Source organism: Ranitomeya variabilis, chromosome 7, assembly GCF_051348905.1.
Source record: "Ranitomeya variabilis isolate aRanVar5 chromosome 7, aRanVar5.hap1, whole genome shotgun sequence".
NCBI lineage: Eukaryota > Metazoa > Chordata > Amphibia > Anura > Dendrobatidae > Ranitomeya > Ranitomeya variabilis.
The window spans coordinates 161,718,138-162,289,982 of NC_135238.1; the positions used below are offsets into that span (position 1 = coordinate 161,718,138).

The 571,845-nt window shown below is 44.6% G+C and overlaps 2 protein-coding genes across 6 annotated transcripts; one reads left to right on the forward strand and one right to left on the reverse strand.

Annotated features, from left to right (window-relative positions):
- Positions 1-44,735: 44,735 nt before the first annotated feature.
- On the forward strand, positions 44,736-97,714 carry LRRC3 (leucine rich repeat containing 3). 3 transcript variants are annotated; one of them, XR_013217738.1, is made up of 2 exons: positions 44,736-45,212; positions 92,762-93,379. XR_013217738.1 is itself a non-coding variant. In XM_077272149.1 (2 exons), exon 2 carries the CDS (start codon positions 96,917-96,919, stop codon positions 97,712-97,714), a length of 798 nt encoding a protein of 265 aa, XP_077128264.1. In that variant the 5' UTR covers positions 44,750-45,212; positions 96,792-96,916. The 3 variants fall into 3 exon arrangements, 2 of the variants coding, with proteins under 2 accessions (XP_077128264.1, XP_077128265.1); XM_077272149.1 differs by lacking the exon at positions 92,762-93,379 and adding an exon at positions 96,792-97,714 and having other exon boundaries at positions 44,750-45,212; XM_077272150.1 differs by lacking the exon at positions 92,762-93,379 and adding an exon at positions 96,792-97,714 and having other exon boundaries at positions 44,750-44,979.
- A 264-nt stretch (positions 97,715-97,978) lies between these two features.
- Positions 97,979-390,472, reverse strand: TSPEAR (thrombospondin type laminin G domain and EAR repeats). Of its 3 annotated transcripts, none has more exons than XM_077272147.1 (12): positions 389,971-390,470; positions 309,099-309,316; positions 297,063-297,301; positions 287,869-287,959; positions 284,355-284,514; positions 281,887-282,018; positions 269,468-269,700; positions 239,493-239,679; positions 232,511-232,740; positions 215,625-215,815; positions 214,485-214,586; positions 97,979-98,091 (listed from the first exon to the last, which is right to left on the reverse strand). In XM_077272147.1, exons 1-12 carry the CDS (start codon positions 390,047-390,049, stop codon positions 98,013-98,015), a joined length of 1,941 nt encoding a protein of 646 aa, XP_077128262.1. In that variant the 5' UTR covers positions 390,050-390,470; the 3' UTR covers positions 97,979-98,012. The 3 variants fall into 3 exon arrangements, with proteins under 3 accessions (XP_077128262.1, XP_077128263.1, XP_077128261.1); XM_077272146.1 differs by lacking the exon at positions 97,979-98,091 and adding an exon at positions 203,952-210,791 and having other exon boundaries at positions 389,971-390,469; XM_077272148.1 differs by lacking the exons at positions 97,979-98,091; positions 214,485-214,586; positions 215,625-215,815 and adding an exon at positions 156,711-156,815 and having other exon boundaries at positions 389,971-390,472.
- Positions 390,473-571,845: the final 181,373 nt, after the last annotated feature.

Below are 571,845 nucleotides of genomic sequence, written 5' to 3' on the forward strand. Positions count from 1 at the left end.
GGGCCCCAGATCACAGGTACAGGCAGGGTTCGGCTGGCTTGGAAGTAAGTTCAGAGGCCCCTTTACCAGGTGGAGTTAAAAGCCTTCCTACTAGCGCTGTGGTGTTGTAGTCCTTTGCTGCCTTAGGCCTCTCACAAAGTCCTCACTGTCTCTCTGTCCTCTTTAAAGGGTAGGAAAATACCTGCATGACAGGTAACTCGAGCCTTTTTACAGGATCTCTATCACGATCCAGGCCGGCTCTATGCGTTACTGTGTCTTCAGATGTGGGGTGGACAGGTGACTTGGCTGTCCTGCCGATTTCTACTGTGAGATGTAGAATACTGCACAACCTCGGTCTTCTGGCTACCGGTTTCATGCATTACAGCGTGGAAGAAGCTCAGTCGCAGCTTCTCTCCAGCTCTTCACATCGCCTGTGCATCGCTCTCCTACATGCTCACTACAAGTTGTTCTTCTTTCTGTGTTATCTCTGTCCAGGAGCTGCAGCACCCTCGTGGCTGCACGGCCCCTCGGGCCTTTATCTCTCTTCGCTGTCTGCTAGGAGCTTCAGACTCCCATGTCTGCTCAGCTGCATTCCTCTCGCACCAATTCCACCTAAGCTGATGTTCCTTAACAAGCTCACTTCTGGCAATCTCTGACAGACTGACTGACTGTCCCTCCAGACCAGAATATATATAGTGGAGCCACCCACAAGCTGGATCAGAGCTCCCCCTTCTGGCCTGAGTGTGAACATGTTGCATGCTTGTGTTACCTGATAAAGAAGATCTTCCTTCGCTTCAAAGCGTAACATCACTCTCCCTGTGAGGAAAGCAATGCCGCTGCAACAACCAGGACCCTGGGGTGTAACAATAGCAAATGTTCTCACTTCATCTGTGTGTTGTCCACTCTGGGAAGCGTTCAGGTCTTCTCACGAGGACATGTTGGAGTAGAAGGCTGCAAGAGAGACAGAGTACACACTGCATAACATGAAAAACACCAAGAGACAGAGTACAGACTGCAGTGAAAGAGACAGACAGACATTTTCATAGCTTCTATACTCACATTCAGAGTTTTCAGATGAAATCCAGAGTCTTGGTAGCACATCCAGAGTGTTGTGATCACTTCAAGAGTCTTGAGAGTACTGGAATTACAGTGTCAACACCCCTTTTTATACAGCTTGTTTTTTTGAGTGACTGAAACCAGTTCCTGGACTTGTTTAGTCTCAAGTATGCATGCGCATCAAACGCATCCATGCGCATATCCATGCGTACCAATGCATTCCCATAGACAGTAATGCATTGTTTATACGCACTCATCCGCATGCGTATGCCTGCGCATATCTGACGCCTCAAAAATGCAACATGTTGCGTTCGCAGAACACCATGGAACGACACATGCGGACACATCCACATACAACAGAGAAACATGAAGAGACTGGATCACAAATAAATTTCCATTAAAACCAATATATTTATTATAGAAAATATTTTAAAACCAACATTAAACACACAATAACATGGTGAGATACAATTATAAGTACGAAATCAGAACAGAGCCAGAGACTAGAATGCCTACCCACTAAATTATTATTCGTAGAACACAAATGTGTAACTACATAAATTTCATATTAGCATAGACCATACTGATGATAAGGCTATTGTGCAGGATATAATGCAAATGCATAATGGAAAAACAACCTTGCCGTGTATAAAAGGCAGTCTAACTGACATTTGCCATATGGCTGGCAATGGCGTCTGTTGTGAATTCCGTTCTTGGGCTCCATCCTGTGGTCATGAATGGTATTTTTGGGAGTTCTGCTCTTGGGCTCCCTCTGGTGGTTTCAAGTGGAACTTAGCAGCTGCTTTCACTAATCGGTGCCCTGGCCTTGTTATTTAACTGGGCTTTAGGCTGTAGTGGATGCCAGCTGTCAATGTTTCTTCCTGTGGATTCAGTCCTTTCCTGGAAGTTCTCTGTTGGCCAGTCCATTTAAGCTTAAGATAAGTTCTGCTAGTTTTTGGGTGTTTCCCTGCTTATGACCTTCTGTTCAGTTTAAGTTATGTCTCTTTTGTCCAGCTTGTCATTATGAATTATTCCGGCTAGTTGGAAGCTCTGGGGTCGCATATTTGCTCCTCCACACCGTGAGTCGGTGTGGAGGTTATTTTTTGTAAACTCTGCGTGGACTTTTAGTTTTTATACTGACCGCACAGTAGCCTTTTCTATCTCTGTCTATATAGATAGTTTTGGCCTCCTTTGCTAAATCTAGTTTAATTTCTGAGTTTGTCATTTCCCTCTCCACTCACCGTCAATATTTGTGGGGGGCTATCTTTCATTTGGGGGTTTCTCTGAGGCGAGATAGTTTTCCGTTTCCATTTTCAGGGGTAGCTAGTTCTTAGGCTGTGAAGAGGCGTCTAGGCAGAGATAGGCACGCTCGACCGCTACACAATTTATTATGCCCGAACTGAGCCAATTCGCTCCAAGATTTACCGGGCCCCCCCTAGGCCGAGTCAATCACTCAAGGTCCTAGTCTTACTTGTACAGAACTGAAAATCTTATCACAGGCGACAACCGTATACCACAGACAAAAATTATTTTTCTACACTTGCTTGCTTTCCTTCTCTATAAAAAAAACCTGCTTATCCCGTTCTCCACATGCTTTTCTTTCTGTAAACACTTGCTCATTCTTTCCTAGAATCCTGCTATTCCTGTTCCAAACACAATGCTTTTCCTTCTCTAAAAACAAACCTGTTTTTCCTGTTTTATCACTTGCCTCTAGCCCTATGTAAACACTTGCTTTTTTTTTTTTTCTTTCTTAGAAACCTGCTTTGACTGTCCTTACACAATACTTCTCTTCTTTTCTATTTGTCATCTCCCCTCTTCACAACATGTAACAGGCAGTAGGCAACTAGAACATGTGACGGTTCTTGCAATTAAATGACCAGCAGCGGAGATACCCTTTCTGCCGTCTTACAGATACCAAGAAAACCGGACACGGTCAGGCAATCTGCACAGGATACCCCGAAGGACACAGGTAAAGACTACAGATTATAAAAATCAGCAGACTTACCGTGCTCTGTTAAGGAGGTGATCAGTCTCCATTGTTCGGGGCACCCAGTGCATCCAGCCGTTCCACTCGCCGGTTTTCAGGGTTCAGGGCTCTTCCTCTGCTGGCCCCACGTTGGGCGCCAAATATTAGGGTTGAACAATTAATATAAATGTTCAATTCTCTAGTTGCCTACTCCTGGCCTAATGGATATTGATCATGTGCACTAAAGAAATACACCAGACACAGTCAGCTGTAACTCTCCTTGATCAATGTATGGCTCAGCTCCAAGAAGGGCTTTTATTAGTGAAAACACAATGTTATATATCTCCTGTAAGGGGGCTCGGTTAGCTCTAAAATGGGAGTGATCGGATGTATTCCATTGGTTAGTGAGTTGGGCATGAGCAAGTCTATGGGCGGATCCATGAGGTCATCAAGGTGGGTTGGTCCGTGAGGTCATCAGAGTGGGCGTCGCTGTGGGTGGATCCATGAGGTCATCAGAGTGGGCGTCATCTTGGATACCAGACCGCATGGTCTGCTGAGACAGGAAATGGCAGCCATCTTCAGTGTCTTCATTGTTCATATACCAGAGCACATGGCTCTGGTAGAGGAGATGGCAGCCATCTTAAGTGTCTTACTTTGTCTGAGGAAAACTTATGTAAGGTTAAACAATACATGTTATAGGTTGCTTTCCTCAATTACCTTATGTGTTGAGGTTAATTAAGTATTTGATCTTATGGCTCTCCTCAACAAGACCATCCCTGATGAAGGAGCTCGTTTTTGGCTCCGAAACGCGTAGGATTTTTGGTCTTAGTTTCTTTCCATAGCCCGTCACGTGAGGTTTCACGTGACTGTGACGTCACACTAGGTCCTGCTACGGCAGAGTACCGAGCGGCTAAGCCCAGTGATACTGACCGACTCCAGAGCACAGCGAGTGCAGGATTTCTCACTGCCACCGGCCGGGGCAGCTCCTGCAACTCGCTGCTTTAAGGTAATACCCGGCGTTTTCTGGACTTCTTTCTTTCTTTCTGGGAGACGGAAGTACAAGGCCACGGAGAGGACTGTGCATCTTAAACGGTGACCGGACTTACCAGCTTAAAAAGACTCTACACAGCTTTGGATTCCACCTGATCCTCATCAGAGTTGCTCCAAGTATAGGAATTCACATTTTATGGAAGAAATCTTATCAGGTACATATATTGTTTTTAATTTTCTGGTTCTAGCATTGCCATAGTTATCAGTCTTTTGGGTCTCTTCACATATAAGGGGTTAACTCTAATCCAGCGCAGATAGCTTTCTTTTTATTTGGATTTGTGGGGGGCTATCTTTCCTTTGGGGGTTTCTCTGAGGCGAGATAGTTTTCCGTTTCCATCTTCAGGGGTAGCTAGTTCTTAGGCTGTGAAGAGGCGTCTAGGCAGAGATAGGCACGCTCCACGGCTATTTCTAGTGTTGGTGTTAGGAGTAGGGATTGCGGTCAGTAAAGCTACCACCTCCCAAGAGCTAGTACTTTATTTGTTTACCCACCAGGTCATTTCAGTTCTGCTCCGTAATCACTAGGTCATAACAGTGATTACTGTCGGTGGAGCTGCCACCTCCGCTGAGCTTGTCCATGATTGGTTTTACCCACCAGGTCATCTCAGTACTGCTCCGTAACCACCAGGCCATAACAGTACAGCTGGCCCACAATGTGTTAAATGCATCTCAAAAGAGGGAAAAGAAAGTTCTGAGTCATTGTTTTTTTTTTCTTGTTGCCTGTTTTGTTTTGTTTTTTCCCCTTGATTTTTGGATGGTGCAGGAGCTTGGTGCTGATATGGAGGTTCAGGGTCTGTCTGCGCGTGTTGATCATCTCGCTGCAAGGGTACAGAGTATCCAAGACTATGTTGTTCAAACTCCTGTTTCTGAGCCTAGAATTCCTATCCCTGATTTGTTTTCTGGGGATAGATCTAAGTTTTTGAACTTTAAAAATAATTGCAGATTGTTTTTTGCTCTGAGACCCCGTTCCTCTGGTGACCCCATTCAGCAGGTGAAGATTGTTATTTCTCTGCTGCGTGGCGACCCGCAGGACTGGACATTCTCCCTTGAGCCAGGGAATCCTGAATTGCTCAATGTAGATTCATTTTTTCAAGCACTTGGACTGCTTTATGACGAACCTAATTCTGTGGATCAGGCAGAAAAAATTTTGCTGGCTCTGTGTCAGGATCAGGAAGCAGTAGAAATATATTGTCAGAAATTTAGAAAGTGGTCTGTGCTTACAAAATGGAATGAGGATGCCCTGGCAGCTATTTTCAGAAAGGGTCTTTCTGAAGCCCTTAAAGATGTTATGGTGGGGTTTCCCACGCCTGCTGGTTTGAACGAATCAATGTCTCTGGCCATTCAGATTGATCGGCGCCTACGTGAACGTAAGATGGTGCACCATATGGCGGTGTCCTCTGGGCAGAGTTCTGAGCCTGTGCAGTGTGATAGGATTTTGACGAGAGCGGAACAGCAGGAGTTCAGACGTCAGAATGGGCTGTGTTTTTACTGTGGTGACGCTACTCATGCTATCTCTGACTGCCCGAAGCGAACTAAGAGGGTTGCTAGGTCGGTTACCATCAGTACTGTACAGCCTAAATTTCTCTTGTCTATTACCCTGATTTGCTCATTGTCGTCCTTTTCTGTAATGGCATTTGTGGATTCTGGCGCTGCTCTGAACTTAATGGACCTAGAATTTGCCAAGCGCTATGGTTTTTCCTTGGAGCCTTTGCAGAGCCCTATTCCCTTGAGGGGGATTGATGCTACGCCATTGGCCAAGAATAAACCCCAGTACTGGACACAGTTAGCCATGAACATGGCTCCAGCACATCAGGAAAATATTCGCTTTTTGGTGTTGCATAAATTGCATGATGTGGTTGTGCTGGGGTTTCCATGGTTACAGGTACATAATCCAGTGCTGGATTGGAAATCTATGTCTGTGACTAGTTGGGGGTGTCAGGGGATACATAGTGACATCCCCCTGATGTCAATTTCCTCGTCCCCTTCTTCTGAAGTTCCTGAGTTTTTGTCGGATTTCCAGGATATATTTGAGGAGCCCAAATCCAGTCCTCTGCCTCCTCATAGGGACTGTGATTGCACTATTAATTTGATTCCTGGCTGTAAGTTCCCTAAGGGTCGACTTTTCAATCTGCCTGTGCCAGAGCATGCCGCTATGCGGAGTTATGTAAAGGAGTCCTTGGAAAAGGGGCATATTCGCCCGTCTTCGTCACCGTTGGGAGCGGGGTTCTTTTTTGTTGCCAAGAAGGATGGCTCCTTGAGGCCCTGTATAGATTATCGCCTTCTCAATAAGATCACAGTCAAATTCCAGTACCCTTTGCCTTTGCTCTCTGATTTGTTTGCTCGGATTAAAGGGGCTAGCTGGTTTACCAAGATTGACCTTCGAGGGGCGTATAATCTTGTTCGCATCAAACAGGGTGATGAATGGAAAACAGCATTTATTACGCCCGAAGGCCATTTTGAATATCTTGTGATGCCTTTCGGGCTCTCTAATGCTCCATCTGTGTTTCAGTCCTTTATGCATGATATTTTCCGGGAGTATCTGGATAAATTCATGATTGTATATTTGGATGATATTTTGTTTTTTTCTGATGATTGGGAGTCTCATGTGAAGCAGGTCAGGATGGTATTTCAGATTCTCCGTGCTAATACACTGTTTGTGAATGGGTCTAAGTGCCTTTTTGGAGTTCAGAAGGTTTCTTTTCTGGGGTTCATTTTTTCTCCTTCGGCTATTGAAATGGACCCTGTTAAGGTCCAGGCTATTTTTGTTTGGACTCAACCCACATCTGTGAAGAGCCTTCAGAAATTTTTGGGCTTTGCTAATTTTTATCGCCGCTTCATTGCTAATTTTTCTACTGTGGTTAAACTTCTGACCGATTTGACCAAGAAAGGTGCTGATGTGGTGAATTGGTCCTCTGCGGCTGTGGAGGCCTTTCAGGAGCTTAAGCATCGTTTTACTTCTGCCCCTGTGTTGCGTCAGCCAGATGTTTCTCTCCCTTTTCAGGTTGAGGTTGACGCTTCTGAGATTGGGGCAGGAGCTGTTCTGTCTCAGAGAAGTTCTGATGGCTCTGTGTTAAAACCGTGTGCTTTCTTCTCCAGAAAGTTTTCGCCTGCTGAGCGTAATTATGATGTCGGCAATCGGGAGTTGTTGGCTATGAAGTGGGCATTTGAGGAGTGGCGACATTGGCTTGAGGGAGCTAAGCATCGTGTTGTGGTCTTGACCGATCATAAGAATCTGATTTACCTTGAGTCTGCCAAGCGGTTGAATCCTAGACAGGCTCGGTAGTCTTTGTTTTTCTCCCGTTTTGATTTTGTGGTCTCGTATCTTCCAGAATCTAAGAATGTGAAGGCTGATGCCCTGTCTAGGAGTTTTTTGCCTGATTCTCCTGGAGTCCGTGAGCCGGCTGGTATTCTCAAGGAGGGGGTGATTCTTTCTGCTATCTCCCCTGATTTGCGGCGGGTGCTTCAGGAGTTTCAGGCTGATAGACCCGACCGCTGTCCTGTGGGGAAATTGTTTGTTCCTGATAGATGGACTAGTAACGTGATTTCTGAGATTCATTGTTCGGTGTTGGCCGGTCATCCTGGGATCTTTGGTACCAGAGATTTGGTTGCCAGGTCCTTTTGGTGGCCTTCTTTGTCACGGGATGTGCGTTCCTTCGTGCAGTCCTGTGGGACCTGTGCCCGGGCTAAGCCCTGCTGTTCTCGTGCTAGTGGGTTGCTTTTGCCTTTGCCTATCCCTGAGAGGCCCTGGACGCATATTTCCATGGATTTTATTTCTGATCTTCCTGTTTCTCAGAAGATGTCTGTCATCTGGGTGGTTTGTGACCGGTTTTCTAAAATGGTCCACTTGGTACCTTTGCCTAAGTTGCCTTCTTCCTCTGATTTGGTTCCTTTGTTTTTCCAGCATGTGGTTCGTTTGCATGGTATTCCGGAGAATATTGTGTCTGACAGAGGTACCCAGTTTGTTTCTAGGTTTTGGCGGTCCTTTTGTGTTAGAATGGGCATTAATTTGTCTTTTTCTTCGGCATTTCACCCTCAGACAAATGGACAGACGGAGCGAACCAATCAGACCTTGGAAACCTATTTGAGATGCTTTGTGTCTGCTGATCAGGATGATTGGGTTACCTTCTTGCCGTTGGCCGAGTTTGCCCTTAATAACCGGGCTAGTTCAGCTACTTTGGTTTCGCCTTTTTTTTGTAACTTCGGTTTTCATCCTCGTTTTTCTTCTGGGCAGGTTGAGCCTTCGGACTGTCCTGGGGTAGATTCTGTGGTGGATAGGTTGCAGCGGATTTGGACTCATGTGGTGGACAATTTAACATTGTCTCAGGAAAAGGCTCAACGTTTTGCTAACCGCCGTCGGTGCGTTGGTCACCGGCTTCGGGTTGGGGATTTGGTCTGGTTGTCTTCTCGTCATGTTCCTATGAAGGTCTCTTCCCCTAAGTTCAAGCCTCGTTTTATTGGTCCTTATAGGATTTTGGAAATTATCAATCTGGTGTCTTTTCATTTGGCCCTTCCAGCTTCTTTTTCCATTCATAATGTGTTCCATAGATCTTTGTTGCGGAGATATGTGGTGCCCATGGTTCCCTCTGTTGACCCTCCTGCTCCGGTGTTGGTTGAGGGGGAGCTGGAATATGTGGTGGAGAAGATTTTGGATTCTCATCTTTCAAGGAGGAAACTTCAGTATCTGGTCAAGTGGAAGGGTTATGGCCAGGAGGATAACTCTTGGGTTTTTGCCTCCGATGTCCATGCTGCCGATTTGGTACGTGCTTTTCATTTGGCTCGTCCTGATTGGCCTGGGGGCTCTGGTGAGGATTCGGTGACCTCTCCTCAAGGGGGGAGTACTGTTGTGAATTCCGTTCTTGGGCTCCATCCAGTGGTCATGAATGGTATTTTTGGGAGTTCTGCTCTTGGGCTCCCTCTGGTGGTTTCAAGTGGAACTTAGCAGCTGCTTTCACTAATCGGTGCCCTGGCCTTGTTATTTAACTGGGCTTTAGGCTGTAGTGGATGCCAGCTGTCAATGTTTCTTCCTGTGGATTCAGTCCTTTCCTGGAAGTTCTCTGTTGGCCAGTCCATTTCAGCTTAAGATAAGTTCGGCTAGTTTTTGGGTGTTTCCCTGTTTATGACCTTCTGTTCAGTTTAAGTTATGTCTCTTTTGTCCAGCTTGTCATTATGAATTATTCCGGCTAGTTGGAAGCTCTGGGGTTGCAGATTTGCTCCTCCACACCTTGAGTCGGTGTGGAGGTTATTTTTTGTAAACTCTGCGTGGACTTTTAGTTTTTATACTGAATGCACAGTAGCCTTTTCTATCTCTGTCTATATAGATAGTTTTGGCCTCCTTTGCTAAATCTAGTTTCATTTCTGAGTTTGTCATTTCCCTCTCCACTCACCGTCAATATTTGTGGGGGGCTAAAAATTCTAAAAAACACCAGTAGCGCTTATACCCTCATAAACCTGCAGCGGATAGTGTAGCGGTCACACCCTTCCGTTACTAAAAATGATCAAATCCAAATAAAAAGAAAGCTATCTGCGCTGGATTAGAGTTAACCCCTTATATGTGAAGAGACCCAAAAGACTGATAACTATGGCAATGCTAGAACCAGAAAATTAAAAACAATATATGTACCTGATAAGATTTCTTCCATAAAATGTGAATTCCTATACTTGGAGCAACTCTGATGAGGATCAGGTGGAATCCAAAGCTGTGTAGAGTCTTTTTAAGCTGGTAAGTCCGGTCACCGTTTAAGATGCACAGTCCTCTCCGTGGCCTTGTACTTCCGTCTCCCAGAAAGAAAGAAAGAAGTCCAGAAAACGCCGGGTATTACCTTAAAGCAGCGAGTTGCAGGAGCTGCCCCGGCCGGTGGCAGTGAGAAATCCTGCACTCGCTGTGCTCTGGAGTCGGTCAGTATCACTGGGCTTAGCCGCTCGGTACTCTGCCGTAGCAGGACCTAGTGTGACGTCACAGTCACGTGAAACCTCACGTGACGGGCTATGGAAAGAAACTAAGACCAAAAATCCTACGCGTTTCGGAGCCAAAAACGAGCTCCTTCATCAGGGATGGTCTTACCTAAATGGTAGATGTCTATATAGCCTCAGCAATCACATGACCGCAAACTAAGAATTAAAGGCAAAAAGTTCTATATCACTATTTAATCCTTTAGGGATTAAAGAGTCAAAGGTGAAAATCATTCTGGACTCCTCTCTGGACATTTTTTGAATAAAATCCCCTCCTCTTTGGCATTTTTGGACCACTTTGAGACCAGTAATAACGGTGCCACATATTGCTCCCCCATGGTGCGTCAAAAAATGTTTAGAAAGGGGGTGCCCTACAAACTTCTTGTTAATATTGCTCATATGTTCATTAATCCTGATCTTCAGGGCCCGTTTTGTTCTACCAATATAGATTTTATCACACGGGCATCTAATCGAGTAGATAACCCCTTTAGTATTACAAGAAATGAAATTCTCAATTTTCCAGTCGATGTTTCCTTTTTTACATGCAAATTGTTTTTTCGTTTTAAGTAGTTTACAAGATTTGCACTTTTGACAGGGAAAGAAACCTTGAGGTTTTTGAGAACACGCTCTTTCAGTTGGAGCAAAATGCGGAATTGTGGGGGCTATTCTATTTCCCAAATTTCGGGCTTTTTTATAGATGAACACTGGATGTTCGGGAAGTTTTTCGCCAATGACCTTGTCCTCTTTCAAAATGTCCCAATGTCTCTGCACAATCTTTCTAAAAAGATGTGTGTTGGCATTATACCTGGTAATAATCGGGATTCTCTCCAACAATACTCGATTGTCACATCTTTCTTTAGTTTGAAAGAGGCTGGATCTAGAAAGTTTCTCAACTTGATTTTTCGCCATAGACAAGGAATTCTGTGAATAGCCTTTCTCAACAAACTTATCCGTAAGAATTTCCACCTCATGTGCAAAATCCTGTGGTCGGGAGCAATTTCTATATGCCCGAATCATCTGGCTCTTGGGAACATTCAACAACCAATGGGGAAGATGACAGCTGTCTAGCGAAATATAATTATTCCCATCAGTAGGTTTATGGAATGTTTTCGTGTGGATTCTACCCTCCTCAATAAAAATATTAAGATCCAGAAAGTCAATGGAAATTGTACTGGTGGTACCCGTGAAGTTTAAAAAATAAGAGTTTTTATTTAAATTACTGATAAAATTGGACAAAGAATCGGGCCCACCAGACCATATAAAAACAATATCATCAATAAACCTGTGCCAGAGTACCAGGTTCGCTCTCAAAAGGGGGTCACTGTGGATGGTATCGTGCTCCCATTTGCCAACATACAGACAAATATCTCTCTAAAGTAGCGATTTCCCAGAGGTCCCGCATCTCTTTAATTAAATAATGTTCCAGTTTTTTTAAAGTTTCTACTGCTGTAGTCGCATCTTCATGTGCGGATATTTCTGAGGTCCCTCCATTAGATTGATTAAAAAACTTTTGTATGGTAAGGATCCTTTTATTCCTATCTGAGCAAAGATCTCTCATATTTGGGGATGGTATACTGCTGCTTGCTGGAGGGGGTGATACAGTGATAATTAAAAATTCTAAAAAACACCAGTAGCGCTTATACCCTCATAAACCTGCAGCGGATAGTGTAGCGGTCACACCCTTCCGTTACTAAAAATGATCAAATCCAAATAAAAAGAAAGCTATCTGCGCTGGATTAGAGTTAACCCCTTATATGTGAAGAGACCCAAAAGACTGATAACTATGGCAATGCTAGAACCAGAAAATTAAAAACAATATATGTACCTGATAAGATTTCTTCCATAAAATGTGAATTCCTATACTTGGAGCAACTCTCTCCCTAAAGTCCACAAAAATCCTGATAATCCCCCTGGCAGACCCATAATATCGGGTGTAGGCTGTTTAACAGCCAACTTATCAAAATATGTAGACTGCCATTTACAAAAATTAGTCCCTGACCTTCCATCACACCTTAAGGACAGTACTCATGTACTTAGAATTTTGGAAAATGTAGAATGGAAGGATCATTTTATTTTGGGAACACTGGATATTACTTCCCTTTATACGGTCATCCAGCATGAAAAGGGATGTGCGGCTGCAGAATTTTTTCTGGACAAACAGGGCATACTTCCCAGAAGCCAAATTTTGTTCATTTTGGATTGTATGCGTTTTATTCTGACCCATAATTATTTTAAATTTGAAACGCGTTACTATTCCCAGCAATGGGGTACTGCTATGGGTACCAGGTTCGCTCCAAGTTATGCCAACCTGTATGTTGGCAAATGGGAGCACGATACCATCCACAGTGACCCCCTTTTGAGAGCGAACCTGGTACTCTGGCACAGGTTTATTGATGATATTGTTTTTATATGGTCTGGTGGGCCCGATTCTTTGTCCAATTTTATCAGTAATTTAAATAAAAACTCTTATTTTTTAAACTTCACGGGTACCACCAGTACAATTTCCATTGACTTTCTGGATCTTAATATTTTTATTGAGGAGGGTAGAATCCACACGAAAACATTCCATAAACCTACTGATGGGAATAATTATATTTCGCTAGACAGCTGTCATCTTCCCCATTGGTTGTTGAATGTTCCCAAGAGCCAGATGATTCGGGCATATAGAAATTGCTCCCGACCACAGGATTTTGCACATGAGGTGGAAATTCTTACGGATAAGTTTGTTGAGAAAGGCTATTCACAGAATTCCTTGTCTATGGCGAAAAATCAAGTTGAGAAACTTTCTAGATCCAGCCTCTTTCAAACTAAAGAAAGATGTGACAATCGAGTATTGTTGGAGAGAATCCCGATTATTACCAGGTATAATGCCAACACACATCTTTTTAGAAAGATTGTGCAGAGACATTGGGACATTTTGAAAGAGGACAAGGTCATTGGCGAAAAACTTCCCGAACATCCAGTGTTCATCTATAAAAAAGCCCGAAATTTGGGAAATAGAATAGCCCCCACAATTCCGCATTTTGCTCCAACTGAAAGAGCGTGTTCTCAAAAACCTCAAGGTTTCTTTCCCTGTCAAAAGTGCAAATCTTGTAAACTACTTAAAACGAAAAAACAATTTGCATGTAAAAAAGGAAACATCGACTGGAAAATTGAGAATTTCATTTCTTGTAATACTAAAGGGGTTATCTACTCGATTAGATGCCCGTGTGATAAAATCTATATTGGTAGAACAAAACGGGCCCTGAAGATCAGGATTAATGAACATATGAGCAATATTAACAAGAAGTTTGTAGGGCACCCCCTTTCTAAACATTTTTTGACGCACCATGGGGGAGCAATATGTGGCACCGTTATTACTGGTCTCAAAGTGGTCCAAAAATGCCAAAGAGGAGGGGATTTTATTCAAAAAATGTCCAGAGAGGAGTCCAGAATGATTTTCACCTTTGACTCTTTAATCCCTAAAGGATTAAATAGTGATATAGAACTTTTTGCCTTTAATTCTTAGTTTGCGGTCATGTGATTGCTGAGGCTATATAGACATCTACCATTTAGGTAAGACTATTAGGGTTGAACAATTAATATAAATGTTCAATTCTCTAGTTGCCTACTCCTGGCCTAATGGATATTGATCATGTGCACTAAAGAAATACACCAGACACAGTCAGCTGTAACTCTCCTTGATCAATGTATGGCTCAGCTCCAAGAAGGGCTTTTATTAGTGAAAACACAATGTTATATATCTCCTGTAAGGGGGCTCGGTTAGCTCTAAAATGGGAGTGATCGGATGTATTCCATTGGTTAGTGGGTTGGGCATGAGCAAGTCCATGGGCGGATCCATGAGGTCATCAAGGTGGGTTGGTCCGTGAGGTCATCAGAGTGGGCGTCGCTGTGGGTGGATCCATGAGGTCATCAGAGTGGGCGTCATCTTGGATACCAGACCGCATGGTCTGCTGAGACAGGAAATGGCAGCCATCTTCAGTGTCTTCATTGTTCATATACCAGAGCACACGGCTCTGGTAGAGGAGATGGCAGCCATCTTAAGTGTCTTACTTTGTCTGAGGAAAACTTATGTAAGGTTAAACAATACATGTTATAGGTTGCTTTCCTCAATTACCTTATGTGTTGAGGTTAATTAAGTATTTGATCTTATGGCTCTCCTCAACAGTCCCCCCTAAATACTTTATTAACCTTTTCTTTTATCTTGATCCCACGGTGGTTCCCTAACCCACCGATGTTAAGTGTTATTATGACATCAGAGAATGTGTGACTAATTATGGGTATACTGCAGAGGTATATCAGAGCGCGTTACCAGTGTCCTCGGGACTTCCCAACCTGCTGGATCTATTACTCTCCAATCTCCCATCTCCATGGTTACTTAGAGTAAAATACACATGCGACTAACCCTGATATACACATCCTAGATCTGACCGTCTTGCCCGGGAGGGGGAATTGGAGTTTTCACCAGTTTGAGACAAGTTTTCCCTTGTGGAAAACCTCCCTTTGTAGCTGGACTTTGACAAGCAGGTCAGATCCTACTCTGTCCCTAACTGTCTAACAAATTTATAATGTGAGAGATGGATCCAGGAGGCGCTCAGCAATCCTGACCGAAGTAGGAGTAGTCAGGAGCACTTGGTAGGGACCCTCAAATCTCGACTCCAGGGATGTCTTTCTGATGAATTTCTTTACAAGCACGTAGTCACCAGGTTGGAAGGCATGGGTACCTTCACTGGAATCTGGACCTGGAATGGATGATAAAACTCGTACATGTGTTATTGACAGTTCTTTAGTAACAATAATTACATAATTTACAAGAGTATCACTTCCCAAGGCTAGCTGTTGTGGAAAATATTGACCCAATCTTGGAGGCCCCCCCAAAAAAGAATCTCGTATGGTGTGAGTTTAGTGGGACCCCTTGGAGTGTTTCTGACTGAGTATAAGGCAACGTGCAAAATGTCTGTCCAAGTCTGACCTCCTAACTGGCTTTCAGTATTTTATTTTTGAAGGTGCCATTCAGTGTTTCTACTTTCCCACTGCTGTGTAGGTGATATGGAGTATGTAAACCCAAATCAGCTCCCACTAATGTCCATAGTTCCTTAGTCAGAGCAGCAATGAATACGGGTACTTGGTCACTCTCAATTACCTCTGGGACCCCATATCTGCAGACTACTTCAGTCACCAGTCTCTTAACAGTCACTCTGGCAGTCATGTTGGTTACTGGATAGGCTTCGGGCCATCCTGAAAACATGTCAGTCACTACCAGTACATACTCGTACTTCCCTACTTTTGGCATTCGAATGTGGTCAATCTGAATTCTCTGAAAGGGATAAAGTGGTTTAGCCAAATGTTTCTGAGTAACTTTCTGAGGTGGTGCTGGATTGCATGCTGCACACAAAAGGCAGGACTTGAAATAATTTTGGGTGACAGTAGAGATCCCAAGTGCCATATAAATCTTCCAAATCAGGTCATTCATCCGATTCTTGCCTCTGTGGGTGATACCGTGTGCCCATTCTGTCACTGAGGGGCACAGATTACGGGGTAGACAGACCTTTGTGTTCACCCTCCAGCCTCCATCTTCATCCTTTTTAGCTCCTCCTTCTTGCCATGACTTCTTTTCATCATCTGATGTCTTGATGTATATGGATAATCCTCATAAGAGAGGCTTTAGTCCCTTCTTCAGTGTCTTGTGACACGTACACCGCTGCTTTCTCTTTCCTAAATGGATCCACAGCATAGGTTTTTGCTGTTTTGTCAACAAAGAAGTTCCCCCTTGCTTCTGGAGAATCCAGTCTCCCGTGAGCTTTGATCTTGATCACTGCAACCTTTGAAGGTAGATCCAGAGTGACCACAAGTTCTTGCATGGTAGCAGCATGTTTTAGAGGAGTTCCACTGGACGTTAGGTATCCCCTGGCTGCCCAGATACTGCCGACGTCATAAGCCACTGCAAAAGCGTATCTTGAATCCGTGTAGATGTTGACCACCTTCTCCGTCGCTTCCTGACAAGCCAACGTCAAGGCTTTAAGTTCCGCTTCTTGTGCAGACATGTGCGGTGGTAGCGATCCAGCTGAGATGACCTGGTCATGTGTAACCACAGCATACCCCGTATGGAATCTTCCAGTTTCATCTGCAAATCTGGAACCATCAGTGAAGAACGTCAGGTCAGCATGTGGGAGTGGGTCTTCAGACACGTTCTTCTTGGAGGCTGCTTCTTCCTGCATTTGTTCGAGACAGTCATGATCCTCTGAGTGTGTAGAGGCATCTTCTCCGAGAGCATCAGTATCATCATCCACATCCCCCCTGGAAAGAGGAAGCAGCGTGGACAGTTTGAAGATGCTGCAGCGGACAAGAGTGACATTATCCGGAATCAAGAGGGAACATTGGAGTCTCATATGACGCTGTAGCGACAGGTGTTTAGGTTGAGTCTGGCCTAGAATAGCTTTTATGTCGTGTGGAGCCATTAAGAGAACCGGATGTCCTCAGATGATATCAGGATTTGGGATTCAAAGAGCTGGTGCAGACTGTATGGCCTGTTTAAGAGCGTAGAAAGCTTCCACGGATTTAGTACATAGTGGAAACGCTGACGTCTTGAGGTCATCGTACAATGGCTGCATCAACTTGGAGGCATCTGGAATAGATTGGCGACAGTAAGTAATAGGTCAGCCAGCTCATCCGAGGCCCATGTCTTAGGTTCTTGGCAGAACTCAACACCAGAGTTCCATGTCTCCTCATGCTCCTGTAGAAAGGCATCGGCTGTTTTTCTGGATCTAGAACTTGGTTCAACAGAGTAGCAGCTTGCTGGGGTGTAAACTTGACATAGATGGTGGGCTCTTCAGACATGAGCATTGGCACTGTTGGTGGTGGCACCTGAGGCGGGAGTAGAGATGGCACCGCAAGTACAGATGTAATCCCTTGTTTATGAGGAGCAGGAGGAGGTAACAGTCCTGGAATGAGGGGCCCTATTTGGGCAGCTCCAGTATCATGGTGTGGGGTCCAGGTGATGCAGGCAGTCTTAAAAGCTTTAACAGTCCTGTCCTCATTACTAATTAACCTGATTTCAGAGAGGCAGCAAATGCTTGGGGGGCTACACTTGTTTATTATAATTTCAACAATTTCCCTTGTACATGCATGAACAGGGAAACCGAAAATGCCAACACCAATGGCGGGAATTGTCAAGGTCTCAATGTGCTCACTAATATTTGCATACTCTAAAATGCGAGTTATTGCTGCACGAAGTTGTTGAGCACTAACGTCTGGATGAATAGGGTCATAGGTAGGGGTCACAGTGTGTATGATCATTCTACACAGGAGATTGCCAGCTTTAGTCACCGCTATGTCCCCAACAGCTATCTGACCATGTGACCAAACAATGATTTGGCTGTCAGCTTGAATATTCGCCCCTCCTGCTTCCACTATAGCTCTAGCTACACCTCCATTGTGCTCTAACCGAGAATTGGCAGCATTAACAATAGCGTCTGTCTCCATTGTTATGTCATGTCACCCTTTCCCACCAACTAACAAGGGTCCCTCAGGAAGTTCTTTTTCAAAAATAGGTTGCCAACATTCCCTCCCCTTTGTGCTTCCTGTGCTATTGGTATCCCCCTCCCACATTGAGCCCCCCCTTGATACAGTCGCCACCGTCCCATACAGGTGTGCGCTTGGCTGCGAGACAGCCTGTGAGGTACCAGGTATAGGGTTAGGTAGACTGCATGAGAGTGCTGTTGTGGAAGCATTGGGAGGAGAGGCCACTGCTTGGAGCATCTCATGTGGGTGTGTGGCTAAATTGGCAGTGGAAGTGATAGTAGAAAGGGTTGGTGCCTCATTGGAAACCACTGAGATAGGAAACATGGGTAAAGCCTGTTCACTTCCCGAAGGAATATAGTATTGGCCATCAGTGGTCATTACTAGGTAACAAGGATTTGGTGATGTGGTGTGTAGCCTTAATCTGAGATGTTCACCACCAGGAGCAGCACATTCGCCATCCACAACATGGCTGCCGTCAGAATTACATTTGCCATCCACAACATGGCCGCCGTTAGCATTAACACCTTTGCCATCAGAATTATATTTACCACCAATAAAATGGCCGCCGTCAGAATTATATTTACCACCAATAAAATGGCCGCCATCAGAATTATATTTACCACCAATAAAATGGCCGCCACTACATTTAGCACCTGGCTCTGGGCCACCATTTTGGCTGCTATTACATTTAACACATTGGCCATTAACAAAATGGCCACCATTACATTTACCACATGGCTCTGAGCCACCATTTTGGCTGCTTTTACATTTAACACATTCGCCATTAACAAAATGGTTTTGTAATACACAACTCAAAACTCTATTCTTTCTATTCCTTTTCTCTTCTACCCAATTTCCAATTTTTATTTATTTATTTATTTTTTTTTAAAATACAGACTTTCAGAGACTCTTTCTCCTGCCCTAGCAATAGACAACAATCCATTATCTTCTAGGATACCTTTTCTTTCTTTCAAGACAAGCTTCCACTCCAGGGGCTGTAACCATCCCCCCTTCTGGCATTCCACACAATTTCCACTAATGTGCATGAGTCTAACTTGCCATCTGAATTTGGCTTAGTGCCCATACGGCAGAACTGCATTACTTTCTCCATCTTTCTATAGATACACAGTATATATATATATATCTATCAAGATAACAAACACCAAACAAACAATAAGACGGGGGAGATGACTCAAACCTGAGATTCTAAAGGGAACTGAGTCTGCAGTACCCAGTTCCTATTGCTTCTTGTCACGTGGTCCCTGTCTGACTTCCGTGCTCCGTACTTTACAAACCAATTCTTCCCTACTTGTCAAATTGCTCCCTAACTTACCGGTCCCCGTGCAGAGTCACTCACTCGATGTCACGGGGCAAAAAAAAGGAAAACTATAAATTTAATTGGCTCAAACTGAGTCAATCACTCCAAGCTTTGATGAGCCGCTACACAATTTATTATGCCCGAACTGAGCCAATTCGCTCCAAGATTTACCGGGCCCCCCCTAGGCCGAGTCAATCACTCAAGGTCCTAGTCTTACTTGTACAGAACTGAAAATCTTATCACAGGCGACAACCGTATACCACAGACAAAAATTATTTTTCTACACTTGCTTGCTTTCCTTCTCTATAAAAAAAACCTGCTTATCCCGTTCTCCACATGCTTTTCTTTCTGTAAACACTTGCTCATTCTTTCCTAGAATCCTGCTATTCCTGTTCCAAACACAATGCTTTTCCTTCTCTAAAAACAAACCTGTTTTTCCTGTTTTATCACTTGCCTCTAGCCCTATGTAAACACTTGCTTTTTTTTTTTTCTTTCTTAGAAACCTGCTTTGACTGTCCTTACACAATACTTCTCTTCTTTTCTATTTGTCATCTCCCCTCTTCACAACATGTAACAGGCAGTAGGCAACTAGAACATGTGACGGTTCTTGCAATTAAATGACCAGCAGCGGAGATACCCTTTCTGCCGTCTTACAGATACCAAGAAAACCGGACACGGTCAGGCAATCTGCACAGGATACCCCGAAGGACACAGGTAAAGACTACAGATTATAAAAATCAGCAGACTTACCGTGCTCTGTTAAGGAGGTGATCAGTCTCCATTGTTCGGGGCACTCAGTGCATCCAGCCGTTCCACTCGCCGGTTTTCAGGGTTCAGGGCTCTTCCTCTGCTGGCCCCACGTTGGGCGCCAAATATTAGGGTTGAACAATTAATATAAATGTTCAATTCTCTAGTTGCCTACTCCTGGCCTAATGGATATTGATCATGTGCACTAAAGAAATACACCAGACACAGTCAGCTGTAACTCTCCTTGATCAATGTATGGCTCAGCTCCAAGAAGGGCTTTTATTAGTGAAAACACAATGTTATATATCTCCTGTAAGGGGGCTCGGTTAGCTCTAAAATGGGAGTGATCGGATGTATTCCATTGGTTAGTGGGTTGGGCATGAGCAAGTCCATGGGCGGATCCATGAGGTCATCAAGGTGGGTTGGTCCGTGAGGTCATCAGAGTGGGCGTCGCTGTGGGTGGATCCATGAGGTCATCAGAGTGGGCGTCATCTTGGATACCAGACCGCATGGTCTGCTGAGACAGGAAATGGCAGCCATCTTCAGTGTCTTCATTGTTCATATACCAGAGCACACGGCTCTGGTAGAGGAGATGGCAGCCATCTTAAGTGTCTTACTTTGTCTGAGGAAAACTTATGTAAGGTTAAACAATACATGTTATAGGTTGCTTTCCTCAATTACCTCATGTGTTGAGGTTAATTAAGTATTTGATCTTATGGCTCTCCTCAACAAGACCATCCCTGATGAAGGAGCTCGTTTTTGGCTCCGAAACGCGTAGGATTTTTGGTCTTAGTTTCTTTCCATAGCCCGTCACGTGAGGTTTCACGTGACTGTGACGTCACACTAGGTCCTGCTACGGCAGAGTACCGAGCGGCTAAGCCCAGTGATACTGACCGACTCCAGAGCACAGCGAGTGCAGGATTTCTCACTGCCACCGGCCGGGGCAGCTCCTGCAACTCGCTGCTTTAAGGTAATACCCGGCGTTTTCTGGACTTCTTTCTTTCTTTCTGGGAGACGGAAGTACAAGGCCACGGAGAGGACTGTGCATCTTAAACGGTGACCGGACTTACCAGCTTAAAAAGACTCTACACAGCTTTGGATTCCACCTGATCCTCATCAGAGTTGCTCCAAGTATAGGAATTCACATTTTATGGAAGAAATCTTATCAGGTACATATATTGTTTTTAATTTTCTGGTTCTAGCATTGCCATAGTTATCAGTCTTTTGGGTCTCTTCACATATAAGGGGTTAACTCTAATCCAGCGCAGATAGCTTTCTTTTTATTTGGATTTGTGGGGGGCTATCTTTCCTTTGGGGGTTTCTCTGAGGCGAGATAGTTTTCCGTTTCCATCTTCAGGGGTAGCTAGTTCTTAGGCTGTGAAGAGGCGTCTAGGCAGAGATAGGCACGCTCCACGGCTATTTCTAGTGTTGGTGTTAGGAGTAGGGATTGAGGTCAGTAAAGCTACCACCTCCCAAGAGCTAGTACTTTATTTGTTTACCCACCAGGTCATTTCAGTTCTGCTCCGTAATCACTAGGTCATAACAGTGATTACTGTCGGTGGAGCTGCCACCTCCGCTGAGCTTGTCCATGATTGGTTTTACCCACCAGGTCATCTCAGTACTGCTCCGTAACCACCAGGCCATAACAGGCATCATAAAGAGTAATACATAGTAATTGTTTACCTGCGGTCATGCTTCCAAAATCAAAAGAGGGGAGATCACTCAGCCAAAGTGCACCTCGAAGCGCGTTTCGCTATATCAACAGCTTCGTCAGAAGGTGGAGTGCTATTGTTGCCGTGATCTTCATATAGCTGACTGTAAGTGCTCTATTGCCGGCATACGTGTGCACTCGCGCACCGACGCCATGATGTGACGTCACCAAGGGGACCGCGCTCAATGCGCGCGTCATCTGGTCACATGCCCCGGTCATGTGACCGGGCAGGTAACCAGGACTACGCGTCGCAACTCAAGAGCACTTCCCCACAGCGACACCACAGCGCATGCGCACCGTGCGCCAACACAGCCGAACATAATGTAAGTATCTGCTCCTAAGGATCGTATATATCACATGTCACCTAATCTAATTACATGTGACATATCACCACATCTGCAGCATACATACCGCCCCTCTAACGGATTGTAGATACAGGACAAAATTAACATAATAATACCCCACACATTAACCCTTAAAATACCCACATCCTTACACAGAACCAAAATACAAATCACAAAACAATAAAAAGGTAAGGACATCTCATCAAGTTAGATAAACAATATCTTCATGAGCTACATAGTCCAATAGCAACAATATATAAGCCATATGAAATATCATCCGTGTGCATACATCTGGAGATGACAGCAACTTCATTAATATTTGAGGAATTGCAAGTGCACCAGCAGTGTAGAGATCCTCTTCCAGATTTTCGGAGTAGCTCCCAATATGACTATAACCCGTTCCTCAAACATTTCTGAGATGACCATTAACTGTTGTCATACTATACTAAAAATGAAGGAAAGTGGCATAGTTATTACATAACAAAATCAAAACAAAACCTAATAGCTAATAAATAATGATGGAATAATCCCAAACACCAAAAAGAAGGAAACCTTTTAAGAACAAAGGGAGGGAAGGGGGGGGGGAAGGAAGAAAACAAGAAAAGAATAAATATATACTAAAACGGCAACAAATTAAAATTCGCGCTACCCTAGAAAGGATTTGAAGCTAACAGGCTCATTTAAGCCTTTGGGGGCAACTGTGTCCAGATCTACCATCCATCTGGTCTCTCTTTTGAGTAACTCTTTTTTATAGTTTCCTCCTCTAATCCCCAATTGAACACGATCAATCCCTCTCACTTTGAAGCATTTTGGATTACTGTTGTGGTACAATCTAAAATGTTTCGGTATTGTTTTTAGAGTACCTATATCTACTACCAGGGCTCCATTTTTTATGTCCCGTACATGTTCAAGAACACGCACGCGTAATTCGCGTGTGGTCATCCCGATGTAGATAAGGTTACATGCACATTTTGCATAATATACCACATTCTCAGTTTTACAGTTGATATGATGGGTGATGGAGAAAACTTTACTAGACTCGCTGTTTTCAAATGTAAAGGTCCTTTCCATAAATTTGCATGCAGAGCAATCTCCACATTTGAAAGACCCCCATTTAGGGCCTATCTTTTCAGAGAAAAGTGACCTCTGAGGAGCCACATAGTGGCTTCTTGTTAGTAGGTCTTTCAGATTTTTTGACCTACGCCATGTTATTGTCGGATGATGGGAAATATGTGGTTCCACATCTTCGTCTGCTAAAAGTACAGGCTAATATTTATTTAGGATACCTGATATCCCTCTCTACTCGGAGTTAAAGGTGGTTATGAACCGTACTGGTTGGTTCTCAGGGCATCTTTTTGACCTCTCCTGTCCAGACTGGGCCAGAAGCGTTTCTCTCAATGTAAATTTGGCCCTTCTATAACCAGCACGTATGGCTCTATGGTTGTATCCTCTCTGCTGGAGGTTACTTTTTAGTATCTTAGCCTGTTGTTCAAACGCATTGTCATTTGAACAAATACGCTTGATACGCAGAAATTGACTGATAGGCACTGATCTAAACATTTGGGGGTGATGTGAAGACATAGCATGTAGCAATGTATTGGTCGCAGTAGACTTACGGAAAACATTGGTGGTAATGAATCCTCTGTTATCTTTTTCTAGACTCACATCCAAAAATTCCACCTTTTCTTTACTATATTTCCATGTTAGGTTATTATTAAGTTGGTTATTATTCAACCTAGTAAGAAAAGAAATAAGGTAAATCTCTGAACCCTGCCAGATAAACAGGACATCGTCTATATAGCGGGACCATGAGACCACGGTGTCAATACCTACAGTATTTTGAACGACCTCTCTCTCCCACAGCCCCAGGAAAAGGTTAGCGTATGAGGGCGCACAAGTCTCCTCCATCGCTGTTCCCTGGAGCTGCAGGAAATAACGGTCCTTAAAAATGAAAAAATTGTGTGTTAAAGAAAACCGTAATAATTCCAAAATAAACAAGCTCAGTGTGTCATCTAAATTAGCCATATTCAAAAAGAAACCAGCCGCCGTGATCCCATGGTCATGCCGGATAGACATGTAGAGTGACTCGACGTCACATGTCACCATATACATATTTTCTTCAAGCTTTACTCCATTCAAACGATTAAGAATATCAGTCGTATCCCGAATGAATGAAGGTAACGTCTCAACGCATTGTTGAAGGTAAAAGTCAATGAATCTACATACACCTTCTGTTAGGCTTCCTATCCCTGACACAATTGGCCGACCCGGTGGATTGGTGGCATTTTTATGAATTTTTGGTGTCAAGTAGAATGTGGAGATTACAGGAAATTCAACTGTAAGACCCTCCAACATTTTAGTTGAGATGACCCCTCTATCTCTCGCTTTGTTTTGTGCCGCTGATAAGTTAAAATGTATAGGTTTCTTGGAGATTTCGGCCATATCTCTTTTGACCAATATGACAAAAATGTCAACATTTGGGCACAACCCACTGGGGGGGAAATGTTGTGACTTACCATGCAGAAATGTCGGAACACCCATCTGCGCCTGTGTCTCCTGTTCAACTAATAGATCTTCTAAATCCGTCAGTGTCCTAGCTTCAATATCAGCTAAGGACATATTTTTTGCCTGATTAGCAAAGTATTTTTTGTAATTGAGCTTTCTAGCGAATAGCTCCAAATCCTTCACCATGGTGAAAGAATTAAAGGGGGCCACTGGTACAAATGTTAGTCCTTTTTCTAAAACGTGTATTTGTATAGGTGTAAGAACTCTATCTGAAAAGTTAATTACCTTCAGAACCGACGTGGTCTTCTCTCTCTCCTTGCTGTATTCCTCGTGCCCATGGGAGGGAATGGGGTGCCGCTTTTCTAAAAAAGACTCTCCACGTGATTCCTCAGATTGTGTAGAGGCAATTGATGATCGTGATATTATTTTCCGGTCACGTTTCTTATTGCTATATTGCCACCTATAGATTCTTTTCTGCTCGCAGTCCTGCTGATCTCTATGGAACTTGCGTATCTTTTGGCTTTGTACCTCTTGTTCCCATTTGACTAATTCTGTTTCTATCTCTTTGTCAAATTGTTTGCACTCATCTGCCGTAAGAGTGGCTTGTATTTTATTTCTCAATAAGTCAATTTCTCCTTTTACACACTCCAATTTTTTCTTATCAGCGCCAATAAGCAGCTCCAACAACGTATGGGAACATTTTGATAAGGTATCTTCCCATTTATTTGTAAACAGAGAGTCACACTCAGCTGTCGGGTAGATCTGGATCATGAGCCCCCTCGGGATAATGTCTTTCTGAAGATAAGTTTCTAATGACACTTTGTTCCACTACAATTTGGTGCGTTTTTTGAGTAAATTTTTAATATTAGCTTTCAAATCCTTAACATCACCAGCTTCTGTGTCGGACCCCGACTTCTCACCAAACAGGACCCCTAACTGGTTAATCCAAGTTTTATCGCGTTTACGGAAGTCCATGTATTCAATTTTTGAGGCATCTGTAAACACAGATAGACAATATATATAACCAATACAAATATCCTAATAAGATTATTAGAATCCCTCCATCAATAGATTAATGGGCACCAACAGAGAAACATGAAGAGACTGGATCACAAATAAATTTCCATTAAAACCAATATATTTATTATAGAAAATATTTTAAAACCAACATTAAACACACAATAACATGGTGAGATACAATTATAAGTACGAAATAAGAACAGAGCCAGAGACTAGAATGCCTACCCACTAAATTATTATTCGTAGAACACAAATGTGTAACTACATAAATTTCATATTAGCATAGACCATACCGATGATAAAGCTATTGTGCAGGATATAGTGCAAATGCATAACGGAAAAACAACCTTGCCGTGTATAAAAGGCAGTCTAACTGACATTTGCCGTATGGCTGGCAAGGGCGTCATAAAGAGTAATAAATAGTAATTGTTTACCTGCGGTCATGCTTCCAAAATCAAAAGAGGGGAGATCACTCAGCCAAAGTTGAACAGGAGACACAGGCGCAGATGGGTGTTCTGACATTTCTGCATGGTAAGTCACAACATTTCCCCCCCAGTGGGTTGTGCCCAAATGTTGACATTTTTGTCAAATTGGTCAAAAGAGATATGGCCGAAATCTCCAAGAAACCTATACATTTTAACTTATCAGCGGCACAAAACAAAGCGATTAAAGAACTAAAAGGTATGAAAAATGTTGTAATCAAACCCGCTGACAAGGGGGGAAATGTTGTGGTCTGGCCAGCAGAGATGTACGAACGTGAAGCATTCAGACAGCTGAGTGTTTCACAATGTTATAAGCGCTTAGACAGTAATCCGCTGGGGCATTTCAAAGGCGAATTGGATATATTACTTACATCAGCGGGAGATAGCGGGGTCATCTCAACTAAAATGTTGGAGGGTCTTACAGTTGAATTTCCTGTAATCTCCACATTCTACTTGACACCAAAAATTCATAAAAATGCCACCAATCCACCGGGTCGGCCAATTGTGTCAGGGATAGGAAGCCTAACAGAAGGTGTATGTAGATTCATTGACTTTTACCTTCAACAATGCGTTGAGACGTTACCTTCATTCATTCGGGATACGACTGATATTCTTAATCGTTTGAATGGAGTACAGCTTGAAGAAAATATGTATATGGTGACATGTGACGTCGAGTCACTCTACACGTCTATCCGGCATGACCATGGGATCACGGCGGCTGGTTTCTTTTTGAATATGGCTAATTTAGATGACACACTGAGCTTGTTTATTTTGGAATTATTACGGTTTTCTTTAACACACAATTTTTTCATTTTTAAGGACCGTTATTTCCTGCAGCTCCAGGGAACAGCGATGGGGGCGACTTGTGCGCCCTCATACGCTAACCTTTTCCTGGGGCTGTGGGAGAGAGAGGTCGTTCAAAATACTGTAGGTATTGACGCCGTGGTCTCATGGTCCCGCTATATAGACGATGTCCTGTTTATCTGGCAGAGTTCTGAGATTTCCCTTATTTCTTTTCTTACTAGGTTGAATGATAACCAACTTCATATTAACCTAACATGGAAATATAGTAAAGAAAAGGTGGAATTTCTGGATGTGAGTCTAGAAAAAGATAACAGAGGATTTATTACCACCAATGTTTTCCGTAAGTCTACTGCGACCAATACATTGCTACATGCTACATCTTCGCATCACCCCCAAACGTTTAGATCAGTGCCTATCAGTCAATTTCTGCGTATCAAGCGTATTTGTTCAAATGACAATGCGTTTGAACAACAGGCTAAGATACTAAAAAGTAACCTCCAGCAGAGAGGATACAACCATAGAGCCATACGTGCTGGTTATAGAAGGGCCAAATTTACATCGAGAGAAACGCTTCTGGCCCAGTCTGGACAGGAGAGGTCAAAAAGATGCTCTGAGAACCAACCAGTACGGTTCATAACCACCTTTAACTCCGAGTGGAGAGGGATATCAGGTATCCTAAATAAATATTGGCCTGTACTTTTGGCAGACGAAGATGTGGAACCACATATTTCCCATCATCCATCAATAACATGGCGTAGGTCAAAAAATCTGAAAGACCTACTAACAAGAAGCCACTCTGTGGCTCCTCAGAGGTCAATTTTCTCTGAAAAGATAGGCCCTAAATGGGGGTCTTTCAAATGTGGAGATTGCTCTGCATGCAAATTTATGGAAAGGACCTTTACATTTGAAAACAGCGAGTCTAGTAAAGTTTTCTCCATCACCCATCATATCAACTGTAAAACTGAGAATGTGGTATATTATGCAAAATGTGCATGTAACCTGCATGTAGATACATCGGGATGACCACACACGAATTACGTGTGCGTGTTCTTGAACATGTACGGGACATAAAAAATGCAGCCCTGGTAGTAGATATAGGTACTCTAAAAACAATACCGAAACATTTTAGATTGTACCACAACAGTAATCCAAAATGCTTCAAAGTGAGAGGGATTGATCGTGTTCAATTGGGGATTAGAGGAGGAAACTATAAAAAAGAGTTACTCAAAAGAGAGACCAGATGGACGGTAGATCTGGACACAGTTGCCCCCAAAGGCTTAAATGAGTCTGTTAGCTTCAAATCCTTTCTAGGGTAGCGCGAATTTTAATTTGTTGCCGTTTTAGTATATATTTATTCTTTTCTTGTCTTCTTCCTTCCCCCCCCCCTTCCCTCCCTTTGTTCTGAAAAGGTTTCCTTCTTTTTGGTGTTTGGGATTATTCCATCATTATTTATTAGCTATTAGGTTTTGTTTTGATTTTGTTATGTAATAACTATGCCACTTTCCCTCATTTTTAGTATAGCATGACAACAGTTAATGGTCATCTCAGAAATGTTTGAGGAACGGGTTATAGTCATATTGGGAGCTACTCCGAAAATCTGGAAGAGGATTCTACACTGCTGGTGCACTTGCAATTCCTCAAATATTAATGAAGTTGCTGTCATCTCCAGATGTATGCACACGGATGATATTTCATATGGCTTATATATTGTTGCTATTGGACTATGTAGCTCATGAAGATATTGTTTATCTAACTTGATGAGATGTCCTTACCTTTTTATTGTTTTGTGATTTGTATTTTGGTTCTGTGTAAGGATGTGGGTATTTTAAGGGTTAATGTTTAGCGCCCCCACTGCCGCAGGGCCGAGGGGTACCCGGTACCGGGCCTCTGAGTCTCTGTTCTGGGGTTGTCACGGTGGCTAGACCCGGTCCGTGACCCTGCTGAGGGGCGTACAATAAAGGTGGAGGGAATGGTGATGATGTTGTGGTGGTGCGGTGCAGGTCGCAGTAAATAACGAGGACACCAGGTTGCAGTCTCTTTACCTCTTTACTGAAGGTCCCGGGATCCTCAGTCCGGAATACGGTTAACCGGGCTGCGCAAGTCCGGCCGGTCCGATGGCACCTCCAGAGTTCCCTTTGCAGGTGGAAATCTGTGCCTACCTTCTAGCGCTTGTGTGTTGTGGTCATCCCCTGCTGTGCTTACGGGATAGTCCCCACAACTGTTGTGTCTGTTTCTGAAGTTCCCTCACAACTCGATTATGATGTTCTGTGTTATGGATCCCAATGGCTAGGGGATCGCACTGGACAAGCAAAAAATAACTCAAATAACGGACGAGCTCTAGGGTGATGGAACCTGGGCTGACCGCTGCCCTACTCCTGACAAACACAACTAGCCAGGGAGCGTGCCTACGTTGATTCTAGACGCCTCGCGCCAGCCTAAGAGCTAACCAGCACTGCAGAGAAAATAAAGACCTAACTTGCCTCCAGAGAAATAAACCCCAAAGGTATAGTTGCCCCCCACATGTATTGACGGTGAAAATGAGAGGAAGGCACGCACATAGATATGAAAATAGAGTTAGCAAAACGAGGCCCGCTATAACTAGAAAGCAGAAGGATACAAAAGGGGTCTGAGCGGTCAGCAAAAAAGCCTAATCAAAAACCATCCTGAGATTACAAGCACCCATGTGCCAACTCATGGCACATGGGGAGCACCTCAGCCCACTAGAGCTTCCAACTAGCATAGAGTAATATTTAGCAAGCTGGACAAAAAACAAAACAACTGAAAAGCATAACTTAGCTTATCCTGAGAGATCTGGAAGCAGGTAGTCAGAACCAAACTGAGCACATCTGAATACATTGATAGCCGGCAAGGGAATGACAGGAAAGCCAGGTTAAATAGGAAACACCCAGCCTCAGATGGACAGGTGGAAACCAGAGACCGCAACCCACCAAAGTCACCCAGTACCAGTTGTAACCACCAGAGGGAGCCCAAAAACAGAATCCACAACAGTTCTGCTTCATCCCCCAGATGATATGGCTAGGACGCACCCGTATGACGGGTAGGCTCAGAGTTCTTCCGGGACCCTAGCGTCGCCCCTCTCCTATTGTTGCCCCCTGTGTCTTCGTAGGTGATTTGTGTGAGACAGCCCGCCTATAGCTGACTGTCCTGCTGTAGGTTTGAAGTATTGCTTGGAGCCTAGTACTTCCTCGGCGTTCCGGCCACCGGCTACGCGCCTCAGTAGGATGTTGCCTCGTCTTACAGCACGACTCCTACTGGTATTTCTCCTTGTTGCGTTGATCTCGTTTCTCACTCAGCACAATGAACCTCGCTTCTTGTCCTTTCTTGGGGTACCGCCGCTATCTCGTGCAGGCGCGGTCCTGTAACGTTCTCTCTGTTCGCTAGGCCTCTGTCAGGATCCCACCCCTGACAGGGACCCCCCTGAGTCTCTCCCCGCAACACCCTCTGCCGCAGGGTGTTGCCTGTTCGATTCCCAGTCAGCTTCTGACTAACTTTCTGCCTAACCCCCAGTTTTACCAGATTGTGAGGAGTGGCCTAATACATAGCACCCTTAGCTCCCCCTGGAGGCCAGACTGTGAAGTGTATTGGTGACTGTGATACCTGGTCAGAAGAACTCCTTCAGTGCCATCAGATGTACCATAGCCCCCCTTAGCGGCGGAGCATCAGTACTGCAACGACCAGGACTCTGGGGCGCTGCAAATGTGTGGGGTATTATTATGTTAATTTTGTCCTGTATCTACAATCCATTAGAGGGGCGGTATGTATGCCGCAGATGTGGTGATATGTCACATGTAATTAGATTAGGTGACATGTGATATATACGATCCTTAGGAGCAGATACTTACATTATGTTCGGCTGTGTTGGCGCACGGCGCGCATGCGCTGTGGTGTCGCTGTGGGGAAGTGCTCTCGAGTTGTGACACGTCGTCCTGGTTACCTGCCCGGTCACATGACCGGGGCATGTGACCGGATGACGCGCGCATTGAGCGCGGTCCCCTTGGTGACGTCACATCATGGCGTCGGTGCGCGAGTGCACACACATGCCGGCAATAGAGCACTTACAGACAGCTATATAAAGATCACGGCAACAATAGCACTCCACCTCCTGACAAAGCTATTGATATAGCGAAATGCGCGTCGAGGTGCGCTTTGGCTGAGTGATCTCCCCTCTTTTGATTTTGGAAGCATGACCGCAGGTAAACAATTACTATTTATTACTCTTTATGACTCCCTTGCCAGCCATACGGCAAATGTCAGTTAGACTGCCTTTTATACACGGCAAGGTTGTTTTTCCGTTATGCATTTGCACTATATCCTGCACAATAGCCTTATCATCGGTATGGTCTATGCTAATATGAAATTTATGTAGTTACACATTTGTGTTCTACGAATAATAATTTAGTGGGTAGGCATTCTAGTCTCTGGCTCTGTTCTGATTTCGTACTTATAATGTATCTCACCATGTTATTGTGTGTTTAATGTTGGTTTTAAAATATTTTCTATAATAAATATATTGGTTTTAATGGAAATTTATTTGTGACCCAGTCTCTTCATGTTTCTCTGTTGGTGCCCATTAATCTATTGATGGAGGGATTCTAATAATCTTATGAGGATATTTGTATTGGTTAAACATCCACATACAAACTGATGCCATCGCATGTCCCTGCATACACAATGTTAAAGATAAGTACGCAAGACGCATGCGGATCTATTCGGATCTGTACGCTGCGCACATATACGCTAATGTGAACCTGGCCTAATTTAGGTTTTATTTGTACATGTTAAAAAGTGTGCAGAATGTTGAGAAACACGTGAACGGAGTTAAGACTACCCAGCCTAACTTTGCACTTTCTAAGATTAAGACATTTCTGATAGATATGCCTCACTGAGTTTTCTGCGGTAATGGTGAAGTTTGTTATCACACTATGACTTTCAAACTTCACCAAACAACCCCTCAAGCTTAGTAAGCTAATATCTTTTTTCCAATTAAACTTATCATATTTAATACTGCTTATTCTCTGCAGTGTGTTTTTTTCTAGTCTGTCTGTGTGGTTTCTCAGATTAATTATAGTTATACATTCACATCTATGAGGCAGCATGTTTTTAGGAGAGCAGACTTCAATAATTTGATTTACATACAATATACAATATAGCCAGGGGCTGGCTGGCAATTTTTAGCCTGGGGGGCAATCACAAGGCAGTGGCCCTCGAGTTGCGGTGGCCCTCCTTTTCCCTGCTTATATCTGGCCACTGCATTAAAGTAGCAGAGATAACAGGCTTTAAAAACAGGCTGGTACACAGATATGGGAACTGAACGGAGCTTGCTGCATAGATATGGGAGCAGAATCGAGCTTACTCCAGAGATATGGGAACAGAACGGAGCTTACTACAGAGATATGTGAGCAGAACAGAGCTTACTACAGAGATATGGGAGCAGAACAAAGCTTATTATAGAGATATGGGAGCAGAACCGAACTTACTAGATTCAGAAATATGGGAGCCGAACCGAGCTTACTACAAAATATGGGAGCAGAACCAAGCTTACTGCAGAGATATGGGAGCAGAACGGGGCTTACTACAGAGATATGGCAGCAGAAACGAGCTTACTACAGAGATAAGGGAGCAGAACCAAGCTTACTACAGAGATAGGGGAACAGAACCGAGCTTACTACAGAGATATGGGAGCAGAAACGAGCTTACTACAGAGATAAGGAAGCAGAAACGAGCTTACTACAGAGATATGGGAACAGAACCGAGCTTACTACAGAGATATGGACGCAGAACCGAGCTTACTGCAAAGATATGGGAGCAGAACCGAGCTTAGTGCAGAGAAATGGGAGCAGAACCGAGCTTACTGCAGAGATATGGGAACAGAATCGACCTTACTACAGAGATATGGGAGCAGAACCAAACTTACTACAGAGATATGGGAGCAGAACCTAGCATACTACAGAGATAAAGATAAAGGAGCAGAACTGAGCTTGCTAGAGAGATAAGGGAGCAGAACCGAGCTTACTACAGAGATATGGGAGCAGAACCGAGCTTACTACAGAGATATGGGAGCAGAACCGAGCTTACTGCAGAGATATGGGAGCAGAACCGAGCTTACTGCAGAGATATGGGAGCAGAACCGAGCTTACTGCAGAGATATGGGAGCAGAACCGAGCTTACTACAGAGATATGGGAGCAGAACTGAGCTTACTACAGAGATATGGGAGCAGAACCGAGCTTACTACAGAGATATGGGAGCAGAACCGAGCTTACTACAGAGATATGGGAGCAGAATCGACCTTACTACAGAGATATGGGAGCAGAACCAAACTTACTACAGAGATATGGGAGCAGAACCTAGCATACTACAGAGATAAAGATAAAGGAGCAGAACTGAGCTTGCTAGAGAGATAAGGGAGCAGAACCGAGCTTACTGCAGAGATATGGGAGCAGAACCGAGCTTACTACAGAGATATGGGAGCAGAACCGAGCTTACTGCAGAGATATGGGAGCAGAACCGAGCTTACTGCAGAGATATTGGAGCAGAACCGAGCTTACTACAGAGATAAGGGAGCAGAACCGAGCTTAATAAGTCTACTACATGGAACCAAGTCTGCTACATAGAAACTGGAGCAGAACTGAGATTATGACATACATACAGTACCATAATCTAGATTACTACATTGATAGAGTACCAGAACCAAGCTTACTGCTTAGATATGGTGCCATAACGGAGCTTACTTACAAACATACACACAACAATACAGCTACACAGTGCCTAGTACTATCACCACTACACAGAGAATACATAGTATTATAATATCACCATTACCTCTACATGAAACTACATTCTATACAAAGACCAATGATGCCACCATACACTCCCTGACAGAAGTTATGTCGCTTATTCATGTTATGTATATAAAAGCTTATAACCTGACGTTAAATTCATCCATTGGTTGTATAAGTTATTCTTTTGAAAGCTGGAACCCTCCAAAATGTGATTTAGGTTAAGAAAATAAATTGTTATCAAAGCAGAAATATTGATCAGTTAATGGACACAGAATGGTCACATTTTGGCAAGACAAAATTTTTGTTGCCCACAGACAAATAATTAACTTAAAATACAAATATGTGTTTTATAACATTGGTGAATGAAGTTGTGGTGCTCCTCTAGATTCTTTGGTTTTGTCTTCCAAGCTTCCTCTTTCATCCTTCATCTTTTTTGCCTGGAGGAACTTTGTTGTAGAGATGGATGTATGAGATAGAGCACCATCCTGCTGCAGAATTTGACCTCTTTTATGATTTGGAATATAAGCGGTAGCTAATACTTCTTGATATTTTAGGCTATTGATATTGCCTTCCACCTTGCAAATGTTTTGCACACCCCCATACTGAATGTAACCCCAGACCATGATCTTTCAACCACCAAATTTAACTGTCTTCTGGGTGTATTTTGGATCCATACGGGCTCCAGTAGGTCTCCTGCAGTGTTTGTGGCAGCTGTTGTGTAACTCTACTGAAGAGAAATCCATCTTCTGCCACTTTTCCAGTGTCCATCTATTTAGCAGGCTGTGGGAGTTTGCAAATACCACACGGTTTTTTATTTGCCTTTTGTTTAGTGCTGGCTTCTGGGCACTGATTCGACCATAGAGGGCATTTTGAGACAGAATCCTACAAACTGTTCTAGTTGACACAGGTAAAGGTTTAGGTGTGCACTCAGCCTTAATATGGTGAGGTGCTGGTGTAACGGACCAATGGCCCAGAATAACAGTAAAGGTTAAATTCACTGCACTCTCTCTAGGTTTCTTATGCAAAGTCTGGTATAAATTTATTATACATAAACTGGGAGCGTAACAGAATATTACAGCATCTGTGATTTTTTATATACAACCTTTCGGCTCAACCAGAGCCTTTGTCATGTAATCGCTTGTTCCAGCTAAGATAGTGATACACAGAGAAGGCGGAAAGTCCCAGCGGTGCAATATAAGCTCTATTGTAATCTAAATGTCCGCCTATGGAAGATCCTGTCCAGTAGTGTGGACCTGCAGTGTCTGGTATGACAAGCGGCGCTCCCGCGCCTTGCTAACGATCGGCGTGTCACGTGCGGTGAATTTAACTTTTACTAGTTGACACAGGGACTTGAGGTGACCAGACCTGTTGGAGCTCTGCTGCTGTGGAAGAGGGGCTTGCTTTGGATTTTCTAACCAACAAACATTCCTCCTGAGCAGTTGTCTTGCGGGGTCTGCCGGACCTGGGCTAGTCAAACACATCTCCAGTCTCATCAAATCTTTTTTTTAATTCTTTGTACTTGACGCTGAGACACATTAAAGGTGCACGCCACCTCTGCAGTGGATCTGGTCTTCAGCCTCTTGATAATCCAGGCTTTGGTCGCAGGGTGGATTTTTGGCATGTTGTCAAGAGCTCAAGTTGCAGTTCAAGTGAAGGTCTGGGGTGCTGGGTTTCTTTTTATACACACACACTAAATAACCGATCATTTACTGAGCACAGGTGAGGATGTAAACTAGGATTGGGTGCATTATATAACCAGGCGACAAAACTTTTGTCTTGCTAAAATCTGACCATTCTGTGTCCATTAACTGATCAATATTTCTGCATTGATGTCAATTTATTTTCTTAACCGAAACCACATTTTGGAAGGTTTCAGCTTTCAAAAGAATAATTTATACAACCAATGGATGAATATAACATCAGGTTATAAGCTTTTATTTACATAACATGGATAAGCGACATTACTTCTGTCAGGGAGTGTACAACTTTTACTACTTGTATACTACAATACTGATCATTAATTTTAAAAAAGCACAACACTAAGTGCCATTGTATACAGGAACTCTGTATTTACGGTCAGTGTAAAGATACTACAGTGATCACTGGTGACATTATACACAGGAGATCTGTATAAGGTGTCAGTGTACAGGTAATACATTGATCACCACTGCCAGTGACATTATACATAGGAGCTTTGTATATAGTATACAGTGTATAGTGTCAGTGTACAGGTAATACACTTACTCACTAGTGACGTCTCTAGCTGAAGTCCTTCATCTTTGCTTTTCATTTTCATCCAGCACAGACTGCCATCACTTTTTCCAGCCAGGACTCGTCTCTGCATAAAATAACACAGTTACCTAGAGCACGGCTTCCAGACCACATTCCCCACTTTTTCCCTTTCTTCTACACCATGTTCCAAATTATTATGCAAATTATATTTTTCTCGGATTTTACTAAATGGTCGATGCAAATGACAGTCAGTCTAATAAAAGTCATCACCCGTTAGAGTATACATCGAATTTTATTGGAGAAACCTCCCCATGATAACAGTATAATCTCCAAAATGAATAAAAACTCAAAATGCACTGTTCCAAATTATTAGGCACAGTAGAATTTCTAAACATTTGATATGTTTTAAAGAACTGAAAATGCTCATTTGTGGAATTTGCAGCATTAGGAGGTCACATTCACTGAACAAAAAAGCTATTTAACTCCAAAACATCCTAACAGGCCAAGTCACATGTTACCATAGGAGCCTTCTTTGTTATCACCTTCACAATTCTCGCCACCATTGAACTTGTGAGTTTTTGGAGAGTTTCTGCTTGTATTTCTTTGCATGAAGTCAGAATAGCCTCCCAGAGCTGCTGTTTTGATGTGAACTGCCTCCCACCCTCATAGATCTTTTGCTTGATGATACTCCAAAGGTTCTGTATAGGGTTGAGGTCAGGGGAAGATGGTGGCAATACCATGAGTTTATCTCCTTTTATGCCCATAGCAGCCAATGACTCAGAGATATTCTTTGCAGCATGAGATGGGGCATTGTCAGCATGAAGATGATTTTGCTCCAGAAGGCACAATTCTGATTTTTATACCATGGAAGAAAGTTGTCAGTCAGAAACTCTACATTCTTTGCCGAGGTCATTTTCACACCTTCAGGTACCTTAAAGGGCCCTTCCAGCTGTTTCCCCATGATTCCAGCCCAAAACATTACTCCTCCATCTCCTTGCTGATGTTGCAGCCTTGTTGGGACATGGTGGCCATCCACCAACCATCCACTACTCCATCCATCTGGACCACCCAGGGTTGCTCGACACTCATCAGTAAACAAGACTGTTTGGAAATCAGTCTTAATGTGTGTCTGGGCCCACTGCAACTGTTTCTGCTTGTGAACACTGTTTAGGGGTGGCCGAATAGTAGGTTTATGCACCACAGCAAGCCTTTGAAGGATCCTACACCTTGAGGTTCGAGGGACTCCAGAGGCACCAGCAGCTTCAAATAACTGTTTGCTGCTTTGTAATGGTATTTTGGCAGCTGCTCTCTTTATCCAATGAATTTGTCTGGCAGAAACCTTCCTCATTATGCCTTTATCTGCATGAACTCTGTCTGTGCTCTGTTTCAGTCACAAATCTGTTCACAGTATGATGATCACTCTTAAGGTTTCGTGAAATATCTAATGTTTTCATACTTTGACCAAGGCATTGCACTATTTAATGCTTTTCAGCAGCAGAGAGATCCTTTTTATTTCCCATTTTGCTTGAAACCTGTGGTCTGCTTTATAATGTGGAACATCATTTTAAAGTAGTTTTTCTTTAATTAGAATCACCTGGAAAACTAATTATCACATGTGTTTAAGATTGATTTCAGTGATCCATTGAGCCCTGAGACACAATACCATCCATGAGTTTATTTGAAAAACAAAACAATTAAATCTTTATGACACTTAAATCCAATTTGCATAATAATTTGGAACATGGTGTACACTAGACATCTGAATACAGAGGTGCACCCACAAACAATATATAATTGGTTATTATGCAACCTCATAGATTGTAAGCTTGCGAGCAGGGCCCTCATTCCTTTTGGTATCTGTTGATCTATGTGTTTATTGTTATGCTTAATGTCCATTGTCTGTACAAGTCCCCTCTAAAATGTAAAGTGTTGGCACTATAGAAATAAAATTATTATAATTATTATTATTATTAACTGACCATTCCAAATATAAATTATAATCCACCACTGTGCACCCACTAACTATAAATAACCACTTTCCCCATTTAATATATAAATTAATTACCACCTGTATTCTTTCCCCCAATTCATTACCAGTCACTTCATCCTCAACGCCCCCCACTATGTTCCTACCACTCTAACCCTAACCCTGATTCATTATAGTTACATGCCCCTCCCGCCCCAATTCATTGTCATGTCTTTCTCTCTCACCCTCTATTCATTATCAACTGCTCTACTCCACATTCAATATATCATTTACTTCCCCACCCTTAAAATTCATTATTTGTTCTTCCCCTAGATCATCATTTGCTATCCCCACCCCCTCTTCAATTGATCATTTGCTCTCCCCACCCCCACCTTCAATTAAATTGCTGGCCCCTGTCCCTCACACTGAATTTATCATTTTGCAGCCCCCCACTTTAATTTGAAGTCCCCTTACTTCATTCATTGCAGTCCCCTATCACCCCCTCACTTCATATGCAGTGCCCCTTCATCATTTGCAGCCCCCTATCCCCCTTCCATTTCATCATGAGCAGTCCCCCATCAGACACACTTCATCATGTGCAGTCCTGCAGTCCTCTTCTCCCACTTCATCATGTGCAGTCCCCTTACCCCCCACTTCATCATGTGCAGTCCCCTTCTCCCACTTCATCATGTGCAGTCACCCTTACCCCCCCACTTCATCATGTGCAGTCACCCTTACCCCCCACTTCATGTGCAGTCCATCTTACACTCCACTTTATCATGTGCAGTCCTCATTACCCCCACTTCATGTGCAGATCACCTTACCCCCCACTTGATCATGTGCAGTCCCCTTTAACCCCCAATTCATCATGTGCAGTCCCCCTTACCCCCCACTTCATCATGTGCAGTCCCCCTTACCCCCCACTTCATGTGCAGCCCCACTCCCCCTTCATCATGCGCAATCCCCCTTACCCCCACATCATCATGTGCTGCCCCATTCCATCATGTACAGCCCCACTTCATCATGTGCAGTCTCCTTTATCCACTAAACTATCATGTGCAGCCCCACTCCCCCTTCATCATGTGCAGCCCCACTCCATCATGTACAGCCCCACTCAACCTTCATGTGCAGCCCCACTTACCCCCTCACTCTATCATGTGCAGTTTCCTTTAACCCCCAAATTCCATCATGTGCAGCCTCCTTACACCCCCCACTTCATAACTTGCAGTTACCCACCATTAAATTTATTTTATAAAGAAAACAAAAAAGTTCTTCATACTTACCTCACCAGTCGATCCCCTGAGGTGCCTCTCTGCTTCTAGCATCCGGGTCATGTCGGCGTGTGCGTGAGGACGCCATCGCGCATGTCCAACAGCTATCCTGGAAGTATAGAGAACATGAAGGGAGCAGTAGCTGCGCAGCCGTCAAGGTGACAGCCAAGCATAGCTCCTGGCCCCAGCGCAGACGTGTGCGCTAACTGTGATGCGGCTGTGTCTGCTGCCAGCCACGTCACATTACAGCAGACATGGCAGCGCACAATTTGCTGTGTGGCTGTAGCCACCATCAGGCAGCCGGCCCTAAACAGCTGCTGGGGGAGCGGCCCGGGGGGCATTTGCCTCTTTGCCACCTGGGCCAGTCAGCCCCTGAATATAGCCCACCTCCTGGTTCATCTTAAAACAACAAATATCCCACAAAGTTACTGGTGTTATATCTATATCTCTTAGATATTTCCTAACTATTAAAAAACTAATAGGTTGACTTAGGATGGCTTTCCTGTTTCCTGTTGCATGACAATTTGGCCTATTTACTGGGAAGGGACTCACAATTGAAATTGGCATAGAGAATTCTCCTGCTGGTGCTGAACTAGTTATATCAGCACCACTAAGACTGTGTTTCTAAACCTGTAGCAGTAATACACACAAAAAACTACTATGTTAAAGTTTTAGGCAGGTGTGGAGAAAATGCTGCCTTGTAAAAATGCTTTATAAAATAGACGTGTAGTATATTTTTATCAATGAACAAAATGAAAATCGAATTAAGAAAACAGAAATCTAAGTCAAATCAATATTTGGTGTGACCTTCGGCATCAAAGCATCAACTCTTCTTGGTACACTTGTACACAGTTTTTGAAGAAACTCGGCAGAGAGATTATTCCAAACATCTGGGAGAACCAACCACAAATCTTCTGTGGATGTAAACTTGCGCAAATCCATCTGTTTCTTTATGTAACCTCATCATGCAATACCATCAAGGAAGCTTCTTATTGGCTAAAGATTTATTTTACAGAAGGATAATGACACCAAATAAAAAGGCTAATGTACCGTATATACTTGAGTATAAGCAGACCCGATTTTAAGCCAAGACCCCTAATTTTGCCACAAAAAACTGGGAAAACTTGATGACTCGAGTATAAGCCTAGGGTGGGAAATGCAGCAGCTACTGGTAAATTTCAAAAATAAAAGTAGACACCAAAAAAGAAAAAGTAATTGAGACATCAGTAGGTTAAGTGTTTTTGAATATCCATATTTAATCAGGATCCCCATATAATGCTCCATACAAAAATATGCCCCATATAATGCTGCACAAAGGTTAATGCTGGCCCCATAAGAAGCTCCATAGAATAATATGCTGCTCCATAAAGGTTGATGGCCCCATAAGATGTTTCATAGAATAATATGCCCCATAAAGGTTCATGGCCCCATAAGATGCCCCATAGAATAATATGCTCAATAAAGGTTGATGACCCATAAGATGCTTCATAGAATAATATGCCCCATATGCTGCTGCTGTGATTAAAAAAAAGACATACTTACCTCTCGTCGCTGGGTGCCAGGTGCAGGAGTCGCCGCTGGCTCAGGCCCCTGGCATTTGCGATATTCACCTGTCCCTGTTCCACCGGTGAGCACTGCTGTGTCTTCTGGGGCTCTGCAGTGACTGTTCAGGCAGAGGGCACGCACTAACTACGTCATTGCGCCCTCTGACCTGAACGTCACAGCCAGAGGATGCGGTAGACAGAGCACGGCGGTGGAATGGAGACAGGTCAATATCACATGGCTCACTCTCCTCCATCATATTCACCCTTCTGGTGCAGTCTGCACGTCCCTGCTTCTCCAGTGGTCTCTTGCGCGCACCTGCAGCTTGTTCCTGTGTTTAGCGGTCACATGGTACTGCTTATTAAAGTAATGAATATGTGCTCCACACCTATGGGAGTGGAGTCGCGTCCATATTCATTACTTTAATGAGCGGTACCACGTGACCGCTGAACACAGGAAGAGTTGTGGGTGCCAGAGACCATCTGAGAAGCAGGGACTTGCAGAGACGCACCGGGAGGAGGTGAATATGACGTGACAGCTGCCACTCCTGCTGCTCTCCCTCCCCCTGCCGACCCCCTGGGACAATGACTCGAGTATAAGCCGAGAGGGGCACTTTCAGCCTAATAAAAATGGGCAGAAAATCTGGGCTTATACTCGAGTATATATGGTAATTGAGAACTATCTTCAGAATAAAGAAGAACAAGGAGCCATGGAAGTGATGATATGGCCTCACAGAGCCCTGATCTCTTCATCATTAAGTCTTTATGGGATTACATGAAGAGGCAGAAGGATTTGTGAACATATCATCCACAGATCTGTGGTTATTTACCAAGATGTTTGAAGCAACCTCCCTAGTTAATTCTGAAAAAGGTACCTAAAAGAGTTGATGCATTAAAGCTGTGTTGAAGTCAAAGGGCAGTCATACTAAATCTTGACTTGAATTCACTTTACATATTGTTAGTTGTTAAAAATAAACTAGTAAAACTTCTATTTTTGAAAACATTTTTACTTTAGATCATTTTTTACACACCTGCATAAAACTTTTGCACAGTACTTTAAATATAGTTGTGTGAAAAAGTGTTTGCCCCCTTCCCGATTTCCTATTCTTTGCATGTTTGTCACACTTAAATGTTTCAGATCACCAAACAAATATAAATATTAGACAAAGATAACACATGTAAACACAAAAAGCAGTTTATAAATGAAGGTCCTTATTATTAAGGGAAAAATAAATCCAAACCTACAGGGCCCTGTGTAAAAAAGTGATTGCCCCTCTACCCTTAATTTATGTTTTAGCTATTTGGGAAGCTGAGTTCAAATTCCCTAGCCATATGCAGGCCTGATTATTGCCACATCTGTTATCAATCAAGAAATCCCTTAAATAGAACCTGCCTGACAAAGTGAAGTAGACCAAAAGTTCCTCAAAAGCTAGACATCATGATGCAATACAAAGAAATTCTGGACAACTGAAAAACAAGTAATTGAGATCTATCAGTCTGGATAAGATTGTAAAAGTATTTCTAAAGCTTTGGGACTCCAGCAATCTACAGTGAGAACAATTATCCACAAATGGCGAAAACATGGAACAGTAGGGAACCTTCCCAGGAGTGGCCGGCTGATCAAAATTACCCCAAAAAGTGCAGCAACAACTCATCCAAGAGGTCACAAAAGGCCCCACAACAACATCCAAAGAATGGCAGACCTCACTTGCCACAGTTAAGGTCAGTGTTTATGACTCCACCATAAGAAAGAGACTGGGCAACAATGGCCTGCATGGCAAATTTCCAAGATGAAAACCACTGCTGAGCAATAAGGACATATAAAGGCTTGTCTCAGTTTTGCTAGAAAACATCTTTCCCAAGACTTTTGGGAAAATACTCTGTGGACTGATGAGACAAAAGTTGAACTTTTTGGAAGGTGTATGTCCCATTACATCTGGCATAGAAGTAACCCAGAATTTCAGAAAAGGAATATCATACCAACAGTAAAATATGGTGGTGGTAGTGTTATTGTCTGAGGCTGTTTTGTAGCTTCAGGACCTTGAAGCCTTTCTGTGGTAAATGGAATCATGAATTCTGATGGCTACCAAAAAATCCTAAAGGAAAATGTCCGGCCATCTGTTCGTGACCTCAAGCTGAAGCACACTTGGATTATGCAGCAGGACAGTAATCCAAAACACACCAGCAAATCCACCTCTGAATGGCTTAAGAAAGCCAAATTAAGATTTAGGAGTGGCCTAGTCAAAGTCCTGACCTTAATCCGATTGAGATGCTATGGTATGACCTTAAAAAGGCAGTTCTTGCTCAAAACCCTTCAATGTGGCTGAATTACAACAATTCTGCAAAGATGAGCGGGCCAAAATTCCTCCAGAGCGTTGTATAAGACTCATTGCCAGGTATTGCAAACGCTTGTTTGCAGTTGTTACTGCTAAGGGTGTCCCGACCAGTTATTAGGTTTAGGGGGCAATCAATTTTTCACACAGGGCCCTGCAGGTTTGGATTTCATTTTCCCTTAATAATAATAAAGACCTTCATTTAAAAACTGCATTTTGTGATTACTTGTGTTACCTTTGTCTAATATTTAAATTTGTTTGGTGATCTGAAACATTTAAGTGTGACAAACTTGCAAAAGAATAGGAAATCAGGAAGGAGGCAAACACTTTTTCACACAACTGTATAACAAATTGCCAGTATAAATGGAAAATGGAGGAAACACCAAGTGCAATAGGGTCTTATCCGAGGGAGGAATATAATATTACATGACAAATAGGTAACTGCTCACCTATCGGAGTTGTATTAACCCTCAACGAACGATACAAGATGGTCCAGCACCCACCCGTTGTACTGAAAAATAGTTGGGAGAATGGGGGTGTTAGTTTGTGCTGTCGATGTGGATGGCAAGATTCATGTGGATTCATGCGGTTTATTCTTTACGCATTTTGAAGTTGGACCAACTTCTTCCTCAGGAGAACCACAGTATGAATATTAATAACATTTATATGGGCAGCGGATGCATGCAGCTCATTCCATGGTCTAAGCAGACGCCAACACTCATTTACAGTATATGGCAAGCTTGGGTCACGTACCTTTACATTTGCTGTATGCCATTGCAAAAATGATTTGCTTTAAAGACCACTCTTACATAATATTTGTGAATACTATATATATATATATATATATATATATATATATATATATACATATATATATATATATATATATATATATACACTCACCGGCCACTTTATTAGGTACACCATGGTAGTAACGGGTTGGACCCCCTTTTGCCTTCAGAACTGCCTCAATTCTTCGTGGCATAGATTCAACAAGGTGCTGGAAGCATTCCTCAGAGATTTTGGTCCATATTGACATGATGGCATCACACAGTTGCCGCAGATTTGTCGGCTGCACATCCCAAAGATGCTCCATACAAGGCAGGATGGATCCATGCTTTCATGTTGTTTACGCCAAATTCTGACCCTACCATCCGAATGTTGCAGCAGAAATCGAGACTCATCAGACCAAGCAACGTTTTTCCAATCTTCTACTGTCCAATTTCGATGAGCTTGTACAAATTGTAGCCTCAGTTTCCTGTTCTTAGCTGAAAGGAGTGGTACCCGGTGTGGTCTTCTGCTGCTGTAGCCCATCTGCCTCAAAGTTCGACGCACTGTGCGTTCAGAGATGCTCTTAGGCCTACCTTGGTTGTAACGGGTGGCGATTTGAGTCACTGTTGCCTTTCTATCAGCTCGAACCAGTCTGCCCATTCTCCTCTGACCTCTGGCATCAACAAGGCATTTCCGCCCACAGAACTGCCGCTCACTGGATTTTTTTTCTTTTTCGGACCATTCTCTGTAAACCCTAGAGATGGTTGTGCGTGAAAATCCCAGTAGATCAGCAGTTTCTGAAATACTCAGACCAGCCCTTCTGGCACCAACAACCATGCCACGTTCAAAGGCACTCAAATCACCTTTCTTCCCCATACTGATGCTCGGTTTGAACTGCAGGAGATTGTCTTGACCATGTCTACATGCCTAAATGCACTGAGTTGCCGCCATGTGATTGGCTGATTAGAAATTAAGTGTTAACAAGAAGTTGGACAGGTGTACCTAATAAAGTGGCCAGTGAGTGTATATATATATATATATATATATATATATATATATATATATATATATATATATATATATATATATATATATATATACAGTTGCAAATTGATACTTGCCAGTAGCAGGATACTGTTTTTATGATAATCCAGGACGTATTGAGAAACAATAACAGTAAACCACAATATGTTTATGAATTTGCTCCATCCACTGTCTTATTAGACACCTGGGGGAATGCATTAGGTACATGTTAGTCAGCTGTGAGCAGTTTGCCTGGAACAGAAAATGCCTTTTAGCAAGAATCTCACTGACAGGGTAGAGACAAGATCCAGTTACTGCCCATAGGGAGTGTGATTGGTCTGGATGAGGCTTGATATTCCCAGCTATAGGGAGTAGGTACTGTGCTCTCTGGAAATAGCAACAAGTGCAGCTGACCAGAGGAGGACTGCCCCTGTCCTCCTCCTGCTGTGCCCACTGCATGGGAACTTGTGGCACACTCCTCTCTCTCTGAGCTGCTTGTTTTTTCTTTATCTTCATTATTATTGCATTTTACCCAGGATTTGTGACTGAAGCATAGCAAGCTGTGATTGTTAAATAGCTGGATATCCACATGGTGAGTGTGACTCCCTCGGACATGTTTAGCATCAGAATACAAAATACAGCTGCCAATGTGCGCCTTGTTACACTGGGACAACAAATTCCCATTCTGATTGTCTGGTGTTTTGCTGGAGATATTGGCAGGAATAGCTGGAAGTGCTGCTGATGATCAATGTGCTGCAATGTACACAAGATTTTTGTGAATGAACAGCAACAATGTCTGAAGTTCCACATTAAAGAGCCTTAACTGTAAGTCTCCCTTATTATTTGTCATTATGTAATACTGTTATTAGAGTAATATGTTGTGTGAGTCAAACATATCCCTTTGCATTGGCAGCATTGCAGACCCAGCTTACTTTAGGACCACACGCCATTTATCCTTCCAGTTCTAGATCATCTGATTTCTGTGTCTCAACAATTTTTGTTTTATTAAGTTTTATATTGTGTATAAATTTTTATTCTGTCATTTCCTTCTTTAGTTTATATTTAAACAGTTATTAATTGAAATGTACTTCTTCATCTTTTTTTTCTTTTCTTTTCTTTTTCTTACTAAAGTCCTCATCTGTATTGACAATTATTTGCCAGACTGCTGGGCTATAAATTAATTAATAAGAATATATTAAGGATAAAGAAAACAAAAAAGACACCTGGTGAAGTAGGCTGATAGTAGAGTATGTCACGGCATACGGACTATTAGTACATTAAAGATTTAGGTTATGGACACAATTGTTAACCTTTTGTGCTCCAGCACTCTGTAAAGTGTACATAGACAATATTCACAATTAATGACATATTTTGGAAACAAACTGCTGTGCATGATTTTCAGGAATTCTCTGAACAGATGTGCGCTGTAGGAAATTCTCCAGCTTATTGAAGAGCAGGTGTGAACACATGCCCCCTGTATAACACCAGTATAACAACGGGGAAATATACATTATTCATTCAATTTCATATGGCTTATCTTGAGGCTATTCTATCCAATTTCTAGCCTAGTCTTACATTGCATTACATTTGAGAAGTCTGCTTGTTGCACACTCATAGTTTAGGAACTGACTGATTGCAGCTGCCGTTAACACCCTACCAGGAATATATTTCTACTAATGCTTGGATAAGATGATGTGTCATCAGGATGCTATCATTATACACTACATTACCGAGCTATTTATGACTTTGAAGTCTCCGGATAAGCATTAAAGTGTTTTACATCTGACAACTTTGTATTGAATTGCACCTCAATCCAACTATCATTTAAACTCCTAGTGATAGTATTAGGCTGGTGCCATTTCTTGGTTTACCGGTATTTTTTATTTCTTTCTCTTTATTTGCTTTGTTTTATTATATGTTATTTATATTTATTTTAAATATTGATTTATATTTATTTTATGTTATAATTCTTTTTTAAATTCACAGAAATTACATTTAGCCATTGTGTACAGCTGAACCTAGGCTTCATTATTGGATATATCCATGACACAGGCATTTTTTACAAAGTGAAATTGCATAAATGACTTTAAAGGAATTATTTAGGGGTATAAAATAATTAACTAAAAACAGTGATATGTAAAACAAAAAATACACTGTACTCATCCGATAATTTCCTTGCTGCTACAGCACCGATGTCACGCTGTGACGGTCTTGGGTAACTGTCCATGGAACTGGAACTCTAACTATCCTAGGGGTACTCTTAAAGGTAGAGAGGCCCAAGTCTCTGACCTTACTATGCTCCTGTTAAACCCTGATCTGTCCCCTCCCCCACCCCCTGTGGCCTGGGACAGAAATATAAGGTAAATAAGACACAAAGGCAAAACAGGAATAGCAGAAAGCAACAAGCGTAGAAACACTCACCAAAGATATAGAGGTATATAGGGATGGATGTACCAACAATGAGGAAAGCATACACCCAAAAACAGCACGCAACAATCTCCAGTAGCAGCAATGATCTCCAACTCAGCACAACGTCTCCAAGGAACTAGGAACTTGCCAGGTTTGATAGGGAGAGGTAATGACCAGATCAGAAGCAGATGAAAATGGAGCTGCAAGTTTCTGACCAGCATAGAAAGGGTCGTTAACCTCTTCAGCACCAAAAGAAACCAAATCCATAGCGATCTTCTAACCCCAGATCTCACAGGAGGACGTGACACACTTGTGACAACTGATTCTCTTGTTGTTGCCACTGGTCTATTGCTTGTCCTGCATTGATGACATGCTGACTATGTCCATGTGACCACCAGAAATATTCTCTGGTCTTTGTAGTAGTGTCAGCATATTATCACTACCTGACAAGACTTTGACATGCTGAGATGTTTCAGAAAAAAAGTTAAAATCTGCTGTGAATAGGAAGGTCCTCGTTGGTTTCTCCATACTCGTTACCTTGGGTTGTTAGGTCTCTGCCTATGTTTGCTTATAGATTTTTAGAATCAAGCATACCTGGCTGAGATCGTACAGCCAGTGCCTGATACATGCTACCCCTGGATCGGGCAGCATGGATCAGCTATTAGGTTAGTATTAAAATGGTCTTCCAGGATTTTGCTTTTCTTTTCTATGGGGCTAAGAACTTACAGGCAGGCAGTTGCTAACTATCTGCCTGTTCTGCCCGATGCTGATCTCTGCCAGCTCAGAGCCATTCTATTCCTCCTTCTGCGTCAGGCAGAATAGGCAGATAATTAGCAACTATCTGTAGACAAGTTCTATAGCCCATAAAAATCGGTTTAAGGCTACTTTCACACATCAGGTTTTTTGTTTCAGGCACAATCCGGCAAGTTTTGAAAAAAATGGATCCTTTTTTTTACGTCAGATCCGTTTTTTTCAAAATTTACCGGATTCGGCCTGAAATAAAAAAACCTGCTGAGTGAAAGTAGCCTAAGTCCTGGACAAGCCTTTTAATGAACGGATAAATATACTGTATATATAAAAGAAGAGATGGCAAATATTGTGTAATTTTGAATACCTAACAAAAGCCACTGAACTTGTATAGTTAGGTATGGGGTTACACTCTTCTGCTTCGAGATGTCTTTCTAAATTATGGTATTTTTGTCATTTAAAAAAATGCTACATCTATATATAATGAGTTTGACTAAAACAATAGTAATTTTTTTTCATTGTATATGCAGTCTTATAGATGTGTATATTCTTTCTGTGTCTTTTTATTATGCTGGACAGCGTATTAAAAAATCACCGACAGACAATATTTTTATGGACACATTGGAAAACCATAATAAATCAGAATAGAATATAAATTATACATGTCTACAGCTAATAATTCTTCTATGAAGACATTATCTGCATTCACTGTAAGCTGTAACATGATGATCGTTACAGTCAAAATAATCAGTATAAGTTTCTTCAGCTTCAAAAAAATCACACATACCTAAAATTTGTTTTATGAACAGGGCAAAAAATTGTTTCCAACCGTCCTGGAAATTATAGATGGTTGGAAACTGTGGTAGCAAATTATCCACGGGATAAATAATATCCTGCTGATCACTGAGAGTCCTAGTATATCACTTGGTGCTTCAGGGCAGCGCTCGTCTACCGCCGTCACTGCCATAGACAATTAATTGAGTTCGCCAAAATCCTATCAACGAAGGAAATACCAAAAAGTACACAAAACAGGTATAAGCCCTAAAATACCAAAGATACAGAACACCCAAAAATGTATTCACATCAGAACATTGTATAGAATAATCATTTATATTAGAGAATCAGCCTCATTAAAAACAACATAAACCCAAGGACATTTAAAATACATAAAAAATGAGAGGGTGATGGGTATGTCCAAAAACATTTACTGTCAATATGATGTCATAGTCAAAAATGATGTCCCAAAATAGAATAAGGTATTATCTAGAAATCAAACTACAGTGACTAAATACCTAATAAGTAGTACAATATAAATAAAAATAGGGCTAATAGTAAATAGGTACGTTGTTAATGATGACACCACATAGACAGCATAATAAATGACATTAATGTCAGTCATAATGACAAATCAGAACCATAAGGCAATAAAAGGGCATTGGAAATAATACAAAATACATACAGAAAATGATATGCTATGTTGAAAGCAATTTATATAATGTTAGGACATACCACAACCCCCTCACACCACTCCAATGATATTTCGCTACTTCTTCATCAAGTTGTGTCAATGAGGAAGTAGGTTGAAACGCGCGTTGGGGCCTGGCACATGTGGATCTGTACCATTACAAAGTTAGGTGATCTTATATATCTTTATCTCCCTTTTTTTGCCGATTTATGTTTATCATAACCCCACTGAATTTATTACTACTTGTTTTATATATGAGATATTGTGCTCTAGCACATTATACTTTCTACCTCATTTAGATTCTGCCATTTCCAGATGGATTTTTTTTATTGTAACAACTACACTGTGTGCAATCAGGCAATATTTAGACAATATTTATTAATATTGTCACTGTATAATTTCTATTGGTATGTTTATTGTATAACATAGAGGTTATTTGCACTTGCACTTTATACTTCTATCTCCATTATTTCCATCTCCAACAATATAATTTCCATTGTTTTTTCACTGTGATATTTAGCACTAGCACTTTACACCTTTACCTCCATTGCTTCCATGCTATCTTTATAAGGTGATTTATGATATTCACATTAGCTACCTTACGTACTTTGATAATATCAACATATGTTTATATACATAACGAGATCATTTTGAGGCTATTTTTACTGGATTTTCCCCATCATGGATATGATTAATTCTTGTAATGTTGATATTTATTGAAATACTGTACATAAGCATGACCATGAATTTTGAGTGTGCTTACAATTTTGAGTCTCTAACTATTAATATTTTTACTCGGATGATCCCCTCTTCTACTGGTTTTGACACCACTGTGCCCTAACATCTCTAAGGGACTTTTTGCTTGTTACTGTTTTGTATGAAATTATATTTTAAAATATTTTGAATTAATGTTTGATTTTAATATTGGAGTCGTATTGCACTTTTATTGGTCTCGCTGGGAGTCATCTTGCCTCCCATTAGAACCTATACTTTTCAAGTTGGCAATAATGTGGTGAGTCTGCCAGCTGCATGTGACATCCACACAGCCAGCCGGTGTCGCCTACGCTGTGGGATGTCTAATTTGGGGGCACACTGGGGCGAAAATTTATGATTGTATGTGGTAAATGATACATGTACTCATCAGTAAAAGTTTACAATTAATGTATGGTCTTCTGCCTAAAACAAAGGGAAAGAACACTTTTTTACATTATTTACTTTGTATTACCTTAACTGCAGTAATCTAATCAATAAATAATGCAGTAGACACTGTAATGCATAATAACAGTAGTAATGCAGTAGACAGCCAGGCCTTTGTTCATGAAACAGCTTTTGTTGATGAGTAAAAAACAACATTTCTTGTCAGATTACACTGTGGACCCAATTCCTCTTTGCTTTTGCTCTTGTTTTTGTCTAGTTTTCTGTTTTTTTGCACCATTATTTTTATTGCACCCAGTTCATTATTCTATTTGCACTTTTTTATGTTTAATTTTTGTTTTCTGCTTTGTGGGGGGAGTTAAGCAATTCCAGATGTTTTAGCTAGACTTAAAAAAAACTAAAAAATGATAAATCAGGGCAATAGTGCACATGTATTAGGCAAGTGAGTATTTTGACCATATCATCATTTTTATGCAGATTTTCCCACTCCAAGTTGTATAACCTTGAATACTTCTTAGATGAAGCACATCCACTGATTTGTGTAATGAGAGAGGGTGAAGCCTAAGGATACAACACCCTTTATTAACCCCTTTACCCCCAAGGGTGGTTTGCACGTTAATGACCAGGCCAATTTTTACAATTCTGACCACTGTCCCTTTATGAGGTTATAACTCTGGAACGCTTCAACGGATCCTGATAATTCTGACAATGTTTTCTCGTGACATATTGTACTTCATGATAGTGGTAAAATTTCTTTGATAAGACTTGCGTTTATTTGTGAAAAAAAAGAAAATTTGGTGAAAATTTAGAAAATTTCGCAATTTTCCAACTTTGAATTTTTATGCCCTTAAATCACAGAGATATGTCACACAAAATACTTAATAAGTAACATTTCCCACATGTCTACTTTACATCAGCACAATTTTGGAACCAAATTTTTTTTTTGTTAGGGACTTAAGGGTTAAAAGTTGACCAGCAATTTCTCATTTTTACAACACCATTTTTTTTTAGGGACCACATCTCATTTGAAGTCATTTTGAGGGGTCTATATGATTGAAAATAACCAAGTGTGACACCATTCTAAAACCTGCACCCCTCAAGGTGCTCAAAACAACATTCAAGAAGTTTATTAACCCTTCAGGTGTTTCACAGGAATTTTTGGAATGTTTAAATAAAAATGAACATTTAACTTTTTTCACACAAAATTTACTTCAGCTCCAATTTGATTTATTTTACCAAGGGTAACAGGAGAAAATGTACTCCAAAAGTTGCTGGACAATTTGTCCTTAGTACCCCCTAAGGAACTTATCTAGATGTGTGGTGAGCACTTTGACCCACCAAGTGCTTCACAGAAGTTTATAATGCAGAGCCGTAAAAAAAAAAATCATATTTTTTCACAAAAATGATCTTTTTGCCCCCAATTTTTTATTTTCCCAAGGGTATGAGAAGAAATTGGACCCCAAAAGTTGTTGTTGTGCAATTTGTCCTGAGTATGCTGATACCCCATATGTGGGAGTAAATCACTGTTTGGGCGCATGGCAGAGCTCGGAAGGGAAGGAGCGCCGTTTGACTTTTCAATGCAAAATTGACAGGAATTGAGATGGGACGCCATGTTGCGTTTGGAGAGCTACTGATGTGCCTAAACATTGAAACTCCCCAAAAGTGACACCATTTTGGAAAGTAGACCCCCTGAGGAACTTATCTAGATGTGTTGTGAGAGCTTTAAACCCCCAAGTGTTTCACTACAGTTTATAACGCAGAGCCGAGAAAATAAAAACTATTTTTTATCCCACAAAAATTATTTTTTAGCCCTCAGTTTTGTATTTTCCCAAGGGTAACAGGAGAAATTGGACCCCAAAAGTTGTTGTCCAATTTGTCCTGAGTACGCTGATACCCCATGTGTGGGGGGAACCACCGTTTGGGCGCATGGCAGAGCTCGGAAGGGAAGGAGCACTGTTTTACTTTTTCAACGCAGAATTTGCTGGAATTGAGTTCGGACGCCATGTCACGTTTGGAGAGCCCCTGATGTGCCTACACAGTGGAAACCCCCAATTCTAACTGAAACCTTAACCCTAGCCCCAACCCTAACCCTAGCCCCAACCCTAGCCCTAGCCCTAACCCTAGCCCTAGCCCTAACCCTATCCCTATCCCTAATGAGAAAATGGAAATAAATACATTTTTTTAATTTTATTACTTTTCCCTAACTAAGGGGGTGATGAAGGGGGGTTTAATTTACTTTTTAGCATTTTTTAAGCAGATTTTTATGATTGACAGCCGTCACAGACTAAAAGACACTTTTTATTGCAAAAAATAGTTTTTGCGTCTCCACATTTTGAGAGCTATAATTTTTCCATATTTTGGTCCACAGAGTCATATGAGGTCTTGTTTTTTGTGGGATGAGTTGACGTTTTTATTGGTAACAATTTTGGGTACATGACATTTTTTGATCGCTTTTTATTCCGATTTTTGTGAGGCAGAATGACCGAAAAACAGCTATTCATGAAATTCTTTTTGGGGGGGCGTTTATACCATTCCACGTTTGGTAAAATTGATAAAGCAGTTTTATTGTTCGGGTCAGTACAATTACAGCGATACCTCATTTATATAATTTTTTTATGTTTTGGCGCTTTTATACGATAAAAACTATTTTATAGAAAAAATAATTATTTTTGCATCCCTTTATTCTGAGGACTATAACTTTTTTATTTTTTTGCTCATGATGCTGTGTGGTGGCTGTTTTTTTGCGGGACAAGATGACGTTTTCAGGGGTACTATGATTATTTATATCCGTCTTTTTGATCGCATGTTATTCCACTTTTTGTTCGGCGTTATGATAATAAAGCGTCGTTTTTTTGCCTCGTTTTTTGCCTCGTTTTTTTTTTACCACGTTCACTGAAGGGGTTAACTAGTGGGACAGTTTTATAGGTGGGGTCGTTATGGACACGGCGATACTAAATATGTGTACTTTTATTGTTTTTTTATTATTTAGATAAAGAAATGTAGTTATGGGAACAATATATTTTTTTTCTTTATTTAGGAATTTTTTTTTTTTTTTTTTACACATGTGAATATTTTTTTTACTTTACAACATTATTGCCCCGGGGGGGGGGGGGGGGGGGGCATTATGTTATAGTGTCAGATCACTGATCTGACACTTTGCATAGCACTGTGTCAGATCAGCGATCTGACATGCAGGGCTGCAGGCTTACCAGCGCTTGCTCTGAGCAGGCGCTGGTAAGCCACCTCCCTGCAGGACCTGGATGCAGCCCCGCGGTCATTTTGGATCCGGAGCCTGCAGGGAGAAGAAGGTAGGGGACCCTCGGAGCAACGTGATCACATTGCGTTGCCCCGAGGGTCTCAGTGAAGCACGCATGGAGCCCCCTCCCTTGCATATGACGTACTATCCCATCACTGGGAATTAAGTCCCAGGTCACCTCGACGGGATAGTACATCATATGGGATTAAGGGGTTAAGTTGTGCAGAATTTTTAGCTAGCTTGTTTTCCTCTGGCAAAATTGGTAAAAAAAATTTAACTGACTAAAAAGTTTTACAGGGGGTTACAGCCCTCTTGAAATTGCTAAGATATTGGGCCTGGATCACAAAATCGTGAAAAGATTTTTAGCAAATAATCAACAGGATTGCCAGAAATGTATTGAAAGAAATGATGCAGTTTACCTGCAAAAGATTTGAGAGGAATCAAACGTGAAGCGACCAGGAAGCCTTTAATCTCCAGTGTGGTCATATTCCAGAACTGCAACCTCCTTGGAGTGCCCAGAAGTACAAGGTGTTCAGTGCTCAGTACTTAGAGACATGGCCGAGGTAGGGAAGGCTGAAACTCCACCACTGAACATAACACAGAAGGTGAAACTGGGCTAAGAAATATCTGAAGACAGATTTATCAAAGATTATATGAACTGATGAGATGAGAGTTACTCTTGCTGGACCAAATAAATGGGCCCATGGCTGAATCAATTCCAGGCACAGACCTCCACTAAAGGTACCGTCACATTAAGCGACGCTGCAGCGATATAGACAACGATGCCCGATGTTTACCCTGGTTACCAGTGTAAATGTAAAAAAAAAAAAAAACACTGCATACTTACATTCCGGTGTCTGTCAGGTCCCCCGGCGTCCGCTTCCCTGCACTCTGTAAGCGCCGGCCCTAAAGCAGAGCGGTGACGTCACCGCTGTGCTCTGCTTTACAGCCGGCCGGCGCTGACACAGTGCAGGGAAGCGGACGCCGGGGGACGCGACAGACACCGGAATGTAAGTATGTAGTGTTTGGGTTTTTTTACATTTACAATGGTAACCAGGGTAAATATCGGGTTACTAAGTGCGGCCCTGCGCTTAGTAACCCGATGTTTACCCTGGTTACCAGTGAAGACATCGCTGAATCCGCGTCACACACACTGATTCAGCGATGTCAGCGGATGAGCCAGCGACGAAATGAGGTGCTGGCCTTCTAGCTCCGACCAACGATGTCACAGCAGGATCCTGATCGCTGCTGTGTGCCAAACACAACCATATCGCTATCCAGGACGCTGCAACGTCACGGATCGCTATCGTTATCGTTGTTAAGTTGTTCAGTGTGAAGGTACCTTTAGACTCAGACACTAGCAATTTGGAGGTGGACACTGCTATGGTCTGGTATTATTAATGATGAACTAGTTGGAACTTTTTGGGTTGAAGATGGACTCAAAATCATCTCCCAAACCTACTGCTAGATTTTGGAAGACACTTTCTTCAAGCAGTGGTACAGGAAAGAGTGTGCATCTTTCAAGAAAACCCTGATTTTTACACAGGACAATGCTCCATCACAGCATCGAAGTCTCCACTGTTTGGCTATGAATATAGGCTTTAAAGATGAAAGAATAATTTTATGGCCCCTTAGGCTGCTTTCACACATCAGGTTTTTGCCGTCAGGCACAATCTGTTGAAATGAATGTTGAAAAAAATGATCTGTCTCAGATTTTTAAAAACTGATGCAACGGATCTGTTTTTTCGACGGATCTGACAAGCTGATCAAGCTAATTGGACCCCAAAAAAATTGGAGCATGCTCAATTAAAAAAATGGAATCCGTCGCTGGATTCCGTCACTTGAGGGTTCTGGCGCCATAGGGTTCTATTGTAGCAAACGACGGATGGCGACGGGTACGTCGCCGTCTGTTTTTTCGACTGACACAAAAAAGTTACTATGTCCATTTTTTCCAGTCGCTGGAAAGCCAATGTTCTACGGATCTGGCAAAAAACGGATGAAATGTGAGACCATCCGTGGTAAGCCATCGCTAATACAAGTCTATGAGAAAAAAACAGATCCGGCGGCAACTTTTGCCAGATCCGTTTTTTGCAAAATTTGACAGATTGTGACTGACAGCAAAAAACTGATGTGCGAAAGCAGCCTTATTCACTTGACCTGAACTCTATTTGAGAACTTGTGGGCCCTTCTTAAATGTTAAATTTACAGTAAATGAAAACAGTCACTTCTCTGATCAGTGTCTGGGAAGCTGTTGTTGGTGCTTCCCAAAATATTGGTTGTCAATAGCTTAAGAAACTGACAGACTCCATGGATGGAAGGCTTATGACTGGTATTGAAAAGAAAGGTGGCTATATTGGTCACTGGTATTATTTTTTTAAATGTAAAAAAATATTTTTGTACATTGTGAGTTTGGTTATTATTCTCACTGTAACAGATGAAATTGAACAATAAAACAGATGGAAAAAATTACGATTTTAACTTAGTTGCTTAATAGTTCTGCCCTAATAATTGCCCAATAATTTTTCACACATAGATATTCTCCTAAGAAAGATAAAACCTCACTTTTACTTTCTTAAGTATTCATGTTTCAGGTTTTTAACCTTTTAGATTCACCGACAGCTCTGTAGTTGTTCAATAATAAAATTAATATTCAAAAATACAAATTGCCTAAGTTGGCATTCCCATCTAGAAGTAGCCTTTGATATATAAGAGAGTTATAGTATCATATATAATTTTTAAATAGTATTTTTAGAAATACCTAGTAGTAGTTAACCCTTTCATGACATGCACCGTACTGTTACTGGACAAGTCATGTCTCCCCCTTTGATGTAGGCTATGGTGGTGAGCCCCACATCTTTCCCGGCACATATCAGCTGTTTTGAACTGCTGACATGTGCCCAGGATAGCCGCGGATGGAATCTCGATCCACCCTCGGCTATTAACCCATTAAATACTACTGTCAAATGCTGACAGCGGCATTTAATATGAGCTTCCGGCAATCGTGTCGGAAATCCGCCCATCGGTGACCCCCGTCACGTGATTGCAGGTCACAGATGGGTTTGCATGACAACCAGAGGTCTCCTGGAGACCTCTATGGTTGTCACTGCCAGATTGCTGTGAGCGCCGCCAGGTGGTCGGCGCTTATAGCAAGTGAGGTATTCTACATACAGGTGATCTGATCATCGCCTGTAAATAGCAGACCGATCGGGTTATGGCAGCTTCTAGTCTCAGATGGAGACTTTTGAAGCATGCCAAATACATTTTAAAGAAAAATATTAAAAAGATTAAAAAATATAAAAGTTTAAATCACCCCCCCTTCGCCCGATTCAAAATAAAACAATAAAAAAAATCAAACATACACATATTTGGTATCGCTGAGTTCAGAATCACCCGATCTATTAATATAAAAAAAATTAACCCAATTGCTAAACGGCGTAACGAGAAAAAAATTCTATATGCCAGAATTACATTGTTTTTTTGTTGCCGCAACATTGCATTGAAATCCAGAAACAGGAGATCAAAATATCATATCTTCATCAAAATTGTATAATTAAAAACATTAGCTCGGCGTGCAAAAAATAAACCCTCACCCAAGCCCAGATCTCGAAAAATGGAGACGCTACGGGTATCGAAAATGGCGCACTTTTTTTTTAACAAACTTTGGATTTTTTTTCCCCACTTAAATAAAAAAATCCTAGACATGTTTGGTGTCTATGAACTCATAATGACCTGGAGAATCATAAAGGCAGGTTGGCAGGTCAGTTTTAGCATTTGGTGAACATGGTAAAAAAAAATCCTAAAAAAGTTGTGGAATTGCACTTTTTTTGCTACAGTATTTCACGGCACTTGGAATTTTTTTTCCCGTTTTTAAGTACACAATATGGTTAAACCAATGGTGTCGTTCAAAAATACAACTGTGCCAGCAAAAAACAAGCCCTCATATGGCCATATTGACGGAAAAATAAAAAAGTTATGGCTCCGGGAAGAAAGGGAGCAAAAAACAGAAACGCAAAAGCGAAAAAGGGCTTTGTCTCAAAGGGGTTAAAAGATATTTGAAAGTTTTTACCAAAACTATTTAGGATATGTGTATAAGTTTTAATAAAAAAATTAATTGTTAAATATTTTTCAATATGATATTTTTATAAATAGTGCCACCATATTCTGCAGCACTTTACAGACATTATTGTCACTTTCCACATTGGGGCTCATAATCTAAATGTCACGCTCACGCCCTGACTGGTGGGCTTGAGCTCAGGGGGGGTTTGTGGCCCCACTGCGCCACAAACCCGACTACTCTGGAAGGGGCGTGACTAAGACAGCTGCCTGGGTTTTCACTGGAGCCTCTGATGGTGGGGTCACGCTTGTGCAGCAGGCAGCTGCCAGATGCTACTCCGGGTGATGTCTGGCTGTGGCTGCTGATCCCACTTGGGAGACAGGAACACCAGGATTGCTGCGGGCATCAGGCAGGACTGGCAGAAGAGCACGGCTGAAACTCAGACAAGTAGGCTGGCGCGGCTGAGACACAGGGCTGGCAGAGACACGGCAGAGAAAAGAGGACTGGCAGGCATGGCAGAGAACACAGGGCTGGTTGAGGTGGTGTATGAAGGAACAGGTAGGGACCTGTTTACACTGGAGATGCAGGTACGGATATGTAGTATGGAGGAACAGGTAGGGACCTGTTCACACAGGAGGAAACAAGCAGAAAAGAATGAGATATGAAGGAACAGGTTGGGACCTGTTCAGACTGGAAGAGAACCACAAGGCTGCGGATAGGAGCGGTAGAGCAGCAAGAGATAGAGCAGCAATAAAAGCTAAGCAGAGCAGAACCTCCAGGAATATGGAGAGGAGCTGCAGCAAGAGATTACTGCAGCAGCAGCAGAAGCTAAGCAGAGCAGAGCCACAAGGAATGTGGAGAGGAGCTGCAGCAAGAGATTACTGCAACTGCAGAAGATAAGCAGAGTAGAACCACAGGAGTGCGGAGCAGAGGTAAAGCCACAAAGGTACAGAGCAAGCAGAGCGGCAAGAGTGCGGAGCATAAGCAGACTGAGAAACACAGGGAAAGACACAACAGGGAAGGAAGCCACAGACAAGGAGACCGAAATAAGACAAAGTACAGACAAGGCAATGGAACAAGACACAAGGACAAAGACACAGGGACCAGGATATACTGCCTCCTGCAGGGCGGACAACAAGATCAAGGCAATAACACAGAGAAAAGCCTCCAGAGAGGGAGTAACTCAGAGCAAGGCCTGGCAAACTCAGAAGCAAAACACAAACTGAGCTAACACATTGCACAGGCCCAGTCCACTAGGTGGAGCTGCACTAAATACTGGAGGCCTCCTGGCAATTGGTCAGGAATAGATTAGACAGGTGCACCTGATTCCTATAAGAACCAGAGAGTTCAGGCGCCGCTCCCCTATACACAGCCAGTAAACATGCAGAGATACAGAATATGGAGCTGGCATGAAACAGAAACCACCTCATGGCCTGGAGCAGTGGGTAAGATAGTGTGAGAGATGAGAGGCCATGCCATGATGCCAGCAGAGTTGTTACACTAAATTCCCTATCACTATATAAGGAAGCCAGATTACCCGAAGAAAACCAACACTAATTTCTTGCAGATGTTTTCTTGGGTGGGATTTCAATCCTGGAATTCAGCGCTGCAAAGCATCCATGTTTTATATTAGTTTTCATGTATTTGTACCCTAGGATACTAGCTGTATGAATTTCTGTTTAAAGGGAACCTGTCAGCAGGATTGTGCACAGTAACCTACAGACAGTGTCAGGTCAGCGCCGTTATACTGATTACAATGATACCTGGGCTGATGAAATCTGTCTTGTGGTTGTTGTTTAATCTTTATTTTCTGGTTTGAGCCAATAGCTGCTACTTTTCAGGCACAGAGGGTGCCATTTTAAAATTGTTTTTTTTTTGTTATACTTCTCAGGAAATGCTCAACCACATGTAGTTACAACACATTAAACATGCGAATAGGCTGGTGCTTGCCCCCAGAAGGGTTTTTTTTATTCACTATGTACAGGTATTCATTATGCAAACTAGGGGGCAGGTCACTGAGAGATCAGTGACCTTTCAGCAGTCTGCATTATGAAGAGCCAATCAGAGCTCCACATGAAGAACCCCTCCCCACAGGCCGCCCCACGAGCATATCATTAACTAAAAACTGAAAATAAAGATTAAAAAGCAACCGCAAGATGAATTTCATCACCAGGTATCATCATATCAATCAGTATTACGGCGCCGACCTGACACTGTCTGTAGGATACAGTGCACAATCCTGCTGACATGTTCCCTTTGAACATTGCCTTACACAGGCGTGTACTATGGAGGACAGAGAATGAACTTCAATCCAATATTGCGGCCAGCATGCAGCCAGCGGGTAAGGAAAGGGTGAATCAAACACCTGAAAACCCCGCCCATGTGACCCAAAACTGGTCCCGCCAAATTCAGGTGACAGGTTCCCTTTAAACTACTGTTGATTGGCCACATGTAACTTGTTTAGACTGGCTAAAAATGGCACATATAAAATAATTGTTCTGTGCACATAAAATATTATCAACAGCACATGCACTGTTTACACAGAACAATGCACTACTGAAATCGATGATTTTTTTAAAAAAATCTTAACCTTTTCCAACCCTAAGCCTGTTTTCACCTTCACGATCAGGCCAAATACATTTTACAATTCTGACCAGTGTCACTTTATGAGGTTATAACTCTGGAACGCTTCAAAAGATCCCACTGATTCTGAGACTGTTTTTTCGTGACATATTGTACTTCAAATAGTGGTAAAATTTATTTGATACGATTTGCATTTATTTTGGAACAGAAAAACGGGAATTTGGCACAAATTTTGAAAATTTAGAAATTTTCAAATTTTAATTTTTATGCCCTTAAACCACAGAGTTATGTCACACAAAAATAGTTAATAAGTAATATTTCCCATGTCTACTTTACATCAGCACAATTTTTGAAACATATTTTTTTTGTTAGGAAGTTAGAAGAGTTAAAAGTTGTCCAGCAATTTCTCATTTTTCTAACAAAATGTACAAAACCATTTTTTGGTGGAACACATCACATTTGAAGTGACTTTGCGGGGCCTATATGACAGAAAATACCCAAGAGTGACACTTTTGTATAAAATGTGCTCAAAACCAACCACATTCAAGAAGTTTATTAACCCTTCTGGTGCTTCACAAGAGTTAATTAAATGTGGAAGGAAAAAATGAACATTTAACTTTCTTTCACCAAAAATTTACTATAGACCCCAATTTTTTAATTTCACAAGGGTCAAAAGAGAAAATAGACCCCAACATTTACTTCCAAATTTTACTTAAGGTACCTTCACACTAAGCGACTTTGCAACGATAACGATAGCGATCCGTGACGTTGCAGCGTCCTGGATAGCGATATCGTTGTGTTTGACACGCAGCAGCGATCTGGATCCCGCTGTGATATCGCTGGTCATTGCTGAAAGTTCAGAACTTTATTTGGTCGTCAGATCGGCGTGTGTCGTCGTGTTTGACACCAAAAGCAACGATGCCAGCAATGTTTTACAATGGTAACCAGGGTAAATATCGGGTTACTAAGCGCAGGGCAGCGCTTAGTAACCCGATATTTACCCTGGTTACCATTGTAAAAGTAAAAAAACAAACAGTAAATACTCACCTTCTGCTGTCTGTCACACGTCCCTCGCCGTCTGCTTCCCGCACTGACTGTGAGCGCCGGCCGTAAAGTGAAAGCAGAGCACAGCGGTGACGTCACCGCTGTGCTGTGCCTTACGGCTGGCACTCAGTCAGTGCAGGAAGCAGACGCCGGGGGACGTTACGGACATCAGAAGGTGAGTATGTACTGTTTGTTTTTTTTACATTTACACTGGTAACCAGGGTAAACATCGGGTTACTAAGCGTGGCCCTGTGCTTAGTAACCCGATGTTTACCCTGGTTACCAGGGGACTTCGCATAGTTGGTCGCTGGAGAGCTGTCTGTGTGACAGCTCTCCAGCAACCACACAGCGACGCTGCAGCGATCGGTATAATTGTCGATATCGCTGCAGCGTCGCTTAATGTGAAGGTACCTTTAGTACGACTTTACCCCATATGTGGGGGGAAACTACTGTCTGGATGCACGGCATGCCTCGGAAGATAAGGAGCACCGTTTGACTTTTTGTATGCAAAATTGGCTGGAATTGAGAGTGAAAGCCATGTTGCATTTGGAGAGCTTGAGGAACTTATCTAGATGCATGGTGAGCACCTTGATCCCATAGATGCTTCACAGAAATTAATAACATTGAGTCATAAAAATAAAAAATCCCATTTTTTCTACAAAAATTTTTTTAGCCCCAATTTTTTTATTTTCACAAGGTTAACAGGAAAAAATGCACAGCACAATGCATTATTCAATTTACCTTGAGTATACTGATACCCCATATGTGGTGGAAAACTTCTGAATTGGAGCACGGCAGGGCTCAGAACGGAAGGAGCACCATTTGTCTGTTGGAGCGCAAAATTGCCTGGAATCAATAGCAGATGCCATGTCAGATTTAGAGAGCCTCTGATGTGCCTAAGCAGTGAAAACCACCTATAAGTGACCCTTTTTTGGAATCTAGACCCCTCATGGAATGCATCTAGATGAGTGGCGAGCACATTGAACCCCCAGGTGCTTCACAGACGTTTATAATGTAGGGTCGTGAAAATTTTTTAAAAATCACATTTTTCCCACTAAAATGTTCTTTTAGTCCCATTTTTTTTATTTTTACAAGGGTAACAGGAGTAAATGGAACCCAACATTTGTTGTTAGTGTTGAGCGATACCGTCCGATACTTGAAAGTATCGGTATTGGAAAGTATCGGCCGATACCGGCAAAGTATCGGATCTAATCCGATACCGATACCCGATACCAATACAAGTCAATGGGACACCAAGTATCGGACGGTATCCTGTATGGTTCCCAGGGTCTGAAGGAGAGGAAACTCTCCTTCAGGCCCTGGGATCCATATCAATGTGTAAAAGAAAGAATTAAAATAAAAAATAGGGATATACTCACCCTCTGACGCGCCCTGGACTTTACTGCCGTAACCGGGAGCCGTTGTACCTAAGAATGCGCGCTTGAAGGGCCTTAGATGATGTCACGGCACTCTGATTGGTCCGTAGCGGTCGCGTGACCGCTACGCGACCAATCACAAAGCCGTGACGTCACCTAAGGTCTTTCAAGCGCTTGAAATACCTTAGAAGACGTCCGCAGCTTCTGATTGGTCGCGTAGCGGTCGCGTGACCGCTGCGCGACCAATCACAAAGCAGTGACATCACCTAAGGTCTTTCAAGCGCTTGAAAGACCTTAGGTGACGTCACTGCTTTGTGATTGGTCGCGTAGCGGTCACGGGACCGCTACGGACCAATCAGAGCGCCGTGACATCATCTAAGGCCCTTCAAGCGCGCATTCTTAGGTACAACGGCTCCCGGTTACGGCGGTAAAGTCCAGGGCGCGTCAGAGGGTGAGTATATCCCTATTTTTTGTTTTAATTCTTTCTTTTACACATTGACATTAATCCCGATACCGATTCCCGATACCACAAAAGTATCGGATCTCGGTATCGGAATTCCGATACCCGCAAGTATCGGCCGATACCCGATACTTGCGGTATCGGAATGCTCAACACTATTTGTTGTGCAATTTCTCCTGAGTATGCAGATTCCCCATATGTGGTCAAAACTACTGTTTGTGTGCACTGCTTCACACAATTTTACAAAGTTGATCTGTGAAAAGGAAAAAAATATATTGTTCCCACAAAAATGTTGTTTTAGTCCCATATTTTCTCATTTTCAGAAGGACAGGTAAAACAGGTAAAAATGGATCCCCAAGTTTATTATGCAATTTCTCCTGAGTACACGATACCCCATATGTGGTTGAAAACTACTTTTGAGGCACAGTGCAAAGCTCTAAAGAGAAGTAGCGCCATATTGGAGTTCAGATTTTGCTGGACTGGTTTGAGGGTGCCATGTCTCATTGGTAGAGCCCCTGAGGTTCCAAAACAGAATTCCCCATAAGTGATCCCATTTTACAAATTAAACCACTCAATGAATTCATCTAGGGGTGCAGTGATCAAATTGACACCACATGTGCCTCACAGAATTTTACACCATTGAGTGTTGAAGAAGGAATAATTACATTTTTACCACCAAAATTTTGTTTAACCCCTTCCTGACATCAGACGTACTATCCCGTCGAGGTGGGGTGGGCCCGTATGACCGCCGACGGGATAGTACGTCATCACCGATCAGCGGCGCTCACGGGGGGAGCGCGGCCGATCGCGGCCGGGTGTCAGCTGCATATCGCAGCTGACATCCGGCACTATGTGCCAGGAGCGGTCACGGACCGCCCCCGGCACATTAACCCCCGGCACACCGCGATCAAACATGATCGCAGTGTACCGGCGGTATAGGGAAGCATCGCGCAGGGAGGGGGCTCCCTGCGGGCTTCCCTGAGACCCCCGGAGCAACGCGATGTGATCGCGTTGCTGCGAGGGTCTCTTACCTCCTTCCTGGCTGCAGGTCCCGGATCCAAGATGGCCGCGGCATCCGGGTCCTGCAGGGAAGGAGGTGGCTTACCGAGTGTCTGCTCAGAGCAGACACTTGGTAAGCCTGCAGCCCTGCACAGCAGATCGTCGATCTGGCAGAGTGCTGTGCACACTGCCAGATCAATGATCTGCGATGTCCCCCCCTGGGACAAAGTAAAAAAGTAAAAAAAAATTTTTTCCACATGTGTAAAAAAAAATAAAAAAAAAAATTCCTAAATAAATAATAAAAAATATATATATATTATTCCCATTAATACATTTCTTTATCTAAATAAAAAAAACAAAACAATAAAAGTACACATATTTAGTATCGCCGCGTCCGTAACGACCCAACCTATAAAACTGCCCCACTAGTTAACCCCTTCAGTAAAACCATAAGAAAAAAAAAAAAAAACGAGGCAAAAAACAACGCTTTATTACCATACCGCCGAACAAAAAGTGGAATAACACGCGATCAAAAAGACTGATATAAATATCCATGGTACCGCTGAAAACGTCATCTTGTCCCGCAAAAAACATGCTGCCATACAGCATCATTAGCAAAAAAATAAAAAAGTTATAGTCCTGAGAATAAAGCGATACCAAAATAATTATTTTTTCTATATTTTAGTTTTTATCGTATAAAAGCGCCAAAACATAAAAAAATGATATAAATGAGATATCGCTGTAATCGTACTGACCCGAAGAATAAAACTGCTTTATCAATTTTACCAAACGCGGAACGGTATAAACGCCTCCCCCAAAAGAAATTCATGAATAGCTGGTTTTTGGTCATTCTGCCTCACAAAAATCGGAATAAAAAGCGATCAAAAACGGTCACGTGTCCGAAAATGTTACCAATAAAAACGTCAACTCGTCCCGCAAAAAACAAGACCTCACATGACTCTGTGGAGCAAAATGTGGAAAAATTATAGGTCTCAAAATGTGGAGACGCAAAAACTTTTTTGCTATAAAAAGCGTCGCTGGTTTCACACTTGCGTTTTTGTCTGCAGCGTTTTTTGCACAAAAAAAGCATGCGTTTTTTCCCTATATTTAACATTGAAAACGCATGCGGTTTTTTTGTACGCGTTTGGTCGCGTTTTCAAAGGCATGCGTTTTTTTTCTATATGCGTTCATTTTCAGAAATACAACCTGCAGTATTTTCTTGCGTTTTTAAGCACATGCGTTTGTTTGCGTTAAAAACGCATGCATTTTTATCGAAAAAAAACAGAAAACACACTGAAAAGCCACCCACCACCATCAAGGTGATAAAGGGATCCAAACCCTAACCCTAACTCTACCCCTAACCTCACCCCTAACCGTTTAATGAACATTTTCTGACAGTCATAGTGCCACGTATTTCAGTGCCACGTATTTCAGTGCCACGTATTTCAGTGCCACGTATTTCAGTGCCACGTATTTCAGTGCCACGTATTTCAGTGCCACGTATCACGTATTTAAGTGCAACGTATCACGTATTTCAGTGCCACGTATCACGTATATCAGTGCCACATATTTTAGTACCACGTATTTCAGTTGCACGTATTTCAGTGCCACGTATTTCAGTGCCACGTATTTCAGTGCCACGTATTTCAGTGCCACGTATTTCAGTGCCACGTATCACATATTTCAGTGCCACGTATTTCAGTGCCACGTATTTCAGTGCCACGTATTTCAGTGCCACGTATTTCAGTGCCACGTATTTAAGTGCCACGTATCACTTATTTCAGTGCCACGTATTTCAGTGCCACGTATTTCAGTGCCACGTATTTCAGTGCCACGTATTTCAGTGCCACGTATTTCAGTGCCATGTATTTCAGTGCCACGTATTTCAGTGCCATGTGTTTCAGTGCCACGTATTTAAGTGCCACGTATCACGTATTTCAGTGCCACGTATTTCAGTGCCACGTATTTCAGTGCCACGTATTTCAGTGCCACGTATTTCAGTCACGTTTAGGGTTAGGGTTAGGGGTAGGGTTAGGGCTAGGGTTGGAGGTAAAGTGAGGGTTGGGGCTAAAGTTAGGGTTGGGGCTAAAGTTAGGGTTGGGGTTAAAGTTAGGGTTGGGGTTTGGATTACATTTACGTTTGGATTAGGGTTGGGATTAGAATTATGGGTGTGTCAGGGCTAGGGGTGTGGTTAGGGTTACCGTTGGGATTAGGGTTAGGGGTGTGTTTGGGTTAGGGTTTCAGGTAGAATTGGGGAGTTTCCACTGTCCAGGCACATCAGGGGCTCTCCAAGCGCGACATGGCGTCCAATCTCAATTCCAGCCAATTCTGCGTTGAAAAAGTAAAACAGTGCTCCTTCCCTTCCGAGCTCTCCCGTGCGCCCAAAAAGGGGTTTACCCCAACATATGTGTTATCAGCGTACTCGGGACAAATTGAACAACAACTTCTGGGGTCCAAGTTCTCTTGTTATCCTTAGGAAAATAAAAATTTGGGGGGCTAAAAATCATTTTTGTGGGAAAAAAAAGATGTTTTATTTTCACGGCTCTGCGTTATAAACTGTAGTGAAGCACTTGGGGGTTCAAAGTTCTCACAACACATCTAGATAAGTTCCTTGGGAGGTCTAGTTTCCAATATGGGGTCACTTGTGGGGGGTTTGTACTGTTTGGGTACATCAGGGGCTCTGCAAATGCAACGTGACGCCTGCAGACCAATCCATTTAAGGCTGCATTCCAAATGGCGCTCCTTCCCTTCCGAGCTCTGTCATGCACCCAAACAGTGGTTCCCCCCCACATATGGGGTATCAGCGTACTCAGGACAAATTGGACAACAACTTTTGGGGTCTAATTTATCCTGTTACCCTTGTGAAAATACAAAACTGGGGGCTAAAAAATCATTTTTGTGAAAAAAAAAAAGAATTTTTATTTTCACGGCTTTGCGCTATAAACTTTAGTGAAACACTTGGGGGTTCAAAGTTCTCAAAACACATCTAGATAAGTTCCTTGGGAGGTCTAGTTTCCAATATGGGGTCACTTGTGGGGGGTTTGTACTGTTTGGGTACATCAGGGGCTCTGCAAATGCAACGTGACGGCTGCTGACCAATCCATTTAAGTCTGCATTCCAAATGGCGCTCCTTCCCTTCCGAGCTCTGTCATGCGCCCAAACAGTGGTTCCCCCCCACATATGGGGTATCAGCGTACTCAGGACAAATTGGAAAACAAATTTTGGGGTCCAATTTATTCTGTTACCCTTGTAAAAATACAAAGCTGGGTGCTAAAAAATCATTTTTGAGAAAAAAAATAAAAATTATTTTCACGGCTCTGCGTTATAATCTGTAGTGAAACACTTGGGGGTTCAAAGCTCTCAAAACACATCTAGATAAGTTCCTTAGGGGGTCTACTTTCCAAAATGGTGTCACTTGTAGGGAGTTTCAATGTTTAGGCACATCAGGGGCTCTCCAAACGCAACATGGCGTCCCATCTCAATTCCAGTCAATTTTGCATTGAAAAGTCAAATGACGCTCCTTCCCTTCCAAGCTCTGCCATGCGCCCAAACAATGGTTTACACCCACATATGGGGTATCATCGTACTCAGGACAAATTGCACAACATTTTTTGGGGTCCAATTTCTTCTCTTACCCTTGGGAAAATAAAAAATTGGGGGCAAAAAGATAATTTTTGTGAAAAAATATGATTTTTTATTTTTACGGCTCTGCATTATAAACTTCTGTGAAGCACTTGGTGGGTCAAAGTGCTCACCACACATCTAGATAAGTTCCTTAGGGGGTCTACTTTCCAAAATGGTGTCACTTGTAGGGAGTTTCAATGTTTAGGCACATCAGGGGCTCTCCAAACGCAACATGGCGTCCCATCTCAATTCCAGTCAATTTTGCATTGAAAAGTCAAATGGCGCTCCTTCCCTTCCAAGCTCTGCCATGCGCCCAAACAATGGTTTACACCCACATATGGGGTATCAGCGTACTCAGGACAAATTGAACAACATTTTTTGGGGTCCAATTTCTTCTCTTACCCTTGGGAAAATAAAAAATTGGGGGCAAAAAGATAATTTTTGTGAAAAAATATGATTTTTTATTTTTACGGCTCTGCATTATAAACTTCTGTGAAGCACTTGGTGGGTCAAAGTGCTCACCACACATCTAGATAAGTTCCTTAGGGGGTCTACTTTCCAAAATGGTGTCACTTGTAGGGAGTTTCAATGTTTAGGCACATCAGGGGCTCTCCAAACGCAACATGGCGTCCCATCTCAATTCCAGTCAATTTTGCATTGAAAAGTCAAATGGCGCTCCTTCCCTTCCAAGCTCTGCCATGCGCCCAAACAATGGTTTACACCCACATATGGGGTATCATCGTACTCAGGACAAATTGCACAACATTTTTTGGGGTCCAATTTCTTCTCTTACCCTTGGGAAAATAAAAAATTGGGGCGAAAAGATCATTTTTGTGAAAAAATATGATTTTTTATTTTTACGGCTCTGCATTATAAACTTCTGTGAAGCACTTGGTGGGTCAAAGTGCTCACCACACATCAAGATAAGTTCCTTAGGGGGTCTACTTTCCAAAATGGTGTCACTTGTAGGGGGTTTCAGTGTTTAGGCACATCAGGGGCTCTCCAAACGCAACATGGCGTCCCATCTCAATTCCAGTCAATTTTGCATTGAAAAGTCAAATGGCGCTCCTTCCCTTCCAAGCTCTGCCATGCGCCCAAACAATGGTTTACACCCACATATGGGGTATCATCGTACTCAGGACAAATTGTACAACAACTTTGGGGGTCCATTTTCTCCTGTTACCCTTGGTAAAATAAAACAAATTGGAGCTGAAATAAATTGTGTGTGAAAAAAAGTTAAATGTTCATTTTTATTTAAACATTCCAAAAATTCCTGTGAAACACCTGAAGGGTTAATAAACTTCTTGAATGTGGTTTTGAGCACCTTGAGGGGTGCAGTTTTTAGAATGGTGTCACACTTGAGTATTTTCTATCATATAGACCCCTCAAAATGACTTCAAATGAGATGTGGTCCCTAAAAAAAAATGGTGTTGTAAAAATGAGAAATTGCTGGTCAACTTTTAACCCTTATAACTCCGTCACAAAAAAAACTTTTGGTTCCAAAATTGTACTGATGTAAAGTAGACATGTGGGAAATGTTACTTATTAAGTATTTTGCGTGACATATGTCTGTGATTTAAGGGCATAAAAATTCAAAGTTGGAAAATTGCAAAATTTTCAAAATTTTTGCCAAATTTCCATTTTTTTCACAAATAAACGCAAGTTATATCGAATAAATTTTACCACTAACATGAAGTACAATATGTCACGAGAAAACAATGTCAGAATCGCCAAGATCCGTCAAAGCGTTCCAGAGTTATAGCCTCATAAAGGGACAGTGGTCAGAATTGTAAAAATTGGCCCGGTCATTAACGTGCAAACCACCCTTGGGGGTGAAGGGGTTAAGCCCCAGATTTTACATTTTCACATGGGGAAAAATGGCACCAAAATGTGTCCTACACTTTCTGCTAAATGAAAACAAAAATTTCATCAGCATACTGGATGCCAGGGTGGTGGCACTAGTGGTGACCTACCCTATAAGGAACAACATCAACTCAGAGATGCATGAGAACATGGCAGTGACGCTTGTCTTGCTGTGCTGTATCTACCATGACCTGCCGGGCACAATGCACATGCGCCGAAAGCGCCACCGTCATTGGTCCACAGTATCCTTGTGACTGGTCACCAGGGCTATTTGAAGGTCCTATTGTACACCTCACCGCACCCCTTGAGAAATAGGTGTCCTGAACACACAAAACGTGTGTTGGGGTCTTGCCATCCAGCTCAGGGTCACTCTCCCAACTCTGGTAAGCTCTGCCCCTCCTTGTTACTTGGAATTATCAATCATTTAGCTACCTCTTTTTTCATGCTCTTTCATGTCTTGGGATTGACCTTACCGGAGTGCACCATCTGATATACATGCACTTTTTATGCTTTACTGTTTAGCATATAGATAATGTTTGAATATTTCCTTATCTATGATGGGTGACCCTGATGTATCTGTGTGTCACTCTACCTTGTAATCCTCTTTTTAATGTTTTCCTAATAAAATGTATAATTGCTTTTACTATATTCACCTGTTACTCCTCATTCTCCTATTGTTCTTACTTTCTGCTAAATATAGAAAATAACCCACATTTGGCTGTACAGTACTGCTTAGCCACACAGTAAGACTCAGGTAGGATGGAGCGCTATTTGTCTTCTGGAGCATAGATTTTCCTTGATTAGTTTGCATGCTCCATATACATGCAGCGCCCCAGAGTCCTGGTCGTTGCAGTACTGTGGCTCCGCCACTATGGGGAGCCATGGTGCGTCCGGTGGCACTGAAGGAGTTCATCTGACCAGGTATCACAGACACCAATACATTTCACAGCCGGGCCTCCGGGGGGAGCTAAGGGTTCTATTCATTAGGCCACTCCCCACCATAGTGGGTAAACTGGGGGTCAGGCAGGAAGTTAGAGGAGAAAGCTGACTGGATTGAACGAAGCAACACCTTGTGGCAGAGGGTGTTGTGGAGGAAGAGACAGTAGGGTCTCTGTCAGGGGTGGGATCCTGACAGAGGCTTGGCATTAGAAAGAACGTAACGGGACCGTGCCTGCTCAGCATAGCGGCGGTGCCCAATAAAGGACTAGAAGCGAGATAGATTGTGCTGAGTGAGAAACGAGATCAAGCAAAAAGGAGAATACCAGTAGGGGTCATGCTGTAGGACCGGAGCAACATCCTACTGAGGCGCATTACCGGTGGCCGGAACGCCGAGGGAGTGGAATAGCATACAGCTTCAAGCCATACTCCAAACAGCGGCAGGGCAGTCAGTTTGAGGCGGGCTGTCTACCACATATCACCTATGAAGTCTTGGGGGGGCAATTGCGGGAGAGGGGCGTCTCTAGGGTCCCGGAAGAACTCCAGGCCTACCTGACAAACGGGTGCCGTTCCAACCTGAATAACAGGGAGGGATGGAATACGAGAAGAACATCAGTGAATCGATTTGTGAGGGAACTTAAGAAACAGACACAACAGTTGTGGGGTACTTTCCGTGAGCACAGCAGGGAAGGACTACAACACATAGCGCTAAGAAGGAGGGCACTGATTTCCACCTGTGAAGTGAACCCTGGAAGTGCCATCGGACCGACCGGACTTGCGCAGCCTGGTGAACCGTATTCTGGACTGAGGACTCAGAGATCTCCAGTAAAGAGGTAAAGAGACTGCAACCTGGTGTCCTCGTTATTTACCGCGACCTGCACCCCACAACTGCACCGTCATTATCACTTATTTTACCGGACGTCCCCCACTGACAGACAGGGCCACGGACCGGGTCTAGCCACCGTGACAACCCCAGGACTGAGACCCAGAGGCCCGGCTCCGGGTACCCCTAGGCCCTGCGGCGGTGTGGGGGCGCTCCAGCTTGGCGTCACGAACAGGATCTACTTAAGCCTGAAGAATCAGGTCATGTGTGCCTAGAGACTGTGATTTATTGTGTTTGAACTGTACTTTATTGCAAAGACTGTGCTGTGCCAGTTGCCGCCAAAAGCCGCCGCCATTGCTACGCCAGCGAGGAAGGAGGGCGTGCTATGGGAGGAGACTACCAGAATGGCGCGAGAAATGGATACCGCCCCCTGCGCTTCTGGCTGCAAGGAGATGACCTGCCCCAAAGCAGAGGACAACCCCCTGATTTGCAACGGCGGGAAGCGGGTGACGGAGAAGCTCGACCTCGGAGAAATGGCGGAGTCAGATGCATGCATTGCCACCGATCAGCAGATCATGATGAAGAACAGCGAGTGCCGGAACGGGGAAGGAGCAGTCCCGGCTTACCCTCGTTCACTAGAGGTGGACCCGTGTCCTCTAGAGCCGGCAGATCCGAAGCCTTTGGAACAGATAGCGGAGCCGAGTCACCCAATCCTGGCCTCGGAGTCAGCGGAGGAGGAACCACAGCGAGCGGAACAGCGTTCGAGGACCGCATCGGAGGAGCCGCGGTCCGGGCTGCGGCCGATTCTAGCACCCTTGTTAATGGACCAGGTCGGCATCGATGGAACCACGTCAGGCGCAGGTACGGAAAGTGCCCCTGCTTCCCCCCACGGGCCCGCTCCCACGATCCACCCCCATCTTAGTGAGGGTCGACGCTTCTCGGCGGGGTTAATGGTATTACCTCCCGATGCCCTGGGAAGGATGGTGCCACCGCTGCCGACTAGAATGGGGGAACCCGTGGATGTGAGCCCAGATGGGGTAGTTCTTCGGTGGGACAACCCCTGGGTTGGGACAGATGGATCCCGGGAGAACGGATTCACTCTTGCGGTGCTTACGTGGGAGCAATATAGACAGTGCTTGATCCTACATTGGGAAGGACGGAAAGAGATCGAGTTGATGGGTCCATTGAAAGTACAACAATCCCCTCCGGCATGGGATGACCGAGACGCGGTCAGGTGGGGAACTGTGTTGGCCTACCATGAAAAGAGGGGATGGGGCCTCATACATGAGCCGGGATTGGATACTGATGTTTTTGTTGCGCACTGTAACGTAAGGACTCCCTGCTGTGGCCGAGGCGGAGAACCGTTGAAAAAGGGGGATCAGGTGACCTACAACCGCCACCAGAACCCGCTCGGGTGGTATGCACGGAACGTTCGGCGGTGTATGTCTGGAGCCGTGGCACTCATCACTCCGGACCTGGTCCCAGGAGCACCCGACCTTGTCACCATCGCAACGGTGCGCCTGGTAGCAGCCACCGAGTTGGCCAGCCGAGTTCACCTTCACGTTTGGGCCACGGGCACCGGCGCCACAGCAGCCGGGGGCCCGGACCCCCAGCCACCTGAACAAGAGTAAACCTCGGAAACCTGAAAATGTAAATAGTTTTCTAGTTAACTGTTTGAGTACTGTTTTCTGCTAGACCCGTTCAGGGTAAACTCTTAAAGGGATCCCTTTGTTGACCCGGGATCCCTATTGTTTGTTTTTGTTACCAAAAGTTTTGCACAAGTTTTAAAAACTGAGAAATCATGAACAGTGCATGATCCAAACTTTCTTGTAAATAGTTTGCACCTTATTAAAGGCGCTTCCTACTGGTTTTATTTAAAGACTCTTTGCGAAGATACCGTTCTGGAACCTTTGCTGAATAAAGACTGGTAGGCTGAGAAGACGAGCTACCTCAGAAAGACTTGATCCTCTCTTAAAGGGGATGTATAACAGCGTACTTATGAGTGATACTGTTTTAGAACAGTAATGTGAAAGTAAAATGATAATGTTGACATGTAAGAGTTATGTGTATTGAAATGGTTAAACTGTAAAGAGAAATGTTGATGATGTTCCTTAGAAGAAAGTGTGTGAGCTAGAAGGAAGATGTAGTGGGCCCGTAGGGGTAGACAGAATGTCCTGCATAGTTGGAAGAAAGAAAGTAGTAATGAAGATTGATGATATAAGGAAATAGTTAATAATGTTGATAAGGTAATGGGGATAGAAGGTAGACCCTGAGTCCTCCATAGAAAGTTTAGAAGAGTTAATAATGTGTTACCGAGGACAGAGAGTGAACCCGTCGGGGTTAGTGAGTGAGTCCTAATAGGAGCCAAGTAGAGCCGGCTCTATGTTCTCTAATTGAAAGGAATGTTATGTCTATACCATGTATAGTAGAGAAAGGCAGTAGGCCCTGGCTGAACGGGGCGGTCCTGTAAAAGAAAGGAGAGGCAGTAGGTCTGGTGCCATAGGGACAGGCGGTCCTGCAGGTTCAAAGTAGGAGAATGAAAAGTTAACTTGCCCTGTAATGTGATTATGGGAAGGCCTTTAGCGAGCTAGGAGTGTATGTTCATTGAAGGCAATGTTAAATTATTGTTCATTAAATTGCACTTAGTAGAATACCCGGTTGGGTAATGAGAGTTAATTGTAGCCTGTTGCTATGATATTTAATTATGTTTGTAACGTTCAAGTGTCCTTACCTCCCATAAAGGGAAGCCTGTTCAAGTATACTTATTGTCATTGCACTCAACAAAATTGTATGTCTTTTTGCTAACTTGTATTGTTGTTTTCTTCCCAGTCCCGGAGTACTGTGTTTAACCAGGGGGGAGTGCAGCGCCCCAGAGTCCTGGTCGTTGCAGTACTGTGGCTCCGCCACTATGGGGAGCCATGGTGCGTCCGGTGGCACTGAAGGAGTTCATCTGACCAGGTATCACAGACACCAATACATTTCACAGCCGGGCCTCCGGGGGGAGCTAAGGGTTCTATTCATTAGGCCACTCCCCACCATAGTGGGTAAACTGGGGGTCAGGCAGGAAGTTAGAGGAGAAAGCTGACTGGATTGAACGAAGCAACACCTTGTGGCAGAGGGTGTTGTGGAGGAAGAGACAGTAGGGTCTCTGTCAGGGGTGGGATCCTGACAGAGGCTTGGCATTAGAAAGAACGTAACGGGACCGTGCCTGCTCAGCATAGCGGCGGTGCCCAATAAAGGACTAGAAGCGAGATAGATTGTGCTGAGTGAGAAACGAGATCAAGCAAAAAGGAGAATACCAGTAGGGGTCATGCTGTAGGACCGGAGCAACATCCTACTGAGGCGCATTACCGGTGGCCGGAACGCCGAGGGAGTGGAATAGCATACAGCTTCAAGCCATACTCCAAACAGCGGCAGGGCAGTCAGTTTGAGGCGGGCTGTCTACCACATATCACCTATGAAGTCTTGGGGGGCAATTGCGGGAGAGGGGCGTCTCTAGGGTCCCGGAAGAACTCCAGGCCTACCTGACAAACGGGTGCCGTTCCAACCTGAATAACAGGGAGGGATGGAATACGAGAAGAACATCAGTGAATCGATTTGTGAGGGAACTTAAGAAACAGACACAACAGTTGTGGGGTACTTTCCGTGAGCACAGCAGGGAAGGACTACAACACATAGCGCTAAGAAGGAGGGCACTGATTTCCACCTGTGAAGTGAACCCTGGAAGTGCCATCGGACCGACCGGACTTGCGCAGCCTGGTGAACCGTATTCTGGACTGAGGACTCAGAGATCTCCAGTAAAGAGGTAAAGAGACTGCAACCTGGTGTCCTCGTTATTTACCGCGACCTGCACCCCACAACTGCACCGTCATTATCACTTATTTTACCGGACGTCCCCCACTGACAGACAGGGCCACGGACCGGGTCTAGCCACCGTGACAACCCCAGGACTGAGACCCAGAGGCCCGGCTCCGGGTACCCCTAGGCCCTGCGGCGGTGTGGGGGCGCTCCATACACAGCTCTAAGTGCTAGAAGAGCAGAATTCCCCCTCAAAAATCTCCCTTTTGGAGATTATACCCCTTTGGGAATTTATAGGTGTAATGATGATTTTGACTCCATGGGTGTTTTCCAGAAAAAAACAGAAATGGATGTTGCTGATTGAAAATTGCAAACTTGCCATGGTAGCGCCCAGTAAGTTGTTGTTGCCAGTACCATGTATTGCCCAGTACTTGTAGTGCCAAGCTCATGCTTCTGGAGACACGTGCCTTACTGCGATCTTTGGAGGCAGAATGAACAAATCAACCGCACATAAAGAATTGTTTTTATTAATTTTTTTTATGTGGTTCCTTGTGCGGTATAAGTGATTAGACGACTTTATTTTCCGAGACGATGTGATTACAGTGATACCATATTTATATCAAGTTTTTATGTTTTGCTGCTGTCACAAACTAAAAGACACTTTTAATTGCAAAAACGTATCACCATATTTTGATAGCTATAATTAATCCATATTTCAGCCAGCGGAGTCATGTTTGGGCTTGTTTTTTGCGAGACGAGTTGTCGTTTTTATTGGGACCATTTTAGGGCACATGACTTTTTTGATCGCTTTCTATTCCGATTTTTGGAAGGCAGAGTACACAAAAAAACAGCAATTCAGGAATTGTTTTTTGTATTTTTTATGCCTTTCCGTGGTAAAATGGGCAAGGCAGCTTTTTTCTTCGAGTCAGTACGATTACAGCGATACCACATTTATATCATTTTTATATGCTTTTACACATTAAAAACTACTTTATAGAAGAAATAATTATTTTTGGCATTGCTTTATTCTGAGAGCTATAACTTTTTTATTTTTCTGCTGATGGAGTTGCATGATGGCATGTTTTTTGCGCGACAAGATCTTTTCAGAAATACCATTTTTATTTACATTCGTCTTTTTTCCACTTTTTGTTCTGCGGAGTAATGATAAAGCATCGTTTTTGCTGTGTTTTTTTTTAAACAATGTTAACTGAAGAGATTAATTAGTGGAACAGTTTTATAGGTAAGGTCATTCCTGACTCGTTAAGAACTGAAGAGGTTAATTAGTGGGACAGTTTCATAAGTAAGATAATTCCTGACTCGTTAATACCAAATATGTGTCTTTTTTGTTTATTTTTTCATTTATTGGGTACAATATATTTCTGTTCTTTAATTATTTTGGGATTTTTTATTTTTTTAGATATTTTTACAATTTTTTAAAACTTTTTTTACTTTTAACATAGTCCCTCTACATGTCTTTCACTTTTTCCTTTCTGTTCACTTATAAAGCGTAGCAATACACGGCAATTGCTATGCTTTTTAAACTGTCAGTGCTACACTCACATACAAACTTGACACACCATTTTCACACCATAATATAGCAAGCTTGCTAGCTGTGGCAAATTGAATAGCGTCATGATAACGAGTCACCATGGCAACGACCGTGGCCCCTTGGTAAGGTCGGAGGCGCCGATTGGAGAGTAGAGGGGCCCGCTCCTTCTTCTGCCTGCCTTTTAAATGCTGCAATCACTACTGATCGCAGCATTTATCAAATGAAACTGCTGGGAGCAGAGCGGACACTGCTGACAGTGAGTGCCACGTGTCAGCTGTGATATCAGCTGAACACCCGGCGGTGACGCCATAACAGATCCATATGTCCAAGGTACTTACCAACCTGGAAGTATGGATACGCTCAAGGTCCTGAAGGGGTTAAAAATCAATTCACTTGATAAATGAACATTCACTTCCTGTACACATCAATTCTCTGAAAGCATCTCATTATCAGCACAACCAGTGTTACAATGGAAGGTAACATATAGATATATACATATACAGTACAGACCAAAAGTTTGGACACACCTTCTCATTTAAAGACTTTTCTGTATTTTCATGACTATGAAAATTGTACATTCACACTGAAGGCATCAAAACTATGAATTAACACATGTGGAATTATATACTTAACAAAAAAGTGTGAAACAACTGAAATTATGTCTTATATTCTAGGTTCTTCAAAGTATCTACCTTTTGCTTTGATGACTGCTTTGCACACTCTTTGCATTCTCTTGATATGCTTCAAGATGTAGTCACCGGGAATGGTTTTCACTTCACAGTTGTGCACTGTCAGATTTAATAAGTGGGATTTCTTGCCTTATAAATGGGGTTGGAACCATCAGTTGTGTTGTGCAGAAGTCTGGTGGATACACAGCTGATAGTCCTACTGAATAGACTGTTAGAATTTGTATTATGGCAAGAAAAAAGCAGCTAAGTAAAGAAAAACAAGTGGCCATCATTACTTTAAGAAATGAAGGTCAGTCAGTCCGAAAAATTGGGCAAACTTTGAAAGTGTCCCCAAGTGCAGTGACAAAAACCATCAAGCGCTACAAAGAAACTGGCTCACATGAGGACCACCCCAGGAAAGGAAGACCAAGAGTCACCTCTGCTTCTGAGGATAAGTTTATCCGAGTCACCAGCCTCAGAAATCGCTGGTTAACAGCAGCTCAGATTAGAGACCAGGTCAATGCCACACAGAGTTCTAGCAGCAGACACATCTCTACAGCAACTGTTAAGAGGAGACTTTGTGCAGCAGGTCTTCATGGTAAAATAGCTGCTAGGAAACCACTGCTAAGGACAAGCAACAAGCAGAAGAGACTTGCTTTGGCTAAAGAACACAAGGAATGGATATTAGACCAGTGGAAATCTGTGCTTTGGTCTGATGAGTCCAAATTTGAGATCTTTGGTTCCAACCACCGTGTCTTTGTGCGACACAGAAAAGGTGAACAGATGGACTCTACATGCCTGGTTCCCACCGTGAAGCATGGAGGAGGAGGTGTGATCGTGTGGAGGTGCTTTGCTGATGACACTGTTGGAGATTTATTCAAAATTGAAGGCATACTGAACCAGCATGGCTACCACAGCATCTTGCAGCGGCATGCTATTCCATGCGGTTTGCGTTTAGTTGGACCATCATTTATTTTTCAACAGGACAATGACCCCAAACACACCTCCAGGCTGTGTAAGGGCTATTTGACCAAGAAGGAGAGTGATGGGGTGCTACGCCAGATGACCTGGCCTCCACAGTCACCAGACCTGAACCAAATCGAGATGGTTTGGGGTGAGCAGGACCGCAGAGTGAAGGCAAAAGGGCCAACAAGTGCTAAGCATCTCTGGGAACTCCTTCAAGATTGTTGGAAGACCATTCCCGGTGACTACCTCTTGAAGCTCATCAAGAGAATGCCAAGAGTGTGCAAAGCAGTCATCAAAGCAAAAGGTGGCTACTTTGAAGAACCTAGAATATAAGACATAGTTTCAGTTGTTTCACACTTTTTTGTTACCATATATACTCGAGTATAAGCCGAGACCCGACCCGACTCCACTGCCATAGGGATGGAGCTGCATATTCATTACTGTAATGAGCGGTATCATGTGACCACTTAATACAGGAAGAAGCTGTCAGCGCCCGGAGAAGCAGGGACTGCCGGGACCGCGCCAGGAGCAGGTGAGTAAGGGGGCATTGTGCTATTTTCACCTGGCTGCATTCCACTGCCTGCGCTGCTCCATCTTTCTCTGCAGTGATTCTCAGGTCAGAGGGTGCGATGATGCAATTAGTGTGCGCGCCGCCCTCTGCCTGAATGTCAGTGCAGAGGAAGACGGAGCAGCGCCCAGCGGTGGACTATAGCAAGTGCTGGGGGCCTGAGCGACGACAGGTGAGTATCTGATTTTTTTTTTTCAGTCGCAGCAATAGCATATGGGGCAAATGTGTCTATGTAGCATCTTATGGGGCCATACTCACCATTTGTGCAGCATTATACGGGGCAAATGTGTCTATGGAGCATCTTATGGGGCCATAATCAGCATTTGTGCAGCATTGTATGGGGCAAATGTCTGTGTGGAGCATCTTATAGGGCCATAATCAGCATTTGTGCAGCATTATATGGGGCAAATATCTGTATGGAGCATCTTATGGGGCCATAATCAGCATTTATGCAGCATTATATGGGGCAAATATCTGTATGGAGCATCTTATGGGGCCATAATCAACATTGTATGGGGCAAATGTCTGTATGGAGCTTATTATAGGGCCATAATTAGCATTTGTGCATCATTATATGGGGCAAATGACTGTATGGAGCATCTAAGGCCTCTTTTACGCTTGAAACGTGTGACGTATGTCGCAATCCGTCGTTTTGGGAAAAAAACGGATCCTGCAAATGTGCCCACAGGATGCTTTTTTTCCCATTGACTCGTATTGCTGACGGATCGCGACGTATGGCCACACATCGCGTCCGTCGTGCGCTGGATGCGTCGGTGTTTGGCGGACCGTCGTAGCGAAAAAACGTTCAAGTGAACGTTTTTTCGTATGTCGCGGCCACCATTTTCTACCGCGCATGCGCGGCCGAAACTCCACCCCCTCCTCCCCGGACTTTAGACTGGGCAGCGGATGCGTTGAGAAACTGCACCCGCTGCCCACGTCGTGCATAAATTTCACAACGTGCGTCAGTACGTCGGCCCGACGCATAGCGACGCGGACCTGTACCGACGCTAGTGTGAAAAAGGCCTTATGTAGCCATAATCAGCATTTGTGCAGCATTGTATAGGGCAAATGTCTATATGGAGCATCTTATAGGGCCATAATCAGCATTTGTGCAGCATTGTATAGGGCAAATGTCTATATGGAGCATCTTATAGGGCTATAATCAACATTTGTGCAGCATTATATGGGGCATATTTTAATATGGAGCATCTTATGGGGCCCATCGTGAACTGTATGGAGCATTATATGGGGCTCCCGATTCAATATGGATATTCAAAAACACGTAACCTACTGATGTCTCAATCAATTTTACTTTTATTGGTATCTATTTTTATTTTTGACATTTACCGGTAGCTGCTGCATTTTCCACCCAAGGCTTATACTCGAGTCATTAAGTTTTCCCAGTTTTTTGTGGCAAAATTAGGTGTCTCGGCTTATACTCGAGTATATATGGTAAGTATATAATTCCACATGTGTTAATTCAGTTTTGATACCTTGTGTGAATGTACAATTTTCATAGTCATGAAAATACAGAATAATATTTAAATGAGAAGGTGTGTCCAAACTTTTGGTCTGTATTGTAGATAACACAGGATCCAATATTCACAATAGGTGATGTCACAACTTACCTCTCTCGTATGAGGTATGTGTGAATACTAACCGATGATAGGGACGAGTTTTTCTTTCATTTGAATCTTGCTGCCTGCTTATGATTGGTCAGCATTTTGCAGGTAGAAGAAGTACACATGGCAGTGAAAGTGGTCTGATAACACCCACTTAGACTGAAAAAGTTAACTCATCAGCTGCTAAATGCTTTATCAATATCTATTATAGCAATCAAAGTATGGTTAGGAGAGGCAATTTGTTTTTGTTTTTTTAAAATGTTTTATTCCGCTTTGCAGCCATTATTACATCTTGTGTACAATTCAATTTGAAAATTTTGGTGAAAATAACAGCTATAAGGTCATACAAGAAGAAACAGATGCTTGTTTTAGATTACACAAACAGGCTCACGTAAAGAGAATCTCTCAGTAGGATCAACACTCCTAAACCATCTATATGGGCAAGCATGTCATAGAAATTTGAATAAAATGATACCTTGATATCTGCTATATGATGTCTTATTCTAGAGAAATCCATATTTTTCATAATATGTAAATTAGTTGTTAAGATCTATGGGCAGGACACAGATCTCCCCGAGAACCTGCTTCCAGTGCTTATTATAAACTAGATGGTAGCCCGACTCTAACGCATCGGGTATTCTAGAATATGTATGTAGTTTATTTATGAAGATTTTAGAATAATACATTGAGTACACAGGATTCGGCGGGCCGGGCGCGACTAATTAGCGAAGCGTGGTTCAAATCCCGGGCCAATTCGTGGCCGGACTGCACCTGTCACTGATTGTTCACGGCCAGCCATGTAGTATATAGCACAGCCACATAGTATATTGAACAGCCACGTAGTATATTGCACAGCCCACGTAGTATATTGCACAGCCACGTAGTATATTGCACAGCCACCTAGTATATTGCCCAGCCCACATAGTATATTGCACAGCCCACGTAGTATATTGCCCAGCCAACGCAGTATATAGCACAGCCCACGTAGTATATTGCCCAGCCCACGTAGTATATTGCACAGCCCACGTAGTATATTGCCCAGCCCACGTAGTATATTGCCCAGCCCATGTAGTATATTGCCCAGCCCACGTAGTATATAACACAGCCCACGTAGTATATTGCACAGCCCACGTAGTATATTGCACAGCCCACGTAGTATATTGCCCATCCCACGTAGTATATTGGACAGCCACGTAGTATATTGCACAGCCCATGCAGTATATAGCACAGCCCACATAGTATATTGCACAGCCCACATAGTATATTGCACAGCCACGTAGTATATTGCCCAGCCCACATAGTATATTGCACAGCCCACGTAGTATATTGCACAGCCACGTAGTATATTGCCCAGCCCACATAGTATATTGCGCAGCCCACGTAGTATATTGCCCAGCCCACGCAATATATAGCACAGCCCACGTAGTATATTGCCCAGCCCATGTAGTATATTGCCCAGCCCACGTAGTATATTGCCCAGCCCACGTAGTATATTGCCCAGTTCACGTAGTATATTGCCCAGCCCACGTAGTATATAACACAGCCCATGTAGTATATTGCCCAGCCCATGTAGTATATTGCACAGCTCACGTAGTATATTGCACAGCCCACGTAGTATATTGCCCAGCCCACGTAGTATATTGCACAGCCCACGTAGTATATTGCACAGCCCATGCAGTATATAGCACAGCCCACGTAGTATATTGCACAGCCCATGTAGTATATTGCACAGCCCACGTAGAATATAGCACCACCACGTAGTATATTGCACAGCCACGTAGTATATTGTACAGCCATGTAGTATATTGCACAGCCACGTAGTATATTATACAGCCCACGTAGTATATAGCACAGCCACGCAGTATATTGCACAGCCGACATAGTATATAAAGCACAGCCCACGTAGTATATGACAATGTGGGCATCATATCCCTGTTAAAAAAAAGAATAAAAATAAAAAATAGTTCTATACTCACCCTCCGTCGTCCCCCCGGATCCAAGCGAGGCCTTTACCGATGCTCCTCGCGACGCTCCGGACCCAAGAGTGCATTGCAGTCTCACAAGATGATGAAGTAGAAATCTCGAGGAGACCGCTACGTCATCATCTCGCGAGATCGCAATGCATGGAGCGGTCACCGGAGCGTCGCGAGGAGCTGGTAAGGCCTGTTCCTGATCCGGGGGCCAACGGACGGTGAGTATATAACTATTTTTTATTTTTTTATTATTTTTAACATTAGATCTTTTTACTATTGATGCTGCATAGGCAGCACCAATAGTAAAAAGTTGGTCACACAGGGTTAATAGCAGCGTTAACGGACTGCGTTACACTGCGGCATAACGCGGTCCATTAACGCTGCCATTAACCCTGTGTGAGCAATGACTGACAGGGAGTATGGAGCGGGCACTGACTGCGGGGAGTAAGGAGCGGCCATTTTGCCGCCGGACTGTGCCCGTCACTGATTGGTCATGGCTGTTTTGCCGTGACCAATCAGGGACTTGGGATTTCCGTGACAGACACACAGAAAGACAGACAGACATAAGGACAGACAGAAAGACGGAAGTGACCCTTAGACAGTTATATAGTAGATGAAAGGGTGTTTTAACAGTGTGAGACATGTATTGACTAACTGTCACAAATCATTAAGGGATTCGTGGCATCTCTGGGTCTCCTGAAATGTAAATGTTGTTTTTTTTCCTTTGGTCCAGCAAGGGTTTAAGTCAGTGTCTTGCTGGCAGTATCTTTTAGGGCTACTCAGCTGATGTTGGTTGGTAGCCACTCCGACCTCACTTTAAATAGTCACATGACCCATCAGCTGACCGTCGGTTATAGAGTTTTTCTTTTATGCAGACCAGCTAGGTGTTTGGAGCTCACCTGTGACTGTGGTGTTGCTGATGTTTGGAGTTCTGCTATCCTGGAGCCGTTTTCTCTGCTGCTGTGGAGCTTAGCAGCAGAGCCGTAGCTGAGAATTATCCTTTTTGTCTGTCCCCTGTTTGTCTCTTCCCCTGTGTGTGTTATCATCTGCAGTGGCGAGGCTAGTGTCCTTGCCTAACAGTGCATTAGCCAGGATTAGTGGAGGTGACAGGGACTAGGCATGTGACGGCGGCAGAGGGAAGGACCCACATAGGGCATTAAAGGGAACCTGTCACCCCCAAAATCGAAGGTGAGCTACCAGGAAAGGTCAGAGAGGCCAGGCGCCTGCGCACTGCAGTACTTTGCTCTGCCCTCAACAGGGCAGACAAAGTACGCCTGCACCGGAGCCGCAGCCTGAAGACAAGAAGAGGACATCATCGTAAGAAGATAGGAGGCCCTGGACCAGATCACGATGCCCATCGGACCAGAACAGAACCAGGACCGCCCCTGGGTGAGCATAATCTAACCTCTTTTTCTCATCTTTCAGGATACATCGGGGGCTTACCTACAGAATTACAGAATGCTGTAGATAAGCCCCTGATGCCGGTGGGCTTAGCTCACCTTTGATTTTGGGGGTGACAGGTTCCCTTTAAGGAATCTTAGGGACAGGCACAGGTTGGTGTCAGGAGGTGTCCCATCTCCCGCTCCCAACCGTTAGGGCCTTCCTCTCCTTTTTTCCATCCCGTTGTGCTTATATGCTGTGTTGTCTGCTCTCTTTATCTACATGTCTCTCACTGGTAAAGCTTCCTTTCATTTCAACCAAACTCAGATACAGGACCAAGGCATACAAAGACAATTCAAAGGTAAACCACCTTTACATCTCCCAGTTGAGATGAGCAGATCTTTTGAAATTCAAATTTGCTGACTTTGCAGAATTTTTCACAAAAAATCAATTTGAGGCAAATAAATTTGCTTAAGTGTCAATAATGGAAACATGTATTTGTTCAGAAAATACATGTAGGGGATAGGAGACAGAGATCCCCACTCACCATAAGAGCTTACACTTTGTAGGAAAGCAAGAAAGAGGCTCCCATTGACCATAATAGGTTACACACTACAGAAGAGTGAGATTTACGCAATGACTCTGGAAATGGGAAATGACTCAGTCATACAAACTATGCTCTGCTGGGTGCCGCTGATCTGTGCTGTACGAGGTATGACAATACTCTAGATGTTATAGCTGCAGGATATTATCATGAGGCCCGCACTGCAAACCAAAATGATGTTAGCCCACTCTGTGATGCTTCAGCCGTTTGGGAACTAAAGCAGGGCAAGGTTTTTTTTTTGTGAATTGTAAATTGAATATCAAAATGTTCAAATTTGCAAGAAACCACAAGTTGAAAGGAAATCGACTTGCAGGAACTCAATCCTTCGCGAATTGATCCGCTCATCTCTGTCTCTTAGTAAATATTGACCCTCATTTTGGGAAGACAACAAGGGAAAACCAATGCATGTATAAAGGCTAATGAGGAGTATATTACTAAAGGGGTTATCCAGGACTATTTAATTTTTTTCATTATTGGTCTAAGAACTTACAGGCAGGTAGTGGCGAACTACCTGTCTGTTGTGCCGAGTGCAGATTTCTGCTGGCTCAGAGCGGTCACGAACCCCTCCTGTGGCTTTCTCTGATGTCACATCAACAGAGCAGTGGCTTCTCTTCTGCTCTGCTCTGATGGTGAGCCATAGAAAATAGTAATAACGGTCCTAGGAGTGCTGGAAATGAGACCAAAACAAGGATTTTAGTGTTGAACCACAGCGCGTTTCAACGGTTAAACCGTCTTCATCAGGTGAAAGTTCCACCTGATGAAGACAGTTTAACCGTTGAAACGTGTTGTGGTTCAACAGTAAAATCCTTGTTTTGGTCTCATTTCCAGCGCTCCTAGGACCATTATTACTATTTACTACTGCATTTTGTATCCTCCTAGAAGGTTAATGGCTGGAGCTACGGTGGACCTTTTGTCTTCAATTTTAACTGTGACCTTCACAGTGCTCCCTAGTGACCACTTTCTTTTCCCCTGAATCTCACTGATGGTGGGGCGTGACTGCCGATATCATGCTGATTGACAGCCAGCTCTCCACAATTATACACGAGGAGCCAGCTGTCAATCAGTATGATGTCGGCAGTCACCGCTCATTGACAGAGCTGTTTGGAACAGGAAGAGTTGCTTTGTTGAAGCAGCAGAATTGCCTTCAGGAGCGGTCTGTGATGCTCTGAACTGGTGCAGAGCAAGCAGGTAGTTAACAATTACCTGCCTGTCCATATTTAGCCCAATAGTAATAAAATAGTCTTGGAAAACTTCTTTAAGCTTAAAAATAAAGCACTCAAAATGTTGAAAGATCCATCAGAGAAGGTGGAGGAATCAGAAAGCATAAAATGCCAGATTAAACTTCTGCGGGAACCGATAAAACAATTGAGGCAAAGCTAGGTAAATTAAGTACAAGATAGCAAGATGCATGAAGAAGAAAGAAACATATTGAAACAGAAAATGTTAGAACTTGTTCAGGCTTTAGAAGTAAAAGAGAAGGAAATAGACATTATGATCATTGAAAAGAATGTTCTGAAGGTGAATATCAACGAAGTCAGACAAGCCAAGGTGGATATTTATGCAAAGTAACTGCAGAGAGTTATGTTCTGGGCTGATCAAGAGGCTGAACCTAAAGACCCAAGCCTTAACTGTTGGAAAGGAGTGCTGGAGCATACAAGAACTGCAGGCTTATGCTGGTGAGGGACTACCTTTAGCAGACAACAGATGGCGCTGTCTTCTAGATTATATTGTATGAATTTTCTGGTTTGTTGTGGTGATGCAAATAATGGTTTGTGTATATCCTAAATTAAACCATTCATTCTCATGCAACGTCTGAGTGCTGATGCAACCCCCAACCTACTGTCTCCTTCCCCATAATCCTGCAGAATGTAAGCCCGCAAGGGCAGGGTCCTCGCCCCTCTGTATCAGTCTGTCATTGTAAGTTTGTTTACTGTAAGTGATATCTGTAACTTGTATGTAACTCCTTCTCATGTACAGCACCATGGAATCAATGGTGCTATATAAATAAATAATAATAATAATTTTGCCGACAATGGAGATTTGCAACGTGACCACCTAATCACTCAATATACCTTGAGTACTCTCCATTGGAAGTCAATGAATATATACATTTTTGTTTCCTTTGGTCAATGTTGCTGCTCTAAAGCATCTCTGAATACAATTAATAGCAGATGAGGCAAGTTGGCTGGCCCATAATCATTTTCAGACTGTAGAATCGCTGCTTATCCACTTCTCTGAAATCAGCAGAGGGTCAATCCAAAATTTTACTAACAGCAGAATTGTTTGAGACATATTGGTTGCTTGGAATATAGCGCTAAACTTTTAAATCCTTTAAAAATAGAGAGTTAGCAACCTGACTTCTGTAGGTCTTTAGCTACAGGTCAAATTCATACAGAGTGAAAAAAAAGATTATGGTGTAATAGGTCCAATAACAGGTCCACAATATGAATGAACAATTAGAGATAACCACCATTTCTCAAATTACATACCAAATTTCTTCTATTGCAATAATTGTACAGTTTCTCTCGGTGCACTGTCTCAGTTTTGGTAACATGTCAACAGTTTATGGACTTGGGGAAAAAAACACATTTCCAATATTTGACCACATATCGGGTGACTATCTGAAAGCTGTTTTGAGTGTTAAAGTACATGGATTGAAACATCCTGATTACCATTAATTGATTTCTTATTAGTTGTATAACAGGTTCTTCAGATTTCCATTTGTGAAGTACTATTTGCTTTTTTTTACTGTATAGAATGGACAGCAATCAATATATTCTGACTGTAAAAGAGGAATCAGGAGATAGAAGCCTGATTCAAGAGAAGTAAATAACTAGCATTGACAAATTTTCTTGCCATGTAAACGGCTGCTGATCACCCAATGAACAACCACAATGTTCATTTTTTGAATGAAATGATATTTTGTGCAGAATAAAAAATCATTGTTCTCGGCAGTGCATTGTCCTTCGCCAAATTGTGCAACTTGCAAAATGTTGCAATTGATGAATCAGGCAAAAACATCTGGAATCGCTAACCTCCACTCAATAAACGGAAAAAAGCAAATAATAAAACAGGTGAACACTTATTAAATAGACTTAAAAAGGCACAGACAGAATAAGGAATTTGATGCAAACAAAAAAAAGATGCAAAACACACAAATATAGGCAAAAACAGGTGCAGAGTCAATGATGAATCGAGGCCCATATGTGTTCCGCTCAATATGTTGTTGTCATGGCTTAGTAAAATGTGGTGTTGACTAAAATCTGACATGTGCCAAAACTGAGCTATAATTTTAGGGATAAATGTGGTGTAAGTTACGTCAATCAATAATTAATGTAAAGTTATATAAAAGAGTCTAAAGATGTGCTAAATTTCATCATTCAGGAGGAGCCACTGCGATACATTTGATGCATTTTAGGACTGTCTAGTGTAAGTTTAGGTTTTTAGGTCCAAATATTAAATTAGGATTTGAAGTTTCATAATATTTTGCTAAATAACAAATAGGCACAAGTTGCGTAAAACCAGCAAACCTCCATACGATTTCTCTTTATTACAAATAAATGATACAGATCAAATATGAAGAATCTCTAGACTTTTTCCCCTCCAACCCCAAACTTTGGCATTAGCACTATACATTTCATCAGGAAGCTTTCCCATCGAATCTTTCATACTCAAAACAATTAGTTGGATAACAACAGAGAACGCTTTTTCATGGTGACCTTAAGCTTGCATTGTTTTTCTGGGATAGAAATGTGTGCACACCATGCACCCCTAGATCAATATTCCATGCAGTTTAGGATGAGGGGTGACCATCTTTTTGATACCATGCATATTCAGAATTCAGCAAAATAACTTATTGGAGATTGGGCTGATAATGGCAAAAACTCAATTTCTAACATTTGTCAATTATATTATTTTATGCTAGTATATTGAGCTCCTATACAACTCTACTCACACACGAGGATAAACTGAATGTTGCTGTCAAAAATTGAACACATAAATGTTCCAAAGTCCATAAATGCACTTCAGCTCTGTCTCTACATAAAATATTTTTTTATTCTTTCATAGTTTAGAAACACAATAATCACAAACATGAAGAGAGAACATAATGTTCCATCAAGGTGTTTCAAACACTCCAGTTTTTACATAAAATGTATGTATATATACATATATCTGGAATCCAAATGACTGACCACAACAATGTTGATTCTACCACGACATAATAGAAATCCTATGGAATAACACATTATTGCCTACATATAAAGTTCACATCACACCGGGAAAAGAAAAGGAAGAAATTGAAAAAATGCAAATAAATCACATATTTGTATGCACAACATTCTTTACGTGGCCTTTCACTAAATACAGCTCTGGCAAAAATTAAGAGACCACTGCAAAATGTTCAGTTTGTCTGACTTTTCTCTTTATAGGTATATTTTTGAGTAAAATGTAAATTGTTCTTTTATCCTATAAACTTCTGACTATGTCTCCGAATTTCTAAGCAATAAATTTTGGATTTTTTTCAGACAAAAAAAAATGGTCAAAATTTAAGTGATTTCAGACCTCAAAAAATGCAAAGAAAACAAGTTCATAATCATTTAGAAACAACAATACTATTTATTTTTAACTCAGGAAGAGTTCAGAAATCAATAATTTGTGGAATAATCATGATTTTTAATCACAGCTTTCGTGTGTCTTGGCATCCTTTCCTCCAGTATTTCACACTGCTTTTGGGTGACCTTATGCCACTCCTGGTACAAAAATTTAAGCAGTTCTTCTTGTTTGATGGCTTGTTACTATCCATCATCCTCTTGATTACATTCCAGAGGTTTTCAATGGGGATTCAGGTCTGGAGATTGGGCTGCCCATGACAGGGTTTTGATGTGGTAATCTCTTAATTTTTGCCAGAGCTGTATATACAGTGCCTTACGAAAGTATTCGGCCCCCTGTAACTTTTCAACCTTTTCCCACATGTCATGCTTCAAACATGCCTAAATGCCTAATGATGATAAATATAATCCACCTGTGTGTAATCAAGTCTCCATATAAATGCACCTGCTCTGTGATAGTCTCAGGGTTCTGTTTGAAACACAGAGAGCATCATGAAGACCAAGGAAGACGACAGGCAGGTCCGTGATACTGTTGTGGAGAAGTTTAAAGCTGGATTTGGATACTAAATGATTTTCAAAACTTTAAACATCCCAAGGAGCACTGTGCAAGCGATGATATTGAAATGGAAGGAGTATCATACCACTGCAAATCTACCAAGACCCAGCTGTCCCTCTAAACTTTCATCTCAAACAAGGAGAAGACTGATCAGAGATGCAACCAAGAGGCCCATGATCACTCTGTATGAACTGCAGAGATCTACAGCTGTGGTGGGACAGTCTGTCCATAGGACAACAATCAGTTGTACACTGCACAAATCTGGCCTTTATGGAAGAGTGGCAAGAAGAAAGCCATTTCTGAAAGATATCCATAAAAAGTGTTGTTTAAAGTTTGCAACAAGCCATCTGGGAGACACACCAAACATGTGGAAGAAACCAAAATTGAACTTTTTGGCAACAATGCCACACGATATGTTTGGCGCAAAGGCAAAACAGCTCATCACTCTGAACACACCATCCCCACTGTCAAACATGGTGTGGCAGCATCAAGGTTTGGGCCTGCTTCTCTTCAACAGGGAAGATGGTTAAAATTGATGGGAAGATGGATGGAGCCAAATACAGGACCATTCTTGAAGAAAACCTGTTGGAGTCTGCAAAAGACCTGAGTCTGGGACGGAGATTTGTCTTCCAACAAGACAATGATGCCAAACATAAAGCAAAATCTACAATGGAATGGTTCACAAATAAATGTATCCAGGTGTTAGAATGGCCAAGTCAAAGTCCAGACCTCCATCCAATCGAGAATCTGTGGAGAGAGCTGAAAACTGCTGTTCACAAACGATCTCCATCAAACCTCACTGAGCTCGAGCTTTTTGCCAAGGAAGAATGGGCAAGAATTTCAGTCTCTCGATGTACAAAACTGATAGAGACATACCCCAAGCGACTTGCAGCTGTAATCACAGCAAAAGGTGGTGTAACAAAGTATTAAGTTAAAGATGCCGAATAATATTGCACACCCCACTTTTCAGTTTTTGAATTTCTACAAAAATTTAAATAACCAATAAATTTCATTCAACTTGACAATTGTGTTCCACTTGTTGATTCTTCACCAAAAATTAACATTTGGTATCTTTATGTTTGAAGCATGATATGTACGAAAACATTGAAAAGTTCCATGGGGCCAAATACTTTCGCAAGGCACTATAGAAGGTCATGTTTATTATTTCAATGTACTGGTGTTCTTGTAACTAAGCGTAAAATCCAAAGTGCTTCTCTGCTTAGCACCCAGTGCATCCAATTACCCCGATGGTCTAATCTATGAACTTGTTTGATTGTAAAAAAATTAAAACCTTTGAGGGTATGTGCACACGTCAGGATTTCTTGCAGAAATTTCCTGAAGAAAACCGGAAATTTTCTGCAAGAAATCCGCATTTTTTTTTTCAGTTTTTTCCCCGTTTTTTTCGCGTTTTTTTTTAGCATTTTGCAAGTGTAATTAGCTTGCAGAATGCTAAAGTTTTCCAAGCGATCTGTAGCATCACTTGGAAAACTGATTGACAGGTTGGTCACACTTGTCAAACATAGTGTTTGAGAAGTGTGACCAACTTTTTACTATAGATGCTGCTTATGCAGCATCAATAGTAAAAGATAGAATGTTTAAAAATAATAAAAAAATTAAAAAAATGCTTATACTCACCTGCAGACAGCCGATCTCCTCAGCGGCTTCCATTCCTATAGATGGTGTGTGTGTGTGCAGGACCTTCGATGACGTCGCGGTTACGTGACCGCGATGTCATCGCGGTCATGTGACCACGACATCTTCGCGGGTCCTTCACACACACCATCTATAGGAACGGAAGTGTCAGCATGCACCGCTGAGAGGCGGGAAGACTCCGGGGGCCATCGAAGGTGAGTATATGACTATTTTTTATTTTAATTATTTTTTTTTTACCAATTATATGGTGCCCAGTCCGTGGAGGAGAGTCTCCTCTCCTCCACCCTGGGTACCAACTGCACATGATCTGCTTACTTCCCGCATGGTGGGCATAGCCACATGCGGAAAGTAAGCAGATCAATGCATTCCTAGGTGTGCGGAATCCCCGCAAATCCGCAAATTTAATGAACATGTTGCTTTTTTTTCCGCGATGCGATTTTTTGCGGAAAAAAATGCAACATTTGCACAAGAAATGCGGAATACACTGAAAATAATTGGAGGCATATGTAAGCGTTTTTTTCGCGTTTTTATAGTGAAAAAACACGAAAAAAACGCGAAAAATACTGAACGTGTGCACATGGCCTGAAAGTTCCATCATGTGTAGGAAAAACGTCTAGTTATACCCGAAGCATTGCACAATTTCTTTCTACATGTCCATTTTTGCCATTCGTGTGTCATCTGTGTATCACCCATGTGTCCGTTTTTACCATCAGTGTGTCATCTGTGTGTCATCCACGTGTCCATTTTTACCATCAGGGTGTCATCTGTGTATCATCCGTGTGTCAGTTTTTAGATGTATTGCTAAATGTGGAAATACAAGGCCTTTTTTATGGATTTCTGAGCTTGGCGCTCATACTCGATACAGAATATTCAAGATGTTTGAAACATGTTGTTTTCATTTTTTCATAATTTTCCTATCATTAATATGTCTATCCATCCTGTGATTTCCAGAATTCCATGACTTTATTTGAAATTTTAGAAGCCTTTTAGGAACAAGTTCTCAAAAAATGTGTGTATCTCATATAGCACATAATTATTAGTGATGTGCAAATGTGCTCGTTACTCAAGTTTTCCAAGCATGCTCGGGTGATCTCCGAGTAATTAGTGATGAGCGGACCCATGGTACCTGATCGGAACTTTAGTCCTAAGTACCATATCTCTCTCTCTTCTCCCCCGGAACCCCAACACTAAGCACCTGACACTGAGTTTGAGTTTGCTCATCTCTACACGTAATATATTAAATGTATTACATTAGGCGTTTTATATAATCTTTGCAGTAGTTGCTTTACAAGTACCTCATTTCTATACTGTATTAACTCACGCTTGTTTATATATTTTCCCTTAAGAACAAATGCGCCATTAATATTCATTACTTACATTTGTCTCTACTTCTAAGGTGTTGTATGTATTACAGAAAAAACAAGCTGTCACATGAAGTATGAATGAAGGTCTCTAATAAACTAATGTAATCAGTAGATTTTTTTTTAAATAGCCTTTAATGGCAATGATTTGTTCAGACTCCTTAACTTATCCACGTTCTTCAGCTTCTAATTTACTTTATAAAAATATTTTACTTAAAAATTAAAAAAATATATAATAAAATGTCATAGCTAATCCTGGTTTATTATTCCAGAATTTATATCACACACATGAAAGGCTACAGAATGGGAACTGTTTTGCTGCCTATAATGAGTTTGTTTAAACAGCATCTGACAAGAAATTTTTAATGAAATGAGCTCCTTTCAGCCTCAGAATTTCATAGAGAAGCCGAACATCACACAGCAACAGCCAGAGATTTTTCCAAAGAGATGGTGCAGCAGAACAGATGTAAGAGACAGTGAGTGGTGCTAAGAATCTCACAGAATACAAATGACCAGAGAACCCCAGGAAAGGCAAAATGGCCTTAATTGGTATAATACTGATTTTCCAACATAGCTAAAGGGTGCTATATTTAGACCGGCAAGCCATAGAATAAAGAGACCTCGCTACAAAAGAAGCTTTAAAAAAGTGTCTTTTGCCATTCCATAGACTGTATATGTCACCAGGTCAAAATTACATAAGTCACAAATTTAATTTTATATTTTAAAAGTGTTAACTCAATGAAATAAAAAAATTTAGACTTTAAACTGATACAGGAAAGATATAAATCTTCGTACCGTGTTAGCCAGTAGATAGAAAAATATCTACTTTTTCCCTCTCCCATAATGATGGTTCTGCTTCACATCACTTGTCTTATCTATTGCATTAAAAGATATCAACCCCTGAGGACTAGTGTTGAGCGATACCTTCCGATATGCAAAGGTATCGGTATCGGAATGGATCGGCCGATATCCAAAAAATATCGGATATCGCCAATACCGATACCCGATACCAATGCATATCAATGGGACACAAAATATCGGACGGGTTCCCAGGGTCTGAAGGAGAGGAAACTCTCCTTCAGGCCCTGGGATCCATATTCATGTATAAAATAAAGAATAAAAAATATTGATATACTCACCCCTCTGACGGCTCCGGCTCTCACCGGTCCAAGCGTCTGCCTCCGTTCCTAAGAATGCAGAGTGAAGGACCTTCGATGACGTCGTGGCTTGTGATTGGTCGCGTGACTGCTCATGTGACCGCTCACGCGACCAATCACAAGCCGCGACGTCATCAAAGGTCCTTCACTCCCTGCATTCTTTGGAACGGAGGCACCGCTAAGAGCCAGGGTCCGCCGGAGGGGTGAGTATATCAATATTTTTTATTTTTATTATTTATTTTTTACATGAATATGGATCCCAGGGCCTGAAGGAGAGTCTCCTCTCCTCCAGACCCTGGGAACCAAACGCACCGCACATTTCCGATTCCTATTTCCGATATCGCAAAAATATCGGAACTCGGTATCAGAATTCCAATACAGCAAATATCGGCCGATACCCGATATTTGCAGTATCGTAATGCTCAACACTACTGAGGACTCTTAAATCTTAATATTTTTCTAAATTTCAAACTTTCATTTTATTTTAGTAATGCCAGTTTCATTACTATTTATGGTTTGAAAACTTTTTAAAGGAGAAACTCAAACCCTAAGGTATCATGATCTGTAAGGCAGGACCAATAAATATCTATGGGCCCATACGGTACTGCCGTATTTCTCCAATATTATGCTAAAATATGCAAACGATTTTTCAAATGGATTTTTGATTAAAAAAAATAGTGTATTATTGATGTGATCAATTGTTCTAGACTGTGTATTGTACATCAGTGTTAAAGCGATTATCCGGGACTATATTTTTCTTTAATATGGGTCTAAGACCTAACAGGCAGGTAGTTTCTAACTACGTGTTGTGCCTAGGGCCAATCTCTGCCAGCATAGACAGCTCCTGCCAGCAATTCAGCGGCTTCCGCTGACATCATATTGACAGAGCAGCGACTTCTGTTCCCCTCTGCTCTGTTGACGGGGGCGTGACTGCTGACTAAAGATGAGCGAATCCAAGCTTAAAAGTTCAAGGTTCGTACTGGACAGTTAGTGTCTGTTGCTAAATGCCCAACACAGATTTCTCCACGAAGTCTGTTTCAATGTCCTGATTTCTGGGGGAAGTCCAGGAGGAGACAAGCTCTGATGTACAGGGAGACAGTTTCAGACGAGAGGGGAGAAAGTGAGAAAGAGTGCGAGACAGACTTTTTCCAGCTCCAAATCCCAATCATTTCAATGGGGTTCGCAGTTCAGGTTCAATGTTGAGTGCAGCTCTGGTACCCGAAACAAACTTTGGACTAAAGTTTGATCGATTACCAGAACTCGAACTTCCACTGGTTCAGTTATCCCTACTGCTGACTTCATGCTGATTGACAGCTGCGTCGCTGGTCTAGCTGGCTGTTAATCAGCATTATGACGGCAGTCACAGACCATCAACAGGGTATCCCAGAAGAAGAAGAGCTGCTCTGTTGAGATGGAGCAGCTGAATCGCCGACAGGAGCAGTCAATGACCGCTTTGTGCCAACCTCTGGTACAACAAGCAGTTAGTTATCAATTACTTGCCTGATCACTTTTAGCAAAATAAAAAGTCAAAGATAACCCTTTAATGCTATAATAAGATCACCAAATTCATTAAGAAGCGCACATCACTTAATGACTTTGTCACATCTTTTCATTGCTGATTACCTCTGTGTGCCTCACTAAAAATGTTACTCTAGACAGGGACTGGTGTAACATTTTTATTGTAAAAAATGTCATCGCTATTGATGAATTTGACCAGTAGGCGTAGCCATGACCCGTCCTGCCACAGCTCTTCCCCAGCACTGCTCAATTTGGCGGAGTTGCCTGAAACTGGATTGTAAAGTTGCAAAATGATTTATGCTAGTGAGTTAAAGGGGTTTGCCACATTATACATGTATTTCATTTAACAGATGTGTGGGGACATGAACTTGTGGCACTTACTAATATATACTGTAAGTATAATGGACTATCCTGCACATGTTAGAGACTGCATGCTATTAAAAATGGCAAACAGAAACTGACTAAGTATGAACAGGTGCAAGCTGCTATGACTGCCCAATATACAAACTAAGGAATACAGCAGAACCCTGGATATAACAAGATGTATGCAAACATTGAATATACAATAATTAAATTGCTCGCCATATATAGTATACTCATAAAATAAAAGTACATAGCACATAAATTGGCCATTTCATGTATGCCCACCAGCCACGGCAATGCAAACCTTACTCTGGTGGGACTCTAAACCTAACATTTATCAAACATGCCTTTCCTGGGATAAAAGGCTAAACATTTAAAGGGGCACATAGGATCTGCATTAATTGATCCAGAGGCAGGAATATTGTTGTCACGATTCTTCCAAGTTCTGCAGGATATGGGCATAACTCTAATTATAAGAATGGCATGAAAGCAGAACTGTTTTCCATCCACGTATAAGAACGGTTTTGAAAAAAAAATGTCAGTGTTTTGTACCTTAATATGTTGTGGCTTTTTAGCAAGGATTTCATACCATACATTTATGATAAATCCACCACTTAACCTTAGGAGGTCCTGTAGACTTTATAGCCTTGTGCTCCATGGAAAGGGTAGAATATTCTGGTTTTCCAGTGGGTCCGTCCAAGGTTGCGTAAAAACATTTCTTCACATAAGATAGCATTTTTAAAACGTTTTTGTCAACTGCAAAAACAAAAGTTGAATTTCTTAAATATTAAAGAGTATAGCTGCCATTACTTATTTCCAGGGAAGATGGTCCTAGAGAAAAAGATGTTCCATAATATATCTGGAGATTTTCTTTGCTGCATTTTGTTGCTGTGTAGATTTTTTTGGCAATTTATTTGCAAAACTATTCTAGACAGGGACGACCACATATTTGGAAACCAAATCTTAAGAGTCCTACATTTTCTGCTTGACATTTTTATTCTTTTTCTCCCATTTTCATACTTTTCTGTTCATCACATTACTAAAGAAATATAAAAAAGAGCACTTCTGTGTCCTTAGACGTTCCTTATATAAATAGTCCCCTTTGCTATTAACTTGACCTATGTATTCTATGTTTATTGAGGTGGCAGACAGAGACACATGCGCTTGATATTATGTATAGACTTGTATAATGTTCTGCATACATTGATGACATGAGACATAAAACTGAAGTCGAAAATGATATTTCCTTATTTTTATTTCACAGGTTGTTGCAGAAATAAGTATTCATCATTGCTACTGACAGGAGAATTCCTACTGGGTGGACTGCACAGTTATATTCAAGTATGACTTAAGTGTGTGGTTTGCAGTAGAGAGGTAATAGTCTATCCAATGTATGTGTACCTCTATAAGATGCACCCAGCAGAGCAGACATCAAAGTGTACAGACATTATATTCAACCGAGGTCTTCTGCTGTTCTTTTTCCATTTCCAATTCATTGTATCTTGCCCCAAAAGCTGTCAGTGTTCAGACAACAATGGAGCCGTGGTGGTCCAATGCAGCTCAAGGAACCTGGAAGAAATACCAATAGACCTTCCCATGGACACAGTTTCTTTAAAGCTTGATGCAAACAAGATTCAACAGGTACCCAACAATGCATTTAAGGACTTAAGTCATCTCCAAGAACTGGACCTTTCCCGGAACTCCATTGAGAAAATTGAACTGTCTGCTTTTAAAGGACTTACTGATGGTTTGAGGCTTCTGGATTTGTCTGGAAATCAGATCCAAAGTATTCCCAAAGAAGCACTGGCCAATCTGAAAGGCAAAATCCGCCTTTCTAATAATCCTTTACATTGTGACTGTTCCCTTCAGGAGATGTTAAGGGAACTGAACCTGGACCCAGACACAGTTAATGACATTTCTTGCCAGACTTCAGTACAGGAGGAATATGTGGGTAAACCTTTAATCCAAGTTCTAGACTCAGGCATTAATTTTTGCAATATCCACCATAGGACCACCGATGTGGCCATGTTCATTACTATGTTTGGTTGGTTTACTATGGTGATAACTTATGTGGTTTATTATGTAAGACACAACCAAGAGGACGCCAGAAGACACCTGGAGTACCTGAAGTCATTGCCTAGCACTCAAATAACCAAAGACTTTGATACTATAAGCACAGTTTTGTAAATCTGGCAACTGTGTAAAAAAATGACATTAGATAGTGTGTTGAGGTTTACTCTGAAAGTATACCGCCTACATACCAACTAAATTGCTAAAAAAATTTCCTGCTGCAAAGTATAGAGGGACAATAATGAAAAAGAGTATAAAGAAAAACTTTGGTGTTGGCCATCGTAAGAAAAAAATTTCTACTCCAGTTTTTAAATAAAATTGCTTTGACCTAAGTATGGGTAACGCCATTGTAAATTTTTTTACTCACTTTCATAAATGGCTCTCAAATGCCTCTAATGCAATTCTGCAAATTTCGTCATTCTTCGGCTTCTTCTCGTTTCAAATCTGGACATGTCCGATACACTGCAATATCTCCGTGTAATGATACGAGTACACTAGAAGTTATTTAATGGGAAGGGGACAGCTGATTCTTGCTACATTAACAGGCAGCAATCAGAGACCTGCATGACATACATCCATGTTTTACTGTAAAACACTTACATATGGCCGGGAAGTAGATGACTAGTCCAGGCGGCAGGTTCCCCAGCTTCTTCCTGATCTGTTAGACTGACAGGTCTCTTCCTGTCAGATTTTTATAGAGAGCACTGTCAGTCTAAGGCCACTTTCAGGATTTTTTCAGTGTTTTACATCAGTATTTGTAATCCAAAATCAGTAGTGGAAGAATCAGGGGAAAAGTATAATAGAAACACGTCACCACTTCTGTATTTTTCACCCACTCCTGATTTTGGCTTACATATACTGAGGTAAAATACCGACCAAATACTGAACGTGTGAACATGGCCTGATTGTGAGGATGGGAAGAAGTGTGCAAGGACCAGCCTCTTTGATGATTAGTCAACCGAGCCACATGGTCACTTTCTGGCTTTAAAGGCGCGTTCAGACAAGCATAATGTATGAACGTGTGCTGTTCAAGTAAGAATTGAACAGCACGCTGACCAATGTAACTCAACATGGGCATTCAAATAACAGTTTCTTTCACACCGACCAATTATCCATGTGATAAAAAAATCACAGCATGCACTACTTTGGTGTGATCTACAAACCAGACTAGTGTATGTTAAAGGGGTTGTCTGGTCTCTGTCCGGTCACTCTTTGTGGCTGCAAACTTGCGAAGCCTTACATCGCTTGCACTGTGCACTGTGAGAATTCTCTGGCGTCGGGAGCGGCTGGCGCATGACCACAAGTATATGATTTGCATAAATGCGGTCACATGCTAACTAGATCGGCGTGGCATCCTAAAAGTAGTGAATTGAACAAGGCTGGACATAATGTAATTGGAATGAGGCCGGAAGTATGAGAATCACATACTTGTAGTCACGTAACTGCCTGGTCCCAGAATCAGCACAGTACAAAGTGTGTGCGATGTGAGGATTCACAGGTCTTCAGCCACATAGAGTGACTGCAGACATGTAGCTTAAGACCAGACAACCCTTTTAACACCACAGCGATATGTGGACACAAAGACTGAGCTGCACACGGAGCCAGTAACATCCACAAATTTCTGGCCCAAGTTTCAGTACGGCCGTCTGAACCCGGCCTTAAATGTATAATTTCTCTGATGCATCACACTGTTTTAAAGTAAAACATAACTGGCTGAAATTACAGAGTCAGTGTCTGATTCATAATTGCTATGGTCCAGACAGCACGAAACAGTTGCCAGATTCACAAGAGAAATTATTGTCTGAAACATTGCTTTTGAAAGTCCTATATTGGATGTAGTGAGCTCAGATGATAATGTTATATAATAATAATAGTGCAAAATGTTTATTCTTTATTACTATAGATATTTTTCTTACACGGTCACTATAAGCATTATGCTATGATATATGTGATGTTAATGTCCAACAATTAAACTGAATCAGATTTTGGAGATACCAAAATTGTATTGCATATTGCAAGTCCAAGCATGGTTATTTCTTCAGTTACATCTACAGTCACGTATTCATAGAAAATAATTAGACAGCTGGTATAATATTGCCATCCTTTGTAAGGAAAGCAAATCAGTGTGACACTGAGGAGGAGCCTGGCCCTGGTGTTAGATGATGCACAATGACCCTGGGATACATAGACGACCCCAGTATAATAAATGGCACATGGAGGCCTTGATACAGATGTTACTGTGGGGATCAGGAACTGATGTGTTATTATATTGTAGGCAGACTGATGTAAAAAAGATAAAAGGGGTTGTCCAAAACTATTTTCTTTTAGGCTATGTGAACACACTGCGGATTAGGCTTAGGAATTTCTGGTGTGGATTCTGCATCTCTTGGCAGAAAACGCAGGTGCAGATTTGACGCGTTTTTTGTGCGGATTTTGTGCAGTTTTGCTGCGGATTTTGTGCGGATTTTTAGCGGATTTACAGCTTTTTTTACCCCTGCGGTCGGATTTCTATAATGGAATGGGTACAAAAACGCTGCAGATCCGCAAAAAAGAAGTAACATGCTACTTCTTTTAATCCACAGCGTTTCCGCACAGAATTTTCCGCACCATTAGCACTGAATTTTTTTTTTTACCATTGATTTACATTGTACTGTAAATCACTTGCGGATCTGCAGCATTTCTGCATCGCAAAAAACGCTGCGGATCCGCAGGAAATCCGCAACGTGTGCACATACCCTTACTGTGGGCCTAAAAACTAACAGGCAGGTAGTTGCTAACAGAGACTCCTACAGGTCTATTCTAACCAGCGGCAGCTCAGAGAAGTCACCGACCGCTCTTGCTGGTGATTCAGCTGCTCCACGTTAACTGAGCAGCTCTTTCTCTTCCAGGTGACACTGTCAAAGGGGTGTGACTGCCGATGTCATGCTGATTTACAGCCGGTTACCCACAGCTAGGCCATGTGCACAGGTTGAGTATTTGGTGACTTTTTTAAATCAGACTTTGTAAGCCAAAACCAGGAGTGCATGAAAAATGCAGAAGTGGTGATGTGGTTCTATGATACTTTTCCTCTGATTGATCCACTCTTGGTTTTGGGTTACAAATACTGAGGTAAAAAAACTCACCAAATACTCAGCCTGTGACCGTGGCATAATTCAGTGGGCTGTCAATCAGCATAACGGCTGTCATGCCTGTCAACAGAGCAGAAGATAAACTACTGCTCTGTTGAAGTGATGTCAGCAGAAGACGCTGAATTGCAAGCAAGAGGTTTGTGACCACATTGTGCCGGCAGAGATCAGCGATGGGCAGAACAGGCAGGTAGTTAGTAACTACCTACCTGTTACTTCTTAGTCCATTAGAAAAAAAAGTAAATAGTTCTGGATAACCCTTTTAAAGGGATTTTCCAATTTTTGGAAAGTGGACCTTAGATGCTCTATAATAACAAGCATAATAAAAAAACACTCACCCTCCCCTGGGCCAGCACCGACTCATCACCGATGCTCGAGTTTTTTTTTTTAGGCTGCAGCACTGACGTCATGTTGACAGCTCACATCACTGTTGTAGTCAGTCACTGAGCCCAGCAGCCCAAGCTGTTCACGTCTTCAAAAGTCACTGAGCTCAGTGATTAGTAACATTCATGAGGCGCACTGTTGACATGACTGCGGTGGAGAACTGGCTCTGGATCCGAGGAGGGTGCATGCCTGCTGTGTTTATTATTTGGGGCCTACTCTCCTGAAAGTGGAAAACCCTTTAAGGAGCAGGTATGGTCGTTATATGAAGAGGTATTGATAAATAATTGGCCTTGAATATTTCTACCAGGCAAACATAAAATGCAGCGCCCCAGAGTTCTGGTCATTGCAGTTATGTCATTCTTCCACCAGGGGGAGTGATGTTACGTCTGAAGGCAAATAAAGGAGATCTCTTTACCAGGTATCACAAACAACACAACACACTTCACACTCCAGGCCACCAGGGGGAGCTACGCTCCTATCTATTAGGACACTCCTCACAATTAGGTAAAACTGGTAGTCTGGACAGGAAGTTAGGCAGAAGCGAGCTAGGCTTCACCAGTAAGCTGCTATCTGAGCTCCTCTCAGGTAGTGGGTCCCTGACAGGGGTGGGATCCTGTCAGAGGCCTAGACAGAAGGCCACGGAGCTGCGCCTGCCCCACGTGCGGCAGCATCCTAAGGAAGAGACATTAGAAGGGAATTGTATTGTAGCGAGTGAGAAACTAAGTCAAAGCAAAAAGGAGAAGAATCCAGAAGGATTTCCACCCTGCAAAAGGCTGCCTCCTTCTGAGGCTCAGGAATCCGGTAGCCAGAATACCGAGGGAGTAAGGATCTCTACGCTTTACTTCAGAGACTGGCAGGACAGTTAATTCCACGTTAGCTGCCCGACCTCATAGACAGGAGGCACGGTGGCAACTTGTGGGGGCTGGGGTGTGATAGAGTCCCTGTAAAAAGCCTCAGGCTATCAGTCATACAAGTTTGTCCTATCCTATCCATCAGGGGGACAGAGAGAAAGAGACATTACATCTACAAGAGTTGTCAGGACCTTACCGAGAAGCTCAGCAGGGAGGTACTACAACACCCAGGCGCTAGAGGAAGGCTACTGATTTCCACCTGGATAAGGGGACTCTGGATTTGCCTTCAGACCAGCCGGACTCTGCCTACCCTGTGGTCTGTACCCTGGACTTTGGATGCTGAAGTCTTCAGTAAAGGTAAAGAGACTGCAACCTTTTGCCTTGTTCTTCACTGCGCCTCACACCATCCACCATCTACACTCTGGGAAGCCCTGGGGATACACTTCACCTGTGGGAAGGTACACCATCTAGCTGCCATTACATCACCCCAGGCGGACCCCTAAGCAGCGTCAGTCACCCTGACCGAATACCACAGGTGGCGTCACGAACATTATCCCTTTAAAGACCTTTCCCCCATTTCGTTAACGGGCGTCCCCTAGGGCCACGGACCGGGTCAGCCACCGTGAAATCCCCACCGAGAACTGAAGGGCCCGGTATCGAGTACCCCATTGCCATATTATCCTGATTTGGCCCATCTATTATTTCTCTGCAAAACTCAAAAAATTGTTATCTGGATGAAAATTTATGACAAACGAGATGGTATTTGATGTTGCGGAGTCATGGTTTGCAGAACCAGGATAACAATTTTTTGTTCTAAAGGATTAGAATGACTTTTTGATCGATGCATTAAATGTAGAGAGCAGAAAGGTGGTTATGTCAAATAAAATTGTATTACTTCAAGAGCATGCATTCTTTTCTCTACTTCTCTACTAGTCAAACTATATGTATTGTAGCGTGGCTAAAGGTTGGATAGTCGACGGGAGGTATGAATCACAGAGATGTAACCCGGAGTGTTTTCTGTAAGGCACATAAAGCAATAAGTAGTTGCTTGGTATATTTGGGTCCGGGTTACGGGTAGCTATGAGAGATGGTAGGGTCTGGCCACCCATATATCTCACCCCTGGGTAAGGGGCATAACCATGCCTATCTATGTTTGTTTCAGGACCTGTGGTGATGTCAGAACCACATAAGGTGGGTTCCTGGGTGTGGTTTCAGGCTACATAATGGAGCTGTGCTTGGCTTATGGCTGTGAGTGTTTTGGGAGTCTGTGAGTGTGGACAGAGATCCCTGTGTCCAGGCGGGACACTACAGACAGGAGTCTGTGTGTGTGGAGGAGAAAGCCTCCACAGTGTGTTAAGGCTCCAGGACTGTGCCTGCGTGCTGGACATAGCACAGTCTGTGTGCCTACAGACCTGAGAGAGCGGAGCTCTGTTATGGACATTGAGGTCTCTTCCGTCTGATGTGGGACTGTTTACCCGTTGTTCATGTTGCTGTGTGGTTTATGGAGCAATAAACCCGGTGAACTTTTAAAGGAACGTGTCTCCTGCATGTCAGCCGTTGCACCTGAGCGAGTGAACCCCTACAAATGGTGTTTCGAATGCGGGCAACGATCCAAGGAACACAGGTTGCAGCGCTGGCTGGTCTGAGCCAGAGGAGTGGACGGTCTTGACAACCGTGAGTAAAGACTGACCGGGGTCAGTGAGAAACTGCTGTTTTGGGATACCTCTGAGGAGAAGAGGGATCCGGGAACCTGTGTGGCCGGCACCAACAGGTAACGGACAGGTGTCCGTGTGTACTAACCGGGGTCAGAGTGGAAGAAAACAGAGACAGTGCGTCTGGGCATCTCTGAGGCTGAGGGGTGTCCCGGAACCCGTGAAGTTGCCAACGGGTGAAGGTCTGAAAACCGTGTATTGTACTGACTGGGGTCAGTGAAAAACTGTTTTTGGGCTGTGTTAAAGCTGGGTGTGTAACAGACCGTAGTCTGTGTTGTTCTGACCGGGGTCAGTGTGAGACTGTGTTTTTTCTATAAAGCACGTGTGCAGGTGCTTGCTGTGGACCGGCGAGTCCATGTATTTTGTTTTTTCTTTTCTGATCAACTTGCTGTGGCTCGGCGGGGCCACGAAGACTGAAGGCGTCTGGCAGTAACTCGGCGGGGTTACGAAGTTTGCTGTGGATCGGCGGGTCCACGAAGTCTGCGGTTGAGCTGTGTAGCTGCAGTTGCAGCAAAGAAAAAAAAAAAAAAGAGAAAAAAAAAAAAAGACATTGCTGGTTTAGAGTGTGCAGACTCTTAAAGGGCCAGAGTCACATTGGTGTGCTATGCGAACTGGGGCCTCAGAGTGCTGTGGGAAGTCCACGGGGTGTACCCCAGAGTGGGGTGGTGTCCCTAGAAGGGGGTGGAGTCCCAAAAACAGAGCAGTGCCCAAATAATTATGGTTGGCCAAAAAGGGGCTGCGTCTCAAAAGGGGGTAGTTGCCCAAAAGGGGGTGGAGTCCCTAAAAGGGGTGGTGGCCCTAAAGGAGAAAATGGTCCACAAGGGGGCGGTAACCCAAAAGGGGGTGGAGTCCAAAAAAGGGGCGGCGGCGAATTCGCTGATGAACTGTTGCCGGGTTCAGTGTTCGAACAGCGCATGATCAGAATATTGTACTGACTTTTCATCTGATGAGATGACACAGAGCTGTTCTGTAGAAGTCAATGGAGGGTGCGTGACTGGACTTCTGGACTCAGGGAGCCTGGTGACGCTGGTGAGCGCCACACTCCCTGTCTATCTGATTCCCGGAAGGAAGATGGAAGTCCACTGCGTTCATGGGGTCGCTAGGGATTGTCCGGTGTCCAGGGTAATCATTGAGACACCCACTATTATTACCAGCCATGATGTACCTGTAGTCCCAGACTTGCCATTCCCTGTTGTAATAGGCCAGGACTTTGAAAGGTTTTGGGACTTGTGGGAGGAAAGGGGAGTGTCTGATTGCTCAGAACGGACACGGAATGACCCTAAGGGAGCCCCACCACAACAGGCGGCTGTAGTGATTCCGAGTGGTGTGATGTATGAAAAGGAGATAGCGACACCTAAGGTCGATAGTCCAGAGTTCCGGGTGACTGGAAGAAAGTGTGGGTCTGACACCTGTTTAAGTGGGGACTTGCTGTTCCAGGATGACAGGGTGAGAGTAGGTTACTCCTATTCAGACTGTGACTCGAGCGCAAAGGGAAAAGAGTGCAGTAAGGAGCAGCCGAGTACAAATCACAGATCTTCATCTCGTCGCGGGGGACGCAAAAAGGCGGGACAGGTCACACCCTCTGAGAAGAGAGATGATGAGGAAGAGACAGGGTCAGGTGCAGATCAGGTTACTGTCTTTGATAAGGAGGACACTTTACCTCTGACAAATCCCAACACAGAGGTAGGGCTGGAATTAAAACAGACCTGTGGTAGTCCCATATCTGCAATGCCCGGGAAGGCTGAAGTGGCTCAAGAGTACCTGATGCTGAAGAGATGGAGAACTCTGAAGTTACCAAGAGCCCAGGAGAGACCATAGAGGTGGATGCAGAAACAGGTGGAACTCTGAAGAGGCAGAGTGTGGGTGGGCAAGAGCCCCCATCTGAAAGTTTAATTAAAGAACTGGTGGTGCGACATGTGCTAGCCAAAAGAGAGCAGGACCAAAACACTGAGCTGCTTAAAGAAATAGTCGAACAAGAAAGGGTCCTGAGGCAAGAAATTGAGCACAAAGTGGGTGACCTAGAGAAGGAGGTCTTTGAACTCAGACATCAGCTGTCGGTGTGTCAGGCCGTGAATAGGGCCATATTGAAAGATATGGACGTGCTCAGAGTGGCTCAAGAAAAGCATCAGCAGGAGTTTTTCCAGAGAGAGGAGGAGCGTCGCTGCCTGGCAGAGGAGTTGTTAATGCCCATCTTGGCGAAGGTTCAAGCAGAAGAAAAGACTGAGGAAGAGTTCGTGCTAAAAGTGGAGCAAGACAGTCACCCGGTCGTGGCAAATGTCTGTGAAGATGAGACCCCGCTTTTCAAGAGCATAATAGAAGTACCCGAAGACATGCGAGAAGGGTGCACCAGGAAGGGTGTGCATGAGGCATTTAGAAAGGCAGTAGAGGCGTGTAGTGTGCACTGGGTGCCTGAGACTCAGCAATTGGTCATACTGTCGACTAGGGAAGTCACAGTGAAGCGGGTGGCTGTCCTGAGGGATATGCACCTACACTGCCTCCGTACAAAACAGAGGATCATTTTGAAGAATGATGAAGCCGTTCGACGTTTGGAGCGTGAAAGGAAAGCTCTTAGTCGGCTGGGCTTAGTGGAAGACACAGTCCAAGTACCCAAAGGTCTGGTGGCGAAAGTCATTGGGAAACTTGGGAGAGTGATGCAGGAGATGGTGGATAAATCCGGTCTGAAGAGACTGAGGATACCGGCTGATGAAGAGGTCCAGGTCATGGGTGAAGATGGGATGGTTCCGTTCCTGGTTGTCGGATCCAGAGAGAGTCTTAGGAATATCCGCATGCTCCTGGAATATCGCATGGCATACCTAAGGGAGGTAGAACAGCTGAGACTTGAGAGACTGCAAGTTAATAAACAGCTGCCAGAGAGGTGAAGAGGTGCTCTAAAGCCTGGAAGTCCTCAAGCTGAAGTTAACAGAGGATATAGACGTAAAGAGAAGAGCTGCTCTCCGAAGAAAGACAATAGGAGAGATCAACGACCGAGAGAGAACCGAAGGTGGTCAGATGGAAGAGCTAGAAATAGTGACTCCTCAGTTAGCTCAGGGCTCAATGACTTAAGCGGGAGAACCTGTAGCAGACGAGATGACAAGGGGTCATCGTTATCAAAGGATGTGACGGAAAGAGATGATGAATGCCGACGAAAGGGTTCAATAACAGGCCCTGACTTAGACAGACGGTTTGACTGTCAGGGACGACTGAGAGGGGTCTCTAGTCGGTTTAGGACAAGTGCCAAGCCCCACGGCTTTAGGCAGAGGGGGGAGGTATGTAGCGTGGCTAAAGGTTGGATAGTCGACGGGAGGTATGAATCACAGAGAAGGCTTGTTGCTGTGATGTAACCCAGATTGTTTTCTGTAAGGCACATAAAGCAATAAGGAGTTGCTTGGTATATTTGGGTCCGGGTTACGGGTAGCTATGAGAGATGGGAGGGTCTGGCTACCCTTATACCTCACTGTTATGATCCGGTGACCTTGGAGCCGCATGAGAGACTTTCTCAGGAGTAGGTGGTACCTGTACTGACCGCAAACCCTAAACTAACACCGCAACTAGAAGTAGCCGTGGGATGTACCTAACATGTCCTAGACACCTCGACACTGCCGGAGGACTAAATACCCCTATAGATGGAAATGGGAATTCTATCTTGCCTCAGAGCAGAACCCCAAAGGATAGGCAGCCCCCCACAAATATTGACTGTGAGTATAAGAGGAAAAACACACGCAGGCAGAAAAACAGGATTTAGCAAAAGAGGCACTTCTAGCTAAATAGAAAAGGATAGGACATAATTCTAAGCGGTCAGTATTAAAATCCTAAAAATATCCACAGCAGATAATACAAATATTCTACATCTAACTAAAGACATAGAAAAGCAGATATCCAAAAAATAGAACCAAAACGGAAGCTTTATGCCAATAAAAACATGAATTTTATTTATAATAATACATTAAAATCCTAATAAAGTCCAAATGACAGTCAGTGGTAAAACATAAGACAGAATATATACTGTCTGCTGAGAAGATACATATGTCAGTTCACCTATCAAAAAAGTGTTCCCTAATAATTACAGCCCAAAGCAGAGAGAGTATATAGGATATATAAATACTAAATAGCAAAAGGTGCTTAAATGTATATTATTCCATATATATGGGCTAAATAGAGGTGCATAGGTCTGCACTATGTGTCATTGCATAAGCCAGGGCTACACTATATGTTATACCTAAGAAAGTAGCATAATTGCTACATAGTAATGCTCAAATGTGAGGCATAGTGAAGGTATATAGAATAATGCCACTATATGTATAGATATGCTGACCATATGCCAAGTAGTACGCACACATAAGATATAGGGAGAGGTGAAAAAGTATTTACCTGTACCAGCAGAACAGTAAATGGACCCCGACGCGCGTTTCGCGTTTAAGCTTCGTCCAGGGGAGTAGTCTTAGCTATAGTGGCCATACAGGGGTTTATATAGCAGCTATGAAGCAATGGTGGCAGCGGTTAGTAATGGCGCTTGCATCAACAACGCCGGCTCGGACGTCACTTCCGCTCAGCGTCACAGGCGGATCGCCCATTCCCCAGCCCGACGCGTCAGAGCAGGGGAGCGAGACGAGCCACACAGGAAGGACGCGTTGCTATAGTGACCCGATGCCAGGAGTCTCAGCAGGCGCACACCGCATAGAAAGAGAGACAGTATCCTAACAAAATAGGTAGAAAGTGACTGGTGCATAAAATTGGCCATTGTGCCTCCAAGGGGGGTATCAGCTATTGTGAGGCAATAGAGTTAAAGTGCTATTGTATTAAATATAGTGAATAAAGGTGCCTAATGCATAACAAAATAGATAGAAAGTGACTAGTGCATAAATTGGCCATTGTGCCTCCAAGGGGGGTATCAGCTATTGTGAAGCAATAGAGTTAAAGTGCTATTGTATTATATATGGTGAATAAAAGTGCCTAATGCATATCAGTGCATGATAAATTCCTCAGTTGCGGAGATACAAGTGATATTAATAAATAATAATGTACAAGGAATATTAATGCGTATATACATTATTAATTAATCAGTTCATACAAAATAACAATAATAAAAGTGGAAAATACAAGAAAATAATTTTTAGTAACGTGAATTATTTCATCATATATAAAAACTGGTGTAAAGTACATTAATAAAGGAGCATATATATTTATACTCCAAACACTAATAAATATAAAGGTGAACAAGTGCATTAAAATGTGCACATATACATTATGATACAATTATACCCTCAATATTACTACCATTAAATACAAATATACATATTTTTAAAAAATATATATACAAATATAATATAGAGGAATGATAGATTTTGATAGATGTAAAATCCCAACTTCTCTTGAATATCGAACTGCATATATAGCCAAACACTGCAGATCATGACATCAAATATAGGACTGCTCAGGAGCTAAAAACTAAAAAGAAAATAATTAAAATCATACATATTTACAAATGAAAAGCCGCTAAACAAGACACATATTAAAGAAAGGGGGCATAACTAAGCACCTCATTAAGACCCAGCGGTTGCATTGATTTTACTCTAGAGATCCAGCGAGTTTCCAACTGTGCAAGGTTCTTCCTCCAATTACCTCCTCTTTGGTCCACGTACACTTTATCTATCCCTATAACTTTCAAGAGCTTCGCATTGGAGTTGTGATGAGTTTTAAAATGCCTCGCCAGTGGTTTTAATGTAATAGTATCCTCAACTTCCTTTGCTTTGATGATATCATTGTGATGTTCTCTTACCCTTAATTTTAATGCTCTAGATGTCAACCCCACATATACTTTGGGACAGGGGCATTGTGCATAATATACAACTCCAGTTGTATTGCAGGTAATATGTTGGGTTATGGTGAAAAAATTTTTACCATCGCTGGAGGCAAATGTTAGTGCATGATCAATATTGGGGCATGCTATGCAATTCTTGCAAGGGAAACAACCACGGGGGATGTCCTCAACAAAATTGAAGGGATACCTATGGAAGATGACATGTGGTTGGTATCTTTTGATGTGGAGTCTTTATACACTGCCATACAACATCAACATGGCATTACAGCTGTTGAATCATTCCTCCAAGCCTCAGATATAGACAGAAGACTGAGTGACTTCCTTCTTGAGCTGCTAAAATTTGTTTTGGAGCACAATTATTTTATGTTCAAAGAAACAATATATGTACAGCAAAGAGGAACCGCAATGGGGGCGGCTTTTGCCCCCTCGTATGCGAACTTATTTATGGGCAGCTGGGAGAGGCAGATATTTTATGTCAATCCTGTGGCATACATTGAGAAGGTCCTGTTCTGGGTTCGCTTCATTGATGATATTCTCATGATTTGGCAGGGCTCAGAACAGGACCTCCTGTCCTTTCGAGACATCCTTAATGACAACAATGTCAATATTAAACTGACATGTAAATATAGTCAGACATCATTGGATTTTCTGGATGTCCAGATTAGTAAGGGAGCCAATGGTTTCTTGGAAACCAATGTGTTCAGAAAGGAGACAGCAGTCAACTCTTTGTTGCACGCATCGTCATCTCATCCTAAAGCTCTGATTGAAGGCATACCAACAGGACAATTCATCAGAATAAAAAGGATTTGCTCTAACGATCAATTTTTTTCTGAACAGGCGGAAAATCTCTCTAAGAGATTTTATGATAGAGGCTTCTCTAGGCGAAGTATCAAGAGAGGATTGCACAAAGCAAGGGGAATGGAGCGGACAGCCCTGATGAATCCAAAGATGAAATCACCCACAGAGCAAAAGGTGAGGTTTATATCTACCTACACAGAACAATGGAGTGAGATGAAAAGTGTGTTAAAGAAATTCTGGCCACTCCTACAAACTGACAATGACTTGAAGAGATATCTGCCAAACTACCCCTCCATTACGTATCGGAGATCTAGCAATTTAAAAGATCATCTCGTACATAGCTATTATGCTGGCCCTAAAATAGAGAAGGCATTTGGATCCAGAGGACAAAAATGGGGTTGTTTCCCTTGCAAGAATTGCATAGCATGCCCCAATATTGATCATGCACTAACATTTGCCTCCAGCGATGGTAAAAAAAATTTCACCATAACCCAACATATTACCTGCAATACAACTGGAGTTGTATATTATGCACAATGCCCCTGTCCCAAAGTATATGTGGGGTTGACATCTAGAACATTAAAAATAAGGGTAAGAGAACATCACAATGATATCATCAAAGCAAAGGAAGTTGAGGATACTATTACATTAAAACCACTGGCGAGGCATTTTAAAACTCATCACAACTCCAATGCGAAGCTCTTGAAAGTTATAGGGATAGATAAAGTGTACGTGGACCAAAGAGGAGGTAATTGGAGGAAGAACCTTGCACAGTTGGAAACTCGCTGGATCTCTAGAGTAAAATCAATGCAACCGCTGGGTCTTAATGAGGTGCTTAGTTATGCCCCCTTTCTTTAATATGTGTCTTGTTTAGCGGCTTTTCATTTGTAAATATGTATGATTTTAATTATTTTCTTTTTAGTTTTTAGCTCCTGAGCAGTCCTATATTTGATGTCATGATCTGCAGTGTTTGGCTATATATGCAGTTCGATATTCAAGAGAAGTTGGGATTTTACATCTATCAAAATCTATCATTCCTCTATATTATATTTGTACATATATTTTTTAAAAATATGTATATTTGTATTTAATGGTAGTAATATTGAGGGTATAATTGTATCATAAATATATATGTGCACATTTTAATGCACTTGTTCACCTTTATATTTATTAGTGTTTGGAGTATAAATATATATGCTCCTTTATTAATGTACTTTACACCAGTTTTTATATATGATGAAATAATTCACGTTACTAAAAATTATTTTCTTGTATTTTCCACTTTTATTATTGTTATTTTATATGAACTGATTAATTAATAATGTATATACGCATTAATATTCCTTGTACATTATTATTTATTAATATCACTTGTATCTCCGCAACTGAGGAATTTATCATGCACTGATATGCATTAGGCACTTTTATTCACCATATATAATACAATAGCACTTTAACTCTATTGCTTCACAATAGCTGATACCCCCCTTGGAGGCACAATGGCCAATTTTATGCACCAGTCACTTTCTACCTATTTTGTTAGGATACTGTCTCTCTTTCTATGCGGTGTGCGCCTGCTGAGACTCCTGGCATCGGGTCACTATAGCAACGCGTCCTTCCTGTGTGGCTCGTCTCGCTCCCCTGCTCTGACGCGTCGGGCTGGGGAATGGGCGATCCGCCTGTGACGCTGAGCGGAAGTGACGTCCGAGCCGGCGTTGTTGATGCAAGCGCCATTACTAACCGCTGCCACCATTGCTTCATAGCTGCTATATAAACCCCTGTATGGCCACTATAGCTAAGACTACTCCCCTGGACGAAGCTTAAACGCGAAACGCGCGTCGGGGTCCATTTACTGTTCTGCTGGTACAGGTAAATACTTTTTCACCTCTCCCTATATCTTATGTGTGCGTACTACTTGGCATATGGTCAGCATATCTATACATATAGTGGCATTATTCTATATACCTTCACTATGCCTCACATTTGAGCATTACTATGTAGCAATTATGCTACTTTCTTAGGTATAACATATAGTGTAGCCCTGGCTTATGCAATGACACATAGTGCAGACCTATGCACCTCTATTTAGAACATATATATGGAATAATATACATTTAAGCACCTTTTGCTATTTAGTATTTATATATCCTATATACTCTCTCTGCTTTGGGCTGTAATTATTAGGGAACACTTTTTTGATAGGTGAACTGACATATGTATCTTCTCAGCAGACAGTATATATTCTGTCTTATGTTTTACCACTGACTGTCATTTGGACTTTATTAGGATTTTAATGTATTATTATAAATAAAATTCATGTTTTTATTGGCATAAAGCTTCCGTTTTGGTTCTATTTTTTGGATATCTGCTTTATTTTGGAAGTGCCTGGAATATAGGTTATTGTTTGGATAATAAAGACATAGAAAGTATATCTGCATCTCCTGAGAATCCAGCATGACTGAAAAATCCAAACAAAGTCTAAGCTGGACAAAAACACAATGAATTGCACTGAATTGCAAAGCACACTGCAAGTGTGCACAGAGACAAAAAACAGACACTTATCTTAGCTGAATTGGCAGCAGGGCATGAGGAGCCAGAGAGAGATGCAATCCCTCCCAGAACAATGGACAACTGGACAGGACTCATGGATCCTGCACACCTAAATACCTAATAGAGCTGCAATCAGCAGAAACACCTGCCCTGGATTACAACCCCAAGACAACTGCACTACCACCAACAACCACCGGAGGGAGCCCAAGAGCAGAATTCACAACAGTACCCCCCCTTGAAGAAGGGTCACCGAACCCTCACCAGAGCCCCCAGGCCGATCAGGACGAGCCAGATGAAAGGCACGGACCAAATCAGCAGCATGGACATCAGAGGCAAAAACCTCCTGGCCATAACCCTTCCATTTGACAAGGTACTGAAGCCTCCGCCTCAAAAAACGAGAATCCAAAATCTTCTCAACCACATACTCCAACTCCCCATAAACCAACACAGGAGCAGGAGGATCAACCGAGGGAACAACGGGCACCACATATTTCTGCAATAAAGATCTATGGAAAACATTATGGATGGCAAAAGAGGCCGGAAGGGCCAAACGAAAAGACACCGGATTGATAATCTCAGAAATCCTATAAGGACCAATAAATCGAGGCTTAAACTTAGGGGAAGAAACCTTCATAGGAACCTGACGGGAAGACAACCAGACCAAATCCCCAACCCGAAGCCGGGAACCAACACACCGACGACGGTTAGCAAAACGCTGAGCCTCCTCCTGAGACAACACCAAATTGTCCACCACATGAGCCCAAATCTGCTGCAACCTGTCAACCACAGAATCCACACCAGGACAATCATAAGGTTCAACTTGCCCCGAAGAAAAACGAGGATGAAAACCAAAATTACAAAAGAAGGGCGAAACCAAGGTAGCCGAACTAGCCCGATTATTAAGGGCAAACTCGGCCAATGGCAAGAAAGCCACCCAATCATCCTGATCAGCAGACACAAAGCATCTCAAATAAGTTTCCAAAGTCTGATTAGTTCGCTCGGTCTGGCCATTTGTCTGAGGAAGAAATGCGGAAGAAAAAGACAAATTGATGCCCAGCCTAGCACAAAAGGCCCGCCAAAACCTAGAAACAAACTGGGAACCTCTGTCGGACACAATATTCTCCGGAATACCGTGCAAACGAACCACATGCTGAAAAAACAACGGAACCAAATCAGAAGAGGAAGGCAATTTAGGCAAAGGCACCAAATGAACCATCTTAGAAAACCGGTCACAAACCACCCAGATAACCGACATCCTCTGGGAAACCGGAAGATCTGAAATAAAATCCATAGAAATATGCGTCCAGGGCCTCTCAGGGACCGGCAAAGGCAAAAGCAACCCACTAGCACGGCCCGACAAAGAAGGCCACCAAAAGGACCTACCAACCAAATCTCTGGTACCAAAAATACCAGGATGGCCAGCCAACACAGAACAATGAACCTCAGAAATCACTCTACTAGTCCATCTATCAGGAACAAACAGTTTCCCCACTGGACAGCGGTCAGGTTTGTCAGCCTAAAATTCCTGCAGAACCCGTCGCAAATCAGGGGAAATGGCAGAAAGGACCACCCCTTCCTTCAGAATGCCGACCGGCTCAAATACCTCAGGAGAATCAGGCAAAAAACTCCTAGAGAGTGCATCAGCCTTAACATTCTTAGAACCCGGAAGATACGAGACCACAAAATCAAAACGGGAGAAAAACAGGGTCCATCGAGCCTGTCTAGGATTCAGCCGTTTGGCAGATTCGAGGTAAATGAGATTTTTATGATCGGTCAAGACCACAATACGGTGCTTGGCTCCCTCAAGCCAATGTCGCCATTCCTCAAACGCCCACTTCATAGCCAACAACTCCCGATTGCCGACATCATAATTGCGTTCAGCAGGCGAAAACTTACGGGAAAAGAAGGCACACGGTTTCATCAAGGAACCATCAGAATTCCTCTGAGACAAAACGGCCCCTGCCCCAATCTCAGAAGTGTCAACCTCAACCTGAAATGGAAGAGAAACATCTGACTAACGCAACACCGGGGCAGAAGTAAATCGGCGTTTAAGCTCCTGAAAGGCAGAGACAGCCACAGGGGACGAATTCGTTACATCAGCGCCTTTCTTCGTCAAATCGGTCAGGGGTTTAACCACACTGGAGAAGTTAGCAATGAAACGGCGATAAAAATTAAGCAAAGCCCAAAAATTTCTGAAGGCTCTTCACAGATGTGGGCTGAATCCAATCATGAATGGCCTGAACCTTAACCGGATCCATCTCTATAGATGAGGGAGAAAAAATGAAGCCCAAAAAAGAAACCTTCTGCACTCCAAAGAGACACTTAGACCCCTTCACAAACAAAAGCATTATCACGAAGGATCTGAAATACCATCCTGACCTGTTTCACATGAGACACCCAATCATCGGAAAAAATTAAGATGTCATCTAAATATACAATCATGAATTTATCAAGATAATTCCGGAAGATATCATGCATGAAGGACTGAAAAACAGATGGAGCATTAGAGAGCCCGAATGGCATCACAAGGTATTCTAAATGGCCTTCGGGCGTATTAAACGCAGTTTTCCATTCGTCACCCTGCTTAATACGAACAAGATTATATGCCCCCCGAAGGTCAATTTTAGTAAACCAACTAGCCCCCTTAATTCTGGCAAACAAATCGGAAAGCAAAGGTAAGGGGTATTGAAACTTGACCATGATCTTATTCAAGAGGCGATAATCAATACAGGGTCTCAAGGAGCCATCCTTCTTAGCAACAAAAAAAAATTCCGCTCCCAATGGTGAAGAAGATGGCCGAATATTCCCTTTCTCCAAAGACTCCTTAACATAACTCCGCATGGCAATATGTTCCGGCACAGACAGGTTGAAAAGTCGGCCCTTAGGAAACTTACAGCCTGGAATCAAGTCAATAGCACAATCACAGTCCCTATGCGGTGGAAGGGAACTGGACTTGGGCTCATCGAATACATCCTGAAAATCAGACAAAAACTCTGGAACTTCAGAAAAGGAGGAAGAGGAGATTGACATCACAGGAACATCATTATGAACCCCCTGACAACCCCAACTAGTCACAGACATAGACTTCCAATCCAACACAGGATTATGTATCTGCAACCATGGAAAACCCAGCACAATAGCATCATGCAAATTATGCAACACCAGAAAATGACAATCTTCCTGATGGGCTGGCGCCATGCACATGGTCACCTGTGTCCAAAACTGGGGTTTATTTTTAGCCAAAGGTGTAGCATCAATGCCCCTTAAAGGAATAGGGTTCTGCAAAGACTGCAAGGGAAAACCACAACGCCTGGCAAATTCAAAGTCCATTAAGTTCAAAGCGGCGCCTGAATCCACAAACGCCATTACAGAAAATGACGACAATGAGCAGATCAAGGTCCCAGATAACAGAAATTTAGGTTGTACAGTTCCGATGGTAACTGAACTAGCGATTCTCTTTGTACGCTTTGGGCAGACTGAAATGACATGAGAAGCATCGCCGCAATAAAAACACAACCTATTCTGATGTCTGAATCCTTGTTGTTCCATTCTAGACAGAATCCTATCACACTGCATAGGCTCAGGCATCTGCTCTGAGGAAAACGCCACAGCGCGCACAGTTCTGCGCTCCCGCAAGCACCGATCAATCTGAATGGCCAGAGACATAGAATCACTCAGACCAACAGGCGTGGGAAACCCCACCATAACATCTTTAACAGATTCAGAAAGACTCTTTCTGAAAATTGCCGCCAAAGCATCCTCATTCCATTTAGTCAGCACAGACCATTTTCTAAATTTCTGACAATACAATTCTGCCGCTTCTTGACCCTGAGTCAGGGCCAACAAGGTCTTCTCCGCTTGATCCACAGAATTTGGTTCATCATATAATAATCCTAGAGCCTGAAAAAAGGCATCTACATTAAGCAAGGCCGGATTCCCAGATTCCAGGGAAAATGCCCAATCCTGAGGGTCGCCACGCAGCAGGGAGATGACAATTTTAACCTGCTGAATGGGATCACCAGAGGAACGAGGCTTCAGAGCAAAAAACAGTTTACAATTGTTTTTAAAACTCAAAAATTTGGACCTGTCCCCAAAAAACAAATCAGGAGTAGGAATCCTAGGCTCTAAAAGCGGAGTCTGAACAATATAATCAGAAATACCCTGTACCCTAGCAGCAAGCTGGTCTATACGAGAAACTAATCCCTGAACATCCATGCTAGCACAAGACTCCTCAGTCACCCAGAGGAAAAGAGGGAAGAAAAGACAAAGGAGGCTACAGAAAAAAAAATGGCTCTTTCTTCCCTTCTTCTGAGATGCATTTAACTCATTGTTGGCCAGTTGTACTGTTATGATCCGGTGACCTTGGAGCTGCATGAGAGACTTTCTCAGGAGTAGGTGGTACCTGTACTGACCGCAAACCCTAAACTAACACCGCAACTAGAAGTAGCCGTGGGATGTACCTAACATGTCCTAGACACTTTGACACAGCCGGAGGACTAAATACCCCTATAGATGGAAATGGGAATTCTATCTTGCCTCAGAGCAGAACCCCAAAGGATAGGCAACCCCCCACAAATATTGACTGTGAGTATAAGAGGAAAAACACACGCAGGCAGAAAAACAGGATTTAGCAAAAGAGGCACTTCTAGCTAAATAGAAAAGTATAGGACAGAATTCTAAGCGGTCAGTATTAAAATCCTAAAAATATCCACAGCAGATAATACAAATATTGTACATCTAACTAAAGACATAGAAAGTATATCTGCATCTCCTGAGAATCCAGCATGACTGAAAAATCCAAACAAAGTCTAAGCTGGACAAAAACACAATGAATTGCACTGAATTGCAAAGCACACTGCAAGTGGACAGGACTCATGGATCCTGCACACCTAAATACCTAATAGAGCTGCATTCAGCAGAAACACCTGCCCTGGATTACAACCCCAAGACAACTGCACTACCACCAACAACCACCGGAGGGAGCCCAAGAGCAGAATTCACAACACCTCACCCCTGGGTAATGGGCATAACCATGCCTATCTATGTTTGTTTCAGGACCTGTGGTGATGTCAGAACCACATGTCTAATCATGTGGTGGGTTCCTGGGTGTGGTTTCAGGCTACATAATGGAGCTGTGTTTGGCTTATGGCTGTGAGTGTTTTGGGAGTCTGTGAGTGTGGACCGAGATCCCTGTGTTCAGGCGGGACACTACAGACAGGAGTCTGTGTGTGTGGAGGAGAAAGCCTCCACAGCGTGTTAAGGCTCCAGGACTGTGCCTGCGTGCTGGACATAGCACAGTCTCTGTGCCTACAGACCTGAGAGACGGGAGCTCTATTATGGACATTGAGGTCTCATCCGTCTGATGTGGGACTGTTTACCCGTTGTTCATGTTGCTGTGTGGTTTATGGAGCAATAAACCCGGTGAACTTTTAAAGGAACGTGTCTCCTGCGTGTCAGCCGTTGCACCTGAGCGAGTGAACCCCTACAGTATATATATAGTATATATATATATATTTATTGCGAGATAACGCTATCTTAGTTGGTTGGGGGAACTTGCTTGGCAACGGGATTAAAGCACTTAGGCACGGTTCCTCACATGAACAGTCTATTTGGTTTACTAACTCCACATAAACCACATAACATAAAGTCCATTTCATTACATCCACGAACATATCATGATCACCAGTCTGTTCATGTAGCAGATAAACCTCTCTGCTGTACATTACAACCCCCCTTGTTTGCGGTTACCTTCCAGGAGCTCCGCTCCTCAAGCTGACTCCTTGTCAGTCCTGGCTTCGCAAGCACAGAAGCCGTCCAAGGCTCTGCACGTACACGGTCTCACCTTGTGCTCTTCAGGGATCGGTCCTACTCCCAGGACCTCACAACACAAAGGCCATTCAGACTCACAGCCTCGCCAGGTGCTCTTCAGGGATCCGGCCCCCACTCTTGACATCCCAACACTGAGGCCTTTCCTCTCACAGGACTTTACAGCCATGAACCATTCGGTCCTACTCCCAGGACCTCCAAAAACAGAGGCCATTCAGGCTCATGGCCTCACCGGGTGCTCTTCAGGGATCCGGTCCCCACTCTGGACCTCCCAACACCCAGGCCTTTCCTTTTACAGAACCTTACAGCCAATAATTATTCAGGTCGATACACTCAGAACCATGTGACCAAACCCTGGTCACATTATGTAGCTGTAACCACCCCCAAAGGTGGAAGGTGTGTGGTTAGACAGACCCACCAAGCTCTCTGACTAACCCTGCAAGCCTCCCTTTTAAGTAAACAAACACAAATACTTGTTGGACTATAGGTCCCAGAACAACCTTACTTCAGGCTACAGCGCAGACTCCCTCTGCGACACATGCCGGCCATTTACACTCCTGCCGGTCACTGTTTCACCATCACCATTATAGATACAACTCCATGCGTATCCTGAGGAGCACATCCAGCTCCCCGTGGCTGTAACATGGGTCACTGCATCACTATATATATATATATATATATATATACTGTGTATATATATATATATATATATATATATATATATATATTGTAGCGTGGCTAAAGGTTGTCTAGTCAACGGGAGATATGTGTCACATAGGTGGCTTGTCGCTGTGATGTAACCATGCCTATCTATATGTGTTTCAGGACCTGTGGTGACGTCATAACCACATGTCTAATCATGTGATGGGTTTCTGGATGTGGTTAGACCTATAAAAGAAAGGCTAATGCTTAACACAAGAGATGTATGTGTGGAGGTGATAGCCCAGAGTGTGTTAAGGCTCCAGGACTGAGCCTGAAGGACTGGACACTTGTTTTTTTTCCTTTTCCTGAGCTAAAGGCTATTTGTTTTCAGTTTTTTCTATGTGGTTTATGGAGCAATAAACCCTTTGAACTTTTAATGGAACGTGCCTCCTGATTGTCAGCTGTCGCACCTGAGCGAGTGAAACCCTACAATTGGTGGTAGACGTGCGGGCAGCATTCCCAGCGGAGACATAAGTCTATTATTGAATGTCCTAGGTCAAGTCTGTTGTAAGCCAGCAAGCATTGCCTGGGAAAATGGGGGACCTGCTGAAACACTTGGTCCAGTTGCAATCACAGCAGGAGCAACGGCAGCAGATACAGCAAGAGACCAACAAGCTGTTGATGCAGCAGATACAACAGAGCCAGCAGAAGCAACGGCAGCAGATGCAGCTTCTGGCAACCGCCATCCAGGGCAAGATGAGCGCCCCAACCCCAGGTCTGGCTGATGACACCTGTTGTGAATTTGGTTTCTGGGCTCCCCCGGTGGTTTCTGGTGGTACTGCACTTGCGTGCTTCATCTCCTCTGTTCACCTGTTTCCATCAGGATGTGGGAGTTTTCTATTTAACCTTGCTCCTCAGTCATTTCTATGCCGGCCAACAATGTTACCAGAAGCCTTTCTGTTGCATGTTCCTGCTTCTAGACTACTATCAGCTAAGTTGGACTTGTAGTCCTAAGTTTGTTTGCATTTTTGTTCCAGTTCTCTGCGATTGATTATTTCTGAGGCTGGAAGCTCTTGTGAGCTGAAATTGCCACTCTGGTGTCATGAGTTGATATTAGAGTCTTAAAGTAATTTCAGGATGGTGTTTTGAAAGGGTTTTCAGCTGACTGTGAAGTTCCCTTTTCTGTCTTCCTACTATCTAGTAAGCGGACCTCAATTTGCTAAACCTATCTTCATACTTCGTATGTCAATTTCCTCTGAAATCACCGACAATATATGTGGGGGCTACTGTCTGCCTTTTGGGGAAAATTTCTCTAGAGGTAAGCCAGGTCTGTATTTTCCTCTGCTAAGGTCAGTCAGTTCTCCGGCTGGCGCTGGGCGTCTAGGGATAAAACGTAGGCACGCTACCCGGCCACTGTTAGTTGTGCGGTAGGTTTAGCTCACAGTCAGCTCGAGTTCCCATCTTCCAAGAGCTAGTCCTTTTTGTATGCTTTACTATGTTCTCTTGCCATTGAGAACCATGACAGTTTGGCCGGCCAAGGGTTAAAATAATTGGCAGAAGAAAGGAGAGAAAAGAACTCTGCAGAGAATTTATTTTTTTTTTTCCTGAGTTTGCTCATTAGTTGATTTACTTGCATCTCTGCTTACTGCAGCCTTCGTCTCTCTCTCCTTCTAATCCTTGAATGGTTCTGATTTCACCTGATTAATATGGATCCTCAGAGTTTAGCTACAGGGTTGGATAATCTCGCTGTGAAGGTTCAAAGTTTACAGGATTTTGTTATTCATGCTCCTATATCTGAACCTAGAATTCCTTTACCTGAATTTTTCTCCGGGGATAGATCTCGCTTCCAGAATTTCAAACATAATTGTAAATTATTTTTGTCTCTGAGATCTCGCTCCGCTGGAGATCCTGCACAGCAGGTCAGGATTGTAATTTCCTTGCTCCGGGGCGACCCTCAGGACTGGGCATTTGCTTTGGCACCAGGGGATCCTGCGTTGCTCAATGTGGATGCTGTGGTGGAGAGGTTGCATCAGATTTGGGGGCATGTGGTGGACAATTTGAAGTTGTCCCAGGAGAAGACTCAGCATTTTGCCAACCGCCGTCGTCGTGTTGGTCCTCGTCTTTGTGTTGGGGACTTGGTGTGGTTATCTTCTCGTTTTGTCCCTATGAAGGTTTCTTCTCCTAAGTTTAAGCCTCGGTTCATCGGCCCGTACAAGATATTGGAGATTCTTAACCCTGTGTCCTTTCGTTTGGACCTCCCTGCATCTTTTTCTATTCATAATGTCTTCCATCGGTCATTGTTGCGCAGGTATGAGGTACCGGTTGTGCCTTCCGTTGAGCCTCCTGCTCCGGTGTTGGTTGAGGGTGAGTTGGAGTACGTTGTCGAGAAGATCTTGGACTCCCGTGTTTCCAGATGGAGACTTCAGTATCTGGTCAAGTGGAAGGGCTACGGTCAGGAGGATAACTCTTGGGTGACAGCCTCTGATGTTCATGCCTCCTATTTGGTCCGTGCCTTTCATAGGGCTCATCCTGATCACCCTGGTGGTTCTGGTGAGGGTTCGGTGCCCCCTCCTTGAGGGGGGGGTACTGTTGTGAATTTGGTTTCTGGGCTCCCCCGGTGGTTTCTGGTGGTACTGCACTTGCGTGCTTCATCTCCTCTGTTCACCTGTTTCCATCAGGATGTGGGAGTTTTCTATTTAACCTTGCTCCTCAGTCATTTCTATGCCGGCCAACAATGTTACCAGAAGCCTTTCTGTTGCATGTTCCTGCTCCTAGACTACTATCAGCTAAGTTGGACTTGTAGTCCTAAGTTTGTTTGCATTTTTGTTCCAGTTCTCTGCGATTGATTATTTCTGAGGCTGGAAGCTCTTGTGAGCTGAAATTGCCACTCTGGTGTCATGAGTTGATATTAGAGTCTTAAAGTAATTTCAGGATGGTGTTTTGAAAGGGTTTTCAGCTGACTGTGAAGTTCCCTTTTCTGTCTTCCTACTATCTAGTAAGCGGACCTCAATTTGCTAAACCTATCTTCATACTTCGTATGTCAATTTCCTCTGAAATCACCGACAATATATGTGGGGGCTACTGTCTGCCTTTTGGGGAAAATTTCTCTAGAGGTAAGCCAGGTCTGTATTTTCCTCTGCTAGGGTCAGTCAGTTCTCCGGCTGGCGCTGGGCGTCTAGGGATAAAACGTAGGCACGCTACCCGGCCACTGTTAGTTGTGCGGTAGGTTTAGCTCACAGTCAGCTCGAGTTCCCATCTTCCAAGAGCTAGTCCTTTTTGTATGCTTTACTATGTTCTCTTGCCATTGAGAACCATGACAGTTTGGCCGGCCAAGGGTTAAAATAATTGGCAGAAGAAAGGAGAGAAAAGAACTCTGCAGAGAATTTTTTTTTTTTTTCCTGAGTTTGCTCATTAGTTGATTTACTTGCATCTCTGCTTACTGCAGCCTTCGTCTCTCTCTCCTTCTAATCCTTGAATGGTTCTGATTTCACCTGATTAATATGGATCCTCAGAGTTTAGCTACAGGGTTGGATAATCTCGCTGTGAAGGTTCAAAGTTTACAGGATTTTGTTATTCATGCTCCTATATCTGAACCTAGAATTCCTTTACCTGAATTTTTCTCCGGGGATAGATCTCGCTTCCAGAATTTCAAACATAATTGTAAATTATTTTTGTCTCTGAGATCTCGCTCCGCTGGAGATCCTGCACAGCAGGTCAGGATTGTAATTTCCTTGCTCCGGGGCGACCCTCAGGACTGGGCATTTGCTTTGGCACCAGGGGATCCTGCATTGCTCAATGTGGATGCTGTGGTGGAGAGGTTGCATCAGATTTGGGGGCATGTGGTGGACAATTTGAAGTTGTCCCAGGAGAAGACTCAGCATTTTGCCAACCGCCGTCGTCGTGTTGGTCCTCGTCTTTGTGTTGGGGACTTGGTGTGGTTATCTTCTCGTTTTGTCCCTATGAAGGTTTCTTCTCCTAAGTTTAAGCCTCGGTTCATCGGCCCGTACAAGATATTGGAGATTCTTAACCCTGTGTCCTTTCGTTTGGACCTCCCTGCATCTTTTTCTATTCATAATGTCTTCCATCGGTCATTGTTGCGCAGGTATGAGGTACCGGTTGTGCCTTCCGTTGAGCCTCCTGCTCCGGTGTTGGTTGAGGGTGAGTTGGAGTACGTTGTCGAGAAGATCTTGGACTCCCGTGTTTCCAGATGGAGACTTCAGTATCTGGTCAAGTGGAAGGGCTACGGTCAGGAGGATAACTCTTGGGTGACAGCCTCTGATGTTCATGCCTCCTATTTGGTCCGTGCCTTTCATAGGGCTCATCCTGATCACCCTGGTGGTTCTGGTGAGGGTTCGGTGCCCCCTCCTTGAGGGGGGGGTACTGTTGTGAATTTGGTTTCTGGGCTCCCCCGGTGGTTTCTGGTGGTACTGCACTTGCGTGCTTCATCTCCTCTGTTCACCTGTTTCCATCAGGATGTGGGAGTTTTCTATTTAACCTTGCTCCTCAGTCATTTCTATGCCGGCCAACAATGTTACCAGAAGCCTTTCTGTTGCATGTTCCTGCTCCTAGACTACTATCAGCTAAGTTGGACTTGTAGTCCTAAGTTTGTTTGCATTTTTGTTCCAGTTCTCTGCGATTGATTATTTCTGAGGCTGGAAGCTCTTGTGAGCTGAAATTGCCACTCTGGTGTCATGAGTTGATATTAGAGTCTTAAAGTAATTTCAGGATGGTGTTTTGAAAGGGTTTTCAGCTGACTGTGAAGTTCCCTTTTCTGTCTTCCTACTATCTAGTAAGCGGACCTCAATTTGCTAAACCTATCTTCATACTTCGTATGTCAATTTCCTCTGAAATCACCGACAATATATGTGGGGGCTACTGTCTGCCTTTTGGGGAAAATTTCTCTAGAGGTAAGCCAGGTCTGTATTTTCCTCTGCTAGGGTCAGTCAGTTCTCCGGCTGGCGCTGGGCGTCTAGGGATAAAACGTAGGCACGCTACCCGGCCACTGTTAGTTGTGCGGTAGGTTTAGCTCACAGTCAGCTCGAGTTCCCATCTTCCAAGAGCTAGTCCTTTTTGTATGCTTTACTATGTTCTCTTGCCATTGAGAACCATGACAGACACCCACGTCCGGAAGATGGTAAGACGCGCATTGCAGAAAATGACTCCCGGGGATGATGTTGAGGCCTTCCTGGTGGTGTTTGAGAGGGTCGCTGAGAGGGAAAAACTTCCGCCAGAGCAGTGGGCAGAGGTACTGGCGCCATATCTGACGGGAGAACCTCAGAAGGCGTACTATGATTTGACCTTGCAGGATGCCAAGGAGTATCATAAATTGAAACCCGAGATTCTCGCACGTTTGGGAGTGACACTGACTGTTAGGGCACAGCGAATTCACTGCTGTGCCTATCACCGGGACAAACCGCCTTGCTCCCAAATGTTTGACCTGTTTCACCTGGTCCACAAATGGCTGCAGCCAGAGTCCTCTACGCCTGCACAGATGGTAGAACGGGTGATGATGGATCAGTTTGTGCATTCCCTCCTGAGGCTCATACAGACTTGGGTTGCCCAGGGTGATCCCCAGAATGCAGATGAACTGATCGGACTGGTCGAGAGATACCAAGGGATGGAAGGCTCCTTCGGGAGGCAGCCCATGCCGTACTGGGGGTCCCAGAAAGGTGCTGAGTCCCAAAAAGGGGTGGGGCGTCCAAGGTCACAAAGGGCAGGGGAGGTGGTGCCCAAGGTCCCTATGGGTGATATTATTTGTTGGAGGTGCCACGGGCCAGCACATATAGCTGCCCATTGTTCCCAGACCACTGAGCAAATGGACTGCAGCATGGGACGCCGTAGTTCATACTATGCATATCCAGCCTGCAGTGTGAACTCTCTGCCCAACGAGGGGCCTCAAGCGTGTCCCGTAAAGGTGAACGGTCGAGCAGTAACGGTGCTGTTAGACTCGGGGAGCTTAGTGACCCTGGTGAGGGCCACTTTTCCTCTCCACCTGCTCCCGGGAAAGAAGGTTGGCATGCGGTGCATACATGGTGATGCAAAGGACTACCCTATGGCCAGGGTGGATATTGAAACGGCGTGTGGAACTGAGTCCCATGAAGTCAGCGTCGTTCGGGACTTGTTGCACCCTATAATTATTGGCCGGGATTTCTGTTTGTTTTGGGATTTGTGGGGAAAGGGTTCTGAGGTCGCTAGCAAGAGTAGGGAACCAATGAACCCTAAAAAGGTATCGCCACACCCAGAGACAGACAGGTTTCCTTTTTGTGTCCTGGTTGGGGATGAGGAGGAAGTGTCCCCTGCATCTGACATTCTGGAGTTAGAGGTAACCGGTGAAAATTTTGGGACTGCCCAACATAGGGACCCCACTCTGAGAGAAGCCTTTAATAATGTCACAGTTATTAATGGGGTTGTACAGGAGCCGGGGGCAGACACAAGATTTCCCCATTTTCTGATGAGTGGGGAGTTGTTGTACCGGATCACGAAAATAAGGGAGGAGTTGGTAGAACAGTTGGTAGTGCTGGGTCCATATAGACGGAAGGTGTTGGACATGGCCCATTCACACATCTTGGGTGGACACCTGGGGGTGGAAAAAACGCAGGAACGGGTTGTGCAGAGGTTCTATTGGTCTGGGTGGCACCGGGAAATAGTGAACTATTACAGGTCCTGCCCTACATGTCAGCTAACTGCCCCCACTCCTCATTTCCGGAGCCCCCTTGTGCCCTTGCCCATTATTGAGGTGCCATTCGAGAGAATTGCCATGGACTTGGTCGGTCTCTTAGTTAAATCAGCCCGGGGCCATCAGTATATATTAGTCATCCTGGACTATGCCACACGCTATCCTGAGGCAATTCCCCTGAGAAATTCTTCCTCGAAGAGTATAGCCCGCGAGTTAGTCCATGTGTTTTCCCGGACAGGTCTGCCGAAGGAGATCCTGACTGACCAGGGGACACCTTTCATGAGCAAGGTAATGAGAGAGTTATGCAAAGTCCTGAAAATCTCCCAGTTGAGGACCTCGGTGTACCATCCCCAGTCAGATGGCCTTGTTGAGAGATTTAACAAGACACTGAAGAGCATGCTGAGAAAAGCTATAGAGAAAGACGGTAGAGACTGGGACTGTCTCTTACCATATCTGATGTTTTCCATTCCTGAAGTTCCACCGGTCTGCAAGAGTTAGGCAGTTCAATCCGGGAGACCGAGTTCTTGTGTTAGTTCCGACGGTGGAGAGCAAGTTCTTGGCCAAATGGCAAGGGCCATAAAAGGTCATCGAGAAGCTTGGTGAGGTAAACTACAAAATTCACCAAACAGGAAGACGGAAACCAATCCAAGTCTACCATGTCAACCTCATCAAGCCATGGCAAGATAGAGAGCTGGCAGTAACTCCATCTTTGTTAAGCAACCCAGAAGGTGAGGTTGGAGGGGTTACTATAGCGGAGACGCTATCGAAGGCCCAGAAACAGCAGTGCTGGGAGTTACTCCAGAAGAACAGGGACCTGCTTTCAGAGTTGCCCGGATACACGAAGGTCATATAGCACGAGGTCCTGACAGAGCCACATGTGCGGGTGAACATGAAGCCCTACCGAATTCCTGAGGCCCGTCGAGAAGTAATCTCCAAGGAGGTGGAGCGTATGTTGAAGCTTGGAGTTGGATGGGGAGTGGAGATTTTGCAACGACTATCGGAAGTTGAATGAGGTCTCCAAGTTCGATGCATATCTGTCATGTCGGACGCTGTTCACACTAGGGCATCCGACAGACAGCGGTAATTCCTCATTCATCCACTATATGCTCAGTGGTGCCAGTTAGATTTGATCCAGATTATCCGGGGTTAATCTGGCTGGTACTCGGGTTGAAGGCTGAGTCACGCCCACTGCCTTTAAATAGTTTTGCTGGGCTTTGGGCGTCGCCGATTATAGCTTGTGTCTTGTGCCTGGTGATCTCGGTTCGGAGTGGTGTTCTTGGAGAGGAAATATCGTATCTGGTGGTGTATTATCCTTTGTCATATTTCTCCTTCCTATATTTGTATTGTTTTGCCCTGTGCACACTATAGTGTTTTCCTGTGTGTATACGGCGTGTTGCGTTTTTAGTTTTCCCTGTCGGTGCTTTCTGTAGGGTTTGGTGTGAGGTCTTATCACTGGGTGGTGGGTGGATGTTTCAGCTTAGTTCTGAAGCGGGAATCAGGGAGAGGCCTGGTGGCCCAGACATGCACACCATCAGTGTAAACTCTGGGAGAGGGACAGACAGGGTTTCCCTAGCCTGAGGGATATTGCAGGGGCCTGGGTAATCAGTTGCAGTCTACCCAGTATCCCCGTGACATTATAATCGGCCACATTTTTGTATTCCATGGATCCCATGACTTCCATAACCCGCCAGTTGGAGGCGCTGTCCCTGCAGGTCACTGAGCTGAAGGGGGCAGTTCAGCAACAGGGTCTAATAGTATCTAATGTGCAAGCTGAATCTGCAGGCAGAGTTGCTGAGCCAAAGTTTCCTTTGCCTGAAAGGTTTGATGGGGAACGCAGTAAATTTGTTACTTTTCGTGAATCTTGTAAACTATATTTTCGTATGCGCCCGATCTCCTCAGGTAATGAGGCTCAGCGTGTGGGTCTGGTGTTGTCATTACTGAACGGGGATCCTCAAGCATGGGCGTTTTCTTTACCATCTGATTCTGCTGCATATAACTCAGTGGAGAGTTTTTTTTCTGCTCTTGGACTCATTTATGAGGATCCTGACAGAATGGGTCTAGCAGAATCTAAAATTCGCGCTATTTGCCAGGGGGAGTGTATGGCGGAGGATTACTGTTCTGAATTTCACCGCTGGGCGGTAGACACACAGTGGAATGATCCTGCGCTGCGGAGTCAGTTTGTTCATGGGGTTTCAGGAAGGGTTAAAAAAGCCCTTATGATGTATGAGACTCCTGCTTCTCTAGAATCCGCTATGAGTCTTGTTATCCGTATTGATCGCCGGCTGCATCAGGGGGTGCAAGAGACGCCGCCTATGAGAGAGAGCGTAGGTACACGTGAGGTTGCTGCAGTTGAGCCCACAGAGCCTATGCAAATCGCAGGGGTGTCACATGTGAAGCATCATGCCCCTTTGCTTAGGAAGCAGAGAGCCTGTTTTTGCTGTGGTAAAACTGGTCATTATGTTAATACTTGTCTTCTGCTATCTAAGAAAAGCGCAACGGCGGAAAAACTACCAAGCTCAGAGGGTGTGGAGGAGGCCGATCTGAGCTTATGCATATCCTCCATAGTGGTTTCTCAATGCATGCTCCCTGCCAAGGTTGTGGTCGCTGGCAGAGAGCTGCCTATTACTGTGTTTGTGGATCCAAGTGGTTCTGCCACTAACCTCATTGATGAGGAGATTGCGCGCACAACCGGTTTCAGGATCGAAAAACTGCCTCATCCTATCCGGGTGGTCACCATCAATGCCACTCCTCTCCCACAGGGGGAGATTACTGAGTTTGTGGCTGAGGTTAAACTCCACATTGGGGTCCTACATGCGGAGCAAGTTACATGTAAGGTGCTCAGTAATCTTCCTGCTCAAATGGTTCTGGGTTTTCCATGGTTGGCTGTGCACAACCCGGTGATTGACTGGAAAACTCAGGACATCATCCAGTGGAGCGGATTCTGCCAGGAGAATTGCCTGGCCACGTGTGTGTCTGCTGTGACTCCGAGTATTCCAGAGTCTCTGCTGGATTTCGCAGATGTGTTTTCTGAGAAGGGTTGTTCAGAATTGCCACCACATCGTCCCTATGACTGCGCTATTAGGCTCAAACCAGGGACCAAGTTGCCGAAAGCTAGGATGTTTAACATCTCTGGTCCTGAGAGGCAAGCCTTAAAAGACTACATCGCTGAGAGTCTGAGCAAAGGGCACATCAGGCCTTCGTCCTCGCCGGTGGCAGCCGGGTTTTTCTTCGTTAAGGAGAAAGATGGCGGATTACGCCAGTGTCTGGATTTCAGGGAGTTAAACCAGATTACGGTTCGTAACCCATACCCTATGCCGCTGATACCTGATCTGTTCAATCAGGTGGCTGGTGCTAGGTGGTTCTCTAAGCTTGACCTCAGGGGGGGCGTACAACCTCATAAGAGTCCGTCAAGGGGATGAGTGGAAAACGGCTTTTAATACTCCTAAGGGTCATTTTGAAAATCTGGTGATGCCATTTGGTTTGACAAACGCGCCTGCTGTTTTTCAGCATTTCATAAATGATGTGTTCTCTCTAGTGTTGAGCATTCCGATACCGCAAGTATCGGGTATCGGCTGATATTTGCGGTATCGGAATTCCGATACCGAGTTCCGATATTTTTGCGATATCGGAAATCGGAATCGGAAGTGTGCGGTGCGTATGGTTCCCAGGGTCTGGAGGAGAGAAGACTCTCCTTTAGGCCCTGGGATCCATATTCATGTAAAAAATAAATAATAAAAATAAAAAATATTGATATACTCACCCCTCCGGGGGACCCTGGCGCTTAGCGATGCCTCCGTTCCTAAGAATGCAGGGAGTGAATGACCTTCGATGACGTCGTGGCTTGTGATTGGTCACGTGAGCGGTCACATGAGCGGTCACACGACCAATCACAAGCCGCGACGTCATCGAAAGTCCTTCACTCTGCATTCTTAGGAACGGAGGCAGATGCTTGGACCGGTGAGAGCCGGGGCCGTCAGAGGGGTGAGTATATCAATATTTTTTTTTTTTATTCTTTATTTTATACATGAATATGGATCCCAGGGCCTGAAGGAGAGTTTCCTCTCCTTCAGACCCTGGGAACCATTCCGATATTTTGTGTCCCATTGATATGCATTGGTATCGGGTATCGGTATCGGCGATATCCGATATTTTTTGGATATCGGCCGATCCAATCCGATACCGATACCTTTGCATATCGGAAGGTATCGCTCAACACTAGTTCTCTCATGTCATGGGAAAATTCGTTATTGTGTACCTTGATGACATTCTCATCTATTCATGCGACCGTGATACTCATTTAGAGCATGTTAGGCAGGTGTTACAGCTGCTCAGAGAGAATAAGCTCTATGTTAAACTGGAGAAATGTGTATTTTCGGTTCAGGAGTTGCCTTTCTTGGGTTATATTGTGTCCGCTTCAGGGTTCAAAATGGACACCGCTAAGGTGCAAGCGGTGCTGCGTTGGGAACGGCCTGATAACCTAAAAGCGCTCCAGCGGTTCCTGGGGTTTTCTAACTATTATAGAAAGTTTATTAAAAAATTTTCTATCATTGCTAAACCGCTCACTGACATGACCAAAAAAGGTACCGATTTCTCCGCCTGGTCTGAGACTGCTGTGCACGCATTTGAGTTTCTGAAAAACAGTTTTGCTTCAGCTCCCATTCTGGTGCAACCGGATGTATCGAAACCATTTACTGTGGAAGTCGTTGCATCTGAGGTTGGAGTGGGGGTGGTGCTGTCTCAAGGCTCATCCTTGAGCGACTTGCGTCCATGCGCCTATTTCTCCAAGAAACTGTCACCCGCCGAACGTAACTACGATATAGGCAACAGGGAGTTGTTGGCTATCAAGTTAGCCTTTGAGGAATGGCGACACTTTTTGGAGGGGTCGGTTCACCAGGTTACTGTTATTACCGACCATAAGAATCTGTTTTATTTGGAGTCAGCCAAGCGTCTGTCCCCCAGGCAGGCTCGCTGGGCATTGTTTTTCACGCGGTTCAACTTTTTTGTCACTTACCGACCTGGGTCTAAAAACACTAAGGTGGATGCTTTGTCCAGGTGTTTTCCAGGGGGAGAACCTCGGGAAGAACCGGTACCCATCCTCCAAAAGGGTGTAGTGGTCTCGGCTCTCACAACCGAGGTTGAGGCTGAGATTGCCAAGGCTCAGGTGGAGGTACCACCAGAGCTTCCCGTTAACAAATCCTTTGTACCGCTCCATCTTCGCCTAAAGGTGTTGGCAGAACATCATGATGCGGTCCTGGCTGGCCATCCAGGGGTTAGGGGTACCTTGGAGTTGGTGTTGCGTCGGTTTTGGTGGCCCAAAATCCGACAGGACGTGGTCTCATACGTGTCAGCATGTACCACGTGCGTATAGGGCTAAGACACCCTGCTCCCGTCCTGCTGGCACACTACTTCCTCTCGAGGTACCCAGTAGGCCATGGACGGAGATCTCCATGGATTTTATCACAGACTTGCCCTCCTCAGCTGGGAACACAGTCATCTTGGTGATTGTTGATCGTTTCTTAAAAATGTCGCACTTTGTGTCTTTGCCTTCATTGCCTAACGCTAAGACTCTGGCTCAGGTATTTGTGCAGGAGGTGGTCAGACTTCACGGGGTCCCATCTGACATCGTGTCTGATAGGGGTACTCAGTTTGTGGCAAAATTTTGGAAAGCATTTTGCTCACGGCTGGGGATCAAGTTGTCGCATTCTTCGGCGTTTCATCCTCAGTCAAATGGTCAGACCGAGCGTATGAACCAGAATTTGGAGCAGTACTTACGCTGTTTTGTTTCCGACAACCAGGAGGAGTGGTCGACGTTCCTTCCTTTGGCTGAGTTTGCCATAAATAATCACCGCCAGGAATCTTCTGGGGAGTCTCCGTTCTTTTGTATTTACGGGCACCATCCTCAATTCTGTACTTTGAGTCAGGGGGGCTCTTCCGGCGTTCCTGAGGAGGACATGTTAGGAGCACATCTGTCGTCCGTCTGGAGGAAAGTGAAACAGCGCCTGTTGAGCGTGGGTGCAAGGTACAAACGTGTGGCTGACAGTAGACGTGTGCCAGGTCCGGACCTGAGTGTGGGTGACTGGGTGTGGTTGTCCACAAAAAACATAAGACTCAAAATAGCATCCCTTAAATTGGGTCCTAGGTTTATTGGTCCGTTTAGGGTCGCCGCCATCATTAACCCGGTAGCCTACAGATTGGAGCTCCCTACGGTATATAAGATTCACAACGTGTTCCACAGATCGTTATTAAAAAAGGTGGTGGGTTCTGTGGACGCCAATGGATGGCAATTTAGAGTTTGAAGTCTCCAAGGTGGTTGACTCTCGTGTGGTGCGCCACACATTACAGTACTTGGTACACTGGTGTGGATATGGGCCAGAGGAGAGGTCTTGGGTACCAGCTTTGGACATACATGTGGACCGGCTGGTCAGTATGTTTCACCGCCACCATCCGGACAAGCCGGGTCCTATAAGTCGTGAGGGCTCTGGGGTCCCTCGTAGAATGCGGGGTACTGTCATGTCGGACGCTGTTCACACTAGGGCATCCGACAGACAGCGGTAATTCCTCATTCGTCCACTATATGCTCAGTGGCGCCAGTTAGATTTGATCCAGATTATCCGGGGTTAATCTAGCTGGTACTCGGGTTGAAGGCTGAGTCACGCCCACTGCCTTTAAATAGTTTTGCTGGGCTTTGGGCATCACCGATTATAGCTTGTGTCTTGTGCCTGGTGATCTCGGTTCGGAGTGGTGGTCTTGGAGAGGAAATATCGTATCTGGTGGTGTATTATCCTTTGTCATATTTCTCCTACCTATATTTGTATTGTTTTGCCCTGTGCACACTATAGTGTTTTCCTGTGTGTATGCGGCGTGTTGCATTTTTAGTTTTCCCTGTTGGTGCTTTCTGTAGGGGTTGGTGTGAGGTCTTATCACTGGGTGGTGGGTGGAGGTTTCAGCTTAGTTCTGAAGCAGGAATCAGGGAGAGGCCTGGCGGCCAAGACATGCACACCATCAGTGTAAACTCTGGGAGAGGGACAGACAGGGTTTCCCTAGCCTGAGGGATATTGCAGGGGCCCGGGTAATCAGTTGTAGTCTACCCAGTATCCCCGTGACAATATCCCATGCCTCGCGTTGATGAGCTCATCGAAAGACTTGGCCCCGCCAGGTATTTAACCACCTTAGATTTGACGAAGGGGTATTGGCAGATCCCCATGGCACAGGAAGCCAAGGAGTAGACGGCATTTTCTACACCAGATGGATGCTTCCAGTATGTCCGGATGCCGTTTGGCCTACAGGGAGCTCTGGCGACCTTCCAGAGGGCTAAGGATAGAATCCTTGCACCCCATAAGCCATACGCTGCTGCGTACCTGGATGATATCATCATCATCTTTAGCCCGGACTGGGAAAGTCATCTGGAAAAAGTCCAAGCGGTGTTTGATGCTCTAAGGGAGGCAGGGTTTACAATAAACCTGAAGAAGTGTGCCTTGGGAAAGGAAGAAGCTAAGTACCTAGGATATGTAGTGGGTCGTGGAGAAATAAAACCCCAAATCAGTAAAGTGGAGGCAATTCAAACATGGCCAAAACCGCTCTCCAAAAAGCAAGTTAAAGCCTTTCTGGGGATCGTGGGATATTACAGGAGGTTCATCCCAAACTTCGCCATGGTGGCTGCGCCTCTGACTGATCTGCTAAAAGGGACAAAATCAGTAATGGTTAAGTGGTGCAAAGAGACAGAGTCAGCCTTCCAAAAAATGAAAGAGGCTCTGTGTAAGCAACCCATTCTGATTGCCCCAAACTTTAAGAAAGAGTTTATTCTTCAAACAGATGCCTCAGATGTTGGGGTAGGAGCAGTCCTTTCCCAAGAGTTACATGGGGAGGAGCATCCTGTTCTCTATCTGAGTAGGAAACTGTCCTCGTCTGAAAAGAATTACTCAGTCGTAGAGAAGGAGTGTTTGGCCATAAAATGGGCGGTGGACACGTTACGGTACTGTCTGCTGGGACATAAATTTAGGCTGATATCCGACCATGCCCCACTTAGATGGATGAGGGAAACGAAGGGTATAAATGCTAGGGTCACCCGTTGGTTCTTAGCCCTGCAGGACTTCAGTTTCCATGTGGAACATAGGGCCGGGAAGCTGCACGGTAATGCTGATGCTCTGTCAAGAATCCCTTGTCTAGTAAGGGAAAGTGCCAAGCCCCACAGCTTTGGGCAGAGGGGGGAGGTATGTAGCGTGGCTAAAGGTTGTCTAGTCGACGGGAGATATGTGTCACATAGGTGTCTTGTCGCTGTGATGTAACCATGCCTATCTATATGTGTTTCAGGACCTGTGGTGATGTCATAACCACATGTCTAATCATGTGATGGGTTTCTGGGTGTGGTTAGACCTATAAAAGAAAGGCTAATGCTTAACACAAGAGATGTATGTGTGAAGGTGATAGCCCAGAGTGTGTTAAGGCTCCAGGACTGAGCCTGAAGGACTGGACACTTGTTTTTTTCAATTCCTGAGCTAAAGGCTATTTGTTTTCAGTTTTTTCTATGTGGTTTATGGAGCAATAAACCCTTTGAACTTTTAATGGAACGTGCCTCCTGAGTGTCAGCCATCGCACCTGAGTGAGTGAAACCCTACAATATATATAGACATATATGCAGTTTATATATATATATATATATCTCCATTAGCGATGAGCAAGTGTGCTCTTTACTCGAGTTTTCCGAGCATGCTCGCGTGTACTCCGAGTATCTTGGGCGTGCTCGTAGATTATGTTTGTGTCGCCACAGCTGCATGATTTGCGGCTGCTAGACAGCCTGAAATCATGTGGGGATTCCCTAACAAACAGGCAATCCCTGTATGTGTTCAGGTTGTCTAACAGCTGCAAATCATGCAGCTGCGGAGCCTCAAACATAATCTACGAGCACGCCCAAGATACTCGGAGAACACCTGAGCATGCTCGGAAAACTCGAGTAACGAGCACACTCGCTCATCACTAATATCCATATATTTATATACACACAATATATCAATAATATCTTTCTTTCGAATTCTCCTGGTCCAGGCAAAAAATGTTGGCTATTAGTATGGGTTGTCTGCCTTATAATTTATTATTTTCCTAAGTTTAATTTTTTAATATTATTTTACTTTATACTGTTTTATTGGCTTATATGTATATTGGTGTTTTGTTGTACAGGACAAAAAAAACTGTAAAACAATACTTTGCAATTATTAGTGTACAGAAAATATTAACTAACTGTGTATCTACAGGAAGCAATAAGCGTGTAGATTGACCCTTGTCACCGCAGAAGACTGAATAATGACACAAAATGAAGCCAGAAAAAATCAGTAGCAAAACACTCCTTCTATGTTGACCTATGGTACATTCCAACATAAAACAAAGCACAATTCCACTGTAATAGAAATAGGAACATAATAATTTTGATGCAGCAAAAAAGAAAAATGCAGATAGCACTCACCGGTCCTTAAAACTTCATCCTTTATTCAAACTTTAAAATGTCATGGCCAGAGGAATAGGTTGCTGCGATGTGCGAGCTGGTGTAAGCAACCTGTTCCTCTGGCCATGACATTTTAAAGTTTGAATAAAGGATGAAGTTTTAAGGACCGGTGAGTGCTATCTGCATTTTTCTTCTTTGCTGCATACACCCTGTTTTTGCATGAGCACCCGGAATCCATAGAGGTGGTCTCTATCCGGAAAGCACTCCATTCAGCATATGGTTGTCTGGCCCCACAGCAGTGCCGTTATATTTATCTTTTTTGCATATAATAATTTTGATCTTTAATTATATAATGGAACATTACATGTTTGGCAGTTTCATATTGATGCCTTTATCCAATAGCTACATAGATATTATAGTTACAGTGCAGTGGCCTTAATCAGTTTTTGTTTTTTTTACCAGCGCAACTTGTTTATGAGTGAGAATTTCTACCAGTTTTAATTAATCCTCCAAGATAATCCCCAACTCTTACTTTCCTGTGGACATAGTTTTTTCCATGATTGAATAAACTGTTTGAATACCAAAGAATATGTTGCTTTCTAAATCTGAGTGATTGTTGTGTCCATCAATGGCAGCGTGTTAATCTATCTGAAAATGACCTTTTAATTCTGTTTTTTATGTTTACTATGTGTGAGGCAGTGACCCGTGTCACTGGTAGGATCACTGTTTGTTCTCCCCAAGATGCGCACAGAGGGGTAGTGAGGCCATGAGGGGGTACTGCAGTCGCAGGTGTAGCTGTGATTGCAATAGCGAAGCAATGACCGATGTCACAGGGTAGGGGTCTCTGTGTATTCTCCCCAGATGGTGCACGGAGGCGTATGAAGGCCATAGGAGTGTATGGCAGTCACGAGCGTAGATATGCATGGCATTTAAATGTGCTAAATGCTGAGTTGCTGGAGAGCCATGCCCCGCACACATCCCAGGTAGCATGAGTCAGAGGTATTATGTATTAGTTAGCGCCTAGCCGGGCAAGTCTTTGTTGTTTTTTGGTTGCTTAATTATTTGATTCATTTTGGCTGAAAAGCCCCACATTTCCTTTATATGGACTGTTTCCATCTATGTCACAGCCATGCCATCCTAGAATGGCCCTAGCATGTTACAATATATATTCCATGCATTGGAATTTGAGGTGTATATACTATTCGCCCACTGTTGAGTTCCAAAATAGCTGGCCTAATAACTACAAGAATACAGATTTTATTGGATTTGTGAATATTTGATCTACAGGCATAAAATGTTATGTGAGAGTTTAGCTTGGAGATATTTTGTGTATTGTTTTTCTAGCACATCCCACAGATGCCTGTTCGGAATAAGATCTGAGGACTTTAAAGGTCAAATCAACACCTTGAACTCTTCATCATGTTCCTTAAACCATTCCCAAACATTTTTGCAGTGTGGCTGTATACATTACATTGCTGAAAGAGACCACTGCTATTAAGAAATACTGCTGGCATGGAGAAGTGAACATGTTCTTCAACAAGATTTAGGTAGGTGGTACCTGTCAAAGAAACATCCATATGGATGCTGGAACCAGAATTTCCCAAGCATAACATTGACCATAGGACCTCATGGTCTCTGCCAACTTGTCTCCTTCCCAAAGTGCATTCTGGCATCATTTTCAGGTAAGGCTGAAAAAAGACAAGGTAAATTCCACCCCACACCATTACTGATCCACTGCCAAACCGGTCATGCTGAAGGATGTTGCAGGCAGCAGATCGCTCTCCATGGCATCTCCAGACTCTGTCACATATGTCACATGTGCTCAGTGTGATCCTGCTTTCATCTGTGAAGAGCACAGGGCACCAGTGGCGAATTTGCCAATCCTGGTGTTCTGTGGCAAATGCCAAGCGTCCTGTACGGTGTTGGGCTGTGAGCACAACACCCATCTGTGGATGTCGGGCACTCAGATCATCCTCATGGAGTCAGATTCTAACTGTTTGTGCAGACACATGCACATTTGTGGCCTGCTGGAGGTCATTTTGCAGGGCTCTGGCAATGCTCCTCCTCTTCCTCCTTGCACAAAGGCAGAGGTAGCGGTCCTGCTGCTGGGTTGTTGCCCTCCTACAGCCCACTCCACATCTCTTGGTGTACTGGCCTGTCTACTGGTAGCGCCTCCAGCCTCTGGACAGTACACTGACAGACACAGCAAACCTTCTTGCCACACCTCGCATTGATGTGCCATCCTGGAAAAGCTGCACTACCTGAGCCACTTGTGTGGGTTGTAGAGTCTGTCTCATGCTACCACGAGTGTGAAAGCACAACCAACATTCAAAAGTAATCAAGACATCAGACAGAAAGCATTGGTACTGAGATGTGGTCTGTGGTCCCCACCTGCAGAACCACTCCTTTATAGGGGATGTCTTGATAATTGCCAATAATTTCCATCTGTTGTCTATTCCATTTGCACAACAGCATGTGAAATTGATTGTCAAACAGTGTTGCTGCCTAAGTGGACAGTTTGATTTCACAGAAGTTTGATTTACTTGGAGTTATATTCTGTTGTTTAAGTGTTCCCTTTATTTTTTTGAGCTGTGTATATATATATATATATATATATATATATATATATATATATATATATATATATATATATGTATTTTCATGACTATGAAAATTGTACATTCACACTGAAGGCATCAAAACTATGAATTAACACATGTGGAATTATATATTTAACAAAAAAGTGTGAAACAACTGAAAATATGTCTTACATTCTAGGTTCTTCAAAGTAGCCACCTTTTGCTTTGATGACTGCTTTGCACACTCTTGGAATTCTCTTGATGAGCTTTAAGAGGTAGTCACCGAGAATGGTTTTCACTTCACAGGTGTGCCCTGTCAGGTTCAATAAGTGGGATTTCTTGCCTTATAAATGGGGTTGGGACCATCAGTTGTATTGAGCAGAAGTCTGGTGGATACTCAGCTGATAGTTCTACTGAATAGACTGTTAGAATTTGTATTATGGCAAGAAAAAAAGCAGCTAAGTAAAGAAAAATGAGTGGCCATCATTACTTTAAGAAATGAAGGTCAGTCAGTCTGAAAACTTGGGCAAACTTTGAAAGTGTCCCCAAGTGCAGTGGCAAAAACCATCAAGCGCTACAAAGAAATTGGCTCACATGAGGACCGCCCCAGGAAAGGAAGACCAAGAGTCACCTCTGCTTCTGAGGATAAGTTTATCCGAGTCACCAGCCTCAGAAATCGCAGGCTAACAGCAGCTCAGATTAGAGACCAGGTCAATGCCACACAGAGTTCTAGCAGCAGACACATCTCTACAACAACTGTTAAGAGGAGACTTTGTGCAGCAGGCCTTCATGGTAAAATAGCTGCTAGGAAAACACTGCTAAGGACAAGCAACAAGCAGAAGAGACTTGTTTGGGCTAAAGAACACAAGGAATGGACATTAGACCAGTGGAAATCTGTGCTTTGGTCTGATGAGTCCAAATTTGAGATGTTTGGTTCCAACCACCGTGACCTTGTGCGACGCAGAAAAGGTTAACGGATGGACTCTACATGCCTGGTTTCCACCGTGAAGCATGGAGGAGGAGGTGTGATGGTGTGTGGGGTGCTTTGCTGGTTACACTGTTTGGGATTTATTCAAAATTGAAGGCATACTGAACCAGCATGGCTACCACAGCATCTTGCAGCGGCATGCTATTCCATCGGGTTTGCATTTAGTTGGACCATCATTTATTTTTCAACAGGACAATGACCCAAACACACCTCCAGGCTGTGTAAGGGCTATTTGACCAAGAAGGAGAGTGAAGGGGTGCTACGTCAGACGACCTGGCCTCCACAGTCACCGGACCTGAACCCAATCGAGATGGTTTGGGGTGAGCTGGACCGCAGAGTGAAGGCAAAAGGGCCAACAAGTGCTAAGCATCTCTGGGAACTCCTTCAAGATTGTTGGAAGACCATTCCCGGTGAATACCTCTTAAAGTTCATCAAGAGAATGCCAAGAGTGTGCAAATCAGTCATCAAAGCTAAAGGTGGCTACTTTGAAGAACCTAGAATATAAGACATATTTTCAGTTGTTTCACACTTTTTTGTTAAGTATATAATTACACGTGTTAATTCATAGTTTTGATGCCTCCAGTGTGAATGTACAGCTTTCATAGTCATGAAAGTACAGAAAAATCTTTAAATGAGAAGGTGTGTTCAAACTTTTGGTCTGTACTGTATATATATATATATATATATATATATATATATATATATATATAGTGCCTTGCGAAAGTATTCGTCCCCTGGAACTTTTCATCTTTTCCCTACATATCATGCTTCAAACATAAAGATACCAAATGTAAATTTTTGGTGAAGAATCAACAAGTGGAACACAATTGTGAAGTTGAATGAAATTTATTGGTTATTTTATATTTTTGTGGAAATTCAAAAACTGAAAAGTGGGGCGTGCAATATTATTCGGCCCCTTTACTTGCAGTGCAGCAAACTCACTCCAGAAGTTCATTGTGGATCTCTGAATGATCCATTGTTGTCCTAAATGCCTAATGATTATAAATATAATCCACCTGTGTGTAATCAAGTCTCCGTATAAATGCACCTGCTCTGTGATAGTCTCAGGGTTCTGTTTGAAGCACAGAGAGCATCATGAAGACCAAGGAACACAACAGGCAGGTCCGTTATACTGTTGTGGAGAAGTTTGAAGCCGGATTTGGATACAAAATGATTTCCAAAACTTTAAACATCCCAAGGAGCACTGTGCAAGTGATCATATTGAAATGGAAGGAGTTTCATACCACTGCAAATCTTTTCCAATAATTTTTATTGGTTTTATAAATTTTTATATAGGGAGAGGGAAAAGGGGAGGGAAAATGTGTAAGGGGGAAGGGTAAGTAATTCCCTGTGAGACAGGAAATGGGAAAAAATAAGACAGGCGTAACAATGCATACATAAGCATTTCAAAATACACAGCAATTTGTAGCTAAACAAGGCTTCCGAATAAACCTAGAGAAAAGTAAAGCATATTTTAGAGTAATAGATTAATATAAAGAGTAAACAGAGCTCAATGTTGCTTTAAAAGACAAGAATGTCTACAAACATATTATTGCTTCCAAAATTATGCAGCTAACTGTTGCTAATTAAGGCTTTGTTGCTAATCAAGGCTAAGATTAAGCTTAATAACCTGTAAGGAGAAAAGCAAAACAAATACAGTAAAATAAAATACATTGTAAACTTCTGTGCATGTAGGCCCGTCCTGTCTGGAAACGCCTCAAAGGCACCCCTAGACTAAGTGGGGGGAAAGTCCGGTTCTACAAGGTAATTATAAAAGTGGAAGACTCCTTAAAGTTATGAAATTCTTTTTCTTTTTTCCCCCTTGGACAGAGTCCAGCTTCAGCGAAGACCGGCTGCATCCAGGAAGATGTCACCCTCGTCCGGAGAAGAAATGTGTATTAATCTTGACGCGTATTTCACCTGGAGCGACGATGATTGGGACCAAACATAGGGAATTCCTTTACGTAGAAGTTCACTAGTAATGTGGGAGAAATTTCTTCTCTTTTGTAATGTGGCTCTTGATAAGTCTCTATAGAATAATAAGTGGCTGTATGGAGATGAAACAAATTTTTGTTCCCCCGACATTCCAAGAAGTGTATTTCTTACCCAATTGGGGTAGAACGAAACAATGACGTCCCTTGACAGGTGCTGTGGAAGAGAGGGTGGCCTGCGAATTCTAAAAACTTTTTCAATCAAAAACTTTTCATTAGTATTTGGAATCAGGTAAGAGATCATCGAGGAAACGTAATTTTTCAATTGTGATGTTTGAATCGATTCCGGTATTCCTCTGATCTTAATGTTGTTTCTTCTTTTGGAGTCTTCATAGTTAGCCAAATTGGTTTTGAGGAGAGTAATGTCTTTTTGGATCTCGTCTATTAATCTTGAGGGTAAATTTAAGGATTGGGGTATGATTTCGGCCTTTTCAATAGGAGAGTCGGTTGCGTCTGATATTTGAGAAGGGCCATCATGAGTGTCGTACTGTGTTGGCTCTGTATCTTTGGCCACTAAAATTAGCGTTGCATGAAAGAGTCCTTTAATGAACTTTTCTGATGCTTTAGTGTCATTTGTTTTTCCAGATTCAATCATTAGGTGTTTGTTAATTTGTGATAGGTCGTTAGCACCCTTTACGTTAAGCGCTTTTTCCCCAAGATTCAGTGTAGATAAAAAGGATTTAAGCAAATTGATCATGAAGCCTTCTGTCGGGCAGTCCTCAGATGCATAAATCTCCTCCATCAGTCGCACATTAAAGGATGATCCTATAGGATTAAAATCCTCAGCTGAGCCAGAACTCTCATATGAAGCTCCACTTGTTGAAATATTGTCATCAAAATCGTCTGTACTGTCAATAGAAGTGTCTAAATTCTCATTAAACTCCTCTGAGTGTATACTCACTATGCTTTCTAATGAGTCGGAAGAGCAGTCTGATTGATCAGACTGGACCTCATTATTGTTTCCCTCTCCGTGAGCCTCTAATGATGCTTTAAATTTTTTAAAAGAGGTGGTTAGGTCCTTGCAAAATCCAGGATCTAATTTAGGGCTGACAGGCTGTTTATAGGGATGTGCCGTGGTGTTAATAAAAGGTGTCCCTTTAAATTCCCTAATTGAGTTGTTGGCGTTTAAACTCACCGCAGCCTTCAATGTCTTCTCCACATCGCTGCAAGCTGGTGACAGGGTATTCCTCTGAGGCTCCTTGATGTCGGTATATAGCCGGGAAGACACTTCTATATGAGACCTTGGCACAAACTGAGGGGCGGCATGATTCAGGGGATTTCCCTGCTTGTGGCTGATCAGCTGTTCCTCCCTCCTTGCCAGCTGCGGTGATAACACAGAGTCACCCCCAGCTGCAATCCACTTCCTGTCGGCGTCTCTACTCCCCGCTCCCCACCGCTGTGCTCCAAAGTAACCATTCACCGCTGTTGGTTCTGCGGCGAGGGGGGCCTCCTTACACCCCAGGTCTGTCAGCTGTTCAAGAACGAACAGCTGATTCTTCTTTGGTGTCAGCCGCGGTGAAAGTGCTGAGCCACCCCCAGCGGCACCCCACTTCCAGTCAGCGTCTCGGTTGTCACTGTCCCGCTGCTGCCTTCCGATGCTTCCACTCACCACTGCTGAGTCCACGGATAGGGGATCTTTCCTGCACTCCATGCTGTTCCTCTGGCTTTGGTCGGTCAGCTGTTTCTTTCCGATCAGCTGCTCCAGGCTGTTCCTCCGGCTCTCCGGTATTGTTCCACAGCTGGCTCCCGCTTTGTTGCCGGCGTTGCTTCCGCTCCCAGCTAGCTTAATAGCCGCTTTGTCTCGCTGTGTTTCCCGCAGCCTCAGCTTAGGCTGGGCGCGGGGAGGTCCAGGCTCTGTCCTCTGCTGCTGTGTGGTGTTCTTCTCCCGCGTTGCTGCGACCCGCGGCCGCCGCACATCAGCTGGTCTCAGCTCCTGCTTAAGTTCCGTCGTGCTGATCCTCTGACTCAGCGGCGCGGGCGCCATCTTGGATTTCAGAGCGCTCTCGCCCCGCCGATTCTCCGCTCCTTGCCGGGTGCTTTCAGCAGCGCTGCAGGGCAGACGCAGGGCTGTGTCAGCGGTGGGTGTCCGGCCGTTCAGGGGCTTTGTATACGGCGGTGAGCCCTGATTCCTTAGCTTGTGCTGGATGAGGGGAGGGGACTTCTTTGTCCCTACATACCCGGCCTGAGTCCTTCTATGGGTCAGATCTCCGTCGTTCTTGGCCCCTCTTTGGCTCCAAACTACATTGATCTTGCTGGGAATAAATCCCTTCTTTGCTTGGCTGGCTCCTGGCATATTATAAATGTTACAGGAGTCCAATAGTCCACTTTAGTACGCTGTTTGTAAGCTTATTTAGGGGAATTGGCAGGAGCTCCTGGGAGACACGTCTGCTCCCTTCCCCTGGCAAACCACGCCCCCATACCACTGCAAATCTAACAAGACCAGTCCGTCCCTCTAAACTTTCATTTCAAACAAGGAGAAGACTGATCAGAGATGCAGCCAAGGGGCCCATGATCACTCTGGATGGCCTGCAGAGATCTACAGCTGAGGTTGAACAGTCTGTCCATAAGGCAACAAACAGTCGTACACTGCACAAATCTGGCCTTTATGGAAGAGTGGCAAGAAGAAAGCCATTTCTCAAAGATATCCTTAAAAAGTGTTGTTTAACCCCTTCATGACCTTGGGATTTTCCGTTTTTCCGTGTTCATCTTTCGCTCCCCTCCTTCCCAGAGCCATAACTTTTTTATTTTTCTGTCAATTTGGCCATGTGAGGGCTTATTTTTTGCGGGACGATTTGTACTTTTGAATGACATCATTGGTTTTACCATGTCGTGTACTAGAAAACGGGAAAAAAATTCCAAGTGCAGTGAAATTGCAAAAAAAGTGCAGTCCCACACTTGTTTTTTGTTTGGCTTTTTTGCTAGGTTCACTAAATGCTAAAACTGACCTGCCATTATGATTTTCCAGGTCAGTACGAGTTCATAAACACCTAACGTGACTAGGTTATTTTTTATCTAAGTGGTGAAAAAAAATTCCAAACTTTGCTAAAAAAAAAAAAAATTGCGCCATTTTCCGATACTCGTAGCGTCTCCATTTTTCATGATCTGGGATCGGTTGAGGGCTTATTTTTTGTGTGCCGAGCTGTCGTTTTTAATGATTCCAATTTGGTGCAGATACGTTCTTTTGATCGCCCGTTATTGCATTTTAATGCAATGTCGCGGCGACCAAAAAAACGTAATTCTAGCATTTCGATTTTTTTTCTCGTTATGCCGTTTAGCGATCAGGTTAATGCTTTTTCTTTATTGATAGATCGGGCGATTCTGAACGCGGCGATACCAAATATGTGTAGGTTTGATTTTTTTTTTATTGATTTATTTTGATTTTGGGGCGAAAGGGGGGTGATTTAAACTTTTATATTTTTTTTTATTTTTTTCACATTTTTTTAACTTTTTTTTTTTACTTTTGCCATGCTTCAATAGCCTCCATGGGAGGCTAGAAGAAGGCACAGCATGATCGGCTCTGCTACATAGCAGCGATCTGCTGTTCGCTGCTATGTAGTATAAAATCAGGTGTGCTGTGAGCGCCAACCACAGGGTGGCGCTCACAGCTGCCGGGGATCAGTAACCATAGAGGTCTCAAGGACCTCTATGGTTACTATTCTGAAGCATCGCTGACCCCCGATCATGTGACGGGGGTCGGCGATGCGCTCATATCCGGCCACCCGGCCGGATGCAGTAGTTAAATGCCGCTGTCTGCGTTTGACAGCGGCATTTAACTAGTTAATAGGCGCGGGCAGATCGCGATTCTGCATGTGCCTATTGCGGGCACATGTCAGCTGTTCAAAACAGCTGACATGTCCCGGCTTTGATGCGGGCTAACCGCGGAGCCCTGCATCAAAGCAGGGGAGCTGACATGGGACGTACTATCCCATCCGAGGTCAGCAAGGGGTAAAAGTTTGCAACAAGCCACATGGGAGACACACCAAACATGTGGAAGAAGGTGCTCTGGTTAGATGAAACCAAAATCAAACTTTTTGGCAGCAATGCTAATTGATATGTTTTGGCGTAAAGGCAACAGAGCTCATCACTTTGAACACACCATCCCCACTGTCAAACATGGTGGTGGCAGCATCATGGTTTGGGCCTGCTTTTCTTCAGCAGGGACAGGGAAGATGGTTAAAATTGATGGGAAGATGGATGGAGCCAAATACTGGACCATTCTTGAAGAAAACCTGTTGGAGTCTGCAAAAGACATGAGACTGGGATGGAGATTTGTCTTCCAACAAGACAATGATGCCAAACATAAAGCAAAATCTACAATGGAATGGTTCACAAATAAACGTATCCAGGTGTTAGAATGGCCAAGTCAAAGTCCAGACCTCAATCCAATCGAGAATCTGTGGAAAGAGCTGAAAACTGCTATTCACAAACGATCTCCATCAAACCTCACTGAGCTTGAGCTGTTTGCCAAGGAAGAATGAGCAAGAATTTAAGTGTCTCAATGTACAAAACTGATAGAGACATACCCCAAGTGACTTGCAGCTGTAATCGCAGCAAAAGGTGGCACAACAAAGTATTAAGTTAAAGGGGCTGAATAATGTTGCACGCCCCACTTTTCAGTTTTTGAATTTCCACAAAAATTGAAAATAACCAAAACATTTTGTTCAACTTCACAATTGTGTTCCACTTGTTGTTGATTCTTCACCAAAAATTTACATTTGGTATCTTTATGTTTGAAGCATGATATGTGGGAAAAGGTTAAAAAATTCCAGGGGGCCGAATACTTTCGCAAGGCACTGTACATTCATAAGTCACATGCTTAGTGAAAGGAAGTCCACATGTGTGCAATCTAAGTGCCACATGGTCTGTCAATATATACACTTTACCTTTTCTGAAAGGCCACAGAGGCTGCAACACAATAAAGCAAGAGGTACCACTAACCAAACAACACAATGAAGACCAAGGAAATCTCCAAACAAGTCAGGGACAAAGTTGAGAAGTACAAGTCAGGGTTGCGTTATAAAGAAAATTTCCTGATTCTGATGATCTCACAGAGCACAATCAAATCCATTATCATCACATGGAAAGGACATGGTACCACAACAAACCTGACAAGAGAGGGCAGCTCACCAAAACTCTCAGCCTGGGCAAGGAGGGCATTGATTCGTTCACCATTCAAAAAGACAATGTCCCAAAGCATACTGCTAAAGCAACACTTGAGTAGTTTAAGGGGAAATGTGTAAATGTTTTGTAGTTGTTAAGTCAAAGCCCAGACCTTAATCCAATTCAGAATCTATGGTGAGACTTGAAGATTGCTGTTCATCAGAGGAAACCATCTTACTTGAAGGAGTTGGAGCAGTTTTGCCTTGAGGTACAAGCAAAAATCCCAGTGGCAAGATGAGGAAAGCTCAGGGAGACTTATTCAAAGAGACCTGCAGCTGTAATTGCCGAAAAAGGAGGCTCTACAAAGTACTGTCTTTAGGGGCGTGAATACTTTTCAGTTATTTTATCCTATTTGTTGTTTGCTTCACAATAAAAAGAAAGCCAAAATGTTCACATTTGTAGGCATGTTCTCTACAGTTGTGGCCAAAAATATTGACACCCCTGCAATTCTGTCAGATAATACTCAGTTTCTTCCTTAAAATGATTGCAATCACAAATTCTTTGGTATTATTATCTTCATTTAATTTGTCTTAAATGAAAAAACACAAAAGAGAATGAAGCAAAAAGCAAAACAGTGATCATTTCACACAAAAATGGGCCAGACAAAAGTATTGGCACCCTCAGCCTAATACATGGTTGCACAACCTTTAGCCAAAATAACTGCGACCAACCGCTTCCGGTAACCATCAATGAGTTTCTTACAATGCTCTGCTGGAATTTTAGACCATTCTTCTTTGGCAAACTGCTCCAGGTCCCTGATATTTGAAGGGTGCCTTCTCTGTCATGATCTCTGCAGGCAGAGATCATAGCAAGCCTATAGAGGGACAAGCTCTCGGAAGATGGAACTATACTGACCATGAACTAAGCCTGCCGCGCAACTAGAAATAGCCAGGTAGCATTTCCTATTTATCGCTAGATGCCCAGCTCTGGCCTAAGACCTAAATAGCTAGCAGAGGGAAATATAAGACCTGGCTCACCTCTAGAGAAATATTCCCAAGAAGACAGTAGCCCCCCACATATAATGACGGTGAGTTCAGATGAAACAACAAACGCAGCAGGAAAATAGTCTTAGCAAATTTGAGGTCCGCTTACTAGATAGCAGAAGACAGATAGTATACTTTCATGGTCAGCAGAAAAACACTAACAAAACACCATCCAGAGATTACCTTAAACTCTGGCATTAACTCATAACGCCAGAGTAGCAATCCCTGATCAACGAGAGCTTTCCAGACACAGTAACAAAACTTCAGCTGTGAACTGGAACAAATAGGCAAAACGAAACATGGACAAAAGTCCAACTTATCTAGTAGTTGTCAGAAGCAGGAACAAGCACTGAGAGGCATCAGATAACATTGTTGACCGGCAAGAAACCACCAGAGAAATGAGCTTAAATAGCGACACCCACTACTGATGGAACCAGGTGAAACAGGAAAGAGGATGACAAGTCCAATTCCACAAGCGGCCACCGGGGGAGCCCAGAATCCAAATTCACAACAGTACCCCCCCCTCAAGGAGGGGGCACCGAACCCTCACCAGATCCACCAGGGCGACCAGGATGAGCCCTATGGAAGGCACGAACAAGATCAGAAGCATGAACATCAGATGCATTGACCCAAGAATTATCCTCCTGGCCGTAACCCTTCCAGTTGACCAGATACTGGAGTCTCCGTCTGGAAACACGAGAGTCCAAAATTTTCTCCACAACGTACTCCAACTCACCCTCAACCAACACCGGAGCAGGAGGCTCAACTGAAGGTACAACAGGTACCTCATACCTGCGCAATAACGACCGATGAAAAACGTTATGAATGGAAAAGGACGCAGGGAGGTCCAAACGGAAAGAAACAGGATTAAGAATCTCCAATATTCTATAAGGGCCGATGAACCGAGGTTTAAACTTAGGAGAGGAGACCCTCATAGGGACAAAACGAGAAGACAACCACACCAAATCTCCAACACAAAGCCGAGAACCAACACGACGATGACGGTTGGCAAAACGCTGAGTCTTCTCCTGGGACAACTTCAAATTGTCCATAACCTGCCCCCAGATGTGATGCAATCTCTCCACCACCGCATCCACTCCAGGACAATCCGAGGATTCCACCTGACCGGAGGAAAATCGAGGGTGAAACCCCGAATTACAGAAAAACGGGGACACCAAGGTGGAAGAGCTGGCCCGATTATTGAGGGCGAACTCTGCCAATGGCAAAAAAGCAACCCAATCATCCCGGTCAGCAGAGACAAAACACCTCAGATATGTCTCCAGGGTCTGATTAGTCCGCTCGGTCTGGCCATTAGTCTGAGGGTGAAAAGCAGATGAAAAAGACAAATCTATGCCCATCCTAGCACAGAATGCCCGCCAAAATCTAGACACAAATTGGGTACCTCTGTCAGAAACAATATTCTCAGGAATACCGTGCAATCGGACAACATTCTGAAAAAACAGAGGAACCAACTCAGAAGAAGAAGGCAACTTGGGCAGAGAAACCAAATGGACCATTTTAGAGAAACGGTCACAGACCACCCAGATGACAGACATCTTCTGGGAAACAGGCAGATCTGAAATAAAATCCATCGAGATGTGTGTCCAAGGCCTCTTAGGAATAGGCAAGGGCAACAGCAGTCCGCTAGCCCGAGAACTACAAGACTTGGCCCGAGCACAAATGTCACATGACTGCACAAAGACTCGCACATCTCGTGACAGGGAAGGCCACCAGAAGGATCTTGCCACCAAATCCCTGGTACCAAAAATTCCGGGATGACCTGCCAATGCAGAAGAATGTACCTCAGAGATGACTCTACTGGTCCAATCATCCGGAACAAACAGTCTATCAGGCGGACAACGATCCGGTCTATCCGCCTGAAACTCTTGCAAGGACCGCCGCAGATCAGGAGAAACGGCCGACAAAATTACTCCCTCCCTAAGGATACCTGTGGGTTCAGCATTACCAGGAGAGTCCGGGTCAAAACTCCTAGAAAGGGCATCTGCCTTAACATTCTTAGAACCCGGTAGGTATGACACCACAAAATTAAAGCGAGAAAAAAATAAAGACCAGCGCGCCTGTCTAGGATTCAGGCGCCTGGCAGTCTCAAGATAAATCAAATTTTTGTGGTCAGTCAATACCACCACCTGATGCTTAGCCCCCTCTAGCCAATGGCGCCACTCCTCAAACGCCCACTTCATGGCCAAAAGCTCCCTATTCCCAACATCATAATTCCGCTCTGCGGGCGAAAATTTGCGAGAAAAGAAGGCACAAGGCCTAATGACGGAGCAGTCGGAACCTTTCTGCGACAACACTGCCCCAGCTCCGATCTCCGAAGCGTCAACCTCAACCTGAAAAGGCAGATTCACATCAGGCTGACGTAACACAGGGGCAGAGGCAAAACGGTGCTTAAGCTCCTGAAAGGCCTCTACAGCATGAGGGGACCAATTAGCAACATCAGCGCCATGTCTGGTCAAATCAGTCAGTGGTTTAACGACATCCGAAAAACCAGCAATAAATCGGCGGTAAAAGTTGGCAAAGCCCAAAAATCTCTGAAGACCCTTAAGAGAGGAGGGCTGAGTCCAGTCACAAATAGCTTGCACCTTGACGGGATCCATCTCAATGGAAGAGGGAGAAAAAATATACCCCAAAAAGGAAATTTTCTGGACCCCAAAAACGCACTTAGACCCCTTCACACATAAAGAATTAGACCGCAGAACCTGAAAAACTCTCCTGACCTGCTGGACATGAGAGTCCCAGTCATCAGAAAAAATCAGAATATCATCCAGATATATTATCATAAATTTATCCAAAAAATCGCGGAAAATATCATGCATAAAAGACTGGAAAACTGAAGGGGCATTAGAAAGACCAAAAGGCATGACCAAATACTCAAAGTGGCCCTCGGGCGTATTAAATGCGGTCTTCCACTCATCCCCCTGCCTGATCCGCACCAAATTATACGCCCCCCGAAGATCAATTTTAGAGAACCACTTAGCACCCTCTATACGAGCAAACAAATCAGTAAGCAATGGCAATGGGTATTGGTACTTAACAGTGATCTTATTCAGAAGCCGATAATCAATACATGGTCTCAAAGAGCCGTCCTTTTTTGAGACAAAGAAAAACCCAGCTCCCAAGGGAGAAGAAGATGGACGAATATGTCCCTTTTCCAAAGACTCCTTTATATATTCCCGCATAGCAGCATGTTCCGGCACAGACAGATTAAACAAACGACCCTTTGGATATTTGCAACCCGGTATCAAATCTATGGCACAATCGCACTCACGGTGCGGAGGTAACGACCCAAGCTTGGGTTCGTCAAAGACGTCTTGATAATCAGAGAGGAACTCAGGGACTTCAGAGGGAATGGACGACGAAATAGAAACCAAAGGTAAGTCCCCATGAATACCCTTACATCCCCAGCTCAACACAGACATTGCTCTCCAGTCCAAGACTGGATTGTGAGACTGCAACCATGGCAATCCCAGTACCAAATCGTCATGTAAATTATACAGCACCAGGAAACGAATAATCTCCTGGTGATCCGGATTGATACGCATGGTTACTTGTGTCCAGTATTGTGGTTTATTATTAGCCAATGGGGTGGAGTCAATCCCCTTCAGAGGAATAAGAGTCTCCAAAGGCTCTAAATCAAAACCACAACGATTGGCAAAGGACCAATCCATAAGACTCAGAGCAGCGCCAGAGTCAACATAGGCGTCCGCGGCAATGGATGACAAAGAGCAAATCAGGGTTACAGACAAAATAAACTTAGACTGAATGGTGCCAATGGAAACAGACTTATCAAGCTTCTTTGTACGCCTAGAGCATGCTGATATAACATGAGTAGAATCCCCACAATAGAAGCACAATCCATTCTTCCGTCTAAAATTCTGTCGCTCGCTCCTGGACAGAATTCTATCACACTGCATACTTTCTGGCGTCTTTTCCATAGACACCGCCAGATGGTGCACCGGTTTGCGCTCCCGCAGACGCCTATCAATCTGAATAGCCATTGTCATGGACTCATTCAGACCTGCAGGCACAGGGAACCCCACCATAACATCCTTAACGGCATCAGAGAGACCTTCTCTGAAAGTTGCCGCCAAGGCGCACTCATTCCACTGAGTAAGCACAGACCATTTACGGAATTTTTGGCAGTAAACCTCAGCTTCGTCTTGCCCCTGAGATAGTGCCATCAAAGTTTTTTCTGCCTGAAGTTCCAAATGAGGTTCCTCATAAAGCAAGCCCAAGGCCAGAAAAAACGCATCCACATCGCGCAACGCAGGATCCCCTGCTGGCAATGAGAAGGCCCAATCTTGAGGGTCACCCCTGAGCAAGGAAATCACAATCCTAACCTGCTGAGCAGGGTCTCCAGCTGAACGAGACTTCAGGGACAAATAAAGCTTACAATTATTTCGGAAATTCTGGAAGCTAGCTCTATTCCCTGTGAAGAACTCCGGCAAAGGAATTCTCGGCTCAGATACTGGAGCATGTACCACAAAATCTTGTAAATTTTGTACTTTCGTGATGAGATTATTCAAACCCGCAGTTACACTCTGAAGATCCATTATTGTCAGGTGCACACAGAGCCATACAGAGATTAGAAGGAGAGAGAGAAAAAAGACTGCAGCAAGGCAAACTGAAAAAAAAAAAAAAAAAAAAAAAAAAAAAAAATTCCAGCAGACTTCTTATAACTCTCCTTTCTCAACCTGGGTCTTTAACACTTTAGGGGCCGGTCAAACTGTCATGATCTCTGCAGGCAGAGATCATAGCAAGCCTATAGAGGGACAAGCTCTCGGAAGATGGAACTATACTGACCATGAACTAAGCCTGCCGCGCAACTAGAAATAGCCAGGTAGCATTTCCTATTTATCGCTAGATGCCCAGCTCTGGCCTAAGACCTAAATAGCTAGCAGAGGGAAATATAAGACCTGGCTCACCTCTAGAGAAATATTCCCAAGAAGACAGTAGCCCCCCACATATAATGACGGTGAGTTCAGATGAAACAACAAACGCAGCAGGAAAATAGTCTTAGCAAATTTGAGGTCCGCTTACTAGATAGCAGAAGACAGATAGTATACTTTCATGGTCAGCAGAAAAACACTAACAAAACACCATCCAGAGATTACCTTAAACTCTGGCATTAACTCATAACGCCAGAGTAGCAATCCCTGATCAACGAGAGCTTTCCAGACACAGTAACAAAACTTCAGCTGTGAACTGGAACAAATAGGCAAAACGAAACATGGACAAAAGTCCAACTTATCTAGTAGTTGTCAGAAGCAGGAACAAGCACTGAGAGGCATCAGATAACATTGTTGACCGGCAAGAAACCACCAGAGAAATGAGCTTAAATAGCGACACCCACTACTGATGGAACCAGGTGAAACAGGAAAGAGGATGACAAGTCCAATTCCACAAGCGGCCACCGGGGGAGCCCAGAATCCAAATTCACAACACTTCTCCAAACAGCCATTTTTAGATCTCTCCACAGGTGTTCTATGGGATTCAGGTCTGGACTCATTGCTGGCCACCTTAGAAGTCTCCAGTGCTTTCTCTCAAACCATTTTCTAGTGCTTTTTGAAGTGTGTTTTGGGTCATTGTCTTGCTGGAAGACCCATGATCTCTGAGGGAGACCCAGCTTTCTCACACTGGGCCCTACATTATGCTGCAAAATTTGTTGGTAGCCTTCAGACTTCATAATGCCATGCACACGGTCAAGCAGTCCAGTGCCAGAGGCAGCAAAGCAACCCCAAAACATCAGGGAACCTCCGCCATGTTTGACTGTAGGGACCATGTTCTTTTCTTTGAATGCCTCTTTTTTTCTCCTGTAAACTCTGTGTTGATGCCTTTGCCCAAAAAGCTCTACTTTTGTCTCATCTGACCAGAGAACATTCTTAAAAAAAAAAAAAACATAAGAGGACAAAAAAACTCCACTATTCAAGACAAAAAAAAACAGTACACAGGTAGAGATGCTTATCTGTCTGAGGCCTCCAACCAATTACACTAACCAAAGTGCAGCGGACCCAAGTTAAGATGGTGGATGACAAATGCACAGGTGCAATAATACCAATACTGCAGCCAGCCTACAATCAGGATTTGGCTGCCTGGCACACCTGTGCAAAAATGATCTGTATGTGGCATGTTCACACAGAGATACAAAGCATATGGCTCAGGCCTATTAGTAACGCCATATAGCGGGCCAGCCATTGCTATCATGCATCCTGTGTGAACAGAGGCCACAGTATACAGAGCCATCTAGGGCCCAGCTGCACCCTGAAAAAATGACGTGTCCAAAAACATAACAATGTATGTAAGGTATTAGTTGGTATTATGGCCACAATACTTAAGCCGGCAACCCACGTCAAGGGTCCTCACATATTGCCGGTCCTACGCTAACAGCAAACAAAAAAAAAAACCATAAGAGGACAAAAAAAAATCCACTATTCAAGACAAAAAAAAACCAGTACACAGGTAGAGATGCTTACCTGTCTGAGGCCTCCAACCAATTACACTAACCAAAGTGCAGCGGACCCAAGTTAAGATGGTGGATGACAAATGCACAGGTGCAATAATACCGATACTGCAGCCAGCCTACAATCAGGATTTGGCCGCCTGGCACACCTGTGCAAAAATGATCTGTATGTGGTATGTTCACACAGAGATACAAAGCATATGGCTCAGGCCTACTAGTAACGCCATATAGCGGGCCAGCCATTGCTATCATGCATCCTGTGTGAACAGAGGCCACAGTATACAGAGCCATCTAGGGCCCAGCTGCACCCTGAAAAAATGACGTGTCCAAAAACATAACAATGTATGTAAGGTATTAGTTGGTATTATGGCCACAATACTTTTTGTGTTTTTAAATTTAAGACAAATTAAATGAAAATAATAATAACAAAGAATTTGTGTTTGCAATCATTTTCAGGAAGAAACTGAGTATTATCTGACAGAATTGCAGGGGTGTCAATACTTTTGGCCACAACTGTATATGAACTTATACAAACCCTCAAAATAAAAACAGTGAAATTCCGAGTTGTGAGGTAGCAAAACAAAAACAATGCCTAGGGAAAGTCAATACTTTTGCAAGCCACTGTATATACACAGAGGGTGAAATAAGTATTGAACACATCACCAATTTTCTATGCGGATGTGTTTCAGAAAGCGCTTTTGACATAAAATTTTCACCAGATGTCGATAACAATCCTTTCTATCCACACAGGCAAAGAAATTAAACCTTACATGTTCATAAATTAAGTTATGTGTTATGTGTAATGAGAAATGACACAGGGAAAAGGTATTGAACACACATACTAGAATTTATTTAATAGAATCATAGAATATTAGAGTTGGAAGGAACTTCAAGGCTCAATGCAGTGACGGATTCACTAAATCATCTCAGACAGATGTCTGTCCAGCCTCTGTTTGAAGACTTCCATTGTAAAAGAACTCACCATCTCTCGTGGCAGCCTGTTCCAGTCATTGATCACCCTCACTGTCAAAAAGTTTTTTCCAATATCTATTCTTCATCTTCTAACTCTCAGATTCATCCCATTGCTTCTCGAGTTTCCATGTGCAAAGGATAATAAGGATGATTCCTCTACACTGTGACATCCCTTCAGATTTTTATAGACAGCTATTAAGTCTCCTCTTAGCCTTCTTTTTTGCAAGCTAAACATTCCTAGATCCTTTAACTATTCCTTGTGGGACATACTTTGCAGTCCACCCAGGGCCGGCGTCAGCACCCGGCGCACCCGGGCAAATGCCGGGGCCCTGGCGAGACTGGGGGGTCCATAACGGTAAGACACTTATTATGCCGGCATTGCCGACACTGATGCGCAGTGCATCATGCGCTCCTGGGGGGCCCCCAAAGCCGGACTACATCATTCCCGAGTCCCTCCCTCCCTCCCTGTGTTAGTGTGCTGTGTGTGATTGCAGCCAGGACTCGGAGGTGGAGCTGGAGCAGATATATGATTCCCGGCAGCAGGAGGCGGGACTCACTGACTGGGACTCACTGCAGCAGGAATACTCACCAATCACCGTCTATGGGGATAGAAGAGTCACTTCCGGGCCGGCGGTCGTCACTTCCGGGTGAGAGTGAGGAGCGCGTCACTAAGAAGAGCAGCGCTGCCGCTGACACTCAGATCACGTTGCGACATGGTCCGGGACCCGGTTCCACCGTCCAGTTCCAGCGCAGCGAGCAACAGAAGACGAGCAGCATTCGTCAGTGCATGTGCGCAGATCCTGTGTCCACAACGGTCGGGGGCAACGGCGATGGCGTGGTGGTGGGTGAGCTGGGCTGCCTGTGCTATATACTATGTGGGCTGCCTGTGCTATATACTACGTGCGGCTGCCTGTGCTATATACTACGTGGGCTGCCTCTGCTATATACTACGTGGGCTGCCTGTGCTATATACTACGTGGGCTGCCTGTGCTATATACTATGTGGGCTGCCTCTGCTATATACTATGTGGGCTGCCTCTGCTATATACTATGTGGGCTGCCTCTGCTATATACTATGGGGGCTGCCTGTGCTATATACTATGTGGGCTGCCTCTGCTATATACTATGGGGGCTGCCTGTGCTATATACTATGTGGGCTGCCTCTGCTATATACTATGTGGGCTGCCTGTGCTATATACTACGTGGGCTGCCTGTGCTATATACTACGTGGGCTGCCTGTGCTATATACTACGTGGGCTGCCTCTGCTATATACTACGTGGGCTGCCTGTGCTATATACTATGTGGGCTGCCTGTGCTATATACTATGTGGGCTGCCTCTGCTATATACTATGTGGGCTGCCTCTGCTATATACTATGTGGGCTGCCTGTGCTATATACTATGTGGGCTGCCTGTGCTATATACTATGTGGGCTGCCTCTGCTATATACTATGTGGGCTGCCTCTGCTATATACTATGTGGGCTGCCTGTGCTATATACTATGTGGGCTGCCTGTGCTATATACTATGTGGGCTGCCTGTGCTATATACTATGTGGGCTGCCTGTGCTATATACTACGTGGGCTTCCTGTGCTATATACTACGTGGGCTGCCTCTGCTATATACTACGTGGGCTGCCTCTGCTATATACTACGTGGGCTGCCTGTGCTATATACTATGTGGGCTGCCTCTGCTATATACTATGTGGGCTGCCTGTGCTATATACTACGTGGGCTGCCTCTGCTATATACTACGTGGGCTGCCTGTGCTATATACTATGTGGGCTGCCTGTGCTATATACTATGTGGGCTGCCTGTGCTATATACTACGTGGGCTGCCTGCGCTATATACTACGTGGGCTGCCTCTGCTATATACTACGTGGGCTGCCTCTGCTATATACTACGTGGGCTGCCTGTGCTATATACTATGTGGGCTGCCTGTGCTATATACTACGTGGGCTGCCTGTGCTATATACTATGTGGGCTGCCTGTGCTATATGCTACGTGGCCAGTGCTATATGCTACGTGGGCTGTGGTATATTTCTCTGCTGTATCTGAGCATCATGAAGCATGGTATGTGTTTAAGAGGGGGGCCCACTGAGACTCTTTCGCCCGGGGCCATCAAAAACCTGGAGCCGGCCCTGAGTCCACCCACCGCCCTGGTAGCTCTTGTATGAACTTGCTCCAGTTTTTCGATGTCTTTTTTAAAATGTGGTGCCCAGAACAGAACACAGTTTTCCAGATGAGACCTGACCAAGAGGGAGGAGAGTGGGATAATTACTTCATGTGATCTAGACTTTAGGCTTCTGTTAACACATCATAGTACTGTGTTTGTGTGGCGCCCCAGGGTCCTGGTCGTCACAGTAGCATTGCTTTCCTCATGGGGAGAGTGATGTTACGTTTGGAAGCGATGAAGGAGATCTTTTATCAGGTAACCACAATGCATACAACATGTTCACACTCCAGGCCTGAAGGGGGAGCTCTAAACCTGTTTAATGTGAACTCCCCTGGAAAGTAATTCTGTTCTGGAGGGAAATAGGGTTCAGTTTTCAGTTTCAGTTCAGATTGTCAGAGAGACAGAAGAGAGCAGATGGACCTAGAGGGTCAGAACATCTGAAGGGGCCGTGTGGTCTGAAGTACCACAGCTCCTGGAAAAATACAGTACATACAGAAAGCCGAGCATTGTTCAGTGAGTGTGCAAGAGAGCGCAGCACAGAAGAGTGATATCAGGGGAGACCAGCTAAGAGCAGGCTGCCTCCCTCTGAAGCGCAGTTAACCCGTAGCCGGACCACCAAGGTTGTAAGGATCTCTACGACTTACAGCAGAAACCGGCAGGACAGCTGAACTGCAAGTTACCTGTCCGCCTTAATACCCAGGAGGCACAGTGACACCCTTAGAGCCCGGGGCGTGCTAGAGTCCCTATAAACAGGCTCAAGTCACCAGTCATACGGGTTTATTGTCCTATCCTATACGGGGGACAGAGAGAGAACATCTGTGAGGACCTTATGTGAAGCCATAGGCAGTAAGGAACTACAACACCACAGCGCTATAGGAAGGCTTTTACCTCCACCTGGAAAAGGGGGACTCTGGATTCGCTTCTAAACCTGCCAGACCCTGCCTGCCCTGTGATCTGGTGCCCTGGGCTGTGACTGCCATGGACTTCAGTAAACAAGGTAAAGAGACTGCAAACCTGTGTCCTCATTCTTTACTGCGCCATTCAACATCTTCCATCTACACACTGGGAGCCCTGGGGATATACTTCACCTGTAGGAAGTTATACCATCTAGCTACCATAACATAACCCCCATAACCCCAGAGGACCCCTTAAAGCAGCATCGGTCCCCACTGACCAAATACCTCAGGTGGCATCACAAACATAACTTAATTCCCTCTAAAGACCTTCCCCATTTACATGGGCGCCCTGGGCCACGGACCGAGTCACCACCGTGACATCCCACTGTGAACCACCGGACCCGATACTAAGTACCCCACGGCCCTGGCAGGGTGACTCATCTGCATTTTTTGCTGCTGCATCACACTGTTGACTCATGTGCAGTCTGTGATCAATTAGTATACCCAAGTCATTGCAGCGCCCCAGAGTCCTGGTCATTGCAGTACTGTTGCTCCGCCGCTAAGGGGAGTGATGGTACGTCTGATGGCACTGAAGGAGTTCACCTGACCAGGTATCACAGTCACACACTACACTTCACAGTCTGGCCTCCAGGGGGAGCTAAGGGTGCTATGTATTAGGCCACTCCTCACAATCTGGTAAAACTGGGGGTTAGATAGGAAGTTAGTCAGAAGCTGACTGGGTTGGAACCAGGCAACATCCTGTGGCAGAGGGTGTTGCAGGGGAAGATTCAGGGGGGTCCCTGTCAGGGGTGGGATCCTGACAGAGGCCTAGCGAACAGAAAGAACGTTACGGGACCGCGCCTGCACTTCATCACGGCGGTACCCCAAGAAAGGACAAGAAGCGAGGTTTATTGTGCTGAGTGAGAAACGAGATCAATGCAACAAGGAGAAACACCAGTAGGAGTCGTGCTGTAAGACGAGGCAACATCCTACTGAGGCGCGTAGCCGGTGGTCGGAACGCCGAGGAAGTATTGAGCTCCAGGCCTTACTTCAAACCTACGGCAGGACAGTCAGTTATAGGCGGGCTGTCTCACTCAAATCACCTAAGAAGACATAGGGGGCAACATCTGGAGAGGGGCGACTCTAGGGTCCCGGAAGACCTCCAAGCCTACCCGTCATACGGGTGCGTCCTAGCCATATCATCTGGGGGGACAAAACAGAACATCAGAATCGAGTTGTGAGGGAACTTCAGAAACAGACACAACAGTTGTGAGGACTATCCCGTGGTGCTAAGCAGGGAAGGACTACAACACACAAGCGCTAGAAGGTAGGCACAGATTTCCACCTGCAAAGGGAACTCTGGAGGTGCCATCGGACCGGCTGGACTCACGCAGCCCGGTTAACCGTATTCCGGACTGAGGATCCTGAAGCCTTCAGTAAAGAGGTAAAGAGACTGCAACCTGGTGTCCTCGTTATTTACTGCGACCGGCACCACACCACAACATCAGCACCACTCTCCACCTTCATTGGACGCCCCCCAGCAGGGTCACGGGCCGGGTCTGGCCACCGTGACAACCCCAGAACTGAGACAGAGAGGCCCGGTACCGGGTGCCCCTCGGCCCTGCGGCAGCGGGGGCGCTCCAATTTGGCGTCACGAACAGGATCTACTTAAGCCTGAAGAATCAGGTCATGTGTGCCTTGGAACTGTGATTTATTATACTTGGACTGTGACTTATTGCAAAAACTGTGCATTGCCACTCGCCGCCAAAAGTTCCCGCTAAAACCACCGCCATTACAGCGCTAAGGATAGCGCAGGAGAAGAAGAGGGGCGTGGAGTAGGCGTAGACCAGCTGAAGAGCGCGAAAGACAATGGCCGCCTAGTCTAAATATTTCTGTACCTTGAGGACGTGTCCGTCAGCAGCCGAGATCCGCCTCCTGATTCTCAATGGTGGGCGGAGGCAGAGAAAACGCAACCGCCCATGAAGGAGAGAGCGGGAAAAAGACCAGGAAGTGACCCACGTGGAGGATGCAATGGCCGACCGCTGAGACCCAGAGTGTGGGGTTGAAGTGGAAAACTCCCCCAGCTACCCGGATGAGTGTAGCGGTCTCGTCTCCATTGCTGAAGTGGGTCTCCTGCAACTTGAGATGGAGGACTTAATTGAACAGCTTCTCCAGCTGCGGATGGAGGCCAAGGCCGCACCCCAGGAGGTGCCGGCGGAAGGATCCCCGACCTCGGTTCCCGCACCGCTGATCGACTTGCTGCCGACATCCCCACCGATGGCACCGCCAGTGGGATCCGCCGCGGGGGAGGACGCTGCACCAGCCGGTAAGCCCGCCGACCCTGCCCCGTTAGCAGCGGACCTGCTGATAGGCCCCGTCGCAGCGCCACCTCCCCCTGGGACCTATCGGCTCCAGTGCCTCCTTCCCTGGGACCAGGCCACAGGTATGGAGCACCTCCTGAAGCCCCTGATCTCACCAGTCACCCTGCCGGGCGCAGTCTATGCAGAGCGCACGGTATGCCGCTGGGTGAACCCCGGGGCCAAGTTTATGGGGTTCCCCGGGGTGGCGACCCAGGAGGGTGAAATGGTACAGGCCCTTAGCTGGGAGGAATACCAGGCCCAGCTAGAACAGCAGTGGGAAAAGAAGGAGGAGGCGTACCGGGCCGTGATGGAGCCCCGCTATCAAAAAGACTTGGCGGTCAAGGACCGGGCCCGCAAGGACCCCACCGCTCACCAGGCCCCGCGCAGGCAGGGCACCATCATTGCCTTCAAGCTCCACGGAGGCTGGGGCTTCATTAAAGAGCCAGGCCTGTACGCGGAAGTGTTTGTCAACCGGAGGGATGTCGAGTCTCACCTGAGGGAGGGTCATCCGGACCGGGACCTCTACCCGGGGGACGAAGTCACATACACCCGGCACTTTGGGGAAAAGGGGTGGTTCGCTTTGAATGTCCATAAGAAAAAGCCCATGACACCCCCAACCAAGGTGCCCGCAAAACAGCCCCCGGTGGTGAAGATGCCCTCCTGCGACCGATCCACCGTCACTACAAAGACCACGGTGGTTACTCCAACTTGCACCTTGGTGAAGACCACAACCTGCACTGTTACTACCACCGCCGCTGTAGTGGCCAGAGGCTTGGCCGCAGTGGTAGCTGCCGGTGCCCCAGCTGGCGTTGAAACCAAAGCGGTGGCCGCCCAGACCCCTGTCTGGGAGAAGGAGGCCAACTCCTGCTCAGCCAGGAACTGAGTAAGCAAGAAAGCTTCATCATTTGTATACAGTTAACTGTCCGTCTTTCTATGTGTCTTCTTGCTGCTACAACCCGATTAGGGTTAACTCTTAAAGGGATCCCTTAGTTTACCCGGGATCCCTATTTTTGTCTTTTTGCTTTTGTTTTTGTTTCTTGTTCATCATTGTTGAAAAGAACTGCTGGATCATGAACACTGCATGATTACAAACTTATTGTAAATAGTTTGCACCTTCTTAAAGTTGCCCTCTACTGGTTTTACAAAGAAAAGGACTCTTTGCGAAGAAACTGTTCTTGGAAACAGCACCGGAGTCCTTGCTGTATACGAACTTGCAGCTTGAGAAGTTGCACTACCTCCGAGAGACTTGGTCCCTTCTTAAAGGGGACATTCACCAATAGCTGATACCCCATATGTGGGGGGGAACCACTGTTTGGGTGCATGGCAGAGCTCGGAAGGGAAGGAGCGCCATTTGACTTTTCAATGCAAAATTGACTGGAATTGAGATGGGACACCATGTCGCGTTTGGAGAGCCCCTGATGTGCCTAAACAATGAAACCCCCCACAAGTGACACCATTTTGGAAAGTGGACCCCCTAAGGAACTTATCTAGATGTGTGGTGAGCACTTTGACCCACCAAGTGCTTCACAGAAGTTTATAATGCAGAGCCGTAAAAATAAAAAATCATATTTTTTCACAAAAATGATCTTTTCGCCCCCAATTTTTTATTTTCCCAAGGATAAGAGAAGAAATTGGACCCCAAAAATTGTTGCACAATTTGTCCTGAGTACGCTGATTCCCCATATGTGGGTGTAAACCATTGTTTGGGTGCATGGCAGAGCTCGGAAGGCAAGGAGCGCCATTTGACTTTTCAATGTAAAATTGACTGGAATTGAGATGGGACACCATGTCGCGTTTGGAGAGCCCCTGATGTGCCTAAACATTAAAACCCCCCACAAGTGACACCATTTTGGAAAGTAGACCCCCTAAGGAACTTATCTAGATGGGTTTTGAGAGCTTTGAACACCCAAGTGTTTCACTACCGTTTATAACGCAGAGCCGTGAAAATAAAAATTCTTTTTTATTTCAGAAAAATGATTTTTTAGCCCCCAGTTTTTTATTTTCACAAGGGTAATAGGACAAATTGGACCCCAAAAGTTGTTGTCCAATTTTTCCTGAGTATGCTGATACCCCATATGTGGGGGGGAACCACTGTTTGGGCACATGGCAGAGCTCGGAAGGGAAGGAGCGCCATTTGGAATGCAGACTTAGATTGATTGGTCTGCAGGCGTCACGTTGCATTTGCAGAGCCCCTGATGTACCCAAGCAGTACAAACCCCCCACAAGTGACCCCATATTGGAAACTAGACCTCCCAAGGAACTTATCTAGATGTGTTGTGAGAACTTTGAACTCCAAAGTGTTTCACTACAGTTTATAACACAGAGCCGTGAAAATAAAAATTCTTTTTTTTTTCACAAAAATGATTTTTAGCCCCCAAAATTTTTATTTTCCCAAGGATAACAAGGGAACTTGGACCCCAAAAGTTGTTGTCCAATTTGTCCCGAGTACGCTGATGCCCCATATGTTGGGGTAAACCCCTGTTTGGGCACACAGGAGAGCTCGGAAGGGAAGGAGCACTGTTTTACTTTTTCAACGCAGAATTGTCTGGAATTGAGATCGGACGCCATGTCGCGTTTGGAGAGCCCCTGATGTGCCTGAACAGTGGAAACTCCCCAATTTTACCTGAAATTCTAATCCATACACACCACTAACCCTAATCCCATCTGTAACCCTAACCACACCCCTAACCCTGACATACCCCTAATTCTAATCCCAACTCTAATCCCAACCGTAAATGTAATCCAAACCCTAACCCTAACTTTAGCCCCAACCCTATTCCTAACTTTAGCCCCAACCCTAACTTTAGCTCCAACCCTATCCCCAACCATAACCCTAGCCATAACCCTAGCCCTAACCCTAACCCTAACCCTAGCCCTAACCCTAACCCTAGCCCTAACCCTAACCCTAGCCCTAACCCTAATGGGAAAATGGAAATAAATACATTTTTTTAATTTTATTATTTTTCCCTAACTAAGGGGGTGATGAAGGGGGGTTTAATTTACTTTTCTAGCATTTTTTATATCAGATTTGTATGATTGGCAGCTGTCACACACTAAAAGACGCTTTTTATAGCAAAAAAGTTTTTGCATCTCCACATTTTGAGACCTATAATTTTTCCGTATTTTGGTCCACAGAGTCATGTGAGGTCTTGTTTTTTGCGGGACAAGTTGACGTTTTTATTGGTAACATTTTCGGACATGTGACAGTTTTTGATCACTTTTTATTCCGATTTTTGTGAGGCAGAATGACCAAAAACCAGCTATTCATGAATTTCTTTTGAGGGAGGCGTTTATACCGTTCCACGTTTGGTAAAATTGATAAAGCAGTTTTATTCGCTGGGTCAGTACGATTACAGCGATATCTCATTTATATCTTTTTTTATGTTTTGGCGCTTTTATACGATAAAAGCTATTTCATAGAAAAAATAATTATTTTGGCATCGCTTTATTTTGAGGACTATAACTTTTTTATCTTTTTGCTTATGATGCTGTATGGTGGCTCGTTTTTTGCGGGACAAGATGACGTTTTCAGCAGTACCATGGTTATTTATATCCGTCTTTTTGATCGCGTGTTATTCCACTTTTTGTTCGGCGGTATGATAATAAAGCGTTGTTTTTTGCCTCTTTTTTTTTTTTTACGGTGTTCACTGAAGGGGTTAACTAGTGGGACAGTTTTATAGGTTGGGTCGTTACGGACGCGGCGATACTAAATATGTGTACTTTTATTGTTTGGGGGTTTTTTTAGATAAAGAAATGTATTTATGGGAATATTATTTTTTTTTTCTTCTTTATTTAGGATTTTTTTTTTTTTTTACACATGTGAAGTTTTTTTTTTTACTTTTTTACTTTGTCCCTGGGGGGGACATCACAGATCGCCGATCTGATAGTTTGCATAGCACTCTATCAGATCGGCGATCATACTTTCATCGGAGCAGGCTGCTCTGCAGCCTGCTCCGACCCGGAAGTACTCCCTGCAGGACCCGGATGCAGCCCCGCGGCCATTTTGGATCCGGGGCCTGCAGGGAGAAGACGCTCGGTACAAGGTGAGTACATCGCCTTGTACCGATCGTCTCAGGGAAGCCCGCAGGGAGCCCCCTCCCTGCACGATGCTTCCCTGTACCGCCGGTACACCGCGATCATGTTTGATCGCGGTGTGCAGGGGGTTAACCCCTTCATGACCCAGCCTATTTTGGCCTTAATGACCTTGCCATTTTTTGCAATTCTGACCAGTGTCCCTTTATGAGGTAATAACTCAGGAACGCTTCAACGGATCCTTGCGGTTCTGAGATTGTTTTTTCGTGACATATTGGGCTTCATGTTAGTGGTAAATTTAGGTCGATAATTTCTGAGTTTATTTGTGAAAAAAACGGAAATTTGGCGAAAATTTAGAAAATTTCGCAATTTTCACATTTTGAATTTTTATTCTGTTAAACCAGAGAGTTATGTGACACAAAATAGTTAATAAATAACATTTCCCACATGTCTACTTTACATCAGCACAATTTTGGAAAGAAATTTTTTTTTTGCTAGGAAGTTATAAGGGTTAAAATTTGACCAGTGATTTCTCATTTTTACAACAAAATTTACAAAACCATTTTTTTTAGGGACCACCTCACATTTGAAGTCAGTTTGAGGGTTCTATATGGCTGAAAATACCCAAAAGTGACACCATTCTAAAAACTGCACCCCTCAAGGTGCTCAAAACCACATTCAAGAAGTTTATTAACCCTTCAGGTGTTTCACTACAGCAGAAGCAACATGGAAGGAAAAAGTGAACATTTAACTTTTTAGTCACAAAAATGATCTTTTAGCAACAATTTTTTTATTTTCCCAAGGGTAAAAGGAGAAACTGGACCACAAAAGTTGTTGTCCAATTTGTCCTGAGTACGTTGATACCTCATATGTGGGGGTAAACCACTGTTTGTGGGCACGGCAGGGCTCGGAAGCGAAGGAGCGCCATTTGACTTTTTCAATGAAAAATTGGCTCCAATCATTAGCGGACACCATGTCAGGTTTGGAGAGCCCCTGTGTGCCTAAACATTGGAGCTCCCCCACAAGTGACCCCATTTTGGAAACTAGACGCCCCAAGGAACTTATCTAGATGCATAGTGAGCACTTTAATCCCCCAGGTGCTTCACAAATTGATCCGTAAAAATGAAAAAGTACTTTTTTTTCACAAAAAATTTTTTTAGCCTCAATTTTTTCATTTTCACATGGGCAACAGGATAAAATGGATCCTAAAATTTGTTGGGCAATTTCTCCTGAGTACGCCGATACCTCATATGTGGGGGTAAACCACTGTTTGGGTGCACGGCAAGGCTCGGAAGGGAAGGCGCGCCATTTGACTTTTTGAATGAAAAATTATCTCCATCGTTAGCGGACACCATGTCGCGTTTGGAGAGACCCTGTGTGCCTAAACATTGAAGCTCCCCCACATGTGACCCCATTTTGGAAACTAGACCCCCCAAGGAACTTATCTAGATGCATAGTGAGCACTTTAAACTCTCAGGTGCTTCACAAATTGATCCGTAAAAAATGAAAAAGTACTTTTTTTTCACAAAAAAAATTTTTTAGCCTCAATTTTTTCATTTTCACATGGGCAACAGGATAAAATGGATCCTAAAATTTGTTGGGCAATTTCTCTTGAGTACGCCGATACCTCATATGTGGGGGTAAACCACTGTTTGGGTGCACGGCAAGGCTTGGAAGGGAAGGCGCGCCATTTGACTTTTTCAATGGAAAATTAGCTCCAATCGTTAGTGGACACCATGTTGCGTTCGGAGAGCCCCTGTGTGCCTAAACATTAGAGCACCCCTACAAGTGACCCCATTTTGGAAACTAGACCCCCCAAGGAACTAATCTAGATGTATAGTGAGCACTTAAAACCCCCAGGTGCTTCACAAAAGTTTATAACGCAGAGCCATGAAAATAAAAAAATATTTTTCTTTCCTCAAAAATGATTTTTAGGCCGGAGTTTTTTATTTTCCCAAGGATAATAGGAGAAATTGGACCCCAAATGTTGTTGTCCAGTTTGTCCTGAGTACGATGATACCCCATATGTGGGGGTAAACCACTGTTTGGGCGCACGGCAGGGCTCGGAAGGGAAGGCACGCCATTTGGCTTTTTGAATGGAAAATTAGCTCCAATCATTAGCGGACACCATGTCGCGTTTGGAGAGCCCCTGTGTGCCTAAACATTGGAGCTCCCACACAAGTGACCCCATTTTGGAAACTAGACCTCCCAAGGAACTAATCTAGATGTGTGGTGAGCACTTTGAACCCTCAAGTGCTTCACAGAAGTTTATAACGCAGAGCCATGAAAATATAAAATTATTTTTCTTTCCTCAAAAATGATTTTTTAACCCACAATTTTTTATTTTCCCAAGGGTAACAGGAGAAATTGGACCCCAAAAGTTGTCGTGCAGTTTCTCCTGAGTACGCTGATACCCTATATGTGGGGGTAAACCACTGTTTTGGCACACGTCGGGGAGCGGAAGGGAAGTAGTGACGTTTTGAAATGCAGACTTTAATGGAATGCTCTGCGGGCGTCACGTTGCGTTTGCAGAGCCCCTGATGTGCCTAAACAGTAGGAACTCCCCACAATTGACCCCACTTTGGAAACTAGACCCCCAAGGGAACTTATCTAGATGTGTGGTGAGCACTTTGAACCCCCAAGTGCTTCACAGAAGTTTATAACGCAGAGACGTGAAAATAAAAAATGTGTTTTCTTTCCTCAAAAATATTTTTTTAGCCCAGAATTTTTTTATTTTCCCAAGGGTAACAGGAAAAATTTGACCCCAAAAGTTGTTGTCCAGTTTCTCCTGAGTACGCTGATACCCCATATGTGGGGGTAAACCACTGTTTGGGCACATGGCGGGGCTCGGAAGGGAAGTAGTGACGATTTGGAATGCAGACTTTGATGGAATGGTCTGCGGGAATCATGTTATGTTTGCAGAGCCCCTGATGTGCCTAAACAGTAGAAACCCCCCACAAGTGACCCCATTTTGGAAACTAGACCCCCCAAGGAACTTATCTAGATGTGTGGTGAGCACGTTCAACCCCCAAGTGCTTCACAGAAGTTTACAACGCAGAGCCGTGAAAATAAAAAATCATTTTTCTTTCCTCAAAAAAGATGTTTTAGCAAGCAATTGTTTATTTTCACAAGGGTAATAGGAGAAATTGGACCCCAATATTTGTTGCCCAGTTTGTTGTGAGTACGCTGGTACCCCATATGTGGGGGTAAACCACTGTTTGGGCGCACGTCAGGGCTCGGAAGGGAAGTAGTGACATTTGAAATGCAGACTTTGATGGAATGGTCTGCGGGCGTCACGTTGCATTTGCAGAGCCCCTGATGTGCCTAAACAGTAGAAACACCCCACAAGTGACCCCATTTTGGAAACTAGACCCCAAAAGGATCTTATCTAGATGTGTGGTGAGCACTTTCAACCCCCAAGTGTTTCACATAAGTTTATAACGTAGAGCCGTGAAAATAAAAAATAATTGTTCTTTCCTCAAAATTATGTTTTAGCAAGTAATTTTTTATTTTTGCAAGGGTAACAGGAGAAATTGGACCCCAATAGTTGTTGCCCAGTTTGTCCTGAGTACGCTGGTATCCCATATGTGGGGGTAAACCACTGTTTGGGCGCACGTCGGGGCTTGGAAGGGAGGGCGCACCATTTGACTTTTTGAACGCAAGATTGGCTGGAATCATTGGTGGCGCCATGTTGCGTTTGGAGACCCCTGATGTGCCTAAACAGTGGAAACCCCTCAATTCTAACTTCAACACTAACCCCAACACACCCCTAACCCTAATCCCAACTGTAGCCATAACCCTAATCACAACCCTAACCCCAACACACCCCTAACCACAACCCTAACCCCAACACACCCGTAACCCTAAATCCAACCCTAATCCTAACCCTAATCCCAACCCTACCCACAACTGTAACCCCAACACAACCCTAACCCTATCCTTAACCCTAACCACAAGCCTAATCTTAACCCTATTTCCAACCCTAGCCCTAATTCCAACCTTAAGGGTACCGTCTCACATAACGATTTACCAACGATCACGACCAGCGATACGACCTGGCCGTGATCGTTGGAAAGTCATTGTGTGGTCGCTGGGGAGCTGTCACACAGACCGCTCTCCAGCGACCAACGATGCCAAGGTCCCGGGTAACCAGGGTAAACATCGGGTTACTAAGCGCAGGGCCGCGCTTAGTAACCCGATGTTTACCGTGGTTACCAGCGTAAAAGTAAAAAAAAAAAACGTACATACTCACATTTTGGTATCCTTCAGGTCCCTTGCCGTCTGCTTCCCGCTCTGACTGAGTGCCGCCGTACAGTGAGAGCAGAGCGCAGCGGTGACGTCACTGCTGTGCTGTGCTCTCACTTTCCGGCCGGCAGACAGTCAGAGCGGGAAGCAGACGGCAAGGGACCTGAAGGACACCGGAATGTGAGTATGTACGTTTTTTTTTTTTTTTTTTACTTTTACGCTGGTAACCACGGTAAACATCGAGTTACTAAGCGCGGCCCTGCGCTTAGTAACCTGATGTTTACTGTTGTGAATTTGGATTCTGGGCTCCCCCGGTGGCCGCTTGTGGAATTGGACTTGTCATCCTCTTTCCTGTTTCACCTGGTTCCATCAGTAGTGGGTGTCGCTATTTAAGCTCATTTCTCTGGTGGTTTCTTGCCGGTCAACAATGTTATCTGATGCCTCTCAGTGCTTGTTCCTGCTTCTAGACAACTACTAGATAAGTTGGACTTTTGTCCATGTTTTGTTTTGCCTATTTGTTCCAGTTCACAGCTGAAGTTTTGTTACTGTGTCTGGAAAGCTCTCGTTGATCAGGGATTGCTACTCTGGCGTTATGAGTTAATGCCAGAGTTTAAGGTAATCTCTGGATGGTGTTTTGTTAGTGTTTTTCTGCTGACCATGAAAGTATACTATCTGTCTTCTGCTATCTAGTAAGCGGACCTCAAATTTGCTAAGACTATTTTCCTGCTGCGTTTGTTGTTTCATCTGAACTCACCGTCATTATATGTGGGGGGCTACTGTCTTCTTTGGAATATTTCTCTAGAGGTGAGCCAGGTCTTATATTTCCCTCTGCTAGCTATTTAGGTCTTAGGCCAGAGCTGGGCATCTAGCGATAAATAGGAAATGCTACCTGGCTATTTCTAGTTGCGCGGCAGGCTTAGTTCATGGTCAGTATAGTTCCATCTTCCGAGAGCTTGTCCCTCTATAGGCTTGCTATGATCTCTGCCTGCAGAGATCATGACAGTTTGACCGGCCAATAAAGTGTTAAAGACCCAGGTTGAGAAAGGAGAGTTATAAGAAGTCTGCTGGAATTTTTTTTTTTTTTCCTCCAGTCTGCCTTGCTGCAGTCTTTTTTCTCTCTCTCCTCCTAATCTCTGTATGCTCTGTGTGCACCTGACAATAATGGATCTCCAGAGTGTAACTGCGGGTTTGAATAATCTCATCACGAAAGTACAAAATTTACAAGATTTTGTGGTACATGCTCCGGTATCTGAGCCGAGAATTCCTTTGCCGGAGTTCTTCACAGGGAATAGAGCTAGCTTCCAGAATTTCCGAAATAATTGTAAGCTTTATTTGTCCCTGAAGTCTCGTTCAGCTGGAGACCCTGCTCAGCAGGTTAGGATTGTGATTTCCTTGCTCAGGGGTGACCCTCAAGATTGGGCCTTCTCATTGCCAGCAGGGGATCCTGCGTTACGCGATGTGGATGCGTTTTTTCTGGCCTTGGGCTTGCTTTATGAGGAACCTCATTTGGAACTTCAGGCAGAAAAAACTTTGATGGCACTATCTCAGGGGCAAGACGAAGCTGAAGTTTTCTGCCAAAAATTCCGTAAATGGTCTGTGCTTACTCAGTGGAATGAGTGCGCCTTGGCGGCAACTTTCAGAGAAGGTCTCTCTGATGCCGTTAAGGATGTTATGGTGGGGTTCCCTTTGCCTGCAGGTCTGAATGAGTCCATGACAATGGCTATTCAGATTGATAGGCGTCTGCGGGAGCGCAAACCGGTGCACCATCTGGCGGTGTCTATGGAAAAGACGCCAGAAAGTATGCAGTGTGATAGAATTCTGTCCAGGAGCGAGCGACAGAATTTTAGACGGAAGAATGGATTGTGTTTCTATTGTGGGGATTCTACTCATGTTATATCAGCATGCTCTAGGCGTACAAAGAAGCTTGATAAGTCTGTTTCCATTGGCACCATTCACTCTAAGTTTATTTTGTCTGTAACCCTGATTTGTTCTTTGTCATCCATTGCCACGGACGCCTATGTTGACTCTGGCGCCGCTCTGAGTCTTATGGATTGGTCCTTTGCCAATCGTTGTGGTTTTGATTTAGAGCCTTTGGAGACTCTTATTCCTCTGAAGGGGATTGACTCCACCCCATTGGCTAATAATAAACCACAATACTGGACACAAGTAACCATGCGTATCAATCCGGATCACCAGGAGATTATTCGTTTCCTGGTGCTGTATAATTTACATGACGATTTGGTACTGGGATTGCCATGGTTGCAGTCTCACAACCCAGTCTTGGACTGGAGAGCAATGTCTGTGTTGAGCTGGGGATGTAAGGGTATTCATGGGGACGTACCTTTGGTTTCTATTTCGTCGTCCATTCCCTCTGAAGTCCCTGAGTTCCTCTCTGATTATCAAGACGTCTTTGACGAACCCAAGCTTGGGTCGTTACCTCCGCACCGTGAGTGCGATTGTGCCATAGATTTGATACCGGGTTGTAAATATCCAAAGGGTCGTTTGTTTAATTTGTCTGTGCCGGAACATGCTGCTATGCGGGAATATATAAAGGAGTCTTTGGAAAAGGGACATATTCGTCCATCTTCTTCTCCCTTGGGAGCTGGGTTTTTCTTTGTCTCAAAAAAAGACGGCTCTTTGAGACCATGTATTGATTATCGGCTTCTGAATAAGATCACTGTTAAGTATCAATACCCATTGCCATTGCTTACTGATTTGTTTGCTCGTATAGAGGGTGCTAAGTGGTTCTCTAAAATTGATCTTCGTGGGGCGTATAATTTGGTGCGGATCAGGCAGGGGGATGAGTGGAAGACCGCATTTAATACGCCCGAGGGCCACTTTGAGTATTTGGTCATGCCTTTTGGTCTTTCTAATGCCCCTTCAGTTTTCCAGTCTTTTATGCATGATATTTTCCGCGATTTTCTGGATAAATTTATGATAATATATCTGGATGATATTCTGATTTTTTCTGATGACTGGGACTCTCATGTCCAGCAGGTCAGGAGAGTTTTTCAGGTTCTGCGGTCTAATTCTTTATGTGTGAAGGGGTCTAAGTGCGTTTTTGGGGTCCAGAAAATTTCCTTTTTGGGGTATATTTTTTCTCCCTCTTCCATTGAGATGGATCCCGTCAAGGTGCAAGCTATTTGTGACTGGACTCAGCCCTCCTCTCTTAAGGGTCTTCAGAGATTTTTGGGCTTTGCCAACTTTTACCGCCGATTTATTGCTGGTTTTTCGGATGTCGTTAAACCACTGACTGATTTGACCAGACAAGGCGCTGATGTTGCTGATTGGTCCCCTCATGCTGTAGAGGCCTTTCAGGAGCTTAAGCGCCGTTTTGCCTCTGCCCCTGTGTTGCGTCAGCCTGATGTGAATCTGCCTTTTCAGGTTGAGGTTGACGCTTCGGAGATCGGAGCTGGGGCAGTGTTGTCGCAGAAAGGTTCCGACTGCTCCGTCATTAGGCCTTGTGCCTTCTTTTCTCGCAAATTTTCGCCCGCAGAGCGGAATTATGATGTTGGGAATCGGGAGCTTTTGGCCATGAAGTGGGCGTTTGAGGAGTGGCGCCATTGGCTCGAGGGGGCTAGGCATCAGGTGGTGGTATTGACTGACCACAAAAATTTGATTTATCTTGAGACTGCCAGACGCCTGAATCCTAGACAGGCGCGCTGGTCTTTATTTTTTTCTCGCTTTAATTTTGTGGTGTCATACCTACCGGGTTCTAAGAATGTTAAGGCAGATGCCCTTTCTAGGAGTTTTGACCCGGACTCTCCTGGTAATTCTGAACCCACAGGTATCCTTAGGGAGGGAGTAATTTTGTCGGCCGTTTCTCCTGATCTGCGGCGGTCCTTGCAAGAGTTTCAGGCGGATAGACCGGATCGTTGTCCGCCTGATAGACTGTTTGTTCCGGATGATTGGACCAGCAGAGTCATCTCTGAGGTACATTCTTCTGCATTGGCAGGTCATCCCGGAATTTTTGGTACCAGGGATTTGGTGGCAAGATCCTTCTGGTGGCCTTCCCTGTCACGAGATGTGCGAGTCTTTGTGCAGTCATGTGACGTTTGTGCTCGGGCCAAGTCTTGTAGTTCTCGGGCTAGCGGACTGCTGTTGCCCTTGCCTATTCCTAAGAGGCCTTGGACACACATCTCGATGGATTTTATTTCAGATCTGCCTGTTTCCCAGAAGATGTCTGTCATCTGGGTGGTCTGTGACCGTTTCTCTAAAATGGTCCATTTGGTTCCTCTGCCCAAGTTGCCTTCTTCTTCTGAGTTGGTTCCTCTGTTTTTTCAGAATGTTGTCCGATTGCACGGTATTCCTGAGAATATTGTTTCTGACAGAGGTACCCAATTTGTGTCTAGATTTTGGCGGGCATTCTGTGCTAGGATGGGCATAGATTTGTCTTTTTCATCTGCTTTTCACCCTCAGACTAATGGCCAGACCGAGCGGACTAATCAGACCCTTGAGACATATCTGAGGTGTTTTGTCTCTGCTGACCAGGATGATTGGGTTGCTTTTTTGCCATTGGCAGAGTTCGCCCTCAATAATCGGGCCAGTTCTTCCACCTTGGTGTCCCCGTTTTTCTGTAATTCGGGGTTTCACCCTCGATTTTCCTCCGGTCAGGTGGAATCCTCGGATTGTCCTGGAGTGGATGCGGTGGTGGAGAGATTGCATCACATCTGGGGGCAGGTTATGGACAATTTGAAGTTGTCCCAGGAGAAGACTCAGCGTTTTGCCAACCGTCATCGTCGTGTTGGTTCTCGGCTTTGTGTTGGAGATTTAGTGTGGTTGTCTTCTCGTTTTGTCCCTATGAGGGTCTCTTCTCCTAAGTTTAAACCTCGGTTCATCGGCCCTTATAGAATATTGGAGATTCTTAATCCTGTTTCTTTCCGTTTGGACCTCCCTGCGTCCTTTTCCATTCATAACGTTTTTCATCGGTCGTTATTGCGCAGGTATGAGGTACCTGTTGTACCTTCAGTTGAGCCTCCTGCTCCGGTGTTGGTTGAGGGTGAGTTGGAGTACGTTGTGGAGAAAATTTTGGACTCTCGTGTTTCCAGACGGAAACTCCAGTATCTGGTCAACTGGAAGGGTTACGGCCAGGAGGATAATTCTTGGGTCAATGCATCTGATGTTCATGCTTCTGATCTTGTTCGTGCCTTCCATAGGGCTCATCCTGGTCGCCCTGGTGGATCTGGTGAGGGTTCGGTGCCCCCTCCTTGAGGGGGGGGTACTGTTGTGAATTTGGATTCTGGGCTCCCCCGGTGGCCGCTTGTGGAATTGGACTTGTCATCCTCTTTCCTGTTTCACCTGGTTCCATCAGTAGTGGGTGTCGCTATTTAAGCTCATTTCTCTGGTGGTTTCTTGCCGGTCAACAATGTTATCTGATGCCTCTCAGTGCTTGTTCCTGCTTCTAGACAACTACTAGATAAGTTGGACTTTTGTCCATGTTTTGTTTTGCCTATTTGTTCCAGTTCACAGCTGAAGTTTTGTTACTGTGTCTGGAAAGCTCTCGTTGATCAGGGATTGCTACTCTGGCGTTATGAGTTAATGCCAGAGTTTAAGGTAATCTCTGGATGGTGTTTTGTTAGTGTTTTTCTGCTGACCATGAAAGTATACTATCTGTCTTCTGCTATCTAGTAAGCGGACCTCAAATTTGCTAAGACTATTTTCCTGCTGCGTTTGTTGTTTCATCTGAACTCACCGTCATTATATGTGGGGGGCTACTGTCTTCTTTGGAATATTTCTCTAGAGGTGAGCCAGGTCTTATATTTCCCTCTGCTAGCTATTTAGGTCTTAGGCCAGAGCTGGGCATCTAGCGATAAATAGGAAATGCTACCTGGCTATTTCTAGTTGCGCGGCAGGCTTAGTTCATGGTCAGTATAGTTCCATCTTCCGAGAGCTTGTCCCTCTATAGGCTTGCTATGATCTCTGCCTGCAGAGATCATGACAGTTTACCCTGGTTACAAGTGAACGCATCGCTGGATAGCTGTCACACACAACGATCCAGCGATGACAGCGGGAGATCCAGCGACGAAAGAAAGTTCCAAACGATCTGCTACGACGTACGATTCTCAGCAGGGTCCCTGATCGCTGCTGCGTGTCAGACACAGTGATATCGTATGGATATCCCTGGAACGTCACAGATCGTACCGTCGTAGCGATCAAAGTGCCACTGTGAGACGGTACCCTAACTCTAATTCCAACCCTAACCCTAAGGCTATGTGCCCACTTTGCGGATTCGTGTGAGATTTTTCCGCACCATTTTTGAAAAATCCGCAGGTAAAAGGCACTGCGTTTTACCTACGGATTTACAGCGGATTTCCAGTGTTTTTTTGTGCGGATTTCACCTGCGGATTCCTATTGAGGAACAGGTGTAAAACGCTGCGGAATCCGCACAAAATTGACATGCTGCGGAAAATACACAGCGTTTCCGCACGGTATTTTCCGCACCATGGGCACAGCGGATTTGGTTTTCCATAGGTGTACATGGTACTGTAAACCTGATGGAAAACTGCTACGAATTCGCAGCGGCCAATCCGCTGCGGATCCGCTGCGGATCCGCTGCGGATCCGCGGCAATCCGCTGCGGATTCGCAGCCAAATCCGCACTGTGTGCACATGCCCTAACCCTACCCCTAACCCTAACCCTACCCCTAATTCTAACCCTAATTCTAACCCTAGTTCTAACCCTAACCCTAGCAGAAAAAAAATAAATATATTTTATTTATTTTTATTATTGTCCCTATGGGGGTGATAAAGGGGGGTAATTTACTTTTTTTTCATTTTGATCACTGCGATAGGCTATATCGCAGTGATCAAAATACTTCTGAAATGAACCTGCCAGCCGGCAGACTCTGCGGGCGCAGTGCGCATGCGCCCGCCATATTATAAGATGGCGGTGCCCATGGAGAAGCCGGACGGACATTGGGAGGCCCGGTAAGTATGAAGGGGGGGTGATCGGATCACGGGGGGGGGACCGGAGCACAGGGGGGGGGACCGGAGCACAGGGAGGGGGCACCGGAGCACGGGGGGAGCGGACAGGAGGACGGAGGAGCGGACAGAACGAATTAGGGGGGCGGACCGCGCACCGGAGCACTGGGGGGGCGATCGGTGGGGTGGGGTGGGGGCAGATTAGGTTTTCCAGCCATGGCCGATGATATTGCAGCATCGGCCATGGCTGGATTGTAATATTTCACCGTTTTTTGGGGTGAAATATTACAAATCGCTCTGATTGGCAGTTTCACTTTCAACAGCCAATCAGAGCGATCGTAGCCACGGGGGGGTGAAGCCACCCCCCCTGGGCTGAAGCACCACTCCCCCTGTCTCTGCAGATCGGGTGAAATCAGAGTTAACCCCTTCACCCGATCTGCAGGAACGCGATCATTCTGTGACACAGCATATGCGTCACAGGTCGGGAAGGCACCGACTTTCATGACGCATACGCTGTGTCACAGGTCGGGAAGGGGTTAATGTGCCGGGGGTGGTCCGTGACCACTCCTGGCACATAGTGCCGGATGTCAGCTGCGATAGGCAGCTGACACCCGGCCACGATCGGCCGCGCTCCCCACGTGAGCGCGGCCGATCGGCTATGACATACTATCCCATCGGTGGGAATTAAGGCCCACCCCACCTCGACGGGATAGTACGTCATATGGGATTAAGGGGTTAATGCATTTTTTATACAGCAAATAAACATGTGTAGATTGCCTGCAAGTCACTGTAATGCCATAGCCATGTTGGTTGTGGCATTACTGTGATTGGCTGGCTGACGCTATGCTCGTCACGCTGTATCCTGGAAACAGGCAGAGCAGGAAGGAGGTGCTGGTGAAAGAGGGACAGAATTGTAGCTGCATATTAGGCAGGGATTCAACCATATTAACATTTCTTTTAAATACAGCAACAGCCAGCCCTTCTTAGGGTTAATGGTAATCAAGAGTAATACTGCTGTTAGATGCACATAGGGAGAAATTGTGCTGAAGGGATTGTGTAGGAGAGGGTAGGGTGAATTGCACGTCCTTTATGCTGTAACCTGCAACTCATACCAAAACCCCTTTTCAGGGCTAATAATATTCTTTTTGTTCTTAATCCTGCAAGTTGTTATGAGTAGGAAAATATTATGCACCATTTTTACTGTGGCATTTCTGTGTCAAAAGCAGACTTGGTTGGATCTCAAATGCATCGCTATATTGCTCCATCAGTGTTACCAGTCCATGTGAGGTGTCTAAATTTTCCTTCAATAGTAATACTGCAATTTTTTTCAGCAGAGAAATTTTATATATCATTTATTGTGCTCCAGCTGTGCCTCAAAACACAAAAAAAATTGTTTGGTTAGAAATAGGATTACTATTTTGATACTGCAGCCTAAGATGTCCATCTGAAGTGGGAAAATTGTGTTGGCATTGTAATACTGCTTTTTTCAGTAGTGAAATTTTATATGGTATTTATCATGCTACAGTTGTGCCTCAAAACACTTACAACCTTGACATTTATGCAGGAAAACTACCAGAAGGTCCGTGTCAGCAACAATTCCAGTGATGTTGTGAAAAGAATGGCTGAGCCCTTATTTGGATCTGGTCGCAATATGACAGCTGACAATTGGTTTTCAAATTGTGATTTGATTGATTATCTGAAAATGCAGAATCTTTCATATGTAGTTACTGTAAGAAAAAATAAAACAGAATTGCCTCCACAGTTTGTAAATGTGAAAGGGAGAAAACAGTACAGCAGTTTGTTTGCAATCAATAATGGAAAGGTTTTGGTTTCCTATGTACTGCGTGAAAAGAAAAATGTAATTCTTGTCTCAACGCTTCATGATGATGATGCCAACGATCCTGAGTCTGAAGCACAAAAAAATTGAAATAATTACCTTTTATAATGCAACCAAAGGGGGTGTTGATATAGCTGATCAGATGTGCTCAACTTTCAGCATCAGCATAAACCCAAGGTGCTGGCCAATGGTCATATTTTTCACTATGTTGAATTTGGGTGGTATAAATTCACAAGTGATTTACCTTGAAACCAGCTTGAACTACTCTGTAGAAGAGCCTATCTGAAAAAATTGTCCCATGAACTAGTGCTTGGAGACCTACGCAGAAGTATGAAAACTATTGGTATCCCTTCTAGCCTTCAAGTTCGGCTCAAAAGATTCCGCCCAAAAGATGATAGTGAAAATCCACCAACTCTATCAGTTCCCAAAAGAAGGAGATGCACCACCGGCACCATGGAAAGCAGACACAGAAGGCTTTCGAATTATGAACGTCACAAATGTCATAATGCAATCTGCCTGACACATGCAAAAATGATGTGCAATTATTGCTCTTTGCTCTGCAAATGTGTTTTTTTCTGGTGAACCTTCAACATCAAATTCTGTATGAAAATGTGTGTAATACCATTTTAGTTACCTTAAAATTAAGCTTTTTCCTATATATTTTATTTTTATTAATAGTTATGCATTGAAAACTGTTGGCTATTTTGCGGGAGTTGTGAAATGTGTGTACTTTTAGAGTTATTACTTTTATGGTAAGTAAATGGGTTTTTGTGCACCTGATTATGTGTACTCTCTTTTAATACATCCCTATGAAGGTCACTGATCACTTTTAGAGCACTGAAATTGAGAAAATTAGATATTATAGGCATTTTTCTAGCCTATGCCTGACGCATTGTACCTAAACTCATTAGTGAAGGCATTGTACCTGACGAAGGGTCAATACTGCAGTCTAAGACGTCCATCTGAAGTGGGCAAATTTTTCTGGCATTGTAATACTGCAATTTTTTTCAGCAGTTAAATGTTATACTGCATTTATTATGCTACAGTTGTGCCTCTAAAACAACAACAAAAGCATTGTTTGGTTACAAATAGCATCGCTATATAGATACTGCAGTCAAAGATGTCCTTCTGAATTTGGCAAATTTTTCTGGCATTGTAATACTACAATTTTTTCAGCAGTGAAATTTTATACAGCATTTATCATGCTACAGTTGTACCTCAAAAAACAAAAAATTGTTTGGTTAGAAATAGCATCGCTATATTAATACTGCAGTCTAAGACGTTCATCTGAAGTGGGCAAATTTTCCTGCCATTGCAATACTGCACCGTTTTCTCAACAGGGATATGTCATGCAAATTTAAAATGGGCAAGGAGCATGGTAAGGGACGGGGAAGTGGACATGATCCTGATGGTGAGCGTAGAGGCCAATGACATGGGCAAGGTGAAACTGTGCCTGCCGCGGGAGCACAACAAACACACACATCATGTTAATCTAGCTTCCTGTCCCACTTTGTAGGGGTGTGCGGAACACCACTATCGAAGTCAGACCAGTGTGAAAAGGTTGTTGGATGAATAGCAGATGCTTCCAGTCACTTTGCCAGCACCACCCTGTGTTTATCACTGTCCAGTATCAATAGCGTGATTCTGGACCACATCCTGATCCCCCTTCCTCCCACCAAGTGCCTGGAGACTCACACTTGGACACTCTGAAGAGCTTTTCACATTTTTATTTATAGATTCTGGCCTCTCGCCCTGCCCATTTCAAGCAGAACATAAAAGGATCACAGGTAGCGATCCCCAAATATTTGAGCAACCACACTCACAAGAAGGCAATGGTGGGAAAATGCAAATACTGTCGCAAAAATTGCCAACAAGTGGTGTTAATACGTCAGCAAGAAGTGGTGTTGTTACGTCAGGAGAAGGAACAGGGTGCGGAAGTGGAAGACGAGGTGGTGGACAATGAAGTCACTGACCCAGCCTTAGAGGGTGAAATGCAGAGAGCGGACAGTAGCGAACAGGAGGAGGGATCTGCAGCACCACAACAGGCAGGAAGAGGCAGTGGAGTGGCCAGAGATACAAGGCGGGCAACTGTTTCCCAAAGCACCAACATGGGTGAAGTTACCAAGCCATGGGTTAGGTGTCCCCGAGTCTGGTGTTTTTTTAAGGCAGTCCAGTTAATCCAAAAAAGGCCATTCGCAACACCTGCCATGTCAGCATCAGCAGTAGAAGAACAACTACCAGCCCGACCACCACCATCAGGCTCAGGAACATGCAATCAAAGCAGTTGCCTACTTGGGCCAGACGCCAGGGTCCAGAAGCAGTGTCTGCAGGAGACACCACTGCCTCTTCCCCTGTTCTATGTGCATGCCAATCCCCTGTCCATAATGTAGACAAAGATGCCACCCACCCTGCACCAGTCGTTGAACACTGGCAACCACTGCCAGCAACCAAATCCACTCCCTTGTCCAAACACGGCGTTCAGTTGTCCCTACCCCAGTCCTTGGAACACAAGCATAAATACGCAGCCACTCACAGGCCACAATACTAAACGGCCACATTTCCAGACTGCTTGCTCTGGAAATATTGCCGTTTAGGCTTGTGGAGACTTAACCTTATTGCAACTTTATGGCTGTAGCGTCCCTCGGTACTCGATCCCCAGCCGCCATTATTTCTTCCCTTGTGCCATCCCTGCCTTACACAAAGCATGTGTCCCATAACATCAGCCGTGCTGTTATGGTTTCCAATGGCAAGGAAACATCAGAAGCATAGAATAAACGGACAAGCTCTCGGGTGATGGAAACTAGAGCTGACCGCGATGCTAAACCTACACACCACACTAGAAGTAGCCAGGGGGCATTCCTGCGTTGTCTCTAGATGCCGCGCACCAGCCGGAGAACTAACTACCCCTGGTAGAAGAAAACACAGTCCTGGCTTGCCTCCAGAGAATGTCCCCACAGGAGATAGCAGCCCCCCACATATAATAACGGTGAGAGCAGATGAAAAGACACACGTAGTATGAAAGCAGATTTAGCACAGAGAGGCCCGCTAACTAAATAGCAGAAAGATACAACAGAGGACTTCGCGGTCAACTGCAAAACCCTTCAAAACACCATCCTGAAATTACCTTAACTCATGTGACAACTCATGCCACTGGAGTGGTAATTTCAGCCCAACAAGAGCTTCCAGCTGCAGAGATTCACATAAGTGCAAACTGGACAAAACATACAAAAATAGACTTAAGGACTAAAGTGTCCAACTTAGCTGAGCAGAAAACTGGGAGCAGGAACATGCAACAGAATCACTCTGGATACATTGATGGCCAGCATTAGAATGACTGAGGAGCAAGGTTAAATAGGAAACTCCCACATCCTGATAGGAACAGGTGAACTGAGAAGGCAAAGCTTGCAGGACACCAGTACCACAAGAGACCACCGGGGGAGCCCACGAACCGAATCACAACAGTACCCCCCCTTAAGGAGGGGGCACCGAACCCTCACAAGAACCACCAGGGCGATCTGGATGAGCCCTATGAAAGGCACGGACCAAATCAGAAGCATGAACATCAGAAGCTGTAACCCAAGAATTATCCTCTTGACCGTAGCCCTTCCATTTCACCAGATATTGAAGTCTCCGTCTGGAAACACGGGAGTCCAAGATTTTCTCCACCACGTACTCCAATTCACCCTCAACCAGCACAGGAGCAGGAGGCTCAACAGAAGGCACAAGTGGTACCTCATACCTCCGCAATAATGACCGATGGAAGACATTATGGATAGCAAAGGATGCTGGGAGGTCCAAACAAAAAGACACAGGGTTAAGAATTTCCAAAATCTTATAAGGACCGATGAACCAAGGCTTAAACTTAGGAGAAGAGACCCTCATAGGGACAAAACGGGAGGACAACCACACCAAGTCCCCAACACGAAGACGAGGACCAACACGACGATGGCGATTAGCAAAACGTTGAGTCCTCTCCTGGGACAACTCCAAATTGTCCACCACCTGCCCCCAAATACGATGCAACCTATCCACCATGGTATCCACTCCAGGACAATCCGAAGACTCCACCTGACCAGATGAAAAACGAGGATGGAACCCTGAATTGCAAAAGAAAGGGGAAACCAAAGTGGCAGAACTGGCCCGATTATTAAGGGCAAACTCAGCCAACGGCAAAAAGGAGACCCAGTCATCCTGATCAGCAGACACGAAACACCTCAAATAAGTCTCCAAGGTCTGATTAGTACGTTCCGTCTGGCCATTTGTCTGGGGATGAAATGCAGACGAAAAAGACAAATCAATGCCCATCCTGGCACAAAACGCCCGCCAAAATCTGGACACAAACTGGGATCCCCTGTCGGAAACGATATTCTCCGGAATACCATGCAGCTGAACCACATTCTGAAAAAACAGGGGCACCAACTCAGATGAGGAAGGCAGCTTGGGCAAGGGCACCAAATGAACCATCTTAGAAAAGCGGTCACACACCACCCAAATGACGGACATCTTCTGAGAAACAGGGAGATCAGAAATAAAATCCATAGAGATGTGTGTCCAAGGCCTCTTAGGAACAGGCAAGGGCAACAACAACCCACTAGCCCGAGAACAACAAGGCTTGGCCCGAGCACAAACATCGCAAGACTGCACAAAAGTACGCACGTCCCGAGACAGGGAAGGCCACCAGAAGGACCTAGCCACCAAATCTCTGGTACCAAAAATTCCCGGATGACCTGCCAACGCAGAAGAATGAACCTCCGAGATGACTCTATTGGTCCACTCATCCGGCACAAACAATCTACCAGGCGGACAACGATCAGGCCGATCCGCCTGAAACTCTTGTAAAGCACGTCGCAGGTCTGGGAAGACAGCAGACAATATCACCCCATCCTTAAGTATACCCGTAGGTTTAGAATCACCAGGGGAATCAGGTTCAAAACTCCTAGAAAGGGCATCCGCCTTCACATTCTTAGTACCTGGCAGATACGAAACCACAAAATTAAACCGGGAGAAAAACAACGACCAGCGCGCCTGTCTAGGATTCAGACGTCTGGCCGACTCAAGATAAATCAAATTTTTGTGATCAGTCAAGACCACCACCTGATGTTTAGCACCCTCAAGCCAATGACGCCACTCCTCGAATGCCCACTTCATCGCCAAAAGCTCCCGATTACTGACGTCATAATTTCACTCGGCGGGCGAAAATTTTCGAGAAAAGAACGCACAAGGTCTCATCACTGAACAATCTGAACTTTTCTGCGACAAAACCGCCCCCGCTCCGATCTCGGAAGCATCAACTTCCACCTGAAAAGGAAGAGAAACATCAGGCTGGCACAACACCGGAGCAGAAGAAAAACGGCGCTTAAGCTCCCGAAATGCCTCCACAGCAGCAGGAGACCAATCTGCAACATCAGCACCCTTTTTAGTCAAATCAGTCAAAGGCCTGACAACGCTAGAAAAACCAGTTATGAATCGACGATAAAAGTTAGCAAAGCCCAAAAATTTCTGAAGGCCCTTAAGAGAAGTCGGTTGCGTCCAGTCACAAATAGCCCGAACCTTCACAGGATCCATCTCAATAGAAGAGGGGGAAAAAATGTACCCCAAAAAAGAAATCTTCTGAACCCCAAAAACACACTTTGAACCTTTAACAAACAGAGAATTGGTCCGCAAAACCTGAAAAACCCTCCTAACTTGTTGAACATGAGATTCCCAGTCATCCGAAAAAATCAAGATATCGTCCAAATACACAATCATAAATTTATCCAGATATTCACGGAAAATATTGTGCATAAAAGACTGAAAGACCGAAGGGGCATTTGACAGACCAAAAGGCATCACCAAATACTCAAAATGGCCCTCGGGCGTATTAAATGCGGTTTTCCACTCATCCCTCTGCTTAATTCGCACCAAATTATACGCACCGCGAAGATCAATCTTAGAGAACCACTTCGCCCCCTCAATGCGAGCAAATAAATCTGTCAGCAATGGCAAAGGATACTGATACTTGACTGTGATCTTATTCAAGAGTCTATAATCAATACAAGGTCTCAAAGAACCATCGCTTTTAGCTACGAAAAAGAACCCCGCTCCAAGAGGAGACGAAGAAGGACGAATATGTCCCTTTTCCAAGGACTCCCTAATATACTCTCGCATGGCAGCATGTTCAGGTACAGACAGATTGAATAGACGACCCTTAGGAAATTTACTGCCAGGGATCAAATCTATGGCGCAATCGCAATCTCTGTGAGGAGGAAGAGAATTAAGAGTAGATTCCTCAAAAACCTCACGATAATCAGACAAAAACTCAGGAATTTCAGAGGGAATAGATGAAGCAATGGAGACCAAAGATGTGTCCCCATGATTTCCCTGACATCCCCAGCTTAGTACAGACATTGTTTTCCAGTCAAGGACTGGGTTATGAGTTTGCAACCATGGCAATCCCAGCACCAACACATCATGTAGATTATACAGTACAAGGAAGCGAATCACCTCTTGATGGTCTGGAGTCATACGCATAGTCACTTGTGTCCAGTATTGTGGTTTATTACTAGCCAATGGTGTAGAATCAATACCCTTTAAAGGTATAGGAACTTCCAGAGGCTCTAGATCAAACCCACAGCGCCTGGCAAAGGACCAATCCATAAGACTCAAAGCGGCGCCAGAATCCACATACGCATCCGCAACAATAGAAGATAACGAACAAATTAGAGTTACAGACAAAATAAACTTGGACTGCAAAGTGCCAATAGCAGAGGATTTATCAACTTTCTTTGTTCGTTTAGAGCATGCTGATATAACATGAGTAGAATTTCCACAATAGAAGCACAAATGATTTTTGCGCCTATAAATCTGTCGTTCGCTTCTGGACAGAAAGCTATCACATTGCATACTCTGTGGTGCCTCTTCAGAAGACACCGCCAACTGGTGCACAGGTTTGCGTTCCCGTAAACGCCGATCAATCTGAATTGCCATTGTCATGGACTCATTCAGACCAGTAGGCGCAGGAAACCCCACCATGACGTCTTTTACAGCATCAGAGAGACCGTCTCTGAAAATTGCCGCCAGAGCGCACTCATTCCACTGAGTAAGCACAGACCATTTTCGAAATTTTTGGCAATATATTTCGGCTTCATCTTGCCCCTGAGAGAGGGCTATTAGGGCTTTCTCAGCCTGAATCTCCAAATTTGGTTCCTCATAAAGCAACCCCAAAGCCAGAAAAAACGCATCCACATTGAGCAACGCAGGATCCCCTGGTGCCAATGAAAATGCCCAATTTTGGGGGTCACCCCGCAGTAAAGAAATAACAATTTTTACTTGCTGGGCAGGATCTCCAGCAGAATGAGATCTCAGCGAAAGAAACAATTTACAATTGTATTTAAAATTTAGAAAACAAGATCGATCTCCAGAAAAAAAACTCCGGTATAGGAATTTTAGGTTCAGACCGAGGAGCATGTAACAAAAAATCTTGTATATTCTGAACTTTAGAGGCAAGATTATTCAAATTGGTAGCCAGACTCTGGGGATCCATATTTCAACAGATAAAGTCTGAGCCATTCAGGGGTTAAGAGGAGAGGAAAACAGGAGACTGCAATTAGAGCTGGAGTGCAACTTCAGAGGAAGGAAAAAAAAAAAAAAGGTTTCACACAGTTCCTTTTCTCTCCTGCTTCAGCCTATAGATTAAACATTTGGGCTGGCCATACTGTTATGGTTTCCAATGGCAAGGAAACATCAGAAGCATAGAATAAGCGGACAAGCTCTCGGGTGATGGAAACTAGAGCTGACCGCGATGCTAAACCTACACACCACACTAGAAGTAGCCAGGGGGCATTCCTGCGTTGTCTCTAGATGCCGCGCGCCAGCCGGAGAACTAACTACCCCTGGTAGAAGAAAACACAGTCCTGGCTTGCCTCCAGAGAATGTCCCCACAGGAGATAGCAGCCCCCCACATATAATAACGGTGAGAGCAGATGAAAAGACACACGTAGTATGAAAGCAGATTTAGCACAGAGAGGCCCGCTAACTAAATAGCAGAAAGATACAACAGAGGACTTCGCGGTCAGCTGCAAAACCCTTCAAAACACCATCCTGAAATTACCTTAACTCATGTGACAACTCATGCCACTGGAGTGGTAATTTCAGCCCAACAAGAGCTTCCAGCTGCAGAGATTCACATAAGTGCAAACTGGACAAAACATACAAAAATAGACTTAAGGACTAAAGTGTCCAACTTAGCTGAGCAGAAAACTGGGAGCAGGAACATGCAACAGAATCACTCTGGATACATTGATGGCCAGCATTAGAATGACTGAGGAGCAAGGTTAAATAGGAAACTCCCACATCCTGATAGGAACAGGTGAACTGAGAAGGCAAAGCTTGCAGGACACCAGTACCACAAGAGACCACCGGGGGAGCCCACGAACCGAATCACAACACCGTGCCCTGACCAACACTGTTACTGGGAAGGTCCACTTAACCGCGGACACGTGGACAAGCGCTTGAGGCCAGGGATGCTACATTTGCCTTATGGAACACTGGGTGAGCATTGTGGAAGCCGGGACCCAGTCGGACCCTGGGAGTGAACATGGCTGCCCCCGTCTTCTACAGAAGTTCCTGCACCCCCTCCACCTCACCCTCCATCTTACAAATGTCAACATCAGTCACAAGCTGGAAGCACTTCAGCACTGCCCCAGCCAAACAGCAACAAGCTCTGCTGAAGCTAATCTGTTTAGATGACAAACGGCACATCGCCATGGAGTTATTGAAAGGTCTACCAGACTGGACTTAACTGTGGTTCTAGCCCCAGAGCCTACAACCAGGCATGGTGGTGTGTGACAATGGCTGTAACCTGGTGGCAGCTCTGAAGCTTGGAAACCTCACAGACATACCATGCTTGGCCCACAATGATGCCATAATCAGCCTTACCATCCCGCTTCTCTGTCTACTGAAACACTCAGTGCTCACAATAAAAGAGGAGGCTTTGCAAGCGGAGCAAGTTGAGAGGGAGCAAGAAACTATGCTGGGTGATGCTACATAGCCCAGCCTCATCTCATCTTCTCAACGTGGATTGGGTGATAATGAACTTCTGCTCATTATGGATGGCCTGAAGTCAAGAAGGAGGACGAAAAGGAGAAGGACAACATGGACAGTCGTCCTCTTGGTAGTGTAGTGCAGCGTGGTTGGTGCAGTGCAACAGATAGGCAGGGACCACAGAAAGTTCCATATAAATGGAGTCTTTATTTTCAGAAGTCACACTTAGGAATGATGTCCTCCGGATCACAGCTGGGTTTCCATAAACACAGTCCAGAACTAAAAAAAAACATTGCCGTGGACAATGGCACCGCCGTGCCTTTTGTGTGTGTCAGCTGCATGGAAGTCCCTGGCTCTGTGTTAGCTCCACAAAGACCTGGGTTGCTGTTATGATCCCAATGGCAGAGGATCTCTGATATTCCGGCAAGATAGCAAAAATATAAATACTGCTCTAGGGAGGTGGAAACTGGGCTAACCGCATACCTGATCCTGACACAAACAACTAAAAGTAGCCGGTGAACGTGTCTACGTTGGTTCTAGACGTCTCGAGCCAGCCGTAGAACTGACTACCCCTAGAGGGAATAAATAAGACCTCGCTTGCCTCCAGAGAAATTGAACCCCAAAGATATAGAAAGCCCCCAACAAATAATAACGGTGAGGCAAGAGGAAAACACAAACGTAGAGATGAACTAGATTCAGCAAAGTGAGGCCCAATAGTCTAGATAGCAGAAAATAGATAGTGGACTATGCGGTTAGCAGAAAACCCTACAAAACATCCACGCTGAACATTCAAGAACCCCCACATCGACTGACGGTGTGGAGGGAGAATATCAGCCCCCTAGAGCTTCCAGCGAGTCAAAAATCAAATGTAAAGCAAGCTGGACAAAAACACTGAATAATGCAAACGATCCAAATTGTACAAAACAGACTTAGCTTTTCTTGCATGAGGCAGACTGAAAGGAATCCGGAGGAGACCAAATAGGTCTGGATACAACGATGCCAGGCAAGAGACTGAGTCCAGAGGAGACTCAAATAGGAAACACCCGCTGCATAACGACACAGCTGGAGCTCAGGCCTGCAACAAGACATACCTAACACAATACCGTTAGTGACCACCAGAGGGAGCCCAGAAACACAGTTCACAACAGTACCCCCCCCCTTGAGGAGGGGTCACCGAACCCTCACCAAGACCCCCAGGGCGATCAGGATGAGCAGCGTGAAAGGCATGAACCAAATCAGCCGCATGAACATCAGAGGCGACAATCCAGGAATTATCCTCCTGACCATAGCCTTTCCACTTAACTAAATACTGGAGTTTCCGTCTAGAGATACGAGAATCCAGAATCTTCTCCACCACGTACTCCAACTCGCCCTCAACCAAAACCGGAGCAGGAGGCTCAACAGCAGGAACCATAGGCACCACGTACCGCCGCAACAAGGACCTATGGAACACATTATGAATAGCAAAAGACGCTGGAAGGTCCAAGCGAAAAGACACCGGGTTAAGGATTTCCAAAATCTTATAAGGACCGATAAAGCGAGGCTTGAACTTAGGAGAGGAGACTTTCAAAGGAACATGCCGAGAAGACAACCAAACCAAATCCCCAACACGAAGTCAGGGACCCACACCGTGGTGGCGGTTGGCAAACCGCTGGGCCTTGTCTTGTGACAATTTCAAATTGTCCACCACATGGTTCCAAATCTGCTGCAACCTATCCACCACAGAATCAACCCCAGGACAGTCAGAAGGTTCAACCTGACCCGAGGAGAAACGAGGATGAAAACCAGAGTTGCAGAAAAAGGGTGAAACCAAGGTGGCAGAACTAGCCCGATTATTAAGGGCAAACTCGGCCAGTGGCAAAAAGGTAACCCAGTCGTCCTGATCAGCAGAAACAAAACATCTCAAATACGTCTCTAACGTCTGATTAGTTCGCTCGGTCTGGCCATTAGTCTGAGGATGAAAAGCCGACGAAAAAGACAAATCAATACCCATCTTAGCACAAAAGGATCGCCAGAATCTGGACACAAACTGGGATCCTCTGTCAGATACAATATTCTCAGGGATGCCATGCAAACGAACCACACTCTGAAAGAACAAAGGAACCAAATCAGAGGAGGAAGGCAACTTAGGCAAGGGCACCAAATGGACCATTTTAGAAAAACGATCGCACACCACCCAGATGACAGACATCTTCCGAGACACCGGAAGATCCGAAATGAAATCCATGGAAATGTGCGTCCAAGGCCTCTTTGGGATAGGCAAGGGCAAAAGCAACCCGCTGGCACGAGAACAGCAAGGCTTAGCCTGAGCACAAATCCCACAGGACTGCACAAAAGAACGCACATCCCGCGACAAGGAAGGCCACCAAAAGGACCTGGCCACCAAACCTCTGGTACCGAAAATCCCAGGATGTCCCGCCAACACCGAAGAATGAACCTCAGAAATAACTCTGTTGGTCCATCCATCAGGGACAAACAATCTCTCTGGTGGACAACGATCAGGCCTATCAGCCTGAAATTTTTGCAGCTCTCATCGCAAATCTGGGGAAATGGCAGACAAAATTACTCCCTCTCTGAGAATACCAGCCGGCTCAGAGACTCCCGGAGAATCAGGCACAAAACTCCTAGAAAGTGCATCAGCCTTCACGTTCTTCGAACCAGGCAGGTACGAGACCACAAAGTCAAAACGGGAGAAAAACACCGACCAACGGGCCTGTCTAGGATTCAGGCGCTTGGCAGACTCGAGGTAAATCAGATTTTTATGATCAGTCAAGACCACCACACGATGTCTAGCTCCCTCGAGCCAATGTCGCCACTCCTCAAATGCCCACTTCATGGCCAACAACTCCCGATTACCAACATCGTAGTTCCGCTCAGCAGGCGAAAATTTCCTTGAAAAGAAGGCGCATGGCTTCATCACGGAGCCATCAGAACTTTTTTGCGACAAAACAGCCCCTGCACCAATTCCAGAAGCATCAACTTCAACCTGGAAGGGAAGAGAGACATCCGGCTGGCACAAGACTGGCGCTGAAGTAAACCGACGCTTCAGCTCCCGAAAGGCCTCCACAGCGGCAGGAGACCAATTCGCAACATCAGAACCCTTCTTGGTCATATCCGTCAAAGGTTTAACCACGCTGGAGAAATTAGCGATAAAACAACGGTAAAAATTAGCAAAGCCCAAGAACTTCTGCAGGCTCTTAACAGACGTGGGCTGAGTCCAGTCATGAATGGCACGGACCTTAACTGGGTCCATCTCCACAGTAGAAGGGGAAAAAATAAAACCCAAAAAAGAAACCTTCTGTACCCCAAGGATACATTTTGAGCCCTTCACAAATAGAGCATTCTCCCGCAAAACCTGAAACACCATCCTGACCTGGTTCACATGGGACTCCCAATCATCAGAAAAAAACAAAATATCATCCAGATAAATAATCATAAATTTATCCAGATATTTCCGGAAGATGTCATGCATGAAGGACTGAAACACAGAAGGAGCATTAGATAATCCGAAAGGCATCACCAGGTACTCAAAATGACCCTCAGGCGTATTAAATGCCGTTTTCCATTCATCTCCCTGCTTTATGCGCACAAGGTTATACGCACCACGAAGATCTATCTTGGTGAACCAACTGGATCCCTTAATCCGAGCAAACAAATCAGACAACAATGGCAAAGGATACTGAAATTTAACAGTGATCTTATTCAGAAGACGATAATCAATACAAGGTCTCAGAGACCCGTCTTTCTTGCCCACAAAAAAGAATCCTGCACCAAGAGGGGACGAGGATGGGCGAATATGTCCCTTCTGCAAAGACTCCTTTATATAACTCCGCATCGCGGCATGCTCTGGCACAGATAAATTAAAGAGTCGTCCCTTAGGAAACTTACTACCAGGAATCAAATCTATAGCACAATCACAGTCCCTATGAGGAGGAAGGGCACTGGACCTGGCCTCATTAAATACATCCTGAAAGTCTGACAAAAACTCAGGGATCTCAGAAGGAGTAGAAGAAGCAATAGACACCAATGGAGAATCGCCATGAATCCCCTGACACCCCCAACTAGACACAGTCATAGCTTTCCAATCTAAAACTGGATTATGGGCCTGTAACCATGGCAGACCCAAAACGACAACATCATGCATTTTATGCAGTACCAAAAAACGAATCACCTCCTGATGTACAGGAGTCATGCACATGGTCACCTGCGTCCAATACTGAGGTTTATTCTCTGCCAATGGCGTAGAATCAATTCCTCTAAGAGGAATAGGATTTTCCAAGGGCTCCAGGACAAAACCGCAGCGCTTGGCAAACGACAAATCCATCAGACTTAAAGCAGCACCAGAATCCACAAAAGCCATAACTGAGTAAGAAGATAATGAACAAATTAAAGTCACAGACAAAATAAACTTAGGCTGAAAAGTACCAATGGCGACAGGATTAACTTTTTTCTTTAAACGTTTAGAGCATGCTGAGATAACATGTGTTGAATCACCACAGTAGAAACACAACCCATTTTGACGTCTATGATTTTGTCGCTCGGCTCTGGTCAGAATTCTGTCACATTGCATAGAATCAGGTGACCGTTCAGACAGCACCGCCAAAGGATTATCAGATTTGCGCTCCCGCAAACGTCGATCAATTTGAATGGCTAGAGCCATTGAATCATTTAGACCTGTAGGGATAGGAAACCCCACCATCACATCTTTAATGGCTTCAGAAAGACCATTTCTGAAATTTGCGGCCAGTGCATACTCATTCCATTGAGTAAGCACGGACCGTTTCCGAAATTTTTGGCAATATACCTCAGCTTAGTCCTGACCCTGAGAGATAACCAGCAACATTTTTTCAGCCTGATTTTCAAGATTAGGCTCCTCATAAAGCAAACCAAGTGCCAGAAAAAACGCATCAACATTCACCAATGCAGGATCTCCTGGCGCCAGAGAGAAGGCCCAATCCTGAGGGTCGCCGCGCAAGAAGGAAATAACAATCTTAACTTGCTGAGCAGAATCACCAGAGGAACGAGGTTTCAGAGACAGAAACAATTTACAATTATTCCTAAAATTCAGGAATTTAGATCTATCTCCAAAAAACGGCTCAGGAATAGGTATTTTTGGTTCAGACATAGGGCTATGGATAACAAAATCCTGAATGCTTTGCACCCTAGCAGCAAGCTGATCCACACTAGAAGTCAAAGTCTGGACATTCATATCTGCAGCAGAGTTTCAGCCACTCAGAGAAAAAGGGGATGGAAGAAGATAGGCAAACTGCAGCAAAAAAAAAAAAAACTCAGAACTTCTTTTTAATCCCGCTTCTGCGATGCATTAAACATTTTCTTTTGGCCTGGCATTCTGTTATGATCCCAATCGCAGAGGATCTCTGATATTCCGGCAAGATAGCAAAAATATAAATACTGCTCTAGGGAGGTGGAAACTGGGCTAACCGCATACCTGATCCTGACATAAACAACTAAAAGTAGCCGGTGAACGTGCCTACGTTGGTTCTAGACGTCTCGAGCCAGCCGGAGAACTGACTACCCCTAGAGGGAAAAAATAAGACCTCGCTTGCCTCCAGAGAAATTGAACCCCAAAGATATAGAAAGCCCCCAACAAATAATAACGGTGAGGCAAGAGGAAAACACAAACGTAGAGATGAACTAGATTCAGCAAAGTGAGGCCCAATAGTCTAGATAGCAGAAAATAGATAGTGGACTATGCGGTTAGCAGAAAACCCTACAAAACATCCACGCTGAACATTCAAGAACCCCCACATCGACTGACGGTGTGGAGGGAGAATATCAGCCCCCTAGAGCTTCCAGCGAGTCAAAAATCAAATGTAAAGCAAGCTGGACAAAAACACTGAATAATGCAAACGATCCAAATTGTACAAAACAGACTTAGCTTTTCTTGCATGAGGCAGACTGAAAGGAATCCGGAGGAGACCAAATAGGTCTGGATACAACGATGCCAGGCAAGAGACTGAGTCCAGAGGAGACTCAAATAGGAAACACCCGCTGCTTAACGACACAGCTGGAGCTCAGGCCTGCAACAAGACATACCTAACACAATACCGTTAGTGACCACCAGAGGGAGCCCAGAAACACAGTTCACAACAGGTTGCACAGAGGCACCTGCTCTGCAGCTTGCAAACTCCAACACTGACACACCCAAAGCAAAACTAAGAGATTTAAATGGAATCGTGGCCATAGAGCCACTTCCAAAACCCAGAGTGGAGAGAGGGATTCGCCCCACTACCAAACCTGCAAATCCATCTAAATCCATTATTTCCTTTATTTTGCCTTGTGACTCATAGGCATCCTGCTGTGAACACAAGGCACTCCAGCTGGTTTAATAGGACTCTCCGCATCCTGGGGGACACATATTGACCCTCACATATGATCCCCTGTTGTGAACTCTGTTTTCGGGCTCCCTCTTGTGGTCACACATGGTATTGTGTGAGTTTTGTTTTTGGGCTCCCCCTGGTGGCTTTGTTTGTTATCCTGCGGATCTGTGGCTGAATCAGCTGCCTCGTTATGCACTAGGGAGTTTCCTATTTAGCTCTGCTTCACCTCCACTTTTTGCCGGCTGTCGATGTATTCAGTGCTATTCTGATCTCCCCTGATTATCTTCGTTTTCGGTCTCTTCTGGAGAAGCTAAGTTTCTGTTTGATTATTTTTTGCTCATCAGTCTGCAATATGATTTCAGTGTATGATGAGTTTAGTCCAGCTTGCTAATATGTGAGTTCTTGCGGCTGGTAAGCTCTGGGGTACGGAGTTGCTTCCCCCGCACCGTTAGTTGGTGTGGCGGCTCGAGCAATCTCTGCGTGGATATTTTGCTTAGGGTTTTCTATTGACCGCACAGCTCCCTTCCTATTTTCTGCTATCTAGTGTTAGCGGGCCTCAGTTGCTAAATCAATTTCATCTCTGCGTTTGTGCTTTCCCCTTAATTCACCGTTAATATTTGTGGGGGGCTTTTCTATATCTTTGGGGTCATTTCTCTGAGGCAAGTAAGGACTTTACTTTCCCTCTAGGAATAGATAGTTTCTCAGGCCGTGAAGAGACGTCTAGGATTTTCAGGTAACGTTCCACGGCTGCCTATAGTTGTTTGCGGATAGGATCAGGTTGCGGTCAATCCAGATACCACTTCCCCGAGCTGGACGTCGGTTTAGTTACTTAGCTAGTCTAACTTGCGATCCTTGCCACTAGGATCATAACAGTACAGCCGGCCTATAAAGTGTTAATTGCATGGCAGAAGCAGGAGAAGAGAAGCCTTGAAGATTTTTTTTTTTTTTTTGCTGCCGTGTGTCTAGCTGCTGTGTGTCTAGCTTCTCTCCTCCTCTTAATCTTGGTGTGGCTCTGAGTTCAGCTGCTGACATGGATATCCAGAGTTTGGCCTCCAGTGTAGATCATCTTGCTGCAAGGGTACAAAGTATTCAGGATTTTGTTGTTCACAGTCCTATGTCAGAGCCTAGAATACCTATTTCCGGAGTTGTTTTCTGGAGATAGATCTAGGTTCCTGAATTTTAAGAACAATTGTAAATTGTTTCTTTCTTTGAAACCTCGTTCCTCTGGTGATTCCGTTCAGCAAGTTAAGATTATTATTTCATTCTTGCGCGGCGACCCTCAAGATTGGGCCTTCGCATTGGCGCCAGGGGATCCTGCATTGCTCAGTGTGGATGCGTTTTTTCTGGCCCTTGGATTGCTCTATGAGGAACCTAATCTTGAGAACCAGGCTGAAAAAGCTTTGTTGGCCCTCTCTCAGGGGCAAGATGAAGCAGAGATGTATTGCCAGAAATTTCGGAAATGGTCGGTGCTTACTCAGTGGAATGAGTGTGCCCTGGCTGCAAATTTCAGAAAGGGTCTTTCTGAAGCCATTAAGAATGTCATGGTGGGGTTCCCTACGCCTGCAGGTCTGAATGAGTCAATGACTCTGGCCATTCAGATTGATCGGCGTTTGCGGGAGCGCAAACCTGCGCACCATTTGGCGGTGTCTTCTGAACAGACACCTGAGTCTATGCAATGTGATAGAATTCTGACCAGAAGTGAACGGCAAAATTATAGACGGCAAAATGGGTTGTGCTTTTATTGTGGTGACTCAGCTCATGTTATCTCAGCATGCTCTAAGCGCACAAAAAAGAATGATAAATCTGTCACCATCGGTACTTTACAGCCTAAGTTCATTTTGTCTGTTACCCTGATTTGTTCCCTGTCACCTTACCCGGTTATGGCTTTTGTAGATTCAGGTGCTGCCCTGAGCCTGATGGATTTGTCATTTGCCCGGCGCTGTGGTTTTGTTTTGGAGCCTTTAAAATTCCCTATTCCACTGAGGGGTATTGATCCTACACCATTGGCTATGAATAAACCTCAGTACTGGACGCAAGTGACCATGTGCATGACTCCTGTTCATCAGGAGGTGATTCGCTTTCTCGTTCTGCATAATTTGCATGATGTTGTCGTGTTGGATCTGCCATGGTTTCAGACTCATAATCCAGTCCTGGATTGGAAAGCAATGTCTGTGTCAAGTTGGGGTTGCCAGGGAATTCATGGTGACGCTCCTGTGGTGTCAATTGCTTCATCCACTCCTTCTGAAGTCCCTGCGTTTTTGTCGGACTACCAGGATGTATTTGATGAGCCCAGATCCGGTGCCCTGCCTCCTCACAGGGATTGTGATTGTGCTATAAATTTGATTCCTGGTAGTAAGTTTCCTAAGGGACGACTTTTCAATTTGTCAGTGCCGGAGCATGCTGCTATGCGGAGTTATATAAAGGAGTCTTTGGAGAAAGGACTTATTCGCCCCTCCTCCTCCCCTCTGGGTGCGGGATTCTTTTTTGTGGCTAAGAAGGATGGTTCCCTGAGACCTTGTATTGATTATCGCCTTCTAAATAAAATCACGGTCAAATTTCAGTATCCTTTGCCATTGTTATCTGATCTGTTTGCTCGCATTAGGGGGTCTAGTTGGTTCACCAAGATAGATCTTCGTGGTGCGTATAACCTTGTGCGTATTAAGCAGGGTGATGAATGGAAAACTGCATTTAATACGCCCGAAGGCCATTTCGAGTACTTGGTGATGCCTTTTGGACTTTCTAACGCTCCTTCTGTCTTTCAGTCCTTCATGCACGACATCTTCCGCGAGTATCTGGATAAATTTATGATTGTGTATCTGGATGATATTCTGTTTTTTTCTGATGATTGGGAGTCCCATGTTAAGCAGGTCAGGATGGTGTTTCAGGTCCTGCGTGCCAATGCTTTATTTGTGAAGGGCTCAAAATGTCTTTTTGGAGTCCAGAAGGTTTCTTTTTGGGGTTTCATTTTTCCCCTTCTACTATTGAGATGGACCCAGTCAAGGTTCAGGCTATTCATGACTGGACTCAGCCTACATCTGTTAAGAGTCTTCAGAAGTTCTTGGGTTTTGCTAATTTTTACCGTCGCTTCATCGCTAATTTTTCTGGTGTTGTTAAGCCTTTGACGGATTTGACCAAGAAGGGTTCTGATGTTACTAATTGGTCTCCTGCGGCTGTGGAGGCCTTTCGGGAGCTGAAGCGCCGTTTTTCCTCGGCTCCGGTCTTATGTCAGCCAGATGTCTCTCTTCCTTTCCAGGTCGAGGTTGATGCTTCGGAGATTGGAGCGGGGGCTGTTTTGTCGCAGAGAAGCTCTGATGGCTCTGTGATGAAGCCATGTGCTTTCTTTTCAAGAAAGTTTTCGCCTGCCGAGCGGAATTATGATGTCGGTAATCGGGAGCTGTTGGCTATGAAGTGGGCATTTGAGGAGTGGCGACATTGGCTCGAGGGAGGTGGTCTTGACTGATCACAAAAATCTGATTTATCTCGAGTCGGCCAAGCGGCTGAATCCTAGACAGGCTCGTTGGTCGTTGTTTTTCTCTCGTTTTGATTTCGTGGTCTCGTACCTGCCTGGTTCGAAGAATGTGAAGGCTGATGCTCTTTCTAGGAGTTTTGTGCCTGACTCTCCTGGAGATTCTGAGCCGGCTGGTATCCTCAGAGAAGGGGTGATTTTGTCTGCCATCTCCCCAGATTTGCGACAAGTGCTGCAGGAGTTTCAGGCGGATAGACCTGACCGTTGTCCACCGGAGAGACTGTTTGTCCCAGATAGATGGACCACCAGAGTTATTTCCGAGGTTCATTCTTCGGTGTTGGCAGGCCATCCTGGAATATTTGGTACCAGAGATTTGGTGGCCAGATCCTTTTGGTGGCCTTCCTTGTCGCGGGGATGTGCGTTCTTTGTGCAGTCTTGTGGAATTTGTGCTCGGGCTAAGCCTTGCTGTTCTCGTGCCAGTGGTTTGCTGTTACCTTTGCCTGTCCCGAAGAGGCCTTGGACGCACATTTCCATGGATTTTATTTCAGATCTCCCTGTCTCTCAGAGAATGTCGGTCATCTGGGTGGTGTGTGATCGTTTTTCTAAGATGGTCCATTTGGTGCCCTTGCCTAAGTTGCCTTCCTCCACCGAGTTGGTTCCGCTGTTTTTTCAAAATGTGGTTCGTTTGCACGGGATCCCTGAGAATATTGTTTCCGACAGAGGATCCCAGTTTGTGTCTAGATTTTGGCGGACCTTTTGTGCTAAGATGGGCATTGATTTGTCTTTTTCGTCGGCCTTCCATCCTCAGACGAATGGCCAGACCGAGCGAACTAATCAGACCTTGGAAACCTATTTAAGATGTTTTGTTTCTGCTGATCAGGACGACTGGGTGGCTTTTTTGCCATTGGCCGAATTTGCCCTTAATAATCGGGCTAGTTCTGCTACTTTGGTTTCGCCTTTTTTTTGTAATTCGGGGTTTCATCCTCGTTTTTCCTCGGGTCAGGTGGAGCCTTCTGACTGTCCTGGAGTGGATCTTGTGGTGGATAGGTTGCATCAGATTTGGGATCATGTGGTGGACAATTTGAAGCTGTCACAAGAGAAGGCTCAGCGCTTTGCCAACCGCCGTCGCTGTGTGGGTCCCCGACTTCGCGTTGGGGACTTGGTGTGGTTGTCTTCTCGCTTTGTTCCTATGAAGGTCTCCTCTCCCAAGTTCAAGCCTTGGTTTATCGGTCCTTATAAGATTTTGGAAGTCCTTAACCCTGTGTCATTTTGTTTGGACCTCCCAGCATCGTTTGCTATTCATAATGTGTTCCATCGGTCGTTGTTGCGGAGGTATGTGGTGCCTGTGGTTCCTTCGGTTGAGCCTCCTGCCCCTGTGCTGGTTGAGGGAGAATTGGAATATGTGGTGGAGAAGATCTTGGATTCTCGTATTTCTAGACGGAGGCTTCAGTATTTGGTTAAGTGGAAGGGCTATGGTCAGGAGGATAATTCCTGGGTTGTCGCCTCTGATGTTCATGCGGCTGATTTGGTTCGTGCCTTCCATGTGGCTCACCCTGATCGCCCTGGGGGTTTTTGATGAGGGTTCGGTGACCCCTCCTCAAGGGGGGGGTACTGTTGTGAACTCTGTTTTCGGGCTCCCTCTTGTGGTCACACGTGGTATTGTGTGAGTTTTGTTTTTGGGCTCCCCCTGGTGGCTTTGTTTGTTATCCTGCGGATCTGTGGCTGAATCAGCTGCCTCGTTATGCACTAGGGAGTTTCCTATTTAGCTCTGCTTCACCTCCACTTTTTGCCGGCTGTCGATGTATTCAGTGCTATTCTGATCTCCCCTGATTATCTTATTTGCAAAAAAACGTATCAACTAAATACCCTGTTTTCTTTACATCTTTTGACTAGCACTTGCTTATTACTGTGATTTTTTTTTTTTTTTTTTTACAACAGAGTATTTTTGACCTCACTGTGCTTTTTTGTGTCTTCAAGTTTTCTGGTGGTGTGAATAGGTTCCTACAGACTTGTTCAGTGTGCAAGTAGCCCATGTGTTTCTGGTAATATGATTTCTGTGTATGATGAGTTTAGTCCAGCTTGCTAATATGTGAGTTCTTGCGGCTGGTAAGCTCTGGGGTACGGAGTTGCTTCCCCCGCACCGTTAGTTGGTGCGGCGGCTCGAGCAATCTCTGCGTGGATATTTTGCTTAGGGTTTTCTATTGACCGCACAGCTCCCTTCCTATTTTCTGCTATCTAGTGTTAGCGGGCCTCATTTGCTAAATCTATTTCATCTCTGCATTTGTGCTTTCCCCTTAACTCACCGTTAATATTTGTGGGGGGCTTTTCTATATCTTTGGGGTCATCTTTGGGGTCATTTCTCTGAGGCAAGTAAGGACTTTACTTTCCCTCTAGGAATAGATAGTTTCTCAGGCCGTGAAGAGACGTCTAGGATTTTCAGGTAACGTTCCACGGCTGCCTATAGTTGTTTGCGGATAGGATCAGGTTGCGGTCAATCCAGATACCACTTCCCCGAGCTGGTCGTCGGTTTAGTTGCTTAGCTAGTCTAACTTGCGATCCTTGCCACTAGGATCATAACAATCCCCCTCACTGCCACACAGTTGGGACAAGGAAGTATTGGTTCTTGGCAGTATGTCACATATGGCTGAGTTTATGTTCCTCTGCCTTTCCCATGACCCTTGCATTGTATGCGTTTTGGCCAACACTAATTACTGGTTGGTCACCCTTCTAGACCCACGCTACAAGGAGAACTTTACATCTCTCCTTCCTGTGGCAGAGAGGTCTAATAAAATGTTACAGTCCCAGAAGGCCCAAGTTGAAGAATTATTTAAAAAATTCTCATCTGACAAGGCTGGTGGCAGAGGCCACAGTTCCTTGGACAACCAAGGAGTGGAGACTAGGGAGACACACACCAGATGCAGTAGAGGCAGGGGAACACTCTCAATGGTCTGGGACATTTTTCTCAGATGCCCCCATCGCCCAAGCCCTGATGTGCGAGGTACACTGTCAAGGATGGAAAAGTTTTGGAAGATGCTGAAGGAGTACCTTGCCAACTGTACCAGCATCCTCCATGATTCCTCTGAGCCTTACAACTATTGGGTATCCTAGCTAGACACATGTCATGAACTGTCGCTCTACATCTTGGAGGTCCTGGGCTGCCCTGCCACTACCGTTTTGTCAGAGCGGGTTTTTAGTGCCTTCAGGTGTATAAAAACCAATAGGCGCATCCGCCTATCAACTGAAAATGCTGAAAGGCTGAGTCTTATCAAAATAAATAAGGGCTGGATTGGGCCAGACTTCGGTACACCACCTGATGACAGCAGCGGTGTGCAGTGTTTTATGTTTTTTTCTGGTGTATTCCAATGCACCCCTTCCCACCCAAACATGGGTATATGCTTCAGGATTTTGTTGTAATGATACCGCTTTGTCACGGATGTGTCAGAAGCTGCAGACCATTGCACGGCATCTGTCTGCAGAAGGTCTCAGCAGTTTGCTTTGCAGATTTCTGCCTGGTTCTTCTGAAGCTAGGACCCAGTGCCCACCATCTCCCAGGTCTAATGGTCACACCTGGATCTTGGTGTTTATAACTCTCAACTTCCTGTTGGGAGTTGCGGGTGATATTTTCTATTTGCACTTCGCTGTTGAGGCTTGGAGCTGTAGCAGTCTGCTAGCATCCTCTTTGGAGTTTGGAGGACATCAGTGTTTCTCTCTGAGTATACCCAAGCTAAGTGTCTCCCTTGTTTCGTTTATCCTAGCTGTCTTTATTGTTAGTGGGGTTCGAGCAGCGGTCACCCCTTCCTTCCCTAAGCAGGGTTTACCACTAAGGTCTTTCAGGGATTAGGTATCCTGCTTGGCGATAGGTGCAGAACCTATTTAGAGTCTCTTAGGGCAGACAGGGTGATGTTAGATCTGCCTAGGGGTCTCTACTTCCCGCTTCCCTAGTGTTGGGCCCCCCTTCCCCTTATCCCTTTGTGTTGCACTTAGTCTGTCCTACACTGTGCATGATATGCTCTTATCTGCACTTTGTCTACAGTGAGATATGACAGTAGCTATTGGCATATGACATGCATCTAGTCAGGGATTATTGCCTTATAAATTCTAAGCCTTGCAGCTTTTTTATTTTTCCATGGACTCATTGATTCATGTTTTTTATGGTGATTTATACTGAGAAATTCATCAAAGTTGGCAGTGTTACTTCCGATCCTCCAGAGTTTGTTGCTGATATGTACAAGAAAAAAATCATTACAGGGCAGGTTCAATTCCCTTCTGTAATCAACAATAATACCCCTCTTATCTGCAATTCTTCTATGGTGAGTTATTAGAGTAGGAATAGCATATGACAGGCATCTAATCAGGGATTATTGCCTTATAAATTCTAATCCTTGCTGCTGCTTTCTTCCATGGACTCATTGACCAATTCATGTTTTCTAGGGTGTTCTGTACTCAGAAATGCATCAAAACAGGCAAAATTAATTGATTTCATGTGTCCATTCACAGTTTCTCTCTAAGCAACTGTATTTAAGAGGTAGTGGTCGGACACTTTACGTTATTGGACCTGGAATTACCACTTCTGAACTCTCAAGTGCTTTGTTTCCACCTATTTCTGGGTGCTTCTTTAAGTACGTTTGGGGTTATTGACCAGCTAGAAGACCCATGACCTTGGAGGCAAATCCAGCTTTCAGACCCCAGGCACTACATTGCAACCCAAAATCCTTTGTAAATCTTCACATTTCATGATGCCTTGCACACAGTAAAGGCACCAAGGGTTGGAGGCAGCAAAACAACCCCTAAATTTCTTTGAACCTCCACCATATTTCACTGTAACTACTGTGTTATTTTATTTGCAGGCCTCATTCCATTACAGTAAACAGTAGAATGATGTGTTTTACCAAAAGACTCTATCTTGGCTTCATCTGTCCACAAAACACCCGCTTGCCCTTTAAAAATAATATGGACCACCTACTGTCCCTCTATAAATTGTAAGGGCCACCTGCTGGCCCTTCAAGTTTAAACTTTACAGTATTTATATGAAAAAGAAAATTTGCCCACCCCAGATGGATAAATGACTGTATATTGCAGAAGCAATATACAGCTAGGCAAAGCATAGCCGTCTGCCGGCCATCCAAAAATGCTTAGTGAGGGCTGGCTGCTGGCCCTCTGACAATAGTGAGTGCTATCTGCTGGCCCTCTAACAATAGTAAGGGCCACCTGATGGCTCTCTACAAATAGTGACAACCGCCATATAGCACTGAAAACAAAATTGTGACTTTCAGAGTCCCTCCTTAATAAATTAAACAGGATGTGTCTGATCATGTCTCCCACACCACATGGACAGATAAGGTATTAAAATGCTAAAATTATAGTTCCTGCAGAATGTTTTTTTCACCATTGAAAGCAATACAAGCATGCAAAACACTGTGTGTGAACATAACCCAAGGTGTGGAGGAGCTTTTTTTTTCTCTTATTTATTTTGACTTCTATACAAGTCATTATCCTGGAAATAATGTTTCTTAAATTTTTTCAGTCTAATCCATTTTATCCATTTATTTTAATGGCATAATACTCTGACAACATTGTTCCCAGCAGCAACCTAGGATTCAGAGATGCTTCTAGGGGTTTACCCTATGCTGTTCCCATGCCATATCAGCGCAATTGTTAGACTCCCACCAGACATCCAGGGGGAAGGCGCCGGATAAATTCACATGTTTCCCAATGACTTTCATTATACTCGTTACTCTGGTGGAGCACCCGAGCATTACCATTTGCTCTACTTTAGTAACGAGTATCCGAGAATTTTAGTGCCCGCTCATCACTAACATAGTGAGGAAAAAAAATATTTAGTCAACCACCAATTGTGCAAGTTCTCCCACTTAAAAAGATGAGAGAGACCTGTAATTGACATCATAGGTAGTAGACTACTGTATAGCTATGAGAGTCAAAATGAGAAAACAAATCCAGAAAATCACCTTGTCTGATTTGGCAAGATTTATTCAGCAAATTATGGTGGAAAATAAGTATTTGGTCACCTAAAAACATGCAAGATTTCTGGCTCTCACAGACCTGTAACTTCTTCTTTAAGAGGTTCCTCTGTCCTCCACTCATTACCTGTAGTAATGGAACCTGTTTGAACTTGCTATCAGTATAAAAGACACCTCTCCACAACCTCAAACAGTCACACTCCAAACTCCACTATGGTGAAGACCAAAGAGCTGTCGAAGGACACCAGAAACAAAATTGTAGCCCTGCACCAGGCTGGGATAAAAGAAAAAAACGGCTAGAAAAGCCGTAGCCAGCTCACCAACCAGACCATCCAATGCGGAGCACAGAAATTCGTCCCGACCAAGACGTCCTGCAACAGCAACTCCAAACAAAATAGAGATTCCAGTTCCAGCAAGATGGGTAAAAAAAACTATATTTATTTTATAACTCCAACATGTCAATAAAAAATTCCCTACATAAGGCAGACCAAACAGGTGATAGTGTGAAAACGGCTACGCGTTTCGACCCCTGTAGGTCTTACTCATGCCAGGCTGGGATGACTGAATCTACGGCAACCAACTTGGTGTGATGAAATCAACAGTGGGAGCAATAATAAGAAAATGGAAGACATACAAGACCACTAATAATCTCCCTCGATCTGGGGCTCCACGCAAGATCTCACCCCATGGGGTCAAAATGATCACAAGAACGGTGAACAAAAATCATAGAACCACATGGAGGGACCTAGTGAATGGCCTGCATAGAGCTGGGACCACCGTAACAGAGGCTACCATCAGTAACACACTACGCCGCCAGGGACTCAGATCCTGCAGTGCCACACGAGTCCCCCTGCTTAAGCCAGTACATGTCTTGACCCGTCTGAAGTTTGCTAAAGAGTATTTGGATTATCCAGAAGACAGAAGAGTATTGGGAGAATGTCATATGGTCTGATGAAATCAAAGTAGAACTGTGTGGTAGAAACAAAGCTTGTCATATTTGGAGGAGACAGAATGCTAAGTTGCATCCAAAGAACACCATACCTACTGTGAAGCATGGGGGCAGCAACATCATGCTTTGGGGTTGTTTCTCTGCAAAGGGGCCAGGACAACTGATCTATGTACATGAAAGAATGAATGGGGCCATGTATCGTGAGATTTTGAGTGCAAACCTACTTCCATCAGCAAGGGCATTGAAGATGAATGGGTCTTTCAGCATGGTAAGGATCCCAAGCACACCACCAGGGTTACAAAGGAGTGGCTTCGTAGGAAGCATATGAAGGTTCTGGAGTGGCCTAGCCAGTCTCCAGATCTCAACCCCATAGAAAACCTTTTGGAAGAGTTGAAAGTCCGTGTTGCCCAGCGACAGACCCAAAACATCACTGTTCTAGAGGAAATCTACATGGAGGAATGGGCGACCATACCACCAACAGTGTGTGCCAACCTTGTGAAGACTTACAGAAAACGTTTGACCACTGTCATTGCCAACAAAGGATAGATAACAAAATATTGAGATGAACTTTTGTTAATGACGAAATACTTATTTTCCACCATAATTTGCTAAATAAATCTTGCCAAATCAGACAAGGTGATTTTCTGGATTTGTTTTATTTTGACTCTCATAGTTGTGGTCTACCTATTATGTCAATTACAGGCCTCTCTCATCTTTTTAAGTGGGAGAACTTGCACAATTGGTGGCTGACTAAATACTTTTTTCTCAATTGCCAATCGCTTTATTTGGAAACAAATATTTATTTCTTATTCCAAGTATGGCAACTGGAATAAATCTCCAGAACTCTAGCAGCTATAACTTGTGATATATCTTTCGAAAATGTATTTGAGCCTCTCTTGAATCCTTTAGAGAATTTACCATCAAAACTACTTGTGGCAGAATGTTTTACTCCATCTCCAAGGGCCATCTTCTTTCTAAAGTTATGAAACAGTTCACAGAGGTAATTTTATACTCTTTGCAGTTCTACCGTTGATATGTAAGGAAGTTCAGCCATGGAATTGCATGATGTGCTCATAAAATTTAGTACACGAAGGACATGCAATTCTTTATGTGAAAAGGAAAGATGAATAGGTCGGTCGATAAATAGAAGGCTTGGAAGGAAGATTTAGTAAAATCATTTTATTATTACACATAAAATCTGTTTGTCAATCCCAGCAGTATTGAGTCAAGAAAATGAAATAGATTGGTAATATTAAAATTAATACAATTTAAATATACGTTCATTGATGTACACAGTATAAATATAATAGTTATATAAACGTAAAAATAATTAACCAACAGTAGCTTAGAGCAATCTCACTACAATGTACAATGAATACACAATAAACTATCCCTTTAAGAAGCTTATACAATGCAGATGGAGCTGATATCACCTTTACCACCAGCAAGTAGCACTATTCCTATTCAGTCATGTTATTAAGATATTCATAATTTGGAAAACTATGGATTTTTCACTCCTACTCTTACCCCAGGGGCGCAAACACTATGCTAGATGTGGATTTTGAATATGCAAGTAGTTATACATTGATTTATGCTATGGTTTTGCTAAAATCTAATTTCAAACAAAGGCTTACAAGTGGAGTTTTTAGAGGTCTATTATCATGGAGACACATAGGTCTCATTGGGAGCTGTACACACAAAGCAGTAGGCTATTTTTAAGCATTTAAGTTGATTTTTTTTATTTTAGACACATTGGAACCAAAAGGTTGTGAAAGTGGAGTACACTTTAAGGGAATCTGTCAGCAGGTCTACTCTCCACCCTCCCAAGTTATTTGTGTTTGCACATAGCTCTTTTCAAGACAAGTCCTGCAATACCATTACATGTTCAGTCAGTCCGTTCCTCCGTTACTGAGAAATCAGGGTTTGAATTTATATTTAAATGAGGCTGAAGAATTTTGGTAGATCTGAAGCCTCTGTCACTACAGCTCTACTCTCCACCCAGCGTTGTCTCCTCCTGCTTTACTAATAGCCTCTATGCTGTGTGATCTCAGGCAAATGAGCCATCAATGAAGCAGAAGGAGGTGGTGCTGGGTGGAGAATAGAGCTGGAGTGACAAAGGTTTCAGATCTACAAATAGCTCTTCAGCCTCATTTTCCTATCAATTCAAATGCTGATTTCTCAGTAATGGAGGATGGACTTTTCTTTGAAAGAACTACATGCACATATACATAATTTAGGGGGATGAGATCCTGCTGACAGTTTCCCTTTATGGAGTCCTGTAAAAAGGTCCTGCCACACAATATTTTCTCCACCTGGCTACACGGAGGGAAAGAACTACAGTATATTGTGACACAACTGGGACATACCTCTACCATACTACTATATATAAACTATGTGTAGGACTAATATTGGATTTGATGAGGGTCAGCAGACCATACTGCTCAGATTTTTACAAGGTCAAATAGAAAGAAATATAACTCGCGTGCGATATTCTATTCCATTTGGGACAAAATTACACTTTATGCTGTATGTTATGTGAAAGTTTATATGGCTAGATGCATCGCCCTAACCTCGGCTTAGCGAGAGCGTGACACAACTGGGACAAGATTATGTTAAAACCACACATAAAAGAAGTATTGGCTTTCACAAAGATCACTCGGCCACGTCTCCCAGAATTTTCAAAGCTCACATAGGGACACTTAAGACGTGATGTGAAAAAGACTCACTGGCTGAAGTGTTTCTCACTTTACCGTGAACTACTATGACCAACAAAGCAGAGAAAGCTAAATACAGACACCAAGTATATTCCTAATATATGAGTTATTCTACAAACTAATTTTAGAAATCAGAGACAAAATACTACAGGAAAGACAAATGGGCTGCATTCAAGAGGCATACCAAGAGACTCCAATGTAATATTTGTAAGGGCCTTCAGCTACTACATGTCAGCACTAGTGATGAGCGAGTGTACTCATTTCTCGGGTTTTCCTGAGCACGATCGGGTGGCCTGAGTACATGTGGGGGTTGCCTGGTTGCTAGGGAATCCCCACATGTAATCAAGCTGGCTAGTAGCTGTAAATCATTCAGCTGCCGCAAGGTATGTGTCAGGTACTAGGCTGCTTGCTGTAATTGTGATACAATCCCTGTTTTATCTGCTGCAGATTTACCAGTTCTCTGAATGCTGAGCTCTGTTTAACCCCACCCACACCACTGATTGGCAGCTTCCTGTGTACACTGTTCATTGGCAGAAAGCTGCCAATCAGTGGTGGAGGCGGGACTATGATAAGTTCATGAATCTAGTGGACTACCTGGGAGCAGGTTTATTAGTCTGCTAGTGATAATTCATCAAAACTATAGAAAGTAGCCCAATAAGTGATACATCGCTGGAATAGGGACTCTGTCTCCCTTTAAGCCTCAGAGCTGATATACAAATGTTTCCTCTACACTCCTTATAGCCATACCCTTGATAAAAATCCAGGAGAGTTGGAAAGAATGCATATGACGGCTACGACCTCTTATTGAGCTAATTTTGGAAGTGGTATACTTGTAGCTGCACATTCCTTATAGCCATTAAATCACAAGCTTTTGAGCCGATATGTATAATTAGGAAATCAGCTTACTCCTTCTGAATAATACATTACCTGGGGATCTTAAACAAAGATGTCTAAGTGTATTCAGATAACATCAGTGGCTTTGTAGAGGAGCATATAATTATCAAACATACCTTTGGTCGGAGTTTGACCCGAAATCAGACAAAAAAATAAAAAAAAGCGTATCTGGTCTTGTTCTCATATTAGCTTATTCTGCTATTCAGCTACACTTATATCGTTTTATAAATTCATTGTTAAGAGAGATAGGCAAAAAGATGAGCACGATCCTGGTCCGGTATCCACGTCAATTCTCTTTGGCAGTGCAAACTTCCTTGGCTGGGACTCAAATGCCGGCTTACCAGATGAGCAAATAAATTTTGAGTGGAATTGAACTTTTGAAATTGAAATTAAATTTTGCAAAAATCCACATTCGCCAAATTGCATTTTTTTGTAATTCGCTTCTGCATACATTCAGCAAAATGATGGCAACTGGCCACCATTTTCCTGAATCAAAAAGGGCATCAAAAGGATAAAAAAATACTTAGACTTACTTCACCACTCGCCTCTCTTACCCTCCTTCCCTCACTGTCATCCATCCGATCCTCATCACATCTTCTGATCTCCACCGTAAGTGATGAAATCCCCAGGACTTCCGGCTCTGAGGCCAGGGATGTTCCCGTACATACCATGCACCCAAGGTTACAGAGTACATCATGACGTCATGGCCTCATGATCTTTTATGTGCTTGTGCAGAACCTTTCCAGCTCGACTAGCAGAGATCAGCAAATAGAGTGAGGTCCGAAACGGTGACGGTGATTAGCTGAGGGGCCAGAGAGGTGAGTGGTGAGTATAAGTTGTTGTTTTTTTACATATTAGGTTAATTATCCTCTGGGATCTGGAGAGACTCCGAAACATAATAAGGGACATTGAATTCGGCACATTAACTTCTCTACTAAATGAATTTCCCAGGAAAACCCACGCGGCAGACAAATTTGGATTTTGCCTGATCCGCTCTTCTCCATTGGGCACCTCTTGCGTATTACAAGACCCTTGCAACGTAATGACATTCCGATGTTAAGCATGTCATGACATCGCATGAGATCTAGTGACTAGGCCTCACATGATATCATGCTAAAGTGGGGTGTGGTAACAGCAAAAAGGCACCCAATATGTCTGCATTTGAGTGCTGGCAGGAAATATTCACACTGCCCTGATCCAGCTGCTGTGGAGTATAGAAAGGGATACCAGAAATATTTTTTTGAACATCTCTAATTAAGAAACCATTGACTTTAAAATTACATTTTAATTACATTAAATTTTATTGTAGTTTTTGCATTTTTTTTCGTACTCTAACATAAGACTACCGTATTTTGGGGATTATAAGACACACTTTTTTCCCCCAAATTTGGGGAGAAAATGGGGGGTGCGTCTTATAATGCAGTTATACCTTATAATCCGGTGCATTTTATAATCCGAAAAATACGGTATATTAAAAAGGCTTGTTATACAAAACCAATGAAATGACATTTGTGCCTCTAATAAGTTCCTAATTATCTTTAGTAATGCGGCAGCACTCAAGATCTTCCGCAGAGTTTACACAGCAGAATCTGCATGGTACATGTGGATTTTGTGGTGGATTTCACCCATAAGTAAGAATAAAATCTACAACTAAAATCTTTAGAAAGAGTTGGCATACTGCAAATTTCAAAAAGAGTCTTCTCACAGGTCAATTTACACGTGAAAAACATCCCCTTAGCTGGCAATAAATTATGCTGTGGATTCTCCCCTTGTAAAAATGCACCAAATACACATTGTCTACATTTATCCCGAGAAGGCATTTATCCAGATTTTTTGCTTTGCAGCAAGTTCACAAGTCAAAGATGTGACACAATTTGACTCATAATAATACACTTGGGCCACAGACAGAAGAGGGCCCCTGTGCAGGAAAAATACATAGGCCCTTTCCAGACCAATATTGATCAGCATGCAAAATTGCACCTGCTTTGGATGTGGTAATGGCCCCCTTACCTCTCAGGCTCTTGTCGGCGGCACAGGTTGCACCAATGTATGTCCATCCCTAACTTAACTGAATAATGTATTTTGGGGTTTTCTTTAGAAAAAGTTGAAGAAAAAAACAATGGAATCACTTTCAGATCATGTAGAGGAAGAAATTATGGAATCACTTTGTAATTTGCATTTATAAAGCAAATACTGGCACACATTAAAAAAAGAGAATTAGTCTGCAGTTAGAGGGAGTTCGAATGACCTTAATTAGCCGTTCTCCTAATTAATTGAAAGAGAAGAAAACCTTAACAAGTAAATTGTCAATTAAAACAATCTTCTTCAAGATAAAAACCACAAACAATGATGGCTGTTCCCAGTCAGCTGTGTGTAAAATTTCAGTCTAATGGGAAAGTTATAAAAAGAAAATATACGAGTAATCCAAAAATACATCAACAAGTGAAAACTCAAAGCAATATGCCTTGAAAATAGAAGATGTACAACAGAACAAATGAAAAATTAATAGGAGAAATTTTATAACAGAACTGAAAGAAATTAACTAAACAAAATGAGATTTGTATAAAGAAAAGTCAAACATGCAAGTAAAGAGGAGTCTATCGACATTATACCAGGCAAAAGAGAAGCAATCATAGTGTAGATGATTCATTCAGCACTGGCCAAGAACACAAGGCTGGAACTTTTTACCTGTTATCTGTCGGTGTAATGAAACATAAAAATGGCCTGGAGAAAACATTATTTCCCCTCTCATATATATTATAGGATTTCAAAACGGATAAAGGGAAGGGGAGAAAGGAATATCAACTCAACAGCATGGCCAGCAGTTAGGGTTTATATTGGCTGGAACATTTTTGGTTAAAATAAAAATATATATTCATGAAAAAGCCTATTCTCCAACGCCAATCTGTCAACTGCTTTTCAAGTTGGCACAGGCATGATGTAGAAAATTGTAAAGTCTATGCTTCAAAGAAGACAGAGGATCAATAAATTAATAACTGGGGTTTGTTTTTGTTTGTTTTTATCCTCAACATTGATTTTTATTTCTTCCTCGACATTGAGGTATCTCATAATTATTTCCTCCACTTTTTTCAAATATAGTTACTGAAGACAAACTTTTCCCCTAATAAACATCGTTTTATGTCATATCTGTGATATGTGTATTTGCTATGAAGTAAAAGGCTGGGAGAGCATGTTCCAAATAATACTGAACCCGTCTGCCCCAAATAATACAATGTAGGACTACTCGTACTATTGGAGCAACCATTGGGCCCATTAGGTTAGGGGCCACTGTCCCACTATAGGTCAAGGAAGGACTACCTCCATGGTGCTGTCTGGAGGGATGGGCTGGAAAAGCAGTTTCCTACCATCAATTAGATTGCACAACTAAACGTCATAGTTCACAATTACTGGAGAATTGTTACAGAGAAGAATATTACAGTTATTTATGATAAGTTATTAGATAACAGAGGGAACATATCTAGTTCGTGCAGAGGGGCCCTGTACGGTCGGTGTCCGCCCCTGGGACTAGTCGAATATGTATGACACAGTTACAGAGCTCATTTACCACAATGCAGTAGGGTTGTAAATATGGATTCATATGGTACATTATGTGCCAACCTCAGTTTGTACAAAGCTGAAATATGGCACCCATTACACTGTATGATACCATACTGTATCTCCCCATTGTTTACAGAAATATGTTGAGAATATTTCTATTGTAGACCATTTAAAACCCCAAATTAATTTCTGCACGGCTATGTTCACATCTGTGTTGGAGCCTTCTCTGCTAAATCAGCTCCCAAAAATATATGAAAAATAGCTGCTCTCTGTTGTGCAATAAAAGGCCAAAAAAGTGATCAACCAATTGGGTCCCTCGGCTGGTGTCCATCATTTACATATTCCAGAACTGTCATTATTGAATTTTTTCTGTTCCTGTAATCGAACAAGAGAATGGAAATGAAGCGGAGATGTGAACCAACCCAAAAACAGTGCTGTACATAGCACCATACAGAGTGCACTGGGCCTCTGTGCAGGTTTTTATTATATGTGCTTGTAGGCATTGATAATTATTCCTGATGTAAAACTACTGGTTTGCTGCTATGAACTAAATTGCTATAGTGCATAGCTTCCTTTAATATTTAATTGCAATGCCTAGAGGATTATTTGATTTGCAGTGATGATAAATTGCTTTCCCAAATTTTCCACACAGACTGAGCTAGTATATGCTTTGTTTCCTAAAATTCATAGTGTCCGCAGCTTCAGTACTCTTGCAGTTGTCTCCTTGGCACTGGAGTACATTATGTAGGAGCCATTGCTGGTTTTAAATGCTTCCCAATCTCGACAGCCATAGGTAGGCAAGTAGTGGACAGCCACAAATCCCTCATAGCCCTGCCACCTGTGGAAAAAATGGTAATTAATAGCAGTAACATTTGTGCCCTACAGTGACCACAATTATGTAAAGATCTTTGCCTGAGTGCCAGGTGGTTGTCACCCCAATCAATTGAATACAAGTAACATCTAATGTAACCAGGATTTGACATCTATATTGTGACCACAAGATGGGGGCTTGTTCTACTGAACTGAACTTGGACCACCATAAGGTACAGCCATGAGACAGAACTTCCAATGATGTTGTGTCATGACTCATGAGCGTGTAAAACTGTTTAGTTCCTTAGAATTCTTAAAAATTGGTGCACACCACTTAAATGGCTCCAAATTGTACTAAGTCATAATAGGGTTTCCATAAAGCTTAAAGGGGTTCTCCAGGAAATGAAAAAAAAAATCACTAAAAGGGATATCATTACAAATAGATTCACAGATATTTTTAGTGAACAAATTAGCAAATCAAAATTGTTTTGTCTTAGGAGATAATCACTATAGAATTAAAAGGTTCACCATCTAGTTACACTGACATAAACCTGACCAAGAAAGTTAACAGGACAGGTGTATGCGAATATGTGCATTAGAAATCTGCACTTCTGTGACACAAGAAAACTTATACTATGTCCTATTTTCCAGAATATGGTGGAGAGCAATGTGAGCAGTCTCTTCATACCTTTGCACCACTGGTATCTGCAGTGTTAGGTTAGAAAGACATGGTGGACAACAGTTTGAGCTGTCTTTTCTTACATCATCACCTCTGATGTTTCCAGTATTAAATCAGATAGACAGGGTGGACAGAAGTATGAGCAGCATCTTCTTACATTAAGACTCCTGGCATCAACAGTATTAGATTAGATAGACAAGGTGGACAACAGTTTGAGCTGCCTCTTCTTACCTTAAGTCTCCTGGTAACTCCAGTATTAGATCAGATAGACAGGGTGGATGGCAGTGTGAGAAGCCTCTTCTTACATTAAGACTCTTAGTATCTCCAGTATTAGATCAGATAGACAGGGTGAATGGCAGTGTGGGCAGCCTCTTGTTACATTAAGACTCCGGGTATCTCCAGTATTAGATCGATAGACAGGGTGAATGGCAGTGTGAGCAGCCTCTAGTTACATTAAGACTCCTGGTATCTCCAGTACTAGATCAGATAGACAGGGTTCACCGCAGTGTGAACAGCCTCTTCTAAGGCCATGTGCACACGTTGCGGATTTCTTGCAGAAATTTCCTGAAGAAAACCGGAAATTTTCTGCAAGAAATCTGCATTTTTTTTTTGCGTTTTTTTTCCGTTTTTTTCGCGTTTTTTTAGCATTCTGCAAGCGTAATTAGCTTGCAGAATGCTAAAGTTTTCCAAGCGATCTGTAGCATCGCTTGGAAAACTGACTGACAAGTTGGTCACACTTGTCAAACATACTGTTTGACAAGTGTGACCAACTTTTTACTATAGATGCAGCTTATGCAGCATCTATAGTAAAAGATAGAATGTTTAAAAATAATAAAAAAAATAAAAAAAATGCTTATACTCACCCAGACATCTCATCAGCGGCGTCCGTTCGTCTTCCTATAGCTGGTCTGTGCGCACAGGGCCTTCCGTGACGTCACGGTCACGTGAGCGGTCACATGACCGCTCACGACCAATCACAGGACAGTGACGTCATCGGCAAGGTCCTTCGCCGCACATCAGCTACAGGAACCGAAGCGGCAGCGTGCAGCGGTGAGGCGGGAACACTGCACGGGACATCGAGGGTGAGTATAGGACTATTTTTTATTTTATTTCTTATTTTTTGACCACTTATATGGTGCCCAGTGCGTGGAGGAGAGTCTCCTCTCCTCCACCCTGGGTACCAACCGCACATAATCTGCTTACTTCCCGCATGGTGTGCACAGCCCCGTGCGGGAAGTAAGCAGATCAATGGACTCCTAGGTGTGCGGAATCCCTGCAATTCCGCATTTTTAATGAACATGTTGCTTTTTTTTCCGCTATGCGATTTTTTTCGCGGAAAAAATCGCAACATTTGCACAAAAAATGCGGAATACCTTGTAAATAATAGGAGGCATATGTTAGCGTTTTTTTCGCGTTTTTATCACGTTTTTATAGCGAAAAAACGCGAAAAAAACGCTAAAAATCCTGAACGTGTGCACATGGCCTTACAGTAGGGCTCCTGGTATCTCCAGTATTAGATCAGATAGGGTGGATGGCAGTGTGAGCAGCCTCTTCTTACAGTAGGGCTCCTGGTATCTCCAGTACTAGATCAGATAGACAGGGTGGACAGCAGTGTGAGCAGCCTCTTCATACATTAAGACTCTTAGTATCTCCAGTATTAGATCAGATAGACAGGGTGGATGGCAGTGTGAGCAGCCTCTTCATACATTAAGACTCTTAGTATCTCCAGTACTAGATCAGATAGACAGGGTGGACAGCAGTGTGAGCCGCCTCTTTATACATTAAGACTCCTGGTATCTCCAGTGTTAGATCAGATAGACAGGGTGAATGGCAGTGTGAGCAGCCTCTTCATACATTAAGACTCCTGGTATCTCCAGTGTTAGATCAGATAGACAGGGTGGATGGCAGTGTGAGTAGCCTCTTCTTACATTAAGACTCCTGGTATCTCCAGTATTAGAACAGGTAGACAGGGTGGTCAGCAATGTGAGAAACCTCTTCTTACCTCCGCACCCCTGACATCTCCAGTGATAGATTCAAATATCCTCCGGGAGCACATCAACCTACTCATAAATGTAGGGGCAGAGCTTCCTCCTGCACATGCTCATAAATACCTGTCCTAACATTCTAGGACAGAATTCTGTAAGTGTAACAAGACAGTGGCCATTTCAATTAGTTTAACAGTGATTACCTCCCTAGACAAAACAAAAATGTGATTTTCTAATTCAAAGTATTCACTATTTAGGAATGTATTTGCAAAGACATTTTCTTTTTTTGTTCTATTCTTCCAGAACCCCTTTAATGACATATCTATTGTTTGTGTTTTTCTTCCATGTGAACAAAGCAGAAAAGAAAAATGTTACAGACATATTGGTTTCCTTTTGTATTGAGGTATTTTTCCCAAGGAGCGATGTAAAAATCTTCCTCTCACAAGTGCAGGAGTCTGTACAATTCTATACTAAAGGAGTTGTACAATATAGGCTCTGTGTACAGGACTATGATATGTGCACCATTTTTAGAGCTCCAGAAATTCCTAAACACTGTGAAAATAGGGCACTTTTTGTCCCTGTCTTTAAAAAAATTAGATGTGAATTTCTAGCAACTTAAAAAAGATTACACAAAGTATTGTGATTGCAGTTATCAATCTTTTACACTTCCCCGACCTCCCGAATCAGCGTTGCGCCTCCCTTCTGATCGTGGGGTCCCCTGGCAATCTGGGGACATTGTTTATGTCACGTGAGCCCTACAGTTTTCACAGTCCGTCAGACATAACTTATGTCATCTGAAGGCTGCAGCCCATCAGCAACCACTGATAGGACACATCACTCATGTGACATATCACAAGATCGCCAGGGGGCACAATACACTGAGCGGCACTGGCACGGGGGGCAAGTATGTGGTTTTATTATTTGATTTACTAAACTGGAGACATTTAAAAGGTGTTGTAAACTAGGCTAACCATTTAATAAAACTACTGCAGACAGCTAGTTATTCTTTGCACAAACGTTGCTGGTTGGTTGGACTTACAGTCATCATTGTACTTACCGATAGATAACACTGTTGACAGAGAATGAATTACCATCATAAGAATTTGCTACAACTAGGAAATAGTCTTCTCCGACTGTAAAAAACTCCCAGTCAACGGCACTGAAAGGAGGAGATCATGTTAAAAGGCCTCAGCTACATATTTTACAAGGTTCAAAGACCAATGATGTTAGATAATACTGGTGTAGCATTTTTTAACTTGACACATATACAGCCATACAGCAAGATGTCTTTATGCAGAAAGCTATAACTTGAAATGTTCAACGGCTTGTGTTGTATTAAAGGGAACCTGACATGTGGGTTAATCTGCAGGTTAATAGCATTATAAAGCGTATGGATGCCTCACCAAAAGTACTTTATTCTTCCCGACAGCCACCGGTGTGGCAGCGTGGCTGCACTCGTTGTTCACACCCTGAGTGGCAGCTGTCAGCACGCCCTGGCACACAGACTAACAGCTGTCTCAGCAATGTATCTGTGCACAGACAGTTATGAGTCCGTGCAACCGGGAGTGCTGACTCACTGCATGAGTGGTGACTGAAGCCACACCGATATGTCCCTATGGCCGGGGTCACACTTGCGAGTACAATGTGAGAAACTCGCATGAGTCTCTCGCATCAATACCCGACACTGCCGCCGGCACTCGGACCGGAGCATGTGGCTGCATGTATTTCTATGTAGCCGCACGATCCAGTCCGAATGCCTGTGGCAGTGCCGGGTATTGATGTGAAAGACTTGCGCAAGCTTCTTGCATCACACTCACAAGTGTGACCCCTGCCTAAGCCTAACATTGAGATTGGATATAACACTATTAAAGGGTAGGAAGTGGATATTAATATGCAGAAAAACCTCCCGCTCCGCGCAGACTAATCCTTGCCTGTCACAGTCCTTTAAAGATAATCCTAGAAACGCGAGCAAAATAATCCAGTCGAATCAACCCACTTGAGCCATGGTTGTTACTTTAGAAATCCTCCCACATAATCGTGTAACAGACCAGTATACAGCGCCTACCTAACAATGGATCACAGTGACAGGAATTGAAGGATTTGGATTAGAGGTGGCTGTCACTACATTTATTCGGTGACCGCCGGTTGAAATTGTGTTTGCACCTTTTTCATCCTAAGTAGCCAGAACAAACGTTACCTGTAAGTGAGGATATCCTGGTACTTGACAAACTGCTGTGCTGTGATGTTCAGCTCATAGATAGTGGAAATGATGGCATATTCTTCAGTTTTCTGCATTTTTATCCCCACTGTGTAATTGTGACTGTTGGCCACAGCCAGAAAGAAGCGGTCTTTTATTCTGAAAAATTCCCAGTCTGATGCACCGAAGGTCTGAAATATCAAAAGAAGGATGTAATCAGTGTAAGGCTGGATTATTGATACCAGAGGATATAGAAAACTGGGTACAGAAAGATAAGGTTTGGGTGTAATTCTTTACATAAAGGGAATCTGTCACCAGGTTTTTGCCACCTAACCTGAAAGTAGCATAATGAAGAGTCAGGGACCCTGATTCCAGCAATGTGTCACTTAGGCTAGTTTCACACTAGCGTTTGGCAGGGCTGCGGATGAAAGCCTTCTTTCTCCGTTATGCCCCACCCACTGTAGCACCTCTTCCATTCAGCTCCGCCTATGTCTGCATGCGTCCTGCGCACTCTATCTTTAAAATTGTGTACACCTGCCATGCGGATGTATGCGGGTGCCTCCACATGCATCGTTTTGACGCTGTGCCGACTGCAACAAAATCCAACATATTGTGTTCGATGCAGTTAAGCGCAGCGTCAAAACGACGTATGCGGAGGCATCCGCATACATCCTCATGGCCTGCGTACCCAGTGTTAACCCCTTAATCCCATATGACGTACTATCCCGTCGAGGTGACCTGGGACTTAATTCCCAGTGATGGGATAGTATGTCATATGCGATCGACCGCGCTCACGGGGGGAGCGCAGCCGATCGTGGCCGGGTGTCAGCTGACTATCGCAGCTGACATCCGGCACTATGTGCCAGGAGCGGTCATGGACCGCCCCTGGCACATTAACCCCCCCCCGGCACACTGCGATCAAACATGATCCCAGTGTTCCGGCGGCATAGGGAAGCATCGCGCAGGGAGGGGGCTCCCTGCGTGCTTCCCTGAGACCCTCGGAGCAACGCGATGTGATCGCGTTGCTCCGAGGGTCTCCTACCTTCTTCTCCATGCAGGCCCCAGATCCAAAATGGCCACGGGGCTGCTTCTGGGTCCTGCAGGGAGGTGGCTTGCAAGCGCCTGCTCAGAGCAAACGCTGGTAAGCCTGCAGCCCTGCATGCCAGATCGGTGATCTGACACAGTGCTGTGCAAAGGGTCAGATCAGCGATCTGACCCTATAACATGATGCCCCCCACTGGGGCAATGTTATAAAGTTAAAAAAATATATATATATATATATATATATATATATATATATATATATATGTATATATATATATATATATATATATATATATATATATATATATTCACATGTGTAAAAAAAAAAAAAAATTCCGAAATAAAGAAAAAAAAATATTATTCCCATAAATACATTTCTTTATCTACATAATAAAAAAATATAAAAGTACACATATTTAGTATCGCCGGGCCGTAACAACCCCACCTATAAAACTGTCCTGCTACTTAACCCCTTCAGTGAACGCGGTAAAAAAAAACCGAGGCAAAATACAACGCTTTATTCATACCGCCGAACAAAAAGTGGAATAACACGCGATTAAAAAGACAGATATAAATAACCATGGTACCGCTGAAAACGTCATCTTCTCCCGCAAAACACGAGCCACCATACAGCATCATGAGCGAAAAAATAAAAAAGTTATAGTCCTCAGAATAAAGCGATGCAAAAATAATTATTTTTTCTATAAAATAGTTTTTATCGTATAAAAGCACCAAAACATAAAAAAATGATATAAATGACATATCACTGTAATTGTTCTGACCCGAAGAATAAAACTGCTTTATCAATTTTACCAAATGTGGAATGGTATAAACGTCCCCTCAAAAAGAAATTCATGAATAGCTGGTTTTTGGTCATTCAGCCTCACAAAAATCGGAATAAAAAGCGATCAAAAAATGTCACGTGCCCGAAAATGATACCAATAAAAACAACAACTCGTCCTGCAAAAAACAAGACCTCACATGACTCTGTGGACCAAAATATGGAAAAATTATAGCTCTCAAAATGTGGAGGCGCAAAAACTATTTTTTGCAATAAAAAGCGTCTTTTAGTCTGTGACAGCTGCCAATCATAAAAATCCGCTATAAAAGTAAATCAAACCCTCCTTCATCACCTCCTTAGTTAGGGAAAAATAATTAGGATTAGGCCTAGGGTTAGGATTAGGGCTAGGGTTAGGGCTAGGGTTAGGGCTAGGGGTAGGGTTATGGGTAGGGTTAAGTCTAGGGTTAGGGTTAGGGCTAGGGTTAGGGTTAGGGCTAGGGTTAGGGCTAGGGTTAGGGCTAGGGTTAGGGTTAGGGCTAGGGTTACGGCTAGGGTTAGGGTTAGGGCTAGGATTAGGGCTAGGGTTGGGGCTCTGGGTTAGGGTTGGGGCTAGGGTTAGGGTTTCAGTTAGAATTGGGGGTTCCCACTGTTGAGGCACATCAAGGGCTCTCCAAACGCGACATGATGTCCGATCTCAATTCCAGCCAATTCTGCATTGAAAAAGTAAAACAGTGCTCCTTCCCTTCCAAGCTCTCCCGTGTGCCCAAACAAGGGTTTACCCCAACATATGGGAAATCAGTGTACTCAGGACAAATTGGACAACAACTTTTGGGGTCCAATTTCTCCTGTTACCCTTGGGAAAATACAAAACTGGGGGCTAAAAAATAATGTTTGTGGGAAAAAAATAATTTTTATTTTTTCGGCTCTGCGTTATAAACTGTAGTGAAACACTTGGGGGTTCCAAGCTCTCACAACACATCTAGATAAGTTCCTTAGGGGGTCTACTTTCCAAAATGGTGTCACTTTTGGGGGGTTTTGTTTTTACATTGTCCATTGTGCAGTAAAAATGACCTGGCAAAATAATTGTTCGTATCAGTACTAATATGGCAATTCCAAACCTGCATAGCTATATTTTCCTTATTTAAGTGATGGGGAAAAAAAATGGAATTTGTAAAAAAAAAAAAATGCTTGATTTGCATTGCCCTTCTTTGAAATGCATTACCTTTTTGACGGACCTGTGTTAGGCCTGGAAAAACCAGTATTGGTGCTACCCGTGTGCTAAAAACACATGTAATCTGCACATGAAGTTATGTAAAAGCCAAATACCAGGAACTTTCACAAACAAAGCAGCTGTATCTAAATCATGACACACCAAAAAGACAAAAACCGCCACAGCAAAAATGTGATTAAAAAAACTCGCAAGTACGGTACTTAAATTATGCCTAAGTTCACACTGGGCGTTTTTACTGCGTTTTTTTCTTTTTCTGAGTCCTTGGCAGGAACGAAGATGTGGCAAAAATGCAGGTTTTGCTCCTTTTTTTGGCGCGGTCTTGGTGCGTTTTTTTCATGCGGTTTTTGCATTCAATTCAATGGGTGAAAAACGTTGAAAGAAGTGACATGCTCTATGTACAAAAAAAACAAGCAAAGCACAAAATACTGATGACAAAAAAAACAATGTGTGAGCATGAGATTTCTGAAATCTCATAGCCATAGCTGGTACTGTCAAAGGCAGCTGAAAATTAGCATAAAAAAGGCAGCAAAAAAACACTGCAAAAATGCCCAATGTGAACTTAGCCTTCCATAATAGGTGCAGAAATTCTGTGACATCCAAAACTCAAATACTCATCATGAGAACTTAGCCTAGAGGTCTGCAGCTAGCGCAGATGTATCCAAGTCAGGAATGGAGCTGGTCTCTGACCTATATATACGTACACTGTTCAAATAATGTTTAGAAGTAAGATGCATTGTGTCTAGCTAGCCCCTAGACAGGAAGGTGTATATTTTCATTTTCTGCAACTTTTGACTTTATTGTTGAACTTTCTGTGTTTGCCAACCACAAGCCCCTGAAGCAAAGATTTTGCACAAAATTATATTCTCCTATTTTGATACTTTCTTATTTTACATTCAGGTATAAGTATTAGAAAACATGGGAGGCACTTGCTTTGAAGAATAATAAATTAACAGCTGAGGACCAATCTAAATCCTATCTTTAATTCACATTTCATGGAACAGAGATTTGAAGTAGTTACAATTCAAGTGACCAACCAGGTAATTATGTCTGTGTAAAATCCTTTCTGGTGTGTATGTAGTGGAGAGATTTATTATGTTCAGGCAGGAATACTAATCCTTCAGTATTGCCTTTAATGTATTCCAAATATTCATGAAGTCTGTACATCAGCCAAACACAAGAATCAAAGGACAAGGATCATAGATATAGCTACCAATCCAAATTCTGCTCATTTAATAGATTTGCAATATCAGACTCTGGGCATGGGCAGAGATGACGCTGTGTCTTGTAACACTCCAGAGCCCTGATTCTGTGTCCCCTTTACTCTTATATTTGATGTGCTATCTGTATTGTGTGTCACCAAATCACAGATCCCACAATCTCCATCTTAAACTGGTGGTGCATACTGTGTCCAGCCTATCGTATGTGTCCATAGGAAATATCTCAAAGGGAAGACTGCTAGCGATGGGGGACCACTAGCTAACACTTGAATGAACTAATTGAATTGTTGCGCTGTACCTACCGGACAATAAGGGCATATAATTTTAGTAAAGTACTTGACACCCTGGATGAAGCTTATGCGAAACGTGCATCAGGCAAATGTGTGCTATGTTTGTGAACAATATTTACTACTTTTTCTATATTTACTTCTATGTGACTTTATCATATGTACCATGTATTATTTTCAGCTACCCCATAGAATAATCCTATATAGAACCTTACTTGTGGCAAATGTATTAATAACATGACTATTACTGCAACATATATATATATATGGTATATATATTGTGTATATATATATATATATATATATATATATATATATATATATATATATATATATATATATACACTCACCGGCCACTTTATTAGGTACACCATGCTAGTAACGGGTTGGACCCCCTTTTGCCTTCAGAACTGCCTCAATTCTTCGTGGCATAGATTCAACAAGGTGCTGGAAGCATTCCTCAGAGATTTTGGTCCATATTGACATGATGGCATCACACAGTTGCCGCAGATTTGTCGGCTGCACATCCCTGATGCGAATCTCCCGTTCCACCACATCCCAAAGATTTCATGTTGTTTACGCCAAATTCTGACCCTACCATCCGAATGTCGCAGCAGAAATCGAGACTCATCAGACCAAGCAGCGTTTTTCCAATCTTCTACTGTCCAATTTCGATGAGCTTGTGCAAATTGTAGCCTCAGTTTCCTGTTCTTAGCTGAAAGGAGTGGTACCCGGTGTGGTCTTCTGCTGCTGTAGCCCATCTGCCTCAAAGTTCGACGCACTGTGCGTTCAGAGATGCTCTTAGGCCTACCTTGGTTGTAACGGGTGGCGATTTGAGTCACTGTTGCCTTTCTATCAGCTCGAACCATTCTGCCCATTCTCCTCTGACCTCTGGCATCAACAAGGCATTTCCGCCCACAGAACTGCCGCTCACTGGATTTTTTTTCTTTTTCGGACCATTCTCTGTAAACCCTAGAGATGGTTGTGCGTGAAAATCCCAGTAGATCAGCAGTTTCTGAAATACTCAGACCAGCCCTTCTGGCACCAACAACCATGCCACGTTCAAAGGTACTCAAATCACCTTTCTTCCCCATACTGATGCTCGGTTTGAACTGCAGGAGATTGTCTTGACCATGTCTACATGCCTAAATGCACTGAGTTGCCGCCATGTGATTGGCTGATTAGAAATTAAGTGTTAACAAGAAGTTGGACAGGTGTACCTAATAAAGTGGCCAGTGAGTGTATATTAGTGGGTCTGCTCCAAAAGACATCTGAAAAATTGCTCAAAAACAGTTTAAAGACTCTTCCTATTCTTAAAACAACTTCTTTCTCATATGTTCAGGCTTCTGTTTTAGAATTTAAAAATCACCTGGCAGGAGAAAAGAAAGTGCGTGTCACTTTGAAGTGTCTTCTGATGGAAAATGCTCCAAACTAGGCTATATCCAATTAGAAGGCTACAAAAAATGCTGTAGCTAAAAAAACCTCTTCAAAGCACATGCATTGCAAAATATTTAGGGAGGATGCAACTTTACCATCAAAAGGACTGTAAAAAGTTGGCTTGGCCTTTTAATTTTTATGACATTTGAGATCTTCCACCGCCATCAATGAAACACAAATTGCACATTTTGGAAACAAAATAGATTGATTTACTTTTTTTCTGTGAATTTCATAACAAAGTTGAAATATGCTATAACAAGTTAAGCAATGGGCAACTAAGATTTTATTTTTTTTGCTTCATTAAACTTTCAGTTAATTAATAGTTGGAGTCTCTTAAGGTAGAGTCACGTGGCTGTATAACTCAGATGAGGATCGCAACCCAATGCTTGGACTAACTGGCTGTCACGGGTTTACTGTGACAGAGAGGAGCCAGAAGACAGCTACGTCTGATTTCTCCTACACCTGCACTGATTAGAAGCACTTCACTTCCGTATTAAATGGTGTAAATTTCTTTGGGCAGTGCAGGGATTACTTTGCTTTGTTGAGAGCTCCAGGAGCTAAGGTTCTCAGCTGTGCACTGTTAGCCACTCCCATATGCTATATAATCTGAGTCCTGGCTGGCACTTATTGTCAGAGTAGCTTATGCTGCATGGCTGGAGGATGTTGTTGGTGGTTATTTGAGTAGGCAGTTGGTGGATTTATCTGCAACTGTTGCTAGGTTTTGAATGTGTGATAATTCCATTTCTTCTCCTACTTTGGTTTAACCGCATCCTCCACCCCCTGGTGCATACCTCTGTCACATGTGTGTGCATATTTTTATGTTTGGTATTTTTCGTTATCCCTGTTCGTATTAACTTGTTAGTTTGGCTGATATATTACGGTACACTGCTACACCCCTCTTTCCTGGGTGGGGGAAGGGTACAAAGCGAGGGCAGATTCGGGAGCTAAGGCAAGGTACGCGGCCCTGACGTCTTCACCATCAGAAGTAACCTAGCATAAGGGACAGTGAAGAAGCCTCTGGTCCCAGGCTATCCGACAACAGAGTCATGACACCGGTGGCTCTCTTGACAGGAGTGTGACAGCATGTATTTCTATGCAGCTGTCACACTTGGGTCGGGAGAGCCGATTGCCAGTCCAATCATTGCATTGCGATTCTCATCCGAGCTATACGTCTTCACCATCAGAAGTAACCTAGCAAAAGGGACAGTGAAAAAGCCTCTGGTCCCAGGCCATCCGACAACAGAGTCATGACACCGGTGGCTCTCTTGACAGGAGTGTGACAGCATGTATTTCTATGCAGCTGTCACACTTGGGTCGGGAGAGCCGATTGCCAGTCCAATCATTGCATTGCGATTCTCATCCGAGCTATACGGCTGTCTGACTCTTTCCTTAGACTAGTAGAAGAATAGGTGAAGCACAGGGGCTGAGTTTCATTGTAAATCTCCTTAATGCAGCTGGGGAGAAATACAGGTGCAAGAAAGTTCTCAGCACTCATTATAAATTAGTATTTATGGCAGATCTGTTAATTCTCTAATTACAAGCAATAAACCTCATAGATTGAGTCTGCTTATCCTATTTCTTTCTGTTACAGAAGGCACATTCACTCCAGCTAGCAATTTAGATGGAAGGAGATTGGACTTAATTAGCATGTACAAGGCAATGCAAAGCATTTGTTAGGGTGCAAATAATATCAAACATGATACTGTGCATTAGAATCTTGTATGCAGCAGAATATAAGATATCATGTCTGTATGTGTCCCTATTATGATTATATTGAAGAGTATTTATGGATAACGCTCGTAGGCATTGTGTACATAGCATCTTTCACGGGCAAATTCTTCTTGGAATCTGCAGGGAAAAAAGCACCGCAAAAAAAAAAATGAACGTGTTGCACAGCAGTATAAAAATAACATTGCTGTTCACATGTTCAGTCTTATATTAATACTTTTTGACTTCTTCAGGGTTCATACACCATGAGGTGGTAAAGCAAGTAACATGCTGATTTTAGGGCGACTTTGCTAGTTACAGTTTAAAGAAAAAATATGTCGGTGGCGGAGCAAAAAAAATGTCATAACCGCCATCGAAGCCTCTTCAGGAAAAAGACTGCCATCTTTTTCCTAAAGCGGCTTCAGCTACGGAAACCTCGGCAGGACAGTCGGCATTTTAAAGACGTTGTGTGTGCACAGACCCCTAGGACAATGAATGGAATAATTGGACAAATACTTTGGGTTGAAACAAAGCATTTAATTTTTGTTCCGATTCCTTTAAGTTCCAAATTAAAGTGAGATCATTAATCCAATTTCATCATTTGTGTTAGCGTCCTTATATGCAGCTTAAGGGAAAACCTGTCAAACTAATTAGTACAGACATATTTATAATGATCACTAATGCAATGTAAAGTTTATGTATCCTGACTTGAAATAATAATAGTTACGGGTACACAGCCTCTGGTGCTAGCTATTCAAAAAACTGAAAATTTGTCCTCACCTCTCATACAAGTACTTTAATTTGATGTCTAAAAAAATGTCCAAATGGTAAGGATGGGTTATTTTTATAGGTCAGATAATCATTTTAAAATGCAAATGATTAATATGTCCAAACCATCTCATATACAAAACTGCAAACTCCTTCTTCAACATTGTAATTTACATCTCCAACAGCAAAACCACTATTTGAAGAGCAACAGGGCACCCTACACATCCCATCTCATTCATTCATAAGTGAAATTACCATAGGATTAAAATAACATATCATAGGTAGGGTTCAGCGAAACGGATCGGTCATTTTTCTGCCACGTTCATAGTGTTGTGTTATACCACTGGGCCAGAGTTGTGGTTCAGTGTCTCCCCCCAAAAGTGAGATAGTAATTCTCACACAGTTTATATTCTGCTGTACTGCTAGTGTGTCGTATATCAGGCAGCCACTTTCTACCATGTTCATAGTGTTGTGTTATACCACTGGGCCAGAGTTGTGGTTCAATGTCTCCCCCCAAAAGTGAGATAGTATTTCTCACACAGTTTATATTCTGCAGTTGTCATACAAGTCTACAGCTGTCCTTCACTGCACAAAGCAGAGCCTCAATTTGCAGCCGATATCACATATTAAAGTGCATTTGGCCTACTAGTTTTGTTGGGCCTACTAACGGTGTCTGCCGCTCCTTCGTATTCTCCTGTGTTTTTCTCCTGAGCTTCAATCTTCAGGCTTTCGGCCTATAGGAATTTTAAAACTGCATTTGGCCTACTGGTTTGGTTGGGCCTACTAACGGTGTCTGCCGCTACTTCCTGTTCTCCTCCACTGAACAAAGCAGTGCTGCCTGTTTACTCCTGTTACCAATTTTGAACTGCATTTAGCCTACTTTATTCTTTGGGCCTATATCTGTGTTTCCTCCTCATCCTGCCCATTGACCAGCCACTGCTAGATGAGTCTGCCGGTACATTGACCCAGACCACTACATTCCCCTTGCACTCTACATAGCCAGTATCTGACCCTGCAGAAAGTCTGGTTCCCCTTCCCGCATACTATACCACCTTACACGGGGACAAAGAGGAAGGTGCAGATGAAAGTGCAGGTTCCTTCAACAGGTGGGGGGGCATACTCACCCTACACATCCCATCTCATTCATTCATAAGTGAAATTACCATAGGATTAAAATAACATATCATAGGTAGGGTTCAGCGAAACGGATCAGTCATTTTTCTGCCACGTTCATAGTGTTGTGTTATACCACTGGGCCAGAGTTGTGGTTCAGTGTCTCCCCCCAAAAGTGAGATAGTAATTCTCACACAGTTTATATTCTGCTGTACTGCTAGTGTGTCGTATGTGACGTTGGCGACGTCACTGGCACAGGGCCCCTCATAGTACGCAAAAGTGTCTCTGCCGGTGGGAGGCGCCCCCACCGTCAATCACAACGCCGTACTTTGAGGGGCCCTGTGCCAGTGGCAATGCAAACTGGCACAGGGCCCCTCATAGTACGCAAAAGTGTCTCTGCCGGTGGGAGGCGCCCCCACCGTCAATCACAACGCCGTACTTTGAGGGGCCCTGTGCCAGTGGCAATGCAAACGAGTGTGCCCCCCTGCTTGCTCAGGATCACAGCACTTGCAAAGTTGAAACACTTACCTCTCCCTGCTCCACCGCCATGACGTAGTCCGCATTTCCTGGGCCCACGAAAAACTTGAGCCAGCCCTACTCGCCCCACAACTGTTGCCAAATGACCCCCAAATTTTCAATGGCTAACTATTATTATAAGGTAAGTTAAGATTGACAAGCTTAAGTAACAAGAATTGATGTTTTTGGCATTAAAATGGGCTCTGTTGGTGTTTTCCTGTCCTCCACTCACTGCCAACTTTGATTCTCCATTGACTTGCATTGGGTTTCGTGTTTCGGTCGGATCCCCGACTTTTCGCAATAATCGGCCGATTTCACCCGACCCGACATTTGACAAAGTCGGGTTTCGCGAAACCCGACTCGATCCTGAAAAAGTAAAAGTCGCTCAACCCTAATCATAGGTCCACTTGATCTGCCAAATCCGCCATGAGTGTTGTCTTGCTCCACTTGATCATAGAATTGCTCAGTTGGCGGGTTGTAAAAGGGAAAGCAATAAACACCGTTGAATAACAGTCACCAATTTACACCATAAAGTTGGAAAAATTATTTCTGAGTCTTAAAGACAATTGGAAAGAGCATTGGGTCAATGTTTAAAATTAGAACCATTCATCACCTTGTATAAAGTGTTTTCCATCAAAGGTATCAAACCTTTTCTTAAGATGATCCACACTTTCAGCCATTACAAAATCCTGCTGAATTATGCTCCATTATTATTACTATTACACTGTCATAGTACTTGGAAAAAAACACGTTGGCACTACTTTACTCAACATAGGCTGAAGATTTTGACTGTGACAATATCAAGGTTTGGGACAAAAGTCTGCAGTCATTTTATGAGAGTATAAATTAAGACAATGTATGATGCACACGCTGTCACAAATCCATGGTGTTGCCGGTGTTAGCCGGCGGTCACATGACTGTCCATCACATTGGCAACACTGGGGAATCATGACAGTGTGCGCACCCACACTTTGTCAAGATTCAGCAAACTGTAATCACAAAAAGTGCCTGCAGACTATTGTTCAAACCTGGACAACTTACGGCAGCAGTACTGAGGTCACAATTCTACCTAAACCATGGTGTTCCAAAGCCCAAAGATCTGTTGGATAGTAGAATTATATGAACTCCACAATAATTGATGGGATCTGACATAGATTTACATAAAGACCCAGGTACTGTGAAGGGGGTGTCCCAAGTTAGCAACCTATCACCTACTGGCAGTCTGATAAACCATAAACGGAGGGAATGTAATTCATGCACAGCAATTGCTCCAAAAAGAGGACTTTACATCACCACTCTTGGAATCAAGTAAGGATCCCAGTGATATTATCCCCAGTGATCAGCAAGTTATTGGGTAACTTGGGACACCCATTTGAGCACTGCCGCTGGTTTTGTTCTAAAAACACATATTACTAGAAGAACTACCCAAATGGAAGATTAATATGAGAACTTAAAAGCACCACTGCATTATTTTTATCATTTCACTGCCCGAGAGGTCTCATTAATATATGTTACCTGCCCTTAGTAATATACTTACCAGCTGCCATCTTCTGCTGTGCTCGGCACCACACCAGTCTGTCTTCTGCTAGTTATGACCTACCAGATTGCTCCAGTGTTTTTTCTGGAGGAGCCAGAGGTCACTCAATGTAAGTCTATGAGAGCCACAATAAGGTTTCCATAGACTTCCACTGAGAGCTTGTATCGTTAGCTGTGACTTCCAGTGAGTCAAATGCTGTGGTCACAAGATGGCAGAACTTGACAAGAGCAGAGCCAAGAAGAGCAGAAGACAGCGGCTGATAAGTATATTACTAAGGACAGAGAACAGACATCAGTGGTACCACTCCAGTAGTGAAATTTAAAAAAAACAACAACAAAAAACACATTTGTTTGGCATCTTAACATGGCAATATATAACAATACATTGCCAAGACTGTGGTAGTCACCTTCCAGTTTTCTCTTGAGCCCAGAGAACCAGCCCCTTCTCTTTTAGGCTTATGTATGTTGCGCTGTACTGACTACCGACTTTTGGACTGTAAAACACACTTTTTCCCCTAAAAATTTGGGAGAAAAATGGGGGGTGCGTCTTATAGTCCAAACGCAGGCTTACCGGGGTGCTGTGGCAGTGGTGAGGAAGCATCCCTTGCTCAGGGAACCAGCGGTGGCAGAGGTGTGGCGATGCTGAGGCTGTGCGGAGTGCATCATTGTGGCTTCCCTGCGGCCATCTTCCAGAAGCCGTGGGCCACCGGAGGGGGAGAGAGCACGGATTGAGATCTCGGCTGACCTCTCGCGCTCCATTTTCCTGAGGCTGTGGGCTTGAGATCTCAGTGGCCCTCGGTTTCAGGAAAATGGCTGCCGGAGGCTGCGTGTGCGCAGATTGAGATCTCGGTGGCCATTTTCCTGAAGCCGGCGGCGGCTGAGATCTCAATCTGCGCACGCCCAGCCTCAGGAAGATGGCCGCCGAGAAACCGGTGATGCACTCGGCTCTGCTCGCCATGGACACCGGGCCGTTGCACACATGGACACATTTCTGCTGCCAGCATCCTGAGCGGGTAATAACGTGAAGATGCCGAAGTGTCTGGTAAATGATTCCAGGGTCTGCTCCTTGCTATCTGCTCTGCCTCATTGGCGACACTGGACCCCCAGCATCGCACCGCTGGGATACCCTGGGACTGCAGCATTGCCCCACTTCTGCAGCCACCGGCTTCCTGAGGAAGGGACCATGCCTCCTGTGACCCCGCTCTGCCACCGCCGGCCCTCAGGTAAGATACCTTAAATTCGAACAATAAGACAGACCCCATCTTATAAAAATCTTTTTTTTTTTGCTATTTTCCACCCCAAAATTTGGGGTACGTCTTATGGTTCGGTGCATCTTAGGCCCCTTTCACACATCAGTTCTGTTATCAGTCGCAATCCGTCGAATTTTGAAAAAAATGAATCCAGCGACTGATGGCGCCGGATCTGTTTTTTTCTCATAGACTTGTATTAACGACGGACTACGATGGATGGCATCATATTTGATCCGTCGTTCGCCGGATCGATCAAAAATTGTTTGTCCAGCGGCCGGAGACAACGGACAAAGTAACGCTTATTGTGTCGGTCGAAAAAACAGACAGCGACGGATCCGTCGCCATCTGTCATTTGCTCGAATGGAAGCCTATGGGCGCCGGATCCATCAAATGACGGAATCCGGCGATGGATTCGGTTTTTTTAACTGAGCATGCTCCAATTTATTTAGCCAGATCCACCAGTCGGATCCGTCGAGAAAACTAATCTGTCTCATCAGTTTTCACAATCTGCGACGGATTCGTCCATCAGTCGAGCCAACGGATTGTGACTGACCGCAAAAAAGTGATGTGTGAAAGGAGCCTTATAGTCTGAAAAATATGGTACTCCAGAGCAAAACTGATTCATGAGCAGGAAATTGAAAATGTAGGATTAGACACCCTCTTGGTTGTATGGAAATATTATGTATTAAAATCATCAAAATAGAAGCTGTTTTTATTTTCTAACTAAACTTTTAATTTTTTTTTTTTTTTTACTTTGTTTCCACCAGAATTTATAATATTTATATATCTTCACATGGATATATTTTACATTGAAATTCTTTTTTTTTTCGTCTAAAAATTCCATTTTTAAAAAATAGCAAATGCAACACATTATTGACTTGTAGGTGCCAATTGGGGACGGTCAGTATTTAGTCCTCCTTTGTGAATGGCCCATAATAGTGATAGATATTTCTTACACACAATTGCACTATTGTGTATATTTTCTGAACTGGCAGACTATTTTGTTTAAAAAAATAGGTCTTGCCTAACAATAGCTACTTCCATTGATTTTGGTATGAACTCAATTTGATAGTAAAAAAAAGCACTGGAGTAAAAAGTCTAAATGGATTTCATGGCAGTAAACACATTATCCACCTGCTACATCCAAAATTAGAATCATCAATACATTTAATGACATTTGTTCCACAAGTATATTCTTGTAGTTTTTCCATTTTGGTTCAGTAGATGTCGTAAAAAAATGCTTTTAACAAGTCAACAAGACTCAGATTACCAGGAAAAATAGAAGAACAATTTTCAACGTCTTAACTATGACCTGCATTGCGCCCCTCTCAAAGTCGGCACAAAGTAAGCAAAGTAGCTACAAATAGCACAGCATGTCAACAACTCCTAGGAGAATGGAAGCAGGAGGACGTGACATCCATGACCATTCTGTGAATGCTGGCATTTACTTTCCATTTACATCCGATTTACAGGGCGAGTTAACCTATAAGTGTATTCAAATCTCTGTGGGGAATATGGAAATGTTTAACTCTGTCTTCTTATATTGTAAAAGAAGTCATTAAATGGGATGCAATAAAATATAAGAAATAAAATAATTCTCCCCTATTTTTCCAGATGTGCTCCTGACATGAAGAAGACTTCATTCTCATTCTTCAGACCACCTCAAATTCAAATCTAATGAATGAAGCTGAATGAATGACATGGATTTATCTCCTTGGAGCCGTTATCTCTGGGCTGCATTTGATTTCATCTAGGCTTTCTGCCAAGAGATGGATGAAGCTAGAGTGTGCTATTGCCAACTTTTTGAAAGAAAAAAGGGGATTTAGATAAGCTATAACAGAACTCACACAGGTACAGACACGGAATCCTACAGATTGTTAATATTTCCTAAATATATAAATCCATATATAATCATTATTTAAAAGAAAGCTGTCAATAGATTCATGGTGCCCGAACCTGGAATGGGGACAAAGTCTGCAGGACTGCTCTCCTCCAAATTCTCTCCTCCTTGATTAGCTTAAAGGGAAGCAATCATCAAATAATGACCTATCTGTTAAATCAGTTTTTTTATGTTAAATATATTCTGTTTTTACAGTTGGCAGTGTTTTTTCCCCATATTACAAAATAGAAATTTGCAATTTTCACACTGGCCAGCAAGACTATTTTAGACTCTACCTTCCTGTTTCAGGAAACAACATATGTCCATAGCCATAGTAAACAGATTTCTACCCTATCTTTTGTATTGAAGAAATCTAGATGTGGGGAATAGAGGGCACAATAGGGTAGTACCCTATGGAACGAGAGTGGGTAAGGGTTTGATTAACGCTCATCTGTGGAAGTTGTGACAGGCACAACTCCTATGTAGGCATGAAAAAAACAACTAGTGCTATCCAGTTACTTGTGGATAGATCTTCCAGGAAATATTGGATCCAGATAGATAAAACACGTTAGGTGGGCTGCACTGCTGAAGTAAACAGATTTTTCAACAATGATGATATTAAGTTTTTATCATTCATGAAGTGTTTCAACGCCGTACCAGCTTCTTTGTGAAATGAAAAAATAACAAATATGACAGAAGCACAGCCTAACTAACATGTCTCATCCAACTAGATCCAATCTTTTGTATTGAAGCATCTAATGAGCATGTGCAAAAGTCATTGTGAAAGCAGGGGAGGCGATGTCAGCTGTAACATCATCTATTTATATAATCACCTTAAATTGTCTGTCATCCACTTCCGTTTGGATGACCTCGAATCCCACAATCCACCGAGCCGCATCGGAAGTACACCGACCGCCATATTGGAATACCCAAGTGATGGGTATTCCAATATGGCACCCGCTGGTGGTACCAGGCCCTTGCGCAGTATCAACAGCGGGTCATCGCCGGACCCCCCGCTGCCCACAACACTCTGCTATCATTACGTCACAGCGCACATGTGACCGCAGGGAAACAAATTCCGAGGGAAAAACGACAACTCCCGACAATCCTAGCGGCGGCGGCCATGTTGGCGGGACAGAGTGCTGATGGCCGATCACATGGATGACAGCAGGTGCGGCAGATGGATCCTGGAGATGCTGCTCTCCGTGCTGCTGATCTCGGAGCTCCTGAGTGCGGAGGTGCAAGGAGCGGTGGAGACGGTGAGAGGTGGGGCTCCAGTGGGAGGCGGGGCTTCGGGAATCACCAGCTGTAACACGGTGTGTCCTCCGGGGAGAGTAGGAAATACCCTATATATATATATATATATATATATATACAGTATAGCTATACAATACAGGGGATGGAGCGTATATATATATAGTGCTGCAAAGCCTGCCCCCATCGGGACATCACCACCCTCCCGATGCGATAGCATTGGGCCTCCATCTAGTATATCATAATTGGTGGATCCTCTGTTACCAGATACACATAGAGTTGTTATCTGTCATTGTAACCCTGTGTCTGCTGAGGAGGAGAATTCTTCCTGAATGAACAGGAAGTCTGAGTTTTAAAAAGCCCCAGTGCCACTTTTAAAATTGCAAGATTTCTATTATACATTTTTTTTTTCTTTATATACATATAAAGATTGTGATGCAGAAAAAATATTGCCATTTAAACAAAATACATAGAACACAAACACCTGATATTGACAGTATGTGATTTTCTGATGATGGCTTTTCTTTAAGTGACAGATCGCTCCTATGCGCAAACAGGGTAACCGTAAGATGAGACCTGTCAATCAAGCTGAGCAGAGAGAATCTGGAGGATGATCAACAAGTTGACATTTTTATTGTGCCAGGTTTTTTTTTACTTAAAGCTATGTTCTCTCTAATGTTCGTTTCAGAGTAAAATGTATTTATCAATATTGAAGACCTTGTCGGACTTTATGCCCGTGTGGTTATGGCAGCATGAATCTGCTGTCAGGTTTCCTTTAAGTGTGTGTTTTACATTACAGTATGCTTTTATGTTTCCATCAGGTATTTAGTTCTGAATATTTTAGAAAACGTTAGACAGACACTTACCATGAGGGACTGAAAAGGTCTGAAACTGCTCCCCAGCCAGATGTAGATATGAGATTGGATGTTAGTGGATGTGCCATTGAAGGTGTTTGCTACAACCAAGAATGAGTAGGGTCCAATACTGAAGAATTCCCAGTCATAAGCACCGGAGGTAGGGATGGTCTGATTAATCTCAAAGAGCCCATTGCTTGAGTTCCACTTATAAATAACACTGTTGATATTGTGGTTGTTGCCTATTATAAAAGAAGCATTAAAAAAAATAGATTGTTATAATGGTACAAGTGAAGGCTCTGTTCTACCTGGAAAGAAGGGAGGTATTAAAACATGAAGAAACTCAGGTAAAAAATATATGATGAAATGGAAATTAATCCTCACACATTATGTTGTAGAATTACATCATTATAGCGGTAAAACCTCTCACATAAATATTCCCCTTCCTGGTATATATGTCTTCCATCCTGGGCCCATCCTAGTAGATATGTTCCCCAGCCTGGTATATATGTCCCTCATCCTAGTATATATGTCCCCCATCCTAGTATATATGTCCCCCATGCTGGTGTATATGTCTCCCGCCCTGGTATACATATCCCCCTTCCAGGGCCCCTTCCTGGTATATATGACCCCCATCCTGGTATATATCCCCCATCCTGGTATATATCCCCCATCCTGGTATATATCCCCCATCCTGGTATATATGTCCCCCATCCTGGTATATATGACCCCCATCCTTGTATACATGCCCCCCATCCTGGTATATGTCCCTTAGCCTGGTATATACATCCCCCATCCTAGTATATATGTTCCCCAGCCTGGTATATATGTCCCTCATCCTAGTATATATGTCCCCCATCCTAGTATATATGTCCCCCATGCTGGTGTATATGTCTCCCGCCCTGGTATACATATCCCCCTTCCAGGGCCCCTTCCTGGTATATATGACCCCCATCCTGGTATATATCCCCCATCCTGGTATATATCCCCCATCCTGGTATATATGTCCCCCATCCTGGTATATATGACCCCCATCCTTGTATACATGCCCCCCATCCTGGTATATAAGTCCCTTAGCCTGGTATATACATCCCCCATCCTGGTATATATGTTCCCCATCCTGGTATATATATGCCCCTTATCCTGGTATATATATGTCTCACATCCTGGTATATATGTCCGCCATGCGGGTATATATGTCCCTCATCCTGGTATATATGTCTCCCATCCTGGTATATATGTCTTCCATCCTGGTAGCTGTCCTTATCCTGGTGTATATGTCCCCCATCCTGGTATATATGTCTCCCATCCTGGTATATATATCTCCCATACTGGTATATATGTCCGCCATGCTGGTGTATATGTCCCCCATCCTAGTATACATATCCCCCTTCAAGGGCCCCTTCCTGGTATATATGTCCGCCATGCTGGTATATATGTCCCCTATCCTGGTATACATGTCCCCCTTCCAGGGCCCCTTCCTGGTATATATGTCTCCCATCCTATAATTATAACCAAATTATAACCATTATAACCAAAGAAGTGGTGATGAAGTAGTTCAAATCTACCGTATATACTCAAGTATAAGCTGACCCAAATATAAGTCAAGACCCCTAATTTTGCCACAAAACACTGGGAAAGCTTAATGACTCAAGTATAAGCCTAGGGTGTGAAATGCAGCAGCTACTGGTAGATTTCAAAAATCAAAATAGATACCAATAAAATGAAAATTAATTGAAACATCAGTAGGTTAAATGTTTTTGAATATCCATACTGAATCAGGAGCCCCATATAATGCTCCATAAAGTTTATGATGGGCCCCATAAGATGCTTTATACAAAAATATGCCCCATATAATGCTGCACAAAGGTTGATTATGGCCCCATAAGATGCTTCATAGAATATTATGCCCCATATGCTGCTGCTGTGATTAAAAAAAAAATTACATACTCACGTCTTGTCCTGAGCAGGTGGGGACACCGGCACTTGCGATATTCACCTGTTCCCGTTCCACCGCCGCATGCCGCTCCGTCTTTCGTCTCTCTGCAGTGACTGTTCAGGCAGAAGGCGCTCACTGACCAAGTCATCGTGCCCTCTGACCTGAACGTCACAGCCAGAGGGCGTGGAAGACAGAGCCCGGCGGTGGAACGGGGACAGGTGAATATCACAATGCTCACCCTCCCCGTTATACTCACCCTCCCTGCGCGCGGTCCCTGCCAGCTTCTCCAATGCGATGGTCTCTGACGCCGGCAGCTTGTTTCTGTGTTCAGCGGTTACATGGTACCGCTCATTAAAGTAAGGAATATGCTGCTCTACCCCTATGGGAGTGGAGTCATGTCCATATTCAATACTTTAATGAGCGGTACCATGTGACCACTGAACACAGGAACAGCTGCGGGCACCGGAGAAGCAGGGACATGCAGAGACGTGCCGGGAGCAGATGAGTATAAAGTGACAGCTGCCGCTCCCCCTCCCCCACCGACCCTCTGGGACAATGACTCGAGTATAAGTCGAGAGGAGCACTTTCAGCCCAAAAAAATGGGCTGAAAATCTCGGCTTATACTCGAGTATATACGGTAATTAAATTGAAGGAAATGAGGAACAGAAATAGAGATGCTTAGAATCTCCTGTTTGAATAGGGTTCAAGAATACAGATGGATACTTTTTGTGAGATAGAAGTAACAACAATGTGTCAAGTTGTACAATTGTTTTTTCCGTTTTATTGACTAGACAAAAACTATACAAACATTTACAGTTATGTTACTTTATTACCAAATCTATTTCTAAGATGTAATTTAGAAAGTTGCTGAAACATTTTGGAAATATGGCCATTTTCTAAGGTTTGGAGAAATTTAAATGCATCACTTGGAACTGTACAACTGTATTGGCAAACATTCTGATGGCCAATATACATCAGGAAGGGATACCGTACAAAGTGGATATTTGATTCCTTTTTATTTTTGTTTTCCCCTCTTAAAAACATGGCTTTTAAAATGAACTTTGTCATTTCATCATAGATAATTGACATTTTAATAAAGGGGTATTCCCAAGCTTACAATTGTAGTTTAGTGAGTTCTAGAACTAAAATCATAAATTTTTGCAAAAACACAATTTTTTAAAATGCACCATTTCTGACTTCTCATCTTCACAAACATCTCATTCCTGCAATGTGTCTTCCCCTTGTTGTTATTGGACACGTCCTCCAGTAGTTCTTGGCCCACAGGCCGAGCACACTCAGTTCCTCCCGCTTGTACTCCAATACAATGATTGTATCTCCCTGTTTTCACCACAAGGGGGAGCATGTGCAAAGAAGACATTGCCTCTCTTCTTCCTGCTCACCTAAATTCAAGTGTGGTTTGCCTTTCCCTCCTCTCCCCATACTCTGTGGTGATAGGACTCCTGCCCCTCATAAGCTCTAAGAGCTGTCAAGGGATTAACATGCTTAGAAATCCTTTTCTGTCCAGGTAGCCTTGTGCCAGACTTATCAGAGCTGATATAGTGACAAAGGCAATGTGTGAGTTATAGCAAAAGAGTGGAGAAGCCAGCACTGCTTATGGTCAGAACGCAATACATAAGGTGCACATGCACATACTAATTTCTAATTGTATTTCAAAATGAGACATTTAGCAAACAATTGATCAATTCTTTGAGCTACCCCACCACGCCAAGGCATTCTCATAATGGGGCAGCCCTACTCTACGTTTTATATATTCGCTGTGCCATAAAAGCCTCCTAAAAAGCAAGACCACATTAAATGCAAGCTGGGCAAGCGCAGATAAAGGTTGACCAGGTCCAGACATAGACATTTCAGGTTTAACCTCCACACTGCCCAACCAGCACCACGGATAAAGGGGGAGACAGGCTGAAACTCAGTCAGAAATCAATATGTGCATGTGCACTTTATGTTTTGCGTTCTGACCACTAGCAGCGCTGGCTTCTCCCCCTTTTTTACTTTGATATTGGTTTGTGGTTGACCACCACTGTTGCCGTGCGCGCTGGGTTATGTACGCCATTCTTTCTGGGGGGTTTTTGTGATTGACCTAGGCTGCTGCACACACATACAGCAGCCCTGCCCTGCCCCAGGCTTTGTTTGATTGTGCACCTGTGTCCAAGCCTGTCTCACCCTTCATCTGTGGTGCTGGTTAGGCAGTGTGGAGGTTGGACCTGAAATGTCTATGTCCGGACCTGGTCAACCTTTATCTGTGCTGTCCTCTCTGGTGCCATGGGAGTGATTCAGAAATGCTTCAGGTACAGCTTGCATTTAATGTGATCTTGCTTTTTAGAGGCCGGAATGGCACAGCGAATATAAAAAATGTAGAGTAGGACTGCCCCATTATGAGAATGCCGTGAAGTGGCGGGGTGGCTCAAAGAATTGATCAATTGTTTGCTAAATGTCTCATTTTTGAAACTCAGTTAGAAATCAATATGTGCATGTGCACTTTATGTTTTGCGTTCTGACCACTAGCAGCGCTGGCTTCTCCCCCTTTTTTACAATGTGTGAGTTATATCTGGGAATGTGCAAATCCATAGCTCCTGCATTTCTGATTCTCTTTATCTCAGTGGCCATAGAACAGTTAATTGCTGCCTTTAACCCTTTTTTGTGCATAGGCAGAGTTAGGCTGGACTTATTAAAGAGAACCTGTCAGCAGGATTTAGCCATGTAAAGTAAAGGCATGGCCATAATGGAGCTGTTATATTGAAAAAAATTGATAACTTTGGTGAATCAATACGGTCTGTGGTTCCTGTTTAATCCAGATTTGAAGTTTTCATCTAATAAGATTTCAGGGGCAGGACTGTGGGTGGGGTCTTCTCCTCCTGCGCTGGCCTCTCCGTCTGCCTCCAGTGTGTCTATGACCCATCCTAGTATGCATGTCCCCCATGCTGGTATATATGTTCCTCATCCTGGTATATAGGTCTCCTATCTTGGGCCTACACAGGGGCAGGACTGTCGGTGGGGTCTTCTTCTTCTGTGCCAGCCCCTCTGTCTGCCTCCAGTGTGTCTACAGTATGACCCATAATAGTATATACTGTATGTCCCACATGCTGGTATATATGTCTCCCATCCTGGCCCTATACAGGGGCAGGACTGTTGGTGGGGTCTTCTCCTCCTGTGCCGGCCCCTCTGTCTGCCTCCAGTGTGTCTATGACCCATCCTAGTATACCGTATATGTCCCACATGCTGGTATATATGTCTCCCATCCTGGCCCTATACAGTGGCAGGACTGTGGGTTGGGTCTTCTCCTGTGCCAGCCCCTCTGTCTGCCTCCAGTGTGTCTACAGTATGACCCATAATAGTATATACTGTATGTCCCACATGCTGGTATATATGTCTCCCATCCTGGCCCTATACAGGGGCAGGACTGTCGGTGGGGTCTTCTCCTTCTGTGCCGGCCCCTCTGTCTGCCTCCAGTGTGTCTACAGTATGACCCATAATAGTATACACTGTATGTCCCACATGCTGGTATATATGTCTCCCATCCTGGCCCTATACAGGGGCAGGACTGTCGGTGGGGTCTTCTCCTTCTGTTCCGGCCCCTCTGTCTGCCTCCAGTGTGTCTACAGTATGACCCATAATAGTATACACTGTATGTCCCACATGCTGGTATATATGTCTCCCATCCTGGCCCTATACAGGGGCAGGACTGTCGGTGGGGTCTTCTCCTTCTGTGCCGGCCCCTCTGTCTGCCTCCAGTGTGTCTATAACAGGTCAATGATTTTTCAGTAACCTGCTTCCTGTTTCAAATTTTGCACCACTGCCATCATTGGCTTGGGCTGCACTTGCAGTTTGATTCAGGCCGGTCTTCAATAAAATGGCGCTGGACGCAGGAGGTAGGGGGAGGGGCCTGGAGCAAGAGTAGACCCTACCCCCAGTCCTGCCCTGTCCCATGAAATATTATTAGATGAAAACTTCAAATCCAAATTAAACAAGAACCACACATTCGATTTCTTCACTAAAGGTATGAATTCAATCAGTATAACAGCGCTGTTATGGCCTTTACTTTATATTGCTGAATCCTGCTGACAGGTTCTCTTTAAGGATGCACCTGGCATAGGGACAGAGACACAAGTTGATGACATACACAGCACCTACCACGTAATGCATGTTGCGATGTGTGACTAGAGAGGACCCTATTCACACTTGTCACCACAGCCAACATTTTCTAATGTGATGGTTTCTCTGTGTCTCACATTACTGGTAAATATATGCACAGAGGAGGTGCTGGTAGCCAGGAGGGAACCAGTATGTGTAGTTTCTCCGTCAGAAACGTTGGTCATGTGAACTGAGCTCTGCCATGTTTGCAAATATGCACTAAGAGGAGAAACAAAGTTCAAAAGCATCAAAGGGAAGCACATAGTAAGCACATTGAATTGTGGGACAACCCATTTAACTATGCTTCATAGTGATGTAACAGGAAGTCTATTTTCCCTGCATGAATCATCCCCCTCCTCAATTACTCCCAGCTGCTCTGCTCCTTCCCTCTGCCAGGGACTTTGCTGTGAGTAGAATTGTAGTTCTAATGATGACTCATGCAGGGAAAAGAGACTTTCTGGTTCTACATAAAGCTTAGAAGGATTCAGCTAGTCGGTTTCTAATCACGTGATGTCATAGACGTAATGGAAAAGAGATGAATTAACTGGGTGAAAGGGGAAAATGAGCAATTGTAAGTACACAGTGCCTTATAATATAATGATTGCTATATATTAAGAGGATAAAAACTTTGATGGGAGGAGGAGCGCTTCTTTAATAGCTATATTTTAGCAATTCTGAATATTTTCCTTCTATAGTCTCCTATGCTGGAAATGCAGATTCTAAATGAGAATTAATAAGGGAAATTGTCATCCAACTAATCTCTAAACCCCCTTCTTTACACAGTAGAGAAATACAATGAAGGGCTTTTTGCAAATGCATACATAACTCTGGACCTTTAGTTCAGTTAATAATTAGTTAATAACACATGTACAATCGCACATCTAAACATTACTTTCCTATTACCTTCTCGGTGATTGGCAACAGCCAAAAAAGTCTCTCCGTCTATGTGAAAGGCCTCCCAGTCGCGAGCGCTGTATGTGGGTATTGTCTGATACTGAAGAAATTTCAGTTTCTTCGGATTCCATTTGTAAATGACTGACAGCTCCTCCCCATCGTCATTCTTCTCAAAATTGGCCAAGGCTAAGAATATCTTATTAGGAAGAAGGCATAAAAAAGTATTTAATGATTAATTAGACTGAGAAATGAGTTATTAGACAGAATAAGACACAATCGCCTGTGTTTATCTTTGCAAGCAAATTCCAAATGAAGCTACCTTTCCCCTTCTATTATCACTTCCTCAATAGGACTATGATAATGTGCAGATTAATGAAATCCTGCTAATTAAAGACATTTTGAAAATCATTTTCTTAATGACTGATCTGAAGGTCACGATTGGGCTTTGTTTAATCATGGGTTATGCTGATACAAAGGGGGTTCAAGATGTAAAGAGATGACTATAATAATGATGTCTTTTAGAAGGCAAAGTTATTATAGATCATTAATAGTACAAAGAGTTGCTATCAAATGTTAACACCAGAGAAGAAGAGAAGCCTTGCCAAAGACAGAAAAGTTAAGTTTAGGTCAAAACAAGGTTTATTTCAACTCCACAGATTAACGTCTTAGAATATTTCATGACAATCTTTACTTAAACGATGCAGGGATATATCAAAGTCAAGTTTATTTAGAACATACATGGCCATTGTGTAGGTCAGCAACCCTCAACACTCCACCTGTTGTGAGCCTACAACTCCCAGAATTCCCTGATAACCTCGGATATCAGAACTGAGAGTATCAGTTTGACAGCGGGTGGGGTGCCACAGGTTGGTGATTCCTACTATAGGTTGGTGACAGCCATTGACCAGTCACTTTTTGGCATCACCCTAAAAATGAAAAATCCTTAAATTGTATAGTAGCTTGTCAAAAAAAAAAAATCTTTGGCTGAGAAGCATTTTTTCACTGAACTTCATCATTGGATATTTTCCTTGAGAACCAAAAAGTCTCTAGCTCATTCTATCATAAGGCAGCCCAATCTGAATGTGTGTGGATATTGCTCCGATTGAACTAAACTTGACCCTGACGCAATTGAAGTAGCTGCACCACTGAAGAAATGGCACATCAATGCCTTAGTTCCTTGGGCACTCATATTTTTTTTTCTAATTTACCATTGCTTTTATTGTGAACATATTTTGCATTGTTGTGTGGGAACTTTGGTTTCAGCGTTGTAGGAGAGTCATGGATTTGATTGCTATTAGGTCCATTGTTACTGTGACTTATAGGAGCACTATGGCTTGCCTTAATACAGGGAAAGGTCAACTATCTATAAAGCTTCCTTGGCCACCTTGGCACAACGCATGGTTATGCATCCTACTACCACTGCCGAGGCTCTTGGGTTGTATCCATAGAGTAGCTGCTGGATGGTGAAGAGAGTTGAAGGTAAAATGACCACTAAGTTGGATAAGCACCAGAGAGGTGGGGACAATGACAAACTCGGTAGCCAAAGACATCATTAGAAGATTATCCAGGATAAGTTAGATTGGTCAGGAAAAGTCAAAAACCAAAAGAGGTATCAAAAAGTCCAGGGTCAAATCCAACAAGTTGTCCAAGAGGTTAATCAGCATAGTACAGGTGGGGAGGGGATGTGAAAAACTTTGGCTAAAATACAGAATATCCATCAGGATTAGTGCACCAATGCAATAATTGGAATGAACAGGTGTTACTTGGAGATTTAAACAGTGTGCAGCCCTGTTGGCTGCCAACCCCTTCTTGGCCTTACCAGGACCAGCTAGTGGCTGTGCAGCAGGACCTAATCTAGATATGTTAGAACAAAACTATATGACTGGGTGGTGGAGCTTCACAATTCTTCACGTGACTTTGTAGAAAAGTAAGGTTGAGTACCTGAACACCACCTTCCCTCCTGTAAACACTGCCCATAGAGATATGGTGGCAGCCAAGGGACTGAATAGGGTCAAGCGAATATTTACAACCCTGTTAAAGGTGTATAAAAGCACATTCCTGTTTTGTTTCCAAGTTAAACAAGCATTTTCAGAAAGATTTTGTGGTCCACAGCTGGACGGCTCATCTTTTTTATTTTTAGAGCAATCAACTATCGATAACATTGTCTGTTTTGATGTCAAATAACTTATTAAAGACTACCTAACATCTGTGAAAACCCACTGCTAATTGCACTGAAAACAACATAGCAGCGATAATATGACTTCTCCCTAGTTAAACCATCATCGTCTTTTAGTCAACCTGTCATTCAGCATTAGAAAAAATACTTTACACATGTTCGTCTAGCTTGGATTATGTTTACCCAGGGTTTACTAAGCTTTGATTTCTAAAACTTGTGTGTATAAAGCCTAAAAGTTAACATTGCAGGTATTGAGAACATCTAGTGGTTGCTTCATTCAGCCCTCCTTGTTGAAAAAAAAGATCTAATGATGAGACCACGGAGTAAGGAAAAGATATATCAAATGCTTAGATTGTGGTTTCTTCTTTGTTTAAGAAAAATATATTGGCCTTCTCTTAATTCCCACCAGAAGCCATTAGACTATTGTAATCCACACCAGCTCATATAGATGGATTTGGCCAACAATCTAATGTTTATGGAGGTACCTTAAAACTGATTGTTGGGAGAGATGTTGACCTGGCATGACTAATTTTGGACTGGCAATTGCTGCGTTATCCTGGAGATAAGCCGCCAGCAGACATATCTCTTAGCGGCTTTCTCATAGAGAATACAGGAGCGCTCAGCCGAATGAAAGCTTTTGAGAATAGGAGAGAAGGCAAAGAAGGCTGTAGGCTGAATGATTGGCCAAAGCCTTGTTCAGTCGACAGACATGTAATATATATAGGGGCTTTTAAGGGAACCTGTCACCAGGTTTTTCCCATATAAGATACAGCCACCACCAGTAGGGCCTCTTAAAAAGTTACCAATGTTATTTTGCATAGTATCCACAGCTCTGGCTGTGATTAAAATGTACTCCAACAATTCAGTATGCTTCTAAACACATTCGGGGGATACATAATAACCCTCACATATGGTTACCCTCACTGTCTCATATACCCCCCTCTGTTCAAACTTGCAGGGTTGAACACCTGTTACCATACGGGGTGCCGAGACAGGGCATCCACATTCCCTTGTGACATCCCAACTCGATGTTCCAGTGAAAATTAAAATTTTTCATTGACAGAAACCATCTGGTGACCCAAGCATTCCTCTCCTAAGCATTTCTTATACAAACCAGAGATGAGTGGTCTGTCAGCAGTCGGAACTGTCGCCCCAGTAAATAATAGCTTAGGGACTCCAAGGCCCCTTAATGGCCAAATACTCCTTCTCCACTACGCAAACTTTTTCTCTGCCGGGGTAAGTTTCCTGCTCAAGTAGGTGACCGGATGTTCTTCTCTGTTCTCCTCTTGCAAGAGATCCGATCCTAGCCTTACCTCAGAGGTGTCAGATTGCATAATAAACTCATTGCTAAAGTTGGGATTGATAAGGATGGGCTTGCACAGCGCCAACTTCATGGACTGAAAGGTATCATCCGCCTGAAGATTCCATTGGACCATGACTGACTTCCATCTCTTTAAGAGATCAGTCAGCGGGGCCGATCTCCCAACAAAATTAGGTATAAACAATCTATAATATCCAAGGATACCGAGGAACACTCTCACCAGTTTTTAATAAGAGCCCGGGACCAGTTTTGAACCACTGTGATTTTATTTATTTTGGCTTTGATAAAATCCCATACTGTTAATTCCAGGCTTCCTCAAGACTAGTGATGAGCAAGTATACTCATTGCTCGTGTTTTCCCGAGCATGCTCGGGTGGTCTACGAGTATTTCAGCCTGCTCGGGGATTTAGTTTATGTCGATGCAGCTGCATGATTTTCGGCTGCTAGACAGCTTGAATACATGTGGAGATTGCCTAGCAAACAGGGAATCCCCACATGTATTCAAGCTGTCTATCAGCCACAAATCATGCAGCTGCATTGACTAAATCCCCGAGCACTCGCCGAAATACCACCCGAGCATGCTCGGGAAAACCCGAGCAACAAGTATACTGGCTCATCACTACTCAAGACCTATCGCACATTTTTTTGGATTTGGAACCCGCTATCGCTTGCACCTGGGACTAGTGGGTATGACAGTCACTACTACAGACAATGATATAATCTAAGTACGCAGATGCATACTTCTGATGGGGCTTCAACACTATGTCCATTAGCCTCTGAAATGGGGACTGGAACCCATGTAACCCAAAAGGCAAGACAGCATAGTGATAGAGACCCTCTGGGGTAACCAAGGTGATATTTTCATTGGCTAACTCTGTCAAAGACACCTGCCAGTAACCCTTGTTTAGATCAAGCATCGTAAAGTAGTGGGCCTGTACTAGTCTCTCAATGAGCTCATTCATCCGGGACATTGGATAAAGGTAAAATTTTGAGACCTCATTCAATTTCTGAAAATTGGTACAGACCCGTAACAATCCGTCAGGTTTTAGAATCAGTACAATGTGACTAGCGCACTCACTCCTAAACAGCTCAATGACTCCTAGCTGGGGCATCTTCTTTACCTCTTCCGAGTTCGCTTGCCTCCGGGCCTCTGGTACACGGTACAGTTTCATTCGCATCCTTACCTGAGGCTCTGTGATAATGTCATGCCGGATCACAGATGATTAACTGGGTAGTTGTGAGAAAACATCCGTATTCAGCTGCACTAATTTCTGAGCTACCCGTCACTGCTGTTTCGAGAAACTTTCACTAATTTTTACCTCTTTGGCAGTCATTTCCCTGGGCCAGTGTCAGGGGTACAATAGCAGATGCGACTGGAGTCACCTCTGTATCCAAACATTCCCTGTCTTTTCAAGCCTTTAACAGGTTGACATGGTAAATCTACTCAGGTTTCTTCTTCCTGATACACCATGTAGTTCACCTCCCCAATTTTTTCCCGAACTTTAATTGGGCCTTGCAACCTGATCAAGAACTTACTTTCTGAGGTGGGTACCAAAACCAGGACTCTATCCCCTTGTTTAAAGGACCTAACTGTGGCCTTTCTACTGTAATCTCCGCTCTGAGCTGCATTCACTAGATGTTACTTTTTGATAGGCAGTATGGATGCAATCCGGTCTTGCATTCCTGCAATGTGCTCTACAACGCTTTAATGAGGGGTGGGCTCCTGTTCCCATGTGTCTTTGGCAATGTCCAGCAGGCCCTTGTATGTCTACCATATAATAGTTCACACAGAGAGAATGCCATGGAAGACTGCAGTACCTCCTGGATGGCAACCATTAGATATGGCAACAACATATCCCAGTTCCTCCAATCTTTAGCTACCACTTTTTTAACATAGATTTTATGGTCTTATTTAATCTTTCTACTAGACCATCAATCTGTAGGTGGTAGACTGACGTGTGCAAATGTTTGATCTGGAGCAGCTTACACAATTCTGTAATGACCTTGGACATAAAATAAGTCCCCTGATCCATAAGGATCTCCTTTGGTAGCCCAATATGGCAGAACATGGCAAACAGCTCCGGGTAATGAGTCACATAATCCACTACAACAGAGATGTGCTGGTGGCCCTGGGCTGATTTCACTGTTGACCCTACCAGTTCCATAGTAAACCGCTCAAATGGTACCTTTATAACAGACAAAGGGACCAGTGAACTATGGAAGTTTGCCGTGGGTGAGGTCAGCTGACATTCTGGCCACGACTCACAAAACCTCTGACCCTCGGCATAAACCTCGGGCCAAACGAACCACTGCAGAATACGCTGTTGCATTTTTTTAACTCCCAGATGACCTCCCAGCACATGTTTGTAGGCCATCTCAAGCATCTCCCAGCAATATGAGTGGGGCACTGCCAGCTGTTCTATTATTTTGTCACAAATTTTGTCAACCCGGTGTAACAGGCCAGATTAACCCCCCGCCCAAAATATATCCGGGGTAAAGTGGCCTAGGCCAGATTATACCCTGGGTATATTCTGGCCTTGGCCAAATTATACCCCGGAGTATAAATTGGACTAGGCCAGTTTATACTCCTCCGGGTCAGAATATACCCCAGCTGCTGTAAATCAGATTTTTCAGGCTTTTGAGAACCATTGAGTGATATTCTGGGCGGGGGGGGGGGGTTAATCTGGCCTGTTACACTGGTATAACAACTCCTGGTTGCGAGGAAAAACCGCCTCTGCACCAGGTTACTGTGCCACCCAATTTATCATTATCACCCGTTCCCATGCCCGGGCTAGTGTAGGATCCTAGAGCTGAGCTGTCTAAAAAGTACCCAGAGATACTTCCATATATCCAGCTCTGGATCTGATATGGTCTCCTCAACCTCTCCTGTCAAGACTGTCAGGGGAAACCTATTGGGATTACACTATGTCCCTATTACGGTGACCCCTACAGTAAGTATCCCTGATTCAGGTTTTCGGGTTCAGCACCCAGATAGTCCTTTACCTTGGGAGGGTTAGTTTTGCTCTCCCATAGGGGCCAAAATCGGGGCAAGTCTCTTCTCAAAACACTCCTGTATGGAAGAGTCTTTTCCACTGTTACTGTATGTGTAATCTCCCTGCACGGAGGTCCGAATGTATACACACGACTCCTATTTTCCGATCATTGGTGTTTTCTCCAGTAGCCAATGACCCAGAGTCAAGTGTGACTAGACTCCCTGGGTTCAAGAGAGCCTCTGCTTGGTACCCGTTGACACGTGCCTGGCACAAATGGGGTTCAATTATTGTGGCATATGGGCATACATAAATACCCTTTGACTAGTCCATCGGCTCAGTAGTCAGGGGGCAGTTGGTAGCCACATGTCCTGGCCCTTGGCACCACCAGCACCTGATAGCTGTGGCAGGTATGGTCCATGAGAGTGATTTAGGGGATACTGTGGCACGATTCGGACTAACCCCAGCAGAGGGCCATATCATTTTGCCAGGCTCCTGGGCTTGTAGGGCCCAGTGTGATACTCGCATTGGGGCAGAGACCTGTACGAAGACCTGGGTGGCCACATATCGCTTGATGAGTCTAACCACCTGATCTAAGTTGCCCAGGTTTCCTTTTCCTACCCAGCGCTGTATGGCTACTGGCAGCGTTCACACCAACCAGTTGAGTACTACACTCTCTGCCATCTGGGCTGGGCTGAAGGTCTCAGGCTTGAGCCATTTTTTTACTACCTGCAACAAGTCAAAGACCTGAGATATAGCAGGGCGGGACTTCACAAAGTACCACTGGTAGACATGTTTCACCTGTACATATTTAATAACCCCCAGTCGGACAAGGAGCTCACCTTTGAGTTTCCCATAGTTCTAGGCATCCTCCCGTCTGAGGTCAAAGTATGCCTTCTGGGCATCTCTCATTAGGAACAGGGCCACCACTTCAGCACACTGGGAAATTAGCAAGCTTTCCAGCTCCATTGTGCGTTCAAACATGGTGAGGAAAGCTTCCATGACGCCATCCCTATTCATTTTTCTCAGCGCCGACCTGACTTTGTCCCGGGCCTCAGGATGAACCAGGGTCGGCGATGGGCTGCAGTCTGTTGCAGAATCAGGTTGGTGGTCTGCTGCTGCTGCTGTAACTGCTGCTACTGAGACTCCTGCAACTTCTGCTGCTGCAACTGGGAGAGGACAACTGTTTTAGTATTTCCTCCATCTTGTTGGCAGTCCTGGGCTATAGCGCTGCGTGCTTGATTACTGACATGCAGCTTTCTTTGGAGTATGTCTCAATTGACACTGCCCATGTTCTTCACTATATGTACGATAGCAGCATTTGCGCCAGTGAATTTAGTGAGACCATGACCCAAGTCATTTAAAGAAAAAAAGAAAATGTCCTTTATTGTCCAAATACTGCACACAAGAAATTCCTCACCTATGGACTGCAGCTAGGAATACGGACATAAAGTCCAGTATCGCTGGCACTTGCACCCTCGTAAAGTTCTCAGGTGTTATCTCGGTTGCCCACGTTGCTGGCTCTGGTCTGTGTTAGCTTCACAAAGCCATGCATACGCCCACAGAGCCTTTAGCTCTGCTACATGTGAAAATTCAAACACAAAACTGACACTCCCAAACCTTAACTTAAGGTTTAAATGAAAACCGTGGCCATGGGCCACTTGTAGGAACCGGACTGGAGGGAGAGTTCCGTCCCTCTACCATCCTACAGATCTCTCCAAAAATAAAAGCCCAAGACAGGTGTTCTTAAACTGACTTGGTCAAATAACTTGACCCAGTCCACACTTACTTTTATTTTGCATGGTAACCACAGCTGTGGCTGTGATTACAATGCACTCCAGGGGTTCAGTATGCTTCTAAGCACATTTTGAAGGATACAAAATGGCCCTCACTTTTTCACACTATCCATTGACTCTTACACAATAGTTGAATGCAATTGTTTTTGCTTATTACAGTCTAAATGATATTACTGAAACCAGTTTATAGTTTATTACAGGTGAAATGTTTGTGTTGTTATGGGGGTTTTTTTAGGAAATATTATGTAGTTATTATACAATGTTAGATTATAAGGTTCACTGTGATCAGTTTCTACACATGAGTGAAACAAGTCATAACAGTCTGACAGGAAGAGGTGGGAACAGAACAACCACATAAAGCAATCCTGCCGAAAACTATTAATCATACAGGCAACAAAACATCTGAACACGTGTTGGAAAAGTCACATGCAAAACCACAACAAAAGTATCATCAAGAACTACTACTGACACGCTTTCTCATTTGTGTCTGTGAAAAGGTTCAATCTCATGAGCAAGAATAATTGCAACATACACAAAACAGAAGTGAGACCCGTTTTTAAAATTGTGTCTGTCTGGGTTTGATTTTAATGCAGAAAGTTGCTTGTCAAATTCTTGTTTCAGCTGAAATTCTCAGTAGATCCTGACTATGAAAATGTAGTAATCAAGGCAAGCTACTAATGGGAATCCTATTAATCTTTATTTTTTATTATTCTGGTTATTATTTTTACCATTAGCTCCCAGATCACATGTTTTTATATAGCATTATCTATATATATAATTGTCTAAGGGTCACTTCCATCTGTCTGTCCTTCTGTCTGTCTGTCTTTCTGTCTGTTTGTCACGGATATTCATTGGTTGCAGCCTCTGTCTGTCATAGAAATCCAAGTCGCTGATTGGTCACGGCAAAACAGCCACGACCAATCAGCGACGCGCACAGTCCGGAAGAAAATGGCCGCTCCTTCCTCCCCGCAGTCAGTGCCCGGCGCCCGCATACTCCCCTCCAGTCACTGCTCACACAGGGTTAATGACGGCGGTAACGGACCGCGTTATGCCGCGGGTAACGCACTCCGTTACCGCTGCTATTAACCCTGTGTGTCCCCAACTTTTTACTATTGACGCTGCCTATGCGGCATCAATAGTAAAAAATGTAATGTTAAAAATAATTAAAAAAGTAAAAACCTGCTATACTCACCCTCCATAGTCCACCGAGCCGCTCGCGCCGGCCGCCATCTTCCGTTCCCGGCGATGCATTGCGAAATTACCCAGAAGACTTAGCGATCTCGCGAGACCGCTAAGTCATCTGGGTAATTTCGCAATGCATCCTGGGAACGGAAGATGGCGGCAGCCGCGTGCGCATCGGCGTTGGATCCCAGGAGGTGAGTATGTAACTATTTTTTATTTTAATTCTTTTTTTTAACAGGGATATGGTGCCCACACTGCTAAATACTGCGTGGGCTGCGTTATATACCACGTGGCTGCTATATACTACGTGGGCAGTACTATATACTACATGGCTGCTATATACTACGTGGGCAGTGCTATATACTACATGGCTGCTATATATACTACGTGGGCTGTACTATATACTACATGGCTGCTATATACTACGTGGGCAGTATATACATACATATTCTAGAATATCCGATGCGTTAGAATCGGGCCACCATCTAGTATAATATAATGAACCAAGAAGAAAATGTCTAGAATGCAAAAAAAATCCCTAAAAACATGAATCTTATTAAGTCTGATCATATAATACATTACTGGGGATTCACAGAAAAAATGAAAATTTATAAAGACAAAAACGGCAGAAAAATGATAATAGATCACGGCGTGAGAGGGCAAGTAGTAAAAGTCAGTGTGGACAAAATAAAGTTGTGCTGATAGAGTGCTGATTCCATAAATGGCTAGGAGATTATAAGAATAGTGCAGTGGCTCACCCACCATCCGCACAACGCGCGTTTCACAACTGTGCAACTGACCCCAGGCTAAGCAGTTGCGAAACGCTTTGGGTGGATTGTGGGTGAGCCACTGCACTGATCTCATGCTTTCCTAGACATTTATGAAAACCATACTCTACCAGGGTGATCTTTTTTTTATCCACAGTGACTTTTACTACTTACCCACTAACCTTGTGATCTATTATCATCTTTAATCAATCAATCTTTAATTTTTTCTGTGATACCCAAGCCTTATACTATATTATCAATGTTTGCATGAGATATGTATATATACTGTATATATATATATATATATATATATATATATATATATATATATATATATATATGTGTGTGTGTGTACATATATGTACATCTTTTGGCTCATCCACCATCTTTTTCTTGTGTGTTTTGGCATTTTTTATGTTTATTTATATATTTTCAATGATACTTAATTAAATATTTTCATGTAAGTCTGTGTTCACACATAGCAGATGTGATCTGTGTTTTGCCTGAAATTCACATGTTAAATGCAGATTTTGCACAGATTTTTTGCAGTGGGTGAAATTTGCTTTAAATTTAGAAAAAAAATCCTTCACAACAGAGTTTAGAAAATCCACTGCATTTAAAATAATTGGAGCTAGGGTTGAGCTAAACGGATCGGACAAATTCAAAAATAGCCGACTTTCGGCAAAGTTGGGTTTCATGAAACCCTACCCGATCCTAGTGTGGGATCGGCCATGAAGTCGCCGATCTGCACGCAAAAGTCACGTTTCATATGACGCTTTCAGCGCCATTTTTCAGCCAATGAAGGAGGACGCAGAGTGTGGGCAGCGTGATGACATAGGTCTGGGTCCCCACCATCTTAGAGAAGGGCATGACAGTGATTGGCTTGCTTTCTGCAGCATCACAGGGGCTATAAAGGGGCGTGCACGCCGACCGCCATCTTACTTCTGCCGATCTTAGCATAGGGAGAGGTTGCTGCAGCTTCATCAGAATAAGGGATATAGTTAGGGAGGGAATATTAACCCCCACACTGCTTGTGCTGTAGCGATTTCCACTGTCCAACACCACCTTTTTTTTGCAGGGACAGTGGAGGCTAGATTTCTGTGCATCAGCTCTGTAGCTTATAAGGCTCCCTGATAGCTACATTGCTGTTTGCACGCCGCTGTGCAAACCAACTGCTTTTTTAAAAGCAAAAATCCTGTTGCTCCTTTCTGCACAGTTATCTTGTTTATTTGTCCACACTTTTGTGTGCAGCAGTCCTTTTTGTTGCTGCCATACTTGTCCTGAGATCATTGTAGGGAGATTGAAATTGTACTACAGTCCTTGGATTTTTTCATATATCTTCCAGCCACTTTCTGCCACTTACATTGCGTTGTTTTAAACACTGGGCCTGAGTTTTGGTTCAGTCTTCAAAAAAAAAGTGAGATTCAAATTCTCACAAAGTGGATATACTTCAGTCCTGTTAGTTTGTCGTATATCAGCCAGCCACTTTCCGCCACTTACATTGTGTTGTTTTATGCACAGGGCCTGAGTTTTGGTTCAGTCTCCCCAAAAAAAGGGAGATTTAAATTCTCAAAAAGTTTATATACACCTTCTACCTTGTTTTACAGTACCATATAACGGTTGTTATTTTGGTTACATTTTCTAAAAAATGAGGAAGTCTGGTGGAAGAAATGATAGATGGTTAAACTGGTTGAAATGATAGATGATAGTTAAAATATACAGGGGCCCTGGCCTCCATTTAGACCAGTTAATACTTTGCGCCCACTACCACTGTCTGCTACTCAGCAGAGGAGCCCACCCCTGTACCTAGCTATGCCACCTGTTTATTTATGAACAATTTTTTGGCAGACATTTAGCCCACTTTATTATTTCTACTACTAGCTGTGTCTGCCACTCATTACAGTTTTCCTCCACTGAACAAAGCTATGCCGCCAGTTTACTCCTGTTACCAATCTTGAACTGCATTTAGCCCACTTTATTACTTGGGCCTATATCTGTTTCCTCCTCATCCTGCCCATTGCCCAGCCACTGCTAGATGAGTCTGCTGGTACATTGACCCAGACCACTACATTTCCCTTGCACTCTACACAGCCAGAATCTGACCCTGCTGAAAGTCAGGTTCCCCTTCCCGCATACTATACCACCTTACACAGGGACAAAGAGGAAGGTGCAGATGAAAGTGCAGGTTCCTTCATCAAGTGGGGGGGCATACTCGTTGGCGACGTCACTGGCACAGGGCCCCTCATAGTACGCAAAAGTGTCTCTGCCAGTGGGAGTCGATACCCGCCGTCAAACACACCACCGTACTATGAGGGGCCCTGTGCCAGTGCCAACGAGTGGGGCCCCCCCCTGATTGCTCAGGATCACAGCACTTGCAAAGTTGAAATACTTACCTCTCCCTGCTCCACCGCCGTGAGGTATTCCGCGTTTCCTGGGCCCACGAAAATCTTGAGCCAGCCCTACCACCCCCCCCACAACTTTAGCCAAATGACCCCCAGTTTTCAATACCTAACTATTATTATAAAGTAAATTAAGATTGACAAGCTTCAGTAATAAGAATTGATGTTTTTGGCATTAAAATGGGCACTGTAGGTGTTTTCCTGTCTTCCACTCACTGCCGACTTTAATTCCCCATTGACTTGCATTGGGTTTCGTGTTTCAGTCGGCCCCCGACTTTTCGCAATAATCGGCCGATTTCACCCGATCCGACTTTTGACAAAGTCGGGTTTCGCAAAACCGACTCAATCCGAAAAAAGTAAAAGTTGCTCAACTCTAATAGGAGCACATCACCGACTCGCCGGCTGCTCTTTTTTCTTTAGAGGAAATGTAGTATTGTACAGTACCATTCAGATGATATACAGATGGCTCACATCTGCCATTGTGGGAACCGACGCTTTTTAACACTTCTAAACTCTAATTCCTGGGGGGTCTCAGAGCAGGACCCCCGCCTTTATAAAGGTTTATATATTCTAATATGGTAGGGGTCATTCTGATCTGAAATGTTATGAGGCCTGGTAACTGGATAATAAGGTTATAGCTACTTGTTTACTCCCGAACTGGCATTTTACTTTCCTGGAAAAATCCATACACTTTTGCTTGACCCCAGCAGACAGACTAAGTTTATCAGCGATGGCATTTATTCGATGTATTTGAAAATCTAGAGTTTTTTACTTCTGGGTATTCGAGTATTCAATACACTGAGATTAACAAAGTAATGCTTAAGTCGTGTCCAATTGAAAAACAATTGAATTACCGTAGTAATATTCCTCTAACTATAATGAAGAATAAGGGGTCTGTAGGATCACCTAGTAAATAAATTAAGGTTGGGAAATTAACAATAAATAAAATGGTTTCCCCCTGTAAAGAGTGGTTACCTACTGGCAAAGCATTGTTAGTTACAGTGGATCTGTCTCCAGATTTCACAATATAAATTGCATATATTGATAAATAAACCTCTTAGACTCGATGTAGCTTGGAAGCCCATGTCAGAATGATTGTATCGTCCTTCTGGAAAGCATTCCTGCCTAATATTAAAACTATTATTTTAGGAATGTAGACCCATAACATACTCATCTTGTATAAGGATTATGCCATCATTCCGTTATGGATTTTCAAAGCAAATACACCCATCAGGTCTAAGGTATTTATTTACAAGGGAACCTGTCATTTCAAAAATGCTATAAACCTTCATATGCGGGAGTAATCTGCCGGTTAATAGCGTTCTAAATCCATGCAGCCACCACACTGACGTCATGGTTTTTGGGAGGAAGTGAACATTATTCCTTCCGGCTGACTCCAGCTTTCATAGAGGCGCGACCAGTGTGGTTTCCATCATTGCTCAGGACATAGGGAGTGGCGTCTGTTACCACATACCAGCACTGACTGACAGCAGCTCTGTAGTATATCAGTACCACCCCATGACTATCGTAAACTATCCAAAAGTAAAAGCTAATTTTTCCTTATCTCTGCACCGAAATTACGTTGAAACCACTTAATTGATTTCCTGTTAACTCTCGGAATATACTGCACCTCGTGTGTGACCAAATATTGTCATTAGTGACCAGTGCACGTAATTCCTCAGGTTGGCCTCCCCTTTTCAAAATCTTCCAAGCGCTGAGTAGTCGGAATGTACTTACAGTTATCGTGGTGGCAGCAGGAGTTGGGCGATTCTTCCGGTGGTCCGGTGCTGCAGGGCGATGATCTCGCTCCCATCCCAGCCTGGTGCGGCAGGTTCGGTGGTGCTCGGTGGTGCGCGGTGGTGCGGAGGTTTCCGGTGACATTTTGTGAAAGCCCGGAGGCCCCGGACTTCTATTGCCTTAATACTATGGCCTCTGGGAAAATGGCTACTGGAGGCGGTGCATGCGCAGATTGAGATTTCTGCTCCAAGATCTCGTCTCCCGAGATCTTGGGATGAGATGTCATTGCCGAGATCTCAATCTGCGCCTGGGGAATCAAAATGGCCTCCAAGAAAATTGCGCCGAGATCTCAATCTGCACATGCGCTGCCTCCAGTGGCCATTTTCCCGGAGGCCACAGCATCAAGGCAATAGAAGTGCGGGGGGCTTCGGGCTTTCACAAAATGTCGCCGTAGGCCCTACACCACCGTGCACCACCTAGCACGCCGAACCTGCAGCACTGGGATGGGATTTCCTGGAGACCATCGCATCACAGCAATGGATTTACAGGGCTCTGGGCTTTCACAAAATGTCGCCGTAGCCCCCCGCACCACTGAGCACCGCTGAACCTGCGCATTAGTCTGGGTCATGTCACCGGACCACCAAACACCCCTTGTGACTCTGCTCCACCAGCGCTGCCGATCCCCCCCAGGTAATCTGAATTCAGGACTGTAAGACGGACCCCCATTTGATGCATTAATTTTTTTCTCCCATTTTCCTTCTGAAAATTTGGGATGCATCTTTTGGTCCGATGAGTCTTATAGTCTGAAAAATACGGTAATTATTTGCAGTTTTTTAAGTCACTTTTTTCTATTTTGTCCTGTGGAATTCGTTTTTGTTTTTCACACAAAATTCTTCAATAAGGTGAACGTAGTTCATTCATTTTGTGGAAATTGAAAATAAACTTTTTTTTCTATCGTTTTGGCCACTTTTTAAGACAAAAAGTTGCAAGTTTCATAAAATGACATAACAATTGGGACAAAAAAAGCCTGCTATGCATAAAGTCATTCCGAGGACTGAGGTGGTTGATTACAGTACATTTGTGCTAAATTTTGCAAGTTTCTAAAAAGTCACAATTGATGAATCAGCCAGAAAAGATTTGGAAAACAAAAAAAACCCCTCCCACAACAGCAAAGAATAAAAAACAAGCAAACACCTATAAAATAGGCTGTAAAAAAAGGAACAAAATAAAAGAATTAGACGCAAATGAAAAACAGGCTAAAAGCACCAAAAAAGCTTAAGGCTATGTTCACACGATGCGGTTTTTGCTGCGGATCCGCAGCGGATTTGCAGCTGCGGATCCGCAGACGTTTTCCATGCAGGGTACAGTACAATCTTACCCTATGGAAAACCAAAACCGCTGTGCCCACTTTCCTTTTTTCGGCTTGAAAATCCGCGCTGATTTTCTGCGGAAAAAAAGAAGTAGCATGTCACTTCTTTCTGCGGATTCCGCAACTGTTTTCCACCTGCACCAATAGGAAAGTGCAGTTGGAAAACCGCAGTGGAATCCGCAGGAGAAACCGCACAAAAAAACGCAGGGAAATCCACCGCGGTTTTGCACTGTGGGATTTCCAAATCAGGACCTGAAAAATCAGCAGCAAAAAAAGGATGGTGTGAACAAGCCCTAAATGAAATGATGTATTGGGGTCCAAGGTGTCGTTGGGTGACAAGTAGTGTTGTTCATGGGTGGACATATCATTGGTGCAGCCACACTGGGTCCCTAGAGGTAAGGGGGCTCAGCTCACTTCTACCTCCAAAACATGGAGTTGTGCGTTATCATGAGCTATTGGTCTGCAAAAGGCCCATATATTGTTCTTGCAAAGGGGCCCTTTCTATGTCCGCCAGTACTGTGGTAATCATGACAACTCTCATATTAGTTCTCACCAAGCTTTTCTAGAATCCAGAACATCATTTTTGCAGTAATATGAGTTCTTGAGACAAGTAGTCGGCTGATTTATTGTCACAAAACCAAATTTTTTTTATGCCGCCAGTAAATCATATCCTTATATAATGACACCAATGGGATAAACATTGCCATTGGAATGCATCATTCTGTCTAATGTTCTCTGCCTCATACTGTGTTCTTAAACACTCCAAGTTCATGCTTTCTTCCTACAGTGAAAGGCTCCTTTTTTTTCAATCCACGGTGCATTCTCTCTCGTTTTTTCAGCAGACACGAGGAGGACGGCAACTTCCCAGCTGGTAGAACATAAGCCCCTGACACAGCTGTTTATATATAAAGTGGTAATTTATTCGCAGCATGTCCTTGCCTGTACTTCATACCTCCTGGGGTGTTTCATAATCGCACCAAAATCTTTTCATCATTTCCCCTGCTTTATGTTCAAACAACATAAAACAAACTGAACAGTGGCAGATCTGCGCAGCACCTAGTTTTATCAAAACATGTTTCCTCGAAAAGATAAGGCGAACATGACAAAGCCACATCTGCAAATGCCATAAAGTGCAGTCTTTAACGAACACCAACATCCCCTTTACATATTGATTCTATCTGGGACAGAATCTTGTCTAAATCAACTGGGAGTAAATTCTTTTATAATTTAAAAGCTAGATATTTGCCCAGGATAATGCAATGCATGGAGCAGACGTCCTAGGGATACAAAAGCTTTCAATTCCATAAGGGCTGGTGTTTTCTTACTGTACCTTTGGAATGTCTTTAAACTCACCTTCAAAACAGCTAAAGTTTGGTCATTATTATTCACAAAAGTAAAGATTCGAGAATAGGAAATATTTATATTCTGCATACAGATGAAGGGCATTCGCTGGGACATACTGCCTGTCTTTCTACCAGTCCTTCCAGTAGAATGCTATGGTTTAGATCAGGGGTGGGAAACCTCCAGCTGTATGCTTGGACTGGCAGCCCCGTTTGGCTGGCCCCCAATTTAATTATTCCTCACACTGGGAGCACACACACGCAGTGTTCAATACTGAACATTGTGGAGCATGCAATGAAGGATTATGTCCTGACCAGTTCCAGGTATGTCCTATGTGATTGATGCTGCAGCTGCTGTGTCTCCAATGTGATGTAGCCCCAGTGTCTCCTATGTGATGTATATGTCCCAGTGTCTCCTAAGTGATGCAAATACACCTGCCCCAATGTCTCCTATATGATGAATGTACAGCACTCTTAAAGTAGCTTCTGTCATGTATACAGCAGTCTTGGTGTATCCTATGTGATGCATACAGCAATCTCGGTATTTCCTATGTAATGTATGCAGCAGTCTCGATGCCCCCTATGTGATGTATATACAGTAGTCTGAGTGCCTTCTATGTGATGTATACACAGCAGTCTCGGTGTCTCCTATATTGTGTATGTACAGTTGTCTTAATGTTTGAAATGTGATGTCTATACAGAAATCTCTGTCTCCTATGTGATGTATAAACAGCAGTCTCGGTGTCTCCTATATTATGTATGTACAGCAGTCTCAGTTTCTCCTATGTGATGTATATACAGCAGTCTGAATGCCTCTCATGTAATGTATGTACAGCGGTCTCTGTGTCTTCTTTATGATGCATAAACAACAGTATCAATGTCTCCTCTGTGATGTATACAAAAGACTCCCACTGCTTGAGTTCTTTAACCCCTTCCCGACCCATGACGCCACATAGGCGTCATGAAAACCCGTGCCAATCCGACCCATGACGCCTATGTGGCGTCATGGAATGATCGCGTCCCTGCAGATCGGGTGAAGGGGTTAACTCCTATTTTACCCGATCTGCAGGGAGAGGGGGAGTGGTACTTCAGCCCAGGGGGGGTGGCTTCACCCCCCCGTGGCTACGATCGCTCTGATTGGCTGTTGAAAGTGAAACTGCCAATCAGAGCGATTTGTAATATTTCACCTAAAAAACTGGTGAAATATTACAATCCAGCCATGGCCGATGCTGCAATATCATCGGCCATGGCTGGAAACACTAATGTGACCCCCCCCCACCCCACCGATCGCCCCCCCAGTGCTCCGTTATAGGGTCCGGTCCCCTCCGTCCGCCTGCCGGCTCCCCCGTCCTGCTGTCCGCTCCCCCGTCCTCCTGCCCGCTCCCCCCCTGCTCCTATGTCACCCCCCCGTGCTCCGACGCCCCCCCCGTGCCCCGATCTCCCCCCCCTTATACTTACCGAGGCTCCCGGTCCCCGTCCGCCTCCATCATGGGCGCTGCCATCTTCCAAAATGGCGGGCGCATGCTCAGTGCGCCCGCCGGCCGGCAGATTCATTAGAGGTACATTTTGATCGCTGTGGTAGGTTCTATCACAGCGATCAAAATAAAAAAATAATAAATAAACCCCCCCCTTTATCACCCCCATAGGTAGGGACAATAATAAAATAAAGAAAATATTTTTTTTTCTTTTTCCACTAGGGTTAGGGTTAGAACTAGGGTTAGAACTAGGGGTAGGGTTAGGGGTAGGGTTAGGGTTACGGGTAGGGTTAGGGTTAGGGGTAGGGTTATGGCATGTGCACACAGAGCGGATCGGCCGCGGATCCGCAGCGGATCGGCCGCGGATCCGCAGCGGATCGGCAGCGGATCGGCAGCGGATCGGCAGCGGATCCGCCGCGGATCGGCCGCGGATCCGCCGCGGATCGACAGCGGATCGGCAGCGGATCGGCAGCGGATCCGCAGCGGATCGGCAGCGGATCCGCAGCGGATCCGCAGCGGATTGGCAGCGGATCGGCAGCGGATCGGCAGCGGATCCGCAGCGGATCGGCAGCGGATCGGCAGCGGATCCGCAGCGGATTGGCAGCGGATCGGCAGCGGATCCGCAGCGGATCCGCAGCGGATCCGCAGCGGATTGGCAGCGGATCGGCAGCGGATTCGCAGCGGATCCGCAGCGGATCCGCAGCGGATCGGCCGCGGATCCGCAGCGGATTGGCCGCGGATCCGCAGCGGATTGGCAGCGGATTGGCCGCGGATCCGCAGCGGATTGGCCGCTGCGAATTCGAAGCAGTTTTCCATCAGGTTTACAGTACCATGTACACCTAAGGAAAACCAAATCCGCTGTGCCCATGGTGCGGAAAATTCCGTGCAGAAACGCTGCGTTGTATTTTCCGCAGCATGTCAATTCTTTGTGCGGATTCCGCAGCGTTTTACACCTGTTCCTCAATAGGAATCCGCAGGTGAAATCTGCACAAAAAAACACTGGAAATCTGCTGTAAATCCGCAGGTAAAACGCAGTGCCTTTTACCTGCAGATTTTTCAAAAATCATGAGGAAAAATCTCACACGAATCCGCAACGTGGGCACATAGCCTTAGGGTTAGGGTTGGAATTAGAGTTAGGGTTGGAATTAGGGCTAGGGTTTGAAATAGGGTTAAGATTAGGCTTGTGGTTAGGGTTACGGATAGGGTTAGGGGTGTGTTGGGGTTACAGTTGTGGTTAGGGTTGGGATTAGGGTTACGGTTGGGATTAGGGTTAGGATTAGGGTTGGAATTAGGGTTACGGGTGTGTTGCGGTTAGGGTTGTGGTTAGGGGTGTGTTGGGGTTAAGGTTGTGATTAGGGTTATGGCTACAGTTGGGATTAGGATTAGGGGTGTGTTGGGGTTAGTGTTGAAGTTAGAATTGAGGGGTTTCCACTGTTTAGGCACATCAGGGGTCTCCAAACGCAACATGGCGCCACCATTGATTCCAGCCAATCTTGCGTTCAAAAAGTCAAATGGTGCTCCCGCCCTTCCAAGCCCCGACGTGCGCCCAAACAGTGGTTTACCCCCACATTTGGGGTACCAGCGTACTCAGGACAAACTGGGCAACAACTGCTGTGGTCTAATTTCTCCTGTTACCCTTGCAAAAATAAAAAATTACTTGCTAAAACATAATTTTTGAGGAAAGAACAATTATTTTTTATTTTCACGGCTCTGCGTTATAAACTTCTGTGAAGCACTTGGGGGTTGAAAGTGCTCACCACACATCTAGATAAGTTCCTTCGGGGGTCTAGTTTCCAAAATGGGGTCACTTGTGGGGTGTTTCTACTGTTTAGGTACATCAGGGGCTCTGCAAATGCAATGTGACGCCCGCAGACCATTCCATCAAAGTCTGCATTTCAAATGTCACTACTTCCCTTCCGAGCCCTGACGTGTGCCCAAACAGTGGTTTACCCCCACATATGGGGTATCAGCGTACTCACAACAAACTGGGCAACAAATATTGGGGTCCAAATTCTCCTGTTACCCTTGTGAAAATAAAAAATTGCTTGCTAAAACATCTTTTTTGAGGAAAGAAAAATGATTTTTTATTTTCATGGCTCTGCGTTGTAAACTTCTGTGAAGCACTTGGGGGTTGAACGTGCTCACCACACATCTAGATAAGTTCCTTGGGGGGTCTAGTTTCCAAAATGGGGTCACTTGTGGGGGGTTTCTACTGTTTAGGCATATCAGGGGCTCTGCAAACGCAACCTGACGCCCGCAGAGCATTCCATCAAAGTCTGCATTTCAAAACGTCACTACTTCCCTTCCGAACCCCGACGTGTGCCAAAACAGTGGTTTACCCCCACATATGGGGTATCAGCGTACTCACAACAAACTGGGCAACAAATATTGGGGTCCAAATTCTCCTGTTACCCTTGTGAAAATAAAAAATTGCTTGCTAAAACATCTTTTTTGAGGAAAGAAAAATGATTTTTTATTTTCACGGCTCTGCGTTGTAAACTTCTGTGAAGCACTTGGGGGTTGAACGTGCTCACCACACATCTAGATAAGTTCCTTGGGGGGTCTAGTTTCCAAAATGGGGTCACTTGTGGGGGGTTTCTACTGTTTAGGCATATCAGGGGCTCTGCAAACGCAACCTGACGCCCGCAGAGCATTCCATCAAAGTCTGCATTTCAAAACGTCACTACTTCCCTTCCGAACCCCGACGTGTGCCAAAACAGTGGTTTACCCCCACATATGGGGTATCAGCGTACTTAGGAGAAACTGGACAACAACTTTTGGGGTCCAATTTCTCCTGTTACTCTTGCAAAAATAAAAAAATTCTGGGCTAAAAAAATATTTTTGAGGAAAGGAAACACATTTTTTATTTTCATGGCTCTGCGTTATAAACTTCTGTGAAGCACTTGGGGGTTCAAAGTGCTCACCACACATCTAGATTAGTTCCTTGGGAGGTCTAGTTTCCAAAATGGGGTCACTTGTGCGGGAGCTCCAATGTTTAGGCACACAGGGGCTCTCCAAACGCGACATGGTGTCCGCTAACGATTGGAGCTAATTTTCCATTCAAAAAGTCAAATGGCACGCCTCCCCTTCCGAGCCCTGCCGTGCGCCCAAACAGTGGTTTACCCCCACATATGGGGTATCATCATACTCAGAACAAACTGGACAAAAACATTTGGGGTCCAATTTCTCCTATTACCCTTGGGAAAATAAAAAATTCTGGGCTAAAAATCATTTTTGAGGAAAGAAAAATTATTTTTTTATTTTCACGGCTCTGCGTTATAAACTTCTGTGAAGCACCTGGGGGTTATAAGTGCTCACTATGCATCTAGATAAGTTTCTTGGGGGGTCTAGTTTCCAAAATGGGGTCACTTGTAGGGGAGCTCCAATGTTTAGGCACACAGGGGCTCTCCAAACGCGACATGGTGTCCGCTAACGATTGGAGCTAATTTTCCATTCAAAAAGTCAAATGGCACGCCTCCCCTTCCGAGCCTTGCCGTGCACCCAAACAGTGGTTTACCCCCACATATGAGGTATCGGCATACTCAGGAGAAATTGCCCAACAAATTTTAGGATCCATTTTATCCTGTTGCCCATGTGAAAATGAAAGAATTGAGGCTAAAAGAAATTTTGTGTGAAAAAAAAGTACTTTTTCATTTTTGCGGATCAATTTGTGAAGCACCTGGGGGTTTAAAGTGCTCACTATGCCTCTGGATGAGTTCCTTGGGGGGTCTAGTTTCCAAAATGGGGTCACTTGTGGAGGAGCTCCAATGTTTAGGCACACAGGAGCTTTCCAAACGCGACATGGTGTCCGCTAACGATGGAGATAATTTTCCATTCAAAAAGTCAAATGGCGCTCCTTCCCTTCCGAGCCTTACCATTTGCCCAAACAGTGGTTTACCCCCACATGTGAGGTATTGGTGTACTCAGGAGAAATTGCCCAACAAAATTTAGGATCCATTTTATCCTGTTGCCCATGTGAAAATGAAAAAATTGAGGCTAAAATAATTTTTTTGTGAAAAAAAAGTACTTTTTCATTTTTACGGATCAATTTGTGAAGCACCTGGGGGTTTAAAGTGCTCACTATGCTTCTAGATAAGTTCCTTGGGGGGTCTAGTTTCCAAAATGTGGTCACTTGTGGGGGAGCTCCAATGTTTAGGCACACGGGGGCTCTCCAAACGCGACATGGTGTCCGCTAAAGATTGGAGCCAATTTTTCATTAAAAAAGTCAAATGGCGCTCCTTCCCTTCCGAGCCCTGCCGTGCGCCCAAACAGTGGTTTACCCCCACATATGAGGTATCAGCGTACTCAGGACAAATTGGACAACAACGTCCCTGGTCCAGTTTCTCCTTTTACCCTTGGGAAAATAAAAAAATTGTTGCTAAAAGATCATTTTTGTGACTAAAATTTAAATGTTCATTTTTTACTTCCATGTTGCTTCTGCTGCTGTGAAACACCTGAAGGGTTAATAAACTTCTTGAATGTGGTTTTGAGCACCTTGAGGGGTGCAGTTTTTAGAATGGTGTCACTTTTGGGTATTTTCAGCCATATAGAACCCTCAAAATGACTTCAAATGTGAGGTGGTCCCTAAAAAAAATGGTTTTGTAAATTTTGTTGTAAAAATGAGAAATCACTGGTCAAATTTTAACCCTTATAACTTCCTAGCAAAAAAAAAATTTGTTTCCAAAATTGTGCTGATGTAAAGTAGACATGTGGGAAACGTTATTTATTAACTATTTTGTGTCACATAACTCTCTGGTTTAACAGAATAAAAATTCAAAATGTGAAAATTGCGAAATTTTCAAATTTTTTGCCACATTTCCGTTTTTTTCACAAATAAACTCAAAAATTATCGACCTAAATTTACCACTAACATGAAGCCCAATATGTCACGAAAAAACAATCTCAGAATCGCTAGGATCCGTTGAAGCGTTCCTGAGTTATTACATCATAAAGGGACACTGGTCAGAATTGCAAAAAACGGCAAGGTCATTAAGGCCAAAATAGGCTGGGTCATGAAGGGGTTAAATGTAATGTGAGCAGTGATGAATTCCCACTGTGAGAGGATATGTAGTATAATATGCATCTGTGTTCAGAACAACTTACTGCTGAGATCAGGTCTTTACAAAACTTATCACAAATAATAGGCTGCGTTCCAAACCGACATAAACCTGGAAAAACAATTGCAAGTAGCAACATCAACAACACCACCTAGCATCACAGCCACACCAAAGAGAAGCAGCTCCAGCCATCACATTAAAGATTGGGTTAATTAAATGTTGACCAACTATAGCAGGATACATTTCAAGTTGATAATTTTTTACAGCCCTCAAAAGATGATCTAAATATCCCAAAGGCCCTTGGCAGAAAAAAAGGTTCCCCACTCCTAGTTCAGATAGTCACTTCCCATTAGGCTAAATTCATACAGGTATATAAAAAATTGTCTGCGTTTCATCCAGAAAAAAAGGGATGACTTTCATCTCAATTGTCTTCAGTTTATATTCCATGTGGCATCTGCTTTCATACATCAGCATTTACTAAAATTTGCAAAACCAAATATAGTTTCCATGCTAATAATTACAGTGTATCCATAAAAATCGGATGGTTTACAGAGGGGGAAATAAGTATTTAATCCCTTGCTAACTTTGTAAGTTTGCCCACTGAAAAAGACATGAACAGTCTATAATTTTAAGGGTAGGTTAATTTTATCATTGAGAGATAGAATATCAAAAATAAAATCCAGAAAATCACATTATAGACCTGCACAACGTTGGAATGAGCTACAAAACTATAAGTAAGACACTGGGTAAAAAGGAGACAACTGTTAGTGCAATAGTAAGAAAATGGATGAAATACAAAATGGCTGTCAATTGATCTAGGGCACAATGCAAATTCTTACCTCGTGGGGTATCCTTGATCATAAAGAAGGTGAGAGCATAAAACTACTCAGGGAGAACTTGTTAATGATCTCAAGGCAGCTGGGACCACAGTCACCAAGAAAACCATTGGTAACACTTTACGGCGTAAAAGTTTTAAATCTGCAGTGCCCGCAAGGCCACCCTGTTCAAGAAGGCACATATGCAGGCCCATCTGAAGTTTGCCAATGTACATTTGGATGATTCTGTGAGTGATTGGGAGAAGGTGCTGTGGTCAGATGAGACAAAAATTGAGCTTTTTGGCATTAACTCATCTCGACGTATTTGGAGGAAGAGAAATGCTGCCTATGACCCAAAGAACACCGTCCCCACTGTCAAGCATGGAGGTTGAAACATTATGTTTTGGGTGTGTTTCTCTGCTAAGGGCACAGGACTACTTTACCACATCAATGGGAGAATGGATGGAGCCATGTACCGTAAAATCCTGAGTGACAACCTCTTTCCCTCCCTCCAGGATTCTAAAAATGGGTTGTGGTTGGGTCTTCCAACGAGACAATGACTCAAAATATACAGCTAAGACAACAAAGGAGTGGCTCAAAAAGAAGCACATTAACCCCTTTACCCCCAAGGGTGGTTTGCACGTTAATGACCAGGCCAATTTTTACAATTCTGACCACTGTTCCTTTATGAGGTTATAACTCTGGAAAGATTCAAGGGATCCCGGTGATTCTGACAATGTTTTCTCATGACATATTGTACTTCATGATAGTGGTAAAATTTCTTTGATATTACCTGCGTTTATTTGTGAAAAAAACGGAAATTTGGCGAAAATTTTGCAATTTTCCAAATTTGAATTTTTATGCAATTAAATTACAGAGATATGTCGCACAAAATACTTAATATGTAACATTTCCCACATGTCTACTTTACATCAGCACAATTTTGGAACCAATTTTTTTTTTTTTAGGGAGTTATAAGGGTTAAAATTTGACCAGCAATTTCTCATTTTTACAACACCATTTTTTTTAGGGACCACATTTGAAGTCATTTTGAGGGGTCTATATGATAGAAAATAACCAAGTGTGACACCATTCTAAAAACTGCACCCCTCAAGGTGCTCAAAACCACATTCAAGAAATTTATTAACCCTTTAGGTGTTTCACAGGAATTTTTGGAATCTTTAAATAAAAATTAACATTTAACTTTTTTTCACAAAAAATTTACTTCAGCTCCAATTTGTTTTATTTTACCAAGGGTAACAGGAGAAAATGGACCCCAAAAGTTGTTGCCCAGTTTGTCCTGAGTACACTGATACCCCATATGTGGGGGTAAACCACTGTTTGGGCGCATGGGAGAGCTCGGAAGGGAAGGAGCGCCGTTTGACTTTTCAATGCAAAATTAACAGGAATTGAGATGGGACGCCATGTTGCGTTTGGAGAGCCACTGATGTGCCTAAACATTGACACCCCCCACAAGTGACACCATTTTGGAAAGTAGACCCCCTAAGGAACTTATCTAGATGTGTGGTGAGCACTTTTACCCATTAAGTGATTCACAGACGTTTATAATGCAGAGCCGTAAAAATAAAAAATCATATTTTTTCACAAAAATGATCTTTTCACCCCCAATTTTTTATTTTCCCAAGGGTAAGAGAAGAAATCGGACCACAAAAGTTGTTGTACAATTTGTCCTGAGTACGCCTATACCCCATATGTGGGGGTAAACCACTGTTTGGGCGCATGGGAGAGCTCGGAAGGGAAGGAGCGCCGTTTGACTTTTCAACGCAAAATTAACAGGAATTGAGATGGGATGCCATTTTGCGTTTGGAGAGCCACTGATGTGCCTAAACATCGAAACCCCCACAAGTGACCCCATATTGGAAACTAGACCCCCCAAGGAACTTATCTAGATGTGTTGTGAGAACTTTGAACCCCCAAGTCTTTCACTACAGTTTATAACACAGAGTCGTGAAAATAAAAAATCTTTTTTTTCACAAAAATTATTTTTTAGCCCCCAGTTTTGTATTTTTCCAAGGGTAACAGTTGAAATTGGACTCCAAAAGTTGTTGTCCAATTTGTCCTGTGTACGCTGATACCCCATATGTGGGGGAGAACCACCGTTTGAGCGCATGGCAGAGCTCGGAAGGGAAGGAGCGTCATTTGGAATGCAGACTTAGATGGATTGGTCTGCAAGCGTCACATTGCGTTTGCAGAGCCCCTAATATACCTAAACAGTAGAAACCCCCAAGTGACCCCATATTGGAAACTAGACCCCCCAAGGAACTTATCTAGATGTGTTGTGAGAAGTTTGAACCCCCCAAGTGTTTCACTACAGTTTATAACGCAGAGCCGTGAAAAAAAAAATCTTTTTTTGTCCACAAAAATTATTTTTTACCCCCAGTTTTGTATTTTCCCATGGGAAACAGGAGAAATTGGACCCCAAAAGTTGTTTTCCAATGTGTCCTGAGTACGCTGATACCCCATATGTTGGGGTAAACCCCTGTTTGGGTGCACGGGAGAGCTCGGAAGGGAAGGAGCACTGTTTTACTTTTTCAACGCAGAATTGGCTGGAATTGAGATCGGACGCCATATCGCGTTTGGAGAGCCCCTGATGTGCCTAAACAGTGGAAACCCCCAATTATAACTGAAACCCTAATCCAAACACATCCCTAACCCTAATCCCAACGGTAACCCTAACCACACCCCTAACCCTGACACACCCCTAACCCTAATCCCAACCCTATTCCCAACCGTAAATGTAATCCAAACCCTAACTTTAGCCCCAACCCTAACCCTAACTTTAGCCCCAACCCCAACTGTAGCCTTAACCCTAGCCCCAACCCTAACCCTAACCCTAACCCTAGCCCTAACCCTAGCCCTAACCCTAGCCCTAGCCCTAACCCTAGCCCTAACCCTAGCCCTAACCCTAGCCCTAACCCTAGCCCTAACCCTAGCCCTAACCCTAGCTCTAGCCCTAACCCTAGCCCTAACCCTAGCCCTAGCCCTAACCCTAACCCTAGCCCTAATGGGAAAATAGAAATAAATACTTTTTTTAATTTTTTAATTTTTCGCTAACTAAGGGGGTGATGAAGGGGGGTTTTATTTACTTTTATAGTGGGTTTTTTTAGCGGATTTTTATGATTGGCAGCCGTCACACACTGAAAGACGCTTTTTATTGCAAAAAATATTTTTTGCGTTACCACATTTTGAGAGCTATTATTTTTCCATATTTTGTCCACAGAGTCATGTGAGGTCTTGTTTTTTGCGGGACAAGTTGACGTTTTAATTGGTAACATTTTCGGGCACGTGACATTTTTTTTGATCGCTTTTTATTCCGATTTTTGTGAGGCAGAATGACCAAAAACCAGCTATTCATGAATTTCTTTTGGGGGAGGCGTTTATACCGTTCCGCGTTTGGTAAAATGGATGAAGCAGTTTTATTCTTCGGGTCAGTCCGATTACAGCGATACCTCATTTATATCATTTTTTTATGTTTTGGCGCTTTTATACGATAAAAACTATTTTATAGAAAAAATAATTATTTTTGCATCGCTTTATTCTGAGGACTATAACTTTTTTATTTTTTCTTTGATGATGCGGTATCATGGCTCGTTTTTTTGGGACAAGATGACATTTTCAGCGGTACCATGGTTATTTATATCCGTCATTTTGATCACGTGTTATTCAACTTTTTGTTTGGCGGTATGACAATAAAGCGTTTTTTGCCTCGGTTTTTTTTTTTTGCGGTGTTCACTGAAGGGGTTAACTAGTGGGACAGTTTTATAGGTCAGGTCGTTATGGATGCAGCGATACTAAATATGTGTACATTTATTGTTTTTTTTTATTTAAAGAAATGTATTTATAGGAACAATATTTTTGGGGGGGGAATTTTTTTTGGGAATTTTTTTTATTTTTTTTACACATGTGAATATTTTTTTTTTACAGTATAACATTGCCCCAGGGGGGGTATCATGTTATAGTGTAAGATCGCCGATCTGACACTTTGCTGTGCACTGTGTCAGATCGGCGATCTGACGTGCACAGATTCAGGCTTCCCGGCGCCTGCTCTGAGCAGGTGCTGTGAAGCCACCTCCCTGCAGGACCCGGATGCCATGGTCATATTTGATCTGGGCTTGCTGCAGCGAGGAGGAGGTAAGAGACCCTCAGAACAACACGATCACATCACGTTGCTCCGGGGGTCTCAGGGAAGCACGCAGGGAGCCCCCTCCCTGTGCGATGCTTCCCTATACCACCAGAACACTGTGATCATGTTTGATTGCAGTGTGCTGGGGGTTAATGTGCTGGGGGCGGCCCGTGACCGCTCCTGGCACATAGTGCCGGATGTCAGCTGCGATAGTCAGCTGACACCCGGCCACGATCTGCCGCGCTCCCCCCGTGAGCGCGGCCGATCGCATATGATGTATTATCCTGTCGGTGGTCATACGGGCCCACCCCACCTCGACGGGATAGTACGTCTAATGTCAGAAAGGGGTTAAGGTCATGGAGTGGCCTAGCTGGTCTCCAGACCTTAATCCCATAGAAAACTTATGGAGGGAGTTGAAGCTTCGAGTTGCAAAGCGACAACCTCAAAATCTTAATGATTTAGAGATGATCTGCAAAGAGGAGTGGACCAAAATTCCTCCTGACATGTGCGCAAACCTCATCATCAACTACAAAATGACTGCTGTGCTTGCCAACAAGGGTTTTGCCACCAACTATTAAGTCTTGTTAGCCAGAGGGATCAAATACTTATTTCTCACTGCAAAATGCCAATACATTTTTATAATTTATACAATCTGATTTTCTGGATTTTATTTTTGATATTTTATTTCTCGATGGTAAAATTAACCTACCCTTAAATTTACAGACTGTTCATGTCTTTGTCAGTGAGCAAACTTACAGAATCAACAAAGGATCAAATACTTATTTCCCCCCTGTATGGGTGACCTGTATGGAATCCAATTTTTTTTGTGCACCATAGATTTGAATAGGTGAGTCTCATCCAACATATGGAAGACACTAGTACATGCTGCTGTGATTTTTTCATATGCAGATTCGGTCTGTGAAAAACAATGGACATCTGAACAGCCCATGTGAGTAACATTGGTCCCAGTGCTGTTTCAGCTTTTATGTTTTAATTTTAGTGAAAAAGGTGAGAAGGAAAATAAGTGAATCCTTAGAAACAAAGAAGATGGATGGATACAATCAATGACATCGTTCCAATGAGAATAAATAAATTGTGAACAAAAAATTTGCAACCGATTTCGCATTGAAAAAACTGCAAATGAAACCAGCTCATGAATAACATGAGACCAAATGATGTTTTCATAATGTAATTATTGGTTATGTCTGGCTCAATTGGTGGCATCTGGTCGAAGCTGCCATTATAATGTCTGCTTAGGTTGCAGGTAATCAGGTCTTCAATTAAAAGTACAAGAAAGGTTTTACAAATACTTTCCTGGCTAACACATAATTCACAAATGTTGTAATTTACCATTATTGTCTATTGGCCTTCATAAAAGAGTATACAAGTCCAATAATTGGTTACATTACATGCTTACCCTTTTTTCTATTGTGAAGTGCTTCCATGCTTGGGCCTGGTAGCTGGAGAAGTATTGATGAATCGTGAATTTTCCATTGGTCCATCTGTACAGGGCTGAGCCAGGCTGGTTATTCTTGTTAGCCATTACAGCAAAGTAACCAACATTTTGGATAAGAAAGATCTCCAGCCCCATCGATTCTGAAGCAGTAGAAAGGTTCTGATACTCCTCTACATAGTCCAGCTTCTCCTTTTCTAGTAATAGTTAAAAATATATGACATTACTGCAGATATAATTCACACACTAAAAAAACAAAAACCTATACAGAAAGAAATACCAGAAATAACAGCTTATATACACTAATGAAAACCACCATAGAAATTAACTCTTAAAAAATTCCATCAGACCAAAGATAATTCCATAAAATGTATTTTTATTTAAAATTAATTGCAATCACAATATATATCACCAAAATATATGGAAATTTTTATTAAAAAATATATATATTTTTTTTTAAACAAACAATTTAAAACCAATTATTATTGATAAGAATATAAAATGTATAAATAATAATTAATTATAACTCCTCCAATCGAGGTTTTCTGGGGGATTTAATAATATTTAATATAAAACCCCGTATGCGCAGGACAGGGCAATTCCAAACTGATCAGTACATAATTCATAAATATAAAAAATCAATAAATATAATGCAGCAAATAATATTAATTTTTAATAATATAATATGTGATGAAAAATAAATCAAAAAATTGTGTGTATAATATGCATGTATATATATATATACACATACACACTACTACCAAGTGTACAACAATCAAATATTCAAATATAATAAAGTGCAAAAGTGCATTTCAAAAATTAATCAGATTGCATACAAAACATACCAATGTGATCACAAAAATGGTGAATGAAAAAATCCAACACCCAAGTAATTATATTATTTCTATCACAATACTGCAAATTATACCAGACCGAGTGCAAGCAAAAGTTTGTTTATACTGACCAGTTGGAGATGCCACTGCCCCGCACACACCACTCCAACGCACGTTTCGCTCGCTGCTTCGTCAGCGAAACGTGTTTTTAACCTGCGGATTTCCAGTGTTTTTTGTGCGGATTTCACCTGCAGATTCCTATACAGGAACAGGTGAGAAATGCTGCAGAATCCGCACAAAGAATTGACATGCTGCAGAAAATACCGAGCGGTATTTTCCGCACCATGGGCACAGTGGATTTGGTTTTCCATAGGTTTACATGGTACTGTAAATGTGATGGAAAACTGCTACGATGCTACGACTCCGCAGCAGCCATTCCGCTGCTGATCGGCAGCCAAATCCGCACCGTGTGCACATAGCCTAATTCTAACCCTAACCCTAATTCTAACCCTAAGTCTAACCCTAACCCTAATTGCAAACCTAACCCTATCCCTAATTGCAACCCTAGTCCTAGTGGAAAAAAATAAATATATTTTCTTTATTTTATTATGTTCCCTACATATGGGGGTGATAAAGGGGGGGTTTATTTACTATTTTTTTTATTTTGATCACTGTGATAGAACCTGTCACAGTGATCAAAATGTACCTGGAATGGCCAGACATTTTGGAAGATGGCGGCGCCCATAGGAGAAGACGGAGGGACACCGGGACTCGGTAAGTATGGGGGGTGGGATCAGACAGCGGGGGGCAGAGGGGAGGACGGGGGCGGAGGGGAGACTAGGGTGCGGAGGGGAGACGAGGGTGCAGAGGACAGGACGGAGGGGTAGGAAACACTGACGGCGGCGGCATATCACCGCTGTCAGTCGGTGGCAGGGGCAGATTGGGGTCTCCAGCCATGGCCGATGGTATTGCAGCATCGGCCATGGGTGGATTGTAATATTTCACCAAGTTTCATAGGTGAAATATTACAAATTGCTCTGATTGGCTGTTTCACTTTCAACAGCCAATCAGAGCGATTGTAGCCACGTGGGGGTAAAGCCACCCCCCGGGCTGAAGTACCACTCCCCCTGTCCCTGCAGGTCGGGTGAAATTTGAGTTAACCCTTTCACCCGATCTGCAGGAACTCGATCATTCTGTGACGCAGCATATGCGTCACAGGTCGAATTGGCACCGACTTTCATGACGCATACGCTGTGTCACAGGTCAGGAAGGGGCTAAAGTTCAGCTGAACCTGACAGACACGAACATCCATGGGTGAGAATTGGGAGAGTGGCAGGGTAGGACAGGGACGAACGATAGTTCAGAATTAAAGAGGTGAAACTTATCAGATTGTAGTCTTCTGTTGTGCAGCGCTTCAGGGTTCCAATGGTGGCACCAACAGCAGCGGCACATGATGTCTCAGCAAAGTCTGTAGCAGGTGGTAATCCAACGGTGGCACCGACAACAGCGGTGCGTGACATCTCAACAAAGTCTCTGGGAGTGGGTAGATTTCCTGCACTTAAAGGTGTCTAGCACGGTACTGAATCCAGTGTATGGAACCGCCGGCACGTAGCTCTGCTCTGCGGAGCGTGTAGGTATATGGACCAGAAGCTCTAAAACTATAACCCATGGTGCAGTCAGGTCATGCGTGTCTGGGCCGCTATTAACTAACACAGTCAGAGGTAGCTGAAGGTCATGCTCTTGGTCTTCTTTCAAGCAGTACACGCACGGTACTCACTTTCCTGGAGCGTCTGGTACCTGACTTTATGGCGGTCACTGGACATGCACTGTACGTCTCCTTTCCTCTTGTCCCCACTGACGGTGGCAGGTGATGGCGGTCACTGGTCTGTGTGGCGTAGGTGCTCCCTGGATGGAGCACTCACCTCTTTGGCTGCTGTTACACCCAGCTATGGTGCGCACGGCTCTGCTCTGCATGGCTCTGCTCTGTACTACTGCTGGGTACACTGCTTCCCTCAGCTCAGCAGTCTCTGCCCTTCTGATCGACTGCAGCCCACCCTGTCACAGCACCGGTACTCTGTGTTGGGCTGGGGAGCGAAGCACACTGCTCACTCTGCCTCGGCGCCAGACTGCCTTCCTTTGCGCGCTTTTTATCTCTTCTCTTCCACCCCCCTCCTCTGACAGCAGGAAGCCCCTCTCCTCTAGGCAACAGGGGGAGGTCCGCCTCACTCAGGCTTCCCCCCGGGAACAGTGGATGCAGCCTCTCTAGTTCCGGACCCAGCATGCAGGTACCCATGATCTCGTCGACCTCCTTACACATGTATAACAGATCATGCAAAATTAAATTCAGTTTTAATTCAATGGGATTTGCAAAAGTATCAATAACCTTTTAGAAAGTAAAACCTTTTTTTACATTGTCCCTACATTTTTAAAGACTTAAAAGTAATTGGCCAATTGATTTATAAGCTATTTCAATGGTGTACCGTGGCTTGGAGGCCATAAATAGACTGCAAAGAATAAAATAAAACCTATCAGAAAGATAACTTTAGTACATTCCTTATGAGTGTGAATGTCACCCATTTCTATGACCTACTCACTATCAAAACTAAATTATTCCACTTGTACACATCAGACTGCTTGGTTGGCTCCACAGATAGAAGCTCTTATCTCTTTTTTCCTCTTCCACATTATAAAAAATATTATTTACCACCGAATGTTCTAAAGTCGGATTAATTTCAGTGGTTTAGCAAGTCTCAAAGAAATGCTTTAATTTCTTCATTCCACCATAGCAAGAAGACGACTGAATATAATGTGATTTTCATTAAGATTACATGAAATACAACTTGCCTGCAGTGCATCAAATACTTATTTCTCCCTATCACCGCTGCGGCAGAATGTAACAATGACCATCCCGAACAATGGAGAGAAGGCAAAGGCTAACAATCAAAGTGTTCAGAAGTATTCAGAGGTGTTATGTATTTCTAGAGGCTTCATAACATCCTTAACAGCAAACATCAGTGAAGCTGTAGTGTATGGCCACATAATGATATAATGGAACAGAATAACGAATAATTCCATCTTATTGTGTTACTATTAGAATTCCTGTATCCATTAGCAGGAGATCCTTATAGCAAGTGGGTAGGGCTGCAGAGAAACCAGGGAAAAAGATTCCCAACCAACCACTAGTATACCCTCCGATGTCATCAACGCAAGTCTGTATTCTGTGAATACCCTAGAGATTTCACAAATGAGAAACAGGAAAAGCCAACAAAGAAGGTTTTTTTCATTCATATATATGGGTGAAAGAGCATGAATGAATAAAATATATTTATTTTTATTTTTTTAAAAAGCCATACTATATTGCTATTGCTATGAGTTAGACAGTTTTAATTGCAGTTGTGTACTTGTTCTCCATGTATATGTTGACAAGTCATAAGCAGGCAAGAACACAACAGAAAAATACCATAACTTAGGTTTCTCAGTGTGTGAGATGTAATGATACACATCTGATCTCCTGGTCTAACCTCCTGCATTATTGTAAAGTGCTGGGAGATTAGAGGACAGATGGCTCAAACTTCTTTCAAATAACATCCCTGAGGGAGGAGGGGCAGCACAACTGAGTTTAGCTGTGTCATATTCCAAACCCTTATGAATAAGAGAAAAAAGATAGACTAGATGGAGTAGGCACAACCACAAATCTATAAATATCAAAAATAACCTTTATTATCACCTCACAAATAACCATAAAAACATTTAAAACACATGAGAAAAACAAAGAACACACCCCCACTCATGGGTTAAAGTAGACCCCTGAGCCCTAAGACAATCATGACACAATGTGGATACTTGAGCAATACTGTATATACACTTATATGCTATACCCCTAAATGCACCCACATATCAATCCATGTGGTAAAAGTATCCAGCCCTAACAGGTATACATATAATAGCCACAAGAAAAATATATATATACATACAACCTGGCTGTAATCGGGTAATGGAATCATAGTCCAGAGTCCATGAACTTGTGGCTACTGAGTGGAAGGAAAAATCCAAGGTTGTGCACAAGGGAATGATCCAACACAGGGCTCAGCAGAATAAGGTTCCCGAATGGGAAACAAGGGTATGATAACCCTAAAGAGAGTGGGGTGTGACAAGCAGGCCCCATGCGTATCGCTGCCGCAGCAGCTTCGTCAGGGGAAGTGGCCTGGAGGTAGATACGTCAGGTTTAAATATCCAAAAAGATAAATACATTCTGCATGATGGACGCTTTGCAGAATCAACAATCCCCTGAAGAAGCCACACATGCAGTGATGGCCTATAATAAGAAGACATTGCACTGGGTTATCGTGCCCATCGGACTTCGGATTATTTCTGATGGAGGGATTAAGTGGCTAAGGACAGAATATGCCTGGATTTTCAGAATATGTGATCTATAGGGGGCCATTAAATGGCTCTTTAACCCCTTTACCCCCAAGGGTGGTTTGCACGTTAATGACCATGCCAATTTTTACAATTCTGACCACTGTCCCTTTATGAGGTTATAACTCTGGAACGCTTCAACGGATCCCGGTGATTCTGACACTGTTTTCTCAAGACATATTGTACTTCATGAAAGTGGTAAAAAAAAATTGATATTACCTGCAATTATTTGTGAAAAAAATGAAAATTTGGCAAAAACTTAGAAAATTTCGCTATTTTCCAACTTTGAATTTTTATGTAAATAAATCACAGAGATATGTGCAGCGCCCCAGAGTCCTGGTCGTACTGATGCTCCGCCGCTAAGGGGGGCTATGGTACGTCTGATGGCACTGAAGGAGTTCATCTGACCAGGTATCACAGACACCAATACACTTCACAGTCTGGCCTCCAGGGGGAGCTAAGGGTTCTATGTATTAGGCCACTCCTCACAATCTGGTAAAACTGGGGGTTAGGCAGGAAGTTAGATCAGAAAGCTGACTGGGTTGGAACCAGGCAACACCTTGTGGCAGAGGGTGTTGTAGGGGAAGATTCAGAGGGGTCCCTGTCAGGGGTGGGATCCTGACAGAGGCCTAGCAACCAGAGAGAACGTTACGGGACCGCGCCTGCACGATATAGCGGCGGTACCCCAAGAAAGGACAAGAAGCGAGGTTTATTGTGCTGAGTGAGAAACGAGATCAACGCAACAAGGAGAATACCAGTAGGAGTCGTGCTGTAAGACGAGGCAACATCCTATTGAGGCGCATAACCGGTGGCCGGAACGCCGAGGAAGTATAGAGCTCCAGGCCAAACTTCAAACCTACGGCAGGACAGTCAGTTAGAGGCGGGCTGTCTCACCCAATTGACCTAGGAAGACACAGGGGGGTAACAACAGGAGTGGGGCGACGCTAGAGTCCCGGAAGAGCTCCGAGCCTCCCCGTCATACGGGTGCGTCCTAACCATAAGATCTGGGGGACGTGGAAGAACATCAGAATCGAGTTGTGAGGGAACACGAGAAACAGACACAACAGTTGTGAGGACTATCCCGTGGTGCTTAGCAGGGAAGGACTACAACACACAAGCGCTAGAAGGTAGGCACAGATTTCCACCTGCAAAGGGAGCTCTGGATGTGCCATCGGACCGGCCAGGCTTGCGCAGCCCGGTTAACCGTATTCCGGATTGAGGATCCTGAAGCCTTCAGTAAAGAGGTAAAGAGACTGCAATCTGGTGTCCTCGTTATTTACTGCAACCTGCACCGCACCACCACAACATCATCACCATCACGCACACCTATCATTGTACGCCCCTCAGCAGGGTCACGGTCTAGCCACCGTGACAACCCCAGAACAGAGACTCAGAGGCCCGGTACCGGGTACCCCTCGGCCCTGCGACAGTGGGGGCGCTACAACTGTCAGACAAAATACTTAATAAGTAGTGTTGAGCATTCCGATACCGCAAGTATCGGGTATCGGCCGATATTTGCTGTATCGGAATTCCGATACCGAGATCCGATACTTTTGTGGTATCGGGTATCGGTATCGAAACAACATTAATGTGTAAAATAAAGAATTAAAATAAAAAATATTGCTATACTCACCTCTCCGACGCAGCCTGGACCTCACCGAGGGAACCGGCAGCGTTGTTTGCTTAAAATGCGCGCTTTTCCTTCCTTCCGTGACGTCACAGCTTCTGATTGGTCGCGTGCCGCCCATGTGGCCGCGACGCGACCAATCACAGCAAGCCGTGACGTAATTTTCAGGTCCTTCTAGGCATTCAGTATTTTAAAATTACGTTCCGGCTTTGTGATTGGTCGCGTCGCGGTCACATGGGCGACGCGACCAATCACAAGCCGTGACGTCACGGGAGGCAGGAGACGCGCGCATTTTAAAATGCGCGCGTGTCCAGCCTCCCATGACGTCACGGCTTGTGATTGGTCGCGTCGCCATGTTGGCCGCGACGCAACCAATCACAAAGCCGGAACGTAATTTTAAAATACTGAAGGACCTGAAATTACGTCACGGCTTTCTGTGATTGGTTGCGTCGTGGCCAACATGGCGACGCGACCAATCACAAGCCGTGACGTCACTGGAGGCTGGACACGCGCGCATTTTAAAATGCGCGCGTCTCCTTCCTCCCGTGACGTCACGGCTTGTGATTGGTCGCGTCCCCCATGTGACCGCGACGCGACCAATCACAAAGCCGGAACGTAATTTTAAAATACTGAATGCCTAGAAGGACCTGAAAATTACGTCACGGCTTGCTGTGATTGGTCGCGTCGTGGCCACATGGGCGGCACGCGACCAATCAGAAGCCGTGACGTCACGGAAGGAAGGAAAAGCGCGCATTTTAAGCAAACAACGCTGCCGGTTCCCTCGGAGAGGTGAGTATAGCAATATTTTTTATTTTAATTCTTTATTTTACACATTAATATGGTTCCCAGGGCCTGAAGGAGAGTTTCCTCTCCTTCAGACCCTGGGAACCATCAGGGATACCGTCCGATACTTGAGTCCCATTGACTTGTATTGGTATCGGGTATCGGTATCGGATTGGATCCGATACTTTGCCGGTATCGGCCGATACTTTCCGATACCGATACTTTCAAATATCGGACGGTATCGCTCAACACTATTAATAAGTAACATTTCCCACATGTCTACTTTACATCAGCACAATTTTGGAACCAAATTTTTTTTTTGTTAAGGAGTTATAAGGGTTAAAAGTTGACCAGCAATTTCTCATTTTTACAACATCATTTTTTTTTAGGGACCACATCTCATTTGAAGTCATTTTGAGGGGTCTATATGATAGAAAATAACCAAGTGTGACACCATTCTAAAAACTGCACCACTCAAGGTGCTCAAAACCACATTCAAGAAGTTTATTAACCGTTCAGGTGTTTCACAGGAATTTTTGGAATGTTTAAATAAAAATGAACATTTAACTTTTTTTCACACAAAATTTACTTCAGCTCCAATTTGTTTTATTTTACCAAGGGTAACAGGAGAAAATGGACCCCAAAAGATGTTGTACAATTTGTCCTGAGTACGCCGATACCCCATATGTGGGGGTAAACCACTGTTTGGGCGCATGACAGAGCTCGGAAGCGAAGGAGTGCCATTTGACTTTCCAATGCAAAATTGACAGGAATTGAGATGGAACGCCATGTTGCGTTTGAAGAGCCACTGATGTGCCTAAACATTGAAACCGCCCCACAAGTGACCCCATATTGGAAACTAGACCCCCCAAGGAACTTATCTAGATGTGTTGTGAAAACTTTGAACCCCCAAGTGTTTCACTACAGTTTATAACGCAGAGCCGTGAAAATAAAAAATCTTTTTTTTCCACAAAAATTATTTTTAGCCCCCAGTTTTGTATTTTCCCAAGGGTAACAGGAGAAATTGGACCCCAAAAGTTGTACACTGTGTCCTGAGCATGCTGATTCCCCATATGTTGGGGTAAACCTCTGTTTGGGCGCATGGGAGAGCTCGGAAGGGAAGGAGCACTGTTTTACTTTTTCAATGCAGAATTGGCTGGAATTGAGATCGGATGCCATGTCGCGTTTGGAGAGCCCCTGATGTGCCTAAACAGTGGAAACCCCCCAATTATAACTGAAACCCTAATCCAAACACATCCCTAACCCTAATCCCAATGGTAACCCTAACCACACCCCTAACCCTGACACACCCGTAACCCTAATCCCAACCCTATTCCCAACTGTAAATGTAATACAAACCCTAACCCTAACTTTAGCCCCAACCCTAACTGTAGCCTTAACCCTAACCCCAACCCTATCCCTAATCCTAGCCCTAACCCTTGCCCTAAACCCTAACCCTAGCCCTAACCCTAGCTCTAACCCTTGCCCTAACCCTAGCCCTAACCCTAACCCTAGCCCTAACCCTAATGGGAAAATGGAAATAAATACATTTTTTTAATTTTTTAATTTTTCGCTAAGTAAGGGGGTGATGAAGGGGGTTTGATTTACTTTTATAGCTGTTTTTTTAGCGGATTTTTATGATTGGCAGCCGTCACACACTGAAAGACGCTTTTTATTGCAAAAAATATTTTTTGCGTTACCACATTTTGAGAGCTATATTTTTCCATATTTTGGTCCACAGAGTCATGTGAGGTCTTGTTTTTTTGCGGGACGAGTTGACGTTTTTATTGGTAACATTTTCAGGCACGTGACATTTTTTGATCGCTTTTCATTCTGATTTTTGTGAGGCAGAATGACCAAAAACCAGCTATTCATGAATTTCTTTTGGGGGAGGCGTTTATACCGTTCCGCGTTTGGTAAAATGGATAAAGCAGTTTACCTCATTTATATCATTTTTTATGTTTTGGCGCTTTTATATGATAAAAACTATTTTATAGAAAAAATAATCATTTTTGCATCGCTTTATCCTGAGGACTATAACTTTTTTCTTTTTTCTTTGATGACGCTGTATGGTGGCTCGTTTTTTGCAGGACAAGATGACGTTTTCAGCGGTACCATGTTTATTTATATCCGTCTTTTTGATCGCGTGTTATTCCACTTTTTGTTTGGCGGTTTGATAATAAAGCGTTGTTTTTTGCCTCTTTTTTTTTTTTTTTTTTACTGTGTTCACTGAAGGGGTTAACTAGTGGGACAGATTTATAGGTCGGGTCGTTACAGACGCAGCGATACTAAATATGTGTACTTTTATTGTTTTTTTTTATCTCGATAAAGAAATTTATTTATAGGAACAATATATATATATTTTTTTTAATTTTGGGGGGGATTTTTTAAAATTTTTTTTACACATGTGAATATTTTTTTTTTTACGCTATAACATTGCCCCGGGGGGGGGCATCATGCTATAGTGTAAGATCGCCGATCTGACACTTTGCTGTGCCACTGTGTCAGATCAGCGGTCTGACTTGCACAGCTCCTGGAAGCTTCCCGGCGCCTGCTCTGAGCAGGCGCTGTGAAGCCACCTCCCTGCAGGACCCGGATGCTGTGGCCATTTTGGATCCGGGCCTTCTGCAGTGAGGAGGAGGTAAGAGACCCTCGGAGCAACGCGATCACATCGCGTTGCTCCGGGGGTCTCAGGGAAGCACGCAGGGAGCCCCCTCACTTCGAGATGCTTCCCTATACTGCCGGAGCACTGCGATCATGTTTGATCGCAGTGTGCCGGGGGTTAATGTGCCGGGGGCGGTCCGTGACCACTCCTGGCACATAGTGCCGGATGTCAGCTGCGATAGTCAGCTGACACATGGCCGCGATTGGCCGCGCTCCCCCCGTGAGCGTGGCCGATCACATATGACGTACTATCCCGTTGGTGGTCATACGGGCCCACCCCACCTCGACGGGATAGTACGTCTAATGTCAGAAAGGGGTTAATCCCGTATGTGGCACAATTTTACATGATATTGCACATTAAATATGGATATTCTCTGGACTGAGTTGCCACAGTGCACGCCATGGAGACTTCCGTTTTTGCATGGAACCATGCGGACATTGTACCCTCCTCCCCTCCTGGTGCATCTGTTCTTTTGAACCCAGCGGTATGTAATTTGTATTTATCTTTTTGGATATTTAATTTTGATGTATCTACCCCCAGACCACTTCCCCTGACGAAGCTGCTGCGGCAGCGATACGCGTGGGGCCTGCTTGTCACACCCCACTCTCTTTAGGGTTATCATACCCTTGTTTCCCATTCGGGAACCTTATTCTGCTGAGCCTTGTGTTGGATCATTCCCGTGTGCACAACCTTGGATTTTTCCTTCCACTCAGTAGCCACAAGTTCATGGACTCTGGACTGATTCCATTACCCGATTACAGCCAGGTTGTATATATATACGTTTTTCTTGTGGCTATTATATGGATACCTGTGAGGGCTGGATACTTTTACCACATGGATTGATATGTGGGTGCATTTAGGGGTATAGCATATAAGTGTATATACAGTATTGCTCAAGTATCCACATTGTGTCATGATTGTCTTAGGGCTCAGGGGTCTACTTTAACCCGTGAGTGGGGGTGTGTTCTTTGTTTTTCTCATGTGTTTTAAATGTTTTTATGGTTATTTGTGAGGTGATAATAAAGGTTATTTTTGATATTTATAGATTTGTGGTTGTGCCTACTCCATCTAGTCTATCTTTTTTCTCTTATTCATGTACCTGCTACATATAGACTAGGTAGAGCACACCTCTTTTTTCTTTATTTTTCCAATTAGTGCACCCCTACTTTCTATATACATATTCCAAACCCTTATATCAGCTCTCCTCCTCTCATACGACTATCAGCTGTGCTGTACAGCCCCTTCTCTCACATCGCCTGTCCGAAGCGGTGTCAGTAATCACACTTGTATATGTTGTTCTCAAAAGTTGTTTTGAGCACAACAGTCATAAGTGTGACCCATCCCCCAACACGTAATGTGGAAGGAGGGGTCAGAAAGACAGAGCTGACAGTGCTAGGAGGGGAGAAGAGCTGATAGAATGGTTTGTTATGTGACCTTACCTAAAAGGTGTGAGCCATCTGTTTTCTAATCTCACAGCACTTGCTAATCATGCAGGATCAGGAGATCAAAGCCGTATCCTTACATCTCAGGCACTGAGAAACCTATGCTATTGTGGGGCGTGTTCTTTTTCTGTTCTATTGCTGCCTGCTTATGATTCGTCAACTCATAGAGGGAGATGAAGTACACACCCCCAGAGACAACTGTCTGATAACACCCACTTGGATTTCAAAAAAAGTTAACTCATTAGGTGTCAAATACTTTGATTACTAATATCTCCACAATGGAGAGACAAAATTGGAAGTAAATAAATAAATAAAACTTTTTATTCTGCTGTGCAGCCACTATATGCATCATGTGTCTAGCTGAACATGAAACACATGGTGAAAGGTCTTTTTTGACATGTCCTCAATTTTGAGTCAACGGCTCTCATTAATCTTTAAATTGAATGAAAGAAAAAAGCCATAGTGAAAAATGTACTTCAATAGTGGCTAGATGTCAAAGATAGACTTAGGAGAGCTTATACCTCATTCCCACAGTTTACGTTTCATAAAGTAATGTATGAGAGCAGCAGTAATAGTCATCTATATACCGTATTCATTTATAACAGCTTTCTTACTTTCAAGTACAGGTATCCACTCAATGCCATTACAGAGGAAAAGACCATTGAGAGACGTATCCATCCAGAATTGGGATATTTCCCTATTTGAACATGGGGGCTTGGGACCCAACGTCACCTTCATATCAGCTTCTAGAAATACCAGAAGAACAATTTAAATCATGTAACTTTTCACAACTGTGTAATAAAACATGCTAACAGCACACATAACAATGAGTTTATCCTGCTCTATAAAATAGTTCTTTTTCCTCCAATAGTCCCATAAAGAACACTCAAACCTGCGCTTTTACATTTTTTTATTAAAACTAAACATATTATCTACTATTGAAAATCTACCTGAATGTGTTGAGCTATAAAACATATTTTAAACATATAGTAAGTCAAATAGTTTACATTCAGGTTCATCAAACTAAAAATAATAATTCGGTTGGGGCAAAAACAGTTCATAACAGTTTCTGTAGCTCCAATGCATCTAAATAATTAAACAACTTGCAAATCTTGGTTAGAAATATCTTATCCATTTTATGTATACAGCTCCTATGCAGACCTATGTATGTACATAGTTACAGACTGAATACAAACCCTTTGTAGTTAGGTCTTGGAATAAAAACATTCTAAATATTTATAAATACAGAGGAAAGAACACATATGAACTAAAGGGGTTATCCAGCCTTAGGGTATAAGTCTGAGAATCCTCGCAGTGTGCAGTGTATGTTATATGAATATTAACAAGTTCCAGACACTAGAGTGACTGCAGACTTGCACCCAAAGGTCGAACAATCCTTTGATGAGATAGTGTGAGCAAGGTTGTATTTAGAACCGGCGTTAGGGGCAGGCAAAGTAGGCAGTTGATTAGGGCTCCCACTCCCCCAAGGACCCCTAGCCAGTGGCTGAGGCTGCATTATACTCTATGGGGGCTACATTATACTATATGGGGGCTGTTTTATACTATATTAGGGCTGCATTTTACTCTATAGGGCTGCATTATACTCTACAGGGCTGCGTTATACTCTATGGAGGATGCATTTTTACTCTGGAGGCTGTTTTATACTCTATGGAGGCTGCATTATACTCTGGTCATTATACCTTATCAAGGACTATGGGGAGTGCATTATATTATGTTTACTATATGAGGGATGCATTATACTCTATCAAGGACTTTTGGGAGTGCATTATACTATATGGGGGCTGCATTATACTGTATGGAGGACTATGGGAAATGCATTGTACTCTATGGAGGACTATGGAGAATGCATTATACTATATAAATGACTATGGGGTGAATTATACTATGTGGAGGACTATGGGGTGCAATATACTATATGGAGGACTATGGGATGCATTATACTATATCGATGACTATGGGGAGCGTATTATACTATATGGAAGACTATGGGGTGCATTATACCATATGGAGGACTATGGGATGCATTATACTATAATGAGGACTATGGAGAGTGTATTATACTATATGGAGGACTATGGGGTCTGCATTATACTGCATGTAGGTCTATGCGGTACATTATACTATAATGAGAGCTATGGGATGCATTATACTATATTGAGGACTATGGGAAGTATATTATACTATATGGAGGACTATGGAGAACATTATACCATGTGTAAGACTATTGGGTGCATTATTCTAAATGAGCAAAATGTTGCCTATTCATAGGGTGATTGGATTGTTTATGCTGGAGCAGAAATCATTGTTCTCAGCAGCACATCGCCCGGTGTAACCTGCACATTTACTGTTGATACCATGATAATGTATGTGGACAGATTGATCTACTAGTGATTGTTCTGTGCTCACCATTCTTCTTCAGCCTGTGTAGAGACACTGGGAAAAAAGCGGCAAACGACTTAAATATTAGTGATCACACTTGTTTAAGGGCCTGAACACAGAGCATGTAATACATCGAAAATGTTTCTGCGTGATGGTGCAATATGTTAGCATTTGGGGCCCCACTTTAAACTTTTGACCGGGGCCTCACTTTGTCTAAAACCAGCCCTGGCTGTATTTATTATAGAGTGATATCATTTTGCTGTTCAATATTTTTTTTTCTCTTTAAGAAATATAGTTATTCCATTTTCCCAAAATATGGCCATGTTAACATTAGATAAATAAAGAATAGTAATACAAACAGTGTATTGATGGATCTTTGCAGAAATGGACATAAATTAATATCTATAGCTGTTAGATATTCAGCTTGTGCTTTTGCACATGAGGATTTCTGTGGTTGGTAAACACAGCAGTCTTTATTATTTTAATGGCCAATTTGCAGAAGCAAATACACAAATGCAATTTACTTAATCCTATCACCTGAATTTCTTTTTTTTTTTTTTTAATAATGTGTTAGCCATGAGCCATAATAATAATTGTATGTAAATATGAAGAGATAAAAGAATATTGGATTATTGCCACAATACTTTTGCGCTGGTGATCCAGTGGTTAGACAGCTACCAACCATATGGGTATATCAGTCGAATATCGTTTCCTTCAGTCCTAACTGGTAGCTCTTTCAGCACCTCAGGGATGGACAGCTCCGCAAGCCTTGGTCTGGCATTAGGGCATATAGTGGATGTTGCATCAGATCCCGGCAGAAGAACTAGTTGCCTTAATAAGCCCTGGAATATATAAAACAGCCAAGAAACTTCTAAGACGCCACTTTGTTACATCTTTACTTAGAATATTCTAGAAAGATGCATAGATAGAAACAGAAAATATGGCTGCAGAATTCTCCTAGAGTGCTGCTTGCTTTACACTCCATTTAAACTTTGCCCTTTTTTTATATTCACCTGATTCCAAAGATATTAAGATGTTCTGGAATTACATTTTGCCTCCCTAAAGAATTCACGTTCTAAGAAGTCCTCAAAAGGAAATTCCTAACTACCTTATACTTAAGCACAAACTCAAACTGCACATATAAATTACATGTAGCTGTCCACTATAAAAAGAAAACCTTCAACATGACTATTAACTAGCTGTCATTCAAATCCCAGTCCTGAAACAAGTGTATAAAGAGAGATGCATTTCTCCTAAGTGCTATAAAGATACAGGCTGTCTGCTACAAGTAGAAAATAGCTGTAATAGCGGTGTACTTATCAGGGACATCACCACTATTCACTTATTAGACATCCCTCTGATGTATTCAATTGGTCTCAATCTTCTTCTCTTGAATTAATCATGGCTTCCAATTATCGGCTGGAAACATATGTAAAATGCTGTATGTTGTTTCAAAAACAGATTATGGAAGTCTACTGGTAGCAGTACAAACAGCAGGTGAAGCATTAACATTTTAATATAAATAATTATAATTTGGGCAATACGTGTTACCCGGCTGCTAGTTGCTTACAGTATAATTACCCTGGTTAAAGGAATTATTCTTGAGCACTAATGCAAAATTTGTCCATACCTACCAAGTCCCATTGGTAACACTGATGTTTTCTCTTATGACAGAAGGCCATTCGGGCTCCCTCAGGCGCCAGGCATCTGCTACCTCTCCACAACCATATATATTCCCAATGATTACCAAAATGGGCCAAAAATGAGAGTGGTTGGGGCCTACTGAAAATAATGGTCTTTGGAAACAATCTGATACATTTGGAACAAGGTTACACAATTCCTTTGTCTATTGTGTCTTCTGCACTAAATGTATCTGACTGGGTAGCAAGTGTGAACAACAACCTATATAGAAAGAAACACCAGAGATAATAATTTTTATAAACTGAGGAAAAACACTATAGAAATGAACCCTTAAAAAATTCCATCAGACCAGATTATATTAAATAAAATATATTTTTTTATTAAAAATAAATTGCAATCACAAAAAACATCACCAAAACGTATGGAAATTTTTATTATTACTAACATTGTATAATCTACAACAGATATTTATTTATTAAGAATATAAAACATACAACTATAGATAATATGTATCTCCTCCAATCGAGGTTTACATAGGGATAGATAAAAATTATATATATAAAAATCCCATATGTGCAAGACAGAGCAAGTCCAAACTGATCAGTATAATAAACATAAAAATATATATAATGCAGCAAATAATAATTTAATAATATAATATGTGATAAAAATCAGTCAAATAAATTTGTGAATAATATGTGTGTATATCCATATATACACACACACACCTAGTGTGTGCAGCAAAATAAATCAATTCATAATAAAGTGCAATAGTGCAATAAAAAATAAATTGCATACAAAACAACCAGTGTGTCCACAAAAGTTGTGAGCCAAAAACAAAAAACAAATAATTATATATTACCCAGTAAAAGCGCTGCCAAATGTGCCAAAATATATTATGAATACTGACCAGTTAGGAGTACCACTGCCCTGCACACACCACTGCAACGCCATTTCGCTCACTGCTTCATCAAGGATAATATATTTTGGCACATTTGGCAGCGCTTTTACTGGGTAATATATAATTATTTGTTTTTTGTTTTTCGCTCACAACTTTTGTGGACACACTGGTTGTTTTGTATGCAATTTATTTTTTATTGCACTATTGCACTTTATTATGAATTGATTTATTTTGCTGCACACAATAGGTGTGTGTGTGTATATATGGATATACACACATACTATTCACAAATTTATTTGACTGATTTTTATCACATATTATATTATTAAATTATTATTTGCTGCATTATATATATTTTTATGTTTATTATACTGATCAGTTTGGACTTGCTCTGTCTTGCACATACGGGATTTTTATATATATATTTTAAACCTATCCCTATGTAAACCTCGATTGGAGGAGATACATATTATCTATAGTTGTATGTTTTATATTCTTAATAAATAAATATCTGTTGTAGATTATACAATTTTAGTAATAATAAAAATTTCCATACGTTTTGGTGATGTTTTTTGTGATTGCAATTTATTTTTAATAAAAAAATATATTTTATTTAATATAATCTGGTCTGATGGAATTTTTTAAGGGTTCATTTGGGTAGCAAGTGTGGGCTGACAATTTAGGAATTAGAGCAAGGCGCGAAACCCCAATCTTATTGACGTACCGTATTAGAGTACACATATTCAGATTCTCATGTCATGCACAAATCACTGCTGAACCCAGTAATTCATTTGCCTATATAGACCCATCTCAGGTCTTTTTGCAGAAATGGTACTTTTGTAGAAAGTTCCATCTTCTGTGCCAACCACTGATTGACTGATATGAATTACTTCCCCCTGTGCAAAGAGGTTCTTCAGCAGCTTTAAAAGGGAACCTGTCACCTTGGAAAAAGCTAGTTACCTGCAGATGTAGGCTAACAGTGTTGCAAGGCTGTCCAACCCCCTTACTGAAAGTACAACTGCCAGGGAGAAAACATCTTTATTTCCTCCCGGTGATTGATGGCTTGTTCTGCACAGATGCACTTCAGAGCTGGCGATCAATCAAAGAGCCCATCCCCATGAGTGAAAGCCGGCGGCTACTGAGAGGAAGTAAGTTTGATTTCTCCCAGTTATCGCACTTTCAATAAGATAATTATGTAGATCTGTACCTGCAGATTAACCCTTTATTTGAAGGAAAATAGCAGTTTCTGTGCCAATAGGTTCCCTTTAATAATGTGGCGTCCATTAAAGAATTATTAATTAATGGGGGACTGCATGCACCATGTTAATTTTGAAGCAAAGGTCCAGCGGTAACTGAAAAATTTATTATAAATGGTGATAGACATATTATTGGTCCAACCTATTCAGTCGCACAGGGGCCCAAGAGGTAAGAGGGCCCATTTTCACCTCCAAATCAGGCGGAATTGTGCATTATGAAGAGCTACTGTACTTTAAGGGGCCCATATAATGTTCATGCACAGGGGCTCTCTTCTGTCTGTGTCCGCCAGTGAATAATAATAACTTGGGAGTTCCATGAGCTTTAGTAATATACTCAGCCTTATGTTTTGTGGTAGTTTATGGTTACAGAAGGTTTTGCTTTGCAGCTTAACACTTACAGAAAAAAAACCTTTACGCCGCCTTCTACTTCCGACATAAATCCTGGAGTTGGTGGTGTTAAGGGATGCGGGAAACGGTTTGTCTAGGACACTAAGCATAAAAAAATAATTACTTCATTACAATTACCATAGTAAATAAACAACTACTTTAAGTATTAGAAAACCAAGAAGAAGAAGAAAAATAATAGATTGATGTAAAACTAATGCTGATGACAAAGTGTCACAAGTTCATTGTTAAATTATATTGTCTGTGACGCTAGAAAGATGTCATGCACATAAAAACAAGCACTGTGTAAGCACAGCTTATATCTTATTCTTAGCAGTCTTATTTCCCCTGAGAGCTTAAATTCTAATTTCGTCTCACACTGGCAAGTGGCTGGAGTCATTAATGAGCGGGGAGATGCAACAGATTTATTTGAAACTAATTTTTATTGTTTGTCTGGGTAAAAAGTAGCTGCTGTTTCAATTCACTGTAATTACTTCCCACGCAATTTTGCACATCATTCATTTTAACTGGTAAATAAAGTAATATGTCTGCAAATAGGAAGAACTAAAATGACAAATATCCTTCCAGTGCTTAAATGTATGACTCGAAAATCATATGTGCTTTGAGGTTTGTCAATGACTTCATTACATGTCATGCGTATTTTCTGTAGCAATATGCTAACGGAAAGACTATGGATCAGTCAATAAAGATGATGGTGACTAAGTATGGTCAAGGTATTGAAATAAAATAATTCCCCATTGCCTCTTCATATTACAGCTAAGTATAAATATATGATAAAGCTTGTGACCACCCTTTAGTGAAGAGCAAACGTGCTCGGATAGAGTGTTATTCGCGCATGCTCGTGTGTTGTTAGGCTATCTTCGGCGTGCTCGAATACTATGTTCGAGTCCCCGCGGCTTCATGTCTCAATATGTTCAACATCTGCAACACATGCAGGGATTGCCTGTTTGTTAGGTAGTCCCTGCATATGTTACACCTGTTGAACAGCTGTGAGACATGTGGAGCGCCCCCATAGGGCAGTGGGGTACTCGGTACCGGGTCCTTCAGTTCTCGATGGGGATGTCACAGTGGTGACCTGGTCCATGGCCCTAGAGACGTCCGTGTAAAAGGGGGAAAGGTCTTTAAATGGATAATGTTCGTGACGCCACCTGTGGTATTTGGTCAGGGTGACCGACGCTGCTTTAAGGGGTCCACTGGGGTGATGTTATGGCAGCTAGATGGTATACCTTCCCACAGGTGAAGTGTATCCCCAGGGCTTCCCAGTGTGTAGATTGTGGATGATGAGAGGCGCAGTGAAGAATCCCCTTATCCAGGTGGAAATCAGTAGCCTTCCTCTAGCGCCTGGGTGTTGTAGTACCTTACTGCTGATCTTCTCATAAGGTCCTCACAACTGTGGTAGATGTTCTAGATGTTGTGTCTCTCTCTGTCCCCCGGATGGATAGGACAAACCCCATGACCGGTGGCGTGAGGCTTTTTACAGGGACTCTATCATGCCCCAGCCTCTCGTGGGTGCCACCTTGCCTCCTGGGTATAGGTCGGGCAGGTAACGTGAGAGTAGCTGTCCTGCTGGTCTCTGGAGCAAGGCATAAAGGACTGTTGCTCCCTCGGTGTTCCAGCTACCGGGATCCTGCACCTCAGAAGGGGGCAGCCTGTGCAGGGCAGAACTCCTTCTGGTTTCCTCTCCTTTTGCTATGACTTCTCACGTTTTACAATACAGTTCTCTGTTCGTGTCTCTTTCTGGAAGCTGCTGCACGTGGGGCAGGCGCAGCTCCGTGGCCTTCTGTCTAGGCCTCTGATAGGATCCCACCCCTGTCAGGGACCAACTAACTGAGCGGAGCTCAGCTAGCAGCTGCCTGAGTCAAGCTCAGCCAGCTTCTGCCTTCTGACTAACTTTCTATCCAGACCACCAGTTTTACCTAATTGTGAAGAGTGCCCTAATAAATAGGAGCATAGCTCCCCCTGGTGGACTGGAGTATGAAGTGTGTTGTGTGTTGGTGTTACCTGATAGTGAGATCTCTTTTATTGCCTCCAAGCATAACATCACTCCCCCTAGAGGAGAATGGTATTGCTGCAATGACCAGGACCCTGGGGCACTGCACATGCAGCCGCGGGGACTCGAACATAATATTTGAGCACACTGAAGATACTCAATTTACACACGAGCATGCTTGAATAACATTTTATTCGAGCACTCTCGATCATCACTACCACCCATCAAATTTAAAAGCTCTTTGTCAGATCTTCTATACTAGCAGAGCAGATGTTGTGCTGCCAAGGCTCAGCTCAGAAGCTCTGCTATGCTGGGCAGACACCTGGCAATCATATTGATTGCTGGGTCCAACAGAACCACCACCATTGAAAATGGTACTATTCACTACACATTGCTCATTGATCGCTATATAGATGACAAAGGAGAGGACAGAAGCAGCATTAATTCGCTTCTGTCTTATATTTTGGATCCCCAGCGTCATTGACAGTTGGGACTGCAGGAGTAGGACCTGTCATGTAAAATGACGTATCAGCAGAAAGAATTTTACAATGGTTCCTAAGATGAACTTCTCTTTGTCAGGCTAGTGCTGGAGAGGCTTTGGCATGTGGTTTTGTGGTTTACCTACCTACATTCAGGGTGGGTTTATCACTTTGTAATACATACAGCTGTAGCAAAGGTTATCGTGACACCATCTTGATAGCTTGTCACAAAAGATTGGAAAAGAAAAGAGAAGGAGGATTTCATTGGCACAACCAGCCAGATAATAAAATGGAATCTTTCATTTGGTAAAATTAAAAAAGTGTTAAAAATAAGACCTCGAAAGCTGACACGTTTCTGATGTACAAAGACACCCTTTCTCATAGGATATAAGAGGTAAATGTGAACGCTACTATACAGCTTTGGCAAAAATTAAGAGTCCACCACACCAAATCCCTGTCATGGGCAGCCCAATCTCCAGACCTGAACCCCACTGAAAACCTCTGGAATGCAACCAAGAGGATGATGGATAGTCACAAGCCATCAAACAAAGAAGAACTGCTTACATTTTTGCGCCAGAAGCAGTGGTGGGAAGCATGCCAAGACGCATGAAAGCTGTGATTAAAAATCATGATTATTCCACAAAATATTAATTTCTGAACTCTTCCCGCGTTAAAACAGTAGTATTGTTGTTTCTAAATGATTATAAACTTGTTTTCTTTGCATTATTTGATGTCTGAAAGCACTGTTTCTTTTTTAATTTGGACCATTTCTCCTTTTCAGAAAAAAAATACAAAATGTATTGCTTGGAGATTCGGAGACATGTTGTCTGTAGTTTATAGAATAAAAGAACAATTTACATTTTACTCAAAAATATACCTATAAAGAGAAAAATCAGACAAACTGAACATTTTGCAGTGGTCTCTTAATTTTTGCCAGAGCTGTGTATAACAGCCTTGATATGCCAATTAAATCAATTATGGTAATTAGCGATAGTCAGCTGCGCCTGTCTGGTGAAATAAAATTGCATCAAATAAAGTGAAATCCATCCACAACTTAGATTGATAAGTCTAAAATTGAAAAAGCAAAAATATACAAACAAAAAACTATGAAGACTAATAAACCATTAGATTCAATAGATATAAAATAAGTGATTTCTAGCATTTATAACATGAGGAAACTTGGTATCTAATTGTAATTTCCAATAAGCCTCACGTAATGCCAGCTGCTTCTGCCAGTTGCCCCCTCGTATTGGACGATCAACCTTTCAATGCCAAAAAAAGGACAGTTGAGAAAGGTCACCTTGTGTGTGGTGGTAAAATGTTTTCTAAAATGTTTTACCTGAATAGCCTGTATTATTGTTGTTAACATTGGAATTGTGTTACTGCTATTCTTTTCTTTAATTTCCTCGTAGTATATCCTATGTAATAAAGAGTGCAACTATTACACTGAATGCAATAAACTACATGGCTGGATTCACAGTTTATGAAAGAATTGATTCCATATTGTGTGACGTGAGATGAATGGAAGATGCGTTTTCTGTCTTGTTGGAAAATTTGAAGAAATCTGTAATGGGAAGCCAATATGTTGATGGTTTGGGGCTACGGAGGAGAGTAGGTGATAGTATATCACTAAGAGAGCAATGTTTCCAAGCCACACATTTTCACCCTGCTTCAATGATGGTGCGAAGGGTGTTATCTGGATTCACGACAGGTACATACTTCAAGATGATGAACTTGATAATGTTGTGGGCTTTACTTATCTGGCTGGTTGTGCCGGTGAACTCCTCCTTCTCTTTTCCACTATGGCTGCAATCACCAGCGGATACGGCACCCACCAGATGGACTCCACCTGAGAACTGAAATCGCTAATGTGGTGAGCTCCTAACCTCCCCTGCCCCTCTCCCAACTGTGCTCTCTTGTCACAAAAGGTTGTCTCCCTCTACACTGTGACAGCCCTTCAGATATTTGTAGACAGCTATTAAGTCTCCTCTTGGCCTTCTTTTTTTAAATCATAACATTCCCAGATCCTTTAAACATTCCTCGTAGGACATACTTTGCAGTCCACTCAGCAACGGGCATGGAGAAGGTGCTGAAGACCCACCTGTCCAGCTAGTTTCCCATGTGACTTGGTCCCCTAAGTCAAATATATGTGGCTAAGATCATAGAGCTGAAGCCTGATACCCGTGGATCCCTCTAAATGGAATCTATCACAAGGTTTTTGCTACCCCATCTGAGTGCAGCATAATATAGGGACGGGACCCTGATTCCAGCGATGTGTCACTTATTGAGCTGCCTGTTGTATGTTTGATAAATTCACTGTTTTATGTTTTGCAGATTCAACAGTGGCTTGAGAAAGTATTCACCCCCTTGGATTTTTGCCTATTTTCTTACATTACAACCTGTGTTTAAATATTTTTGTAATTCGATGTGTGTGTGATGCATCAGCACTAAATAGTCTAAGTTGGGGAAGTGAAGTGAGAAAAATATAGGTGTAAATTAAATCTATGGGATCATATAACTAAAAATTGGCATGTGCATGTGTATTCACCCCTTTTGAGATGAAGCGCCTAAAAATTTCTGATGCAAGCAATTACCTACATAAGTCACATAATTAGAGAAAGGAAGTCCACCTCTGTGCAATCTAAGTGTCACATGGTCCGTCAGTATATACACTTTACCTTTTCTGAAATGCCACAGAGGCTACAACACCATAAAGCAAGAGGCACCACTAACCAAACACCATGAAGACCAAGGAGATCTAAATAACAAGTCAGGGACAAAGCTGTTGAGAACTACAAATCAGGGTTTGGTTATAAAAAAAATATCCCAATCTCTGAAGATCGCCCAGAACACCATCAAATCCATTATCATTAAATGGAAAGAACACAGTATCACAAGAAACCAGCCAAAAGTGGGCCGCCCACCAAAACTCTCAGCCCTGGCAAGGAAGGCATTAATCAGAGAGGGACCACAGAAATCTTGAAGGAGCTGCGGAGTTCCCAAGCAGAGACTGGAGTATCTGTCCATATGACCACAACAAGCCATACACTCCATAGAGGTGCCCTTATTGGAAGATTGGGCAGAAAAAGGCCTTTACTTACACACAAAAATTGTAAGGCTCATTTTAAGTTTGTCAAAAGACATGTGGGAGACTCCCCAAATGCATGGAGGAAGGTGCTGTGGTCAGATGAGACCAAAATTGAGCTTTTTGGCCTCCGAGGTAAACACTATGCCTGATGCCAAACCAACACAGCTCATCATCCCAAGAACACTGTACCTACAGTGAAACATGGTGGTGGCAGCATCGTACTATGGGGATGTTTTTCGGCAGCAGGGATAGGGAAAAAGGTTCGAGTCAAGGGGAAGATGGATCATGCGAAATACAGGGATACTCTTGAGTAAAACCTCTTTCAGCCTGACAGTGATTTGATATTGGGACAGAGGTTCACCTTCCATCAAGACAATGACCCAAAGCATACTGCTAAAGCAACACTTGAGTGGTTTAAGGGGATGCGTGTAAATGTTTTGGAGTGACCTAGTGAAAGCCCAGACCTTAATCCAAATGAGAATCTGTGGCCAGACTTGAAGATTGCTGTTCACCAGAGGAATGGACAAAAATCTCACTAGCAAGATATGGAAAGCTCATAGAAACTTATCCAAAGCAACTTGCAGCTGTAAATGCTGCAAAAGGAGGGGCTACAAAGTACTGATTTTAGGGGGATGAATAGTTATGCACACTGAAACTTTCAGTAACTTTGTCCAATTTGTTGTTTGCTTTACGATAAGAGGAAAACCAAATGTTCACAATTGTAGGAATGTTCTTTTCTTGAAGTTATGCAAACCCTCAAAAAAACAGTGAAATTCAAAGTTGTGAGGTAGCAAAACACAAGAAATTCTAAGGAGGGTGAAAAATATTTAGAATTGAGAGTCCTCAGTGGTTGATACCTTTTAATGGCTAACTGAAAAGATGGTAACAAATTGCAAGCTTTCGAGACAACTCAGGTCTCTTCATCAGGCATAGAAGGAGGGTGATAACATTCACAACCTACTGTAACAGTTCTCTGAATTTTGAGTTCTATATAACGCCACCAACCCTTCTGATTAGCAGATTTCTGTATTTCTGTGTAGACTGTGCATAGGCAGAAAGCTGTCAATCAGTGGTGGAGGTGAGGCTATACTGAGCTGATAAAAAATAGAGGACTACATGGCAGCAGATTTACTAGTCCTCTAGTAATATGCTCCTCCTGAGAGCACAGTGATTTTATTAAAACTACAGCTAGCAGCCCAGTAAGTGACACATCGCTGGAATCAGGGTCTCTACATAATGCTGCTCACAGATTAGGTGGCAAAAACCTGGTGACAGATTCTCTGTGACCTGTAAATCATGCCCCCTTTTAAAGACCATAAAAATTAGCATCAAATAAAAAGGCCCTGGTAAACCAGGGAAGCAGTGAAGATGGAATACGACCAACAATGGACACTTTTGACCTGGAGACGCGTTATCGTTAAGAGATTGCAGAAGCCATTTACCAATGTTAAGTGAGATGTCGAATTAGCCTTTCTTGTTCAGGGATCACCCAACGCTCTCTTATATGAAACAAGGTAATCATTGATGGATCTGATTTTGTGGAAGTGCGGATCCTTACAAGCTTCTTCCTTCCCCCTAAGTCTGGGTTGGCATTATGTATTCTAGGCCTCATATAAATCACACACCCCTGCAAAATAGTTATCAGACATTTCTCATCAGGCTCCAGACTAATTGCCAGAGTTGGAAAGCCCAGTCTGTTTCCCGTCTAGCAGAATGTGTTCATTAGCATTAGTAAACATTCTTTGAATTACATGGCGCTGCTCTGTTAAGAATGGGAAACATCCTTATTTCTTTGGTCCTCTTCTCCTCATTGAAAAACCTAGAAGTCAATTTTTCATTTTCTCTGCAAAATTTTGCTGGAATTCTGGTACTGATTGCTTGTCCTTTTGTATGTTTGAGGCGGGTATTACATGCTGAGTTTCTCAAGATTTCACAGTTGCAATCCCACAGTTTATTTACGACTTGTTGATGCATCATATTTCTGATTTCTTCTGATTGGTCACAGCCCCAGCAGTCATACATTTATCACCTTCCCATCATCCCCTTTCCTCCCCGCTCCCATGTTTTGATATAGTACTATTTTTCTTCCCTTGCACATCCGTTACAGTTCTGTGGACTATATCTGTGCTATCCAGTTGAGTGACTGAACTTGCTCCTACCGTAACAATTCTCATGCAGTGAGTTGTCTATCCATGACCGTGTGTCTTGCATGATTGTGACATTTTTGTTATTTTTTTCCATGGATTCCTGCATGAATCCATCATTGTACTAGCTGTGTTAATTTTTTCTGTACTTTTAAAAAAGTCAATAAAAAAATGTATCTGCAGGTTTATGACCTACATCACCAAACCCCACCTGTCAATAAACAGTCTGGAAAGTGTTAAAGTTGTCCAATTCGAGTGCCACCCCAATTTATATGAGAGATCCGAAAATTGCTGGGTGTGTTTATTCATCTATTGGAGTCGCCCCATGTTGGACAATTAGACGTATAGATGAGAAGTGGTTTGTGGATGTGGCCACGCGCTCATATCTCTGTCCAGCAACTTGTACAGGAATTCCAAAGATTGAAGAGTGCGCCTCATCGTCTATTAAAGGAGTTTTCCCATCTTGGAGATTTATAACTTATTTCATAATAGTATCTATTCCACAACTGAACCCCACAACTAACTAAAAAGGGTATTCTCAACTTTGAAGGGTTTCTCCTATCCTTGGAAAGGGGATACCATCACAACTGCTGGGCCCCCAAAAATTAACAGAACTGGGGCTGTGAAGCATGTGAATAGAGCACAGGTCGATCATGTGCACTGGCACTCCATTAATGCTTAATTGTATCACCAGATATAGGTGAGCAATGTGCTTGGCTGGTCTTTGGCACCCCCATAAGAATAAATGGAGTAGCAGTACACATTCACTCTATTCACACAGGGCACTTCAGAGCCTCGGTTCTTGGGATCAATGAGGTGTCCCAGTGGTTGGAACACCCGTATTCGGGAATTTATACCCTATCCTATGGATAGGGAATAACTTTCAAACTTGAGAATACGCCTTAAAGAAATGGGTCCAGTCACGCTCTGTGGTCAGCGGAGAGGCAGTCCGCGGTAATCAATCCTATAGGCATTCTGAAAATTGCATCCATCTCACCAGTGTAGTCTGTAAATGGAAGATTATGTCTGCTTTTGTTCTGTGCACATGGCCGGATATTTAGTAGTCACTACCATTGTTAGATACAAATTCAACATTTCAAAGGCTTGAAAAAAATATAAGAATTTTGTTTATGAGGAACGGGGGGGGGGGGGACTCTGATAATAAAAGACAGAGGTGCACCTATGGATGCGCCATGCAAAGAATCAGGTAGGTTAAAAAGACAATCCAAATGAGTTTCCAGAAGAAAAGAGATAGCTAAGCTTCAGAGATGCGCAGCATGTTGTGATTACATTAATAGACCGCTTTTCATATAACCAATAAGAGCTCATCACAATTCACAGGGAAGCTTTAGACGAGCTTTGTCGGTAAACAAGAATTTAAGGGTATTGTACGGTCAAAGAGAATTTAGGAAATGTTTTGCAAGAAACTTAAAGGTTCTTCTGAGTATTCAGATAAAGCTGGCAGATTACTTTACATCGGACTCACATTTCCACAGGGATACTGCAATCAATGGAGAGAGAAACAGAAATACCAGCTACAGCTAAAACAAAAGTGTGCCAGCGATCATCGGCCAAGGAGATGCCACGAAAGGTTACTTTAGTCGGCCATTCTTGGGAGTTCTCCTTATTCCAGAATAAGAAGTGAAGTTTGTTTTCTGAGTATCTCAAGCCAAGAAGAACATGTCCTCTCCCTTCTGTTATCACAGTAAAGAGGTACTCATTCTTCTACAAAAAAAAAAGAAAAACAAACAAGTTGGATAATTACCATGCATTGACTATAGGGCTAGTTACATAGTAAATGTTACTGTAAGAGCATCTGCTACTACCGTGCTTCCCCAAAAATAACACAGGGGCTTATATTATTTTTTGCTATGAAAGATGGGTTTGGGCTTATTTTCAAGGGATGTCTTATTTTTTCCCATGAACAACAATCCATATTTATTCTCGAACAAAAAATTCAACATTTATTCAAATATAATCATGTCGCCACACACAGACAATGCACATATACATGCATATACACACACACACATTGCACATACATACTGTATGTATATACACACATTGCACATGCAAAAGTATGTACACATACATTGCACATATACATGTATATACACACACATTGCACATACACATGTGCAGCGCCCCAGAGTCCTGGTCGTTGCAGTACTGTGGCTCCGCCACTATGGGGAGCTATGGTGCGTCTGATGGCACTGAAGGAGTTCATCTAATCAGGTATCACAGACACCAATTCATTTCACCGCCGGGCCTTCAGGGGGAGCTAAGGGTTCTATTCATTAGGCCACTCCTCACACACTGGTAAAACTGGGGGTCAGGCAGGAAGTTAGAGAGAAAGCTGACTGGGTTGGAACCAGGCAACACCTTGTGGCAGAGGGTGTTGTAGGGGAAGAGACAGTAGGGTCTCTGTTAGGGGTGGGATCCTGACAGAGGCTTGGCAACGAGAACGAACGTAACGGGACCGTGCCTGCTCCGGGTAGCGGCGGTGCCCAAGAAAGGATTAGAAGAGAGATAGATTGTGCTGAGTGAGAAACGAGATCAAAGCGATAGGAGAATACCAGTAGGAGTCGTGCTGTAAGACCGAGGCAACATTCTACTGAGGCGCATAACCGGTGGCCGGAACGCCGAGAGAGTATCATAATATCCAGCTTCAAGCAATACTCTAAACAGCGGCAGGACAGTCAGTCTCAGGCGGGCTGTCTAACTCAAATCACCTATGAAGTCTTGGGGGGCAACTTGTGGAGAGGGGCGTCTCTAGGGTCCCGGAAGAGCTCCGAGCCTACCCGTCAAACGGGTGCCGTTCCTACCCGAACCTCAAGGAGGGACGGAGGATTAGCAGAGCATCATCTAGTCGAGTTGTGAGGGAACTTAAGAAACAGACACAACAGTTGTGGGGACTTTCCTTAAGCACAGCAGGGAAGGACCACAACACATAGCGCAAGCAGGAAGGCACAGATTTCCACCTGTGAAGAGAACTCTGGAGGTGCCATTGGACCGGCCGGACTTGCGCAGCCTGGTAAACCGTACTCTGGACTGAGGACTCAGAGATCTTCAGTAAAGAGGTAAAGAGACTGCAACCTGGTGTCCTCGTTATTTACCGCGACCTGCACCTCACAATTGCACCGTTACACCACCACTTATTGCACCGGACGTCCCCCACTGACGGACAGGGCCACGGACCGGGTCTAGCCACCGTGACAACCCCAGAACTGAACAGAGACTCTCAGAGGCCCGGCTCCGGGTATCCCTCGGCCCTGCGGCGGTGTGGGGGCGCTCCAAACTTGGCGTCACGAACAGGATCTACTTAAGCCTGAAGGATCAGGTCATGTGTTCCTTGGAACTGTGATTTACTGTGCTTGGACTGTACTTTATTGCAAAGACTGCGTGTTGCCACTTGCCGCCAAAAGTTCCCACCAAAAACCGCCGCCATTGCTGCGCCAAAGAAGGAGGAGGGCGTGCCATGGGGGGAGCCTATCAAAGTGGCGCCCGATACGGCGACCGCCCCCTGCGTCTCTTGCTGCAAAGCGATGACCTGCCTCGAAGCAGAGAACCGCCCTCTGACTTGCAACAGCGGGAAGCAGGAGATGGAGAAGCTCGGCCCAGGAGAAATGGCGGAGTCCGATGCATGCATTGCCACCGATCAGCAGATCATGATGAAGAACAGCGAGTGTCGGAACGGGGAAGGAGCAATCCCGGTTTACCCTCGTTTATCGGAGGCGGACCCGTGTCCCCTGCAGCCGGAGGATCCGAAGCCCCTGGAACAGATAGCGGAGGAGGAATCACAGCGAGCGGAGCCGCGTTCGGGGACCGCATTGGAGGAGCCGCGGTCCGAGCAGCAGCCGACTCCAGCGTTCTTGTCAGCGGACCGGATCGGCATCGGTGGAATCACATCAGGTGCAGGTACAGAAGACACCCCTGCCTCCACGCTCGATCCCGCTCCCGCGACCGATCCTCCCCGTAACAGTAATCCTTCGTTCACGATCGAGCGAGTGGTCCTCGCCCCCAGTGCAATGGGGAAGTTATTACCGCCACTACCAACTAAGTGGGGGGAGCCCATAGATGTGGGCCCGGACGGAGTGATGTTCCGGTGGGACACTCCCTGGGTTGAGCAGGATGGGGTCCCGGTGGATGGTCTCACCATTGCGATACTTACCTGGGGCCAGTACAATCAATGCGTGCTCCAGCACTGGAAACGGCGAGATGAAGTTGAACAACGGGAGACGCAATGCAAGAAGTTTGTACATGGTGGGAAGGACGTGGTAAAGCGGGGAACTGTGTCGGCCTTCCACCCAAGGAAAGGATGGGGCTCCATACAGGAACTGGGTCTATCGGCTGACGTCTTTGTTGCTAGTTACGACGTGAAAACTCCCTGCTGTGACCGGGATGGCGAACCACTACGAGAGGGGGATCAGGTGACGTACACCCGTCACTGGAACGCACAAGGATGGCGTGCCCGGAATGTTCAGCGATGTGAGCCTGAGGGAGTGTCACCTGTGGCCCCAATCATGGTTGACCCAGGTTTGCCAGATCTCATTACTGTCACCACGGTACGCTTCGTAGTAGCTCCCGAACTTGCAAGTAAGGTCAGCCTCCAAATCCAGACACCAGGTGATCTGACGACCCCTGCGGGACCTGCCACCGGCACAGACGCTGCAGCCGCCGGGGGTCAGGGGCCAAGGCCACCTGAGTAGGAATAAACCTCGGAAACCTGAAACTGTACATAGTTCTTAACTGTTTGTTGTTTCCTCTTTTACTGCTAAACCTGTCCAGGGTTAATTCTTCAATGGATCCCTTTGTTGACCCGGGATCCCTGTTTGTTTATTTGTCTTCGAGTTTGCACAAAAGTTGAAAGAACTGTTGTAATCATGGACCGTGCGTGATACAAACTTTTTTTTGTAAATAGTTTGCACCTTTTTAAAGGCGCTTCCTACTGGTTTTACTTAAAGACTCTTTGCGAAGATACCGCACCGGAGCCTTTGCTGAGTAAAGACTGGTAGCCAGAGAAGAAATGTTACCCCTTAAAGACTTGGTCCCCTCCCTTAAAGGAGACCTCCATGTTTTACATTCACAGAACTGTATTGCTTTAAGATTGATGGATAGCAATAATGTCTTGATGGACGAAAGTGATGATAATCTTTACATGTAAAAGTTATATGTATCTGATTAGTTAAGTTGTAAAAGAAAAGCAGATGATGTTTTCAGAAGGAAAGATGCAGTGGACCCGTAGGGGCAGACATAGTGTCCTGCATAGTTGTTAGCACAGAAGTTAAAATAGAAGGCTTAATGTTCAGTAGAAAATGTTTTGATAATGTTGATAAGGAAATGGGGATAGAAGGTAAACCCTGAGTCCTCCATAGGAAGTTAGTCCTTTTAGGAAAAGAGTTAATAATGTGTTACAAAGGACAGAAAGTGAGCCCGTAGGGGTTAGTTAGTGAGTCCTTTTAGGAGTCATGTAGAGATGGCTCAGTGCTCTTAAATTGAAAGAATGTTAGGATCTATACTGTGTATAGAAGTCGAAAAGGCAGTAGGCCCTGGCTGAACGGGGCGGTCCTGTAACCGAAAGGAGAGGCAGTAGGTCTGGTGCCGATAGGACAGGCGGTCCTGCAGATTTAGAGAAGGAGAATGAAAAAGTTAATTTACCTTATAATGTGATTATAGGAAGGCCTTTAGTGGATACAGAGTGTATGTCCTTAAAGGCAATGTTAAAGTACTGTTCAACAATTTTTGCACTTAGTAGAATACCCGATTGGGTAAGAAGAATTATTTATAGCATGTTGCTATGTTATTTAACCATGTTTGTAACGTTTAAGTGTCCTTACCTCCCATAAAGGGAAGCCTGTTCAAGTATACTTGTTGTTATTGCACTCAAACAAAACTGTATGTCTTTTTGCTAACTTGTATTGTTGTTTTTCTTCCCAGTCCCGGAGTACTGTGTTTAACCAGGGGGGAGTGCAGCGCCCCAGAGTCCTGGTCGTTGCAGTACTGTGGCTCCGCCACTATGGGGAGCTATGGTGCGTCTGATGGCACTGAAGGAGTTCATCTAATCAGGTATCACAGACACCAATTCATTTCACCGCCGGGCCTTCAGGGGGAGCTAAGGGTTCTATTCATTAGGCCACTCCTCACACACTGGTAAAACTGGGGGTCAGGCAGGAAGTTAGAGAGAAAGCTGACTGGGTTGGAACCAGGCAACACCTTGTGGCAGAGGTGTTATGGTTCTCAATGGCAAGAGAACATAGCCCAGCATACATATGAACTAGCTCTTGGAAGGATGGAAACTTAAACTGACCATGAACTAAACCTGCCGCACAACTAACAGTAGCCGGGTAGCGTGCCTACGTTTTATCCCTAGACGCTCAGCGCCAGCCGGAGGACTAACTAATCCTGGCAGAGGAAAATACAGTCCTGGCTCACCTCTAGAGAAATTTCCCCGAAAGGCAGACAGAGGCCCCCACATATATTGGCGGTGATTTTAGATGAAAATGACAAACGTAGTATGAAAATAGGTTTAGCAAAATCGAGGTCCGCTTACTAGATAGCAGGAAGACAGAAAGGGCACTTTCATGGTCAGCTGAAAACCCTATCAAAATACCATCCTGAAATTACTTTAAGACTCTAGTATTAACTCATAACATCAGAGTGGCAATTTCAGATCACAAGAGCTTTCCAGACACAGAAACGAAACTGCAGCTGTGAACTGGAACAAAATGCAAAAAACAAACAAGGACAAAAGTCCGACTTAGCTGGGAGTTGTCTAGAAGCAGGAACATGCACAGAAAGGCTTCTGATTACAATGTTGACCGGCATGGAAGTGACAGAGGAGCAAGGTTAAATAGCGACTCCCACATCCTGATGGGAACAGGTGAACAGAGGGGATGATGCACACAAGTTCAATTCCACCAGTGGCCACCGGGGGAGCCCAAAATCCAATTTCACAACAGTACCCCCCCCTCAAGGAGGGGGCACCGAACCCTCACCAGAACCACCAGGGCGATCAGGATGAGCCCTATGAAAGGCACGGACCAGATCGGAGGCATGAACATCAGAGGCAGTCACCCAAGAATTATCCTCCTGACCGTATCCCTTCCATTTGACCAGATACTGGAGTTTCCGTCTGGAAACACGAGAGTCCAAGATTTTTTCCACAACGTACTCCAACTCGCCCTCAACCAACACCGGAGCAGGAGGCTCAACGGAAGGCACAACCGGTACCTCATACCTGCGCAATAATGACCGATGAAAAACATTATGAATAGAAAAAGATGCAGGGAGGTCCAAACGGAAGGACACAGGGTTAAGAATCTCCAATATCTTGTACGGGCCGATGAACCGAGGCTTAAACTTAGGAGAAGAAACCCTCATAGGGACAAAACGAGAAGACAACCACACCAAGTCCCCGACACAAAGCCGAGGACCAACCCGACGCCGGCGGTTGGCAAAAAGCTGAGTCTTCTCCTGGGACAACTTCAAATTGTCCACTACCTGCCCCCAAATCTGATGCAACCTCTCCACCACAGCATCCACTCCAGGACAATCCGAAGATTCCACCTGACCGGAGGAAAATCGAGGATGAAACCCCGAATTACAGAAAAAAGGAGACACCAAGGTGGCAGAGCTGGCCCGATTATTGAGGGCAAACTCCGCTAAAGGCAAAAAAGCAACCCAATCATCCTGATCTGCAGACACAAAACACCTCAAATATGTCTCCAAAGTCTGATTCGTCCGCTCGGTCTGGCCATTAGTCTGAGGATGGAAAGCAGACGAGAAAGACAAATCTATGCCCATCCTAGCACAGAATGCCCGCCAAAATCTAGACACGAATTGGGTTCCTCTGTCAGAAACGATATTCTCCGGAATACCATGCAAACGAACCACATTTTGAAAAAACAGAGGAACCAACTCGGAAGAAGAAGGCAACTTAGGCAGGGGAACCAAATGGACCATCTTAGAGAAACGGTCACACACCACCCAGATGACAGACATCTTCTGAGAAACAGGAAGATCCGAAATAAAATCCATCGAGATGTGCGTCCAAGGCCTCTTCGGGATAGGCAAGGGCAACAACAATCCACTAGCCCGAGAACAACAAGGCTTGGCCCGAGCACAAACGTCACAAGACTGCACAAAGCCTCGTACATCTCGTGACAGGGAAGGCCACCAGAAGGACCTTGCCACCAAATCCCTGGTACCAAAGATTCCAGGATGACCTGCCAACGCAGAAGAATGAACCTCAGAAATGACTTTACTGGTCCAATCATCAGGAACAAACAGTCTACCAGGTGGGCAACGATCAGGTCTATCCGCCTGAAACTCCTGCAAGGCCCGCCGCAGGTCTGGAGAAACGGCAGACAATATCACTCCATCCTTAAGGATACCTGTAGGTTCAGAATTACCAGGGGAGTCAGGCTCAAAACTCCTAGAAAGGGCATCCGCCTTAACATTCTTAGAACCCGGTAGGTATGACACCACAAAATTAAACCGAGAGAAAAACAACGACCAGCGCGCCTGTCTAGGATTCAGGCGTCTGGCGGACTCAAGATAAATTAAATTTTTGTGGTCGGTCAATACCACCACCTGATGTCTAGCCCCCTCAAGCCAATGACGCCACTCCTCAAAAGCCCACTTCATGGCCAAAAGCTCCCGATTCCCAATATCATAATTCCGCTCGGCGGGCGAAAATTTACGAGAAAAAAAAGCACAAGGTTTCATCACGGAGCAGTCGGAACTTCTCTGCGACAAAACCGCCCCAGCTCCGATTTCAGAAGCGTCGACCTCAACCTGAAAAGGAAGAGCAACATCAGGCTGACGCAACACAGGGGCGGAAGAAAAGCGGCGCTTAAGCTCCCGAAAGGCCTCCACAGCAGCAGGGGACCAATCAGCAACATCAGCACCCTTCTTAGTCAAATCAGTCAATGGTTTAACAACATCAGAAAAACCAGCAATAAATCGACGATAAAAGTTAGCAAAGCCCAAAAATTTCTGAAGACTCTTAAGAGAAGAGGGTTGCGTCCAATCACAAATAGCCTGAACCTTGACAGGATCCATCTCGATGGAAGAGGGGGAAAAAATATATCCCAAGAAGGAAATCTTTTGAACCCCAAAAACGCACTTAGAACCCTTCACACACAAGGAATTAGACCGCAAAACCTGAAAAACCCTCCTGACCTGCTGGACATGAGAGTCCCAGTCATCCGAAAAAATCAGAATATCATCCAGATACACAATCATAAATTTATCCAAATAATCACGGAAAATGTCATGCATAAAGGACTGAAAGACTGAAGGGGCATTTGAAAGGCCAAAAGGCATCACCAAATACTCAAAGTGGCCCTCGGGCGTATTAAATGCGGTTTTCCACTCATCCCCCTGCTTAATTCGCACCAAATTATACGCCCCACGGAGATCTATCTTAGAGAACCACTTGGCCCCCTTTATGCGAGCAAACAAATCAGTCAGCAGTGGCAACGGATATTGATATTTAACCGTGATTTTATTCAAAAGCCGATAATCAATACACGGCCTCAAAGAGCCATCTTTCTTAGACACAAAGAAAAAACCGGCTCCTAAGGGAGATGACGAAGGACGAATATGTCCCTTTTCCAAGGACTCCTTTATATATTCTCGCATAGCAGCATGTTCAGGCACAGACAGATTAAATAAACGACCCTTAGGGTATTTACTACCCGGAATCAAATCTATGGCACAATCGCACTCCCGGTGCGGAGGTAATGAACCAAGCTTAGGTTCTTCAAAAACGTCACGATAGTCAGACAAGAATTCAGGAATCTCAGAGGGAATAGATGATGAAGTGGAAACCAAAGGTACGTCCCCATGCATCCCCTTACATCCCCAGCTTAACACAGACATAGCTTTCCAGTCGAGGACTGGGTTATGAGATTGCAGCCATGGCAATCCAAGCACCAACACATCATGTAGATTATACAGCACAAGAAAGCGAATAATCTCCTGATGATCCGGATTAATTCGCATAGTTACTTGTGTCCAGTATTGTGGTTTATTACTAGCCAATGGGGTGGAGTCAATCCCCTTCAGAGGTATAGGAGTTTCAAGAGGCTCTAAATCATACCCACAGCGTTTGGCAAAGGACCAATCCATAAGACTCAAAGCGGCGCCAGAGTCGACATAGGCGTCCGCGGTAATAGATGATAAAGAACAAATCAGGGTCACAGATAGAATAAACTTAGACTGAAAAGTGCCAATTGAAACTGACTTATCAAGCTTCTTAGTGCGCTTAGAGCATGCTGATATAACATGAGTTGAATCACCACAATAAAAGCACAACCCATTTTTTCGTCTAAAATTCTGCCGTTCGCTTCTGGACAGAATTCTATCACATTGCACATTCTCTGGCGTCTTCTCAGTAGACACCGCCAAATGGTGCACAGGTTTGCGCTCCCGCAGACGTCTATCGATCTGGATAGCCATTGTCATGGACTCATTCAGACCCGCAGACACAGGGAACCCCACCATAACATCCTTAATGGCATCAGAGAGACCCTCTCTGAAATTCGCCGCCAGGGCGCACTCATTCCACTGAGTAAGCACAGACCATTTACGGAATTTTTGGCAGTATATTTCAACTTCATCTTGCCCTTGAGATAGGGACATCAAGGCTTTTTCCGCCTGAAGCTCTAAATGAGGTTCCTCATAAAGCAACCCCAAGGCCAGAAAAAACGCATCCACATTGAGCAACGCAGGATCCCCTGGAGCCAATGCAAAAGCCCAATCTTGAGGGTCGCCCCGGAGCAAGGAAATCACAATCCTGACCTGCTGTGCAGGATCTCCAGCAGAGCGAGATTTCAGGGACAAAAACAACTTGCAATTATTTTTGAAATTTTGAAAGCAAGATCTATTCCCTGAAAAAAATTCAGGCAAAGGAATTCTAGGTTCAGATATAGGAACATGAACAACAAAATCTTGTAAATTTTGAACTTTCATGGTGAGATTATTCAAACCTGCAGCTAAACTCTGAATATCCATTTTAAACAGGTGAACACAGAGCCATTCCAGGATTAGAAGGAGAGAGAGAGAGGAAGGCTGCAATATAGGCAGACTTGCAAGTGATTCAATTGAAAGCACACTCAGAACTGAAGGAAAAAAAAAAAAAAAATTTTCAGCAGACTTCTTTTTTCTCTCCTTTCTCTGCCAATTAATTTAACCCTATGTTGGCCGGTCAAACTGTTATGGTTCTCAATGGCAAGAGAACATAGCCCAGCATACATATGAACTAGCTCTTGGAAGGATGGAAACTTAAACTGACCATGAACTAAACCTGCCGCACAACTAACAGTAGCCGGGTAGCGTGCCTACGTTTTATCCCTAGACGCTCAGCGCCAGCCGGAGGACTAACTAATCCTGGCAGAGGAAAATACAGTCCTGGCTCACCTCTAGAGAAATTTCCCCGAAAGGCAGACAGAGGCCCCCACATATATTGGCGGTGATTTTAGATGAAAATGACAAACGTAGTATGAAAATAGGTTTAGCAAAATCGAGGTCCGCTTACTAGATAGCAGGAAGACAGAAAGGGCACTTTCATGGTCAGCTGAAAACCCTATCAAAATACCATCCTGAAATTACTTTAAGACTCTAGTATTAACTCATAACATCAGAGTGGCAATTTCAGATCACAAGAGCTTTCCAGACACAGAAACGAAACTGCAGCTGTGAACTGGAACAAAATGCAAAAAACAAACAAGGACAAAAGTCCAACTTAGCTGGGAGTTGTCTAGAAGCAGGAACATGCACAGAAAGGCTTCTGATTACAATGTTGACCGGCATGGAAGTGACAGAGGAGCAAGGTTAAATAGCGACTCCCACATCCTGATGGGAACAGGTGAACAGAGGGGATGATGCACACAAGTTCAATTCCACCAGTGGCCACCGGGGGAGCCCAAAATCCAATTTCACAACACAGAGGGTGTTGTAGAGGAAGAGACAGTAGGGTCTCTGTTAGGGGTGGGATCCTGACAGAGGCTTGGCAACGAGAACGAACGTAACGGGACCGTGCCTGCTCCGGGTAGCGGCGGTGCCCAAGAAAGGATTAGAAGAGAGATAGATTGTGCTGAGTGAGAAACAAGATCAAAGCGATAGGAGAATACCAGTAGGAGTCGTGCTGTAAGACCGAGGCAACATTCTACTGAGGCGCATAACCGGTGGCCGGAACGCCGAGAGAGTATCATAATATCCAGCTTCAAGCAATACTCTAAACAGCGGCAGGACAGTCAGTCTCAGGCGGGCTGTCTAACTTAAATCACCTATGAAGTCTTGGGGGGCAACTTGTGGAGAGGGGCGTCTCTGGGGTCCCGGAAGAGCTCCGAGCCTACCCGTCAAATGGGTGCCGTTCCTACCCGAACCTCAGGGAGGGACGGAGGATTAGCAGAACATCATCTAGTCGAGTTGTGAGGGAACTTAAGAAACAGACACAACAGTTGTGGGGACTTTCCGTAAGCACAGCAGGGAAGGACCACAACACATAGCGCAAGCAGGAAGGCACAGATTTCCACCTGTGAAGAGAACTCTGGAGGTGCCATTGGACCGGCCGGACTTGCGCAGCCTGGTAAACCGTATTCTGGACTGAGGACTCAGAGATCTTCAGTAAAGAGGTAAAGAGACTGCAACCTGGTGTCCTCGTTATTTACCGCGACCTGCACCTCACAATTGCACCGTTACACCACCACTTATTGCACCGGACGTCCCCCACTGACGGACAGGGCCACGGACCGGGTCTAGCCACCGTGACAACCCCAGAACTGAACAGAGACTCTCAGAGGCCCGGCTCCGGGTATCCCTCGGCCCTGCGGCGGTGTGGGGGCGCTCCACATGTATATACACACACATTGCACACACACATGTATATACACACTCATTGCACATACAAATGTATATACACACACATTGCACATACACATGTATATACACACACATTGCACACACACATGTACAGTATATACACACACATGTATATACACAAATATGGAACATACACATGCATATACACAAATTGCACATACACACGTATATACACACACATTGCATATACATATATATGCACATACAGCACATACTGTACATACACATGTATATACACACACTGAATACAAGTGCTGGGAGGTGCATAAAAAGTGGGGGCCCTAAGCAATTGCCCAGTTTGCCCTCCCTCCCGCTTCCAACTTCGGCCCTGGTCTTATTTTTGGAGTAGGGTTAATATTTCAAGAATACTCCAATAATCCTCTAAAGTCACGCTAAGGCTTATTTTTGGAGTAGGTTTGATTTTTGCGAAAACATGGCAGCAGGTATAAGAGTGCACTGCGTCCAAATATATACTGGTATGTAGTAAACTGCTATAATCCTTCTAGTTGTGAGTGCTGGTAGCTGGCATGTTGTGGTTATATCTACACCAATGCAGATGATTTGGAGATGTATATCAGAATAAACAAAAAATAATAATTATATAACGACATAAAAAATGATCATAGTGAATTACCTTGGGTGGAAGGCTGGGGATCTTTATAGTGACAACAAGAGAAAACTCCTCTGGAAAGAGATGACAGTTTTTGAAGAGACGTGATGATGGAAAACTAAGCACATGTGGCATTGCAGCAAGGCGAAACCCACGGGCTCCCTGAGACTGCACCATCCGTAACCCTGGTAAGGACTTGTTGGGGAAGATGACTTCTGACAATATGTCCAGTGGTAGAAGATCTGTGGCGAAATTAAAACAATAATGCTAATTATTCTGTCGAAGCGTGATGCTTTTATAGGCACATCTATTCATTCTAAAATAAATTATTTATTTAGATGGTATGGTTCAAGGTATTTTTTTATGCTCAAAGGGGTTGTCGCGTGAACAAAGTACATTTTAATTAATAGATCTTGGAATAAAAATCAGTTCCACAATTTGATGTGTTAAAAATGTTTCTGTGCTAAAATAGCCCCTGGCTGTGTCTGACAGTGCAAGAGCATGGTCTGATCATAGCACAGCTCCTGGGCAGGGGAGGAAGCAAAAGAAAGTACCATATACAGACAGGACAGCAGGAGCACAGCTGCTGCTTTCTGTGAGGTAAAACAATTTACTGCCTGTTTTTATACATGTTTTATCTCACAGAAAGAATCAGCTGTGATCCCATGCTGTCCTGTCTGTATACTCTTTTGCTTCCCCCCAGCCCAGGAGCTGTGGTATTATCAGGCCATATTCCTGCACGGTAAGGCACAGCCATTACACAGTACATAGCAGAGGTTATTTCAGCAAAGGAACATTTTTTAACACATCCAATTGTGAAACTTATTTTTATTTCAAGATCTATTCACAAAAATGTACTTTGATCGAGGGTCAACCCCTTTAAATGATCGACGAGACATACAGTACAAAGATTTCAATATCAAACAACATTGTACGTTTATATATTTATTTTGCACTGTATAGGTGATGGCTTATGCCGATCTTATAAAATGATTACTAGGATGTGCCATCACTTTATTGAACAGGGCAATACACAGCAGCCCTTATGGCTACCCAGCTATGTGAAACCAACCCTGCAACCCCTTAATTCACAGGATCAGTAGAAGCCCCAGATAGTGGACCCCTTTTTATCATAAAGTGACACCATATCTTAGCAATATGCCATCATTTTATAAGATGAAAAAAGCACTTTAAAACACTTCACAAATTCTCTGTATCACAGGCCTAGAGATTACAACCTAAGCTACATGCAGAGCAGCACATGGAGTTCCTATTAAGACTTTCAGACACAGTAAATGGCTGTCGGCCGAGCCAGGCTTTGGCCGTTCATTCCACAGTCAGCCGTCTTAGTCAACTCTACCAAATACCGGGGTGCACGTTTGGTCGAGCGCTCCTGTGTTCTCTATGAAAAGGCCACAGATAGACATCTCGGCCAGTGGCTTATATCCAGTTCAAAATCAATATGCCAAATAGGCATCTTCACCGAAAATCAGCCTGCACCCCATACTCATTAGACTGTTGGTCAAACTTGTCAATGTTGGTGGATGCGGACCGGACGACATTAGTTTAATTTTGGGGGTGCTATACAGATATACAGGCACTTCTTGATACATTTTTGAGGCACTGCATTCTCCCCTAGAAGCAAAGTCTTTAGGGAAGTATATCATAAAGCAGCATGTAATTCTTTAGGTCAGTTTTGAACATTAATTTTTCACATCGCGATATTCAAATTGACTCAAGGATTGTAGGAGAGTGTAAAATGAAAGATTAAATTTTCCAGCATTGTGTACTATTTGTGATTAAAGACTGACATCTACTGTTCCGACAAAACCCTGCAGAACGAGAAGAAAGAGGACGTGTTGCAGGGAGGACGAGTCTAGATGAAGCACCTGGTCGGGTTAACCTGATGACTCAGTTCCTTGGTATAAGAACCCAGGGCGCCAAAACAGGAGCAGATTTGATGTCAGGAGAGGAGACAATCAGGATATCTGTTGAGGAAGACGCTGAGGTCAGGGTCCTAGGCCGTGGCAGGAAGCATGAACCAGTGGGCCGTGGCATGGCTGGAAGCAGAACCCAGGTGGTGCCAGACAAGTTCCGAAATCAACACAATGCCTGTCAAAGCCCAAAGACCAGACCGGCACTGGTCAAGACCTAGAGTCTAGACGAGGCCACTGAAGAGCCAATTGTCCAGCCCTCATCCCGCAAGGTATGAGAGACATCCAGAGTCAGTCAAGCCATGCAGATCTGTGAGAAAATTAATTCTGCTCAGGGTGGATTCCTGTGGTGGTGAACAGGAGGTGTCAGTGAGCTGGCCGTTACTTACGCTAATGACGTACAGTGCATGGGTCAGTCGAGGGTGTGTGCAAGAGACGGGGTGTGGACCATCCAGAATGCGAAAGGCACAGAGAGCATTAATTGGTGTCATCAAAAGGACTTGAGGCCTAGCGGGAAGAACCGGAGACCCCGACAGGGCCTACTGTATAAAGGGGATCGTTATATTGGTATGTTTAGGACTGTGGAAATTGCTCGCATTAGAAGTGGGATATATATGACAGTGAAATCCCTCTGTTGGAGCTATAGTGTGATGATAATAACTGTGATATTATTGTATATTGAATATTGTACTCTGTACATACCCTGTTATCCTTGAATAACTCTTTATTCAAATCACCCTTTTCCCATGTTCACACCTGATGAATAAATAGATAAGTTGGTTACTTCCGCCTTGTCATTGTCTGCGTATTGCATACCAGTCACCTGCTTAACAGGTCTTCTGACATGAATGCAATGATGTACAATAATAAATTGTATTGTGGTACCGTGTAATGTTAACCAGAAAAATCGATGTGAACACTTTGCTGCCCAATGATAACAAAAGTATTCTAGGAGTGATTCCTTTATTGGTTAACCAGAAAATAATATGTTTGCAAGCTTTCAGAGCACAGAGGCTCCTTCTTCAGGCAGGATTACAAATAGATTGATAAGAAAAAACACAACATTTAGGCCATGTGCACACGTTCAGGATTTTTCGCGTTTTTTCATGTTTTTTCGCTATAAAAACGTGATAAAAACGCGAAAAAAACGCTAACCTATGCCTCCTATTATTTACAGTGTATTCCGCATTTTTTGTGCAAATGTTGCGATTTTTTCCGTGAAAAAATCGCATCGCGGAAAAAAAAGCAACATGTTCATTAAAAATGCGGAATTGCGGGGATTCCGCACACCTAGGAGTGCATTGATCTGCTTACTTCCCGCACGGGGCTGTGCACACCATGCGGGAAGTAAGCAGATTATGTGCGGTTGGTACCCAGGGTGGAGGAGAGGAGACTCTCCTCCACGGACTGGGCACCATATAATTGGTCAAAAATAAAGAATTAAAATAAAAAATAGTCCTATACTCACCTTCGATGTCTTCCCGCCTCTCAGCTGCATGCTGCCGCTTCGGTTCCTGTAGCTGTTGTGCGGTGAAGGACCTGCGATGACGTCACGGTCCTGTGATTGGTCGAGACCGGTCATGTGACCGCTCACGTGACCGCGACGTCATGGAAGGTCCTGCGCGCACACACCATCTATACGGAACGGACGCCGGTGAGGAGATCAGCTGTCTGCGGGTGAGTATAAGCATTTTTTTTATTTTTTTTATTATTTTTAAACATTCTATCTTTTACTATAGATGCTGCATAAGCTGCATCTATAGTAAAAAGATGGTCACACTTGTCAAACACTATGTTTGACAAGTGTGACCAACCTGTCAGTCAGTTTTCCAAGCGATGCTACAGATCGCTTGGAAAACTTTAGCATTCTGCAAGCTAATTACGCTTGCAGAATGCTAAAAAAAACGCGAAAAAAACGGAAAAAAAACGCAAAAAAAAAATGCGGATTTCTTGCAGAAAATTTCCGTTTTTCTTCAGGAAATTTCTGCAAGAAATCCGGACGTGTGCACATAAGGAATACTACTGTAGAACATTTGATCAAGGGGAGGGAGGTGTGATGCCTCATAAAGATAACCCAAGGAAATCAAATTAGGCAGTGGGAATAATGTTCTTAGTTATCTGGAGTCCATCTGGTGGAGGTGTGAATTGTATCCATGTGGTGACTCATAAATCCAGATGTTAAATTGAGTCCTACTGTCAAAGAATTGAATATCTTCATTAATTTGAATTCCCAAATTTTTCTTTCTCTGACATGAATGCAACAGATTCTTATATGCCTGTGAGTCTGTTGAGTTTGAATTAGGAGACCCACCGTGGACGGTCTGTACATTGCAATCCGTACCTGGATGCCTGAAGCAAAATATGCTACACGACCTTAAGCAAAATCTGTAAAATAAGAACAATTGTGGAGGTGTTCTCCCTTAGGCCTCCTTCACATGTCCTTTCTTGCAGAACGTGGCTTCCTTTCTTTTCACGGATACCACACATGCCCATTATAACCTATGGGGCTGCTCACATCCATGTGTATACATGGACCATGTGTCTGTGTAAACCACCAGGAGACATGTCCATTTTTTTCCAGCAGCAGAGATGACAAGGGCTATGGGTCCGTGACAACCACATACTTAACACAGATGAAACACAGATGTCACATGGATGGCACACACATACACACTGGTGGCCAACAGTAAACCACACAGCTAGGGAAAACGGAACGTGACATGTGTACAGGTTTTACGCATGAAGGGAGCCTTAGATTCTGTGTGCCAAGAGGTTCTCTTCACTCTCCACTTGTCTGATTGTTAATTTAACGTGTTCTTATAAATGTGTATCTACTAATTTATCTTAATTTAATAGACAATTTAAAGATGAGATTAATATTAATTTTCTTAATTAGTTACATGATTATGAAGAAATCTGATAAGACATTAGGAAGTTTTCCGAGTATTTACAGATGTAGAAGGGAAGTGCTCCAAAATGTATATTTTTACGTAGAGATTTGTTTAGTGATATATAATTCCCCCACATGTGCTCAGTAGCCCCCTCCTCAACCTGGTATATCAGGTTTCATTTAGGACTTAGGCCAGTGGACAATAGACTTGTGACCTCATCCCCACACACCTGGGGCTGGACACACCTCTTCTAGCTGGACATAAAAGGCACAAGACACATGTGCTCTGCCTCTTTTGCTGTGCCTGCATGCCAGAATGATAATGGACCCACATGGCTTTAGTATACTCTGTATCCCCTTTTCTTAATAGGCCCAGTACTATTCACTAGGGTTAGCTAGCCATAGGTGGGAGGGCTGATATTGTATGTGTGATTTGGGTAATCGGGCAGTTAAGTGATATTGCTGTGTTATTACTGGACATTGTGGGTTATTACCGTGTGATACTGTTGGGATATCACTGTATACTGGAGTGAAATTACTGTAATAGAGTTGTAATATCCGTTTATTTGTATATATATAAATATATATATATATATATATATATATATATATATATATATTTATAGTCACCAGCTTGGGTATAAATATATATGTATGTTACAGACTGCAGACTTGTGTGTGTAATAAATATCCTTTATTGTTACACTGTTTCGTCTCAGTTAGTATATAGTATAAGGAAAAGATAACGTTGAGGCGTATTTAGTGGGTGTTAATTATTAATAGTCAAGTTTGGCGTTAATAGTTGATATCAGACCTCATTAGAGACATAGGGAGAGTTCCTCTTTTGGTATCTATAAGTTTAGTAATTCATAGAAGAAAACCCTGTCCCTTTTACAACAGACATAACTGGGCACAACGCTGTGGTATACTAACAGTAACATACTGCAGATTAAAGTGAATCACGGCACCTTTTATGTGAGCTGTCAATCATCAGTGACAAATGCAAGGCGTCTTCAGCTGATCAAATAAACGACATTCAGGCAAAGATCTGACAGCTGCAAACCAGTCAAACAAAAACAAATGGTTATGAACGAAGCTGTTCCCCTGCCAGTGCCAGCTGCACAGACCCAGCATCAGACACAGGCTCCTCTACACCTGACTGACACTGCCTTATCAGCTCTATGCAGCGTTGTACTGTTGAGTCAAACAATCCTAGATATCGACTTTGATCCACGTTAATATTGAGAAGTTGGACATGCAGATGACTTGTAATAATCCAATAGGCAAAACATAAATCAATTTAAAGACAACACTATATGGCAAGCTTTATATTTGTGTGCATGCAACTACTGTAACTGCTGAACAGGAAAGATCTGGGGTTTTTTTCTTTCTTTAGTAAAGGACAATAAAGGAGGTATTTAGGTAATAATTTTAAGTGAAGCTTATTTAACATTGAATTACAGAAACATATACAGTACAGACCAAAAGCTTGGACACACCTTCTCATTTAAAGATTTTTCTGTATTTTCATGACTATGAAAATTGTAAATTCACACTGAAGGCATCAAAACTATGAATTAACACATGTGTAATTAAATGCTTAAAAAAAAGTGTGAAACAACTGAAAATATGTCTTATATACTAGATTCTTCAAAGTAGCCACCTTATGCTTTGATGACTACTTTGCACACTCTTGGCATTCTCTTGATGAGCTCCAAGAGGTAGTCACAGGGAATCGTTTTCACTTCACAGTTGTGCCCTGTCAGGTTTAATAAGTGGGATTTCTTGCCTTATAAATGGGGATGGGACCATCAGTTGTGTTGTGCAGAAGTCTGGTGGATACACAGCTAATAGTCCTACTGAATAGACTGTTAGAATTTGTATTATGGCAAGAAAAAAGCAGCTAAGTAAAGAAAAACGAGTGGGCATCATTACTTTAAGAAATTACGGTCAGTCAGTCCGAAAAATTGGGAAAACTTTGAAAGTGTCCCCAAGTGCAGCGGAAAAACCATCAAGCGCTCCAAAGAAACTGGCTCACATGAGGACCGCCCCAGGAAAAGAAGACCAAGAGTCACCTCTGCTTCTGAGGATAAGTTTATCCAAGTCACTAGCTTCAGAAATCGCAGGTTAACAGCAGCTTAGATTAGAGACCACTTCAATGCCACACAGAGTTCTAGCAGCAGACACATCTCTACAACAACTGTTAAGAGGAGACTTTGTGCAGCAGGCCTTCATGGTAAAATAGCTGCTAGAAAACCACTGGTAAGGACAGGCAACAAGCCAAAGAGGCTTGTTTGGGTAAAGAACACAAGGAATGCACATTAGACCAGTGGAAATCTGTGCTTTGGTATGATAAGTCCAAATTTGAGATCTTTGGTTCCAACCATCGTGTCTTTGTGCGATGCAGAAAAGGTGAACGGATGGACTCTACATGCCTGGTTCCCACCGTGAAGCATGGAGGAGGAGGTGTGATGGTGTGATGGTGCTTTGCTGGTGACACTGTTGGGGATTTATTCAAAATTGTAGGTATACTGAACCAGCATGGCTACCACAGCATCTTGCTGCGGCATTCTATTCCATCCGGTTTGCATTTCAATGGACCATCATTTATTTTTCAACAAGACAATGACCCCAAACACACCTCCAGGCTGTCTAAGGGCTATTTTACCAAGAGGTAGAGTGATGGGGTGCTACCCCAGATGACCTGGCCTCCACAGTCACCAGACCTGAACCCAATCGAGATGGTTTGGGGTGAGCTGGACCGCAGAGTGAAGGCAAAAGGGCCAACAAGTGCTAAGCATCTCTGGGAACTCCTTCAAGATTATTGGAAGACCATTTCCGGTGACTACCTCTTGAAGCTCATCAAGAGAATGCCAAGAGTGTGCAAAGCAGTCATCAAAGCAAAAGGTGGCTACTTTGAAGAACCTAGAATATAAGACATAATTTCAGTTGTTTCACACTTTTTTGTTAAGTATATAATTCCACATGTGTTAATTCATAGTTTTGATGCCTTCAGTGTGAAAGTACAATTTTCAGTCATGAAAATACAGAAAAATCTTTAAATGAGAAGGTGTGTCCAAACTTTTGGTCTGTACTGTATATACAGTTGAAACTAGAAGTTTCCATACACTATATAAAAAGACACGTATGCATGTTTTTCTCAATATCTGACAAGACTAGTGTAGCGCCCCCACCGCCGCAGGGCCGAGGGGTACCCAGTACCGGGCCTCTGAGTCTCTGCTCTGGGGTTGTCACGGCGGCTAGGCCCCGGTCCGTGACCCTGCCGTGGGGCGCACGGTAGGTAGGTATGGAGTGGTGGTGAGGGTGGTGCAGTTGTCGGGTGCGAGTCGCGGTAAATAACGAGGACACCAGGTTGCAGTCTCTTTACCTCTTTACTGAAGATCTCTGGGTCCTCAGTCCGGAACACGGTTCACCAGGCTGCGCAAGTCCGGCCGGTCCAATGGCACCTCCAGAGTTCTCTTCACAGGTGGAAATCGGTGCCTTCCTTCTAGCGCTATGTGTTGTGGTCCTTCCCTGCTGTGCTTACGGAAAGTCCCCCACAACTGTTGTGTCTGTTTCTTAAGTTCCCTCACAACTCGATTAGATGATGTTCTGCTAATCCTCCGTCCCTTCCTGATGTTCTGGTTGGGACGGCACCCGTTTGTCGGGTAGGCTCGGAGCTCTTCCGGGACCCTAGAGTCGCCCCTCTTCACAGGTTGCCCCCCAAGACTGCATAGGTGATTTAAGTTAGACAGCCCGCCTTAGACTGACTGTCCTGCCGCTGTTTGGAGTATTGCTTGAAGCTGAATGTTATGATACCCCCTCGGCGTTCCGGCCACCGGTAGTGCGCCTCAGTAGGATGTTGCTTCGGTCTTACAGCACGACTCCTATTGGTATTTCTCCTTTTGCGTGATCTCGTTTCTCACTCAGCACAATCTATCTCGCTTCTAATCCTTCCTTGGGCACCGCCGCTACCCGGAGCAGGCACGGTCCCGTTACGTTCGTTCAAGTTGCCAAGCCTCTGTCAGGATCCCACCCCTGACAGAGACCCTACTGTATCTTCCCCCTACAACACCCTCTGCCACAAGGTGTTGTCTGGTTCCAACCCAGTCAGCTTTCTCATCTAACTTCCTGCCTGACCCCCAGTTTACCCACTATGGTGGGGAGTGGCCTAGTGAATAGAACCCTTAGCTCCCCCCGGAGGCCCGACTGTGAAATGTATTGGTGTCTGTGATACCTGATCAGATGAACTCCTTCAGTGCCATCAGACGTACCATAGCTCCCCTTAGTGGCGGAGCCACAGTACTGCAACGACCAGGACTCTGGGGCGCTGCACTCCCCCCTGGTTAAACACAGTACTCCGGGACTGGGAAGAAAACAACAATACAAATTAGCAAAAAGATATACAATTTTGTTGAGTGTAATAACAATAAGCATATTTAAACAGATTTCCCTTTATGGGAGGTGCGGACACTTGAACGTTACAAACGTGGTTAAATATCATAGCAACGTGCTATAAATAACTTTTCTTACCCAACCGGGTATTCTACTAAGTGCAAAATTATTGAACAATAATTTAACATTGCCTTTAAGGGCATACACTCTAAACCCACTAAAGACCTTCCTATAATCACATTATAAGGTAATTTAACTTTTCCATTCTCCTTCTTTAAATCTGCAGGACCGCCTGTCCTAACGGCACCAGACCTACTGCCTCTCCTTTCCATGCAGGACCGCCCCGTTCAGCCCGGGCCTACTGCCTTTTCTACTACTATACACAGTATAGATCATAACATTACTTTCAGTTTAAGAGCACTGAGCCATCTCTACATGACTCCTATGAGGACTCAGGGTTTACCTTCTATCCTAGTTATCTATCAACATTATCAGAACATTTTCTATTGAACATTAAGCCTTCTCATTATCTTTCTCACCAACATGCATGCTGGACACCACGTCTACCCCTACGGGCCCACTGCATCCTTCTGCTATCTTTCACTTTTTCTTTTCAGAGAACATCATCAGCATTTCTTCACAATTAACTAGTTGAATACATATAACTTACTCATGTAAACATTATCATCACTTTCTTTCGTCAAAACATTATTGCTACCTGTCTTAAAGCAATATCATCGTTTAAGTGCGACAAATGAACATCCCCTTTAAGAGGGGACCAAGTCTCTATGAGGTAGCACGTCTTCTCAAGCTACCAGTCCATACTCAGCAAAGGTTCCAGTGTGGTATCTTCACAAAGAGTCCTTCTTTAAGTAAAACCAGTAGGGAGCACCTTTAATAAGGTGCAAACTATGTACAAAAAGTTCGTATCATGCACTGTTCATGATTTCAGCAGTTCATTTCAACTAAAACTTGTGCAAAAACTTAGAAAAACAAACAAAACAATAGGGATCCCGGGTCAACAAAGGGATCCCTTTAAGAGTTAACCCTGAACGGGTTTAGCTAAACAGAAGAACAGTAACTATATACATACTCATGGTATCGAGGTTTATCCTTCCAAGTCTGGGGGTGGTCTTTGTCCGCCGACCAACGCAGCACCCGTACTGGTAGTTGGTCTCTCAGATGCCATCAGATCAGCCGGTGCCTGGATTTGAAGGCTAATCCTGCTTGCGAGTTCGGTAGCCGCTACAAGGCGTACCATGGTGATAGGAACAAGGTCTGGCAAATCAGGATCAGTCATGATCGGGGCAACAGGAGGCGCTCTCTCAGGCTCACACCGTCGAACGTTCCGGGCACACCATCCTTGTGCACTCCGATGGCGGGTGTAGGTCACCTGATCCCCCCTTTGTAACGGATCACCATTTCGGCTGCAGCAGGGGGTCTTCACGTTATAGCTAGTAACAAAGACATCAGTTGGTAGCCCCGGTTCCTATATGGAGCCCCATCCCCTCTTCGGGTGGTAGGCCAGCACGGTTCCCCGCTTTACCACGTCTTTCCTGCCGGGAGTAGACTTCTTACGTTGTGTGTCAGATGGTTCGGTCTCGTCTCGATCTTTCCAGTGTTGAATCAGACATTGCTTATACTGTTCCCAGGTAAGTACCGCAAGGGTGAGGCCCTCCTCCCGGGTCCCATCCGGCCCGGTCCAGGGGGTGTCCCACCGAAGGATCACCCCGTCTAGGCCCACATCTATGGGTTCTCCCATCTTGGTTGGTAGCGGAGGCACTAGCTTCCCCATCGCGTTAGAGGTGAGGATCACCCGCTCCACCAAGAAGGAACGATCATTGCTGGGGTGAGGAGCGGTCACAGGAGCGGGATCGGTCAGGGGAGCAGAATCGGCCAGGGGAGTAGGGACGCCGTCCATACCTGCGCCTGATGTGATTCCACCGATGTCGCTCCGGTCCGTTAACAAGGACACTGGAATCGGCGGCAGCCCGGACCGCGGCTCCTCCGGAGTCACCTCCTGATGTAGCTCCGCCCTCCATGGTTCCGTGGCTGGGATAGGCAGGCTCGGCTCCTCCACCGGCGGTGGACGCGGGTCTGCCTCCGATGGGTGATGGCAAGCCAGGATCTCCTCGCCGCTGCTCGGGCACTTGCTGCTCATCGTCGCTGTCTGGCATTCGGCGGCAACGCATGCACCTGGCTCTGCCATTTCTCCGAGGCCGGGCTCCTCCTTCACCTCGTTCCCGCCGTTGCAGATCAGGGGGCCGTTCTCCTCTTTGAGGCAGATCACCGCTTTGCAGCCAGAGATGCAGGGGGCGGTCGCCGTTTCTGGCGCCACTTTGATAGGCTCCTCCCATGGCACGCCCTCCTTCCTCTTTGGCGCAGCAATGGCGGCGATTTTGGCGGGAACTTCTGGCGGCAAACGGCAATACACAGCTCTTCCAATAAAGTACAGTAAATCACAGTTCCAAGGCACACATGACCTGATTCTTCAGGCTTAAGTAGATCCTGTTCGTGATGCCAAGTTGTAGCGCCCCCACCGCCGCAGGGCCGAGGGGTACCCGGAGCCGGGCCTCTGAGTCTCTGCTCTGGGGTTGTCACAGCGGCTAGGCCCCGGTCCGTGACCCTGCCGTGGGGCGCACGGTAGGTAGGTATGGAGTGGTGGTGAGGGTGGTGCAGTTGTCGGGTGCGAGTCACGGTAAATAACGAGGACACCAGGTTGCAGTCTCTTTACCTCTTTACTGAAGATCTCTGGGTCCTCAGTCCGGAACACGGTTCACCAGGCTGCGCAAGTCCGGCCGGTCCAATGGCACCTCCAGAGTTCTCTTCACAGGTGGAAATCGGTGCCTTCCTTCTAGCGCTATGTGTTGTGGTCCTTCCCTGCTGTGCTTACGGAAAGTCCCCCACAACTGTTGTGTCTGTTTCTTAAGTTCCCTCACAACTCGATTAGATGATGTTCTGCTAATCCTCCGTCCCTTCCTGATGTTCTGGTTGGGACGGCACCCGTTTGACGGGTAGGCTCGGAGCTCTTCCGGGACCCTAGAGTCGCCCCTCTCCACAGGTTGCCCCCCAAGACTGCATAGGTGATTTAAGTTAGACAGCTCGCCTTAGACTGACTGTCCTGCCGCTGTTTGGAGTATTGCTTGAAGCTGAATGTTATGATACCCCCTCGGCGTTCCGGCCACCGGTAGTGCGCCTCAGTAGGATGTTGCTTCGGTCTTATAGCACGACTCCTACTGGTATTTCTCCTTTTGCGTGATCTCGTTTCTCACTCAGCACAATCTATCTCGCTTCTAATCCTTCCTTGGGCACCGCCGCTACCCGGAGCAGGCACGGTCCCGTTACGTTCGTTCAAGTTGCCAAGCCTCTGTCAGGATCCCACCCCTGACAGAGACCCTACTGTATCTTCCCCCTACAACACCCTCTGCCACAAGGTGTTGTCTGGTTCCAACCCAGTCAGCTTTCTCATCTAACTTCCTGCCTGACCCCCAGTTTACCCACTATGGTGGGGAGTGGCCTAGTGAATAGAACCCTTAGCTCCCCCCGGAGGCCCGACTGTGAAATGTATTGGTGTCTGTGATACCTGATCAGATGAACTCCTTCAGTGCCAACGGACGCACCATAGCTCCCCATAGTGGCGGAGCCACAGTACTGCAACGACCAGGACTCTGGGGCGCTGCACTAGTTTGTCCGAAGTAATGGGCCAAATTCCGACCAACTATTGTGAGAAGCTTGTGGAAGGATATCCCAAACGCTTGTCCCAAGTTATTCAGTGTAAGGGAAATGGTACCAAATACTAATGAACTGTGTGTAAACTTTTGACTTTGCAGTAAGTAATAAAAATGCCATAAAACATTCTCTCTCTTTGGTTTGCACGTTAATGATCGGACCAATTTTTACAATTATGACTACTGTCCCTTGATAAGGTTATAGCTCCTAACGCTCCCAGTGATTCTGACATTGTTTTTAGTGACATATTGTACTTCATGTTAGTGGTAAAAATGTCTTTGATATAATGCGCGTTTATTTGTTAAAAAAAAAATAATTGGTGAAAATTTAGAAAATGTCGCAATTTTCCAAATTTGAAGTTTTCTGCCCTTAAATCACAGAGATATGTCACACAAAATACTTATTAAGTAAAATTTCTCACATGTCTACTTTACATCAGCACAATTTTGGAACCAAATTTTTTTTTGTTAGGAACTTGTAAGGGTTAAAAGTTTACCAGCGATTTCTCATTTTTACAACACCATTTTTTTTTAGGGACAACACATTTGGGTCACTTTCAGGGGTCTATATGATAGAAGAAACACAAAAGTGACACCATTCTAAAACCTGCTCCCCTCACGGTGCACAAACCCACATTCAAGAAGTTTATTAACCCTTCAGGTGCTTCACAGGAATTTTTGGAATGTGGAAAAAAGTGAACTTTTAAATTTTTTCCACAAAAAAATTACTTCAGATCCAATTTTTTTTATTTTGACAAGGGTAACAGGAAAAAATGGACCCCAAAATTTGTTGTGTAATTTCTCCTGAGCATGTTGATACCCCATATGAGGGAGAAAACCACTGTTTTTGGTGCACAGCAGAGCTCGGGAGGGAAGGAGCACCATTTGACTTTTTGAATGCAAAATTTGCTGGAACAATTGGCGGATGCCATGTCATTTTTTGAGAGCTTCTAATGTGTCTAAACAGTGAAAATCCCCCACCAGTAACACCATTTTGGAAACGAGACCCCTCAGGGAACTGATCTAGATGTGTGGTGAGCATATTGAAACTTCAGGTGCTTCACAGAAGTTTATAATGTTGAGCCATAAAAATAGCAAAAATAAAATTTTCCCCACAAATATGTTTTTAGCACAAAATATTGCATTATAATAAGGGTAACAAGAGAAATTGCACCATACAATTTGTTGTGCAATTTCTCCTGATTACGCCGATACCCCATATGTGGGGAGATACTACTTTTGAGACACAGTGCAAAGCTCAGAAGGGAAGAGGCTCCATATTGGAGTTCAGATTTTGCTGGAATGGTTTGAGGGTGCCATGTCAGATTGGCAGAGTCCCTGAGGTGCCAGTGCAGCGCCCCAGAGTCCTGGTCGTTGCAGTGCTGTGGCTTCGCCGCTAAGGGGAGCCATGGTACGTTCGATGGCACCGAAGGAGTTCCTCCAATCAGGTATCACAGACACCAATATGTTTCACAGCTGGGCCTCCGGGGGGAGCTAAGGGTGCTATTCATTAGGCCACTCCCCACCATAGTGGGTAAACTGGGGGTCAGGCAGGAAGTTAGAAGAGAACGCTGACGGGATTGAACGGAGCAACACCCTGTGGCAGGGGGTGTTGTGAAGGGAGAGACTGTAGGGTCTCTGCCAGGGGTGGGATCCTGGCAGAGGCTTGGCATTGAAAGAACGTAACGGGTCCGCGCAGGCTCCTGGAAGCGGCGGGACTCAAGAAAGGACTAGAAGCGAGATAGATTGTGCTGAGTGAGAAACGAGATCAAGCAGAAGGAGAATACCAGCAGGGGTTTTGTTGAAAGAGGCAGCACCCTGCTGAGGCGCAATACCGGTGGCCGGAACGCCGAGGGAGTGGATTAGAATACAGCTTCAAGCCATACTCCAAACAGCGGCAGGACAGTCGGTCTCAGGCGGGCTGTCTACCACATATCACCTATGAAGTCTTGGGGGGCAATTGCGGGAGAGGGGCGACTCTAGGGTCCCGGAAGAACTCCAGGCCTACCTGACAAACGGGTGCCATTCCAACCTGAATACAGGGAAGGGGTGGATTACAGAGGAACATCAAATCGAGTTGTGAGGGAACTTAAGAAACAGACACAACCGTTGTGGGGTTACTTTCCGTGAGCACAGCAGGGAAGGACTACAACACATAGCGCTAGAAGGAAGGCACAGATTTCCACCTGAGAGGAGAACTCTGGAGGTGCCATTGGACCGGCCGGACTTGCGTAGCCTGGTGAACCGTCTTCTGGACTGAGGACTCAGAGATCTCCAGTAAAGAGGTAAAGAGACTGCAACCTGGTGTCCTCGTTATTTACCGCGACTTACACCCCACAACTGCACCGCTCCATCGCTACCGTTACTACCACCTATTACACCGGACGTCCCCCACTGACGGACAGGGCCACGGACCGGGTCTAGCCACCGTGACAACCCCGAGACTGAGAACTAGAGGCCCGGCTCCGGGTATCCCCTCGGCCCTGTGGCGGTGTGGGGGCGCTCCACCAGAATAGCAAAAAAAAACCTCAAGTGACCCCATTTGGGAAACAATACCCCTTGGGGAATTTATCTACAGGTGTAGTGATGATTTTGACTCCGGGGTATTTTCCAGAAACAAGCAGCAATGAATGTTGCCGAGTGAAAATTGCAAACTGTCGTCGTAGTGACCTGTACACTGTAGTCACCAGTACATTATGCCCAGCCCGTGCTTCTGCAGGCATTCACCCATAAGTTGGGTGGGCTGTCATCGCTTCAGAAATTCCAAACATGGACGCAATATGTGGCTTAGCTACACTGTGGGCTCAGAAGGGAGGAGGGCATTTGGATATGGGAGAGCAAAATTTGCTGAATTTCTTTTGGCGGGTGAGGACCCATTTCGCTTTTCCAGAGCCGATGTGCTATCAGTAACGTGGAAGCCCCCTAGATTTCAATTAACAGATGACAGATCTGAGTGAGGGCTTGCCTTTTTTGTGGATTGAGGTGAAGCTTTATACAATAAAAAGTATTTAACAAAAAAAAAAATTATTTTTGCATCGCATTATTCTGAGAGCTATAACTTTTTTATTTTTCCACTGATGGAGCTGTATGGCAGCTTGTTTTTTTGGGGAAAAGATGTTTTCAGCAGTAGCGGTCAAAGCGCTGCGGGATCATGGTGGCAGATGTCATTGTGACCTCGCAGCTGCTACTCACCCGCAGTAACGCTACCGCTGGTACTGTCCGTCACAGCGCTGCGGGATCATGCTGACAGATGTCAGTGTGACCCCACAGCTGTGACTGACCCACAGGCGTGGGACAATGAGACTACTGCTCCTATCAGGCTACGTCTGCTGTCACTGATAACTGTAACAGTAGGTGCCGCTAATGGGAGACGTAGTATCATCTGCCGGCACCTGGGCTCGCAGTTAAAAAAAATAGTAAAATGACATACATATTCAAATAAAAATAAAAACCCATTATACTCACCTTAACGCCCAATCCCCGATGCCCTCATCTCCTAGAAATAATGTAAAATAATAAACCAATATATATTCACCTGTCCTCTGTAGTCCATGGGATCCCGAGTGTCCCACGGCGATCTGACATGTAGAACAGTCACATTGGGCGATATGACAGCTCTATCTGGCTGCCGGCAATACACTGACAGGAGGTAATCGCTCCTGCAGTGTGTCATGGAGCTGCCATGAGAGTTCACCAAAGTCAATCAGCTCCGGTGCTCTCACTTATGCCACCACTGTGTGATAACTTTTCCACGCAGCAGTAGTGGAGATCACTGGAGCTGATCAGCTGATGAACTCCGGTGAACTCTCTCACGGCAGCTCAGTAATACACTGCAGGAGCTATTACCTTCTGTCAGTGTATCGCAGGTTGTCTTCGAGAGCACACACATGGAGTCATGTGACTGCTCTCAAAGTGATCAGGATCGTTGTGGGACATTATGGATTATCTTCTCGGCGGACAGGTAAGGAATATTGTGGTTTATTATTTTATTTTTGTTGCAAGAGACATTGGTGGATTAGGCGTTCGGTGAGTATGGTTTAATTAAGATTAAAGGAGTGTCTCATTATTTCAAATAAAGGACTTTATTCTGGGTGTCTGTTTTTATACACTGTCACTATGGGGTAAGTAATGGATAGGTGTCTTATAGACGCCTCTCCGTTACTAACCTGTGGGCTTGATGTCACCTGAAAAATACAAAGGTGACATTAACCCCACAAATTTGAACCCCACTTGCCATCACTACAGGGCAAGTGGGAAGAGTGAGGCTAAGTGCCTGAATTGGTGCAACTTATAGATGTGCTTTTTCTGGGGCAGCTGAGAGCTGTTGTTTTTAGTCTGGGAAGAGGCCAATATCCATGGCCCCTTCCTAGGCTATTAATATCAGCCAGCAGCTGTCTGCCTAGCCTTTGCTACTTAGATTTTCTAGGGGGACCTTATGTTATTTTTTTTCTGGGGTCCCCCTGTAAACTAGCCAGTAAAGTCAAAGCAAACAGCTGTGAGCTGATATTAATAGCCTGGGAACCTTTATGGCTATTGGCTCCTTCTCAAAATATTAACATCAGCCCTCAGCCATCAGCTGTCCCTCTGCTGGTTATTAAAATTATGCGGGAGCCCATGCAATTTTTGTTTCATTATTTTTCTTTTAAATTAACAGTTGCTCTCTGGTTACAGTCTATGTATGTTCATTCTGTTAACACTCCTACATAGGCTGGTAACAATGTGTGTGTTTATGTGTTTGTGTTTACTTATCGGCTTAGGCTACTTTCACACTTCCATCTTTTCAGATCCGTCACAATGCGTCGTTTTGGGAAAAAACACATCCTGCAAATGTGCCCGCAGGATGCATTTTTTTCCCATAGACTTGTATTGCCGATGGATCGCGACGTATGGCCACACTTCGCATCCGTCGTGCACTGGATGCGTCGGTATTTGGCGGACCATCGTAGCGAAAAAACGTTCAAGGGAATGTCTTTTCGTAAGTCGAGTCCTGCATTTTAAACTGCGCATGCCCGGCCGTAACTCCACCCCCTCCTCCCTGGGAGTTTACTATGGGCAGCGGACACGTTGAAACACTACGTCCGCTGCCCACGTTGTGCAGAAAATCACCACTGTCTGTCGGTACGTTGCGCCGACGCTTAGTGACGGCCCGGTACCGACATAAGTGTGAAAGAAGCCTTAGTAATAAGTAGTGTTGAGCATTCCGATACCGCAAGTATCGGGTATCGGACGATATTTGCGGTATCGGAATTCCGATACCGAGTTCCGATATTTTTGTGATATCGGAAATCGGAATCGGAAGTTCCCAGTGTATGGTTCCCAGGGTCTGGAGGAGAGGAGACTCTCCTTCAGGCCCTGGGATCCATATTCATGTAAAAAATAAAGAATAAAAATAAAAAATATGCATATACTCACCCCTCCGGCGGAGCCTGGACCTTAGCAGTGTAACCGGCAGCCTCCGTTCCTAAGAATGCAGTGAGTTTAGGACCTGCGATGACGTTGCGGCTTGTGATTGGTCGTGTGAGCGGTCACATGAGCGGTCACATGAGCATTCTTAGGAACGGAGGCAGACGCTTGGACCGGTGAGAGCCAGGGGCCGTCCGAGGGGTGAGTATATCAATATTTTTTATTTTTATTCTTTATTTTATACATGAATATGGATCCCAGGGCCTGAAGGAGAGTTTCCTCTCCTTCAGACCCTGGGAACCATTCCGATATTTTGTGTCCCATTGATATGCATTGGTATCGGGTATCGGTATCAGCGATATCCGATACTTTTTGGGTATCGGCCGATCCAATCCGATACCAATACCTTTGCATATCGGAAGGTATCGCTCAACACTAGTAATAAGGGTTTCTGGCTGACATCTTCTCATTCTCATTACTAAGCCTACAGCTAGGTGTCAATGACAGCTGCTGACACCAAGCCATACTACTGCATCAGCGTGAAAAAGGTGATGTTGAGCCAAGAAATTACATCACAAAACTTTTTTAAAAAAATATCTTTATTTAGCTCAAAAAAGCATTCAGTGCTGTACTAAAAATGCGGCAAAAATGTGCGTTTTTTTCTGCAGTGTTTTTCCTGCCAAGAGATGCAGAAACCTTTCAGAAATTTCTGCAAGCAAATACTCAACATGCGCACATAGCTGCATGCCTATCCACAGTAGTTCACTGCAGGAGTAAAGGTACCTTCACACGAAACGATATCGCTAGCGATCCGTGACGTTGCAGCGTCCTGGCTAGCGATATCGTTTCGTTTGACACGCAGCAGCGATCAGGATCCTGCTGTGATGTCGCTGGTCGCTGAATAAAGTCCAGAACTTTATTTGGTCGTCAGATCGCCGTGTATCGTTGTGTTTGAAAGCAAAAGCAACGATACCAGCGATATTTTACACTGGTAACCAGGGTAAACATCGGGTTACTAAGCGCAGGGCCGCGCTTAGTAACCCGATGTTTACCCTGGTTACCAGTGTAAAAGTAAAAAAAACAAACAGTACATGCTCACCTGCGGGTCCCCCAGCGTCTGCTTCCTGACACTTACTGAGCGCCGGCCCTAAAGTGAAAGTGAAAGCACAGCGGTGACGTCACCGCTCTGCTGTTAGGGCCGGAGCTCAGTCAGTGTCAGGAAGCAGAGGCTGGGGGACGTGCAGGTGAGCATGTACTGTTTGTTTTTTTTACTTTTACGCTGGTAACCAGGGTAAACATCGGGTTACTAAGCGCGGCCCTGCGCTTAGCAACCCGATGTTTACCCTAGTTACCCGGGGACCTTGGCATGGTTGGTCGCTGGAGAGCTGTCTGTGTGACAGCTCTCCAGCGATCAAACAGCGACGCTGCAGCGATCGACATCGTTGTCGCTATCGCTGCAGCGTCGCTTCCTGTGAAGGTACCTTAAACCAATTATTTTTATAGCACATGTATATACAATAGATAATAGAGATCCTGGCGTCCTGGGAGGATATTTATTTTGAACTGCTTGTGGTCAAGATCTCCTGATAAGCCAATAAAAAGGTAAATGTTCTGTTTAATGTGTTTTGTTGTTATTGTTTTTGTTATATAATAAAGATGACTATGCTATAGTGAAATTTTCACTGAAGAGCCCTGTGTGTTAACAGCCTAAGGTCTTCAGTATAAAGGCATATTGTAAGCCATTCAGGTTCTTATTCTATTGCGCTATGTTTTTATTTTGGAAAAAGTCCTGTGGCTTTCCTCCTGATCTAATGACAAGGATCAGAGAAACTTCTTATCTTGAAATTTAACCCTTTGATCATCATGGTCAAGATAGAATGAGGTTCGATCCAAAGTTTTTATGACAGTCTTGGCCTTATGGAGGGTAGAGATAACACTGTCAAGTGCAATTAGAGAAGACATCAATTAGTAATTGGAATCTCATCACCATTGTGTTTTGGTGTTACAATTGCACTTACCTTTTAACCATAACAAATACAAACACAGTTCTGCATATTAGGTGAAATAATTCATGGGAGTGCCAGGTCTGCTAGATTAGTAGATGTTAATAGTTCATTTAGACAGAGGTAATATTGATAAAGCAACTGAAATGAAACCACATGTAGAACAGCTATCAGTCACTCCTCCGAACCTCGTCATTCACATGCACGATTGCATTGTCTGAGTGTAAGAACGGAAACAGAAGATACAATAGTTGTTATCTCCCTTGAGAACAAAAGATTGGACATGGTAAATGTTAACATTCTTTAGCCTTTTTTTACCAATCAACATCTGCCGAACGTCTTCCTGAAGAACCGCATTGTCCATAATTGAGCCTGTTGGATTTCCGTCATGATGTCTGTAAATTTACCATGAAAGCTAGCACTATTTCTTATTCTGAAAAAAGGAATCTGCAGAAAATATATCAGCTGTCATAGAACTGATGGAAGATGTCCACAGTCATAGAACTAATGGAAGATGTCTATGCACATGTGTTGACGTTTTCATCAAACAATATTGAATATTGACATTGCCCATGAATCCTTTTTGAATCCCTTTCTGCACCAAACCATGTGTTCTGTTCTTTGCTGGAACTAGACAGTCTGAAACTGAATAGCCTAGTGTTTCTGTGAATGAACCTGTAACTACATAGGCCTCCACTCTAAAAACTTTTTGTTGAATTGAATATGACACCTTGGACATACTCATACTCAAACTTACTGTTCTTCACGAACAGCACCTGCAGCGCCCCCACTGCCGCAGGGCCGAGGGGTACCCGGTACCGGGCCTCTGAGTCTCTGCTCTGGGGTTGTCACGGTGGCTAGACCCGGTCCGTGACCCTGCTGAGGGGCGCACAATAAAAGATGGTGGTATGGTGCTGATGTTATGATGCGGTGTAGTGCCGGTCGCAGTCAATAACGAGGACACCAGGTTGCAGTCTCTTTACCTCTTTACTGAAGGCTTCTGAGTCCTCAATCCGGAATACGGTTAACCAGGCTGCGCGGTCCGATGGCACCTCCAGAGTTCCCTTTGCAGGTGGAAATCTGTGCCTTCCTGCTAGCGCTATGTGTTGTGGTCCTCCTCTGTTGAGCTTACGGGATAGTCCCCAGAACTGTTGTGTCTGTTTCTCGTGTTCCCTCACAACTCGATTAGATGATCTTCTGCTAATCTTCCGTCCCTCCCAGATGTTATGGTTGGGACGCACCCGTATGACGGGTAGGCTCGGAGCTCTTCCGGGACTCTAGAGTCGCCCCTCTCCAAAGGTTGCCCCCTATGTCTGCGTAGGTGATTTAGGTGAGACAGCCCGCCTATGACTGACTGTCCTGCCGTTGGTTTGAAGTATGGCTTAGAGCTCTGTACCTCCTCGGTGTTCCGGACGACGGTTGTTTACGCCTCAGTAGGATGTTGCCTCGATCTTACAGCACGACTCCTACTGGTATTCTCCTTCTTGCTTTGATCTCGTTTCTCACTCAGCACAATAAATCTCGCTTCTTATCCTTTCTTATGGCACCGCCGCTATGAAGTGCAGGCGCGGTCCCGTAGCTTTCTCTCTGTTTGCCAGGCCTCTGTCAGGATCCCACCCCTGACAGGGACCCTACCGAATGTTCCCCTGCAACACCCTCTGCCACAAGGTGTTGCCTGGTTCCAACCCAGTCAGCGTTCTCTCTAACTTCCTGCCTAACCCCCAGTTTTACCAGACTGTGAGGAGTGGCCTAATGAATAGTACCCTTAGCTCCCCCTGAAGGCCAGACTGTGAAATGTATTGGTGTATGTGATACCTGGTCAGATGAACTCCTTCAGTGCCATCAGACGTACCATAGCCCCCCTTAGCGGCGGAGCCACAGTACTGCAATGACCAGGACTCTGGGGCGCTGCACTCCCCCCCGGTTAAATCCAGTACTCCTGGACTGGGAAGAAAACAACAATACATGTCAGCAAAAAGACATACAATTTTGAAAATGCAAGTACAAGTCAACTTTTTAACAGAGCTTCCCTTTATGGGAGGTGAGGACACTTGAACGTTACAAACATGGTTAAATACTTTTAAATAACTTTACTATAAATAACTTTTCTTACCCAACCGGGTGTTCTACTGAGTGCAAATTCTGAACAATAGTTTAACATTGCCTTTAAGGACGTACTCGCTAAATCCACTAAAGACCTTCTTATATCACATATAAGGCTAATTAACTTTTATGCATTCTCCTACTTTACGTCTGCAGGACCGCCTGTCCTAACTGCTCCAGACCTACTGCCTCTCCTTTCTATAGAGGACCGCTCCTTTCCGCCCGAGCCTACTGTCCTTCCACTACTATACACAGTATAGAACATATTTTTCTTTCAGTTTAAGATCACTGAGCCATCTCTATATGGCTCCTAGGAGGACTCACTACTAACCCCTACGGGTTCACTTCCTGTACTCATTCTTCTATTAACATTATTGAACATTTCTTACAATCAACTAAGTAGTTACATTTAACTTTCACATATCAACATCATCAATACTTTCTTTTCAAGACATTATTGCCATTCAACCATCTTAAGGCAACACCGTTCATAAGTGCAGGATATGAACATCCCCTTTAAGAGGGGACCAAGTCTCTACGAGGTAGTGCAACTTCTCAAGCCGCAAGTCTGTATGCAACAAGGACTCCAGTGCAGGTTCCAAGAACCGTATCTTCGCAAAGAGTCCGTCTTTTATGTAAAACCAGTAGAGAGCACCTTTAAGTAGGTGCAAACTATATACAAGGAGTTTGTATCATGCATTGTTCATGATTCAGCAGTTCTTGATAACTGGTGCAAAAACGTAGAAAACAAACAAAAAGGCAATAGGGATCCCGGGTCAACAAAGGGATCCCTTTAAGAATAACCCTAGACGGGTTTTAGCAGCAAAATAGCAAAGAAAACAATGAAAACAATTAACTTATTTACAGTCATTAAAGCATTTTTGCTTACTCTGATGGTGGCTGTGCAGGGGGTGGTCTTCTTCCAGGCCTCACCCGGCCAACAGGTCGCCTTGGTGTAGCAAGGGCCGGTCCTGGCTCCAGCAGCGACAGGACCCCTCTGCGGGATGCCCTCCTTGCTGGTGGGCGAGCGCGACCCAGAGGCACGTGGTGGACCCGGACCTCCTGAGGTTCCGCGGGGACGGGCTCCGACACCTTCCCTGCAGAAGGCTCGTCCTCCGGCATTCCGGCAGCAGCTTGGAGGGCGACGCACCGTTGGACGCCTCGAGCTATCCAGCCAGTTTCGCCAGCTTCCCTCCTCCACCGGGTGTAGGTCACTGCATCGCCAGGCTCCAGATCGGAATCGTACCTTCCCCCGCAGGGCTCCATTTCTTCCCGATCCACACGGACCTGCAGTGGCTCCCCGATCTCCTGGATAACTCCCCTTCCTTTCCGGGAGTTAAAGGATATTACTACACCCCAGTGTGACGGTGGAACCTCCTCAACGCTCCTCAGATTGACTTGGGCTGCCGGTTGGGGTCTGTTCCACCATGCTGTCATCAGGCGCTGCAGGTGCTCCGCCTCCGGCAGGATCCTCAGGCCCTGTGCCTGCAGCTCACACTCCACCGCGGCTGGGATAAAAGAAGCGGGGGACACCGGAGACAGGCGGACCTCCGTAGGTTGGCCCAGCCGAGCGATCACACGGGCATCGGCTTCCAGGCGGTAGGCTACCTGCCGGGCCTCGGCTGCAGCCACACACTCCTCGGACATCGGCCATGGGGGTCGGCCTATCGGTAGCTCCGCAAGGGTCAATTCCCGCAGCGATGGCGTGTCCGGGACTGTGTCGGGTTGTGCAGCCTCTCGCTGAGTCGGGTCGTTCCCACGCGGTGCTCCCGGCATCGCCATTTTCGCTTCCTCTCTGGTGTCCTCTTCCCGCGGTCTCTTTCGTGGGCGGCCCCGTCTCCATGGTCTCCATCCTCCAAAGAGAATGAGGAGGCGGACCTCGGCTGCTGACGGACACGTCCTCAGGACACAGAAATATTTAGACTGGGCGGCCATTGTCTTTCACGCTCTCCAGCTCGTCTACGCCCACTCCACGCCCTTCTTCTTCTCCTGCGCTCTCCTCAGCGCTGTAATGGCGGATTTTGGCGGCAAGTGGCGCGGCACAGTCTTTGCAATAAATCACAGTCCAAGTATAATAAATCACAGTTCCAAGGCACACATGACCTGATTCTTCAAGCTTAAGTAGATCCTGTTCGTGACGCCAAGTTTGCAGCGCCCCCAGTGCCGCAGGGCCGAGGGGTACCCGGTACCGGGCCTCTGAGTCTCTGCTCTGGGGTTGTCACGGTGGCTAGACCCGGTCCGTGACCCTGCTGAGGGGCGCACAATAAAAGATGGTGGTATGGTGCTGATGTTATGAGGCGGTGTAGTGCCGGTCGCAGTCAATAACGAGGACACCAGGTTGCAGTCTCTTTGCCTCTTTACTGAAGGCTTCTGAGTCCTCAATCCGGAATACGGTTAACCAGGCTGCGCGGTCCGATGGCACCTCCAGAGTTCCCTTTGCAGGTGGAAATCTGTGCCTTCCTGCTAGCGCTATGTGTTGGGGTCCTCCCCTGCTGAGCTTACGGGATAGTCCCCACAACTGTTGTGTCTGTTTCTCGTGTTCCCTCACAACTCGATTAGATGATCTTCTGCTAATCTTCCGTCCCTCCCAGATGTTATGGTTGGGACGCACCCGTATGACGGGTAGGCTCGGAGCTCTTCCGGGACCCTAGAGTCGCCCCTCTCCAAAGGTTGCCCCCTATGTCTGCGTAGGTGATTTAGGTGAGACAGCCCGCCTATGACTGACTGTCCTGCCGTTGGTTTGAAGTATGGCTTAGAGCTCTGTACCTCCTCGGTGTTCCGGCCGACGGTTGTTTACGCCTCAGTAGGATGTTGCCTCGATCTTACAGCACGACTCCTACTGGTATTCTCCTTCTTGCTTTGATCTCGTTTCTCACTCAGCACAATAAATCTCGCTTCTTATCCTTTCTTAGGGCACCGCCGCTATGAAGTGCAGGCGCGGTCCCGTAGCTTTCTCTGTTTGCCAGGCCTCTGTCAGGATCCCACCCCTGACAGGGAGCCTACCGAATCTTCCCCTGCAACACCCTCTGCCACAAGGTGTTGCCTGGTTCCAACCCAGTCAGCGTTCTCTCTAACTTCCTGCCTAACCCCCAGTTTTACCAGACTGTGAGGAGTGGCCTAATGAATAGTACCCTTAGCTCCCCCTGAAGGCCAGACTGTGAAATGTATTGGTGTATGTGATACCTGGTCAGATGAACTCCTTCAGTGCCATCAGACGTACCATAGCCCCCTTTAGCGGCGGAGCCACAGTACTGCAACGACCAGGACTCTGGGGCGCTGCACACCACTTAGTTGGCAGGGAAAGATCTAATGGACCTTATTCATGTCATAAAACTGCTTTGGTCTATGAAGCCCAATAAAAATTTTCCTGCAAAAAATCACACAAGGGAAATGCGACGATTTTCATTGCCCACTCTGTATTGTGTAGTTGCTAACTACCTGCCTTTTGTGCCTGAAACCGATTGCTGCCAGCACAGAGCGGTCACAGATCTCTTAAGCCGGAGATTCAGCTGTTTCTGCTGATGTCACGTCGGCAGTGCAGCGGCTTCTCTTCTGTTTTGCTCTGTTGATGTAGCGTGACTACCAACGTCATGCTGATTGACAGCCAGCTCCCCGCTTCTTATCTTAGAAAAGCTGGCTCTTAATAAGCATGACATAGGCAGTGACACCCCATCAACAGAGGAGCCCAAAATAAGAAGGAGCAGCTGAATCGCTGGCAGGAGCAGTTGGTGACTGCTCTGAGCTGTTGCTAGGCAAAGAAGGCAGGTATTGCCTGTGTTAGCAACTACCTGCCTGTTAGTATTTAGGCCCTTAGTGAAAACATTACAATAGTCCTTGACAACCCTTTTAATAGGCCGAGTTCCACACAAAAAGAGCTTGTCCTAAAGACAAAGACCTCTAAAGATAGGCCCATTTGATAGCAAACACTATGAAAGTGAGTGAATGAATGAATGAATCATATAGTGCATTTTCACGTTCATAAAATAGAACTTGTTTAGATGTGACTGGATACAAAGATTTCGTAATGAAGTTATAGCTCTTTTTTGCATCTTGCAAAGCATGGTGAAATAGTATCACTTTTTTCAAAATAAAATTGTATTCATTAGCCTGACTAAACACTCTGCCTTTTAGCCACAGGTGTTTTTAATTCCAACAGAACCACTGGCCCTCCACAGAGATATAGATTTTATTCTAACAGAGGATTTATGTTCCCATACAGATGAAGACTTTATTCTAAGCAAGGAAAGGCATTGATAGGCACTGGTAAACGAGAAATGCCTTATCGTGGCTACCAGGCACACATGAATTGGCCAATTTATGCGCTAAACTTTCTCAATTTTTCATATTTCTAGTGCAGTAATGCAACTCAATTTTCATACTTCATGTTTGCAAGTTTTAGCGCTACAGAGTGCTACCTTTTTTGTTTTAGAGTATATGAGTTGATGACTCTAGGTTCAGCATCTGTTCACACTTAGTCTAAGTTTGGATGTGATGGTCAGTTTTTTAAAATTTGTATTCAATAGCCTTCTGACTGAGCACTCCGCCTTTTAGCCATAGGTGTTTTTAATCCCAGCAGGACCACTACCCCTCCACAGAGATATAGATTTTAGTCTAACCGAGGATTTATGTTCCCATACAGATGAAGACTTTATTCTAAGTGAGGAAAGGCATTGATAGGTCCTGGTAAACGAGAAATGCCTTATTGTGGCTACCAGATACACATGAATTGGCCAATTTATGCACTAAACTTTCTCAGTTTTTTATATTTCTAGTGCAGTAATGCAATTCAATTTTTCAATGTTTGCAAGTTTGGGCACTACAGAGTGCTGCCTTTTTTGCTTGAAATAGTATCACTGACCCATTTTCTATTTCCGAGGTTTGAAATATATAATTCTATTGAGGATTTTTCAATAATAGGACCATGTATCTCCTTTTTAACTGTTTCATGAATGTGTTTTGGTAAATAAAGTGCTTGTTCTTGGGTTATATCTCCTTGATATACCAGGATAAAGCTTCCTTGATCACACTGTGGTTTGACGTTTTGAGGTGTTTATTTTTCAATGTCATGTTACAGCACCTTTCTCATTTTTTTTTCATTTTTTTTATACATTTTTCCTGCCTCATTTTTGCCAGGTTCCCCCAGTGGTCCTTTTCATTTCTATTTCTGGAGACGGCTGGTACAGTATTTCTAGACATCAAGAGAAAATACCTCTTAAAAGTAGAAACTTCTGAAAGGACTGATCTCCAGCAAGGCAGGCATGGAAATATCTACTTTTTCTCAGAAGGTTCATAAGGACTTCATGGAACACTTGAGAAAAATCCTTAGCTGTTGATGCAGCCAAGAGAATTTAAGGGTCATTCAATTACAATTTTGCCTTCTTAAAAATCCCTTTTGCATATCAATGCAAACACTGCACTAATTATCATAATGTCCAAAAAGTGACTGTGGTAATTTACCTATTTATGCTACAAGTTTGTTTTCTCCGAGTGGAAGTTCTATAGTAATTACAAACTAAGTGCATGCTATTGTACATGAAAGCTATTTCTCTGCCTAGAAACAACATTTAAACACCACTACATAATGAACCCTGTGTATTATGTAAAAAAAAGTTAACAGCAGCCAGAAACAACTCAAAGAGTTAAACACCAGAGTTCATTGTCCGACATATACATTACTATTAGTAAAATCTTCCTTTCAAATATCACAGCTACAGTTGCATTGGTGTATAAATTATATTGTAACGTAGTCCCTATGTCATTTTTATTATTATCATTATTCATTACTTTATCACCTCCGTCAAAATTATTGTTGTTAGAATAAGGAAGGTGTTAATGTCTTAAGGTCTGCCAAATCTCATAGTGTGTGGGAATTCTCAGAATAACACACTGACGCCAGGGTCACACTTGTGAGTGTGATGCGAGAAAGTCACGCGAGTCTCTCGCATCAAAATCCGGCACTGCCGCCGGCACTCAGGACCAGTGCGTGCGGCTTCATAGAAATACGTGCAGCCACACGCTCCGGTCCCAAGTGCCGGCGGCAGTGCCGGGTATTGATGTGAGAGACTTGTGCGAGTTTCTCGCATCACACTCGCAACTGTGACACCGGCCTAAAACAAAGACTTGTTATGGGGTGGGACTAAGCTGCGTTTATGCAGGGAGTGTCTTTAATGATTATGCAGCTCCATATTCTGCTGTTTGTTTTCATGTAAGAAATGCCTACATTTATACAATGAATATCTATATTCATGAAGTGTATAAATTAAACGGATGCTCCAGATTACTTTGGAGACTTTTGTAAATCACAAGTCTGTGTATTTCTCTACTGACTGAATCCCAGAAACCTTTAAGGTAGATTTAGAACTGCTCTAACACTAATTTGGAAATATTTAAGAGAGCATTTGTTTATGATTTTGAATAATATACAAATGTGAACTAAACTAACTAAGGCTGCTTTCACACATCAGTTTTTTGCCGTCAGGCTTAATCCGGCGAATTTTTCAAAAAACGGATCCGTCGCAAATTGTGAAAAACTGATACGACGGATTTGTTTTTTTGCAGGATCCGAGTATGTTGATTCTCCGGCTGTTTTGGATCCTGGGGAAGAGCGAGAGAGAGAGAAAGAGAGAGAGAGAGACCCCAGAACGGAAAATCCATGATTTGTTTAAAAAACGGAATCTGTCGCCAGATTCCATAATTAGGCGGATCCGGCGCCATAGGGTTCCATTATAGCAAACAATAGACGGCGATGGATCCATCGCTGTCTGTTTTTTCGACGGACAGAAAAAATGTTCCTATGTCCATTTTCTCCGGCTGCTGGATAACAAATTTTCGACTGATCCGGAGAAAAAGGGATGAAACATGAGGTCATCTGTCACAATCCGTCGCTAGTACAAGTCTATGACAAAAAACGGATCCGGCTACAACTTTTGCTGGATCCGTTTTTGAAAACATTTCCCTGACAAAAAACTGATGTGTGAAAGCAGCATAAGGCTGGAGTCACACACAACGTATAAAAAATCAGTCAGTTTTTCACGGATGAGAATCGCACAAATGTTACATGAACAGTGATCCGTGTGCAGTGCGAGGATGCGATTTTTTCTCCAAACAATATCCGTGTGTCATCTGTATGACATCCGTAAGGCGAGATTTTCTCGCTGGCTTACAAAATGGACATATAATGGATCCACGGGCTCAAATATTCTGGAAAATATATATATATAGTCTATATATATATACTGTATATATATATATATATATATATATATATATATATATATATACACACATATACATGTCAGTGAGACACACATATATATATATATATATATATATATATATATTTTTTTTTTTTAATACAGAGCTAGATAGCAGAAAAGCCAGTAATTCAATTGTCAGCTTTTGCTAAATCCTTACCGAACCCGACAGGATATGAGACATGGTTTACATACAGTAAACTATTTCATATCCATTAGATTTTTACATATCCCTCACTAATAATGTTAGAGGTGTTTGTGTGTTAAATTTGGGAGCTATAGGTGTTAGTTTAAAGGGTTAATTCACAGAAAAATTTTCTCCACCAGAGAGGCAAAGCCAGTGACTGAGGGCAGATATTAATAGCCTAGAGAGGGACCATGGTTATTCCCCCCCCCGGCTAACAACATCTGCCCCCAGCCACCCCAGAAAAGGCGCACCTATTCTGGCACTTAGCCTCTCTCTTCCCACTGCCCTGTGGCATTGGCATATGAGGTAATAAGGGGTTAATGTCTCCTTTCTATTGTAAGGTGGCATTAAGCCTCGTTAATAATGGAGAGGTGTCAATAAGACACCTCTCCATTATTGATCCAATAGTAGGAAATGGTTAAAAATAAACACACACACATTAAGAATAAAGTAATTTAATGAAAGAAAGAAACACACAGGTTTTTAATATCTTTATTGTACGCTCAATCCCAAGCGAAGCCCTAGTTCTTCTGAAAAAAATAAAAAAATGAAAAAGCAACAATATCCAATACCTGTCCGCCGTACAGTCAATTCCCACGCTGTAAGGCTAGTTTCACACTAGCCTTTTGAGGAGCAGCCGAGGGCGGGGCTTCACGGAGGAAGTCCGCAGCCCTCTGCAGCTTCACCAAAGGCTAATGTGAAACCAGCCTTAATCCATATGATGGGGTTAAATACATTTACAACCAGGAGCCTGCTAATGCAGCCGCTCCCGGCTGTAAAAGACTGGGGAATGAATGAAATGCAGGGAGCGGAGCTTTGGTGACTAGTGGTGCCAACACCAAAGCTCCGCCCCCTGGCAGCATGAACTAATTTGAACTGTAGCGTTGGAAAGTTTCTGAATATTTTCCCATGCTACAGTTCATATGAGTTCATGCCACCAGTGGGCGCAGCTAGTCACCGAAGCTCCGCTCCCTGCATTTCATTTATTCTCCAGTCTTTTACAGCCGGGAGCGGCCACATTAGCAGCACTCCCGGTTGTAAATTTATTTAACCCCTTCAGATGGATTTAGAGCGTGGAACTTAGCTGTACAGCGGACAGGTATGGGATATTGTTGTTGTTTTATTTTAACTTTTTTTCAGAAGACAAGGGTCATCATTTGGATTGAGCGTATAATAAAGCTATTACAACATCATGTGTATTTATTTAATTAAAATACTTTTTTCCTAATGTGTGTGTATTTTTAACCCTTTTCTACTATTGGATTAATTATGGATAGGTGTCTTATTGACATCTCTCCATTGTTAGCTAGGCTTAATGTCACCTTACAATAGCAAGGTGACATTAACCCCTTATTACCCCATATGCCACCACTACTCTGGAGTGGGAAGAGAGTGGCTAAGTGCCAGAATAGGTGCATCTTACAGATGCGCCTTTTCCGGAGTGGCTGGGGGAAAACATTTTTTAGCTGGGGGGGGCAATAACCATGGTCTCTCTGTAGGCTATTAATATCTGCCTGCAGTCACTGGGTTTCCCTCTCTGGCGGAGAAAATTGTGCGGGTGCCCACGCCAGTTTTGTCCATGAATTAACTCTTTAAATTAACACCTACAGGTCCCAAATTTAACACACAAACACTTCTAACATTATTAGTGAGGGATATGTAAAAATCTAATGGATATGAAATGGTTTACTGTATGTAAACCATAATTAATTCAACATCTGTCTTTCCCAGTACCAGGGCACTTCACAACTATATAAACAACTAATCCCACATCATTGCATGTGAGAATAAGAAGCGATCCCAATCATAGTTAAAACCAATGTTTATTAATAACTTTTTAAAATTAACAAAATAAAAAAGCAAAAAAATACCGTAAGGGACACCACAATACAAGGCTATAAATAAGTATACATGCTATAGTATATAATATGTACTAAATAGTAACTAGACTGGATAAATAAATACCCATGCCGATACAACAAATCAATACAAGCAATAATACACACCAAAAAGTGGCAATGCCATAGCATAATCCAAATGGAATGGCCAACATATGATGCCCAGACAATGCGTTATCTGTCTACACAAAAATTATAATAAACGGCACAGTGGCCTAGATCTGTGGAAGCGCATTGTGCGTGAAACAGCTGTCGTCCTTTGGTTCACATGTTCTCCCTGTCTGTATCGCACATGTCCTAATAAAGACAAGAGTGTTCTATCGGGCTTGGTGAGTGCAAACACATAGGTAAAATAGGCTGGCAAGCAGGGTAATATATTAAAATAATACAGATGACATTTGCTGAAAATAAAATATAAAATAAAAATATATTCAGAACTCAGAATTTAATTTCAAAAGTCACAAACCTTCTATGAGACAATTAAAACTTGAGCAACAACTTTTAAATCAAGTTTGATACTGTTTACCTAGTAAGGCATGTACTGCACTGGAAACCTGTACCATTCTAGGCAAATCAAAAGGACACCAGGGACACAATCTGTAGATGCTGAGATTATTATGTATTCCCAGAAATGAGAAAGGCAAAAACTTACAGCCAGACTCCAGCGGGCACAAGTTGTTTTGAATAATGATGCTGGTATCATATATATTCTACTGATACATAAAACAATGCACAAGCTACCTTGTAGAAAATTGTGAAGTGGTGCCATGACATTATTTCATTTTTTTTTGTTTTTTAAATCAAGTCACCCGTGTCTAAACAATGATACATTACTTTTACTTCTGTTCCACTTGTCTATTACGGTATCTTTTTTCAGTCATGTCTTTTCTCCTGTCTCTTAGTTATCTTGGCTGCTTCTCTGCCCCTTCCAGGAACAGAGCAAGGAGTTACTTTTACATTCCAATATGAATTCATTTCCCGCAACGTCCATGGCGCTACCCAGTATCACCAGAGTTGCAATTGGCAAAAGAAAGATAGACAAAATGATGAACATTGAAAAACAGCATGTAGATGATTATAACAGGAGCAACAGGTGCCTGGAATAGCAGGGAGGGACAGGTGAATAAGATCAGAGTGAAGGTGTATGTGAAAATTGACCCCCAATTAATAAAGTGACTCATGTAGCTGGATGTTGGTGACAGACTGCATCACATGATGTAACAACAAGGTGGCTCAGATACTGAAATGTAGTCACGGGATTGATTGCTGCAATGAGGGCGAATGTATTAGATGAGTGACCAAAAAAAGTACACATTATGCAAATTGCCTCTTCTGAGAAAAAGAGGACTTAAACTCTATAGCGCCACCTGTTGGAAGTAGCGATCCTACAAGTCACAATCAACCCTTTAACGAGTCGTGCAATATGACTTAGGATAAAAGCCAAATCAGTATCTCAATTCGCAGACACAGTGTTTCGGGCTGTTGGCCCTCGTCAGTGCGAAGCATGAGAACTAATATGGCTAGGTGAGAGGCTCTGGACTGGGATCTAAGGGGCAACGTTTCTCCTTGTGGAGAGTGACATATCATCTCTGGCTTGAGGCAATTTGCATATTATATTTCCCAGAGGAGCATTGCACGGCGGATAAGCCTCCTTACCTTGACAAGCCAGAGATGGTATGTCACTCTCCATAAGGAGAAACGTTACCCCTTAGACCCCCAAAAAAGTACAGTGTGCTTCTTTAAGGCTTTTTATATCTACTAGCTTGAACACTTTTGGAAAATATTTGATTTTGGAACAAGTTTTCCCTAAAAAATGTGTGTACTTTAACACAGCCAAGGCTCTCATGGCCAAAAGTTCAGTGCAAAAATAAGCATAAAACATAGTAAGTGAGGCATCTTTGAATGTGTAATGGACTACGTTGAACCAGAATACATATTAAGAATTTAAAGTATTTTTCTATGAGGTTCTGGGGTTTTTTAACCACACAGTTCAGAGCCACCACTTTCTTTCTTCTGATTATATTGGCTTTCTACCTGGTGACCTCCGCTCATGTCCCTCTCTTATTGTCATATATCTTATTCAAGCAATGCAATGAGACATAGAGAAATAAAGAAAGCGCTAAACATAGTACACACTGTGAAGTAATGGAAGTGTTCTCTATACAAAAGAATCTGGTAATATTAATGGCATAGTAGAATGTCATGTCAAGGCTGTACCTTGATATTTCCTAAAAATTATCATCAGGAAATGAGGGGGTCATTATTTTATCATAGCAACTTCCCAACTCTGACATTTAAAGGTGCCAATATGCCTTTAATAGGGAGCATCCTGGTGAGAGCTCAGCACCTTCCAGTCTCAGATTGGATGGCTGAGCTGTCAATAAAACCACAGACAGCTCAGCACGCCCCTAAAAAAGACTGGACAACTGAGCTGTCAATCACTGCACAGACAGCTCAGCACACCCCTGCACCAGACTGGACAAGTGAGCTGTCAATCACTGTGTCCGAAGGCACTCCGAGGGGTGGGATCGTTACACTACATCACTGACAAATAACACTGAGTTTGGCATTGCTGCTATTACCTCTCACATCTCTGTTATGATCTGGTTACCTTGGAGCCACATGAGAGACTTTCTCAGGAGTAGGTGGTACCTGTACTGACCGCAAACCCTAATCTAACACCGCAACTAGAAGTAGCCGTGGGATGTACCTAACACGTCCTAGACATCTCGACACAGCCGGAGGACTAAATACCCCTATAGATGGAAATGGGAATTCTATCTTGCCTCAGAGCAGAACCCCAAAGGATAGGCAGCCCCCCACAAATATTGACTGTGAGTATAAGAGGAAAGACACACGCAGGCAGAAAAACAGGATTTAGCAAAAGAGGCACTTCTAGCTAAATAGAAAAGGATAGGACAGAATTCTAAGCGGTCAGTATTAGAATCCTAAAAACATCCACAGCAGATAATACAAATATTCCACATCTAACTAAAGACATAGAAAGTATATCTGCATCTCCTGAGAATCCAGCATGACTGAAAAATCCAAACAAAGTCTAAGCTGGAAAAAAACACAATAAATTGCACTGAATTGCAAAGCACACTGCATGTGTGCACAGAGACAAAAAAACAGACACTTATCTTAGCTGAATTTGCAGCAGGGCATGAGGAGCCAGAGAGAGATGCAATCCCTCCAAGTACAATGGACAACTGGCACAGACTCATGGATCCTGCACACCTAAATACCTAATAGAGCTGCAATCAGCAGAAACACCTGCCCGGATTACAACCCCAAGACAACTGCACTACCACCAACAACCACCGGAGGGAGCCCAAGAGCAGAATTCACAACAGTACCCCCCCCCTTGAAGAGGGGTCACCGAACCCTCACCAGAGCCCCCAGGCCGATCAGGACGAGCCAGATGAAAGGCACGGACCAAATCAGCAGCATGGACATCAGAGGCAAAAACCCAAGAATTATCCTCCTGGCCATAACCCTTCCATTTGACAAGGTACTGAAGCCTCCACCTCGAAAAGCGAGAATCCAAAATCTTCTCAACCACATACTCGAACTCCCCATCAACCAACACAGGAGCAGGAGGATCAACAGAGGGAACAACGGGCACCACATATTTCTGCAATAAAGATCTATGGAAAACATTATGGATGGCAAAAGAGGCCGGAAGGGCCAAACGAAAAGACACCGGATTGATAATCTCAGAAATCCCATAAGGACCAATAAACCGAGGCTTAAACTTAGGGGAAGAAACCTTCATAGGAACATGACGGGAACACAACCAGACCAAATCCCCAACCCGAAGCCGGGAACCAACACACCGACGACGGTTAGCAAAACGCTGAGCCTCCTCCTGAGACAACACCAAATTGTCCACCACATGAGCCCAAATCTGCTGCAACCTGTCAACCACAGAGTCCACACCAGGACAATCAGAAGGCTCAACCTGCCCCGAAGAAAAACGAGGATGAAAACCAAAATTACAAAAGAAGGGCGAAACCAAGGTAGCCGAACTAGCCCGATTATTAAGGGCAAACTCGGCCAATGGCAAGAAAGCCACCTGATCAGCAGACACAAAGCATCTCAAATAAGTTTCCAAAGTCTGATTAGTTCGCTCGGTCTGGCCATTTGTCTGAGGATGAAATGCGGAAGAAAAAGACAAATCAATGCCCAGCCTGGCACAAAAGGCCTGCCAAAACCTAGAAACAAACTGGGAACCTCTGTCGGACACAATATTCTCCAGAATACCATGCAAACGAACCACATGCTGAAAAAACAACGGAACCAAATCAGAAGAGGAAGGCAATTTAGGCAAAGGCACCAAATGAACCATCTTAGAAAACCGGTCACAAACCACCCAGATAACCGACATCCTCTGGGAAACCGGAAGATCTGAAATAAAATCCATAGAAATATGCGTCCAGGGCATCTGAGGGACCAGCAAAGGCAAAAGCAACCCACTAGCATGGGAACAACAAGGCTTGGCCCGCGCACAAGTCCCACAGGACTGCACAAAAGACCGCACATCACGCGACAAAGAAGGCCACCAAAAGGACCTACCAACCAAATCTCTGGTACCAAAAATACCAGGATGGCCAACCAACACAGAACAATGAACCTCAGAAATCACTCTACTAGTCCATCTATCAGGAACAAACAGTTTCCCCACTTGACAGCGGTCAGGTTTGTCAGCCTGAAATTCCTGCAGAACCCGTCGCAAATCAGGGGAAATGGCAGAAAGGACCACCCCTTCCTTCAGAATGCCGACCGGCTCAAGTACCTCAGGAGAATCAGGCAAAAAACTCCAAGAGAGGGCATCAGCCTTAATATTCTTAGAAGTCGGAAGATACGAAACCACGAAATCAAAACGGGAGAAAAACAGGGACCATCGAGCCTGTCTAGGATTCAGCCGTTTGGCAGATTCGAGGTAAATCAGATTTTTATGATCGGTCAAGACCACAATACGGTGCTTGGCTCCCTCAAGCCAATGTTGCCATTACTCAAACGCCCACTTCATAGCCAACAACTCCCGATTGCCAACATCATAATTGCGTTCAGCAGGCGAAAACTTACGGGAAAAGAAGGCACACGGTTTCATCAAGGAACCATCAGAATTCCTCTGAGACAAAACAGCCCCTGCCCCAATCTCAGAAGCGTCAACCTCAACCTGAAACGGAAGAGAAACATCTGGCTGACGCAACACCGGGGCAGAAGTAAATCGGCATTTAAGCTCCTGAAAGGCAGAGACAGCCACAGAGGACCAATTCGTTACATCAGCGCCTTTCTTCGTCAAATCGGTCAGGGGTTTAACCACACTGGAGAAGTTAGCAATGAAACGGCGATAAAAATTAGCAAACCCCCAAAATTTCTGAAGGCTTTTCACAGATGTGGGCTGAATCCAATCATGAATGGCCTGAACCTTAACCGGATCCATCTCTATAGATGAGGGGGAAAAAATGAAGCCCAAAAAAGAAACCTTCTGCACTCCAAAGAGACATTTAGACCCCTTCAAAAACAAAGCATTGTCACGAAGGATCTGAAATACCATCCTGACCTGTTTCACATGAGACTCCCAATCATTGGAAAAAATTAAGATGTCATCCAAATATACAATCATGAATTTATCAAGATAATTCCAGAAGATATCATGCATGAAGGACTGAAAAACAGATGGAGCATTAGAGAGCCCGAATGGCATCACAAGGTATTCAAAATGGCCTTCGGGCGTATTAACCGCAGTTTTCCATTCGTCACCCTGCTTAATACGAACAAGATTATATGCCCCCCGAAGGTCAATTTTAGTAAACCAACTAGCCCCCTTAATCCTGGCAAACAAATCGGAAAGCCAAGGTAAAGGATATTGAAACTTGACCGTGATCTTATTCAAGAGGCGATAATCAATACAGGGTCTCAAGGAGCCATCCTTCTTAGCAACAAAAAAAAATCCCGCTCCCAACGGTGAAGAAAATGGCCAAATATGCCCTTTCTCCAAAGACTCCTTAACATAACTCCGCATGGCGGTATGTTCCGGCACAGACAGGTTGAAAAGTCGGCCCTTAGGAAACTTACAGCCTGGAATCAAGTCAATGGCACATTCACAGTCCCTATGCGGTGGAAGGGAACTGGACTTGGGCTCATCGAATACATCCTGAAAATCAGACAAAAACTCTGGAACTTCAGAAGAGGAGGAAGAGGAGATTGACATCACAGGAACGTCATTATGAACCCCCTGACAACCCCAACTAGTCACAGACATAGACTTCCAATCCAACACAGGATTATGTATCTGCAACCATGGAAACCCCAGCACAATAGCATCATGCAAATTATGCAACACCAGAAAGCAACAATCTTCCTGATGGGCTGGCGCCATGCACATGGTCACCTGTGTCCAAAACTGGGGTTTATTTTTAGCCAAAGGTGTAGCATCAATGCCCCTTAAAGGAATAGGGTTCTGCAAAGACTGCAAGGGGAAACCACAACGCCTGGCAAATTCAAAGTCCATTAAGTTCAAAGTGGCGCCTGAATCCACAAATGCCATGACAGAAAATGACGACAATGAGCAGATCAAGGTCACAGATAACAGAAATTTAAGTTGTACAGTTCCGATGGTAACTGAACTAGCGATTCTCTTTGTACGCTTTGGGCAGACTGAAATGACATGAGAAGCATCGCCACAATAAAAACACAACCTATTCAGACGTCTGAATCCTTGTTGTTCCGTTCTAGACAGAATCCTATCACACTGCATAGGCTCAGGCATCTGCTCTGAGGAAAACGCCACAACGCGCACAGTTCTGCGCTCCCGCAAGCGCCGATCGATCTGAATGGCCAGAGACATAGAATCACTCAGACCAACAGGCGTGGGAAACTCCACCATAACATCTTTAACAGATTCAGAAAGACCCTTTCTGGAAAATTGCCGCCAAAGAATCCTCATTCCATTTAGTCAGCACAGACCATTTTCTAAATTTCTGACAATACAATTCTGCCGCTTCTTGACCCTGAGACAGGGCCAACAAGGTTTTCTCCGCTTGATCCACAGAATTTGGTTCATCATATAATAATCCTAGAGCCTGAAAAAAGGCATCTACATTAAGCAAGGCCGGATTCCCAGATTCCAGGGAAAATGCCCAATCCTGAGGGTCGCCACGCAGCAGGGAGATGACAATTTTAATCTGCTGAATGGGATCACCGGAGGAACGAGGCTTCAGAGCAAAAAACAGTTTACAGTTGTTTTTAAAACTCAAAAATTTGGACCTGTCCCAAAAAAACAAATCAGGAGTAGGAATCCTAGGCTCTAAAAGCGGAGTCTGAGCAATATAATCAGAAATACCCTGTACCCTAGCAGCAAGCTGGTCTACACGAGAAACTAATCCCTGAACATCCATGCTAGCACAAGACTCCTCAGTCACCCAGAGGAAAAGAGGGAAGAAAAGACAAAACAGGCTACAGAAAAAAATGGCTCTTCCTTCCCTTCTTCTGAGATGCATTTAACTCATTGTTGGCCAGTTGTACTGTTATGATCTGGTGACCTTGAAGCCGCATGAGAGACTTTCTCAGGAGTAGGTGGTACCTGTACTGACCTCAAACCCTAATCTAACACCGCAACTAGAAGTAGCCGTGGGATGTACCTAACACGTCCTAGACATCTCGACACAGCCGGAGGACTAAATACCCCTATAGATGGAAATGGGAATTCTATCTTGCCTCAGAGCAGAACCCCAAAGGATAGGCAGCCCCCCACAAATATTGACTGTGAGTATAAGAAGAAAGACACACGCAGGCAGAAAAACAGGATTTAGCAAAAGAGGCCACTCTAGCTAAACAGGAAAGGATAGGACAGAATTCTAAGCGGTCAGTATTAAAATCCTAAAAACATCCACAGCAGATAATACAAATATTCCACATCTAACTAAAGACATAGAAAGTATATCTGCATCTCCTGAGAATCCAGCATGACTGAAAAATCCAAACAAAGTCTAAGCTGGAAAAAAACACAATAAATTGCACTGAATTGCAAAGCACACTGCAGGTGTGCACAGAGACAAAAAAACAGACACGTATCTTAGCTGAATTTGCAGCAGGGCATGAGGAGCCAGAGAGAGATGCAATCCCTCCAAGTACAATGGACAACTGGCACAGACTCATGGATCCTGCACACCTAAATACCTAATAGAGCTGCAACCAGCAGAAACACCTGCCCGGATTACAACCCCAAGAAAACTGCACTACCACCAACAACCACCGGAGGGAGCCCAAGAGCAGAATTCACAACACATCTCTGTCTCACCTTGTCAATTGAATCTCTGTATTATTTGCAGATTTATACTTCCGTCGTCTTCACTACTGCACATTACAACACATTACTATCTAGAGTTTTTTCTGTTGTTTTGCAGCTTTCTATTCCGATATATATTGGTTATGTAAACCTTATGTGGCTAATTCAATCTTCTGCAATGTGTAAAATAGCGTCGAGCATTCTTTTGGGTGATTGCCAAAACCTGAAAATTTCATAAAATTTAGCTCAAACTAAACTTGCACATCTCCTTTAGTTTGTGGTCGCTTATATCTTTACTTTGTTAACGTGGACTTCAGGAATATGTTGTAATGTAGAACCGTGCATAGAAGTCTGGCAGCTCTTAATATGGCTCCCACAGATTGACTTTGCACTAGCCACTCCACTTAGCAGGTCCGAGATGAGTCCTTGAAGTCACCTTTTAAGCCCTATACCGGGATCTAGACTTACACAGGCTTCCTCAGGTTATATTCATGGAGTGGCTGCTGGCCAGTGGAGTGGGCTGAAAGAGAATGGTCATGAAGCCAGGTCAAAACCAGAAAGAGCAAATAATGAACTAAAACTGAAAAGAAAAATGATGTCAGGGTATGGCAGAGTTAAAAACTAGCAGGAAAGAGTCAGACTCAGAGTCATTAGGCAAACAGACAGAGGGTTAAGTCCACAATAGGAATCAAAAGCCAGGCAGCAAAGAATGACCAGACCACAGACCAGGGTCTGCATACATTAATAACTGACAACTCCCAACAAATTGCTTGGAGTTTAAATAGGGTGTGGCCCCAGCCTAAGCTCACATTAAAGAACCATGAGTAGTTACTGGTGATGAGCGAGTATACTCGTTGCTCGGGTTTTCCCGACCACGCTCACATGGTCTCCGAATATTTGTGACTGCTCGGAGATTTAATTTTCCTTGCCGCAGCTGCATGATTTACGGCTGCTAGACATCTTGATTACATGTGGGGATTCCCTAGCAACCAGGCGACCCCCACATGTACTCAGGCTGGCTAGGAGCTGTAAATCATGCAGCTGTTTCAAAAAAACTAAATCTCCGAGCAGTCACAAATACTCGGAGACCACCCGAGCGTGCTGGGGAAAACCCGAGCAACGAGTATACTCGCTCATCACTAGTAGTTACAGTTGCAAATTATCTTGTCTGTGAAAACGCAATGTCACCCTGGCTCGTTCTACACCACAAGTCACAGCTGTGCAAATGCTCTTGCCTGGACTGCACCTCCATCATCAAGTGACATCCACATTGTAGGAACAGCACAAAGTGGCAAAAGAGGCAGAAGCTGCAGGGGTGGGTTCAGACATGGATGTAACACGTGTATTTTTACCATTTAAAAAAAAAAACAATTTGGAATCAAATGATCTGGTTGCACAATTTCAAAGTTGAAACTTTAGTGGAATATGCAAAATCCTACCAGGTACTGTGATTTTTATAACAACAAAATGATTATTCTACTCAAAAAAACTCATTCTGCATTAAAGTGGTTGTCTACTGGACGATCTCTGCTTAATTACTTTAAGGCCCCATTAAAAAGAAAGAAAAAACAGTGGATACTCAACTCTCACAGTGGCACCATTCCACCGATGTCAGCGCCACTATTCCTGACTGGCCATTGACCGCTAGTCGGCTGCAGATCTCCATTCAGATGGGATATTGATAAGTTATAGCTGATCAGTGGCATCAGATTAGCTGAGCAATACTGACACACCAGTGTTATGTGATCGGCCCCGAAACAAGGACACCTGCAGGGTCCTGGAGAATTTTAGCAGGGGATGTCCAGTAGTGGACAACACCTTTAAACTCCATAAAAAGTAAGTACTACATAAAAAGTAAGTACCACCAACAGTAGAGATAATAACAGCCATTACATCATTTTAAAATGACACCTATTTATTATAATTAGCTATATATGCATGAGTAGTATTATTTTCAATGTAAACTGTTTCTCCCTATTGTGGTTGGGGGCATGCTTATAGAAAAAAATGATTGTCAATGAGTGATTCCTGAGTAGTGGGATATGAAGATAAAAAGGACATTATCAGATTCACCAGACTTGTTACTATCTTCATCCAAATCATTTGTTCTTATGATGTCTAGCTGGGACATGCTTGGAAGTGTCTTAAAGTGTGATCTTGCTTGGAATGACTTTGACATCGTATTTCAATAATAAACACTTGTATCCAGCCACACTTTACCAGAAATAATACCCGTCCTTATCTTCTTGGCATAGTATCAGTTAAGCAGGGCGCTTAGGTCTTTAAGCTACATAACTTGTGAGATTTAAACAGCTGCGTGTGAAGTACCAGAAACCAGCAGAATGTACAAAGGGACTAATTTACAACTTCTGAGGCTGACAAATTTCCTTCTCTGATGTCATGCTATAGAAAGGTTCTTGTGGTCTCGGAGACATGAGTATTACAAAGTCTTTAAGGAACGTTCACATTTGTTCCATAAAAGGAAACGCTCAGGGTTTGTGTATTAAGCACATTCTTGGATAAAGCACTAAAATGATCTGACATGGACTGACACATCACAATATACTTGCAATTTCCTTTTTAGCGAGTGGAAGTTCAAATCTAATCCCTTAGAAGCGAGTTCCATACTTGGACACTTCAGGTGGTAAGGTTACATCCATTTTTGCCATATTCATTAAAACCCGCTTTTTGACAATTCTTCTCATTTATTCCTCGGACACATTTCCTCTCTTAGGTCACTTAGGTTCACTACTATATTTCAAGAATGTGAATTTATTTCAGCTTTCATTTCTTTTATCATATTCCTAGTGGCTCAGAAGTTTGCATACACATGGTCAATATTTGGTTCCATTAACTTTAAATTGGCTAATTTGGGTAAAACATATTTGGGTAGCCTTTCACAAACGCCTCACAATAAAGTGCTGGAATTCTGACCCAATCTTCCTTCCAGAACTGCTTGGACTACTATGACATCTGCTCCTCCAGTTTACTCAATTCTGAAGTTTCGAAAGCCATGACATAATTTTCTGCAATTTTCTAAACTTTAGCTTGTTGACGAACTTGACATGGAGTCTATAAAGACAGTCAGTGGCGAGTATGACATCTGAGTGGTTAGAGAGACAGGGGTGGACCTGTTCTGTCACCAAACTGTGCACTCTGAGTCTAACCCCACCGCACCTTCAACAATGCAAGGCTTAGTGTATAATAGACAAATGCTAACCAGCCAATATACTGCAGTACAAGTGTATTCCAGTGCATTGTACCAACAAAACGTTTTATAGTCATGTCTTGTTGTAGCACTGAAAAAATAGGAAAAAAAGAGAAAAATTGTATTTATTTCACATGGTAGAAATCATAAAACATTGTCAGAAATATTGCTTTTTGGTTACTTTGTCTCCCAAAAACATCCCAAAAAGTTTTATGTATGCCAACATGGTACCAGAAAAAGAACCATAGCTTCTCACCAAAAAAGAAGCCTTCACATAGCTCGTTATTGTGAAAAAAAAGATAGTTAAGAGTGATGAGCCAATGTGCCCAGATAAGGTGTGATCCAGCCATGCTTATGTGATAACCGAGTGACTTCGGCGTGCTCAAAAAATATGTTCGAGTCCCCGCGTCTACATGTCTCATGGCTGTTTAACAGCAGCAATATATGCAGGGATTGCCTGTTTGTTAGGTAATGCCTGTATGCATTGTGGCTGTTGAACAGCCATGAAACATGCAGCCGCGGGGACCCGAACATATTTTTCGAGCATGCTGAAGACATTCGGTTAGCACCTGAGCATGGTCAGATAACTCCTTATCCCAACATGTTTGCTCAACATTAATAATTAGAAATAAAAAAGCAATGCTAACCTAATTGATTTTAAAGGGAATCTGCCAGTAGGATCAACCCTCCTAAGCCGTCAATATGGGTATGCAGGTCATAGGAAGCTGAATAAGGGGTTTATTCCACTCTTTATATGGTATACGAATATGGTTTGGTGTATTCATTATTCCTGTATATGGGTTTCTCATATTCGTTAGATCCTTTTAAGTATGGTTGTGTTTTTATTGTCATCATATTTGGAACTGTGGCATTTGTGGGGTTAATGTAGCACTTACCTGTGTCATTTCACTATGGCAGCTACTTTTCTCTAATCTCTATCATTCTTGCAGTGTTTTGCCTTTTATTTCTTTATCCTTTTTTGGTTACTTACACTTTACAGGTTTTCTTTACTCATGTGACTATACATTCATTATACTGTACGGACTAGTATTGCTTCATATATGACTATCGTAAGAATCTGTATGATCTGATATGCTGGGGGGCTGCCGACATATTCTGTTACGTTGAAGACGTCTAAGGAGACGTGGTATTCTCGGTACTTTAATGAGTAGAGCTGGTTTGCATGTTATTATGATACATGTAAAGCTGAGGGTGTTCGCTGTCTGAACTGCTGGCATTCTGAGATGCAGGGTATTCAGGGATATTCGGACATGAGCGTAACCAATATAGTATGTCTCGTGCGTTTGCCTTTGGCTGTCTGGGAGACCATCTGTGGCTCACATGAACGTCTCCTGCATCTTATATGTGCAGGCATGGACCCGGCTGTTTGTATTTATATCTAGTGGATGCATATTTCATCTTTGTATTCAACGGTTACCTGGGAGTTTGCTTCGGGGTCATATAAACATCTATCAGTTCCGGTGCGCGCACTCACGCTATGTTCCTGACTCTGTGCTTGTCTTTATGTTCAGCGCATGTGTATTTCTCCTCCACACATGCCGGAGCTGCTTCTGGTAAGCCTCACAGCTGATAAATATTTGTTATTACACACACACACACACACACACACACACACACACACACACACACACATATATACACTGTATATAAACAGGGTGGTCCAAAAGTAGGTGGGCAGTATGTGCAATAGCGTTATGAAGGGGGAGATTTATGAAACATGGTTTTTGGGGTTCAAAGTTTTCACCACACATCTAGATAAGTTTCCTGGGGAGTCTAGTTTCCAAAATGGGGTCACTTGTGGGGTGTTTCTGTTGTTTAGCTACATCAGGGGCTCTGCAAACACAACATGACGCCCGCAGACCATTCCATCAAAGTCTGCATTCCAAAATGTCACTACTTCTCTTCCGAGCTCCGACGTTCGCCCAAATAGTGGTTTACCCCCACATATGAGGTATCGGAGTACTCAGGACAACCTGGACAACAACTTTTGTGGTCCACTTTCTCCATTTACCATTGGGAAAATAAAAAAAAATTGTTGCTAAAAGATAATTTTTATGACTAAAAAGTTAAATGTTCATTTTTTCCTTCCATGTTGCTTCTGCTGCTGTGAAACACCTGAAGGGTTAATAAACTTCTTGAATGTGGTTTTGAGCTCCTTAAGGGGTGCAGTTTTTAGAAGGGTGTCACTTTTGGATATTTTCTGCCATATAGACCCCTCAAACTGACTTCAAATGTGAGGTGGTCCCTAAAAAAATGGTTTTGTAAATTTTGTTGTAAAAATGAGAAATCGCTGGTCAACTTTTAACCCTTATAACTTCCTAACAAAAAAAAATGCTGTTTCCAAAATTGTGCTGATGTAAAGTAGACATGTGGGAAATGTTATTTATTAACTATTTAGTGTCACACAACTCTCTGGTTTAACAGAATAGAAATTTAAAATAAATAATAATAATAATAATAAATCAAAGTAAATGTTATTATTTTCTGTCCACCTACTTTTGGACCACCCTGTATATATATATATATATATATATATATTTAGCTGATTCGCAGGCCCTTGAGGAAGCCACGTTGTGTGGCGATACGCATTGGGCACTTTTTCCCCTCCATTTCCATTGACTACTTTAGGTGATAAGAGTGGTAACAGAATCTGATTTTGACATTATTACATGTACGTTACATCTAATGCCTTTTTCCCTGTTACTTCCTTTGACTATTGTGAGGTTAGGACCTTGCTGCCCATATATCTTTGATAAACTGAATGCTCTATATTTTTTTCTTGACATTATTATATGTCTTCTTTGAGTATGTGGTGTACATAGTTTTATTAGAAAGCATAGTATAACTCTCACACATCACTAGCATGATGTATTTACACCCATTGTGGGACCCGACAAAGTGTGTTTTGCATATATACACCTTGCGATTATAATTTATGCTCCTTTCCATATAGGTATTGGTAAATTATATATTTTTCTGTACGAACATATATATATATATATATATATATATATATAATTAATGGTAAATTACCATTATTTTCAAAAGTGCTGGCTGTATACTCAAATATATTATAGGTGCATTCTGGAAGCTATTTGATATTCGTTAATACATAAAATATTGTTTGTGTATTGTGAGCCTTTTGGATAGGCAGGGTGCAGTTCTATTGTGGGTTGATGTGATCATATGTCAATTTGAATTTTTAAATGTTTTTGATCTTTTCTGTTTTTTTCTAGCAATAAAGTATTGTCATTTCCTTGTGATCCCGGTGTACATGGCATGTTTCTCTTTGGTTTCTCTTACGTTCTATTTTGACATGTCACAGGCTGATCCCAATGATTTGGTGGTGTCCTCTGCTTCAAATTATCCTAGTACATGTTTCTCATAGTGTACCAAGTCTATGGAACATAACAGCAACCATCCCAACAAGCTCTATTTTTTTCATATTGACAAGGCTTATAAAAAGCTTAACACCTTTTTTGGATGGAATGTTGATGCTATTTTGTATACTATTGTGTTTTATTATTGGTCTTTACAACATGTATCTTCAACAATGGAAAATAATTGCTGACATTCATATACAATTTATCATGAAGCTATCAAAGACACCCCTCCAACATCATCACGACGATAAACTGACAGTTCTGAGCTCTATATCTAATGTGACAAACATGGAGCCATGTTAATTCTGTATAGATATGAATCATTACACAGCCTGTAAACAAGTGGACCTATGGCTCTCGATAATTGACTGATATTGACTGGACAAAAATAGGAATAACTGGAAATTGAACATATGAACAAAAATACAAAACTTTATGCAATAAAAGTAGGTCAAGAGGAAAAGTAGAGGTGGTGCAAAACAACACACAAAGGTGGACAGCCCCATTAAACAGGCACATACTGCTCAAAACCAAAGTTTCTCAATTTTAGTAGTTATATTAACAGGTTTTCTGCCTCAGAAAGTAAAATACAGGGTTATCATTCATTGCCAGCAAGCAAATATCATGGAGGTGTTGAAAAAGTAAAACCTAAAAGCCCTGATTCACTGGTGTTCACTAAGGCTCCATCTTAAGCGAATCCGTCAGTAGGATGAACCCACCTAAGCTGTCTGTATGGGCATGTAGGTCATAGGAAGCTGAATAAAATGATACCTTGATATTTGTAATCCAATGTTTTTTTACAGAGAAATCTACGTTTTTCTTTATATGTAAATGAGCTCTTAAGATCTATGGGCAGGATATGGATGTCCCGGAGAATCTGCCTCCAGAGCTTACTTTAAATGAAAAGGGGCATTACCAGTGTTAGACATGTAATGACTGTCACTTTGCTTCTGATCTCATTGTAGAGTTGATCCTACTGACGGATCCCCTTTAATAAAGGAAGCACAAAAGTAAGATGAGCAAAATGTTATATGTGGCACACACCTCTTAATGAATTTGGCACATCTTTCAACAACTTCTGGGCAACTGCCAGAAATGACAGTCAACTAGAGGCTGGCATATATTTCTGTTATAATTTGTTGGTCATGCTTGGCCCCACCCGGTCCCAGCTCTATCCACTTTTCAAAAGGCTCAGTGAGCTGGCCATGACTGTTGTAAAAACACCAAAAGTCACACGTTTTGTAAGATTTTAAGCCAAATTATCTCATAACGGCAAAAAACTGCTAGGTGTATTCCTTATCTTGTAGAAATTATAGAAATTTTCATTTATATAGTTCAGTACAAATCCATTTTCCATCATTACTGACCAGACCCATTTTGGGAATTTTTGTTTATGCACCATTAGCAGCTCTAAAATTTAATCTACAGCTCTGGCAAAAATGAAGAGACCACTACATCAAAACCCTGTCATGGGCAGCCCAATCTCCAGACCTGAACCCCATTGAAAACCTCTGGAATGTAATCAAGAGGATGATGGATAGTCACAAGCCATCAAACAAAGAAGAACTGCTTACATTTTTGTGCCAGAAGCAGTGTGAAAGACTGGTGGAAAGCATGCCAAGACGCATGAAACTTGTGATTAAAAATCATGGTTATTCCACAAAATATTGATTTCTGAACTCTACCTGAGTTAAAACATTAGTTTTGTTGTTTCTAAATGATTATGAACTTGTTTTCTTTGCATTTGAGGTCTGAAAGCACTGTTTTTCTTTTTATAATTTTGACCATTTTTCTTTGTCAGAAAAAAAATATAAAATTTATTGCTTGGAAAATCAGAGACATGTCAGAAGTTTATAGAATAAATGAATAATTTACATTTTACATTTACATTTTTTTATTTTTATTTTAAGCTGGGCTTTATCAATCATTTTTTTCTTGCTTCTCTTAATTATTTATTTTTCATCTATTTGAGTCATTGTCCTTCCTATAAGGTCTAAAAAGACCTTTAGAGGAGAAGGGGTGCATTTCAACATAGTAATACATACTTTTTAATGCTGACTTTTATTATTATTATTATTATTAGTAGTAGTAGTAGTAGTAGTATACATTTTTTAATTGTGACGATATATTAGTTCCAATTACAGGGGAAATTCAGTATATGTGCTGCACAACAGAGTTGAATGGGTCTCCTTGGACGCCGCAGCTACTACTCTCTCTACATTCAGCAATCATATGACAGTTGGTTCCCAAGGAAGAAGCTCTGACAGCGCTTCCTATACTGATTACACACCATTAGTCCAGTGCCGTGCATACAGCAATCATGGAGGCAGATATTGTAATAAACTTCAAATTGTTTACTGTACATGGACATTTTTTGAACATCAGTGTAAATATTTTGTTTGAGGATGATTTTTATTCACAATGCTACAGTACTGCAATGGGCAAAAGATCAACTGTCTTATTTTCACACAATGCTTAATGACATCTATCCTGAGCTGGAGTTGACAATTACCACAATTACCAAGTCTAGGTGTGGACTCCAGTTCTTGGAGACTTTTGTTAATTTATGGGATGACCAACTGTGATCATAATAATCTGTTGGACTATGATAGTAATCATTCAAAACCTGCCTAGGAGTCAACTCCTTAGGGTGTGTTGCATTACATCCAATAATGATTGGTTTGTACACAAAATGGACAGGATATGTGAGAGGTTCTTAGAACCCAATTATCATGAAGCGATTTTACAAAGACGCCAAAATTGTATACTAAACTAGACACAAGTGGTGTATAAGGAAAGATAGTCCTTACACAGTATGATGCATTCTCTATCCCACAAACACAGAATGATAGTCATCACAATGCCCACAAAGTATGATGCATCCCACAGTTTTCCACAGTATGATGTCCGCACAACCCCCTACTCACTGTATCATGGCCCTCACAATCCCCATACACACTGTATGACGGCTCATAAAGCACCACTATAGTATTTTGTATCTCACAGAACCCCCATACACACAGTATGATGCCCATTTTAGTCTCCCCTATATAGTATGATGACCCCCATAATTCCCCCTACACAAGATATGATGGCTCCTAAAGCACCACCACTGCATAATGCATTCCACAGACCCCCCACACACAGTATGATGGAGCCCACAATATGATGCTCATACATTCCTTCACCACACAGCAATATGGCCTCCACAACCCTCCACGCACAGTATGATGTCCCTTTTATCCTCCCTTCATACAGTATGATGACCCCCATAATACTCCCTACATCCCAAAAGATGGCTCCTAAAGCGCCACTATGGTATGATGTGTCCCCAAACCCCCCATACGCAGTATAATGGCCCCACAGCCCTCCATACAATATGATGCCCACACGTTCCTTCACCACACAGCAATACAGCCTCCCTCCACAACCCCACCCCTAGTTTGATTTCCCCAGAGTCTCTTCCTAAGGGATCTTTTCCATTTGTGAGAAACACGTCCGTGTCTCGCATGTGAAAACCAAGCTCTGGCGCCGGCACTCCAGAGTGGAGCGTGCAGCCGCATAGCAACACATGGGGCTGCACGCTCCGCTCCCAAGTGCCGGCGCCAGAGCTTGGTTTTCACATGCGGGATACGGACGTGTTTCTCGCAAATGGAAAAGAGCCCTAAACAGTATAATGGTCTCCACAAACCTTCCTACACACCGAATAATGGTTTCTGAAGACTCACACACTTTAATGGCACCATAGCCCTCCACAAAGTATAATAACCTGATCTTCTCTGTTACAAGACTGCATACTGTGAAGCTGTGTATATACAAATGTGGACAAAATTGGTGGCACCCTTCTGTTAAAGTAAGAAAATCCCACAATGGGTGCTGAAATAAACTGAAACTGACAAAATTAATTTTCAGTTTAAATTTTCTGAATATCAACTAATCAAAATCTGACATCGCTGTTGGATTGCGGTTCAATAGGAAAAAAAATTAAAATGGCCTTGACAAAAAGACGATACCCTTCACGTAATATTTTGCTGCAGAACTTTTTAAGGCAATCACTGCAAACAAATGATTTTTGTAACTCTGAGGGCTAAATCACACTGTCGAAGATTCTCAGAAGTGGTAGAATTGGGCCAATTATGGTAATGACACTCGGCTCAAAATCTGCCAGAGTTTGAGCAGAATGTTACCTGAGCGTGCTCCAATTCTCTTGCATGAGAGAACTGCATCACAGGTGTAGAGAAGACAGAAAGTAATTCCTCCATCTTCTCCACTGTCTCTGTGTGCGCACATTATACTGCACTCAGATGACACCCGAGTGCAGTCCGATGTTTCACGCGCACCCATAGATTTGTATGGGTGCCCATGGTCCGATTATCGGAGGCACTCACAGCATGCTGCAATTGTTTTCTTATCCTAAATTGGCATGAGAAAAAAATTGCAGAACTGCACTCCCCATAGTATAACATTGGCCTGAGTGTTTTCTGATAAAACATCGATTAGTAATCGTCCAACTTATATGCTAGTGTGAGCAAGCCCTCAATAACACTTTTATACATGCCCACAAGTATTTTGCCCCACGCCTTGTGAGAAAACTGCTTCATCTGTCTCAGCTTCAAAGGGTGCCTTGAAGCACAGTGATACCAAACAGCACAGTGACTACTTTTCACCCTTTAAATTGGCAGACTGACTGATTACAAGTTTGCAGACACCTGTGAAGATAATTACAGAATACACTTTAGTTTGTATCCATATGGTCAAATTATTTTTAAGCTTTTTCCATGATATCATCATTTTTGTGTTTGTATTGTGCGTATCAACACATGTGCAGTACAAACATTCAGCAGAAAAAAAACCACAGACTGTGTGTTTTTGTCTGCCAAACCGGTAGATGGCAGGAAAAAAGGGATATTGTAGCGAGTAAGAGCACTATGGAGCTTCAGTAGGTATACAATTTCTGTGTACGTGTTGCAATTCTTGTTCCTCTGCCTGTCTTTAAGTCTAAGGCTAGGTTCAGATTGCGTTAGTGCAATCCGTTTAGCGCGAGCGCTAGTGGATTGCGCTAACGCAATGTCTTTTTCGGGGCCGCGTTCAGGGGTTGCGTTAACGTCCCCGCTCTCGCAGATCCCCGATCTGCGAGAGCGGGGAACGGACCTCTGGCGCGCCGCGGACGCTGCAAGCAGCGTCCGAGGCACGCTACAAAAGACCGGCACATCGCTAGCGCGTGCCGAAAATGACACGCGCTAGCAATGCGCTCTAACATTGCCGGGAATGGGAGCGCTAACGGACGCGGTGCACGGCGTTAATTTCGCCGTGCAACGCTGTCCGTTAGCGCTATCCCATTAACGCAATGGGAACCTAGCCTTAGGCCGGGGTCACACTAGCAAGGAATACGGACGAGTGCTATGTGATAAAACATCGCATAGCACTCGGACCAGTATTCATCTATGGGGCAGCTCACATCAGTGTTTCTTTTCTCGGCCATTTTCAACGTGATAGTGAAATCGCAGCATGCTGCGATTGTCGCTGACACTCGGCCGAGTCTCAGTTCACTTGTACCCATATAAGTCTATAGGTGCGAGTGAGACAACGCACATCACTTGGATATCATCCGAGTGCTGTGCGATATACTCTGACCCCGGCAATGGAGGAGATGGAGAAATTCATTTCTCCGCCTCCTCCGCAGCTGTGCTCCGATCCTCCCTGTGGAAGAGGCTCAGAGCACAGACATATGACACTCGGCTCCCGCTCGCAGCAGAGCAGGAGCCGAGGGTCATCAGCATATCGCATCGGATGCCATACGCTAGTCTGACCCCGGCCTTAGGTTTACCTATATGTCATATCCTGTCTACTCCAAAGAATAATTATTTTGGGGGGATCTGGAAGGAGGGTGTACAATTAGGACTATTGCTATGGTGACCGATGATTTTTATGCCTACTATATACCTCTCTCATTTGCAGATGGAAGTTCTTAGTGCCTTTTAGTCACTCAGATAATGTGACACTTAATGGACTTCCTTTAGTACAGCACAACGGATCAGAAGTGTGCACTGCTAGCACAGATGTTTCTTTTGTAACTGCATCTAGCATGTATTCAGGCTACAATCCAGAAACTGAAGACTATAAGCAAAAATGTTTAATGACATTTTCAAGGAGAACAACTTAAAAACAAACCACTCATTGTGTATTCAGATTAGCTTGTTGGAAATGATGGGTACATTCACATCACACCATCTTGGTATGTAGGAAAAAAGGTGTAAGTGTAAAAATAAAGCTCTTAAAGACAAAATGTCAGTTTTAGGGAAAACGTATGAACAGTTTAGTTAAACAGATTGCCCCTTTTAGTAAAAGTTTTTACTCTGTTCTTTTTAGTAAAAAAAAATTAACTGAGCCTTACTCTCCCTCCCGTGGTCCAGTGCTGAGTCTTGTTGGTAGCGCTGGTGTCCACAGTACTGCAGACAGTAGCTGAGCTCAGTGGCTCTGTTGATGTAGACAGCACAAGCCGCTGGGAACCACTGAGCTCATTCATTGCCCACACCATGGCAACAAATCCCAACAAACATCTGGAGCAGCCACCGAAACTCAACGATGGACCTGGCGATGGTGAGTAATGCTCAGTTTTTATGCTTTTTAACTACTAGAGGATCTTGTAGGAAAAACTTTTTGGAAAGGGGACAACCTCTTTAAAGACAATGGTATGTGGGGATAATTAGGGATAGATAGATAGTGTTAAACCAACACCGGTGCCCCTGCATGTGTCCCTTTTCTCCTCTCAGCAGGGATGTCGGTGTGTTCATTCACCCTGCCACTCAGCTCTGGCCCCCGCCATCTATGTCTCCTCCCAGAGCCTGCACATACTGTGCAGATGACTTGGGAGAGCTTAGGGGATGTGTGTGTGCTTCCTGCTTCTTCAAGGGGATGCAGTAGTGCTTCTTAAAATGTCCCCAGACAATGGCTGGGAGACATTAGGTATTTAAGGCACCTTCCCCAAATGGGAGGTGCCTTAGCAATGTTACCTGAACCCGTACTCTCTGAATCTGATCCTGTCCGTCCCATTTACCTGACCCATTCCACCCAGTCAGCTTCTGTTCCTGTCCATCCTGCTGTACCTATAATGGAACAAGCTCTGCCTGTGCCTACTCCTCATCCTGACCCATCTGAACCTGCACCTGTGATCCTGTACCTGTGGCCATCCCATGTAACTGAACCTATCCTGCTTGTGCCTTATCCTACATCTGTCTACCTGCCTCATAACTCCTGCTAACCAGTTCCTGGCTGGTCCTACTACCCTGTTCCCTTGGGGGCCAGCTGCCATGGCTTCGGGGTCCATCCTGGAGTAGCACCTGGCATCTCTCTGGGTTCAAATCTAACCACACCATCAGGGGCTCTAATGAAGAACTAAGTGTTTGCTTAGTTATGCCCAAGCTCCAGGCTTTCCCCAGACTGTTGCACAGTGGTTACACAACCCTGTGCGTAACAAATAGATAGAGATAGATAGATAGATAGATAGATAGATAGATAGATAGATAGATAGATAGATAGATAGATGCAAAAGCCCCCCAAGTATTTATCAAACCTTCAATATAAGTCCAAACGATTGGAGGCAGCAAACCATTCAGATGAAAAAAAGCTTCTTATTTAATGGCCCAACATGGATTGACAGATCTCTGCCTACGTGTACAGTGTACAGGTGTACAGGTGTAACCTGGGTTTCGGGATTCGAATCCCACCAAGAAGAACATCTGCAAAGAATTTGTATGTACGGGCAGCACGGTGGCGCAGTGGATAGCACAGCAGCCTTGCAGCGCTGGAGTCCTGGGTTCAAGCCTCACTTAGGCTACGTTCACATTTGCGTTTTGCGCCGCATGCGTCCTTTTTTTGGTTGATTTTGGACGCAGCAAAAATGCAACTTGCTGCGTCCTCTGCGCCCGGACGCGTGCGCCGCAGTGACGCATGCGGCGCAAAACGCAAGTGCAACGCATGTCCATGCGCCCCCATGTTAAATATAGGGGCGCATGACGCATGCGGCGACGCTGCGACGCCCGACGCTGCGACGCCCGACGCTGCGGCGCAGACCGCAAATGTGAACGTAGACTAAGGACAACATCTGCAAAGAGTTTGTATGTTCTCTCCGTGTTTGCGTGGGTTTCCTCTGGGTACTCCGGTTTCCTCCCACATTCCAAAGACATACTGATAGGGAATGTAGATTGTGAGCCCCAACGGGGACAGCAACGATAATGTGTGCAACCTGTAAAGCGCTGCGGAATATGTTAGCGCTATATAAAAATAAAGATTATCATTATTATGTTCTCCTTGTTTGCGTGAGTTTCCTCCAGATTCTCTGGTTTCCTTCCACGCTCCAAAGACATACTGACAGGGAATCTATATTGTGAGCCCCAATGGGGACAGTGATGATAATGTCTGTAAAGTGCTGTGGAATTAATGGTGCTATATAAGTGAGTAAAATAAATATGTTTCAGTATATAGTATTAATTAGAAAATAAATAATATTAGTGAAACATTCACTTAAAGAGATAATGTACCTCTCGTCTACACAGTGATTGTTTACCAATATATTGGCCTTATGTGACAAGTAGAAGCTGCATTGATGATTTAGAATCATCCAGCAACTAAATGGGTGAAAATGGTTAAAGGAGACAGTGAGTGGTTAGCACAACCCCAGGGTATTCTGGGTAAGTGGTTGTTGTGTCAGGGACCTGCAGGAAGAAGCAGTGTCAGAGAGAGTCTCCTGTCAGACTAAACTAAAATAAGACCAGTTCTTCCAGGAAAATGACTGCTGGAAGCACAGAGACACTCAGGACAGCCAGAAAAGATAATTGTTGCCTCAAAATAAGAGTGAGAGAGCCGACAATACCTGATTCATCCTCCTTCCTCCCCTCCACCTCACTGCATGATGAAGGTATAATGCTTCGCTATGTAAATACACTGCGTTTTAAGAGAAATTGCCTGTGAAGAGACTTTCATATCTGTTTGCTGGAAGCATTGTATAAAGAGAAGTGATTCTGTGTGATGGAAAGAAGCTTGATTAAAACCTTATAATCAACCTCTGCCTGGTAGCTGTTACCTCGCATGACTGCAAAAGATTCTGATTAATGGTCGCCCTGAGTAAAATTCCTTCAAGATTCCAAAGAACTCATGTTCCCTTGTCCTGCCACCATATATAGAGCGGCGGACATACAACACTTAGTCTACATACAGTTGTGATCTTTTGTATGAGTCGTCGCTGCGTTCTTGGGGTAATTTTGGTCTGCCAGCCACTCTTAGGAAGGTTCACCACTGTTTCATGTTTTTGCCATTTGTGGCTCTCACTGTGGTTCGCTGGAGTCCCAAAGCTTGAGAAATGGCTTAATAGACGTTTCCAGACCGATGGATCTCAATGACTTTGTTTCTCATTTGTTCGAGAATTTCTTAGGATTACGGCACGATGTCTAGCATTTGAGGATCTTTTGGTCTGCTTCACTTTGTTAGGCAGGTCCTATTCAAGTGATTTCTTGATTTAGAACAGGTGTGGCAGTAATCAGGCCAGGGTGTGGCTAGGGAATTTGAACTTACAAAGATGTGATAAACCACAGATAACTGTTATGGTTTCCAATGGCAAGGAAACATCAGAAGAATAGAATAAACGGACAAGCTCTCGGGTGATGGAAACTAGAGCTGACCGCGATGCTAAACCTACACACCACACTAGAAGTAGCCAGGGGGCATTCCTGCGTTGTCTCTAGATGCCGCGCGCCAGCCGGAGAACTAACTACCCCTGGTAGAAGAAAACACAGTCCTGGCTAGCCTCCAGAGAATGTCCCCACAGGAGATAGCAGCCCCCCACATATAATAACGGTGAGAGCAGATGAAAAGACACACGTAGTATGAAAGCAGATTTAGCACAGAGAGGCCCGCTAACTGAATAGCAGAAAGATACAACAGAGGACTTCGCGGTCAGCTGCAAAACCCTTCAAAACACCATCCTGAAATTACCTTAACTCATGTGACAACTCATGCCACTGGAGTGGTAATTTCAGCCCAACAAGAGCTTCCAGCTGCAGAGATTCACATAGGTGCAAACTGGACAAAACATACAAAAATAGACTTAAGGACTAAAGTGTCCAACTTAGCTGAGCAGAAAACTGGGAGCAGGAACATGCAACAGAATCACTCTGGATACATTGATGGCCAGCATTAGAATGACTGAGGAGCAAGGTTAAATAGGATACTCCCACATCCTGATAGGAACAGGTGAACTGAGAAGGCAAAGCTTGCAGGACACCAGTACCACAAGAGACCACCGGGGGAGCCCACGAACCGAATCACAACAGTACCCCCCCCTTAAGGAGGGGGCACCGAACCCTCACAAGAACCACCAGGGCGATCTGGATGAGCCCTATGAAAGGCACGGACCAAATCAGAAGCATGAACATCAGAAGCTGTAACCCAAGAATTATCCTCTTGACCGTAGCCCTTCCATTTCACCAGATATTGAAGTCTCCGTCTGGAAACACGGGAGTCCAAGATTTTCTCCACCACGTACTCCAATTCACCCTCAACCAGCACAGGAGCAGGAGGCTCAACAGAAGGCACAAGTGGTACCTCATACCTCCGCAATAATGACCGATGGAAGACATTATGGATAGCAAAGGATGCTGGGAGGTCCAAACGAAAAGACACAGGGTTAAGAATTTCCAAAATCTTATAAGGACCGATGAACTGAGGCTTAAACTTAGGAGAAGAGACCCTCATAGGGACAAAACGGGAGGACAACCACACCAAGTCCCCAACACGAAGACGAGGACCAACACGACGATGGCGATTAGCAAAACGTTGAGTCCTCTCCTGGGACAACTCCAAATTGTCCACCACCTGCCCCCAAATACGATACAACCTATCCACCATGGTATCCACTCCAGGACAATCCGAAGACTCCACCTGACCAGATGAAAAACGAGGATGGAACCCTGAATTGCAAAAGAAAGGGGAGACCAAAGTGGCAGAACTGGCCCGATTATTAAGGGCAAACTCAGCCAACGGCAAAAAGGAGACCCAGTCATCCTGATCAGCAGACACGAAACACCTCAAATAAGTCTCCAAGGTCTGATTAGTACGTTCCGTCTGGCCATTAGTCTGGGGATGAAATGCAGACGAAAAAGACAAATCAATGCCCATCCTGGCACAAAACGCCCGCCAAAATCTGGACACAAACTGGGATCCCCTGTCAGAAACGATATTCTCCGGAATACCATGCAGCCGAACCACATTCTGAAAAAACAGGGGCACCAACTCAGATGAGGAAGGCAGCTTGGGCAAGGGCACCAAATGAACCATCTTAGAAAAGTGGTCACACACCACCCAAATGACGGACATCTTCTGAGAAACAGGGAGATCAGAAATAAAATCCATAGAGATGTGTGTCCAAGGCCTCTTAGGAACAGGCAAGGGCAACAACAACCCACTAGCCCGAGAACAACAAGGCTTGGCCCGAGCACAAACATCGCAAGACTGCACAAAAGTACGCACGTCCCGAGACAGGGAAGGCCACCAGAAGGACCTAGCCACCAAATCTCTGGTACCAAAAATTCCCGGATGACCTGCCAACGCAGAAGAATGAACCTCCGAGATGACTCTATTGGTCCACTCATCCGGCACAAACAATCTACCAGGCGGACAACGATCAGGCCGATCCGCCTGAAACTCTTGTAAAGCACGTCGCAGGTCTGGGAAGACAGCAGACAATATCACCCCATCCTTAAGTATACCCGTAGGTTTAGAATCACCAGGGGAATCAGGTTCAAAACTCCTAGAAAGGGCATCCGCCTTCACATTCTTAGTACCTGGCAGATACGAAACCACAAAATTAAACCGGGAGAAAAACAACGACCAGCGCGCCTGTCTAGGATTCAGACGTCTGGCCGACTCAAGATAAATCACATTTTTGTGATCAGTCAAGACCACCACCTGATGTTTAGCACCCTCAAGCCAATGACGCCACTCCTCGAATGCCCACTTCATCGCCAAAAGCTCCCGATTACCGACGTCATAATTTCGCTCGGCGGGCGAAAATTTTCGAGAAAAGAACGCACAAGGTCTCATCACTGAACAATCTGAACTTTTCTGCGACAAAACCGCCCCCGCTCCGATCTCGGAAGCATCAACTTCCACCTGAAAAGGAAGAGAAACATCAGGCTGGCACAACACCGGAGCAGAAGAAAAACGGCGCTTAAGCTCCCGAAAGGCCTCCACAGCAGCAGGAGACCAATCTGCAACATCAGCACCCTTTTTAGTCAAATCAGTCAAAGGCCTGACAACGCTAGAAAAACCAGTTATGAATCGACGATAAAAGTTAGCAAAGCCCAAAAATTTCTGAAGGCCCTTAAGAGAAGTCGGTTGCGTCCAGTCACAAATAGCCCGAACCTTCACAGGATCCATCTCAATAGAAGAGGGGGAAAAAATGTACCCCAAAAAAGAAATCTTCTGAACCCCAAAAACACACTTTGAACCTTTAACAAACAGAGAATTGGTCCGCAAAACCTGAAAAACCCTCCTAACTTGTTGAACATGAGATTCCCAGTCATCCGAAAAAATCAAGATATCGTCCAAATACACAATCATAAATTTATCCAGATATTCACGGAAAATATTGTGCATAAAAGACTGAAAGACCGAAGGGGCATTTGACAGACCAAAAGGCATCACCAAATACTCAAAATGGCCCTCGGGCGTATTAAATGCGGTTTTCCACTCATCCCCCTGCTTAATTCGCACCAAATTATACGCACCGCGAAGATCAATCTTAGAGAACCACTTCGCCCCCTCAATGCGAGCAAATAAATCTGTCAGCAATGGCAAAGGATACTGATACTTGACTGTGATCTTATTCAAGAGTCTATAATCAATACAAGGTCTCAAAGAACAATCGCTTTTAGCTACGAAAAAGAACCCCGCTCCAAGAGGAGACGAAGAAGGACGAATATGTCCCTTTTCCAAGGACTCCCTAATATACTCTCGCATGGCAGCATGTTCAGGTACAGACAGATTGAATAGACGACCCTTAGGAAATTTACTGCCAGGGATCAAATCTATGGCGCAATCGCAATCTCTGTGAGGAGGAAGAGAATTAAGAGTAGATTCCTCAAAAACCTCACGATAATCAGACAAAAACTCAGGAATTTCAGAGGGAATAGATGAAGCAATGGAGACCAAAGATGTGTCCCCATGATTTCCCTGACATCCCCAGCTTAGTACAGACATTGTTTTCTAGTCAAGGACTGGGTTATGAGTTTGCAACCATGGCAATCCCAGCACCAACACATCATGTAGATTATACAGTACAAGGAAGCGAATCACCTCTTGATGGTCTGGAGTCATACGCATAGTCACTTGTGTCCAGTATTGTGGTTTATTACTAGCCAATGGTGTAGAATCAATACCCTTTAAAGGTATAGGAACTTCCAGAGGCTCTAGATCAAACCCACAGCGCCTGGCAAAGGACCAATCCATAAGACTCAAAGCGGCGCCAGAATCCACATACGCATCCGCAACAATAGAAGATAACGAACAAATTAGAGTTACAGACAAAATAAACTTGGACTGCAAAGTGCCAATAGCAGAGGATTTATCAACTTTCTTTGTTCGTTTAGAGCATGCTGATATAACATGAGTAGAATTTCCACAATAGAAGCACAAATGATTTTTGCGCCTATAAATCTGTCATTCGCTTCTGGACAGAAAGCTATCACATTGCATACTCTGTGGTGCCTCTTCAGAAGACACCGCCAACTGGTGCACAGGTTTGCGTTCCCGTAAACACCGATCAATCTGAATTGCCATTGTCATGGACTCATTCAGACCAGTAGGCGCAGGAAACCCCACCATGACGTCTTTTACAGCATCAGAGAGACCTTCTCTGAAAATTGCCGCCAGAGCGCACTCATTCCACTGAGTAAGCACAGACCATTTTCGAAATTTTTGGCAATATATTTCGGCTTCATCTTGCCCCTGAGAGAGGGCTATTAGGGCTTTCTCAGCCTGAATCTCCAAATTTGGTTCCTCATAAAGCAACCCCAAAGCCAGAAAAAACGCATCCACATTGAGCAACGCAGGATCCCCTGGTGCCAATGAAAATGCCCAATTTTGGGGGTCACCCCGCAGTAAAGAAATAACAATTTTTACTTGCTGGGCAGGATCTCCAGCAGAATGAGATCTCAGCGAAAGAAACAATTTACAATTGTATTTAAAATTTAGAAAACAAGATCGATCTCCAGAAAAAAACTCCGGTATAGGAATTTTAGGTTCAGACCGAGGAGCATGTAACAAAAAATCTTGTATATTCTGAACTTTAAAGGCAAGATTATTCAAATTGGTAGCCAGACTCTGGGGATCCATATTTCAACAGATAAAGTCTGAGCCATTCAGGGGTTAAGAGGAGAGGAAAACAGGAGACTGCAATTAGAGCTGGAATGCAACTTCAGAGGAAGGAAAAAAAAAAAAAAAAAAAAAGGTTTCACACAGTTCCTTTTCTCTCCTGCTTCAGCCTATAGATTAAACATTTGGGCTGGCCATACTGCTATGGTTTCCAATGGCAAGGAAACATCAGAAGAATAGAATAAACGGACAAGCTCTCGGGTGATGGAAACTAGAGCTGACCGCGATGCTAAACCTACACACCACACTAGAAGTAGCCAGGGGGCATTCCTGCGTTGTCTCTAGATGCCGCGCGCCAGCCGGAGAACTAACTACCCCTGGTAGAAGAAAACACAGTCCTGGCTAGCCTCCAGAGAATGTCCCCACAGGAGATAGCAGCCCCCCACATATAATAACGGTGAGAGCAGATGAAAAGACACACGTAGTATGAAAGCAGATTTAGCACAGAGAGGCCCGCTAACTGAATAGCAGAAAGATACAACAGAGGACTTCGCGGTCAGCTGCAAAACCCTTCAAAACACCATCCTGAAATTACCTTAACTCATGTGACAACTCATGCCACTGGAGTGGTAATTTCAGCCCAACAAGAGCTTCCAGCTGCAGAGATTCACATAAGTGCAAACTGGACAAAACATACAAAAATAGACTAAAGGACTAAAGTGTCCAACTTAGCTGAGCAGAAAACTGGGAGCAGGAACATGCAACAGAATCACTCTGGATACATTGATGGCCAGCATTAGAATGACTGAAGAGCAAGGTTAAATAGGATACTCCCACATCCTGAAGGCAACAGGTGAACTGAGAAGGCAAAGCTTGCAGGACACCAGTACCACAAGAGACCACCGGGGGAGCCCACGAACCGAATCACAACAGATAACTTATGTTTTCATGGGGGGCAATCACTTTTTCACACAGAGCCCTGTAGGTTTGGATTTCTTTTTCCCTTAATAATAAAGACTTTCATTTAAAAACTGAATTTTGTTTTTACTTGTGTTACCTTTGTCTAATATTTACATTTGTTTGGTGATCTGAAACATTTAAGTGTGACAAACGTGCAAAAGAATAGGAAATTAGGAAGGGGGCAAACACCGTATAATCAGTACCCATAAAAATTATGTTGCAGACAACACTCGTATAAATAAATTTTTACATAGTGCCAAGACTTGTGACTGTGACATTATTGATGAATCTGCTCCATGATGTAGATGGTATTTACACTGCCTACCATATTCTTCCATCAGCAATGCCCACAACAATGCAAAGGCACTTTGTAAAATCCAAAGTAAAGAATCTTATTTAACTATTGGTAGAGGAAAGTGTAATATTTATGCCTTTAACATCATATAATTGTACACAGGGTTATGTATAGCCTAATAATGAGCAATGAAAGCTACGGTAAAGGTTATTATAGCAGTAGATTTATGAAAAAAAATGCTGATGACATTTATTGAACGTTTGGAGGTGCCAGACCTTCTGTACTAGCTGAAACCACCAAGGGCAGTAGCTGGGGCAGACTAGTGGCAGATTACATTTATTGTCTTCATCGTTTTCATGTAAAAGAGCATATGAATCATAGTAAATATGGTGTCAAGTTACAATAAAAAGATATAAGAAGCTAAAATCTACCTTAAGTAGAAATCTGCTATAATATGTGACATTTAGCTAAACTATATTGTCACAATGAATGTATTTTGTGCTCAGAAATAGCTTTGTTGCTGGAGTCGGAAGGCCATCAAGTTCACATGAAAAGCCTTAGAGCAGATGTTTATAGATCGGTATTAAAGAAAAAATTATTAATGTTGCTGCGGGCTACAGAAGGGCCGGAAATAAGGGCCAGATGACGAGCACATTTGTCATCTCTTCATAGCATGCCGTGCAGTTTGTTACACAGCAGGTACAGCTGGTCTATCCAGCAATGTCGGGTACAGAGGTGACCTGGGCTTTCACTCATTCATTGCATGGGAGCTGATCTGCAGCGCCAAGCAGCGGCCACTAAACCGTGGGACAGATCCCCAATGTCTCTGATGGTGACGAATCCCTCACCGATCGAACATTAATCACCTATCCTAAAGGTAGGATCACACAACTGTTTTTCTCTGATCCAAGAATACCGGACCCATTATTCTAATCGCACTTTTGATCACACTCCGAGCAGAGTTTGATCAGAGTGTGATCCGATTTTCTCAGACGTGGAGAATGAAGAAAAAGTTTCTCTGTCTTCTCCATTCAGCCTGAGAACTTTGGACTGTACTCAGATGTCATCCGAGTGCAGTCTGATTTTTCTCACTGACCCATAGACTGGAATAGCTGAGTGTGTTCCGATCGGAGGGACATTGTGCATGCTGCGATTTTTTTTTCCTGGGGCACTCAGTCCGAGGAAGAAAAATCGGACATGTGCATGGCATCACTGAATAACATGGGGACAATATGGCGCTCTTCTGATTTTTATGGTCGTGTGCACATGCTCTAATGATAGGTCATCAATAATAAAGAGGTGAAATCCCCTTTAAAGGGAATCCCTCAGCAGATTTTTGCTATAGAACCTGAGAGCAGCATTGTGTAGGGAGAGAGAGCCTTATTCCAGCAATGTGTCACTTACTGGGCTCCTCAGTGCAATTTTGATAGAATCCCTGTTATCTCTGCTGTGGATGTAGCAGTGGTCAGAATTCTCTACCTGTATAGCCCCACCCACACCACTGATTGGCAGCTTCCTGTGTACACTGTACATTGTTAGAAATCTGCCAATCAGTAGTGGGGGCGGGATTATTCAGATTACCTGACTGTCTTGCACATAAACACCTAGTCCGGCTTAGTGATAATCTTCTGTTAATAAAACACTGACCGTATTGAAACTACAGCAAGGTTCTGAGTAAGTGACACATCTCTGGCATCAGGGTCTCTGACCCTACATTATGCTGCTGTGAGATTAAATAGCAAAAGTTTGCTGACAAACTTCATCATCCTTTACTGAAGCAGGACATAACCTATGCTTAGGCTACTTTCACACTAGCGTTAACTGCAATACGTCGCAAATGCGTCGTTTTGCCGAAAATACGCATCCAGAAAAAGTTCTTGCTGGATACGTTTTTTCGTCATAGACTAACATTAGCGACGCATTAGCGACGCATTTGCGACGCATTGCCAAACGTCGCGTACGTTTTGCGACGCTTGGGCGTGTGTTAGCGGACCGTCGGGAGAAAAAAACCTTACATGTAACGTTTTTTGCTCCCGACGGTCCGCTTTTTCCGACCGCGCATGCGCGGCCGGAACTCCGCCCCCACCTCCCCGCACTTCCCCGCACCTCACAATGGGGCAGCGGATGCGTTGGAAAAATACATCCGCTGCCCCCGTTGTGCGGCGGAGACCACGCTAGCGTCGGGAACATCGGCCCGACGCACAGCGACGGGTCTTTCCCGACGCTAGTGTGAAAGTAGCCTTATCCACAGGACTTCTAGTTAGACCATTTCTATCATCCCAACAACCGGGCAGTATGCTGGCCATTTCACCACTCTTCATCCTCTGCACCATCCACAGGCTGCCCTGCGCTGTCTACATTTCAGAGGCTAATGCTCCATGCACAGCAGCCATGATCACCATTATTTGGGCCCCGATAAGCGACTATATTCATCACTTTTCAGCTGATACAGGGGTCCACCACATGCAGTCCAAACCTCCAGAAGTTTCTTTTTTTCTGTTCTAATATGTCTTTGTTTTATCCTGAGCAAATCAATTAATGGTATGCACCACCTATGGCTTTATGCATAATCTGCTTTATTCTAACCTTTTTTTATTTTATTCTATTTGCTATATATGATGATAGAGGCCGCCATTTTGCCTGAGCTGCTGGTAACAACTTTAGTAGATTTACATTGCAGCAGCCACAATGACCAGAGACAACAATAGTCCAGAGATGATCTGTGGGAGAGTTTTCTATGCATGTTCTGTGTCCTATGTCTACATTGTGGTCAATGTGCAGGGAAGGAGAGCTCTGACCATTACCTATTGCAGGTTGTGGATCATTTATTAACTATACATAGTTCACACATTTTTTTTACTGTATAGGTATATAGAGATGTAACTCTATGTTACCAGTTCAATTTGCATGTAAAGAAAACAAATGCTATTTACTGTAAGTCTTTGCGCAGAGAAAATTCCCCTCTACTTCGCATTGTAACCTGTGGCTCTCTGATAAAGTTTCTTCCTTCCATACTACAGGTTATGAGCAGTGATGAGCGAACGTGCTCGGATAAGGTGTTATCTGAGCATGCTCAACTGCTTCGGCGTGCTTGAAAAATATGTTTGAGTCCCCGCGGCTGCATGTCTCATGGCTGTTCGGCTGTTAAACAGGCATTTGTTGCAGCTGTCTAACAGCCACTAGGCATGCAGCCGCGGGAACTCGAACATGGTCAAGCATGGTCGGATATCTGAGCACGTTCGCTCATCACTAGTTGGGAGTTTCAATCCTGGGAAAGACCACGTTTCAAAAAAAGCAAGAAAATAACTGTGGCAGGTCCGCCTAAGAGTTCAATAGGCTTCTCTATGGGACATAGAAAATGGCAAAAAGTGGTATTATAGAAACATCACCAACAATGCAGGGAAAAACACTTGAAATTTTTGCTCGCAGAATAAATACATAAAGCTGAAAAAAAGGTGCAAAAGAAAACACTTTGACCTCTACTGCTGCTTAATAAATATTTGTGGCATTTGTATTCACATGAACAGTTCCAAATCTACATGACCAAATACAGTTTCCTAGGTTAATAACGGCAATATATCCATAAAAATCAAATACAAAAGGGATGATCTGTGTAGGATTCCATATTTTTTTTGTACACCCGTAGACTTGAATTGGCAAATATTACCCAAAAATGCAGATGAGAATAGTGTGAATTCCTCAGTCGTTTAGCCCCGGTCGGTGATTGACAGGTTTTTCCTGGGTATGTACATAGGAAGAGTCCTGTTAATCACCAAGAATGGTAACTAGTCTTGTTTCTGCCTATAGTTCCCGTCAAATCTTCAAACTATATTTGGAGCATTTCACAGAAAAATATATGTGGTTGCAATCGTGCAGCCAGACTCTGACTCATGCTTCTTGTGGTTTGGGCAGCATAAATCAGGTGACAGATTCCATTTATAGGGGTTATCCTGGACTATTTTTTTATTATTTTTTTACTATGGCCCTAAAATCTAATAGGCAGGTAATTATAATAATTTTTTGGATATGGCGCCAGCATATTGTGCAGCACATTACAATTAAGAGGGGAAATGTAAAATCAATAAAGATATAAGGCCGGGATCACATACAGCGAGATACGGCCAAGTCTCACAGGTTAAAAACAAGCTCTGGCACCGGCACTCCGGAGCAGAGCGTGCGGCCGCATAGCAATACATGGAGCCGCACGCTCCGCTCCAGAGTGCCGGTGCCAGAGCTTGTTTTTAACCTGCGAGACTCGGCCGTATCTCGCTGTAGTGTGACTCCGGCCTAAGAGTAACGCTGCTCTCAAGCTTACAATCTATAAGGAAATGGGTAGAACATGCTTGGTCCAGCCATCAATATAATAAATGAATATGATATAAAGGGTTATGGTATAACGTTGCATCAGCCAGGATCTGTGTCGGTACAGTTACCCCGTGCTATTGGATGCATGGAGGATGTGGAGAAAGAGGAATTGGAGGGATCAGATTCTGACGGAACAGGGAACAGTTAGATTAGTGAAGTGAGGTGAAAAGTCTGTCTAAAGAGATGTGTTTTTAATGCATACTTAAAAATGTGGTGGCTAGGTATTTATCGGATTGTGCGTGGTAGTGCATTCCAGAAAACTGGTGCAGCATGAGAAAAGTCTTGGAAATGGAGGTGGGAGGTTTGGATTATGGTGAATGTTAGTCTAAGATCATTTGCAGAATGGAGAGCACATGTAGAGTGATAGAGATTAAGGAGGAGACACATGGTGGTGCAGAACTTTGGAGAGCTTTGTGGATGAGAGAGATACGTTTGTATTGTATCCTGTGTGCAAATGGACAACCAGTGCAATGACTGGCATGAGGTGGAGGCATCAGTGTAGCGGCTGGACAGAAATATGATCCAAGAATGCCGCATTCAGGATGGGTTGGCGAGGTGAAAGTTAGATCAGTAGAGAGTTGCTGTAATCCAGAAAACAATGAATAAGAGCGACAGGAAGAGTTCATACCTGCCTGTCCGGTCGGCGATTCAGCAGTTTCTGCTGATGTCACATCAAGAAATCAGCGGCATTACTTTTGCTCTGCTGACGGGGAGTGATTGTCAACACCATGCTGATTGACATTCAGCTCCCCACTGCATAACTTCGAGGAGTCTGCTGCCAATCATCATGACGTTTGCAGTCAAGCCCTGTCAACAGAGCAGCCCGGAAGAAGAAGAGCTTCTCTGCTAACATTGAGCAGCTGAATCGTTGGCAGGAGCAGTCAATGACTGCTCTGGACCGGCACAAGGTACAACAGACTGGCAGTTACCTGCCTATTAGTTTATAGGCTTAATAGTTAAAAAAATAGTCCTGGATAATAAACCCTACAAAATTTGAGGAAATGCATTGACACCATATAGTACACAAACAGCATGATTATCTGGATTTACTCAGTAGTCCATATCATCGTCGTGTTTAATTTTGTCAAATACTGTGATAAATTATGATTAGTGTAATTATTCTGCTCTTGAAGGAGTGTATCATTAGAAGAATGCATCCCACACTGCAGGGTGGGACAATACCTTGTGGCACTTTAGGAAAGCAGTCCTGCATGCCGGTACCTCACAGAGGGTGGCTTCTATCATTTCTCTCTACGGGCTGTCCCCAGGGAAGAGTAGGCTGTCAGTGGGTAGTATCGCCCTGATAATAACACACCTCCCAGCAATGAGGAGTAACAAGGTAATTCCGGCAGGAGTTACACAATGTCAGTGTATTATACTTCAGTCAGGAACATGTTTGGCAAGTCCAATGCTTCCAACTGCAGTAAATCATTAACGACTGATGGCAGCTTAACACTGATCCACATTGTAGTAGGGTAAATAAGCCCTGAGAAATCCAGGGAAGCTGTAAAACTATGTAGATGTTCTTGAAGCAATAGCCTGGGTGAACCTATACTAATATATTAGGGATTTGTAAGGCTGATTGCAGCTTAGGATTCATTGCTCGTTTCTTACAGTAACATTAAGGATGTATCCCCACAGCTTTGGATCTTAATATTATTAACTACCATTTCTTTGTTTTTCTAAACTACATGGTTTAGTCATGAAATAAAAATTATTTGATTGTGGTTGTAAACTTTTCTGCTGTATTAAGTTGTGTTGTGTGAATGGTCACTAATATACCGATGTGATGTCTTTATGGCTAAAAATATCCCCCCCAAAAAAAGAGACACAAGACCACCAGCTTTGAAGAAAATATATACGGTATATTTTTTATATATATATACAATTTTTTATATTTTTCCAAAGCTGGTCATCTTGTACCACTCAGCTCGAGATATCACAGACAATAAAATAGGTCACATGTGTTAAAAACAATAAATGCTTCCACTCTGGTTGCTATAGCTATATCCCTGGATATTTATATATTTTTGTGAGTACAGACTATATTGCGGTCTACATTAAATATAATTGTATACTATATATTATGTGTGACGCTCAGTAAGTGCATACATGTTGTTTTCTTACAAAAACTAGGATATAATGTAGAGATATTTATGATTTTGCCTTGACAACCACAAGAGAACATCCATTGCTTATACATAAAATAAAAGGAACACTTAACCCCTTAGTGACAGAGCCAATTTGGTACTTAATGACCGAGCCAATTTTTACAATTCTGACCAGTGTCACTTTATGAGGTTATAACTCTGGAACGCTTTATCGGATCCCGCTGATTCTGAGACTGTTTTTTCGTGACATGTTGTACTTCAAGTTAGTGGTAACATTTCTTCGATATTACTTGCGATTATTTATGAACAAAATGGAAATATGGCGAAAATTTTTAAAATTTTGCAATTTTCAAACTTTGTATTTTTATGCCCTTAAATCAGAGAGATATGTCACAAAAAATAGTTAATAAATAACATTTCTCACATGTCTACTTTACATCAGCACAATTTTGGAAACAATTTTTTTTTTGTTAGGGAGTTATAAGGGTTAAAAGTTGACCAGCAATTTCTCATTTTTACAACACCATGTTTTTTTTAGGGACCACATCACATTTGAAGTGATTTTGAGGGGTCTATATGATAGAAAATAACCAAGTGTGACACCATTCTAAAAACTGCACCCCTCAAGCTGCTCAAAACCACATTCAAGAAGTTTATTAACCCTTTACGTACTTCACAGGAACTAAAACAATGTGGAAGAAAAAAATGAACATTTTACTTTTTTTTGCAAACATTTTACTTCAGAACCATTTTTTTTAATTTTCACAAGTGTAAAAACAGAAATTTAACCACAAATTTTGTTGTGCAATTTTTCCTGAGTACGCCGATACCCCATATGTGGAGGTAAACCACTGTTTGGGCGCACCGCAGAGCTTGGAAGTGAAGGAGCACCGTTTGACTGTTTCAATGCAGAATTGGCTGGAATTGAGATCGGACGCCATGTCGCGTTTGGAGAGCCCCTAATGTGCCTAAACAGTGGAAACCCCCCACAAGTGACACCATTTTGGAAACTAGACCCCCCAAGGAACTTATCTAGATGTGTGGTGAGCACTTTGAACCCCCAAGTGCTTCACAGAAGTTTATAACGTAGAGCTGTGAAAATAAAAAATCGCATTTGTTTTCACAAAAATGATTTTTTCGCCCACAAATTCTTATTTTCACAAGGGTAACAGGAGAAATTAGACCACAAAAGTTGTTGTGCAATTTCTCCTGAGTACGTCGATACCCCACATGTGGAGGTAAACCACTGTTTGGGCGCACCGCAGAGCTTGGAAGTGAAGGAGCACCGTTCGACTTTTTCAATGCAGAATTGGCTGGAATTGAGATCGGATGCCATGTCGCGTTTGGAGAGTCCCTGATGTGCCTAAACAGTGGAAACCACCCACAAGTGATACCATTTTGGAAACTAGACCCCTTAAGGAACTTATCTAGATGTGTGGTGAGCACTTTGAACCCCCAAGTGCTTCACAGAAGTTTATAACGTAGAGCCGTGAAAATAAAAAAATCTCAGTTTTTCTACAAAAATGATCTTTTTGCCCCCAAATTTTTATTTTTACAAGGGTAACAGGAGAAATTAGACCACAAAAGTTGTTGTACAATTTCTCCTGAGTACGTCGATACCCCATATATGGGGGTAAACCACTGTTTGGGCGCACCGCAGAGCTTGGAAGAGAAGGAGTGTCGTTTTACTTTTTCAATGTAGAATTGGCTGGAATTGAGATCGGACGCCATGTCACGTTTGGAGAGCCGCTGATGTGCCTAAACAGTAGAGACCCCCCACATATGACACCATTTTGGAAACTAGACCCCTTAAGGAACTTATCTAGATGTGTGGTGAGCACTTTAAACCCCCAGGTGCTTCACAGAAGTTTATAACGTAGAGCCGTGAAAATAAAAAAATCAAATTTTTTCTACAAAAATGATTTTTTGCCTCCAAATTTTTATTTTACCAAGGGTAACAGGAGAAAATGGACCCCAGAAGCTGTTGTACAATTTGTCTTGAGTACGCCGACACCCCATATGTGGGGGTAAACCACTGTTTGGGCGCATGGCTGAGCTCGGAAGCAAAGGAGCGCCATTTGACTTTTCAATGCAAAATTGACTGGAATTGAGATCGGACGCCATGTCGCGTTTGGAGAGCCCCTGATGTGCCTAAACAGCAGAAACCCCCCAAAAGTGACCCCATTTTGGAAACTAGACCCCCCATGGAACTTATCTAGATGTGTAGTGAGAACTTTGAATGCCCAAGTGCATCACAGAAGTTTATAATGCAGAGTCGTGAAAATAAAAAATATATATTTTTTAACAATAAAGATTTTTAGCCCCCAAGTTTTTATTTTCACAAGGGTAACAAGAGAAATTGGACCCCAAAAGTTGTTGTCCAATTTGTCCTGAGTATGCTGGTACCCCATATGTGGGGGTAAACCACTGTTTGGGCGCACGGCAGAGCTCGGAAGGGAAGGAGTGCCATTTTGGAATGCAGACTTTGATAGAATTGTCTGCGGGTGTTATGTTGACTTTGCAGACCCCTAATGTACCTAAACAGTAGAAACCCCCAACAAGTGACCCCATTTTGGAAAATAGACCCCCCAAGGAACTTATCTAGATATGTGGTGAGAACTTTGAATGCCCAAGTGCTTCACAGAAGTTTATAATGCAGAGTAGTGAAAATAAAAAATATTTTTTTTCCCACAAAAAAGATTTTTTTAGCCCCCAAATTTTTATTTTCACAAGGGTAACAAGAGAAATTGGACCCCAAAAGTTGTTGTCCAATTTGTCCTGAGTATGCTGGTACCCCATATGTGGGGGTAAACCACTGTTTGGGCGCACGGCAGAGCTCGGAAGGGAAGGAGCGCCATTTTGGAATGCAGACTTTGATAGAATTGTCTGCGGGCGTTATGTTGCGTTTGCAGACCCCTAATGTACCTAAACAGTAGAAACCCCCACAAGTGACCAAATTTTGGAAACTAGACCCCCTAAGGAACTTATCTAGATATGTGGTGAGAACTTTGAAAGCTCAAGTGCTTCACAGAAATTTATAATGCAGAGTAGTGAAAATAAAAAAATATATTTTTTTCCAACAAAAAAGATTTTTAGCCCCCAAGTTTTTATTTTCACAAGGGTAACAGGAGAAATTGGACCCCACTGTTTGGGCGCACGGCAGAGCTCAGAAGGGAGGGAGTACCATTTGACTTTTTTAGCGCAAAATTGGCTGTCGTGTTTGGAGACCCTTTGATGTACCTAAACAGTGGAAACCCCCCAATTCTAACTCCAACCCTAACCCCAACACAGCCCTAACCCTAATCTCAACCCGATCCATAATCCTAATCACAACCCTAACGATAATCACAACCCTAACCCCAAAACAGCCCTAATCTCAACCCTAACCATAACCCTAATCAAAACCCTAAATCCAACACACCCCTAACCCTAATCCCAACCCTAACCCTAATCCCAACCCTAATCCCAAACGTAACACTAATCCCAACCCTAATCCAAACCCTAACCCTAATCCCAACTCTAACCCTAACTTTAGCCCCAACCCTAACTTTAGCCCCAACCCTAACCATAACTTTAGCCCCCGTCGTCACAAAAAAAGTTCAATGTAACCTTTTTTTTGTACGTCGCGTCCGCCATTTCCGCGGATGCGTGGCCGTAACTCTGCCCCCTCCTCCCCAGGACATAGACTGGGCAGCGGATGCGTTGAAAAACTGCATCCGCTGCCCACGTTGTGCACAATTTTCACAACGTGCGTCGGTACATCGGGCCGACGCATTGCGACCGCCCCGTACCGACGCAAGTGTGAAAGAAGCCTAAGGCTACTTTCACACTAGCGTCGTACTCGGCCCATCGCAGTGTGTCGGGCCGACGTACCGAGGCTAGCGTTGTAAGCGCCGCACAACGGGTGCAGCGGATGCTGTTTTTTCAACGCATCCGCTGCCCCATTGTGAGGTGCGGGGAGGCGGGGGCGGAGTTCCGGCCACGCATGCGCGGTCGGAAATGGCGGACACGTCGCACAAAAAAGTTACATGTAGTTTTTTTTGTGTCGACGGTCCGCCGAAGCACGACGCATCCGTCGCACGATGGATGCGACATGTGGCAATCCGTCGCAATGCGTCGCTAATGCAAGCCAATGGAGAAAAAACGCATCCTGCAAGCACTTTTGCAGGATGCGTTTTTTCTCCAACGACGCATTGCGACGGAAGCCAAAAAACGCTAGTGTGAAAGTAGCCTAACCCTAACCCTAGCCCTAACCCTAACCCTAAATTTAGCCCCAACCCTAACCCTAACTCTAACCCTAACTCTAACCCTAACCCTAACTCTAACCCTAACCCTAACCCTAACTCTAACTCTAACCCTAACCCTAACCCTAACTCTAACCCTAACCCTAACCCTAACCCTAATTTTAGCCCCAACTTGTCTTCTCCTGCCGGCCGGCAGATGGCAGCAGATGGCGGGCGCACTGCGCATGCGCCCGCCATGATGAAAAAGCCAGCTGGCAGGAGAAGACAGAAGAGGACCCAGGGACCCCGGGTGAGTATGATAGGGTCCCCAAATCCCCCTATTTCTCTGTCCTCTGATGTGCGATCACATCAGAGGACAGAGAAATAACTGATCGCTTTTTTTTTTTTTTTTTTTTGCGGTCGCCGGTAAACTGTTAATTACCGGCGATCGCAAAGCAGGGGTCGGTGCAAACCGACCCCGATCATGTTCTTTGGGGTCTCGGCTACCCCTGGCAGCCGAGACCCCAAAGAACATCCGGGTGCCGGGCGGCGGGCGCACTGCGCGTGCGCCCGCCATTTTTTCCCGGAAAAAAGATGGCGGCGCCCATGGGGAGACACGAGGAGCACCGGGGGAGGTAGGTAAGTATTGGGGGGCTATTGGGGGCCATCGGGGACCACATTTCTCTGTCCTCCGATGTGCGATCACATCGGAGGACAGAGAAATTAAACGGCAAATCGCGTTTTTTTTTTTTTGTTGCGACCGCCGGTAAACGGTTAATTACCGGCGATCGCAACTCGGGGGTCGGTAAAAACCCCCCGAATCATGTTCTCTGGGGTCTCGGCTACCCTCGGCAACCGAGACCCCAGAGAAAATCCGACTCTGGGGGGCGCTATTCACTTTTTCCACAGCGCCGTTAATTAACGGCGCTGTGGATTAAGTACCCTTAGCGGCCGCCGTTAAAAGGCGTATCGGCGGTCGTTAAGGGGTTAAATAACACAATGTAACTTCAAGTCAATCACACTTCTGTGAAATCAACCTGTCTAGTTATGAAGCAACATGGATTGTGAATTAGTTTCTCCTGCTGTTGTGCAAATGAAACAGACAACAGGTAGAAATAATAGCCAACTAGCAAGACAACCCCTATAAAGAGTGGTTCTGCAGGGGGTGACCACAGACCATTTCTTTGTTCTCATTCTTTTTGGCTGTTGTTTTGGTCACTTTTGCATTTTGTCATTACTTTCACCCATAGAGGTACAGTAGCATGAGGCGGAGTCTACAACCAACAGAAGTTGCTCAGGTAGGGCAGCTCATCCAGGATGGCACATCAATGTGAGCTGTAGCAATAAGGGTAGCTGTGTCTGTTATCACAGTGTCCTGAGCATGGAGCAGATACCTGGAGACAGGCTAGTTCACCAGGAGATGTGGAGGTGGCCATAGAAGGGCAACAAACCAGCAGCAGGAAAGATACCTCAAGGAGGAACAGGAGGAGTAGTGCCAGAGTCCTGCAAAATGACCTCCTGCAGATCACTAACCCTCCATAAGGGTGTTATGAGGGAAGGGCAATTGACACTTGCCAAAGAACACCAAGACTGGCAGATTTGACATTGGCGCAATGTGCTCTTAACAAATGAGAGCAGGATCACACTGAGCACTAGGTACCTGGATGAGATCATCAGAACCATTGTGAGAAAATATGCAGGTGCAGTGGGCCCTGGGTTCCTTCTGATGCATGACAAAGCTAGGTCTTATGTGGCTGAAGTGTGTCAGAAGTTCCTGCATGATGAAGGCATTGATGCTGTAGACTGGCCCGCCCATTCCCCAGACCTGAATCCAGTCGAGCACATCTGGGACATCATGTCTTGTTCCATCCACCAACTCCACGTTGCACCATAGACTGTCCAGGAGTTGAATGTTTTAATTCAGGTCCACGAGGAGATCTCTCAGGAGACTATCTGCCGCCTCATCAATAGCATGCCCAGGTGTTGTAGGGAGGTCAAACAGGCACGTGGAGGCCACACACACTACTGAGCATCATTTCCTTGTCTTGAGACATTTTCACTGAAGTTGGATCAGCCTGTAATTTCATTTTCCACTTTCATTTTGGGTATCTATCCAAATCCAGACCTCCATGATATATTACTTTTGATTTACACTGATCAGTTTTGTTTTATTGTTCTCAACACATTGCACTATGTGATGAATAAAGATTTGAAACTGGAATATTTCATTCAGTAGTATCTAGGATGTGGGATTTTAGTGTTCCCTTTACCTTTTTGAGCAGTGTATAATGCTGGCTACAACCACATAGCTGAAAGGTAGCGCACAATGGCAGAAGTGGACTGGTAATTAAATATAAATAATGGATAAAGTAAAGTGGCAAAATGCTTTTAAAAGCAAGCAACATTGCAATTCTGATCTTATTATAAAATCCTTTTTACAGTTAGACTTCTCCTAAAGGTATTGATGTCAACAAAATGTCTGATAGCTTCTCATAGGAAACAAACCTCCCCCTTGTCTATATTTGACTTATACACTGTGTGCAGAATTATTAGGCAAGTTGTATTTTAGAGGATTATTTTTATTATTGATCAACAACTATGTTCTCAATCAAGACTCATAAATATCAAAGCTTAATATTTTTGGAAGTTGGAGTGGGTTTTTTTTTTAGACTTGGCTATCTTAGGAGGATATCTGTTTGTGCAGGTAACTATTACTGTGCAGAATTATTAGGCAGCTTAATAAAAAAACAAATATATTCCCATCTCACTTGTTTATTTTCACCAGGTAAACCAATATAACTACACAAAATTTAGAAATAAACATTTCTGACATGCAAAAACAAAAACCCAAAATATTAGTGACCAACATAGCCATCTTTCTTTATGATGACAGTCAACAGCCTTCCATCCATAGAATCTGTCAGTTGCTTGATCTGTTTACGATCAACATTGCGTGCAGCAGCCACCACAGCCTCCCAGACACTGTTCCGAGAGGTGTATTGTTTTCCCTCCCTGTACATCTCACATTTTATGAGGGACCACAGGTTCCCTATGGGGTTCAGATCAGGTGAACAAGGGGGCCATGTCATTATTTTGTCTTCTTTGAGACCTTTACTGGCCAGCCACGCTGTGGAGTAGTTGGAGGCATGTGATGGAGCATTGTCCTGCATGAAAATCATGTTTTTCTTGAATGATACCGACTTCTTCCTGTACCACTGCTTGAAGAAGTTGTCTTCCAAAAACTGGCAGTAGGTCTGAGAGTTGAGCTTCACTCCATCCTCAACCCGAAAAGGTCCCACAAGTTCATCTTTGATGATAGCAGCCCATACCAGTACCCCACCTCCACCTTGCTGGCGTCTGAGTCAGAGTGGAGCTCTCTCTACCCTTTACTGATCCGGCCTCTGGCCCATCAAGAGTCACTCTCATTTCATCAGTCCATAAAACCTTTGAAAAGTCAGTCTTCAGATATTTCTTGGCCCAGTTTTGACGTTTTATTTTATATTTCTTGTTCAAAGGTGATCGTTTTTTAGCCTTCCTTACCTTGGCCATATGAGTATCGCACACCTTGCGCTTTTTGTTACTCCAGTAACGTTGCAGCTCTGAAATATGGCAAAACTGGTGGCAAATGGCATCTTGGCAGCTTCACGCTTGATTTTCCTCAATTCATGGGCAGTTATTTTGCGCCTTTTTTGCCCAACACGCTTCTTGTGACCCTGTTGGCTATCTGCCATGAAACGCTTGATTGTTTGGTGATCACGCTTCAAAAGTTTGGCAATTTCAAGACTGCTGCATCCCTCTGCAAGACATCTCACAATTTTGGAATTTTCAGAGCCCGTGAAATCTCTCTTCTGACCCATTTTGCCAAAGAAAAGGAAGATGCCTAATAATTAAGCACACCTTATATAGGCTTTCGATGTAATTAGACAACACCTCTCCTCATTAAATAGACGCACATCACCTGATTTACTTAATTGGTAGTTGGCTCTCAAGCCTGAACAGCTGGGAGTGGGACATGTATAAAAAGTATCATGTGATCAAAATACAACTTGCCTAATAATTCTGCACACAGTGTAAACAAGGGCAAGGATATCAGAAATCTTGATTATCGCACTGCTCTGAATGATGAAACAGTCAAGAGATTCAACCTTATTTGGTCCCCATGGGACACCTTCTGGGGACTTCTGAATATTTAGGAACTTATTCATTAGGTCATATCTCCTTCCACCCTTCAACCCATAATACCTTTACTTATCTCTTTTCCCTTCTGTCTGTTTGTATGTCCCATATGTATCCCCCCTTTGTTTTTTCGTGTGTTATATATACAGTATAAGAGATTTATATATCACCATAATATGTTACAGTTATACCGCAAAGAAGCTGACTTACTTTGTTTTCATTGTAATCTGCTAATCGTTATTCCTTTTTTCAAGATGTACAATAACAAATTATATTGTAGTACCGTGTTAGCCAGAAACATCGATGTGAATATTTCCAGAATACTTTTGTCGTCATTGGGCAGAAAAGTATTCATTCCTTTTTTCAAGTATGTTTCTTTTTAAAGGGTATATCCGGGACTTTATGAAAAACAAAAAATGTACCTAAGCACTAACAGTCAAGTAATTGTAACTTACCTGCCTATTGTTCTTCCATCAGGTTCCTTTATTACAAATATTAAGTCACTTTTTATTTACTGTTCTGTATATTATATGACAATGTAGACATCTAAAGTGACAGACTTATCCTTTAGAGTTTCTTATCTTTTTTAACTCCTCAGAACAAGGCGGTAGAAAATATGCCCAGCTTCATTGTAAATGTGGAATGCTCTCAGAAGTAAAGCCTGAGACCACTGGGAAGGTGGAGGGGGATATTAAATGTGTCCTCCGGAGCTAATGACTAATTTCCAGTGACAAATGCCATGGAAAAGGACAACACCGCTGAGAAATGACCTGATTTAATCTTGGAGAGCAGTGGTCAGCAGTGAGCCATTACTGGATATCAATCTCATTAATTATTTCTTCGATAGTTCACTGGTTCTGCAGCACACGGATCTAGCTGTTATATAAGAGGGATTTGGAGATGTGTACTTACGGTGTTTTTAAATCTTTTTTTTTTGTAATCTTGGGGAAAAAAATGGAAAAAAACTCATGTGTGAACCCAATTTGACCAATTTCTCCACCCATGATAGAACCGATTGGATGATCAGCTCTGGGATATACTACTTCTGCGATTCACGGGCTATGGTGCATTCAAGACGTTACCCTATGTATTAATGCTCTACAGAGCTGTAACATGCAGCCAAAATGTATTATACGTTGTTAAAGTGGTTTTTCAGACTCTTAATATTCTTTGTCTTTTCTTGAGTATTTGATCATAGGGGGGGAAATGCTGGAATTGGACAACCAAAATATTAATGACCTCAGCCATGGGCTCAACATCAATATTAAAGACCCAGAAAACCTCTTTACCTGTGTTTACCTTAGAACAAAAGGACTATAAGTTAATGGTTGCTCTTTTGTATTAAGTCTTTTAAGATTGTATTCAATTATTTATTCTTTCTCTTGGTCTGATAGGTAATAACTACACGTAGCATTATACTGACTATCTCTGTGGTCTCCTACCATATCAGAAACGTTATATTACTCTGACCACCATAGAAGATTTATCATCTACTATATTGCAAATGTAGCTCTTCTGCCTAGTAAGGGGTAGGATGGGACAGAATCCCCCCAAAAGGTGATGTGACAGGCAATATTAGTGAACAGTCTTTAAAGGGAATCTGTTACCAGGATTTTGCTACCTTATTCGAGAGCAGCATAATGTAGGGAAAGAGACCCTGATTCCAGCGATGTTTCACTTAGGTTACTGGGTGCAGCAGTTGTCATGCAATCAGAGTTCTTAGATGTAGCATGCAGCAGAGCTCAAAAAGCTAACCCCACCCACACCATAGCTCTCTATGTACATTGTCCATTGACAGTGAGCTGCTTATTACAGGAAGGGGTGTGGTTGGACAACTTGGCACGAGGCAGCCAGTCCCAACAATGATAATGACCTGGTGATAAAACTTTCATTGTAAGTAAAATACAGCACACAGACTGATAAGTGACACATTGTTGAATTTAGCATTTTAACCCCTGCCTCATGCTGTCCTCAGATTACATAGCAAAACCTGCTGACTGATTCCCTCTAATGCATGGATGATTTTTATCATGTTGCACTCCCCTCATATCTCTATTGTCCCTGCTTTTCAGATTTTTACACACAGGATTGGGCTACAGACAAGACACTCAATTGCCTCCAAATAATATTTTCCTACATGTTAAGTTACCTCAATAGACAAGAAAAGTATATTTTCAAGAATTCTGGCATAACTGTTCAAATAATTAGAAAAGGTTCCCAAGAGTAAAAAAAAGGCTGAAAAATGAAAAGAATTAAAAAACAACCCTTTACTTTACTCACCTGTTAAATTACATGCTGCTCTAGCGGTCACTATCTTGTCTTTATTTATTTATTCAAGCAGCATTGATGTGCTGTTATTATAAGTATGAGCACTGCAGCCAGTGACTGGTGGCAGCGGTCATTGTCATTACTGCTGGCACGTAAAACAGCCAGAAAAACAAGAAAATTCTGTAGGTTTTCATGGGTACTTGAATTATATTTTATATCTGGTAGTCAGTAGATTTATTTATTTTTAAGACCATGTTCATACAATGCATTTGCGATGTATTTTTTTGTAAAAAAAAAAAAAACCGGGAAAAATGTTGCGGCGTGTGGCGGGAACCTAAATATTCCCTTTATGCGAAGGAGATTAAAGAATCTTCTAGATATCACAGTAATATTAATAAAATAAAAGCAATAATTGGGGTGAATACCCTTCTCCTCTGGCTAATACTCTATGCTTACATCTGCTTAGCACAACCAGATATTCATGCAAAGTAACAGGACTTAAGGTATCATCTTCTGCACAACTCATTTCGGAAATCCTCAATACATGCCCAGTTAGGATGACATGAGGACTTCACTTAAGAAAAATGGTTCTTTAACAAAAAAAAACTACCATGATAAATCCTTTGTGTTTTAATTGCTGCAAAAGACGACGCGTAACAAAAAATGTAATTCTCTTTAAAAACCACAAAGGTGACAGGTCTCCTCTGAAAGGAACATCTTGCTGAATGGAAAATTGGACATTTCTGAAAGAGGCTTTACTTGATGTAAAATGATAACCGCTCAATGATCCTTTTGCTAGCCCTCGTAATTATCATATATTGTATTTCCCAGGCAATGGTATAGTAGCCTGATTCGCAGTCGTGAACACTATCATTATCGTCCAACTTTAAGGAGAAAGTATCAAGTGCCGAAATTCTGTTCACTCTGAAATAAATTCTCTAACAAGTTTTGGCTCTGACTTTTCGGTGAATTACAAGGTCTTCTGCTGATGGGTTGTCACCTGTCGCCCCTTGGAATAAGGCAATGAGATGTTGTTGTCTGAAGGTCCATCTGGGAAACCGTTCCCAAAAAGTTACAGAATATTCACAACAATAAATGCAACTAATGACAGTGAGGTGTAAAGCAGAGGAGCACAAAGTGTCCTACCTCGAAAACACAAACTGTACAATTTCCATGTGCTGAAATCTCAGGGCACGGTGCCCTTTAATCAATGTGACACTTCTGCCTCTTTAGTAATATTACATGGCTTTTAGCACCCTAGTCGTGTTGGCGTTTCTCCACTTCGCAACTAAGGTGCAGTTGTTAAAATCTGACATTCACAAGTTCCCCTGAATTGCAATTGAAAGCTCTATGTTTAAAGGTGAAATCAAAGACAGAAAAAGTCAAGTTCCAGCAACGCTCACATAATACAACTTGATGTTCTTACCTGTGCATGGAGTCCATGATTTCAGACCAATGGTTCCACTAAAGACAACCCAAAGGAAGACCAACAGCAAGGTAGACATCAGTGGAGTTTCTCAAACTTGGGGTCCATGTACAATTTTCACAAATCTCCGTCACTGGCTAAGCCAACACTCTAACATAGAGCTAGGACTCGAGTCTTCATGGCCCATCAAAGTTGGTACATTCCTTGGTTAAATGGACTTGATCATGATTTGGTACTACCACTGTACACGCACAGTATGAAATAATCCTATCATGGTGCTCAGGCGTAAAGCAGCAGGGACTATGCCTGGAAATAGAGAACCATTCCTGGTCTTAGCTTGCTGCTCAGAAAGTCTGTAAATGGTCTAGAGCCGACACACTGTAAATGTAAAGTGTAGGTGTTGCAGTCACAGCTGTTTGATCAGGACACAACAGGTGAGCCTCTGCGTCTGAGGGATGAGCAGGTGAGTTTCCAGGCACAAGCCAAATATCCAGACATTTAAATGAGTTCCCAGTCATTTTCTTCTCTCTAGGATCTTTTCATCTTTTGCCCAGCCCTCCCCAGGTGAAGGAATTCCCCACTGTAAATGACTCTGCCCTTACAAAGAATATATTACCAACAAAGGCGGAGAAAGGTAAAAGCAGTGCACCTGAGTGTGTGCTGACTGCACGGGTCTTAGGAACATGAATGGAATGTACATTCGCCTTTCCCAACGACGGCACAGGATCATAGTGATGCAGTGCTAGGGGACAGCAGTGCGGAGCAGAAAAGTAGTGGGGTATTCTTGACAGTGAGCTTAGTGTTGTTTTATATTGTCAAGTGTAATCAAAATATATCTATTAACATAAGTAAATGATTTAGGTATTTTGGTCTTTATTGTCCATCATGCCGTCTAAGGATAAAAAGTTTATTTCCAGCCTTGGCATAGTTAACCTGTGGATCATCACACTGCAGAGGTCACCATCTTTAGACAGTCTGCATTATTAACTTTAATAATATATATACAGTACAGACCAAAAGTTTGGACACACCTTCTTATTTAAAGATTTTTCTGTATTTTCATGACTATGAAAATTGTACATTCACACTGAAGGCATCAAAACTATGAATTAACACATGTGGAATTATATACTTAACAAAGAAGTGTGAAACAGCTGAAATTATGTCTTATATTTTAGGTTCTTCAAAGTAGCCACCTTTTGCTTTGATGACTGCTTTGCACACTCTTGGCATTCTCTTGATGAGCTTCAAGAGGTAGTCACAATCTTGAAGGAGTCCCCAGAGATGCTTAGCACTTGTTGGCCCTTTTGCCTTCACTCTGCGGTCCAGCTCAACCCAAACCATCTCGATTGGGTTCAAGTCTGGTGACTGTGGAGGCCAGGTCATCTGGCGTAGCACCCCATTGCTCTCCTTCTTGGTCAAATAGCCCTTACACAGCCTGGAGGTGTGTTTGGGGTCATTGTCCTGTTGAAAACACCTCCTCCTCCATGCTTCACGGTGGGAACCAGGCATGTAGACTCCCATCCGTTCACCTTTTCTGCGTTGCACAAAGACACGGTGGTTGGAACCAAAGATCTCAAATGTGGACTCATCAGACCAAACCACAGATTTCCACTGGTCTAATATCCATTCCTTGTGTTCTTTAGCCCAAACAAGTCTCTTCTGCTTGTTTCCTGTCCTTAGCAGTGGTTTCCTAGCAGCTATTTTATCATGAAGGCCTGCTGCACAAAGTCTCCTCTGAACAGTTGTTGTAGAGATGTGTCTGCTGGTAGAACTCTGTGTGGCATTGACCTGGTCTCTAATCTGAGCTGCTGTTAACCTGCGATTTCTGAGACTGGTGACTCGGATAAACTTATCCTCAGAAGCAGAGGTGACTCTTGGTCTTCCTTTCCTGGGGCGGTCCTCATGTGAGCCAGTTTCTTTGTAACACTTGATGGTTTTTGCCACTGCACTTGGGGACTCTTTCAAAGTTTTCCCAATTTTTCAGACTGACTGACCTTCATTTCTTAAAGTAATGATGGCCACTTGTTTTTCTTTACTTAGCTGCTTTTTTCTTGCTATAATATAAATTCTAACAGTCTATTCAGTAGGACTATCAGCTGTGTATCCACCAGACTTCTGCACAACACAACTGATGGGCCCAACCCCATTTATAAGGCAAGAAATCCCACTTATTTAACCTGACAGAGCACACCTGTGAATTGAAAATGAAAACCATTCCCGTTGACTACCTCTTGAAGCTCATGAAGAGAATGCCAAGAGTGTGCAAAGCAGTCATCAAAGCAAAAGGTGGCTACTTTGAAGAACCTTGAATATAGGACATAATTTCAGTTGTTTCACACTTTTTTGTTAAGTATATAATTCCGCATGTGTTAATTCATAGTTTTGATGCCTTCAGTGTGAATGTACAATTTTCATAGTCATGAAAATACAGAAAAATCTTTAAATGAGAAGGTGTGTCCAAACTTTTGGTCTGTACTGTATGTTACTTTGTACTTGTTTAATTTGGAAAGAAACTGAAAGGGAGAAGATACAGATTATATATTGGAAAAAACTTTTTGACAGTGAGGGTGATCATTGAGTGGAACAGGCTGCCACGAGAGATGGTCAGTTCTCCTTCAAGGGAAGTCTTCAAACTGAGGCTGGACAGACATCTGTCTGAGATGGTTTAGAAATCCTGCTCTGCATTGAGCATGGAGTTGGACAGGATAACCGTGGAAGTCCCTTCCAACTCTAACATTCTATGATTCTAAGGTGAGTTCTCGTTCAATGGAAGTCTTCAAAGAGAGGCTGGGCAGACTTCTGTCGGAGATGGTTTAGTGAATCCTGCATTGAGCAGGAAGTTGAACACGATGACCAAGTAGGTCCCTTCCAACTCTAACATTCTATGATTCTATGGTGAGATCTCCTTCAATGGAAGTCTTCAAACAGAGACTGGACACACATCTGCTTGAGATGGTTTAGTAAATCCTGCATTGAGCAATGTGTTGGACACGATGACCCTGGAGGTCCCTCCCAACTCTAACATTGTAGGATTCTATGACTTGTTTATCAGACTATATATTTCTCATAAATAATATGACACTAATTTAAAGTCATCTAGAAAGACTAAGTGTAAATTAATATTTAGGGTGCAAATATGAAAAATATTGCCCATTCATCGCTATGACCATACTGGAGAGTACTGCAAATATCACCCTCTATAGTCTATATACTTTGTCCATGATATACTGTTACACTTTGAGCATTCTACTTTAACCCCTTCGTGCCATGCGCCGTACTAGTACGGCGCTGCCGGCACTGCATTTGTGCCAGCCGCAGTACTAGTACGGCGGACCGATCACCGCGGTCTCGCGCTGAGCGCCGCGGTGATCGGGTGCGGGTGTCAGCTGTATATGACAGCTGACACCCCGCAGCAATGCCCACGATTGGCGCTATCGCCGATCGCGGGCATTTAACCCCTCTGATGCCGCTGTCAATAGTGACAGCGGCATAGAGGGGGATTGCGCAGGGACGGGGGCTCCCTGCGCTCTCCCACCGGAGCAGCGCGATGAGATTTACTGACCTGGCTTGCCGGCGCCTGCAAGAGCTGCTGAGAGCAGGCGCCGGCAAGCCTCTGCTCTTGTGTGTGAGATCGGTGATCTGACAGAGTGCTATGCACACTGTCAGATCACCGATCTGTGATGTCCCCCCCTGGGACAAAGTAAAAAAGTAAAAAAAAAAAAAAATGTCCACATGTGTAAAAAAAAGAAGAAAAAAAATCCTAAATAAAGAAAAAAATATATATATATTCCCATAAATACATTTCTTTATCTAAATAAAAAAAATCACACAATAAAAGTACACATATTTAGTATCGCCGCGTCCGTAACGACCCCACCTATAAAACTATATCACTAGTTAACCCCTTCAGTGAACACCGTAAAAAAAAAAAAAAAACGAGGCAAAAAACAACGCTTTATTCTCATACCGCCAAACAAAAAGTGGAATAACACGCGATCAAAAAGACGGATATAAATAACCATGGTACCGCTGAAAATGTCATCTTGTCCTGCAAAAAAAAAGCTGCCATACAGCATCATCAGCAGAAAAAGAAAAAAGTTATAGCTCTCAGAATAAAGCGATGCAAAAACAATTATTTTTTTATATAAAATAGTTTTTATTGTGTAAAAGCGCCAAAACATAAAAAAATTACATAAATGAGGTATCGCTGTAATCGTACTGACCTGAAGAATAAAACTGCTTTATCAATTTTACCACACGTGGAATGGTATAAACGCCCCCCCTAAAAGAATTTCAGGAATTGCTGTTTTTTGTTCATTCCGCCTCCCAAAAATCAGAATAAAAAGCGATCAAAAAATGTCATGTGCCCGAAAATGGTACCAATAAAAACATCAACTCGTCCCGCAAAAAGCAAGATCTCACATGACTCTGTGGGCCAAAATATGGAAAAATTATAGCTCTCAAAATGTGGTGATGCAAAAACTATTTTTTGCAATAAAAAGCGTCTTTTAGTGTGTGATGGCTGCCAACCATAAAAATCCGCCCAAAAAACGCTATAAAAGTAAATCAAATCCCCCTTCATCACCCCCTTAGTTAGGGAAAAATAATAAAATTTAAAAAAATATATTTATTTCCATTTTCCCGTTAGGCTACTTTCACACTAGCGTCGGTACGGGGCCGTCACGCTGCGTCGGCCCGACGTACCGACGCATACTGTGCAAGCGCCGCACAACGGGGGCAGCGGATGCTGTTTTTCCACGCATCCGCTGCCCCATTGTGAGGTGCGGGGAGGAAATGGTGGACCGTCGGCACAAAAAAAGTTACATGTAACGTTTTTTGCTGCCGGCGGTCCGCCACAACACGACGCAACCGTCGTACGATGGTTGCGATGTGTGTCAATACGTCGCAATGCGTCACTATTGTTAGTCTATGGGGAAAAAACGCATCCTGCAGATGACTTTGCAGGATGCGTTTTTTCGCCAAAACGACGCATTGCGACGTATGCAAAAAAACGCTAGTGTTAAAGTAGTGCTAGGGTTAGGACTACGGTTAGGGCTAGGGTTAGGGTTGGGGTTAGGGCTGGGGTTAGGGTTGGGGTTAGGGATTCAGTTAGAATTGGGGAGTTTTCACTGTTTAGGCACATCAGGGGCTCTCCAAACGCGACATGGCATCCGATCTCAATTCCAGCCAATTCTGCTTTGAAAAACTAAAACAGTGCTCCTTCCCTTCCGAGTTCTCCTGTGCGCGCAAACAGTGGTTCCCCCCAACATATGGGGTATCAGCGTTCTCAGGACAAGTTGGACAACAACTTTTGGGGTCCAATTTGTCCTGTTACCCTTGGGAAAATAAAAACGTGGGGGCTAAAATATCAGTTTCGTGGAAAAAAAAATATTTTTTATTTTCACGGCTCTGCGTGATAAACTGTAGTGAAACACTTGTTGGTTCAAAGATCTCACAACACATCTAGATAAGTTCCTTGGGGGGTCTAGTTTCCAATATGGGGTCACTTGTGGGGGGTTTCTACTGTTTAGGTACATCAGGGGCTCTGCAAATGCAACATGACACCTGCAGACCAATCCATCTAAGTCTGCAATTCAAACGGCGCTCCTTCCCTTCCGAGCTCTGCCGTGCGCCCAAACAGTGGTTCCCCCCCCATATATGGGGTATAAGCGTACTCAGGACAAATTGGACAATAACTTTTGTGGTCCAATTTCTCCTGTTACCCTTGGGAAAATAAAAATGTGGGGGCTAAAATATCATTTTCGTGGAAAAAAATATATTTTTTATTTTCGCGGCTCTGCGTTATAAACTGTAGTGAAACACTTGTTGGTTCAAAGTTCTCACAACACATCTAGATAAGTTCCGTGGGGGGTCTAGTTTCCAATATGGGGTCACTTGTGGGGGGTTTCTACTGTTTAGGTACATCAGGGGCTCTGCAAATGCAACATGACACCTGCAGACCAATCCATCTAAGTCTGCATTTCAAACGGCGCTCCTTCTCTTCCGAGCTCTGCCGTGCGCCCAAACAGTGGTTCCCCCCAAAGTATGGGGTATCAGCGTACTCAGGACAAATTGGACAATAACTTTTGTAGTCTAATTTCTCCTGTTACCCTTGGGAAAAGAAAAATTGTGGGCTAAAACATCATTTTGTGGAAAGAAAAAATGATTTTTTAATTTTCACAGCGCTACATTCTAAACTTTAGTGAAACAATTGGGGGTTAAAAGTGCTCACCACACATCTAGATAAGTTCCTTAGGGGGTCTTCTTTCCAAAATGGTGTCACTTGTGGGGGTTTCCACTGTTTAGGCACGTCAGGGGCTCTCCAAACACGACATGGGTTCCGATGTCAATTCCAGCCAATTTTGCATTGAAAAGTCAAATGGCGCTCCTTCCCTTCCGCGCTCTGTCATGCGCTCAAACAGTGGTTTATCCCCATATATGAAGTATCAGCGTACTCAGGACAAATTGCACAACAACTTTTGGGGTCCAATTTATCCTGTTACCCTTGGGAAAATAAAAAATTTGGGGCAAAAAGATCATTTTTTGTGAAAATTATTATGAATTTTTTTTACGGCTCTACATTATAAACTTCTGTGAAGCACTTGGAGGTTCAAAGTGCTCACCACACATCTAGATTAGTTCCTTAGAGGGTCTACTTTCCAAAATGGTGTCACTTGTGGGGGTTTCCACTGTTTAGGCACGTCAGGGTCTCTCCAATCGCGACATGGGTTCCGATCTCAATTCCAGCAAATCTTGCATTGAAAAGTCAAATGGCGCTCCTTCCCTTCCGAGCTCTGCCATGTGCCCAATCAATGGTTTACCCCAACATGTGGGGTATCGGCGTACTCAGGACAAATTGTACAACGACTTTTTTGGTCCAATTTCTCCTGTTACCCTTGGTAAAATAAAACAAATTGGATCTGAAGTAAAAATTTTGTGAAAAAAAAGTTAAATGTTCAATTTTTTTTAAACATTCCAAAAATTCCTGTGAAGCACCTGAAGGGTTAATAAACTTTTTGAATGTGGTTTTGAGTACCTTGAGGGGTGCAGTTTTTAGAATGGTGTCACTTTTGGGCATTTTCTGTCATATAGACCCCTCAAAGTCACTTCAAGTGTGAGGTGGTCCGTAAAAAAAATGGTTTTGCAAATTTTGTTGCAAAAATGAGAAATCGCTGGTCAACTTTTAACCCTTATAACTCCCTAACAAAAAAAAATTATGTTTACAAAATTGTGCTGATGTAAAGCAGACATGTGGGAAATGTTGTTTATTAACTATATTATGAGATATAACTCTCTAATTTAAGGGCATAAAAACTAAACTTTTGAAAATTGCTAAATTTTCATAATTTTTGACAAATCTTTGTTTTTTTCACAAATAAATGAAAGTCATATCGAAGAAGTTTTACCACTATCATGAAGTACAATATGTCACGAGAAAATAATGTCAGAATCGCCAGGATCCGTTGAAGCGTTTTAGAGTTATGACCTCATAAAGTGACAGTGGTCAGAATTCTAAAAATTGGCCCTGTCACTTAGGTGAAAACAGGCTTCGGGGTGAAGGGGTTAATACAATATGGCTATGATCATTGGTTTATTGCTGTATTATATATTGTTTATCCCCTTCCCGACCCATGACGCCTATGCGGCGTCATGGAATGATCGCATCCCTGCAGATCGGGTGAAAGGGTTAATTCCTATTTTACCCGATCTGCAGGGAGAGGGGGAGTTGTACTTCAGCCTAGGGGGGGGTGGCTTTGCCCCCACGTGGCTACGATCGCTCTGATTGGCTGTTGAAAGTGCAACAGCCAATCAGAGCAATTTGCAATATTTCACCTATGAAAATGGTGAAATATTGCAATCCAGCCATGGCCGATGCTGCAATAGCATCTGCCATGGCTGGAAATCATGTTCTGGCCCCCCCACCGCCCCCGATCTCCTCCCCAGTCCACCGTTCTGTCCGGTACCCCCCTCCGTCCCCCTGTTCGCTCCCCCGTGCTCATGTCCGCTCCCCCGTGCTCCTGTCCGCTCCCCCCGTCCTCCGATCCCCCCCCCCTGTGCTCCGATCCAACCCCCCACCACCCCCTCATACTTACTGATCCTCCCGTAGTCGGTCCGTCTTCTCCCTGGGCGCCGCCATCTTCCAAGATGGCGGGCGCATGCTCAGTGCGCCCGCCGAATCTGCAGGCTGGCAGATTCGTTACAGGTACATTTTGATCGCTGTGGTAGGTTCTACCACAGCGATCAAAATAAAAAAATAATAAATAAACCCCCCCTTTATCACCCCCATAGGTAGGGACAATAATAAAATAAAGAAAATATATATTTTTTTTTTCCACTAGGGTTAGGGTTAGAACTAGGGTTAGAACTAGGGGTAGGGTTAGGGGTAGGGTTAGGGTTACGGGTAGGGTTAGGGTTATGGCATGTGCGCACAGAGCGGATCGGCCGCGGATCCGCAGCGGATCGGCCGCGGATCCGCAGCGGATCGACCGCGGATCCGCAGCGGATCGGCCGCGGATCCACAGCGGATCCGCAGCGGATCGGCAGCGGATCGGCAGCGGATCGGCCGCGGATCCGCAGCGGATCGGCCGCGGATCCGCAGCGGATCGGCCGCGGATCCGCAGCGGATCGGCAGCGGATCCGCAGCGGATTGGCCGCGGATCTGCAGCGGATTGTCAGCGGATTGGCCGCGGATCCGCAGCGGATTGGCAGCGGATTGGCCGCGGATCCGCAGCGGATTGGCCGCTGCGAATTCGAAGCAGTTTTCCATCAGGTTTACAGTACCATGTACACCTAAGGAAAACCAAATCCGCTGTGCCCATGGTGCGGAAAATTCCGTGCAGAAACGCTGCATTGTATTTTCCGCAGCATGTCAATTCTTTGTGCGGATTCCGCAGCGTTTTACACCTGTTCCTCAATAGGAATCCGCAGGTGAAATCCGCACAAAAAAACACTGGAAATCTGCTGTAAATCCGCAGGCAAAACGCAGTGCCTTTTACCTGCAGATTTTTCAAAAATCATGCGGAAAAATCTCACACGAATCCGCAACGTGGGCACATAGCCTTAGGGTTAGGGTTGGAATTAGAGTTAGGGTTGGAATTAGGGCTAGGGTTTGAAATAGGGTTAAGATTAGGCTTGTGGTTAGGGTTACGGATAGGGTTAGGGGTGTGTTGGGGTTACAGTTGTGGTTAGGGTTGGGATTAGGGTTACGGTTGGGATTAGGGTTAGGATTAGGGTTGGAATTAGGGTTACGGTTGTGTTGCGGTTAGGGTTGTGGTTAGGGGTGTGTTGGGGTTAGGGTTGTGATTAGGGTTATGGCTACAGTTGGGATTAGGATTAGGGGTGTGTTGGGGTTAGTGTTGAAGTTAGAATTGAGGGGTTTCCACTGTTTAGGCACATCAGGGGTCTCCAAACGCAACATGGCGCCACCATTGATTCCAGCCAATCTTGCGTTCAAAAAGTCAAATAGTGCTCCCGCCCTTCCAAGCCCCGACGTGCGCCCAAACAGTGGTTTACCCCCACATTTGGGGTACCAGCGTACTCAGGACAAACTGGGCAACAACTGTTGGGGTCCAATTTCTCCTGTTACCCTTGCAAAAATAAAAAAATTACTTGCTAAAACATAATTTTTGAGGAAAGAACAATTATTTTTTATTTTCACGGCTCTGCGTTATAAACTTCTGTGAAGCACTTGGGGGTTGAAAGTGCTCACCACACATCTAGATAAGTTCCTTGGGGGGTCTAGTTTCCAAAATGGGGTTACTTGTGGGGGGTGTTTCTACTGTTTAGGCACATCAGGGGCTCTGCAAATGCAATGTGACGCCCGCAGACCATTCCATCAAAGTCTGCATTTTAAATGTCACTACTTCCCTTCCGAGCCCTGACGTGTGCCCAAACAGTGGTTTACCCCCACATGTGGGGTATCAACGTACTCACAACAAACTGGGCAACAAATATTGGGGTCCAAATTCTCCTGTTACCCTTGTGAAAATAAAAAATTGCTTGCTAAAACATCTTTTTTGAGGAAAGAAAAATGATTTTTTATTTTCACGGCTCTGCGTTGTAAACTTCTGTGAAGCACTTGGGGGTTGAACGTGCTCACCACACATCTAGATAAGTTCCTTGGGGGGTCTAGTTTCCAAAATAGGGTCACTTGTGGGGGGTTTCTACTGTTTAGGCATATCAGGGGCTCTGCAAACGTAACATGATGCCCGCAGACCATTCCATCAAAGTCTGCATTCCAAAACGTCACTACTTCCCTTCCGAGCCCCGGCATGTGCCCAAACAGTGGTTTACCCCCACATATGGGTTATCAGCGTACTCAGGAGAAACTGGACAACAACTTTTGGGGTCCAATTTCTCCTGTTACTCTTGCAAAAATAAAAAATTCTGGGCTAAAAAAATATTTTTGAGGAAAGGAAACACATTTATTATTTTTACGGCTCTGCGTTATAAACTTCTGTGAAGCACTTGGGGGTTCAAAGTGCTCACCACACATCTAGATAAGTTCCCTTGGGGGTCTAGTTTCCAAAATGGAGTCACTTGTGGGGAGTTCCTACTGTTTAGGCACATCAGGGACTCTGCAAACGCAACCTGATGCCCGCAGAGCATTCCATCAAAGTCTGCATTTCAAAACGTCACTACTTCCCTTCCGAACCCCGACGTGTGCCAAAACAGTGGTTTACCCCCACATATGGGGTATCAGCGTACTCAGGAGAAACTGGACAACAACTTTTGGGGTCCAATTTCTCCTGTTACTCTTGCAAAAATAAAAAAATTCTGGGCTAAAAAAATATTTTTGAGGAAAGGAAACACATTTTTTATTTTCACGGCTCTGCGTTATAAACTTCTGTGAAGCACTTGGGGGTTCAAAGTGCTCACTACACATCTAGATAAGTTCCCTTGGGGGTCTAGTTTCCAAAATGGAGTCAATTGTGGGGAGTTCCTACTGTTTAGGCACATCAGGGGCTCTGCAAACGCAACCTGACGCCCGCAGAGCATTCCATCAAAGTCTGCATTTCAAAACGTCACTACTTCCCTTCCGAACCCCGACGTGTGCCAAAACAGTGGTTTACCCCCACATATGGGGTATCATCGTACTCAGGAGAAACTGGACAACAACTTTTGGGGTCCAATTTCTCCTATTACCCTTGGGAAAATAAAAAATTGTGGGCTAAAAAATCATTTTTGAGAAAAGAAAAATTATTTTTTATTTTCATGGCTCTGCGTTATAAACTTCTGTGAAGCACTTGGGGGTTCAAAGTGCTCACCACACATCTAGATTACTTCCTTGGGAGGTCTAGTTTCCAAAATGGGGTCACTTGTGCGGGAGCTCCAATGTTTAGGCACACAGGGGCTCTCCAAACGCGACATGGTGTCCGCTAATGATTGGAGCTAATTTTCCATTCAAAAAGCCAAATGGCGTGCCTTCCCTTCCGAGCCCTGCCGTGCGCCCAAACAGTGGTTTACCCCCACATATGGGGTATCATCGTACTCAGGACAAACTGGACAACAACATTTGGGGTCCAATTTCTCCTATTACCCTTGGGAAAATAAAAAATTCTGGGCTAAAAATCATTTTTGAGGAAAGAAAAATAATTTTTTTATTTTCACGGCTCTGCGTTATAAACTTCTGTGAAGCACCTGGGGGTTATAAGTGCTCACTATGCATCTAGATAAGTTCCTTGGGGGGTCTAGTTTCCAAAATGGGGTCACTTGTAGGGGAGCTCCAATGTTTAGGCACACAGGGGCTCTCCAAACGCGACATGGTGTCCGCTAACGATTGGAGCTAATTTTCCATTCAAAAAGTCAAATGGCACGCCTCCCCTTCCGAGCCTTGCCGTGCACCCAAACAGTGGTTTACCCCCACATATGAGGTATCGGCATACTCAGGAGAAATTGCCCAACAAATTTTAGGATCCATTTTATCCTGTTGCCCATGTGAAAATGAAAGAATTGAGGCTAAAAGAAATTTTGTGTGAAAAAAAAGTACTTTTTCATTTTTGCGGATCAATTTGTGAAGCACCTGGGGGTTTAAAGTGCTCACTATGCCTCTAGATGAGTTCCTTGGGGGGTCTAGTTTCCAAAATGGGGTCACTTGTGGAGGAGCTTCAATGTTTAGGCACACAGGGGCTTTCCAAACGCGACATGGTGTCCGCTAACGATGGAGATAATTTTTCATTCAAAAAGTCAAATGGCGCTCCTTCCCTTCCGAGCCTTACCATGTGCCCAAACAGTGGTTTACCCCCACATGTGAGGTATTGGTGTACTCAGGAGAAATTGCCCAACAAAATTTAGGATCCATTTTATCCTGTTGCCCATGTGAAAATGAAAAAATTGAGGCTAAAATAATTTTTTTGTGAAAAAAAAGTACTTTTTCATTTTTACGGATCAATTTGTGAAGCACCTGGGGGTTTAAAGTGCTCACTATGCTTCTAGATAAGTTCCTTGGGGGGGTCTAGTTTCCAAAATGTGGTCACTTGTTGGGGAGCTCCAATGTTTAGGCACACGGGGGCTCTCCAAACGCGACATGGTGTCCGCTAAAGATTGGAGCCAATTTTTCATTCAAAAAGTCAAATGGCGCTCCTTCCCTTCCGAGCCCTGCCGTGCGCCCAAACAGTGGTTTACCCCCACATATGAGGTATCAGCGTACTCAGGACAAATTGGACAACAACCTTCGTGGTCCAGTTTCTCCTTTTACCCTTGGGAAAATAAAAAATTGTTGCTAAAAGATCATTTTTGTGACTAAAAAGTTAAATGTTCATTTTTTACTTCCATGTTGCTTCTGCTGCTGTGAAACACCTGAAGGGTTAATAAACTTCTTGAATGTGGTTTTGAGCACCTTGAGGGGTGCAGTTTTTAGAATGGTGTCACTTTTGGGTATTTTCAGCCATATAGAACCCTCAAACTGACTTCAAATGTGAGGTGGTCCCTAAAAAAAATGGTTTTGTAAATTTTGTTGTAAAAATGAGAAATCACTGGTCAAATTTTAACCCTTATAACTTCCTAGCAAAAAAAAAATTTGTTTCCAAAATTGTGCTGATGTAAAGTAGACATGTGGGAAATGTTATTTATTAACTATTTTGTGTCACATAACTCTCTGGTTTAACAGAATAAAAATTCAAAATGTGAAAATTGCGAAATTTTCAAAATTTTTGCCAAATTTCCGTTTTTTTCACAAATAAACTCAGAAATTATCGACCTAAATTTACCACTAACATGAAGCCCAATATGTCACGAAAAAACAATCTCAGAATCGCTAGGATCCGTTGAAGCGTTCCTGAGTTATTACCTCATAAAGGGACACTGGTCAGAATTGCAAAAAACGGCAAGGTCATGAAGGGGTTAAATGATCATTATCTCAATTACCACTTTGAAGCTATAATGTGGAGTAGGTCAGAAGGATCCAGGGTTTCCAACAGTCCCCAAACTCTAGGACAGCCTGTAAAAATAGGGCACTTTTTTGCTTTTGCCATTAAAAAATCGTCTGTGATTTTGTGATTTTTTTTTAAGGCTAAAGAAGCTTCCACAAATTATTTTGACTGTAATTCTCATCATTTTACAGTTTTCAGTGAATGCCGTTGATGTCTTCATATTAGAATTACCGGCTGTAGACATGGATCACTGATAATCATAATGACTTATTATGTTTTCCAATTTGTCCATAAAAAATACTGTTTGTCTGTGATATTTTGATAAGCTGTGCAAAAAAAGTCAAGTTGGCAACCCTGGTAGGACCATCTATAAGTTTATTATTCTTTCTAGTGGTTAAGATCGGGATCCAAGAAGTATCGTTTCTCCTTACGGAGAATAACATCTTGGTGGTTAAGATAAGCTAGTTGGCTAAAGAGTTAATGTCATATCAATGAGCGCAGGTTATATACTGGCTGCAGCGGAGATGAAAAGCTTGGATATGTTTGTTGACCCACTGAGCCATGAAGTCCTACACTAGTTGCTTAAGAAATGCCGACATTTCCATTTCTATCCGACCACGCACTTCTCAAGTCAAACATTAACAGCTTAGTTATGAGATTTAGATTTACCCACAGATGTATGAGGCGGTTTCACATCGGGTGAAGGAAATAGATCTCAAACTTTAATAATTAATATTATGTTTGTTAAAAAACTAATCATGGAAAATGAGCACTTAAGGGGTTTTGTAATCATAAAACATCCACTGAAAAGCACAGTGGTTACCTATTCCAGCAATTAAAGTATTAAGATTTGTAGATTACAACTTGGGTTGGTTAAAGGAGTTGCACAGGATTGGATAAACATGGTCAGCTTTCTTTCTGTATGTGGTATTGTGGTCCATCTTACTTCTATGGAGCTGAGCTGCAAGAACGCAGCAGAAATATAGCACTGAATAGAAAAAGCTTTGTAAATGCTATACGGCTTAGGTTATGTGCTCACAACTTCTTTATTCTGACAGCATAGCTCTCGAGGATTTCTTATGCTAAGCTGTTAAAAAAATGAGGTGGGGGTCTTTTTCTTGAATTGGTTTAGTTGGCTGTTCTGCAGTCATTTTTTGCTATACCACTTGTGTGTATCTCCTTTCTTATTGGGGGCAGGACTGGTCTCTGCTTTTCCTGCTTACTAGATTGTCTCTTTATAATTCGCATTGACAATGCGCTCTCTTGTAGGCTCGTCACTTCTCATTATAGATGGTAAGGGAGTGCACTGTCATTGTGCATTGAAAAGAATACTGCACAGTGACAAGATCCTACTGAATTGACAACCATTGCATGCTCAGTAGAACAAGGACTAGCCCAGACCATGAAACAGACATCACTGATGACGCTTCGTTTCAGGGTGGGATCAGAGACTGTGGCAGGGACTGCAGCCTCTGACCCCGGATGATGGCTCATTTGAGTATCTTATCATGACCTAGGGATTCTCAAATGAAGCGTCATCAAATAGGAAGTTGGTAAAATAAAACAAACCTGTTATATAGCATAGTGAGGGAATGATAGGGATTTTTTTAATTATGGTAAATTAGAAAAGTGGATAAATATATAGATATTTAGGAGTAAATCAATGTTAGTTTCAGACCAACCATTTAAATATATGAGGTAGGCTTTGCAGGTGAAAAATAGCAATATAGAGGAGGTTTTTTGAAGAGATGAAACGTCATATATAAAATATCTGTGATGCATATAGCATATGCGATAAATATAGCTTTGAAGCTTTAACCCTTTTAAACATTTAGAGGATACTTTTCCTTTTTCTTTCCATTTGCCAGTGCAATCTTAAAATGCTTGTGCTGTTGTATATTTAATTTATATCTTTCAATACTTGGTATTGTAATATGATATATCTTGTTAAAAATAAAATAAAAAGATGTTTTTAAAAAAGGATATATGTCCCAACCCATATGCGAATCTAATGACTCATACTGATATTTGACTCCCATGAAGCTGTCTGCTTGGGTCATTATACCTACAGTCAGACACAACGTTTGGCCTTTATATGTTCATAGAAATGTGCCAGTATTATGTGTGTGCGAAACTGGCCTTACACTGAAGATGAGAAGTTTAAGAGTGTAGAACATGAACAGTTTACACTTACAGAATTATACAAAAATACCGTGAAGCCATCTTCACTGTAAGGCCACCTCAAAACAGCGCCCTCATCCTACTATAATCAAAAAGGTTCAATTTTGTGTTAAAGGGTATATCCGGGACTTTAAAAGTATAAAAAAATGCACCTAAGCACTAACAGGAAAGTAATTGCAACTTACTTGCCTGTTCTTCCCCGGTACAGAGTGGTCACAAACCGCTCCTGCCGGGGATTCAGCTGCCTCTGCTGACACGACAGGGTGGGAGTTCCGACATCATTCTGACTAACACCCGCAATGGGGATCTGGCTGTCAATCAGAATGACGTCGGAAGTCCCGCCCCGTTGACAGAGCAGAGTAGAAAAGAAGTCTCCACTCTGTAGATATGACATCAGTAGTGGCAGCTGAATCCCTGGCAGGAGCGGTCTATGACTCCTCTGTGCTGGGGAAGAATGGCGCCATGCACAACAGGCAGGTAAGTTGCAGTTACCTGCTTGTTAGTGCTTAAGTACATTTTTTGTTTTTTGTAAGGTCCCGATAACTCCTTTAAACTGTGAAATAGTCACCTCAGAATCTGATTTTAGCAGTATCAGCTGATCACTTAAAGTAAAGGCGTAAAGAGAATGTAGAGGAAATGTAGAGAAATCCTTATCTGTATATTCATCCAGAATGATCACGTCTCATTGTCAGAAAGGTTTTCTTTATCTCTGTTAATGCATTGGGCACATGTTTTATAGAGGTATATGGACAAACAGGAAGCGTATGTAAAGGCTTATAAGTCATGGTGCAAAAACTCAGACTGGTTCCCTGCCTGCACCCCCTTTTTCCTTGCAAAACTGCTTTTTGTGACCAGTGACTAAGACCTGTCTGTAATTTTCAGATGCATTGCTGGTAGAAATAAACTTATCATCTTTTGCAATTCAAATTCACCAAACTTTATAAAAAAAAATTGATTTGTGGAAAATAAATTCCCACGGATTTCAATACTGTAAAGTTTACTGCTCAAAAGCTACATGTGGGGGAGAGAAGAGAGAAGATCCCACTGACCATAAGAGCTTAAACTTTGCAGAAGAGACAAACTTACCCAGCGACTTTGGAGATGGAAAACGACTCTGCCAATCTGTGCTCTGCGGGTAACCGCCCAGGTACTGACCATCACTGTAACCCCGCGCAGAAATGAAAAATGAAGTTGGCCTGCTCTCTGATGCTTCGGTAGTGTGGGAGATGGTGCCAGGCAAGGGGGTTTTTTTTGCGAATTGCAAATCAAATCTTAAAATGTTCGAATTTGCATGAAACTGTGAATTTCGGTAAACTTGACTCAAACTCAATACTCCACATATTAAATCGCTCATCTCTAATTGCTGGGTCTCTCGTGTGACCCATCGATGCAGCACTGCCTGAGACTTAACAACTTAAAAGATCAGGGCACAAGCTCCAAGACATGTTTTCTCCAATTCACTTTTAAACAATAGTCACGTCAGAGACAGGAAACTTATGAAACACCTTCAAGCTTAGATACAGCGGCACAGCTCCATGTATGATTGTATGACATAATAGTCCGATACCAGTACAAAGTGAAAAGTGGCTCTTTAGCGTTCACTCACAGTAAAAGTTAAAAAAGCACAACCCCTTGAGCTCCACTCAGAGGACCAGTGCTCTCTTTGTGCCCCACAGCAATAATGCCCTTCGTTATCCCTCTGCACAATAATAATGACGACTTTGTGTCCCTTTAGAGTAATAATTCTTTGTGCCTCCAAAGTAATAAGCTGCCTCTGTACCCCCTCCAGCCATCCCCCCACAAGGAAATGGTGTTTACCTTTAACATTAAAAATAGCCCCTGCCATCTGCACAAGAAGACCATGGTGGGTCCTCAGCCATCCCCTTTAGGCTTATGATGCATTTAAAATAATCCTGTGAGCACTACCCCCTTGGCAAAGACCATAAAAATTAGCATATTTCCATAAATTAAAAAAACAACATTATTTTCTAAACGTATGAATTCCCAGTGGTGTAATGGGGATATAATAAAGACAAAAATGCTGAGTGTTTTTTACGTGGGACTCATAGAATGTTATAGTTGGAAGGGACCTCCAGCGTGTCCAACCCCCTGCTCAATGCAGCGCACCACCACCATCTCAGACAGATGTCTGTCCAACCTCTGTTTGAAGACTTCCATTGAAGGAGAACTCACAATAGAATCATAGAATGTTATAGTTGGAAGGGACCTCCAGGGTCATCGTGTCCAACCCCCTGCTCAATGCAGTGCACCACCAAACCTTTTATTATCTAAATCTGTGAAAATATAAATGTAATATAAGAGAAGTAATATAATCACTGATCACCATCTTCTCCGGTTTTCAGCATTGCTCTGCTCCTCTTCTGGGTCGCGGGACTTAAAATCCAACTTGCCCCATTATTCTGTGCTCTATGTGCAAACCGGAAGTGGCTTTTGCAATGTAAGTGTATGGGCGTCAGAAAAAGGCTCCATAGGCTTACATTGTAAAGGCATCTTCTGGATCACACATAGACCCCACCGTGATCCAACAAGTCGGAATAGCCATTACGTGACTCAGCAGAAGAACAGAGGCACCAAACACCAGAGACGACAGCGATTGAGGAGTATAATACTGCACTTCCGCTATGAATACATTTGCACAGGTTCAGCCAATAAAAAGTTTGGTGGAGCGGTTCTTTAAATCTACCAGTGATGCACAGATCTCCTACAATTAGCAAATATCCGATTTTATTAGATATGTTCCGGCAGTCATTCATGAGTTGAGATTTCTAATAACATGCAGTAGCTCCCAGGAGTTGTGAGATGCAGACAGATAATGCCTTATGTTTTGATTCTTTAATGCAGAGTGCGCCAGAGGACATTGTGTCTGAATAGCACCAAATTCCTTAATGAACAGAGCTGCCACTTACGCTGAGTATTACAGGCCGAGCCTGGAATGTTTAATGTGCAAGAAAGTAAATACGATCAAGAGAAGGAGCAAACAAAGCCACTCGAAGGGCGGAGATTTCTTCTACCTCCTAATGATTTCAGAGTGGATGTGTTTTGTACCTAATGCACATGAGATACCCATATACAAAGTATCAGACATTAGGGGCTTAGGATCTGAGAACTTCTACCAACTCATGCAGAACAAGCGACTTTAGAAGGTCTAAAAAAGATTGAAAGATACTGTAATAGGGAGCTTCTTGTCGAAATGTCCCTGTAACAGCGATTCATTTATGGAATTGTGTGCAACCATGGAAATGTTTGTGTCGCTAATTCTGGATACCGTGTAAAGATATATCTCAGTTATTCACGAGAATAATCCATGTCTGTGCATCAACCACAAGCTGTAGACTGTAGGAAATAAGCCAGGTGGCCAGAGCTGTGCTGCTCATCTAAGACCATGTTCACACATTCAGTATTTGGTCAGTATTTTACCTCAGTATTTGTAAGCCGAAACCAGGAGTGGAACAATTAGAGGAAAAGTATAATAGAAACATATGCACCACTTCTGTATTTATCACCCACTCCTGGTTTTGGCTTATAAATACTGAGGTAAAATACTGACCAAATACTGATAGTGTGAACGTGGCCTGACTCCTATTCACTGCTATTGAAGTGGCAGAAACCCGCTGGTCTGTTTTCATAGTCCTGTCTGCTCGTGGCCGCTGCACTGAGATAGATAACTGTATCTAAGCCATGAATGGGAATACCACTTCATCCACAGTTTCTGCCAAGAATTCCACTTTGAGCAATTTGGACGTAAGAAAGGAGAATAAAGAGAGCCTTAAGCCCTGATTCATCAAAAGTTTTCCGCCAGCTTTGAAAAGCCACAAAATTCTTCCACAATGCAAGGCTGAGCAATAATTTCTATACTTTTGGTCTTTTCATGCCATTTTTGCTCTAGCAAAAGTAGGGGCTTGATAAGGTGTGGTGACCACCACTCGTCAAAATCATGGAGTGATGGTGTTACTTATGCCACAACTCTTACTCCAGTTCCTGACAGGAGTAGGATTTGTGTAGAAGCGCACACAGAAGCACTTGCCACTTCACCTCACCTGATTCACTCTACCACCCCACACCCACATCAAGACCAGAGTGAAAAACACCTCTCTTGATGCATGGGAGGCATAGTGCCTGGTTTGGAAATGTGATTCTCTGGAAAGCCAAAAACTTGAGGGCATCCAACATGTTTGTCCTATTTTCCATTGACTTTATTTTTAAGAAATTAGCAATGTGTTATTCTGGAATGGTTTAGTGAATCCTGCATTGAGCTGGGGATTGGACACGATGACCCAGGATGTCCCTCTCAACTTTCTATGATTCTTAGGACAAGTGAACGAACGTGTAACTGTATTTTCACACAAAACCTATAGAAAAGCAGGGTCTTGTATCACTCATCATTACTAAAACTACTGTGCTCTTCATGCCTGTCTAATTGCCAAAGAAACGTTTTTTTTAATTCTCATGCTGCGTAAATTGCAATTTGTTCTTTTTGAGTGGGTCGTTTCTCCTTTGTTAGCATTTTGGCAGCACTATATGTACTGGAACATCCCATCCTGCATTTGTCTTGCCATTATTCAGTAGTTTGCCAGACCTAAATTATAAGTTCTCCTCTCAGTTATGCTTGTATTAAGTTTGACAGATGGGATTGCAGAGGCAGAGGGACTCAGACCCACCCTGCTTCATGAAATCCATCCCAGGATCTCTGCTGCTACAGAAGAATTATATTTAACAGCAGGCAGTGGATATTATGTTAGGCAGATGGGAGTAGTTGAAACATGGGAGTGGTACTGGGGGTAAGACATCATTTAAAAAAAAAATGTAAAGGTACTTGGAGACTATTTATCAAATTATCATATAAGAACAAGATGTTTGATCATACGGTCACCATAGAACAGTATATACTATACTAATAGCAATCTAAATAGTTTTTTCCTAAAATCAGTTGTGAACTGTAACCAAATTAGTCAGACATCGACTCAGCAATCACAAATAAAACTGTCAATAATCAGAATTACTATTACGGTTCCGTATAGCCTCTCTCCTAGAGAAAAATTAGTTCTCTCCTAAGAGGAATATGAGAGGAATGGCACAATATAGAAATTAGGAAAAAATACAAGAGCATTATTAATTAAATGAGAATGAAAGAATTTACACAACTATTTGGGCCAACCATGGGACTTTTATGGTTTCTTTACAAATAATACATTATTGCTTTATTCTTTCTTTTAGTTTTTCCTGTTGGTTACTGGAACAAAAAAGACCAAACAATAACACAAAACAGCATAAGGCCTGTTTCACACATCAGTGGCTCCGGTACGTGTGGTGACAGTTTTCTCATGTACCGGAGACACTGACTCACGTAGACACATTAAAATAAATGTGTCTCTGCACATGTCAGCGTGTTTTCACGGACCGTGTGTCCGTTTGAAAAACACGGAGACATGTCAGTGTTCGTGGGAGCGCACGGATCACACGGACCCATTAAAGTCAATGGGTCCGTGTAAAACACGTACCGCACACGGATGCTGTACGTGTGCAGTCCGTGTGCCATGCAGGAGACAGCGCTACAGTAAGCTTGTGGTGCTGAAGCCGCCATTCATTTCTTCTCTCCAGCAGTGTTCGCTGGAGAGAAGGAATGAAAAATCATTGTTTTTTCTTTTTTTGTGTTTAAAATAAAGATCCTTGTCACCACCACCCTCCCACCCCCTGTGCGCCCGCCCGCTGGAAATAAAATACTCACCCAGCTCCCTCGGTGCTTCCTCTCAGCGCCGCAGCTTCTTCCTGTATGAGCGGTCACGTGGTACCGCTCATTACAGTGATGAATATGCGGCTCCACCCCTATGGGAGGTATTTTATTTATTTTAAACACAAAAAAAGAAAAAACAATGATTTTTCATTCCTTCTCTCCAGCGAACACTGCTGGGAAGAAGGAATGAATTCCGGCTTCAGCACCAGATGCAGGGGACAGCGCTTATCTCTAGCGCTGTCTCCTGCTCGGTCCGTGTGGTACCTAGTCGGCACACAGGCGGCACACGGCTGCCGCACGTGTGCCACACTGATGTGCCATGTGAGCACACGGACACACGGACACGGATAACTCCGGTACCGATTTTTCCGGTACCGGAATTATCTGGACGTGTGAGACTGGCCTAAGGCCTAAGGCCAGTCTCACACGTCCAGATAATTCCTGTACCGGAGTTATCCGTGTCCGTGTGTCTGTGTGCTCACGTAGACTATCCGTGTGGGATCCATGTGATGTCCGTGTGTCACACACGTACCGGAGCCACTGATGTGTGAAACAGACCTAAGTAGTATACAGGTTCCCATCCTATAACGATACAACATATCAACAATCAAAATAAGGGCAGGTACGCACAGCAGTATATTCTCCCATCCCAGAGAATCGGGCCGATTAGACAAATTAAACGGATCAAATCATGATCAGGGTTTGATCAAAGTGAGATCATTGTGTGATCCTATTCTCTCAGATGAGGAGAAGATTGAGAAAAAAAGTGTCTCCATCGTCTCCATTCTGCGACAATGCAGAAATCAGACTCAGATGTCATCCGAGTGCAGTCCGATGATTTCCACGGACTCATTGACTTTCATGTCCAGCTGAGATCCAAATATCTGATCAAAATAGGACATGCAGTTATTTTTTTTCTTGGACATGTGCACAACCCTATAGGTTAATACTGGTCCGATTGTAATCCAATGTTTTGTTGGGTCACACTCAGACTCAAAATACACTTGTCTGCTAATGCTCTAAGGGACCTCATCAATCCACAAAATTAAGGTACATATTTTAATATTTATAAGAGATTATTTTACTTACGACCTGAAATACAATCCCATTTTGGTGTATATATATATATATATATATATATATATATATATATATATATATATATTGTGGTAGATCTGCTCACTCAGCTGTACACAGAGGTACATGATGTTCTTAGTGCTGGTCTTGGCCTAATCAGCAGTCCCAGTGTACAATGTCTTTTCTACCTTCGTTAAGGCTAAGTTCACAAGGGCGTGTAAAAAAATGTCTGAATTTCATGCAGAAAAAATTGTTTTTTCATCCTTATTGTCATCTGTATGCAATCCATATGTCCTTTTTTTTACATCCATATGGCATGCGTTTTTATACATCGGAAGTTAATAAAATTTACAAGACCAAGTACAGTTTCTTATGTTAAGATTTGCAGTGTATCTGTACAAATCAGATGCTATATGGTTCATCTGTATTGGATCTGATTTGTTCATGGATTTGAATGGGTGAGTCTCATCCAAAATACAGAGTAGACTATTGTATCTTGCATGTTGTGATTTTTTTTTCACACGGAGATCCAACCCATGTAAAAAAAATGGTCATATGCATATAACCAAATTGAATAATATTGGTCCAAATCACAGATAGCACTTATACCAAAATTACGACTCATTCTGACAAAGATATTAAATGCCCGTGCGCTGTCTGAATGCTAGGCTTATAGTTTATGGACAATACACTGACCAATGCAAGTCAATATGTTAGTTCACATGAATGTATTTACAAAAGGACCGATTCTCTGTGTATGAAAAATCGCAGCACACATTACTTTGATCTGTATTTTGGATCAGACAAGCCAATTATACAGCTCTGGAAAAAATTAAGAGACCACCACATCAAAACCCTGTCATGGGCAGCCCAATCTCCAGACCTGAACCCCATTAAAAACCTCAGGAATGTAATCAAGAGGATGATGGATGGTCACAAGTAGTGTTGAGCATTCCGATACTGCAAGTATCGGGTATCGGCCGATACTTGCGGTATCGGAATTCCGATACCGGGATTCCGATACTTGCCGCGTATCAGATACCGGAATCGGAAGTTCCAAGATTCAAAATGCAGAAATTCAGCCAATGAGAATGATTCCAAGTGTGGGCACATCCTGTTTAGCATGGAGGGCATGAAACTACTGGCAAGGCTGTGATTGGCTGCTGAAATGATGTCATGATGCAGTTTAAAAGTCGCTGGCGCCATTTTGCGATCACTCTGCTGTGAATTCAGTTAGTGACAGGACGCTGTTTGCTGACTGAGGGACAGTTTAGAGATAGCGATTTGCTTCTTTGTGCTTTCCAAAGGCTAATTTAGCAACCGCTGTGTTCACCTACTATTCACCTTGCTTTTGCCTTGTAGCGCTGTTTTCACAGCGATCTGCAAGGTCTGTGTGTGTGTGTGTGAGTGCAGCCCACTCTCTAGTCTGAGTGCAGCCACATAGGCCATCCATAGCTGGTTGTATTCAGTTCAGGGAGGGTGGTTCATTGCCTCATACTGTTCTTTTTTTTTTTTTTTTTCAAGTAGTGTAGTCTGCTGCTAATTTATTCAAAAAATTCCTATTAGTGTCTTTCCACCCGTCTCCAGCTAATTTGTGGAAAAACACTACATAGGATAACGTAGAGGAGGGTTTTTGGGCCTTGCAGCGCCGTTTACGGCTGTCTGCACGGTCTCCGTGTGACTGCAGCTCGCCCTGTAGTCTGTGAGCAGCCATAGCCTGGTTGTCTCCAGCTCAGGGTTGTTCACTGCGTCATACCGCCAAATCAATTTTCATTTTGTTTTAAGTAGTGCAGGCTGCTGCACATTTTTTCCAAAAAATCCTATTAGTGTCTTTCCACCCGTCTCCAGCTAACTTGTGGAAAAACACTACATAGGATAACGTAGAGGAGGGTTTTTGGGCCTTGCAGCGCCGTTTACGTCTGTCTGCACGGTCTCCGTGTGACTGCAGCTCTATCCGTTGTCAGTTCAGCCCCCAAAAAATAAATAAATAATAAAGTTCACCAAACACACCAGTTACACCACTTTACATTTGTGTAGGCCACATTAGCTCATATTAAAGTCTAGTCCACACTTTAGAAAATTAGTGTTTCTTATACCTGTTAGGAGGAGTTGCTCAGGAATAAGCACACAAAGCCGTTAGTACTTTTCTGCTTATCTTTATCAGTCAACCAAGATGAAGAAGGCAGTGAGTAAGGCACGTGGGCGTGGGCGCGGAGCAGGGAGGGGACGTGGGGATTCTGTGCCTGCTGCGGGCACCGGTGACTCATCAGCACCCACTTTCACCAGGCAACAGTCATTCATGCGCAGCTTTGTGTCAGAGCGCCGTACACCGCTGCTGCGTGAAGAACAAATTGAAGCCGTTGTCGGATGGATGGCAGCTAATGCATCAACTTCAATTAGTGCCACATCCTCTCAGGCACAGAGCACTGGAGAGCAGCCATCTGTCTCTTCACCACCTGCCAAATTGCCCAGGCAGACAGAGAGCCCAGGACAGGAGCCGTCTCTACTTCTGTTCTCTGAATCTCTTGGCTTGGAAACAGGGGGCCAGCCAAGCAGCATTGGAGAAATGGAAGAAGAGGCAGGGTGCAGTGATGCCCAACAGCTTTTTCTCTCTTCCTCTGAAGAGGCGGGTGGGCCAGTGGCTCCGGTCACCACATCGCAGGCCGCATCAGCTGATGATGACACTCAGGTGCCACTTACTGGTGCGTGCTCTGCTGCTGAGACTACCCAGGAGGAGCAGTTGGGGGCAGAGGGTAGTGTAGATGATGAGGTCCTTGACCCATCTTGGCGTGAGGGACAGGAAGGTGGTGGGAGCAGCTCTGAGGAAGAGATTCCCCGTACGGCCCAAAGAGGGAGAGGGAGGGGGAAGACTGCGGATCCTGCAGCCTCCGCTTTGGCACCCGTTAGGAGCATGTCTCTTCCAAAAGCCAAAAAGGGCGCTCCCAAGACTTGCAGTGCCTGGTCCTTTTTTGACACAGTTGCAGATGACATTTGCTATGTCAGATGCAAGGTGTGTCATCAAAAAGTCAAAAGAGGTCGAAATGTCAGCAACCTCAATACCTCCAACATGTGGAAACATGTGCGCAACAGGCACCCGGCGGAGTTAGAAAAACACACTGAAGAGCTAGGCCAACCAACAGCGGCAGCTACCACCTCTTCAGCTCGTGTTGCCTCTTCCTCTAGCTCACACGCAGCTGGTTCGGCTTCCTCCCAGGATCACCGTGGAAGAACCTCTGGCCCTGTTGTCCAGAGACCCGCTGTAATTCCACCCGCAGCACCACTTTCCCAGTCATCCACACACTCCCAGCCCAGTCTACAGCCATCGGTAGTACAGGCATGGGAGAAAAGGCGGCCTTTCTCGTCAAACCACCCACGAGCACAGGCTCTGACTGCAGGCATTGCCAAACTTCTTTCACTGGAAATGCTGTCATTCAGGCTGGTGGAGACTGACAGCTTCCGTGACTTGATGTCATTGGCAGTCCCACAGTACAATGTGCCCAGCCGCTTTTACTTCAGCAGGCAAGCTGTCTCTGCCCTGCACAAGCATGTGGAGGGACACATAAAACACGCGCTACTGAACGCCGTCAGTAGCAAGGTCCACCTCACCACCGATGCGTGGACCAGTCAACATGGACAGGGGCGATACCTTTCCCTCACTGCCCATTGGGTTAATGTCGTTGAGCCGGGTACAGACCGTGCGAGTGGCGCAGGACGTGTCCTGCCCACTCCAAGGATTGCAGGAATCCATTCTGTACGCATTGACTCCTCCTCTTACACCAGTTCCTCAGAATCATCGCTGCAGGAGCCGTCACAGTCCACCTCCACATGGACCCGTGATGAACGTGTACCTGTTACGACCGACATGAGCACAGCCGTGGCCAAACGTCAACAGGCCGTCTTGAAATTAATTTTTTTGGGGAATCGTAGCCACACAGCGCAGGAGCTCTGGAATGCCATCAAGCAGGAGAGCGATGTGTGGTTTGTGCCAGCGAATCTCCAGCCAGGCATGGTAGTGTGTGATAATGGCCGAAATCTGGTGGCAGCTCTGGGCCTCGGCAACCTCACTCACATCCCATGTCTGGCACATGTGCTCAATTTGGTCGTGCAGAGCTTTTTGAGGGACTATCCGGATCTTGATGCACTGCTGCACAAGGTCCGCCTAGAGTGTGCTCACTTGCGGCGTTCCAGCACGGCAAAAGCGCGCATTGCGGCTCTGCAGCGCCGACACCGCCTGCCGGAACATCGCATCATATGTGACCTACCTACCAGGTGGAATTCCACGTTACATATGTTGGAGCGGTTGTGTGAGCAGCAGCAAGCTGTAATGGAGTACCAGCTGCTTCAGGCGCAAAGAAGTCGCAGTCAGCGCCGTACAGACTTCACAACCACAGAGTGGGCCACTATGAATGACGTCTGCCAGGTTTTGCGTCCCTTTGATTATTCCACGCGGATGGCGAGTGCAGATGATGCACTAGTCAGCATGACTGTCCCCCTTATCTGCCTGCTTGAAAAATCACTGCAAGCGCTAAGGGATGATGTTGTGGAAGAGGTGGAGGATGAGGATTCACCATTTCCATCATCATCTTCTGGACAGTCAGCGCCACGTGGTTCCTCACAAACGCGTAGGCAGGGGACAGTTTGTGAGGAGGATGAGGAGGAGTCAATGGAGGAGGAAGACATCCGTCCAGAGGAGGGAGTTACCGAATTGTCCAGTACTCAGTGTGTACAGCGAGGGTGAGGTGATGACGAGCGGGCAGAGATCACGCCTCCAGCAGGGGACAGCGTTTCTTGGGCAGTTGGCAGTCTGCAGCACATGGTGGATTACATGCTGCAGTGCCTGAGAAACGACCGCCGCATCGCCCACATTCTCAACATGTCTGATTATTGGGTGTTCACCCTCCTCGATCCTCGCTACCGGGACAACGTAGAAAGCCTCATCACACCGTTGAACCGGGAGCGAAAAATGCGGGAGTACCAAGACACACTGGTCAATTCCATCATCTTCTCCATTCCAACTGAGAGAAGTGCTGCTAGTGCATTCCAAAGCAGCTCAGTGCGTCCAGGCAGTGGTGGAGGCTCTGCACAAAGAGGGAGCAGAAGCAGTGCCTCTGCCCAAGGCAAGACCAGTATGGCCCAACTGTGGCACAGTTTTCTGTGCCCCCCACAAAAGTCTACACCATCACAGACGGCTCCAGTCAGCAGGAGGCAACGGTTCCGTCAGATGGTGACAGACTACATGTCTTGCCCTCTTGCTGTACTCCCAGACGGCTCTTCCCCTTTCAAGTTTTGGGTCTCAAAGCTGGATACATGGCCAGAGCTAAGCCAGTATGCATTGGAGGTGCTGTCTTGCCCTGCGGCCAGTGTATTATCGGAACGTGTCTTTAGTGCTGCAGGTGGTGTACTAACTGACCGTCGCATGCGACTATCCTCCGATAACGTTGACCGGCTTACTTTCCTGAAAATGAACAAGGCCTGGATCTCGCAGGAATTTGCCACTCCTCCTCCTGATTAAATAATTAGGTCACTGTATACGTTATCCAGGTCTCCTGTTGTGTTCATCTTTCTACCACCTGAACTTAAATTCCTGGGCTCCAACACCGCCAGTTGAGGCTCAGAAGTGCCGTCTGCACAGTCAAAACATACGACCCAGTGTTATTGGGTTTCAGTAACGTCAGCTGATCCCCAGCTGTGTAGCCGGCAATGTGTCATGCGACCGCCACGCTGACACAACAACTGAAATGTAAGGGAATCTGTCCCCCCCCCCCAAGGCGTTTGTTACTGAAAGAGCCACCTTGTGCAGCAGTAATGCTGCACAAGGAAAAGGTAGCTATTTTGGTTTAGCTCCTTGCACACGCAGAACTTAACACTTATAAAATGTGTCCACTGATACCGTAAAACCGTCCCGGAGGTGGGACTTTCCTTCGTAATATGACGCAGCACAGCCGTCATTCCTCCCCCCCCGGCGCCGCGCCCCGGCTCCTCAGCGTTGTTTGATTCCGTCCCGGAGCCTGCGCTGTTATGTTATCCCGTGGCCAGGCACACTTAGCGCTGCCCGTCTTCTGGCATCATTTGGTGTCAGGATGGCTGCGCCTGTGCGGCCGCGCTGGCCGAGAGCCCGCCTCGCAGTGTCTTCTGATTTAATACCACTGGGGGCCTGGGATCCATGGACATGCGCAGTGCATATCTGAACCTCCACCTCTCACTCATCTCCCTATGGCTTCTTCAGACTGTTCGGTGTCAGCTGGTCCCTAATAGCATGCCACGGCCGTGACACCGCACAGTCTTAAGAAGCCGTAGGGAGGGGAGTGAGAGGCGGGGATATGCACTGCGCATGGCCATGGATCCCAGGCCCCCAGTGGGATAAAATCAGAAGACACTGCGAGGCGGGCTCTCGGCCAGCGCGGCCCCACAGGCGCAGCCAGCCTGACTCCAAATGATGTCAGAAGATGGGCAGCGCTAAGTGTGCCTGGCCAAGGGATAACATAACAGCGCAGGCTCCGGGACGGAATCAAACTACGCTGAGGAGCCGGGGCGTGGCGCCGGGGGGGTAGGAATGACGGCTGTGCTGCGTCATATTACGAAGGACAGTCCCACCTCCGGGACGGTTTCACGGTTTCAGGGGACACATTTTATAAGTGTTTAGTTCTGTGTTTGCAAGGAGCATGATGAAAAGAGCCACCTTTTCCTTTTGCATCTTTTGTGCTGCACAAGCTGGCTCTTTCAGCTACAAACGCCTTGGGGGGGGGGTTAAAGGTTCCCTTTCGACTTTCTCAGGCTTCGGCCTACATTGCGTTCCTCTGCTTTTCCACCTGTCCCTGGGCTCCAACACCGCTAGTTGCCGTCCAGAAGTGCTGTCCGCACAGTCCCAACAGTCGCTCCTCTGTTATTGGGGTTCAGTAACGTCAGCTGTTCCCCAGCTGTGTGTGTGGCAATCCCTCCTACCTCCTCCTACCTCCTCCACCTGTCCCTGGGCTCCAACACCGCTAGTTGTTGCCTGGTAGTGCTGTACGCACAGTCCCAACAGTCCCTCCTCTGTTATTGGGGTTCAGTAACGTCAGCTGTTCCCCTGCTGTGTGTGTGGCAATCCCTCCTACCTCCTCCTACCTCCTCCTCCTCCACCTGTCCCTGGGCTCCAACACCGCTAGTTGTTGCCTGGTAGTGCTGTATGCACAGTCCCAACAGTCCCTCCTCTGTTATTGGGGTTCAGTAACGTCAGCTGTTCCCCTGCTGTGTGTGTGGCAATCCCTCCTACCTCCTCCTACCTCCTCCTCCTCCACCTGTCCCTGGGCTCCAACACCGCTAGTTGTTGCCTGGTAGTGCTGTACGCACAGTCCCAACAGTCCCTCCTCTGTTATTGGGGTTCAGTAACGTCAGCTGTTCCCCTGCTGTGTGTGTGGCAATCCCTCCTACCTCCTCCTACCTCCTCCTCCTCCACCTGTCCCTGGGCTCCAACACCGCTAGTTGTTGCCTGGTAGTGCTGTACGCACAGTCCCAACAGTCCCTCCTCTGTTATTGGGGTTCAGTAACGTCAGCTGTTCCCCTGCTGTGTGTGTGGCAATCCCTCCTACCTCCTCCGCCTCCACCTGTCCCTGGGCTCCAACACCGCTAGTTGTTGCCTGGTAGTGCTGTACGCACAGTCCCAACAGTCCCTCCTCTGTTATTGGGGTTCAGTAACGTCAGCTGTTCCCCAGCTGTGTGTGTGGCAATCCCTCCTACCTCCTCCTACCTCCTCCTCCTCCACCTGTCCCTGGGCTCCAACACCGCTAGTTGTTGCCTGGTAGTGCTGTACGCACAGTCCCAACAGTCCCTCCTCTGTTATTGGGGTTCAGTAACGTCAGCTGTTCCCCTGCTGTGTGTGTGGCAATCCCTCCTACCTCCTCCTACCTCCTCCTCCTCCACCTGTCCCTGGGCTCCAACACCGCTAGTTGTTGCCTGGTAGTGCTGTACGCACAGTCCCAACAGTCCCTCCTCTGTTATTGGGGTTCAGTAACGTCAGCTGTTCCCCTGCTGTGTGTGTGGCAATCCCTCCTACCTCCTCCTCCTCCACCTGTCCCTGGGCTCCAACACCGCTAGTTGTTGCCTGGTAGTGCTGTTCGCACAGTCCCAACAGTCCCTCCTCTGTTATTGGGGTTCAGTAACGTCAGCTGTTCCCCAGCTGTGTGTGTGGCAATCCCTCCTACCTCCTCCTACCTCCTCCTCCTCCACCTGTCCCTGGGCTCCAACACCGCTAGTTGTTGCCTGGTAGTGCTGTACGCACAGTCCCAACAGTCCCTCCTCTGTTATTGGGGTTCAGTAACGTCAGCTGTTCCCCTGCTGTGTGTGTGGCAATCCCTCCTACCTCCTCCTACCTCCTCCTCCTCCACCTGTCCCTGGGCTCCAACACCGCTAGTTGTTGCCTGGTAGTGCTGTACGCACAGTCCCAACAGTCCCTCCTCTGTTATTGGGGTTCAGTAACGTCAGCTGTTCCCCTGCTGTGTGTGTGGCAATCCCTCCTACCTCCTCCTCCTCCACCTGTCCCTGGGCTCCAACACCGCTAGTTGTTGCCTGGTAGTGCTGTACGCACAGTCCCAACAGTCCCTCCTCTGTTATTGGGGTTCAGTAACGTCAGCTGTTCCCCTGCTGTGTGTGTGGCAATCCCTCCTACCTCCTCCTCCTCCACCTGTCCCTGGGCTCCAACACCGCTAGTTGTTGCCTGGTAGTGCTGTACGCACAGTCCCAACAGTCCCTCCTCTGTTATTGGGGTTCAGTAACGTCAGCTGTTCCCCAGCTGTGTGTGTGGCAATCCCTCCTACCTCCTCCTACCTCCTCCTCCTCCACCTGTCCCTGGGCTCCAACACCGCTAGTTGTTGCCTGGTAGTGCTGTACGCACAGTCCCAACAGTCCCTCCTCTGTTATTGGGGTTCAGTAACGTCAGCTGTTCCCCTGCTGTGTGTGTGGCAATCCCTCCTACCTCCTCCTACCTCCTCCTCCTCCACCTGTCCCTGGGCTCCAACACCGCTAGTTGTTGCCTGGTAGTGCTGTACGCACAGTCCCAACAGTCCCTCCTCTGTTATTGGGGTTCAGTAACGTCAGCTGTTCCCCTGCTGTGTGTGTGGCAATCCCTCCTACCTCCTCCTACCTCCTCCTCCTCCACCTGTCCCTGGGCTCCAACACCGCTAGTTGTTGCCTGGTAGTGCTGTACGCACAGTCCCAACAGTCCCTCCTCTGTTATTGGGGTTCAGTAACGTCAGCTATTCCCCAGCTGTGTGTGTGGCAATCCCTCCTACCTCCTCCTACCTCCTCCTCCTCCACCTGTCCCTGGGCTCCAACACCGCTAGTTGTTGCCTGGTAGTGCTGTACGCACAGTCCCAACAGTCCCTCCTCTGTTATTGGGGTTCAGTAACATCAGCTGTTCCCCTGCTGTGTGTGTGGCAATCCCTCCTACCTCCTCCTACCTCCTCCTCCTCCACCTGTCCCTGGGCTCCAACACCGCTAGTTGTTGCCTGGTAGTGCTGTACGCACAGTCCCAACAGTCCCTCCTCTGTTATTGGGGTTCAGTAACGTCAGCTGTTCCCCTGCTGTGTGTGTGGCAATCCCTCCTACCTCCTCCACCTCCTCCTCCTCCACCTGTCCCTGGGCTCCAACACCGCTAGTTGTTGCCTGGTAGTGCTGTACGCACAGTCCCAACAGTCCCTCCTCTGTTATTGGGGTTCAGTAACGTCAGCTGTTTTCCTGCTGTGTGTGTGGCAATCCCTCCTACCTCCTCCTACCTCCTCCTCCTCCACCTGTCCCTGGGCTCCAACACCGCTAGTTGTTGCCTGGTAGTGCTGTACGCACAGTCCCAACAGTCCCTCCTCTGTTATTGGGGTTCAGTAACGTCAGCTGTTCCCCTGCTGTGTGTGTGGCAATCCCTCCTACCTCCTCCACCTCCTCCTCCTCCACCTGTCCCTGGGCTCTAACACCGCTAGTTGTTGCCTGGTAGTGCTGTACGCACAGTCCCAACAGTCCCTCCTCTGTTATTGGGGTTCAGTAACGTCAGCTGTTCCCCTGCTGTGTGTGTGGCAATCCCTCCTACCTCCTCCTACCTCCTCCTCCTACACCTGTCCCTGGGCTCCAACACCGCTAGTTGCCGTCCAGAAGTGCTGTCCGCACAGAGCCAAACACCTCGCCAATGTGTTAGTGGGGTTCAGCACCGCCAGCTGTTCCCCTGCTGTGCAGCCGGCAACGTGTACTGCGACCGCCACGCAGGCACAACAAGTTAAATTTCAGGGAACCTGTCCCCCCCCCCAGGCGTTTGTTACTGAAGGAGCCACCTTGTGCAGCAGTAATGATGCAAAGGGAAAAAGTGCCTCTTTTCGTGGTGCTCCTTGCACATGCTGATCCTAACACTTATGAAAAGTGTCCCCTCCTACCGTGATACCGTCCGGTTGGTGGAACTTTCCTTTGTGATGTGACGCAGCACAGCCGTCATTCTTACCCCCTTGGCGCCGTGCGCCGCCTCCTCAGCGTTGTTTGAATCAGTCCCGGAGCCTGCGCTGTTAGGTTAGCCCTTGGCCATGCACACATTTTGCGCTGCCCGTCTTCTGACATCATTTGGTGTCAGGCTGGCTGCGCCTGTGCGGCCGCGCTGGCCGAGAGCCCGCCTCGTACTGTCTTCTGATTTAATCCCACTGGGGGCCAGAGATCCATGGACATGCGCAGTGCATATCTGAACCTCCACCTCTCACTCATCTCCCTACGGCTTATTCAAACTGTGCGGTGTCAGCTGGTCCCTAATAGCATGCCACGGCCGTGACACCGCACAGTCAGAAGAAGCCGTAGGGAGATGAGTGAGAGGTGGAGGTTCAGATATGCACTGCGCATGTCCATGGATCTCAGGCCCCCAGTGGGATTAAATCAGAAGACAGTACGAGGCGGGCTCTCGGCCAGCGCGGCCGCACAGGCGCAGCCAGCCTGACACCAAATGATGTCAGAAGACGGGCAGCGCAAAATGTGTGCATGGCCAAGGGCTAACCTAACAGCGCAGGCTCCGGGACTGATTCAAACAACGCTGAGGAGGCGGCGCACGGCGCCAAGGGGGTAAGAATGACGGCTGTGCTGCGTCACATCACAAAGGAAAGTTCCACCTACCGGACGGTATCACGGTAGGAGGGGACACTTTTTATAAGTGTTAGGATCAGCATGTGCAAGGACCATAATTAAAAGAGCTAAGTTTACCTTTTCCAGCATTAGTGCTGTACACGATGGCTCTTTCAGCTACAAACGCCTGGGGGGGGGGTTAAAGTTTCCCTTTCAACTTGCTCCAGTGCAGGCTTCGGCCTACACTCTGCTCCCTCTCCTCCTCCTGCTGACCCTGGGCTCTAACACCGCCAGTTGGGGCCCAGATGTGCTAGCTGCACAGAGCCAAACACCAGCCAATGTGTCAGTGGGGTTCAGCACCGCCAGCTGTTCCCCTGCTGTGTAGCCGGCAACGTGTCCTGCAACAGCCACGCAGACACAAGAACTGAAATTGAAGGAAACCTGTCCACCCTCCCCCAGGCGTTTTTACGTTTTACAGCCACCTTGTACGACAGTAATGCTGCATGTGTGCAAGGTGGCTCAGAAACTTAATCTCCTTGCCCATGTTGAAGTGAACACGTCTAAAAATGAGTCCTCTGCGACCATTAAAACGTCCCTCAGGTGTGATTTTCCTTTGTATTGACACGCAACAAGCTCCTTGGTAGCGCTGCCCGTCTTCTGGCATCATTGTTTGGCTGGGTGCGCCTCTGCGGCCGCCTTGCCCCACACAACGCCCCTCGGTGTCTTATTTATTTGGACTGCGAGGGTGTGATTGATGGGCATGAACGGTGCATTTCTTCGCCTGTCCCTCATCTCCTTCCGCCTTCTTCAGACTGTGCGGCTTCATGGCCGTGGCATGCGATAAGGGATCAGCTGACGCCGCACAGTCTGCAGCGGGTGTAAGGACCCGAGTGCGAGAGGCGAACATATGTGCTGCGCCAGGCCATGAATCACAGCCCCGCAGTGTTTTAACAATGTTAAGACACCGCGGGGCTGGGATTCATGGGCATCGCGAACCGCAGCGGCCGACATTAAATGAGGTCAGAAGATGGGCAGCGCTAACAGCGCTAGGCCAGGGGATAACACGACAGCGCAGACTCCTGTACAGCAAATAACAATGCTCAGGAGGCTGCACCCAGCACCAAGGTGGGATTCTTGACATCTGTGCTGCGTCTCATTACAAAGGGAACTCGCGCCTCCAACACAGTTTGACTGTATAAAGGGCTAAATGTTATACGTGTTTCATTCAGCGTGTGCAAGGAGCAAAATTAAAAGAGCAACCTTTGACTTGTGCAGCACTACTGCTGCATAAGCTGTGGCTCTTCTACTTTGTAACCCCTGAGGGGGGGTTAAAGGTTACCTTTGAAATTGGTTCAAGTAGGCTTCGGCCTACACTCTGCTCCCCCTGCAGAGCACGGGCTCCAACACCGCCAGTTGGGGCCCGGTACTGCTAGCTGCACAGAGCCAAACACCAGCCAATGTGTCAGTGGGGTTCAGCACCGCCAGCTGTTCCCCTGCTGTGCAGCCGGCAACGTGTCCTGCAACAGCCACGCAGGCACAACAGACCCAAAGCTGCCGCCAGTGCAGGCTTCGGCCTACACTCTGCTCCATCTCCTCCTCCTGCTGACCCCGGGCTCTAACACCGCCAGTTGGGGCCCGGTACTGCTAGCTGCACAGAGAAAAACACCAGCCAATGTGTCAGTGGGGTTCAGCACCGCCAGCTGTTCCCCTGCTGTGTAGCCGGCAACGTGTCCTGCGACCGCCACGCAGGCACAAGAACTGAAATTGAAGGGAACCTGTCCACCCTCCCCCAGGTGTTTCTATGTTTTACAGCCACCTTGTACAGCTGTAATGCTGCATGTGTGCAAGGTGGCTCAGAAACGTATTCTCCTTGCACTCGTGGAACTGAACACATCTAAAATGTGTCCTCTGTGACCATTAAAACGTCCCTCAGGTGTGATTTTCCTTTGTATTGACACGCAACAAGCTCCTTGGTAACGCTGCCCGTCTTCTGGCATCATTGTTTGGCTGGGTGCGCCTCTGCGGCCACCTTGCCCCACACAACGCCCCTCGGTGTCTTATTTATTTTGACTGCGAGGGTGTGATTGACGGGCATGAACGGTGCATTTCTTCGCCTGTCCCTCATCTCCTTCCGCCTTCTTCGGACTGTGCGGCTTCATGGCCGTGGCATGCGATAAGGGATCAGCTGACGCCGCACAGTCTGCAGCGGGTGTAAGGACCCGAGTGCGAGAGGCGAACATATGTGCTGCGCCAGGCCATGAATCACAGCCCCGCAGTGTTTTAACAATGTTAAGACACCGCGGGGCTGGGATTCATGGTCATCGCGAACCGCAGCGGCCGACATTAAATGAGGTCAGAAGATGGGCAGCGCTAACAGCGCTAGGCCAGGGGATAACACGACAGCGCAGACTCCTGTACAGCAAATAACAACGCTCAGGAGGCTGCACCCAGCACCAAGGTGGGATTCTTGACATCTGTGCTGCGTCTCATTACAAAGGGAACTCGCGCCTCCAACACAGTTTGACTGTATAAAGGGCTAAATGTTATACGTGTTTCATTCAGCGTGTGCAAGGAGCAAAATTAAAAGAGCAACCTTTGACTTGTGCAGCACTACTGCTGCATAAGCTGTGGCTCTTCTACTTTGTAACCCCTGAGGGGGGGTTAAAGGTTACCTTTGAAATTGGTTCAAGTAGGCTTCGGCCTACACTCTGCTCCCCCTGCAGAGCACGGGCTCCAACACCGCCAGTTGGGGCCCGGTATTGCTAGCTGCACAGAGCCAAACACCAGCCAATGTGTCAGTGGGGTTCAGCACCGCCAGCTGTTCCCCTGCTGTGCAGCCGGCAACGTGTCCTGCAACAGCCACGCAGGCACAACAGACCCAAAGCTGCCGCCAGTGCAGGCTTCGGCCTACACTCTGCTCCATCTCCTCCTCCTGCTGACCCTGGGCTCTAACACCGCCAGTTGGGGCCCGGTACTGCTAGCTGCACAGAGAAAAACACCAGCCAATGTGTCAGTGGGGTTCAGCACCGCCAGCTGTTCCCCTGCTGTGTAGCCGGCAACGTGTCCTGCGACCGCCACGCAGACACAAGAACTGAAATTGAAGGGAACCTGTCCACCCTCCCCCAGGTGTTTCTATGTTTTACAGCCACCTTGTACAGCAGTAATGCTGCATGTGTGCAAGGTGGCTCAGAAACGTATTCTCCTTGCACTCGTGGAACTGAACACGTCTAAAATGTGTCCTCTGTGACCATTAAAACGTCCCTCAGGTGTGATTTTCCTTTGTATTGACACGCAACAAGCTCCTTGGTAACGCTGCCCGTCTTCTGGCATCATTGTTTGGCTGGGTGCGCCTCTGCGGCCGCCTTGCCCCACACAACGCCCCTCGGTGTCTTATTTATTTTGACTGCGAGGGTGTGATTGACGGGCATGAATGGTGCATTTCTTCGCCTGTCCCTCATCTCCTTCCGCCTTCTTCGGACTGTGCGGCTTCATGGCCGTGGCATGCGATAAGGGATCAGCTGACGCCACATAGTCTGAAGCAGGTGTAAGAACCCAAGCGAGAGGCGAACATATGTACTGCGCCAGGCCATGAATCCCAGCCCCGAGGTGTTTTAACTATGTCAAGACACTGCGGGGCTGGGATTCATGGGCATCGCGAACCGCACCGGCCGACATCAAATGATGTCAGAGGACGGGCAGCACTAACAGCGCAAGGCCAGGGGATAACACGACAGCGCAGACTCCTGTGCAACAAATAACGATGCTCAGGAGGCCGCGCAAAGCACCAAGGTGGCATTTTTGCCAGCTGTACTGCGTCTCTTTACGAAGGGAACTCACGCCTCAAAATCAGTTTGACTGTGTAAGGGCCTAAATGTTATACGTGTTCCTTTCAGCGTGTGCAAGGAGCAAAATTAAAATAGCAACCTTTGACTTGTGCAGCACTACTGCTGCATAAGCTGTGGCTCTTCTACTTTGTAACCCCTGAGGGGGGGTTAAAGGTTACCTTTGAAATTGGTTCAAGTAGGCTTCGGCCTACACTCTGCTCCCCCTGCAGAGCACGGGCTCCAACACCGCCAGTTGGGGCCCGGTACTGCTAGCTGCACAGAGCCAAACACCAGCCAATGTGTCAGTGGGGTTCAGCACCGCCAGCTGTTCCCCTGCTGTGCAGCCGGCAACGTGTCCTGCAACAGCCACGCAGGCACAACAGACCCAAAGCTGCCGCCAGTGCAGGCTTCGGCCTACACTCTGCTCCATCTCCTCCTCCTGCTGACCCCGGGCTCTAACACCGCCAGTTGGGGCCCGGTACTGCTAGCTGCACAGAGAAAAACACCAGCCAATGTGTCAGTGGGGTTCAGCACCGCCAGCTGTTCCCCTGCTGTGCAGCCGGCATCGTGTCCTGCAAAAGCCACGCAGACACAAGAACTGAAATTGAAGGGAACCTGTCCCCCCTCCCCCAGGCGTTTGTACGTTTTTAAGGCCACCTTGTACAGCGGTAATGCTGCATGTGTGCAAGGTGGCTCATAAACGTATTCTCCTCGCACATGTGGAACTGAAAACACGTCTGAAATGTGTCCTCTGTGTGACCATTTAACCGTCCCGGGGGTGTGACTTTCCTTTGTAATGACACGCTGCAACCCCCTTGGTAGCGCTGCCCGTCTTCTGGCATCATTGTTTGGCTGCCTGCGCCTCTGCGGCCGCCCTGACCCACACAACGCCCCTCGGTGTCTTATTTCTTGGGACTGCGAGGGTGTGATTGATGGGCATGAGCAGTGCATCAGTTCGCCTGTCCCTCATCTCCTTCCGCCTTCTTCAGACTGTGCGGCTTCATGGCCGTGGCATGCGATAAGGGATCAGCTGACGCCGCACAGTCTGAAGCGGGTGTAAGGACCCGAGTGTGAGAGGCGAACATATGTGCTGCGCCAGGCCATGAATCCCAGCCCCGCAGTGTTTTAACAATGTTAAGACACTGCGGGGCTGGGATTCATGGTCATCGCGAACCGCACCGGCCGACATTAAATGATGTCAGAAGATGGGCAGCGCTAACAGCGCTAGGCCAGGGGATAACACGACAGCGCAGACTCCTGTACAGCAAATAACAACGCTCAGGAGGCTGCACCCAGCACCAAGGTGGGATTCTTGACATCTGTGCTGCGTCTCATTACAAAGGGAACTCGCGCCTCCAACACAGTTTGACTGTATAAAGGGCTAAATGTTATACGTGTTTCATTCAGCGTGTGCAAGGAGCAAAATTAAAAGAGCAACCTTTGACTTGTGCAGCACTACTGCTGCATAAGCTGTGGCTCTTCTACTTTGTAACCCCTGAGGGGGGGTTAAAGGTTATGGAGCGCCCCCACACCGCCGCAGGGCCGAGGGGTACCCGGAGCCGGGCCTCTGGGATCTCAGTCCTGGGGTTGTCACGGTGGCTAGACCCGGTCCGTGGCCCTGTCTGTCAGTGGGGGACGTCCGTTGCAAATAGGTGCTGTTAACGGTGGTATAGCGGTGCCATTGTGGGGTGCAGGTCGCGGTAAATAACGAGGACACCAGGTTGCAGTCTCTTTACCTCTTTACTGAAGATGTGGGAGACCTCAGTCCAGAGCGCTGTTAACTGGGTTTTCAGAGACCGGCCGGTCCAACGACACATCAGGAGCTCTCTGTACAGGTGGGAGTCAGTATCTACCTTCTAGCGCTGTGTGTTGTAGTTCTTCCCTGCTGAGCTCCCGGGATAGTCCTCACAACTATTTCTTTCTGTCTCTACTGTTCCTTCTCCATCCTCCAGTTGATATGGTAGGACGCACCCGTATGACGGGGTAGGCCTGGAGTTCTTCCGGGACCCTAGAGTCGCCCCTCTCCCACAGCTGCCTCCGTTGTCTGCTTAGGTGTTAAGTGAGACAGCCAACCTGTAGTTAGCTGCCCTGCCGTGGTTTGCAATGTACTTAAAGTCTCTTACTTGCTCGGCGTTCCGGCCACCGACTGTTTGCGCCTCAGAAGGATGTTGCCTCGGTCTAACAGCAAGACCCCTTCTGGTATTTCTCCTTTTCTGTATTCCCGTTGTTTACTGGTCAGTTCTGCTCTGAGGAGTCTGCCAGGATCCCATCCCTGACAGGTCCTCTCACTAGCTCTTCCCAGCTACTTCTCCCTGTCTTCCTGTCCAACCCCCAGTTTTACCAGAGTTGTGAGGAGTGGCCTACTAGATAGGACCACCCCCCCTGGTGGCCGGAGTGTGAAGTGTGGTGTGAGTGTACCTGATCAGAGAAACTCCCTAGTGCAATCAGACGCACCATAGCTCCCCGTAGTGGCGGAGCCACAGCACTGCAACAACCAGGACTCTGGGGTGCTGCACTCCCCCCCGGTTAAATCCAGTACTCCGGGACTGGGAAAACAAGAACAATAATACATGTTAACAGGAAACACACAAATTTTTGAAATAGCATAACAATTGAACATAACAGAGCTTCCCTTTACGGGAGGTGAGGATTCTTGAACGTTGCGAAAGTTTGGTCATGCACAGTTTATGACTCTCAGTTCAGTGGTTGAAACAGCGGGGACCCCGGGTAAACAAAGGGGCCCCCCTTGTGGAAGTTTTTTGAGCAATTCACCGTCCATTACTCTAGTGTCCATTTAAAAACCTGTAACAAAAGGATATGCATACAAACATTTTCAATTGCGTAGCAGCCCTATCAATACCTCCAAGTTTTGTAGCGGAGGGGAGTTTGATTTTGAGTGCTGCGTGTGGACCTTCGCAGCGCAGGGGTTGCTATTGGTCTAACAGAGCCCGCTATGCTTGCTACCGCTGGTGTAGTGTGCTGTTTTCTAACTACACTTCTAGTGAGTCTGGGTAGCACTGGCAGGTTGGGGCTCTCAGAGCTGCTGCTATCAACAGTGGGTACGGCAGGCTCACTGATAACAGAGGGAGGATTTGCCGGTTCAACGGTTGGCATGGCTTCTTCAGGCAAGGCTTGTTGAGGTTGCGGGACCGGATGATCTGGTACCACCATTGTTTCTGGTGGGTCCGGCTGTGGAAACGTTAGAACAGGTACCGCGATGGCCTGATTTATCTGAGTCCAGGACTGGGGAAAGTCACCAAGGACAGTATGGAACATCTTCTCCTTTTCCACCGGCGGGGAGATTTCTGGGGCCGGGCCCCTCTCTTTCAACTTATCGGGGCAGACCTTAAGGTGATCCCTGGATACCGCTGTCGAGGTCTCCCTTCTGTCCTTGCTGATGAGACAGACCTTAGTGTTGTCGAAGTCGGATGGCAAGATGGTATACGGTTCCGCTTCCCATTGGTCATCAAGCTTGTGTAACCTCCTCTTTCGTTTAAGCACTTGCTCACCAGGTGACAGGGGAATCGCAGGAGCGTGTTGATTGTAGTCCCTTTCTTGTTTCTGCCTAGCCTGGGCGAGACTTCTCTCCACACACTCCTGTACTTCGCGGTATCTTCGCTGCCTTTCTGTATCCCAATCTGCCTCCGGCGAGGTATCTTCGGGTACTAGGACCCCCATGTCCAGATCAACGGGTAACCGACTAGACCTTCCTCGCATCAGGTACGCTGGAGTACAGTTGGTGGAACTTACTGGGATGTGGTTGTACATATCCACCAAGTCAGGCAACTTTGTCGGCCACAGGTTCCGTTCCTCCACAGGCAAGGTCTTCAATAAATCGATTACTACCTGGTTCATCTTCTCGCACATCCTGTTGGTTTGGGGGTGGTACGGTGTAGTTCTGATCTTCTTACACCCGTACAACTGGCAGAATTCTTGGAACACTTCCGCTTCGAATGCAGGCCCCTGATCGGTCAGTACTTTCTCTGGGTAGCCATGGGGTCTACAAAAGTGCTGCTGGAAGGCCCTGGCGGCAGTCCTAGCTGTTAGATCCTTGACAGGCACAACCACCAAAAACCTGGAGTAGTGGTCCACGATGGTAAGGGCGTAGATATAGCCCGACCGGCTAGGCGTCAGCTTCACATGATCCAGCGCGACCAGTTCGAGCGGCCGTTTGGTGATGATAGGCCGCAGGGGAGCCCGTTGACTGTCACGGTCCTTCCTTCGCAGACTACACGGACCACACTCTCGACACCACTTCTCAATGGTTCTCTTCATGCCAATCCAATAGAACCTCCCTCGGAGCAGCTTCTCCAGCTTCCTCCATCCGAAGTGTCCGGCTCCATCATGGTAGGCTCCCAGAACCATGGGCGCATCTCGCCTTGGCACCACTATCTGCCACACCAATTCATGAGTACGTGGGTCGATGCTCCTCCTGCACAACTTGCCATCATGGATAAACAGTTTGCTTCTCCCCTTCCACAGCTGTTGAGTTTCTTGTGGATCATCTGGGCCAGGGTGCAACCCAGCCTGCGTCAAGAGTTCCTTCACCTGACGGACCGCGGGGTCACTATCCTGGGTTTCTGCCCATCCGTGGTGGGGCAGGGGATTCAGCGTGGCATCCGGTTGGTTCTTGTGCCTGTTCTTCACATGGTGAGAGTTCTGAGTAGCTTTGGGGCGATGGAAGGCAGGCAGCTCCACCTCTTCAAGTGCCTCCGGGTCTTCTCCCACTTCTGGTAGATTGGGCATTCGGGACAGAGCATCGGCATTGGCATTCTGGTGTCCTGCCCGATATTTGATGGTGAAATCATAGTTGGACAGCCGGGCCATCCACCGCTGTTCCAAAGCCCCGAGTTTGGCAGTACCCAGATGCGTTAGCGGATTGTTGTCTGTGAAGACGGTGAATTTCGCGAAGGCCAGGTAGTGCTTAAACCTCTCTGTCACTGCCCAGACGAGGGCCAGGAATTCCAGCTTAAAGGAACTATAGTTGTCAGGGTTCCTTTCCGTGGGACGGAGTTTCCTGCTGGCGTAAGCGATCACCCTTTCTTTGCCGTTCTGAACCTGGGACAGCACGGCTCCTAATCCCACATTACTGGCATCTGTGTACAGCACAAACGGTTGATCGTATTCGGGGTAAGCCAGTATCTCTTCTCCCGTCAGTGCCGACTTCAAACAGGTGAAGGATTCCTCCAGCTCTTCGTTCCAGTCAAAGGGGGTTTTCCTCCCCTTGGTCTTCTTTGGTTGGCCCACCAGCAGATTTTGCAAGGGTGCGGCCTTCTTGGTGAAATCCTTAATGAATCTCCGATAGTAACCTACCAACCCGAGGAACTGCCGGACTTCGTGGAGGTCACTAGGCTTTGGCCAGTCCTTGATCACTGTGACCTTGTCGGGGTCTGGGGCCACTCCTTCAGCGCTCACCACATGGCCCAGGTACTGCACTTTAGGTTTGAGCAGATGACACTTGGACGGTTTCACCTTTAAGCCGAATTTGGACAGGGCTTCGAACACCTCGGCCAGGTGCTTCAGATGGTCTTCGTAGGTCTTAGAGAAGACAATGACATCATCCAAATACAGCAGCACAGTTTCAAAGTTCATGTGTCCTAGGCAGCACTCCATCATCCTCTGGAACGTTCCTGGAGCATTGCACAGTCCGAAGGGCATGTAGTTGAACTCGCAGAGACCCATTGGTGTCGTGAAGGCCGTCTTCTCCTTGTCCGCCTCCGCTACAGGAACCTGCCAGTACCCACTGGTGAGATCTAAGGTAGAGAAGTAGTTAGCAGATTTTAAAGCAGCCAGAGATTCCTCTATCCTGGGCAGTGGGTATGCGTCCTTATGTGTAATGCGATTCAACTGCCTGTAATCAACACACATCCTCATTGTACCATCTTTCTTTTTAACGAGGACTAACGGAGCTGCCCAAGGGCTACAGCTGTCTCTCACCACCCCAGCCTCCTTCATTTCCCGCAACATGTCCTTGGCACACTGGTAATGAGCTGGGGGTACAGGTCGATATCTCTCTTTTATGGGTCGATGATCTCCCGTGGGGATGTGATGTTGGATCCCTTTCACCTGCCCAAAATCTGAGGGGTGTTTGCTGAATACCTGCTCGTACTCGTGTACCACCCTGTAAGCCCCCTGTATTTGATGAGACGGGGTGGAGTCAGTGCCCACATGCAGTTCCCGACACCAGTCTTTCGAGTGCTCTGCAGAACCTTTGTTCTCCGCCACGTTTGACGGGACCAAGGGTTCAGGTGTCTGTATTACACTATTATTGACAGTGAACAATTTGGCGAGCGTGGTATACTTGGTTAGGTGGACCTCTTCCTCCCCACAATTGAGGACACGTACGGGCACTCTCCCCTGTCGGACGTCAACCACCCCCCGGGCTGTCAGAACAGTAGGCCTATTGTCTGAATATACAGGTTCCACCAAGGCCTGGTAGTCCTTACCCCTGAGGCCTATGGCTGCTCGACACCATATTAACATTTCACTCTTGGGAGGTATCGCGATGGGGTTTGAATCACTTACAGTGACACGACCAATCTCACCACCAGTCAGCTCTACCTGCTGTCTCTGCATCAGAGCTCTGATTTCCTTCTGCAGGGCACGTTGCTCACTGTGGCCAGCGTTTTCTGCCACCTGTTGCAACAAAACAATCACTTCTGCAAGACAATTTTCTATAACATTAGTACCAAGAGTCATCATGGGATTACATTCTCGACGATCAATATCTACAATCACAATCCCTTGGGCTTTCAATTCCACCCGCCCCACTTTGATGGTGACCTCCTTATACCCCACTTGTGGCAACAGCTGACCATTACTGGCGATTATGGTGAAATCATCGTCAGGGCCACGAGTAATATCAGCGTCCTCCCAATACCGTTTGTAGAGCACGTAAGGTATAGTCGTCACCTGAGAACCGGTGTCCAGCAAAGCATTCAAGGGGATTCCATCAATCACTACAGGGAGAACTGGTCGTCCTCCAATATACTTGGTTCTCCAATGCTGCGGGCCTGACCGTCCTACTCCTGGGGGTTGGCCCTTTGCCCCAGGGGTTACTCGTTTAAAGGACAGTACCTTGCAAGATGGCCCACCTGATGACAGCGGCGGCAGATGGGTCGTCCATCCTGGTGGAAGCGATCGTCGGGCCGGCTCCTGGTCGGCGGAGTCCTCCTCCGTCGCATCCAAGGGACATCCTCCGGGCTGGAAGCCAACTGGATCTTCTCTTTGGGGGCCTCCTGTAGGGACTGCACCGTCCGGGCCAGGGCAGCAACGCTCTTGGTTAGCTCTTGCATCTGGAGACGGAGTCCTGCAGGGGAGTCGTCCTCGAAGCTCTGGGCGTCGGCCTCCGCGGCAACTGGGGTATCCGATGCCACCTCCTGGTGGTAGGTGAGAGCGGGGCGCCTGGGTGGCACTGCGCGGCTGGGCTGCCGCTCCTGCAATGCCTGGATAGCTTTATCTTTAAACTGCGCAAAAGTCAAGTCTGGATTTTGCATGGCCAGGAAGTGCAATTGGCCCCGCTGGTGACTGCACAGGAGCCCCTCGATGAACCGCTCCTTCAGGATTTTATCCTCATCCTGCATGCTGCCGGGGTCACTCTGCTTAATGGCCCGCATCGCTTCCTGGAGATTAAGGGCATAGTCCCGTAAGCTATCCTGCGACCTCTGTTTGCATCCATAGAAAGTCAGTTTAATCTCTGTGGCAGTGCGAGTATCAAAGGTGGCTTTAAGCTTGGCAAAAATCTGTTGTGCAGTTCCTTTATCCTCAGCGAGCCAGGATTTCACTTCTCTCAGAGCCGCCCCAAAGAGTTGACCGGTTATCATATGGACCTTCTGAGGCTCGGTTAGGGGATAGAACTCGAGTAGGCTGCAGAGCCCTTCTTTAAAGTCAGTGAATGTATGCGCCTCCCCAGAGTATCGTGGGAGCCAGGTCGCTCCGGGCAGGTAGGGCATGGAGAAGGGCATTATGGCTTTTGCGTTAGCGGCGGTGTCCGACTGGCTGATGGGTGCAGCGGGCTCTGCGGCAGCCAGTGGCGGTATTAGGGCCGCGGCTTCGCCCGCTGCGGGGACCGGAGCTGCCCCTGCGTCCGCGGCTGCGACCGCCACCTCCTCTCCTCCCGACTCGGACATGGCCGTCCCTTCCTCCCACTAACCTGCTGGAGGTCGGAGTTCCTCTTCCGGGATTGGCGTCTCACCGCGCTTTCCGTTCCGCGCTTCTTTTGGTCGATCCCGCCCACGTAGCTAAGGCTCCTCCCTCCGCGCGCGGCAATGGCGAATTTTGGCGGTAACTTTCCGCGGCAAGCAGTAGCACACAGTTCTATCAATAAAGTACAGTTCAAGCACGACAAATCACAGTCTCTAGGCACACATGACCTGATTCTTCAGGCTTAAGTAGATCCTGTTCGTGACGCCAAGATTTGGAGCGCCCCCACACCGCCGCAGGGCCGAGGGGTACCCGGAGCCGGGCCTCTGGGATCTCAGTCCTGGGGTTGTCACGGTGGCTAGACCCGGTCCGTGGCCCTGTCTGTCAGTGGGGGACGTCCGTTGCAAATAGGTGCTGTTAACGGTGGTATAGCGGTGCCGTTGTGGGGTGCAGGTCGCGGTAAATAACGAGGACACCAGGTTGCAGTCTCTTTACCTCTTTACTGAAGATGTGGGAGACCTCAGTCCAGAGCGCTGTTAACTGGGTTTTCAGAGACCGGCCGGTCCAACGACACATCAGGAGCTCTCTGTACAGGTGGGAGTCAGTATCTACCTTCTAGCGCTGTGTGTTGTAGTTCTTCCCTGCTGAGCTCCCGGGATAGTCCTCACAACTATTTCTTTCTGTCTCTACTGTTCCTTCTCCGTCCTCCAGTTGATATGGTAGGACGCACCCGTATGACGGGGTAGGCCTGGAGTTCTTCCGGGACCCTAGAGTCGCCCCTCTCCCACAGCTGCCTCCGTTGTCTGCTTAGGTGTTAAGTGAGACAGCCAACCTGTAGTTAGCTGCCCTGCCGTGGTTTTCAATGTACTTAAAGTCTCTTACTTGCTCGGCGTTCCGGCCACCGACTGTTTGCGCCTCAGAAGGATGTTGCCTCGGTCTAACAGCAAGACCCCTTCTGGTATTTCTCCTTTTCTGTATTCCCGTTGTTTACTGGTCAGTTCTGCTCTGAGGAGTCTGCCAGGATCCCATCCCTGACAGGTCCTCTCACTAGCTCTTCCCAGCTACTTCTCCCTGTCTTCCTGTCCAACCCCCAGTTTTACCAGAGTTGTGAGGAGTGGCCTACTAGATAGGACCACCCCCCCTGGTGGCCGGAGTGTGAAGTGTGGTGTGAGTGTACCTGATCAGAGAAACTCCCTAGTGCAATCAGACGCACCATAGCTCCCCGTAGTGGCGGAGCCACAGCACTGCAACAACCAGGACTCTGGGGTGCTGCAGTTACCTTTGAAATTGGTTCAAGTAGGCTTCGGCCTACACTCTGCTCACCCTGCAGAGCCCGGGCTCCAACACCGCCAGTTGGGGCTCGGTACTGCTAGCTGCGTAGAGAAAAACACCAGCCAATGTGTCAGTGGGGTTCAGCACCGCCAGCTGTTCCCCTGCTGTGCAGCCGGCATCGTGTCCTGCAAAAGCCACGCAGACACTTGCTCTTGTACCTTCTGCTCCCCATCCTGGTTCCAGTACCGTCAGCTGGTTCCGGGCAGAGCCTTTGGCTTAGGTGCCTCCCTCTGGGTATCCGAGTTCCACCAACGTCAGGTGGTCCTTGGTAGTGCTTTCAGGCACGGGTACCTCCTGCTTAGTAACCGGGTTCCAGTAACGTCAGCTGGTCTTCGGTAGTTCCATTGGCTCTTGGACCTTCGGCTACCCATCCGGGTTCCAGCACCGTCAGCTGGTTCTCGGCAGTGTCTTTTGCTCTTCTACCTTCTGCTCCCCATCCTGGTTCCAGTACCGTCAGCTGGTTCCGGGCAGAGCCTTTGGCTTAGGTGCCTCCCTCTGGGTATCCGAGTTCCACCAACGTCAGGTGGTCCTTGGTAGTGCTTTCAGGCACGGGTACCTCCTGCTTAGTAACCGGGTTCCAGTAACGTCAGCTGGTCCTCGGTAGTTCCATTGGCTCTTGGACCTTCGGGTAGCCATCCGAGTTCCAGTTCCATCAGCTGGTTCTCAGCATTTTCTCAGCCTTCTTGTACCTTCTGCTACATTTCCAAGTTCAAGAGACTAAACACGATGACCCGGAAGAACACCCCTAAGATGACGACGACACCAGAGACGACAACCACCGTGATGACGACGACCCTGGAGACGATGACCCTGAAGACCACCCCGATGACGACGACCCCGGAGACGACAACCCTGAAGACCACCCCGATGACGACGACCCCGGAGACGACGACCCTGGAGACGACGACGACCTGGAAGACCGAGAAGCAGAAGAACAAGAGGCTGCAGAACAAAGAGCAGAAGAACATTAAGCATAACACTAAATATCAGAGCAAAAAATATTATCTAAATTATAAGCAGAAGAAGACTAAGCAGTGTATGGGGGTGAGTCCGTTCCTCCTCGTGGTGCCCCTGGATAAAGCCTGATGCTGCAGGCCAAACTGAACGCGGACAAATGTAACTCTTTTGTGACAGGCAGAACGGAAGGTGTAATCTTCAAACTTTTATAGATAACAACTACGGGAATGCCTGTCACAAATAAGAATATGATGAAGAAGTAGAATATGATGAAGATAATAGTAAAATAAAAAGAATATGAACAATGTAACCAAAAAAATAATAGGTAGAAGATGAAGAAGAAGATGAATAAGGTGAAAAAGTTGATGTCAAAGAAGCTGATGATGAGGATAATGAAGAAGAAAGTGTGGGAGAAGTAAAAAAGAAGGTGAAGGGCGTGGAAGTAGTGAAACATCAATATCTGACAAAATAAAAAAAAAATTAACATAGTCAAAATCTTTCTACCGCCGAACGTCATAAAAAAAAAAAAAATCCTGCTATTCTATTACATTGGGCTAAACCTCTGTGCCTTTAATGTCTCCGCCACGTCCCCCAATACATCCTACATTATTCTTAGTTGTTTTCCTTCATGTAGAATGAACCTACAAGTTTATAAAGGGTTTATTTTAATTCCGATATTTTCGTCCCATTGACTTGCATTGGGATCGGGTATCGGTATCGGATTAGATCCGATATTTTGACGGTATCGGCCGATACTTTCCGATACCGATACTTTCCAATATCGGAAAGTATCGCTCAACACTAGTCACAAGCCATCAAACAAAAAGGAACTGCTTACATTTTTGCGCCAGAAGCAGTGTGAAAGACTGGTGGAAAGCATGCCAAGACGCATGAAAGCTGTGATTAAAAGTCATGGTTATTCCACAAAATATTGATTTCTGAACTCCTCCTGAGTTAAAACATTAGTATTGTTGTTTCTAAATGATTATGAACTTGTTTTCTTTGCATTATTTGAGGTCTGAAAGCACTGGGGTTTTTGTTTTATTTTGACCAATTTTCTTTGTCAGAAAAAAAATACAAAATGTATTGCTTGGAAATTCGAAGACATGTCAGTAGTTTATAGAATAAAAGAACAATTTACATTTTACTCAAAAATTTACCTATAAAGAGAAAAATCAGACAAACTGAACATTTTGCAGTGGTCTCTTAATTTTTGCCAGATCTGTAAGTCAATGGCTTCACAACAAATGGGCTAGATATGACTTGCCATCCATTTTTCAGGTGTTTTTCATGCATCCATTACAATTAATAACACGGAAACAGTATGTGGCCTTTTATTAATTGTTAAATTCTTCATATAAAATTCAGATGCCATGTGGTTGTCAAAAATGGACATATGGTTTGCACATTGATATTAAACGTGGACACATGGGTGGCATATGGAAGTAAAAATGTCATTTTATTACAGGATGAAAAATGGTAGTTTTTGCCTACGCTCATCTGAACCCAGCCTAAGAGGCACAGAATGGGATTTCTGCTTGGCTAAAAAAATTTACAGTTTAATTTGATGCTGAATATAAATCCTGCTGTACCCTTCTCTGATTCCCTGCCAGCCGCATCTACTGATCCTCTGGGAAGAGATATAATTTAGAGCAGAGTTTAAAAGGCAATTCGGCCCTTCCACATCCTGAAGTGCGCAGAGCCGCTGACATAACGTCAACTGATCGTCCGCCTGTCCCTTTTAAGACTTCTGTAATGACATCTGTACCCTGCATTTATATCATCTCGTGGTTGCATTGCCCCATCATATAGTGAATGTAACCACTTAGTATACTGCCTATATGAAGGCTAATTGAATAATTTAATTTAGTTCCGACAGGATGTATTCCTGGGAGCTCCAGAATAGACTAAAGACAGGTTTACACCAGACGATCGGCCATGCTAAACGACATCCATCAGTTACATGTTTACTGGTCAGCTCTGGTTTAATAGCTGTATTCACAAGTAGATTGCATTTGAAGGGAACCTGTCACCAGGTTTGGCTGATAAGGGATACGGTCATCACCTTCCAGGGCTGATGTACAGCATTCTATAATGCTGTATGTCAGCCCCCAACCCAACCTGCAAGAGAAGAAAAATAACTTTTATTATACTCACCTGCGGGATGGTCCGGTCCGATGGGTGTCGCTCTTCTTGGTCCGGCGCCTCCCTTTTTCTTGCAATGCCACCCTCCTGCTTGCTTCCTGTGGATTACGCATCTCCTCGGCATCGCACTCCTGCGCAGGCGCACTTCTCTGCCCTGTTGAGGACAGAGCAAAGTACTGCAGTGCGCAGGTGCCAGGAAAGGTCAAAGAGCCTCAGCGCATGCGCACTGCAGCACTTTGCTCTGCCCTCGACAGGGCAGATAAGTGCTCCTGTGCAAGAGCATGGTGCCGAGGAGACTGTGTAGATGATGAAAGAACATGTCATCCACACAACGCAAGCAGGAGTACGAGGATCTTCATAAGATGGGAGGCACCGGACCAAGACTAGTGACACCCACCGAACGGGACCGCCCCGCAGGTGAGTATAATAATAGTAATTTTTCTTCTATTGCAGGTGGGGTTGGTGGCAGATATACAGCACTATAGAATGCTGTATATCAGCCCTGAAAGGTGATGGCCAAACCTGGTGACAGGTTCAATTTAAGTGCCCAGTACGAGATGGTTCTGTACACACAGGCAGCCGTTATTGTCAGCAGCATATGTCCTGCTTAGGCCTGCTGAGAACCTTGATTTGTCAGTAGTGATGAGCCTCAGCTGCATGATTTACAGCTGCTGGACAGCCTGAATACATATGAGAATTCCCTAACAAACAGGCATTCTTCACATGTATTCAGCCTGGCTAGCAGCCGTAAATCATGCAGCTGAGGCAACAAAAACTAAATGTCCGAACACTAACAAATACTCGGAGACCACCCGAGCATGCTCAGGGAGACCCAAGCACAATGCTATTCGCTCATCACTACTTGTCAGTCAATTCACTTTGCCTAAACCATGGGCAGCATGAATCCGCCATGATGGCAGCCAAGTCTGTTGTTCTCGTTAATGTTCCATGGTTTGGGCACCATAAATTAAGTGACAGGTTGCAGTCATAAATGCCAAAAGAACATTTCACCCAACAATTGAGTGATTGAGCCATTCGTCAGGTGATCGGCAGCTTGTATACACTGGATGGTTATCGGGAATCAAGGTTTCTTAGGAACCATCATAGCGGACGTCCACTGTTATGAACTAGTAAAGACTGCACATAACCAGCTGCCGCTGCTTGGTTGCAATGGTCACCTGACGTAATGAAGGGCCCCATCATAGCATGGGGGCCACATGGTCACACAGACCACAAGTAATTGTGGTTTTTTTCTCCCCTCAGCCTTTTATAATTTTCCATTTGACTTGCTCTCCTATTTCTTTTCTGTTATTTTAGTTGCCAGAGCATGGGTCATTCTCGCCAAATTATTTTAAGGGCAAAACTGTTTTCAGCTGGTTCCCAGCTGCTCACATTCCAGTTTTGTTTCTAGGTACCTGATTGGCTGTCATCAACAAATGCGTGAAGAATTCATTTATTTAAACCCAGGCCACGCTGAGCAGCTGTCAGTTGTCAAAAAAGATTGAAGATGCCTTCCCTTTATAATGTCGTGTGGCATGGCAGGAAAGGTGAAACTCCGGGAGGCAATTATCAAGAGCTTTTGTTTTATGTTGGGCACTAATGTAACACCCCAGGTAACCGGTTGTTACAGTGGCATTGCTTTCCTCACGGGGAGAGTGATGTCACGCTTGGAAGAAGGGAAGGATCCATTTAACAGGTAATCAGCACATACAACACCATTCTGACTTCAGGCCAGAAGGGGGAGCTCTACACCCGGCTTCAGGGGAGCTACTCTCTCTGGTCAGGAGGAGGAGTCAGTTGCTAGGCCATTGCTAGGCAGTTAGGAAGAGTTAGTAGTTGGTGAGAGGAGAGCGACGTGTGAGGAAGGAAAGCTGGAGCCGTGCAGCTCCTGGGAAGGAAAGACAGAACAGAGCAACTGACAAAGAGATTGAAAGGGAAAAGAGGCAAAGGTGAAGTTAATACCAGCTGCAATTTAGCTACCTCTTGACAGAGCGCAGACATCGGTGGCTGGAAAACCGAGGTTGTGAGGGGCTCTAAGACTCACAGCAGAAACCGGCACGACAACTGAACTACAGGTCACTTGCCCACCCTAACACCCGAAGACACAGTGGCATATAGGGCCCGGGTTATGATAGAGACCCTGTGAAACAGCTCGAGCCACCTGCCATACAAGTTAGTGTCCCACTTACACAAAGGACAGCTATAGGCAGCAAAGAACTACATCACAGCACTAAAGGGAAGGCTTCTAACCCCACCTGGTAAGGGGGAAATCCCAACTTGCTTCCAAGCCAGCCAGACCACCACCAGCACCTGTGATCCGGTACCCTGGACTGTGGCTGCCTGAATTGCTTCAGTAAAGAGGTAAAGAGACTGCAACCTTGTATCCTCTGTTTCTTTTTACACCATCTCCATCTACACAAGGAAGCCCTGGGGACCTACTTCACCTGTGGGAAGTTATACCATCTGGCTGCCATAACATCACCCCAGAGGACCCCTTTAAGCAGCGTCGGTCACCCCTGACATTCCTTTATTTCAAAAACCCCTTTAAAGACCATCCCTTTAACATGGACGCCCAGGGCCACGGACCGGGTCGCCGCAGCCACGACACATCCCTTAAAGTACCGAACCCGGTACCGAGTACCCCACGGCCCTGGCAGGCGTTTCATTTTGGCATCACAAACAGGATGGACCGACCCAGAAAGTGGGTCTTGTGCACCTAAGAGACTGTGCTTAAAAGAGAGACTTTATTAAGTTGTATGCCAGAGATTTTAATGGGTTTCTTAAACGTCGCCATCAAAACATCGCCATAACTCCGTCACACCATAACTGCCACCATCACTGCGTCACACGGTGTGTGCACTTTTTAAAAAAAAATAACCGCCAATAGCCGCCAGAAGTAGCCCTGTGAGGAGCCCAGGAAAAAGAGGGGTGTGCCATTGTGGGCTGAGCCTGAAGTGAGAGCCGCAAGTGAGGACCCAATGCAGCAACACCGCAAGTGAAGACGCTGCACAGCCCTGGATGGAGGACTGGGAGAAGCACCTGACAGCACACAGAGGAATCGCTGCAGATCGCTCACCGGAGGGACCGCTACAGACTCCGGAAGAGAAACGCCGGGCCTATATAGGATTAGTAAGGGGACATGTCTGACCCGGGAGGAAAATTGGCGGCGGTCGCAACCGCAGGCCCCATGATGCCCCCAGGCCCCGCTGTGGATGCAGCCGCAGGTCCCATAATGCCACCAGGTCCCGCAGTGCCAGCAGCTCCTGCCAGCCGGCCGAACCCCACTGCAGTAAATGCTCCCATAATCCATGCCTTATATACCAGGAGTGGCCTGAGTGCTACAATATTCTGGGGAGTCCCATACATTGAGTGACTCTCAGGAAAGACTCTGCAGGCTATTTGAAGTATATCCTCTGACAGAGCACCAAAGGTCAGCATCCTAATTGGCAAACTAATTGGCGCAACCTTAAGAGAAGTAAAATCCTGGCCGGATATGGAGAAAGGAACTGTTAAGCAGATACTTGCCAAACTAAAAACCACTTTTGACACCCGCACCGCTGCAGAAATTAAAATGAGGATTTTCGGGTGCAAGCAAAGATCACAAGATAGCATATGAGACTATGCCCTTAATCTTCAGGAGGCACTACGGGCCATCAAGCAGGTTGACCCTAACAGCGTGCAGGATGGGGACAGGCTCTTAAAGAAACAGTTCATTGAAGGGCTCCTGTCCAACACCCACAGGACTCAGCTACGTATCTTGGCCTTGCAAAACCCTGACCTGGACTTTGCACAATTTAAAGACAGGGCTATCCGGGTGCTGCATGAACCTCAGCCCAGCCGCACAGTGCCCCCTAGGCAATCAGCCCTTACGTACCACCAGGAGGTGGCACCCTTTCCTCAATTCCCCGTAGAGGCCTTCGCCGTCCTGGATGATGATCCCTCCAAAGAATTGCGACTCCAGGTACAGGAACTGACTAAAAGCGTAGCTGCCCTAGCTAAAACCATGCAGTCCCTGCAGGAATCCCCAAAGGAGAAAATCAAGCTGGCTTCCAGTCCGGAGGACATCCCCTAGCAATGACAGAAGAGGATCCCACTGATCAGAGGAAGAAACAACGACCGCTATCATCAGGACGGACGACCCATCTGCAGCCGCTGCAATCAGGTGGGATATATCGCAAGGTTCTGCCATTTAAACGAGCGACCCCTGGGGCAAAGGGCCAACGCCCAGGAGTAAAATGACCAAGCCCACAAAACTGGCAAGCCAAGTACGTTGGAGGACGACCGGTCCTCCCCATTGTGATCGACGGCATCCCGATGAACGCTTTACTGGACACCATCTCTCAGGTGACAACTATGCCTTACATTCTCTACAAACGGTATTGGGCTGACTCTGATAGTACCCATGGCCCAGATAGTGATTTGGCAATAGTAGCCAGTAATGGTCAGTCTTTACCACAAGTGGGGTACAAAGAGGTAACCATTAAGGTAGGGCGAGTAGAATTGAAGGCCCAAGGAATGGTGATTGTTGATATTGACCGACATGAATGTAACCCCATGATGACCATTGGTACTAATGTCATTGAAAATTGTCTTGCCGAGGTTATTGTCTTGTTACAACAGGTGGCCGAAACTGCTGGTTCCAGTGAGCAGAGAGTCCTGCAAAAAGAAATCAGAGCCCTGGTGCAGAGACAACAGGTAGAATTGTCTGGTGGAGAAATTGGACGTGTCACAGTGAGTGATCCGATCCCCATTGCAATACCCCCCAGGACTGAAATGTTGATCTGGTGTCGGGCAGCAATAGGCCTCAGAGGTAAAGACTACCAGGCCCTGGTAGAACCTGTGTATTCATATAGTAGGTCCACAATCCTGACAGCCAGAGGGGTGGTTGATGTCTGCAAGGGGAGGGCACCAGTACGTGTCCTTAACTGTGGAGAGAAAGAGGTCCACTTACCCAGATATGCCACACTTGCTAAACTGTTTACTGTTAATAATAATGCAATACAGGCAACAGAACTCTTGGTCCCATCCAACCAGGCAGAGGACAATGGCTCTGCAGGACAATTAGAAGATTGGTGTCAGAAATTACACGTGGGCACTTACTCTACCCCATCACACCAAAAACATGGGGCTTACCAGGTGGTCCATGAGTATGAGCGAATATTCAGCAAACACCCACTAGATTTTGGGCAGGTAAAAGGGGTTCAACATCATATCCCCACAGGAAATCATCCGCCAATTAAAGAGAGGTACCGGCATGTACCTCAAGCTCACTACCAGTGTGCCAAGAGTATCATACGAGAGATGAACGAAGCTGGGGTAATCAGAGATAGTTGTAGCCCCTGGGCAGCTCCATTAGTTCTCGTCAGGAAAAAGGATGGTACAATGAGGATGTGTGTTGATTACAGGCAGATAAAGCACATTACACATAAGGATGCATACCCGTTACCCAGAATTGAAGAGTCATTAGCTGCTTTCATATCTGCTAACTATTTCTCCACCTTGGATCTCACTAGTGGGTATTGGCAGGTTCCCGTGGCAGAGGCAGATAAGGAAAAGACTGCCTTCATGAAACCGATGGGCCTCTCTGAATTCAACTACATGCCGTTTGGACTGTGCAAAGCACCAGGAACATTCGAGAGGATGATGGAGTGCTGTCTCGGGCACATGAATTTTTAAACCGTCCTGTTGTACCTGGATGATGTCATCGTCTTCTCCAAGACTTATGAGGACCACCTGAAGCACCTGGCTGAGGTGTTTGAAGCCCTGTCTAACTTTGACCTGAAAGTAAAGCCATCTAAGTGTCATCTGTTAAAGCCCAAAATGCAGTACTTGGGCCATGTGGTAAGCTCTGAAGGAGTGGCACCAGACCCTGACAAGGTCACCGTGATCAGGGACTGGCCGAAACTCAGCAACATCCACGAAGTCCGGCAGTTCCTTAGGTTGGTAGGCTACTACCGAAGGTTCATTAAGGACTTCACCAAGATAGCCGCACCACTGCAAGACCTGTTAGTGGGCAATCCAAGAAGACCAAGAGTAAGAATACTCCGTTCGAGTGGAGCGACAGGCTGGAAGGATCCTTCACTCGGTTGAAGTTGGCTCTCACGGGAGATGAGGTACTGGCCTACCCGGACTATGACCAACCATTTGTGCTGTACACGGATGCCAGCAACGTGGGATTGGGAGCAGTGTTGTCCCAGGTGCAGAAAGGCAAAGAAAGAGTAATTGCATACACCAGCAGGAAGCTTCGACCCATGGAAAGGAACCCCGAAAACTACAGTTCCTTCAAGCTGGAGTTCCTCGCCATAGTCTGGGCGGTAACAGAGAGGTTCAAGCACTACCTGGCCTCAGCAAACTTCACAGTTTTCATGGACAACTCGCTGACACACCTGGAGACGGCAAAACTAGGTGCACTGGAGCAGCGATGGATGACCAGGTTGTCCAACTATGAATTCACCATCAAGTACCGTGGAGGACACAAGAACGCAAATGCTGATGCGTTATCAAGGATGCCCAATTTACCAGAGGTGGGAGAGGATCCGGAAGCACTCGAAGAGATTGAGTTACCAGCCTTCCATCGCCCCGGGGCAATTCAGTACTCGCATTATGTGAAGAACAAGCATAAAGACAAGCAAGAAACCAAGCTGAACCCGTTGCCCCACAATGGATGGGCAGAGGCACATGACAGTGACCCCGCAGTCCATCTGGTCAAAGAGCTGCTGACGCAAGCAGATTCACACCCTGGTCCAGATGATCCACAAGAGACTCAACAGCTGTGGAAGGAGAAGGGCAAATTGTTTATCTACGACGGTAAGCTGTGCCGGAGGAATATCGATCCACGCACTCACGAGTTAGTCTGGTAGATAGTGGTCCCGAGACAAGATGCGCCAATGGTTCTGAAAGCGTACCACGATGGAGCAGGACACTTCGGATGGAAGACGTTAGAGATCTCACTACGTAGAAGGTTCTACTGGAATGGCATGAGAAAAGCCATTGAAAAGTGGTGCCAAGAGTGTGGCCCATGGAACATGCGCAGAAAGGACCGTGACAGCCAGAAAGCTCCCCTACAGCCCATAGTCACCAGATACTTGACCTGGTGGCCCTAAACCACGTGAAGCTAACTCCAAGCCGGGTCATGCTATGTCTATGCTTTGCAGAAAATGATCAAGGTATAATCTGCGCACTCCAATAGTACGGTGCTTCAGAGGAAAAAATAATATCAATATTTTAGAGCAACCTCTACCACTCAATAGACGAAGGGAATAGAGCTTTTATCATGCATGATAAAAGCTCTTTTCCCTTCGTCTATTGAGTGCTAGAGGTTGCTCTACAATATGTCTATGCTCTGACCATTGTGGACCATTATTTCAGATTCCTGGTAGTCATACCTGTCAAGGACCAGACAGCGAAGACGGCAGCCAAAGCCTTCCAACAACACTTTTGTCGACCACACGGATTTCCTGAGAAGGTACTAACCGACCAAGGCGCAACCTTTGAAGAGGAAGTGTTCCAGGAGTTCTGCAATCTGTAAGGATGTAAGAAGATACCGTACCACCCACAGACAAATGGTATTTGTGAAAAGATGAATCAAGTGGTAATCGACTTACTGAAAACCTTGCCTTTGGAAGAAAGAAACTTATGGCCAGAGACGTTGCCAGACTTGGTAGATCTGTACAATCACATCCCAGTGAATTCCACCAACTGCACTCCAGCCTACCTGATGAGAGGAAGATCTAGCAAATTACCTGTTGATCTTGATATGGGAGTCCTCACACCAGAAGCAACATCACCAGATGCAGATTGGGATACTGAGAGACAACAGAAATACCGTCAAGTACAAGAATGTGTAGAAAGAAGCTTGTCCCAGGCAAGACAAAAACAAGATAGAAACTACAATCAATGTGCCCCTCCAATTCCCTTGTCACCAGGTGAACTAGTGCTAAAACGAAAAAGAAGAATGCATAAACTTGAAGACCAGTGGGAAGCAGAACCATATACCATCCTACCATCCAACTTTGACAACACTAAAGTCTGTCTCATAAGCAAAGATGGAGGAGAAACTTCAACTGCGGTATCTAGAGATCACTTTAAAGTATGCCCTGACAAACTGAGAGACAAGGAAAACGACTTCAGTACTTTTCAACCTATAGAAGAGGAAGAAAAGAAAATCCATACCGTTCTAGGAGATTTTCCCCAGTTTTGGACTCAAATACTTCAAGCTATAGGGATACCTGTCTTGACTTTTCCCCAGTTGGAAATAGCAACACAAAATGAGACTCTAGACCAGCAGGTTCAAGCAACAGATGTCACATCAGCAGTGGAACCAGAGAATCCACCCTCTGCTATCAGTGGATCTGTCAAACCCATGGTGAATCTAAGAAGTTGCAAATGTTCGCCCACTTTACCAATACGATGCAGGCCTACAAGTATCACAGACACTACTGGGTTCACAACAGCAGACATGTTAGACCAGGAACTACGTAGATCTACCCGTAGTGACAGAGGTCAGATCCCAGCCTGTTACACAGACTGCTGTCAATAATTGTTGTTATCTGTTTTACAAAATGTTTGCTCATGCTTGTTGCATGTTTAAAATGGACAATAGAATAATAGACAGTGAATTGCCCAAAAACTGGTATTGAACATAGTTGGCACCCTCAAGGTGCACCCTGGTTCTTCTCACATTGCCAGTGTGGATAGGGCCTTGTTTCTCCACAGACCTGAAGTTAAAGCTGTCTGGCGTGGCGAATAGGGTTGAGCGACTTTTCCTTTTTTGAGGTTGAGTCGGGTTTCACAGAACCCGACTTTCTCAAAAGTCGAGTCGAGTGAAATCGGCCGATCTTCTTGAAAAGTCGGGGTCGGGGATCGGCTGAAACACGAAACCCAATGCCAGGTAATGGAAAATCTATATTTTTATATTTACTTCAGCGCGATATATGTGAAAAGCCGGTAATTCAATTGCCGGCTTTTCATTTCTCCTGCCTAAACCCGACATGATATGAGACATGGTTTACATACAGTAAACCATGTCATATCCCCCTTTTTTTTGTATATTCCACACTACTAATGTTAGTAGTGTGTATGTGCAAAATTTCGGCGCTGTAGCTATTAAATTTAAGGGTTAAATCGCGGAAAAAATTGGCGTGGGCTCCCGCGCAATTTTCACCGCCAGAGTGGTAAAGTCAGTGACTGAGGGCAGATATTAATAGCCTAGAGAGGGTCCATGGTTATTGGCCCCCCCTGGCTACAAACATCTGCCGCCAGCCACCCCAGAAAAGGCACATCTGGAAGATGCGCCTATTCTAGCACTTGGCCAATCTCTTCCCACTCCCGTGTAGCGGTGGGATATGGGGTAATGAAGGGTTAATGCCACCTTGCTATTGTAAGGTGACATTAAGCCAGATTAATAATGGAGAGGCGTCAATTATGACATCTATCCATTATTAATCCAATTGTATGAAATGGTTAAAAAAAACACACACACAATATTGCAAAGTATTTTAGTGAAATAAACACACAGGTTGTTGTAATATTTTATTGTTCTCTCAATCCACCTGAAGACCCTCGCTCTGTAACAAAGGAAACATAATAAACCAACAATATACATACCATCCGTAGATCTGTAACGTCCCACAATGTAAATCCATCTGAAAGGGTTAAAATATTTTACAGGCAGGAGCTCTGCTAATGCAGCTGTGCTCGTGCCTGTAAACCCCGGGGAATGAAGGAAATGTAGGTCAATGACCTATAGTTACCTTCAGTCGCGGTGATGCGCCCTCTGCTGGATGTCCTCATATGACGTCGAGCGTGGGAAAAAGTTCCCAGGCTTCAGTTCATGAGGACATCCAGCAGAGGGTGCATCACCGCGACTGAAGGTAACTATAGGTCATTGACCTACATTTCCTTCATTCCCCGAGGTTTACAGGCACGAGCACAGCTGCATTAGCAGAGCTCCTGCCTGTAAAATATTTTAACCCTTTCAGATGGATTTACATTGTGGGACATTACAGATCTACGGATGGTATGTATATTGTTGGTTTATTATGTTTCCTTTGTTACAGAGCGAGGGTCTTCAGGTGGATTGAGAGAACAATAAAATATTACAACAACCTGTGTGTTTATTTCATTAAAATACTTTGCAATATTGTGTGTGTGTTTTTTTTAACCATTTCATACAATTGGATTAATAATGGATAGGTGTCATAATTGACGCCTCTCCATTATTAACCTGGCTTAATGTCACCTTACAATAGCAAGGTGGCATTAACCCTTCATTACCCCATATCCCACTGCTACACGGGAATGGGAAGAGAGTGGCCAAGTGCCAGAATAGGCGCATCTTCCAGATGTGCCTTTTCTGGGGTGGCTGGGGGCAGATGTTTGTAGCCAGGGGGGGCCAATAACCATGGACCCTCTCTAGGCTATTAATATCTGCCCTCAGTCACTGGCTTTACCACTCTGGCGGAGAAAATTGCGCAGGAGCCCATGCCAATTTTTTCCGCGATTTAACCCTTAAATTTAATAGCTACAGCGCCAAAATTTTGCACATACACACTACTAACATTAGTAGTGTGGAATATGCAAAAAAAAGGGGGATTGTTATGATCCGGTGACTTTGGAGCCACATGAACTTTCTCTGGAGTAGGTGGAAACTGTTCTGACCGCAAAACCTGAACTAACGCCGCAACTAGAAGTAGCTGTGGGGTGTGCCTAACAAACCCTAGACACCTCGACACAGCCGGAGGACTAAATACCCCTATAGATAAAAATAGGAATACTACCTTGCCTCAGAGCAGAACCCCAAAGGATAGGCAGCCCCCCATGAATATTGATTGTGAGTAGTGTTGAGCGATACCGTCCGATACTTGAAAGTATCGGTATCGGAAAGTATTGGCCGATACCGGCAAAGTATCGGATCCAATCCGATACCGATACCCGATACCAATACAAGTCAATGGGACTCAAGTATCGGACGGTATCCCTGATGGTTCCCAGGGTCTGAAGGAGAGGAAACTCTCCTTCAGGCCCTGGGATCCATATTAATGTGTAAAAGAAAGAATTAAAATAAAAAATATTGCTATACTCACCTCTCCAACGCAGCCTGCACCTCACCGAGGGAACCGGGAGCGTTCTTTGCTTAAAATTTGCGCGTTTACTTCCTTACGTGAAGTCCCGGCTTGTGATTGGTCGCGTGCCGCCCATGTGGCCGCGACGCGACCAATCACAGCAAGCCGTGACGTAATTTCAGGTCCTTCAGGATTTTAAAATTACATTCTGGCTTGTGATTGGTCGCGTCGCGGCCACATGGGCGACGCGACCAATCACAAGCCGTGACGTCACGGGAGGCTGGACACGCGCGCATTTTAAGCAAAGAACGCTGCCGGTTCCCTCGGTGAGGTCCAGGCTGCGTCAGAGAGGTGAGTATAGCAATATTTTTTATTTTAATTCTCTCTTTTACACATTATATTACATTAATGTTGTTTCGATACCGATACCCGATACCACAAAAGTATCGGATCTCGGTATCGGAATTCCGATACCCGCAAGTATCGGCCGATACCCGATACTTGCGGTATCGGAATGCTCAACACTAATTGTGAGTAGGAGAGGAAAGACACACGCAGGCAGAAAACAGGATTCAGCAAAAGAGGCCACTCTAGCTAAATCGGGAAAGATAGGACAGAATACTAAGCGGTCAGTATTAAAACCCTTCCAAAAATATCCACAGCAGATAATACAAAAAGTTCCACAATCTAACTAAAGACATGGAATGTATATCTGCCACTCCAGAGAATCCAACAAGACTGAGAAAATACTGACACAATCTAAGCTGGACAAAAAAAAACACTGAATAGCACAAAATTATTAAGCACACAGCATGTGTGCCACAGAAACAAAACCAGACACTTATCTTTGCTGATTTGGCAGAAGGCAGAAGGAACCAAACCAGGACCAAAACCTCCCAACAACCATGGACAACTGGCAAGGACTAATGAATCCTGCACGCCTAAATACCCCAGTCAGAACTGCAATCAGCAGATACACCTGACCAGGACTGCAACTCAGGGACAACTGCATTACCACCTACAACCACCGGAGGGAGCCCAAAAGCAGAATTCACAACAGGGGATATGACATGGTTTACTGTATGTAAACCATGTCTCATATCATGTCGGGTTTAGGCAGGAGAAATGAAAAGCCGGCAATTGAATTACCGGGTTTTCACATATATCGCGCTGAAGTAAATATAAATATATATATATATATATATATATGTGTGTCTCAATGACATATATATATATATATATATATATATATATATATATATATATATAAAAACAAAACCCGACTTTGAAGCGAAGATCGCCGATGGCCGACCCGATCCCACAGTGAGATCGGGTCGGGTTTCACGAAACCCGACTTTCCCAAAAGTCGGCGACTTTTGAAATTGGCCGACCTGTTTCGCTCAACCCTAGTGGCGAACACTGGGTCTGGATATACACCTTGTAGCCCGCCTAGGACCTACGTTGGGGGTTTATGACGGATCCCTCACATCAGTACTGTTGCTAATGAACAAGGACACCTTGGCATAAGACCAGCTGTACTTTTGTTAATATGTTTGCAACGTTTAAGCAAAGTACTTCCCATAAAGGGAAGCCTTAGTTTAATCTGTTTATATGCATTTCTAAAATTTGTATGTCTTTAACCATTATTGTCTTTTTGTTTTCCCAGTCCGGGAGTACTGCATTTAATGGGGACAAGTGTAACTCCCCAGGTAACCGGTTGTTACAGTGGCATTGCTTTCCCCATGGGGAGAGTGTTGTCATGCTTGGAAGCAGGGAAGGTTCCATTCAACAGGTAATCAGCACATACAACACCTTTCTGACTTCAGGCCAGAAGGTGTAGCTCTACACCCGACTTCAAGGGAGCTGAAATCTCTGGTCAGGAGGAGGAGTCAGTTGCTAGGCCATTGCTAGGTAGTTAGGAAGAGTTAGTAGTTGGCGAGAGGAGAGCGACGTGTGAGGAAGGAAAGCTGGAGCCGTGCAGCTCCTGGGAAGGAAAGACAGAACAGAGCAACTGATAAAGAGACTGAAAGGGAAAAGAGGCAAAGGTGAAGTTAAGACCAGAGGAGAATAGCTGCAATTTAGCTACCTCTTGATAGAGTGCAGACACCGGTGGCCGGAAAACCGAGGTTGTGAGGGGCTCTAAGACTCACAGCAGAAACTGGCAGGACAACTGAACTACAGGTCACTTGCCCACCCTAACACCTGAAGACACAGTGTCGTATAGGGCCAGGGTCATGATAGAGACCCTGTGAAAGGGCTCGAGCCTCCTGTCATACAGGTTAGTGTCCGACTTACACAAAGGACAGAAAACTCTTGAGTACCTTGTTGGATAGCTATAGGCAGCAAGGAACTACACCACCGCGCTAAAGGGAAGGCTTCTAATCCCACCTGGTAAGGGGGAAATCCCAACTTGCTCCCAAGCCAGCCAGACCACCACCAGCACCTGTGATCTGGTACCCTGGACTGTGGCTGCCTAAATTGCTTCAGTAAAGAGGTAAAGAGACTGCAACCTTGTATCCTCTGTTTCTTATTATAACATCTCCTTCTACACATGGGAGCCCTGGGGACCTACTTCACCTGTGGAAAGTTATACCATCTGGCTGCCATAACATCAGCCCAGAGGACCCCTTTTAGCAGCGTCGGTCACCCATGACTGAATACCACAGGTGGCGTCACGAACATTTCTTTATTTAAAAAAAAACCTTTAAAGACCGTCCCTTTAACATGGGCACCCATGGCCACTGACCGGGTCGCCGCCACCACGACACATCACTTTAAGTACCGGACCCGGTACCGAGTACCCCACAGCCCTGGCGGGCGTTTCACTAAAGCGATTAGGAAGTTTTATAGTGTCCAGCAAGACTAATCTGGCCACAATTTTGTAAGGGGATTAGAGCAATGGACAACCCTTTTCAATTATCAAAATATACAAAAATTTTGCTGCAAATGCTAAGCCCCCCATTTATTAGTTATTTTAAATATTTTTTGCAAAACTATTAATAGTAGGTATGGCTAAGAGGAAAATGCATAATTTAGCTGGACAGGTTGTATATCATTAGACACGCCCAATATGCTCCATACTTTTAGCCACTATCAGGGGCATTGCTACGGTACTAAAAGAACAAGGGCCCAAGCCCCAAAGAGCATGTCTGCCCATACCCCCCTACATTTAAAAGAGGATCTATACATATATAATACAGTATACCACTATTACTAGCCTAAAATACACTATGCAAAGACCGATATCTAATATATAAAGCTGAATGTGTGTGTGTGTGTGTGTGTGTGTGTGTGTGTGTGTGTGTGTGTGTGTGTGTGTGTGTGTGTGTGTGTGTGTGTGTGTGTGTGTGTGTGTGTGTGTGTGTGTATGTCCGGGATAGGCACCTGCACCGTCGCAGCTACAGACACAAAATTTTGCACAGTTACACGTCTGGACCCCAAAAGCGTCATAGGCTATGTTGTGAGGCGCAATTTTAACCCCGCGCTTTCCAATTCACCAAACAATTTTGCCCCTATCTACATAATGGGGAAAAAGTGAAAGGAAAAGTGTTGGAGGCAAATTGACAGCTGCCAGATGTGAACAAGGGGGACTTAAAGAATGAGAGTGATGGCGCCAAAGAGTATATACCGTACAGTTGCTAAGGTGGAGCCCCGACATGGGATACTCACCACACACGGGGATATGAACACACCCAAAATGTGCCACACACTACCACGTGCTTGAACACATATACCACCCTCAGCACACATTTCACCACACATACACCAACCTCGCCACATAAAAGTCGTAACACAAAAGTCGCCACTCAAAACTCGCCACGCGCAAAATTCGCCACATGGAAAACTCGCCACATGCAAAACTCGCCACACGTGCAAAACTCACCTCATGGAAAACTCGCCACATGCAAAACTTGCACACGCGGAAAAATTGCCACATGCACAAAACTTGCAACACATGCAAACGTTGCCTCACACAAAACTTGCACATACTCAAAAAGCACCACACAAAATTCGCCACGCGCAAAACTCGCCATGCGCAAAACTTGCTGCACACAACTTGCTACACTAACCTGTCATATGCAACTTGACACACAAAAAGTTGCTACATGCAAGTCGCCACACAAAACTCCTCTCACAAAAGTGGCTACATGCAAGTCGCCACACGCAACTCAACACACACAACTTGACACATGAAACTCGCCCTAAAACACACACAAGTCTGGTGTTATCCTTCAAAAATAAAAATCTGATTAATAAGCAGACAAACTACAAGATCAACAAATGTACCATATAGGAAATACGGCAGCTGTCAGTCACATGACCTGTCTGTTATGTATATGTGTGAGCTAATATATACTGCCAAGGGGGAAGGCTTCCTGTTGGCTGGGGATTTATCAGGCTGCCAATAGCAACCAATCACAGCTCAGCTTCTATTTTTGCTGCAGTTAATTAATCTGAGCTCTGATTGGTTAATATAGGCAACAAAGGACATTCTCAGTATAACAAAGCTTGTGTGAGGTAATAGCATGTCAGTTAGGGTGTGTTGGTGGAAAGGCTGATATCAGTCACATTACCTCTATGTGAGAGGATATAGAAACTGCTAGTTACAGACTATTTTTACCACAATAATGCCTCATAAGAAAATGAATTCCACGGCACAAATGTCAGCTGATGCAAAAAGAAAAGCTGTATTACGGGCCAATGAAAAATTTGAAGACCGAGAAACAAGGCTGACACACATGAGAACAGCAGCTGCTTCCTCAAGAGCCAATGAACTTTCTGAGCAGAGGGAAGCGAGGCTTGCAGACAGGAGAAAAGAGCTGCTTCCTCAAGGGCCAATGAACTTTCTGAGGAGAGGGAAGCAAGGCTTGCAGACAAGAGAACAAGAGCTGCTTCCTCAAGGGCCAATGAACTTTCTGAGCAGAGGGAAGCGAGGCTTGCAGACAAGAGAAAAGAGCTGCTTCCTCAAGGGCCAATGTACTTTCTGAGGAGAGGGAAGCAAGGCTTGCAGACAAGAGAACAAGAGCTGCTTCCTCAAAGGCCAATGAACTTTCTGAGGACAGGGAAGTGAGGCTTGCAGACATGAAAACAAGAGCTGCTTCCTCAAGAGCCAATGAACTTTCTGAGGAGAGGGAAGGGAGGCTTGCAGACAAGAGAACAAGAGCTGCTTCCTCAAGGACCAATGAACTTTCTGAGAAGAGGGAAGCGAGTGTTTCCACATGTAATTGAGGAAGATGTTTTAATTCCAAGAATTCCTCTCATTCCATCCGATTTGCCTTTTGATTTTAAACGCCTACAGTTTCCTGTTAGACTGGCATGTTCTATGTCCATCAACAAGGCTCAGGGACAGTCCTTGAAAGTAGTTGGAATCAATTTACAATCTCCATGCTTTTCCCATGGTCAACTTTATGTGGCCTGTTCAAGATTTGGAACAGCCAACAATCTGTTCGTCTTTGCACCTGAAGGAAAAACTAAGAATGTCATTTATCAAAAGGCTCTCGAATAAGTAGTAGAAGATTACTTCACATTACTTGGCCAATTTAGTTAAATCTGAGTGGAATATCTCTGGTGTTGAAATATATGTTGGGAAATGCTTCTATTAGCTCAGTTTTTGCCTTTTAATAATTACATTTCTATCTATTTGTTTTGTGGTTTTTGTGTGCAGAATACATTTTTGTTAACACATTCTATTTTGCTAACAGCAGTTATTAACCCGGGCTAAGGTGGGTAGTACAGCTAGTTACTACTATAAAATGCCAAAATAATAGGGCTACACAATGCCCTCTACCTGCACCACTATACAGAGAATAAATAGTACAATATGACCATTACCTCTATATAACAAAACACTGATACCACCATACACCTTCTACTACATAATGACCTAAATAAATTAAGCTGTTACTAAGTAAAAAAAAAAAAGAAAAATACTATTAAAAAGAGCAATATTTACACCATATAGTGTCCATATAGTGGTAGATACCAATCCTGAAAAACATACAGGAGATTACAGTACAGTTATAGATGGTGACTTACAGATGACGTTCTTTCTGATGGAGTCATTCAGACCTCCATGACTTCTCCCAGCCACAACTCATCTGCAGAGATTACAACAAAGACACATTTGATTTCTCACATTTACAGCACCTTTCATATCTATTCCTAACCTACAAAAACTCCCCATTCTGCCTGCATCTGCGGCGTGGAACACTGACCCCAATATTTAAAAAATTGTGTCATTACTATGATTACCCTTTCCCCCAAAAAAAATAAGTGTCCCATAGAAAGTATTAATGCCCCTACTGTGCTATCTATAAAGTTATAATATCCCAAGTGCCCTATTCCAGCAACAAATACTTTAACCTCTCTCTGACCTTAGACGTACTATCCCGTCGAGGTGACCTGGGCCTATCTGACCCTCGACGGGATAGTACTTCATGCCCTTTAATGCGAAACCACGACTTAAGTCGCGGTGATCGCATTAAAATTCCGACGCCATCTTACCTTAGGGAAGATGGTGTCGGCATCCAGGGCATTGTGACCGTCCACCCGGCCTCCCGATCGCTGTGATTGGCTGTTCAATTCTGAACAGCCAATCACAGCCATTCTCATTGTTTCAGCCAATCGGAGAGGCTGAAACAATGAGGTCACAGGCTAGGATCGAGTACCGATGTACTCGATCCTAGGTCCGGTGCCTGGCAACACCAGGCACCGGCAAAAGCACCCCGGATTGGCGCGTTCGCCGATCTCATTGATCGTGCCAATCGCAGGGCACAGCGTGGTATTACCTGTGTGGATCGGTGCTCTAATAGCACCGATCCTAGGATAGAACCTAGCACAGGCCCAGCAGGGCCTGCAGGAGCTGATTGGTGTGATCGATGTCATGGTCGATCGCGCCAATCACAGGGCACTGCGGCAGTCACGCGGTGACCGCTCTGTGCCCTGCAGGTGAACTGGCTGTGACCTGCCTAGGATCGGAGCTAACAGCTCCGATCCAGGCAGGTCACAGCCAGGTCACCAGCAGTTGCCAGGGTGACGAGGAAAGCTCTGATTGGTGGGATCGATGTTATGGTCGATCCCACCAATGACAGGTCACAGCAGCAGTATGACCGCTCTGTGACCTGTCTCGTCACCTGCCTGACCTGTGTATGACCGCTCTGCAGGGGTCCTCACTCTAGCTGAGGATTCCTACAGAGCGGTCATACTGCTGGATCTCCCTGCTGGATCTTGTGCCTAGATCTCCCTGCTGGATCTCCCTGCTGTGCTGGGTATTGTGGTGCCACAGCAGCCTGTAGCACCGCAATCCCTGCTAAAGAAAGAAGACAACTAAACATAAGTTTTATCCCTGATCCCTGCCCAATCCCTCTTCATCCACCCCAATCCCCACATCCCCCCAATCCCCCATCCCCCTCTTTTTACCCCTCTCCACCCCCATTTGCGCCGCCTCTGAGCGCACATTTAGTAGCCGCCGAGCGTTCATTGGCGACGCAGTTCACCGATCGACGCTCGTGCTCGCATTTTTTTCCTCAGCCCCTTTGCGCCAACTCCGTACTCACATCCCGCAGCCGCCAAACTTTGATAAGTGATGCAGTTCACTTATCAGAGTTTGTGCCTGCCGTTTTCCTTTTTTTTTTCACCCCCCTTTGCGCCACCTTACTACAACCGTATGTTTTGATCACTGATCCCTGCCCAATCCCCACATCCACCCCCATCCCCCTTCCCCCTCTTTTTACCCCCCTTTGCACCTCCTTCCGTGCGCCCATTTAACAGCCGCCAAGCATTCATTGGTGAAGTAGTTCACCGATCAACTCTTGCGCTCGATTTTTTTCCTCAGCCCCTTTGCGCAACATCCGTACACACATCCCGCAGCTGCCAAACTTTGATAAGTGACGCAGTTCACTTATCACAGTTTGTGCCTGCCGTTTTCCTTTTCTTTTTCTTTTTTTTTACCTCCCCCCCTTGCCCGACCCACGTGCGCACATCAAGCAGTGGCCAAACTTTGATAAGTGAAACAGTTCACTTATCAGAGCTGGGCCTGCTGTTTTAGACACTTTTACTTTTTTTGTCATCTCTGTGCGCACATCCAGCAGCCGCCGAATTTTGATAAGTGACGCAAGTTCACTTATCAGAGCTAGGGCCTCCTGTTTTAGACTTTTCTTTTCACAGGTTTTTATTCTCCTTTTAGCGTTTTCTTTTCAGATAATAGTTTGCACAAATCACTATCCCCCCACACATACACATACATTTATCAATAAAGTGCACCCAAGCACCATATTCACACAAAAATGTCCCGCTCGTCCCAACAGCGCTATTCATTGGAGGAGGCATATTCTTTCCTTGCCTCCGACACTGATAGCGAGGGAGAGGATCCCACTTTTCTTTACTTTTCTGATTCTTCATCCTCATCCTCTTCTTCCTCCTCCTCATCTTCCTCCTCGGGTCCTGTGGAACCGCCACGCAGACGCCCCAGGGCAGAAGATCAGGCAGCGCCCACCATTCCTGAACCAGCGCTCCCCACTGGACCTTGCCCCCCGAAAATTACGAGCCACTGATTCCTGGTTTTGTGGCAGAATCAGGAATCAAGTTTGACACCGCCAGCTTCACAGAAACAGACTTTTTCAAAGTCTGTTTCTCTGAGGATTTTATTAACCTCATGGTGGAGCAAACTAATTTGTATGCTCGTTAATTTTTGGAGCAAAACCCCGGTTCATCATTTTCCAACTGGTCTCCTGTAGATGCAGTTGAAATTATGCAGTTTTGGGGCCTGATCCTCCACATGGGGATCGTGAAGAAGCCAGAAATTTGGCAATATTGGAGTGTAGATATTTTATATAACACTCCAGTGTTCCGAATGGTCATGGTTCGGAAGTGTTTTGAGGCCATCCATAAGTTCCTGCATTATTCCGATAATGCACAGTGTCCCGCACGAGATGACCCCAACTTTGACCGTCTGTTCAAAGTTCGGCCAGTCATCGAACACTTCAACAAAAAGTTTTCTGAAGTGTACGTGCCCAAAAGGGACATCTGAATGGATGAGTCCTTGGTCCATTTTAAGGGGCGGCTCGGATTCCATCACTACCTGCCCAACAAGAGGGCCAGGTACGGAATCAAACTCTACAAGCTGTGTGAGAGTACCTCAGGGTACATCCACAGGTTTAGAGTGTATGAAGGGAAGGACACCAGGATTGAACCCCCTGAGTGTCCTCCTGTCCTGGGAGTGAGTGGGAAGATTGTGTGGGATTTGGTGCACCCACTGCTGGATAAAGGTTATCACCTCTATACCGATAATTTTTATACCAGCATCCCACTCTACAAATCCCTCTCTGCACGAGGTACCGCAGCCTGTGGTACTGTCCCCAAAAATCAGAGAGGCCTCTCAAAGACGCTACTTGGGCAGATGCTCAGAAAAGGTGAGAGCAAAGCCCAATGTAGCGACCACCTGCTGGTGGTCAAGTACAAGGACAAGAGGGATGCCCTTCTCTTGACCACCATACACGGTGATGGCAGCGCCCTCAGCACTGTAAGGGGTACCTCCACACAGGTCTTCAAACCGGACTGTGTACTAGGGTACAACAAAAGCATGGGGGCGTTGATCTCTCTGATCAACTCCTCCAACCGTACAGTGCTTTGAGAAAGGCCAAGGTGTGGTACAAAAAGCTGGCCGTGCACATTGTACAAATGGCAATGCTGAACGCTTTCCTGCTGTCACGATGTGCACGCCACACCAATACGTCGTACCTTCAGTTCCAGGAGGTAGTGGTTAAGGTCCCGATATTTGGCACTCCGGAAGGAGAGGGCCCCAGTACTTCCGGAACTGAAGGTGCTCGTATCGTACCAGGCCAGCATTTTCCGGGGGTGGTCCCGCCAACTGGCAGAAAAGGTAAGCCACAAAAAAGGTGCCGAGTGTGTTACAAAAGGGGAATACGCAAGGACACCATTTATCAATGCGACACTTGCCCCGAAAAACCTGGCCTGTGTATGAAGGATTGCTTCAAATTGTACCACACCTCCATGCACTACTAATTTACTTCACAGGAAACCGTACATTAGTTCCAAAAAGGAGGCACATCTAGATAAGTTCCTTGGGGGTCTAGGTTCCAAAATGATGTCACTTGTGGTTTTTTTTTTACTGTTTAGGCACATCAGTGGCTCTGCAAACGGAACATTACGACCTCAGACCATTTCATCAAAGTCTGCATTCCAAAACGTCACTACTTCCCTTTCGAGCCCCAACGTATGCCTAAACAGTTTTTTCCCACATATGGCATACCAGCGTAATCAGGACAATTTGGACAACAACTTTTGATGTCCAATTTCTCCTGTTACCCTTGGGAAAATTAAAAATTGGGGACTAAAAGATCATGTTTGTGGAAAAAATAGGATTTTTTTTTTCACGCCGGGCATTATAAACTTCTGTGAAGCACTTGGGGAATAAAAGTGCTCATCACACATCTAGATAAGTTCCTTAGGGGGTCTAGTTTCCAAAATGGGGTCACTTGTGGGGGGTTTCCACTGTTTAGGCAAATCAGGGGCTCACCAAACGCGACATGGCGTCCGATCTCAATTCCAGCTAATTTTAGCTTGAAAAAGTCAAATGGCGCTCCTTCCCTTCTGAGCCCTGCCGTGTGCCCAAACAGTGGTTCCCCCCCACATATGGGGTATCGGCGTACTCAGGACAAATTGGACTACAACGTTTGTGAAAGAAAAAAAAAGGAGAAGCCAGCACTGCTTATGGTCCGAACGCAATACAAATGATACACATGCACCTACTGAATTCTAACTGTAGTTCAAATATGAGACATTTAGCAAATAATTGATCAATTTTTTGAGCTACCCCGCCACTTCACGGCAATCTCATAATGGGGCAGTCCTACGCTACGTATTTTATTAACATTGTGCCATTACGGCCTCCTAGATGTATAAAAAAAGCATAAAAAGAAAGACACCATTACTTTACTATGACATGCAAGCTGTACCTGGAGCATTTTCAGAATCACTCCCTTGGTGCCAGGAAGGAAAAGCGTAGGTGAAGGCCGATCAGGTCCTGTACGGACATATCAGATCTGGCTTCCACACCTCCAAACCAGCACCAAGGATAAAGGGTGAGACAGGCTCAGACACAGCTGCAAAATTAACTAGAGCCTGAGGCAGGGCAGGGCTGCTGTGTGTGTGAACAGCAGCCTATCAATCACAGAGAACACAGAAAGAATGGCGTACGTAACCCAGCGTGCACGGCAACAGTGGTGGTCAGCCACTTACCAATGTAAAAGAAAAAAAAAAGGAGAAGCCAGCACTGCTTATGGTCCGAACGCAATACAAATGATGCACATGCACCTACTGAATTCTAACTGTAGTTCAAATATGAGACATTTAGCAAATAATTGATAAATTTTTTGAGCTACCCCGCCACTTCACGGCAATCTCATAATGGGGCAGTCCTACGCTACGTATTTTATTAACATTGTGCCATTACGGCCTTCTAGATGTATAAAAAAAGCATAAAAAGAAAGACACCATTACTTTACTATGACATGCAAGCTGTGGCGGGGTAGCTCAAAGAATTGTTCAATTATTTGCTAAATGTCTCATATTTGAACTACAGTTAGAATTCAGTAGGTGCATATGCACCATTTGTATTGCGTTCTAACCCTAAGCAGTGCTGGATTCTCTTTTTTTTTTTCCTTTTTTTTTTCTTTTACAACTTTTGTGGTCCAATTTCTTCTGTTACCCTTGTGAAAATAAAAAATTGGGGACTAAACAATCATGTTTGTGGAAAAAATAGGATTTTTTATTTTCACGCCCGGGCGTTATAAACGTCTGTGAAGCACTTGGGGGATAAAAGTACTCATCACACATCTAAATAAGTTCCTTAGGGAGTCTAGTTTCCAAAATGGGGTCACTTGTGGGGGGTTTCCACTGTTTAGGCACATCGGGGGCTCACCAAACGCAACATGGCGTCCGATCTCAATTCCAGCTAATTTTAGCTTGAAAAAGTCAAATGGCGCTCCTTCCCTTCTGAGCCCTGCCGTGCGCCCAAACAGTGGTTTCCCCCCACATATCGGATATCAGCGTACTCAGTACAAATTGGATTACAACTTTTGTGGTCCAATTTCTTCTGTTACCCTTGTGAAAATAAAAAATTGGGGACTAAACGATCATGTTTGTGGAAAAAATAGGATTTTTTATTTTCACGCCGGGCGTTATAAATTTCTGTGAAGCACTTGGGGGATAACAGTGCTCACCACACATCTAGGTAAGTTCCTTAGGGGGTCTAGTTTCCAAAATGGGGTCATTGTGGGGGATTTCCACTGTTTAGGCAAATCAGGGGCTCACCAAACGCGACATGGCGTCCGATCTCAATTCCAGCCAAATTTAGCTTGAAAAAGTCAAATGGCGCTCCTTTCCTTCCGAGCCATGCCTTGCGCCCAAATAGTGGTTCCCCCCCACATTCAGGGTATCAGTGGACTCAGGACAAATTGGACAACAACTTTTGAGGTCCATTTTCTCGTTTTACCCTTGGGAAAATAAATTGTTGCTAAAATATCATTTTTGTGACTAAAAAGTAAAATGTTCATTTTTTCCTTCCACGGTGCTTCTGCTCCTGTGAAACACCTGAAGGGTTAATAAACTTCTTGAACATGGTTTTGAGTACCTTCAGGGGTGCAGTTTTTAGAATGGTGTCACTTTTGGGTTTTTTCTACCATATAGACCCCTCAAAGTGACTTCAAATGTGAGGTGGTCTCAAAAAAAATGGTTTTGTAAATTTTGTTGGAAAAATTAGAAATCACTGGTTAACTTTTAACCTTTATAACTCTCTAACAAAAAAACTATTTGGTTCCAAAATTGTGCTGATGTAAAGTAAACATGTGGGAAATGTTATTTATTAACTATTTTGTGTCACATAACTCTCTCGTTTAACAGAATAAAAATTCAAAATTTGAAAATTGCTAAATTTTCAAAATGTTCGCCAAATTTCTATTTTTTTCACAAATAAACGCAGGTAATATCAAAGAAATTTTACCTCTAACATGAAGTACAATATGTCACGAGAAAACAGTGTCAGAATCACTGGGATCCGTTGAAGCGTTCCAGAGTTATAACCTCATAAAGGGACAGTGGTCAGAATTGTAAAAATTGGTCCGGTCATTAACGTGCAAACCACCCTTGGGGGTAAAGGGGTTAAAGTGGAACTGAGTGCCCATACAGCTCTGTATATACAGAATGATGGTCCTACAGCCCCCAAAACACAATATGATTGTCCGCAAAGCCCTTTATTATACATTGAGGACCCCAGAGCTCTCTATATATAGTAAAATGGCTACAGAGCCCCCATATACAATATGATGTCCTCACAACTCTATCTATATAGTATGATGCTCCCACAGCCCCTCTATATACTGTATATAGTGAGACCCTATAGTTAATAATCTTTATTTTTATATAGCGCTAACATATAGTTTCCTATATATAGTACGATGGTGCCAACAGCTCCCTATATATAGGATTATGTCTTCAAACCCTACTATATATAATATGATGGTCCCCACAGTTCACTGTTTATGGTATCATGTACCCCCACAGCACCCTATATATAGTATTATGTATCCACAGCCCCCTACATGGAATATAAAGGCCCACAGCCCCCTTATGATAGTCCCTACATTTCTTCTATATATAGTATAAGGCCCCCACTGTTTTATATACAGTGCCTTGCTAAAGTATTTAGCTCACTGGAACTTTTCAACCTTTTTCCACATATCATGCTTCAAACAAAGATACCAAATATATATTTTTGGTGAAGAATCAACAACAAGTGGAATGCAATTGTGAAGTTGAACAAAGTTTGTGAATTTAAATTTTGGTGGAAATTAAAAAACTGAAAAGTGGGGCGTGCAATATTATTCGGCCCCTTTGCTTTCAGTGCAGCAAACTCACTCCAGAAGTTCATTGTGGATCTCTGAATGATCCAATGTTGTCCTAAATGCCTAATGATGATAAATATAATCCACCTGTGTGTAATCAAGTCTCCGTATAAATGCACCTGCTCTGTGATAGTCTCAGGGTTCTGTTTGAAGCACAGAGAGCATCATGAAGACCAAAGAACACAACAGGCAGGTCCGTGATACTGTTGTGGAGAAGTTTAAAGCCGGATTTGGATACAAAATGATTTCCAAAACTTTAAACATCCCAAGGAACACTGTACAAGCGATCATATTGAAATGGAATGAGTATCATACTACTGCAAATCTACCAAGACCTGGCCATCCCTCTAAACTTTCATCTCAAAAAAGGAGAAGACTGATCAGAGATGCAGCCAAGAGGCCCATGATCACTCTGGATGAACTGCAGAGATTTACAGCTGAGGTGGGATGGTCTGTCCAAAGGACAACAATCAGTCGTACACTGCACAAATCTGGCCTTTATGGAAGAGTGGCAAGAAGAAAGCCATTTCTCAAAGATATCCATAAAAAGTGTCATTTAAAGTTTGCAACAAGCCACCTGGGAGACACACCAAACTTGTGGAAGAAGGAGCTCTGGTCAGATGAAACCAAAATCAAACTTTTTGGCAACAATGCCAAATGATATGTTTGGTGTAAAGGCAACACAGTGCATCACCCTGAACACACCATCCCCACTGTCAAACATGGTGGTGGCAGCATCATGGTTTGAGCCTGCTTTTCTTCAGCAGGGACAGGGAAGATGGTTAAAATTGATGGGAAGATGGATGGAGCCAAATACAGGACCATTCTTGAAGAAAACCTGTTTGAGTCTGCAAAAGACCTGAGACTGGGACAGAGATTTGTCTTCCAACAAGACAATGATCCTAAACAAAGCAAAATCTACAATGGAATGGTTCACAAATAAATGTATCCAGGTGTTAGAATGGTCAAGTCAAAGTCCAGACCTTAATCCAATTGAGAATCTGTGGAAAGAGCTGAAAACTGCTATTCACAAACGATCTCCATCAAACCTCACTGAGCTTGAGCTGCTTGCCAAGGAAGAATGGGCAAGAATTTCAGTCTCTCAATGTACAAAACTTATAGAGACATACCCCCAGCGACTAGCAGCTGTAATCGCAGCAAAAGGTGGGGCAACAAAGTATTAAGTTAAAGGGGCCGAATAATATTGCATGCCCCACTTTTCTGTTTTTGACTTTCCACAAAAATTTAAAATAACCAATAAATTTCGTTCAACTTCACAATTGTGTTCCACTTGTTGTTGATTCTTCACCAAAAATTTACGTTTGGTATCTTTATGTTTGAAGCATGATATGTGGGAAAAGGTTGAAAAGTATATATATATATATATATATATATATATATATATATATATATATATATATATATATATATATATATATATATATTGTAAGATAGCACTCACTAATGGGTTGGGAAATACTCGCTTAGCAACGGGATTCAAGGTACACAGGAACACTTTTTGCGCATAACAGTCTATGCGGTTTATTAAAGAGTCATAAACTATACCACGAAAAGCCCATTACACACTGTATCAAGTTTCACATCATTAGTCTGCGGCAACCAAACACGCTGGTCCTCCTCTGACCAGTCGTCGTGAGTGACCGCACAGTTCATAGAACATAATAAGCACCAACAGTCTGTGTAGGTACCTTATGGGAGCTCCTGCTCCACCTGCTGACTCCTTGTCAGTCCTCTCTCCCTGGGAAAGCTGCCTTATGGGGATCCCCAACTTGCCTGACAGGCATACACCAGTCGGTTCCAGACCCACCGAAGGATGGTAGCTTCCCCAACACAGTAGCCGTCACCGGCTCTGCAGGTCCTTGGCCTCACCTCGTGCTCTTCAGGGATCCGGTCCACACACAGGACCTCCCAACACAGAGGTCACTCAGGACCACGGCCTCCCCAGGTGCCCTTCTGGGATCCGGGCCACACTCTGGACCGCCCAACACTCAGGCCTTTCCTCTCACAGGACCTTCCAGCCAAGATTCATTCAGGTCCATACACAGGAACCATGTGACCCACACCCTGGTCACATTATCAAGCTTTAACCACTCCCATAGATATGTGGTGTGTGTCTGGCTAGTCCAACCCGCCCAGCTCTCAAACTAGCCCTGCCAGCCTCCCTCTAAAGCAACACAATTACTTGTGGGACTACAGGTCCCAGAACAACCTTACTTCAGGCTGACAGCACAGTCCAGAAGTGGTGCGAAGATGGCATATATTTATATTTGATCACTTCCCCATTTAGCAGTTTGGTGGTGGTTCAACACCTATCACAGCCACCACTGAAAGTAGAAAGTCAAATTTCAGACCCTCATCAATCTGTTATGGGCTTTCCTATGGATAGGTCACCAATACTGATATTAAAACCCTAAATTACCTCCTAAAACACAGGTACAAGCGACAGTGAAGGATCTAAAATCTAACAAATACATGTTGTTTCTATCACGTAAAGCCAAACTTTAGTCATCTGCTTTCTGAATGTCATTCACTGTTGGTTGATAAAGTTATTAAACCGCCTATTTTTCTGATCCATCTTTGCCTTATTCTGTGCCCTGGGCTGGACTTTTATTGATGTGGTGCCCACCTGCCATTTGGCACCTGTGGGTCAACTTCCACAAATCTCCCTTTGGTGGACATCTGTCACACTCAGCAGAAAATGGTTCTAAATTGCCCTTTTTGACCATCTAATAGCTTTAGTCTATGACACTTTGAAGACGGGAATGACTTTGAGAAATGGATGCCATATCTTTTCTAAAATACAACTGTTACGTATCTGTATAATAAAATCTAAACCATGTAATCATTCACATGTGAGCTACAAATATTATTGTTATACACGGGCAGCACGGTGGCTCAGTGGTTAGCATTGCAGTCTTGCATGTCCTGGGTCAAATCCCACCAAGGACAACATCTGCAAGGAGTTTGTACACTGTGTTCCAAATTATTATGCAAATAATATTTCCTCATATTTTCTCTAAATTACCTATCTGAATTGCAGTCATTGTTATTTTCCAGTCATCTACTATTCTAGTATAATTGCAATGTTTTGGAACAAACTGCCTATGAAAACAGCATCTTTTTTAAAAAAAAAAATAAACACTCAAAATGCATGTTCCAAATAATTATGCACAGCAGAGTTTTCAACCTTTTTTTTATTATTTTGAACAAAAAAATGGTCAATTGTGAAGTTATAAGCATTATCAGCTTATTACAAAATGAAATCAAACAGTTTTCATGTGAAAACTTTATTCTAGGTGATGTTACATTTGCACATAGGACCCCTTGTTCGAATTTAGCTTCTGAACTCTCTCATCCATTTAATTTGTCAGTTTTTGGATGGTTTCTGCTTCAGTTGTTTTGCATGTGGACAGAATACCCTCCCAGAGCTGTTGCTTAGATGTGAACTGCCTCCCGCCATCATAGACACTCCTTTTGATGATGCTCCAGAGGTTCTCAATGGGGTTGAGGTCAGGGGAAGATGGTGGCCACACCATAAGTTTGTCCTCTTTTATGCCCATAGCAGCCAGAGATGCAGATGTGTTTTTTGCAGCATGAGACGGTGCATTATCATGCATGAAAATGATCTTGCTGCGGAAAGCACGGTTCTTCCTCTTGAACCATGGTAGGAAGTGTTGTTTTAGAAACTCCACATAGATTATGGAGTTCATCTTTACCCCTTCTGGGATCATAAAGGGGCCAACAATCTCTCTCCCCATGATTCCAGCCCAAAACATTACTCCACCTCCTCCTTGTTGGCGCCTTAGCCGTGTTTTCATGGGGTGTCCATCAACCAGCCATCCTCCACTCCATCCATCTGGACCATCGAGCGTTGCACGGCAGTCATCGGTGAACAAAACAGTTTGGAAGTCAGTCTTCATGTATCGCTTGGCCCACTGGAGCCGTTTCTGCTTGTGTGCAGTGGATAGAGGTGGTCGACAGGATGGCTTACGCACAGCTGCAAACCTCTGAAGGACCCTGCATCTTGTTGTTCTGGGGACGTTGGAGGCACCAGCAGCTTCAAAAACTTGTCTGCTGCTATGACAAGGCATTTTTGCAGCTGCACTTTTAACCTTACGCAATTGCCTGTTGGAAAGAGTCCTCAATTTTTCCTTATCAGCACGCACACGTGTGTGCTGGGAATCAGCTACATACTTCTTGATTGTGCGATGATCACGATGAAGTGTCTTGGGAATGTTGATTGTAGTCATGCCTTGACCTAAATACTCCACAATTTGTTGCTTCTCAGCAGCCGACACATCCGTTTTCCTTCCCATTTTGGCAAAAAATGTAGGCTGCTTAATAATGTGGAACAGCCTTCTTAAGTAGTCTTGCCTTTATTTGGACTCACCTGCCAAACTAATTTGCACAGGTATCTGCAATTGCTCTCAGTGATATAAAGAGCCCTGACACACATCACCATCAATGAGTTTAAATGACAAACAAAAAAATTCTAACCTTATCACTCCTAAACTCTTTGTGCATAATAATTTGGAACACAGTGTATGTTCTCCCCGTGTTTGCGTGGGTTTCCTCCGGGTTCTCCGGTTTCCTCCCACACTCCGAAGACATACTGATAGGGAATCTACATAGATTGTGAGCCCCAATGGGGACAGCGATGATAGTGTTTGTAAAGCACTGCGGAATATATTGGTGCTATATAAATAGATTATAATTATACTTGAATGGAGAAATTTGTGCTTTTTTGTTAATATTTGTGTTTCCATAAAAGTTAAAGATATCTCAAAATATAAAGATATAAATGTGATTCCTAAAAAATGACCGTTATGACCCAGTCACCCAGTACAGTATTTTATTCTAATAATTAACCATTAGTAATTAACAATGAATGTCTGTGTGATAGATACAATTTAGGGGGCATCGTCAATAATTGTTGTTAGAGTCTCTGGGTAAGAAGGGGTTATAGATCTAGTTTCTATCTTGTCACCATATATCTTGCGAAATGTCCCATTATCTTGTCCATGATTACAGGCCGGTACCTTCTTACCTCTAAGCTGTTTCTCCAGCCTCTAATTTCCCGTATCCTACTTGAGCCATTCTTAAAAGCCATGTACATTTGGCTTGTTTCCAATCTCCCCTGCCATTAAGGATAATTCACTATACTAGTGGCCTTTCTGGGCTCTATGTAACAACAGGCAACATCCAATATCATTTAATCAGTGTATAATATGCACACAGACCATCATTTTCTTTATTTAGTCATTTTTTCTTTTATTTGACTACTTTGGACAATTTGCAGTAGGTTAGTGACTACTTATACAGAGCGCTCCCGTCCATCGTCAGCGAGTATGTAAACGCTATTTATACATTTATTCTTTTTACTTATCTGTAAATGCCATCCACATCTGCGCAAGGCGACATGACACTAACAGCATGGGGCCAGAGAATCGAATCTGGTAATTTCTATAAATAATGATGATAAAGGCTCTTTACAGAATAACAATTCAATAGTAAACCAGCAGGAATAATGCAAGACCTCCATTACACTGATTATTCAATATAAGAATCATGGAAAATACATAAGGAGAAAGAGGATTCTTAGAGGAACATATAGACGTACAGTACAGACCAATAGTTTGGACATATCTTCTCATTTAAAGAGTTTTCTGTAGTTTCATGACTATGAAAATTGTACATTCACACTGAAGGCATCAAAACTATGAATTAACATATGTGGAATTATATACTTAGCACCCCATCACTCTCCTTCTTGGTCAAATAGCCCTTACACAGCCTGGAGGTGTGTTTGGGGTCATTGTCCTGTTGAAAAATAATTGATGGTCCAACTAAACGCAAACCGGATGGAATAGCATGCCGCTGCAAGATGCTGTGGTAGCAATGCTGGTTCAGTATGCCTTCAATGTTGAATAAATCCCCAACAGTGTCACCAGCAAAGCACCCCCACACCATCACACCTCCTCCTCCATGCTTCATGGTGGGAACCAGGCATGTAGAGTCCATCCGTTCACCTTTTCTGCGTCGCACAAAGACACAGTGGTTGGAACCAAAGATCTCAAATTTGGACTCATCAGACCAAAGCACAGATTTCCACTGGTCTAATGTCCATTCTTTGTGTTCTTTAGCCCAAACAAGTCTCTTCTGCTTCTTGCCTGTCCTTAGCAGTGGTTTCCTAGCAGCTATTTTACCATGAAGGCCTGCTGCACAAAGTCTCCTCTTAACAGTTGTTGTAGAGATGTGTCTGCTGCTAGAACTCTGTGTGGCATTGACCTGGTCTCTAATCTGAGCTGCTGTCTCGGATAAAATTATCCTCAGAAGCAGAGGTGACTCTTGGTCTTCCTTTCCTGGGGCGGTCCTCATGTGAGCGAGTTTCTTTGTAGCGCTTGATGGTTTTTGGCACCTCACTTGGGGACACTTTCAAAGTTTTCCCAATTTTTCAGACTGACTGACCTGCATTTCTTAAAGTAATGATGGCCACTCGTTTTTCTTTACTAAGCTGCTTTTTTCTTGCCATAATATAAATTCTAACAGTCTATTCAGTAGGACTATCAGCTGTGTATCCACCAGACTTCTGCTCAACACAACTGATGGTCCCAACCCCATTTATAAGGCAAGAAAGCCCACTTATTAAACCTGACAGGGCACACCTGTGAATTGAAAACCATTCCCGGTGACTACCTCTTGAAGCTCATCAAGAGAATGCCAAGAGTGTGCGAAGCAGTCATCAAAGCAAAAGGTGGCTGCTTTGAAGAACCTAGAATATAAGACATAATTTCAGTTGTTTCACACTTTTTTGTTAAGTATATAATTCCAGATGTGTTAATTCATAGTTTTCAGAGTGAATGTACAATTTTCATAGTCATGAAAATACAGAAAAATCTTTAAATGAGAAGATGTGTCCAAACTTTTGGTCTGCACTGTATAGACAAGAACTGCAATAATCTGATCACACCGCACTTATTGCTACAAAAAATGGGCCTGTCTAGGGATGGAAGTGATGTCTTCTTTTCTTTCCCAAATCTGTGCAACTCATTTTTCTGTTGGGTTGTGACTGGTTTGCAGCATTCACTTTTAAGAAGTTCTCCGGGAATAGTAAAAAAAAAGAAAGAAAAAAAAGTAATTATAAATAAACTCCTAAATACCTTTATTTAATCACATTAATTTTGTCTAGAGAGGTAATCACAAAAACAGCGTTAACTAAGGACCCTATGTTATTTACATGTTCAATTACTATTTATTTATTCTCTTACTACAGGATATTTTCCATCCTAGACTGTTAGGACAAGTCAGGTGCCTGTGAGCATGTGCAGTATTACGTTCTGCTGCTGTGACCTGGAGACAGCCTATACCATGTGCTGCCAAGCTAGCTCTAGGTCACAGCAGGGGAGCTTCCTACTGCACATGCTCACAGGGACCTGTCCTATTAACCTTCTATGACATGTTTCTGTCAGTGTAACAAGAGAAGGACTGCATTAACATACTAAAGTGATTACCTCTCTAGACAAAATTATTATAATTTCCTAATTAACCCCTTTGTGAAAGTGCCAATTTTAACCCCTTTACACCCAAGGCTGTTTTCAACTTCCTGACCGGGACACATTTTACAATTCTGACCAGTGTAATTTTATGAAGTAATAACTCTGGAATGCTTCAATGGATCCCACTGATTCTAAGTGATTTTTTGCCACATATTCAACTTCATGACAGTGGCAACATTTCTTTGAAAAAAAACTTGCATTTATTTGTTTAAAAAAATGGAAATTTTTAGAAAAATTTGCAATTTTCAAACTTTTCATTTTTATGTCCGTAAATCAGAGAGTCATGTCACAGAAAATAGTTACCGTAATAAATAATATTTCCCACATATTTACCTCAGCACAATTTTGGAAACATAATTTTTTTTGCTAGGAAGTTATAAGGGTTTAAAGTTGACCAGCAATTTCTCATTTTTACAACAAAATTTACAAAACCATTTTTTTAGGGACCACATTACATTTGAAGAGACTTTGAGGGGTCTATATGACAGAAAATACCCCAAACTGGCACCATTCTAAAAACTGCACCCATCAAGGTTCTTCAAACCACATTCAAGAAGTTTGTTAAGAGCCCCCGATGTGCCTAAACAGTGGAAACCCCCCAAGTGACACTATTTTGTAAACTAGACCCCTCAAGAAACTAATCTAGACGTGTGGTGATCACCTCAAACCCCTAGGTGCTTCACAGAAGTTTATAACATTGAGCAGTAAAAATATTTTAAAAAATCAAATTTTTCCCACAAAAATGTTCCTCTATTCCAAAATTTTATATTTCCACAAGGTATCAGGAGACAATTGACCCCTAAATTTGTTGTGCAATTTCTCATGAGTAACGCGATACCCCATCTGTGGTGTAAAACTACTGTTTGGGTGCACGGCAGGGTTCGGAAAGGAAGGAGTGACGTTTTGGAACACAGACTTTCATGGAATGGTCTGCAGGTGTCTTGTCGCGTTTTGAGAGCCCCTGACATGAAAAAACAGCAATGCAATTTCTCCTGAATGTGGCAGTACCCCATATGTGGTTGTACACTACTGTTTGAGCACATGGCAGGGATCGGATGAAAGGAGGGCTGCTTGGCTTTTAGAACCCAGATTTCACTTGAGGGCTTTATTAACTGAGCTCCTGAGGTACCAAAACAGCAGAAACTCCCCCCAGTAGACCCCAGTATTGGAAACCTCACTACTTAAGGAATTCATCTAGGGGTGTAGTGAGTAATTTGAAACCATAGGTTCCTCGCAGAATTTTATAACATTGAGAAGTGGAAATTACATTTTAGTGGAAAAATATAATTTTTGCAATTGCTGAAAGTTTGTCAGGTACACAAGGGTTAATGGGTTAAACTAGACCCCATAATTTATTAAGCAACTTCTCCCGAACGCTGTGATGCCCCATGTGTCATCAGAAATTACTGTTTGCCCACATGTCAGGGCTGAGATGGAAGGAACTCTATTTGGCTTTTGGAGGGCAGATTTTGCTAGAAGAGTTTAAAGGCAAAACATTTGCAGGCCCCCTAAGGTGCCAAAACAGCAGAAAATCCCAAAAAGTGACTCCATTGTAGAAACTGCACCTCTCAATGAATTCATCTAAGGCTGTAGTGACTATTTTATAACATTCACACCAGGCTTTTTTTCAGGAGAATTGCAAATATGCCAGTTTAGTGCCCAAACATTGCATCCCCATAAAGTGTAGAGTTCCAAAATATTGTATTGACCCATACATTGTGCCCCTTTACAGTGTAGAGCCCCCATACATTGTGCCCAGCTTGTGCTTCTGGTGACACGCACCCCTTAAATTGTTAAGTACACTCTAGCCACTACAATAATGCCAAACATGGCCGCATAGTGTGCTTTAAGGTACCTTCACACGAAACGACATTATAACGATATCGCTAGCAATCCGTGACGTTGCAGCGTCCTCGCTAGCGATATCGTTTCGTTTGACACGCAGCAGCGATCAGGATCCTGCTGTGATGTCGCTGGTCGCTGAATAAAGTCCAGAACTTTATTTGGTCGTCCGATCGCTGTGTATCGTTGTGTTTGAAAGCAAAAGCAACGATACCAGCGATATTTTACACTGGTAACCAGGGTAAACATCGGGTTACTAAGCGCAGGGCCGCGCTTAGTAACCCGATGTTTACCCTGGTTACTAGCGTAAAATGTAAAAAAAACAAACAGCACATACTCACATTGCGTCCCCTGCAGTCTGCTTCCTCCTCTGACTCAGCGCCGCAAAGTGAAAGTGAAAGCAGCACAGCGGTGACGTCACCGCTCTGCTCTCACTGTACGGCGCTCAGTCAGTCAGGAAGTGGACGCAGGGGGACGTGAATGTAAGTATGTGCTGTTTGTTTTTTTTAGATTTTACGCTGGTAACCAGGGTAAACATCGGGTTACTAAGCGCGGCCCTGCGCTTAGTTACCCGATGTTTACCCTGGTTACCAGGGGACCTCGGCATAGTTGATCGCTGGAGAGCGGTCTGTGTGACAGCTCTCCAGCGACCAAACAGCGACGCTGCAGCGATCGACATCGTTGTCGCTATCGCTGCAGCGTCGCTTCGTGTGAAGGTACCTTTAGTCACAGTGGGGCTCAGGAGGGGGGCATTTGGATTTGGGAGCACAGAATTCAGAGCATTTTATTTGAGGGGTGGGAGCCATGTCGTTTTTCCAGTGTCTTTGTTCTTCCAGTAACGTGGGAACCCCCTATAGTTCCAGTGACAGATGACGGACCTGAGTGGGGGCTGGTTTTGTATGTCAGCGCGACGCGATTACAGGAATATCAGATTTATATAGGTTTTTATTAAGTTTTGCTGCTATCACACAGTAAAAATGCTTTATTATTTAAAGTAGTTTTTTTTTGTCGTCATATTCTGATTGTTGTAATTTTTTTATTTTTTTTGTGAACAGAGCTGTATGAGGGCCTATTTTTTGCAGCAGAGGTTGCACCTTTTTTTCGTATCGTTTTGGGGCATGTAACTTTTTTTCGCATTTTACTCAGATTTTTCAGACACAGAATGAACAAAATCCAGCAATTCAGTAATTGTTTACATTTTTTATTTTCTGAGCTGTTCACTGTGCAGTAAAAGTGATAAGACTGATTTGTTTGTCAGATCAGAACAATTGCAGCAATACCAAGACTAAAGACAATATTTTACAAAAATGAATTTGTATTTGCATTATCATTTGACTGTAACTTTTTTATTTTGTCTGATTGGGGGTTTTTTTTCACTTTTTTGAGAGTCAGTATGACATTTTTTGCATATTTTTAAGGGTTTTTTTTAACCTTTTTACATATTTTACTTCACTTTTTTACTTAGTCCCACTGTGGGACATGTACAGTATCATTTTTACTTGGATCACTGCTCTCACACACTGCAGTACTCGTGTACAGTAGTGCATGAAACTGAGTATCTCATTGACTGTGCCGGTGAGACCCGGCTTATAGCTGGATCTCACAGTTCACCGTACCCTGCAGTCATCACATGACCTCAAGGTACCATGGTAACCATCAGCACCCGCGATTCTCATCGTGGGGGTATGATGGTTACAAATGGGGTCTTGTAACCCCCTTATAACCAATTAAATACCGCTGTCGCAATTGACAGCGGTATTTAAGGGGTTAATCGGCTCCAATCGACTTCAAAATCATCCAGGGTTGATACTGCTGGGTGTCAGCTGTCATGTACAGCTGATACCACCGAGAATTACAGCCACTGGGCGGCGCTGTACCCTTATTCCCGATCAAACGATGATGAGAGAATAAGGCCCCTTAAAGACCACCACTTTAATGAGTATTGGTGGTTAAGGGGTTAAATGAATTTAAAAATATATTTATAATTGCAACTCTCTTTATATTTTCTATTTCCACAGAACTCCTTTAATCAAGTTGAGCGACATTAATATATTCAGCCCATGAGGAACAACCACATTTCTGAAAAGAGAAAAAAACAAGCAGAACTAATTCTATAAAGTCCATTTAAATCATGAGAGGACTTTTAAACCAGGCATGATTGGAGGGATTATTATGGATGTTCGCATATTGTAAACAGGGCAGCACGGTGGCTCAGTAGTTAGCATTGTTGCTTTGCAGCATTGGGGTCCTGGGTTCAAATCCCACAAAGGACAATATGTACAATAAACAAAAAAATACAGCAAATTGGAAAACAAAAAAAGAGATGGGTAGCGCATTGGCTCAGTGGTTAGCGCTATAGCCTGGGTCCTGGGTTCCAATCGCACCAAGGACAACATCTGCAAGGAGTTTGTATGTTCTCTTGTGTTTGCGTGGGTTTCCTCCAGGTTCTCTGGTTTCCTCCCACACTCCAAAGACATACTGATAGGGAATTTAGATTGTGAGCCCCAATGGGGATAGTGATGATGATGTCTATAAAGCGCTGCGGAATATGATGGTGGTTATACAATAAAGCATAATAACAGGGATAAAAAAATATTTGTACGTTATTTGCAAATTACCCCCCAACAAATTTGACCTAACTATCATCATTTCTGGACAAGGACCTTCTGTTGAGCAAGTGCCATGGTGAAGGTGGGCACTAACAAGCCTCTCCATCTTTGGCGAACATTTACCCTGGAGTCCAGCTTTAACACTGTAGTGGCTGCCATTACAGTTAAGCCACATGTTATAAGATATTCGATTTCTTGCTAAGTCAAAAGTTAACAATATGTCCATTCTTAAAGGCATGTTTTCTGTATCGGCCAGCATAACCAGTTCCAACAATCAAAAGGCCTGAACATTATCAAAGCGCATGAAGGGAAGGAGAGGCAGGTCGGAGCTGTCTCCAGCGCTGCCTTTTTTCCTAGTCTTATCCTACGTTTTATACACATCAAACAGAAGCGTTTCCTTTGTTCCCCAATGGACTTGTGTTGGTAAATAAAGGCCTCATACAAAGACCCGAAGATAAATAGAGAGAGATCTGTGCCGCCAAGCTCTGCACTACTCTATGTAATTATATTTCTCTCTTAGATCCGTGCAACCTCGCAGGAAAGAAAACTTTGAAGATTAACCCATATTCAGCCTCTCACTGAGGTGCAGCTGTACTTGACAGCAAAATGTAGACAAAAGGATAACACAGGGTTCAAATTACCATGTTAGATGAGCAACTAACCCCTAAGCCTCATGTCTAAAAAAAAACCTTCTTCCAAAGTAACAATTTTTCACATAACTGTTTGCACCATCAGTTTTGAATTAAGTTATATATAATAGCCAAGTTCCTGTAGTGCTGCCCACCAATACCCAGAACCAGTATAAAATGGTTTACCAAAATGTGCAACTCCCTCTATTTTGGTCTGAAATATAAAAATAATATTATACCAGAATGATTCTCAGGCTGCATTCACACATCAATGCGAGTGTTACCATCTGTAACGAGGTCTACCGTGCTGGAGTACCTCTTTCAGTACCACCCCGTGTTTCAGGAGGTCCACTCTGCTTTGGCTTGAGTCTGAATGAAGGATGCTGGCTGGAATTGCTTGGTTACATGGGCGCATATAAAAGATTACTGCTTCTCCACATATTTCCAGTGTGACAACACTTTACTCGCAGGACACAGAATATATCACACAGATACAGAGGGCAGGCCAATTGAAAAGCGGCAGGCCAGACATACATTACAATAGCCACAGGTGGCCAGAGCCTGCCGATATTTACTATGGGAATTACAAAGGTGGGGGAGGTCAGAAGGGGGATATCTTGTCCCCTCTGCCCAGGGGCGCAGCCTGTGGGCTGATCCATTAGGGACATGCATCTCACATGGAACCTATTATACATACATATAACTGCACAACATTTTCTGGGGGCTGGGGGGTTCCGTAACACCATCCGAGAGACATAGAGCAAATTTTTTTCTCAGGTGTGCTTCTGCTTTTTTCCTCTACCATTTTTTCACTGAAGACGTGTGCTTATTTCCAAGCCAATAAAAGACCCCCAGAAGGTCACATGGTCACGTTTTTAATTCAAACGTATCACTAAGCATCACATCTATGAGACACTGGAGGCTAATTGGAAGCTTTCTGATTTGCATCCATGTCTCATGGAACCTCCTCATAGGTTTTAGGCTATGTGCACACGTTGCGGATTTTGCTGCGGATCCGCAGCAGTTTTTCATGAGTTTACAGTACAATGTAAACCTATGGGAAACAGAAAACGCTGTGCCCATGCTGCGGAAAAAAACACGCGGAAACGCAGCGGTTTACATTCCACAGCATGTCAATTCTTTGTGCGGATTCCGCAGCGGTTTTACACCGGCTCCATAATAGAAAACCGCAGGTGTAAAACCGCAGTGGAATCCGCACAAAAACCGCGATAAATCCGCTATAAATCCGCAGGAAAAACGTAGTGTTTTTGCCCTGCGGATTTATCAAATCCGCTGCGGAAAAATCCACAGAGGACCATTCTACGTGTGCACATAGCCTTAATGGCCAAGCCTGATCCTCAAAATTGGATCACACTAGGACATTCTCTGTTAGAGTATAAAAAATCCAGCATCACCTCCATATGTAAATGCATTTTAAAAATAGTATTTATTATATCAAATAAAAAAGAGCATACTTTAAAAAAAAGTCCAAGGAAACTTGCCTTTGCGTTTCGTTTCGGTTCCGTGATTTTGACAGATTTGTGAATACATCCATTCTAGGCTATGGCTCCAAGTGCTGTCCTATAAAAATCATACGGCATCTCACATGGATGTGTGCATGCAGACTGTAGTCACATTCAGATGTTCAGTATTTGGACAATATTTTACATCAAAGTTGGAAGTGGGTGATAAATTCCACTCCTGGTTTTAGCTTACAAATACTGAAGGTGTGAACATGGCCTTAAAGTGATTTCCTTATTAAAGACAATACAATTCTTAGGGAAATGCATAAAGGATAAATTACAAATATATAGCATTACCATTGAAATCCCAATTCCCTTAGTCATATGGAATAGGACTTCATCCCATCTTCACTGTGAGCCCCTGGATAGTGTGAGGAGGACTGTTCTAAGAAGGTCAGAGAAAAACCTTGTACCAACTTCTCCCCTCTGTACCAGTCTGTCATTGTAAATTTGCTTACTGTAAACGATATCTACTGTATAACTCTGTACGTTATGTAACCCCTTTCTCATGTACAACACCATGAAATTAATGGTGCTATGTAAATAAATAATGATAATAATAACCATAGGACATGGAATAACTTGATTTTCCCCAGCGATCCTAAGAACAGGGTTCTGGAACAGTGCTGTGAACAGAGCAGAGGTGTATCTAGCGTTTCTGGCACCCGGGGCAAGGATTCATTTTGGCCCCCCCCCCAGGACATATGCCCCCCGTCAGCCCCATCATTGCCCTCCCCTCCCCCCACACACACACCATTCACTTCTCTGCACATTCCCCTGCAGCGCGATACACACACACACCCACCCAATACTGAGCCACACACACATACACGCATTCACACACACACACACACACACACACACATACACACATTCACACACACACATATACACACACACTCACATACATTCACACACACTCACATACACACACACACTCACATACACACACACACATACACACATTCACACACACACACATTCACACACACACATTCACACACACATTCACACACACATACACACTCACACACACACACACACACACTCACATACACACACATTCACACACACCTCTCACCTCTCCTCGCGCTCTGCTGCAGTATCTCCATCGCCTTCCTCTCACACAGCCAGCCGCTGAATGATGACGTCATCCAGCGGCGCATCTGTGTGAGAGAAAGCAAGAGGAAGCAGGAAGAGAGATCGCTGGGCAGTGGAGCTGCGGGGATTTCTCCCTGCCCGCCGCAGCCACTCTGCAGGGGCCCCCCTCCACCTCTGCATACATTGGGAGCCGGCACTCTACAACTTCTCTGTGCCAGCTGTCAGCTTGACAGTCGGCACAGAGAACAGCTGACTCCCAGACCGGGGGGCGGCAGAATGCAGCCGCCGGGGGAGACACTGCGAACCGCCGAATTAGGCTGCCCGACTGCGCCCCCCTGCCGGCTGCGCCGGGGGCACATGCCCCGGCTGCCCCCCCTAGATACGCCACTGGAACAGAGTCCTGTCCTGAATAGTGCTAAGATGCGCACACTTGGCATTTGCTCCATTTATTGTCTATGGCCAAAGTGCAGTGGCAGACTCATATAGACAATGATTGGAGTGGTGGTTGAGCATGCAAAGTCCTGATTTCAGGGTTCCAGAGTCCTGTTCACAAGGTTGCTTGGGATCCCAGCTGTCACACTGAGGCAATAAGCACCCTATCTCCTATCCCATAATTAAGGGAGAACTTGTTATGTTGGGAATAAAAATTTCATAATAAAGTGATATATTGCAAAATATTAGACAAACCAGAATCACAGAGGTTATGCTTATAGGTTAGATCACTTGGTGTAGAAGTCAGGTCTTGTTGTATCAACTCATTACTCCCAACAAATGAAACCATCTGGGCTTGGCTTACTGGCATTCATTCATATAAACACAAGTGGATTGAACAGGTTGCCTATTACCTAGTATGAAAGAATCGAGTGGGAGTATTTTTTCCTGTTTCATGCTTGTATATAGAGCAACCGCATAGATGACAAATGTAGAAAAACTAAGTGAACTCCATCATTTATTCTGTCATATGGGCATCACTTAATAAAATAAATAATATAAATAAAATAATATCAGATCATCCTGTTTTTCCTGTAGTTAAAGTGAACCTGCAACTTGGTAAAAAAAAAAATTGTTATATACCCGGTAAAAATCCCTGAGCTCTGCTTCTTCTGCCTGTTTTTGTTTTGTGCTGCGTAACTCCATTGTAGAGATATTAACACTTATTGCTTTTGGGGCGCTGCATGTGAAATCTACTCTCTTAGAGCAACTAGGCGTTTCTTCAGAGTTTTCTTGGGGGCGTGTGCATTCACCACTCCCTCCTAGATGCTGCCAATCACAGCATAGAAGTTGAACTGGCAGTCTCAGAAATGCCAAGCTGTGATTGGAAGCATCTAGGAGGGAGGGATGAAAGCTCATGCCCCCAGAGAAGACTCTGAAGAAACGCCCACTTCAACTACAAAACAGATTTCACTATTGCCCTCCAAAAGCAAAAAATGTGAATAACTCTACAATGGTTCAACACAGATTAAAACTGAAAAAAAACCAGCAGAATAAGGGGAGCATGGGAAATTTTTACAAGGTATTAACTCATTTTTTTGAGCAAGTCTTCTTTATCAACATTAGACTTCATGGACTAATATTAAATGTAATAAATGAAAAACCAATTGACAAAAGGTGGTAATGTCTTTTGTATTCCTTTTTGACCTGAGTAGTGACTGACAAGGTGGCTGAGTGCACTGTACAATCAAGTCTGCCAGAGACAAGAAAACTTTAGCAGCGGCGCTGCCAGAAACAAATGACAGAGCAGAAGCAAGGCAAAGTAAAAATTATTTATCTCCTATGATAAAATGGTTTGAAAAATAAAAAAAATGTTATACCTATTCCTAGGAAACGTCCTACGCATTGCAAGAAAAGTTTTGTATTTGCTGTTACACCAGACTCTTCTTGGGGCGCTGACCTGCCTGGCATTTAATGAGTTACATTGTGCTTTTCCAGGAAAACAGACCTTTCGTACAATAACTGCTCTAAGAGCAGCATCTTCCAATCATCTTGTAATAGGGGCCTTTGTGTAATGAATTCAGAGGAATGAAGAGTCCTCTCGGAGTTTCTGCGCTTCCTGTGGAGTGAATTGATGTTCCTCTTGATAAGGCATGGCGTGTACACTCTTCCCTGCTGCTCTTATAATGCAGGTCTCCACCACTGAGAGGGAAATAACAAAGTGAAGGAGGTCAAAATGAACCTGCACTATCTAGCACACATCCTATCCTTGAGGGGTTTAGAGCTGTTTTCATTTGGTTAATGGAAAATGAATGAATGAATGAATGAATGAATGAATGAATGAATGAAACAAAAAAAAACAACAAACATAATAAAGAAGCAACAGGACAAGAAACTTAGAAACCTATAAACATTCAAACCTGCAAATGAAATGGTAAGTTCACTTTTTACACGTTTACAAATTACAGTAAACCATGTAACACACTTATTGTCACCAATACACATCATAGACACAATTTCCACTTTGTCACAATCATTGCCATATAGGCAAGATTTCATTGGCAAACCAATGTGTCGATGGTCCTCAACATTGCCTATTTTTGGTGTCCTCAATGCTGAGAAATACAGGCAGACATTTATTCATCATGCAATACTGTCAGGGAGCCATTTAGAAATATCTTCAGAGTAAAGAATAATAAGGAGTCCTGGAAGTGATAACAAAGCCTCCCACAGAGCCCTGATCTCAACATCATTGAGTCAGTCTGGGATTGTGGAACGCCCCCACACCGCCGCAGGGCCGAGGGGCACCCGGAGCCGGGTCTCTGAGAGTCTCTGTCCAGTTCTGGGGTTGTCACGGTGGCTAGACCCGGTCCATGGCCCTGTCCGTCAGTGGGGGACGTCCAGTACAATAAGTGGTGTTGTAACGGTGCAGTTGTGGGGTGCAGGTCGCGGTAAATAACGAGGACACCAGGTTGCAGTCTCTTTACCTCTTTACTGAAGATCTCTGAGTCCTCAGTCCAGAATACGGCTCACCAGGCTGCGCAAGTCCGGCCGGTCCAATGACACTTCCAGAGTTCTCTTCACAGGAGGAAATCTGTGCCTTCCCCCTAGCGCTATGTGTTGTAGTCCTTCCCTGCTGCGCTTACGGAAAGTACCCCACAACTGTTGTGTCTGTTTCTGAAGTTCCCTCACAACTCGACTAGATGATGTTCTGCTAATCCTCCGTCCCTCCCTGAGGTTCGGGTAGGAACGGCACCCGTTTGACGGGTAGGCCTGGAGTTCTTCCGGGACCCTAGAGACGCCCCTCTCCCACAATTGCCTCCCAAGACTTCATAGGTGATTTGAGTTAGACAGCCCGCCTGAGACTGACTGTCCTGCCGCTGTTTGGAGTATTGCTTGAAGCTGAATGTTATTCTACTCCCTCGGCGTTCCGGCCACCGGTAGTGCGCCTCAGTAGGATGTTGCTTCGGTCTTACAGCACGACTCCTACTGGTATTTCTCCTTTGCGTGATCCCGTTTCTCACTCAGCACAATCTATCTCTCTTCTAATCCTTTCTTGGGCACCGCCGCTACCCGGAGCAGGCACGGTCCTGTTACGTTCATTCTCGTTGCCAAGCCTCTGTCAGGATCCCACCCCTGACAGAGACCCTACTGTATCTTCCCCTACAACACCCTCTGCCACAAGGTGTTGCTTGGTTCCAACCCAGTCAGCTTTCTGATCTAACTTCCTGCCTGACCCCCAGTTTACCCACTATGGTGGGGAGTGGCCTAATGAATAGCACCCTTAGCTCCCCCCGGAGGCCCGGCTGTGAAATGTATTGGTGTCTGTGATACCTGATCAGATGAACTCCTTCAGTGCCATCGGACGCACCATAGCTCCCCATAGTGGCGGAGCCACAGTACTGCAACGACCAGGACTCTGGGGCGCTGCACTCCCCCCTGGTTAAACACAGTACTCCGGGACTGGGAAGAAAACAACAATACAAGTTTAGCAAAAAGACATACAATTTTGTTGAGTGCAATAACAATAAGTATACTTGAACAGGCTTCCCTTTATGGGAGGTAAGGACACTTGAACATTACAAACATGGTTAAATAACATAGCAACATGCTATAAATAACTCTTCTTACCCAACCGGGTATTCTACTAAGTGCAAAAATTGCTGAACAATACTTTAACGTTGCCTTTAAGGACATACACTCTGTATCCACTAAAGACCTTCCTATAATCACATTATAAGGTAATTTAACTTTTTCATTCTCCTTCTTTAAATCTGCAGGACCGCCTGTCCTATCGGCACCAGACCTACTGCCTCTCCTTTCTGTTATAGGACCGCCCTGTTCAGCCAGGGCCTACCGTCTTTTCAACTTCTATACACAGTATAGATCATAACATTACTTTCAGTTTTAGAAGCACTGAGCCATCTACGTATAGCTCCTAGGAGGACTCACTACCTAACCCCTACGGGTTCACTTTCTGTCCTCTGTAACACATTATTAACTCTTTCTTTACAATAAACTAACTTTCTATGGAGGACTCAGGGTTTACCTTCTATCCCCACTTTCTATCAACATTATCAATCATCCCTTTTCTTCCGAGAAACATCATCATCATTTCTTCACAATTAACTGGTTGGATACATATAACCTTCTCATGTACACATTATCATCACTTTCTTTCATCGAACATTATTGCTACCTGTCTTAAAGCAATATCACCATTTAAGTGCAACAATTGAACATCCCCTTTAAGAAGGGACCAAGTCTCTATGAGGTAGTGCAACTCCTCAAGCTGCAAGTCTGTTTGCAATAAGGACTCCAGTGATGTTTTCAAAAAACAATATCTTCGCAAAGTGTCCTTTCTTCATATAGAACCAGTAGATAGCACCTTTAAGAAGGTGCAAACTATTTACAAGAAGTTTGTATCATGCATTGTTCATGATTCAGCAGTTTTTATAACATTGTGGAACAAAAAAGCAAAAATGAAAGTGAAAGCAAAAATAAAAAGCAATAGGGATCCCGGGTAAACAAAGGGATCCCTTTCAGAGTTAACCCAGGACGGGTTTTAGCAGCAAAACAGCAAGGAAATAAACAGTTAACTATTTACAGTTTCAGGTTTCCGAGGCTTAGTTGGACGGCTTCCAGGGCTGCACCTGGCACTTAACCCTTCTTGGCCTGGGCAAAGTGAGGTCCAGGGTTGCACCCAGTGCTGGACAAACGCCGTTAATCCGTCTTGCATGTACGGTTAAATCGGGCGCAGCGATGGAGGTCTGCGCAGCTTGAGTAGGGGCATTTGCTGCAGCAGAGGTAGCGGCTGCTGCAAGATCAGTCACTGGAACGGAGTCAGCAGCTTTGGCACTAGCAGTCACTGGAGTGGTGTCGGTCGTCAGGGCAGGGTCGTCCTTCATACCTGCTTCAGATGCGGTCCCTCCGGTGCCGGTCTGCTCCGTCTCCACTGCGGCCTGTAGCGCTGGTTGCAGGGCCTCGCGCTGCAGCGTTGTCATCTCTGCTTGCAGCATCTCGCTTTCCGGCAGGGCCTTGCTTTCCAGCTTCGGAGCGCTGGACCTTCTTTCCTGATCCGGGCCAAGCGAGGCTGCCGACAGGCGTCTGGTGAGGCTCCCGATGATGGTCTTCTTCCACCCGGCCTCAGTGCTCAGCTCCGTCTGCAGGAGTTGGTGGATCAGCCCATCCGCTCCGGTCTGCAGGAGGTCAGCGTCAACTGTGGAGGTCTGGCTGCGGTGCCTCTCCGGGTAGCTGGGGGAGTCCTCGGCTCCGACCCCACGCTCCCGCTCCGGGTGGCTTGCCATGGCGTCCTCCAAGTCTCTCACTTCTTCTTCCTGGTCCTTTTCCCGCTCTCTCCTCCGTGGGCGGTTTCGCTTTCTCTGTCTCTGCCCACCATTGAGGATCAGGAGGCGGATCTCGGCTGCTGACGGACACGTCCTCAAGGGGCCGAGATATTTAGACTGGGCGGCCATTGTCTTTCGCGCTCTTCAGCTTGTTCACGCCCACTTCCACGCCCTTCTTCTTCTCCTGCGCTCTCCTTAGCGCTGTAATGGCGGCGGTTTTGGCACGAACTTTTGGCGGCAAGTGACAATCCACAGTCTTTGCAATAAAGTACAGTCCAAGCACAACAAATCACAGTTCCAAGGCACACATGACCTGATTCTTCAGGCTTAAGTAGATCCTGTTCGTGACGCCAAGTTGTAGCGCCCCCACACCGCCGCAGGGCCGAGGGGCACCCGGAGCCGGGCCTGAGAGTCTCTGTCCAGTTCTGGGGTTGTCACGGTGGCTAGACCCGGTCCGTGGCCCTGTCCGTCAGTGGGGGACGTCCAGTACAATAAGTGGTGTTGTAACGGTGCAGTTGTGGGGTGCAGGTCGCGGTAAATAACGAGGACACCAGGTTGCAGTCTCTTTACCTCTTTACTGAAGATCTCTGAGTCCTCAGTCCAGAATACGGCTCACCAGGCTGCGCAAGTCCGGCCGGTCCAATGACACTTCCAGAGTTCTCTTCACAGGAGGAAATCTGTGCCTTCCCCCTAGCGCTATGTGTTGTAGTCCTTCCCTGCTGCGCTTACGGAAAGTACCCCACAACTGTTGTGTCTGTTTCTGAAGTTCCCTCACAACTCGACTAGATGATGTTCTGCTAATCCTCCGTCCCTCCCTGAGGTTCGGGTAGGAACGGCACCCGTTTGACGGGTAGGCCTGGAGTTCTTCCGGGACCCTAGAGACGCCCCTCTCCCACAATTGCCTCCCAAGACTTCATAGGTGATTTGAGTTAGACAGCCCGCCTGAGACTGACTGTCCTGCCGCTGTTTGGAGTATTGCTTGAAGCTGAATGTTATTCTACTCCCTCGGCGTTCCGGCCACCGGTAGTGCGCCTCAGTAGGATGTTGCTTCGGTCTTACAGCACGACTCCTACTGGTATTTCTCCTTTGCGTGATCCCGTTTCTCACTCAGCACAATCTATCTCTCTTCTAATCCTTTCTTGGGCACCGCCGCTACCCGGAGCAGGCACGGTCCCGTTACGTTCATTCTCGTTGCCAAGCCTCTGTCAGGATCCCACCCCTGACAGAGACCCTACTGTATCTTCCCCTACAACACCCTCTGCCACAAGGTGTTGCTTGGTTCCAACCCAGTCAGCTTTCTGATCTAACTTCCTGCCTGACCCCCAGTTTACCCACTATGGTGGGGAGTGGCCTAATGAATAGCACCCTTAGCTCCCCCCGGAGGCCCGGCTGTGAAATGTATTGGTGTCTGTGATACCTGATCAGATGAACTCCTTCAGTGCCATCGGACACACCATAGCTCCCCATAGTGGCGGAGCCACAGTACTGCAACGACCAGGACTCTGGGGCGCTGCAATTGCATGAAGAGTCAGAAGGATTTGCATAAGCAACATCTATAGAGGATCTGTGGTTGGTTCTCCAAGATGTTTGGAACAACCTACCTGATGAGTTCCTACAAAAACTGTGTGTAGGTGTACCTAGAAAAGTCAAAAGGACATTGCTGTGCAGTTCATTTTTGGATTTTACCTCTGCCTTGAGTGTTATCAGCAGCGGAAGTGAAATACACCAATGGCTTGCACGTCTTTTTACTGATATTATAGTGAATAGTTCATGGAAAGCTGATGTAGGTGCTCAGCATGGAGCACAGGATAAATCTTACCTTATCTAATCTAACCTAACCTTATTCTTATTTTTTTACGCTGTTCACCATGCCTTATAGGTGATAAGACAACTTTATTCTTTAATTGGGTACAATCACAGCAATACAAGATTTATATATTTTATTTATATACTGTATTCTTGTATTCTTTTGTTTTGCAACTTTTGAATGCTAAAAATGTTTTTTTCTTGACTATAACTTTTTTTTATTTTTCTGCCAACAGAGCTCTATGAGGTTCGGGATTTGTTTTTGCAGGATGAGTTTCAATATTTATTTGTACAAATTTGGGGTACGGTACATAACATTTTTTGATCGCTTTCTATTCTGTTTCCTTTCTGGAGGCAGAGAGAAAAAATTAGCAATTGATAAATTATGTTTCGTTTTTTTTTACGCCATTCACAATGCGGTAAAAGTAATTAAAGTACTTTTTTTGTTTTTCTTTCGTAAAATCTGCAGTCTTAATGGCAGAGCCATTTTCCGTGATTTTTTCATTTTTTTTTGTTATTTTCTTTATTTTTACAAGTTTTATTGAAATTTTGTAATACTTTTTTACTTAGTCCCTCTGTGGGACTTGAACATTTTGGACGTTTGATTGTTGGACTTATATACCATAATACTTCCATGCTGCAGTGCATCAGACCTGTTAATTTTATACTTGATCTGCTTGTGGCAGAGAATAACAGGCCACAATAGCTAACAAAGCTGTTTGCCACAGGTTGCTCTAGTAACCGTCAGCACTCTTAAATGGCGTTGTGGGTGTGCTGATGAGGTGAATGAGGGAGTCCCCTCATTCTGTTAACCATCTAGATGCTGCTTTCACCATTGACAGCAGTATCTAGATTAAATGACCAAAATTGGTGGTAGCACCAATTTGGGCTGATGCAGTAGGGTGGCAGTTGCATTACATAGCTGACACCCTCACCCTGCAGCCTGTTAGGCTGCGTTATTCACTTATTTCTCAATACCATAAAAAGGAGCTGAAGATTAAGGACTCTTAATGAGGTATATCAATGGTCATTAAGGGGTTAAAATATTTAAAGGGCATGTAACGTTTTCAGCCCTACTATTTATACTGTCCCAATGCATCCAAGATTGAAAATGTGAAAATGAAAAAACTTTGCAAATAGTCTTCATTAAGAATCTTACCGTTCTGTGCCTACAGCTGTGATACCAATCTATGTGACTCCATAGATACAAAATACAAACAGACTCTTTGAAGTCTGATCCTACTGTCATACTCCCTTCGATTTATTCCCTTTTCTTGAGAACATGTTGATAGTTGTTAAAAAGTGCCAAGGTAAAGATGAAAATGAGCATGATGGCAGGATCAGAGAACACAAGGGTCTTTGTGTAATCTTCGTGTAATTATCGAGACACATACACTATAGGGAAAAAAGTAATCGGACAACTTCACATTCCACCTACAGATTTTATGGCCTCCGTTTCTAAAACCATAGCCGTTAGTATGGAGTTGTTCTTCTTTGCAGCTATAACAGTTTCTTTCTGGGATGGCTTTCTATAAAATATTGGAGATGTCTCTGGGAATTTTTTCCCATTCACCCAGAAGAGTAAGCGACAGTGATGTTGGATGAGAGGGCCGGGTTCTTTACTGCTATTCTAGATGATCTCAAAAGTGATGGATGAGGTTGAGGTCAGGGCTCTTTGCGACCAGTCAAGTTCTTACCTACCAAACTTCCTAAACCATCCACAGGAGCACACTCATGGTGGAAAAGAGTCTTCCTCAAAGTGTTCTCGCAAAGCTGGAACAAGGCAGACTGCATCACAACGGGCTGGAGAATATTATATACTACTGGCAATATGACTGAATGAAAAATCTCAATTCAATGGTTAAGAGCTGTGCCCCCCACACATTTGTCCATATAATGTAAGTGTGCCATAAGTTTTGTGACTAACAAAAATGTTTTGTTTTCACAAAAATTGCCACTTCACTGTTTTTAGATCTTTTTGTCAAACGTCTCTATGGTATCTTTGATAAAAAATAACTTTGCAGGGAGGACAGGAATAGGACTGCGGTATGTCATTTTCTATGATAATGGCCCCGTCAGACTGTTTAGGACACCAGGAAGAATGTCTCAAGAAGAAAAGGTGAACGCTACTATGAGTCCTGTGTGGTGCCAGAAGAAAAGCAACCTAAGACCACTCATGAGTGGCAGAATTTCATCCATGCAGGGGACTCACTCATTCACTCACAATTTTGCCTAAGAACACTGGTATGCTTAAAGAATGGGATCTACACATCCTCCAAAAGTAACTTTTCCCAATGATCCAGGGGCAATTTGGTGATGAGAATTGCTTTTTCCAGCATGATGGAGACCATTTCACAAGGCAAAAGTGTTAACTGAGTGACTCGGTGAACAAAACATTAGAAATTTGTCTCTAAGCCAGGAAACTTTCCAGGTTGTGAACTTATGATCCATCCTCAAAAAGTGGGTGGAAAAAAACAAAAACACAGAAATTGTGATAATGATAAATTTCAAACAATGATAAGGCAAGAATGTGTTGCCACTAGTGATGAGCGAATATACTCGTTACTCGAGATTTCTCGAGCATGCTCGGGGGTCCTCCGAGTATTTTTTAGTGCTCGTAGATTTAGTTTTTCTTGCCGCAGCTGAATGATTTACATCTGTTAGCCAGCATAAGTACATGTGGGGGTTGCCTGGTTGCTAGGGAATCCCCACATGTTCTTATGCTAGCTAACAGATGTAAATCATTCAGCTGCGGCAAGAAAAACTAAGTCTCCGAGCACTAAAAAATACTCGGAGGACCCCTGAGCATGCACGAGAAATTTCGAGTAACGAGTATATTCGCTCATCTCTAGTTGCCATTAGTCAGGATTTGGCTGAGAAGCTGATATCCAGCATGTTAGCGTGAATTTCTGAAGTCTTGAAAAATAAGAGTCAAATCTATAAATATTGAGTCTTTGCATAAACTTGATTTATTTGTTAATAAAACTTTAAAAACTTATGAAATGCTAATAATTGTAATTCAGTAACAATAGTAGCATCTAAAATATCTAAAACCTTTGTGAAATCCAAAATTTGTGTCAGTCTCAAAACTTTTGGCCACGATTGTACAATGTCCTGTACAATGTAAAAATAAAACCTAAAAAAAGAACATTTTAAAAGAAAAAACAAACTCAGGAAGGGAGTACTAGGTGGGCTAAAAACATTTATATGCTGTCAAGTTCTATGTTTCGTTGTCAGTTTCTGGTTTAACCTTTACTCTTCTCCTCTGGCAACACACAGATTGAAGATCCAGTCTTGCGGGTGATGATCCCTCCAGCTCCTAGCAGTGATCCCTGCCTGTCAATGTCAAGGTCAGCTAGTTTTCTCATGCAATATTGTCAGCGCAGTGGGGGCACATTACAAGAACATTGCAAGTTCTAACACAAACTTGTCGGTGCCTCCATTATACTCGTGTGCGTGTGGTGAAGACTGACTCAATTACCATCTCTAAATAGAGGTGATGTTGACAGAGAATCCTTCTACAACTTTATATCATCCATAAGAATTTTCTTAAAAATGAGGCAGTAAACCAGACCATAGAAGAACAATTCGAGCTGGTTATATCTTGCTCTGTAGCAATAATGTCCATATGCGTTATCTTTGTAGAGATAATTAAGGCAAGAACAAAATATTGTCGTTTCTTATTACATCATTTTAATGCATCCATTCAACAGTTTACAAAGAAACAAGAAAACACAAAGCTCATTAGTCATACTGGTACATCTTGTATCTGCCCCTCTTCAGGGCCTGGTTAAAAAAATATTTGTCTAGAGGAGCTCTACATACTGGGTCATAGAGCGGGATCACAAGCATTGTGGCTTGTCTTCATGAGCCAACACATTACCTTATTATAGGGATATTCTAGAAAAATAGTTTTCCAAATGCAGTTAAATCTATGTAGTGGGACAAAATATGGATTTAGTGGTGGCAAACTAATTATTAGGCAAATGCTATTTTTCTCTGATTTTCAAAAATGGTCAATGCAAATAAGTCAGTAATAATGTTCAAATCATCAACCATTAGCATATAAAAAACATGATAGCTATTAAAGGGGGACTTTTCTTCACTTCTTTTGGGGTCCAATATTAATTATTAACATTTAACTTGACTATTAATAATTAACATACAACTTAATGATGTCTTAACGTTATCTGTTTCTTATACTGTACTAACTGATACAAAACCGTGTACTAATAAAGAATATGAATTACACACGAGTCTACAGTCTATTACATACATATATATTTATTCCCGAGTTGGTGACTATAAATATAAATATGTATGTGAATACAAAAGTTAATAAAGAATTGGAGAACTCACCCGATCCTTGTTGATGCGTTACTTTATTCCGTGATTAGGATAATATGAAATAACATTAAAGTACGGTGTGCAAATTCTTGATGCAAGAATAACATCATCTGTAAAAAAAGCTGAAGTTGAAAAGAGGATGGCTCCTACAAAAGGATAATGGTCCTAAACACAAGTCAAAATCAATAATAGACTAACTCAAAAGGCGCAAGTTGAAGGTTTTACACTGGCCCTCACAGTCCCCTGATCTGAACAGCATTGAAAATCTGTGGCTAGACCTCAAAATAGCACTGCATGCAAGACGACCCAGGAATCTCACAGAACTGGAAGAACTTTTTCTAAGGAAGAATGGATGAAAATCCCTCATACAAGAATTGAAAGACTCTTGGCTGGCTGCAAAAAGAGTTTACAAGCTGTGATACTTGGAAAGGTGCTACTAGGTACTAACCGTGCAGGGTGCCCACATAAAAAGAAAGTGTGTCATCTTTAACTGTAGGTCTTTTAGAGGTCATTTCATCTTCAACTTGCTTAACTGTTCACTAGAACAGTAAATTTGATCGGGGTGCTCAAACTTTTACATGCCACTGTAAGTCTATCCATCTATCAGACAACCCAATTGCAAAGTCAAATAGGACATTAGTTCCTCCTTTGATAGGAGCAAAGCACTTGGTGCTGTCACTTTTTAGAAGTCCTAGGAGAAATACATTACTTTAGGGAAAAAGGTAAAGAGAGTTTGCAGCAAGGATATTTCTTTCCAATTTTCTTGTACAGAGGGACATTGAAATGTCGTTATTAAACAATCTGATATACACCCCATTGGCTGCTACTGGATTTGTGGTGCGATCAGAGCTAGTGCTAGGAGGGACAAAGTGAGCAATAGCTCAAGACTCAATTCCCAAAGAGGTTCCCTGCAATACCCCACACAGCTGCAGGCTCGGTGAGCTGGTTATATTATGAGACCACCTCCTGCCCTCAAAAACTTGAAGCTACACTATTTCAATCCGACATTATTAATGCCATTTCCAAAGTTAGAAGGGTAGAAGTACCTCCGTTGATCTCATGGTCACATGACCATAAGAATTACACTTTGAGGAAGGGTGGTGGAACTAAAGAAAAGGAAAAAGACTGTTGAGCTCTCCATACTGTCCCTGTACATAGTATAAATGGTGTGCATATAGTATAGACTGTGTGTATATAGCATAAAATGCATGTGAAATGCAGAGGGAAGACAGAGTAGTGAGCTCTCAGTACTGTCTGTGTATGTAAGCAGATTGCGGGATGCAGTGATGCAAGGGAGGCAGAGCAAGGGTTAACAAATTAACAATTTAATTGGGACAATTATTATTATTATTATTTATTATTATTATTATTTATTGTTATAGCGCCATTTATTCCATGGCGCTTTACAAGTGAGTACAAGGGACAATAGAGTAACTCCTCACAGGGAGAAAACAGGTAAATTGAAAAGGAGAAATTGCAATGTAACAACAGTCCAGTAATCAAACTTATTATGTAATTAAGGTCCTCAGCTGCAGGTGATCTGTTGGGGGTTGTAGTACCGGCAACGGCCAGTGGAATGTCCTGAGATGGGGTCCCACAGATTATGGTCCAACTTCTGGCGGCAGCAGGTGGTCACCGGTTTTACCTGCTGAGTCCCTAGTTCATAAGCCTGTGCAGCTAAAGCAAAGAGAGCTTCCAAAATCCCGGTGTCAAGCGTGGGCTGCTGCACTCTGGCCGGCGGAGCAGATTGCGACTTAATGTCCTGCAGCTGTCTCCCATTTCCCTGTGCGAGCGAGGTATCGCTTTCAGCTGGGTGGACGGTGCCCTCCAGTCTCACCATCCTGCTTGAGTGTCCAGGAGAAATCGGCTGCAGCACGTCACGGCACTGATGCTCGAGGTGCGGAGCGCGCTGCTCGCCCTGCTGCACTCTCCCTGATGGCAGAAAACTGACTGCAGCTTCGCGCGCATTCGGCTCTGTTTCCGGTTTAACCACGCTGCCTCGTCCTGGGTCAAGGGGCCTGTCTGGTCCCCTATTTCCTCCCTGGGCAACATGGGACGCAGCCTCTACAGTTCCTGACCTGGCTCAATACAGGTACCCGCAGCTCGATCCGCCTCCTTACATGTATATAACATATTTTGAGTATATATTATAGATTGTTTATAGCGAAGAGTGTATATAACATAGTTTGCATGTAGCATCGATTGTAAGCTATACACACACAATCTACGCTTTATACAATCTGTGTTAGCAAAATGCTCATTTGTAGAATTGGATTGTTTAAGCTGGCATTAAAATCATCGTTAGTTGCACATCGGCCCTTGTAGACAGGAGATGGGCTGTCGTTAACATACTATATTTGAGGACAGAATGATATTAGCCATCGTCTTTTCACAGTATTCTTTGTCAGCCTATGTGGATAGTCCAGTAAGCGAACAAAGATCATCTTGTATGTAGTCGAGCAGCGATTGTTTAACCAAAATTCGCAGTGTAAATGCACCCTGAATGTTTCTGTGTGATGGGGCATTTGGGGCCAAAACGTTTATTTTTGGCCAGGAACACACTTTGTATAAAATTGGCCCTGGCGATGATATAGGAGAACCATCTTCTGTTTACTACTTATTACACAGAATCAGGCTCGGACTGGCCCATAGGGTAACAGGGGAAATCCTCGGTGGGCCCCTGTGCAGATTTGGGCTCCCAACACAACTGGTATCGGCAGTACTTGGCATAATTCACTTAATTCAGTCTGTACAGAAAAAAGCAGCATCTCATCATTCATTAACCAAACTACCCTGTTTATTATTATATATAGAGATATAGGTAAATTTGTGAATGAGGGAAGTGTAATATTTGTATGCAGGTGAAAAGTGGGCCCCCCAAAGTCGATGCACAGAACGGAATGTGAACATAAGACAGGATGGATGGCGGACACAAATGTCTTCATGCAGTTCGAACGGTGATATATAGAAAGAGCATGAGGTCTATCTCGTTCACGCTAGCAATGCTCGTTAACACTAAGAAAATTTGCTTGGCGCTTGTATTAGGGACACACTACAGGGAAGGCCAATTAGGAAGAGATACTAGAGGTGAAGTAAAGGGTATTTTTCAGCTACTGTATAGCTCTCTGCAGCCTAGAGCTACACTGTGCAGGGGTTACTGGATGTCACTGCAGTTTATTCAGCTGCAAAAAGGATTTCATGAAATCAGCTTTCGGTGGGGTGGGGAAAGATTTTCATTCATGTTCAAAGCTACTGCCGGCTCCCTTGTGTCACCGGCCACCAAGATAGTGTGGGAAAGTCCTGGTTTGAACTTGCAGTGAGTTCCATAAAGATCACTAGAATTACTATCACCTCCAGAATACTATGTACAGCACATGTGTCTAATATTTGTTTAGGATTCTAAAAAGAGAAAAAATACCTAATGAAAGGGAATGCTTCTTATCTATTGATATTCTTCAGACCTGATGTGATCCTGAGTTGTCTTTTGTGTATGGAAAATGTGTGTTTTGTAAAGAAGAATGTGACTTGACTTTAAAAGCAGGATATGGGATATGCAATCATCTGAGGCACACAGTTGTTAGGTAGATGGTTAGACACAGAAATATTACTTCTGCAACTATAATAACCCACTGAAAAACGTAAATGCAATATTTACGCCTCATCAAGCATAGCAATAGAAATTCAAAAACAATAGCAGAATTGCTGTGTTTTTTTTCAACCTTAACCCATTTTTAAAAAATAAAGAATAACTAGTGTTGAGCGATACTTTCCGATATCGGAAAGTATCGGAATCGGAAAGTATCGGCCGATACCGTCACAGTATCGGAATCCAATCCGATACCGATACCCGATCCCAATGCAAGTCAATGGGACGAAAATATCGGAATTAAAATAAACCCTTTATACACTTGTAGGTTCATTCTACATGAAGGAAAACAACTAAGAATAATGTAGGATGTATTGGGGGACGTGGCGGAGACATTAAAGGCACAGAGGTTTAGCCCAATCTAATAGAATAGCAGGATTTTTTTTTTTTTTTTATGACGTTCGGCGTTAGAAAGAATTTGACTATGTTATTTTTTTTTTTTATGTCAGATATTGATGTTTCACTACTTCCACGCCCTTCACCTTCTTTTTTACTTCTCCCACGCTTTCTTCTTCATTATCCTCATCATCAGCTTCTTTGACATCAACTTCTTCACCTTCTTCATCTTCTTCTTCATCTTCTACCTATTATTTTTTGGGTTACATTGTTCATATTCTTTTTATTTTACTATTATCTTCATCATATTCTACTTCTTCATCATATTCTTATTTGTGACAGGCATTCCCGTAGTTGTTATCTATAAAAGTTTGAAGATTACACCTTCCGTTCTGCCTGTCACAAAACAGTTACATTTGTCCGCGTTCAGTTTGGCCTGCAGCATCAGGCTTTATCCAGGGGCACCACGAGGAGGAACGGACTCACCCCCATACACTGCTTAGTCTTCTTCTGCTTATAATTTACATAATATTTTTTGCTCTGATATTTTGTGTTATGCTTAATGTCCTTCTGCTCTTTGTTCTGCAGCCTCTTGTTCTTCTGCTTCTCGGTCTTCCAGGTCGTCGTCGTCTCCAGGGTCGTCGTCTCCGGGGTCGTCGTCATCGGGGTCGTCTCCGGGGTCGTCGTCATCGGGGTGGTCTTCAGGGTCATCGTCTCCAGGGTCGTCGTCATCACGGTGGTTGTCGTCTCTGGTGTCGTCGTCATCTTAGGGGTGGTCTTCCGGGTCATCGTGTTTAGTCTCTTGAACTTGGAAATGCAGCAGAAGGTACAAGAAGGCTGAGAGAATGCCGAGAACCAGCTGATGGAACTGGAGCTCAGATGGCTACCCGAAGGTCCAAGAGCCAATGGAACGACCGAGGACCAGCTGACGTTACTGGAACCCGGTTACTAAGCAGGAGGTACCCGTGCTGAAAGCACTACCAAGGACCACCTGACGTTGGTGGAACTCAGATACCCAGAGGGAGGCACCTAAGCCAAAGGCTCTGCCCGGAACCAGCTGACGGTACTGGAACCAGGATGGGGAGCAGAAGGTACAAGAGCAAAAGACACTGCCGAGAACCAGCTGACGGTGCTGGAACCCGGATGGGTAGCCGAAGGTCCAAGAGCCAATGGAACTACCGAGGACCAGCTGACGTTACTGGAACCCGGTTACTAAGCAGGAGGTACCCGTGCCTGAAAGCACTACCAAGGACCACCTGACGTTGGTGGAACTCGGATACCAAAGGGAGGCACCTAAGCCAAAGGCTCTGCCCGGAACCAGCTGACGGTACTGGAACCAGGATGGGGAGCAGAAGGTACAAGAGCAAGTGTCTGCGTGGCTTTTGCAGGACACGATGCCGGCTGCACAGCAGGGGAACAGCTGGCGGTGCTGAACCCCACTGACACATTGGCTGGTGTTTTTCTCTGTGCAGCTAGCACATCTGGGCCCCAACTGGCGGTGTGTTAGAGCCCAGGGACAGCAGGAGAAGGAGGAGGAGCAGGAGCAGGGGGAGGGGAGTGTAGGCCGAAGCCTGCACTGGCGGCAGCTTTGGGTGTGTTGTGTCTGCGTGGCGGTCGCAGGACACGTTGCCGGCTACACAGCAGGGGAACAGCTGGCGGTGCTGGACCCCACTGACACATTGGCGAGGTGTTTGGCTCTGTGCAGCCAGCACTTCCGGACAGCAACGAGCGGTGTTGTAGCCCGGGCTCTGCAGGGGGAGCAGAGTGTAGGCCGAAGCCTACTTGAACCAATTTCAAAGGTCACCTTTAACCCCCCCTCAGGGGTTAGAAAGTAGAAGAGCCACAGCTTATGCAGCAGTAGTGCTGCGCAAGTCAAAGGTTGCTCTTGTAATTTTTCTCCTTGCACACGCTGAATGGAACACGTATAACATTTAGCCCTTTATACAGTCAAACTGTGTAATGGAGGCGAGAGTTCCCTTTGTAATGAGACGCAGCACAGATGTCAAGAATCCCACCTTGGTGCTGGGTGCAGCCTCCTGAGCGTTGTTATTTGCTGTACAGGAGTCTGCGCTGTCGTGTTATCCCCTGGCCTAGCGCCGTTAGCGCTGCCCATCTTCTGACATCATTTAATGTCGGCCGTTGCGGTTCGCGATGACCATGAATCCCAGCCCCGCAGTGTCTTAACATTGTTAAAACACTGCGGGGCTGGGATTCAGGGCCTGGCGCAGCACATATGTTCGCCTCTCACACGCGGGTCCTTACACCCGCTTCAGACTGTGCGGCGTCATCTGATCCCTTATCGCATGCCACGGCCATGAAGCCGCACAGTCCGAAGAAGGCGGAAGGAGAGGAGGGACAGGCGAACTGATGCACTGATCCTGCCCATCAATCACACCCTCGCAGTCCCAATAAATAAGACACCGAGGGGCGTTGTGTGGGTCAGGGCGGCCGCAGAGGCGCAGCCAGCCAAACAATGATGCCAGAAGACGGGCAGCGCTACCAAGGGGGTTGCAGCGTGTCATTACAAAGGAAAGTCACACCCCCGGGACGGTTAAATGGTCACACAGAGGACACATTTCAGACGTGTTTTCAGTTCCACATGTGCGAGGAGAATACGTTTATGAGCCACCTTGCACACATGCAGCATTACCGCTGTACAAGGTGGCTGGATAACGTAAAAACGCCTGGGGGAGGGGGGACAGGTTCCCTTCAATTTCAGTTCTTGTGTCTGCGTGGCTTTTGCAGGACACGTTGCCGGCTGCACAGCAGGGGAACAGCTGGCGGTGCTGGACCCCACTGACACATTGGCTGGTGTTTTTCTCTGTGCAGCTAGCACATCTGGGCAAAAACTGGCGGTGTGTTAGAGCCCAGGGACAGCAGGAGGAGGAGCAGGAGGAGGAGGAGCAGGGGGAGGGGAGTGTAGGCCGAAGCCTGCACAGGCGGCAGCTTTGGGTGTGTTGTGTCTGCGTGGCTTTTGCAGGACACGTTGCCGGCTACACAGCAGGGGAACAGCTGGCGGTGCTGGACCCCACTGACACATTGGCGAGGTGTTTGGCTCTGTGCAGCCAGCACTTCCGGACAGCAACTAGCGTTGTTGGAGCCCGGGCTCTGCAGGTGGAGCAGAGTGTAGGCCGAAGCCTAATTGAACCGATTTCAAAAGTCACCTTTAACCCCCCCTCAGGGGTTAGAAAGTAGAAGAGCCACAGCTTATGCAGCAGTAGTGCTGCGCAAGTCAAAGGTTGCTCTTGTAATTTTTCTCCTTGCACACGCTGAATGGAACACGTATAACATTTAGCCCTTTATACAGTCAAACTGTGTAATGGAGGCGAGAGTTCCCTTTGTAATGAGACGCAGCACAGATGTCAAGAATCCCACCTTGGTGCTGGGTGCAGCCTCCTGAGCGTTGTTATTTGCTGTACAGGAGTCTGCGCTGTCGTGTTATCCCCTGGCCTAGCGCCGTTAGCGCTGCCCATCTTCTGACATCATTTAATGTCGGCCGTTGCGGTTCGCGATGACCATGAATCCCAGCCCCGCAGTGTCTTAACATTGTTAAAACACTGCGGGGCTGGGATTCAGGGCCTGGCGCAGCACATATGTTCGCCTCTCACACGCGGGTCCTTACACCCGCTTCAGACTGTGCGGCGTCATCTGATCCCTTATCGCATGCCACGGCCATGAAGCCGCACAGTCCGAAGAAGGCGGAAGGAGAGGAGGGACAGGCGAACTGATGCACTGATCCTGCCCATCAATCACACCCTCGCAGTCCCAATAAATAAGACACCGAGGGGCGTTGTGTGGGTCAGGGCGGCCGCAGAGGCGCAGCCAGCCAAACAATGATGCCAGAAGACGGGCAGCGCTACCAAGGGGGTTGCAGCGTGTCATTACAAAGGAAAGTCACACCCCCGGGACGGTTAAATGGTCACACAGAGGACACATTTCAGACGTGTTTTCAGTTCCACATGTGCGAGGAGAATACGTTTATGAGCCACCTTGCACACATGCAGCATTACCGCTGTACAAGGTGGCTGGATAACGTAAAAACGCCTGGGGGAGGGGGGACAGGTTCCCTTCAATTTCAGTTCTTGTGTCTGCGTGGCTTTTGCAGGACACGTTGCCGGCTGCACAGCAGGGGAACAGCTGGCGGTGCTGGACCCCACTGACACATTGGCTGGTGTTTTTCTCTGTGCAGCTAGCACATCTGGGCAAAAACTGGCGGTGTGTTAGAGCCCAGGGACAGCAGGAGGAGGAGCAGGAGGAGGAGGAGCAGGGGGAGGGGAGTGTAGGCCGAAGCCTGCACAGGCGGCAGCTTTGGGTGTGTTGTGTCTGCGTGGCTTTTGCAGGACACGTTGCCGGCTACACAGCAGGGGAACAGCTGGCGGTGCTGGACCCCACTGACACATTGGCGAGGTGTTTGGCTCTGTGCAGCCAGCACTTCCGGACAGCAACTAGCGTTGTTGGAGCCCGGGCTCTGCAGGTGGAGCAGAGTGTAGGCCGAAGCCTAATTGAACCGATTTCAAAAGTCACCTTTAACCCCCCCTCAGGGGTTAGAAAGTAGAAGAGCCACAGCTTATGCAGCAGTAGTGCTGCGCAAGTCAAAGGTTGCTCTTGTAATTTTTCTCCTTGCACACGCTGAATGGAACACGTATAACATTTAGCCCTTTATACAGTCAAACTGTGTAATGGAGGCGAGAGTTCCCTTTGTAATGAGACGCAGCACAGATGTCAAGAATCCCACCTTGGTGCTGGGTGCAGCCTCCTGAGCGTTGTTATTTGCTGTACAGGAGTCTGCGCTGTCGTGTTATCCCCTGGCCTAGCGCCGTTAGCGCTGCCCATCTTCTGACATCATTTAATGTCGGCCGTTGCGGTTCGCGATGACCATGAATCCCAGCCCCGCAGTGTCTTAACATTGTTAAAACACTGCGGGGCTGGGATTCAGGGCCTGGCGCAGCACATATGTTCGCCTCTCACACGCGGGTCCTTACACCCGCTTCAGACTGTGCGGCGTCATCTGATCCCTTATCGCATGCCACGGCCATGAAGCCGCACAGTCCGAAGAAGGCGGAAGGAGAGGAGGGACAGGCGAACTGATGCACTGATCCTGCCCATCAATCACACCCTCGCAGTCCCAATAAATAAGACACCGAGGGGCGTTGTGTGGGTCAGGGCGGCCGCAGAGGCGCAGCCAGCCAAACAATGATGCCAGAAGACGGGCAGCGCTACCAAGGGGGTTGCAGCGTGTCATTACAAAGGAAAGTCACACCCCCGGGACGGTTAAATGGTCACACAGAGGACACATTTCAGACGTGTTTTCAGTTCCACATGTGCGAGGAGAATACGTTTATGAGCCACCTTGCACACATGCAGCATTACCGCTGTACAAGGTGGCTGGATAACGTAAAAACGCCTGGGGGAGGGGGGACAGGTTCCCTTCAATTTCAGTTCTTGTGTCTGCGTGGCTTTTGCAGGACACGTTGCCGGCTGCACAGCAGGGGAACAGCTGGCGGTGCTGGACCCCACTGACACATTGGCTGGTGTTTTTCTCTGTGCAGCTAGCACATCTGGGCAAAAACTGGCGGTGTGTTAGAGCCCAGGGACAGCAGGAGGAGGAGCAGGAGGAGGAGGAGCAGGGGGAGGGGAGTGTAGGCCGAAGCCTGCACAGGCGGCAGCTTTGGGTGTGTTGTGTCTGCGTGGCTTTTGCAGGACACGTTGCCGGCTACACAGCAGGGGAACAGCTGGCGGTGCTGGACCCCACTGACACATTGGCGAGGTGTTTGGCTCTGTGCAGCCAGCACTTCCGGACAGCAACTAGCGTTGTTGGAGCCCGGGCTCTGCAGGTGGAGCAGAGTGTAGGCCGAAGCCTAATTGAACCGATTTCAAAAGTCACCTTTAACCCCCCCTCAGGGGTTAGAAAGTAGAAGAGCCACAGCTTATGCAGCAGTAGTGCTGCGCAAGTCAAAGGTTGCTCTTGTAATTTTTCTCCTTGCACACGCTGAATGGAACACGTATAACATTTAGCCCTTTATACAGTCAAACTGTGTAATGGAGGCGAGAGTTCCCTTTGTAATGAGACGCAGCACAGATGTCAAGAATCCCACCTTGGTGCTGGGTGCAGCCTCCTGAGCGTTGTTATTTGCTGTACAGGAGTCTGCGCTGTCGTGTTATCCCCTGGCCTAGCGCCGTTAGCGCTGCCCATCTTCTGACATCATTTAATGTCGGCCGTTGCGGTTCGCGATGACCATGAATCCCAGCCCCGCAGTGTCTTAACATTGTTAAAACACTGCGGGGCTGGGATTCAGGGCCTGGCGCAGCACATATGTTCGCCTCTCACACGCGGGTCCTTACACCCGCTTCAGACTGTGCGGCGTCATCTGATCCCTTATCGCATGCCACGGCCATGAAGCCGCACAGTCCGAAGAAGGCGGAAGGAGAGGAGGGACAGGCGAACTGATGCACTGATCCTGCCCATCAATCACACCCTCGCAGTCCCAATAAATAAGACACCGAGGGGCGTTGTGTGGGTCAGGGCGGCCGCAGAGGCGCAGCCAGCCAAACAATGATGCCAGAAGACGGGCAGCGCTACCAAGGGGGTTGCAGCGTGTCATTACAAAGGAAAGTCACACCCCCGGGACGGTTAAATGGTCACACAGAGGACACATTTCAGACGTGTTTTCAGTTCCACATGTGCGAGGAGAATACGTTTATGAGCCACCTTGCACACATGCAGCATTACCGCTGTACAAGGTGGCTGGATAACGTAAAAACGCCTGGGGGAGGGGGGACAGGTTCCCTTCAATTTCAGTTCTTGTGTCTGCGTGGCTTTTGCAGGACACGTTGCCGGCTGCACAGCAGGGGAACAGCTGGCGGTGCTGGACCCCACTGACACATTGGCTGGTGTTTTTCTCTGTGCAGCTAGCACATCTGGGCAAAAACTGGCGGTGTGTTAGAGCCCAGGGACAGCAGGAGGAGGAGCAGGAGGAGGAGGAGCAGGGGGAGGGGAGTGTAGGCCGAAGCCTGCACAGGCGGCAGCTTTGGGTGTGTTGTGTCTGCGTGGCTTTTGCAGGACACGTTGCCGGCTACACAGCAGGGGAACAGCTGGCGGTGCTGGACCCCACTGACACATTGGCGAGGTGTTTGGCTCTGTGCAGCCAGCACTTCCGGACAGCAACTAGCGTTGTTGGAGCCCGGGCTCTGCAGGTGGAGCAGAGTGTAGGCCGAAGCCTAATTGAACCGATTTCAAAAGTCACCTTTAACCCCCCCTCAGGGGTTAGAAAGTAGAAGAGCCACAGCTTATGCAGCAGTAGTGCTGCGCAAGTCAAAGGTTGCTCTTGTAATTTTTCTCCTTGCACACGCTGAATGGAACACGTATAACATTTAGCCCTTTATACAGTCAAACTGTGTAATGGAGGCGAGAGTTCCCTTTGTAATGAGACGCAGCACAGATGTCAAGAATCCCACCTTGGTGCTGGGTGCAGCCTCCTGAGCGTTGTTATTTGCTGTACAGGAGTCTGCGCTGTCGTGTTATCCCCTGGCCTAGCGCCGTTAGCGCTGCCCATCTTCTGACATCATTTAATGTCGGCCGTTGCGGTTCGCGATGACCATGAATCCCAGCCCCGCAGTGTCTTAACATTGTTAAAACACTGCGGGGCTGGGATTCAGGGCCTGGCGCAGCACATATGTTCGCCTCTCACACGCGGGTCCTTACACCCGCTTCAGACTGTGCGGCGTCATCTGATCCCTTATCGCATGCCACGGCCATGAAGCCGCACAGTCCGAAGAAGGCGGAAGGAGAGGAGGGACAGGCGAACTGATGCACTGATCCTGCCCATCAATCACACCCTCGCAGTCCCAATAAATAAGACACCGAGGGGCGTTGTGTGGGTCAGGGCGGCCGCAGAGGCGCAGCCAGCCAAACAATGATGCCAGAAGACGGGCAGCGCTACCAAGGAGCTTGTTGCGTGTGTCAATACAAAGTCAAATCACACCTGAGGGACGTTTTAATGGTCACAGAGGACACATTTTAGACGTGTTCACTTCAACATGGGCAAGGAGAATAAGTTTCTGAGCCACCTTGAACACATGCAGCATTACTGCTGTTCAAGGTAGCTGTAAAACATAGAAACACCTGGGGGAGGGGGGACAGGTTCCCTTCAATTTCAGTTCTTGTGTCTGCGTGGCGGTCGCAGGACACGTTGCCGGCTACACAGCAGGGGAACAGCTGGCGGTGCTGAACCCCACTGACACATTGGCTGGTGTTTTTCTCTGTGCAGCTAGCACATCTGGGCAAAAACTGGCGGTGTTAGAGCCCAGGGTCAGCAGGAGGAGCAGGGGGAGCGGAGTGTAGGCCGAAGCCTGCACTCGAGCAAGTTGAAAGGAAACCTTTAACACCCCCCCCCCCAGGCGTTTGTAGCTGAAAGAGCCATTGTGTACAGCACTAATGCTGGAAAAGGTAAACTTAGCTCTTTTAATTATGGTCCTTGTACATGCGGAACCAAACATTTATGAAATGTGTCTCCTCACAGCGTTAAACCGTCCGGTAGGTGGAACTTTCCTTTGTCGTGTGACGCAGCACAGCCATCATTTTTACCCCCTTGGCGCCGTGCGCCCACTCCTCAGCGTTGTTTGAATCTGTCCCGGAGCCTGCGCTGTTAGGTTAGCCCTTGGCCATGCACACATGTTGCGCTGCCCGTCTTCTGACCTCATTTGGTGTCAGGCTGGCTGCGCCTGTGCGGGTGCGCTGGCCGAGATCCCGCCTCGCAGTGTCGTCTAATGTAATCCCACCGCGGGCCTGTGATCCGTGCCCGTGCGCAGTGCATATCCTGTCCTCTCACTCCCCTCCCTACGGCTTTTTCAGACTGTGCGTTGTCACGGCCGTGGCATGCTATTAGGGACCAGCTGACATCGCACAGTCTGAAGAAGCCGTAGGGAGGGGAGTGAGAGGAGAGGATATGCACTGCGCACGGGCACGGATCACAGGCCCGCGGTGGGATTACATTAGACGACACTGCGAGGCGGGATCTCGACCAGCGCACCCGCACAGGCGCAGCCAGCCTGACACCAAATGAGGTCAGAAGACGGGCAGCGCAACATGTGTGCATGGCCAAGGGCTAACCTAACAGCGCAGGCTCCGGGACAGATTCAAACAACGCTGAGGAGTGGGCGCACGGCGCCAAGGGGGTAAAAATGATGGCTGTGCTGCGTCACACGACAAAGGAAAGTTCCACCTACCGGACGGTTTAACGCTGTGTGGGGACACATTTCATAAGTGTTAGGTTCAGCATGTGCAAGGAGCATCACGAAAAGAGGCACTTTTTCCCTTTGCATTATTACTGCTGCACAAGGTGGCTCCTTCAGTAACAAACGCCTGGGGGGGGGGGGGGTCAGGTTCCCTTACATTTAACTTGTTGTGTCTGCGTGGCGGTCGCAGTACACGTTGCCGTATACACAGCAGGGGAACAGCTGGCGGTGCTGAACCCCACTAACACATTGGCGAGGTGTTTGGCTCTGTGCGTACAGCACTTCTGGACGGCAACTAGCGGTGTTGGAGCCCAGGGACAGGTGGAGGAGGAGGAGGTAGGAGGAGGTTGGAGGAGGTAGGAGGGATTGCCACACACACAGCAGGGGAACAGCTGACGTTACTGAACCCCAATAACAGAGGAGCGACTGTTGACTGTGCGTACAGCACTTCTGGACGGCAACTAGCGGTGTTGGAGCCCAGGGACAGGTGGAGGAGGAGGAGTTTGGATGAGGTTGGAGGAGGTTGGAGGGATTGCCACACACACAGCAGGGGAACAGCTGACGTTACTGAACCCCAATAACAGAGGAGGGACTGTTGACTGTGCGTACAGCACTTCTGGACGGCAACTGGCGGTGTTGGAGCCCAGGGACAGGTGGAGGAGGTAGGAGGAGGTAGGAGGGATTGCCACACACACAGCAGGGGAACAGCTGACGTTACTGAACCCCAATAACAGAGGAGGGACTGTTGACTGTGCGTACAGCACTTCTGGACGGCAACTGGCGGTGTTGGAGCCCAGGGACAGGTGGAGGAGGAGGAGGTAGGAGGAGGTTGGAGGAGGTAGGAGGGATTGCCACACACACAGCAGGGGAACAGCTGACGTTACTGAACCCCAATAACAGAGGAGCGACTGTTGACTGTGCGTACAGCACTTCTGGACGGCAACTAGCGGTGTTGGAGCCCAGGGACAGGTGGAGGAGGAGGAGGTTGGAGGAGGTTGGAGGAGGTAGGAGGGATTGCCACACACACAGCAGGGGAACAGCTGACGTTACTGAACCCCAATAACAGAGGAGGGACTGTTGACTGTGCGTACAGCACTTCTGGACGGCAACTGGCGGTGTTGGAGCCCAGGGACAGGTGGAGGAGGTAGGAGGAGGTAGGAGGGATTGCCACACACACAGCAGGGGAACAGCTGACGTTACTGAACCCCAATAACAGAGGAGGGACTGTTGACTGTGCGTACAGCACTTCTGGACGGCAACTGGCGGTGTTGGAGCCCAGGGACAGGTGGAGGAGGAGGAGGTAGGAGGAGGTTGGAGGAGGTAGGAGGGATTGCCACACACACAGCAGGGGAACAGCTGACGTTACTGAACCCCAATAACAGAGGAGCGACTGTTGACTGTGCGTACAGCACTTCTGGACGGCAACTAGCGGTGTTGGAGCCCAGGGACAGGTGGAGGAGGAGGAGGTTGGAGGAGGTTGGAGGAGGTTGGAGGGATTGCCACACACACAGCAGGGGAACAGCTGACGTTACTGAACCCCAATAACAGAGGAGCGACTGTTGACTGTGCGTACAGCACTTCTGGACGGCAACTAGCGGTGTTGGAGCCCAGGGACAGGTGGAGGAGGAGGAGGTTGGAGGAGGTTGGAGGAGGTAGGAGGGATTGCCACACACACAGCAGGGGAACAGCTGACGTTACTGAACCCCAATAACAGAGGAGGGACTGTTGACTGTGCGTACAGCACTTCTGGACGGCAACTGGCGGTGTTGGAGCCCAGGGACAGGTGGAGGAGGAAGGAGGAGGTAGGAGGGATTGCCACACACACAGCAGGGGAACAGCTGACGTTACTGAACCCCAATAACAGAGGAGGGACTGTTGACTGTGCGTACAGCACTTCTGGACGGCAACTGGCGGTGTTGGAGCCCAGGGACAGGTGGAGGAGGAGGAGGTAGGAGGAGGTTGGAGGAGGTAGGAGGGATTGCCACACACACAGCAGGGGAACAGCTGACGTTACTGAACCCCAATAACAGAGGAGCGACTGTTGACTGTGCGTACAGCACTTCTGGACGCCAACTAGCGGTGTTGGAGCCCAGGGACAGGTGGAGGAGGAGGAGTTTGGATGAGGTTGGAGGAGGTTGGAGGGATTGCCACACACACAGCAGGGGAACAGCTGACGTTACTGAACCCCAATAACAGAGGAGGGACTGTTGACTGTGCGTACAGCACTTCTGGACGGCAACTGGCGGTGTTGGAGCCCAGGGACAGGTGGAGGAGGTAGGAGGAGGTAGGAGGGATTGCCACACACACAGCAGGGGAACAGCTGACGTTACTGAACCCCAATAACAGAGGAGGGACTGTTGACTGTGCGTACAGCACTTCTGGACGGCAACTGGCGGTGTTGGAGCCCAGGGACAGGTGGAGGAGGAGGAGGTAGGAGGAGGTTGGAGGAGGTAGGAGGGATTGCCACACACACAGCAGGGGAACAGCTGACGTTACTGAACCCCAATAACAGAGGAGCGACTGTTGACTGTGCGTACAGCACTTCTGGACGGCAACTAGCGGTGTTGGAGCCCAGGGACAGGTGGAGGAGGAGGAGGTTGGAGGAGGTTGGAGGAGGTAGGAGGGATTGCCACACACACAGCAGGGGAACAGCTGACGTTACTGAACCCCAATAACAGAGGAGGGACTGTTGACTGTGCGTACAGCACTTCTGGACGGCAACTGGCGGTGTTGGAGCCCAGGGACAGGTGGAGGAGGTAGGAGGAGGTAGGAGGGATTGCCACACACACAGCAGGGGAACAGCTGACGTTACTGAACCCCAATAACAGAGGAGGGACTGTTGACTGTGCGTACAGCACTTCTGGACGGCAACTGGCGGTGTTGGAGCCCAGGGACAGGTGGAGGAGGAGGAGGTAGGAGGAGGTTGGAGGAGGTAGGAGGGATTGCCACACACACAGCAGGGGAACAGCTGACGTTACTGAACCCCAATAACAGAGGAGCGACTGTTGACTGTGCGTACAGCACTTCTGGACGGCAACTAGCGGTGTTGGAGCCCAGGGACAGGTGGAGGAGGAGGAGGTTGGAGGAGGTTGGAGGAGGTTGGAGGGATTGCCACACACACAGCAGGGGAACAGCTGACGTTACTGAACCCCAATAACAGAGGAGCGACTGTTGACTGTGCGTACAGCACTTCTGGACGGCAACTAGCGGTGTTGGAGCCCAGGGACAGGTGGAGGAGGAGGAGGTTGGAGGAGGTTGGAGGAGGTAGGAGGGATTGCCACACACACAGCAGGGGAACAGCTGACGTTACTGAACCCCAATAACAGAGGAGGGACTGTTGACTGTGCGTACAGCACTTCTGGACGGCAACTGGCGGTGTTGGAGCCCAGGGACAGGTGGAGGAGGAAGGAGGAGGTAGGAGGGATTGCCACACACACAGCAGGGGAACAGCTGACGTTACTGAACCCCAATAACAGAGGAGGGACTGTTGACTGTGCGTACAGCACTTCTGGACGGCAACTGGCGGTGTTGGAGCCCAGGGACAGGTGGAGGAGGTAGGAGGAGGTAGGAGGGATTGCCACACACACAGCAGGGGAACAGCTGACGTTACTGAACCCCAATAACAGAGGAGGGACTGTTGACTGTGCGTACAGCACTTCTGGACGGCAACTGGCGGTGTTGGAGCCCAGGGACAGGTGGAGGAGGAGGAGGTAGGAGGAGGTTGGAGGAGGTAGGAGGGATTGCCACACACACAGCAGGGGAACAGCTGACGTTACTGAACCCCAATAACAGAGGAGCGACTGTTGACTGTGCGTACAGCACTTCTGGACGGCAACTAGCGGTGTTGGAGCCCAGGGACAGGTGGAGGAGGAGGAGGTTGGAGGAGGTTGGAGGAGGTTGGAGGGATTGCCACACACACAGCAGGGGAACAGCTGACGTTACTGAACCCCAATAACAGAGGAGCGACTGTTGACTGTGCGTACAGCACTTCTGGACGGCAACTAGCGGTGTTGGAGCCCAGGGACAGGTGGAGGAGGAGGAGGTTGGAGGAGGTTGGAGGAGGTAGGAGGGATTGCCACACACACAGCAGGGGAACAGCTGACGTTACTGAACCCCAATAACAGAGGAGGGACTGTTGACTGTGCGTACAGCACTTCTGGACGGCAACTGGCGGTGTTGGAGCCCAGGGACAGGTGGAGGAGGTAGGAGGAGGTAGGAGGGATTGCCACACACACAGCAGGGGAACAGCTGACGTTACTGAACCCCAATAACAGAGGAGGGACTGTTGACTGTGCGTACAGCACTTCTGGACGGCAACTGGCGGTGTTGGAGCCCAGGGACAGGTGGAGGAGGAGGAGGTAGGAGGAGGTTGGAGGAGGTAGGAGGGATTGCCACACACACAGCAGGGGAACAGCTGACGTTACTGAACCCCAATAACAGAGGAGCGACTGTTGACTGTGCGTACAGCACTTCTGGACGGCAACTAGCGGTGTTGGAGCCCAGGGACAGGTGGAGGAGGAGGAGTTTGGATGAGGTTGGAGGAGGTTGGAGGGATTGCCACACACACAGCAGGGGAACAGCTGACGTTACTGAACCCCAATAACAGAGGAGCGACTGTTGACTGTGCGTACAGCACTACCAGGCAACAACTAGCGGTGTTGGAGCCCAGGGACAGCAGTAGAAGCAGAGGAACACAATGTAGGCCGAAGCCTGATTGGAGAAAGGGAACCTTTAACCCCCCCCCCCAAGGCATTTGTAGCTGAAAGAGCCAGCTTGTGCAGCTCAAAAGATGCAAAAGGAAAAGGTGGCTCTTTTAATTATGCTCCTTGCAAGCACAGAACTAAACACTTATAAAATGTGTCCCCTGAAACCGTGAAACTGTCCCGGAGGTGGGACTTTCCTTCGTAATATGACGCAGCACAGCTGTCATTCCTACCCCCTCGGCGCCGTGCCCCGGCTCCTCATCGTTGTTTGATTCCGTCCCGGAGCCTGCGCTGTTAGGTTATCCCTTGGCCAGGCACACTTAGCGCTGCCCATCTTCTGACATCATTTGGTGTCAGGCTGGCTGCGCTTGTGCGGCCGCGCTGTCCGAGAGCTCGCCTCGCAGTGTGGTCTAATGTAATCCCACCGCGGGCCTGGGATCAGTGGCCATGCGCAGTGCATATCCTCGCCTCTCGCTCCCCTCCCTACGGCTTTTTCAGACTGTGCGCTGCCACGGCCGTGGCATGCTATTACGGATCAGCTGGCACCGCACAGTCTGAAGAAGCCGTAGGGAGTGGAGCGAGAGGCGAGGATATGCACTGCGCATGGCCACTGATCCCAGGCCCGCGGTGGGATTACATTAGACCACACTGCGAGGCGGGCTCTCGGACAGCGCGGCCGCACAGGCGCAGCCAGCCTGACACCAAATGATGTCAGAAGATGGGCAGCGCTAAGTGTGCCTGGCCAAGGGATAACATAACAGCGCAGGCTCCGGGACGGAATCAAACAACGATGAGGAGCCGGGGCACGGCGCCGAGGGGGTAGGAATGACAGCTGTGCTGCGTCATATTACGAAGGAAAGTCCCACCTCCGGGACGGTTTTACGGTATCAGTGGACACATTTTATAAGTGTTAAGTTCTGCGTGTGCAAGGAGCATAATGAAAATAGCTACCTTTTCCTTGTGCAGCATTACTGCTGCACAAGGTGGCTCTTTCAGTAACAAACGCCTTGGGGGGGGGGGGGTCAGGTTCCCTTACATTTCAGTTGTGTCAGCGTGGCGGTCGCAGGACACATTGCCGGCTACACAGCTGGGGATCAGCTGACGTTACTGAAACCCAATAACACTGGGTCGTATGTTTTGACTGTGCAGATGGCACTTCTGAGCCTCAACTGGCGTTGTTGGAGCCCAGGAATGTAAGTTCAGGTGGTTGAAAGATGAACACAACAGGAGACCTGGATAACGTATACAGTGACCTAATTATTTAATCAGGAGGAGGAGTGGCAAATTCCTGCGAGATCCAGGCCTTGTTCATTTTCAGGAAAGTAAGCCGGTCAACGTTATCGGAGGATAGTCGCATGCGACGGTCAGTTAGTACACCACCTGCAGCACTAAAGACACGTTCCGATAATACACTGGCCGCAGGGCAAGACAGCACCTCCAATGCATACTGGCTTAGCTCTGGCCATGTATCCAGCTTTGAGACCCAAAACTTGAAAGGGGAAGAGCCGTCTGGGAGTACAGCAAGAGGGCAAGACATGTAGTCTGTCACCATCTGACGGAACCGTTGCCTCCTGCTGACTGGAGCCGTCTGTGATGGTGTAGACTTTTGTGGGGGGCACACAAAACTGTGCCACAGTTGGGCCATACTGGTCTTGCCTTGGGCAGAGGCACTGCTTCTGCTCCCTCTTTGTGCAGAGCCTCCACCACTGCCTGGACGCACTGAGCTGCTTTGGAATGCACTAGCAGCACTTCTCTCAGTTGGAATGGAGAAGATGATGGAACTGACCAGTGTGTCTTGGTACTCCCGCATTTTTCGCTCCCGGTTCAACGGTGTGATGAGGCTTTCTACGTTGTCCCGGTAGCGAGGATCGAGGAGGGTGAACACCCAGTAATCAGACATGTTGAGAATGTGGTCGATGCGGCGGTCGTTTCTCAGGCACTGCAGCATGTAATCCACCATGTGCTGCAGACTGCCAACTGCCCAAGAAACGCTGTCCCCAGCTGGAGGCGTGATCTCTGCCCGCTCGTCATCACCCCACCCTCGCTGTACACACTGAGTACTGGACAATTGTGTAACTCCCTCCTCTGGACGGATGTCTTCCTCCTCCATTGACTCCTCCTCATCCTCCTCACAAACTGTCCCCTGCCTACGCGTTTGTGAGGAACCACGTGGCGCTGACTGTCCAGAAGATGATGGAAGTGGTGAATCCTCATCCTCCACCTCTTCCACAACATCATCCCTTAGCGCTTGCAGTGATTTTTCAAGCAGGCAGATAAGGGGGACAGTCATGCTGACTAGTGCATCATCTGCACTCGCCATCCGCGTGGAATAATCGAAGGGACGCAAAACCTGGCAGACATCCTTCATAGTGGCCCACTCTGTGGTTGTGAAGTCTGTACGGCGCTGACTGCGACTTTTGTGCGCCTGATACAGCTGGTACTCCATTACAGCTTGCTGCTGCTCACACAACCGCTCCAACATATGTAACGTGGAATTCCACCTGGTAGGTAGGTCACATATGATGCGATGTTCCGGCAGGCGGTGTCGGCGCTGCAGAGCCGCAATGCGCGCTTTTGCCGTGCTGGAACGCCGCAAGTGAGCACACTCTAGGCGGACCTTGTGCAGCAGTGCATCAAGATCCGGATAGTCCCTCAAAAAACTCTGCACGACCAAATTGAGCACATGTGCCAGACATGGGATGTGAGTGAGGTTGCCGAGGCCCAGGGCTGCCACCAGATTTCGGCCATTATCACACACTACCATGCCTGGCTGGAGATTCGCTGGCTCAAACCACACATCGCTCTCCTGCTTGATGGCATTCCAGAGCTCCTGCGCTGTGTGGCTACGATTCCCCAAAAAAATTAATTTCAAGACGGCCTGTTGACGTTTGGCCACGGCTGTGCTCATGTCGGTCGTAACAGGTACACGTTCATCACGGGTCCATGTGGAGGTGGACTGTGACGGCTCCTGCAGCGATGATTCTGAGGAACTGGTGTAAGAGGAGGAGTCAATGCGTACAGAATGGATTCCTGCAATCCTTGGAGTGGGCAGGACACGTCCTGCGCCACTCGCACGGTCTGTACCCGGCTCAACTACATTAACCCAATGGGCAGTGAGGGAAAGGTATCGCCCCTGTCCATGTTGACTGGTCCACGCATCGGTGGTGAGGTGGACCTTGCTACTGACGGCGTTCAGTAGCGCGTGTTTTATGTGTCCCTCCACATGCTTGTGCAGGGCAGGGACGGCTTGCCTGCTGAAGTAAAAGCGGCTGGGCACACTGTACTGTGGGACTGCCAATGACATCAAGTCACGGAAGCTGTCAGTCTCCACCAGCCTGAATGACAGCATTTCCAGTGACAGAAGTTTGGCAATGCCTGCAGTCAGAGCCTGTGCTCGTGGGTGGTTTGACGAGAAAGGCCGCCTTTTCTCCCATGCCTGTACTACCGATGGCTGTAGACTGGGCTGGGAGTGTGTGGTTGACTGGGAAAGTGGTGCTGCGGGTGGAATTACAGCGGGTCTCTGGACAACAGGGCCAGAGGTTCTTCCACGGCGATCCTGGGAGGAAGCCGAACCAGCTGCGTGTGAGCTAGAGGAAGAGGCAACACGAGCTGAAGAGGTGGTAGCTGCCGCTGTTGGTTGGCCTAGCTCTTCAGTGTGTTTGTCTAACTCCGCCGGGTGCCTGTTGCGCACATGTTTCCACATGTTGGAGGTATTGAGGTTGGCGACTTTTTGACCTCTTTTGATTTTTTGATGACACACCTTGCATCTGACATAGCAAATGTCATCTGCAACTGTGTCAAAAAAGGACCAGGCACTGCAAGTCTTGGGAGCCCCCCTTTTGACTTTTGGAAGAGACATGCTCCTTACGGGTGCCAAAGCGGAGGCTGCAGGATCCGCAGTCTTCCCCCTCCCTCTCCCTCTTTGGACCGTACGGGGAATCTCTTCCTCAGAGCTGCTCCCACCACCTTCCTGTCCCTGACGCCAAGATGGGTCAAGGACCTCGTCATCCACACTACCCTCTGCCCCCAACTGCTCCTCCCGGGTAGTCTCAGCAGCAGAGCACGCACCAGTAAGTGGCACCTGAGTGTCATCATCAGCTGATGCGGCCTGCGATGTGGTGAACGGAGCCACTGGCCCACCCGCCTCTTCAGACTCAGAGAGAAAAAGCTGTTGGGCATCACTGCACCCTGCCTCTTCTTCCATTTCTCCAATGCTGCTTGGCTGGCCCCCTGTTTCCAAGCCAAGAGATTCAGAGAACAGAAGTAGAGACGGCTCCTGTCCTGGGCTCTCTGTCTGCCTGGGCAATTTGGCAGGTGGTGAAGAGACAGATGGCTGCTCTCCAGTGCTCTGTGTCTGAGAGGATGTGGCACTAATGGAAGTTGATGCATTAGCTGCCATCCATCCCACAACGGCTTCAATTTGGTCTTCACGCAGCAGCGGTGTACGGCGCTCGGCGACAAAGCTGCGCATGAACGACTGTTCCCTCGTGAAAGTGGGTGCTGATGAGTCACCGGTGCCCGCAGCGGGCACAGAATCCCCACGTCCCCTCCCTGCTCCGCGCCCACGCCCACGTGCCTTACTCACTGCCTTCTTCATCGTGGTTGACTGATAAAGAAAAGCAGAAAAGTACTAACGGCTTTATGTGCTTATTCCTGAAAAACTCCTCCTAACAGGTATAAGAAACACTAATTAGCTAAAGTGTGGACTAGACTTTAATATGAGTTAATGTGGCCTACACAAATGTAAAGTGGTGTAACTGGTGTGTTTGGTGAACTTTATTATTTATTTCTTTTTTGGGGGCTGAACTGACAACGGATAGAGCTGCAGTCACACGGAGACCGTGCAGACAGACGTTAACGGCGCTGTAAGGCCCAAAAACCCTCCTCTACTTTATCCTATGTAGTGTTTTTCCACAAATTAGCTGGAGACGGGTGGAAAGACACTAATAGGATTTTTTTAAATTAATTAGCAGCAGACTACAGTACTTGAAAAAAAATTAAAATTGATTTGGCGGTATGACGCAGTTAACAACCCTGAGCTGGAGACAACCAAGCTACGGCTGCTCACAGACTACAGGGCGAGCTGCAGTCACACGGAGACCGTGCAGACAGCCGTAAACGGCGCTGCAAGGCCCAAAAACCCTCCTCTACTTTATCCTATGTAGTGTTTTTCCACAAATTAGCTGGAGACGGGTGGAAAGACACTAATAGGATTTTTTTAAATTAATTAGCAGCAGACTACAGTACTTGAAAAAAAATTAAAATTGATTTGGCGGTATGACGCAGTGAACAACCCTGAGCTGCAGACAACCAGGCTATAGCTGCTCACAGACTACAGGGCGAGCTGCAGTCACACGGAGACCGTGCAGACAGCCGTAAACGGCGCTGCAAGGCCCAAAAACCCTCCTCTACTTTATCCTATGTAGTGTTTTTCCACAAATTAGCTGGAGACGGGTGGAAAGACACTAATAGGATTTTTTTAAATTAATTAACAGCAGACTACAGTACTTGAAAAAAAATTAAAATTGATTTGGCGGTATGACGCAGTGAACAACCCTGAGCTGGAGACAACCAAGCTACGGCTGCTCACAGACTACAGGGCGAGCTGCAGTCACACGGAGACCGTGCAGACAGCCGTAAACGGCGCTGCAAGGCCCAAAAACCCTCCTCTACTTTATCCTATGTAGTGTTTTTCCACAAATTAGATGGAGACGGGTGGAAAGACACTAATAGGAATTATTTGAAAAAATGTGCAGCAGCCTGCACTACTTCAAAAAAAAAAAAAAAAAAGGACAGTATGAGGCAATGAACCACCCTCCCTGAACTGAATACAACCAGCTATGGATGGCCTATGTGGCTGCACTCAGACTAGAGAGTGGGCTGCACTCACACACACACACACACAGAGAGACCTTGCAGATCGCTGTGAAAACAGCGCTACAAGGCAAAAGCAAGGTGAATAGTAGGTGAACACAGCGGTTGCTAAATTAGCCTTTGGAAAGCACAAAGAAGCAAATCGCTATCTCTAAACTGTCCCTCAGTCAGCAAACAGCGTCCTGTCACTAACTGAATTCACAGCAGAGTGATCGCAAAATGGCGCCAGCGACTTTTAAACTGCATCATGACATCATTTCAGCAGCCAATCACAGCCTTGCCAGTACTTTCATGCCCTCCATGCTAAACAGGATGTGCCCACACTTGGAATCTTTCTCATTGGCTGAATTTCTGAATTTTGAATCATGGAACTTCCGATTCCGGTATCCGATACGCGCCAAGTATCGGAATCCCGGTATCGGAATTCCGATACCGCTAGTATCGGCCGATACCCGATACTTGCGGTATCGGAATGCTCAACACTAAGAATAACTGATAAGTCCTTGATAGTAGTTAAAAAAATCTTTACCCTAAATGTTAAAAAAATAAAGAAATTGTGGGTCTTGGAAGATGCAAAACAAAAATAATTTTTTTCACTAAAATGTTTTTATCAAGCTAAATTACTAAAGGGTGACAACAATATAAATTTTGAACTTTATCAATAAAACTAAGAGAAGACGACCGTATTTTTAGTCCAAATGCCATCCGACAAAACATCAGGTCTCACTCAGACCAGTGTTAACTTATGGGGCCGTGCACATGTCCGATTATTTTCTTCAGACCGAGTAGTCAGAGGATAAAAATTGCAGAACACCCGAGTTGCATCGGCAAATCGGAAACTTTTTCTTCCATGTTCTCTTCATCTGAGAAAATAACACACTGATTAAATTCTGATCAGAGTGGGATTACCATAATCAGAACAATTCTCTCGGCTGAGAGAATATATGCTCTTGTGACCCTATCCTAAAGGTGCATTTACACAGGTCAACCCGCAGCTGTAAAAAGACCATCGGTTGGCTATAATAGAAGATGATCTTTGGTCATTTAATGCCCTATTAAATCAGGCCAACCGCACTCCAGTGGGCCGAGAACAATCATTAGTACCATGATAATAGATCAAATGACAGTGCCTCACACAATGGTGAAAAATTAGCCTTACATTTTATTCTGCCTCCTGTGGCGACATTTCGGTCCGAAGACCTTTTTCAAGCAAAAGGTCTTCGGACCAAAACGTCGCCACAGGAGGCAGAATAAAATGTAAGGCTTATTTTTCACCAGTGTGTGAGGTGCTGTCATTTGGTCTATTATCATGGAATACGTTCCAGGATAGACTCCCTGGTCTTGACGTGCGGTGCGCCTTTTTGTCTTAATTGACTTGGACTTTTATAGGGTGCGGTTTAACTTTTTATATTTGGACTAGATGGCAGCCCGATTCTAAAGAATCGGGAGTCTAGAATCCATATATACTTTATTTATTCAAATGTAAGAATAATACAATTAATAAATAATAGTAAGAAAGAACAAAAAATGGCTGCACTCACCAGCTCTTGACAATTCTTGACAGTACGGCACATTTCTGATTGGTCGCTCGCGGCAGGCGGCAACCAATCAGAAAAGTGCCGCGCACCACGAAGGCATATATCTTTGTCCACCCTGAGCGGGTGTAGGACGCTGGTGACGTCACTTATCTCCGGACATTATCTCCGGACAAAGCCACGGAAGTTGGCACAAATTGCCGGAAGTAGTATTCTAGGCAATTATATATTAGATTTTAATGTTATCAGTGTTTACCTTTGAACGTTTATATTGTATTGTCCTGTCACCAGCCATGTGTACGATTATCGGCCGAAAGCCTCTCTGGAACCAATAATCACCCCATGTAAAGGTGTCTTTATAAGTTAAAGATTCAGAATACTATGACTTTTATCATATCCTGAACAGTCAAGTTTTTTATGAACCGTCAAGGTTTTCTGGTTGAAGTAAAAAAAACTCTGAGTGTTTACAGTTTGAAACCATAAAATGTTGAAAAATTATGTCATTCTTGAGTATATCACTCAATGGTGCTCATGAACGTGTCAAATTTGATCTATAATATACTTTAATATACGTTACTTTAATCTTTAATATACTTAAGAACAGGGCCCCAGACATCACACAGGGGGTCTGAAACACCGCACAGTGGTCCAAAATATCGCTGTGCTCTGCCTGGGGCCCCATATGCTGCCTGGGGCCCCATATGCTGCCTGGGGCCCCTGTGCTCTGCCTGGGGCCCCTGTGCTCTGCCTGGGGCCCCATGTTCTGCCTGGGGCCCCTGTGCTCTGCCTGGGGCCACTGTGCTCTGCCTGGGGCCCCATATGCTGCCTGGGGCCCCTGTGCTCTGCCTGGGGCCCCATATGCTGCCTGGGGCCCCTGTGCTCTGCCTGGGGCCCCATAGGCTGCCTGGGGCCCCTGTGCTCTACCTGGGACCACTGTGCTCTGCCTGGGGCCCCATATGCTGCCTGGGGCCCCTGTGCTCTGCCTGGGGCCCCTGTGCTCTGCCTGGGGCCCCATGTTCTGCCTGGGGCCACTGTGCTCTGCCTGGGGCCCCATAGGCTGCCTGGGGCGCCTGTGCTCTGCCTGGGACCACTGTGCTCTGCCTGGGGCCCCTGTGCTCTGCCTGGGGCCCCTGTGCTCTGCCTGGGGCCACTGTGCTCTGCCTGGGGCCCCATATGCTGCCTGGGGCCCCTGTGCTCTGCCTGGGGCCCCATATGCTGCCTGGGGCCCCTGTGCTCTGCCTGGGGCCCCTGTGCTCTGCCTGGGGCCCCATGTTCTGCCTGGGGCCCCTGTGCTCTACCTGGGGCCACTGTGCTCTGCCTGGGGCCCCATGTTCTGCCTGGGGCCACTGTGCTCTGCCTGGGGCCCCATAAGCTGCCTGGGGCCCCTGTGCTCTGCCTGGGACCACTGTGCTCTGCCTGGGGCCCCATATGCTGCCTGGGGCCACTGTGCTCTGCCTGGGGCCCCATATGCTGCCTGGGGCCCCTGTGCTCTGCCTGGGGCCCCATATGCTGCCTGGGGCCCCTGTGCTCTGCCTGGGGCCCCTGTGCTCTGCCTGGGGCCCCATGTTCTGCCTGGGGCCCCTGTGCTCTGCCTGGGGCCACTGTGCTCTGCCTGGGGCCCCATATGCTGCCTGGGGCCCCTGTGCTCTGCCTGGGGCCCCATATGCTGCCTGGGGCCCCTGTGCTCTGCCTGAGGCTCCTGTGCTCTGCCTGGGGCCCCATATGCTGCCTGGGGCCCCTGTGCTCTGCCTGGGGCCCCATGTTCTGCCTGGGGCCCCTGTGCTCTGCCTGGGGCCACTGTGCTCTGCCTGGGGCCCCATATGCTGCCTGGGGCCCCTGTGCTCTGCCTGGGGCCCCATATGCTGCCTGGGGCCCCTGTTCTCTGCCTGGGGCCACTGTGCTCTGCCTGGGGCCCCATAGGCTGCCTGGGGCCCCTGTGCTCTGCCTGGGACCACTGTGCTCTGCCTGGGGCCCCATATGCTGCCTGGGGCCCCTGTGCTCTGCCTGGGGCCACTGTGCTCTGCCTGGGGCCCCATATGCTGCCTGGGGCCCCTGTGCTCTGCCTGGGTGTAGGACACTGGTGACGTCACTTATCTCCGGACATTAGCTCCGGACATTAGCTCCGGACATTAGCTCCGGACATTAGCTCCGGACATTAGCTCCGGACAAAGCCACGGAAGTTGGCACAAATTGCAGGAAGTAGTATTCTAGGCAATTATATATTAGATATTAGTAATCATTAATAACAGTGTTCTGTGCACAAACAATATCATAGTTCTCTGCAGTACATTTACTGTTTAAACAAAATGATGTGCTACATAGAATAATGATTTTTACGTTTTTTAGGATGAGCAAATGTGCTCAGTGATACTCGGATATCACTTGAGTATCTGGGTGCTCGGTTATGCACAACATTCCATGAGCATTGGCTGATGCTCAGACTTGAAACTCAAATCACCACCCTGCATGTTTGGTGCCTGTTATACAGGCAAAAAGCATGCAGAGATTGCCTGCCAATCATTGTAATGCGGTAGCCATCTTGGTAGTGGCATTACTGTGATTGGCTGGCCCACAATATCTCATCAGAGGTTATAAAATGACTGGCGCCACCGCACTTGGCTCACTGATGCCATTGCACACTTCAGTAACAGTTGTGTTTGGAGGGAAAGAGCAATTTTCCAGGCCTGTGTTTGCACAGTTTAACTAATCAGTGTCTTCTACTGTTGATCATAGAATCATAGAATGGTAGAGTTGGAAGGCACCTCCTGGGTCATCATGTCCAACCCCCTGCTCAAAGCAGGATTCACTAAATCATCCCAGAGAGATGTCTGTCCAGCCTCTGTTTGAAGACTTCCATGTAACGAGAACTCACCACCTCTCGTGGCAGCCTGTTCTACTCATTGATCACCCTAACTGTCACAAAGTTTTTTCTAATATCTAATCTGTCTCCTCCCATTCAGTTTCATCCCATTGCTTCAAGTCTTTCCTTGCGCAAATGAGAATAAAGATGACCCTTCTACAATGTGACAGCCCTTGAGATATTTGTAGACTGCTATTAAGTCTCCTTTCAGTCTTCTTTTTTGCAAGCTAAACATTCCCAAATCCTGTTACAGTTCCTCATAGGACATGATTTGCAGACCGGTCACCATTTTGGTCTTTCTTCTCTGAACTTGCTCCAGTTTGCTGATGTCTTTTTTAAAATGTGGTACCCAAAACCAAAGAGGAGTAGAGGGCAACAATGACTTCACGTGATCTAGACAGTATGCTTCTGTTAATACATCCCAGAATTGCATTTGCCTTTTTTGCTGCTGCATCACAGTGTTGACTCATGTTCTGTTTATGATCTATGAGTATACCCAAGTCTTTTTCACATGTGCTGTTGCTTAGTCCTATTACTCCCATTCTGTATGTTTTTTTTTTTTTCATTTTTATTGCCCAGGTATAGTACTTTGCATTTTTCCCTGTTAAAAATCATTCTGTTAGTTGCTGCCCACTGCTCCAGTTTATTTATATATTTTTGAATCCTCTCTCTCTTCTATAGTATTAGCTATCCCTCCTAGCTTTGTGTCATCAGCAAATTTAATCAGTGTACTCTCAATTCCTTCATCTAAATCATTGATAAAGATGTTGAACAATACAGGGCCCAGGACACAGAACCCTGTTCTGCAGACAGCATTATATTCTTCTTTAGATATGCCTCCCTCTTTCCATTTGATAAACATTTCTTTCTTCCTTTTTAGCATGTGTTTAAGTTCTGTGTTCATCCATCCTGGTTTCCTTTAATGCTTTGTATTCTTCCCTCTTTTTGGAATTGTTAATGATTGTGCTTTGAGAATCTCATTTTTCAAGATTTCCCATCCTTCCTGGACATTTTTGTCCTTAAGGATACACAGCCATTGGATCCCTCCGATTCTCTTTCAGAGTCCCTTAAAATCTGCCTTTCCGAAATCTAACCTTGAAGTCTGAGTCTTCACAGGTCTTCCTCCTCTAGTTATTCAAAATTCTAAAATAGCATGGTCGCTACCTCCTAGGGTCCCAGCCACTCTTACCTCCTCAACCATTTTCTCCCTGTTTATAAGGGTTAGATCCAAGGTAGCAGATCCCCTTGATTTCTCCCCTACCTTTTGGAAGATAAAGTTGTTAGCAAGAGAGGATAAGAATTTGTTTGACCTGTTAGTTTTACCTGAGAGAGATTTCCAGCAAATGTCTGGATAGTTGAAATCTCTCATGACAACCATTTCATATTTTTTGGAGAACTTGGCCATTTGTTGCATAAAGAGTTCATCCATATCTTCAGCTTGCAGATGCGGCCTGTAGTAAATGCCTACAATGGTGTCCTTTCCATTGTTCTCTCCTTGTATTCTTACCCAAACAGTTTCCGCAGAACTCCCAGTCTCTGAAGCTTCAATCTCTGTGCAGATACAGTATATATGCTTTTCTAACATACAATGTGACACCTCCTCCTCATTTATCAAGTCTGTTTCTTGCAAATAAGTTGTATTCTTCTAGCCTTGTATTCCAATTATGTGTATCGTCCCACCAAGTTTCAGTGATTCCAATGACATCATATTTCTTCTCCTGTGTTAGTATTTCCAATTCTCCTTGTTTGTTGCCCATGCTTTGTGCATTTGTATAGAAACATTTTAGTTTGTGATTGTTTTCTCTTCCTCCAATATTTTTATTATTTAGATTTTTTTGTTTTTGTTCTTCCTTTCCACTCCTAATAGCAGAGTTCTCAATAGTATTTGTCAGGTGTATGGCTTTTTCTGGCCTTTTGCTTTCCTTCCCACATTGTTCTAGTTTAAAGCTCTCCTGATGAGTGGAGCAAGGCAACTTCCAAATACATGTTTTCCAGTCTTTGTAAGGTGCACCCCATCTCTAGCAAGCAGTCCATCATATATGTAATTCACTCCGTGATCCAGAAATCCAAATCCTTGCTGATGGAACCATCGACGTAGCCAGTTGTTCACCTGCAGAATCTTATTCCACCTCCTTGTTCCAAGGCCATCCACTGAGAGGATGGGAGAGAAGACCACCTGCGCTCCCAGTTCTTTCACTTTCTTGCCTAAGTTTTCAAAGTCACTGCAGATGGTTTCCAGGTCGTTTCTTGTGGTGTCATTTGTCCCCACATGTATTAGCAGGAATGGGTGGTCGTCTGTAGGTCTGAAGAGTCCTGATATCCTGTCAGACACATCTTTAATTTTTGCACCTGGAAGACAGTACCTTTCTCTTGAGGTTATATCCGGTTTGCAGATAGCGGCCTCTGTTCCTCTCAACAGAGAATCCCCCATGACAACAACTCTCCATTTCTTCTTCACAATATTTTTCTTTCTCCATCCAGGAGATAGTGGTGATAAGGGCTAATCTTGTGCTTTGCTATTTGCACAGATACATTCTGCATTTAGACTAGGGACAGTTGCAGGAGCAGGGAGAGTGGCAGAATTCAGCATTGAGGCAGGGCTTAGGGCTTTGCAGTCCCTTGCTAAATATATAACTGCTGCACGTGACCACAGTCTTTTTTTTGGGGGGTGAAAAAATTGACTATATTGTCATCCATAAAGTATTATGTGCTTTGTGTTATATTACTGTGGTATATAATACAAACAAAAACAGTTCAAAAAATTTTCTGGATTCAATTAGTCATCCATAGAGTATTACGTGCTTTCTATAAAATTTCAGTTGTATACAATATTCAAAAAAATTGTTCAGGATTCAATTAGGTATCCATACAGTTCAATATGGTTATTGTAACATTACAGTAGTATATAAAACGCCAAAAAAAGTTACTTATTTTTCCTGGATTCAATTAATCATTCATACAGTTTAACATACTTTCTGTAACATTACGGTAGTTTAAAATGTAAAAAACAGTCTCCATCAACGAAAAAATACAAATGTTAAGGGTCTCAGAAAATAGTGAGACAAACAATTTTTTGTACAAATTTCAGATTTTTTTTCATTACTCAAAAAATAACTTTCCAAGTCTGTAATTGCTGTAATTGTACTTAATTGATGAATCACTATGCCATGTAAATGTAACTGTGCACTGAATGCTGTAAAACTCAAACTCCAATAACAATGGTGGAATCATTTTTTTCTCCATATCATTACACTTGGGTTTTTTTCTATTTTCAAGTACATTGTATGAAAATTAATGGTGAAATTCAAAACTGCAGCATGTCTCTCAAAAAGCAGGTATGTTGATGGAAAAGTTAAAAAAAATATATTGCTCTTAGAAGGGGAGGAAAAAAATGAAAGTGCAAAAATGAAAATTTGCTGCAGCAAGAAAGGGGTCTATCTTCAGGGAGTAGGAGATTTTGATCCAGAAATGTCACCAATTTGCATTGATTGACTGCTATGACCATGTGATGTGATATTGTTAAAGGGGTTAAAGGGGGAGAACAAAAAGTCTCACAGCAAAAAATGCAACAAAATAAAAAAAAATAGATCCAGCTCAAACCCGCGCCATTCCAACACCCGACGCTATGGTGGTCCCTGCCAGTCAATGATGACTTCTCTGCAGCAAAAAATGACACATATATTCACATGACCACTGCAGTCAATCCCTGACGTCGGCATTCTCATGCCATACTGTTCCTGCTGGCATGTGCGCTGTAATGACTCAAATTTGTTCCATTATTATCAGTTTATAAAAATGTGAAATTTGTCAATAAATCCTAGATTTGATCCAATATTGGACAATCACGGGAGCCAGAAGATATTCCAAATTAGATGAGACTTTCATTATATTTACATTGTAGTAGTTCTATGGCAAGTTAAGGCTAGCACCATGGCTTCTGTACATAGTCAGGACAGCTATGATGGATGTGAAATAAAAGGGATCCCAAAATATTATAATAGAGTCCATCACATTATTACTATTCTGAAGCCTCCGACGCAAAACAGACAATACAAATGTAAATAGAGTCTTAGTCAAAACTGACAAATTCAAACTGTCAGTGTTTACTGAGGAGGCCAAAGAATTCTAAATTCCGTGATCCTTTTTACAGCCGGCTCCATATAACAGAATGCAAACACAATGTTCTTGTGTTCTTCTACCACTCAAACCCTGAGTGCTACTTAAAGCTTTCTTCCTTCTACTGTCTGTCTCAGTTGATGTTATTTGGTAATGAGACTTATCCAGCTTCTTTCCATCTCTCCATCTAGATATGGATGGCCTAAGGCACCTTCCCTCCCCTGCTCTCAGAGATTTCTTATCAGGACACATGGCCTCTCCCACTGTCTTGTTAGGGTACCGTCACACATTGAAATTTTCATCGCTGCGACGGCACGATTCGTGACGTCGCAGCGTCGTATGATCATCGCTCCAGCGTCGTAGACTGCGGTCACACGTTGCAATCACGGCGCTGGAGCGATGCCGAAGTCCCCGGGTAACCAGGGTAAACAACGGGTAACTAAGCGCAGGGCCGCGCTTAGTTACCCGATGTTTACCCTGGTTACAAGCGAAGACATCGCTGGATCGCTGTCACACACAACGATCCAGCGATGACAGCGGGTGATCAAGCGACGAAAGAAAGTTCCAAACGATCTGCTACGACGTACGATTCTCAGCAGGGTGTCTGATCGCTGCTGCGTGTCAGACACTGCGATATCGTAACGATATCGCTAGAACGTCACGAATCGTAACGTCGTAGCGATGGAAATTTCAATGTGTGACGGTACCCTAAGAGCGGCCAAGAACTTGAAACACTAATGAAATTGCTTTATGTTAAGTCAGAGGCAACACCCATGCTCCTGCTCTCATTTTGGCACACATATATATTTAGTCGGGGCATAAATTGAGGCACAGTTAAAATATATCAAAGCTAATCTACATAAATAATTCATGCATAATTTCTTCATTGCTTTGGGAGTTTATCCTTAGCTTACCCTGGCAGCCATTTTTTTAAACAGTTTCTGTAACTTTCCTTGTTATAATACTACATTTATGTGAATAAGCCCTTTATAGTATAATATATTATTTTGTAAAGGGAGTGTGGGGTGTTTTGGGGGAACATGCACAGGGCTATGGGGTACCCTGGGTAGTTTTCCTGTGTGAGCAAGAATGTGATCCTCGATGACTGATGGAATACATGGTTAAGCCGTACATGATGCCTGTGTGCAATGGCACTACTAGAGACTGATGGGCCTGGGTGCAAGATTGGACAGAGCACCCCCATACTAAATTATATATATACACACCCTCCATCTTGGTATACGTTCCCCGTTCTGCCACCACTGTTCTTTAATGTATAGAAAAAACTAAACCACTATACTCTGTTCTACGCATAACAAAGAGAACATATAAAGAGAGGCGTATAATGAACAATAAAATATAATACTTTATTAGACATTTCTTTAAAAAAGACAAGCAAACAGCGCATTGAAAAATGCCAATAGTGCAAGGTGATGAGCCAATAAAATTAAGTGGCACCACCGGAGGGCAGGTAAAGCACAGGATATAAATCTACTTCACAATGTAGTTTGAAAAAATTAAAAAAATAAGTAACTGGGTGCCCACTACATATCATGGAGTAGTACCAATCATAGACTATACAAATATATACCCAAGGTACAGTATGGCTAAAGTGCCTGTGATACATGAAGGTACAACAATAAAATGTGGGTACAAGGTTTATAATATCCTACATTGGTGTCAAAAGTATAAACAACATGTCTTACCAAACCCAGGCGATGGTGCCACTTCTCTACGTGCGTTTCGGCGGCATACCTTTGTCAGGGGGAGTCAAAACACAAACAAAGCCAACTAAAAAGAAAAAAAGATGCCAAAGGGTAAAAATACAAACATACCAATGTGCGGAGTCGGGACTCAGATGAAAGGGGCAAAACTCAATGATTCATTTAATCCATCTGGTTGTAGAGTTTGCAGGGTCCAGATCCAACGTGCTGCTTTCTGTGCCAGCAGGCAGCCAAGGTTTCCTCTACGGACATTAGAATTAATTTGATTAATTCCCTTGATCCGGAGCCCTGATGAATCACAAGAGTGGTATTGTTTAAAGTGCTTTGGAATGGTCTTCAGTTGTTCCAAAACTTCCTCATTTGAGGCTGCCAAGATGTAGTCCAAATTTTTCTGTTCCACATCCTTTATAGCCTGTTGAACAAATGCCCTATCTCCGTGTGTCCATCTTGACCTGTGGCTTGTGAATCCACTTCAGCATCTAAGCCTAACACCAACATAGTCCACCCAAAAGCGAATCTGAAGACGGATGCCTCCTTATTTTCCACCTTAATTTGCAAAATAAATCTTGCCGAAACACACAAGGTGATTTTCTGGATTTGTTTTCTCATTTTGACTCTCATAGTTGTGGTCTGACAGTTGTGGTTTTTCCCCTCTGTGTAATAGAGTGGAGGGTTGAGTATGTCACCACGGAACAGACAGACCAACTGTTGAGGGGAATTTATTAACAGGCGTAAGATTCTCCTCGCAGGGAGTAAACAGGGGGTTAATCGAGATAAATCAAACAGTAAACAGTTAAGCTGAATCAAAAGGGTTAATGAGTGTTCTTGTAACTTATCAGTCCAGGGAGGTCCTGACTGGAGGGTCCTTATTCCAATGTGGGTACAGTCACCAGCAGCGCTTGAGATCCTGAAGTCTCTCCTCTGTCTCCTGGGAACTGGAGACTCCGGGGTTAAGTCTTTTGCAGTCTTTTCTTTCAGTGAAGCTGAAAGCAGGATGTAACACAGCTTCTCTGCTGCGAGTCTCTGTGTATCAGGCTGTCAGGCTTTCTGCAGTAGCAATGCTACACACGCACTGAGCAGTTTACTTGTCACACTCAGGGGTCCTGGCTTGTCACTGCGGTCACCGAGGCTGCGCGCTAGGTCACTGTCAGGGGATACGTCTTCTCTGATTACGGAGGCTTCCAAGTCCACACTCTCACATCCAGCCTCCACTACGGCCGGTATCTCAGCCTCAGTGCCCTCACGGGGAGCACTCTCTTTCGGGGAGCGCAGTGCTGCAGACTGCTCTCTGTCTGGCGCCCTGTCCCCTCTGTCTTGCGCCCTGTCCCCTCTGTCTTGCGCGCTCTGCTCTCCCGCTCTTTTTTGACCACATCACCCTCTCTTCCTCTCTGCCCCCAGCAGTCACATGGTCTCTTCTGTCCAGGGCAGAAAGTCTTCCCCCTGACAACCCAGCTGTCTGACTAAGTGGTTCCAGGTAAGGAGCAGGGAAAGCAACCTCCTTACATTCCCCCTCTCTTGAAGCTCGCCATTCCACGGGCGAGGACTCTTTGTTCTTCTCTTTGTTCTTTTGAGGGGAGTCAGATACCTGCAATTCTCGCATCTCCTTCTGCCTGTCTTCATTCACATACTGCCAAACTAAATGGTCTAGGAGTTGTTCATCAGTCAGGTTGAGATATTCTTCCTCTACTTCGTCGGCAGCCAGGGGTGGATTAAGGGTAGCCAGGGCCCTGGGCTGTTCAGACACTGTGGGCCTCACCCCCAGTCATGTGACGGGGGTCATGTGACGGGGGTCATGTTATACCTGAACCAGATTATTCCAGAAAAATGGCCGGGCCCTACTCTACTCTAACCTATTAAATATTTGTTAAAATATGCAATACAATTTAGCTATATTTTGATTTATTTTAAAATTTTTAAAATGACCAATATCACATACAAGGAACAAATACCACCGCACCATGACCAGACCACAAATTACAACCACAGTGATCGAATAATATCACATACAAGGAACAAATACCACCGCACCATGTCAAGACCACATATTACCACCACTTGGTGACCAAATAGCACATACAAGGGACAAATACCGCAACACCATTTCCAGACCACATATTACCACCACATAGTGAATGAATACTACAATACTGATCAGTAATAAAAAAAACAACACAATACTATCACCATAAGTGCCAGTATTCACAGGAGATCTGTACTTAGTATGCAGTGTCTGTGTAGAGGTAATACAGAGATCACTGGTGGTATTATACACAGGAGCTCTGTATATAATGTATAGGTAATACAGTGATCACTGGTGACATTGTACACAGGACCTCTATATAGAGTATACAGTGTATAGTGTCAGTGTATAGGTAACACTGACTCACCAGTGACGTCTCTAGGTTAAGTCCTTCATCTTTCATCCAGCACAGACCGCCATCATTTCTTCCAGCCAGGACTCGTTTCTGCAGGAAATAACACAGTTATCTCGAGCTCCGCTTGCAGAACACATTACTTAATTTTTCCCAACTTCTACATTACACCACATGAAGAAAAAAAGGCGACATAGTGTCACTCTGCACAGTAACAGGACTGCCCCCCCATTTAAAACAGTATACTCAAAAAATAAAATAAATACATCACTGCAGTAATAATATCCCTTAATTAGCCCCTATGTCCAGCATTGCCCCCAGACAGTGTGTTCAACAATCTGCCCCAGTATGTCCAGCATATTTCCCCAGAGTGCCCAGCATTGCCCCCAGACAGTGTGTCCAGCAATCTGCCCCAGTGTGTCCAGCAATCTGACCCAGTGTCTCCAGCATTGCCCCAGTGTGTCCAGCAATCATCTGCCCCAGTGTGTCCTCCAGCATTGCCCCAGTATGTCCAGCCATCTTCCCCAGTGTGTCCAGCATTGCCCCCAGTGTGTCCAACAATCTGCCCCAGTGTCTCCAGCATTGCCCCAGTGTCTCCAGCATTGCCCCCAGTGTCCAGCAATCTGCCCCAGTGTCTCCAGCATTTCCCCCAGTGTCTCCAGCATTGCCCCTGGTGTGTCCAGCAATCTGCCCCAGTGTCTCCAGCATTGCCCCCAGTGTCTCCAGCATTGCCCCCAGTGTCCAGCAATCTGCCCCAGTGTCTCCAGCATTGCCCCAGTGTCTCCAGCAATCATCTGCCCCAGTGTGTCCTCCAGCATTGCCCCCAGTGTGTCCAGCAATCTGCCCCAGTGTCTCCAGCATTGCCCCCAGTGTCTCCAACATTGCCCCCAGTGTCCAGCAATCTGCCCCAGTGTCTCCAGCATTGCCCCAGTGTCTCCAGCAATCATCTGCCCCAGTGTGTCCTCCAGCATTGCCCCCAGTGTGTCCAGCAATCTGCCCCAGTGTCTCCAGCATTGCCCCCAGTGTCTCCAGCATTGCCCCCAGTGTCCAGCAATCTGCCCCAGTGTCTCCAGCATTGCCCCAGTGTCTCCAGCAATCATCTGCCCCAGTGTGTCCTCCAGCATTGCCCCCAGTGTGTCCAGCAATCTGCCCCAGTGTCTCCAGCATTGCCCCCAGTGTCTCCAGCATTGCCCCCAGTGTGTCCAGCAATCATCTGCCCCAGTGTGTCCTCCAGCATTGCCCCCAGTGTGTCCAGCAATCTGCCCCAGTGTCTCCAGCATTGTCCCAGTGTGTCCAGCAATCTGCCCCAGTGTGTCCAGCATATTGCCCCGGGCACCCCGGATTGCCGTTCGCAAAACAAAAAACAAAAAAAATGAGTTCTCCTCACCTGACCGGCGCTCCAGCGGTGAACTCCCTCCAGCAGCGAGGACTCGCCGGTGACATGTGCACTGCCCATGCTGCCGACTTCAGCTGCCAGCCTCCAATTGGCTGGCGGCTGTTGTTAACTATTGACGTGCGGGCGCGCACCCGCACGTTAATAGGAAACCGCCGCAGCACCAGTAGGGGCCTGGTGAGCAGATGAGACGGGGCCCGATGCGGGCCCCCTCTCTCTGCCCACTGGGCCCATAAATGATACGCCAGTCAGGGCACGGGGGCACTCGGGCAGTAATGTCCTGAATGGCGGCGGGCAATCTGTGCGGTAGCCCAGGGCCCCCCCACACCACTGGGCCCTGGGCTACCGCCCAGATTGACCCTCTTATAATCCGCCCCTGTCGGCAGCCATAGAAGAAAGTTCCTCAGATGAATGTTGTGTTGTCACATTAGAGTTTCCAACAGCATCCACTGTCCTCTTCTTCTTTTTTCTTCTTCCTGGCTTTGCCGCTAGCAGATGCTTGCATAGACGATTCATCCTTTTCCCTTTTCTCCTTCTGCCTTTCTTCTTGCACATACTGCCAAACTAAATGGTCTAGGAGCTGTTCATCAGTCAGGTTGAGATATGATTTCTCTGCTTCATCAACAACTGCTGTCCTCTTCTTCTTTTTCTTCTTCTTACTGGCCTTGCCGACAGCAGGTGTTTGCGTAGGGGCTTCTTGCTCGGGATCCTCAGTCTGGGGGATAAGTACAGGCAATTCTTCTCCATAGCTCCCCCTCTCTTTGACAGGAGCATTCTTGTCAAAACTAGAGTCAAATAAATTAAGATCATGCAGGTCGGACTCTTCGTCATCCGTGCTGGGCTCTGCGGGCTTCACTCCACAGGGATTTTCAGGCACACTCCCTGTCTCACACAGCTGTTCCATTTCCTCTGTTTGATCAGGATCCTGTGAGCTGACAGCCAGCACACTCTTCACCTCAGGGGACGATATTAGTGGTTCCTCCTTCTCATCGACGAGGGTTTCGAAAACGAGTGCCGCAGGAACACTTGGCACTCTTTCTCCTTCATTGGGAACTCGTGCTGGGCAAGGTAGTAAAGCACTTAGGTGGTCTTCTCGAGTGGACGTCCCTTTTTTCCCTCCGGGCTGAGTCTCACAGACAGAACCTTCAGACCCAAGCTGGAGTTCCACCAGGCTCGCCTTCACACGTCGGGACAGCGCAGTCATTTCACCAGACATGCTCGACACCTTCTCCACCTTTCCTTGGCGTCCGACATTGTGGTACTGTCTTGCTCTAGGTGGAACTCTTCTCTTCTTGCCATTCCTTCCAGGGGCAACGTTCCCTCCAGTTAGCAGGACCTTCAGAGGGGTGAATGGATCTCGGCCACCCCTTTTCTCGAGTAGGCCAATCTCTGGACAGGTGTCCCACCCTTCTGCACGCCCAGCACTCACGTCTGCATCTGTCCGGAGGGCGCTTTCGTCCGGATCGTCATCTCTCATCTGCGGTTGCTCTTCACTCCAGGATACGGAGTTACACTCTGGAGCTGCCACTGAAGCCTTCTTCATGCTGCGCACCTCTCCTCTATCTCCCTCTGGCTGCTTTCGCACGTTACCTCGGGATATGCCGCTGATCCCCAAGACTGCAGTAAGGGCTCTCCCCAGACTCTCAATCTCTTCCCAGATTCTTCTTATCTTCAACCGGGAATCCCGGATCCATGTCATCTCCTCTTCATTCTGACTGGGTGCTCCGTAATGGTAGCATGTAGGCAGTCTTCTTCGCCGAGCGGCACTTTGGGAGGCGGTCTCTCTTTCTCGCACCGGAGGGTCTTCTTATATTCAGCCATTTCCTCACAGACCCACTTAACCTCCTTCTTCAAGTCTTCTACTCATTGAGGGGTGGTTACCTCCCCACTCCATACCTTCCCCACTGGCACTACCACCCCTTGCTCTTGCTCGCGCGTGCGTGCCTCACTCCCGACCTCAGAGAAAGTCATATCTGGCTTTCCGTGCATGCGCTCTCGCAGGGCCTGTTTCATCCACACATCTCGCAAGCCTGTCACCAGTTGGTCTCGCAGCACAACGTCAACTGCCCCCACACCTACGCTGTCCTTCCGTATAATGGCAGTATGAAGCTCCTGCAGGGCATTCATATATTGCGTCACGGTCTCCCCCTCTCTTTGTACCCGGTGAAACAGTCGCATGCGCAGCTCCCCTACATCAGTAGGGTCCCCATGCGTCTCCTCAAGTATACGTAATACTTTGTCCAGGGTATCTCTCGCCTGAGGGGGTCTGAGCATAACAGAGTCCCATGCATCCCCCTCTAGGGCCATCACAGCTATTTCCGCCTGCAGAGCCGGCGTCATAGGATGCATCCGCATCATCCCTCGGATGCGCTCTGTCCAACTCCACAACATGACATCGTTCCCTGAGAATTTTGGCAGGTTAACCAACATGGCTCCCAGAGAAATGCTAGACCTGGGGCCTCCCCCAACTGCTTGGTCTGCCCTTTCCACGCTACCGTGTGACATCCTGCCGACTACGCCAAGTGTAATAGAGTGCAGGGTTGAGTATGTCACCACCAAACAGACAGACCAACTGTTGAGGGGAATTTATTAACAGGAGTAAGATTCTCCTCGCAGGGAGTAAACAGGGGGTTAATCGAGATAAATCAAACAGTAAACAGTTAAGCTGAATCAAAAGGGTTAACGAGTGTTCTTGTAACTTATCAGTTCAGGGAGGTCCTGACTGGAGGGTCCTTATTCCAATGTGGGTACAGTCACCAGCAGCGCTTGAGATCCTGAAGTCTCTCCTCTGTCTCCTGGGAACTGGAGACTCCGGGGTTAAGTCTTTTGCAGTCTTTTCCTTCAGTGAAGCTGAAAGCAGGAAGTAACACAGCCTCTCTGCTGCGAGTCTCTGTGTATCAGGCTGGCAGGCTTTCTGCAGTAGCAATGCTACACACGCACTGAGCAGTTTACTTGTCACACTCAGGGGTCCTGGCTTGTCACTGCGGTCACCGGGGCTGCGCGCTAGGTCACTGTCAGGGGATACATCTTCTCTGATTATGGAGGCTTCCAAGTCCACACTCTCACATCCAGCCTCCACTACGGCTGGTAGCTCAACCTCAGTACCCTCAAGGGGAGCACTCTCTTTCGGGGAGCGCGGCGCTGCAGACTGCTCTCTGTCTGGCGGGCTGTCCCCTCTGTCTTGCGCACTCTGCTCTCCCGCTCTTTTTTGACCACATCCCCCTCTCTTCCTCTCTGCCCTCAGCAGTCACATGGTCTCTTCTGTCCAGGGCAGAAAGTCTTCCCCCGACAACCCAGCTGTCTGACTAAGGCTACGTTCACATTTGCGTTGTGCGGTGCAGCGTCGGTGACGCAACGCACAATGCAAATGTAAACGCATGCACAACGCAGCGTTTTGTGACGCATGCGTCCACTTTTGCATGGTTTTTGGCGCAGAAAAAACTGCATCATGCTGCGTCCTCTGCGCCCTGACGCATGCACCACAGTGACGCATGCGTCACAAAACGCAAGTGCAACGCATGTCCATGCGCCCCCCATGTTAAATATAGGGGCGCATGACGCATGCGTCGCCGCTTCGCTGCGTCTGCGCCTGACGCAACGCTAATGTGAACGTAGCCTAAGTGGTTCCAGGTAAGGAGCAGGGAAAGCAACCTCCTTACATCTGTACAAGCAGATACTTTTCCATCATACAATACCCTGAGGGATGCTCCAAATTAAGTATGCAGCAGGACAACGAAAACATACAGCCAATGTCATTAATAACTATGTTCAGCATAAACAAGAACAAGGAGACCTGGAAGTGATGAGACGGTCCTACAGAGCCCTGATCTCAACATCATCAAGTCTCTCTGGGATTATATGAAGAAACTGAAGGATTTGGGTAACCTATGTAGATAGAAGATCTGTGGTTGGTCCTCCAAGACGTTTGGAACAAGCTCCCTGTTGAGATCCTTCAAAATAAACTGTGTGCAAGTGTACCTAGATGAATTTGATGCTTTGATGCTGTTTTGAAGACAAAAGGAAGGTCACACCAAATATTGATTTGATTTAGATTTCTCTTTAATCATTCAGTTTGCATTTTGTTATTTGATGAAAAACAAACAATTAACACGTCTGTATTTTAATGCATTCTTACATTGCAGCAGTTTTTCCACCACCTGCCTAATACGTTTGCACTTTATTGCATATATACTGTACATGAGTTGCCCACCAGGGCAATGGGGATACTCGCTACCGGGTCAAGTCGCAATTAAAGGGGTGGTCACGGTGGCAGCGACCCAGTCCGTGGCCCTGGGCACTCAAGGAAAAGCGGAAAGGTCTTTAAAGGGGTTTTAATAATGTTTGTGTCCATGACGCCACCTGTGGTTCTCGGTCAGAGGGGACTGACACTGCTTGAAGGGGTCCTCTGGGGCGATGTTACTGCAGCAAAGATGGTGACGCTTCCCACAGGTGAAGCGGGGTCCCCAAGGCTCCTAGTGTGTTTAGCAGGGATGGTGAATGCCAGAAAATAAATGGAGGACACAGGGTTGCAGTCTTTACCTGGTTTACTGATGTTGTAGTCAGCCTCAGTCCGGGGTACCGGCAACAGGTATGGATGAGGTCAGGCAGCCGGAAAACAAGTTGGAATACCCTTGATAGGTCAGTTTGGGAGCCTTCCACTATGCGCCGGTTTCTAGTCCCTGGCTGCCTGTGGTGTCCTAACAAGGTTCTCTTGCTCTCCTGTCCCGGGACAGTGCCTGTATGGTAGGCAGCTTGAGCCGTTTCTCTGGGGTCTATGTACAAGGTGACTCCGGGCTCTGGAATGCTCCTGTATCTCAGGTTTAATGTGGGCAAGTCACTTTTAGCTTCATGCCCTCCGATTCTGCTGTGGGACTTGCATTACCCCACAGCCTTGGGCTCCCAGTGCCCGGTTTCTGCGCTCTACTTAGAGGGGCCCAGTAGCAGCCCTCCTCTAGCTCCTAAGTTCCTCCGTGCTCCTTCACTGTCTGCTGCCAACTGTCTATTGACTCCTCCTCCAGACCAGGATGTATATATCAGGGAAGCTCCCCTTAAACCGGGTTTTGAGCTCCTCCTTCTGACCTGGAGTCAGAATGTGTCGAATGTAAGATTACCTACCAAAGGGATCCCTCCTGTCTCCAGGCAAGGCACTACCCTCCCCGAGAGGCAGGCAGCACCACTGTGGTACCCGAACTCCTGGGGTGCCACATACACATCTGATAGCAGCTTTGCAGATGGCAGTGCAAAGCAAGAGTAACACAGGCTTACAGACCTAGCAGATAAAAAAATATTAGTAAAAAAAAAGTGGCTCTTTAGTGACCCAAATGCAACATTTCAGCTATACCCTATACTCTCACCATTGAGCAGAGCTTCACTATTAATAGGGAAGTGACTAATGCACACTTTTGTTATCCTTTGCATTTCCTTTTCTTTATAGTGATTATTAATGTGTAGTGTTTCCTCCAAAGTAAACCACTTTGTACATTATTACAAGTATGTTCTTTGTTTTATAGCCTGTGATGAAGAAATAATTATCAGGGGGAAACAGGAATGAGACAGAGCAAGAGCCTCTTGTCTCGTTTGTTAATTAGTATTATTATTATAATTATTATAGAGAACAGCATCAATTGACAAGGCACCTGCATCCTTCCCTTTATATAATGATGGAGGGGAATGGGCTGCTGCATGTCAGGGCTAGAGAGATAAAATCATTGTAATCTATGTAACTCTATGGCCATGTGCACACGTTCAGGATTTTTCGTGTTTTTTTCGCGTTTTTTCGCTGTAAAAACGTGATAAAAACGTGAAAAAAACGCTTACATACAGTGGGGCAAAAAAGTATTTAGTCAGTCAGCAATAGTGCAAGTTCCACCACTTAAAAAGATGAGAGGCGTCTGTAATTTACATCATAGGTAGACCTCAACTATGGGAGACAAACTGAGAAAAAAAAATCCAGAAAATCACATTGTCTGTTTTTTTATCATTTTATTTGCATTTTATGGTGGAAAATAAGTATTTGGTCAGAAACAAAATTTCATCTCAATACTTTGTAATATATCCTTTGTTGGCAATGACAGAGGTCAAACGTTTTCTGTAAGTCTTCACAAGGTTGCCACACACTGTTGTTGGTATGTTGGCCCATTCCTCCATGCAGATCTCCTCTAGAGCAGTGATGTTTTTGGCTTTTCGCTTGGCAACACTGACTTTCAACTCCCTCCAAAGGTTTTCTATAGGGTTGAGATCTGGAGACTGGCTAGGCCACTCCAGGACCTTGAAATGCTTCTTACGAAGCCACTCCTTCGTTGCCCTGGCGGTGTGCTTTGGATCATTGTCATGTTGAAAGACCCAGCCACGTTTCATCTTCAATGCCCTTGCTGATGGAAGGAGGTTTGCACTCAAAATCTCACGATACATGGCCCCATTCATTCTTTCATGTACCCGGATCAGTCGTCCCGGCCCCTTTGCTGAGAAACAGCCCCAAAGCATGATGTTTCCACCACCATGCTTTACAGTAGGTATGGTGTTTGATGGATGCAACTCAGTATTCTTTTTCCTCCAAACACGACAAGTTGTGTTTCTACCAAACAGTTCCAGTTTGGTTTCATCAGACCATAGGACATTCTCCCAAAACTCCTCTGGATCATCCAAATGCTCTCTAGCAAACTTCAGACGGGCCCGGACATGTACTGGCTTAAGCAGTGGGACACGTCTGGCACTGCAGGATCTGAGTCCATGGTGGCGTAGTGTGTTACTTATGGTAGGCCTTGTTACATTGGTCCCAGCTCTCTGCAGTTCATTCACTAGGTCCCCCCGCGTGGTTCTGGGATTTTTGCTCACCGTTCTTGTGATCATTCTGACCCCACGGGGTGGTATTTTGCGTGGAGCCCCAGATCGAGGGAGATTATCAGTGGTCTTGTATGTCTTCCATTTTCTAATTATTGCTCCCACTGTTGATTTCTTCACTCCAAGCTGGTTGGCTATTGCAGATTCAGTCTTCCCAGCCTGGTGCAGGGCTACAATTTTGTTTCTGGTGTCCTTTGACAGCTCTTTGGTCTACTCTTCACCATAGTGGAGTTTGGAGTCAGACTGTTTGAGGGTGTGCACAGGTGTCTTTTTATACTGATAACAAGTTTAAACAGGTGCCATTACTACAGGTAATGAGTGGAGGAAAGAGGAGACTCTTAAAGAAGAAGTTACAGGTCTGTGAGAGCCAGAAATCTTGATTGTTTGTTTCTGACCAAATACTTATTTTCCACCATAATATGCAAATAAAATGTTAAAAAAACAGACAATGTGATTTTCTGGATTTTTTTTTCTCAGTTTGTCTCCCATAGTTGAGGTCTACCTATGATGTAAATTACAGACGCCTCTCATCTTTTTAAGTGGTGGAACTTGCACTATTGCTGACTGACTAAATACTTTTTTGCCCCACTGTATGCCTCCTATTATTTACAGTGTATTCCGCATTTTTTGTGCAAATGTTGCGATTTTTTCCACGAAAAAATCGCATCGCGGAAAAAAAAGCAACATGTTCATTAAAAATGCGGAATTGCGGGGATTCCGCACACCTAGGAGTGCATTGATCTGCTTACTTCCCGCACGGGGCTGTGCACACCATGCGGGAAGTAAGCAGATTATGTGCGGTTGGTACCCAGGGTGGAGGAGAGGAGACTCTCCTCCACGCACTGGGCACCATATAATTGGTCGAAAAAAAAGAATTAAAATAAAAAATAGTCATATACTCACCTTCGATGTCCCCGGAGTGTTCCCGCCTCTCACCGCTGCATGCTGCCGCTGCTGTTCGTATAGATGGTGTGGTTCAGGACCTGCGGTGACGTCACTGTCTTGTGATTGGTCGCGTGACCGCTCATGTGACCGCTCGCGACCAATCACAAGCCATGACGTCACCGAGGGCCCTGAACCACACCGGCATCTATAGGAACGGAGGCTGCAGAGGGTGAGTATAACCATTTCTTTATTTTTTTTATTATTTTTAAACATTCTATCTTTTACTATAGATGCTGCATAAGCAGCATCTATAGTAAAAAGTTGGTCACACTTGTCAAACACTATGTTTGACAAGTGTGACCAACCTGTCAGTCTTTAGCATTCTGCAAGCTAATTACGCTTGCAAAATGCTAAAAAAAACGCAAAAAAATGCGGATTTCTTGCAGAAAATTTCCGGTTTTCTTCAGGAAATTTCTGCAAGAAATCCGGACGTGTGCACATACCCTATTACTAAAGGATCTGACCATACTGATTAGCTAACTATTGTTTCAGTAGCTCAAGTGTTTATGTCCCCAGTGACCATTAATTACACTAGTCATTATAAGATCATAAGGTCATATATTAAAATAAACCTTCGATATCATTGAAAAAAATATATCTTACAGTATATTATACAATTGGATAGAACTGGGAAATCCATGAACACACAAACAAAAAGCAGGAGGCCAACACTGTTTTCAGATGGGCCAGTTTAACCTTTAAGGGCCTATCTCAGAAGTCCTTGCAGAGTGGTAACTCAGTAGCCAATGATTACGTCATTGCTACTTATGGCAATATCATGTCAGCCTGGATCGCAGCTACAGAGGTTCTCACCTTCAGCGCTCTCTCACATGAGCGTATACATCGGATGAGTGAAAGTATGCTGCGAGTGACTCTGCAAAATCGGATCACGCACACCCGTACACGTCTATGTGTGCGTGCAAAACATTGGGCTGCACTCGGATGACATCCAAGTGCAATCCAATTTCCGGGGATGCAGACAATGGACAGAATTGAGAAATCTTGGACTCCATCTTATCTGTGCTACGATTCTCTCACATTGAGCTGACACTTGGCTGAAATTCTGATCAGAGTTTGATCCGAGTGTCAATTACGTAATCAATTTGATTATCTCATATGAGAGGATAAACGCTTGGGTGATCCCGACCTCAAATTGAGACCAGAATCAACTGTGTAGTCATGTCCCAACCTGACAAACACTGACCACTTTCTCCTTAACTTTCGCTGCTTATTCCAGCATTGAGCATCCCAGTGAAGAAGAAGGTCAGTTTCCAGGGCAATTTGTAAGATCACGTCAGACACCAACAGTATAGTTCAAAAGGACCTTATTCTACATGCACTGCAACTTTTGCTGAATCAATTGCATAAAGCATAAAGTTGCTGTTTCAATTGCAACTTTTATAGATAGGTGCGGCAACCAAAAGAAAAATCACAATTCTGACATCTCTTTTTTTTCCGCATTACAGCGTTTACAGTTTTGGTAAATTAATTTTAGATGTTTTTTTCTCTATTATTAATGGGAGAAAAGGGGGTGATTTAACTTTTTATATTTTTTTTCCTTCTCTTAAAACATGTTGCTTTACTTTACTTTATCCACAGCAGGGCAATGGAAATTTCTCCTCTAAAGGTGCTGTAAGCATTTTGAACCCACAAGTGATTCATAGAATTTTTTAACATTGGGCCATGAAAACAGAAAATGTGTTAATTTCTTCATCAATACCCTGTATGTGGTTGCATACTACTGTTTGGGCACATGGCAGGGTTCACAAAGGAATGAGCGCCGTTTGATTTTTGGAGCAAATCATTTTTCGGAATAGATTGTAGGTGCCATTAGAAGAGACCCCAAGTTGCTGAACTAGCAGAACTCCCCATTATGTGACCCTATTTTGAATACTACACCACTGAAGGAATTCATCTAGGGGTGTAGTGAGTATTATGAACCCAAATGTTCCTCAAGTAAATTTTATAACCCTCACAGAGACCTGATCTTAACATCATCGAGTCTTTGTAAGATTATGTAAGGAGATGGACAATTGCCCTGCTCCACCTAGATGACATCAGTGCTGTGTATAATGTGTATAATGTGATGTGTAATCTGAATAATATCCTGCGTCTTGTGACATATTTTGTCATGTGAAGTAGAAGGCCCCTTTCAGACATCAGTTTTTTGCCAATCTGTCGAATTTTCATATTTTGAATTCTGATGCCGTCGGATCCATTTTTTCTCATAGACTTGTATTAGCGACGGATTGCGACAGATGGCCTCATGTTTCATCCGTTGTTCGCCGGATCCGTCGAAAATTGTTTGTCCGGCGGCCGGAGACAACGGACATAGTAACGTTTTTTGTGTCCATCGAAAAAACGGACAGCGCCGTCCGTCGTTTGCTAGAATGGAAGCCTATGGTGCTGGATCCGTCAGATGATGGAATCCGGAGATTGATTCCAGTTTTTTTTTTAAACTAAGAATGCTCCGATTTTTTTAGGCTCCAATTAGCTGGATCAGCTAGTCGGATCCGGCGAAAAAACAGATCCGTCGCATCAGTTTTTCACAATCTGCGCTTTTTTCAAAATTCGACGGATTGTGACTGATGGCAGAAAACTGATGTGTGAAAGGGGCCTAGGATGTTTGCCTATATAATGTATGTAGTAAAGAAAGCAATGTACAGTACAGGATATGATAGTGTAGGATAAGTGCATAAAGATGTTTTACATTGTTAATATGAAGCTGTAGTCTGCCCAGCCAGCCTCAGGTAGCTGGCAGAGACAGGGAGAGTTACGATGCAGTTAATGTTTGTGAACAGCCCACAGTGGGAGGGGATAGAGCCACCAAAGGCAGATTACTTCCTGAATAGAGTGAGTGAAAATTTGGAGAACAAGTGTGCAATGCTGCCAATAAGGAGAAGGGAACTGACAGAAAAGAGTGGCTTTCCAACTTAAAGGTGTCATTGGATATGACGTGTCACAAGAAACCCTGAGCTTGATAAATGACGACGGTACGGACCTAAAGAGGACCGAGACTGTGGGACTAGTGAGGATCCCGAGCGGTGAATCCACGGCGTCCATAGTGATAAGATGTAGAGCTGCTGAGCGGGTGTAGAGAAACTCGCTGAACTGTTCTGTGGCAACAAGCTAGGCTGTGATGAATTAGGGCGAAACAGTGTGCTATACTGGCCCTGGAGCAGACTACAGTGGAAGGAAACAATGTCTATAAAAAGGCTTCTTGTTGTGAATGAGACTTGCTTTTGACTGGGCACTCACTATTCGTTGTACATAACCCTTATTAACTTCAATAAAGTTCCCATGTTTGCACAGAAGTCTCCATTAATCTGTGGAACTTGTGGTCCTGGCCAGCTAATACCATCTGCTACTGGCGACCTGCATGGGTACCAGACTCTCACAACACTAACACCCAGCCAGGAGCCACACTTGTCTGTAACATGTCGGGATGTCAGACACATGACACTTGTTTGTGGCTACCACTCTGGGCACCGTTACATTTACACAAAGTAAGTTTTTTCGCAAACCTACAATATCTAGATTAGAGTGTTGCAGCAAAAAGTTCACCAAGGACATTGCTGGACTTGTCAAATCTCTCCCTTTCTTCCCAGGCCATCCCTTTAAACTATGTTTTCTCTGATACAGGGGAGCACTACAGAGAGGCAAATACCTGGCTAAATGGGGGACAAAGACAGAACTGGACCCCTGCGCAAGAACAATATACAGTGGGTGCGGAAAGTATTCAGACTCCTTTAAATTTTTCACTCTTTGTTTCATTGCAGCCATTTGGTAAATTCAAAAAAGTTAATTTTTTCCACATTAATGTACACTCTGCACCCCATCTTGACTGAAAAACAACAGAAATGTAGTAATTTTTGCAAATTTATTAAAAAAGAAAAACAAATATCACATGGTCATAAGTATTCAGACCCTTTTATGTTGTCATCGCCACTCACCATCTTGGTTGATTACTCAAAATTTTGAGGAACCTCACAGATATCAGACATCCATGCCCACTCGTTGGTTGTTATGTGCGGAGACCGGCCGGAATACCGATGGGCATGTTGTAGCTGGTATTCAAGAGTTCCAGAGTGTGCTCACGTTGCATACCAGTTGGTGAGCTCGCACTTGCCACACTGAACAGCTACTGCGGTAACATCCACAGCTGAGGATGTGCACTCGAGAGCCGCCAACCTACCCTCCAGCTGCTGGATGTACCGCAAAGATTGCTATTTGTCCTCCATTGCTAGCCAGACCCTGGAACTAGTATTCTGTTAGGGCTAGCGGAACGCACCGAGTAAATATAGATGTTATTATTGGTGCGTTCGCAGCCCTGGGTCCACCGTGCAGGAGGAACCTGCTGCTAGCAAATGACGGCACTATATGGCGGTTTAAGCGAACTCTGTTACTTCACAGAGTCGCACGGAAACAAGACGCTGTGCCCTGTTAACCCCACAGGAGTTCACAGCTAACTGCCGAGCTGAAGGCAGTCTGTGGTCACGCAAACATACAATCTCCTCACCGGAGGAGCCGGTATTCTAGGGGCTTATTTCAGCCGGGGCCCTAAATCCACACACACAATCTCCTCGCCGGAGGTGCCGGCATTCTAGGGGCTTATTTCAGCCGAATCCCTGAGCACACATAAATGTGACCACACTGGCGCATGCACATAACAGATTTGATACTAGCGCATGGCCATGCGGCCATGCGAACCCTTAATAGCTGCAGCAGGTACATGACCTTCCAAGAAGGACCAATGAGAGACTGCCACAGAGCCTGAGCACCTTCAGGACCTTCCTGGAGGACCAATGGGTTTTGCTGCAGTATCAAAGCATGTGACCCTCGACCTCCAATAAGAGATCTCACCCTGGGCATGCTCAGAAGGTGAAAAGCAGGACTTAGTCCCAAAAGCGTCTGCTCGCCGCTGCTCAGCACTGGTCTTAATGGCAGAACCTGAAAGAACAGCAGTAACCGGGCGCAGAGTATCTGCCTGAGTCAGACGCTGGGACTGACATCTCTGCTGAGCAGGCTCCACTGCGGCTGGAGAAGGATGGGAGACCGCAGTGGAGATGGCTCGAGATTCTCCCTGTGCAGAGGCGGGAACTCGACACCCAACACTCCCTCAGTCAGTTCTGAGGTGCCAGGCCCTGTCTTGCTTACTCTCATGTCTGCCACCCAGGGGGGCGTTGTACCCTGGTCTGTTTCCTGTGTAGCCACCCAGCGGGGCTTCGTACCCTGGCCTATGTCCGCCACCCAGAGGGGCGTCGTACCCTGGCTTGTGTCTCTGTGCCTTGTCTCGTTCCTGACTAAGTCTTAGTCTAGTCCCATTCCTGTGTCCGTTTATATCCCTGTCTTGGTTTGCTTTTTCCGCTGTGCGTACTCTGGGTCTTGCTTTGCTCTGCTCTGCCCTCTGTGTCTTGCTTTGCTCTGCTTTCGGCTCCGCTCTCTGCAACCTTGCTTTTCTCCTTACTCTGCATTCTGTGACCTTGCTCTGCACTCTGTGTTTTTGCTCTGCACTCTGTGTTTTGCTCTGCACTATGTGTCTTGCTCAGCACTCTGACTTTGCTCTGCTCTCTGCTCTGCACTCTGTGGCTTTGCTCTCAGCTCTGCTCTCTGTAGCTTTGCTCTCCCCTTTGCTCTGTACTCTGACTTTGCTCTGCACTCTGTGGCCCTGCTCTGCGGCTCCACTCAGCTCTCGCTCTGCGGCTCCGCTTCTTGTGGTTCTACCTTGCTCTGCTCCTTGTGGTTCTACCTGGCTCCGCTCCTTGTGGTTCTACTTCTCACGCTCTTGGCTCCGCCTCCTGCATTTCTGCACTTGGCTCCGCCTCCTGCATTTCTGCACTTGGCTCCGCGTCCTGTGTTTCTGCACTTGGCTCCGCCTCCTGCATGTCTGCACTTGGCTCCGCCTCCTGTGTTTCTGCACTTGGCTCCGCCTCCTGTGTTTCTGCACTTGGCTCCGCCTCCTGCGTTTCTGCACTTGGCTTCGCCTCCAGCTCTGGCCCCGCCTCCTGCATTTGGCTCCGCCTCCAGCTCTTGGCTCGCCTCAGGCGTTTCTGCTCTTGGCTCTAGCTCCTGTGCTTTTGCTCTGCATCCGCTCTTGTGGTCTTTCTCTACCTATTATTTAGTCCTCCTGTCTGAACAGGTCCTTACCTGTTTTACATACCTGCCTGCAGACCGGTCCCTACCGGTTCTTCCAGTGTACCAGTCTTGTCCGTCTGTCCTTCCAGAGATCTAGCCATACCTGCCTGCCTACCAGAGAGCCAGCCGTGACCGCCTGCCTGTGTCTCTGTTGTACCCGTCTGTCTGCCTGTGTCCCAGCCGTGTCTGCCTGAGTGCCAGCCATGCCCGCTTGCCTGTTTATGTTCCGTTCCCCGCTGGGATCAGCAGCCACAGCCAGACACCACCCTGGAGTGGTACCTGGTAGCTTTCTATTGCACAAGTCTGACCTCACCATCAGAGGCTCCAGCGAACACCTAGGAAGCTACTTAGTTACGCCCCTTGCAGGGAAGTTTGGTCTGTGGTCCAGTGGGGCCACCCCCCCGCACGCCCGCCCCAACCAGTCTGGGCGCGAGCGTGACAGTTTCAGCAGAGCCTGATGCCGCTTCACCGAGGCAGTGCTACCGTGCTTCCAGCTTGCAACTGACATGGATCACGTGCTCCGACATGACAATTCGGAGATAGAGTATTAGGAGGAGGGGGTGCAAGAACCGTACAAGGCGTGCAGTAAGGGATAGGGAAGTGGATGTGCTGCTGATGTGTGGATGTACTGCTAATGGTGCGTGCAGATGCCAGGTGAAACTGTGCCTGATGCAGGAGCACAATACACATGCTCATCCATGAGACCTAGCTTCCTGTCCCACTTTGCAGGGAGGTGTGAGAAACCATTCTTGAAGCCAGAACAGTGAAAACCGGTTGTTGGTTGGATGGCAGATAACGTTTCCAGTATGTTTCCCAGCACCACGGTCCAGTCTCACTAGCCAACAGTCTGAACCACATAAATCCTCACCCTGATTCTACTTCCTTCCACCGTGGCGCGTCCCAGGAGACAAGTGATCCCATACTTGGACACTCCAAGGAGCTCCTTACATTTCCATTTATGGATTCTGGCCTCTCGCCCTGCACGTTCCAAGAGGGACATGAGGAGATTGTGTGTAGTGATGCCTAAATATTTGAGCAGCCACAATAGAAAGAAGATGAAGGTGGGGAACGGTGTCTCAAGAGGTAGATGATGATAAGACACAGTTGCCAAAAAGTGTCTTATCTGTCAATGAATGCATGGAAAGCAGTTAGCATATTGTGGACTGACTGTGGAAGAGATGTCTTTGAAGAGACTGAACACTCATTTCCATGTGATGATACCAATGTGAAACAAGAAGAAACAGAACAAGATAGCTAAAAATGAACAACTTTACTTGGACTCTGAAGACATTTTATGTTGAATTTAAAACAATTGTAAGGCTGTGTGCACACGTAGCAGATTTTTTGCATTTTTTTCGCGGTTTTTCGCTATAAAAACTCTATAAAACCGCGAAAAAAACGCTAACATTAAGCATCCTATGCAACAGAATGCAATCCGCATTTTTTGTGCACATGCTGCATCTTTTTCCTGAACGGAATCGCAATCCAGAAAAAAACGCAGCATGTTCATTAAAATTGCGGAATCGTGGCGATTCTGCACACATAGGAATGCATTGATCTGCTTACTTCCCACACGGGGCTGTGCACACCATGCGGGAAGTAAGCAGATCAAGTGCCGTTGGTACCCAGGGTGGAGGAGAGGAGACTCTCCTCCACAGACTGGGCACCATATAAGTGGTAAAAAAAAAAGAATTAAAATAAAAAATAGCGATATACTCACCTTCTGGCGGCCCGACCTTCTCAGAGGCTTCCGAGGTGTGTGTGAAGGACCTGCGATGACGTCGCGGTCACATGACCGCGATGGTCATGTGACCGCTACGTCAATGGAAGGTCCTGAACACACAGCATTAGGAACGGACGCCGCTGAGGTGAGTATAACCTTTTTTTTTTATTTTTTTTATTATTTTTAACATTCTATCTTTTACTATAGATGCTGCATAGGCTGCATCTATAGTAAAAAGTTGGTCATACTTGTCAAACACTATGTTTGACAAGTGTGACCAACCTGTCAAACAGTTTTCCAAGCGATGCTACAGATCGCTTGGAAAACGCTAGCATTCTGCAAGCTAATTATGCTTGCAAAACGCTAGTTTTCTGCGGGTATATGCATGCAAATTCTGCAAGCGATATACCCGCGGCAGGAGGTGCAGAATTGCCGCGGAAATTTCCGCGGCAATTCTGCTACGTGTGAACTCAGCCTTAAGTGGATTGGATTTAAAAAATTTGGATGAGGAGGTCCTGTACCTGTACCATAACTGATATGTGCATAGATTGGAGAGGTGTGATGATGCAATGGGGGGATGATGAGGTCCTAGACCCCACATAGAGTCAAGGCCATCCGAATGATGTGGGCAGTTCAGAGTAACAGACTAGACTTTTCTCTCTTTTTTTATTTTATTTCTATACAACAACATATTCCGTAGCATTTTACAATTAATCGGGAACATATACAAACCCAGAAAAATCAAAACAAAGTAAGACTATTTAAACAGTTACAGGAGGAGGGAGGGCCTTGCTTACCAGCTTGCAATCTACATGTTGCCTCCTCTTTCTACTTTGCTTCCTTCACCATCTCCTCATCCAATTGGAAAGAACGGGCAGTGTGAGCACGCTTTTGGCATCTTTTCTGCGTTGCTGTAGGCCCCCTGTAGACGGTTCCACATGAATTGACACACAGTCCATATTAACTGCAAACTGAACAACTTTAATGGTTTCTTTACACAGCACATCCATTGTCTTCACAGCATTAACAACAAGCTTCACATTGCACATTTCTTCCTCTTTCCCTATACTTCCTTCACTGACACACGGCATGTACCTGGGTCGGACCGTCTCATACGGTCCCTTAGCGTCCTCCCTGGCCAATTCTGCTACGGTTAGGTGCTCTTGAGTCTGTTTCGCACCAGACACTAGAACTTCAGCCCCCGATGTCAGCTGCCACATAGTGAGAGACCTGCCCTCTTGCACCGTTCTGTATTCTCCTACGGCCTCCAGTACATTACAGGGACATACTGCCTTTATCGGTAATGCAGCATCCTCTCTGCTTAAACTCATTGCAGTTGTGGGATACCTCAGCTGTTTTGCCCTGGATCTGAGGGCATCAGCCCATGCGATAAGCTGTCACATCATGGAGTCTCCTCATCCCCATACTCTCCTGGCCTTTCGTTCAGCCTCTGTTCCAACACTGCTATAGCCAGCTGCTGTTCTAGCCTGCTGCTGTGGATGGCTGGGCTCCTGCTTTAGAACGTTACGTGGTCCTGGGCATTAAGGCCGTCTGGACTGTTAGGGCACTCAAGCCCTCCTGAGCTGTTCAGCTCCCAGGCTACAATGAATTAAAAAACAGGAAGCCCCCTATCTTATCCCACAGTGGCCCTTCCTATCATGGCTATGTGCAATGCTATGACTAACAGTATACTGTACTTCATCTTGTGGCTGAATTTAGATACTACGCTCTTCCTATGAAAACTATACACAGCAGAAATAGAGAATAATACGCATAACACAAAACATGCACAGTATAACATTACACATAAATATCTCTATATATAGCAAGTTGTAAAACTTAAAGGGGTAGACTCTGCATCCCCCCACAGCTGCTTGCCTGTCTGCACCCCAGCTTCACTTCTGCCTCTCTGCTAACCACGTCATTTGCGACGTACCCACAAGGTGGAACTCCACCTTGCATATGCTGGAAAGACTGTGCAAGCATCAGCACATGTTAATGGAGTTTCAGCTGCAGCACGCACTGGTGAGTGGCTCTGCAGAATAACACCACTTCAAAACGAACGAGTGTGCCTTCTTGCAGGATGTGTGTGTCTTGCTGTGCTGCTTTGAGTACTCCACAAACATGGCCAGTGCAGATGACACCATCATCAACATTACTATCCCACTTCTATTCCTCCTATTAAAACAAAGCTTCAGGTGATGATGGATGAGGTGGTGGCACAGGAGAAAGATGAGGAGGAGAAACAGGAACCATTCACACCATTTTCAGGCCAGGCATCTACACATGTCTTGGAGGATGGGCTCCTGTAACAAAAGTGGCCAGATACACAAATGTGTGGCCAAGAATAGAGATGGGCGGACACTTGGATGTTTGGGCTTGGCCGAACAGTACCCGGACCCCATTCACTTGAATGGGGGTCCCGAACATCCAGTGTTTGCCACACAGTTTTTCTCATTGTGCTAGCGGAGATCTCACCGAGGTCATGGCACTTCAGCCTGGCTGGGAACGCAGCCTCAGTGACCAGAGGTAACCTCGATGACGTCACCGCCTGTCACTGAGTCTGCGCACGCAGCAGCTCAGTCACCAGTGGTTCTCAGCCTGGACGGTCGCATTTTGGCACCGTCCAGGTTGAAAACTGTTTTTCCGCCAGACATGGATTACGACGGGAAGGTGAGGGATATTGTTGTTTTTTATTTTTGTTTTCTTACAGAAGATGAGGGCTTCAGTGGAATTAGGCGTTAGGTGAGTATAACTGTGTGTGTTCATTTTTAAATAAAAAAGTAAAAGTGTGTTTTTTTTTATTCCTAATAAAAGACTTTATTCTGGCTGTGTCTTTATTTACAATATAACTATAGGATTAGTAATGACTAGGTGCCTTATAGATGCCTCTCCATTACTAAGTCATGGGCTTGATGTCAGCTGACAAAAAAAAGGAGACATCAACCCCACATATATTAGCCCCACTTGCCACCGCTACAGGGCAAATGGCAGGAGCCGGGCAAAGCGCCATAATTGATGCATCTAAGGCTACGTTCACACATCAGGTTTTCAGTGTCAGGCTAAATCCGGCGAATTTTCAAAAAACCGGATCAGGCGAATGTTGCCGCCGGATCAGGTTTTTTTCCCATAGACTTGTATTAGTGCTGGATTGCACTGGATGACATTGCATTTTGTCCAGTTTTCGCCGCTTCCGGTTTCTTGAAAAAAACATCAATTGCAACATTTTTTGTCTCCGGCGAAAAAGCCTGAAGCGCCGGATCCGGCGCTTCCGGCTATTTGCTACAATGAAAGCCTATGGGAGCCGGAAGGTGCCGGATCCGGTTTTTTAAACTGTGCATGCTCCGAAATTTTTTTTTATCCAATAATCTAGATAGGATACCCGGATCCATCAAAAAAACGGATCCGTCACATCAGTTTTTCAAAATCTGCGCCGGATCCAGTTTTTGCAACATTCGCCAGATTTAGCCTGACACTGAAAACCTGATGTGTGAAAGTAGCCTAAATAGATGTGCCTTTTCTGGGCAGCTGCGGGATGCAATTTTTAGACTGGGGGGAGGGCCAATATCCATGGCCCCTTACCTGCCTCAGAATACCAGCCCCCAGCTGTCTACTTTAGCAAAACCGGTTGTCAAAAATGGGGGGGCCCACTACATTTTTTAAAATTATTTAAATAATTAAAAAATATGGCATGGGGACCCCTCTATTCATAACCAGCCTTGTTGAAGCTGAAAGCTGAAAGTTGCAGCCCCCAGCTGTGAGTTTTGCCTGGCTGGTTATCAAAAACACGGGGAAACCCACACTAGGTTTTTTTTTATTATTTATTTACAGCACAGGAACCGGCTAATGAATACACTCATCAGACGCTCCTGCTCTTGCTGTAATTACCGGCAGCAGGTGTCGGATAATGGGAGCTGTAGTCCCATCTGCTGACACCAGAGACCGGAGGTAAACGTTATACCTCCAATCACAGCTGAGCACTCACGCTGTCTTTTGTCAGTGTGGAAACTGTGGCTCTCTGACCGACGGAGATGATTTCACCGCCGATCAGAAGCGGTGTTTGCCACTCTGTCTTGCACATCACAGCGTGACAAACACCCAGTGTTCGGGCAGCCGAACCCGAACAGTAACATGGACTTCATGATGAAGTGCCTGAACAGTAGGTGTTCAGTATGGACGCCAAACTTTCCTGTTCAGATTCGCCCATCTCTAGCTAGGAACACAACTGTCCAGTCAGGGGACAGTCTTGGAGTAGAAGGAGGAGGAGGATGAGAAACAACCGTGTTCACCACTGGGTAATACTTAAACCAGACTACAGCATCACTGGAACATGGCTTTGAGTATACAGATGATACAGAGAACACAGACGATGCCCCGCACACTGAGGACAGCTTGTCGTTGCCTCTGCACAGCTTAACACACATGAGCCAAGAAATGCTGCTGTGCCTGTGCAACGACCGCCGAGTTGCCCGGGTGGTTACAAGCAGGGCCAGACTGGCCATCGGGCAGTTCTGGCAAATGCCAGAAGGGCCGGTGCCAGTAGTGGGCCGCTGCACACTGTGCCGTTGTCAGCGGAGCCAGCGCCGACTTGCCCCCCGCCGCATTCAACTATACCGGCGTCTATGACACCAGTACAGTTGAATGCAATGATGGAGGAGAGAGCCTCCCTCTCCCATCATTCCCCGCTCTGCCTCGCGCTGACACTGTGGATGCGCGATGACGTCATATCATCGCGCATCTGCTGTGTGCCGGGCAGTGAAGTGGCAGCCGCCGAGACTGGAGCAGGGAGCAACGCGGGCAAGAGGAGAGGTGAGGAGTGTGTTTTGTTTTTTTTTAACTGGACTGTGGGGCCATTCTCAGGGGGGGGTGCTGTGCTGTATACTACTATGTGGGCTGTATACTACTGTGAGGGCTGTATACTACTGCGTGGGCTGTGTGGGTTGTATACTACTACGTGGGCTGTGTGGGCTGTATACTACTGTGTGGGCTGTGTGGGCTGTGTGGACTGTATACTACTGTGAGGGCTGTATACTACTACGTTGGCTGTATACTACTGTGATGGCTGTATACTACTACGTGGGCTGTGTGGGCTGTATACTACTATGTGGGCTGTGTGGGCTGTATACTACTACGTGGGCTGTGTGGGCTGTATACTATTGTGTGGGCTGTATACTACTATGTGGGCTGTGTGGGCTGTATACTACTGTGTGGGCTGTATACTACTACGTGGGCTGTGTGTGCTGTATACTACTACGTGGGCTGTTTGTGCTGTATTCTACTACGTGGGCTGTGTAGGCTGTATACTACTACGTGGGCTGTGTGTGCTGTATCTTACTGTGTGGGCTTTATACTACGTGGGCTGTGTGCTGTATACTACTGTGTGTGCTGTATACTACTGCGTGGGCTGTGTGTGCTGTATACTACTGTGTGTAATAATTATAGGGGATAACTCAGGAGACTCTTTGCGTGGAACAAGACAACTACATAACACAGTTTTATAAGTGGTAAAGTCTATATTATCACACGGTGATTCAAACAGGTGCAGAGAGAAACTCAAGTCCACAACACTTGGTGTAAATATTAAACGCAGCTTAGCAGTCTATAGGAAACTTCAGAGGAAAATGCAATCAAGCAGAAAGTCTATGAAGCACAGTTATTCTCGAGGATACTTGACACGAATAAATCCTTGTCTTAGTCCAAACACAGATAAGCTTATAAGGCAGTTCAAATCATATCTTAGCTCAACCAGGGAGGCCTGGTTAATAGTCTCAGGTTTTTGCAGAGCAGAAACAGCTTACATGTCCAGCAAATGCAGATGGAAGTAAACACGAGCAGCAGATGAAGGAGGATTAAGGTACCTTCACACTAAGCGACTTTGCAGCGAGAACGACGACGATCCGTGACGTTGCAGCGTCCTGGATAGCGATCTCGTTGTGTTTGACACGCAGCAGCAATCTGGATCCCGCTGTGATATCGTTGGTCGGAGCTAGAAGTCCAGAACTTTATTTTGTCGCTGATCACCCGCTGTCATCGCTGGATCGGTGTGTGTGACACCGATCCAGCGATGTGTTCACTTGTAACCAGGGTAAACATCGGGTTACTAAGCGCAGGGCCACGCTTAGTAACCCGATATTTACCCTGGTTACCATTGTAAAAGTAAAAAAAAAACACTACATACTCACCTTCTGATGTCTGTCACGTCCCCCGCCGGCGGCTAACCTGCACTGAATGCATCAGCGCCGGCCGGCCGTAAAGCAGAGCACAGCGGTGACGTCTCTGTGGGCGGTGCTGTATACTACTACGTGGGCTGTGCTATATACTACTCTGTGGGTCGTGCTGTATATACGTGGGTTGTGCTATATTATGCAGGCTGTGCTATATACAGTATGCGGGTTGTGCTATATACTATGCAGGTTGTGCTATATACTATGCGGGTTGTGCTATATACTATGTGGGTTGTGCTATATACTATGAGGGCTTTGCTATATACTATGGGGGTATATTATAGTCTATGGGGAGGCCGTGTTATATACTATGTGGCTGTGTTATATACTATTGTGGGGGTATATTATATTCTATGGGGTAGGCTGTATTATATACTATGGGGGGCTGCATTATATTCTATGGGGGGCTACATTATATATTATGGGGAGGTGGGCTGTATTATATTCTATGGACGCTGTATTAGATTTTATGAGGGATGATTGCATCATACTCTTTGATGGGGCTGCATTATATTCTATGGGGAGGTGGGCTGTATTATATTCTATTCGTGGCTAAATTATATTCTATGGGGGGCTGTATTATATTTATATTCTATGAGGGGTGATTGCATCATACTCTGAGGGGGCTGCATTAAACTATGAGGGGGGCTATATTATTTTCTATGGGGGTTACATTATACTCTGTGGGGTGCCTGCATTATACTCTGTGGGGTGGTGGCTGGATTATACTATATGGGGACTGCATTATACTGTATCAAGGACTATGGGGAATACGTTATACTATATGAAGAACTATGGGGTGTATTATACTAGGGGAAGGGAATTGTACTACATGGATGACTATGGCGGGGCATTATACTATATGGAGCAATATGAGGAGTGTATTATACTATGTGGAAGACTGAGCAGTGTATTTTAATATATGGAGGACTATAGGGAGTGTATTATACTATATGGAGCACTATGTGGAGTGTATTATGCTATATGGAGGACTGAGCAGTGTATTTTAATATATGGAGGACTATAGGGAGTTTATTATACTATATGGAGGACTGTGGTGCACATTATAATATATGGAGGACTATGGGGTGTATTTTAATAAGCAAGTACAATGCTGCATATTCAGATTGTTTTTGCTGGAACAAAAATCATTGTTCTCAGCAGCACATCGCCCGGTGTAAACTGTAGATGCGCTGCTGATAACATAATACTGTATGGTGATCTGTTAGTGATCTATTAGTGATCGCTCTGTCCCATCATTATTCCTCAGCTGGTGGAAAGAGGCCGGGAAACAAGCGTTGAACAACTTCAGTATTGTTGATCAAACTCATTTAGCGGCCTGATCTCAGCGCATGTAAATACAACCGAAATGCTTTTGTGTGATGTGCAGTATGTTAGCATTTGGGGCCCCATTATAAACTTTGCCTAGAGCCCCACTGTGCCTAAAACTGGCCCTGCTTACAAGTGTACAAAGATATTATACAGTCACCATGTGACAAGTGGGCCTGTGTAACTTCAAATGCCAGGGCTAAATTTTAGTCCCAGTCCGGCCCTGCTTACAAGTGCTGATTACTGTGTGGCCACCCTGCTGGATTCCCACTAAAAGCACAATGTGCCATCCTTACTTCCATCACTAGAGCGGGATCGGAAAATGTTGGAAAACAAGCAAACGCTGGTAGATGTGTAAGGGGGTCACAGAGACTGTTTTATACCCCAATCACGTCCCGTTCAAATGTTGGTAAATGTTGAATGTATTTTAATATATGTTTCTTAATGCTGCTAAATGTACTTTTGTATATAATTATTTATTTATGTTTATAAGGCTACTATGTACATATATTTATATATTGAGTAGATAGGGAGAGTACAGTACCTCAAGTTGGGCACTAGATGGGGTATAATAGTGTAAGTAGTTCATATAGGAGGAGCTAACCATTGATAAGATAGAGGGTTTTCCTGTTTTCTAGTCAGTAGGGGCCTTAGAGCCCAGTCAGGGCGGTCAGCTCCGCAACATTTAAGAAAAGGGCCCAGACGTCCAGTGCCAGTGGGCCAGAAGGTTACAGCAGGATAAGGACACAGGTCGCTCCAAGATGTGGCAGTTTTCTACATGGGCAGATACCCTCCTGTCTGTTGTGAAGCAGACAACGGAACTTCTGAACGTAGTGAAGCTGAATAGGGAGGACGCTGCAGTACCGGTTGAGACGGGATGAACCGGGTACAAACTGAAGGACATAGGGAAGAGCACAGGGAAAGTGAAGGATGTGGACGGTGTAGAACTCTGTATTGATGCTGTAACTGATGTGGACGTTCTGCGATTGCAAACAAGTTCTATGTTTAAAGTTGGAATTGGACTCTGCCTCTTTATGTTTAACAGTACCAGCAACAGAACTTCAGCAGCCCCGATGGGACCCTGACGGTGCAGAGGGTGAAGCAGAAGGTATGCCAAAAAGAGGACATTGTATTTATGTGACGGGGAACCAGGGCGCGATTGAGCAATACATGTCAGCCATGACTACGGCCCTAGCGCCTGTCACAGATGCACTACTGTGACCTGACAGCGGGGGCTCAGTGGAAGCACAAAGCAGAGGAGGATGAAGTCGGCAATGCAGCTGAGGCACCAAAACCACCTCAGAAGGGAGGATTAGCATGGCAGAAATGTGAAAAACCTTACGAAGCACATCGCAACATCCAGCACCACCATTAAAATTAACTAAACGTGTATTCCACAAGACTTGTCCATACTTTTAGCTGAATAAAGAAGTATAACAGACGCACCTGACCATTGTAAGGCCATGTGCACACGCTGCGGATTCCATTGCGGAATTTTCTGCAGCGTTTTTGATAAATCCACAGTGCAAAACCGCTGCGGTTTTTACTGCGCATTTATCACGGTTTTTATTGCGGTTTCTGCTGCGGTTTTTCACCTGCAGTTTCCTATTGGACATGCTGTGGAAAATAAACCGCAGCGATTCCGCGCAGTTTTTTCCGCAGCATGTGCACAGTGGTTTTTGTTTCCCATAGGTTAACATTGTACTGTACACCGCATGGAAAACTGTTGCGGATCCGCAGCGTCAAAAACGCGGATCCGCAGCAAAAACCGCAACGTGTGCACATACCCTTAGACTCCACCGCATTTTGTTTTTCCTGTTTTGCATTTATTATATTTTTGGGGTCTAGAAATATAAAAAAAAGCTGCTTTGCAGAGTTACCCAACAGAGACTTTTTTCAGAGTACTCCCACAGAGATGCATGCAGAGTACACACACAGTGTTTTTGTTCAGTATTCACACACACGGTTGCAGAGTGTAACTCTTTTTTTTCGGCCAACAACTTGGAAGTGCAACTCGAGGAGGAGTTGGATGTTGCTTCCCCACGATGGCTGTGGACAGGCAGATACAACTGTCTGTGATCACAACCCCTGCCATGCAAAACACATGTTCTGACAGTACACTTGCCGCAGGGCAGGACAGCACCTCCAAGGCATAAAGGGCAAGCTCAAGCCATGTGTCCAATTTGGAGACCCAGAATTTAAATGGGGCAGACCCATCATTTAGTACATTGAGATGTGTGGAAGGTATTCTTCAATCATGTTGTTGTAACTCTGCCTCCTCCTCATACAGACCGGATGTAGTGCCGGATGTTGTGGCGTGCTGGTAAAGTTTTGCCACATTTTGGTCATGCTAACCCTGCCTTCCAAGATGCTGGCGGTGCCCCAGGTGCATTGGCGACTTCCTCCTCCACCTCTGCCTTGTTCTTCCACTGAGTCCCTGCTGTCAGATAGGTAAACCGTCAGTAGTTTCTCTATCAGTGTGTGCTTGTATTTGCGCATTTTGCGATCACGCTTCAGTGATGGAAGTAATGATACGTTGTCCTTGTAGCAGTGATCCAGCAGGGTGGCTACCAGCACTGGTATCAATATGGCCAATTCGCCGGTTGTTAAGCAGGCACAGTGGTTTTTAGACACAGTACTTGCAAAATAACTGCAGAGTACAATAATTTTTTGCACACACCACTCTCAAAATACAATGCAGCGGTCCAGAAACATTATTTCTTTGGCTTATAAATAGCAACAAGATGACTGATGACAATATTTTTTTTCCCAGACTACTAAAAACGCACAACAGTTTAGAGGACTGTACTCCCACAGACAGGTTTACAGAGTGCACACAGTGGCTTAAAGGACAGTACTGCCACAAATAAGGGGGTAGAGAGTACACACAGCAGCTTAAAGGAACAGTACTCCCACAGCGCTGGGAGTACAGAGTACACACAGAGGCTTAAAGGACAGTACTTCCACAGATGGTGGGTACAGAGTATACAAGGAGGCTTAAAGAACAGTATTCCCACAAAGGGGTGTAGAGTATATACAGAAGCTTAAAGGCACAGTACTCCCACGGGCAGGGGGTGCAGAGTACACACAGAGTCTTAAAGGACAGTACTCCCACAAATGAGGTGGTGCAGAGTACACACAGTAGCTTAAAGGAACAGTACTCCCACAGGCGAGGGGTGTAGAGTATACACAGCGGCTTAAAGGACAATATTCTCACAAGGGGGGGTGCAGAGCACACACAGAATCTTTAAGGAACAGTACTACTACAGGCGGGGGGTGCAGAGTACACACAGCAGCCTAAAGCACAGTACTCCACAGACGGGGGAGTGCAGCATACAAACAGCGGCTTAAAGGACAGTACTCCCATAGGCAGGGGGTACAGAGTATACACAGCAGCTTAAAGGACAGTACTCCCACAAATGAGGGAGTGCAGAGTACACACAGCAGCTTAAAGGAACAGTAGTCCCACAGGTGGGGGGGGGGCAGAGTACACACAGCGGCTTAAAGGACAGTACTTCCACAGATGAGTTTGCAGAGTACACACAGTGGCTTAAAGGTGCAGTACTCCCACATGTGGGGGAGTACAGAGTATACATAGCTCCTTAAAGTACAGTACTCGCACAGGCAGAAGGTGCAGAGTACGCACATCAGCTAAAAGGCCAGTACTCTCACAGATGGGGGGTGTAGAGTACACACAGTGGCTTTTAGCATAGTAGTAGCACAGATATGGGTTGCAGAGTATACACAGAGTTTTTTTGCAGAGTGGGCAGTCAGAATCTGGCTCTCACGCCAGCTGCCCCTACTCAAGAGATAGAGCATGCACACAAAATTATCCCAAAAGAGCTATGGAGACTTTTTATGTCTAGGAGCCTGCTATGAAGCAAATCTCTGGAGCTGATGGTAGAGGGGCCAGGTAGATGACTAGCAGGGGGGCTTATTGTTTTCATGCTTACAGTTTTCTTTATAGACCAAATATAGTATGATGTGAGCCTCCAAACCAGGTGTGCTTGTCCTACGCTGACAGTTTTGGATTCCACTGTGAAATTCTTTCAAAATGAGTCAAGTCATACACAAGTGACATCATAACTCCCCAGAAGTTACATTCTGAAGGCATGAAGTTACCAGCCTCTAACCTCACATGTATGGTTATTGTCACAGGTTCTATATAATGGGTATTGCTTTTCATTTAAAAAATTGTTGTTTTTTTTACATATACAGTACAATAAGTGTCATGCAAGGTCAACAGTTGCACCACATATGCCAATAAGATTAGGTATAATGTGAGCTTAAAAAAGGTAAAAACCTTTTTAAATCCCCTGTCCTTGAAAACTTACTATGCAATTTTTTTTTTCATTTGAAAAAGACACTCGTCCAGGGTTGAAATGCGTTGTGGAAATACAGTGGGTACGGAAAGTATTCATACCCCTTTAAATTTTTCACTCTTTGTTTCATTGCAGCCATTTGGTAAATTCAAAAAAGTTAATTTTTTCTCATTAATGTACACTCTGCACCCCATCTTGACTGAAAAAAAACCGAAATGTAGTAATTTTTGCAAATTTGTTAAACAAGAAAAACTGAAATATCACATGGTCATAAGTATTCAGACCCTTTTATGTTGTCATCGCCACTCACCATCTTGGTTGATTCCTCAAAGTTTTGAGGAACCTCACAGATATCAGACATCCATGCCCATTCGTTGGTTGTTATGTGCGGAGACCGGCCTGAATACCGATGGGCATGTTGTAGCTGGTATTCAAGAGTTCCATAGTGTGCTCACGTTGCATACCAGTTGGTGAGCTGGCACTTGCCGCACTGCCAAACTGGTGACACATATAGCTATCTTGCAAAAATGGATGAATGGCACTCCTTCACAAGTAGCTTACGCAAATCTGGATAGGTGTTCAGAAACTGCTGAATCACTATGTTGAGCAGGTGGGCCAGGCATGATAAGTGTGCGCGCTTGCCATGCTTCAGAGCCGCCACCAGGTTACGGCCATTATCACACACGACCATGCCTGATTGTAGGCTCAGCGGCGAGAGCCACAGATCTTTTCTGGTCTGTTATACCTTTCAACAACACAGCGGCACTGGTATAATGTGAGCCTAAAAAAGGTAAAAAGACTTTTTAAATCCCCTATCCTTGTAAATGTCATTGCAGCCATTTGGTAAATTCAAAATGTTCATTTTTTCTCATTAATGTACACTCTGCACCCCATCTTGACTGAAAAAAAACAGAAATGTAGTAATTTTTGCAAATTTATTCAAAAAGAAAAACTGAAATATCGGAATGAAACAAAGAGTGAAAAATTTAAAGGGGTATGAATACTTTCTATACCCACTGTAAAAACCGTTCCTCTCATCTTGATCCTAAGGATACTTTATTACAGCGGTGCAGGCTGATATCGTGTTATCGCCCACATTGGTCAGATGATACTCCAGGACAGACCTGGGAGATGCGGCAGATGACCCCCAAAAGGGCAGGGAAGCAGGAACTGGATAACAGTAGGGGTACGACTGCTGGATCAGGCGCGGGCAGGATAGGTGCAGGAACACAGGCCAGACTCGGGTACGTGACACAGGTGTAGGTTCAGACTGGACAGGTGGGGCAGCATTATAGGTGCAGACAGGATGGATTAGGCTCAGGACTGGGTAGTAGAAGGACAGACTCAGGAACGGGTAACAGCAGGATGGACTGGGTCAAGTGCAGACAGGATGGACAGGGTCAGATTCAGCAAGCACAGGTATAGGGACCTCACAACTAGGATGCAGATCCAACTGACAGAGTGATGCTGGGCAGATCGGGCCTGGTGATAGTGTTGGCGCCAGGATCCCCCGACTCACGAGCCCTATAGTGGCGGAATGGTCTGCACCATTAACAGTACGCCACTGGTTCATTTTGCATTATAATGCAAACAGTCCATGGGGTTCTCGTCTAAAGAATAACAGTTGGCTGCGTAAATTTTCAAGTTTTTTTTGTGTGTCAAAATGATGTATGAGACACTAAAAAAAGTCATCTTGGTTTACTGAATGTAAAGCCGGTGTCCCTAAAAGTGGAAACTGTTGTAATACAAGTACGATTTATAAAGGATTATCTGCATAAAGACTATAGGGCCGACTCATTATTGCTCCGTGTTAATCAAAAATGTTACAATTTTTCAAAGCTTTTTATGTCAGCTTTGATGAATCAGCCCCACTGTTCGTGCTAGTGTAATGGATTGTGTTAATAACAGAGGCCATGACGCTGCAAAGGATTATTTGATGCAAATTGAATGTCCCTTATTATGCTATGGAGACCACAGAGCACAATAAACTTTGGATGCAATGAAAAAAAAGTTAATCCTTATCTCACGTTTACCAGCCCCACTGCTCAAGCAGGCCGCCGTCCAGTCCTCTGAGCTTCTTGTGTTCACCTTCCTGTTCCAAGCATCCCTTTTTGGCTTGCTTCCCTTTGACTAGATCTCTGATGTCACTGCCTGCTGTACTACTTATATGTCCTACACCTACCTCTTTAGGACTCAAGCATGCTCATAAACTTGTTGATACCGTATGACCTATTCCCTACCCTATTTAGGACTTAAGCATGCTCGTAAACTTGTTGATACTGTATGACCTATTCCCTACCCTATTTAGGACTTAAGCATGCTCATAAAGCTGCTGATACTGTATGACTTATTCCCTACCCTATTTAGGACTCAAGCATGCTCATAAAGCTGCTGATACTGTATGACTTAGGCTTCTTTCACAGTAGCGTCGGCACGGGGTCGTCGCTATGCGTCGGCCCAACGTGCCGACGCTAGTTGTGAAGGTAATGCCCGACGTGGGCAGCGGAATCAGTTTTCCAACGCTTCCGCTGCCCCATTGTAATGTCCGGGGAGGAGGGGGCGGAGTTTCGGCCGCGCATGCGTGGTCGAAAATGGCGGACACGGCGCGCAAAAAAAAAGTTACATGTAACGTTTTTTGTGCCGACGGTCCGCCAAAACACGACGCAACCATCGCATGACGGTTGCGACGTGTGGCACTCCATCGCAATGTGTCGCTAATGAAAGTCTATGGAGAAAAAACACATCCTGCGGGCAACTTTGCAGGATGCATTTTTTCTACATAACAACGCATTGAGACGTGCGTCGAACGACGCTAATGTGAAAGTAGCCTTATTCCCTACCCTATTTAGAACTCAAGCATGCTCATAAACTTGTTGATACTATATGGCTTATTCCCTACCTTATTTAGGACTCAAGCATGCTCATAAACTTGCTGATACTGTATGGCTCATTCCCTACCTTATTCCTATTCTTATGGCTCTATTTTATGTAGCTAGATATCGACTAATGTATTAGACCTGGTTGCAACTCTATTTGTGCCATTTGCACCTTGAGAATTTCTTTTTATTGTTATATTGTTTTTTTCTGTATGTTCTTATTGTTTTTCCTGTATATATGTACATGTTTTTTATTCGCTTACCCTTTGTCTTTTAGTAAACCCCATTATTTAGACCCGGGAGGGTCAAAACGTTGGGTGTCTCTACTTTACTGGGTTTTGGACCAATTTTTGTAACTTGGCACTTATCTTCTTTGTCTAAAATAAAATTCCACAGATGGTTGCAAATCATTCCTTTAGAGTGTGCGGTGAATTTTTGCTATTTATTTCAGGGACCACCACGGTCCGTTCTAGCAGCACCTCACTTCTACAGTGAACTTGAGTGCACACCAATAGCTACTCTGCTGTACTGTCCTGACACATGTCCTGAGATCACAACGTGCATTGCCCGAGGCCTAGCCCGACACTGCAATGGCACTGTGCAGTCACATCAGAGGCCTACTTGGATCAGGAAGCCCTGGCGCAAAGGGAAGCAGTAGAGGCATCAGGACAGGTGAGTACCGAGGTATTTCTTTTACAATTTTGCCCTCTACAGTTCAGCAAAATGGCAGCCATTTACTGAATTCTCAACGAGCAAACTACAAAAAATTCAGGTTTTGGAGAATCCAAATTTTCGTGCATTTTCAGAGTTCGATTCTACTCAAACAAATTTTTCCTAATCTCTCGTTCCCACACCTGGCAGCCCCCCTTGTGTAGCGCTGGCTCCGCACACTGCACAATGCCTGTTCTCAGGTGCTGCCAATTCTACTCCTATGGCAGGGGTTACACTTGCGAGTGTGATGTGAGAAACTCGTGCGAGTCAGTCGCATCAATACCCGGCAGGAGCGCAGTGTGCGGCTGCATAGAAATACATGCAGCCACACACTCCGGTCCCGAGTGCCAGCGGCAGTGCCAAGTAGTGATGCGAGAGACTCATGTGAGTTTCTTGCATCACACTTGCAAGTGTAACCCCGGCCTATGGAAGTGAACAGGAGCTGAGCCATGGAGAGATCATCTATATATATGTCCTGGCAACCCTTCTAACATCAGGGCCTTGTAGTTTATCCACAGTTTAGTTTCTTCTTTTTCTTATATCAGTCCACCACAGACACTAATAGACGACCCGCTGCATGAGAAGTGCCACAGGAAAAAAGGAGCATGGGACTGACTAAACACAAAAGTGGAATGTGAGAAGCATGATATTATTGCAGTATTATTATAGTATGACCAGTGTTGGTAGAAATCTTCAGATCCTTTGTTTCATCTATTAGAATCGCCTCCCCGACAAGTTAACCCTTACTCAGAATTGTCTAATCCTAATTACTTTGCTATGTAATGCCTTTGCTGCAAGATATAACTTTTCTTTCCATCATCGGTCTTAACCATATCACCTAGAGGGATATTTATATACAGGAAGAAACCCTGGAGATTTGAATAGATCTGTCAGATTAATATAAACCTTCCCTCTGGTGGGTCTTCACATACCTGGAGATTAAACCCTGAAGTATACAGAGTATACAAGAGAAAGCTATATTATAGGTAATATCTGTTACCTCACTGGAAGAACTTATATTGATAAAGCTGATATAGAGGTAATTTTCAGAAATGTGTCAATGGTCCATGTACACCCTGCGGCCTGCAGTTGTGAGGCTAGGAGCGGGTAATGCATTTTCATTACAAGGACTTAGGTCAAAGGTGATCTAATATCTCCCAATATTACAAAATCAATGTAATGGTAGCTCGGTGAGAGTAGATAAAACTTAACTTTTAATATATTAATAAATAAAATGAATAAAAGCGAAAATGTATTCTTTAAATTAGGATTAGATAACTATAATACAGCCACAGTGGTGGACTAATATATGCAGAAAGATCTGTCGATCAATACCTCACACAGAAAAAAATAGAAACAAAACCTTACATAAACCCAAAAGCAACAGTGGTCGCATATAGGTCTAGAAAAGGGGCATTAATCAGTACTTCACAATGGATACCTGAAAATGACAGCAGTCATATATAGTATACATAAGATGTACTGTATATGAAGTGCGTGATGAAATGTCGAATGACAGCTGTTAAACCTTACAAAAAATGGAAATCTCTCACCCAATGTTACAGTTTGCAGAGTGATCAAGGAGACCCTCATCATCCCATGCATCAAAGGAGATAATCCTCATCAGGTCTGAATAGAGTAAAGGCAGGAGCAGTAACCCCAAAAGGCCCTATGGGTCAGTATAGCGTCCTTGAACCCCATTACTCCTGCCCTTACAAGGGCAGTCCACAGCTTTCCCTCAGCTGGACTCACCCTAAATAGCCCTGTGTGCCCCCCGATGTGTTTCTCCTCTCAGGTCATCAGGGGAGGTCATATGCACACTTAGAATAAAGCGTGGACACACGCCATTTTTGAGTAACAGCATAGTAGGCAGTGGACACATGCACCACCCTGTCAGAATTAAGAAAAATAATGACTAAAAGGATTGTCAATGTAAAATTAAGCAATAGTGTATGAATTTGCAGAAACAGGAAATGCTTGGAGATATGGGAGCCGAAGTTAGCAAGTTTATCAATGTAGCTGTGGATTAGTATGGGTTAGAAGACATTTTATACTACAAAACAACAACAGGATAAATAATGCAAATGTGTGAATATGGCCTTATGCACAGCTTTCTTTTGAGCCAGTACCCGAATGCCACGTTCACACGTTCAGTATTTGGTCGGTATTTTACCTCAGTATCTGTTAGCCAAAACCAGGAGTGGGTGATAAATACAGAAGTGGTGCATATGTTTCTATTATACTTTTCCTCTGATTGTTCCATTCTTGGTTTTAGTTTACAAATACTGAGGTAAAATACTGACTAAATACTAAACTTGTGAACGTGGCCTAAAGCAGAGAGAATCAGCACAGAGTTTTAAGCGATCATTTGGGGTCTCAGTACCTAGATTCCCATTCATCTAAAGAAGTTTTAAAGGACTATGGTGCTTTGGAATTTAAAAAAAATGAAAATAAAGATGCCACACACGTTAGATGACTGTCAGATGAACAATGATTTGTCCGGCAGCCATCCCGAGTGGTTGTCCCATACACAGGAACCAGCAGCGTTACTGCGTTCTCTATGAGAGCGTTGTTACCAGTCATGTCTGCCAGCGGCTTATCCCTGGAAGAAAATACAAACGGCAGCCCGACATCGGACATGCTGGATTGATATTTCCCTGGACAATAAATTGTCCATGCTCCTGTACACGCTAGATGCAAACTGTATACGTAACCTTCCACGTGATACTCTAGGTACTATATGAAATTGGGGATTTGGCTTTTTCTGAACTTAGGAATACTTTCTTTCCTGAAGTAAAATTCCTTCCTGTACATTTTTACCAAGGATCGGGGTGGGAATTGGAAAACAGACTATTGTTCAATCATGCAGCAAGTTAATATATAAGCTAGGAACCATACAGTTTCACTTTCAGATTTTTACCATTCCCTATAATTAAACAATGTGAAGAGCCTTCCTTGATTAAAGGGCCAGCATTTGCAGATTACAGCGACCGATACTTGTTTGACAGAAACTAAAATTTGTCATGGCAGTCGTTAGAACTGGTTTTAGCTTTGATGCAGCTACATTTAAAACAGCTGAACAAATAAAGGGTCATGTGCATGGCAAAGCCGCATATTCTAACCCTGTACACAGAGCACCTGTGCCTATAGGAGCATGACATGGACCTACACAAGGAGTACTTACACTAAAATCAGTGCTACCAAGGGAGAATACCTGTGTAAGATTGCTTAAGCAGGCTATGAATCAAACGCCGATTGGGAAAGGTTTCCCGATTGGCGATCATTTAGTGCCACCAGTCAGTCAGTGTAAATGGACCCCCTACCTTCTTACAGAGCATTCTGAAAATTTTATAGGAAATCAGATCCATAATATGCAGACAAACCGATACATGATGCTCCAACATATACATTGCATTGATTGCCTTCATCGCAATGGGTTATTCCTAAGAACATAGGATAACCTACTGGTTGGTGGGGTCCGACAGCTAGAAACTCTAGCAATGTCGAGAATGGGGCTCTGAAGTGCGACAATAGTTTGTTGAGATAGAAATAATCTGAATTTGGCTATTTCCAGCAGTCCCATGGACAATAGTTGGAATGGTGTGGCCAGCACTGCATTCTAACATGCCAATTTAGAGCCCATTATCAGGATTAAGGTGAAGGTATACTAATACAATTTGCTGACGATGCAAAGCTAGGAGGCATAGCTAACACTAGAGAACACAGAAAAATGATACATATGATTCTATATAAGCTTGAACAATGGGCAGCGACTAATAAAATGGTACTTAACAGTGAGAAATGCAAGATTCTACATCTGGGCAAGAAAAACAAACATTACATCTACAGGATGGGAAGAATAGAACTAAGCAACAGCATGTTTGAAAAAGACTTGGGCATACTAATAGATCACAGTCAACAGTATGATGCAGCAGCAAAAAAAGGCAAACACAGTTCTAAGCTGTATTACAAGAAGCATAGAGTCTAGATCACTTGGTCAGGCCTCATCTGGAATACTGTGTCCCGTTCTGGGCACCACATTTTAAAAGTACATTGAAAAGCTGGAGCAAATTCAGAGAAGAGCTACCAGGCAGTTGTGCGGACTGCAAAGTATGCCCTTCAAGGAACAATTAAAGGATCTGGGAATCTTAAGCTTGCAAAAAGAACACTAAGAGGAGACAAATACAGTTAAGCTCAAAAGTTTACATACCCCAGCAGAATTTTTGCTTTCTTGGCCTTTTTGTCAGAGAATATGAATTATAATATCAAAACTTTTTCTCCACTCATGGTTAGTGGTTGGGTGAAGCCACTTATTGTCAAACTACTGTGTTTTCTCTTTTTAAATCATAATGACAACCCAAAACATACAAAGGACCCTGATCAAAAGTTCACATACCCTGGTAATTTTGGCCTGATAACATGCACAGACGTTGACACAAATGGGTTTGATTGGCTACTAAAGGTAACATCCTGAACTGTTTGCTTGTAATCAGTGTGTGCATAAAAGCTGAGTGAGTTACTGGGATCCAGACAGACTCTTGCATCATTCATCTAGAGACTGATTTTTCTGGATTGTGAGTCATAGGGAAAGCAAAAGAATTGTCAATGGATCTACGGGAAAAGGAAGTTGAACTGTATAAAACAGGAAAGGGATGCAAAAAGATATCCAAGGAATTGTCAGTCAGCAAGGTTTAAACTGCAATTAACAAATGGAAAATCAGGGGCACTGTAAAAACAAAACCACGGTCAGATAGACCAACATAAATGTTGTCCACAACTGCCAGGAAAATTGTTCAGAATGCAAATAAAAACCCACAAATAACATCAGCCGAAATACAGGACTCTCTGAAAACTAGCATTGTGGCTGTTTCAAGATGCACAATAAGGAGGCACTTGAAGAAAAATGTACTGCATGGTCGAGTCGCCAGAAGAAAGCCATTACTGCTCAAATGCCACAAAGTATCTACAATATGCAAAACAGCACAGAGACAAGCCTCAAAACTTCTGGAACAAGGTAACTTGGAGTGATGAGACCAAAATTAAACTTTTTGGCCACAACCATAAACGTTACATTTGGAGAGAGGTCAAAGAGGCCTGTGATGAAAGGAAAGGTTTTGTGGATGTATGAGCTACAAAGGCACAGGAAACTTGGTCTAAGTTAAAGGAAAGATGAATGCAGCATGTTATCAGCAAATACTGGATTCAAATTTGCTCTCATTAGCCCAGAAGTTGCACATGGGATGTACTTGGACGTTCCAACATGACAACGATCCAAAACACAAGGCCAAGTCGACCTGTCATTGGCTACAGCAGAACAAAGTGAAGGTTCTGGAGTGGCCATCTCCGTCTCCTGACCTCAATATCATTGAGCCACTCTGGGGAGATCTAAAGCCCGCAGTTCATGATAGACAGCCCAGTAATTTACAGGAACTGGGGGCTTTTTGCTAAGAAGAGTGGGCAGCTTTACCATCTGAGAAAATAAAGAACCTCATCCACAACTACCACAAAAGACTTCAAGCTGTCATTGATGTTAGAGGGGCCAATACACGGTATTAAGAAATGGGGTATGTGAACTTTTGGTCAGGGTCATTTGGATGTTTTAGGTTGTCATTATGATTTTAAAAGAGAAAACACAGTAGTTTGACAATAACTAACCATGAGCGGAGAAAAAGTTTTGGTATTATCATTCATATTCTCTGATAAAAGGCCAAGACAGCAAAAATTCTGCCAGGAAATGTAAACTTTTGAGCACCACTGTCTCTGATTGGATGTCACAGTGTAGAGGGTTCATCCCTATTCTCATTTGCACATGGAAACACGAGAAACAATGGAATTAAACTGATAGGGAGAAGATATAGATTAGATATTCTAATTAAAGTTTTGGCAGTGACGGTGATCAATGAGGGGAACAGGCTACCACGAGAGATGGTAACTTCTCCTTCAATGGAAGTGGGCTGTCCCTCACTGCCTTATTCCAACCCTTTTAATATAGGTGAGAAAACAATTTCATAATAGTGCAGAGATGAAGAGAATTTTTTTATACCAATCCCACATTGAGTGGGGGTGCCAAAATCATTTCTTAGGGTGCCAACCTCCACAGCTTGGTAGGTGCAAACTAGGCCTAGTGTAGGGTATCTGCATGTTAGTTTATCGTTACGTCACGCATTTTTTGGTATATACCTTTTCCACTGGGTTGGTGTTTTTATTGAATTATTAAAGGTTAAATTTTAATGGAAATATATGTTTACACACATATGTGAGCATATAGGCTGAGACCTGTCAATCCAGTGCAGCGGGTAGGGAGAAGCCACAAGGGACCCACCTGTATGACTAGTCTACAGAGCAGTCTCGATCCCTGGTTAAGTATGTTTTTCTCTAAAATGCTGCAGCATTTCAAAGTCAAACATACCTGGCTGTGATTGTACATGCTGCCCATGTAATGACCATGCAGAGGATTTCAATGCAGATCAGGTTCCATTCCACAACATGTGGATGAGATTTCTCGATATCTTATCCACGTTATTGGTAATTTGAACATATTTCCGGCACACAAATACACAGTGTAAAATCTGTTTTGTATCACTCCCATATGCACCTACGCTGAAGTGCTCCTTACCTGCACTTATCCCAGGCCAACAGCTGCCAGCTGACAAGGCATACTAAACAATGTCATACAAAACAGTTACTAACAATAAAAGAAGCTTTTAATTGGCTGCATATAAAAGATTTTTTTTCTATTCACTCTTCTATCGTTTGCCTTTTTTCTTTTTCTTTGCAGCTGCAAAATATATTACCAATGTGACTGCATTTCCACACTGAAAGTTCCTAATCTTTGCCACATGTGTAGACTTATCGTAGTAAGTTCTCGTGTCTACACTTTATCATCACTACAAACAATAGTTACATGTAATGGCCCAACGATACTTTGTGCACATGTTGGAACAGCAACTCTTGTAATGTTACAGTATTTTGCCCTGTGGCAACGTAATTATGCTCCATTTCACATCATGTTTCTGGAGGCCCCTTTTTGCCAAGACTGGGTGTTCCCCTGATACTTGTTTCTGTACTAATAAAAGATGGGAATCTCTGGGTGTAATAATGTTCATGCCTTTTTATGGCTTGGCCTGGCTCCCTGCTTTATTAGTTTATTAGGTTATTGCTTAAGCTCTTAGACTTTCTAATCAAAACCCTACACACCCTATAATTCCAACCTTCTAGGGCTCGAAGCATTATTCCTGCCATCCATCACACCTGTAGGCATGGAAAGGTTACACAAGAATCACTATAATGTATAGAATGAGAAAAGAAAAAAAACGTTACCTCTGTCATCACCAATTAGTCCACCTCATAAAGTGCCATATATGTCTATATAAGTACTCCCGGACCTAAAGGACCATAATTATTCTGAACCACAAATATAAACTATTAAACCTATGGATAATTGCTATCTATTATCACTTAGCAACATTTTTGTTACTTTTTACAAGTTTTGCAATCCAAGATAAGAATTTTCATTTAGGGTATGTCCACATAAATAAGAAATTAGGGAAAAGAGTCCACCATAGATCTTGTAGTGCGCCTCTGAGAGACATGCCAGAAATGTTACTTCGGTCTCTGACGCCAGTTTTTGGAGTAAGGAATGCCGCAGCTCGTCATGAATTAGATGACCATTTTGGTGGAGCTGGGAGAAATTAGTGTGACAATGCAAAAAGTTGAGCAATTTTTGAAAGTTTAAAAAATTGTCAAAGCAACTTATGCCAGAATTCTGGCTAAATTGCTTTGAAGAATTGGGCGATAGTCGAAGATAGTGTAACCCAACTCCAGTCCTCAAGAGCCACCAACAGATCATGTTTAAAGGATTTCCCTAGTATTACACAGGTGGTGGGATTATGTCCTGTGCAGGTACTTCAATTATCACCTGGGCCGTACTAATGAAATCCTGGAAACATGACCTGTCAGTGGCTCTTGAGGTCCGGAGTTGTGGAACACTGGTCTAAGACAATCATAAATTCAAATTATAATGCTCTGAAGCAGCGTAAAAAGGGTCATGGTTGGTCCTCTCAAGTTGTGTGATATTGTAAGTATAGATTTACCATTTTCTTAAAGAGTGGATACATGGTGTTTTATATCTGTTATGTGACAGTGTAAAACGCCATGCAGATCAGTGAGGGTCTGGTCATGATACCCCCTCACTGACTGATCAAAATACTTGTCACGTTTGCTCAGAAAAGTCTGCCCCTTCATGAGCACACACACAGATTGGTTTATAGGCACTATAGAAAGTCTGAAATGATAAGTGTACATTGAATAGTCCGAATGAATAAATATACTAAACCTGTACAAGAGTTAATACATATACACAACAGCGTAAATTGGCTGCATTCCCCAAAAAGTACAAAACACAAGTCGAGTTCAATTCAATATCATCCATGATTATAGTACGTAAACAATTTTGCAATGTTCACTGGAGCAAACACAAATTACCTGATGTATGTTATGTCCAAATAAGCTTCTGTCAAATTTTCCATATTTTTATTTATTATAGGTGTGGAAGAAAAGTAGGGAGTGAAGTTTAATATGTCAAAATATTGACATAAAACGAAATTAATGACAATCTGTAGATGGTTGTTTGACAGCTTACTACAGTGTTATAAATGCTTGAATGACTAAGGCAGGTGAGGATAAACTCTGAGCCAACGAAGCAAGAAATAGAAACAGTTTATCGAATAGTAAAGATGGAGAGCCAACTGCATTATTAAAGTGTTATCCAGGACTCTATTATTTTTTTTTTTACTATGGGTCTAAGAATTCACCGCCACGTAGTTGCTACCTACCTACTTGTTCTGCCCTAAGTCGAACTCTGCTGGCACAGACGGCACCTTCCAGTGATTGTGCAGCTAACATCACTTCGACAGAGCAGCGGCTTCTCTTCCACTCTGCTCTGTTGATGGAGCGTGCCTGCTGATGTCATGCTGATTGACAGCCAGTTCCCCCATGCCTAACTGCAGTGAGCCAGCAGTCAATCAGTGTGACTTCAGCAATCATGCCCCATCAACAGAGCACATCAGAAGAAGAAGAGCTGCTCTGCTGATGTGAAGCAGCTGAATCTCTGGCAAGAGCGGTCAATGACCACTCTGAGCTGGTGCCGATTACAAGAGGCAGGTAGTTAGCAACTACCTGCCTGCTAGTTTTTTGGCTCATAGTAAAAATATAATATAGTCCTGGATAACCTCTTTAAGAACTAAAAACTACTTTTATGGGGTTGTCCACTACAACTCCTTCTTAACTGCTAAAATGCCCCAGATAAATAAAAAATCCTCATAATAACAATGTCACTGTCTCCTGGCGGTGGTTATGTACCATTGTTACATTTGCAGGGAGTTTGTATTTTCTCTCCAGATTTGTGTGGATTTCCTCCCACACTTCAAAGACTAACTGATAGGGAATTTAGATTGTCAGCCCCAATGGGGACAGTGATAACAATATCTGTAAGGTGCTGTGGAATTAATGGTGCTATATAAGCAACGCATAGCAAACAAATAATAATTGTTTTGTCACACAACTACTACAATCATCAGCAACTGATAATAATAATAATTTTATTTCTATAGCGCCAACATATTCCGCAGCCCTTTACATTTTAGAGGGGACTTGTACATACAATAGACATTACATCATAAATACATAGATCAAAACAGATACCAAGAGGAATGAGGGCCCTGCTCACAAGTTTACAATCTATGAGGAAAAGGGGAGACACGAGAGGTGGATGGTAACAATTGCTTTAATTGTTCGGACCAGCCATAGTGTAAGGCTCGGGTGTTCATGTAAAGCTGCATGAACCGGTTATCAGCCTAAGTGTGTAACAGTACAGACATAGAGTGCTATTAAATGTATAAAGCATGTGAGAACATGATGCGAGGAACCTGATTATGGTAGAAATTTTGAATGGGCCACACAGGGATAGTTAGATTAATGTGTTGAGGTGGTAGGCCAGTCTGAAGAAATGCGTTTTTAGGGCATGCTAAAAACTGTGGGGATTGGGGATTAATCGAATTAACCTGGTTAGTGCATTCCAAAAAATTGGTGCAGCACGTGTAAAGTCTTGGAGATGGGAGTTGGAGATTCTGATTATTGAGGATGTTAACCTCAGGTCATTAGCAGAACCGAGGGCACGGATAGGGTGGTAGACTGAGACCAGGGAGGAGATGTAGGATGGTGCTGAGCCATGGAGTGCTTTGTGGATGAGGGTAATAAGTCTATACTGAATTCTGGAGTGGATGGGTAACCAGTGTAATGACTGGCACAAAGTAGAGGCATCGGTGTAACGGTTGGTGAGGAATATGATCTTGGCTGCAGCATTGAAGACAGATTGGAGAGGGGAGAGTTTGGTAAGAGGGAGACCAATTAGTAGAGAGTTACATTAGCCCAGAAGAGATTGAATAAGAGAAACAGTAAGAGTTTTTGCAGAGTCAAAAGTAAGAAAGGGTCGAATCACTTTACCATACCAATACTGAAAGGCTGCAGCTGATCAGCGACCACTGATCAGCTGCAGCAGTCACATGAGATAAGAATGTGACAATGCAGTGTCACGTGACCTCTGGGAGATGGTGTCAGACCCTAACTGATCTAATATTATCTATCCCAGGTATAGGTCATCAATACTAAAGTACTAGATAACCCTCAAACATACGTATACATTAGGATGACTATTGAGGTCAGAATACAAAGTAGCTGGTGAATAAAAAGCAATGTTTGTAGAAGTTTCTGGCAGAGAAAAATGGAAACTATTGCATCTAATCCTCGCTTGAAAGTACATTTCTCTTAGTATGGATGCATGAGATAGAAGGGTAACTTCCCGATTAATATTAAAACAGAAATGTTCCACATAATTATTGTACAATGATTCCGTACATATTAATGAATCAGTGGGTGATGAA

Coding starts and splice junctions, on each gene's coding strand:
- LRRC3 (XM_077272149.1), top strand. CDS start 96,917: ATGTATGTGTACCTCTATAAGATGCACCCAGCAGAGCAGACATCAAAG.
- TSPEAR (XM_077272146.1), bottom strand. CDS start 390,049: ATGTCTACCTTGCTGTTGGTCTTCCTTTGGGTTGTCTTTAGTGGAACC. Junction 297,302..309,098: donor TCCCCAGCCTTCCACCCAAG/GTAATTCACTAT, acceptor TTTTTTTTGTAG/AAGAATGAGTACCTCTTTAC. Junction 287,960..297,062: donor TGCAGTATCCCTGTGGAAAT/GTGAGTCCGATG, acceptor TTTTATGCTTAG/TGTCCTAGACAAACCGTTTC.